This window comes from Pleurodeles waltl, chromosome 3_1, assembly GCF_031143425.1.
Source record: "Pleurodeles waltl isolate 20211129_DDA chromosome 3_1, aPleWal1.hap1.20221129, whole genome shotgun sequence".
NCBI classification, from domain to species: Eukaryota; Metazoa; Chordata; class Amphibia; order Caudata; family Salamandridae; genus Pleurodeles; species Pleurodeles waltl.
The window spans coordinates 532,695,592-533,250,945 of NC_090440.1; the positions used below are offsets into that span (position 1 = coordinate 532,695,592).

General features: G+C 45.4%; 1 protein-coding gene across 2 annotated transcripts; it reads right to left on the minus strand.

Moving 5' to 3' along the window:
- Positions 1 to 162,342: 162,342 nt before the first annotated feature.
- On the minus strand, positions 162,343 to 481,855 carry IGDCC3 (immunoglobulin superfamily DCC subclass member 3). 2 transcript variants are annotated; one of them, XM_069222838.1, is made up of 14 exons: positions 481,764 to 481,855; positions 406,713 to 407,018; positions 285,425 to 285,569; positions 281,997 to 282,127; positions 254,216 to 254,353; positions 249,789 to 249,947; positions 210,836 to 211,001; positions 192,699 to 192,946; positions 186,769 to 186,933; positions 170,757 to 170,945; positions 169,923 to 170,027; positions 169,282 to 169,420; positions 164,715 to 164,922; positions 162,343 to 162,846 (listed from the first exon to the last, which is right to left on the minus strand). In XM_069222838.1, exons 2-14 carry the CDS (start codon positions 406,855 to 406,857, stop codon positions 162,649 to 162,651), a joined length of 2,136 nt encoding a protein of 711 aa, XP_069078939.1. In that variant the 5' UTR covers positions 406,858 to 407,018; positions 481,764 to 481,855; the 3' UTR covers positions 162,343 to 162,648. The 2 variants fall into 2 exon arrangements, with proteins under 2 accessions (XP_069078939.1, XP_069078938.1); XM_069222837.1 differs by lacking the exon at positions 481,764 to 481,855 and adding an exon at positions 481,222 to 481,538 and having other exon boundaries at positions 162,498 to 162,846.
- Between the last annotated feature and the right edge of the window lie 73,499 nt (positions 481,856 to 555,354).

Here is a 555,354-nt window from a genome sequence, read left to right on the forward strand (position 1 = left end):
AGGAAATTTGTGGCTCCTCTCAGATTCCAGAACTTTCTGTCACCGAAATGTGAGGAAAACGTGTTATTTTAGCCACATTTTGAGGTTTGCAAAGGATTCTGGGTAACAGAACCTGGTCAGAGCCCCACAAGTCACCTCATCTTGGATTTCCCTGGGTATCTAGTTTTCAAAAATGTGCTGGTTTGCTAGGTTTCCCCAGGTGACGGCTGAGCTAGAGGCCAAAATCGACAGGTAGGCACTGTTTTCTATGAAAAAATTTGATGTGTCCACGTTGTGTTTTGGGGCATTTCCTGTCGCGGGCGCTAGGCCTACCCACACAAGTGAGGTATCATTTTTATCGGGAGACTTAGGGGAACTCTGGGTAGAAGGAAATTTGTGGCTCCTCTCAGATTCCAGAACTTTCTGTCACCATAATGTGAGGAAAACGTGTTTCTTTAGCCAAATTTTAAGGTTTGCAAAGGATTCTGGGTAACAGAACCTGGTCAGAGCCCCACAAGTCACCCCATCTTGGACTCCCCTAGGTCTATAGTTTTCAAAAATGCATGGGTTTGGTAGGTTTCCCTATGTGCCGGCTGAGCTAGAGGCCAAAACCTACAGGTAGGCACTTTGCAAAAAACAGCTCTGTATTCTGTCAAAAAATGTGATGTGTCCACGTTGTGTTTTGGGGCATTTCCTGTCGCGGGCGCTAGGCCTACCCACACAAGCGAGGTATCATTTTTATTGGGAGACTTGGAGGAACGCTGGGTGGAAGGAAATTTGTGGCTCCTCTCAGATTCCAGAACTTTCTGTCACCGAAATGTGAGGAAAACTTGTTTTTTTAGCCACTTTTTGAGGTTTGCAAAGGATTCTGGGTAACAGAACCTGGTCAGAGCCCCACAAGTCACCCCATCTTGGATTCCCCTAGGTCTCTAGTTCTCAAAAATGCACAGGTTTGGTAGGTTTCTCTATGTGCCGGCTGAGCTAGAGGCCAAAATCTACAGGTAGGCACTTTGCAAAACACAGCTCTGTATTCTGTCAAAAAATGTGATGTGTCCACGTTGTGTTTTGGGGCATTTCCTGTCGCGGGCGCTAGGCCTACCCACACAAGTGAGGTATCATTTTTATCAGGAGACTTGGGGGAACGCTTGGTGGAAGGAAATTTGTGGCTCCTCTCAGATTCCAGAACTTTCTGTCACTGAAATGTGAGGAAAACGTGTTTGTTTAGCCACTTTTTGAGGTTTGCAAAGGATTCTGGGTAACAGAACCTGGTCAGAGCCCCACAAGGCACCCCATCTTGGATTCCCCTAGGTCTCTAGTTTTAAAAAATGCACAGGTTTGGTAGGTTTCCCTATGTGCCGGCTGAGCTAGAGGCCAAAATCTACAGGTAGGCACTTTGGTAAAAACAGCTGTGTTTTCTGTCAAAAAATGGGATGTGTCCACGTTGTGTTTTGGGGCATTTCCTGTCGCGGGCACTAGGCCTACCCACACAAGTGAGGTATCATTTTTATCGGGAGACTTTCAGGGAACGCTGGGTGGAAGGAAATTTGTGGCTCCTCTCAGATTCCAGAACTTTCTGTCACCGAAATGTGAGGAAAACTTTTTTTTTAGCCACTTTTTGAGGTTTGCAAAGGATTCTGGGTAACAGAACCTGGTCAGAGCCCCACAAGTCACCCCATCTTGGATTCCCCTAGGTCTCTAGTTTTAAAAAATGCATAGGTTTGGTAGGTTTCCCTATGTGCCGGCTGAGCTAGAGGCCAAAATCTACAGGTAGCCACTTTGCAAAAAACAGCTCTGTATTCTGTCAAAAAATGTGATGTGTCCACGTTGTGTTTTGGGGCATTTCCTGTCTCGGGCGCTAGGCCTACCCACACAAGTGAGGTATCATTTTGATCGGGAGACTTGGGGGAATGCTATTTGAGAAATGCCCTGCAATTCACATGCTAGTATGGGCACCCCGGAATTCAGAGATGTGCAAATAACCACTGCTCCTCAAAACCTTATCTTGAGCCCATTTTGGAAATGCAAAGGTTTTCTTGATACCTATTTTTCACTCTTCATATTTCAGCAAATGAATTGCTGTATACCCAGTATAGAATGATGGTGCAGCTCATTTATTGGCTCTGGGTACTTAGGGTTCTTGATGAACCTACAAGCCCTTTATATCCCCGCAACCAGAAGAGTCCAGCAGACAAAACGGTATATTGCTTTTGGAAATCTGACATCGCAGGAAAAAGTTACAGAGTAAAACATAAAGAAAAATGGTTGTTGTTTTCAGCTCAATTTCAATATTTTTTTATTTCAGCTGTTATTTTCTGTAGGAAAACCTTGTAGGATCTACACAAATGACCCCTTGCTGAATTCAGAATTTTGTCTAGTTTTCAGAAATGTTTAGCATTCCGGGATCCAGCATTGGTTTCACACCCATTCCTGTCACTAACTGGAAGGAGGTGAAAGCACCAAAAATAGTAAAAATGGGGTATGTCCCAGTAAAATGCCAAATTTGTGTTGAAAAATGTGGTTTTCTGATTCAAGTCTGCCCGTTCCTGAAAGGTGGGAAGATAGTGATTTCAGCACCAGAAACCCTTTGTTGATGGCATTTTCAGGGAAAAAACCACAAGCCTTCTTCGGCAGCCCTTTTTCCCCATTTTTTTGGGAAAAAACGAAATTTTCACTGTATTTTGGCTATTTTCTTGGTCTCCTCCAGGGGAAACCACAAACTCTGGGTACCATTAGAATCCCTAGGATGTTGGGAAAAAAGGACACAAATTTGGCGTGGTTAGCTTATGTGGACAAAACGTTATGAAGGCCTAAGCGCGAACTACCCCAAATAGCCAAAAAAGGGCTCAGCACTGGGGGGGGAAAGGCCCAGCAGCTAAGGGGTTGAAAAACACCCCATGAAAAAGCTAAATTGTGTCTACTTGTTGAACAATTCTTAAAAGATAACGAGAATTCAGATAACAATGTAGGTGCATTATGGGGTGCAGATAAAGCTGTTATAACAGGTCTGATTATGGAGGATCATAAAAAACAGTTAAATAATGGCAGGCTAAATCATGAGAGAGAAGTCTCTATCCTTAATGATAATTATTCTAGAATGGAATCTCTGGAAACTTTGAGGAAACTACTTTCATTTGTATACATCACACACTGAAAAATATGTATTCCTTATTCATCAGCATCATTATGGAAGAGGGAAGAAGGCTGGGAACACTCTTAGTTTATCAGCTCCGCCAGCAGGAATCTTCCAGAGTAATCCCTGCTATTAAATATTCTAAAGGAGACCTATTAACTTATTCCTCAGAAATATTCTCGCAATTTCAAAATTATTATGAATCACTTTATACCTCTCTTAATTGTTCAGATAATAAAGAAGAAGATGCCTTTTTGCAAAACTCAATCTTCCTAAATTAACACAAGAACAAAGAGAAAATTTAGTGGGTGAAATTACAACGGAGGAAATATTTGAGGCTATTGATTGTTCTGCAACTGGTAAAGCCCCTGGTGGAGATGGCTTTCCTATTGAATTCTACAAAATTACTCAAATGAATACAGGTCTGTTTTTAAGGTAGCATTACACTTGGGAATTTACCTTCCACTTCTTACATGCTTGTATTACTGTAATTCCTAAACCTGGAAAGATCCATAAGAATGCTCCACTTATAGACCCATCTCATTATTAAACTCTGACTTTAAAACAATGGGAGAAATCTTAGCCACCCGACTCAATTTGGTTATTACTTCTCTCATCCACCCTTTGCAGGTTGGTTTTGTCCCAGGCCGTTCTTGCACTAATCATCTCAATACGATATCACGTTTACTATGGCAAATAATACAGAGGAGAAAATACTATGGGCCTGATTCCAACTTTGGAGGACGGTGTTAAACCGGCCCAAAAGTGGCGGATATACCACCTACCGTATTACGAGTCCATTATATCCTATGGAACTCGTAATACGGTAGGTGGTATATCCGTCACTTTTGGGACGGTTTAACACCGTCCTCCAAAGTTGGAATTAGGCCCTATTATCCTTAGATGCGGAAAAAGCCTTTAACAGGGTAGAATGGGGATATTTGTTTTGCATATGGAAAGAATGGGCTTTAGAAAAGATTTTATCACCCTAATGAAAGGCAAGAACTAGTCACCCACTGCTGCTAGTACATACACAGGTTTTACATCTCCATAATTTATCATAGCACAAAATAGGGATGCCCATTATCTCCCCTGTTTTTTTATCGCTTTTGAACCTTAGGCCATTGCTATCAGACAAATTCAAATATAAAGGGTATTGCATCTCCTGCTGGAGAAATTAAAGACTTTTCATATACAGATTATATTCTCTTTACTCTCTCTCATCCAGAATCTTCAGCCACCTCTTTGATTTCTCATCCCTTTCAGATGATATAACTAACTGGTCCAAATATGAAGCTTTACCAATGACTAGCACTACTACTATTTCTTCTATTGGTAAACGTAAACTTTCCTTAGAATGGAAATGCTCTAAATGTAAATATCTTGAAATATTCCTCAATCCTTGCCTAAAAAACATGTTGACAGATCATTTAAATCCTATTACTGATCAAGTTAAAAGAGATTTTCAACATTGGTTCCTCCTACATTCCTCACTTTGGGGCAGAATACAAATTATAAAAATGAACACAATCCCTAAATTTAATCACATATTTGGCATGATTTCACTACTTGCAACTATTAACTTTTTTGAGACAATGCCTTCTACGATATCTCATTTTGTTTGGGGTGATAGAAGACCTTGTTTGAGTGGCTCAAAGTTACATTCTTCCTCATTGAAAGTTACTTTACATCTCCCCCATATTGAATATTACTGGATAGCTCAACAATTGGCCCATTCCATCTATATGCTTTCAACATCTCAGAACACTCCACTTTGGATTAAACTTGAACAATCTCTACTTAGAACTATTACTCTATTACTCATCTTGCTATTTATTATACTAAAAGTCCTTGTTTTATGAAGTTCTCCAATCCCATTATATATACTTCTCAGAGAGCCTGGCAAAAAGCACACAAAATTACAATATCTCATGTACGATTACATTCCCAAGGTCCATTATGTAATAATGCAGATATTAAATGTATGGGTAAAGAACACAATTGGCATATTTGGATTAAACATAAAATAAGTAGAATTTCTAATATTTTTATGCAACAAAATTCTCTCAAATCCTTTGTAAATCTACAGGAGGAGTTTAATCTCCCAAATTCAGAGGTCAAAAATGATACCCAATTAGCATTTGCTCTTAATTCCATTTTGGCTGAATCTCAGAAAATGTTCTTTCATTCACCCATTGAACAATATATTCATACTTGGAAGAACTTTGACGGTACAGTTTCAGGCATATTTTCTATATTGATTGAACACTCCTTTTCTATTGAAACATCCAATAATTTGAGATCCTGGTGGTCTTTTCAACTGAATATGTCTTTTTCAAAAACGGAATGAGTCACAGTACTAGCAAATTACAATAAAGGTCTTATAGATTCACATATCAAATTCTTTTTTTTTTTAAATAGTGCATCAATCAATCAGGCATTGCTTATATAGCGCAGCTACTCACCCATAAGGGTCTCAGGGCGCTGGGGGAGGAGTCGGGGGTGGGGAGCTACCATCAGTGATGTGGTTCTCCAAAAAACCATGTCTTCAGCTCCTTTGTGAAGTTGAGGAGAGAGGTAGTTTGTCTGAGGTGAAGCGGGAGGGTGTTCCAGGCCGTGGCTGCAATGTGGGAGAAAGAGCTTCCACCTGTTCTTGATTTCCTGATGCAGAGTACTTTGGCGAGGGAGAGCGGGGCTGATCGGAGGGTCCTGTGGGGTACGTGGAAGTTTTGTCGGCTGTTCAGGTAGGCTCATGGAGGGCTTTGTGGGTGTGGATGAGGATCTTGAAGGTGATTCTTTTTTCTATTGGAAGCCAGTGAAGTGTGCACAGGTGCTGAGAGATGTGCAGTGTTTGGGCAGGTCGAACACCAGTCTGGTGGCGACATTCTGGATGTTCTGTAGTCTGCGGGTGAGCTTCCTGTTGATCCCGGCGTAGAGCACGTTGCCATAGTCCAGTCTGCTGGTGATAAAGGCGTGTGTGACGGGCTTTCTGTGTTCCGGGGGCATCATTGACATTAGTCTCCCACTAAACTCTACAGAGCTAAACTTAGTCCCAACTGTAAGTGCTGGCAATGTTTAGAGCAAGATTGTGACAGGTTCATATATTATGGGATTGTTAAAAAAATCACATCTTCTGGTCACATACTGGAAGATACTTAAAGAAATATTCACTGGTTCACTTTTCTCTTAGTCCTCGACTATCATTATTACATAACACAACAGGTCTGACATCCATTTCCACACATACTTTTAAATGGCTATCCACAGCTCTTAGTCTGGCCAAAATGAATATTTTACTTGTCTTGAAATCAGATAATGTACTGACACTTAACTCTAAGTTGAAGGACATGCTCGAAGTAGCACACTTTGAGAAAATGGTTTAGAAATTGAATGATAATCTACATCATTTTGATTACATATTAGACCTTTTTCTAGGAATGTAAATCATTTTTATGTTGCAAAGTATTACATTGTCAACATTGTAGTTCTTGAAAATCTTTAACTGAATCAACATTGAAAAGTTATTGCAATAATTTATTCTGTTCTTGAATTGGTTTAATATTATTTTTATGTGGAAACTACCTCTTAGCTAACTGGTATTTGTTCACTCTCTCTCTTTATATCCATTTATAATTACTACTATATATGTTTTGTACATTTTTAGTTCCTGTACTGTATATATATTGTTTTAATATTTATTGCTGTTATCCTTTTTGACACTTGAAAATTTAATAAAGAATTGAATATAAACAAATCTCTCTCTGGCTCACTATATTACTCTGAGTCCTGATGATGATGCCACCATTCACAATGGGATTGAAACGCTGTCTACCTTAAAAATATACAAACTCTATCATACTGTGTAATTTTGTGATGGGGTGCACTGTTCTTGTTCGGGGAATACATTTGTTGATCACTTTAGTCTACCTCTTTAGTTTATCCACTTCAAAAAGAGAACACCAAATGTATTTGGTTGTACCAATACTCACTGCACCATTATGTGTGTTTTTGCATTCCTTGTTCATTTTTCTTGACAAATTAAAAAGCCATGTTTTTGCATTGTAAATACTAATAATAGGGACCATTCTTTTCTTTGTTACTGGTTATTAACCAACGGTACAGGTTACTGGGAAACCAGAAGAAAATAGGGAAAGTAGTCAGGAGGAGAACATCAAATATAATATTAAACTTTAAAGGCAGCATAACAATGCTCAAAGGCTTTGCTAGGTAAAACAGCAAAGGAAAACTACACGGTGCAGGGCCTTCGGAAGAAACAGGATACAGTATACAAAAATGTCAAATGTGTGTTTTGGCTCCCTATTAACTGCACACCCTGCATGGCAGACGTTGTTGGGATGGGAATAGGAGTTAACAACTATTTTATAGCACAAACAGGAACACAGCAAACTATAAAGCATCTTTAACTTTGCAGATGTGCCAATGTTTTTACAACAAGCATTGGCAAAGCCAATAGGTCTCACCTAGACAAGAGCTATTGGATTTGCCAATATGTTTTAGCCATGTTGTTCACCAGCGTGGTTGCTGTTCAGTATGGCTAAATGTTAGTGGCATAGAGGAGAGTGGGTGGAGAATCATAGAGTGGAATGGTGAAGAGTGGAGTAGAGTGTTGTAGAGCGGAGTGTCAGAGAGTGTTGTGTATTGGAGTGGCATAGTGTGGAGTCACATAAAGTGGCATACACTGGTGTATCATAGAGTAGAGTGGACTGGTGTAGAGTGCATTGGCTTAGAGTGTTGCAGAGTATAGTGACATAGAGTGCAGTGGCATTGATGGCAGTGCTATTCAAATCAGCAGCGTACAATGCAACATTGGACAATGCAATGGTGTAGATTAGAGAGGGGATTTGTGCAGAGTGGAGTGGTGCAGAATTGAGTGGCACAAAGTAGAGTAAATTGGCGTAGAGTCTAGTGGCATAGAGTAGAGTGGCGTAGAGTGGTACTGAGTGGAGTGGCATAGAGTAGAGTTATACATAGGGCAGTGGCGCAGAGTAGAGTCAATTGGCATAGAGTATAGTGGCATAAGTGCAGAGTAGAGTATAGTGGCATAGAGTGTAGTGGTATAGGGTGGAGTATTGCAGAGTGGAGTGGCATAGAGTTTCATCATGGAGAGTGCAGTGTTGCAGAGTTGAGTGTCAGAGTGAACTGATGTAGAGTGGAGTAGAGTGGCGTAGAGAGCAGTGGTGTACAGTGCAGTGATGCAGAGTAGAGTGCAGTGGTGTAGAGTGCAGTGACATAGAGTGCAGTTGTGTAGAGTAGATTGATGTAGAGTGCAGTAGTTAAGAGTAGAGTGGCATAGAATGCAGTGGCATAGAGTGGAGTTGCGCAGAGTGGAGTAGAGTGGGGAGAGTGCAGTGGTGTACAGTAGATTGTTTCAGAATAGAGTGAAGTGGCGTAGAGTGGAATGGTGCAGGGTAAAGTGCAGTGGCATACAGTGACATAGAGTGTAATGGCATAGAGCAAAGTGCTGTAGAGTGCAGTGGCATGGAGTGCATTGGTGCACAGTAAATGGGAGTGGCGTACTGTGGATCTGCTTAGAGTGCAGCGGCATAGAGTTGAATGTTACAGAGTAAAGTGCATTGGTGTATAGGGCCTGATTACAACTTTGGAGGAGGTGTTAATCCGTCCCAAATGTGACGGATATACCACCAGCCGTATTACGAGTTTCATAGGATATAATGGACTCGTAATACGGCTGGTGGTATATCTGTCACATTTGGGACGGATTAACACCTTCCTCCAAAGTTGTAATCAGGCCCAGAGTGTATTGTGCTAGAGTTCAGTGGCATAGAGTGCAGTGTTGCACAGTGGCGTAGAGTACAATAGCATAGAGTAGAGTTGTGCAGAGTAGATTGGTGTGGCATAAACTGGAGTGGTGTAGAGTGCAGTGGCAAAGAGTGCAGTGGTGTAGAGTAGAATAGTGAAGAGTGCATTGGCATGGAGTAAAGTGGCACAGAGTAGAGTAGAGGTGCTGTAGCGTGAAGTGGCGTATAGAGCAGTGGCATAGAGTAGAGCGGTGCAGAGAGCAGTTGTGTGGACTGGTGTAAAGTGGAGTGGTGTAGAGCAGAGTGCATTAGTGTGGAGTGGTGCAGAGTAGAGTGGAATGGTGTACAGTAGAGTATTCATGGTGTGGTAGCATATTGCCATTACAGATAACACATTTTCAATGGAAATGACCAGTACATTTGCACAGACATACAGTTTTACTATTAAAACTATAGATTGCACAGAGGAAAATGTGTGGAATTTGCATCACCTAGTTTAATGATTTGTTTTGACCATATTAAGGTATTTGTTTCCAAAACAAATCAGAAATAACAAAAATGTGCTTTGTTTGTGTGTTCATAATTCTGATATATACTGAAATATTTACACAGTTGAGTTAAACGTTTTCATGTGGTTAAAAAAAACAACTCTTTCATACCCCCGCATCCAGCAAGATTGTCACATAAATCCTCTCACTTTGAAGTCAGAAAAAGGAAAGTAAACAGCACCCTTGGAACACAGGGCCTGACATTTTAGCTCAGTCTACAAATCCACATCAAATGTGACAAGATCAGAACAAGATCTGAAGGCATGCTAACAGAAAGCAAGTTTGTGGAAGGATACAGAAAACATGGTGAAGGTAACGGAATGGACAAAGTGAACATGGAGAGCCTGAAGCAAATGAAGCCAGCAAATGGAAAGCCAGAAAGTGTGAGTTACAAACCACAAGGCCAATGGTAATCAACACACAGAATACATCCCTATGTCAACTTTCCGCAAGATATTTTTAGCATCTGTCTGCGCTGCCTGGTAGGCTGCGACCTAAAAAGAAGTTGCACCTAGCTCATCTGACAACTCAGTGGGTTAATTTGCATGTCACAATTTAGAATATCAGAAAAGTCAAAAAGGCTGTTATCCATCTGAGTGTAATATATTATTTTAATGGAATTTGTTAACAAAAGCACTAACAGAAAATTTAGTTTGACTTGTGTGCCATAATTGTCTAGTTATTAACACCCTTATTGCATACATGCCAAAAGACCCGATTCAAGCGGGAGACCCATGATTTTTTAGGTCAATAATGGCATTACTTTGGTTGTCACCCACCTGAATGAAATCCCTCTGCTTTAAAAGAAGTCAATAAAAAAAATACATTCCCGATTTTTTTTTCAATCTCCCACTTTTTACTGTTCTAAAATGTTGGAATGTATTTTATTGCTTTTGAATCACTGTTGTTATCAAAAGTGTACAGCCTCTTGATCACTGATTTCATCCGGCAACTGCAGTTTGTCCATCCCTTGGTAACAGGACCACGTGAGCAGGGTCTGCGTCATCTGAGTGTGCAATGATGATGAGCAGAGACGGGTAGCTTATGGGCTGGGCATTCTCCTCGCTGAGTGCCGGTGATTCATATTCAACACTGAGAGGACATGACGGCGATAACCTTACTCAAAAGACCTTTTATTATTACCATCCATTTACACGACCGCCGCCAGCTCAATGACATTATAGCCTCACATCTGAAATCTCAATAAATTATTCTGCAGGGCACTCATCCTTGCTGCTGTGAAGTAGCCCATAAACAACAGCAGTTTCCTGAGTATTGGACATGGAGGGGTTGTGCTGAGAATGTGCCTTGCTATCCTGTGTTTTTTGCCGACAGCATACAGCATAGGGTTTATTTTCTGTTTAACAGCTGCGCCCACCACACAGCATTGCGATAACAAAAGTCTCATCACATGGTGGGATGTAAAACTCTTGCAGGGAAGTTTCAGGAAGACAGAGGGTGCATATGACGTTGGTGGCTGTGCGGGAGCCATGTCACCACATGCCTTGTGTTAGAGCAGAATTTCAGAATTAATCATTTTTAAGATTTCCCCTTACTACTGGACCTTTAGCAATAGATCTTGGAGGTGGGTTATGAGCAGGGAGAAGCTGCACATCAAAACATTAACAAATCTCAGTTTATCAATTACATTTTATAGGAGTCAATAATGAGAGCTGGAAGAAGGTTCAGTATTTTTATTAAATTTCTCAGTTTCATGTACTCCTGCACCTAGTCCTTTGTATCCCGGATCTGCTACTTCACGGTCTCCGGTCCAAAGCCTTTTCACCCCCTCACCCTAATTTTAGTCTATTAGTCCTCCTGGTACTGCTCTTTGGGTTTATCTATTCCCTTGTATTCCATGGTCCTAATCCTTCTGCTCCTAGTTCTACTGGTCCATGTCGTCCTGGTCTTAGTTGTGGTACTCCTTTGTCTGGTCCTAATCTATCAGGTCATCTGGAGCTGGTCCCACTGGCCTTGGTTTCCCTAGCTTACCCATTCACCCAGCCTTCCTGGCCCATCTTAGTCCTACTAGTTCTCCTAGTAGCAACCCAGGTCCTTGTAGATTAGGCCTCCCTATGCCTATTTTTTTGTTCTGGTCCTCATGGCTCTAGCCCTCCTAGCCCTCCTGGTGGTCCACCTTCTTGCTCTTATTCTCCTACATGTATTCATTCTGCTCCTTCCTTTCCCAGACCCCCTCCACAATGGCTTTAGTCGGGTACTGCCTCCAATCCTGTCACCCGGAGTTCTATTTTTTTGGCTTAAAGATTTCTTTTGCTGAGAAAGCACTGACAAGGACAGAATTGAAGACTCAGTAGAGACAGGTACTTGCCACTTAAAACACTGCTTAGCATGTTAAAAGTCAAAAGTACCATTCCCAAGAAACATTGTGCAAGTGACTAAACGTGTGGCTGAAGGGGTCAATCATGTCATGGCACCAGCAAGCATCTACGCCTGATACCCACTCTGCTGGGTGAATACTATGTAGAAGTATGTTTATTTACAGGCAGCAGAGTGAACTTGGTCCGAGTGAATGCCCTGCACGAAAAAAGTATTGCAACGTGTGTTCGTCACACATAAAATATTCAAATGTTTAGGCCACTGCTGCCTTCCTAAACGAGGAGAGGAGAGCTGCCAGTGACTCTCGTTCAACTTGAACCCAGCCTAGACCTGCCGGCTGCTACTGCCATTGCCTCCCTGTCCAGCCTGGTACAAGCTTCAGCCTCGAGACTTCTCGCCCTTGAAGAGAAACGAGGCGTGCAAAGTCTCCTGTAAAGCCCCTTTGGGTAGTGTCCGCACTATATCAATATGGATCAATAAATAGAATTAGGTAACATTACCCACCTGTCACTTCTCGGAGAGTCAGAGTGAAGTGCTTGATGGGCCTGGGACCCCCCTCCCAGGTACCTCAAGCTGTGATGGGTGCTCTTTCCCCTCAAGGTCGAGGAGCTTGTGCACAAGACAGGGGACCTTCTAATTTTCCACATGTATGGCATTAGGGCAAATAGACATGTTACATGCCCAAGAACACACTGTTTGTTCATGCGATCAAGGCTGCAGGATAGAACTTCAGGTTTCTCAGCCGACTTGTTCCATTTAGAGCATATATATACACATTCTCTTGAAAGTGAGCCTGCATTGTCAGTCTAAAATCAGGACAGTCTGCGATTTCAGGACAGAAGGCAAGAAGAATCTTAACCTTCCATCGCTTCGACAAACCCTATTCTTGTACTTGCTGGACATAAATTCCCTCGGCCCTAAAGTTGTTAAGTGTCTGATTCCAAGTGCTCCCAATTTCTTCATTAAGGGGCCTGGGAAAGAGCGAGTTAAAGTTGTGCATTTAATATCACACGGGGCAGTCAAGTGAGAATGCCAGGATTAGGAGTGGTATTCCTGTCCCGGCTCTGTTCTGCCCTGGCGCCTGCATTTTAGCGAAAACATAGGGGGTTATTCTAACTTTGGAGGAGGTGTTAATCCGTCCCAAAAGTGACGGAAAAGTGACGGATTTACCCCCAGCCGTATTACGAGTCCATTATATCCTATGGAACTCGTAATACGGCTGGTGGTATATCCGTCACTTTACCGTCACTTTTGGGACGGATTAACACTCCTCCAAAGTTAGAATAACCCCCATAGTGTTTTACTACTTATTGGAAGTTAGCCGATCTCAGATTTGGGCATAAGGCAAGGTTCCCACTCACCTAGCCATTTTCACCATGAAAGGCCGCATCCTGACCCTCACTCCGCCCACCTGGATGCTAGATTTAGACTTTGGCCGGAAAACCAGCCCCCACTCATCTCCGCAAGTAACCACCATATTGAGCAGGTACCAAGAAGGAGCAGATACCTCAGGCCGCGCCACCTCATCTGAAGAGAGAGCAGCTGCTCAGTAGCATGGCTTCAGACAGCATGTGCAGTAATAAAACAATTCATATTTGAGAAAACACAAATTCCTATTTCAAACAGGAGATATTTTAGATCCCCAAAAAAGGCTAGAGGTGACTTTGTTTCATGTGTACGCTATAGTTTGTTTCCAAAACATGACTTTTATGTAAAGTACTTGTCCTCCGTAATCAGCAAAGATAAAACGAGTGATCCCCTTCTGATCCCTACCTTCATGCCCACCCAGCTTGTTACCCAATGTCACTTTAGCCCTTGTGTGTCTCAGAGCTATGTCCCTGTATCTTTGCCCCCCCCAGCCATGCCACCTCTTCTTTCTCTGTCCCCGACATTCTGTTCTTCCCTGTGCTCCAGTAAAGTGTTTCTCAAAATGTCACACATAATGCAGTAAATGACACAGGTACGATGAAAACAGGAGAATGTCACACTTGGGCAAACTGAAAACTTGGCATCCATGCCTGTGACTTATCCAGATACACTACTTTCTTGTCTCCTACTTTCACTTCCCCATTCCACAGAAGCCTATTAGTCAATTTATCTCCTGAAAGTGTCCCAAAGCACAGCGCCTGCTGTACGTGTCCCTCCCTCCGGGGACCAGATACCACCTATCTGTCTGCGTTTCCTATTTGCTGCTGCTTGTCAACTACTGCTTTGTATTGGAGTGGCATAGTGTGGAGGCACGCAGAATCCCAATTAAAAAGAATCCTAAAGCTAGGACAAGGACTTCCATAAGAAGCCCAAAAAGAGTCAAGCCTTCAAAAACAAAACAAAAAGTAGGCCTGTTCAGAACTTGCAGAGTTTTGCTCTGTGGGATTCTGCGGAGTGCCAAAAAAACTCCACAAGATTCTGCAGAACTCCGTGAATGGGCAGAAGTGCTCATACACTCAGTCGTGCTGCTTTTTTTACATGTGAATAGCATAATCTGCGCTTCCATTGTCAAAAATCTGAGTGAACAGCACCACGCTGTCTGCATGGGTACAGCCATTTTGTTTTACTGGCTTTTCCTGTTCTGGTCATGGTGACAGGCCTATTTCTTTTTCTGTGTTTTTTTGTACTTTCGTTTGGTTTTCCTTTACCTCCTTAGTTCTTCCTTTCTTCTTTCCTTTTCCTATTTCTTTTTTTATTACAAGTTGGCACTTACTTAGGCTGATTAATTAAGAAGGCACGTAGACTCCTCTGTCCTTTCACTAAAATAGTGGTAGTAGTAAAGTGAGTTAGTATTGTTTGTTACTTTCTTTATGTAGGTTGTACAGTCCCTAGCAATCTCCCAGTTACATCATGTTTAGTATGCATCTATGCATTGAAAAAAAGGAAGTCTGAATTGGCCCATCCAAGGGGGTTGCGAATGAGATGAGAAGGAAGCAAAGATCGTTGAAATGCATTAATAGTTCTAAATGTAGTTTAGGTTTAGAAAATGTGGAAAAGGGCTTAGGTTTAGAACATTCAAAAAAGGGGAACTCGATACTAGTACTATAGGTTATCTAAATTAGAAAAGTACAATGTACTGAGTTTGCCTTTACCTGTCAAAATATTTTTGGGGAGATAAACTGTACCACTTATCTATTATTTTTATCTTCTTTATTTCTTACATCCACATCCAAGGGCAAGAAGACGTCTTCAGAGATGGGCCAGGGAGCCAGGGGTGCCACCACCAGTGCCGCAGCGGATGAAAGTTCCACCACCAGAGCAGCGGCTGACGGATCTGCTGGCCCCAGTAAGCCCTCCTGTTAATATTATTATTTCCCAACCTTAACTTTTACTTCTTCTTATTTAGAATAATATTTCCCTTTATTCCCAGTTCCTGTTTTCTTGTTTTTCCAATCCTCTTCCTTCTATCTAATATTTGTTTAATTCTCGTTATCCCTGCATTATCCTAGATTTTTTAATATTTCATGTTCTGAAGCTGACTTTCTCCTGTCTGTACTAGTCTGTAGCTTTCTTATGTTTTGTTAGTAAGCCATCCTTCTCACTTTATATATCTTGTCGACGTGTACTGTAAGACTAAGAACAGATTTTAGGACAGGTACTCTACTGTGAAGATTGCATGCCCAAGGAAGCTATCATTCTAAGCATGTTTGTTGAGAAGGCTTGCTTTTTCTTGCTCATGATCAAACAGTAAAACAAGAGAGTGCATATGATCATGGTGGACCCACCCAATGTTGTATGTATTATCATTATCATTCATTTAAGCAGTAGTATACCAGCAGTTTCGATGACAGTGAAACACGGCTGGAAAGTAGTATGAGGACAGTCTCTTTGCCTCTGCCAACGAAGACCAATATTCTTCATTATGCTTCAATGACTCAGAGTCATCATAGCTCTGCCCCTCCATTACGAAAAGTTTTTGGTTGGCTTAACTGCCTGGCTTTTCTAACATTGTCAACCAACAAAATGCCCAAAGTGATATTTTTGATAGAAGATACTGGTAACTGAACTGTAGTGATGTATTGCGGTTGTATTTTGTTCAGCCCCATTGGTGGCAGGGACGGTTGATAAGTCGCATTTCTTGCTTAAGCTTATTGACAAATTAAGTATACTCACTATGGCCCTCATATGAACCTTGGCGGTAAAAACCACGTACCGCCGTGGCGACTGCTGCCAAAAGACGGTGGCTGTGACTGCCAGTCATCTGCCAGATTGTGACCACAGCTGGATTTCCGCCAGAAGGATGGCGGAAATCCGGCTGTGGCCATGACAGCGGATGGCGGTAAGGTGGCGCTGCTGCCAGTAGCAGTGCCATGCCAGTAGACCGCCGCCAGCCATATTATGAGAAATAATGTGGCCTGGTGGTGTTCTGCTGGTGGATGCTGCTGCTAGCAGCAGCCCCCTGTCCCGTCCCCTGCCGGAGGACACCTGCACAGAAGTAAGTGAGTGCTCCCACAGGGGAGGGAGTGGGGGTGTTGTGTGTGTATTTGTATGTGCATGTATGGGGGGTGTTGCGTGTTGGATGCAAGTGTGTATGTATGAAGGTGTGAGTGCGCGTATGTTATGTTTTGTGAATCCGTGTGTGCGTGCATGTTTGAAAGTGTGTGCGGGTGTGTGTGAGTGGAAGTATGCATGCGTGGATGTTTGTGGGAATGTGTGTGTGAAGGGGGCATGAATGTAGGGTGGGAGGCATTGGAGAGGCAGGGGGGATTGGGGTGTAACTGGAGAGGGAGGGAGGGGGACCCCTATCAGTTACAGGGAAGGAATGCCCTGTCACTGATAGTGCCTACCGCCATGGTTTTCGTGGTGGTAAGGAAGCCACGAAAACCATGGCAGTAGGCTGGGTCATAACCCTGCGGGTGGAACAGTGCACGCCGCCGGCTGGAGATAGATATCTACAGCACGGTAGCTGCCACTGCCATGGCGGTCGGAGTGGTACATTGGCGGGTTGGCTCAGTCACCTCCTGAACTTTACTCCTTTATTCTCTTTCCTCAGTTCTGTCCCAGCCTAACCAAAAAATTGAAAAATTATTTCTTGTGATGTGCCAAATTTTTCTGGCCAAGTGATTGTATATCTATATATATATATATATATATATATATATATATATATATATATATATATGTATGTCATGGCTTCCATAAAGGATTTAAGCCTGTTAACATTTTTCCCTTTCGTCATTCGTCATCTACAGTGACTGACTAAGCCAAAGCTTAGCATGAGGATGATCAGTGAAAACCCTATATTCCTTTGCAAAACCTCTACCTACCCTCATTCTTCTAACTTACCCTGCAGTAGGATAAGTTTCCTTACTGCTAAGCAAAGGTATCTAAATACAAATAATTTGTGGTGGAGGGCAAGGCCTGGGAGTAAAGTGGAACTAAGTGCCTGATTTAGAGTTTGGCATTAAGGATACTCTGTGACAAACATGCCAAATAAAACCTACATTCCGTTCCTTTCCTTGTCCTGCAGTTCATTGTTTTTCCCACTGTCTACTTATTGCAGACAGGAGATCCACGTTTTAATACGCAAGCTTTGTGTGACGTAGTAATAATATTATTTGCCTGTCTGTTTGGTGTCAGTGTGTGAGCCATTTAAGGTGTAAATTAATTAAGTCACATCTCAATAAATCACTGTTAGAAATGGGGTCCTAGGTGGCAGTGGTTTGCACCCTGTCCAAGTAGGAACCCTCACTCTAGTCAGGGTGAGGGAGCCACACAGTAGAGAGAACCCTTGCTGACCCCCTTGGTAGCTTGGCATGAGCAGTCTGGCTTTTCTCAGAGGCAATGTGCAAAGTATTTGTATATACACACACACACACACACACAAACATACAGTAACATTATGAAAACACTACAAAAGCACTCCACACCAGTTTAGAAAAATAGCCAATATTTATCTGAGTAACACCAGACCAAAACAACAAAAATCCAACATACACAAGTAAAGGTATCACTTTTTAAAAGTTTAAATGAGTCTCGGTATATAGTAATCAATGGTTGTATATTTTTAGTACAAAGTACCTGGGATATGTCAAAAACAAGATAATTATGAGTCATGGGGGGGATGAGGCGCCAAGAAAGCAAATCAATGCGTTGTTTCCTTACTACACAGGGTAGATGGTGCACCGATTCTTTCCTCGCAGGTGAGGCAATGTATTGGTTCCTTACTGGCAGGGAAGATGATGCATCAATTCTTTCCTTGCAGGAAAGGCGATGTGTTGATTTCCAGACATGCATCCTCGGTTCCTTACTGCGGTGTATGGCCGATGAGACATTCAATCAATCAATCAATCAATAATTTGTTAAGCACGCTACTCACCCGGTAGGGTCTCAAGGCGCTAGGGTGGGGGGTGCGGGTGCTACTGCTCAAAGAGTCATGTTTTGAGATGCTTTCTGAAGGCTAGGAGGTCCTGGATCTTGCATAGGTTGATGGGGAGGGAGTTCCAGGTTTTGGCGGCGAGGTGGGAGAAGGATCTGCCGCCGGAGGTGGTGCGTTGGATGCGGGGGACTGTTGCGAGGGCAGTGGAGCGGAGCTGGCAGGTCGGGATGTGGAAGTTAAGTCGTTCGTTGAGGTAAGCCGGTCCGGTGTCGTGGAGGGCTTTGTTGGCGTGGATTAGGATTTTGTTTTGAAGACAATCCTTTTGTTGATGGGCAGCCAGTGTAGGGATCTGAGGTCGGCGGAGATGTGCTCGTGGCGAGGGAGGTTGGGAATGAGACGTACGGTGGCGTTCTGGATGCGCTGGAGTTTTCTCTGAAGCTTGGCTGTGGTCCCTCGGTAGAGGGCATTACCGTAGTCCAGTCTGCTGCTGACAAGGGCGTGGGTGACTGTTCTTCTGGTTTCTATCGGAATCCACTTGAAGGTCTTGCGTAGCATATGGAGGGTGTTGAAGCAAGAGGATGATATGGCGTTGACTTGCTGATTCATGGAAAGAGAAGAGTCTAGTATGAAGCCGAGATTGCATGCGTGGGTGGTGGGTGTCGGGGGTGGTCCTAGGGTGGCAGGCCACCATGAGTCATTCCATGCTGTCTTGTTGGGTCTGAAGATGATGATCTCGGTTTTTCCTGAGTTCAGTTTGAGGTGGCTTGCTGTCATCCAATTAGCGATGGCGAGGAGTCAAGTATGGAGGTTGTTCTTGGCGGTAGAGGGGTTCCTCGAGAGGGAGAGGATGAGCTGGGTGTCGTCGGCATAGGAAATGATGTCGAGGCCGTGGGGGCGGACGATGCTGGCGAGCGGAGCCATGTAGATATTGAAGAGGGTGGGGCTGAGTGAGGATCCTTGGGGGACTCCACATATCTTCTTGGTGGCTTTAGACCGGAAAGGAGGGAGGCAAACTCTTTGGGTTCTTTCGGAGAGGCAGGAGGTGAGCCAGTCCAGGGCTTTGTGGCGAATTCACGAGTCGAAGAGACGTGTGCGAAGGGTTTGTTGGCATACGGTGTCGAAGGCTGCGGAGAGGTCGAGAAGGATGAGGGCAACGGTTTCACCCTTGTCAAGTCTGGTCCTGATGTCGTCAGTGCAGGCGATGAGGACGGTCTCGGTGCTGTGGTTTTTGCGGAATCCAGACTGGGAGACATTGAGTATGTTGTTGTGCTCCAGGAAGCGGGCAGTTGTTTGTTGACTATCTTCTCTATGACCTTCGCGGGGAAGAGGAGTAGAGAGATAGGTCAGTAGTTTGTGAGGTCTTCGGGTCTGCTTTGGGTTTTTTGAGCAAGGCGTTGACTTCGGCGTGTTTCCCAATATCTGGGAAGATGGCGGTCTCAAAGGAGCTGTTGATGACGGACCGGAGCTGGGGAGCGATGATTTGGCTGGCCTTATTGAACACGTGGTGGGGGCAGGGGTCTGTTGGAGATCCTGAGTGGATGGAACTCATGGTTTTGCTGGTTTCTTCATCGTTGGCGGGGGTCAAGTTGCTCAGTACGTTGGTGCGGCATGGTGCAGTGAGGTTGGCTGCATCGGTGGTGGTGATGGTGGGTTGCTGCGTTATGAAGCTTTCGTGTATGTCTGCGATCTTGCGGTGGAAGTAGCTGGAGAGGGAGCTGCAGAGGTCTTGCGAGTGCGGAGGGTCAATGGCGCAGGATTTGGGTTTGGTGAGTTCTTTGATGATGGTAATAAGTTCCTTGCTGTTGTGTGCGTTGTTCTCTATGCGTTCTTTGTAGAAGGATCTTTTGGTGGTCCAGATGAGCTGGCTGTGTCGGCGCATGGCTGCTTTGAGGGTGGAGAAGTTGCTCACTGATAGTTCTAGGTGCCAGACTTTCTCAGTTTTCCTGCATTCTCGTTTGGAGGTCTGAAGTTCTGCGGTGAACCAGGGGGCTGTCTTGTTGATGCGGGTGTTGATGTTTTTTTTTCAGTGGAGTGAGTGAGTTTCCGCACTCGTCGAGCCATCGTTTGAGGTTGAGGGCAGCGGCGTTGGGGTCGTTGGTGATGGGTGGTGTAGGTCGGGCGAGGTTGGAGATCAGTTGTTCCTTGGAGTTCTTGTTCCACTTGCGGTGGGGGATAGGATGTTGTTGGTGGTGGGTGCTGGGCTTCAGGAAGGAGAAGTGAACACAGTGGTGGTCAGTCCAATGGAGTTCGGTGGTGTGAGTGAAGGTGATGTGGCTGCTGGAAGAGAATATGGCATCAAGCATGTGTCCGGCTGAGTAGGTAGGCGAGGTGACCAGTTGCTTGAGGCCGAGGTTTGCAAGGTTGTCCAGCAGGGCAATGGAGTTGCTGTCGCTGGCGCTCTCCAGGTGGAAATTTAGGTCGTCGAGGAGCAGGTAGTCCGTGGAGGCGAGGGAGCTGATAGCGTCGGCAATGGTGTCACAGAATTGAGGACGGGGCCTGGTGGTCTGTAGATGAGGGTTCCTCTCAAGGTGGTGTTGATGTGTATCTGAAAGTGTAGGTGCTCTGCGGCGTCCAGGGTGTCGTTGGTGTTGGTGGAAATCCTGGTGGAATTTCTGTGTATTATGGCAATTCCCCCTCCTGGTTTGTTGATACGGTCTCTTCGGGTGATTTTGTATCCCTCCGATATGGCTATGGCGATCTCGGGTTCCGATGAGGGGTTCATCCATGTTTCAGTGAGGAAGGCGATGTCAGGAGAGGCTGTCGTGAGTAGGTCCCAAAGCTCGACGGCGTGCTTGTGGACCGAGTGGGTGTTGAGAAGGATGCAGCTGAGGTGGTTGGGGTGTTTGGGGTTGTTGTGGTGTTTGTTGGCTTGAGTGCAGGAGAAGAGGCATGAGTGACATGCAAAAGGTCCGTGGGTGTGTCTGGGGTCGGCCTGAGGCCAAGGCGGTGTGCCGCCTGGGGTTGAGAGCGTGGAGCTCTGTGGTGAAGTAGGGGCCGTATGGAGATGTCGGAGGTGCGTGGACCAGGGGAACAGCCGCTGGTTCGTGGACCAGGGGGACGGGCGCTGGAATGCGAGGAAACGGGCAAAAATGCAAATTTCAAAATACAACGTACAGACGCTACACCTACCACTAAACACCAGGGTTGACGCCCTGGGACGATGTGTGGAAAATCCAGACGCGCTGTAATGATGGAGCCATGGTGAAACAGGTGCTGCGTTCATTCTGCAGCTGCGAGACAGGTGATGCGTCGATTCTCCAGCCATAGGACACTTGTGTTGATTTTTCAGCTGCGCTAAATCGGAGTGTGGATTTTCTCCTTCATTTCACACTTCCAAGGATTGTAATTGGCACCACTTGGCAAGTCCGGATTCTCAGCAGTAGAGTCGAGGCACTGGCAGACGAAGTCTTTGATGTTCCTGAGACTTCTTAACAGGAAGCAAGCTCAGTTCAAGCCCTTGAAGAACCTTGGAAAGAAGGATGTGGAGATCAAAATTCAGTCCTTTCACTCCCAGGAAAGAAGCAGCAAGCAGCAGGTCAGCACAACCAAGCAACAGACAGAGTGGCAGTCCCTCCTACAGCATCAATCAATCAATCAATCATAGCATTTGTAAAGCGCACTACTCACCTGTGAGGATCTCAAGGCATTGAGGGGAGGGTGCTGCTACTGCTCGAACAGCATCCAGCTCTTCTTCCAGCCAGAATGTTGTCAGTCCAGAAGTGTTCTAATTTCGTGGTGTCAGAGGTCCAGTACTCATTCCCATTTCTGTCTCTGAAGTAGGCAAACTTCAAAGAGAAGTCTCTGTAGTGCACAAGACATTGCTTTTCCCTGCCCTGGCCCCAGGCTCACTCCAGGGGGTTGGAGGCTGCTTTGTGTGAGGACAGACACAGTCCTATTCAGGTGTAAGTGTCATCTTCTCCCACCACGCTAGCTCAGGAAGACTCATCAACCTGGTGATGGATCATCAGGATATGTAGGGCACATCTCAGCTCCCTTTGTGTGATTATCTAGAGTAAATACACAAACAGCCAAAATGTAATTCTGACAAAAGACATGTATTCAGCAGACAGGCAGACACAAAGACCCCCATTATGACATTGGCGGTAAATGCCGCTTACCGCTATGCCAACTGCCGCCAACATAACGCCGCCGCTGCGGATAACCGGCAAGCATATTATGACACGCACATACCAATCCGTCACTATGCAGCTACACACACAAGTCCGCCAGCCCACAGGTCAGTGATAAACTGGTGGTAGCAGAACCTACACCGTTATGCCAACAGAACTACACCCACAGCATTATGACCCATGAATCACCGCAGTGGACATTCAATGGCGGTAAACCATTGGCGGTACATACTGCCACCCTCAAAATACACACACTCAAACAAAACTACACCACATTGGGCAATTCAAACTACACACACCTGATACCCATACACACACGACACACTCACACCACTATAAAACACAGACCCACATTACCCACAACCCTTTACCATTACAAACAATTGCCAACAGAGAGAGACTGCAAGACCACTCACACAACCAGAGCCACATACCACCATCACCTACACACCACACACGCACCTTACAGCATACACCCCAACACATCACCCTACACACCCACACCACTCGCACTACACCCATGACACCACAATTACACCCCAGATTCTCTGAGGAGGAGCTAAGGGTCATGATGGAGGAAATCATCCAGGTAGAGTCACAGCTATTTGGATCACAGGTGCAGCAGACATCCATTGCTAGGAAGATGGAGCTATGGAGGAGAATCGTGTATAGGGTCAATGTCGTGGGACAGCACCCAAGAACAAGGGATGACATCAGGAAGAGGTGGAATGACCTACGGGGAAGGTGCGTTCCACAGCAGGAAGACACCAACTAGCTGTACAGAGGACTGGCAGTTGACCCCCACCTCCTCTCCCACAACTAACAACATGGGAGGAGCAAGTCTTGGCAATCATGCATCCTGAGGGCCTGGCAGGAGTAGGACTGGACTCTGGTAAGTCAAATCTCTATTACTATCACCCCCCCTACCTGCATGCCATCACAAACTCCCACCCTCACTCCCATCACTTCACCACTTCCCACCTCCCACATACCCCACCATCACAACCCACTCATCCCAATACCAAGCCCAGCATGTAACACCAATGCATGCACACTGGACAGAATCACTTGGCCTACCAAATAACAACTCACACAAAGGCAAATCTGCCAGGGCAACAACAACCATAGAGGGCAACACACCCATGCACATGATGTCACACGCAGAAACAATAACACTGCATTTACATCCCCACAGCCAATGTCACCGGAGAAGAGGTGCCAGCAACATCCAGTCCCCCCCCAGAAGAGGCCCACAGTGATGACAGCAGCTCTGCTCGCCTGGATCTGGATGACCAACCTGGCCCATCAGGGATCTCTGGACAGTCGGTTACCCAAGCACACTCTCACACCACCACAAAGCCTCCCCCCTCAGGAAACACCACCACAGCACCCACCCAGCGGGCACATACATCTGTCCCCAGGACACGTCAATCAGCAGTGTGTCCATCACTACAGGGACCCCAGGGCACCCCACAAACACAGGATGATCAGGGACCTGGGGTCAGTGGCAGTGGGCACACGGTTCAGGGGCCAGAGGCACAGGACAACAGGGAAGCTGGGAGGACTGCTGTGCGTCAGGGGGAGGACAGGCCCAGGGAACCGACTTTCCAGGAGGCACTCACCATGCTCCTGGGAGCATACCAACATTCCCAGGATATGCTGGGCCAGATACTGGTCAAGTTGCAGGAGAACATGCGGCTGCAGGAGGGACAGTACCTGGGGATGAGGGAGGGCTTGAAGGACATCAACACCACCCTGGTCTACATTGCAGGGGTGCTGGCAGACATGGCCAACACTATGAGGGAGGGAGTGGCACCCCAACGGGCCTCTGCCACTAGCCAAACCGATGAACAGCCCTCCACCTCCGATGCCGCTAGTGGACAGGAGGCCCGCCACAGGACCAACAGGCTACCAGCACCCCTCCTCCTGCAGAGGGAGAACCACCCTGCAAACTTTCCCTGTGATCCAGGCAGAAGCCAGAGATTATTGCCAAGACCCCTGCAAGGAAATAAGACACTCCTGATTGTCACCCTTGTGTCCCACTCTGTCACCCTGTCCACCTTGAACTGCCATTGCTCTCCTTCCTATGCCCCCTTGGACAATGCACCTGTGAAACAAATAAACTGGACTCTACCCTGGACTTTCCTCCACCATCACCCCAGCCCATTGCACATCTCCCTCTACTTCTTAGCACTTAAATAAACACCCTTTGAAAAAATACAAGTATGGAGTATGTCAAATGATTTAAGTATGCATTAGTTTAACAAGGTTTAAACAGTGAAAATCAACTGTACAGGAAAGTATACATAGGAATGACCTGTAGTTGGCTGCAGTCAACACACCAGGAGCGATAGTGGGGCACAAATATCTGCAAATAGAGATGCCAAAGGGTACAGTGAGTGGCCATAGAAGTGGGAAACCAGCCTACCAGTGACAATGTCAAACAAAAAACTGTCAATTAAATGTGAGGTTACACTGTCTTACCTGTGTGTCATTGGAAGTATTGACGAATTATTGCACTTCGGTTGTCCTCATCCTCATCCTCTGCCTCCTCATCTTCACTGTCCATAGGGTCCACAGCTGCCACACGGGCATCTCCAGCCTCATCCTCTTGCAGAAAAGGCACCTGGCGACGTAAGGCAAGGTTGTACAACATACAGCATGCCACGATGATCTGGCAGACCTTTTTGGGTGAGTAGTACAGGGAACCAGCTGTTAGATGGAGGCAACAAAACCTGGCCTTCAGGAGGCTGAATTTCCTTTCTATTATTATTCTTGTTCGCCCATGTGCCTCACTGTAACGTTCCTCTGCCCTTGTCCTGGGATTCCTCACAGGGGTCAGTAGCCATGAGAGGTTGGGGTAACCAGAGTCACCTGCAAATATCGAGGGACAACTGTTAGACACAAACTAACCCCTTAGGTACAACCCCATACCCAGACACCTACTCATAGTGTGTGGGGACCTTGGGCTCACCTATTAGCCACACCCTGTGCCTCTGGAGCTGAGCCATCACATATGGGATGCTGCTATTCCTTAGGATAAAGGCATAATGCACAGATCCACGATATTTTGCATTGACGTGGGAGATGTACTGGGCCGCCAAACACACCATCTGCACATTCATGGAGTGAAAGCTCTTTCAATTTCTGAACACCTGTTCATTTCTACAGGGGGGGAACAAATGCAATATGTGTACCATCAATTGCCCCAATAATGTTGGGGATATGTCCCATTGCATAGAAATCAGCTTTCACTGTGGCCAAATCCTCCACCTGGGGGAAAATAATGTAGCTGCACAAGTGTTTAATTGGGGCAGACAACACTCTGGTCAGCACTATTAAGAACATTGGCTGAGACATTCCTGGTGCCAAGCCCACTGTCACTTGGAAGGAGCCAGTGGCCAGGAAATGGAGCACTGATAGCACTTACACAAGAGGGGGGATCCCGGTGTGGTGACGGATAGCAGAGATTAGGTCAGGCTCCAATTGGGCACACAGCTCTGTGACTGTGGCCCTGTCCGGTCTATAGGTGAGGATAATGTGCCTGTCCACCATTGTTGCCAAGTCCACCAGGGGTCTGTACACGGTGGTATGTCTCCATCTCCTATTCATCTGCAGCGGTTGCAATCTATGGGGCAGAATGGTAAGCAGCTGGTCAGTATCTCTTATTTCCAATGTTTACACTTCACTGCATGTTGTGATTGTAACAGTATTTTGTTGGAGACAGCCAAATGGTGCATATGTGTACTGTGACACAGTTAGGAGCAATGGTCTGCGCCCCCCCCCCCTTAAATGGTGTCCACCTGTCCTGTTTGGAGGGACAGGTGGAAATGAGGTGATTCCGCTGACGTTGTGCGCCGTTGCAGGAGGCAATCGAAAACTGCTGTGCAACTCTTCATTGGTTAACATTAGGCTCTATGGGGTACAGTGGCCAATGGTGATTTACGCTGGCGGTGACGGTATGCACCGCCATGGACGTCACTGCCCTTTCTATCTGTTCACTCACTTGCTACCTGACCTTCAACAGGAGAGAACCTACACTGCATGTGCTGCTGTGACCTGTGTCTGGAACTGACCATGGCTTGTGTCACTGGGGAAAGGGCCCCTGCCTTCACCTCGGTGGAGTTGGAGAGACTGGTGGATGGGGTCCTATCCCAGTATCGATTGCTATATGGGCCTCCAGACCAACAGGTGAGTACACCGTGAGTACGATGCATGGGGCGTGAATGCATGGAGTGCTGTGTGTGAAGGCCTCATGTAGGCGGTGTGTGGTGAATGGGCCCTGGCCAGCGTGCAGCATGTATGGTGGGCCATGTCTGTGCTAATGGGGATGGGAAGGGGCATGGTGGACCATGAATGTAACAGGCAGGACGGTCGGACTAATACCTTTCCCTGTGTCCATTCCCCTGCAGGTCAGCGCCCATCAGAAAAAGGGTATATGGTGTGCCATCGCCAAGGACGGACAGGCGGAGCACCCACTGTTGCAAACGGTGGGAGGACCTGAGATGCGGGGCACAGAAGACGGTGGAGGTCCAGATGGGGATGGCCTTCCAACGCGGAAGGGGTGCCCATTGAACCCTGACCTCCCCTGATGGCCTGCATACTGGTGGTGGCCTATCCGGAGCTGGATGGGTGCTTGGGGGCATCACAGCAGCCAGAAGGGGGTGAGTACAGTGCCCAAATATACAACTTGCGCCTGGTGTGGTGGTATGCGGGTGGGGGATGTGGGCCTGTGGGTGCCCCTGGGCCATGCCTGACATTGCAGATTAGGTCCCATGTTGGGCAGGGTTCTGATGTAACTTACCTCCAACCAAGCTAGTATGCATCCACTACTGAGCAGGGGCCTCTGGGTCTCAGGTATGCTGCAATGGGCATTAGGTGTCCCTAACCATGGCCTGGTGACTAACATTGTGACTGGTAGTGCATTGCATAGTGTGTAGGGCTGTTCCCTGTGTGTGTGTGTTGTGTAAGCCAATGGTGGTGTTGTTGACGCCATGGACCAAGTGTATCCTTTGTCTCTTCCCCCCCCCTTTTTGTTTTGTCACCCTGTCCTTATGTGCATTAGCATCATGTGGCGGAGGAGCAGAGGCACCGGCAATGGAGGGAGCTGCATCCCACAGGACGGACCCAATAGGCCGAATCCACCAACGGTGAGGGCACCAGTGGGACGGAGGGCAAGAGGAGCACCACGGCAGAGACAGAGGGGGACAGTTCAGACATGGATTCCTCCTCTGATGGAAGCTTCCTGGTGGTGGCGGACACCTCTGTGCCCACCCCAGCTACAGGTACAGCCGCCACCCCTGTACCAGCACCACCCTCCCAGCAGCCCCTCAGCGAGTTTCCCGTGCCCGCTCACCCAGGAAGGTGGGCATCTCCTTCGCCCCAGGCACCTCAGACCCTGCCCCAGTTAGCCCTGCTGCCCTGAGTGAGGAGGCTATTGACCTCCTGCGATCCATCTCTGTTGGGCAGTAACCATTGTGAATGCCATCCTGGGGCTAGCAGCTCAAAGGCAACAGACAAATGAATTCCTGGAGGGCATTCACACTGGCATGGCGGCCCAACATAGATTAATCCAGGTTCTGGCCTCCTCTCTGATGGCAACCATTGTCCCCCTCCAACTTCCTCTACCCAGTCCCATTCCCCTTAACCGCAACCTATCCCAAGCACACAGGCAGACAAGCATGCACCCAGGACAACACACAAGAGTGGACATGGCAGACACAAGCACCACACTTCATCCCACAGGCACTCACACGAACACCATCCAGATGCAGACATACCAACATCCACTGCCTCCACTGTGGCCCCCTCCTCCCCGTACTTCACCTCCCTCCCAGTTGCGTCTACACTTACAGCTGCATGCACTACATCCTCATCCACTATCCCCATCACCAGCACACCTAACAGCACACGCCCCTCACTAGCAGTCACCACCCCCACTTCCATGCACACGTCCCCTGTGTCCTCTCCCACTGTGTCTGTGCCCCCTCACCCCAAAGTACACAAACGCAAGCACTCAGACACCCAACAGCCATCCACCTCACTTAATGCTTGCTCTTAAAGTCTTCCAAGAGGTTTGTAGCTATATGGGATTTTTCCATGACAAACATGGCTACTGTTGTATGTAGATGGCTGTTGCCTAAACTCCTGCACAATTGATCCAGTGTGGAGTGATGCATATGTAATCAGTTGCTTGACAACTAGTCCACATGTCTGTTGTTGGGTGGATAGTGTGAACTGCACTCTGCTGCAAAGCTTGTCCAACCAATTGCAGCACATCATGGCGGTGCACTGGAACAGCAACTCTGGAAAAATACGTCCAACTGGGTACATAGCCGCCACAAATTCTAAAAATCCCACTTCTCCCAAAAAAAAGGAAAAGGGAAGAGGTCCAGCGCTAACATTTTAGCCATCTTCCCATTGTACAAATGTGCCGTTGTGTGGTTGCGTTCATAGGGCCTCTCCTGCCTAAACATGCTAATAATAGTAGCCTGGATTTTTTTCTTTTCTGGTGCCACGGATGCAGGTAACTTCTAAGAAGTGGGAGGTGATAGACTCACTGTGCGTCTTGGGGCAGCCACTGTATGCTGTGGTGTCTCCATCTGGCTCTTGTGCCATTTGAGATTGCAGAGGCAGGAGATATTGGTCCACTGCTGGGGACAGGGATGCTTTGCGTAAAGATGTCACCTTCTTCCTCACCATCACCTCCCACTGTGAACAAGCTGATTCCCCACTCTCCTAAACTTCACCACCTGCAGCAATTTTGTAAGGTGTTCCTCCCCCTGAATTGTGTGATTTTTTTTATATGTGTTGTTTGGCCTCCAGTACCATAGTGTGAATTAGTTTACCTCGACCAACACTTGTGTGGCAAATTAAGCATATTGCAATGTTATCTTCCTGCTTGCTAATCGTAAAGAAGGCCCAAACTGGGGAGGAAAAATGTCTTTGTGTGCCAGTGCCAATGCCTGAAGAAGAACTGGAGGTAGATGGGTGTGTCGACGATTGCCTTTCTGCAGTTCGTACTGAGGTAGGGGGGGATGCAGGTCTGCTGACCTGCATTCCAAATATAGGAGCTGGCGCTGGTAGTGGTGGTTGTACCTGTGCCACATCCCTCAGAGCATGTTGAATAGGAGAGGTAATGTCGAGCTCGTCTGGGCCAGCTTCCATGACAATGACTGGCTAGTCATCCTCCTCATCCCCTTTCATAATTCTAAGGCTTTCAGAAACTCTCCTTTTTCCCTGCCTCTCCTGGTGTATCTCGGATTTAGCCAGGATCCAATCTTTGTCCAGATCATCAGAAGGGGGGCTTGGAGAAGATGGTGGGAAACCCTTCCTTTTTCTTGCTGGAGAGCTGGAAACAAATGGATCTGAAAGAGTTGGTTCTTGCTCAGCAGGAAGCTCAACCTCCTGTTTTGCTTCTACTTCAGGAAGATCTACTACTGGTGGCTTCAGCTGTGGTTCACTATCTTTAGTTTCCTGCAATGACTGGGTACTACTTTGCAAAAGAGACAAATCCAATTCAACACCACTGCTCGTCAGACATGGGCTTAGGTTGGGGTGGTGCTGTTGGTGTGAGAGTGCTGCTACCAGTGTACTCCTCTGAGGCCACTGTGGCAGGCACAATCTTCCTGAAAAAGGTTTCGAACGGCACACCAGTGGTGGAAAGCTGCTTCTCCTCACTGGATACTTTCTTAACAGCACCTTTCTTTGGGCCCATCTTGAAAGTGTAAGTTGGCTATGGCACCTAGCTGCACAAGCGGAAGAGATTGGAGGACTCACATCACATGTTGTGTGGTCACATCACCTTGTACTGGCCTTCTGTCTGGAAGTAATATGTGTGATGTTTCTTGTGCACCTAAAAGGAAACAAGCAAGAAAAACATTTAGTGAAACGTGGCATTGTTGTAGTTTGACTTAGGAAAAACAACAAGTGATGGACGGAATGCTGAACATTGTCAAACATTCACCCCCAGTCAAAGATCTGGGTTTAATCCATCATTTTTTTGCTGCCCATGCCATTCCAGTTAGACCCAGCCATATGCAAATCAGTCTTGACCCTGTTCCCCACGGGAACAGTCCAGCCCGAACTGCTAGGCCAGGTCTTCCCTGGACTGGAAACAAGCATCCTGGGACCGGTTTCAGGGTTTCACCCCTCATCAGCCAGGCTAGCTTGAATCCAGTGGCATGGGGAAGCACGGGACCCACGTCTGGGCATACCCTTCCCACTTAGGGCGACAAATGCAAAAACAACAAGTGATGGACGGAATGCTGAACATTGTCAAACATTCACCCCAGTCACAGATCTGGGTTTAATCCATCGTTTTTTTGCTGCCCATGCCATTCCAGTTTAGACCCAGCCATATGCAAATCAGTCTTGACCCTGTTCCCCATGGGAACAGTCCAGCCCGAACTGCTAGGCCAGGTCTTCCCTGGACAGGAAACAAGCATCCTGGGACCGGTTTTGGGGTTTCACCCCTCATCAGCCAGGCTAGCTTGAATCCAGTGGCATGGGAAGCACAGGACCCACGTCTGGGCATACCCTTCCCACTTAGGGCGACAAATGCAAAAACAACAAGTGATGGACGGAATGCTGAACATTGTCAAACATTCACCCCCAGTCACAGATCTGGGTTTAATCCATCGTTTTTTTGCTGCCCACGGGACCCACGTCTGGGCATACCCTTCCCACTTAGGGCGACAAATGCAAAAACAACAAGTGATGGACGGAATGCTGAACATTGTCAAACATTCACCCCCAGCCACAGATCTGGGTTTAATCCATCATTTTTTTGCTGCCCATGCCATTCCAGTTTAGACCCAGCCATATGCAAATCAGTCTTGACCCTGTTCCCCATGGGAACAGTCCAGCCCGAACTGCTAGGCCAGGTCTTCCCTGGACTAGAAACAAGCATCCTGGGAACGGTTTCGGGGTTTCACCCCTCATCAGCCAGGCTAGCTTGAGTCCAGTGGCATGGGAAGCACGGGACCCACGTCTGGGCATACCCTTCCCACTTAGGGCGACAAATGCAAAAACAACAAGTGATGGACGGAATGCTGAACATTGTCAAACATTCACCCCCAGTCACAGATCTGGGTTTAATCCATCGTTTTTTTGCTGCCCATGCCATTCCAGTTTAGACCCAGACATATGCAAATCAGTCTTGATCCTGTTCCCCATGGGAACAGTCCAGCCTGAACTGCTAGGCCAGGTCTTCCCTGGACTGGAAACAAGCATCCTGGGACCGGTTTTGGAGTTTCACCCCATATCAGCCAGGCTAGCTTGAATCCAGTGGCATGGGAAGCACGGGACCCACGTCTGGGCATACCCTTCCCACTTAGGGCGACAAATGCAAAAACAACAAGTGATAGACGGAATGCTGAACATTGTCAAACATTCACCCCCAGTCACAGATCTGGGTTTAATCCATCGTTTTTTTGCTGCCCCTGCCATTCCAGTTTAGACCCAGCCATATGCAAATCAGTCTTGACCCTGTTCCCCATGGGAACAGTCCAGCCTGAACTGCTAGGCCAGGTCTTCCCTTGACTGGAAACAAGCATCCTGGGACCGGTTTCGGGGTTTCACCCCTCATCAGCCAGGCTAGCTTGAATCCAGTGGCACGGGAAGCACGGGACCCACGTCTGGGCATACCCTTCCCACTTAGGGCGACAAATGCAAAAACAACAAGTGATGGACGGAATGCTGAACATTGTCAAACATTCATCCCCAGTCACAGATCTGGGTTTAATCCATCGTTTTTTTGCTGCCCATGCCATTCCAGTTTAGACCCAGCCATATGCAAATCAGTCTTGACCCTGTTCCCCATGGGAACAGTCCAGCCCGAACTGCTAGGCCAGGTCTTCCCTGGACTGGAAACAAGCATCCTGGGACCGGTTTCAGGGTTTCGCCCCTCATCAGCCAGGCTAGCTTGAATCCAGTGGCATGGGAAGCACGGGACCCACGTCTGGGCATACCCTTCCTACTTAGGGCGACAAATGCAAAAACAACAAGTGATGGACGGAATGCTGAACATTGTCAAACATTCACCCCCAGTCATAGATCCAGGTTTAATCCATCGTTTTTTTGCTGCCCATGCCATTCCAGTTTAGACCCAGCCATATGCAAATCAGTCTTGACCCTGTTCCCCATGGGAACAGTCCAGCCCGAACTGCTAGGCCAGGTCTTCCCTGGACTGGAAACAAGCATCCTGGGACCGGTTTCGGGGTTTCACCCCTCATCAGCCAGGCTAGCTTGAATCCTAAAGTCAATATAATTTAGTATGGCATATTACTTAAGTTATTATCTTAAATAATTAACAACAATAGTGTATTAATTCCAAAGTCAAAACACACCACTTTAACATAATATTTAATTTCCAATCAGGATACAGATGTAACTGTTTGCTTTATGTGCATTGCATCTATTCTAAGGAATACACATGTGGCAGTCAGGGAGATGCATGGGAAAATTGAATAATCCTTAAAAAATGATTGTTTAGTACACCCAAGATATCGAGAGAGAAATGACTGACAGAATAGGTTCGTTACCACCTTTAGTACTAAAGCCTATGATATTAGAAGACTACTAAAAAATTACTGGAGTAAATTACAGGCCGATCCCATTAATAACAACACCATATATTCTAATCCTCAAGTCGCTTGATTTCCTACATATCAGCCAAATCAAACAAAGGTGTTTTGTCTCTCAATCATCATGAAAAAAGAAACATTAGGCTAGATGGAGGGGAGAAAAAAGTATGTCAAATGTGTAAAATGCAATGTTTGTAGACACAGCACAAACAAAAACATCTACACAACAATGTCTCAAAAACAAATAAAAAATATAAAACTACTCTACCAATATTTTGGATTTTCTTCTATACATCCTCAAATGCTTTTGCATGTAAACATATGTTGACAGTTCCATCTTCCCTCTAAATAAGAGAATTTTAAAACATCAATGTGCCATCAGAAATAAGGAAAGCTTCTACCCAGTAGCACAGTATTTTGAAAAATGTGATGAAAGCAACAAGCCTGATGCCCAGGACATATTGTTTGAGGTCAAGGACAACAAGACTCCATGTTTTCTTTGTCCTTGGGACAAGTAGGACCAACCCCCTGCAGCACAAACCTTTTGGCTGCCAGCTCACAATACCACATTAGGGAGCAGGGAAGAGAATTCTCTGCATTTGAGGTAATATTTTTGTCCATATATTAATGCTGTTCGCACTGGTATTTATGGTTCATTAATGCAAAGCCTTTATTATTAGTATGAGCACTATAAATGTTGTAAGCTCAGACTGCACTACTGACCGTGCTCCCAGAAAAAAAAGTGTACACAGGTTTGGAAAGTTCAACAATATAAGGCTATATATAATGCTCTCATAATGCTCCTTGTTGAAATGCAAATATGTGCAAAAGCTTAAATGTGAGATTGATGATTCTTTGTTTTCAAAATAAAGGGCCTCATCATGAACATGGATGTCCAGACTGCCATGCCGGCAGTGGCGGAAATTACCGCCACCGGCATGGCGGTCTGGACCGCCGTATAACAAACAAGGGAATACCACCACAGGCGGCCCTCCGCCACCTCCAGGCTTCCGCCGACAGGCAGCCTGACAATGGCGGATTTCTCTATCCGCCCTCCTGGATATGTCCAAACATGCAAGTTAGCAGGTTTGCACAGACTCCACAGGGCATTCCAACTTAGGAACTATTGCTTACCACTAGCTTAAGCCCCAGTATGTAGATCTGCTGAAAAGTGGCAAATGAGGAAATTGTTAGTATTAATGCCCTGCTATAGTATTAGCCCTGTCATCATCAGAGAGGCTTTTATCAAATCTCTTATATAATATGATTGCTGCCATGATTTGTTGCCGCACTACATGGCACCAAAGGGACAAGTAGATTGTTTTATAGGACAAGAAGATTTATGAAGCAACATGTCCCATGGACAAATACATATTAGATTAAATTCCACACCCCTGCACAGACTCTCAAACGTTAGACCAGCTGGTTATTTTAGCACTTGTCTATAAGAGCAACTAGGCAGAGCAATCTAGGGTTGACTCATGGAGGTATTGACAGTGAGCTGCTCAGAACACAAGAATGCAGAGCATTAGCCCTCAATATGTCAGTGCTTTTTCATGAAAAAGGGAATGTATTGTAATGCAAACCACAATTAAATACTATAATTAAAATTACAAATAATGATAATGTTATAGGTGGAATTACAAATTAGAACCCCCTCCTACAGAGGCTTTGCAGATTAACTAGGGTGCACATCTACATCCTAAATAAATATTACACGGGGCAGTTAACCCTGTAAATGTAGTCAACTTGTGTCAACTGTGAGGTACAATGTGACAATTTGCATACCAGCAGACTTTAGTTGTAAAAAACAGCAAAGTTCTTACGTTGGTCTATTAGAAAAACATGAGGCTTCTGACAATCAAAAAGATTATGAATACAGGTTTGTCATGTCATTGACTATGTAATATGAGAGGCCTACTGCCTTTATAGCCACCTTTAATAATCAATACAGACCACGTTAGCTTCTACTTGAACATACAAATGACCATGTTTTTTGCATACAAAAAAATCAAAAAATTTAGAAAGCCCAAAATTAAACACTGAAATCAACATTAACTCTCCAGCTGGAACCCCAATCATTTACTGCTGATGGTCCTAAAAAGGGATATATGTGCTAAACTAATCCTATTACAATTGTTAGAGAGTTGACAATATTAACCCCATTCCTACTGTATTTGTCAAATATTTCAAAATGTAAAGCCTCATCCTATGGTGTTTGTCATGGAGTTCACAATGTGAAACCTAGTCCTATTGCATATCTCACAAAGTTCAAAAAGTCTCTTTGTTATGTACAGCTCTAATAGACAGCCAGTATTCTTTACTTCACTTTTTGAATCTGATACCTCTACTGCTATAACAAAACTAGTTACCCACTGTTGTTATGTCATAAAGGCCTTCCAGGGCAGGCTGACAAGACTCTCTGATAGCCTGGTGGCGCAGCACTGCTTGTCTGCTGTGATTTAAAGCAGAAAGCACAGCTGCAGGAAGGGAAAGGAAGGCAGGGAAGGTGGTAGGAGTTGTTTGAGGCAGGTATGTAAGGTATTTTTCTAGATTTGAGTCAGGGAGGAGAGGCTATGTTAAATATGGCTCCCCTTTGCTCTCCTGCACCTGTACAACAGTTGAAACCAGGGGCTGGTAATTTTGGGGCCATACATAACATAACATTCTAAAGGACTTAAAAGTGAATTATGGGCATGTTTCTCACCTCTGGGTTCTAAGTGACATCATAGTAAACTCGAGCTTCGCTCTCATTGTTTATTTGATGTCACTCAGGACCCCACAGTGAAAAACATGGCCATTATTCACCTGCATCTGTCAGAATTCACAATGTAAAACGCCTTGCTATTGCATTTGTCAGGGAGGTAACAATGTAGAGCTTTTTCCTATTTGCGAAAATTATGGCCTACAGCCTTTGTCATCATGTTCCATAATAAACAGAGCAGACCTATGCCATCAGACATAACTTTTCCCACTGAACTAATCAGGCCTACAGTCTTGATCATTGTGTTGACCACATACCCAACTCAGGCCTAACATATTGAGCATAATCTATTTTTTATCTGAAGCACACAAGTCTGCCTAATTAAATCCAGCTGGTAGAAAGGTCAAGATATGTCTAAAGACAAAACCCCTATCTTAGTAGTACTTCCTAGCTCTTTTTGAACACGTGTCATGTTTTATTGCACGTTTAATGAGGTCCGTGCTGCAAAAATTACATTTAGTGATGAGCTTCATAATTGCTTGAAAGCCACTAACAAGTCTGTGATATGTTGCAAATGTACCTATGGAATTGTATTTGTGCCTTTTTCTCTTATGAAAAGGTGATGGTTATTTATAACCTTACAACATGTAAGTATTGCATCCTTTTTATTTTTATTTTACTGGTTTAGCTATACATCGAGATTCATTACTTTGGTTAATGCTCTATTTTTCTTCTGTTTTTCCAAAGGAGGGCTTGCTTCATTACTTTGCCTTTCAATTTTATTATGCCATTTTAATTAATTGCACAATAAACTATTTATCTACCTACACTAAAGATGATTTTATTACAAAACATTGAGGCGATGCAATAGCTCTTTAATCACTGTCCAAGCAACAGTAATGAGATGAGACATAATAAAGGCAAATTATGTCACTGGCAGTATAAAAGAGCTAATACAGGACCAATCACTGTCTCTTATTGCTACTCCTGGTAGCGGATAAGTGCTCACTACAGCTCTCTTCCTCGCAGCCGCTTCCTCTTTTATACTACCTTGTGTCATACTCTATCCTTCATCTTTCGTATGGCTAACTCAATCAATCAATCAACCACGATTCTTATAAGAGCGCAGCTAATCACCCGTGAGGGTCTCAAGGCTAATTAAACTTATTAATATCTATCTACTGCTTCTTTAATTATTTTGTTCTCCCTATGCTTATACTTATAATCTTTCTTCCCTTCTCCTTTTTACAAACTATTGCAAGCCCTTAAAGTTTTCATGACTGGCGTGAGTTTTTTTTTATTTCACTACTCTTCAGTACATATTGTACTCCAATCAGTCCTCGCGACTCCCACCTGCGCCACCGCAGGTGGGAGATGGAATTTGTACTTCACCAGTGCTTAGCTCTTATGTGTTGTGTATCAGCTACTTAGCAACCTCTAATAGCTATTACTTTACCAGCAGCATACCTCCACTATATCTGCATTCTCCCTTTTTTAGGAATGAGCAAGGTTATACCTAGCACTTCCTGGCCATGTACACCATAAAAAAACAGAAAAACCAAAATATATATCTATATGTGTATTTCCACACATATGTGTGTGTGTGTTTGTGCATCTATATATATATATATATATATATATATATATATATATGGACATAAATATGTGTATACATATACACATATATATATATTCACTGAAAAAAAAACAAAGGTTACAGGGACATTATGGTTAGGTCCTAAATTAATTAGTACAAAACCATAGAAATTTAGCAGTTAAAGTTATAGTTCTTTTAAGTAACTATGGGCCAGATGTATCAAGCTCCCTGTTTGCATTTGTAAAATAGCGAATTTTAAGAAATCACTATTTAAGAAATGCAAAATGGGATGTATGAAAATTGCGACTCAGTAATAGCGATTTCTTAAAATTTGCAATCGTTATTATCGAATCGCAATTAGGGAATGGGACTCCATGGGTGCGAATGGTTTTGCATTTCCAAATTTGCGAATTCCTGTTAGGCATTCGTAAATTAGGTAATTCAAACCCCAGGGTGCTGGGGACCTAAGGCCCCCTTTGATGCACCCCAACAAAAATATTTGTGGACACGTGAAGCGCACACATGCCCTAGGGGCATGTGTGCGCTACATGTCATTTTTAAAAATGCATTTTTTTAAATTGCACATGCTTACCACCACATTGGATTTGTGGTAACTGTGTTTCCTAAATGCCCAATTTGCATTTAGGAAATGCTTGATACATGTGCTTTGGAAGTCACATATAGGAATTCCCTATTTGAGATTTCCTATTTAGAGAATCGCAATTTGTGATTCCCTAAATTAAGTCGCAATTTCAGGGAATTGCTATTTTAGTGATTCCTTAAAATTGCACTGCAAATGCTTTTCATAAATTCTGAAAGGCATTTTTGCATTTGCAAATGGCCGACTCTTGCGATTCGCACCATTTGCGAATGCAAAAATGCTTAATACATCTGGCCCTATATCTCCTGCCCTAAGGTAACTATAACTTGCACCCTTGTAATGCACAGTTTTCTTATCAATAATTTTACTGCAAATGTTGCAGTGATAATATCAAAGATGTCATACAGAATCTTATCAATGATAGAATATGTGGTGTAATTAGCTGTGCATGGCGAAGGAGCAAGTTATAGTTACCTTATGGTGCGAGTTATAATTACTTAAAAGAGCTCTAACTATAACTGCTGAATTTCTATGATTTTGTACGAGTAAATTCAAAACCTAACTAGAACGTCCCTTTAACCTTTGCTTTTTTCAGTGAATTTCAATGTTTTTTTAACATAAATCAATTTGAATTACTATACATTATTCCAACGCCCACGGGCCTTGGCCGTGCGTGGTGGGGGTTGGTTGCAAGGCCTGGCCTTGCAGCCATGCCTTGCAGCTAAACCCTTATAACCACCCCACGCAAGTCCTTTGACTGTGGGCAGCGCAGGTTGGCCACAGGGCCTGTCTTGTCAGTGGATCAGTGAGCGGGTGCATGAGTGTTTGAGTGAGTCTGAAAGTGGGTGTGTGAGTCTGAGTGGGTGTGAGGGGGTGCATGAGTGTCTGAGTGGATGTGTGAGTGGGCGCATAAGTCTCTGAGTGCATGTATGAGTGAATGAATCAATGTATGAACGAGTCTGTGGTTTTTCTTTCAAAATTTTCCATATTTGTGAATAATTTGTGAAAATTTGCAAATTTTCAGGAATATCACACATGATGATGAAAAAGTATTTAAAACCCATAATTTGCACCTAAAACACACCTATATCACACCCCTGGGGAAATATTCGTGGCAAGAGATAAATAAATTTATTCGCCCTGTAATATCTCAAAAGCTACTGAACAGATTCACACCAAATAAGTGAAAGCATAATCTGCTTACCAAAAGCTAGCTTTCTGACAAATTTGGTGTAATTCCATCCAGTGGGTCATCCTGTAGTCATGTTTAAAGAATCCTATGGGAATTAACATGGGAAACGTTTTTGAGCCCCTTTTTCTAGGCCCCCACTTGACCGATCACACCAAAACTTACCATGCACAACAAGAATCACTGCAACACTTTTTATGGAAACTTTTGTTAAGGTTTGCCAAACGGTGCCAAAGATATAGGCAAGTCAAAAAATGCTTTTTCTATGGAAACATGATCCTAACTATAAGTACCTACTGGCGACCGCCACTAGGTAACATATGTATATATATATATATATATATATATATATATATATATATATATATATATATGTATATATATATATATATATATATATATATATATATATATATATATATATATATATATGTATATATATATATATATATATATATATATATATATAGTTAGGACCTAGTTTCCATCTAGTTTCCATGGAAAGAGTGTTTTTTGTTTTGCCAAAAACTGGCACTGTTTGACGAATCTTCACAAAATTTTCAAAACTTATACTTCAGTAGGTTCAGTTGCTGTCTTGAAAGTTTTATATATATATATACATATATATATATATATATATATATATATACATGTTTATATATATAGTAGATACACGCACACACACATAAACATATGAGGAAAGTCGTGTATTATAAGGTGTTGTTGTGTGACCACACCATTTAATACACTCACAATACTATCTTGGGTCCAGCCAGGCTCGTTTGGTAAACCTTAGCTCAACCCTGGAAAGCTGTGGCTTCGAGTAGTCAGGCTTAAACAAAGGAACAAGTGTAAAGCATTTATAAGTACCCAAACCAATGAAAGAAGATAGTCACACAACATGAACAAAATCTGACACTAATTTATAACAACAGATCTTTTTATGAATTTTTAGACACCAAAATGAACAAAATCGATTGAAGTGTTCTGGAGATACAGATTTTTAAGTAAAACGTAAATTGCCACTTTTCACTCAAAATTCCAACAAGCACTGGTAACTAACATAGCTAGCTGAAAATTTTGAAACTCTGTAAAACTTTTGAAGAGTTGCGTTTGGGTACTCTGGCCCACTATGATTGACCAACTTGGCAGGCAGCAGGACAAGGAGGGCAGTAAGGAACTTCAGGACAGTTACCTTATCACCGAAGCGGTCTCCAGTCCAGTTCCAGGCTCTATGAATGAACCAGCATAGATTTCCATGGAGTGGTCTTGATTCAAGAGATACAGGATGCTGAAGAGGCTGCAGGATGCTCAGGATGCTGTGCGGGCAACAAGGGGCTTCCTGGGGCTACTCCTTGGTCGAAAGTCTTCGTGTAGCAACTTTGGCTACCGGAGTTCATGTCCCTTGAAGTCCTGATGAGTCCAGCAAAAGTTCAATTGCCACTGGACTACTGTTCTCCAGTCACAACAAAACCAGTGGTTCCCTTTGGTGAAGACTAGTTTCCCTCTTGGGTGAACAAATAGCACTCTGATGACCCTTCTGGTTCCAGCAGACTCAGGTGCAACGTTTGGGCATCCTATGTGAATTTATAGAGTGGCTAGCTACCCAAAGGCTTGCCACCACTAAGTGAGTCCAAATGAGCATGTGAAATGCAGGGACAGTAAATAGCTTAGGTTAATGGGGGTATAAGCAAGTTTTTAGCATTTTTCTGGACCTTTTTCATGTTGATTCTCAACTCCTGGGGCATTGAATTCCACAGCTCTGGGGTCAGATGTGAGAAGGATCTGCCTCCCCATCTGACCCTTTGGATTTGCTGCACTTTTAGTAGTCTTGCCTTAGAAGATCTTAAGGTACTACTAAGGGTGTAAGGTACCAAGAGGTTTATAATCAATGGAGGGCCTTTATGGTCAATTCCCGTATGTGTTAGATAAAGTGCTTTAAACTTGATCCTTTCCTCCACAGGAAGCCAGAGCAAGGGTGGCAATGCATTTTTTAAAGGGAAGTGATTGTTTAGCTTGAAGATGATCCTTGCAGCCACGTTCTGGACAACCTGGAGTCTCTTAATAATATATTTAGGTGAGCCCAAATACAAGGAGTTGCCGTAGTCCAGGCAGAAAAGAATCAATGCCTAGACCACTGTCCTAGATTTTGTGGGTACAAAAGTCTCTCGGGATGCACATCAGCGGACCGTGGTGGTGAAGCATTTGTGGCTACTGACCTGCCAATAGGGGCTTTTTCAGCTTTTGTGGACATGGAGCTGCAAAAGGAAGTCAGCCATCTGACTCTTGGAGTTCACCTCATCTGTCTGGGGTTCAGATATGACTTTTCCTCAAGGCTGGCACCACAAGCATAGTCCTCTCCTTGTTAGCCCAAAGATCAGCAGGTGCAGTCCAACCTTTGACGCAGCCTCTCTTGCCAGATTCAGGGAACAGCAGGACAGTCCTTCTTCAGTCCTCTTACCGGTCCAGGCATGCTATATTCAGGCTCAATATGGGTACTTGGGGTGTGGCCGTTACCAGTCAATGGGACACTAGGTCTTCTCCCACCTGATGACAACTTCCTGCAATGTGTAGCATCTTGCTAGCCCAGAATTAAATATTCTGCCTACTCCCAAGATGGCAGAACCCCCGTCTCAGTATGTGGAGCTTGGTAGCCCACCAGAGAGGTTTGTCAACAGTTTACCCCGTCTGTCCCCATTCCTAATCTGTCTATCGAAACAAAAGAGCAGCCCCTCTTGTATGTGTCCATCATTTGCCCTACAAAGGTGGCCTCCCCTTTGAAGCTCACACCCTCTGTGGCTTCCTGCCAGGGAGAGGTAGCAACTCTTCCAATGACAGGCCTCTATTGTGACTTTTCCTGAGAGTCATTAACACCATACCCCAGGTGGGCAGAAGGCTGTCCTGTAGCCAGCATCTGCGAATAGCCACTGGAAATCTTTGGCGACAGAGTGGCAACTTTCTAAAAGTTGTTTCCCAAAAATAACATTAAATTTGACTTGGGCATTCATCTAATGTAATACAATGATTATTTTGATACTTTTAAGCACCAGCAATCATAGTCTGATTCAGTAGTTAGCACAGCTGAGTTGTCAGCTTCTAACCCTGCACATGTCAATGGGGCTATGAGTTTTTCCACAATAAAAACACTAATTTGGGGTTTTTAATTTTAGGACATATAAAAATCACATTGTAATGTACAGCACCCTGCCTTAGGACTCAATAGGCCTTGACCTATCTATAACTGGTGAATTTCAGTTATTTTGTACGTTTAAGATGTTACGTTGTCAGTGAAATTCCCACCTAACTATAATAATACTTTAAACTGTGTTTTTCAGTGCTAAGAGACATAGAAGTACTTGACGGCGAGGGTTCAGGCAGATCCCTGTCAAGGCTCGAATGAACATGGCAGCAACAGATCCTCAACTGGGGAACCTACCCCTCATGACAGGGCGATAAAAGACTCTACCCATGTTTGACACTTATTATATCCTTTTTGACAACTAATTGTTCTAACTCTCTGGGGGTTTTCTTGTGAGAGCATACTGATACGCAAACAGGGGTCTCGTGCATCTTTCACATTCAGGCAGTGCAAGTATTGTTCGTCTGGCTCCCTGTAATCATGCACACTAAGAGGTTTTTAAGTTGGGGAAGGGCGACAGATGCTTCAGTTTAGGAAGTGTAGTACTGTTACTAGTATAAATTGTTATTCAGATTTTGTTTTTTTCTTTAGTATGGCACTAGGCAACCAGTTTTTGCAGACTCACTACATGAGCATAACCTCATGGCGCCACAGGACAACACTTTCAGGCTCCTTTCTTGGAACGTAAGTGGTCTTAATGAGAAAATCAAAAGACGGGCTGTCTTTCAATACATTAAGTGACACTCATCATTAGTAGTACTTCTCCAAGTGACACACCTATTAGGCACCAGGTGCCCCATCCTGTCCCGCAATGGTTACACTCGGGTGTATCATTATGAAATTACACACCATTCCTGTGGCACTGCAATGGTTATTCATAAACAAGTCCCACTACATGTCACTACTACACACAACAAAGAAATGGGCATATACACTACACTCAAAGGAGCTCTGGGGGAAATGAGATGGGCATTTGTTTCTTTGTATTCACCGCCCACCTTGGCTGACAAATACACTGAAGGCACTTGCCATGCTGTTGCTACAATTTCCCTTGGGGAAAACAGTGATTGGGGAGATTTCAACTTAGTCATGGATCTCTGTGCTGACACAAAAGGTGCGACAACACCCCACAGATCAATGACTGGCTCCAATCGGACAGGGAAGATCCACGTGTTGTCTCCAAACTGGACTATCTTGTAAAATACAGTGTACTCTGGCTCCTGTAATTCACACTCCAACACCATGAGCTCCTCACCCCCTGCCACTATGAGTTTGTTGAGGTGTTGGCATCAAGCCCTCCACTGGATAAGATAGGAAGGTGTCCTGACTGCGGACACTACCCTGCGGGGTGGCAACTGACTAAAACATGCCATGAGATTAGAGGGCCTTCGTTCCCTGGACCACATAGGTATCTCTAGACGTGGCGACATTTGGGTTGGTGATCACATTCACCCATTTTCATATCTAGTAGAGGCTTATGACATGCATAAGTCAGTTTTTTCATATACCACCATCTATGACCAGCCCTGGAGGTACAAATGCAGGACGTAGCCACTCTTCCAGAACTTAGCCACTTACAGGGAAAGATTTCACTAGCAGCTCATCAGGAGAAGGGTGTTATCTAAGCTATAATCTACACTGGTGAACACCACTCCAGATCCTATGCTGATTTGTGGGACTGATGGGTTCAGGATATCGATCCATTAGACGATGCAGAGTGGGTGGAGGCAAAGATGACCCCTAAAGTTCTGGAGGTTTCCAGGAGACTGAAATACTTACACTTTGTATACTATAGTTCAATGAAGTTAAATAGAATGAGGAGAGGATTTGGCTCTCTTTGTTGTGATGTGGGGTCAAGCTGAGCATTTCCTACTTCATGATTTGGGAATGCATTATCATACATTCAACTTTGCCAAGAGCTGCTGGTAGACCCGTAGTGCCTGATCAGATAAAGCTCCTTTACTACCAGAATCAACCAGTGCTATGCACTGGTGTACCAAGGAAGAGGATTGTGCATTTAAATCTAGGGGTACCTGCAGAAACATAAAAAATGTGTGGAACAGTTGAATTACCTTCAAGACATAGACCTCAATTAACTCACCGGACCATGGGCCAGATGTATGAAACATTTTTGCACTCGCAAACGGTACGAATCACAAAAATCGTCCGTTTGCGAGTGCAAAAACGTGGTCTGCGATGCATGAAGGGCATTCGCAGACCAAAAATAAGAAATCACAATTTTTGCGATTTTTTTGCGTTGCAACCTGGTTTTGCGAGTCGCATTTTGCGATTTGGTATTTCCAGTAGGAAATTGCGAGGCGCAAATTGCGATTCGCAAAATCCAAGTCGCAAAGAGATGCATCAAAAAATCACAAATTGCAATTTTTCGCAGAATGGCATGAACTGAAACCAGGTGGTAACAAGGTGCAACCTATATAAAGAAGCCCAGAATGACTCAGACTCTTTTCCACAATGGCTGCACTCTACGTCATGGCGAGGAGGACAAGGATCTTGGCGGGTTTGAGGAGAGGGAGGAGGAGACAGGAGTGCATTTTCAGAGTGCGCATTACACTTTTTGACCTGACAGAGGAGGTATAGGTTGAGAGGTATAGGTTGAACTGAGCCATGATACTTGATCTGATAGCTGAGCTACAACCCATACTGCAGCGCAGAACACTAAGGATTCACAGCATACCCACCCATGTGCAGGTATTATGCTCCCTACACCTACTCGCCTCAGGGAGCTATCAAGGGGTCATAGCAGCAGCTGGAGGGGTCTCACAGAGTACCCTCTCCAGATTTTTTAATTCTTTCATCAACGCCATGCTGAGCAAACTACAACAGTACATCAGATTCCCCTACACCCCACAGGAAATACAGCAGACCAAAATATAGTTTTACCAGATAGCACAGTTCCCCCACGTCCTAGGTGCCATAGATGGCACACATGTGGCAATATTATCACCATCAGCCACAGAGTATGTGTACCGAAACCGTAAATACCAACATCCCATGAATATTCTGGTGATATGCAATGCCTCCTATATCATAACTGATCTCGTTGCCAGGTACACAGGGAGCACACATGATTCATACATCTTTCGCCACAGCGGCATTCACACAAGACTGCTAGCTGGGGAGTTTGGTGAAGGATATCTACTAGGTAATGTCACTGTACACTGGTGCATAGATGGCGAACCCATGTCAGATGGCTCAGTTACTCATCACACCCTCTGTCCCTTCCAGGAGACAGTGCGTACGCAGGGCCATATTTATACTCCGTTTGCGCCGAAATTGCGTTGTTTTTTTTGACGCAATTTCGACGCAAAACTAACGCCAACTAACGCCATATTTATACTATGGCGTTAGAGGCGAATAGTGCCAAAGTTCCCGGAATGTGCGTCATTTTTTAGCGTGAACCCCTTCCTTGCGTTAATGATATGCAAGGGAGGCGTTCCCGTCTAAAAAATGACTCCCAGGCCTTTACGTGGTATTTATACTCCCGGGCAAAAGAGACGCCCGGGAGTTGGCGTGGCTAAAAACGGCGCATTTGCGCCACTTTTTAACGCCTGCTCAGGGCAGGCGTTAAGGGGCCTGTGGGCTCAAAATGAGCCCACAGGTGCCCTCCCATGCCCCCAGGGACCCCCCCTGCCACCCTTGCCCACCCCAGGAGGACCCCCAAGGATGGAGGGACCCACCCCAGGGACATTCAGGTAAGTTCAGGTAAGTATAATTTTTTATTTTTTATATTTTTTTTTGGTGGCATAGGGGGGCCTTATTTGTGCCCCCCTACATGCCACTATGCCCAATGACCATGCCCAGGGGACAGAAGTCCCCTGGGCATGGCCATTGGGCAAGGGGGCATGACTCCTATCTTTACAATGATAGGAGTCATGTTGATGGGGGATGGGCGTCGTTAAAAAATGGCGCAAGTCGGGTTAAGACGATTTTTTCGACGTAACCTGACTTGCCCCATTTTAAGACGCCCATGCGCCATTTTCCCCCTACGCCGGCGCTGTCTGGTCTACGTGGTTTTTTCCCACGCAAACCAGGCAGCGCCGGTCTGATTGCGCCGTCTAACGCCATTCCATAAATACGGCGCCCGCTTGGCGCTTCAGAATGGCGTTAGACGGCGCAAAACTTTTTGACGCTAAACTGCGTTAGCGCAGTTTAGCGTCAAAAAGTATAAATATGGGCCGCAGTGCGCACCTACATGATGACGCCCTACCTCAATCCTACAACACCAGCTGAACGAAGATACAATGCAGCACACAGGGCAACCCGCAACGTGGTGGAGCGCACATTTGGACTGCTGAAGAGTCGCTTCCGGTGCCTCCACAAAAGTGGAGATGCACTACAGTACAGTCTAGAGACAACATGTAGAATAGTGGCTACTTGTGCAATCCTGCACAATATAGCTACAACCAGGGGCATACTTGTAGACATATGTGAATCTGAATCAGATGAGGATGACAATCCCATACCACCTCTATAACCAGCAGACAGGGCCAGTGCAGCAGAGGGAAGGCAAAGGCGTGCCGACATCAAACACAACCATTTCAGACATGAGTATAAATTACACAAATCCTCTGACATCTGTACCTGTAGTGAAAGAAATGTATTACCTTATGTCAGGTAATGTTCGAGTGAGTAATAAATGAAAGAGGTGATGTGACAAACGCAAATCAACAAATAACCAGAGTTATGCACTATTTCTTCATAGTGGCAACAGCAGTCTAATGGCAGCAAGAGTAATTTTTTTCTACCACGCACACCACTCGGGTGCCCAGTTACGTCACTGGCACCTCTATTGTCACCTTCAGTGGCAGTGCTGTGCCTGGCACTGCGCCGTCTGGTGTCTGCTGCTGGTACGGCAACACTGCTGAGGCTGGAACTGTCCTCAGTGTCCCCCAGTGCTAGCTCACTTGGAATGGCTGATCGTGGCCCCATGATGTGTTCGATCACATTTGTGATCTGAACAAGTCCATGGACAACGTCCCTGCTGCTATGCAGCCTCCACTTGCGCAGCCACTGCGCAACGGGCAATCAATGCAGTCGAATTTGCCATCCTGTTAGAGGACCGGCAGTAGCTGCCAAAACATTGTACGGAATCTGCGCTCCTGTCTGCGCTGGCTCACCCTCTCATGGCGCAGCTCCTGGCACAGATCACGGACAGCACTCGTAAGGTCCCTGATGTCCTGTGAAGCCTGCACCTGTCCCTCACGCAGCTGTACAATATTACTATTGAGTGAGTCAAGTTAGCGATGCAGGCCCATCATATTGCGGTTGTGTTTGTGCAGTTTTCGGTCTAATGCAAGGATCCGCTTGTTTTGCAGACGCTGCTGCGGCAACATAGCAGCTTCAAGACCCCCGATTAAGGAGGGACCCTCACCTGCCTCATGCTGCTGTGCCCAGGACTCTGTTGCAATCCTGTGTGGTGCTGTGGTTGGCTGACACCTGCCCTCTGAAATCTGGCTGCGCCTGTCTGGTGCTGATGGTGTGCTTGGCCCTTCCTGCTGCTCATCAGAGTCGTTGCTGAGCTCTGGGAGTGGCAGTGCCCTGGGCCTGCGTCGTCCAGGCGACATGTGGAGGGACCCACTGGTGTTGGAATCTGAGGGCAGATGGGTGTCTTTCTCTCCTACACATGCAGATGGTGTGGCTGCTGGGCCTGGCCCACCTGCAACAACAATATGCAGCATGTCAGTTCTGTATGTTACATTATCTGTAAGACAATGGCAATAAAGGTACAGGTACTGCTCTACACGGTGTTGTGTGTGTTGTGTTACTTTGGGTGTCACTATACTTAATTGCATTGTTGTGCTACTTTCAGTTCTAAGTTGTGGACTGCCACTCCCATAATGCATTGTAGTGCTGCTTCTAAGATGTGGACTGGACTACTTCACACACTGTTTCACATTACATGCTAATTCCTAAGGGGCTTTTGTGCCTATACATATACAATATTGCACCTACCTTGGCTGGTACTCAGTGTGCCGGAGGTGTCGATCTCTGTGACCTCAATCACAGCTTCAGGGAGGAGTGTAGACTCCACTAGGTCCTCCAATGGTGTTGATGGTGCCTCTGTTGGTGGACCGCCACCTGTACCCCGGGCCTCCGCAAGTCTCCTTGCCACCCTCTCCTTTGCACGGGACCGCAGGTCGTACCACCTTTTTTTATCTCTTCGATGGAGCGTTGTGCCACTCCATTGGCGCAGATTTTGGGCTGTATGTCCAGCCATAGTCTCCTCTTTTCACTCTCAGGCACCTGGAGTAAGCTTTTTCCAAACAGGTGGTCATGGCTCCTCACCACCTCCTCAGTTAATACCTCAAGCTCCTGTTCGCTGAATATCAGCTTGCGCTTCCTTTCAGCCTTCTCCTGTGCTTGGCCTGGGGTGTCCATCCTGGCTCAGGTGTTCTTGCTCCTTCTGAGTGCTGCTCTGTGTGGCTGGGCTGCTCTCTCTCAGGATGCTAGTTTGGGTGTGGCACCTGAAACTGCCTGGGATGACTCATTTCCTGCTGGTGATGTCATAAGGCTCCTCCAGGTGTGTATTCTCAAACTTTCTCGCAATTTGCGATTTTTTACTGAATTGCAAAAAAAATCGCAATTTGCGATAATGCAAATTGCGATTCAGTAGATGGGCCTTGCAAACCACAAATAGAGATTTTTAAAAAATCGCTAATTCCGAATCGCAATTTTGTTACATGGCCAATTGCGACTCGGAAATAGCTCAATTTTTCATATATATGGCCCCATGTCTGTTCCCAATAAATTCTAAGTATGTTTTTTAAGAAACAGGTGTTGCTTGCTATACACTGTTTCATACAATATATATGTAAATATCAATAAACTGTGTTTAAAAGTGTTAAAAAAACAAAATATTGGCACTATGCTTAAAAGGATTGATCTTCTATTGGTATGTCAGAATGCATGCCAATCCATTAAGGAGTAGAAGGCAGAATTATAATGTTGGTGCTGTCTGGTGAATCTCAATGAAATGTGCATATATTAATAACCAGTGCAAGTACTTTCGATTTCATGCAAATCCAGTGGGGTGTCAATGTTGGAGGGAACAAAACATTTTTTATTTACTAATAACTTTGGCACCATTTGATGGAGCTGCACGAAATTTGGCAGAAACGTAGCCTGTTTAGCTAACACTTAGGCCTATATTTATGAGAGCCTTGCGTCATGTTTGCACCACCCAAAGTGGTGCATGAGTGAGGCAAGGCTCTCAGTCAGGTTTATGAGGCCACGCAAAGCCACTTTGCGTGTCTTTGAGAGGCCTCATAATACTGGAGTAGAGCTACTAGTGCCAGTTGCTGCACTGCTCTACTCTGGGTGGGCATTCCATGGGTGTTGGGGGGTGTTCCTGTGCAATTCCCATGGAATTTGATGCATCCCCAGATTTACAAGACCTTGTAAAGCTGGGTACACGCCAAAAGCTTACGCCTTTTCAGGGGAGGTGGAACATGTAGAAATATCTTTCTTTCTCTTCGTTCTTTCCTCTTTCTATGTGTGCTGCAGAATGAAAATGCCTCAGGGGTTTCTTTTCATGCAGGATGTCATTTCCTCATAAAAACCATCCTGCCTGCAACACAGGTACCCTGTACCACGATGCAAGGGTGCCTGCATAGGCGGTAGACTGGCGAAATGGCTTCAGCCAGTGGGAAAGGACAGGAATGCGCTGTATGCCATAAATTCTGCACATTCCTGTCCTTTCCCTTTCACACAGGGCAGCGCAGCAAAGTGACTTGCTGTGCTACCCTGCGCCAAAAGCTCATAAATATGCCCCTCAGTTTTCTTAGTTTCTTGCAGATCCATCAAGGGGAGGCAGATTAAAAATGGGTCAAAGTACTGTTAATTTGCTTATATATTGTCTCTGTTTTATGTCGCCACACAAGCATGGAAATGCTTGATAGGTTTAACTTTCAGCTGGCTAAGTCAAGTTTTGAGCTAATTTCTTGTTGGGGAAAGATAAACGAGGGACAGTAACAGATTCATTCACTAATAACTTTAGCGTTTATTGAATCTTTATGAAATTTCAATCAATTAATAGATTTGTAGAGTGCTACCTGTCACCTGTGAGGGTATCCAAGTGCTGGCTGGGCCTATTTGATTAGCCGCATAGCCAGGTTTTAAGGGACCTTCGGAACTCTAGAAGAGATGGAGAGGTTCGTAGAAGAAAGGGTAGCTTGTTCCATGTCTTTGCTGCTAGGTAGGAGAAGGAGCAACCTCTGCATATGCTAAGTCAAATATGGGAAGTGAGGGTTACAGAAATGGATGCAGAGAGGGGGTGTCTGGTGGGCTGATGGAAGTTTAGTTGGTTGTTCAAGTAGGCTGGTCTGTAGTTGTGTATGGCGTTGTATGCATGGGCCCGGAGCTTGAACTGGCATCTTTTCTGTTTAGGGAGCCAGTGGAGTTCCCTGAGGTAGGGGGTGATCTGGGTTTATCTAGGGAGATCCAGAATGGGGTCTGGCTGCAGCGTTCTGTGTGGCCTGTCGTCATTGGAGGAGGTGAGCTGTGATCCTTGCATAGAGCGTTTCCTTAATATAGTCAGCTAAATATGAGGTCCTAGATGATGGTGCGTGTGGAGCTTTGGGGTAGCCATTTGAATATCTTACGAAGCATGCAGAGGATGAAGAAGCAGGAGGAGCAGACAGAGTTGATCTGAGTCATCATGGTTAGCTTGTTGTCCAGAATGATACCTAGGTTCCTAGCATGGTCAGTGGGGATAGGAGTAGGTCCAAGTTCTGGGGGCCACCAGAATGCATCCCATGGGGATCTTTTGTTTCTGAAAATCAATACCTCTGTCTTGTCTGTGTTTAGCTTCAGGCACTTGTCTTCATCCAGTTAGCGAGATCTGTCATGCAGCTGTGGAAGTTGGTCTTGGTATTGGTGGCGTCTTCGTAGAGGGAGAGGATGAGTTGTGTGTCACCTGCATAGGATATGATGTTGAGTCCATGGGTGTTGGTGATACCGGCCAGAGGTGTCATATAAGTATTGAAGAGGGTGGCGCTGAGCGAGGATCCTTCGAGTACTACACAGATGATTTCCATAAGTTCAGAAGTGAAGGAGGAAAGGAGGATGTTTTGGGTTCTTTTGGTGAGGAAAGAGGCAATTCATCTGAGGGCGACTCCTTGGATGCTTCTGTTGTGCATCCTTATGATGAGTGTGTGTCAGGAGACCATATAAAAGGCTGCTGAGGGGTCTAGAAGGATCAGAGCCACAGTCTCTCCTCAGTCGAGTAGGGCTCAGATGTCGTTGGTAACTATGATGTGGGCTGTCTTGGGCTGTGGTTACTGCAGAATCCAGTTCGGGAGGGGTCGAGTCAGAGGTTCCATCCCATATGTGAGGAGAGTTGTTGGCTGATGGCTCTTTCTAATACTTTGGCCGGGAGCAGATGAGGACTGCTGATAGTTTATTTAGTAGGGCGTTGACTTCTGGGTGTTTCCACCCCTCCTGGAAGGTGGCCATGGTAACTGAGGTGGTGGGTATGTGGCTGATTTTGGCTTTGCCCAGGGTGAAGATGAGGTGAGGGCATGGGTCAGTTGGGGGTCCTGAGTGACAAAGTTCATGATGGAGACAGAGTCTTGTGGGGCAAACTGGCTCCATTTGGTTAGTCGGATATCTGTGGTGGTAGTGGGGTCGTTGTGTTGCTTTATGAAGTCAGTGGCCTTGTGCTGGGGTATGAAGTTTCTGTAGATGTTGGCGATCTTGATGTTGGAAGACATCTGCAAGGTTTTATCTGAGGGGTTAGAGAATTCTTTGATGATGCTGAAGAGTTCTTTGCTGTTATTGGAGCTTGATTTGACATGTGAGGCTAAGGCCTTTTTCTTTGATTCTCTCAAACGTGTGTGAAGTTGAGGACTGTCTTGAAGGTAATTTTGGTGGGCATGTCCTTGTTGGTGCCAAATCTCCTTTCCAGTTGTTTTTAGTTTAGCAGTTCTGATGTTTTCAGTATACCAGCTAGCCTGCTTGATGGACCTTCTGTGGGTGTTGTTGCCGATAGGGGTGATACCGTCATAACAGTTGGTGATCCAATTGTTGAAGTTTCTCATGTTCTGGTCTAGGTTTTTGGAGGAGTTGGGGTGGGTGTGTTTAGGGCATTGATCCATGTATCTTTTGGGACTTTGCTCCAGCTGCGGTGGGGGCATTGGGCAGGTCTGGGCTGGTGATGTTGAAGTGGACGATGGACTGGTCAGTCCGGGGGAGTTCTGTGGTGTGGCTGTACCTGATGTAGTCACTGAAGGTGAAGATGGAGTCTAGCGTGTGTCCTGGAGTGTGCGTGGGGCCGTGGGCAAGCTGGGTGAGTCTGATTTTGTTTATGCTGTTAAGGAGATTGGTAGTGTTGATGTCAAAGTGGCAGTCAAGATGGAAGTTGAGGTTGTTGAGGAAAATGTAGTTGTTGAAGTCTATGGTGAGGGGGCAATGAAGTCTGCGATGAAGTTGCAGAAGGCTGGAAGTGATCCTGGAGGATGATAGCCAAGGGTGCCACTGATTGTGGTTTTGCTGTCTGGAGTCGGACGTTGAGGTGTTCAATGGCTGGTGTTATGTCGTCATTTGTGATGGTGCATTTGATGGATTCCATGTATGATGGTGATCCTCCACCAGGCATGGTAATATGGTCACGTAAGGTGATCTTGTATCCTTCGAGTATTGCAGTGGCGATGCCAGGCACAGAAGCAGGGTTGACCCAGGTCTCAGTATGGAAGAGGACATCGGTTGTGAGGGTAGTGATGAGGTCTCAAATCTCTCTGGTGTGTTTTCATAGTGAGCGTGTGCTGAGAAGGGTGCATGCAACTCAGTGCTTTTGTTCAGGTGGTGTCTGTGGTGTGTTTAGGATGGGGCTGGTCGGTAGGCTAGTTTTGTGCTGTGACAGGTGAATTGGCAGTGGGTGCAGGTGAAAGGTCCTACAGTGGAGCTTGGCTTAGTGACAGTCTTTGTTGCGCCATCTGGGGTCAAGGGTGTAGAGCTCGATGATGGGTATGTTTCGGGGCTGACGCGTCAGGCATTGTGGTACTGGGCGAGGACATGTGCAAATGGGCTTGCCTTTGGCACACCTTTAGCCCACCAGCGGCACGCTTGTTGCGTGCATGCACTGCACTATTGTGCTATGGCCCGCACTAAGAAGTTCCTGAGGTGGGCGAGGCTTCTGTTGGCAGGAAGAACGGTGAGCGGGAAAACCCGGGCAGCGGGGGTGTCACTTGATCAGGCTGGAACAAGCAGGAACTGAAGGCCACAGGCCAGTGGCAGGCTAGGAGACCAGTGCATGACCTGACCAACACTTACTGAGTTGAAAAGGGATTACCACAAGACCTAACAGAAGGCTGTGCGCATTGCAAACTGGCTACATGGCTAGTGAATGCTGTACATCATAAAAATAAACATGGAATTCATTGCATAATGCACACACCACTTAGTGGGTTGGTTGTAAAGAAAGAAAACTGCCTACAAAGAACAAAATATAGCTGGTGTGAGTTAAAGTACTCATTGTACACTGCATTCCGCAAAAAGCTTATTTAATGGATTTATTTTGGTTTTGTGCTCACGGAAACATTAACCCCTCGCAAACCAAGGACGTAATAGTTACGTCTTGTGGCACAGCATTTCTGTGCCACATTCGTAACCATTACATCGTGGCTGTAACCCGAGGGGGACTCCTAGTGCTCCCCCGAGGGCCACCAAACCACCCCCCCCCATGCAGGGATGGCAGTTGAAGTGCTTCCACTGCCACCCCTGACCGTACAGATAACATATGCACACTGACGTCTTCAGAGGTCGCCCCATCACCCTGGAAGCTATGCTTCTAGCGCTTCCTGAGGAGAAACAGATTAGTTTCTCCTCAGGAAGGGGGAAGGAGAAGTTCAGATATGCACCAAAGGAAAGGAGACTTTTCCTTTCTTTTCATGTCTCTCTGAGCATTCCTGCAGCACAATCGCATAGCGATAAAGCTGCAGGAATGCCCACTAGATACCAGGAAGTTTGTTTTTTTGCAATTTCACATAAGGGGAGCGGCCCCTTAGGCAAGAGTCGTTCCCTGGGGGAGTGATAGCGCGTCCAATCCTCATAAATTACTTATACTTGGACACGCTGGAGGTCGATGAACCTTTTAACCGAGTTGGGTTCTCCTCATCCACGAATAGTCGGATCACTCAAATTCAATAATCAATAACCATTATTATCAATACCCAATACTCAATTAATAGATCAAACAACAATCAAGAATCAATAGTAATCAGTATTTGACACACCATGGCCTTTCAGTCATGAATAACCACACCAGTTTATTAAAAGTTAATGAGTTTATTTTCCCTATATTAACAAAGCTAACACAATATAGGTAAGTCTTAAAATCAAATGGTATACATATACGAATATTACTAGTTGTCCATAGCGACGGAAGAAACGCAATCTACGCAATATCTGGATTATAATGCACTCGGTTATAGCAATACAAATCACTAATATAAGCAACTGAATTTGACTAATTACATACATCGGTCAGCATAACAAGATTTCAATTCAACATGGTGCATCAAGTGAATACCTCAACTAACCTCTAATTAGCATTGGCATGTGGGGCTTCATGCAAAATGAATTTAGTCAACACAAATTTAGAAAACTTCTACCTTGGGCTCTGTCAAAATAAGCAGTTGGTACCTAAGAAGGAAAACACAATGCATAATACAATTATTCTTTCATAATTACCAAATACAATCAGCATTCAAGATAAGTCTTCGTCCTTCAGGTACCAGTTCGATCAGCATGGGGCAGATTTCAAAGTGGCAAAGTTAAAGCAAGTTTCCTTGCGGCAGCAAGGGAAATGGGGCAAAAGTTACTGCATGGACAAGACGGGGCAAAATTAAAGTTAAAGTCTCTAGGGTGAGAATTCTTAAAGTCTCTTTCTCTGCGACAGAGAAAAGGCATCAAAGTGTCATTTAAAACGGCATCTTGAATCTGGCTTCAAAATGGCATCGAAGAAAATGGCTGACTTCTCTTTGTCCGGTGGATTTAAGTAAGAAACATTTGAAATTCTTCAGGGTCTTCCATTGGAGGGTTCATAGGGTGGCTTCCTTTTGACCAATGAAAAGTGTCTTTCTCTTAGTACTCATTTATGCATAAGGTGTCCTTGGAGCCTTGGAACACAAGTAGCAACAAAGTTTGCCAATTATTTCTATATCAGTGTCTTTATTGTCTGCACCTGCAGAAACTGACCGTGCTTCAAAGGGGATGAAACTAGCCTAGCACGAAACCTTGAGATAAGTGTATTAGTCATTTCTACTGGAAAAATACAACCTTAAAGTTAAAATACCTTTTTGTTAATACAAGTGAAAACCACACAGTTAAAATTTGAGACCAGGCAACTAGGCCAAAGCCTCTGCTAAATTTAAGCTAAGCATAAAACAGTTTCAACAAGAAAATCATAGAATACATTTGCAATTATGACGGATTACTACATTGTCGATTCTTCATGATTAATTAAGCTTGTTTATAATAATGGCGAACTACCTCGTGGGCACATTTTCCCACATACATTATGTTTCTTTGCTAAAATCACACTACCTTATACGATTTTGTTACATGATATAGGAATATTTGTTAGTCTTTCTTTTTCTGCTTCAGCAATCCCTCCTCTGATGACTAATTATGTCATCACATCAAATCTTCCACCACAAATTTTTATTTCATTAAAATTCTGTTTTAGTAATTTGGCACTTCAGTCAATTCCCTCTTCCTTTTTGTTCCCTTTGATTTTTCCCTGTATATTTCTACTATTTTATTTTGTTCTTTCTCTTCTCTTCTCCTTTTGCTTCTTGATTTCAATATTTTAATAGCTTTCCATATTCACCAGATACCTAATAAGCAAATTAATATTATTAATATTCCTTTTACTATTTTCAGTAATAGTCCATTCCACAGCTGCTTCGGGCGTCAAGATGGCGGTCGCACTCTGAGAGTGCTCTGGACCCCTCCGTCATCCGCCCGTAGTTAGAGTGGCCTGACCGAGCCGGAGACGTCGTTTTGACAGTCCTTGTGACCCCTGGGCCCCTGAGAGGCTCCGGCGAGGAACTCCTGGCGAAAGCAGCCCCCGTTGTCGAACCGCAACCGTCCCGTCCCCGAAAACAAAATGGCAGCCGGGACTGACTTCCGCGGCTGAGCTGGGGCCGGACCGGCGATCCCCCTGGACACGGCCGCGCTGGAACAGAGGTGCGACAGGGTAAGAGGGGGACCCTGAATAGGGTTGAGGCTACGACCCTAGCGCGGCTCCCGCGGTGTGTGGGGGCGGCGCCGCTGCGTCTGGAGGAAGAGAGCGCCGTGTGGATGAGGCTGCGGCCGTGCGCAAACTTGGGGACAGCGGCAGAGGGAGCTAAGCGGCTGCGCTGTGCCCGGGACCCCCGCTGGCCGGAGCTGGAGCGGAGGAAGGGCGGTTGCAGAGAGGGACTCCCTGGTGCCCTGAGTGACGGCGGAGGCATGCCGGGGGTCCACGGAGCGCGGCGGAGACATCGAGGCAGGATGAGGCTGTGCTAAAGTTACCGATACGGCCGAAAAATCAGCACCGCGATCCGAACTAACGGAAGGGCAATGGCCCTGAGTGACCTCATGGCGTCACTGGAGCAGCGTAATTAACACCGGGGCCGGTCGAGGCTTTACTGAAGGTACCGGCTCGAAGTGAAAACGGGGTGCGGGAGGGGAAAGGAGTCAGGGAAGAAAGACGCCCTACCCCCCCCCCCCCCCCCCCCCCTTAGCACTTAATACCTAATGGCAATTGGCAACTGGGCCAAGATGAAACTGGACTCATCAGATCTCAAAGGTGAAGAAGATCACAGCTTGGGCCTGAATGCCTCTCCCCACGCACTCATAATCGCAGTAACAGCAAACGTGCAAGAGATCTAGACTTGATTGGAAAACTACCCGACTCCTGTCTCCGATGCCGTGATGGGGAGAGACAAGGCGAACAAGCAACCTCCATCTTCCCAGCAAAAGATTGACCAGTTCACGACACCGGCTGGCCAGCGAGGAGAGGGAGACACAGCTAGCGGAGGCCCCGCACCGGACGGAGTGAGTGCCATCCTTCAAGCCATTCAAGCATCACAGTCTGCTGTGGAGACTAAGATTGGGGAAGTACGAGAAGACGTGGGTCTGGTTCGGCAAGACCTCAGAAACGCAGTGAGCCGGATCACCGAGGTTGAAACTAGAGTCTCCCAGACTGAAAACGACCTAGCTGACCTTAGAAGTAAAGTGGCCCAGCTGCAGACTCGAACTGGCGAGCTGCACCGTCGTGCGGAAGATGCAGAGAACCGATCAAGACGCAACAACCTGCGTTTCATCGGATTTCCGGAGGGCGTGGAGGATGGTGGGGCATCTGAGTTCCTAGAAAGGTGGATTAATGCATGTATGCCGGACCAGTCCCTTTCGCCCTGGTTTGTGATTGAAAGAGCCCACAGGGCATTGGCCCCGCGCCCCCCACCGGGCGGCCCAAAACGACCTATGATTGCGCGCTTCTTTAACTTTAAGGATAGAGACAATATCCTTAAAGAGGCTAGGAGGTCGGAAGATCTTCAATGGGAGAACCATAAAATCTTAATTTTCCCAGACTATACCCGTGAGGTCCAGATCCGCTGCCGGTCGTATGAACACGTTAAGCAGAAACTTAGAGCGATGCAACTTTCATACATGCTCCTCTTCCCCGCGCGGCTCAAGGTCCTCTTGGCCGGGCGAGCACATTTTTTTGAAACACCTGAAGAGGCTTGGGACTGGCTGACGGAGGAGGGCATCGGTGCCCGGAGGGGGCCCCTGGAGCACACGGAGGGGGCCCCTCGGGTCGGACCCCTCACCCCGGGAGGCCCCCGGAGGAGCCGGAGGCGCACCAGATCCCGGAGAGGGAGACCGAAAGACACAAACAATTTGGACAACAATGAGGAAATCCGAGATTCTGGCTCACAAACAGAGAAGAAACCCACGGACCCTTCTGGGCCTCAGATCCCAGGCCAAACGGCAGATGATAACGGCCTGAGTCAGTCCCCGGTCCTTGGTTAATATGACACACTTGACACCTGCTGATGGGAGTCCAAAATGACTTGAGAGGTCCGTTTCACCTATGCAGACCTTACAAGGGTCACCACAGAAGGCGTCATGCCTTTCTACTATAAGATACCTGAGACTTGGCAGGTCACCACTAATTGTAATTGATCCGACTATATGGAGGGGTCCACCACTCCACCCCAAGGACAGTCCTGCTGGCTGTCTGGTTTTGGTTGGGTATTTGGGCGACAGATGCTTCCGGGGTTGGAGTATGGGGAGGAGGGTGTTTGGGGGGAGGGGTTTTTGAAGTTAGCCTAGATAGGAAGAAGTTGCTTAGCTTCCTTATTATCTTACTGTTTTGTTTGAAATGGTCGTCCCTGGGTCCACAGCCTGACACTCAGCCCTATGCACCACCTATACAATTCACGCCTGGCACTCATTAACTCAGGTTCTTTCTTGGAACGTAAATGGTCTGTTGGATAAGATTAAGAGGTCAGCAGTATTTAACACTCTCCACAGATACTCCCCCTTAGTGGTCCTTCTGCAGGAAACCCACCTCCTTGGGACTAGGTGCCCCATGCTCATACGGGGAGGGTATGACAGAGTATACCACGCAGGCTTCTCCAGGGGCTCTAGAGGGGTAGCCATTTTACTTCACCGCTCTCTGCCTGTGGTGATCACAGCAACACAGGCCGACCCACAGGGCAGATTTGTAGTGGCTACGGGGACTCTTCATGGAACTCCGATAAATTTTATATCGGCGTATGCCCCCCGACGAGACTTGATGCCTTCTTGCACTCGCTTCGCCGAGTGGTTGTGGGATTGCCCCAGGGGACCACCCTGCTGGGGGGGGACTTCAACGCGGTTCTCGATCCGGATTTGGATGTATCCGGCGAGATTACGGCCAGTAGATTAGCCAGGGCTTCGGCTCTTACTGGTTGGACCGAGAGCCTTGGCCTCTGCGAGGTATGGAGAACTTGGCACCCTAGGGATCGCCGGTACACCCACACGTCGGCCGCCCACCGGACGCAATCCAGAATTGATCTGGTATTCATGTCTGCTCTGGACCTCTCGAGTGTCAAAGGGGCAGAGATACTCCCCCGGGGAGTCTCGGACCACGCACCAGTGCGGGTCCGACTGGGTGGAGCGGATCCCTCCAAACGCCCAGTATGGCGCCTAAACGCATGGTATTTACAAGACAAAGACTACACCCAAGAGATCAGAAATCAACTAACTCAATACTTCGATCTGAATCTGGGGTCGGTCCGCTCCCCAGGATCATTATGGGCCGCCTGTAAGGCTACCCTCAGAGGGCATGCCAAGTACCTTCTCCGTACCCGCGAGCGGGACAGGAACTCCCAGATCTCTGACCTGGAGGCCAGGGCTCTGAGACTGGAACGCCAACAAATGACTTCTTCGTCTGCCGCTGCCCTGAGACAGCTGACTATGGTTAGAGAAGAAATTAAACACATAATGCTAGATTCAGCCAGGTGCATTTGGAGAGCTTCGGTGGCCCGTATATATGGCTGGGGGGACAAAAATGGGAAGCTCCTACATTGGCTGGCCGCGCGTCCTCTGGCCAGCAGGGTTATACCTGAGATTTTGGAGCCCTCGGGCGCCCTCTCTAGGACACCAGCTGAAATCGCACAAAGTTTCGCGTCCTACTATGCCCACCTCTATGCAATGCACCCCCGCCCCGCTATTGAGAAAGAGACTCCCCTCCTGAATGAGATCACTCTCCCCAGGATCTCCCTGGAGGCAAGAGACAGGCTAGATGAAACTATTAGCCCTGCAGAGATCACCAGTGCAATCTCCAGCCTGGCATCGGGCAAGACCCCCGGCCCTGACGGATTCCCGGCAGAGCTATATAGCAAATGCAGTGATATACTGGGTCCCCACTAACTCAACATGTATGGGGAAGCCGAGAAACTAGGCCGATTTCCCACCGAGATTGACCAGGCGACAATAGCAGTGATTCCCAAAACTCAGCCCCCATCGAGACATTGTTCGGCATACCGACCCATCTCACTTCTAAACATTGAGATCAAAGTGCTTTCCTCGACCCTGGCCTCTAGACTGAAAGAGATAATGCCTACACTAGTGCACCCTGACCAGTGTGGCTTTATGCCCACTCGTAGCACCAGGCACTGCATTAGGCGGTTGCATCTGGCTCTGGCACATCGCAATACTCTGTCGCACGCACACTTGGCATTACTCTTGCTGGACTTTGAAAAAGCCTTTGACACAGTGGATTGGTCTTACCTTGAACTGGTCTTGCAGAAAAATGGACTCGGTCCCAGATTCCGAGGCCTGGTGAGACTCCTGTACTCCAAACCGACAGCTCGAGTCCGGGTGAATGGAGTGGTCTCTGACCCATTCCCTATTGGCCGCGGAACCCGGCAGGGTTGCCCGCTATCCCCGCTGCTCTTCGCATTAATGATAGAGCCTCTTGCGATACTGCTGCGAGGAGATCCCCTGATCGAGGGCTGGTCCTGGCCTGCCTGTGCAGAAGACCGTGTGGCGCTATACGCAGACGATGTCCTCCTATACCTATCCAACCCGGCTAAAAGTGGCCCCCGCGTGCTAGAGATCCTGGGCCTCTTCGCGGAAGCCTCGGGGCTGATCCTGAACCCCGCCAAGTCCCTACTGGTCCCCCTACACCGCTCCGGGGATTGTTTGGACTGGCAGCGAAACATTCCAGTGCGAAGAAATAGCTTCAAATATCTGGGAATGTATATTTCACTTCTCCCGGAGTTGACATGGGAACTTAACATTACACCGTTAAACAGAAAAACCAGAAGTGATCTCCTACACTGGAGGACACTCCCCCTTAACCTGCTCAGTAGAATCGCGCTCTATAAGATGATGATCCTTCCTAGGCTCCTCTACCTCCTGCAAAATTTTCCCCATCCCATCCCTAGGAAATGGTTTGGGGAAATGGACTCATTGGTGCGCCAATTTATATGGAGCGGAGCCCGCCCACGATTAGCGCTCAAAACCTGCCAGAGGGATGTATATGATGGAGGTTTGGGCATGTCCAATATCCACTCCTACCACCTTGCGACACAAGTACTTGTGATTAATGACTGGATGGGGGGTGGGTGGACAGACCCGGCGTACCGACTGGAGCTCCAAACGATGGGTTACCCACGGATTTTGGACACCCTCTATGGAGGTCCGATCTCTCGAGACGTCCCAGATGTGACCAGGGTGGTTCTACAGGGATGGCGGACGGCTCAAAAGTCGACGGGGTGGTGGGGACGACTTACCCAGCAGACCCCACTGTGGCATGGGAGGCAATTGATGGAGGTGGCGGGCTTGGAGGGGTTTCGGAACTGGGACAACATAGGCATCTCCACACTAGGCGATGTCTGGAACGGGTCACACATACGGTCCTTTGAAGATCTCCAGAAAAACTTTTCATTAAACAAGACACAGTTCCACATATACCTCCAGCTCTGACATGCCTTATCAGTACACATCTGAGAGGGGGAAAACATACCTGAATGCAGCCTCATGGAGGCCAAGGCATTGATGGGGAGCCTAGGTAGAGGAGGTGTTTCCCAGATATATCGCACCCTGGTCTCCGGCACCTCGGGCTCCCTGGGGGTACTTCGCCAGAGATGGGAGGGGTGGGTGGACCCCATGGAAGAGATGGAATGGGGTGAGGCGCTAATGGCCCCGCGGGCCCTGGCGATCGCCACCCGTTTCAGATTGATACAAACTTACTTTTTGCACACAGCATACCTCACACCCGACAAACTACACAGAGCGGGCCTCCGCCCCAACGCGGAGTGCCCTCGCTGCAGAAACCTTACAGCTGACGTCTTCCACATGGTGTGGACCTGCCCGGCCATGGTAGCCTATTGGGGAGCGGTCTTGGGGGAGATTTCTGAGGTGTTGCAGGAGAATATAGAGAGAGAGCCTCTACCCCTCCTCCTCGGGATCATGGGTGACATCGAGCTAAGGAGACCAGATCGAATTTTCCTTGGGGTGGCGTGCTTAGTGGCTAAGAGGGACATAGTGGCAAACTGGAAGGCCAAGAATGCCCCATCATTGGCTAAATGGAGACGGGGAGTGGATTGGTGTGCGCAGAGTGAAAAACTTGTATATGAGGCTAGAGGATGTCCGAATAAATATAATAGGATTTGGGGGAAATGGGAGGCCGCACTAGGCTCCTGAATACTATGTTATCTGTTATCTTTAATATTAGTGCTATCTGGGATCACAGGTTCGACCAATGTTGGATGCCCGTTGGCATCGTGTTATGATGTTTGTATCATGGTTATTTTTTCTTTTGCAAAAATCAATAAAAATTATTTATCAAAACAAAATAGTCCGTTCCAAATGTTGCTGAGCCAATTTCCCAAGGAAGCAAATCCTTTTCCAACCTTTTCCCATACTCCTGGTTCCTTCAATTCTTTCAAATCTGCACTCTCGTTAGTTACATTTGTAAGCATTTTCCTAATTTGCCCACTGTTGTCCGGAATATAAGAACAACAGTGACGTGCACTAAGCATCTTGAAAACGCCGCCATTCTTTGCTAAAAGAATGTCTAAAGCAAGCCGGTTTTGAAGAGTCATAGCTCTTTCTGCAGCAAGTTCAGCATCAATCAGGATCATGGCTCCTGAGAATTTTGTCAGCATGTTGTCCACAATAGTAGACAACTTTCGTATCTTAATTGAATTCAATATGACTCCTACATTGCTCCAAATATATCTCCTACCACACCAGAAGGTGTCTCCCTTTTCTAAATTCAATGTAATTAAGACAGCTTTGGAAATTTCTTTGAGTCATCCAGTTAATAAATCTTTGGAAATACTATTCCCAAATAACATATCCCATACCATCCTTTAGGAAGACGATAATAGGTGCTAAGTCCACAAATATAATATACCCCTGGAATAGCTGGGTCTTGTCCATTTAGCATGAACGTCCATTTACTCTGGAATAAAAACACGTGTTTAAATTCACTCGTTCCTACAAAGATATTGTCGTAATATGATTTAGGTCTATATACACAAAGTTTACCTATATGTAATGCATCTAAAGCTAGTTTCCCTTGTGTTTTTATTGCGGCAAAAGCATAGTTATCTACAGATGTCCTTTTGGGAAATTCTTTTTCTAATTTATCCTTTCCCATTTTCCTTCTATCTTCAGTGTGATCTAAAAAACTCTTTTCTACGGGTGAAAGTACGCATGTAAAGTTGTCTCTCTGAGCGTAGACTGTAACAAAAGGCAATATTGGTTCAAAGAAACCTCTAACTGATTTTATATAATAATCTCTTGTTGTTTTACTCAAATATTCAATTATGGGGACAAATGAAAATACGACGTCCTGATTAGAATAGAAGTATTGAATATACTCCTGGTTATAGAATCTGGTTAGTAACAAACTACATGAAATTCCATACGTAAGAGGCATGCTATGATATGTCACTCCTTCTATTACTGAGGTAGGTATTTGTGTGCACACATAACAATCTTTCGCATCCATTGTCTCAACATACTCATTCAGCAAGCGATAGAAGACGTTGGAAGAGAGTTCTTTCTTGTTGTGTAAATATTTCTCGTCTTATTCGAGTTTCTGCAAAGGAGTTAATTCAGTAGTAATTTTAGAAGTAGAAGCATTATTCGCGTCTCTTTCATTCTTTACATGCATTCCAAGACCTATTGCTATAATTATTAGTACACATGCAGTTATTAGACCTATACACATGTATTTACAACATTTCATTTTATGTCCCTTTGTAGTACTGCCTGGCATGATCTATATAGAATCAGAAAGTTGAAGACACTTTCTCAAATCAGATTTGCAGCTATATATATATATATATATATATATATATATATATATATATAAAGCTGAACGAGTTCAATGTTCACACGGTTTTCTTTAGCACCTTAGTCTCTTATCGGTTTAGCAGCTTTGTCTCAAAATCGTTTTCAAAGTCAATCAAGTTAGCAATGTCTTATCCAGTTCAAAAGTCAATCAGGTTGTCAATGTCTTATTCGGTAATGTTCATGAAATTTTCACTTTTCAAGTACCAAAGTGTCGTTCTGCTTCTTCTCTTTCAAGACTGAGAGATAGCAATTCATCTGACCAGTCGTTAGTGGCTGTGTATGCCCACTCTGGACCAGAATATCTTCTGCTCGGTATTCTTTTCCTTTTCAATTTTGCATCTCCTTTCGATTCTCTTTCGCTTATGTCTTGTTCTTTGGCTGTGCCTTTTTTTTTATTCGATGTTGTTATTGCGATAGACACTTCTTTTCTTTTCTCCTTCAATTTTGGCCCTTCATTTTCTTTTAATGTTTCTTTAGTCTTAGATTTCACTGGCGATATGCTTTGTCTCCGTTTCGCGCTGCTTTCACCTGATGGACCTGCAACCGGTTCTGGAAGATCTTGAACAATTTCACTCTGCTCTGTCTTGTCTTCTTCCACTAGGAGGTTAATCAAGTTTTCTCCTTCTTTTCCTGTATCGTCTGCTTCTGGGAAAGCCCTCCTCTTATTAGGCTCTCCTGCTTCTTCGCCTGTGACAGGATCTTTGTCTCCTCCAGGATCTTTGTCACTTCCTGAGGCTTCTTCTCTGTTGTCCTCAAAAGGATCAACTGCGTCTTCCTCAGAAAATATTTCTCCTGTCTCGATTTCTTCTTGTTCACTTTCAGGCTCTCTTTGTTCTGTCTCAGTGCCTGGTACTTTCCTGTCAGTTGCTGGTAATTTCAGCACTTCAATTTCCTCTTCGGTGGGACACGTCACCCTTTTCGTGTGACTGGCGTGAATCCAATTGGGAACTCCCGCACACTTCACAGCGGTGGTAGTTGTCAGAATCACTTGAAAAGGTCCTTTCCAACGGGGTTCCAGACACGACTTCCTCACGTGCTTCTTTATCACGACCCAGTCACCTGCTTTCAGGGCGTGTCCTGGACCTTGGATCGTGGCAAGGTGGTTGCCTCCACCTGGTGAGAAAAAGAGCGTACCACATCAGCCTGACCTTTGCAGTAGTCCAATACCATATCATCGGTAATATTTACAAGAGCATTTCCAGGAACTGCTGGAAGTCTCATGTCTCTGCCCATGAGGATTTCATGCGGTGATAGTCCAGTTTTTCTATCAGGTGTGTTTCTCATTGACATTAACACCAAGGGCAACGCGTCATGCCATTTCAAGTTTGTGGATGCGCATATTTTCGCCATCCTTGATTTCAATGTGCCATTAATTTGCTCCACTAGTCCTGATGCTTCAGGGCGGTAGCTACAATGCAATTTTTGTTCAATGTTTAGTGCTGCACACAATAATTTTATTACTTTGTTATTGAAGTGACTTCCCATATCTGATTCTAAAGAGATCGGGAATCCGAAACGTGGTATTAGTTCTCTCAAGAGTAGTTTTGCAACTGTAAGGCTGTCATTTCTGCGTGTAGGGTATGCTTCAATCCAGTGACTAAAAATACACACAATCACCAATACATATTTCAAGCCTCCATGCATAGGCATCTCAATGAAATCCATTTGCATCCTACTGAATGGCCCACCTGCTCTTCCAATGTGGCTCAAATTTACTACTGTTCCCTTCCCTGCATTCATTTGTTGGCAAATGACGCAACGATGGCAAACTGCTTCAGCAACTTGATGAAATTTGGCATTAAACCAATCAATTTTGAATAGTCTAATCATGGCATCCCTCCCAAGGTGGGCTTGTCCATGATACAAGCTGGCTAATTGCGTCAAAAGACTGTCTGGCAGAACCAATCTCCCTTCACTTGAAACCCACAAATCATCTGGTTTCTTTACGCATTGTAATTTTCTCCATGAGAGTCTCTCATCCTTACTAACATTATTTTGTAGGAATTTCAATTCTTCGATTGTATCTACAACCTTTAGAGCAAAGGCTTCACTTGGTTCAAGTTCTGGCTCATTTATTAAGTTCCATTCGTCTCTGAGCAATATACAGTTCAATGCGCAAAACCTTGCGACTTGATCTGCATATCCATTTCCCAAAGAAACAAAGGGGGTCATTCTGACCCTGGCGGCCGGTGACCGCCAGGGTCACCGACCACGGGAGCACCGTCAACAGGCTGGCGGTGCTCCCGAGGGCATTCTGACCGCGGCGGTTCAGCCGCGGCCAGAAAGGGTAAACCGGCGGTCTCCCGACGGTTTACCACTGCCCTTGTGAATTCTCCATGGCTGCGGAGCGCGCTCCGCAGCCATGGGGATTCTGACACCCCCTACCGCCATCCTGTTCCTGGCGGGTCTCCCGCCAGGAACAGGATGGCAGTAGGGGGTACCGCGGGGCCCCTGGGGGCCCCTGCAGTGCCCATGCCTATGGCATGGGCACTGCAGGGGCCCCCGTAAGAGGGCCCCGCAAAGTATTTCAGTGTCTGCTTTGCAGACACTGAAATACGCGACGGGTGCAACTGCACCCGTCGCACCCCTGCAACTACGCCGGCTCAATTCTGAGCCGGCGTCCTCGTTGCAGGGGCATTTCCTCTGGGCCGGCGGGCGCTCTTTTAGAGAGCGCCCGCCGGCCCAGAGGAAATGTCTGAATGGCCGCCGCGGTCTTTTGACCGCGGTGCGGTCATTCAGCGGCGGTACCTTGGCGGACGGCCTCCGCCGTCCGCCAAGGTCAAAATGACCCCCAAAGTCTTGTGATTTCGAGTGTGCACTGCATTTTACCACTGCTACTTCTCCTGGTAACTGGATGGCATGTAACAATTCTCTTATTCTTTCACCATTTTTCACTGGTGATCCTGAAGAGGTCATGAAGCCTCTTTGTGACCACAATTGTCCAAAGTCATGCACTATTCCAAATCCGTACTGACTGTCAGTGTAAATGGTGACTTTCATTAATGCGGAAAGTTGACAAGCTCTAGTAAGGGCTACTAGTTCCGCCACTTGTGCAGAGTAAACTCCCTGAAGCCAAGATGCTTCCAGAACACCTGTTATTGTACATACAGCATATCCTGCTTTCAATATTCCTAGTGCATCTCCTAAACATGAACCATCAACAAAAATTATTTGACCATTTTCTTCCAATCGGGTCTCTTTGATATCAGGTCTTCGTTCAGTACAAAATTCAGTCACCTGAAGACAGTCGTGCTCGATGTCTTCAGCGTTCTCAATTTCGACATTTTCACTGGGAAACAAGGTTGCTGGATTCAACGTAGTGCACCTTTTCAGCTGCACATTGGGTGATCCCAAAATTACTGTCTCGTACCTTGTAAGCCTAGCACCGGTCATGTGCTGTGTTCGGGAACGTGTCAAAAGTATTTCGACTGAGTGAGGGACAATAACTGTTAAAGGATGTCCCATCACTATTCCTTCACTCTGATTTAGGCTTATACCAACTGCTGCTACAGCGCACAAGCATCCTGGTAAGGCTGCTGCGACTGGATCCAAAGTAGCTGAAAAATGTGCTACTGGTCTGTTTATGCCACCATGGGCTTGGGTCAAGACAGACAAGGAACATGCATCACGTTCATGACAAAACAATGTGAACGGCTTTGTGTAATCAGGCATACCTAAAGGTGGAGCTCTCTGCACATGCATTCGTTTAATTCAATAAAAGCATCCATTTCATCTCTTTTCAACACTATTTCATCCAGCGCATCCTTCTGGGTCCGTTTCAGTAAAGGTTTGGCTAGAGTTGAGAAATTGGGAATCCATTGGCGACAGTAGCTCACCATTCCCAAAAACTTTCTCACCTCTTTTCTCGTCTTGGGTGGACTCATTTGAAGTACACTTGTTATTCTTTCTTTCATGATTCTCCTCGACCCTTTCTCTATTTGGTGACCCAAATATTTTACTTTCTTCTGGCAAAATTGTAATTTTGAAGGAGACACTTTGTGTCCATTCCTTCCCAAATGGTTCAATAAGGCAATAGTGTCAACCGTACAGTCATTTTCTGTCTTGGATGCGATCAGTAAATCGTCAATATACTGCACTAAGGTTGATTCAAAAGGTAATTCCAATGATTTCAAATCTTTCTTAAAAATCAGATTGAAAATTGATGGTGACTCCAAAAACCCTTGAGGAATTCGACACCAACTGTAGATTCTGTCCAAGAATTTGAAGCAAAAGAGAAATTGGCTGTCCTCATGAAGAGGCACAGAGAAGAATGCTTGTGACAAGTCGATGACTGAGAACCACTCGGCATCACAGGGAATTTGATACATTATCACAGCTGGATTTGGTACCACAGGACAACACTTGACTATTATGTCATTAATTTTTCTCAAATCTTGAACGATTCAGACCTTTCCACTTGGTTTTATTGGTCCCATGATTGGCGAATTACATGGACTACTTAGTACTTCTTTCAGTACTCCCTGTTTCACAAACTCGTCAATGAGGTGGGATACTTTCATGAGAGTGTCTTGCGACATATGGTATTGCGGAGTCTGAGGAAAATTTACATTAGGTTTTACAGTCACTTTCACTGGTTCTGCTCCTTTAACCAATCCTACTTCTTTCCCTGTCATATCCCACACTTCCTTTTCAACCGTTTCCTGTAACTCAGCAGGAATATCTGCTTCAGTGAACATTGGATAAAGAGTAATCAGGGGGTACTCTTCATCGACAGTTTCCACTTCGTCCCCTCCTAAACTGTCCTCTTCTTCCTCATCACTGTTTGTCTGAATTTTAATTACATCATTTGAGCACATAATCGAGCATCCCAATTTGCACAATAAATCTCTCCCTAATAGGGATATCGGACTCGAGTCACACACCACAAATTTATGTGACCCTTGAAAGTTACCAATTCTAACTTGCACTGGATCTGTAATTGGGTTTGTCAGATACCTATTTGCTACTCCCACTACTTGAACTGTTCTCCCTGAAAGTGGCAAATTTGGTACTTCGATGCTTCAAACTGTAGAGCGTGTAGCTCCTGTGTCAACCAGAAATGAAACGCTGTGACCCATAACTCTTCCTTCCACATACGGTCCCTTTTGATCAACTTCCAAAGATGCTGCAAGCATACAATTTCCCTCCTCATCTGAACTTTCGCTCTCCCATACATTGTTTATTCCATTCTCACTGTGTAATGGGAATTGGTGTACTGTGTCATTTTGATTCATTCCTTGACCCGTGACCTGTTGAGGAAGCATTACTTGTTGCTGATTCATTTGTGCTAAGGGTATTTGCATTTGCTAATTAGGTACCATAGGAAACTGCTGTTGCATTGGCTGCAACTGTGCCATTTGTACAAGGGACATTTGCACCTGCTGTTGTTGTATAGGTTGTAAACCCTGCATCTGATTTACATTATTTAGGAAATTTGGATTTGGACCTCTCAATTTCGGTCCTCTCATATTCTGAAATGTATTGGCATCATTGTTTTGCTGACCTACACCTTCCTGCACCAACATTGGGCACTCCCGTTTCCAATGCCCGACGATTCTGCACGTGTGACATGGCATCACCTTCTTCATTGCCTGTATACCATTTGGAATCACAACAGTATTTAAATCAGGACCATTATTCACAAAATCCCCTCAGCCTCTGCCTCTCATTTGTGGCTGAAACATAGCATTTCCCTGCTGTTGCAGCTGCGGCAACTGTTGTTGGAAACCTTGCAAACCTTGCAAACCTGTCTGAGCTGCTCTAATCTGTATCACCATCACTTTTTCTTTCAACCTTTTCTGATTTGTCTCAGTCTCATCACTGCAGTATTTTGCATAGTTCAACACCTCATCGATCGATTTTGACTGCCAACAAATCAAATGCATTTTAATCATCTGGCTGATTTCGGATCTCAATCCTTCCACAAATCTGAACACAAAATGGAGCATGTCCTTTGCCTCAATCGTTTCCGTGCCACTGTAATTTTTAAATGCTTTCAACAATCTCTCATAGTACGCATGTATCGACTCTTTAACTTCTTGTGCTGTTCTGTCAATTCTCTGCCAATCCACATTTTTTGACGCAAATTTTGTTTTTAAATGCTCAATCACCTTATGATATAAACTCATTACCGTAGTCGATGGTGCACCTGTGTCCCTATCTCTTTCTGGTTCACTTGTTGGCCAACCTACAGCCCTTTTACAATCTTCCCACAAATCTGCCGGAACTACAATTTTGAATAAAGTATTCAGGTCTTCCCAAAGACATTTTGCGAGTTTCACAAATCTATCTGTTTGTTGATACCATTCGATCGGTTTCTCTCTTAATTTAGGGAAGTCATCCGTAAAGGATTGAATATCACACCTGTGCCATGGTACATGGACAAGCTTTCCCCCTGCTGTTTCTCTCATTGGTAACATCGTTATAAGATCATCATTCTGTTGTGCTTTCTCATTCCGATCTGGGGTACTTTCTTTCTTCTTATCCTTTTTCTTAACCCACCTGCTCTCCCATTTGTCTAAACATCTCCAAACCTGCGCGCTTTGCAGTATCTCTTTAAGGTGTGTTTTCATTCTTGCAGACCTCATGTGTTCAAAATCTTTTGTCTCAAAGTCTAACCTGTAACTTTTGCTCAAGTGTTTGGTTTTACCTATGTCTACTTTGTATCTATCTGCAAGTTCTTGTAACCTCCTATGTATGCTGCTTACTTCTCTTGTAATTCTAGGGAAAATGTTCTCAGCTCTTCTTCTGTGTATGATTATAACCTGTTCAAACCCATCGTTCCCTCTACTAGTTCATCTGCTTCCATGCCCAATCTTATTTTATTCAAATATTCTTCTCCCTTCCCGCTGGGTGTACTCTGTGGGGAGTTCAGGCTGTTCAACCATTGTGTTAACTGTTGTGCATTCAGTCCCATTAATGTGGCACTTACGTCTACTGCTACTGATGGTTTCTGTAGCACTTCTGTTTTTGAAGTTAGCGGTACTATTAGTGGTGGTCCTGACCTTACCACAGTTGACGGGGCACAAGCTGGAATTGGACTAAATTCCAACAAAGACCCCGATCTATTTAGCAGCGTTCCTACCAGAGTTGTTTCTTGAGTATTTAATTTCCTGTCTCATTTTGTGTCACTATCCCTTGGTCGCATACATTCGGCTTTGCCTGTATATACAATGGTACTGGCGGACCTACAGTGATAGGCAGAGATATTGCGTCTGGATTCTGTCTGTTCCCCGAATTCTGTTGCATGTTAATTCCCACATTATGGTTCATCATTGCTGGCATGTCTAACTGGTTTTCTGCTATCTGAATGTATTTCGGCACTTCTTGCATCTGCTTTTGAGGCATCAAAATTTGTGTTGATTCAGCTTGTATCAATGTCGGTCTTTGGTAATTCTGTCCTCCCTGCACCATTAAATTTGAAGTCATTCCCAAATTATGCTCATCATAATAGCGCCTTTGAACCTGTGGCTGATAATCATTGACAGGTTTCAATTTAGGCACGTCAGGATATATTCTCTGAACTTGTGGTATTTCTGGTGTAAAAGGCATATCGGGACTACTTTGCCTCTGCAATATTCTCAAATTCGGTGTTACAGTACCCTGTATTGGTTCTGGAGGGGCAGTACTAGTGCTTGGGCCATTTTCGCTTTCCACATATGGTGGCGGGCGGTCGTTTAGCAATTGCAGAATGAACTCCTCATCGTCTGATTCGTCTGACCTTTTCAAATTTCTATTGTTTTCTCTATCTCCGGACTGACTCCTGTTTGTTTTATAGGTAGCTTTCCTTCCTTCCGTCTCTGGTTCGTCAGTAATTGCTGGAAACAATTTAATTCCTTGCAATATGTCTGATCTCCAAACCTTTTGAGTACTATCCCATCTAGCATCCGCTAGTGTCTTTTCTACTTTTCTCACTCTTGTTTCAAATTTCTTTTGTTGTTGCCTTCTAGCCATTTGCTCCCAAATTGCTAATGCTTCAAACTGTGCTGGTCTTGGAGGTACTTTCATGTTGTATAGCGCAAATCTTAGATTCTCCAAAACTCTTAGATTAAACGACCCGTGGATAGGGAACGCTACACTTCCATGCTTTTCTGTTAATTTACACCATTGCTTCAACCAAAGACATGGTGCAACACCCTTTTCTTCAATCACGATATAAGCTGGTGTACCCTCAGGTGGTGTTTCTTCTCCTACATTTGCTTTAATATATACATCTCCCCTCAAGGCACTCTTGAGTGCTTTGAAAAATTTAATCTTTCCGTCTTTTATTTTCTTTAAAAAATGTAATCAATAAGTGACTTTAATTCCCGGAATACTCTTCGCTTGCCTTTCCCCACCAATTGCGCTTCACGGACTGCGTCCAATCCGTGCGCGACCCTTCTCACCAACCAACCTATCCCAGTGCGGCTCCTAGTGACGTCACACCCACACACTGCGGTTGACAAAGTCTTGCGGCTTGTCCTCCTTCATTCAGCTTCACTCAGAACTAATTTCTGCAATATATCGCGAGCACTAACCAAAAAGAAGAAAACAAATCTGTCGGTTTACTACAGGAAGGGTAATACAATCGCTTCAGAAACCTTAGGGATTTTTCACTAGTCTCGGCAGTTATTCCATCTTTCTCGGTTTCCCACTTTCGCAAGCAAAATTTGACCCGCAAACTTTACTCTCAACTGATCAATGAACTATTCTAGCGCGCCTTAGAATTCGTCAAATCTCAAAGTCGAAAAGTTTCTTTCATTCCTCAATATTCAAACTGACTTGTTGACCACGCCCAATCAACCTACTAAACCGAATAGATTACAACATCAATCAAGTGTCTCATACACTTTTCAACATACTCCGGAGTCTCTTGACCTCGCAGGGCCCGTCTCAACATCAACAACCACGTGGACAATTTTTCCTGCACAAAGCGCTACACACATATGAAGTTTGACGACTTCCCTACTCTCACACTTTTGGAGTATCACTCCTCTAAAATTTTTGATTGGGGTTCGTAGCCCCCCTAAAATCCTCACAAACTTCACAATTCATCTGCAGCATAAGCTGTGCAAGCGTGAAACCCTAACTTCACTCATACTGTCACTAGAAACGCCAAAAACATTCTCACACCTCCATTTCCTCCATTCGTAAGCTCTGAGATTCCGGGAAAGTCATTGGGGATTTAGGGCATCATCATCTCTCCAACTTGTTTTATCAAAGAAAATTCTAACTTGGCTCCGTCTATTGTTCGGATGGGGTCCCAAAGGGCGAAACCATCAATCTCTGCTACCATCTACTGATAGCGCGTCCAATCCTCATAAATTACTTATACTTGGACATGCTGGAGGTCGATGAAACTTTTAACCGAGTTGGGTTCTCATCATCCAAGAATAGTCGGATCACTCAAATTCAATAATCAATAGCCATTATTATCAATACCCAATACTCAATTAATAGATCAAACAACAATCAAGAATCAATAGTAATCAGTATTTGATACACCATGACCTTTCAGTCATGAATAACCCCACCAGTTTATTAAAAGTTAATGAGTTTATTTTCCCTATATTAACAAAGCTAACACAATATAGGTAAGTCTTAAAATCAAATGGTATACATATACGAGCATTACTAGTTGTCCATAGCGACAGAAGAAATGCAATCTACGCAATATCTGGATTATAATGCACTCGGTTATAGCAATACAAATCACTAATATAAGCAACTGAATTTGACTAATTGCATACATCGTCAGCATAACAAGATTTAAATTCAACATGGTGCATCAAGTGAATACCTCAACTAACCTCTAATTAGCATTGGCATGTGGGGTTTCATGCAAAACGAATTTAGTCAACACAAATTTAGAAAACTTCTAGCTTGGGCTCTGTCAAAATAAGCAGTTGGTCCCTAAGAAGGAAAACACAATGCATAATACAATTCTCCTTTCATAATTACCAAATACAATCAGCATTCAAGATAAGTCTTCGTCCTTCAGGTACCGGTTTGATCAGCATGGGGCAGATTTCAAAGTGGCAAAATTAAAGCAAGTTTCCTTGCGGCAGCAAGGGAAATGGGGCAAAAGCTACTGCATGGACAAGACGGGGCAAAATTAAAGTTAAAGTCTCTAGGGTGAGAATTCTTAAAGTCTCTTTCTCTGCGACAGAGAAAAGGCATCAAAGTGTCATTTAAAATGGCCATACCCACACCCCGAATATATGGGCACAAATTTGTTCTGCAAACCGAGGGGCAGATGGGATTATTACCCCTGATCTGCCCCGGGGGAAAGGCAGGAAGCCCACTTGCTGCCAGGGAATTTAAAAAAATTAAGGGGGGGCTGACAACCACAATGGGAATAATAATGACCCCCACTCCAACTGAAGGGGGCAACAGTCTTTCAGTCCCCCCCTGCAAAATAAACCATCTCACCCCAATGGCAAGCATGAGGACATTTGACTCTTTTGGGTTTTGATTTTACATATGGGCCAAGAGAGCTTGGCTATCGTCCCACTTGGAATGCTGAGCTACTGCACTTTATGGACTTTGATACGCTGCCACCTAGAAAAACCTACCAGACCTAGACACATCTGAAAACTAAACATCTGGGTGAGTACAGGGTGGTGTGCTTCACATGCACCCCACACCATTGTCTTACCCACAATGCCCTGCAAACCTATAATTTTGCCTGAAAACACGCATTTTCCCTAAATTTTTGTGATGGAACCTTCTGGAATCTGCAGGAATCCACAAATTTCCTACCACCCAGCCTTATCACATTTATATCGATAACAATTCTGCCTCACTTGTCAGCCTAAAAACGACTAGAAAAAACTGCCCTTTTGGACCCACTTTGCTTTCCCCTCAATTTCTACATGTTTTGACCCTTCCCTATCACAGACACTTGGCCCACCTACACAAGTGAGGTACAATTTTTATCAGGAGACTGAGGGGAATACTGGGTGATAGGAAATTTGTGCTGGTGCGGTGATCCCTCACAGAAATGTGGGGAAAATGTGATTTTTTAGCTAAATTTGAGGTTTGCAGGGTGTTCTGGGTAAGAAAACACAGGGGATCCAAGCAAGTCACACCACCCTGGACTCCGTCCGGTGTCTAGTTTTCAGAAATGTCTGGGTTTGGTAGGTTTTCCTTAGATGGTTGCTGAGCCCAGGACTAAAAACGCAGCTGCCCCCCTTGCAAAAAAAGGTAGTTTTGTAATTGATAATTTTGATGTGTCCATGTTGTGTTTAGGGCATTTCCCTGTTGTAGGCACTAGGCCTACCCACAGATGCGAGGTACCATTTTTATCGGGGACTTGGGGAAATGCTGGGTGGAAAGAAGTTTGTGGCTCCCCTCCGATTCCAGAACTTTCCTCACCGAAATGTGAGGAAAAAGTGTTTTTAGCCAAATTTTCAGATTTGCAAAGGATTCTGGGTGACAGAATCTGGTGAGAGCCCTACAAGTCACCCCATTCTGGATTCCCCTAGGTGTCTAGGTTTAAAAAATGTGTGGGTTCGGTAGGTTTCCATAAGTGCCATCTGAGCTAGAGGCCAAAATCCACAGCTATGCACTTTGCAAAAAACGTGTCCATTTTCATTGCGAAAATGTGATGTGTTCACATTGAGTTTTGGGGCGTTTTCTTGCTTGGGCACTAGGCCTACCCACACAAGTGAGGGACATTCTTTATCGAGAGACTTAGGGGAATGCTAGGTGGAAAGACGTTTGTGGCTCCCTTCCGATTCTAGAACTTTCCATCACTGAGATGTGAGGAAAATGTGTTTTTAGCCACATTTTCAGATTTGCAAAGGATTCTGGGTGACAGAATCTGGTGAGAGCCCTAAAAGTCACTCCATTCTGGATTCCCTTAGGTGTCTGCTTTTGAAAAATGTGTGGGTTTAGTAGGTTTCCATAAGTGCCTGCTGAGCTAGAGGCCAAAATCCACAGCTAGGCACTTTGCAAAAAACTTCTCCATTTTCATTGAGAAAATGTGATGTGTTCAAATTGAGTTTTGGGGCGTTTTCTCGCTTGGGCACTATGCCTACCCACATAAGTGAGGTACATTTTGTTATCGAGAGACTTGGGGGAATGCTGGGTGGAAGGAAGTTTGTGGCTCCCCTCCGATTCTAGAACTTTCAATCACCAAAATGTGAGGAAAAAGTGTTTTTAGCCAATTTTTCAGATTTGCATAGGATTCTTGGTGACAGAATCTGGTGAGAGCCCTAAAAGTCACCCCATTCTGGATTCCCCTAGGTGTCTGGTTTTGAAAAATGTGTGGGTTTGGTAGGTTTCCGTAAGTGCCGGCTGAGCTAGAGGCCAAAATCCACAGCTAGGCACTTTGTAAAAAACAGGTCTGTTTTCATTAGAAATATGTGCTGTGTCCACGTTGTGTTTTGGGGCATTTCCTGTCGCAAGCACTATGCCTACCCACACAAGTAAGGTACAGTTGTTATTGGGAGGTTTGCAGGAATGCTGGGTGGAAGGAAATCTGTGGCTCCACTCAGATTCCTGAACTTTCTATCACCTAATTGTGAGGAAAAAGAGTTTTCTTGTCAAATTTTGGGGTTTACAAAGGATTCTGGGTAAGAGAACCTGGTGAGAGACACGCAAGTCACCCATCCTGGATTCCCCTAGGTGTCTAGTTTTAAAAAATGTACAGGTTTGGTAGGTTTCTGTTGTAATCAATGTTAGATGCTCGTAGGCTATAAAAGAATTAGCTTAGTTGTAGGTTACAGATAAACTGCCGCTCAGCCCTTCTCACTCCAACTGTCCACTCATCCAACCACAAACACTGTCAACATTCCAACCATACAATGACACCACTCACTAGCTAAGCAGCAGGGAACATTAAGGTAGTGGGGAGAAAGTATAAGATAGAAAGAGGCCACAACACATCTCCCCCCTTATGAAAACAATGAAATATTCAACAGAACGGAAAATGGCAAAACACCTCTATCAACCGTCCTCCAAAATGATGAGTACCACCCCATCGAAATAAACAGAACAGGTTAACAAACACTCTCTGCAATAAACAGAAAAGGTTAACAAACACTATCCCTGCATAACTTCAATACTCCAATGGGATGCAAGATGGTAAAACACAGTTAATCAATATGTTCCACAAATGTACAATTCAAGTGTACAAATAACTCAAAACTTCCTTTCTCACCCAACAGAGAACACTAACTACCTGTTCCCCTCCACATCATGCACACTATATCAGGATCAGCCTGTTGCCTTCCACAACTCAACAGGACTAGAGTTTCTTCCACCTCTACTGCATTGGGGTGTAACCATGTACTCCCATCACCATTCACTCAAACAGAACCAGGGTTTTACCCACCCTCTACTGCATTGGGGTGTAACCACGTACTCCCATCACCCTATACTTGAACAGAACCAGGTTTCACCTACCCTCTACTGCATTGGGACATAACTACTTACACCTTAACATCGGGCTTTATACACTGCCCCCACATCCTTAACCCCATAGGAAGGATTGGTGCATATCACAGGGGTGTACCCCCCTAACATTGGGCTTATCACACTGCCCCCACATCCTTAACCCCATAGGAAGGATTGACACCTCACTAGGGTGTACCTCCTTTAACACTGAGCTTAACATGCTGCCCCCACATCCTTAACCCCTCAGAAAGAATGGACAAAAACACAGTCCCAAATAGGGACCAACATACTAATATCACAACATTAAAATGTTACTCTGCACATGTGACTCTAGCATCCAACCTCAAATTGTGCTTCTCTAAAAACAAGCATAGCTTTGAATCTTCAGCCAAATATACACAGAAAAAATATGGTAAGCACCATTTCATGTTAAAATAACATTAGGGCGCAACTCCCATGCATGACATACTGGCCATAACTCAACAACTTTAAGACACGTCAGTAACGGCATAACATTTCTTAATTCAATACAGCATTAAAAATTAATTTCAGCAGCAGCAAGCATTGTCAGCATAAACATAACTCAATTCAACCAAAGCATCTTTAAAATCCAGTATAGCAGCATTGAAAAATACACTCAAGCAATGTATGATATTGAGTAAAATGCACATGACAATATACCTAAAGTTAAATTATTCCCTGGAAAATATTCAAATTGTCCACGCCAGTGCGTGACTTCTCACCCAAATACATTGCCACTGTACATTTTATTCCATTTAAATGCACGCACAGTTCTTTATCCTCGTCCAAAAAAGTGGCACATATGTTCTCCCATGCACAGGAGCTGTTCCCATGTGCCAGGTCGGCGCTCTAGTATTCCTCTCAGAAAGTTTTCTGGAAACAGATCAGGTACCCAATGACCTCTCTTGCAGAATATGGGGCGGGGAAACTCAGCAACCGAGTCAACAGGAAGACTGTAACTGTTGCTCACAATGTGTGCCCTTAAGCACAGCGCTTGAATTGGCTGCTGTGCAGGTTCACTGATCACTCTTCAGATAGTGTTTAAATGCTGACATCAGTTGTTCCTCCAACTGACTTTCCACTAGGCTGCCAAATGTTCAGTGCCGTACATCTTTAACTCTGTACACTTGCAGTTCAGGAGACCATTTCCTCAATATACGCAGTCCATACAAGCAGGTACAACAGGTCTGGCTCTGTGCACAACTGAGTAGACCACCTTCTTAATTTGTAGGCCACTGCACTTCCTGTTTCCTGCATACCTAGTAGATCAAACAGCTTGCCTTGAAGTTAAACAGGTCACACACCCTCTAACTTCTGTTGAGTTCAGGCTGTCTGGTAGAAAAGACACTAGTGGGGCTTCCAGGGCGTTCTTCACTTCAATCGTCAGTTTCTTTTGCTTCACATTTTTATCTTAGATTTTTAATCTCTCTTCTCTGAGTTGTCCTCTGTAATGTGGTTCCTCCTTAGATTTTCTGTAGGTTCAATTTCTTTCTTCGATCACGCACTGGTTCTTCCTTAAATCGTCATCAGTGTTGTAATCAATGTTGGATGCTCGTAGGTTATAAAAGAGGTAGGTTTATTAGCTTAGTTGTAGGTTACAGATGAAGCACCACCAGGAGCAGCATCCTGCCGCTCAGCCCTTCTCACTCCAATTTTCCACTCATCCAAGCACAAACACTGTCAACATTCCAACCATACAATGTCCTCACTCACTGGCTGAGCAGCAGGGAACATTATGGTAGTGGGGAGAATGCATAAAATAGAAAGAGGCCACAACAGTTTCCTAAGTGCCGGCTGAGGTACAGCCCAAAATCCACAGCTATGCACTTTGAAAAAACACGTCAGTTTTAAATGGAAAAATCTGATGTTCCCATGTTGCATTTTGGGGCTTTTCCTGTCACAGGCACTAGGCCTACCCACACAAATGAGGTACCATTTTTATCTGGAGACTTGGGGGAATACAGAATAGGAGAACAAGTGTTATTGCCAATTGTCTTGCTCTATAGTTTTTCCCTTCCATTTTGAGAAATGCCCCGCAATTCACTTGCTAGTATGGGGCCCCCGAATTCAGAGGTGTGCAAATAACCACTGCTTCTAAACTCCTTATCTTGTGCCCATTTTGGAAATATATAGGTTTCCTTGATACCTATTTTTCACTCTTTATATTTTACCAAATGAATTGCTGTATACCCGGTATACAATGAAAACCCATTGCAAGGTGCAGCTCATTTATTGGCTCTGGGTACCTTGGGTTCTTGATGAACCTACAAGCCCTATATATCGCCGAAACCAGAAGGGTCCAGCAGACGTAACAGCATATTACTTTCAAAAATCTGCCATTGCTGGAAAAAGTTACAGAAAGAGAACACAGACAGAAATGGCTGTTACTTCCTATAAAAAAAAACCTTGAAGGATCTACACAAATTACCCCCTCCTCAATTCAGACTTTTGTCTACTTTTCAGAAATGTTTTGCTGTTTGGGATTCTCCATTGGTTTCATACCCATTTCTGTCACTAACTGGAAGGAGGATGAAAGCACAAAATAATAGTATTAATCGGGTATGTCCCAGTAAAATGCCAAAACTGTGTTGAAAAATGTGGTTTTCTGATTCAAGTCTGCCTGTTCCTGAAAGCTTGGAAGATGGCAATTTAGCACCGCAAACCCTTTGTCGATGGTATTTGCAGGGAAAAAAACACATGCTTTCTTGTGCAGCACTTTTTTTCCCATTTTTCCACAAAAAACTAATTTTAGCTGTATTTTGGCTAATTTCTTGGTCTCCTCCTGAGGAACCCATAAACTATGGATACCGTTAGAATTTCCAGAATGTTGGAAAAAAGAGACACAAACTTGGCGTGGCTAGCTTATGTGGACAAAAAGTTATGAGGGCCTAAGCTTGAACTACCCCATGTAGCCAAAAAAAGGCTTGGCACGGGAGGGGGAAAAGGCCTGGCAGCGAAGGGGTTAATAACTTCTTGCTGTATATTTTTTCAGTGAATAAATACACTACAATGCTTTCTTTATTTAATGGACTATTAAAAGATCACCTAATTCCATTCCTACCCTTCACTTTGAGCCTTCACTGGAGTATATCACATCCCACGATGGTTGGGGCAGGACAGCTTAATTTTTGTCAGGTAAAACGATTTCATCCCATCTACACCTAAAGTTCTAATGCAATCTAGACCTAAGGTTTACATCCAGCACATATTCAGTATGTATATCTTATTTAGGCCCAAAAGTGTTATTGCATCCCATGCCTACCCAATGGTTCCTTCCTGTTTGTCGTCAGTGTGAACGGGCAGTTGCAGGTGGAGCCCACAGCACGCATTTTGGGGATCAGCACTTATGCTTCCTTCAATAAGTAGACTTTGGTCAAGAGCAACAGAAAGAAAAATATAATAAGTGGAAAGGAGGAGGAAGAGAAATAAGAAAAACAGTGACAAAGGGTGAAACTAGGGATGAAAAGGAATATGCATGGGGGAGATAAAGAGGCAAGGAATGTCTGGTGGTGGATTAAAGAGGCATGAAGAAGAATCAAGACTATGCAGCCTTGGTATTCAGAACTGTGAACTTAGCACAGACTATGGGTTTCTGAACAAAACTTTGGGGCCCAGCTCTTATTATTTTACAAATTAAGCTTGGTTTGTCATACCGAATGGTTTGTCCATTGCAGACCCAAAAGTCCTACACCTTTGGGCCCTAACAGCCCCATTCAAAGTGAGCTGTGTGAATTACTTCGATCCAGGGGCAACAGGTCCATAAGGACCCTATGACATCATTCTGTCTCTTGCACCAGTGTCTACATCCATCCTATTGTAATGGTTCAAGTTCTTCCTGGAAACAAAATTCAGTTTTGCCGAGGCTTGTCAGAAGTTAGCCAAGGGGCCAGAACCCTGTGTGGGTCCCTCTGAAAACTTCTTCCATTTTGGCCATGTTCAATAAGCAGCACGTTTCTAATTATTAAAAAGCTGACTTTAGGGAAACATAAAATGTGGTTTCTGGTGGCATCTCGTAGTCTGGCTCCTCAAGCTGCTCCATCTCTAAGGACGATCGAAGACTTGCTTGCAATTAAATATATATAAATAAATGTTGCTGGAGAAGAGTGGGTAACCTGAAAAGCCCCGGGCTTGAAGCATAATGCCCCCTCAATCACGTTCTTTAGATGGCCTGAGCTCATCATTGTCCATCAGTTTGATTTCATTTAGATCCAGGAGGTTTCTTTCATCAGTACTAACACTCCATTGCAGTCGGACTCTGCACTGTAGCCCATCTAGACCCAGCAATTCAATCCCGTGAAATGCAATAGTCCAACCCAGCTTGCCTGAGCTGGTTCGTACTGTTACCCCTAGAATCTTAGATCAGGCTGATGTAACAATACCAGTCCTACCTGAGTATAATTCAACAAGTTCATTCAAACAGGAATCAGTGTTTCAATCACAACGTGACCCAACATTTTCAACACACGGGCTCAGAATTTTTGTCACAGCTTGACCAAATGGTCCATTTCGTAGTCCAATGGTTGCACCCTGATAGTGTTCACCTGACTAAAGATCCAGTGAAAAGGTTTTTGTGAGGCTGACATGTGACTGACTCTTCCCCAGCCGCCCTGAAGAATTCTGGGGCATTTGCCTGTCCAGCTTCCCAGCAGACGAGCCAGTTGAACTTACTGAATTTTGAGATAGCAATTATTGATTACTTAAGAGATGCATATTGTGCCAGGTGGGAAGAGGGATGGCGGTGAGGACCAGGTGGCACCACACAGGACGGTAAAGTAGGTATAATAGCAGTTGTTCCGAGCAATCTGTCCGCTAGAGGACCCAAATTTAGCAGAGTTACTGTGAAGCTCAATAGGAATGTTTACCCAACTTAGGGTCGGACATACAATAGGCTTCACTGTGATAAGCTGTGTTTGCACAACCTTGTCCCAGAAAAGTGTATCGAATGGCTGCAAAAGCAGCCATAAATCTATGCATTCATTTTAAGTTACGGTTGGACAGCAGTGATAGATGTCTTGTCCTAATGTAGCATCTGTAAAAATAGACTGCACCATGCCTTCACCACAGGGGCATGGTTTTGATGTGAGCTACAGTTACAGCCCATAACTCGACCACGAGAGCAAGGCAGTGATGTCAGCTGGGGTTACAGATCATAACTTCATCATGGGAGCCAGGTACTGATGTCAGCTGGAGTTACAGGCCTTAACTTCATTATGGAAGGCAGTTACTTATGTGAGCTGGGTTACAGACCATAACTTCATCATGGGAGCCAGGTACTGATGTCAGCTGGAGTTACAGGCCTTAACTTCATTATGGAAGGCAGGTACTTATGTGAGCTGGGGTTACAGACCATAACTTCATCATGGGAGCCAAGCACTGATCTCAGCTGGGGTTATATCCAATCGTTTACTATCCACAGATGGGCCACCGTTGAAGACTTCACACATAGAATTCTTCTCTACACACACCTATAACACATACATGCTCTCTGAGTGCCCCTCCAGGTCGCTTAACAGGTTCTGGACATCGCATTGCAAGGACAAGTGTAAGTCCCTGCACACACTAAATCAGAGTGCCAGAAGGGCCAAACAAGAAGTCAAGATAGACACTCGGGCAAGGGTACAGGCCTGTTTACCATGCAGGGGACAGTCCCACCACAAAACCTAAGCACTCTGTATTTCCCTTTATTGTCAAAACTTCATCAGCACTTTGCCTTGAGATGCCTCACAAGTTCGCCAACAGGGTACTTAGCACAGATCATAGCACACACGCAACACAGCCCGGATATGTCTTACAGAAATAACTCTGTAAGAACAAACAGCACAGACATGATCTACAAGTGAAAATCAACATGTTCACAGTGGCACTGCCCAAGATATTCCACACATATGTAATTAACTGGCATTCAACACCATTTCCTACCATCAGCTATTACCAAAACATATACATGCAACAGGCAATGGGCACGTGCACCAACCAATCAAACATGTTAGGAATGTGGTACAGCCGCCCGGGTCTCACACAGTAAAAAACTCACAACTCACTAAAGTCTCTATCTCCACGGGCTGCTCACCTCCCGTATCCAAAAGTTTTGGGGAATCATCCTGTGGACTAGTGAAAGGCACTATGATGCCCACGAATAGCAGACCCTGCGCTATGCAAATGCTGTATACCAATAACAACAATAATAATAGCTATCTGTGCAGTCGGTGAAGAGCTATATGTGGAAGCCAGAGGCACTGTGCATATGTGTAGCTCAGATGCAGCAGGCACAGGTGTGCTCTATCTCGTTGGAAAGGTGCACAATTACTTTTTGCGCATTGAAAAGCTTGAAGTAGAGATGTATTTTTTGTGAATACAGCCATCTGTTAGCCCGCAGCCCTGGTATCAACCCCACTCCCTGGCACATCATTCAGAAATAGATATGCTCAGGACCAAACTAATTCAACAAAATATCAGGTCGAACAACCCAGTGCAGTAACCAGCTAAGTAGGCTACGATCATAAAAAATACCATAAGTTGCAAACGTAACCATAAACTGCAACTCTTTCATACAACTCTTCATCCACCAGACTGCTGATCCATGCCTCCCATAACACATAACCACAAATCAGTGGTCCTCAAGCACCACACGGAAACCACATAGGACAACAAAAAGCTGTCCGTGTAGAGAAGCATCTCAGTGCCCCACAGGGGCTACATAAATGCTGCAGTGCAATGCAATAATTTCCCTCTTTGGCACATGCCATGAGACCGACAGCAAATCGGCGTACATTTTCAAAACTACTCCTTGTAGCATATGTGCTCCCAAAGGCCTTGGCCCCGACTCCAACACCTTTGGCTGCCATAGCACCGTGACTCTCCGTGAATGAGCAGAGCGCTACGCAGTCACGACTAGAACGGAAAGACTTCCTTGCGCCAGAGCGGACTGACATCTCGGGAGACCACCTCACCCTCCAACTCTTTCTCGGCGCGTTTTCATTCCGTGCAAATGCGACGCTGCGGCATTTGACTATAGCGCATCCAGGAGAAGCGAGTCCCGGCAGGCTGTTCAGGAGGTGACAAGGGGGGCGGGGGGCACACGTGGCGTCCCAGTACAGGTGCGTCGCGCTCTCCATGGATTGGAAGGCCACTGTGCACAGCCCGACAAATGCCGGTACCGTGACACAATGTTCAGATGTATTATAAGGCTCGCTGCGGGCCAGTACTAGGCCTCAAACAGTTAAAAAAAAATAGAGCAGAGTCAGATTCATGCTCGCCCATCTTCCAATTGTTTTTTTTGTTCTTACTTCCATTGACAGCGCCACGTTTTATATGGCATTGCAAGCTGGGACTGAGCAGGCAAGTACACAAAGGACTAGACAAAACACACTTCCATCTTACTATGACTCAAACCTGATAAGCACCAAACTTGCTCTTTCACATCAACAACAAAAAAAAACTGTGCGGGTGGTGGGCACATAAGAGTAGAATAGGCTCAAAATAACTTCTAAAAAGCTAACCAACAAAGCAGGAGAGGCGCACTGTAATGTTGTTGGCTCTAGGCCCACATTCTGTGATAAAAAAGGGCACAAACACCAGGGTTTCTTAACTGGCAAGGAGCACGTGCACTCGGGTCCCTTTATTAGCAGGGTCACCTGACCGGTGACGCCTGTGTGGGGTGGGTGTGAAGTCCAGCCCTATAGGGGTGGCTGAGTAGCAAACACTAGAATGTGTCCTGGAGGACACTACATGCACTACGGATAAGATATAACATTTCCAATGGAATAAGCAACATCATGCAGCTCAGTTCGTTGTAGGATCGCATAATTCCACAGGACAGGATTTAATATGCCCACACAGCCAACCGGTAATAGCTTATCTTGAGCTTCAGCAAGATACAGTTTCCTTTCCTCTTATGACCGCTGTAATAATGGATTCTGTAGGTTGTATTCCTTACCAGACACGATGCACAGTGGATACTGTAGTGTTAGGCAGCAGCTTTAAGTGGGATGAAAAAAGTTGGGGAGGGTCTCTAAAAGGGGTGTCTCTTAAACAGGTGATCTAAATGTTTGTGATTCCCATAGTGTGCCACATGATCAGTATTTCGGTTCCTCTCTGTGCTTTCTATTATTGAATCCAGATATATTATACAACAGCTGCCATAAACCTAAAACGAGCTAGAACTATTGGTTTTGTCAATGGGTGTTAACTGTTTAGGATACATGAGTAACAACAATGATTTAGTTGTGCAGAGGTGATATTTCAAATGTTTCAATTCTGAAATTGTGAGAGTGTGAATTAAACATCACTAAGGCCTGTGGAGGGGGTTGTGGTCTTCATTGTGTCTCACACACTCCTGTTGTGTGCACTCTATGTTAGACATGTGCACCCTTCTCTTCACATCTCCTCCATCTGCATTTTATGACACTTTACTCCATTACAGTCTGCTCCACAACACTCAACTCCACTCTATGACACTTCATTCTACAACACTCCACTCTATGACACTCCAGTTAATGATACTCTACTCCATTCCACACTACTCCACTCAATGATACTGTACGCTACTCCATTCTATGATACTCTACTCCACTCTATGTCACTCCACTCCATGACACTCTACAGCACTCCACTCTATGACACTATACGCCACTTTACTTTAGGCCACTCTACCCCACTCTACCCCTTTCTAAGCCACTCCACTCTATGCCACTCCATGACACTCTACACCACTTCACTCTATAACACTCAATGTCACTCTACTCTACTACATTCCATGCTATTTTACTGCACTCTATGACACTCCACGCTATGCCACAAAACTTTATTGCACTTTACTCCACACTACACTACGCCACTCCACTCTGCTCTATTCCACGGCACTCTACTTTATACCACTCCACAACACTTTATTTGACTCTACAACACTTTACTCCACTTTATGCTATGCCACTCTACAACACTGCACTCTACAGCCCTCCACTCTCCATCACTCTACTCTATGACACTCTTCTGCACTCCACTCTATGGCACTCTACACCAGTCCACTCTATGCCACTGTACGCCACTTTACACCAATCTACTCCACTCTATGCTACTCCATGACACTCTACTCCACTCTACAGCACTCCACTCTGCTTTATGCCATTTCACTGTATGACATTCTACGCAGCTCCCTCTAGGCCTCTTCTCTTCACTTTACTCCACTCTACACCACTTCATTCTAATCCACTCTATGACACTCCATGACATTCTACTCCACTTTACAACACTCTACTCTGATCTAAACCCCTCCATCCCATGTCCCTCTATTCCTTGCCCCTGTAGTCTATGTCCCTTCACTCCATGCCCCTCCACTCTACACAACTCTGCTTCACTCTACTCCACTCTAGTATACTCCATGACACTCCACTCTACTCCAAGATATTCCACTTTACTCCACAACACTCTACTATATGACACTGCACTCTATGATACCCGACTCTATGACACTCCATAACACTTCACTCAGCGACACTCTATGACATTTTCCAACATTTTACTCTGTTCAGTGCAAATCCCTTCTGTGCCACTAACCTTTAGCCATGCTGAACAGCAGTCATGCTGGTGTACAACATGGCTAAAACACATTGGCAAAGTCAATAGCTCTTGCATAATGGCGAGACCTATTGGCTTTGCCAATGCTTGCTTGTTCTGTCTTTGCGACCCAGGTCTATGCAAAGTACGTTGTGCTATAGTGAGCACTTGAATATGTGCCAGGCCATCACGTGCCCCTGGGGCATAGGGAAAACAAGTTGTAGCAGGTCAGCATAGCAGTTGCTTGCCCTATCGAAGTTCAGAGATGTGTTTAGTCTGGTCCTCAGTCCCCAAGACAGTAGATAAGTCTATGCACCAAAGGTAATGAAGTCCCACGAGAAGATACTTTGTTACTATAGAAACCCAATAATGAGGAAACTACTACTTTGAGTGTGGTGTGAGCATTCTTGTTCTAAGTATGGAACACCATAAGTGTACCTAAAAGAGGCGTAATGTGAAAGAAGCGGACGAGCAGCATGTCATTATATTTTCCAGAACTGACTTGAAATCTCTGATTTAAGAAGCTGTTCAAGAAGCTTTAAATGAGCGAGCAACTAAAAACAATTATTGGAATGTTCTGATGGTGAAGAACAGTACTCTGGCCCTAAGGGAAAAATTGTCCAGGGAGCACTGCATCAGCTGATGGTGCATATAAGGGTAGTGCTAGGTTTTCGGTCTGGTTCAGGAGCTCCTGAAGAAGGATTTTGCACTATGCTGTTCAGGATTGAGACCATGTCCCTTTTCATGGTGTTTTAAAGAATATTGTTTTGAACGAATGGAAAGAAATTGATGTTTCGTTCTCCTTAATTTTTGACCAAAAGATACCTGAAGAGAACTTTGAAATTGAATTTCCATAGGTTCCTAAATGTAATTCACTCATGGCCGGTATGGTGTACTCCTCCTCTCTGGCCTTAGATGAATCCCTTAAATGAGCCTTGTGAGCACAATGAATCCCTTAACAAGTGGCTATTCTATAAATATAAAAGAACATCAGAGAGTCCATGTTTTCAGAAACACAGATTCCTATTGGTCCCCTGAAGAAAGAATATCTTCAGAAAGACAGTTGAAATATTCTTGCTTAAGGAAAAATAGTCAAAGTATCCTATCCACAGAGAAATCAAGGGGTCTATTCAATACTGTTCTTGGTCCTAAATTCAAAATGCGCCTTTCAACCAATTCTGGACTTAAAAAGCCTGATTCACAAAGGTAAACTTACCCTTTTGGGTAAGTTTACGATTTTTGCAAACCACAAAAGCATTTTACAAGTAGTACCTTTACAACTCCCTATCTTTTTATGTGAGGAGTCTCCGCAGTCATAAAGATACTACTTGTTAAATTCATTTATGAATTGCAAAAATTCGTAAACTTACACAAAAGTGTCTGTTTACCTTTGTGAATCAGGCCCCATGTGTCTGAACAAATTTGTCCAATACATTTCCTTCAGAATGGCAACTCTTCAAGAAGGGATCCCTATAATTATGAAAGAAGAATATTTGAAGACCATGCATCTCAAAGATGCATACTTTCATGTGCCTATCCATTGGAGGAGACAATCAATGTTGAGGTTTGCAGCGGGAGGACATCATTTCTAGACGAAAGCCCTTCCCTTCAGTCACTCAACATCTCCATTGGTTTTTGCAAAGAAACTAGGTACAATAGTGGCTTATTTACATTTGTAGGGTATACAAATAATGCCTTACCTGGATTATTGGCTAATTTCTAATCCTTCTTTTTCTAAGGTGCATGCCGACATGATAAGACAGTATCCCAGAGAACACTTTTTTTTATTGGAGCCCTCTTTCATACTCCAAAAGCCTGGGTATTATACTTTCTCGCCAGCAGGCCACTGCAAAGATTTTTTGAGAATGCAGGGATTGAAGGCAACAAATGCAGTAGGAGCTCAATGAACACGTCTCCATTCCAAATCTCTACTTCACCACATTCCAACCCATTGGTCTACAGAGTCCCAGAATTTTAAGGCTATAGTGCTGATGTCTCAGTCCTTAGTAAATGATCTCAGTTGGTGATTGAGCACAGAAAAGCTTCTAAAAGGGGTATCCCTACCTCCTCTGATTCTGATAAGTGGTAACATGCAACTCAAGTCAATGGGCAAGTCTCAAGGAGATGAAAAACAAAATTTGCGGGAATTGCAATGAAAGGGAAGGCCCTTCTCTTCTCTCCTCATACAAGGGAAGGCAGTGGTAATCAGAACAGGCAATCAGGTGTCCGAAAGCAACATGAACAGACTAATTGGAACCACAGTCAAATATCTAGCAGACTGAACACCATAAATATGCCGTTGGGCAGAGGTGCATCTTCTGTCTCTATCGGCAATGTACATTTAAGGTCATGACAATTATCAGGATGACAGACTAAGCAGAAATGTAGTTCAGTGAACTTTCATCTGTGGAACGAAGTGTTCCAGCAGGTGGTGAGAATATTCGGCATCCTGTGGCAGGATCTGCTTGCTTCCCACCAATTCTCTTCTCTGACATTTTTCCAAAGAGTCAGGAGAAAGTCAGGCTTGGGTCTACTATAGGCCTTTCTGCCCATTTCCTTTCTCCACAGGGTATTACCGTAGATTCGAGAAGCATGGGTGTCAGATGGCCCTACTCTGAACTAGGAAAACCTAGTTTCTGATGCTATTGCAGCTAGCGGACAGCAGTTTACTGATTTTCAAGTATCTCCAGTCAGGTGTCCCAGTTATCTCTCAAGGCACTTAATATATTAAGACCCAGATTTATGAAAAGTGGCCCTGCACCTAGTGCAGGGCTACTTTTCTTGCACCCCTTAGCTGCCCCCTAACACCACAATGTGTGCGCCATATTTAAAATACAGCGCACCATGGTGGTAGTCAGGGGGACTAGCGTCATCATTTTTTATGCTAGTCTGGTGCTTTGCAGAACTAGCGTCATAAATGTTAATGCTAATCCTTCAAGGCACCCAGAGACCCATTGAACACAATGGGAGCCTCTTTTTAACGCCTGCACTTAGCAGGCATTAAAAAATACTGATAAAAATGAAGCAAAGGAATCTCATAGATTCCTTTGCGCCATTTTTACGGCCCCCCTTAGCGCCGGAATGCACCCTTTGCATACATTATGCCTGGCACAGGCATAATGTGGCGCAAGAGGTTACACAGTGGCGCAATGCAAGCATTACGCCACTTTGTAAATATGGTGTGGCGTTTTTACCCTTCCAACGCCATATTAGCCTAAAGAAAATGACACTAATGTGGCGTTGGAATGGCGCTAGGCCACCAGAAATCTGGGCCTAAATCTATTGGACTGGAAGCTACGAGGAGGGGATTTCAAACCTTAGGTCGCTCTAAAGAAGTAGCTATTTCTATTCAGGAATACAAGAACCCTTCTATTTTATCAGCTTATTCGAAACATTAAAGTAATTTCGAAAAGTAGTATTCTTTGTAAAATCAAGTGGCTACTTATTAGGACCCTTTTAAGGTACTGGAATTGTTTGAAGATGGTTTTAGGAAGGGATTTATCTATTCTACTTTATTGACCCAGTGGGCATCCGTTTGGGGGGGAAGGGGTCCAGCGAGCCTTTGACTGATGTTCTGAAAGTGCCCCCCTCTGGTAAAGAGGTTGGTAAAGAGTTTTAGGCTTAGTAAATCTGAGCAGTCTTCGATAGCTTCTCCACCCTCTGGGATTTGCCCACAGTTCTAAAATGTTTACAAGAATGTCCCTTTGAATCTTTAGAATCCTCAAGCTTACAGTGGTTGACAAACAAGGTGATGTTCTTGGTAGCTATTACCTCAGCCAGGAGATTAGGGGCCCAGGGGCCCTGTTAACATCTTCCCATACAGTTTTGTTTTCTCGATAGGTCATTCTCCAACTAGGCCCCTGCTTTAAGGCTAAAGTTCAGTTTCAATTTCATTCAGAGCAAGGGTATGTACTGTCAGTCTATCAATCTGAAACAAGAACAGAGTTCTTTTCTAATTGAAAGTTAAGAAGATGCTCTTTATTTATTTGGAGAGAACACAAGATTTCGGAAAGTCAAATTCTCCTTTTGATTCTTTTGGTCCACCAATAAGGGTAAAAACCCATTCACAGCTTCTATTAGCAGATGGGGGTGGAGGGTTATTTTAAAACCTTATGCTTCCATGAAGCGTGAAGTTTTAGGTTGCATACATTAGAGATCTACTAAAGGGGTTGCTGCAATCCAGGTGGAAGCATATGGTCTCCCTTTGGTTGAACTTTGCAGATCTGCAACATAGTCCTCCTCAGAATCAACTTTTAAAATACTATATGTTGCAATTGAGGCACTCTGTTAATTGTGGTTCTTGACTACTAAAATGTATTATAGAGTAAATAACATTAGTAGTAAAAATATCATGCTGAACGTTTTTGTTTCTTCATCAGTTTTGTTTTTAGTGTCTGGATCTATCTATTGTAGAAATGCAGAAGGGAATCTTGTGTACTTGTGGTATTGACTGTGACAGGTAAGATGGGTTCAGGGGCTAATGAAAACATTTATTACCAGTGATGTTCATTACCCAGGACCTTAGTCATCCCCGTCATTCTTTCCCTATTTTGCCTTATTCCTCAGTATAGCTTTTAGATCAGGAGCCTCCAAAGACTAACTCATAAGCTACTGGTAGCTCTCCAACTACCTTCAAGTAGCTGTCCTATGTGCATCGCAGCCTACTAATTTGGAACCTTTTGATTGGTTGAATTATACATATATGCCAAAATTGTGTATTCAAGGTGAAAATGTGTATATCTTCTGAACTCCTTAGCTGATTTTGGAGAAAAGATGGTTGAATTTCAAAACTGTATTTACAGCTGATTTTTTAGACAAATATTAGTAGCTCAGGGTGATTTTAATTTAACAAAAGTATCTCTTATTACACAAAAGACTGGAGACTCCTGTTTTAGATTAAGCACCGAAGAGTAGATTTATCGGAGGGAGAGAAAGGGTGTACACCATGAGACGGGAAGAAATGCATTTTGGTTTAGTGTGGATCACATGCTGTCTCAGGGAAGCGGGTCGCTTCTGTGGTATTGGCTGTGACATGGAATACTAAGGTCCACGGTAATGGTCTATATGACCGTGGCTGGTGTTAAACATGATGGGTCTGAATGTCAAAAGACTTTGCACTGAAAAAATCAATGTAACCGACATTATAAATGCAAAGCCTGAAATTGAATTGCACAAAAGAGCTTTGTGGGTCGTCAACACAATTACAAATACAAAGCACATGCATTACAACCCTTGGAGGATTGTAAGGGAAAAGGTGAGGCTCCTTCTGTGCAATTTGCAAAGTATGCGCAAATGCTTTGTGACTGTTTTTGCAATCACAAAGCATGATATGGTTAGCATCTGCCTAGTGTGGATGCTAAGCATTTGCAAAGTGTATGCTGGCAACATTTCAAAGCTTGCACTCTTCTTGAAGCCTTCGGAAGGAGCAGACTTGCAGACTTGTTTCCATGGGTCACTGCATGCATTCCCTAATGTCAGAACAACAGAGTCCTGCTTGATGTGGAATTCTGAGTCCTGTCCACCTAGGAACAGAGCTCACAATGCCAGGACATTGCCATTTCGAATGATGGGATGGAGGTACGCTGTCCCATGCAGGGCTTAATCCCGGCATCTGCAAAAGGTTGTAAGTAGTATGGAGCCAAATCCCTTCCTATTAATTAATAAGATCAATAAAAATGCAGTTTGCAACTTTTTGCGCATCCCTTTATGGCACTTCGAGCATCTCTCACACCACAAAGTAAGAGACGGGTTGCAGCACAATACAAAAAGTATGCTGAAGCCTGCCCTTTTTTGAGACTCAGGCCCACAGTTTTTTTGTAGGCAGATCTAAAGTCACAATAATTGTGGGTAGGGCAGAAATCCTAGTGTAGTTGACGATTCATTTTGTGATGCACCAGGTCGGCTGCAGGTATTATCTCATGGTGCAAAAGAGGCACACATTAGGAAATACAAGGGCTACTATTTTTTACTGCTTATAAAAAGCCTTTGCAAGGCAATAGGTCTGACTTTCATGTGGTAAGCATTTGTGTTTAGCTGTGGTGGTGGTAAAGGTAGTGGTGAAAAGACAAAAGTTGTAATCCAGGTTGTAAAGGTGGTGGCACTGTTGATGGTAGTAAAGTAAGTGGTGGTAGCAGCTCGCCTTTGAGGTCTGTCGAAAACATAAAAAATGCCTGCTGCAAGAAAAAAAAATGTTTTCTGTATACAATTCATGTACGCAGTGCTTAATTTGTGCTTGTTGTTTCTGGTGCAGAGCACCGGCACTTATTTTTGAGGGCCGGCACTTATTTTACTGCCTCAAGCATTTACTGCGAGCAAAAGACACGTACGGGAAAGACGGAGGAAGAGAAAAACGAAAAAGCGTCACAATGGGAGACAGCAGAAAGCTGTAAGAGTGAGCTGAAGGGGCCGGGAGAGGCTGTAAATGGATGGAACAGGCCCGAGATGGTTTCAGGATCACGCATCCTCAGTACCCTGCGCTTGCACATTTAATTGCAGCAACCGCGTGTTTCTGAGGAGAGTTTTCGGCACCTGCACAATTTTATTTACAAATTAAGCACTGTATGTACGAGCCAAGGAATTGAATTTGTGATGACTGAGTATTTTTCAGTTGTACGATAGTCCTCCGTGCATTGCAGCATAAATACTCGTTAGAAGGTGTAAAGATAAATGAAGCAGCCAAAAGAATGTGATGAAAGGGTAATTTTTCTTCCTGTGAAGCCAGAGTTCATTCTGCGTTTTTTTTAGAGAATAGGTCAAAATAAGTATTGTAGACATTTGCACTGTCAAGCCAGAACCAAGCAAATAGGTTTTGATTCATGAAATCTGTGATGCTCCTCCACAGACGACAACAAAGTAAAGGCTAGCTGCATACACTGAGACTAAGTTGCCATCAACTGGGGATATCCTGCAGAACAGTATTAAACTTGATGACATGGATAGTGCGTAAATTTGTCTAAGACGACCTCGCACCCTGACCAAAAGAGCTACAGTCTTGAATATATTACTTACCGGAAATCTTCATTTTGCTTCCCTCGGGCCATGTACGTCATAAGGATTGGCAAAGCCTGTAGATTTGGCTTTAATGAGGCAATGCAAGTAAGCTCAGGGATTCTCAAATGCTGAGTGCACAAATGCTATTTGTCAAATAGACTGCCCTATTGACTATGCCAAGGCTGGATAGAGAATAGCTAAAATAAATTGCTTTCTTATAGCATTATATAGTTGTAATAAAGACTTGGATGTGACAAACAGTATGATGATTGAGTGCATCTTTCATTTGTAAAATAGTTCTTCATGCATTCCAATGGAAACACTCCCTTGAATTCCAAAGCAGCATTCCCTTACCTCTGATAGTCAATAGCATTAGGAGAGAGAATAATACCTCTCTAGGGGAAGCCAAAACCCATCCTTTGTATATTTTAAAGAATTGGTAACAGTAGGTCGTGCAGGCAACTGTGCTGGCAAGCCAGTCCTAAAAAGTTGTTCCTAGCAAGCCCTGATGGCCCATACATATTTCATGCCCCGGTGACAGGTATATTAATGGGAGTGATGCAGGCATGTTGGTCAGCACCGACCTTTGGAAAGCAGTGGTGCGCAGGGCACAGAGCCGCAGCGGAAAGGGTCCAACCTCACTCTGAGTTCTTTAATTAATGGGCGTCTGTCTCGACACTTGCCCACACATCATCAAGAAAAAGAGCTGTGATTGGGCTGGGGAATTTTCCTCTCGGAGATTCCTACAAGATTTATCTCTCTGAGGTCCTGCCTCGTGATTGGTGGATATGTTTTCTACCACGTACATAGCAGCACTACTGGCATGGGACGTCGGTGGAAGACGGCGATGCTTTGACAGAGCTGTAATGCACTAGAACCAGTGCTTTAAATGGAAAAATAGAAGTGCAGGTACTCTGTAATAGAGTACCTGCTTGTTTCTGAGAAGTGCCGGTACTCTCCAATTACAAGTATTACGTTTTTCCTGAGATATGCCGGTACTCTCCCCCTCAAAATAAAAAAGTGCCGGTACTCAGTACCGGAGAGTACCGGCCCATTTAAAGCACTGACTAGAACTAGACCAATAGGAAGTGAGAGTGGCTATTGGAACCTTCCTGCGCAAGAGGAAGGTCCCAGGCAACGCCGTACAGCTGTCAGACCCTGGCAAACATGCAGTGAAGGTCCAGGGTAGAGGTGAAGTAACCGTGCTGCTGGATTTAGCCAGGAATTATTCTTCTGTCTCCAAACCTCTTACCTAAGCCAGCTCAAAGTTCATAATACAGTACCAGATAACAGACACCGCTGCGTCGTGTCATACCGCCTGGTGAATCCGGGGAAGCTCTTCGCGCGGCCATTATTCGGCGGGAACGGATAGGGGCGATCCGGGGAGGTTAAGACCTGCAGCTTGCCGATATAAATTGGTTTACAAAAGCCCGCTGTAATCCACCGCGCTAGGGGATAATGACATTTCCTCCAATATGTCGAAAAGGCTGAAAAGCAGAACATTGCATCTCAAGCCCCAGAGATAAGGCTGGAGCCCCAGGGAAGGAGGCCCGTGAAATATTCATGCGATGGGAGATTGCATGTCAGAAATGTTCGTTCCCGGAGGCTGGCTATAGAAGGTAATACATTTAGCAACCCTTGCCGGCTATTTATCGAGCTATAAATGGAATGGCAGCTTTTGAGCGCCCAACACGCAACCTCGGCCCTTTCCTGGTGGTGCAGAGAAGTGCCTTCGGGCACTTGGAGTAGTGGAGGGAGGTGAACTGAGGCAGATGATGGGGTTTCTGAGGGCAATGGTCACAGAAGGGCTGCAGCACTCCCAGGGGTTCACTTGCACGTGACAGAACGTCTTCAGTCTGGAAAATAGAGATCCATCTACATATTTTAGTCGTTTATAAAACGAGCCAATTGTACTCTTAACTGGTATCTCCGAATGTATCCGTACGAGACCTACGCTTTGCTCACCTCATCCTAGGTACCAATATGGCTCTTGGGTGTGTCCAGGATCAGCCTCGGTTCTGTGTGTGTTGCTGTTCCCGCACCTGCGACCACATTATTCTGACTCTGCAAAACACGCCATGCTTATGCCCAGTAACATGCAATGAGCTGGGCTGCTTCTGTGTCGTCACACTACACGCTTCTCATCCATTCAACATGTCCGTTTATAGGCCAACCCACAAACCGTTCCAGCCAGGCACTCTGACAGGCACCCATGAAACTAACGCACACCGGAGCACTTGTAGGAAGCATTCTTTATATAATAATACTAGCCAGCAAGAGCTGTGGGCCTGACACGGAGCAGGAAAGCGCTATACAAGCACCGGCGCAACAATGTTGTTGAGTTATTCTCATTGCCCGGTGCCATTTTCAGAGTTTGTAGGATCTCCCAGCGCCTGTCTTCCTATGCAGTGATCTTGTGACGTTCCACTAAAATGTCCATGTCAGAATCTGAGGCATCTTGTTAGTGCTGCGTGTCCCAAAGATGGTTTGCTGCTTGGTTCGTTATCTGGGTGAGTCTAGCGTACTAGCCGTAAAGTCTCGCTCTTTCTGTCTCTGCGGGGCTGTTCTATGCTAGCCTAAAGTGCTAATGTTACAGTTTGACACGGCTGCTCCCCAGGATCACACAGAGCGTCGGTGGTGCACCCTAGCTTTCTTATACCTCAATTAGATTTCCATAACTAAACGCAGCATCCACTTGTGTCAGGTTGAGTGGTTCATGTGTGAGATCTGTCCACACATGAACGCTGGGAGCAATGTCGGGAACTCGTCTTTCATGTTGGACCTTTAATGCATGGTTTTCTCTCGTTTGATTTACTTTCTCAAAAATTAAGGTTAGAACTTATTTTGTGTTATTCCTCTTCGGATGCTGACCACTCACTGAGTGTGTGAGACGTCTCATAGCCAGCCTAGTTTACTGCGCCCCCCCGGCTGTTCCATATCCGGCCGGAGGTGCTGATCCTGGCCTGTTGTTTCCTGTGCGGCTGGTCATTGCAGTAGGTGATTTCCATTATGGATGCACTTAAACAAAACAGTTGTCAAAATGGAATCACGCCCGTGCCTGAATGAGCTGCTCATATCTGGCATGGGAGAAACTGTCATGGATTACTGGTACTGTTAGTGACATCCCAGCCCCACCTTCACTGACAGCGCCTCTCCCTCGCAATTACAAGGATTATCATATTTCTAGAGGCGGATGCCATCACTCTTCTTTTACCTCAGTTCAGGAAAACAATAATAGCGCCTTGACCCTTGACCTTGCCCCCGCGCACACTAGCGGTTTATTCGCCCCTTCACCAAAGGACATTTTTATTGCATTCTGCCGTCTGTCTCTCGTTAAACGGATGTGGCTCCTGCCGCACAAAGACTTCCAGCCACTGGATTAAAAAATACAATAGTTTCCCTCTCCGCAGGACCGGATGAAATCCAAGCAAATTGAGCCGGCGTTGAAAGAGCGTGGAAATGACCAACGAGGGGCACTTAAAAACCGAAGCTCCAGCTTCCTCCGCGCCTCTACTGTTCTGGACGACGCCTGTGCGCCTCGCTGGTATTTTTCCCAGATCCCTTTCTGTTATCTGAAAGTCTTTTTTTAAATTAAATTAAAGCACACCGGCAGCCCCACTGGTTCAGGAAGCAGGCTTCCGCATTTCTGTAGAAATACACCCCACAGATCAAACTTGTGGTCTGTGATAAAAAATAGATCTGAGTTCTCTAGTTTTTATCCTCTAATTATTATTCCGAAAACATCACAGATAATCAAATTACGTGCATCATAGGAAAGGAACGTGTGACTTCTACTGCGATGGCATAGTGAGAAATACGTACATCATGGCATAAGTTAAGTAACGGCAATGCTCGGACACCAGTGACATATCCAGCCAGGGCCGGCCTTTAGCACGGGCGAGTTCGGCCCAGGCCCATAATATTCTGAGGGGCGCATGGAGCTGTGTTCATCAAGGTCATGCCAAGGTTATGCCAACAGCAGCGCCCTACTCATCGTGCCCCAGTCCTTGTCCCTGCCGGTTTGTTTCTGTCCGATTTGTCGGTTTAAAGTGGTTTTAGTCCTGCATTATAATTAGTGCTTTAAATGGTCCGGTACTGTCCGGTACGGAGTACCGGCACTTTTTTTATTTTGCGAGGAAGAGTACCTGCATTTATCAAGAAAATGGTAATGCTTTTCATTCGGCACTTCTCAGAAACAAGCAGGTACTCTGATGCAGGGTACCTGCACTTCTATTTTTCAATTTGAAGCACTGATTATAATACTCCGAGCAATGTTTTTAACACCGCTATAGCCCCCTTCGTTGACCTCCCTTCACTGTTCACCCCTGCTGACATACATCAACAGAACCCCTGCGTAGGCAGCTAAGCAAGCTGGGGGAGGTCCAGTGATGTACGTGCTCAGGGGCCAGTTGCTGCTGCTAATCCAGGTAGTGAGCAGTGAACACAAGGGACCTCCTGTTGCCTCATTTCATTCACTACCATCAGCAAGAGCACCTAATTTCTCTCCGTCCATCCCCAGGGCACTGTTTTAGCAAAGGGCGGCTCCGGATACATCTCTTGACCAGCAAACACACTCCTGGAGTGAGTGCAGTGATGTCATTCAGTTACTATGGCAAAAGGCGTGAGGCATGCCTTTCGGGGCACTGCACAGATTTCAGAGACGTGTTGGTAATTGTTCTCCCACTCTGGGAGCTGGGATTCCACGAAGGCAGCAGGGTCACTTCAAGTAAGCTGAAGAGCAGAGTGCTGTTAAGAGATGGAACCCAGCTCCCTGAGAAGGACAATTATCAACAAGTGCCTAAAAGCCTTTTGGAGTTTGACATCCATGCCTCTGAGATTATTTTGGACCACACCGCTGTTGATGAAGAGATGTGTTACTGAGACTAAAAATGACCAGTGTGCATAAAAGTCATTCACCTATGACCTAACATTGATTCCTCTAGGTCAGAAGCCAAATGGCCCTTTTTAAAATCCGGATCCCATAGCAAGTGATGTAGTTTCCTATGTCCTATATACCGTATTTATCGGCGTATAACACGCACTTTTTCTCCCTGAAAATAGGGGGCAAATGATGTGTGCGTGTTATACGCCAATATAAATTTAAGGTTTTTTTTCCAGAAATTTCCTCTTAAAATGAGGTGCGTGTTATACGCCGGTGCGTGTTATACGCCGGTAAATACGGGTATTCCTAGGCGTTGGGCCCTCATAAGGGCAAAACTGTTCCTGGGTTGTTTGTGTATTGGTTCAGAGAGGACTTGGCCTGTAGTTTGGGCTGGATTGTTCCCACTGAAGCAAAGTCAAGAGTGATTTGCATATAGCTGGGTCCAAAGTGAGGTGGGATGGTGGGTGAAAAACAATGGATTCGGATGCGGCCCGAGTGATTGCCAGTAGCTGAGATTAATTTAATCAATCCATTCATCCTTTTGTTTTACATGCTCAGAGCAGGCATATTAAATGGAGGCACACCATTGTTTACAATGGGCCTCAATGGGCTTTGAGGGATTAGCGTCAAACATTTTAGCACTAATCCTGCAAAGCTTTGAACTAGCATACATTTTTTTAACGCTGGTTCCCTAACTACCTCCATGGTGCGTCGTGTCCTAGTTACTACGCATACAGGGTGGCATTATGGGGTGCTAATGGGCACAAAAAAAGTGGCACCTAGTCTTTGAGGGCACTTTAGCTGTACAATAAAATGACAAGGTATTATTTTCATTGTAGATGGTGTCCTACTAGAAAGAAAAGCTAGAGTACTTGCCTCCTCTGAATTTTGTAGTGTTATACAATAAATAGGACTGGGGTAGTTGCTTCCTGTGAGTTATTTAGATTTATTATATAAACCCAGCTGGGGTAGTTACCTCTTCTGTGTTTTGTAGGGTTCTACTATAAAAAGGGCAGTGGTGGTTGCCTCCTCTGAATTGTGTAGGATTATACTATAAACAGGGCTGGGCTGGTTGTGTTCTCCCAGTTATGAATAACAGGACTGGTGAGTTGCCGTCTCTGATTTGTGTAATGTTGCACTATAAACAGGGCTGGGGTGGTTGCCTTATCTGAGTTATGTAGGGTTATGCTATAAATAGGGCTGGGCTGGCTGCCTTCTCTGATTTGTGGAATGGTATACTATAAAGAGGGCTGGGGTGGTTGCCTTCTTTGAGTTACGTAGAGTTATGCTAAAAGCTTGGCTGGTTGCCTTCTGAGTTATGAAAGCTCATGCTATGAAAAGAGGGCTGGGGTAGTTGCCTTCTCTGATTTGTGTAATGTTGTACTATAAACAAAAAAACACTCTCTCCATTGCATCATTCTGTCTCACCCTGTACCTCTATCAATCTATCCTCTATCCCACTCTCTGACTCATCCCAAACCTTGTTCTACTACTGTGAACTCCAAAATACCCCTTCCTCCATCTACCCCTCACGGCTCACCCCAAACCTCAGTTAACTACTTTGATCTCCAATACAACCCTACTAAATTCCCTTCCATGTATCTACCCATTGCCTCATCCCAAACTTAATTTTACTACTATGATCTCCCTAATCCTTTTCTACAGACTCTTCCCTCCTCCATCTGTCCTTTACTCATCCGAAACATCATCTTACTACTATGATCTTCCAATTAACACTTCCAGATTCTTCCCTCTTCTCTCCCTCCATTATTCTAATCAATCCAATTAACAGACTCACATGTCCACCGCTCCTATAAACTCACATTTCTCTAAACTAATACTACACTCTTATTTCCCTTTACTAATCCACCACTAATCATTTTGGGTTCCGGAGTAGCGTGCTACTCGCCGAAAAGCACTTCGACGCCTTGTCAGGGGCATTAAGTGCTATATAGATGCAATTACATGCCCTGACTGCGATGAGTATGTCCCGACATGGGTCCCGGGCTCACTGTGCCACTGGAATCAAGCTGAGCTTGGTTGATGAGCTCTAATAAGGGCAAAACCAGTCCTAGGTTGCTTGCGGGCCAACTCAGGGAGGGCCTGGCCTGGCAGTTCAGGCTGGACTGTTTCCACTGGAGCATGGCCAATGCTGATATGCATATGGCTGAGTCCAAACTGAGGTGGCATGTGTTTGAGATTAATACAAGCATTTCATTCATCTTTTTGTTTTTTGGTGCTGTAACTTCATATGATGAAATCATCAGGCCAGCTGTTGTCCCAGCAAGTAATTTTCAGCAATATCGTCATTACGCTAATTATCGATTTGACATATACTTTGATTTCAGGGTCACTGGCAGGTGTGACAAAATGCCTGTATTGTTTTTTTTAAGGAATTTGGGCCCATATTTATACTTTTTTAGCGCCGTATTTGCGTCATGTTTTGACCCAAAAGCGGCATAAACTTGCAAAATACTATTTTATTTTATAAGTTTGCGCCGCTATTGCATCAAAAAGTGACGCAAATGCGGCACTAAAAACGTATAAATATGAGCCTTGGTTTCCTCTCCTTGTGTGCCATCTGCCAGACGTTTGAAGATAATAATTCCTTATCCTCTGTGGACCAGAAGGCTGTTGTCGCACTTGCATTCGTCACAGAGTAGTAAAAGCAGGTTTCAGAAAAACAGAATGTACATTTCTCCTAAAAACCACTGCTGTGTGGATTGAATATTTCACTTAGCATCAAGAACAGGAGATGCATTTTGACATTTCTGTGAAATCACTTTTACCCTGGTGGACAACCTGCACATAGTTTTTACTGTACCTTCTTGCAGGCGGATTGTGGTTTTGGGACCTCCGTTTAACGAGCAATGGATACAATTACAACTACATTTTAGAAATTGTACTTTTGTCTAAAGGGGTTTGTGGGTTTTAGTTCTTAAATGTACTCAGCGTGTAGGATTCCCATTGTTTTTGTCAGTGGCCAGTGAATCCTCACCCCCTTTAGCAGCAGGGCCCCCTGGGCTGGTCAACTCACTTCCTCTACAACATTAATTATTTATAGGACTCGTGTTTCTTCAGGCTTATAGACCAATGCTCATGAATAACACTCTTAAGGATTATTATGGGAGAGTATGTGTGGAATGATGGAAATAAAGAAATATAGAGAGGGAGGAAAATGAAGAGCGTGAGATTAAAAAAGAGATTAGAAGTAAGGATGAGGCTAAAAAAACTAGCAGATGCAAAGAGGAAATAAAGAAAGGGCGGCGGGAGCCAGGGTGAATGAAAAGAAGGAAACATGAAACGAAAGCCGGAAGAAAAGGTGAACGATAGGATAGAAGCATAGTGTGCAATAGTGAAAGGAAGAAAAGTAAATAAATGTAAGCCAAGGTGAAAAGATGGTCAGAATGCAGAAGTAAAAGGATAGATGGAAGAGTGAAACGAAGAATAAAGGAAAGGTGAACAGATGGAGTGAAATGTGAAGGGTTGATAAATAAACGTCTGAGTGGCAAAAATAATCTACAGATAGGAGAAAAGATGAAGGAAGGAAGACTGATGGGTGGGAAGATGGAGAGATAGATACTTGGCTATACTGGTAGGTGAAATAATCTATGTATATGTGAACCAGTGACAAAATGGATTGATTGAAGAAAGTATAGTTGGGTGGGTAACTGGAAGGAAAGATGAAGGGAAGAACGAATGGATGTAGATGGTAAAGTGAGTAGCTCGAAAAAGGATAAAGGTTTAAATGGGACGCTTCTCAGGAGTCTTGGACTCGCTGATGTAGCTGCTCAGTGTGACTAGAGGTATGGTTCAAGGTGGGGGTCATTTTAGTTTTCTGGCTACTCCCTTGTATGTAGTCCCGTGCTCAGTTCCATATACGACAACTCGATCTAGTGGAAATCCCTTGTAACTGAACAGATGGAAAGTTCCCTAGAGAAACGTCATCATATTCTGTTCCACATGCTACTCACGCCTGTCAGCTCTTTTAGGCTTCTTGGAGAATTAAAAAAGTGCTCTAAAGATCCTCCGCAGATGTCCTTGTGAAGTGCCATCAAGTGAAGTAGGAGCATAATGTATTAAGCGCTACAACTATCACATATAGGAAGTCCTTCCTCCCAAGACGGCAGCACCCGGGTACCTTCATTCTTGAATGTATAACAAAACCCACGATTTAAGGCAGGAATAGTCAGGCCCCTATTAAGATTTGTCCTCGAATGTTTGGCAGTGGGCCCGTGTCAGAGGTTGAAAGGTTTTTCGAGACAAAATGGATTGTTTATTTTCAAGATGGGTTCGTTTTAAGTCCTAAAATGCTCCACCTACCGCAAATTCAATTTGTAGATCATTTACACAACCAATGTAAAAGGCGTTAAAGTCCTATTCTGTTTTGTACAAAATTACAGACACAAATACATTTTAAATTGCACCACTTGCCATAAATATTCCCAGAAGCCCCCCCGCACCCGTGTAAGAACAACACAGTGTGTCATGAAAAGTGTTGAAATCACAATTTAAAAATGTGGGACACAATTCTTGTTTAATGCATATAGCCTATTTTTTGTCCCAGTCGGACCGCGTCTCTCCATATATACAAAAAAGTGTGAAGATACAAGCTCAAAGATGCAAAGATCTTTTGTTTAGAAAGCTGAAAGCATCACACAGCTGTTAAAGCCACATAGGTGCATTGGCAGTCTGATGTGAGACAGAAAAGCCACATACATCAATAAGGTAAAATGTCTTATGACATCACCCTAATGAAGCAGATGCAATTACACATGTAAGCCATTTCACAGATTAGATTATCTGTACCATTTTGACAGAGACAACTATGAATGAATGTATTATTTGAGTCTGTTTTAATTTGTAAAAACATTTTGCTTTTGGGTATTGATTTTTACTGACATGAATATTGTTAGGTTCTATGCATTGCATTTGGTGCAATTCTTTAAATGGGCAGGTACTCACAGGTCCTCAGTACCTGCACTTCTTTAAATTGAAAGGTAGAGTACCTGCACTTCTTAGAATGGGCGCCATACTTCACGGGAATCGTAGATATGATGTTTCAAAGTTTTAAGTAGAAATCGCTCCATTGGTGCATATACCAATAACAGTCTTTGGTCGCCATAGACCCAGTTACGAGCTGATCACAGTGGAGTGCAGGTCAGATACAGTAATGAGGTTCATCCTGGGCAAATATTTTATTTTCTGGCTTAGCCTTTTAAATCCACTTCCAAAGCCTCCCCAAAGGACCTCAGTGGAGGAACTTAGAGACTCACAGGGTGTCAGGCAGAGTCCAACAGCAGGGTCTAGTCCGGGTCCAGTTGCCATTGGTCAGCTGGGTACTTTCGGGAAAAGGCTTCTTGCAGCCTGTTGTCTCCCTGCAGCCACACAAAAGGACATCTGACCCATGGAGTCCACTTCTTTGTAGTGGGTGCAAGAGGGAGCAGGCCTGGACCTTCAGGGCTCCTCTCAGGTCGCAGACAGGAGGTCCAGCCCTCTTCTGAACTTCTGCAGACACAGAGGTGCTCTAAAGAAGGTGCCTGGGGGATGCCACATTTATGCCTGGCACCAGCTAGTAGGTGGGTTTAACTCCTCCCTAACCAATGAGTTAAAAATTTTCAGAGATAACGCTATCCACTGTTACAGCAGTTCCTGTTTGCCTTAGTGTAAACAGGCCATTTGTCAGGGCGTTTTCAACATAGTGGAAGTCTTCGGCCTAACTACATATGTGCTCTGAGATTTAGGGGTTCTGTGAGGAGTGTACTATGGGAACTCTCATGTCCTCCCACATCTAACACTAACATCCACTTTAGAGCAGTTACTGCAAACATAACAAACCCAGAGAAAGAAGACTGGCAGGACAAAAACAGGATCTTCAAGCAAGCATACAGATAACACACAAGAACTTCTTTGGTGTCTTGTTTTCACCTATTCAAGTGTGCCCAAAGTGTTATATGTGGCTCAGTAGAGCTGGCAAGGAGGGGTTGACAATCTGCCACAGGATGTCCACAACCCCCACTCTGAATGTTCTCTGGCATTCAGAAGAGCCATCTCTGTCCATTCAGGTTAGCCTATTGTTTTCTCCTGGGAGACATTTCACACTTCAGTTGTACCTATTTAAGGCTGAGCAAAAGCTGGGAGAAGCTGGAGAACTAATGTAAATTAGCCTCTCCAGGAACTTCAGCTGTTGAATAGGTAACTTTCTAAAAGTTTATTTTCCTTATTATTACATAAAAACCTGAATTCACCTTTGAGTTGGATGTTTAATGATTATTAATATTGGCTTAAATAATTTTCTAGCTGGTCCCTTTCTCGAGTTAGAAGTATTATTATTTTATTCTGGTCTCTGGTTTTCTACATAGGACAGTTAGACCTGCCACAGTGAAAATAGTTTTTTGGCCTTCTCACTGTAGTACTAGGCAATATCAATTTTCTGCCCCACGTTTACGTAAAATGCACTCTACCTCTTGGGCTGCAAAGCTCAAATAAGGGTGACTTACTAATATTTAAAAAGGAAGTTTTTGCCTATAAAAAAGGGTTATTTTAACAGGTTGCATGATAGGTTTTACACGGCAGAGTCAGGCTACACTGGGCAAAACTGAAGCCATGTTTCTACAGCCACTGTAGCGGATGGCATAATATGTGCTGCAGATCACAAGTGGCATTTAACCTCCAGCCCCTGGGTGCACTTTCTACACCATAAATGGGACATACAGGGAAGTTAAAGGTGCCAATTAGGAATAAGCCAACTCAATCATTTTTAAAGGGGGAATACAGGCACTCTACTCCTGGTTAGCAGGGTAAAGTGAACAGAGTATTAAAGCCACCAATGGAGATAGGACAACAATCTGGTGGAACCACACAGAAAAGGGGTATCCCACAGGGATTTACTGGAAACATCCTTCACTGATTATCTTCCTACCTATCCAACTGACATCAATTCATTTATTTGGGCACCTTCCATTCCCAGAAGATTCCAGATGCATGTGAGTTTCCGAAAGTTTCGTCTTGTCTCCCATCATCTTTAACCTCTACATAGAACTCCTTGGGGCTCTACTCACAGATGATGACATAACAAACTAATACATTAACAAAATACCATTATATATAAAAGTATTCTCTGCTCAAGCTAACCAATGCTTGAAACAGAGCCTGCATCTCATCCAGACCTAAAGGTTCAGCACCCTCCTAAAGCTTAAAACCACCATTAAAGAATTCCTGCTATTCATCAATAACAAGCAACAAGTAGTTCAAGTCTGGTTCAGTGAGCCTGATTACATTTAAACCCCCAGCTTTCACTCTAGACACAAAGCTTACCATCAATGAAGACTTCACTGACAAAACCAAGACAGCTTTGCACCACTGCTCTTTACTTAAGAAGTGAAACCATTCCTTCCTGAAAGTGACTTCAAAACTGCTGTTCAAGCCCTCATACCTATGCATCTGGGTGGTGGTGACAATGGTCCATCACTCCACTCCATGGTCTTTTAGACTCCACTCCAGGCCCCTTACAGGCATCCTGCATGCTTCAACATGCCCAATTAAGGGCCTTAAGAATTATGACCACATCATCACAACCATGATGAAATCCAATGCTTCTATTTGCCGGACTGTGCCTGCCTACTCAACTGACAAACTCACCATATTGAGTGGTTCTCTGCTCACCTGCAGCCAGGTCAACCTACTCACCTACAATTTGGAATTATATCAAGACAGCCCCAGCACTGCTACAATTTAGCAAAAAGCTGAAGACATTCATCTTTGAAGAACACTACATCTCAACAGTCCATCCTTCATTCCTAGAAACCAGCTACCCCTACAATCATATGATGGCTGTGTCTTTGCATTCAACCCTGTACAATGCTCCGCTGCCCTTTGGCTAGGTTTGCACCATAGAAAAAGACATACATTCATACATACATGCATTTAGACCTACCCAATGATAACACGGGATGAATCCCTTGTTACACATTTGATGGCAGCCAGTACTCAAAGGAACAGCCTGCCTGGGGCCACAGAGGGGAAAAAACAGATGGAGGATGGACCTTCCATGTTTATAAGAGGCATTTCAACAGCTGCAGCACAGGAAGCACACTTGTTAGTAGTCCCAGATGGAATTTTAATTCCACTTGCTGAATTGGCGGAATTTGGTATCTCTGCGTTACTTTTGTAATGCAAAATTCCTCTCAAATTTTGCCAATCGGCGTGTGGCAGAATTTTGTTCCCATCTGAGCAACGCAATGCCAAACAGAACAATGCTAGGCTTCGTGAAGCGAGCTCCCGAGTGCAAGCTAGATTTGGTAGCCCTTGGGGGGATTTCCTGTCACCAGGGAGCCTTTCAGCCCCATTTTGTTAATGCGAAAGGTCACAAGCGATCAGGCTGCTACTGAAGTAGGCTTCTACTCAAGAGGCAGTTAAATCAACTTTAAAATACCTTTTCAAGTGGATATTCTACCAGAACAGATGGTTCTGTAGTTTTTTTTAGCACAAACCCCATTTTATTAACAGGAAGGAAGTGCCACAGAGACTCCAACTTCCTTTTCCTGTCCAAAAGGCTCCTTCCAGTGCTTTGATCACTTTCTATTTGGATTTTGAAGTGAAAGGACCACTCTCTTTGTCTGAAATGCCTGCAGCATATATTCCATTATATTTTAAGGATTTTGTTTTTGTGACCTATCAATCATGTAAATTGAAAAACCTTTCGGATAAGGGTGGTGTTGTTTGATAGAAGGCATGCACCTGTATACATTTGTGCCTTATTTAGTTTTCATTCAGTTTTCAAATTTGATTGTGGGTGACCTGGAGCTGCACTAGCGGCCTCTTTTTTTGCATTCACTTTTTTAGTTTTTATAAGTGAAAAAGATTGCACAGTTGAGTACTTTTTCTCCATGTTTGTGAAATTTGCACATTTCATTTTACCCTGTGGCCTAGTCTGCCCACGGGCCTTCCATCCAGTATTAGGCACTGAGGCCCTCATCATGACATTGGCAGTAAATCCCTCTTACCGCTGCAGTGACAGGAGACAACATACCGCTGCAGTAGCAGATATCCATTCGCCATATTACGACACACACAGACCAATCCGACAGACTACTGCCACATACATGAATCCGCCAGCCCAAAGGTCAGTCTTAAAGTGTTGGTGCCAACACCCATACTGTTACTCCAACAATACAACGCCCACCCCATTATGACCCACGAACCACCACAGCAGGCACTTAATGGCGGTACACACCGGCGCGCTCAGAATGGAAACCCATATACAAAACAACACTACATTGGCCAAAACCGAAATCACACACCTGACACTGATACACACAACACACCCACCCACCCACAGCACTATAAAACGCACACCCACATTACCCACAACCCCTTACGAACACCAATTATTGCCACCAGACTGAAACCAAGACCACTGAGACAACTAGACACACACACTAAAAACACTCATACATCCGTCACGCACACCACATCCCACACCCCACCACATTACTCAGCACCCTCTCACCAACACACACCACACAACACCCATGTCCCCACTAAGGCACCCCCGTTTCACTGCTGAGGAGTTGGGGGTCATGGTGGAGAAAATAGTCAGGTAAGAGCCAGAGCTGTTTGGAGCACAGGTCCAGCAAATATCCATTGCCAGGAAGATGGAGCTATGGCGGAGGATCGTGGACAGGGTGAACGCCATGGGACAGCATCCAAGAACAAGAGATGACATCAGGAAGAGGTGGAACAACCTATGAGGGAAGGTATGGTCCGTGGCAGCAGGGCACCAGCTCGCTAGCCAGAGGACTGGCAGTGGACCCCCACCGCCTCCCCCACAGCTCACAGCATGGGAGGAGCAAGTCTTGGCAATACTGCATCCTGAGGGACTCACTGGAGTTTCCAGAGGATTGAACACTGGTGAGTCAATATCTACTACTTATCACCCCCATACCTGCATGCCATCACACCCCCTCACCCTCACTCCCATCACTCCACTCCATACCACACACTGCACCTACACATATGACTAACCCCAATGCCTAGCCCTACATGCTATACCATGGGCAGCCTTTCCAGCCCTGCATGTACACCCATCACAAAAGCATGCACAGCATGGAGAACTAACAAGCCCACAATACATTACCATACACAAACAAAGGTGGCAGGGCAACAGCAACAATAGGGGGAAGCTAGGGATTTACAATTTGTCACAGACATAGGCCATAATACATCACTTACATCCCCACAGGTGCCCCAGCCAATGTCAGCAGAGAAGAAGTGCCACGTCTAACCAGTTCCCCACAGAAGATGCCCCCAGTGATGACAGTAACTCTGGACTTCTGGATCTGGATGAATTACCCGGCCCATCAGGGACCATTGGTCAGTCGGCCACCCCAGCCCACTCACAGTCCATCACAGAACCTCCCCCATCAGTATCCAACACCACAGCACCCACCCAACGTCCCCACACCTCTGTCCCCAGGACACGTCAATCGGCAGTGTGCCCACCTGTACAGGGGCCCCAGTCCACACCTCACAACCAAGACAATCAGGGTCCTGGGGTCAGTGCCAGTGGGCACACCATTCAGGGGACACAGGCACAGGGGAACAGGGACACTGGGAGGACCTCTGTGCACCAGGGGGAGGACAGGCCCAGGGAACCGACTTTCCAGAAGGCACTTACCAATGTCCTGGGGGCTTACGAACAATCCCAGGACATGATGGGCCAGATCCGTACCAACATGCAGGAGAACAAGTGGCTGCCGGAGGAACACCATCAGGAGATCAGGGAGGATTTGCAGTCCCTCAACACCACCATGATCTCCATAGAAGGGGTGCTGGAAGGCATGGCCAACATCATGAGGGAATGGACAGCATACCAGCAGGCCCCTACCACTAGGCAGCCTACTGACCAGCCCTCCACTTCTGCTGCAGCTAGTAGGCAGAAGGCCCTGCCACAGAACCCACAGGCCAACAGCACCCCTCCCCCTGTAGAAGGTGAACCACCCTGCAAAAGTTCCCTGCGACCCAGACAGAAGCCAGGGACACTTGCTGAGACCAAGACCACCACCACCAGGGAATAAGACCATCCTGAATGTCCCCCTTGTGTCCCACCCTGTCACCTTGTCCACTTTGAACTGCCTTTGCTCCCGTTCCAATGGCCTCTTGGACACTGGACCTGTGCTACAATCAGAATGGAACAATACCCTGGACTTTCCTCTACCATCACCCCATTCCATTGCACTTTTCTGTCAATTATTTGCACCACAATAAACACCCTTGAACACAACTTGACTGATAGTGTTTTATGTGATGAAAATGTGCATTTATGGTAACAGTCACATCTTGTGCAAATGATCTAAAAACTGTGATAGCATACAATTAATTACCTGTAGCTGTCTGTAGTCATCACATCAGTACACTGTTGAAATAGCACCAACAACTGCAAAATGAGAAGACATAGGTGACAATAAGTTGAGATGCAAAGGAAGTGAATGCCATCCTGCTACAGCCAGACAGATAAAACAATAGTCAGAGGAATGGTTAGTTAAACTGTCTCATCTGTGTGTCATTGGAAGTATTGACGTATAACTGATGTTCTGTAGTCCACATCCTCATCCTCTGCCTCCTCATCCTCACTGTCCTCAGGGTCCACTGCTACCACAGGCACATTTCCAGTCTCCTCCTCCTGCAGATAAGGCGCATGTCATCTGAGGGCCAGGTTGTGCAACATGCAGCATGCCACTACTATCTGGCAGGCCTTCTTGGGTGAGTAGCACAGGGATCCATCTGTCAGATGCAGGCATCTGAACCTGGCCTTCAGGAGGCCGAAGGTCCTTTCGATCATTCTCCTGGTTTGCCCATGTGCATCATTGCAACGATTCTCACCCCCTGTCCTGGCATTCCTCACAGGGGTCAGGAGCCATGATAGGTTTGGGTAGCCTGGGTCACCTGCAAGTATTGAGGGACAAACATTAGCCTTACACAATGGTATGTTGTTAACACCAGAAGGCACAAACTGACATACATTGGGTGGGCAATCAGGCTCGCATTTTAGCCACACTCTGTGCCTCTGTAGTTGTGCCATCACATTTGGGATGCTGCTATTCCTTAGAACAAAGGCATCATGCACTGAGCCAGGATACTTGGCAGTGACATGGGAGATGTACTGGTCTGCCAGGCACACCATTTGCACATTGAGTGAGTGGAAACTCTTCCGATTCCTGACACCTGTTCATTCTGGCAGGGAGGGACAAACGCAATATGAGCTCTGTCAGTTGCCCCAATAATATTGGGAATATGTCCCATTTCATAGAATCCTGCCTTCACAGTGGCCAAATCATCCACCTGGGGTAAAGCATTGTAGCTGCACATGTGTTTCATCAAGGCAGACAGACCCCTTGCCAGCACAATAGAGAACATTGGCTGTGACATTTCTGTTTCCAAGCCCACTGTCACATGGAAAGAACCAGTTGCCAGGAAATGGAGAACTGATAGAACTTGCACAAGAGGGGGGTCCCAGTGGGATGACGGATAGCTGATATCAGATCAGGCTCCAACTGGGCACAGAGCTCTGTGATTGTGGCCCTGTTCAGTCTCTAGGTGAGTATTATGTGCCTGTCCTCCAGTGTAGCCAAGTCCACAAGGGGTCTGTACACGGGGGCTTGTCTCCTCCTATTCATCCACAGTGGTAAGTATCTTAGGGACATAAGAGTGAGTAGGCTGTCACAATTTGAACAATGGAACCACCACCTTAGTGTACATAGAGCATTAATGTGATGGGACAGTGGGAATGGCAATGTACATGCAATGTTCAGCAATGACTCAGTTATGGATTACCTGAATGTTACCCCCCCATCAAATGACGACTGCCTGTCCTGTATCTAGGGACAGTTGGAAGTGAGGTAACTCCGCTGATGTTGGGCATCATGGCAGAAGGCGGCCTTGCACCTCCGTGCAATTCCTCATTAGCTAATATGGGGCTCTATGGAATACAGTGGCCAATGGGGATCAGCGGCGGTGGTGACAGTGTACACCGCCACAGACGTGACTGCCATTTTCTATCTAGATCCTCACTTGATTCCTGACTTTCCACAGGACAATACCTACACTGCATGTGCTGCTGTGACCTGTGTCCGGAACTTACCATGACCCGTGTGACCGGGGGAAAGGGCCTCTGCCTTCACTTCTGAGGAGTTGGAGCGTTTGATGGAAGGTGTCCTACCCCAGTATGGGCTACTGTATGGGCCTCCAGACCAACTTTGGGCACGATGCATGTGGCAAGGTTACATGGAGATGTGCGTGCAAGCATCGTTTCATTTGGGGGGGATGGTATGTCTTTTGGTAGTGTACATGGTGGGCGCCGGGTGATGTGTGTGCCAATGGAGATGAAAATGGGATTTGTGGGCCATATGTGGGGCAGGCTCAATTGTATGTGTAATGGTGTCCTCCCATCTGTATTACCTCTGCAGGTAAGTGCCCATCAGAAGAAGGGAGTGTGGCGTGCCATCACCAAGGATGTGCGGACCCTGGGGTTCTACAGCAGGTGGAGCACCCACTGTAGGAAAAGGTGGGAGGACCTGAGACGTGGGCACGGAAGTCCGTGGAGGCCCAGCTGGGGATGGCCTCCCAGTGAGGAAGGGGTGCCCATCGGAACCTGAACCCCCTGATGGCCCACATACAGGCGGTGACCTACCCAGATCTGGATGGACACTTGAGGGCATCACAGCAGCCACAAGGGGGTGAGTTCAGTGGCCGTAACTACAATCATTGGTAGGTGGCATGGGATCTGGGTGGTGGGTGTGAGTCAGTGGGTGCCCCTTAATGCCAGGTCAGACATTGCAGCGTGACCCAGCTCAAAGGTAATGGGTGTATAGCAAATTCAGGTAACCTAGCTAGTTTGTATTCCATGTCAGACAGGACTTAGTGAGTCCCAGGAGGGCTGCAGTTGGCAGTGTTTGGCCCTCATCTTGCTGTGGCACCTACCCAATCAATTGCCAGTGTAGTGCATAGTGCTCAATCCTGAACCCTGTGTGTGATGGTAATGTGTATGCCAACTGTGGTGTTCTCTGCCTCTCTCTCCCCCCCCTTTTTTCTTCTGCCATCCTGTCCATGTGTGCATTAGCATCATCTGGCAGAGGAGCAGGGGCACAGGTGACAGAGGGAGCTGCATCCCACACGAAACTAGAGGCAGAGTCCACTGATGCCACAGGAACCAGTGGGAAGGAGGGTGAGGGGAGCACCACTGCAGAGACAGGAGGTGACAACACTGACTCTAATTCCTCCTCCGATGGGAGCTTCCTGGTGGTGGTGGACACCTCTGGGACCACTCCAGGTACAGCAGCCACTCCGTACCAGCACCGCCCTCCCAGTTGCCCCTCACTGAGTTGCCCGTGCCTGCTCACCTAGAGTGTGGGCATCTCCTTTGCCTCAGGGACCTAAGGCCCTGCCACAGTGAGCCCTGCTGCCCTGAGTGAGGAGGCTATTGACCTCATGAGAACCATCTCTGTAGGGCAGTCAACCACAGTGAACGCCATCCAGGAGCTGGCATCCCAGATGCAGCAATGCAATGCATTCCTGGAGGGCATCCACAGTGGACTGGCGGCCCAACAGAGATATTGCAGGCTCTGGCTGCCTCTCTGATGGCAGCCATTGTTCCTGTTCCTACTGTCCCCCCTCCAACTTCCACTTCCCAGTCCCAGTCTCCTCAACCCCAGCCCATCCCATGCACAAATACAGACAAGCATGCACACAAAACATCACACAAGAGTAGCACAGTCAAACAGAGGCAGCACACTTCAGGCAGCAAGCACTCACACAAACAACAGACAGTTGCACACACAACAACATCCACTGCCTCCACTGTCTCCCCCTCCTCATCCTCCCTCACTGTCACATTCACACTCACACCTGCATGCACTGCTTCAACAGCCAGCACCACCAGCACCACACCAAGCAGCACACACACCTCACTAGCAGACAACTCCACAACATCCATCCATGCGTCCCCTGTGTCCTCTCCCACGCTGTCTGTCGCCCCCTCCTAAGGGACACAAAAGCAGGCACTCAGACACCCAACAGCCATCCACCTCACATCATCACACTGCCCATGGACCTGCACCCAAGTCCAACAGATGTACTCCTCCAACAACCACTCCCTCAACCTCCACTCCCATCCCTCCTCCCTCATCCCGCCCAACCGTCCCTAAGAAGCTTTTCCTTCCTCTTCCCTCTCCCTCCACCCCCCCATCCTGCCAGTAAGATCAGGGTTCCAACGACCTGGCCCAGCACCTCAGCCAAACAGTCCAGGGGGACAGTGGAGGCACCTCCTAGTCGTGGTGGCAAGAAAGTGAAGTATCCCACTCCACCAGCCAGGAAAGTGAAGTATCCCACTCCACCAGCCAGGAAAGCGAAGGATCCCACTCCACCAGCCAGGAAAGTGAAGGAAAGTGAAGGATCCCACTCCACCAGCCAGGAAAGTGAAGGATCCCACTTCACCAGTTAGGAAAGGGAAGGATCCCACTCCACCAGCCAGGAAAGTGAAGGATCCCACTAAACCAGCCAGGAAAGGGAAGGATCTCACTCCACCAGCCAGGAAGGGAAAGGTTCCCACTCAACCACCAAAGACAGAAGCCCTTCCCACTCAACCACCAATGACAGGAGAGGTTCCCACTCAACCACCAAGTGGCTCCCACTTAACCACCAATGACAGGAGAGGTTCCCACTCAACCACCAATGAAAGACAAGAAGCCTTCACCTCCAGCTGAGACAATGCAGCCCTCACCTCCAGCAGAGGCTGCCCAGGGAACACCTCTCCTGGCAGAAACAATGCAGCCCTCACCTCCAGCAGTGGCTGCCCAGGAGACACCTCACTGAGAAGAGACAATGCAGCCCTCACCTCTAGCAGAGGCTGCCTAGGGGACACCTCCCCCAGCGGAGAAAATGCAGCCCTCACCTCCAGCAGAGGCTGCCCAGAGGACACCTCCCGCAGCAGAGACAATGCAGCCCTCACCTTCAGCAGGGGTTGCCTAGGGAACACCTCCCCCAGCAGAGACAATGCAGCCCTCACCTCCAGCAGAGGGCATGTAGGCATGTAGGCTACCCTCCAGCAACTGTTGTACAAGGATCCCCCCTCTAGAAGCAGTGGGTGAATTTCTCACCTCAGAGACTGTGACTTTGCACTCCCCAGCATTGGGAAATGGACATGGAGCCCCCTCCAGAACCAGTGGGAGAGTTCCCCACCCCAGAGACTGTGACCTTGCATTCCCTAGCATTGGGAAATGGGCATGGAGCCCCCTCCAGAAGCAGTGGGTGAGTTCCCCACCTCAGAGACTGTGACCTTGCACTCCCCAGCATTGGGAAATGGGCATAGCACGGCCACTCCACCAGCCAGGAAAGTGAAGGAAGGTGAAGGGTCCTACTCCACCAGCCAGGAAAGTGAAGAATCCCACTTCACCAGCTGGGGAAAGGGAATGATCCCATTCCACCAGCCAGGAAAGGGAAGTATCCCACTCCACCAGCCAGGAAAGTGAAGGATTGCACTCCACCAGCCAGAAAAGGGAAGGATTCCACTCCACCAGCCAGGAAGGCAAGGGTTCCCACTGAACCACCAATGACAGGATCCCTTCCCATTCAACCACCAATGACAGGAGAGGTTCCCACTCAACCACCAATGACAGGAGCGGCTCCCACTCAACCACCAATGACAGAAGAGGTTCCCACTCAACCACCAATGAAAGACAAGGATCCCTCACCTCCAGCTGAGACAATGCAGCCCTCACCTCCAGCAGAGGCTGCCCAGGGAACACCTCTCCCAGCAGAGACAACGCAGCCACCACCTCCAGCAGTGGCTGCCCAGGAGACACCTCCCCCGGCAGAGATAATGCAGTGCTCACTTCCAGCAGAGGCTGCCCAGGGGACACCTCCCCAGCAGATACAATGCAGCCCTCACCTCCAGCAGGGTTTGCCCAGGGAACACCTCCGCCAGCAGAGATAATGCGGCCCTCACCTCCAGCAGAGACTGCCCAGGGGACACCTCCCCCAGCAGAGACAATGCAGCCCTCACCTTCAGCAGGGGTTGCCCAGGGGACACCTCCCCCAGCAGAGACAATGCAGCCCTCACCTCCAGTAGAGGATATGTAGGCTACCCTCCAGCAACTGTTGTACAAGGATCCCACCTCCAGAAGCAGTGGGTGAGTTCCCCACCTCAGAGACTGTGACATTGCATTCCCCAGCATTGGGAAATGGGCATGGAGCCCCCTCCAGAAATAGTGGGCGAGTTCCCCACCTCAGAAACTGTGACCTTGCACGCCCAAGCATTGGGAAATGGGCATGGAGCCCCCTCCAGATTCAGTGGGCAAGCTCCCCACTTCAGCTGAGGTGCCCCGACTTCCCCTTCCCCTGAGGTGCCTGCCCACTTCCAACATGTTGACCCTGCACAGTTTGGTGCAGAGAATGTCAGGATCAAGTTGAGGCTTGGACGGTGCCCTGTGGCCATGTAGGCCTTTTGTACTTTTGACTGGGCATTGGCCCTTTCTGGACAATTGTCCATGTATATTTTTTGTCACTTCGGTACTTATGGTGGTTGTTAGCATGCAAATACATTTTCAATTCTGCCTTACTGTTGTTGTTGCATTATTATGAGGTGTGTCCTATTTCATTGTTTTTCATCTGCAGCTGGTTGTGTGTATGGTGTGTGTGAATGGTGTGTGTTGTGCATGTGTGTGTCAGTCTCCTTTTCCTCCCTCCCTCCCTTGTGTGCTAGGCGGCTGTACTCACCGTCGTTGTCTTCGTCGGCGTTGGTGTTCCAGGTGGAGCATGGCGTAGAAAAGCATCGGGAACACTTGCAGTTCCGGTTCCATGGCGGCATTGATCTTCTTTGCGTCTCTGATAGAGAGTCTTTGGTCTTCTGCGTTGTGTTTCCTCCAGGCTTTTGATGGCATTTGTACCACCCGGGAAATCGTGGCAGTTTGCTGTGTCATGATATGGTGGGCGGTACCTTGTCTTCCGTCTGGCTGTTGATGGCTACCGCCGTGGTGAGTGGTGTTACCGCCCTGGCGGTTGGTGTGGTACATTGGCTATCAATGGGAGTTATCACCGCCATGGTCTTAATTTGGCGGTAATTTCCTCCAGCCTCTTGCTGGTATTACCTCCACTTTAGCAGTCACCGCCAAAGTCATAATGACCACATGAGTGTATAAAACATCTATTTCTGTGGTATATGTTGTTTTAAAACATTTGTGATTTAGGGATGGCCTTGGATTAAATGAAAAATGCATCTTTTTAATTCACATTTTTCTGCAAAGTGTTATTATATTTGGGTTGGGTAACTTTTTTTGCTTTGGGAAGATGTGTGTTGTTGGGGAATTTAATAGCTGACAATTTTAGTTTTGGCATTGCTAAATTAGTGGTAGTTCTTTCTTCTTTATTTAGCATGCCTCCTTTGTTTGCTTTCCAGGTATACATTTTCTGTCTGATCAATGTGTGTGTGTTTGTATGTGCTTGCCATATGCCACCATTTTGTCTTTCTTCTCCATGCAATGTGGACGGTGGCCATTTTGTATAGTAGTCAGTGTGGTTTTTGCCATAGGCCTGCATGTGTTCTTTGTTGTCCATGCCTCCTTGCTTGTTGTTGTTTTAACAGATGTCCGGCGGCCTTTTTTTGTAGTAGTCAGTGTGCTTTTGCCATAGACCTGCATGTGTTCTTTCTTGTCCATGCCTTTTTGCTTGTTTGAACATGCAGCAGTGGCCATTTTGTGTAGTAGTCAGTGTGCTTTTTGCCATAGGCCTGCATCTGTTCTTTGATGTCCATGCCTCCTTCCTTGCTTGTTTTTTTGACAGGTGGTCCGCAGCCATTTTGTGTAGTAGTTGGTGTGCTTTTGCCATACACCTGCATATTTTCTTTATTGTTCCATGCCTTCTTGCTTGTTGTTTGAAGGTGTGGCGGTGGCCATTGTGTGTAGTAGTCAGTGTGTTTTTTGCCAAAGGCCAGCTTATGTTCTTTGCTGTACATGCCTCCTTGCTTGCTGTCTTTTACATGTGGCCGGCGGCCATTTTGTGTGGTAGTCAGTGTGCTTTTTCCATATGCTGAATGTATTCTTTGTTGTCCATGCCTCCTTGCTTGCTGTTAGTGACCAGTGGCAATTTTGTGCAGTAGTCAGTGTGCTTTGGCCATAGGCCTCCATATGTTCCTAGTTGTCCATGCAATCTTGTTTGTTGTTTGAGCATGTGGCTGGGGGCTATTTTGTAGTAGTCTGTGTGTTTTTGTCATGTGTTCTGTGTTGTCTGTGCCTTCTTGCTTGTTGTTGTTTGAACATGTGGCCGGAGGCCATTTTGTGTAGAAGTTGTAGCATCTTCCCCAGCCTGGTACACGCTGAATGACTAGGCCACACACCAAGCTATATGTCACATGCCTTTATTCCTCTGCATGTCTCTGTAAACTCGAACATTCTAGAGCAAGCTTTCATGCATTCTAATCTAGCGATTACTTCACACACTGATACGGAGACCTAGGGGAGCCATAAAGGTTACGTTATACATCATGCAAGACACTACATCTCCCCCTCTCTTAAATGAAAAATTGCACATTTTTAGAAAATCATTAGACAGACACAAATACCTATATGTACAGAAACATGTACAACTATATCTCTTCAAATAATCTTCTTAGCGCTTTGATCTGTCAACCTGAACTGGTGACTGGAAGCTGTAGACGGTCGTCTTCAATGTCGGAAATTGCCAATGATGGGAAGAAATCTGCAACAGTCATTGAGTTTTCACAACCAGTCTTTCTTACACCATCTTGAGTTGAAGACATATGAAACACAGGCCTGAAGTGCGCAGAGTATCTTGTAAGGGACGTCCCTGGTCAGAAGGCAGTCACCATATGTCCTTTGGTAGACACTAATTAAAAAAGTTCAGCATCGTAAGGAGCATCAGATTTTCTTTTCCGTAGATGTCGAGCGATCACCAAATCTCCTTTTCGGAATGAGAGGTCTTTCATGTTGCCTCTTGTCTGCATACATTTTCATTTTCTGTTTTTGAACCAAGTAAAAATATAGTTTCATTAATCTCTCTCTCTCTCTGGTCTATTGGAGAATATTGATTGCCATAGCTCTCTTGAGCCTCAAAATTGCAGGACTTTTACCTGTGGTTGAGTGGGGTGTCAAACGGTAATCTCGCAGAGTAGAGTTCAGCACTGTTTTTAAACTGAGATTCTCAAAAGTTGCATGCTGAAATGCTTTCTTTATGGTACCCATAAAATGCTTTGGCTTGTGACCACAAAGGTGCAACCTTTTGATGCTTTATGTTCAGATGCACCAGAAATTTCTTACATTCTTTGCTGTTAAGGGGTGGACCACTGTCAGACTTTATAATGGCTAGCAAAACCCATGTTGCAAGAATGCCAACAAGTTTTCGCTTTCTCGTACGTGTGTCATTAATGATTAATCTTCGGCCAACAGAAAACTTGAATATTCATCTATTATCACCAATTAAATGTCATTGGTGCATGTGCTACGGGACCAGTTGAAAAAGGTGTTGCAAAGGTTCACCGCTATGAACGAAGAAGCTTTTGAGTTGGTTCAGAGCTTAATCCTTCACTTGGCTGTTAGTACAAGGCTGCAGAGAGGGACTGTGTCCTCCATAGAGTACATCTGTGCCACAATACTTGATCCATGCTAGAAAAACATACTGGCCATTTTCATTAATTTTTCAGAAGGGGATGTTTTGCAGTACAAGACTTGGATTGTTGACCAAGCAAGACCCTTGAAGAAGAACGGTTGGAAGTTAGAGGCCCTGGCAGAAGTTCTGGTGTGCCTCCTTCACCCTTCAGAGAGGGCAGTACTGTTGTCTCACAGCCATCACTGTCATCACCAGTAACACAAGCAACAGATGAATCTGACCCAACCTCTGCAATGGCTTGGTTTCAAGTGCAGGGGTTAAATCAAGTGCAGAAGCGAAGGCAACAGAAGCAAAGCGGGTGGCAGCACCAATGACCATTCAGAGGATGGTCCATGAGTATTGTCAAAATTCACATTAGAAGTAGCAATATGGCGCCAAATGTCAGCTACCTCTCTTTGTCTAGTGGGAGAAAAAAGTATGTTTTCGCAGCATGTAACAATCTTAGAGACCAAAACAACATAAACTATTCCATCTCGCATCGCACAACAGTCTTCACTATTGAGGAGAATATAGCTGCAATTTGCAAGGACAGCTGTTTACAAACCATTGATTGGCTCACAGACGTCTTGCATTCACTACCGCTAAGAAAGACCTCTTTCATGCCACTGAGACATTTGTACGAGAAAGGCAGCTCCCTCACCTCATGGATGTAACTATCTCCTTGCCTTTTATATCTGCCTACCGGAACCTAAACAGGACACGAATTGAAGTGTTGAAATAGGCATATTAATGACCCTGTGTACTAACCATTCAGCAGATGGTATTTCCGCCACAGTAAAAGGCAACTTTTCTAACTTTTCGATGTTTAACATGACATAAGTTGCTTATTACGTAGCCATTAGTAGTTGTTGTAGCGTTAAATTAAATGTTGAAAATATGTCCCTTGCACTAACGTATTGCCAGGAAATGAGACCCCCTTCAATGTTTGAAGTGTCCAACCCAACTGCATAATGGACATTAGTTGACTCTGTCCATGGTGTAAAGAAGACATATCACTTTGTATTATGTCTATTGCAGAGGAAACAATGTTGTTTAATGTGTATATCTGGTCAGACAGGGTATTAATCCCATTATCTACAACAGCTAATGCCTTCTGTAAGTTTTCCTGGTCTATTTGCCTTAACCGGGCAGCAGCTTCTTGTTGAGAAAGCTTCCAAATTTAATTATATACTTCATATAAGAATTGCTTTCTGCATTGTTTTCTGGGTCCTGTAAGTCAGTGTTATTAGACTGGAGACTGAGGTGTTCTCTAACTGCATCTAGTGAGGAACTTTTCAACCATTGCTGTCATAGTTTCCCAACACTGTATGTTATTTCTATACCCGCATGTTCAGATGACAAATAGAGAGGGTCCAGCCTATTAGTTCTAAACCCCAGTGGAGTTTATAAAACGTTTATGACACCCATTGGTATCTATTGGCCACAATAACCACCCGCCAGGATGAAACAGTGAAGCATTAAACGTGCCATTCTGGACCCATTCATTGAGCTGATCTTCAGTTGCATTTATATATTTTCGTCATTTGTGAAGTTTTGCAGGGGCAGGAATACTGGGCCCATTCAATTTAATTTTTGCTAAGCCTAAACAACCTGTTTGTTGTACAGTTTCATTTAAAAATGTCATTTGAACAGGTATGAGGCATGCTCTAAATAAAGCTTCCTTCCCCCTTAATGGCCAATTTCGTGTTCCCCACACACTTTTTAAATCAATTGACTTCAGCCAATATTCATAGCCTTCTATAGCCAACCGGCAATAAAAGGAATCAGAATAAATACATTTCGTATCTGTCAATAATATGTGTACATTTTCCATCAATGGCTAGTTGTGTGAGGATTTCCCTGACGGGTGCTTTAGCATCATGTTTTATTGGATATTGGGGTTGTGGTTGGGGTTGATTTTTAATAGGAATTACATGGTAGGGGGAATCTTTATCCCACCCTACGTGGTTGAGATATAAAGCGGGTGCCTGCACCAATGCCCAATCAAATCAAATCAAATCCAAAACATTTATAAAGCGCGCTACTCACCCGTGAGGGTCTCAAGGCGCTAGGGGAAGGGGGGTTACTGCTGCTCGAAGAGCCAGGTTTTGAGCTGCCTCTGGAATGCAGGGTGGTCCTGGGTGGTCCTGAGGTTGGCGGGGAGGAAGTTCCAAGTCTTGGCCGCCAGGTAGGAGAAGGATTTCCCACCTGCCGCGGTGCAGCGGATGTGAGGGACGGTGGCGAGTGCGAGGTTGGCGGAGCGAAGTTGACGGGTGGGCGTGTGGAAACTGAGGCGACGGTTGAGGTATTCGGGTCCCTTGTTGTAGAGGGCTTTGTGTGCGTGGGTGAGGAGCCGGAAGGTGATCCTTTTGCTGACGGGAAGCCAGTGCAGGTGTCTCAGGTGGGCGGCGATGTGGCTGTTGCGGGGTATGTCGAGGACGAGGCGGGCGGAGGCGTTTTGTATTCGCTGCAGACGTTTCTGGAGTTTAGCGGTGGTTCCTGCGTATAGGGTGTTTCCGTAGTCCAGGCGGCTTGTGACGAGGGCGTGGGTCACAGTTTTTCTGGTGTCGGCAGGGATCCAGCGGAAGATCTTTCGGAGCATGCGGAGAGTGAGGAAGCAGGAAGATGATACGGCGTTGACTTGTTGGGTCATGGTGAGAAGCGGGTCCAGGATGAATCCGAGGTTGCGTGTGTCGTCTGAGGGGGTAGGTGCGGTGCCAAGGGCCGTGGGCCACCAAGAGTCGTCCCAGGTGGATGGGGTGTTTCCAAGGATGAGGACTTCAGTTTTTTTTTCTGAGTTCAGTTTCAGACGGCTGAGTTTCATCGATTCTGCGATGTCTTTCATTCCATCTTGCAGGTTGGTCTTGGCGCCAGTGGGGTCTATGGTGAGGGAGATTATCAGCTGAGTGTCGTCGGCGTAGGAGGTGGGAAAGAAGGTTTAATAACATCTTCCCCATATGGTCAAGTATAGACAAATTCAAGTGGCCAATCCTTTTCGGCCAGCAAAATATCATATATATTTACGACACGATCCCAAAAAGATTACGTCTATTGTGTGCTCAATTTCTCCTTCTAACTGTAACGTTACTTTGTACGCCCTATCAGGCGTGGAGACATGCACGTCCACAGTTTCTACTTGTAAGAAGTCATCAGTTGCTTCCACCTCCAGATGCTCTAGAAGAATCTGGTGAACTATTGTGACCTCTGCTGCGCTTTCTAATGGCGCTAGTGCCCACTTCTTGTTCTTCAAGAGAGCCTTCTTCTTGAGTGGCATGTCGAACTGCTGCCACCTTTTTCTTTGTTGAATTGTGTTTTTGTTGGGGAAGTTCCTCTTCTTTTTTAACAGAAACTTCTGTAGAGCGTTGTGATTCCTGTCTCGGTTTCATGTACTCAGTTCTTCGGTCTGACCGCCCACCTCTCTCACTGCGTTTTTCCAATGAGTGCTGAAAGGAACGAGATTGGCGTGTATCAGTATATTGATATCTATCAGGCGTTTTTTTATATTATCTCTATTTCTGAGATTATATCTATTCTGTGGGCTCTCCACTTTTGTTTTTGGGTGTTTGTTGTTTTTTATCTCAGCATTTCTTACTACCCTCAGGAGCTTGCTTGGTAGAGTCTTCATTAGATTTACCTTGAAATTGTGGTTTTGTTAGTCTGGCCCCCAGATTATTTCGACCAGTACTAGAGTAGGTCTCCGTGATAATCTTGGCAGCTCGTGTTCATGATCCTGTGGAGGAACGTCCCGGATACGCATGCACACCGCTAGAGTGACCGCTTCCCCTTAAAGGTTACTTTATATAACTGAGGATATCGTGGCAAAGTTGCCCATTAGTTGCATCCCCAAGTCCAGGGCCGGGGCAGCCCTGTATTCATCTTGAATTTGTTTCAACACTTCCGGTAAATTGGAAAGTGTCGGTGTACCATGTGCGGTAGTATACAGCGTGGCAAATACAGTGCCCCATGTATTGCAGTTTTCTACAATGGGAACCATCCCAAATGGCAGCACATAGTAAAGATTATGGGGGTTATTCTAACTTTGGAGGAGTGTTAATCTGTCCCAAAAGTGACGGTAAAGTGACGGATATACCACCAGCCGTATTACGAGTTCCATAGGATATAATGGACTCGTAATACGGCTGGTGGTAAATCCGTCACTTTTCCGTCACTTTTGGGACGGATTAACACCTCCTCCAAAGTTAGAATAACCCCCTATATGTTTATCCTGAGGTCCCGTATGGGGAAATACTGCTTCCAGTGCATTTACTTTTTGAGCTAACCAAAACGGAATTTCTTCTCGTTTGGTGGGTACTTTACCCATGATCGAATGTACAGTTGCAGGGTTAATACCTGGTGTTACTGCATGTGGTTGCGTTGGTGCAGTATGTGCTGGGTTTGTGTTCAATATTTGCATTACAAAGTGTACTAATCGTCTGTATATAACAATCAGGTCAGCATCTAAGTGACAGACTTCAGCTACCGTTAGGTTCGCTGCAGCAGGGAGAGGTGTATAAGTGGCCAATAAGGGCCAGGTAGGACCATCATTACTAAGGACCTAACCTAACATGTAAAATTGTGTGGGATAGGGTGCCATAAAGCCAATTATTATGTTCTTGATAAGATAGAGGTATTGCTAGATATGCATATGCTCTGTATTGTTCTGGTATGTTTGCAGGTGTGTAGTGATGAAATGTATTTGTGTTCCCATCAACTGCTGGAAATGTGACCCAGGAATAAAAAAAGTTCTGTTCTACAGGATGCATGTGCGTCAACAACAAATGTGACTGGACCCCCCTGGGCTGTTAGGCAATGTGCCAGTAAATGTGCAGTAAGGGGTCTCATGTTGACTGCAATTACTACCTGTTGTGGATTTGCCATAATGAATAGTAAATTTGTTAAGAGATAAGAACACCAAATGGGGGTTATCCTTTTAGAGTTCAATCTTGAACAACCTAGAGCTTTAGTTAGGTCTTTCCTATTTAGCTGAGGAGGAAATCCTCAATACCATGGACGTCTCCATATATAGTACTGAGGTGTCTTTGTATGTAGTGAGACAGAGATACTCAGGAGGACCAAAAAATTAGAGCCTGACCAAATGTTGGCGGCGCCATGTTCCATAAGCTCTCATTATTCTAATGACACTACTGGATGTGAGCGGCAGAATGGACTGCGGTGTGGGAGACTGAGTCTTAATTCACTACAGGTGACACCTGTCGCCCCAATCCAGGTTGTGCTCCGGCTAACTAGCAGTGCCTCATCTCTACCAAAGGGCAGGGATGATTGGGCAGCCGAGCGCATGAAACAATTATTGACTCCTCAGGGAAATCGTGGTCACTCAGATCTCATCCGTTTCTCTAAGTTACATTAGTCTCACGTATAGAAGGCCAAGCAGAGGCAGTATATGTTTCAATAAAGTTTTAATTAAGCAATTGCATCTTAGACAATAAAGCATGTACTGCAATAACCAGGAAAATAAAGCATTACAGGTTTTACATTGTGACAAGGAGAGTAAAGCATAGAAATAATGCTACCATATTGTCACTAGAGTCAATAGACTAATTCCTACCTAGGCTATATTAGAGCACAGTATGTTAAGCTCTAGTTCTGCCCTTCAGGTTCCCCTGGGAAGACATCATCCCCCATACCTGAGCGAAGGCCTGAAGTCTGCATAAGCAGCTATAGCAAAGTTTTCAACAATCAGCATACAGTCGTGGTCATCTGGCTGGAATCTCCCTCTAACGTGCATGGGACAGGAAAGTGTTTTTATAATAGAACAGCTGATGTTCTGAGAAAATGTCCCTACGTAAGGGTGTGTATGTTTCTATGAATACCAGAGACAAATCATTACCACGTTTTTCCAACAACCTACCTGACTGCAGCCTTAAAAGAAGTACATAGTACTTTTTTAAGAACACAATGCTAGCCTAAGCAAAGAAGGCCTATATAGAGAGAAATAAAACAAGACCGCAAATGTGGCCATTGTTAAAATAATAAACGAAGCTGAATAAAATATATCTAGGTTAAAGTGCACAGCGGCAGGCCTAGTGTGCTAAAATAATTTCTGGAGCTATAACTAAAATAGCTAGACAACATTACAATGTTTCTGATTCCGCAAAGGAGAAAAATGATGGTGATTGGTCAGGTTCAAGTGTATTAACTGATGCATTTTTGGGTGAACCCCGAGTTTGAGGGTGAATTCTATTTCCAGAACTGTCATATATTATTGTCGAACTGCTTTGCAAATAAAAAAGGGGGAATATTGAAGAACATTTATATATTTTGTGTCTGACGTATGCAGCCCCATCTATGCGCATTCACTTAAAGGACATGAAGACAATGTCTCCCATCCCTATTCTTCTTTTTTCATTCCCTAGCTGGGCTGCCTACAACCAGTAAAGATAATTAATAACACAAGAGTGCCACTGTTAGACTTGGCATCCTTGGCATGGTCTCCCCTAACTTTTTGCCTCTGTTTCTCAGATTGTTGATGTGTGCTGGGCTCTGTTTTTACTGTTTTTGGTACTCTGGGCACTTTACAACTGCTAACCAGTACTAAAGTGCAGGTGTTCCAGTGTAAAGTATATGTATAATTGGCTATCCATGATTGACATATTTGATTTACTAGTACGTCCCTAGTAAAGTGCACTAGAGGTGCCCAGGGCTGGCCTGTAAATTAAATGCTACTAGTCGACCTGTCAAACTGGTTGTGCCACCCAAATTAGTAGTCCTGTAAACATCTCTCAGGCCTGCCACTGCAGTGATTGTGTGTGCAGTTTTAAACTGCCAATTCGACTTGGCAAGTGTACCCACTTGCCAGGCCTAAACCTTCCTTTTATGTAAATGTATGGCACCCCTAAATTAGGCCCTAGGTAGCCCCATGGGCAGGGTGCAGGTTATATTAAAGGTGGGACATGTACTGATGTGTGATACATGTCCTAATTCTGCTAAATTCAGTCTTCACTGTTGCAAGTCCTATCTCTCTCATAGGTTAACATGGGGGCTGCCTTTTAATATTATTAAAGGGCAGATTCCCTTTGAGAGCAAATGGAAATGTGGAGTTTGGGGTCTCTGAACTCACAATTTAAAAATACATATTTTAGTAAAGATGTAGTCTTCAACCCTCCCACCCCAGTTTTAGTGAAATGCAGTCTACAACCCCCTGGTATGTGTTTGGGGCCTGGCCTGGGCAAGGCAGGATCTTGTGAAAAACATAGACTTTCCTTTAAGTATGCCTGCTTCAAAGGCAGAAAGGGGGGTATAAGTATTGGACCCAAAACCCCTAAAAATTAGATCACTTCCGGAACCAAGAGAACCCTCTGCCAAGGAAAAGAGCTGAGGAGAAGTGTTGCCCTGCCTGTGCTTTGTTGGGCTATCCTGCAGTTGCTGTTTCTGCCTGTGAAAGGTGACAAAGACTGGACTTTATGGTATATTCCTGCTTGTGAAGAATGTCCAAGGGCTTGAACTGAGCTTGCCTCCTGTTTTGAAGTCTGAAGGCCATCAAAGACTTCCTCTGCCAGCACCTGGACTCTCTGCTGAGACTCTTGCCCTGCCAAGAAGTGCCCTATCCAGTCCATGGGCCCTTGAAAGGTGAAGTTGGCAGACCAAGAGCTGAAAATCCACGCACAAAACTCATTGTTCGTACATTTTCGACGCACCATCTGCAACGTGGCTGATAAACGATGCGCCGCCGGCCTCGCGGCTAAAGTCAGTGCTCCACCTGTATCGCGGCTGGGAGATCAACACATGGCAGCTGAAGAAATGAAGCTCAACACCCGCTTGTGGCTGCTTATGTTGATGCAAACCCCATGCAGCGTGGTTTTCTAACACTGAGCAACCTGATTTTTCACGCATCTTCCCAGGGTGTGAAAGTCAACCCGACTCTCAGTGGATTCAATGTGCCCCATCTGGAAATTGACGCATCGCTCTCTTGCGAGGGAGAAAAAGAACGCATCACCAACCCGACCAGGGAAGAAACAACGCACAGCCTCCTTTGCGAGGAAGGAATTGACGCATTGCTGCCTTTTCCAATGCACGTTCTCCTGTGCTGCTTTATTTTTAATGCTAACCAGGTACTTTGTGCAAAATCAATATTGCCATTGTTTTCTATGGAGTAAGACTCTTATTATTCTTTTGAAAATTCATCTTTAAACTTGTGTAATTTGGATTTTTCTCGCTTTGCTCTTGTTTGAGCTAGATAAATATTACCCATTTTTATAAACTGGTGTGGTGTCCTTTTTGTAGAGTTTTCACTGAATTACTGTGTGTGTTGGTACAAATACTTTACACAATGCTTCTGAGATAAGCCTCACTGTTTGTGCCGAGCTACCAAGGGAGTAAGCAGGGGTTATCTAAGTGTGTTTCTCCAATGCCCTGACAAGAGTGAGGGTCCTTGTTTGGACAGGGGGTAACCTGATTGCCAACCAAACACCCCATTTCTAACATTGGTGATCAGCAGTGAGGACTGGACTTATATTTATACTTGACATGTACACTACTGTTGTCAGTGCGAACCATTACGTAACCACATACTTCTTGTTTTTGCTTTTGCTCTTTTTGGTGATATTTTTATTGATTCTTGAACTTCTCATTTAGAACTTTTTTTTCTGCCTTGGAACTTTGCACTTTTGATTTGCCATCATGTCTCAATCAAGAGATGCACCAGCTGGAGCTGTTTTTGAATTAGGGAAACTGGAAAGTTACACAGTTGCTCAATTGAAACAGTTCTGTAAGGATCTTGCCTGTCCCGTTAAGAGCTCCACCAGGAAAAAGGCGTTGCAAAAGGCACTGAGGGCTTGGGTGACAACCAAGGAGGCTGGGGGGCACACAGAGGAGGAGGATGAGGAGGTGCAGAGTATACACAGTGGTGTAGTGGGTGGACCTGTTATGCCTGTGGGGAGGGTCTCCAGGGCAGGTAGCAGTGTGTCATCCAAGGGTCTGACTCCTGGAGAGTTACAGGACAGAGAGGGCTCACCAGTTGGAATGAGAGACGTTTAGGTTGCAAAGGGAGATTGAAGAGAGGAGACTGGCCATTGAAGAGAAAAAGTTACTGCTGGCTCATGAGCTCAGCTTGAGGGAGCTGGATCAGAGGAGCCAGTCCAGTAGGGATGGTGGCAGCAGTACCTCAGTGCAGCCTGAGAGTAGGGTACACATTCCTAAAGACTTAGTTAAGGACTATAAAAGGGAGGATGTCATACACTTGTGGTTTAAGGGGTGTGAGTCTGCTCTCCATATGAATCTGGTCCCTGAGGCACATGGGGGGCATGGGGGTGTAAGCACTTTGAGATAAAGAGGAGGGACACTCTGACATCCTTAGGGGATCCTCAGGGACTCACCTACACCATAATGAAAGACACCCTACTCACAAGATATGGCCTGACCCCTGAGCAGTATAAGGACAAGTTTAGGTCCTACAAAAAGAAAGAGTTCCAAACTTGGTTGGAGTGTGTAGATTCCTTTTGCAGGTCACTGGATGGTTGGATGAAGGGAAATAAGGTAACAACATATGAGGGGCTTTACAGTTTAATTGCTTGGGGACACTTGAACAGTCATTGTTTTCCAGAGCTGCAGCAGCAGCACCTGATTGACAGCAAGCTGGCTGATCCCAGAAAGCTTGCACAGGAAGTGGACCGTTGGGAGAACACCAGGGTCCACAAGAGGTATGAGGGAGACAACACCAAGGGTGGGCATGGTCCCTCTCAGAAGAAAGGGGGGATAAGGGTAAAGAGGGGGAGTTCTCAAAAGGGCTCCAATGTAGTTCGCAGGGTAAGGATTCCCAGCCCCTCAGTGAGAAAAAGCCATGGTTCTCCAAAGGTAAACCTGCAGAGGGGGGTCCCTGCAAGTGTTATGCATGTGACCAGGTGGGTCATGTGAGAGGGGATCCCAAATGTCCCAAGTGGACACCAGCACCCACTGGTGCTCAGTCACAGGGTTTAGTCAGTGTAGCCCTTGAGGAGGAGTTGGTTCCAGGCGGGTGGGAGCCAGCTGAGCTGACCCTTGTCTCACTAGGCGACAGTGAGATGGCCCAGAGAACCCTAGTGCCTGAGAACACTAAAAAGTGCAGGCATTGGGTGACCATCAATTGTCAGAGGGTGGAGGCTCTAACAGACACAGGAGCCAGTGTGACTACAGTGAGGAGTCATCTGGTGTCTGAAGAGAATATAGATCCCCACGCACTTCACCAAGTAGTTGCAGTGGACAACTCAGAGCGCCTGTGCAGAGTGGCGCAGGTTCCCTTTAAATGGGTGGGGGGGTCTCAGGATCCTTGAAAGTAGCTGTGAGTCCAACCATGCCTGTGGATTGTTTGCTTGGCAATGGCCCTGAGGATCCCCATTGGAAGGAGGTGGAACACAGGTCACACTTGGAGATGTTGGGTCTGCCTGGGTGGATATGTGTATCTACCCGGTCAACGTCAGCCGCCACGGTGGTTAGAAGCTCCTGGAGCCTGAAACAGTGGCCTAGTGGTCCACCAGTAGGAAGAACGGCATGGGGTGCGGGAAACTGGCCCCAGAAGTTCCCGCTGTCTGGGAGGAGGCGGAACCTGAGGGTGACACCCTGGAGGGAACAGGTGGCTGAGCTGGGGGAGGTCCCTGAGCTGTCACAGTGACAGCAGGAAGGGGGGGGGCACCAGGGAGGCATTATGTGAGGCACAGAGAGTATGCCCTACTCTGGAGGGTTTGCACCAGTAGGCTGCAGACCAGGCGGCTTGTAAGGAGCCAGGATCTCACCTGATCTATTGGGAGGACAGCATCCTGTATAGTGAGCCTAAGGTTGCTGAGCCTGGGTCAGGCCTTGTGCTGGTGGTACCCCAGTGTTTCAGAGCCTTCCTACTGGGTCTGGCTCATGATGTGCCTTTAGCTGGACATTTAGGGCGGGACAAGACCTTTGACAGGCTTGTCACCCACTTCCATTGACCCCGGATGCACTCAGATACACATTGTAGGCCTTGCTAAACTTGTCAGGCAAGTGGCAAGAGTGGGGGGAAATGCAAGACTCTCCTCCAACCTTTTACAGTGGTTAGTACCCCCTTTGAAAGGGATGGTATTGACATTGTGGGGCCTCTGGATCCCAAGACAGCCATGAACAACAGGTTTTCCTGGTCTTGGTGGACCATGGCACCCGGTACCCAGAAGCCATTCCGCTGAGGTCAATCACCTCCCGTGATGGGACGTGCATTGATGGAGGGTTTTACCCACATGGGTTTCCTAAAGGAAGTGGTATCTGATAGGGGTACCAAATTCATATCTACTTATATGAAGTCTCTATGGCAGGAGTGTAGGGTAACGTATATGTTCACCGCTCCTTACCAGCCCCAAAGCAATGGTCTGGTTGAAAAGTTCAACCGCACCTTAAAATGGCATGATTGTGGACCTGTCAGAGCCCTTGAGGCGTAAGTGGGACTTACTCTTACTTAGTGGCGGCCCGTCCTTTAGGGCGGAGGGCCCACGCCCCCCCACCGCATGAAGAGTGTCTGTCAGGCTGAACAAAGGTCAGCCTGACAGACACTCTTCATGCTCATGTCAGGCAGCCAGGAGCAGACATGCATGATTTGCGCAGACTCCTGGCTGCCTGAGCTGAACTTTGCTGGGCTGAGGAGATCACAGCTCCTATGGGTGTGACCTCCTCGGCACAGCAAAGGTGCCTCAAGGCCCTCCCCTGGGTGACGAGGAAAGCGTCACCTATTGACACTCTCCCAGGGCGCTTCAGTTTAAGCCCATAAGTGCCCAGGGCGAGTGTCAATCAGTGACACTTCGTCACAGAGTGGGGTGGGGTCAGCAGTCTCACTGACCCCATCCCACTCTGTGACGAGGCTGGGACTGCTGCCTTCACTCATTGGCTGACCTCGGGTCAGCAAATGAGAGAAAGCAGCAGTCCCAACCCTCCTGGGACCTGGAGGCTAAAGGTAAGTGTGTGTGTGTGTGTGTATGTATGTGTGTTATGTTTTACATTGAATGTTTGGTGTGCGCGTGCATGTTTGAGTGTTATGAGTGTTGTTAATGGTTGTGCGTGCGTGCATGTGTGTGTGAAAGAATGAATGTGTGTGATCTTGTAAAATGAATGTTTGGTGCGTGCGTGCATGTTTGAATGGTATGAGTGTTGTTAATGGATGAGTGTGCGTGCGTGCGTGTCTGTGTGTGAAAGAATGAGTCTGTGTGTGTGTGTTTGTGTGTGTGTGTGCCCCGCCTGCCCCCCTCCTGAAGCTGCTGGCCGCCACTGCTCTTACCATGCCTTCTGTTCGCCTACAGGAAGGTGCCTCAAAAATGGCTTGATTTAGACCTTTTGAGTTACTGTATGGCCACCCTGTCAGGGGACCTTTGAGTCTGGTGAAGGAGGGCTTAGAGAAAGCCCCCATTAAACGCCCCACCAGGATGTATTCAATTATATTCTGGCTTTTAGAAATCAGACTGCCAGCTTCAGAGCTCTCGCACAAGAGAACCTAGAAGCAAGCCAGGGTGACATGAAACGGTGTTATGGACAGAATACCACTCTGGTTGAGTTTCAACCTGAACAGAAAGTGTGGGTGATGATGCCAGTGCAGTCTAGGGTGCTCTAGGACAAGTGGACTGGGCCATTTGTGGTGGTGAAGTACAAGAGAAAAGTCACCTACCTGGGGGACTTGCAGACTCCCAGGAACCCCTTGAGGGTCCTGAATGTGAACCGCCTCAAGCCACACTTTGATAGGACTGAATTGTCCATGCTCCTAGCAACAGATGACAGGGTGGAGGAAGAGAGTGAGCCTCTTCCTGACCTCCTGTCTGCTGGAGAGAAGGATTAGTCTGTGGAGGGAATGAACCTCTCCGCCTCCCTGACCTCAGAACAACAGAGGGACTGTTCACAGGTATTGGGTCAGTTTGCCTCCCGTTCTCCTTGATCTCAGGGGTCACACACTTGTGTACACATGATGTGGACACAGGGGACAGTCCACCTGTTAAACAGAAGGTTTACAGGGTGACTGATAAGGTCAGGGCTAGCATCAAAGTTGAAGTATCAAAGATGTTAAACCTAAGGGTAATTGAGTTTTCTAGTAGTCCTTGGGCCATCCTTGTTGTCTTGGTCACAAAGGCTGCTGCTCCTGGTGCCACACCAGAACTCCGGTTCTGTGTGGACTACTGGGGTCTCAATGCAATCACTAAGACTGACATGCACCCCATCCCCGAGCTGATGAACTCACCGACTGGTTGGGAGCTGCCAAATACCTTAGCACCTTTGACTTGGCGTCTGGGTATTGGCAGATTGCCTTAACTGAGGGGGCCAAGGAGAGGTCAGCATTTTCTACCCCAGATGGGCACTTCCAGTTTAAAGTGATGCCATTTGGGATGAAAAATGCCCCAGCCACCTTTCAGAGGTTGGTCAACTAGGTGTTGACTGGGCTGGATGATTTTAGTGCAGCCTACCTGGATGACAATGCAGTGTTCAGTTCCACTTGGGAGGAACACTTGCAGCACCCCTCAGAGTGTTGGAGGCTCTGCAAAAGGCAGGACTCACTATTAAGGCCAGTAAGTGCCAGATAGGGCATGGTTCAGTGGTGTATTTGGGACACCAGGTAGGGAGTGGCCAGGTGGCACCTCTGCAGCCAAAAAGTGACACCATTTGTCAAGGGGTATGGCACCATTGTTGCCCCCTTGAATGAGTTGACTTCCAAGAAGCAACGAAGGAAGGTGATCTGGACAGTCTTGCCAGACATTGTTTGATGCCCTGAAGGCAGCCATGTGCACAGCACCTGTGCTGAAGGCACCTCATTTCACAAAGGAGTTTGCTGTACAAACTGATGCTTCAGGCCATGGTATAGGAGCGGTGTCATCACAGCTAAATGAGGAGGGCCTAGATCGACCTGTAGCATTCATTAGCAAGGAACATAGGGGGAGTACAATTGAGCATGAAGCTTTTGCCTTGGTCTGGGCGCTGAAGCAGTTAATACCCTACTTGGTTGGGACTCACTTCTGGGTTCAAACAGACCACAGGCCACTCATACGCTTAATGCAGATGAGGGGGAGAATCCAAAATTGTTGAGGTGGTCCATTTCCCTAGAAATAGACTATGGATAAATAGGATACTCTTTACGGTGGAACACTGCCCTGGTACAGAACACGTCAATGCTGGTGGTCTGTTCAGATTCTTCTGCCTTAGTGACGAGAACTCCCATGAGGTTGGGTAGTTTCTCCCCACGTTCAGCTGGGGGGGACACGTGTTAGATGTGGCATCCTTGGCGTGGTCTCTCCTAACTTTTGGCTCTGTTTCCCAGGTTGTTGATGTGTGCTGGACTCTGTTTTTACTGTTTTTGGTATTCCGGGCACTGCTAACCAGTGCTAAAGTGCAGGTGCTCTTGTGTAAAATATATGTATAGTTGGCTATCCATCATTGACATATTTGATTTACTAGTAAGTCCCTAGTAAAGTGCACTAGAGGTGCCCAGGGCCTGTGAATCAAATGCTACTAGTGGGCCGGCAGCACTGATTATGCCCCCCACATTAGGAGCCCTGTAAACATGGCTCAGACCTGCCACTGCAGTGTCTGTGTGTGCAGTTTTAAACCGCCAATGCGACTTGGCAAGTGTACCCACTTGCCAGGCCTAAACCTTCCCTTGTTATACATGTAAGGCACCCCTAAGGTAGGCCCTAGGTAGCTCCATGGGCAGGGTATATTGTATATTAAAGGTGGGACATGTACTGATATGTGTTACGTGTCCTAACAGTGAAATACTGCTATTCAATCTTAGCTGTTGCAAGGCCTATCTCTCACATATGTTAACAAGGGGGATACTGTTTACTATTATTAATGGGTACATTCCCTTTGAGAGCAAATAGAAATATGGAGTTTGGGGGCTCTGAGCTCACAATTTGAAAATACATATTTTAGTGAAATTGTTTTTAGTCGGTTTTTAGATTGTTAGTTTAAAAATGCCACTTTTAGAAAGTAGGCATTTTTTTGCTTAAACAATTCTACCTGTCTGTTTGTGGATTGCCTGTCTGGTAGTTTGACAGTCAGGCTGTTTGTGAATCCCCTCTAGACAGTGAGACAAATGGAGCTGGGGTGTAGCCTGCATATCCTGATGAACAATCTGTGCTACAGTGGAGGGAGGAGTGGTCACTCACACCTGAATGGGCTCTGCCTGCCCTCTCACAATGCAGTCTCTGACCCCCTCGTGTGTCTGGGGCCTGGCCTGGGAAAGGCAGGATCTTGTGAACAACAGAGACTTTCCTTTGTAGTATGCCTATTTCAAAGGCAGAAAGGGGTATAAGTATTGGACCCAAAACCCCTGAAAATTAGATCACTTCTGGAACCAAGAGGAATCCCTGCCAAGGAGAAGAGCTGAAGAGTTGAGAAGAAGTACTGGCCCTGCCTGTGACTGTGCTTTGTTGCGCTATCCTGCAGTTGCTGCTTTTGCCTGTGAAAGGGGACAAAGACTGGACTTTGTGGTATATTCCTGCTTATGAAGAATGTCAAAGGGCTTGAACTGAGCTTGCCTCCTTTGAAGTCTCAGGGCTATCAAAGACTTCCTCTGCCAGCACCTGGACTCTCTGCTGAGACTCCTGCCCTGCCAAGTGGAGCCCTATCCAGTCCATGGGTCCTTGAAAGGTGAAGTTGGCAGACTAAGAGCTGAAAATCCATGCACAGAACAGTTTTCTAAAACTGTGCGACCAGATTTTCCACGCATCATCCCTGGGCACCAAAGTCCACCAGACTTGCACAGATTCAAGGTACTCCATCCAGAAATCGATGCATCGCTCTCTTACGAGGGAGAAAAACGATGCATCGTGGACCCGACCGGAAATGAAATTATGCCTGGCCTCCCTTGTGAGGAAGGAATCGGCGCATCACTGCCTTTTCCGACACATGCCCGTCCCTGCGGTTTTATTTTTCACGATAACCAGGTACTTTGTGCAAAATCAATGTTTCCATTGTTTTTTATGGAGTAAGACTCTTATTCTTTTGAAAATTTATATTTTAACTTATGAATGTTGGATATTTGTTGTTTTAGTCTTGTTTGATTTAGATAAATATTAGCTATTTTTCCAAACTGGTGTGGTGTGCATTTTGTAGTGCCGAGCTACCATGGGAGTAAGCAGGGGTTATCTAAGTGTGTTTCTCCAATGCCCTGACAAGGGTGAGGGTTCTTGCTTGGACAGGGGGCAACCTGACTGCCAACCAAAGACACCATTTCTAACTGCCACTCTTTGTCGCTTTCATGGGAAAAGAGAAGATATAGAGATAGACATATGATAAGGTACATAATAGACACATGTGCAGTGCACCACACTTGGAACAGGTAACTAACTATACACCAATGAGTGATATATTGAGTGAGTGACGATTCATTTGGCGGTTGAGAGGGTGTTGTTACTAATTTGTAAACTTGATTTGTAATGTTTGGGGTCTGATAGATTATTCTGTCTTAATGATTGTTTTGCTTTCACATTTCACCATAATTATTTACATGGTTCCCGCCAGTCCTTTCCTGTACTTTTGTTTCAAGTTCTTCAGAGCCGAGTCACTTTAGTTTACAAAACTACACAAAATACCCAAACTGCAGGTCTGTCTTGTTCAGGTTGGGAGGGGACCCGGAGTCAGGATGGCTACTGGACTACCCCAGGAGGAACAAGAAAGAAGTTATGAACAATGCCTGTGGGAAACAAGCAACATGACTTAAAGAAGCCTACTCCTGTGGATTGGAGAGAGGTACATTGATTTGGAAAATGCTGATTAGTGTACTGGTTCAAATGTCAGTCAAACTCTAATCAGGCAGTTATGTTCTGGGAGGACTGTTACTGGACACGTCACATGATGGAAGAACACAATTGACATTTGTGCGATTGATCAGAAGGGACATGCAGCTACTTGTCTGAGATTGGTGGTAAAAGATTGTTCTCACTTCTGAGTTAATCGCACATAACTGCTCCAGAGTGTACAGTGCCCATTTAAACCTAACCGACCTTAAAGCTTACCTTCTCCTTTGCTCTACAATATCGACAAGTAGTTTTTTGCATTTCACAGGTCTTCTCTTCTTCTGCACAAAAGCTGAATAACAATACTCCTGCTTACCGGACAGGCTCAGCTCTCCACCCAAGATGGACATTCTGAGAAGAAGAACGCAGATGCACCATCCATTTTGGCATTTATAATATATACAGTATAATTTTTCTTTTCTTAACAATAACATTTTGTGGAACTGTGTGGGTCCTCCCTATTTTGTATTTCTCAGCCTTAGGGAACTTAAGATAACTTTGGACTCTGGGGCAGAAGGACAGTGTGCAATGCATTTGATAACGGTACTGTGTCATTTCTTCCAAAACAGATATGAATGTTGTGTTTGTCCTTGTCTCACCTTTCCTAAGCTCTCCCTTCCCATCCATTTAATAAATCCCTAACCTTCTTCCCCCAGGATGTGTGATCTACAGTATTGAGGTGTGACTTGAAACTTTACACCATAAATGGATCACACACTTGGGGGTAGGGATGAGGATGTAATGAACGTGACACCAAATCAATGTTACAGGATCTTCTTAACAATAACCAATGTTAGCCTCACTACCCCAACCCAGCCATAAAAGGGACATCATAGTGCAGAGTCTTACTTAGAACAATGTCTATCCCTGGTAGTACTATTGTACATTATGGCCTGATTCATGAAGGTAAAGTAAAGTTACACTTTAGGTGTAAGTTTACTTTTGCATGTCACTGTACTACCAGCCAGTAACTTTGTGAGTAGCAACTAACTACTAGTAGTAACAGTTGCTCCTTACTACGATAGGAGTTACTTGCTACTCACAAAGTTACTACTCATAAAGTTAACTTACTGATGGAAAAGTTACTAGGCATAAACTTACACTGCATGAGTAAAGTAACCCCAAAAGTATAACTTACTTTACCTTTGTGAATCAAGCCTTGTTTTGCTTATAGAATCTATGCAAGATGCAGTAACCTTCTCCTGACTCCTGAGTCCTGCCTCAAGGTTTTTGTAAGTTTATTTTTATTTTTAAAATAAATGTAAAACTTACTAACTCCCCAGATTGCTTAGAACTACTACTGCTAATCGTTGTTTGTATAACATTTTTGTCATGGTGGTCTCTCAGTCTTGTATTACCCATTTGCTCTGTTTTACCTACTTACTCTGTGCTTCTTTCAGCCTATTTGTCAGTGATGGATAATCCTTCAATTGGAGTTTACCTCACAAGCATCAATTGGAATCAATAGGAGTGGGACCTCGCTTTGTGAATGTCCTCCCTGTTAGCATTAGCCCATTACTACGACCAGCATTAAGATGCCCCTTTGGGAAACCCTGCAGTACAGTTTAGGAAGATTGAGAGAGGTAGCAGCCATTGCTTACTCTATTCAGGTAAGAACTAAGAAGCAAACTAGTTAAGAACCTATTATTGAAGTTGTTCTCAGGAAGCCGAGACAGATAAGAAAGATAAACATTTTTGTGTATGTTGTTGGCATATCCCCTTAGTGGTCAGTACTTACAGATGCCAGGACAAGGGCATTAACTAACTAGTATACACTTTGATAGGTGGCGGGTGATGCAAAACCTCATCAAACAATAAGTCAAACAGAACTAGTATGTTCCCACTCTAGTAGTGAGGTATACTGGACTGCAGGAAGAAGTAAGTAAAGTAATTTACTAAAGAATAAATATATGGCAAGAAAGTTCAGGTGGGCAAAGTCTAGGGGGAAAGTCGATATACTGTATAATATGTGACAATTTCAGAGGACAGCATTTCATCAGTGAAAAAAACATAATGATATGCTAAATAGCAATCCAAAGATAAAAGACAGATAGTGAGTGATATGCATCGGAAAAAAAATATATATTTTATTTTCATAGGAAACCCAAGCTCTCCAATGCTGAACAGTTACTAATGAACAGAACATTGCAGTTGCAAAGCTTGCTTTTCAACTGCGGTGCTGCATCTGTTTCATGAGGAATCAAAGCTTGCACTGTTGCTGTTCAATGTGTACATATCTCAAGCAAACATTTCACCGTTGGAGCCCTGAAAATACCTGTTCTCAGAAAGGTGTACCTGTTCCACAGCTTTTGCCTTATTTTATGTGGGTTATATTTACATGACAAACCATATGAACAAAGTACTATATCACAATTTATGAGGTGAGATACAGATACCCATAGTTCTAGGGAAGGTGCATTACTCTGAACGAACAATACAAGAGTGCCAAAACATGTCAACAAAAAAGATAAGGCTGACACTCCTGGTTTTAATATTGTGACAGGGAGACACCAGTAAAAAAATAGCAGCTCCTGTTTTTAATATTGTGACAGGGAGACACCAGTAAAAAAATAGCAGCTCACCAACACACAATGTTAATCCAGTTTAACAAAGGGAGAATATAAATGTCTACACAAGGGGCATAACCTCACCTAAATTACGGCTGCTTTACCTTGGGGGGCCGTACAACCAGTGAACAGTAGTACTCTTTGATGCTTCTTAGTGTTACATGTGAAAATCGAGAAACATACCATGATGATTATCGTATGCAAGTACATAAATGGATGGTAATTCCATACGGGGTTTGGCTCTTTCTTTCAGGAACGGTGAACTTCTTGTATGTTTGTTTCGTTTTATTTACAGAGAATGTACAGCAGTTCTTGAACTACTCTCACAGGTGCTACCTGTGTTGTACCTGTTCTTTACCTGTGAGAGAATCATGTTATGTTCCTCCTGCTACTGCTACCTGTCCTCTACTTATTCTTTGTGTTGGAGAAGAAGGCTGTTCTGCTGCTGCCCCTGTTGTACTGTGCTGCTTCTTTAATCACAAGAGTAAACTATGTACAACATAATGATTGTCAAGAAAGTAACTCTGCGAAAATGCCTCGGAAATCACAATTCTTTGCTGCACAATTGCCATTTAAAGCCTCAACATTTCCTAATCCCTGCTGCAATATCCTGGCGGGCGGTCTAAATGCTTAATTGGTCCCGTTCCTAAAGAATACATTGAATGAAATGCAGAGCACCTAGAAATCAATATATTTTGACATTTTTGGCTAGTGCGGCTTGAACATCTCTGAGGAAGACTTCAACTTCTTCTTCTTGATTAGTGATTGGCGTTTTACCTCATCCAGGTGAGCCATAGTAGCCTCCACATATCACATCATGGTAGACAAACTGAATAGGGTGGGCATAATCCAGCAGGGAGTGAAGAATCTCTCTGAAGTAGGCACACAGTGGATGTCCAACACTAGCGTTATGAATTTTTTCCACCGTAAAAATTTCACGTGTTGGCCAATTGTTACCTGATGCTTAAAGATGAAGTCCCAATGAAAACACCCCAAGGTTAATAACCTCCGAAACTGAGGATGGATTAGGTTCAAGGGCATTGACCTAGTGAAAAAAGGCCACTGACCCTGAACCTCTGTGCTTACACTATTTAGGACAAGTTTATTTCACTTCCATACAGGTGTATAGTGCAGTCCACTCTCCCTGAGTAAGCAGTGCTTTTCTTAGCATCAACACAGAGGAAATCTATGGTTGTATCAAAGTCAGGGAGGCAATTATAATATGAAAAACCCTTTTCACTCTGACTCTCAACAATAATGAAGAAAAACAAAGAATGCTGACACACCCCAGCACGGTGGGATGTCATTATTATGCCTTCTTGTCTTACCATAAATTTAAGGTAATGTAACCTAGTGACCTCAACTAATACCTGTTTATTACAATTTAAATGGAGGCAATGATCCCCTGTGGCATCTCCAGGGTCTATACTGCTTCAGAAAATGAGTTAAGAAGACAGAACCACTGTTGTAATGAGCCAAGTGAGTGATGTATTGAGCTGTGAAATACATATGCTGTTTCACCAGGCACCATTTAAGGAATGTCCAAGCTACAGAGACATGGCAGTACTTCTGACTCTTACACACCACCTCCCAGCCACATGTTACATCCACTGGATCCTGCCAATCGAGACTTCAAGTAGGACTGTAAGAAACTCCTGTAATTGAGACTCGACAGGACCTTGACTTCAATAACGATAATACATTGCCATGGTGGAATGAATGGCAGAATCCTTTTAAAGGCATGAAGCTGGAATAAACAGAAAAGTCTCACTAGTTGAATTTCGAAATCCAATAAGAGGTTACAGTCAAACACAGAGCCTGTATCCCTGTTTGGCAGTTGTGGGTGCCCATTGTTTGTTACCTTCCAGTGCAATTGTTTAGTGATTATCAATGGCCTTGACTAATAATTATCGGTGTAGGTGGTTGGTGGTTGCTAATGGCAATTGTTTGCTGGTTACTGGTGCCTAAGGTATATAGAAAGTCAGTGCCATGTTTACCATTTAGTGGTTCTCATTGTACGGTGACTGCCAGTGACAAATATGTTGTGGCTATTGGAGTTCATAAGATGGTTGTTGCTGGTAAACAATGTTTGGTGACTGTCAGAGCCGATTATCTGGTGACTACCAGTGCCATTTAGTTTGTTACCGGTGGTGTTCATTGGTGATTGCTGCTGAAGGGTTGGTAGTGACAAACATACTTGTTTTGTTGATTGGTAGTTGCAAGTGTCTGCTTTGTGTTCTTCATCAGGCCCATATGAACAGTTAGTCCCCAGTCTCAACTGTTATTATGTTAATGCAGAGGCTCATTTTATGGCCCCTGCCTTTGCCATTGACTATTGATGCTGGTGCCCATTATTTGATGATTGGCAGTGCTCGTTTTTGGCGCTTGTCTGGCTTCATTAAATTACCAGTGCCTACATTGGTGTTTGTAGATTGCTGCTACCCATTGTTTGTTTATTGCAAGTTCTCATTGCTTGATGGTTAATGATCCCCTTTGGCAACTATCAGTGGCCGTTGTGTGGTGATTGCTGGTACTTCTTGTTAGGTGGCTGCCGATGACCACAGCAAAAAGTAATAAATGACTTCAAAATTAAATTGAAAATATTTTCTATATACTGAAATATATAGTGACTGCCAAAATCCCACATCCACAAATCCTCTTTTGGGAATTATGATGATGTAAGCTCTGTATGATACCTATGGTCCATGTGCAAAACAAAGTGAGTAGAGAAAGATCCTGAGGGAATAGTGTGACCTTTCTCCTATTTACATTCCGGGGTCAGTAGAGAAGCTCACAGGAGCATCTGTGCACAACGCACAAAATACATTAGCCTAAGTAGATAGTGAGACAGACAGGGCTTTCATTAAAAATTGGATTAAAAAATATAATTAACATTGATCCAGCATGGGTCAGACTCTATGGTAGCAAATAAGAAAAATGGATAATTGATTGCAAGGATTATTTTTTGCAGACAGCATATTTAGAGAGACTTTACTGGTTGAACGTTTGTGGTATCCTTTTGTTTACGAAGTGAGTAGAAAGGTTTCTGGAGAAGCAGTTCTATTTTAAAGATTTACCCTTGTCCATCCTCCTGCTCGCACTGATGGTCTGTACCCTCTTGAAGAGGAATGCATGATCTTTCCTTGACTAGGCTATCTTTTATCTCTATTTTATCATAACCCGTTACTTAAATATCCCACATCTCACAGGCTGCCCCATTCCTTAAGTGATAAAGACCTCGTCCAGCTGTACATCATCCTAATTTTTCCCTCTCCTACTAAGAGAATCTGGGTGTGACCCAACTCCAGGTAAACTGCTGTGACCTAGCTCCAGCTAAGTGTAATTGCTATTCTGTTTTGTTCACCACTGCACCGGGCATGAGTGTTGATTTAATAAAATGCCATGCGCAAATGCCCCCCCACCCCACCCCACCACAGCGCCATGAGACCCTTACGGGTGAGTAAGAAATCTGATTGATTGATTGTTTGGGTAGCAGAAGTGACATCACACACTCTTTGGCATTTACCCCATTCCAACATTTGGCCCTCAACAGCCTCGTACTTCTGCCAACAGTCTAAGGTAATAGAAAGTTGTAGAAATGACATAACGTAAAGACAGGACCTTTTTACTTTCTGTTTCTAACACGTTTTTCATGGACCCTATGATGATCTTGACTGGTGCAGTTGTACCAAAGGAACAATCTTGGGAGTGCAGCTGTTCCACTTGGCTACTCCAATGTACTTTTGTTTTCTCACAGGTGGACCAGGACTGGACATAGACCTCAATTCGCACTCATTTTAAGGTGTACCAGAAGTCACGCAATGCACTCTTTAGCCCAACCATGACATCACATGGTTCACTCCTTGTCCCACCAACTGATCCTCAACTGCCTTCTATTGCTGCCATTGTGCTAGGAGAATGTCAAGCAGTGCACATGACAGCGAGTAAAGAAGGGTCACAGAGAGCCTATAGTTGCTACCACTCTTTCCATGACACCCGAGTTGAGCCATAGCAAGTGCAGCAACAACGGTATGAAAGCAAAAGCTTTGAATATTAGATGTTACACTTAGCTACTTTATTGGACGTCTGTAGTCATCGTCTAGCCTGTGCTGAAAAATCCTAGCTGCAGAAATGCCATCATTGCCCTGTCTTCCTCCCTGTTACTTTGCAGAATCTTCCACATAGCTTCCCTGGTGCTTTGTGGGGTCCAGGGCCTCTGGCTAAGTTCTTAAGACTAAAGTTAGCTAGAATTGACCATGGCCCCCGAGCACTCAGCCCCCTCTTTATTTGATTGGGTAAATTTTGGGATGTGCTCAGTCTTCCTTTTCAGCATCTATTAAATGCATGGTTCACTTCTGTTTGTCATGGTGCCTTGGATGGTGAAATGAAATGGTCTAAGTAGGCGGTGAAACTGGCAGCCCCACCCACCTGTCTACCTCCCCTTTCCCTCCACCCTCACAAATGTGTACAGCATGTGGGAAACTACAGCTAGTGCTTTCCTTGTTCCATGTCTGCCATAGATTCACTGAAAAAATAGAAAGGTCAGAGTGAGCTTATATTTAGGTGACGAAATGAGATAAAAACTAACGTTACAAACACAAAAATCACTAAAACACAGCAGTTATAGTTTAGTTGGTTAGCTATAAGTTTTGCCCCTATCACCCACTGCTTAAGGCCAGGTGCAGTGGGTACTGGCCTCATGCAAGGTCTGGGAGCAGGGACAGGCCAAAGCCAGTTCCTGTGGCCAACCCCGCTGTGCACAGCCAAAGATAATGAGCAAGGGAGAGTTGGTGCTGGGCCTGGCCTTAACCTACATAAAAAAGCACAAACACTCACTGAAAAATACAAAGTTTAAAGTGATGTTACATTTAGGTGTTGGAATGGACATGAGCTAATGAAAAAAAAAAAAAAATCACCTAAATACACCAGTTATATTTTACTCAAAAAACTGTAACTTCTGCTCGTATCATGCACTGCTCATGATCTCACATATTACATCACTTATGACATGGTAAAATTGAAAGAAACAGATGAGAATGCAGGTTGGGTGTTTGCACAGGAATGGGGGCAGGGCCTGGCCGAAGGCCACTGAATGATGATATAGGAGTTTTAGGGTTTTTTGACTGAAGTGTATTTCAGTGCTTTGGGGGCTTTTAATGTTTGCTCAGGTCTCATTTTAACTTTGTGAATGTGGGTATCTTACCTGCTGGCTCCTCCGTGGCCTTCGTGGCTATTGTCACTGGTGGTCACTGCTTTTGGAGGTAGTGTCACTGCTAGTGTCTTCTATGGCAATCATGGCCACCTGTTTCATCCTAAAGCCATGCAACTTTGTGTTTTGCCTCCAACCCTTCTTTTCATCTTTATTATTTTCGTCGTTATGTCTCCTGTGCTACGTGTTTGTATACCACGGATGTCGTGGCTGATATGCTTACGGGATTCCATCATTTTATTGCATGCATTTCTTCTAGATATTTTTCTTTCTTATAGTTAACTTGGTTGAGTGATAATGTGTCTGTTGTTTGCACTAAACAGAATCGTGGTTTTAAATCGCCTGATGTTTGTGGGAAGTGAAACCCAGTTGGCATTATTTTCCGCAGCTTTTGGGCTTCTGCATATGTCGGCACGGTGGGGTAGGTTTCTGACTTTGGTAAGATTTCAGGTTCTGGTAGAGTGGCGGTACCAAAGGAGCATCATACCATTATTTTAATTTAATAATTTCCATGCATGCGTGTGTTATATTGTGTAAGTCAGAAGTAATTCAGAATGTCACTAGGTCATAAGAGTTTTAGAATGTTATCATTTGAACGTGGGGAGTTGTGAGAGTGGGAGCGATACGAGCAACAGCTGAGGAGTGCGTGCGGAGGCTGGGATGTTTCTTTGATGTTATCTTGTTTCACGGAGTACTAAATAAAAGAAGAGATCCTGTTTCATCTCCCACCAACTGCTGTGTGAATGCTACTTTGTAACAGCGTGTCTATTTTTTTTTTTTATTCCAGTTTGTACTTCCTTTCTTAATGCAGGTAGGCAGCCAGAGTAGAGACCAATATGTAGAGAAGATATTTATTTATGACGCTGCATGCCTACATCGTCATACGTTTGAAACACAAAATATCTGTAGATGACAGATGGCATACGGATTTAGCATGGAGGAGCAAAAAAGACACAGCTATCATTATACAAGAGGGAATTGATCAGGGTTCAAATTACAGATGTTTTTCACACTTAGAAATATAACAGGAAGTGGCAGCAAAGGTGCTTCTGAATAAACTGAGCTTAATAACAACATGAATCCATGCCATGAAATACTGTTTGGAGTAAAAGGAAACTTTGAAACCCTAAATATGTTTCCTGAGAAGGTGCGCTGACTGGAAAAACTCCTTATGTGTACTTTGATTGCTATAGCCCTTTCTTCTAACTGTCTCAATGTGTTGTCGGTATTTATGCTGGCACACAAGAGAGAAGGAAAATGTTACTTACCCAGTAGACATCTGTTCGTGGCATGAAGTTTTGTAGATTCACATGCTTTGCATAAGTCCGCCATCTAGGTGTTGGGCTCAGAGTGTTACAAGTTGTTTTTCTATGAAGAAGGTTTTCAAATCACAGGATGCAGTGCCCCTCCTCTCTGCAATACTGCGCATGGGCATCTAGTCCTTTGTTAGATTGTTTTCCCGCAGGACGATGAAGTAAAGAGTGTATAAATGTATATTTAGATATATATAAAAGTAAATGAGATGTTTATGCAATGTGTATACATATTTACAATATATTTTAGTACAGCTGCTACAGGCTCTCGGGGAGGAGGGATGGCGCATGTGAATCTACAGCACTACATGTCACGAACAGATGTCTACTGGTAAGTAATATTTTCCGTTCGATGGCATTTGTAGCTGTAGATACACATGCTTTGCATAGACTGTAAAGCAGTTCCCTCCCAAAATAAGCGGTGGTTAGCCTGTAGGAGTTGGAGTAGTTTGAAATAGTACTGCCTGTCCAACATTTGCTTGTGGGTGAGATAACACATCCACACAGTAATGTTTAGTAAATGTGTGTGGTGTAGACCATGTGGGAGCTTTATATATGTCTGCTATTGGTATAGTACCTAAGAATGCCATTGAAGCTCCCTTTTTCCTAGCGGAATGTACTTTAGGAGTTCCTAGTAATTGTCTTTTAGCTTTAAGATAGCAAGTTTGAATACATTTAACTATCCATCTGGCTAATCCATTTTTTTCAAATACGATTACCTTTGTGAGGTTCTGAAAATGCCAGAAAGAGTTATTTGGATTTTCTGAAATCTTTTGTTCTGTCTATATAGTACATGAGAGCTCTTTTAACATCAAGGGTGTGAAGAGCTCTTTCAGCAACTGAATCTGGCTGTGGAAAGAAGTCTGGCAATGCCACTGACTGATTGATATGAAAATGTGAAACCACCTTTGGTAGGAACTTTGGATTTGTTCTAATAACTACTTTGTTTTTATGAATTTGAAAGAAAGGTTCTTGTAAAGTAAATGCTTTAATTTGACTAACTCTTCTTAAAGAAGTGGTTGCTACTAAGAAAGCAACTTTCAATGATAGAAACTGTAGAGTACAAGAATGCATGGGTTCAAATGGTGGACCCATAAGTCTTGTGAGTACAGTATTAAGATTCCACACAGGGGCTGGAGGAGCTGTTGGAGTAATAACCCTTTTAAGACCTTCCATAAAGGTGTTTATAACAGGAATCCTGAGCAGGGAAATATGTTGTCTTTTTTTAAGGTAAGCTGCTATAGGTGCTAAATGAATCCTAATAGATTAAAATGCCAAGTTTGCTTTTTGTAAGTGTAGCAAATAGAAAATTATATCTTGTACTGAAGGTTTAAGTGGATCAATATTTTTGGGTTGACAATAGTAGACAAAACCTTTTCATTTAGCTGCATAACATTGTCTAGTTGTGGGTTTGTGTGCTTCTTTTAGAATAGCCATACATTCAGATGGAAGTTGTAAGTAGCCAAACTCTATAACTTCAGGAGCCAAATCGCCAGGTTGAGTGTGCTGTGATTTGGATGTCTGATTTGTCCTTTTTTTGAGTCAACAAATCTCGTCTGTCTGGCAGCTTGTGGTGTGGTACTACAGACAGGTTCTTAGCGTTGTGTACCAATGTTGACGTGCCCATGTGGGAGCTATGAGTATCATAGTGAGGGAGGTTTGTTTCATCTTTTTTATCTAAGATGGAATTAGTGGGAGAGGCGGAAAAGCGTAAGCAAATATCCCTGACCAGTTCATCCATAGAGCATTGCCCTTGGATTTAGGGTGTGGGTACCTGCATGCGAAGCATAGGCATTTTGTGTTTTCTTTTGTGGCGAAAAGATCAATGTCTGGGGTCCCCCACATTTGGAAGTATTGTTGAATCACTTGTGGGTGAATTTCCCAATCCGGGACTTGTTGCTGCATCCTGCTTAAGAGGTCCGCTAGCTGATTGTGTATCCCTGGAAGATACTCTGCCAGTAATTGAATGTGATTGTGAATGGCCCAGTTCCAAATTGTCTGTGCTAAAAGGGACAATTGAGATGAGTGTTCCCCCTCTGTTTTTTTGCAGATAATACATTGTGGTCATATTGTCTGTCCATATTAACACTACTTTGTGTGTGATTTCTGTCTGAAAAGCTTTGAGTTCTAGGAATGCTGCTAGTAATTCCAAGAAATTTATGTGATAAGTCTGTTGAATTGAGCCCCATTCCCCCTGTATAGTGAGGTTGTTGAGATGAGCTCCCGAACCTATCAGTGATGCATCTTTTGTGATTGTGGGCTGAGGGACGGGTCCTGAAAGGGCCTCCCTTTTGATAGGTTGGTGTAATTCCACCTTTGCAGAGAGCGTTGAGTCTGGCAGTCCAACAACACTAGATCCTGAATTTGACCCTATGCCTGAGACCATTGTTGAGAAAGACACTGCTGTAGTGGTCTCATGTGGAATCTTGCATTGGGGACAATGGCTATGCATGATGCCATCGTTCCCAATAGTTTAATTACTAGTTTTACTGTATAAGTGAGGTTGTAGTGTAGTTGAGATATGAGATTGTGAAATGCTTGGATCCTTACTGGGTTCGGATATGCTAATCCTGATTGAGTGGTCAGAATTGCTCCCAGATACAGTTGTATCTGTGATGGTTGCAGGTGAGATTTGTAATTGATTGTGAATCCTAGATTGTGTAGGATGTCTATGGTATATTGAGTATGTTGTTGACAAATTTGAATTGTACTGGCTTTTATAAGCCAGTCGTCTAGATATGAGAAGACATGTATGTGTTGTCTCCTGAGGAATGCTGCAACAACTGCTAAGCATTTTGTGAACACCCTTGGTGCTGTTGTTACCCCGAATGGTAGCAGTTTGAATTGGTAGTGCTCCTATGACAAATCCTAGATATTTTCGATGTGCTGAATATATTGGAATGTGAAAATAAGCATCCTTGAGGTCTAGTGCTGTCATGTAATCTTGTTTTTGTAATAGGGGAATGATGTCTTGTAGAATGGCCCTATGAAAGTGTTCTGAAAAGATGTATAGATTGAGGGGTCTTATATCTAAAACTAGTCCTAGAGTACCATCCTTCTTTGGTATGAGGAAATATAGTAAATATACTCTGGATCCCTGTTGGGATATAGGCACTATCTTGATGGCTTCCTGGAGTAGTAGTGATTGTACCTCCTGTTTTAATAAAGTGAGATGTTCCTGAGTAAGTCTGTGTGAATGAGAGGGAATGTTTGGTGGAATAGAGATGAGTTCTGGGCAATAGCCATGTTGGATAATTGATAGAACCCATTGATCTGTGGTGATATTGTACCATAGTGGGTAAATATTTGCCAATCTTCCTCCGACAGGAGATGTATGCTCTGTGGGGATTTGTAAGAAGTCACTGTTTTGTTGAGGTAGAGGAACCTCTGGGAGCAGCTGATTTACCTCTTCCTCCATAACTAGATCCTTTATAAGAGCCTCTCAATGAACCTATGTTATAGAAGTGTGGCCCTTGTTTTTGTTGTGAGGTGGATGGTTCTTTGGTTGATGGTTTGAAACCACCCCTAAATTGTGGCTTACGAAAAGTGCCTCTAGTAGGTGTGGTGAATAATACATCCATAGCTTTTTCTGTTTCTGAGTCTTTTTTAGGCTTGTCTATTGTGTTATCTACCTCTGGCCCAAATAAATGTTCTTTATCGAAGTGCATGTTTAATAAGGCTTGCTGTATTTCTGGCTTAAATCCTGAAGCTCATAGCCATGCATGTCTCCTAATGATTATGCTGGTGTCGACTCCCCTTACAGCTATATCAGCTTCATCAGTAGCGCATCTAATTGCATTATTAGAAATAGCCTGTCCTGCCACTATTTGTTGCCCCCTTTTTTCCATCTGGTATCAATGAGCCCCATCATACCTTGCTAGGAGTGCTTGTAAATTTGCAATCCTCCAGTGGTCGGAAGCTTGACTAGCAACTCTTTTACATGCTGCATCAAATTTTCGACTCTCTTTGTCTGGAGGAGGAGCATCTCCTGTAGAATGGCTATTAGCTTGTTTTCTGGCCGCACTTACCACTATAGAATCAGGTGGTAATTGTGTCCTAATAAAAACTGGATCGAAGGGTGCAGAGGTTTGTATTTTTTTTAATCAACACTGGGTGTAATGATTCTTGCTTTTACAGGCTCTTTAAAAATGTATTCAGCATATCTAAGCATGCCTAGGAGCATAGGAAGACATTGGTACTTCTTGTGAGTAGATGTTAAAGTATTAAACAAAAAATCATCCTCAATAGGATAGCCCTGGCTATAACTTGATTTTAAGCAGTGGTATATTCAGGGGGAGATGGCCTCGATGGGTATAAATCTGGGTCATTAGGGAGAATTGGATCTGTGTCTTATTTATCCCATGGGTCTACCTCTTCTTGAGGACCAGTTAAATCATCCCTATGTGGTGATGGAGATGAGGCCTGTGGAGAAAACTGTGTTGAATGCGTAGGTGAAGGTGGTGGTGGGGCAGAAGGAAGGGAAGGAGAATGTGGTGGTGAAGGCTGAGGTTGTTGCATCGCCTTTTGTTTCTCCTTCTGTTTAAGGACTTTGAAAGGTGGAGGCCCAGAGTCTAAAGTCTCTTGAAAAGTCAGTTTTCTTTTAATTGTTGGAGGAGGAAAGGTTATGATCCTTCCTGTTTCCTTGTGTATGTGAATATTTCGCTGTTTAGCGTCCATAATCTCTAAAGTAGGTGGTATCTCTGATGACTCCTCAGTAGCTAGAGAATGTTTACTACTGGCAGCTTTTGATTCCGAAGGTTTGGATTCAGAATGCTTGGGTCGACCGAAAATGTTGGCTCCGAAAGTGCTGTTAATTTTTTCAGCTCCGAAGTGGAAATGTCTGATTTTCAGCTCGGTACCGAAACAGATGTGGCAGTCTGTTTAGTATATGCCGAATGCACTTTGGTCTTTTGTTTCGGTGCCAAAACCGAGGGTTGGTCATCCGAAGTATTGGACCATGGCCCAAAGGCAGTGGAGGACCAAAGACTGATGTAGGAGTCTTTTTAATTGTCTTTGATTGGAGTGACGGGGCTGGTGTACTCACATACTGCGCCGGTGGGATGGATTAGCTATCAACATCTGAATCTCAATCCGAATCCAAATCTGCAATGGAAACAGCTACACACTGTCCAACTTCCTCTTGCGCGTGTTCATCTCCAAAGATATCGGATGTTTGTTCTGACGACTTGGACGCCATCTCCATTCAATGCGCTTTTCGGTCCCGAAGAGTCTTTTTGTGTCAAAACGATCTACACGCATCGCAGGTCTCTTCTCTGTGTTCCGGAGAAAGGCACAGATTGCACACCATATACTGATCGGTGTAGGGAAATTTTGCGTGACACTGTGAACAGAATCGAAATGGAGTGTGTTCCATCAGCCAAACATTGTTTGACTACAATGTGCCAAAGTAGGCCCAAAAAGGGCAAGGTCGCCACTAAGGGCGTGAAATCAACCCCGAAAATTACAATCGGATCAACTATAAAAGTGGAAAAACGCAATTTGTATAGCGCTCCATACTCCCTGCAAGGTCATCAAGTGCTCCGTTTTGCATTGGGTTCCTGGTTTAAAGGGTTTCTTTGTGGTTTGGCCTGGGATATGTTGATGAAGTGTGCGAGCTTCAATCACATGGTGGGTGCACAATGCGCTGTGCATAAGCATGGCTGGAGCAGAGAGTGAGAATAGACATAACTACACTTGCAGGAATGCATGTTGATTTAAGTGTGTAAGACTCGCATACACTGGTGCATGATGCATTGTAAAAACACGTAGTGTGAGCTTGGAAACAATGTTGTCAACTGTTGCTGTTTGGGACCTTCACGAGGACGCCTAGGACTACACATATTCCCAGATTCCAGTTACTTCCCTTTGGGACATAGTAGAGGTAAAGTACCACTATTTTAGTTCTGTGGGTGTGGCGGAGGAATGCAATTGTCATGCTCCAAGCTTTTACCTCAATTCTGTTTGTACTCCATTTTTTTTCCATGGAATATGGCTGTCCAAAATACGTTACCCACCTTGTTGACACACCAAAAAGAAAGGTGCTTCTTCCCTGCCGTTTGATCATGGTGTAGGGGTCGTTCATTGCTTCAGTTTTGACTTAGGTCTCTTTAAAAGTTATTTTCTAAACACAAACCAGAATTTATCTCATGGTATGTAAATGTATTTCCGTAACACACTCCCAATATTTGTTAGGTTTTGTAGGGCTTTAGGAATTTGAAAGCCCTTTGCAGTTCTAGGATGTTCACTGACTGGGTATTACATATTGATTTTGTTTCAAGTTTTTGAAGGTGGGTTATGTTTAGTAGTGAATGTTAGGGGTGCAGTGAATCTCAGATGAGTTCACTTGAATATTTAGACTCTGCATAAATAAATGCAGAACCAAGAGAACCGCTGAGGCAGTAACCACTCAACACATATCTTTATTTTCTTCATTGATTGTTTCGAGAAAGCATTTGCTAAAAGAAGGTGTCTTCTGTTGCATCCAGTACTTTGCTACATCAGACAATCACAGCAAACCCAATCCGATGAGAATAAAGAGGCCACATGGTTGGTAGAACTAGGATCTAGTTTATTACTCTAGTTTATTATGTACGAGTAGCAACAGGCTAAAGCCTAAACGGTACAAACTACAAAATACCCAAAGTGTTTCTGTGTATACAGGACAAACAATCATTGGCTCAGTGGGATTGTGAATATCACAAGAGGGAAAGCAAGAGAGGAAACAAAATAGGCATGAAAAGTGCTTTTCATTCTGCTCTTTAAACAGTGTTTTTTTCCTGAATTTGGTCATCCTATCCATTTTCATAGCTGGGACGTCAATCTAATGTTCTCACAACACATCAAAGAACCACATTTCAACAGAAGGCTTGCAAGTTTTGTTCACAGTGACCCCCTGTCAACAGTGTCCCATTCCAATCTGAATAATGTATCCACACTGTGGACGAGTCACTCGCGCCTTTGGTCAGGTACCCAGGTAGGCCACCTAAACGTTTAACTTATCAGGGAAATTTATTGACAGAACGGGACATTTTATTGTGTCCGGATAAACAACAAAAAACATATTTAGAGGTGAATACACAGTAAGGGCATTACTGGATGAACCTGAATGAAAGGTGACAGCTCCAAGACCATCACTGGGACTGGGTGAAACATTAAGCAAAAAGCTAGAGATAACTGGACACCTATAGGATAGAGGGCAATTTCTCACAATAACCTGGTAAGCCCACAGGTTTACAGCCTGCAAAAATATATTTTCTTGTTCCAGCCTTTTCATGACAATGAAGCAATAAACACGTACATGTTGTTTCACAAGTATCCCACTTCGCTGCTGTTTTATTCCAGACAAAAAACACACTGCAACATGACTGTACACAGACGACATCCACCCAACTGTTACGCACATTGCACCCTCCAGCTCTGAGTGGTGCCTATTAGTAAATGGTTCATTTTAACAACCTCCTTCGACTGACCTTTGGTCAGACTATTCGAGACACGCCTGTTGATTTTACAATGAGATGCCCACGCATAACACAGAAAATTGCTTTTATTCTTAGATTTGCTTACATTGGTATTTTAGAGGATCATGAAGATCCCTAGGATGTCTGCATACCTATCATCTGTGAACTTCTAGGTTTCTGCCTCGTGGTCAGTGTGTACATGTTGGCACATACATGCAAGTGAATTTCTGATAGTTCCTGAGCGGTAAAGTTTGAGCTTCAGGTCCTGTCTAGAACTGCCCCATCACTGCAAGGGAGTCCTGACCCCCACAATTTAAAAAGGTTCCTCCTACTGTGCTCCGCACGAAAGGCACCACTGGACGACTAGGTGGAGAAGCCACATACGAGTCTCAAGTGAGCATTCTCCAATCACCTGGTCATCTCTTATTGAAGGTAAATGTTTCAGGCACATTAAGAAGAGAGAGACTCCTCGCCTCCTCTTGCCCACCATCTTGGGCACTCCTACTGGAGAACCTGCGTAAGAAATTTTCAGCAGTCCTCTACTTTTCAATTTTTCCTAGCGTCCAAACACATTACCTTCCCAATATTTACTTCCTGGAACCTCAGCTATAACTCACTGGGTATGGCTTGATACTTTGGAAAGGAGCCATTGGGCATCTTGTACAATTAATTCATGGTCTTTATTCTTGTAAAATCTTCAAATTCTACAAATTAAGACATTGAACCTTTGAGATCACTGTAGGTCTACGTCGAAGTTCTGCAGCAATGGATTATGGGAACCGGAACTGGACTATTGACAAGAAGCCGGCTTTAAAATCCTACAGCAGAGGGGAATAGGAGTTTGTAAACTGGGAACAAATGACACACCCTCACTCCAGTGCGGGCAGGCTTGTTCTGGTTTTGTTGGTCATGCTTGGTCGTCCTGAGTCATACAGGGACAGCTCAGTCAGACCTGGTTTCTTTTGTCATTGTTCAATTCTTAATCCACATTACTTGCCCTCCAAATAAGGCCAACTGGTTTTAAAAGCCTATTGCCAGGAGCTTCTCGGGTATCGCAGCATGTCTTTTGTCATTAGCAGGTGGCAGGCTATGAAATTCTACAAGACACCAAGCTGGCGATGCATATCTTTGGGCAGTATTTGTTGCATGTCAGCCTGGCCAATAACTGACATGTGACTGAAGTGCCTGACATGCAAACAATTCTTCCTATCCTTACCACTTTTTCAGAGATATCGGCCTGTCTTTCAAAAATCAGGAGAGGACATTCCCGCTGCTGTGAAGGTGCCTAGACTGATAAGGAGCCACAAGCATAGCAGACTGGAGCATAGCAGCCCAACAACTATTACACATCAGAAAGGTGAGCAGCCTTCTGAGTCTAACCTCGCTCTTAACTCGCAGCAAGAAGCCATGGGTCTTCTTGCATGCCTGGTGGCTGGTAGCCTTAGATTGGCCACCACTGAGAGTATGGCTCTTGCTATGATCACAAACTGCAGAAAAGAGACCCAAATGCACCGTTTTTTATTGCAAAAACTTTGGATAACACCCATGTATATCCAAAGAAGTTCTGCAGCTAACATTATACAACATAACAGATGTATGTCTTTTCTATTTAGAAAACAGAGAGATTCTGCATTCATTTTTTGTGGTTGGGGGACGATTTGAATCTAAAGTTTTGGTGCAAGAAACAAATTCCGCAGTAGACACAGTGCCTGTATATGTTTGACTACCACCAGGGGCAGCAACAGAGTGAAAATCTAGTCTACATCTGAATATTACAAAAATATATATTTATATATATGTATTTTACAAATAACACACGTCCCCTAAGCCTGCCCCCCTTTCAAACGAACAGAATTACCAACACACACATATACCTATATATGTATGAAATATATATCTATACCGGCTTATTGATTGGTTTCACAGTAGAAGGTTCATGTCTATCGCTCATCGAGAAGCAATACTCAAGTGTGAGAATGCAAAGAGGCAAGCAAAAGCACCGTTGCACGGTGCAGTGTGCATCTAGCTGAAGGGCCATCTCTCTTCACTTCCAAGCTCAGAAAACAGCCCCTCTGTGCACACACTACACGCACCCTTAACTGAGAGGTTACACTGTCTGTGTAAAGCTGGAGTGATACTGGGCGTTTGTCCACGGCTGAAATGAATCACGGTAATTCGATGTATTGTTGGTTTTGTGACAAATGCTTTGTAATAAACCTGACCAAGCTCGAGTATTCATTCTAGGGACAATTAACTAGCGGGGAGCTTTAAGCGCACACTCATTGCCGTGGGGAAAGAGGTATTAGAGTCTTATGACTTCAGCTACGCTATCCACGCAAAGTTGTGAGGTTAAGTGTGTCAATGCTTTTCAGTACATCTATGATCAGTGTATTAAGAAATAAATACCTACATTAAGGGGAATGAAAATACCCCGCAAGAGTCACATCAGCCCCGTTCAAAATACCCGAGGAACATAATATCCATTTTTTGTGTGGCAGTCAAAGTTAGAACACTTGTGGTTATTGAGACTCTTGCACTAGTGCTCAAATGGGTGCAAACAGCATGTGCCCTTCCTTTTAGGAAAGGAGTCCAGAAACAATGAGCTACCTCCAATGTTAGCGCTGGTATCCAACACCAAGTCGGGACTGGTGGTAACTGCCTATGTTAAATGCTAAAAATGGAGCAACATAATCTGCAAAATGAGTGCAAACCCAATTTAAGCACAATTTTCCCCATTTTAAAACGCTGAAGTTGTAATCTGGCACACAAACATACCAGAGTACCAGCCCAAATGTTATGGGCACCAGGTTTCTTTGTGCCCACTAGGGTGTAATGAACTCCTGCATGCTGCCAGCTGTTTCATAAGATATATAAAACCCTACTAGCTCTCCTGCTGACTAGAAAACATGTTTTGGCAGGCTATCACTGAAGTTTGAGGGCTAAACCTCTGCAGGTATAGGTCACTGCCATGCAAGCGGGAAGTCTCCACTGGGAGGCAGGTGGGATGTGTGTAGCCAGACACATGCATTACTATCTTCTTGGGCGAGAAGGAGAGAAATGTGCCTTTCCTGCTTCAGTAGGTGTGATGGAGGGATGCTTCAAAGCAGGGATTGCAATAGACTTGTAACACGTACTCAGCCGTCTATCTTCAAGTTCACCAGACAATTTAAGTTAGCACAATATTTTCACTGGTCCGGTCATAGAACACACCAGACTCAACCAGGGATAGCCAAACACGGTCTGTGTATGGCTCTTGAATGCAAATTTTGTAGCAAAATCAAGAAGAGCATCTCTTGCTCCCAACCAGCATCCGAACCTGACAGAAGGAGGTCAGGATGAATGTACTCTGCTGGTATTTAAAACTCCAGGTAAGGGGTCTACTGACCTGAGCTTCATGATAAGAACACAATGCCGACAAATGAAACATGGTGGTCTCTACTAATAATGTTTTAACAACTTCTCCAGACAGAAAGTCCCATCTATCTTATCTTGAACTTGTTTGTATGCATTTTTCTTACTAAGACTGCCTTTCATTTTGTGAACTACCTTCACATTTGAAGCAGAAGTGGCACGAGACATGGATAGGAAGTGCAAATATTCAATCGAGTGCAACAGCACAGGTGCAGAGTAGAGGTCTGCTTTCACAAGAAGATGTTACTTTGGGCTGTGCTGTGCACACATGGTGAAGCAGTCGCTTTACTCACTGTCCTGCATCTTGTCTTTCTACGTCAATTCCAGTTTAGTGGCATGACAGTCTCAGTAAGAAACATGCTTACAAAAAGGTAAACATTTCTAATGCAACTTTAATTTATGAGGTACAGTTGGCTTTATTTTTATATTTTATCTTTGATTTGTATTGTGTTCTTTTATCTAAAATGGGCACGTTTGGAGATATAGTAAACATAAAAATAAAATAAAAATAAGATAGACGGAAAGAGTTTACGACTGGGAAAGTCAAAACAAGTTTAAAGAATAATACTATATGTTTGTAAAACAGTATGTGCTCTTTCAATGATACTGCATTTCCTAAAAAGAGCAAGTGGAATTGAGATCATGGAGCTCTGCTCTTCCCCCTTTCCTGGGCAGTCTCCACCAGACCGCACCCAACTTGGCACAACAAGAGCGTCTGCTCATGCCTGGTATAAGGAGAACATTTAAGTGAAATAAATATTATATAAAGGCATTGCTGACTGTAACAAAATGATGTGTTTCAAAGTGGGGGACATAACACCCTCTTTTATATTTTGTCTGGAGCTCTGTTACACAGTCAGGGGGATATTAATATATACACAACTTTGTAGCGGGGGCATTTGCACGGACTCGGGCAAGTCAAGAATTGTGTCAGGGAGCATCTAAGATATCCCTACATTTCTGAATGAAATTAAACTCCGAGATCACTTTTGTATCTGTTCATTAGGAGGCCATATATGGAATAATTAGAATTGTGGGTTACTTCCAGGCGACACACCTTGAGGAAGCCAGGTTAACCATCCGTGCATGGAAATAGAGCTCACCACCAGGCTAATACTTCACCAGGGTCCCCAGAGCCGAGGCCAGACTGGAATGGCGGTTCACATGTCTGAGGGAGGCTGAGTCCTGAGTACAGAGAGAGTTGGATTTCTGTAGCTAAGCTTTGTAAGATGGCTCACACATTTTCCCCACACATTTCCCCTGATGTTTTACGCAGAAAGTTGCACACCTCTATCATATCATAACAATCGCCCACCAAGATGGGGCATCTAGGAGGGCAGGAAAGACTTGAGAAAACAGATTCAGGAGTTATTTTTCTGTACAACAACCAAAAGTGCAGCCTTGCCTGGACTGCCATGGGTAGTTATGGCACCTCTAATGATTACCAGTCTATATCCTGGCACCTGCAACATGTCTACAAAACAGAACCATCAAGACATCTACAACCACTGAAAGAACTCCACGGCTACTGCTCACTGTTTTAAACACATTGGATATCTATAGAATATATTTATATATTTAAATATATATAAAAATTGCTGATTATTAACACCATGTAACCCAACTGCAGCTAGGCAAATTCTTCCCACAAATAAATGTATGAGAACACAGCCTCAGTCACTTGGCACAAACAATCCTGGTTTATGCTCCACATGGAGACATGCGTCACTTGACTACATCATTTGGTAAAACAATGTTATAGTTAAATTCACAGCCAGTCACCGGCCAACGGTATGGTCTGGCAAGGTTTGAAGCAGCTTCAGATAAAGAAGCTCAAACTAAGCTAAAGGCTTTTTTCTAGTTTGGGGACTAAAGCAAAGTGTATCTTTCCATGTCAGTGGAAACACTTATCTATTGAGTTTGTCTTTTGTAGAGAGGCGCTATTCAGTTTTTTTTTTCCGTAGCGAGGCGCTCCACTTGGGTTCACACAAATTCAACTCGTTTTCGCCCAATAACCCTAAAGGTATACACTAATCATAAGTCACCATTTAGATAACTGTGGGCCAGGAGGAAGGCACAGATCATCCCAGAATTACGTCACATGTAAGAAAGAACCTTTCTTAGAAAATGGAGAAATGTACAATGGGATGTTTGAAATGGATTTCCCCTCTACTGCACGATAAACAGTGAGGTATATGGGCTATAGGCAGAAAACAGCACATAGGTCTCATGGACCAGCGCACCCATTTTTACCCCAATACCTCTACTTTTGCTATAGTTTTCTGCACAGTGCATAATGTTGTGTTAGCACTGATGCCTGGCTATAATATTAACTTGTCTATCTTTCAATAGTATAACATTACAGGTATCCTGTTGAGCTAGTTCAAGTCTCCTCCCACGTTTAGGTAATTCCCAGACTTATTTCCTGTACTGCCATCAGTAAAGAAATGTGCAGGTAAGATTAAAGACTTGCTTGACCTCTTACCAAGTTTAGTGAAGCGCTACTTTAACGTATAATATAGACCCATGTCTACGTTGTCCCATAGTAAACGATTGGAAGTCTACTGATTACTGCCAGAGGAAGACTGGAATACTGAGACATTGAAGCATTTATTTCACTTGCTTGCCACAGGAAAGTGCCACAGCTAAGCACTAGTCTTTTGGTGAGGTACAGGAAAGGAGTCAACTTCTTTACAGAACGAGTAATGGAAAATGGCCATGTCCACTTAAAGTTTAGAGCATTTGACCTGTACAGGTATAGCAAATGACCTCTGACGGGTTTATTTAAGAAATTATGTTGTGTGCTGGTTTAGTTGAGGATGCTTCTTCTCGACAGGTTAACTTTAGAACTCCTTCTGCTTACAAGTACAGTTAAAGAATTTCTGCAGACCCTAAAACGTTTAAGATATGAGGAAAGCCTTTAGTGTGGCATTAGCTTTACAAAAGTAAACATATTTGTGACAGTTGAATTTTGTTTTACTCATACCTGGACTGCCATTGCCAGCTGCCCTTTCATAGTACTAAATGACTTTGTGTGTGTACTCGAATCTCTTCTGAAGCTCGGCTGCTTCTGATTCTGATGCTAAGATGGCCAGTGTTGGCTGTGTCATTTGGCTCCCCCAAAAGATGACAAATCTTAGATGCCTTGGATTGGGTTTGTTAAAAGTGTTGCTGTGGCCTTGCATATCCACATCCAGTGTTCTCGCCATCCTCTGTGAGCAATGGAATGCCCTGGAGTTAACTTGAATGGGAGATATTTATTAAATCCCACTTGATGCACACTGGGCTATGCACGGTGCTTCTCAACATGACTTATCAAAGGAGCCCAGTGTAATCACTATAGTTACAGACCTTCTGAGCTATGTTCACGCCAAGATACCTGATCTCTTTCCAAGCAAGGTGCCTAGAGCCAAGGGGGAAGGGAGATAACAACACTGCTGGCAGCATCATGATGGGTGTCTCAGACGGAAGTCCGCTATTGTCCATTACTCACAGTTCTTGGGTACAGGCCATACAAAGTACAGTCTTCACAGTGCACCAGTGCTTCAAAAAATAATGGACCTGGAAGCCAATTAGACGTCGGAGTAAGGGGAATGACCTGTGAGAAAGACAGTTTACTCAAACACATCTCTTTGAAAGAAAAGAAGCTTATATTGTCATAAGAGAGCAATGTCGGGAGGTTCAGGCCATGCAGGCCTGTTCCCATCACACACATGGTTTGATAATCTCGGGGGAGGTTAAACACTCCTTGACAGAAGGATTTATTGCTTTACCACAGCCTGGTCTAGATGCTGCACTGTTCCACGTTACTGAGCAGGGTGCCTGACCCCTAGTGGAAGGACACAGCCACGTGCACACCGACCATGTGCACATTGGATGGAAGAGGCTGGAATCACAAATAGGATTACTTGGCCGATCTCCTCCACATCTACTTCGATCACCTGCAACTCATTTAGCAGATTTAGGCCATACAAGAGGCGCATCTGCTATTACTTGGCATTGCAGCATACACAAGTTATCATTAATGTACTATGCAAGTGAGTATCATATATGCCTTATTTACATGCCACCGCCTTCCTATTAAAGACAAGTGAGCTAAGAGATGAACAATGATAACATTACTGCACAGTTTACAGGTCATCACACAACAACAAGGATTACGTCTGTCATTCGAAGGCTTTTGTAAAAAACTGATCGGAGGTTGAACTCAGGATGAGGGATTGGGGGAAGGAGGACAAAAGATGGGACCTGAGACTAGCCAGAAAAGCACCGCAGTCATCAATGAGTGAATTAGGGAGATTCTATTTAACGTTAGAGTGACAGAGAACATTTTTGTGAAATATGCAGAGTAAATTATCAGATCTCTATACAACAAAGCATGTAAAAAGTAAATTCTCATTTCATGACTGTGAAGCACCCATTCCATGGAGTTGTGCTCACGCGATCATGAAAGGACCAAGAAGACTTTTGACCGCCTTGTTGCATAAACGTGGACAGGGACATGTTTATCTGTAGAAATAATAATGGAAGTATACCCCATGAAAAAAACACCTCACAACTTTTGAAGCCACAAGGTAAATGGGACTCAAAATGCACATGGCTGAAAATGAGATCTCTCAGCAGAGGAAGCCTAGAGGTGGATGGCTTCCCTGTCATTAGGATATTACATCTCTAGAACATTTTTTAAAAATTTACGCAGGTCTACGTTGTCCCGTAATAGACGAGTGGAAGTCTACTGATTACTGCCGGAGGAAGACTAGAATACTGAGACACTGAAGGATTTATTTTACTGGCTTGACCCGCTGAAGAGCAATGTTGCAGCATGCCAGTTCTCCTCCGACTCTTAAGGTGAATGGACCTCTGTGCAGTTATGAAGAAAATCCATCCGTGGAAAATCGTCACAGGATTTAAGTTTTCCTAGCAAAACGCAGTATGTAGCAGTTGATCAGTAAATGCATGGAAGTACCAATTTCTCTGATCGACAGCTTACAGAGAATTATAATGGGAAATCTCCAAACAGCAGTATTATCGGGTCCATTCTGCTATGAAACTGTACAGCTTCCTCCTTCCTAGCTTACACAGCAACACAGGAAATGTCTAAGATGTCTTTACGGGCATTACTGGAAGTCATTATATCTCAGACAGTCCTAAAGGTAAAATATAAAATATAACTCATATGACATTTAAGACAGAACGAAAATACTTACCAAAAATCATACATATACCTGGTTAAAAAGCTCTAAAGCTAAGTAAAACACAAGGATAATATTCTCTATACTTGTTTGAAACATCATCTTTCAATTGTGGGTGGGAAACTTGTGAACTTTTTGCTTTTTCTTATCTTTAGATAAACCGGTTATATGAAACTGGGGTAGGGGTAAAAGACACCTATACAGTCCAGTAGGCATCTGCTTAGGGATTCCGGTGATAGGGTAAAAAAAAAAGAGGCAGAGGCAACATTCGAAAACGAAAATGTCAGAAGGATCCATTAAAAACTTGAGGTAGAAATTGTTTTTTCTTTCAAAGTTTTGGAAGTGCTTTACAGTTGGAGCAACAAAAACATAACATAAAAGTGAATCGACGTTGAAAAAAAAAGAATTGTCAAACAAAATCCTGGAGAAATACCCAGGTCGGCTAGATGTGCGTAGCATGTGTTTTCCTTTTCTGAGGTAGTACCAAGTGTGTGTACTGACCGAGTGTATTTGCAGAGTTTATGCAACTACTTGTTGAGTAATGCAGGACACGCCATTGGCTGCGGCGACATTCAATCAGGTTGAGGTAGATTACTTATATTGACTAGAACAGTCTTTCCTTGTCTTTCGCAGTTGGCTCAGTGAGGAATTATGTCCGACAAGCTTTTCATCCAGTCCTCCTTCTGTGTGTATGTTTGTTTTTTTGTTTTCTTGTTGTCAACAGCCAAGCAACAAGAAAACAGGTCTCCTGAGAAAGGGTGTATAATCCAGAAACCACAGAAAGTTGCAGGCATCCGTCAAAGGTTGGCCATTTGGATTTTGTTCTCATTTGCCTCCTCCTACTGTCGAGTTGACCATTACTTGGACTAGGAAAAGATATAGTTTTGTGAAAACAAAAGGAAAAAACGTTAACAAAACTGACATTAAGAATACTGGCGAGTGGCAGTGTGGAGAGTCCTTCAGCTGCCAATAGGATAAGAGACAAGAGGACAGGTGAGACACAGGTGTGTAAGAAGGGAAGGGGTTTTGTTTAACTCGGTCCCTCTCAAGAGGCTCATCCCAAAATAATGTTTCTGATAGTTTTTTTTTTTTTTTAGCAGCCAGTGGTAACATAAGAGAAAACGAAATCAGGATCCAGTCCTGATGAGGTCACAATAAAAAAATGATTGGAGGCCTGAGATTGAGAGAAAAACGTTGCAGGAGGGAGCAATTGCCTCTCCCCTCCTCCAATATATAGAAAATAAAACATTTAAAAGACCACCCCGTACAAAAAAATAAAGAAATTGCAGAAATCTTCAATTTGACCTGAGATTGAAAACTTGCTGTTAAAGCCAGCTGTGGCAGTTCCTTTGCCGAGTCCTGGAGAATGCTCTGAGCCTTGGAGGGAGAGCAGCAATGGTTTCACCCTTCACTAGTAGGGCTGTGGTTCGAGGCTCCTCTTTCCAGTGGAGAGCTGACATGGGATCCGGACTGATGGCCCCCCAGTGATAGCCTCGACAGGGGACTGATAGGCTGCTCTTCTGTGACGCTGTACTCATCCATGGGGAGCACTGAGATCTGGGTCTCATCCAGTGAGGTAGGCATTTTGGGCACATGCTCCTAGAAATTGAGTGGAGACAAGAGAAACCAATAAGGTATTCATTATGAAAATACTCAAATCATTTTCTACAAATACCATAAAATGAATAGTCTTCATATTTTTCATATGGTACAGCAAAACCTGGCCAGACGCGTCACATTTGGTATTTCTTAAGCGTCCAGTGTTGTGAAATTGGAAGTCAGGTCCTCATGAACATAGTCCAGAAATAATGTCACATACCTGCAATATGAGTTTTTACATTTGTATCTATGCCAGATTCATATTCACTCATATAATCACATAATGTAAAGACTGAGCTCACAATATGTACTAGCTATATCGCACAATGTAAAGACGGTGCTTACAATATGTACTAGCTATTCTCAAAAGTAAAAAAATTACCGACAACAGGTATATTACGAGTGACTCACGGTACACAGAAACACCAAACCCTGCCTCCTGGTACAAGAAGTCCTAGCTCCTCAACCAACAACAGGCCCTCCAGCCTTAAACGCGAAGATCTGCTTTCTGAAACAGAAACTCAAAATGCCTCATCCTGCAACCGAGAATCCCAGCCCCGTGAAAAAGTAAGTCCCACAAACTGAAGCTGGGAATAGTGTCTCCTGAAACCGGAGGTTCCACCTCCTAAAACAGGAACTCCTGCTCCCTACTTCAAGTCCAGTCTCCTCCTGCGGTGGGCAAGCATACAGTATATTTAGGGACTGTGCAGTTGTCACGTGCTGTGTCCCGCAGTCATGGTCTGCCGTATAATTAAACGTACCTGTTTAAGAAATAACTTGTAAAGACGTAAGTGGTACAACTATGGAGGCAAAAGATAGCTATACTGACACATTGTCGACTGCCACTAATAGCCGTCTCACACACGCTTGCCAGAGCATTATAATGCAAAGAAATTATCTCTTAAAAGAAGCTACACTCACACAACAAGGTTAAGAGTAAAACAGCTATTATTTTTACATTAAAATGTCCAACAAAGTTTAACCCCCACTATGACAACCTTCCAGACTTGATTGCCCATTTTAGGACTAGATGGTCTATGTTCTAACATTTTTTGCACATTTCCTTGTGCGATCGTGTTAAAGACCATAGTGGAGGAGCTGCCCCTGAAAGCAAGGCCTAGAATTTGGAAGATATCCTGCTTTTTTACCCTGCCTTGGAAGAACAGGAAGCTGCAGTGCCCATTGCAAGTAGAGGAGCGGAGTCCTGAAGAGAAGGACATCCTATAGGCTGAAGAGCTGCCAAGCTGGGTTGATGTCTTGGCTACAGAATAACATTATCAATAAGCCCTGTGTTATATGGCTTTGCGGCTCCCAGCACTTAAATAGTGCTATTTCTGTTCCTGTGTCTATCTTAATGCTAACTGCATTCTTTGACCAACGTGTAAAGAAAGACCATTTCCCATTGGGAGTGAAAAAGTAGATATGACCCAGAAGCACCAGTAGTAAATGACAACAGCCACCCTGGAAACTGTGCAGTAATCGCTTTTTGCCTCAGAACCTAAATATCAAGCCCTACAGTGGAAAAGTGTAGCTGCACTGACTAATGTGGTTGCATGTAGGAGCTTAATTGCTTAGGCATCTGTTACAACGTGGGCAAGGTGCAGCTAAGTGGTCAAGTTAGACATAACAACCAGTAAAGCCATTCCTACTTATGAGGCCAATAAAGTGAGTGTGATTTAATTGGGTAATAGTAACACCTGTTAGTTACAGTGCTTAGAACCTGCAAATCTATTGAATTGTTCATGTTATAACAAACAAACAAAAAATCAAAAACAAGAACAGATTTGTGTATGGGAGTGGAACATATGGAAGTTGCATGGACGTGTCCATCAGCACAGATGTCACTAAGCATTAAAGATTTCACCTACCACGGTTCCCTTATTCTGAGAAGCTTGAGGATGGAAATCAGGGAACAACATCTCCATTTCATTAATTTCTGGCTGTTTCCCTCTGTCACGCAGTTCCTCCACTTCCCGGTGGGCTAAGCCATTTAGAACCACACCCCCAGGACTGCGCTGGCTTCGTGGCACTTGCGGGGTGGACAGGTGATCAGACCCCTTTCTACAAATAAGTAACCTGGGAGAAAAAGAAAAGACAACCAATATGGAGTTAGTGGAACAACCTGTTAAAACAGCGCCTTTATGCAGCATCTGTGGTATGGATTCACTTGAAATCAACATTGAAAAGCTTTAAATAGCTGGATTATAATTACTTATGAAGACTATAACTATATAATTTCATACTATTTTGCTCCATTATCTTCAAGATTGTTTTGACAAACTGGATTCATGAAGTGAATCTTCAAATACTTTTCATAATACAGAGACTGGTTGTTTTCCACCAAGGTGTTCCAAATAACTCCACTGACAACAGTGAACACCACATTTTGTGTGTTGTTGTTACCTGTTAGTATATGGTTAATGCTTGAGGCCGTTCTAATTTTATACGGGTCCAGTCTACTTTCACATCGAGTGGTTGGTTTTGGAAAAACATCTGAATATACACTAGATAATCTCAAGCTGCAAATCTGTTGTTACAAGTAAGCGATGTTTTACTTTTGCAGCATGACACCATTCTAGTTCCACATGTCATGCATTAGTTACGTTGACTTGCAGTGTAAGTAGATGCAAAGAAATGCTCTAAAACTGCCTAACCATTCTTGCTTTGTGGCAGTCTGAATATCCGTACAGTAAGACTTAGTAAAAGTCGTTTCAGCTTTAGATACGTCACCAAATGAAATCTCCCACATGAAATATATTGAAGCTGTTTTTCTATATATAACTCTTTTTTACATAAATTCTTTTATCAATTTTTCAAGTTAATGAGCATTAAAATATGCATATAAAAGTTGTCAATGGGCGTACTTTTTGTCTAACTTGTTTCGAGCTAACAGTAACAAAACGTAACTGTTTAGACTATCCATCTAGTAAGTATTCATTTTTGTTACTCGTTTTCCCAGACACTGAGGAACATACACCACAAACAATTGCTGTGTTTGATCTACAGGTTTTTGTTACCCATGCAATACCTTATTGTCCTCCCGACATCCAAAGTATTTAACATTATGTGGTTGCAGATGTTGGGTTTTGAAGAAACATGTTAATTGAATATTTGTTTTTGTATGAAAATTGAAATAACAGCTGGTCATACATCTTGAAGGGGTGAGTAATATTACTTTACTATGAAGTTCTTGCAAATAGGGCTGTTTTACAGTCAGACCCCTGTTTTTCACTTGACCTGTGAAGGTAGGTCATTGACACTAAAAATGCTACTTTGCTAATTAAACACTTCAAATATACCATATTGATTAGTTCAAAACGACATAATATTAAGCTACTTAATACAATGTTGAACTCAATGTTGAAGTACGCCTATTTTGGGGGATGCCTTCCCGGCACACATTCTAGAAAAGCATGAATGCAAAGATTGCTGAATAGCGAGAATTGCTGTGAACTCTTCATATATACAGTCAGAGCAGATCCATACTCTAATGGGCATGCGGCCCAATGATTATTGGGCATGTGCAGCAAATACTGCAGTAATACTTGTGTGAACAGGGAGTGACCTATGTTATGAACACTTTAATAAACTGACGGACCACAATACCTGACAAGAAGATTGCTCAAGTGTGCCCCATGCCTGTGTGACTCACATCTGATGTAACTCTCTCAGTTGGAACTGGTTATGAGCTTGCCCACCACAAAGTTCAGTCTAAGATGCAAGAACCACATTGTGCCAGTCCCAAGGACTCCGACCACTGATTTGAGAAATAATTTTGTATTTGTCTCATGCTGATCTGCATATAGGATTGGATGTATACAAAAATGCCATCATTTTGGATGGTCTCATCACAGTTTTCACTCAGAGGTTGAGACGTCTGGTACAATACAAGTTATGAACCCTGGGTTGCCATACTTCTGGTAAATACATAATCTTCCTGCAGATTGCTTACCTTAAGAATATCTACCCCAAAGATTTTATGAACACTCTTGATGAGGACCTTATTCTATAAGGTAAACAATCAACTGATGTTAGCTTCATACCCCAGGATGTGAAAATACCCATCTTTGAGGTCAACTGTTGTCAAGTAAACACCCAGCCCCAGCAGCAGGATGATATTTTTGCAAGGTGGTCATTTTGAATTTGTTTTTATGCATCTTATGTGTGGGCCCCCGTGAATGGAAAGTCTGGATCCATGCACCTCTACTCACCTCGTGCTAATACATGGCTCAGTGTGTGCACAGTGACAGAGACTGGGCTATGAAGGACAGGACGTCAGTACTGACTTTCCAGCAGCCCCAGAAAAGGGACAAATAGGTTTCAAAATGCTGCCAACTCCAAAATTGCCATCCCGACCCAGGTGATATTTTCAGAGCTTTCCACTCCATCCCGTCAGTGAGTCGGTCAAGTGTAAATCGAGGTAAGAAGAAAATATACAATAAAAAAAAATGGAAAGAAAACAGAAATGTTACCGCATGTATTCCCCACCTCCCACTCTATAAAAATGCTTTTTTGGATAGAGTTAAATGCCTGTTCTCCACTGGTGCAGACATGGTTTAAATAAAAGCAAAATGTGCAAGCCGGAATGCACTTTTTCCTCATACTTTCTGTTTTCTCCTCTCTTCAGCAGAGTACAAATGAGGGTATGAATATTCACCTTGACCTTCTTGTAAAATAATGTACTTATGGCCACCTTTCGGTGAAGCAATTGCACTTATTTCCAGTAGTACGGGAAGGTGAACTTGCTTTATTCTTGTTGTTTTTGGTTTGCAATTTTGTGTTTTCTTGAAAAAATATATAAAAAGCATTTTTAGGTCGAGCATAGCAGCGCACAAGCGCTGCTTTTCCGACGTGTTGGTATGTATCTGGGCTTTTAACAAAGCCCACCTTACACCCATCACTACCACTCGTTCGTGTTCGTGGGCTTGCACTTCAAAAATCCTTTGATGACATTGGTAAGTGGTTTACGTTTGTCCCTCCTTGGGGAGGTTTGCTAGCGCATTGGCCATCGCCCCTGTTACATGGGTAATTACACTTTTGCTGATAAGGTTGCCTGCGAGCGAACTTCTTTTTCCTTTTGTGTATCTCTTCATGCTAATGCTCATGGTGTCCATGGCGCTGTGAATCAGCTCGCTTATGTGAAACTGTTTTACTTTGAATTTTCAATTTATGTGGCAAGAAAAGTCCGATTAGGAGTTTACAACCCTAATCGCTCTAACTCGAGCAAATGCGAGACCCATTGCATTGCAAATGCTTGTTTTAATTATTTGTAGCACCCATTTGCCTGAGGCAATTTTGTTTTTCATTGGTGTGACTAAAACTTCAGACAGCCCTTGATCGAGGTGGTATGATCAGGGTTGGGGACTGATGTACTAACACCAGTACGGATGAGCCTCTGCGGCACTGAGCTTACTCCTCCCTCATTCCTGAAGGACCTTCATTGACCGATGTTTATTGACATGGTGTACCTAGCGGCTTTCTTTATTGTGATATGGCTGTTGGTAGCCTTGGGAAAGAAACTGCTGCCTGCTTCCTCTTTGCTATAATGTACCCATTTGAAGTTTGACAATTTGTTGTGTTTGATATCTGTACCTTTCCTTTTGCCTTGCTTGCTCAGTATGGAATGTCCAGACTCTTGAGCTCGGGATTCTCAAGCAGGGGAGCGCAAGGAAGCAGAGCGGAGAGTGGATGGTTGATTGTTACCCTCCTCTTTCTTTGACACCTGTCACTGTGCTGTACTCACTGCGAAATAAGAAGCCAGTGTGTGACTTACCTGTTTCTGGACAAGGTTGCCGAACTGATAATACGGATGCAGTGCATCAACCAAACTTGTGATTCCCCCTCCCCATTTTTAGGTGGGTGAACTGTAGGATTTCCATCACAGGCTCCTTAATTGGCTCCAGTATCAGAAACCCTTTCCTCATTCGCCAAAGGACTGTAAGTCATGGTGACGGTCACTCAAACCACTTCAGGTTCGGGCAGGAAAATCAATTAATGACCCCCACAGAGAGGGCTAAAAGTCTGCATGGGAGGGCAAATAATAATTTATTGAATGCTAAAAAAGCTTTGGGAGTTTATATTAGACAAGCAGAACAAGGCCTAGAAGGCATGGCACCCTCTCCGCATTTCAAATGCACAAGAGCTCTAAACAAACTCCACCTTGAGTTCTTCAGCCACAATCAGTCCAAAGAGGCGATGTCCATCAAATCGCACCTTAGATTAATCTAGGGAGCTGGTCTGAATGCTGAAATTCAAAGTCAAGGATGCTCGTGCTGAACTGTTTAAAGGATGCTTCTACATTGACTAATGAAGACTTTAAACAAGTGTCAGATATTAGTTAGCCTTAAAAAAAAAGTAATGAAAAATAAGAATAAACAGAGAATTCAGACAGAGAAATACAAAGAGGTCAGTGAAATTATGTTTCGGAAACCTTACCGTCCCCGGTAGCCGAACATGAGAAAGAGCACGCAGAAGATGATGCAGGTGACTCCAATGTGTATGCCGATGATGATGCCAGTGGTGGAAGTCTTATTGCTCTGGTCATCTTTGACGCAGTCACAGTGTGGGTTCAGTGCTGTTCAGGGAAGTGAAAGAGAAGAAAGGATTTATAAATATCTCTTAAGAGTAAAGAAAGTACCATGCTAGAGGCAGAATGAACTAAGAATGGGCCATTTTGTTTACTGGGCCCAAGCCCAAGGATATCAAAAGACAGATTAACGGTGTAGTGCTCTCGTCTGGCCAGGCCTTTTCTTTAGAGCTGCCCAGGCCCCAGTTGGACACTACAGTTCCGTAGGAGGAGACGGGATGCTCAGAGTATTGTGACAAAAATCTTCATGGGCCTGAATAGGATCAAACCACGTTTTGTATACAACTGTAATTTATAGTAGTGCATTTCAGTTCTTCTACACACAGACGACTGTAGTGCCCGCCTAAAGAAAAGTAATGCAGTGATTGTTATTCAGTATCATGATAATCACCTACAGATTGACTGGAGTTGCCATTAGGTAATGTGGGAAACAGCCTACAGGAGGAAACTTCAATGATTGCCATTAAGGAAGAAAGGGCTGAATCCATACCTGTTCGCTCCGCAGTTTCCTTCAGGGACACAAAGCGCACAGTTGCATTTCCATCCCCATGCTGGTTATAGGCCAGGAGTTTAACTTCATACACAACTGATGAATCTGAGGCAGAAAATGTAAAAAAAATATATGCATTTTAGTCTTTGTAACTCACCTGCTCCACTCGTGCCTTTAATGTCTCATTACAAACACATCGGAGACAAAAAATCTTCAATACAGAGGTGACACTACAGATAGTTAACACCCTGGTTAATAGGTGAGAGTTTAAATGGTTTGTTTCCCTTAGACCATGACAAATTTAAACTTCATTTTTGCTGTTATAGATCACTGATATGGATCAATGTGAAAAAGAAAACTGGGGATGAAAAAGTAAAGTTATATTAAAACAGTTGACTTTGGTATTATATAGCTATGTCTCCACCCACTCCAGTGAGAGGGTGGAGCCTCCTACGAACATATTTACAACCGTAAAATTACTAGTTGTAGCTTTACAACTGTAGTTTATGTTGAAACTAGTCTTTCCTCAAATTGTAAATGGTACAGATTGTTACTTAACCATTCTCAGAGGGGAGCTTCTACAGCAAATTGTACGATTATCTCCTGGATTGCAAATGCCTAGCATACTGCTTTGCACTGCTTTTGCTAAGGTGAGTAATGTTGCAGCATACTTCAGCGCTCTTATCTAGGTGAGTAAAACTGAAGGATCCTGTAACAGTGTTTTCCAGGCAAACAATGTTGTTACAGAGGGGTGCCCTATATGAATAATGTTACATGTTACTGCAGCACTCTTACCGAGGCCAGCAATATTACAGGACAGTGCAGTGTTCTTACCAAGGTGAGTAATGTTGAACAAGGTCACATTGCTAGGCAGGATCTTCGGTCCGGTGTAGTGGGGTGTATGCACCTTGCGGTAGTAAAGCTTAAATCCGTCATGCAGCCCCAGCTTGGCAGACGGCTCCCACTGAGCTTGCATGGCTGTAGCGTTCAAGACCTTTATGTAAAGCGAAGGCATTGCTGGGACTGAAAAGAGACAAGGTAGAGAAGTGTAAGTGCTTAGAGTAACAACAAGCTGGCCCCATAATCTACAACTAATCTCATACACAGCACCTATAAGACACATGTGGTGTCCGTAACCTAAGCATCTCATGTGGCCATACACATCTTAACAATTGGCTTACAAATTTACATTGTTTCAGCGTGTGGCGCAGTGTTGCTGTAAATGTGGCTTTGCAGTTACCAGTGCTGTGTACTGTTAAACATTATGAAGTATTGTGACACCACAAGGGCAGTAGGCAGCTCTCTTGTACCGCACTTGCTAACCCACATTGGAAACACTACGTAGCATTGTCAAATCTTTCTGACTCACCATCTACTCATTAGCCATTGAAGGCCTTTTTTTTTTAGATAGTTCAAGTCACTGAGAGCTGACTAATTTCCTTGCTGCACCCTTCGACTCCGGGACTTTAGCTGCAGCTTCCGCTGGAGCCATCCTGTCACTTCTCGGTTTCACCACCCTTACACTCAGCACTGGCCTTAGCATCACCATCAAGGCCAAAGCCAATGTGAGAATGCTGAGTGCTGATGGAAGAACTGGACAGTCTATATCACCTCTGCTAAAAAACCAATTCCCTGGTTAGCTTGCTTGCTTTGCATAATATTGCTAACACTCACTACCTTGCTCCTGCCGTTATCTAAGTTGAGGCCAGAGTTGAAGTCACATGTTTCATTTGTCCAGATCAGCTGCCACAGCGATGGAAGAATTGAGATATTGTGGTTATTCCTCATGGGATCTCCATAAAAATGAAGTGTGTGCCAAGCTCTGGCATACAGCAGGGATCTGCATAATTTCCAACCCAGTGAATTCAACACTTCCCATCACACCAGAAGTGTTTAGGAAGCATGTCGTCTGCAATTCAAACCGCATCTTTGGTGCTACCACTCTGCTATTGTGAGAGTCATCTGTCACGCAGCACAAGGTTTGTATACAGCAGTTTTGCTTCAGTTATTGGTGGCAACGCAGGTTAGGCTATCATTGGCCTCATTAGTTTATGTATCAATCAATCAGTCAAACAGCATTTGTAAGGCGCAGCACTGTCACCTCTAGGGGTATCTGGGCGTTGAGGGTCCGGAACAGCCAGGTCTTGAGTTTCTTTCTGAAGTCTGCCAGGGAGGGTGCTGTTTGGAGGTGCGGGCAGGTTGTTCCAGGTCTTGGTGGTGATGTAGGAGAAGGAACGACCCCTGCTGTGACAAATGCGGGGGGTGCGCAAGGGGAACAGAGGAGGAGCACAGGGGTCTTGAGGGTAGATGGAAGTTCAGTCAATGGTTGATGTAGAATGGTCCTTGATCATGTAAAGCTTTGTAAGCATGAGTGAGGATCTTGAACTGGCATCTTTTATGGATGGGAAGCCAGGGGAGGCTGAGGTGGGGGGTGTTGTGGGTCCATTTGGGGAGGCCCAGGAGTTTTTTGAGGAGATGCCAGCGTAGAGTGTGTTGCCATAGTTGAGGCGGCTGATGACGAGGGCCTGGGTGATGGTTTTTCTGGTGTTGACTGGGATCCATCTGAAGATTTTGGGGACCATGCAAAGGGTGTTGAAGCAGGAGGAGGCGACTGCATTGACCTGTCGTTTCATGGTCAGTTTGTTGTCGAGGGTGATGCCTAGGTTGCGTGCATGGTCTCTGGTTGTGGTTGGTCTGGGTTCTTCTGGCCACCAGCTGTGGTCCCAAGCGGAGGTGCTCTTCCCGAAGATTAGTACTTCTGTCTGGTCAGAGTTGAGTTTGAGGCAGTTGTCTCTCATTCAGTTGGCTACTTTGGTCATGGCGTCACAGAGGCTGGTTTTGGAACTAGAGGGGTCCTCAGTGAGCGATGGGATTATTTGAGTGCCATCAGATTAGGAGAATATGTTGAGTCCATGAGATCTGATGATGTCTGTTGGGGGGGGGACATGTAGGTGTTGAACAGGGTGCGGCTGAGGGAAGATCCTTGGGGTACACTGCATATGATTTCCTTGGGTTCGGAGGTGAAGGGATGCAGATGGATGCTCTGTGTGCGACCTATAAGAAAAGAGGTGGTCCCATAGAGGGCGTTTTGCTGTATGCCGATGTTGAAAAGTGGATGTATGATGGAACAACGCATGTCTATATCACACATGCCTCTACAACGCAGTCTCTACAATGACCGCGTCTTTACCACACATGCCTTTACAACGAATTTCATTGTAAAAGCATGATTGGTAAAGAAAGATGCTAAGTAAATTCTCCCCCACCCACAGTACCTGACACCATACTCCACCCACCCAAGCCCTTAAAACTGCCCCTTCTGCCACTGTCCTGAGTCCTAACCCCTGCCCTACCCTGCCCTAAAACCCACATTGCCAAGTTCTGAAAACTAACCCAACCCTTAGCCTGCCCTAAACCCTAAAACCTACTCTGCTCTAAAAACTACCCCCACCCTGTATTAAAAACAACTACCCAGACACCCTGCCCTACAACGAAAAATCTACACTGTCCTAAGGCCTACCCCACACTGTTCTAAAAACGACCCTGCCCCCACCCACACCCTACCCTGCCCTGTCCTAAAAACTACCACTCCCCTGCCCTAAACCCTAAAAGTTACCCTGCCTTTTCCTAAAACCTACCCGCCCTGTCCTAAAAACTACCCTAACTCTAAACCCTAAAACTTAGCCTGTCCTAAAAACTAACCCACCTTGTCCTAAAAACTACCCCTAAATCCCAAAACCTACCCGCCCTGTCCTAAAAACTACCCTGATCCCCCTCCTACACCCTAAACCCTAAAAGCTACCCCGCCTTGACCTAAAAACTACCCTGCCCCAAACCCTAAAACCTACCCTGTCCTAAAACGTACCCCACCCTGTCCTAAAAACTACCCTGACCTCCCACCCCGACCCTGAACCCTAAACCCACCCCACCCTTTTTTTAAAACTACCCTGACTCCCCACCTTCACCCTAAATCCTAAAAGCTACCCTGCCCTGTCCTAAAACCTACCCACCCTGTCCACAAAACTACCCCGACCCCCCACTCAAAACCCTAAAATCTACCCGGTCCTCACCTAAATACTACCCCAACCCCCCCACCCAACCATAAAAGCTACCCGGCCCTAAAACCTACCACATCCTGTCCTAAAAACTCCCCTCAGCCTAAACCCTAAAATCTACCCTGTACTAAAAACTACCCCATCCTGTTTAAAAACTAAACCCCCACTCCTGCCCCACCCTGAATCCTAAAAACGATCCTGACCCCCTGCCATGCACTAAACCCTAAAACCTACCCTGTCCTAAAACCTACCCTGCCTTGTCCTAAAAACTACCCCAACCCCGCCCTAAACCCTAAAAGCTACCCTTCCCTGTCCTAAAAACAACCCCACCCTAAACCCTAAAAGCTTCCCAGCCCTGTTATAAAACCTACCCTGCCCTGTCCTAAAAACTACCACGAGCCCCCACCTCGCCCTAAACCTTAAAACCTACCCTGTCCTAAAAACTACCCCAACCCCCCCAAAACTCAACCCCACTTACCTCTCTCTCCTCTGATCGCTGCTCGTTCCTGTTCCGCCCGGACTGCTCTCTCTGCAGTTACCACGAGTATGCACGGTGAAGGCATGCATGCTAAACACAAATGTGTGGTAATGGCAGCGTGGTCAATGCATAGCGCTGCATCAACTGTGTTGTTAGTGATGTTCCCTTGTAAAATATGTTAACGAGGGCGTGGTGGAAGACGGTGTCAAATGCAGTACAGAGGTCGAGGATGATCAGGGCCACAGTTTCTCCGCAGTCAAAGAGAAATCTGATGTCATCTTTGGCAGCAATCAGCGCGGTCTCAGTGCTGTTGTTGGCATGGAGACCTGATTGGGAGGCGTCAGGTAGATGATTTTGTTCCGTGTGTTCAGTGAGTTGTTGGTTGATGGCTTTCTCGAGTACTTCAGCTGGGTGTAGGAGCAGGGAAATTAGTCGCTAATTTTTTAGATCACTGGAGTCAGCAGAGGGTTTCTTTAGGAGGGGGGTCAGGCCTCTGTGTGTTTCCATATGATGCTGGTGAGTTTGGTGCTGATTACGATGGTTCTGAGGTTGAAGAGTCGGTGGGGAAAGGAGTCAGTGGGCACACCAGAGTTGATGGAAGACATAATGGCCATGGTGGTCTGAGTGGTGAGCAGGGATTAGATTGTGATGGTTCGGCTGCTGTTCGTTGGTTGGTTGAGGTAGCTGAAGTTGAGAGACAATGGTTAGGGGTTGAAACTGTTGTAGATGTAGTGATCTTGGTGTGAAAGTATTTTGAGAGAGAGATGCTGAGTTCTTGGGAGGGGTGGATAGTGTTTTCTGTGACTGTCGGTTTGGAGAATTCCTTGGTATTTTGAAGCGTAGTTGGCTGCTATTTCGATGCAGGTTATGATGGCTGTTTTCTTGGCTTCCTTGATGCGTAGATGGTAGTTTCTGATGGCTGCTTTATGAGCGGCTCTGTCAGAGGGGTTCCTTGTGGTCCACCATCATTTTACAAGTCAATAGCAGTTGTGCTTGATGGTTCTGAGTGCTGGGTCGTACCAGCTGGCATGCTTTGAGGGTTTGCTGGCTTTTGCTACTTTCAACGGGGCAACTCTGTAGGTGCAATTTATGATCCATGCGGGAAAGTTCTCGGCAGCTTGGTCATGGTCTGAGGAGCTGTGATGCAGGTAGATGGCACACTAAGCGCTGGAGATCGTGAAGTAGATGATGGTGTGCTTGGTTCAGGTGAGTTCTGTGACGTGGCTGAATTTGATTCTGTCGCTGGCGGTGATGATGGAGTCAAGTGTGTGACTGGCTTTGTGTGTGGGTTCGGTGACCAGTTTCAGTGATGCCAATGTTGTTTAGGTTCTTGCGGAGGCAGGTGGAGTTGCTGTCGTTGGGGTCATCAATGTGGAAATTGAGGTTGTTGAGTAGGACCTAGTGGTAAGAGTTGATGGCTAGAGGTGCAATGAGGTTAGAGATGGTGTCACAGAAATCTGGTCAGGGTCCTGGGGGTCTGTATACGAGGTTGCCTCCTCATGGTCTTGGCATCGGTCTGTAGTTGGAAGTTGAAGTGTTCCATGAGAGGCGTGAGGTCGATGTCGGTGACGGTGCATCGGATGGTTTCTTTGAAGATGATGCTGATGCCCCCGCCGAGTCTGTTGGGGTGGTCTCAGTGTATCATCTTGTAGTCGTTATGAGCTGCAGTGGTGATCTCGGGGTTCGAGGAGGAGTTGAGTCACGTTTTGGTGATGAAGGCCACATCAGGGTAGAGGCTGATGATGGTGTCTCAAATTTCCCTGGGGTGCTTGCAGAGGGATCAGACATTGAGCAGGATGCACTGGAGTGGTTACAGATTGCTAGTAGTCTTATGAATGGAAGTGGCACGGGATCCCGTTCTGGTTGGCAGACCTGTGTTGCATAAGAAGTGGCAGTGGCAGCAGATGAAGGGTCCTTTTGTTGATTGCAAGGAGGACGTGTGGCAGCAGTTGTTCTGTTGATTTGGGTCAAGTGCCAAGAGCTCCTTGACAGTGTAATGTGAAAGTGGATATCCTTCTGGGTCAGCTGGAGCCTTACACTGAGGTTGTCAAAATTAATGATGGGGCAGGGTCTTCCACCCCTCCTATTATGTAAGTTTGTGATGGATTTGCCTTTTCGCTTGGATGCCAGGAACAAAAATTACAGATCAAGTGAATGTTCTTTTGTGAGGTCTGAGTAACCGCAAGTCCAAACTTCGCCACACATTTGAAAAAAAAATGGTGTCTGAGGCCATGCATGAGGGAAGAAGATTAGTTTGGGAAACGCCGAAGTGAAACATGCAGTTGTAGGGGGAGACAACCCTCCTTACTTTATTCGCATGGGATATCACTTTAGAGACTTTCAGACAAATCACGTACTTTAAAGAGTGGTACATTTCTGACCTTTCTAATCTGAGTCTAACCATCAATAAAATAACCTTTTATTTTGTCAGAGTTGTGAAGTTCTTATGAGTGCTTATTTGTAATCATAAACAGAACATCATATTGGTAGTAACAATAGTCCCTGCAGCCCCTGAAGTGAGTGGGGGGAAGAGGGGTGCTCCAGGGGAGGCCCCTCTGGCACTCTGCATGGGCAGTGGGACTCTGGCCTGAGATCTCTTAACTGGATCTGAAGCGTGGGGGGCCACCTCCATCTATTTTGCAGGGGGGAGCCCTCATGTTTTGATACACCAATGACAGTAATCTCCAGCGCCCAGATACCCCCAGGGATGACAGTGCTGCGCTCTACAAATGCTGATTGAGTGATTGACGGGCCTGATTCTAAAAATCAAAAATCTGCTACTGTAAGATTACTGTTACACAGAAGATTGCAAACTTTTATGACATTCACAAAGAATCCCTCAGAGTACTGGAACCAGGTCTCTGTTATAGATTCCCAGAATAAACAGAGTGTTTATGGACACTGAATTTTCCAATTGATGGATAATTAAATGATATGTAATGGGCCACACATTTGCATCTGCAGACGTAACTAATTTCTCCACAGAGCAAACATTTTTCTTCAGGGGGAAAAACCTTTCCTCCCTGGCAATGCTCCCTTCATTTTCCTAACAAGGAAAGGGACTGAATTGTGTCTTTCACACGGGCAAATTTGTGTGTAGTTTCAGGGTGGGACACTACCGGCGGAGGTGTGAATGCTAACAACTATACAAGTTTATGGGTGTTTGCTTACCTTTAAAGGGTGGACCAACCAGAAATGACCGCCAACTCACCCTAACATAAAACATGCTTTTTATACATTAATTTTAATTTAGGCGCAGACAATCAGGCCCTTAATAACAGAACTGTCAATATGTTCTTTTGAAATGCTCAATGGGTTCCCCGCCTACAAGTAACAAAAATCTGTGTGCATCATTTCCTGGGTCAGTCCTTCATCCTTCCTAATAAGTACTGCTGAGCTAGGAAATAATAACATGTTGTTTAGTTTAATTTGTGAACTATAGTAATGGTGATTGTTATTATGAAGAATATTATTTAAGGTATGCTCTAAGATCTCATGTTCCACAACACGGGCCGTATTACACAGGTGTCCTGGTGGCGCAACGGGTGTTTGCACCCGCTTTGTGCACCCTCAGGGCACTTTGGTATTACAGAAGGGGCTGCAAATGCCTGTGTGGCCACTTCTGTAAAACAAATAGTGCTGGCGCACATATAGCAACAGCGCTATCATTAGAGGGTGTTCCCTCATTTGCATGGGGGGAGGCCCCATGCAAATGAGGTAATCTATTTGCCTGTGCACTCACACAGTATTACCGATGTGGGCCCAAGGGCAAACATACCTTCAAAAGGTGCACTGAAAGTGCGCTACCCTTTGTGCAATGAAAGTACGCCACCAAAGGGCAGCGCACTTTCAGTGCGCCTTCTAAAGGCAGCCCTCTAAAAAGGGGTCCTGTGGACCCCTCCAGACATCCCCTTCCAGGTGGGTGCAGTGGCTCCCTGCACCCGCCTGCAAGGAAATCCCTAATCCCTCTGAAAAGTGCAGGCGGGTTGCCCCCTGCACAGAGAAACATGGAGCAGCTTTTGACAGCTGACCCGTATTTCTCTTGACTTGCATTCTGACTACTAAAGCGCGCTTTACATGTTTTCAGCCAGCGCACCTGCTTTAAGTAGGGCTGTGGCGCAAACATGGAAAGTGCGACCCATCCCTAATAAAGGCGCAGGTGTTACAAATACCGGTCCCAGGCATCCCCACAACTCATGAAACACCATAAGCAGTTTCTGGGCTGTTGAGACAGCTGACAGGTCCTAGCCTTCCTTTCCATTCTCTTTGACGAAGAATACCTGGTCATTTTCTGCATACAATGTCCTGCCTGTGATGTCATAATCCACAAGTGATGTCACAACCAGGCATTGGTATTAAAGTTCATTCTTTTTTTAAAGCAAAGCAATGCTAGGAATAGTTAACTTGGCAAAGTAGAAGCTGACACACTACATACATTCTAGGGTAAAAGTGCCTAGAAATAAATGATTCACGCCAGATTGTTTGGAAACCTCTACATAATAGTTTCTATTTAGAGCCACTGAATATACATTTATCATGACAGGATATCCTCACCCTCCAGCAATGGTCCGGCCCTGCTGGTCAAGGAGTGAACCCCCTACTCTAGAATAGTATACCATGTGTGTAGGTATGCTTATGTCACATTGTATGTCCATTCTCTGAAATGTTCTCTGTCGTATGAACCTTGACTAAATGTAAGCCACACATCGCCAATAATTGCTTAATCAAGAGAAGAATCTATATGAGAAACGTGCAACTTGTGCGGTCCGCAATGGAAATATCTACTGTATAAAGATCAAAAGGAAAACCAGGTTCCCACCGAAGGCCTTAAATGCTGCTCCCTGCGGTCCCTTTTATGAGTCACTTGAAGAGGTGGCACTCTTCACACAGTTTTGTATAATTAAGAATAGTATTCTGGATGTAGAACAAGGGGAAGCTTTTCCCTCATGGCAGCTGTTCAATCGCAAATGCCCTTTCTGCTTCCATTGGGGACGTAATTCCGAGAAAGACGAACATGCCCCACTTTGTGAATTGTTGCTGTTGCAGCTCAGTAAGAATGTCACCGCCTCGAGATGCCTACCTAATACATCACAATAAAAAAAGCCAATAAGATCTAGACAGCATTAATTGAACTGGAGTCAGTGCTCATTCTTACACGAGGCTGAAGCAGCATAAAACAGTGAAAAAGGACACCCGCATTGTGAAGGAATTTGTTGCCGCTTCCCACTAAGCCCACTCCTGAAATATCACAGCACAAGTTTATTCCTTGCAGTACTAAAGTGCCACTACGGAAAACGGATAACTATTGGTCATAATGTTTACAAGTTGAGAATGCACATCAAACAAAGCTACAGTATAACTCCCCCTTGAAGCAATTTGCATAAGCCCCTTTTGATGGGCATGCATTAGGCCCTCAGCATAATAACTCTATAGCCAGACCTAATTAGCATCCATCGCTCAACATCTGCGTCTTCCTGAGACAGATTGATAGACTGCCCTATGGGTCCTGATGTGGAGCTGCAAAATGCGACAAACGATAAACATTTTGGCTTTGTACTGCTATAGGTGCATGGTGGGGTGAGGCGATGAAAAGCAGCTCACAAGGCAGACTGCTAAATAACATCGCATCATGAACCGAGAAGTGCCAACCTTTTGAGTTTATTTTAAATCTAGTTATGTTTGTCAGTCATTTGTCTGCTGAGTGTATAGGTCTCGAGAAGAAATGCACTGCACATTGTTTCTCAAGGTAAGTGTTGTGGACAGAATTGTAACATTAAGCTTCAAATTTATAAAAAAAAGGTCCTTCCATTTAGCAGCCACCAGTGCAGGAAACTTCCAGACCCCAAACCAGTCTTACACCAACATCTTGCCCTCTGGTGTTTGAAAACACATTAATCTGGAACGCCGGTATAGGAATGCAATAGCGCTTATTCTGTTATCGCTCCATGTTGAATGAAGCAGAAAGACCTCACTAGTCTTAACAAGCATTGCCAAAGTCAAGAGGCCTTCCCTATACAAGAGCTATTGGCTTTGATAAGATTTTTTAGCATGTTGTATATCAGTGTCGAAGTCTGGTTTTCTTGAAGTAGAAGGTCAAAGAGTGGAGTAGAGTGTCATAGAGGGGTGTAGGGTTCAGTGGTACAGAATGTTGCAGAGTGGACTGTCACAGAGTGGACTGTCATAGAGTGGAGTGCCATAGAATGGAGTGGCATAGAGTGGGGTGGAATAGGGTGGAGTGGATTGAGGTAGTGGGAGGACTGGATTGGGGTAGAGTGGGTTGGACTGAATGGAGTGGGATGGATTGGAGTGGATGGACTAGAGGGGTTGGATTGGATTGGAGTGGGGTGAATTAGATTGGAGTGGGGTGGATTAGATTAGTTTGTGGTGGGTAGATTGAAGTGATAGGACTGGGGTGGGGTGGATTGGATAAGATGGGGTGAATTGTATTAGAGTAGGGTGGTTTGCAATGGGGTGGATTTGACTGTACTGAGGGGTGTATTTGACTCGACTGTAGGGGGCCGATTGGAGTGGGGTGGATTTGACTGGAGTGGATTGGAATGGGGTGGATTGGAGTTTGTGGACTGAATGTGGTGTATTACATTGTAGTGGAGTAGACTGAAATGCGGTGGATTGGATGGGGGGTAGATTGGAGTGGGGTGGATTGGATTGGGTTGGGGTGGGTTTGATTGGACTGGAGTGGAGTACACTGCACTGAGGTAGGGTGGATTGGAGTGGGGTGAAAGGGATCAAGTAGGGTGGACTGGAGTGGGGTGGATGGAGTGAGGAGGAGTGGGGTAAAATGGAGTAGAGTGCATTGGACTGGGGTGTGGTGGATTGGAGTAGAGTAGATTGGACTGCAGTGGGGTGTATTGGATTGAAGTGAGGTGGACTTCAGTGGGGTGGGTTGGGGTGTACTGAATTGGGGTGGAGTGCGGTGGACTGGGGTGGAGTGGAATGGAGTCGACTGGAGTGAGGTGGAAGGGGGTGGGGTGGAATTGAATGGGGTGGAATGGAGTGGGGCGAATTATAGTGGGGTGGATTGGCGTGGGGTGAAGTGGATTAGAGTGAAGTGGAGTAGATTGGATTGCAGTGGGACGGACTGGAGTGCAGTGGATTGGACTGAGTGAGGTGCACCGACTGAGTGTGGTGGATTGGATTGGATTGGATTGGGATGGGTCGGACTGGATCTGGGTGGGGTTAACTGGACGGGGGGGATTGGACTGCAGTGGACTGGATTGGGGTGAGGTGCATTGGAGTGGGGTGGGGTAGATTAGATTTGGCGGGATTGAGGTGGATTGGATTAGTGTGGGGTGTATTGGATTGGAGTGAGATGGATTGTGGTGGATTAGAATAGGGTGAATTGGGACAGAGCGAGTGGATTGGGGTGAGTTGGACTGGATTGGAGTGGGGCAGATTGGAGTGGGGCGGATTGGAGTGGAGCAGATTGTTTTGGATTGGAGTTCGACAGATTGGAGTGGGGCAGACTGTTTTGAATTGGAGGGAGATGGATTGGAGTGGGGATTATTGCTATGACTTGGAGTGGGGCAGATTGCAGTGGGGTGGATTAGTGTGGGGCAGATTGTTTTGGAGTGGAGTGAGGAAGATTGGGGTGGGGCAGACTGTTTTGGATTGGAGTGGGCCAGACTGGACTAGGCTGGATTGGAGTGGGCAGAGTGGGGTGGATTAGATTGGGACAGATTTGAGTAAGGGCTGATTGATTTTGACTGGAGTGGGGCGACTGATTTGGATTGGAGTGGGGCAGACTGTTTTTGACTTGAGTGGGGCAGAGTGATTTGGATTGGACTGGGGCAGAGTGGAGTGGAGCAGATAGTTTTGGATTGGGGCAGATTGGAGTGGGGCAGATTTTCCCAGATTGGAATGGGGCAGATTGGAGTGGGACATAGTGTTGTGGTTTGGAGTCGGCGGACTGTTTCAGATTGGAGTGGGGCAGATTGTTTTAGATGGGGGTAAGGCAGATTGGAGTCGGGTGGATTGGAGTGGGGCAGACTGGTGTGGAGCAGATTGGAGTGCAGCAGATTGGAGTGGGGCAGATTGGAGTGGGGCAGATTGTTTTCGATTGGCGTGGGGAAGATTGCTTTTGATGGGAGTGGGGCAGATTGTTTTGGATTGGGGTATGGCAGATTAGAGTGGGCAGATTTTTTAGTATTAAATGGAGGCAATTGTTTTGGATTGGAGAGGAGTAGATTGTTCTGGATTGGAGTGTGGCAGATTGTTTTGCATTGCAGTGGGGCAGATTATTTTGCATGCAGCGTGGCAGATTCGAGTAGGGCAGATTGGTTTGCATTGAGTGGGCCAGACAGTTTTGGATTGGAGTGGGCAAGACAGTTTTGGATTGGAGTGGGCCAGATTGGTCTGGGCCAGAGTGTTTTGGATTGAAATGGAGCAGATTGGAGAGGGGCATATTGTTCTGGATTGGAGTGGGGCAGGCTGTTTTAGACTGGGGTGGGACAGATTGGAGTGAGGGATACTGGAGTGCAACAGATTGTTTTGGAAGGGGGTGTGGTAGATTGGAGGGGGCAGGTTGGATTGGGGCAGATTGGAGTGGAGCAGCTTAGAGTGGGGCAGATTGCTTTGGACTGGAGTGGGGCAGATTGTTTTGGATTGGAGTGGGGCAGATTAGAGAGGGACAGATTATTTTGGACTGAGTGGAGGCAATTGTTTTCGATTGGAGTGGAACACACTGTTTTGAATTGTGGATTGGACTGGGCCAGACTGGAGTGAGGCAGTGTGTTTTGGATTGGAGTAGGGCAGATTGGAGTGGGGAAGATTTTTTGGGGATTGGAGTGGGGCAGAATGGAGTGGGGCAGCTTTTTCAGATTGGAATGGGGCAGGTTTGAGTGGGGCATATTGTTCTGGAATGAAGTGGGGCAGACAGTTTTGGATTGGTTGGGGCACATTAGAATCAAGAAGATTGTTTTAGATTGCAGTAGGGCAGATTGTTTTGGATTGGAGTGGGCAGATTGTTTTGGATTGGTTAGGGCAGGTTGGAATGAAGAAGATTGTTTTGGATTGGAGAGGGACATATTGTTTTGGACTGGAGTTGGGCAGATTGGAGTGGGGCAGATGTTTTTGGATTGGAGTGGGGCAGATTATAGTGGGGCAGATTGTTCTGGATTGGAGTCAGGCAGATTGTTTTGGACTGTAGTGGGGCAGATTGTTTTAGATTGGAGTGGGCAGGAGTGTTTTGGATTGAAGTGGGGCAGACTGGAGTGGGGCAGATTGTTTTGGATTGAGGTGGGGCAGCCTGGAGTGGGACTGCTTGTTTTGGAATGTAGTGGGACATATTGGAGTGCAGCATATGTTTTTGGATTGGAATGGGGCAGATTGGAGAGGGAAAGATTATTTTGGATTGGAGTGAGGCAGATTGTTTTGGATTGGAGTGGGCAGATTAGAATGGGGCAGATTGTTTTGGAGAGGGGCAGATTGTTTTGGATTGGAGTGGGGCAGACTGTTTTGGACTGGAGTAAGGCAGATTGTTTTGGGGTGTGGTAAAGTGTTTTGAACTGAGTGGGGCAGATTGGAGTTGGTTGGGTTGGAAGGACTGGAGTATGATTGATTGCAGTGGACTGGTTTGGGGTGAGTGGTTTGGATTGCAATGTGGTGGACTGGATTGGTCTAGGATGGAATGGATTTGTCTGGGGTGGATTGGATTGAGTGGGATAGATTGGTGTGGGGTAGATTTGCATGGACTGGAGTGGGGCGTATTGGATTGGGGTCGATTGGAGTAGGGCAAATTGTTTTGGATTGGAGTGGGGCAGATTGGCAGATTTTTGGGGATTGGGATGGGGCAGATTGGAGATGGGGCAGATTGTTTTGTATTGAGGGGGCAATTGTTTTGGATTGGTGTGGGGCAGACTGTTTTGGATTGCAGTGTGGCAGATTGTTTCGGATTGGAGTGGGGCAGATTGTTTCGGATTGGAGTGGGGCAGATTGGAATGGGCAGACTGTTTTGAAGTGGGGTAGATTGTTTTGGATTTGAGTGGGGCAGATTGTTTTAGACTGGTGAGGGGGCAGAGTGGAGTGTTATGAATTAGAGTGGGGCAGATTTTATTGGATTGGAGTGGGGCAGATTGTTTTGGATTAGAATGGGACAAACTGGAGTGGGACAGATTGGGAGGACTGGAGTGTGGTGGATTGGCGTGGATTTGTTTGGGATGAGTGGTTTGGATTGGAATTGTTGCTTTGGTGGACTGGATTAGTCCGGGTTGGACTGGATTGAGTAGGGTGGATTGGTGTGGGGTGTTGTGGGGTTGATTGGCATGGAATGGAGGGGGGCGGATTCAAGTGGGCTGGATTGGGGTGTACTGTGTGAGTATGTGTTAAAACATAATTTCAGGAATTACACATAAGAAAGAAAGAAACAATGTTGCTTTGCAATATTTAGAACAATATAGGGGATCATTATGAACATGTTGGCAGTCTAAACACAGACCGCCAGAGCGTAGAAGACCCCGCCGGCCCTTTAATATACATTCCACTGGGCAGGCGGGCGGAAACAGTGTTTCCGCCAGCTGGCCCAACGGAATCCTGGGCCAGGACATTGCCGACCCACATGGAGCCGTCATCAATGTTGCAGTGCAGGGGGTTCAGCAGCATCCTTCGCGCATATCACTGCCCGTAACTCGGCAGTGACCTGTGCAACGGGGCTGTGCATGGGGGCCCCTGTGCTGCCCATGCCAAGTGCATGGGCAGTGCAGGGGCCCCAGGGGGGCCCCGGTCACCCCTTCCGCCAGTCTTTCCCTCGCGGGGGAAACCGCCAAGGAAAGGCTGGACGAACAAGGGTTCTTTATGCTGCCCTGTCGTATAGAGAAATCTGCCATCGTCAGGCTGCCTGTTGGCGGTAGCCTGGCGGTGGCGGAGGGCCGCCTGTGGCGGTCTTCCTTTGTTTATAATATGGCGGTCCAGACCACCTTGCCGCCACCGCCGGCATGACGGTCTGGACCGCCGTGTTCATAATGAGCCCCATAATCCTCATATTTTGAGAACAGCGCCCACAAGTAAATTCAAAAGAAAACACGAGTGAGAAAAAAAAGACTTGTCAAAATAAAAGAAAGTTAACTATAAAAAACAAATCTTTGCAATTTTGTTTTGTCCTGCTGGGCAGATTTTTGCCAGTCACACACCTTCTGTTTGCATGGCACTAAAAGTTAATAAGAACAAAAGAGCACCTCAATCACACAGGGAATTGCGGACGGGCACTGATTAAGTTGAATCAATCAGTGCATGGTCCTTGCTGCACAGAGAGGAACAGAAATGATGCTAAGCCTGCGGTGATGAATTACGAGGCCATGAAGAAGAGAGACAGGCAAGCCAACAAATGATAAACAACAGGTAGGCTCCTCGCCCTTATTGTCAACAACAGTGTCTCGCAAGTGAGATGCATGTGCTAGTGCATGCTCTCACAGGCTCAATCCTAAAAAGGGACAAAACATGCTGAATGACATTCAATAAGGCTTTAACAGACACGGAGTGCAGGTGTAGTTGCTACAAGCAGATAGTGACAGAAGGAACTGTGTCTTCTGGGATGCTGAGAGGGTAGAGGTCCTTCTGGCAATGCTGCCGAAGAAGAGGAATGCATACAGCTGTGCTATACTTTTACATGTGTCTCAGTAGGTCTTCACGTGTTATGAGATAACATCAGAGAGCAAAGACACAATTTATGAATGCTAGTTGTTTTGGTAAACTACGTAAAATACAACTAAGCAGACATTACAGTTTGTGTTGTTTTGCACCCACTTTGTTCAGAAGTCCCAGTTGAGTCTACAATGAGGACATACAACGATGTTGCTAATTTGCTGTCTGTGGATGACATGATAAGATCAGCAAGGGAATTTAGTACTACTACAGTGGGATGGTTTACACCTTCCTTTTGTATTATGTGTGCTGCTTAAAACAATGTAATGAAGATAAAGTAAAAAAGAGCACTTTGGTAGATAAAGTATTTAAAAGCAATGGCACAAGAATTGAAATGTCAACCCTTTTATAATGTGAAACAGTGCACATGTGACACATCTTAATGTAAGAGTCCCAAGTGTCTCTTGGTGCAGAGGCATTTTAATAAATATGAGCCTCACTTTCCAGCTATTCTTTCCGCCTCCAGGAGCCCTCTCCCAACCCTCTGACCTTTAAAGAAGCAACCTGAAGGCAGCTACTTCTCTGGAGCTTTTCCTTTTATCTTTCACACATGGTTGCCACATTCCACCCCCTGGTGGACAGCAAAGAGTTTCATAAGACGTCTTGCTGGTGCCATGTAAATTCCACCTTTTATTTTATCAATTATACAAGTGCTTACCTTCACCGAGGGTTTGACCCACAGCAACGTCCGAGGGTTTGCTGGCTCCTCGCGAGGTGTAGGCCTTGACGTAGAAGCTGTAGCTGGTAGAGGGCTCAAGATCGGTCACAAGCTGCTGGAAGGTGCTTTTGCTGACTGCCTCCTGATACTCCATCTCCATTGGGTCTGTGGAAGACAAGGCATAATTAGCAGAATGATTCCTTAATGTTTGGTGGGACATCAAGTGGACATGGCGGATGTGAAACATGAACAATAAGGACTTTCAGAAAGTGGCAGGAGGTTAGGTCATAACAAGACAGTTTAGTTTGGGTTAAGCGCACTACAGATACTCAACTCATTAATTCATTCAAAAGATTGCTGTGGGTGGCAACAGGTTACCTTGTTATGGCTCACATTATACAAGGAATATCTTTTCAGTACTGTAGAGCTACAAATGCCTGTTGGCAATTATAAAGTGCAAGGAGACCCATACATGCAGTGTGACATTAAATCATGAAACGTTCTAAATGTAAAGGGAAGGGGACGGAAGGATATTACATATACTTCAACATCGAACAATCACATACTTTAACTGTGCATAGAAGGGACAGAAAGACAGCAAACATCCTATGGCATCAAACAATCAAATATTTTAACAGCTCGGGGACAGGAGGACACCAAACACATGAAGGCCAAACAATTGAACACTATCTGCAGAAGGCAGGGAGCAACAAGGCAATTATGCTATGCCACAAAACAAAAACGTTTTGTGGCAAAGTGAAATGTTTGGTCTCTTGCTCCTTTGCATGAAATGGTATGATTGCAGATATGTACGGTAAATGTGGAACCTATAATGGGAAATTAAACACAACAATATAAAGCCAGTAATCTATTGCTAAAACAATATAAGTCATTTAAGACAAATCAATTTTTAAAACGGTTGTAGTTACATGTGGTAACATGGGGAAGTATCCCTGATTTCATATCAGGAACTAGGGCTTTGCAAAAATTGCACACGCTATAAGAGAACACAGCGGAATCTCCTTTTCTCATTTCCTGTAACATACTGTTGTCCGAAGTTATTACAGTTATAGACCCGTGGTCATCTTCAAAGTACATGGACCACTACAATGCTAGGTTATATACGCAGAAAAATAAGACATTGGTTCCCAAGGGTTCAGCTGAATAACGTGGTATTTTTATTAAAAGAATAGGGGCCAGATGTAGAAAGATTCCAAATTGCGAGTTGCAATTTGCGAGTCCCTGCGACTCGCAAATTGCAAGTCGCAATTTGGAATGCAGAAAGGTGTCTCAGACACCTTCTGCAACTCGCTATGGGGTCGCAAAGACCCACCTCATAAATATTTATGAGGTGGGTCGCAGTTTGCGACCCCATAGCGAGTCTAGGCACTCACGGGGATGGTGGCCTGCTGGAGTCAGCAGACCACCATCTCCGTGACTGCTTTTAAATAAAGCAGTTTTTTTTTTTCTCTTTGCAGCCCGTTTTCCTTAAAGGAAAACGAGCTGCAAATAGAAAAAAATACCGAAACCTTTTGTTTCGGTTTTTTTCAGAGCAGGCAGTGGTCCATAGGACCACTGCCTGCTCTGAAAAAATAATTTTGTGAGCATTCACAAAGGGGAAGGGGTCCCGTGGGGACCCCTTCCCCTTTGCGAATGAGTTACCATCCACTTCAAGTGGATGGTAACTGCGAGTTGATTTGCGACCGCTTTCGCGGTCACAAATCAACTTAAATCGCGGTGCGAGTCGCAAATAGGAAGGGAACACCCCTTCCTATTTGCGAGTCGGAAACACATTTTGTGAGTCGGTTCCGACTCGCAAAATGTGTTTCTGCATCGCTTGAGGGCTTTTGCACCTCGCAAACGGCGTTTTTCGCCGTTTGCGAGGTGCAAAAGCCTACCTACATCTGGCCCTAGGCCTTTTATATGTACCTCGCAAACTTTATGTCTGAAAACTAATAGTTCAGTTGTCCCAATGTGTAAACAGTACATACATCAGATTAGCATATCAAATCCAAACACAAAATGGTTCATTGTTATTGAAATGTAAATGTGAATGCATAAAACAATGTGCTCAGGAATGTTTGTGCGGTGCACTCCACTGCGGCGCCAGGTGACGGAGAAGACCAATCTCGTAAAGATAGTAAAACAAAGAATTTCACCGCACTCCATGGAATCCAAATTTAACGTGTATGCGGACAGCACAGTGCACGGAGAAACACTGTCTTATATTTATGCTATGTTCTCCGGTTCCTGTTGGAATGTTAGATACTCAGAAAAAAAATCCTTTTTCAATGTAATTGTATACCTTCATGGTCTTATAATCACCATAAGACAACTGAAGCTTCCAAATGAAAAGTGAATGAGACATAATAACCCACATGCTCTATGAAATGAAACAGTACAATATTTCAATTGTGAAGGGGATAGAGAAGCAACAAATGAATTATGATGTCACACAATCGGACAGTCAAACTACAAATGGGCTGCAAATAGTAATTACACGTTTATTATTAGATCACACAGATGAAAACTCTGATTGCATAGGGTATGGTATTAGAAAAGTATTGTGCATTATGACGAGGGATGTCTGAAATTTCGGGAAAATTATGAACAATTATGCATAATTATGCAAAATGCAAATCTGTCATTTAGCAGTTTATTTTAGCCAGTGCTTAGTTTGTAAATAAAAAGGTGACGGTGCTCAAAGCTCTCCTCTTAAACACGCAGCTGCTGCAATTAAAAGTGCCAGCACATAATACTGAGGCAGCATAATCCTGAAGCCACCTCGGTCCTCCAGTCCATTTATAGCCACTATCTGCCCCTTCAGCTCACTCTGTCAGCTTCCTGCTTTTCCCCTTTCTGACGCTTTTTCGTTTTTCTCTTTCTCCGTCTTTCCCACCTGTCTTTTGCTTGCAGCAAATGCTTGAGACAGAAAACTAAGCGCCGGCCCTCAGAAATAAGTGCCGGTGCTCCGCACCGGAAACAACAAGCACAAATTAAGCATTGATTTTAGCACGAAATACGTCCTTGTGCCAATTGTTTATGCGAGGATGTATTTCATACGAAACAATAGTGCAAACAAAACAATTGCAGTGAACAACAGCCTCTCGCTTTATCGTTGTTCGTTTTGTTCTTGTGCTCCAGTGTTATATTTTTACTGCCAACAGCGTCATATTGACGTGACTTTGGTAATGGTGCAATTTTGGGAATTTCTCATATCAAGCTCAATACAAAGTTCCTAAAATTACACAAATTATGCCGGTGTACTAAAAATTCCATCCATTATGACATCACACACTCATTTACAAAACCACACCAACCTCGCTTTTAGAACACCCTCCAATGACAAACGAGTGTGGCTTCTTACTCAGGTGACATAGGAAACAAGGCCGTATTGTGATAAAGTAAGCAAGAGAAGTATCTGCAAACACGACTGGCTGCCACATCTCTTTGATTCAACCACGCTTAAGCACAGCCACAAGTTCACTGCAACATGGTTTCAGCACAACTTCGAACCTCACACACAGCAACAAAATGCTTCTCATATATCACAAAGGCATCACAGAAACAACCAACAAACCTCATGGAGAAAGCGCGCACAGCTGCACATTCACTATACCTTCACACGCGGTGCTTGATCTGTAAAAGAACGAGTGCAGGTGCCCAGCACTGCTCCCTGGCAGAGCTATTAAAAATTGGCGCGCCTCCGAATACCAGGGCAGCCTAGTGTTGAATTCATCTCTGTCCTCTTTACTTCACTACCAGATACTGTTGCCCCTTAGCTCCCTCTTGCCACTCCCTGCTTTTGCTGTTTGTGCTGTTTTTCTCTCTTTCTCTTCCTCCGTCTTTCCCTTGTGTGTATTTTCCTTTCTCTTGCTTGCGGTCAAGAAAAATAAGTGTTGGGCCCCAAAAATGAGTGGCGGTGGCCCCCAGAGGCAACTACCGGGCTCAGACTAAGTAAGCGCTGGTCACACAATTGAATATTCCTTATGCAGCAGACAGGACAGCATATCGGCTGTGGCAGCACACAATGAACTCTCCAACTCCAAAAGGATGTATTCATTGAATATTCGAACTGCACAGGGAAAGGGACAGAGGAGCAGGACCTGCATTATGAACTGCATTAGAATGTAATGTTCTAAGTGCAGATGTAGAGCAGAGGAGCTTTAGGTGATCTGTGAATGTCATACCACACAATCAACATTCTGACCTAATGAGGAGACGGACAGTGCCACATAAGCACTATGACAATAGACCATGGAACATTCAACTTACATGGAGAGAGAAGCAGTGCATATACCATGAAATCCTGGAATCAGCTCCCTTTAAACCTCCAGCTCCTTCCTTCAGAGGAAGTTTTCCGTAGGAAGCTGAAAACTTGGCTCTTCTCCTCCATAAATGAGGGAACTCTCTGTCCTTGTTCGGTGTTGATTTATTCCGCTAGACCTAGCACCAGGACACTCATTGACTAGCCGTGCGCTTTATAAAACCCTTATTCATTAATTTGTTCATCCATTACACTGAAAAACTAACTTCACATGGAAGGGGGAGCAGAGGAACCATAGGTGCACTATGATGATATCACTCAACATGACAGTACCATATGAGCACTATAACATACCATAGAACGTTTCAATTACATGCTGAAAGAGACAGAGTAGAAGTACATACACTCAAGAATCTAAGTTCATATGGAAGGAGGGAGACCGATGAACTGTAGGTGCACTATGAATGTGGTGCCACACAAGCAACCCTTCTAACTCCACAAGGATAGGGAAAATACCACACAAGCGCAACAGCACTATTCACTGAATATTCAAACTGCACAGGGAAAGGAACAAAGGAGTAGCTCATGTGTTATGACTTAATACAGGGAAAGTGTCTAAGTGCACATAGAGGACAGAGGAATTGTAGGTGGGCTGTGAGTGCCCTACCACACAATCACACTTTCTAACTTCAGGAGAAAGGGGGCAGTACCACATAAGCACTGTGACATTGGACCATGGAACATTCAAAGGGACGGAGGAGCAGTGTATGCATTATGAAATCATACACTCAATAATGTACCTTCATATGGAAGGAGGGAGACAGCTGAACTACAAGGGGGGGCAATTAATCTATCTGCTGCCTTCCATATGAAGCGAGATTTTTGAGTGTATGATTTCATAATGCATGCAATCACACACACTATGATGTCACACAACTGCACGTTCTAAGTGCACAGGCAGCTGACAGAACTGCACATGGATCATGGGATCGAACGTTTGAATTCAGCTGCACATGGACTAGGACATCACACAATGAAATGTTTAAAGGGCACAGGGAGAGGAAGTACTGCACATACACTATGACTTAACACAACAGAACATTCTAAGCACATTGACAGGTGACAGGATTGCACATGGATAGGTGACAGAACTGCACATGGACTAAGACATTACATAATCAAATATCTGAACTGCACAGGGAGAGCATGTATTGTACAAACACTATATCACACAACTGAGCATTCAAAGTGCAGCGAGAAAAGCGAAGGGTAGTAGCATGCATTATGGCATCACACAATCGAGGATTCTGCCAGAGGGGTAGCAGGTAGACTGTAATTATGGTACCACACAGGTAAATATTCTAACTCTGCAGGAAAATGGACTTTGAAGTAGCACATGCATCATGACATCATCCAAAGGAGCATCTCAGCTCTGCATGGACGGGGAAAAATTGGTTTGACATGTACTTTGACATCCCACAATTTGAGATTCTGAGATGCATGCACTTGATAGGAGATTTACCAATTTGGACACACTAGCTGGCTTTAAACTATTAAGACCTCTCCCAGTTGCCCTATCTTCCCGCGCCCCCCCTTTCAGGATGTAGTATGTTTCAGAGACAATATCATTTCAGTGACTGATTCCTTCACACCCAGCACATACCTGCCGTCTTCCGAATGTGGACAACATAGCCGATGATCTCCCTGGTGTTCCGTAAAGCCTCACTCCAAGATACCTGGATAGACGTGGCAGAAGTAGTGACTGCTGTTACATTCTGAGGGGGTCCAGGTAAGCCTTCTGCCCACAGGACCGTCAGCCGGGCGCTGGCCTGGGTTGAGCCGGCGCTGTTCTCGGCGACACACTGGTAGATGGCCTCATCGTCCTGACTGATTCCATATATGGTGAGGGTGCTGGAAGCAGAAATCACAAAGTACCGTGGTTAGTCCACAAAGGTGCACTATGTTTAGTGCACCATTGGGTCATTATTGCTTCATGGCCTGCTGGAAAATGGTACAAGCGGAAGTAGTTCCATAGAAATGTGCAGATTATCAAGTGTGTCTAGTTTCTGCGCAGATATTTTGAGGTTATTGCATAGATTTATCAAATTAAATGCAAGCTTAGCCACAGTTGTTCCAAAGAAGCAAGGTAAGTATTAGTCCCGCCCCCGAAGTATCGAAAGACAGCAACAAGATGGGGCCACATTGTAATATTTAGTTGTGCTTCTAAAATTGTACTTAGGTTGGTTGCTTCCCAGAGGGTGGGTGTCCCTGAAGGGATGATGATCCTCTGCCATACTGAGTCAGGAAGAACTTATATTATGCCTCTGCATCAAACAAATATCATAATTAGGACATTTGCTTGCCAACCCTAAGTACAGTGGCGTAACTAAGGCCCCTGCAGCCCCTGTGGTGCGGGGGCCCGAGGTCTAAGGGCCCCCCCCCCAGCATAGTACCCTAGCCTGAGAGCTCCTGTGTGAGTCTGGAAGGGGGGACCTCTCCATGTACTTTGTGGGGGGGGACTCAAGTTTCGTTACGCCACTGCCTCAGTAATAGCGAACCTAATGTAGCACACGCCAGTGTCCCTGCTCTCTAGGAAGTCATCCACTTAGATGCTAGAACAACCCCAGATGATGGCTTGTTTCACAGCCTTATCACTGGCTCTGTAAAAATATCCTTTCCTATGGATATGCTTTGAATGCTTTCCTTTGAGGCTCAATTCTTCACAGCTCATTTTCTCTATTCCATTGGGGTTGAAGTGGGTCTCTTCTACCTCAAATTCAAATATTTTCAGCCTGATTCGAAGACCATGTTTTTTGAGACCTTAAACTTTATGCCTGTCAGTGAAAGTTTGACCATACCCACACTTTACAGTGACTAGCCAATGCAGGAGTACTTATCTTTTTAGAAGGCTCACCATGGAATCTCAAACAAACAATTTAGGAAGATAGCCTTATGGGCTGAGTGCCAGCTGCAGAGACCTGTTTTCCATACATGTTAGAGTTTTGAATCCCAGCAGAGAGAAGGTGAACCTCTCATTCTTGAGCAGTACACCAACTCTTACCATTGACCATGGATATATCAGCCCCTAGTATGTATGTACAAAGACACAATTAGGTTTATAGGGTGAAATGTAAAAATCACTAATATCACATAACAGCATAGCTGCAGACGGAAGGATAGGGTTGAGCACATTTTATAGCGGACGCAATGCCCAGCGGTCACTTCATTAAAAATGAACCGTTTTCTGTGTTCATGCTGTGGAATTCTGGGTATTAAATGATTACCTCTGCTGCGTTAGGATAGAAACGCACTTGTCAGTAAAGTTTATGTTCTTTTAGGTTAGTCTCACCCTTTTCATGTGAAATGTGGCGTATGTTAGTTAACCTGAAGTATATAATTCTCAGTCAGACATAAATAATTATGAATTGTTTCGTCCTTATTAAAATGCCATGATAAATTGCTTAATATGCAAAACACTTGTTGACCATTGCTTGATGACGTAGCATCCAGTGGATCAGAAGGACGGGAAAAAAACAAGTGTTTTTGACACTTTTTGAGCCGATCACCGCAGCAGTTAACCAATACCGACTTCAATCATTTAACAATAAAATAAACACAATAAAACAAATAAAGACATTCCAGAAGTATAGAAAAATGTCCTCGGCCTCTCCCATTGTTCTAAAGCTTTCCTGCAGCCGCAGTTTTGCAGCTTGACAGCGCATGCACAGGCAGGAAAGTAATCAATATATAAGTAATCAATATATTGTAATGCTGACAAGATCTCTGTTTTGGCCAACGCAATCATATTTATTACTAGCTGACTAACTTTGGTGCGCCAAACCCGAGTACGTGACCAGCGCGTACACGGGTGCGCACGCACATCCCAATAGCTTTTTATGAGTATTGATACCGGAGCCCTGCTGCCAGAGACGCCGAGAATTCGTTCATGCGTGACAGTCCGTGCCACTGATAGGAACGCCAGTGAAGCCTCCCCTTGGGTAGGCGCTTCAGAGAGCCCGCTATTTCTTCTGATAAAGGATTGCTTTGACCGGCTTTGGGCAAAGCCTTAAATTCTTCTCTCTACAGAGCTTAAAAGATGTTTCTTAATTAGAGCAGATTAGACAATTAACTGGAGCAGGGTAGCTGCCAAGATTACAGCACTGCAGCTGTAGGTAATCAACTCACGTGGCTAAGGTTGCAGCACTAGAGCCGTCTCCGCTATAGCGCTCCAGAGTTGCAGGTAATCACCAGGAAATCCTAGAGCTGTAGGTAATCACCTGAGAAGACCGCAGGTAAAGCACTACAGCTTTAAGAAGTCAGATGATGAGACCTTGTTTACTGCTTTAGAGGGCGGCCAATCAGCTGACAAGGTCATTATTTCTTAGCTCTCCATGTAGGTAATCACCTGACCAGACCATGGTTACTGTGTTCGAGCTCGAGGTAACCACCCAGCGAGGTCATAGTCACACCCCTAGCCCTGTAGTTGGTCACTTGTCCAAGCTATGGTTTCTGCATTAGATTTGTAGATAATCACCTGACGACAGGGCTTCACCACCACAACTGTAGGTGAACATATGTCCGTGTTGTGGTTACATAACCAGGGCTACAAGTGTCTGAAGGCTTTATTTTTGTATTTGGAAAAAGCTTAAGATCAGGTGCTAGAGCTAAATGCTACTCAGGCTCAAACCGAAATTCAAATATCCATACGTGGGAAATAGGGAGACAGTGGTCTCTCAGACAGCACCAAGCCATCACGGACAGGCACTGAGCTCTCCATAATTAAACATGTTAGGAGAGAACAGATCAGTGGTCTGCTGTACAATCAACTGGGGAGTTAGAGAAAACATGATAGCCATTCACAAACACCAGCAAATATGTCAAGTACTGTTACATGATCTGATGCAGTTTTAGAAACATAAAACCATGCTCATGTTTTGTCCAAAGACACATATAGTCCGCCCTGTCCTCAGCTGTGAGCCTCCTCTTGTCAAATGATACCTTACAGGGGCGCCCAGTGCCAATCATTTTTGCCCCCCCATGACCTCCTCATTTATTCCTTCACTCCCACCATGCAAAGGTGCCCCTCATATCGCCACAGCCCTTCTCTCACATTTCATTTGTTTTAAAGCGCTGGTAAAGGTTGACTTACCAATAAGAACGTATAGCTATGCAAACTAGCCCTTTTTTAGCAGCATTACCAGCATATAATGAAAGACTGGGGGAAAACATAATGTGCTAACATACTTTATGCAGTTTCCATGCAGCTCTTTGATGACAGTTCGTGCTTGTCACTGTTCTACATTAGAGTTGTATCTTATGAACTGCTATAACAAAAGGATCTCTGTGACCAAAGCTGCAATCCACTCAGCTATCCACATAAAATATAGATCTGTGAACTGCACAGTACGTGTTCGTTGCACCAGGCATATTAACCCTCTGCACCACTTTAAAGTGAGTCAAAAGTGCCACTAGACAAAACTCTGATCTCTCTCTAGCAGGAACATTAATCACAAGAGTTATCTTGACATTTTTATTGCAGCCTGAAAGCTGGAAGAACAAATAACTCTGCAGCAGGTGTTTCTAAATCAAAAGTTATGACCAAACACAGCACCGCTCTCCCGTCCCCACCCTCCAGGCCCACACCCCCTCCCCAGGTTAGCGCCCAGTGGGACCGCACCGCCTTAAAGCTGGCCCTGATACTTTATCAAATTTGAGATGAGGACCAAGTGCAGGTGATGTGTGCATACTCGTACATGTGTGTGTAATTATTTGCACAGGTATGTGTGTATGTTTAAGTAAATTAATATATGGCTATATGTGTGAATGTTCTTTTGTGTAAAGCTAGTATAAGGCACACCAGCTATCAACAGTTGTCAATGTTAGTGTATGCAACTAAAGTTACTGGCACTTATGTTGTTGCTCTGTTCTATCCATGCCGTCTTTAGCTCGGAATTACAAGTTGTGTGATAATTATCACACCCTCGCCATTTTCCTCTGATAACTTCCAGCAGGCCAAACCTGCTAAAAATGTATCATGGGAAAAGGCCCAGAAAAAAGCAAAACATGCAATATTCAGTGTGTTAAAAATCCACTTTGCTTCTTATGCTGCATTTTCGCCTTAATAAAAACTTAAAGACAGTCAGCTTCCTGCAAATCCATGAGGATAAACAGCCACTAGTGCCAATAGGCCCTGGAGACACCACAGAGAGTACTCGACTCCTGTGATGTCAGAAGGGTCAAACATCAACAGGAAGCACAGCTATCAACTGGAAATCTCTCCATGCGCAAACAATGGGCTGGCCAGTGAAGGGCCCAGATCAGTGGGTTTATCAATCCAGGAACCTGGGTCATGGAAGGCACCCAGAACTAATGCCAGGCCTCTTCGGCATATCTAGAGCTGCAGAGGGGCGCTATAATGTACAGAACAACCTCTGAATCCCATCAACTATTATGAGGCAGAGGAGGTATGAAGGCCTGGGTTAACACCCAGCATAATGGCCAGCCAGGATCCCAGCACCACTGAGGACATGCTCTCCTGCGACATGCATCTTGAAATGCCCAGAACGTGCCCTAGTGCTGCTCTGGCCACCATCCAAGAATATAGGACTCAATCACTCATTGGAATAACTTCCCCTCTCTGGGTAGAACCTCTAAACTTCTACCCAACTCCCTGATCTCTGGAACGCCAAGATCCAGGGCAGGTCTCAGAGGAAATTGTTGACATGGAAATGAGACAAGGAAACTGGCTGAGTTGGCATAAGGTGATCCCCTAACTTCACTAGAATTCTCCATAACAGATAGAGTGAGATCCCAGGGATATTACTAAATTGAACATCCTACGTTCCCAGGGGCATTGATTTCACCATATGCAGTTGTGCTGGTGAGCAGAAAGCATGTAATTTGTTCTCTCTTTGCACACTTCTGTGGATCAGTCTGGAAGGGAAGGTTGCATTCTACACTGCAGGTCTGGAGATATAACTCATGCCACCAGTTAAGAAGTCAAAGGCCTTCACTACTAGTTTGTCGGAATAGGGTGGGGTATTTACTACATGCAGGAGATATCATAACCCCAGGGTGAGGTACTAACCAAGTGTGGTAAATAACTCCTATTTCAAGTTTTTATTAAGGCGAAAATGCAGCATAAGAAGCAAAGTGGATTTTTAACACACTGAATATTGCATGTTTTGCTTTTTTTCTGGGCCTTTTCCCATGATACATTTTTAGCAGGTTTGGCCTGCTGGAAGTTATCAGAGGAAAATGGCGAGGGTGTGATAATTATCACACAACTTGTAATTCCGAGCTAAAGACTGCATGGATAGAACAGAGCAACAACATAAGTGCCAGTAACTTTAGTTGCATACACTAACATTGACAACTGTTGTTAGCTGGTGTGCCTTATACTAGCTGTTTTTCCCTGTTCAAAGACCTTTATTTTTTGTTACACAAAGAGCTATATTGGATTTTTGCGTTTTGATGTTCCTTCTTAAGTGGGATAACATATTGCCTTTCAGATGTGCATCAACAGACCTGTCTGAGGTGGAATCTCTGGTTTGTATGCTGAATGGTTTCAGACCTCGATCCAACATGCTACCTTTCTAGTAAGGTGTCTTCTCCTGCTCCCACGTTTAAAGGCTTAGGAAAGGTGTCAATACTGCTATTTTTGGCACAACATTTTTCTGGTTCTTTTCAACAACATTATTTGGGTATATCGTTCTTTCCAAAGGCAGTATCTATATTTTGTTGGGATCAGCCTAGCTTCTTCTGTTTTATTTCCTTGAACAGTGGGAATGAAAGACATCGAATGAGTAAATACAAAATGAGTTGCTAACCAGAATCCTAATCTTCTTTGTGACAATCCCTAAAGTTTCATGTCCACCCACCCTATGCTTGTTTCACTCAACTGTATGCTTCACGTGCGTATTACACAACATGATTAGTGGGCAAGGATTAGAACTTCATAAACCTAGGGGTTGGAGGAGTTGACATGGATCCTTCAAAAATGCTTAGAGAGCCACCATCGTTGATTGTCTGGAAAGGGCGAATAACCCTCATTACAAGGCCTCTGGCAAGGATGAGCTTCATGAAGAAGCTTTTAAATATACTGGCACTACCCGGGCCTCTAAAAAAAAAGATTTAGAACCTGATTTAGTGTTTGGCAGAGTGGTTACTCCATCACAAAAGACAGATATCCCATCCGCTTTATTGCAAGTGGCATATGATATAATGCACTTGCCATAAGGTGAACCGGATATCCATCATGTTTGTGACAGTAACCCACCCGCCAAACTCTAAATCAGGCCCTTAGTATCATAACTATAACACTTTCTGAATGGGGACAGAGCATGGCTCTTGAGGGTTTCTTGTTAACTTCTGCTCTATGGCTTTCTGGAACATGAAGTCCTACTGCCTGAGAGCAGGTTTGTCAATAAACACTTCCCTCAATTGGTGTTTGTGGAGTTATAGATCTCTGTGCCGAAAAGGGTAGGAAGGAGGAGTGCAGTAACTCATTGTTATCAATATCAAATGGAAATCAATCAATGTGTACGTTTTGGTGACAAATGGCTCTCATTGACTCCAATTATCTTCGCCACAACATCCCAACCCAGCAGTAATGTTTCTCCGTAGCAGGAAGAGGTAGGATTCAGAGGAAGCCGACTCTCTGCTTTCAATCAGAAAAACAGCTCTAAGTCCCAGGGATGAAATTATACCAATTAATGAAAGTACAGAATTAATGGAAATTGAATTAATGTTTATTGCCATCCATTAGAAAGCGCAAAGCAGCTGGGGTCTGTTTTGCTGGTGTACACAACTCTCCTGTCCCCTTCCACATGACAGGACCATATGTTAATTCGAGGATGCTCATTGCACTGATACATCCACTAGCTGCACCGTGGGAAAGCAGGGCGCTAGGGAATACATAGACAGTAAACACTGTGCACATGGTTCATAATTTTCAACAGTCTACAAAGAATAATTGCCTAGACCTTACCTGACTTCTTATGGATTTGAGCTTGTGAGTCAGCACGTTTCTATGTGTTAATATCTCTGTGCATGTCTGTTTTTTAAGTATAGATTTTTATAGGCATTTTTCCATCATCAAGACAATATGATAACACAGATCAGCATGATAAACATCAATATGCATGATATATACATCCAGCAACAAGTGTGAACCCACCCCTCCCCGCTCCCCTACATCTTACATCCTGACGCTCCCTCAACACCATGAGGGGTTAATCATGTTGAATTACCTGTGCCACCCCTTCCAGTACAACCTACCCAGCTCTTCGAGGTGTCGATACCCCCACCCCACCCCTCTTGAGGGCTCTCCCATCTCTGTGGATGTCTGTTTCATAGTTTGTGTGTAATTCAGTACGGGCATCGGCGCGCTTATGTGCAAGCCTCCGTAACTATCTAAGACTGTATGTGTGAATACAAGTACCTTTTGTGTGTGTGTGGTGTGTGTGTATCTGAGCTTTGTGTGTTGTGCATTTGTGTCTATGCTTACATATCTATGTCTAGATGAGAGGTCTTCAAATGTTTTTGCTCAAAGGCTCCTTAGGCAAAACGTTTTGAAGCCAGGCCTCCCTCCAAAACTTTATGGTAAGGACTGAAGAAGTTGGAAGGGCCGGGCTGAGCACCCTGGGTACACTGTACTATTCCAGCCATGGCATGGGCAGGGCTCATGAAATCATGTCACGGGTACTTTTTCTGTACCTCATAATCTACACTAAATGCAAGACTTGTAACAGAGCAAATTCATAAATATAAAAAGAAACTAACCAGAACGTACCCTCACACTCCTGGACCCCTATGCAACAGCAACTACTGCACTAATGATAGCTGTAGCACTGACCTGCAGGCTGCCTTCTCTGCCTTTTGCACTCCTTCCATACCATGACTGATTATCACTCAAATCTTAAACTCAAATCTCTCTTCCAGAGAAAATTACCTCACATGTGTTGCCCCCTCTTTGCAACATAGGTGCCCTCAGTCTTAATGCACGGAAAATGGGATCTCATGCTTCTTTTGAAAAGTAAGGCAGTGATAATTGTGATACAGTGGGCCCTCTTACCCTTGGGCCCCAAAGCCACTGCACCTGCACCTGCTTCACTTAAGATCATTATTGTCTTGCAAAGTGAGCTATCTCCTCTGCCCTTTATTGTCCCCATCTTGCCCCATTACTCCCCCTTTTACTGCCATCTCTCTGAGACCCAAAGTAGGTCTCCTCTGCTTACATTTTCCACTTCCATAAGCACTGCTTCGAGGTCCAAAGCAACACTATCACAGAAAGAGTGCACTGGGTCCTAGTGAAAGATTGGAGGATAGTAAAACAGCCTTTGCTGTTATTTACTTGGCCTCTCACATGGCCTCTAAAATAATGCCTCACAACCCTGGGCCCCAGTGTCACTGCGCCTTCAGCACCAATAATATCTATAGTCCTGTGAGGTAGATGGTCTCCTCTGCTCATTACACTGGGTATTACTCCTGGGCCTGAGGGCCAAACTAGGTTGTCTACCAGTGGTGGCTGCCAATGAATGGGGCTGGCGGTGCAGGATGGGGTGCGACAAGACAGGGGTGGAGGGGAGGTTACAAAAATAAAAAAAATAAAAAATAAACACTTACCTTCGAGGGGAGACACATTTGTCTCCCCTCTGTCCTCGTCCTCTACCCAGGTGCACACAGGCTCCCAGCCATTCACAACTCTCCTGTCACCAGCATGATATCAGCGTCATGATTGGTCTGAGCCGCCTGCTTCACCGCTCAGTCTGGGAGTGGGAGCCTGTGATGTTCCCCACTCGAATGTGCAATACAGCCGGGTAGAGCACATGCAAAGTGCGAATGTCTGTTTGGCCAGCCCAACACGGCTGGCCAAGCAGACATGTGCACTTATTGTGGCGCATAGCTCTCCTCCAACCCCCTCTCTACAGCCCAGCTCTGCCCCTTCTCCCAGAAAAAATAAAATGATAATTACGTAGCATATGTGTTTATCATTTTATTTTTACTTTTTAAAAAATCCAGCGGGTTGACGCTCCTCTGCCGTAGCGGAGAAGCCGCCCCGGCTGCCTACCCTGTTGTGTACAAAAAATACTAAATTTCTCTCCCCTGTTGCTTGGGGACTGCAAACAATTCCCCTTTTTACACATAATTGCAATAGCCGTCACACCTCTGGCCTTAGTCCTACTGAACCTGCTGACTAATAGTAGTGCTGATTCAGAAAAAAAGTGAACTCCTGTACCCTACCCATTCCCAGGAAGCTATCTCTGTCCATTTATAAACAAAAAACCTATATAGCGCTCCTTTGGGCCATCTCTGTGTCGCTATCTATGGATGTTGCTCCCTTCCTATTTCTCCTGGGCCATCTCTCAAAGGCCCAGCAGTCCAGACAATCAATGGTCTGCATTTGAATGCAATCCTGCTGGCCTCTTCCCTGCCATCTATAGTGCATTCTTTTAATGAACACTTCTAACAATGTCTGCATTAGGTACTGTATTACTAAAGGAAAATGTTACTTACCCAGTAAGCATCTTTTTGTGGCATGTAGTGCTGTGCATACTTCCGCCATCTAGTGTTGGTTCCAGAACATTACAGGTTGTTTTTGTTCGGAAAAGTCCTTCAAGTCACAAGGGGTAGTGACACCTCCTCTTGCTGGTATTGCGCATGGTCCTGGACTCCATCTTCAGATTGTTTTCCCGCAGGCGGTTGTTAATGGAGTGTACTGTAAATATGTGCAATTTATACTGACAATGCGTGTAAGACTAAGATTACAGCAACAACCACAGGTGTCCGGGGAGGCGGTTGGGCATGCGAACCAACATCATTACATGCCACAAACAGATGCTTACTGGGTATGTAACATGTTCCATTTGAAGGCATGAGTGGCTGTAGATACACATGCTTTGCATGGATTATAAAACAGTGCCTACCCATAAGCAGTGGCTAACGTGTAGGTTTTGCGGTGTTTTGAAAAAGAGTACGTAGCACTGCCTGACCTACATTAGCTTGTTAGCATGCGAAAACATTCACGCAGTAGTGTTTGGTGAAGGTGTGAGGTGTTGAGCATGTAGCGGCTTTGTAGATGTCAGCTATGGGTAAGTTACCTAGAAAAGCCATGGATGCACCTTTTTTACATGTTGAGTGTGCTCTAGGGGCAATAGATAGTGGTCTCTTAGCTTTTGCATAACAACTTTGTATACATCCTACAATTAATCTTGTAAATACTTGATTTAGTAATAGGTGGAGAAAAAGAACTGAATAGTTATTTTGTCTTTCAAAATGTTTTAGTTCTATCAGTATAGAACATAAGTGCTCTCTTCACGTCTAACGTGTGAAGGGCTCTTTAAGCAACAGATTCAGGTTGTGAGAAGAAAACTGGCAATTCAAAGTCTGACTGAGATGAAATTGAGATATTACTTTTGGTATAAATTTTGGATTGGTACGAAAAACCAATTTGTCTTTATGTATTTGGACAAATGGTTCTTGTAATGTTAATGCCTGGAACTCAATAACACATCTTGACGAAGTGATCACAACTAGAAAAGCCACCTTCCATGAAAGAAAATGTAATGGACATAAATACAATGGTTCAAAAGGCGGACCCACAAGCCTAGTGAGTACAACGTTAATATTCCAGGAAGCCACTGAAGGTGATCTTGGTGGTATCAACCCTTTTAAGCCCTCCCATAAAAACTTTTATGACAGGGATTCTGAAAAGAGAAGATCTTTGTCTGTTCTGGAGATACACAGCAATCCCTGCTAGATGCAACCTTATAGAAGTATATGCCAAGTCTGCTGTTTGCAAGTGTAGAAGATACAAACTAATATTTTGTACAGACACCTGCAAGAGGTACCACTTTTTAGAAATACAAAAGTGAACAAAGCGTTTCCATTTTGCCGCATAGCATGCCCTTGTTGTTGGTCTGTGTGCTTCTTTAAGGATGTCCATACATTCTTGAGGTAGATTCAGATATCCAAAGTCTATGACTTCAGGAAGTAAATTGCAAGATTCAACTCCTGGGGGTTTGGGTGCCTGACTTGTCCCTTATTCTGAGTGAGAAGGTCCAGGCTGAGGGGAAGTTTTCCGTGAGGTACTACTGATAGATACAGTAGAGTGGTGAACCATGGTTGTCTTGCCAATGTGGGTGTCACTAGAATCAGTGTGAGTGAAGTTTGTTTGAGTTTCCAAACCACATACGGAAGGAGAGGGAGAGGTGGAAAAGCGTAGGCGAATATTCTTGACCAGTTCATCCATAGAACGTTGCCCAGAGAATGAGTGTGTGGGTACCTAGAGGCGCAGTTTGTGAATTTTGCATTTTCCTGGGTTGCGAATAAGTGTACATCTGGAAACCCCCATCTTTGAAAGTAAGGATTCAGGACTCTGGGGTGGAGTTCCCACTCAAGGACTGACTTGTTGCACCATCCTGCTGAGGAAGTCAGCAAAGTTGTTGTGTGAACCCGGAAGGTGTTCCTCTAGCAGGCAGATCTTGTGCTGAAAAGCCCAAACCCAAATTGTCTGTGCAAGGCGAGACTGCTGCAACAAGTGCACCACCCCCCGTTTTTGTAGGTAGAACATGGTTGTCAAGTTTTCCGTACAAATAGGAACTATTTTGTTGACCAAATGTATCACAAAAACTTTGAGTGCTAGATGGACAGCTATTAATTCTAGATAGTTGATATGCATCATTTTGTGTGTCTGATTCCAAAGACCCTGTGTTGTAAGGTTTCGGAAATGAGCACCACATCCCGTTTGGGAAGCATCCATTGTGAGAATGGCTGGTGGAACAGGGTCCAGGAAAGGCCACTCTTTCAAAAGGTTGGTTTTGTTCACCATTGCAGGGATGGAAAGGTGCAGTTGTCTACCAACACTGGATCCCCCAATTGACCCTGTGCATGAAACCATTCGCGTGATAGATGTTCCTGCAATGGGTGCATATGAAGACGTGCTTGTGGCACTATTGCAATGCAAGAGACTATCATTCCCAGAAGTTTCATTATTAGCTTCACTGGAACCCATATATTTGTGCTGAAGTGAAGACTTGGTACTTGAAAATTCTGAATTCTATGTGGATTTGGATAAGCTATGCCAAGCTGTGTACTGATTACTGCCCCAAGGTAGGGCTGTATCCCAAATGGGGTGAGATGCGATTTCTGAAAACTGATTGTGAACCCTAACCAGTGAAGTAATTCTATTGTGGTTTAATATGAGTGAGACACCGATCGTGAGAGCCGGCTTTGAAAAGCCAGTGGTCTAGGTAAGGATAGACATGAATCTTCTGTCTGCGAAGGTGGGCTGCAACCACCGCAAGACACTTTGTGAACACTCTTGGTGCTGTGGTGACCCCGAATGGCATCACTTTGAATTGATGGTGCTGGCCTTGTAAGGCAAATCTGAGAAACTTGTGATAAGATGGGTGGATAGGGATATGGAAGTAGGCATCTTTTAGATCCAGTGCTGATAGGACATCTTGTTTCTGAAGCAGGGTAATACATCTTGAAGAGTGACCATGTGAAAATGTTCTGATATTATGTAATGATTTAAGGGCCTGAGATGCAGAATGGATATGAAAATAAAGGGAATACACTCATGTTCCTTGATGCTGAATAGGAACTGGCTCTATTGTTCTTTTTGCAAGCAGTGATTGAACCTCCTATTTGAGGAGGGTGATGGGATCTTGTGAGAGATTGTAAGAGTGAGGTGGAATATTTGGAGGTGAAGAACTGAGCTCCAGACAATAACCATGTAGGATAATATCCAACACCCATTGATCTCTTGTGATGTACTGGCAGTTTTGATAGAAGAACTGAAGGCACCCTCCTACAGGTGTTTGGAGGGGAGCTGAAGAAAGTCACTGCTTGGTGGCAGTGGCAGATGCTCGAGGGAAAGTTGTTTTGTCTCTACCTCTAGCATTGCTTCCTTTATAGGAGCCTCTAAAGAAACTTCTACGTGAGGATGTATGTGTCTGACCTCTATTGTAAGTGGATGATGACTTGGCTGAGGAAGATTTAGAAGCCGTTCTGTGCTGCGACCTGCAAACTCTCCCCTGTGAACTGGGAAGTTGGAGTGCACCCATAGATTTTCCCGCCTCATTATCCTTTTTCATTTTCTCCAGGGCCTGGGTCCCAAAGAGGTGTTGTTTGTCGCAAGGGACAGTTAAATTTTTTTGCTGCACTTCTGGTTTAAAACCAGAGATAAGTAGAAAATGCATGTTGGGATAGTAAGACACTAGTGTTGATACCTCTGGCTGCATTGTCAGCTGAATCTAATGCACAGCATATGGAGCTATTCAACATGAGCTGCCCCTCATTAACAATTTTTTGCCCCTCTTTCTATGTTCCTCTGGGAGGTATTGGAGCAATTGATCCATTTCATCTCAGTGGGCCCTATTGTTCCTTGCTAGGAGTCCCTGTGTATTACTGATTCTCCAGTGGTTTGCTGCTTGAGCAGCTACACCTTTGCCTGATGCATCAGTGAGGTTAGACTCCTTGTCACGAGGATGTACATCTTGTGCGGCTTGGGAGTTGACTATTTTCCTAGCATTAGTTAAGGCTATAGAGTCTGCTGGGATGTGACTCTTAATACACAGGGTATAAGGGAGAGACCTTATATTTATTTTCCACCCTCGGAGTAATAACTCAAGCCCTAGCTGGATCTTGGAACATGTCTTCTGCATTTCTAAACATTCCCTTAAGCATTTGGAGATACTGGGCATTTTCTATGAGATGATGTAAGTGTCTCAAAATGGAAATCTTCCTCTATAGGGTCATTATGCAGGGGTACCTGATGGTAAGCTGCAGCCCTTCCCACTAATTCATGGAAAGAAGTAGTGTCATCAGGTGGTGAAGGGCTAGCAGAGCATACCTCATCATCTATATCTGTGTATGTATCAACATCATATTGACACCCGAGATCTGTGTCTGTGTGTAACTGATCTAACTCATCTCCAGCATCCTGTGTAATGTGTGGAGAATGAGGTGACCCTTGTGATGAAAACTCCAAGGGATCACCATGCAATTGCTGCAGAGATGGAGAACATGGTGGAAGCGTGGTGGTTGGTGGAGGAGATGAAGAGGGCTGGAGAGCTTATTGTATGTCCTTATCAGCCCTCCTTTGCTTGACTGGAGGTGCAGAATGGTCCATAGCTTCCTCAAATGAAAGCTGTCTTTTAGAAGGACTGGAGATAGCAGTTTTAACCAACACCCTTCCTGTTTTAGGCTGGAAAGGCAGCCGAGATTGCTTGCCTTGGAGCTGGTGCTTCATTTTATGGAGGATGGGCTCCGGTAGCGATTTTGGTTCCAAACTTTTTTTGGACTCAAGTTTTTGCGGTTTCGAAGCAGATAGATTCGGTGCCAAAGTCGTCGGAGCTGAGGCAAGAGGTCTTTTCGGTGCAGAAAGAGCTGAATGGGAGGTGGAAGGTTTCTGTGCCAAGATGGATGGTGTTCGTCTCAGAGTGGAGGCAACCGTGTTTGGTTTAGGTTTCAGCGCTGAGCAAAAAGGCGGGGCATCCAAAAGGTTTTCTGATACCTGCCATGGCTGAAATGCAGTGGTGGCTCAAGAGTTTTAGCTTCCAAGGTGGTATGTTTTTTGGTTGGAGCAGGGGTGATTTACTCACAGTTTGTTGACCCGGGGGAACTTCCTTCATCTCCAGTGTGACTTTGGTTTCGGAGTCCGATTGTTGTATGGAGAATGCCTCCTACTTTGCAGCTGAGGCCTCCTGGATCTCCTGCTCTATGTCCGACATGTTGTCCTCAATACTGGCAATGTCTGGTGTCTGATCTCTTTGCCAAGCTCTTCTATCGCGTAGAGGCTTTTTTGGGCTAAGGATTGACAGGCCTCACAATCCTCCTCTCGATGCTCTGGCGACAAGCAGAGGTTACAGAACTGATGTTGGTCGGGCCATGGAAATTTGGAATGGCACTTCGGATAGAAACAGAAGGCCTCGCGTTCATTCCATCAGACTTTCGTTCTCCAAAGATGTAGAGTGAAGAAAATGGCTGCCCGAAGGGCACGGCCTCAAGGGCCTGAATCATAAATTTGAATTCTTTGAAGATTTCTTCAGTCCCAGATCAAAATAGATAAACAATACTGCGATCTGAAACACTACCAACAGGTTTGGAGGGGGTTTCTGGAATGGAAGAGGCTTATTACGATCTTGAACTGGAGCTTTGAAGAAATATGACCGGACCCGACAGGAGAAGAAAATAATCTGAAGATGGACTATGCGCATTACCAGCAAGAAGAGGAGTCACTACACCTCGTGACTCAAAATACTTTTTCAAACAAAAACAACTTTTAACCATCCGGACCCAACACTAGATGGAGGAAGTATGTAGAGCATGTGTATCTACACCACACGTGCCATCAAACATGTATTTTGAGAACACTTGTTTTATACTAAACACTAAATCATTTTGCGGTAAACCTTTCTTATACATGTGTAATACAATTTTAAAATGACTTACATACAGTGCTTTGTTTCACAGGCTTAGACCTCATAGCACTATAATTTCACAGGTCACCATTACTCATTGTGCCTATCAATTTAGTTTCTCTGTGGTCATACACGAAGACAACTGCAGTAATCGTAATAAGCGCTTGGGATTTCATAACGTAAAAGAGTGCATTCCCCACCAATTAGCTTACTTGTATTTATTTTTAAATTAAAGTGAGTGCATTATATTATATGCTGTTACATAAAAGCAAGAAAACAGCATAATAGATACAGAATATTTTACTCTATTGAGCCACATCTTTTACCCCACACTCATGGACCCTGCCACCATGCACACTTAGGATCACAGCTCTCATGCCTTTTCTATGCACTTCAACTGCAGTATGTAAATGAAGACAGCATGGAAACGCTCCTAATAAACAACGTCATGCTTCCAGGCCATCTTGATTTACAAGTACTTACAAAGGCATATTTGCCTCCCACCGTATAGAGCCATGGACCCTCAGAGGGCAAGCCACACAAGTTGTAGACCTTTGCTCTAGATGTATCGACGTGTATGAGTGTCTATGCGTCTGCACACGTCTGTATCAACTGCTTTGTGTTTATAGATGTGTCTGTATGTTCTCTAGGACTGTTTGTTTGTAGTGTGCTCAGGGCCAGTTTTGTACATTGACCACCCAGGCCTTTTGTGTAAACAACTGCTTGCTGGGCAGGTGTGGTACTCAAATATCGTTGTCAGAATATCATCTGTCATAAATATCATCTTCTAATTATCGTTTACAAAAGTATTGTTCCATTGGACTTAATAAAACAGATTCTGCACTCTGGGGGCTGATATTTTTTGTAAACAATATGTACATTCTGCACAATGCTTATGTCAGGCAACATTTCTGACAATTATATTCTAGCACAGCTGCTGAGGCGACGTGGCAACCCCCACTTGACCCTGGAGTGTTTTGCAGGTCTGGGGCAGCATGTACCTAAAGAAGGGGGAGTAGTGGGTGTCTGAAATGTATTAATGTTATGGCACCAAAATACACTGAGACATCCCTGCATGTGTTTAAGGCTATTGTAAGTGTTGAAATTTGGCTTGAATTTCTCTCTGCGTGTATTCGCTGGATTTGTTCATTTATATGTGTGCCTTTAAGACTGTTTATTATTAGGTATGTAACTCTGCGTGTTCCCTGCTGTCCATGTTTTTTTAGGTGTGTTTCTGAATGGATTTGTATGTGTTTGTGTGGTCATGCTATGTGTGTCTGTGGATCTTGGTTTGTGTGGAGGCCACTGAGATATTCCTTGTGACTCCTGTTCTTACTCTAAAATAAATTTCACTCCGGCCCTAAGGCATCACACTGCCTTCCTAATAGTAGAGCCCCCATGTTTGTCCACGCCCTCTATTGCTGCTCTCCAGTGGACCCAGGATTCCAGTATTGGCCTGATGACCTTGATGCATCCCCCACCCTCAATGCAGATGAGACAGACAGAGGTCCAACAGGGAGGATGTTCACATTGTGTTGCGTGTATGAACTAATAATCATAATCTTCTCAATGGTGGCAAGGAAGGGATACTTACTAATTAATATCTTCCCTCCCGACCGACTCAATAACTGCTGACGCCAGCCCTCAGGCTTCATTTGAGATCCACATTTCAAATCTTACCTCAATAGTGATCAATCTGATTCTGACAAAGCAGATCATTATTGATTAGCTTCTATGTGATTACAATAGTTCGAGGCATTTCTGGAGTAGAACCAAGCAGAACCAATGTAATCCAATCATTTGTGGCAGCTGTCTGTACTTCAGGTCTACACCAGCCCTACTCCTTTCATGCCACAACCCAAACCATTACAATGCCACGCTGCCACACCCCTCTGACAATGTATCAGAACCCTGATCTCTGCATCAGCATCAAAAACACTTCGAATCACAGAACTGCTCTCCAAGCCAATCCTTACTTCGACCAGAAAAAACCCTGGCTCTAAAGTCCTTATATACCCTGCCGATGGGCCTCAATCCTGAACCGTGCTGGTAGCGCCCCTGCTATAACAGCACTGGTCACCACCAATATCTTGATGCTTGCTGCTTGAGTCTTAATGGGAGTACCCCTAGCTGGCTTCCATACGTGGATTCCCACATAGCACTGCCTGTGCAGCTGCATGTTAGCCTGCATTGCCTTGTAATATGCAAATGCCACCCACATCCCGATAGATGACATTCAACACTGGTTGATGTTCCATGCTGGGCTAAGCGACAGCTGGCTCGCTTCACAATGGTCCTTCATTGCAATGGAGTCTCGGCCACTTCTGGTACAGAACCAGAACCCACTCCTCTACCAAATTTGACTTCCCACCTGTTATTGTTCTTCAGCTTGATGTGCTCGGTGGGCTCTAGCGTCTGACCATTCTTCAACCACACAATCTGAGGCGGCGGCTCCCCCTGGGCCAGGCAGGTGAAGATGGCGGTGGTCCCCACAGGCCGGGATATGGACTGAGGGTGTTGCACAAACTCCGCAGGGGCTGCAAAGAAAACAAAAACAATCTGGGATTACATATAGCATAAGCACCAGTAGCTTTCAATTTTGCTCTTTGGTCATTGCCTTAATTGACTTTGTTATCATATTCTTATAAGGATATGTGCTTATATTTAAAATGGGCCCTGGTGCAGTTAGAAGTTACAGGGTACTGTTGTTTACCATTGGTGCTCCAGGGTCACAATGCAGTTGCACGTCAATCTTATAATCAAGTTACTCCATTAGGCACTTGATTCTTCAGTCTCAAAATATCCAGTTCATAAATGGGTATTTAACAAATTGAAAAGTACGAAGATTGTGATTGCTGACAGAAGAGGGGAGCCATATATAAATATGATTCAGGCACCTTTGCATCAAGGTCCTTCCCTCACTCAGCCCCCAAAACTGCCTTGTAGGTCATTGAAGTTTGCAAGACTCACACTTCCCAAATCTGGATTTGTGCCTCCCCCCCCCCCCACATCACATTCTTTGTTGATAGAAAGCACTGTGAGTTATTTGAACTTCAAGTTGCACGCTATATTAATAGCTGAAAGGGAAACTACAGCATACAGCGTGCAAGGTTCCGGCGAAAACGGAGAGGTTTGTAACCCAATGTGTTTAACACAGTAGTACGTCTGTAGGCTCCAGAGCCCTGGGTTCCGAAGTGAGAAAGGTATGGGTCTCTGGCACTTAAGAGCCTGAGGTGACTTGAAGCAGTAGGGTTTGGCAACCTACGAGGCCAGGTGAGGAGGGGTTCAAATCTCTTGAGTCCACGGGTCTGAGACAGGAAAGGTGCACAGCTCTGGGACCCAGGCGGCTGAGTCAGAGAAAGGCATTAAGACTCCTGGAATGGGGAGGGGAATGGGCAGGGGTGGCTCCTTCGCTATGGCGAAGGAGCGTCACCCCAGTGGCTGTGCCAGAAGCAGAAAAATAAAACAATAGTTTTCTATTGTTTTAATTTTCTGCTTCTGGCACAGCAGTGCAGGGAGGGGTGGGGCTGGGCCACAGGAGTTGGACGTGGGGAGGAGGAGAGAGTGCACATGTGTGTTTTGCCGGCCGTCTCAGGCCGGCCAAACACACATGCGCACTTAGATTTTTCCAGAGCCGGGCTGGAGAAACAGCACTGACCCCAGGCTTGTGTTTGTGTGGCACTCACACCAATCCTGACGCTGCTCACATGCTATGTTTAGCATGTAAGCAGCGCCAGGATTGCTGGGGAGCCTGTGCTAGTGTCAAACGATGCTGCAGCATCCATGAAGGTAAGTTTAATTTATTTTATTTTATTTTTTTCTCCCTTCATTTCTGCCCCTCCTTTCCCTTCCCTTGTTATTTGCGGCAGCGGCCGCTGGGGATGGGATTGGGTTTAAACGCCACAGCCCTGAGACTTGGCATCTGGGAGAATAGAATTAGGGAGGTGTCTGGCACGCTATATCCCAGTGGCCTGGAGTTTGAAGAGGCAAGTGGCTCTGGCATCCAGATGGTTGAGATGAAGTAGACCCTTTACCTCAGGCGCACAGGGGGATAAGGTCGGGAGGGACATGGAAGTCTGGTGAGGATTGGTCTGCTCTCTAAAAAACAAGCATCCATGGTCTTAAAATGGGGCGTACACATAACTCAAGCAGATCCATTGATAAATATAAAAACTTACAAATATAGACTATGAAAATCAAATCTCAAAAATGTACATTGCAAAATAAAATCCATACAAAAATATCTATCTGCGAAAAAACTTGCCCCAGAGAAACACACTTCATATTTATTACAGGACTAGGTCAAATTGATATTCTCAATCCAGACCTAGCATACTTGAGGTAACTGTTTAATGACAGGATTGAGTGCAAGTTACATTTGTTAGGTAAATATTTTTGTATGGTTTGTATTTTTGTGACACCTATTTTCATTTGTATTTTTATACGCTATATTTTCGCATGCTTCTTTTCAGGTGCTATCCAGTCATGGTGGTTAAGGACATGGAAAGGTGTATGTTAATCTGTCACCCAAGGTACCGAGGTCCTGCGTTTCAAGTGTAAAGCAGGCCTTGGCTGGAATAGTACAGGGTACCCAGGGTGCCAGGATGGGTCGGGTGCATATAGGGTTCTGATGCCAACGGTCGAGGTGGAGGGAGATGCTCAGAGGTACACTTGCTTCTGACACACAGAGACGCCCTAGCCATAGAGGAAAGGGAGAAGGTACCCCAACTCCTAGGGGCATAATGTGGGGAGAAAAGTGAGGCTCCAGTGACTACGGGCAAGGTTGGTAGAATGGTGCTGTAGTGCTCAAGGGGCCAAGATAAGTAAGCCACAGAACCCAAAAAGCTGAAGTGAGGAGGGTCACAGGGATGGAGCAATCAGTTGCCTTGGGTTGTGCCTCCCAAGGGGGGGAACTGGATTCAGCTGCCTGTTGCTATGAGGACATAAGACTCTTGTGCAAAGATTGGTTTGCTGAAGGGAAAATGGATATAGGGCTCCTGCACCCAAGGTGCAAGGGTGTGGAAGGCTATGGTAACAGTCAGGGCCAGAAAAAACCCTGATGTGCTAAGGCTTGTTTCAGGGACCTTCACTCCTGCGGCGAGGGAGGTGTTTGTGGAGCTTACCCTTGTGTAAAGGGTGGCATCGAGGTCACTCACTCCAATATTGATGATGATTTTTCCTTTGTTGAAGGCCACAGATACGTGTATGTCACGAGGGGTCTGATGTAGGGACTGGCAGAAGTGCACTCTATCACAAAGGTGACAGATATCCCTTCCGCCTTATTACAAGTGCATTATATCCTAATGCACTTGTAACAAGGCCGACAGGATATCGTACTCATCGGTCAAACTCTAAATGAGGTCACAGATCCATCTATTTAAATAATAATAATCCACTTCTAGTTGCCAGTTTGTTGGATTCATCGCACAAAGAAAAAATGTGCTATGGCCACCCATCTCAGCACTACTACTGACCTTGGAAAACCATCATGTGATTCACAACTGTGACTTTCGTTGTTGCTTACAGGTTCACAGCGAGTAGCCTACTAACCTAGCTCACTGATGGATAGCAGGAGGCAGAAGAAACGATGGGCTTTTTCATTTCCTCTGACATGGCTGTGTGCAGACAGTTGCCAGGTTCCAGTGCTTCTGGTCCTTGGCCTTTCAAGCAGCCTTGTCACAGGGAGAAAAATTACTTTCGTGCTTGAGCAACTAAGCTCCTGCCTGCAATCCACAAGCGTGCAGTAAATCTGCTAAGGACCCAAGGCAGCCCTCGATGGAGTGCTTCGCCCTCTCCAGCACAGCCGTCCAGGGGAGTATCCTAGTCAATGCTGTTAGTGTGGTTGTGAATCTGAAATTCCCTAACGAGCAACGTGGTGAAGCCAACAAAGGACAGGAGACATAGTGGGATGGTTATGAAAGAGGTTAATGGCATTATTTTACAGTTATTGGGAAAATATCTATATATAGCCATCACCACAGTACTTTGTAAGAGTGGTATATAATGGCATAATGGCACCAGGAGTTATTATTGGTACGGGACAATGGTCCCCATTACGACTTGGGCGGTCTTACTAGACGACCGCCAAAGCCGCGGGCGCCACTATACCGCCGGTGCTGGCAGTATATGTGGCTCACTATTATGACTTTTCCGCTGGGCCAGCAGGCGGTAACAGTGTTTCCGTCTGCTGGCCCAGCGGAAAAGTCACATCAACATTGTAGCCGGCTCATAATAGAGCCGGCGGCAATGTTGATGTACAGCAGGTGCAGCAGCACCCGTCGCGCATTTCGCTGCCCGAAATGCACGATGGGGCTGTGCCTGGGGGCCCCTGTACTGCCCATGCCAAACGCATGGGCAGTGCAGTGCAGGAGCCCCCAGTGGCACCCCGAGTCCCCCTTACCGCCAGCCTTTCCATGGCGTTGTTTACCACCATGGAAAGGCTGGCAGTTGGGGATTATGACCGCCAGGCGGAAGCCTGGAGGTATGTTGGAGGTGCCGGCGGTATGGCCGTGGCTAATGTGCCACAGTCATAATACGCTGGCGGAATACCACCAGCCTGTTGGCGGTGTTACCGCCAGCTTACCGCTGGCGGCCAGGGTCGTAATGAGGCCCAATGTGTCAGTATAGCTTGATCTTAGTGTGCCGGTGAGTTAGTAATGACCAATCAGCTAGGTGGATTAAAGTCTTTTTCTATGAATGAGGGTGCCAGGAGTGGGCTGTAAAGTGTACTGTTTCTGCAGGTGTTCTGCTGCAGGATGTTTGGTTATCCTGTGGTAGTGAGGGATAAGGAGAGGCATACAATATGTGTAGTCGTAAATGCGTAGATCACACATAAGTCTCGTGAGCCATCAGGCTCAATTGCACTTCACGCCTCTCATCTCTGAAGTGGTGCTGGTAAGCTTCCAGGAAGGTTGAGAGGTATGAAAAGTTGCTCATACAGTGTGCAGAAACGGGGTTAATAGGCCCTTGCACAAGTTTTGTGAGTGTGTTGCCTGCATGGGAGAACTAATTGGTCAATCTCTCTCCTGATAACACCCACCCAACCCAGTATGATCCCTGGAGCTCACCATCATACACTAGAACACCAATACCCACTCTCAACAAACACTGAGTATCAAGTTCACCAGCAGAGGCAAAATATATAATAGCATCAAGCAACTTTCTCTTTTGGAGACAATCGACTGTTTTGGGAACAGGGGGTGATCACCCGCACACCGGAGAAAGCAGAGGATTTACAAACATCCTCCTGTAAACCACTACTACTTTTAAGTGAATGCATCCCTTGCCAACTATGATGTGGTTTGAGACCCGCACCCTTGCCCACACTTCAACAGCATAATATATCCCATAGGAAAAGGACGATCGACCCCCTCTCCCCCTCCCCCCCGCAGTGCTCCGACACGTAGGCAAGGACTGGCTACACTGGCGGCAGGCTTGCAGCTCATGCCATGGCAGAGCAACCAGGTGCTTTTCTGCCTCCATATGAAAGACAGAAGCAGGTCAGGCAAATAACCTGACGTGTTGTTACAAGAAACACGTTTTGTGTTATTTTACTAGACACCTCTTATATGGCACAAAACAAAACGTTTTGATACTTCTTGGAGTGTTTACTACCTCCCAACTATACCAAAGTTTTAAATCTCAGAAACATGAAACATTGGCAAAAACATTCAAGGATCCAGTTTATGCTCTGGCTGTTACATGCAGCGGTTTGCAGTGGATGCAAAACTCAGGAATTTTACCCAGACTTTAATTTATGACCCACAGATTACACAGGGATCTCTGCAACAAAAACATTTACGCACGGAGCTATCCTATTTGGCATGCATCTTTTTGAAATTACATTACAAGCATTATTTGTGAGCAGGCAAATTCAATCTCCAAGTTTTTTTGGATGAATCAAATCTTTGACTAGAAATTACAGAGAACTCTGCCTCCAGCAAGTGTGTTACCCACCAGAGTTATCGCGCAACAAGAGCCCGCTTATTTTACAGCATGAAGTAATCCTTCAAAAACCAATGATTCATATAGCGGCCTCTGAATAAAGATGTACCAGTCCGAAGGTGAGATCAGGCTCACCAATGTAGCATTGGGATTATACATCTAGCCAGCATTGCCATCCAGACCCCATCGCCTTTACAAGAACATTTGCAGATGGATGACACCTGAGGTAAACCATGCAGACTACTGTTTTGTTACATACAGGTAATCTTCATTACCCCGATTAAGGTCCTCCTCGTCCCAGTCATTACATCATTGAGGCGATCCCGCATCCTGAAATGCATCTAGCATGCTAGTCCCTTTTTTAATGTTATTATAAAAGTCCCTTCCACCCTCTGCCATGCCTGCTAGTAACAAGACCAGGCACACCAACAGCAGAAGGGAGGGAGGGGACATAAATGGGATGAGGAGGACCTTAATCAGGGTAATGAAAATTACCGGTAAGTAAGAAAACATTACCCCCTCATTGGACCTCCTCGTCCCAGTCATTACATCAGTGAGTATGTCACAAGCCAAAATATAAGAAAAAAGCATGATACCAAAGATTTGTGCCCAACCCAAAGTTTAATGAAAACAACTCAAAACGAAGCTGATTTCATAATCCCAACAAAAAAATTGTCCATGGAAGCATCCAACATTTCAAGACACTAAAGCTTGATAAAAGTATGATAAGACTCCCAGGTAGAAGTCCTTCCAGGATAGAAACGTCTGTTACCTCAGCTCAGGAAGTGGACACAGATCGAGTAGAGTGACTCTGATCCTGAGTCAGAGGAGCCATTCCCAGAGACTTACATGACTGGCACACTGCCAACCGCACACACCGACTGCTAGTGGAAGTAGACACCTTCTTCCCCTTGGCCACACACCAACTAGAGAAACATAGAGCCAGGGAAAGATTAAAGCATTGGATCTGCTGCAAATAAACATGAAGATCCCTCCGAACATCCAGAACAAAAGGAACCATGCGACCCTCGTCACCTAGGAAATCAGGAAGAACAACTTCCTGTTGCAAATTAAACTTAAAGGAAACTTTAGGGAGAAATGCTGGATCCAGCCTGAGTACCACCCTGCCCAGCAGAAATTGCAATCAGAGAAAAGAGATGAGCAGAGCACCCAATTCACCCAACCACCGAGCTGAGGCCAACAGAAAGGCCAGCTTGGCAGACAACCACAAAGAATCTCCTCCCAGCAAGGGCTCAAAAGGGGACAAGTAAAGGCCCTTAAGGACAGTCAGCAAATCCCAGGAAAGAACAATTACTGGAGACACTGGTCGATGAAGTCTAAAACTATGTAACAACTGAACCACCAGAGGGGGCACACCAACTAGAGAATCCCCCGAACCTCTACAGGCAAAAATAGCATCCCACTGAGTTGTACAAAGTAGAGGGAGAAAGGTTCTTCAAAAAACATCCCTGAGAAACTCAAGAATCTTTACTGGATCCCCAGTAACAGGATCCACCCCCTGGGAGGCATACCATTTGACCCCAGTGCTTATTATACGATTTAAGAGTTGAATATCGTGCCACCAAGGAAGAACAACCCAAAGATTCCTAAGTCAAACATTCAATGGCCAAACCGTCAGTTTCAGTTGACGGAGACAGGGCAAGGACAGGTGCGGGAACTGAAACGGGGACAGAATCACGGGGAGCCAGAGAAACCTGGTCTTGGACTATCTCAGCAACTGGGTAGGGTGACCAGATGTCCCGGATTTCCCAGGACAGTCCCGGTTTTCAGTGGACTGTCTCATTGTCCGGACACTTTTGTTTATTTTAAATATATGTCCCAGTTTTTGGGAGAAAGGTAGGGTCATCCTGCAAAGAAGAAATTCAAGGTAAGCTTCCCTTTGCACAAGTGTCTGTTTCTGCTACACAGCACAGGAGGAGCCTTTTCCCAGCAGAGAGACAAACTGGGGAGGAGTGGGCAGGGGGACGCAGGGGAAAGTCCTGCCATTGCTAAAACGTATTCTTCTAAATGTGTGTGTATGTGTATATATGCACTTGTAAATGTGTGTGTGTGTATATATATATAAATATATGTGTATAGATTCATGCACACATTTACAAGATTTACAACAGTAGCGCACATATATATAAACAAACACACACATACATTTACAAGGCTACGCAAACAAGCATTTGCAATACAATAGGTCTCGCATATGATTGAGTTAGAGCTATTGGTGTTGTATATGCATAACTGGACTGTTCTTGCCACATATTTTGGTCAACCCTGCCACTTCATTTCAGTGGCCATGCATATAACTAAAGCACTTCCATTTAACTTCTTCCTCCATCTGCAGAAAAAATGAAAATATTGCTATTATTTGTTATATTTATTTATATTATAATTTGAGGTCTCCCCCAAACCTAGTGTGGGGAACTAGAGATGGCCTAGGCAGAAAGAGTACGTCATGCTGACCGTTTTGATGGAGGTTCCATTGTCCTAGGATACCCATATGGTTAGTTCTGGCCAAAAATGTTTTGTAAAAGAAATGCCCAGCAAAGCATTATGGGGTGAGTTTCCAAGTGCAGTGAATATTGTAGTATCTTGACTGTAATGCGCAGTACAGCCTCTACAGGGCACCAGAATAAAAATAGCATTTGTAAGAAACATGGTCATGTCACCATATAGTTAGCCCCTAGAGAGCATACCGACATGAAAACAGAATGGCAGAATTTAATGCAGTGTACCATATATTTAGCCCCTAGAGGGCATAGTGCCTTACACGTTTCCAGGCCTAGTAGGCCTACTGCAAAAATATTACAAACAATTCCCTTAAAAACACAAAGTACTCCCAGCCGTAAAACAAAAGTTCCAGCCATGAGAACTTAAAAAGACACTGAATGGTGGGAGAGGTTACTATTTTGGGGTCCCCCCAACTTAGTGTGGGGACCCAGAGATGACCTAGACAGAAAAACTGCATCGTGTTAAATTGTTTGATGGTGGTCCCATTGTCCTAAGACCACAACAGGCTGAGTTATGGGCCAAAATGTTTTGTAAAATAAATTCTCCGAATGATGGGGTGACTTTCCCGAGGGCAGTGAATATTGTAGGATCTGCTCTCCTGCTGTGCCAGGAGGGCCAGCTTGAGGATTTCTGTGCTTTTTCTGTTTAAAATGTGCCAGTTTATATATTTTTCAACTGCTAAACTTGTACATAAGTGGTACTCATGTAAAGCACTCCTCCGATCGAGTTTGCACTATGTGAAACTTCACGTACTTAAGTGGTACTCATGTAAAGCGTTACTCCGATCGCTATAAAAAACTCCCCCCCCAAAAAAAAGACCATACAGGCATGGAGCATGAAGCAGAGAGGCAAACGAAAAAAGAAAAAAGTAGTGCACCACACTAAGATATATGGCAAATCGTGCGATAATCCATGTAACAGGGTCAGTTCTCCAAGGCAGTAACAAAGCAGCCTCAAGGTGGGACAAATGTGAAGCATTTACCTACAAAATCAAGAGAATTTTGAAGGGCAGGCTAAGGAATGAATGAAAGTGATGGGCGTGAGATGGGCATAGTGAAAGCCCACAGAAGTAGATTACAACATGTTGAAGACAGCACATGCGCGCCGCCTAGGCTCGACCTAAAAACGGGACAGGCTAGATACAGAAGTAAGCCTAGAGTCTTAAGTCCTACTTTTATGTCTGACCTGACCCGGTTTTTGCTTCTGAAAATCTGGTTATCCTACAACAGGGGAAACCAAAGGCGGCAATAAGGAGAACAGACACCCTCTCCACCCGTATCTTCTGCGCACCCTCAGGAGGAGGCGAATCGAAGGGAAGACATACAGAAAACCCGAGGGCCAGGGGATCAACAGGGCATCCACCGCCCATGCCCGAGGACATACCACCTTGGAACAGAACAGAGGAAGGAGGGTATTGTGGGGAGAGGCAAAGAGGTCTAGACAAGGCTCCCTAAACTAAACACAAATGTCCCTGAACAGGGGTACTGACGGATGGTACAGAACAGACGTAAGCAGATGGCGACTCAGGCTATCTACATGAAAATTCAGATGACCCTGAATGTAGACAGCCCTTAAGGTGCTGAGGTGTTACTCAGCCCAGGAACAAATCAAGGAAGCCAGATGATACAGGGAGGCGCACTGCATTTCCCCCCAATGATACAAGCAACAGCGAGCAACCTGGTTGGCGGTGCGAACCAACAGGCTCGCCGTCTGTAGCTGAACCTGAAAGGATTGCACAGCCTGCCGAATGGCCACCAACTCCTGCCAATTCGAGGAGCAAGCACTGCCCTCCCAAGACCACAGGCCCTTTGCCTCCAATGACCCCAAAGTGGCGCCCCATAAACTGCCATTGGTTGTTAGCAACAGAGGGGCGGTAGCTGAAAACTGATCCCCTTCTCTAAGTTCAGAGTGTGGAGCCACCAACCCAAGTCCTGGATCAAAACAGGAGTAAGAGACAGCAGACTCCTGAAATCCACAAGTGAGGGATCCCAGTGGGAGGACAGATGGTTCATTAGAGATCTGAGATGCAGGCAAGCCCAGGGAACCACCGCCAAAGTAGCAGCCATCAACCCCTGGACCCTCAACCAAGTCAGAGCCGGGGCTAACTGTTGAGGCAAGCGGAGCAACAGGAAGTGTTGTAATGTCTCTCGGCCAGGCTGAGGGAGAAAAACTGCCTCCCTCTGAGTGTCGAAGAAGCCTCTGATAAACTGCAGCCGCTGGACAGGGACCAGATGAGACTTTGCAGTTTCAGTTTGAAGCCCTAATGCCGGAAAAAGGTCATGGTTGTTGCCACTGTCTGTAGAGCCTTAGGCAGTGAGGAAGCAGAAATCAAACAATCATCAATATAGGGAAACACTGAGAAACCCTGAAGCTGTAAAAAACCCACAGCCAGAGCCAATACCTTGACAAAAGTCTGCGGAGCACTGGAGAGGCCGAAGGGCGACACCTGGAACTGGAAATAAAAATAGGCATCTTCCACATCCAAGAGTAGACAAAAAATCACCTTGCTGGATGAGAGGAGTGATGGAGTGCAAGGTGGTCATCCGGAAAGGCTCCAGTTTCACTGTCCTGCTCAGAGCCTTTAAATCCAGAATTTGGATGGAAAGAACCATCAGGTTTGGGGACCAAGGAAAAGATTGAGTAGAAACCCAGACTCTTCTCCAGCTCTGGTACTCTGATGATAGCACCATTTGCAAGAAATTTCTCCACCCTTAACGGCGTGGCAGTACGCTTCAGAGCATTTCTTAACAATGGGGTATCCCAAAATTGACCTTGAGGATGAAGGCCCAGGAATGGAATCCGATACCCATGACTGATTACTGACAGAACCCACTGGTCAGAAATCAAACTGGACCACTGATCCAGGAACAGACGTAGCTGGCCCCCCACACAGGCATAGTCACTTCTGACCTGAGCCCTGAGACTGATGAGTTTGGGTAGGGATTTATTCAAGAATGCAGCCCCCTGACCCCAGGCCCATCCACCAAAGGGTTGAGAAGAGGATAGCATCCACTGGAAATGTTGTTTGTGGAAAAAAGACTTCTCTTTTGCACCGACTGCAACATAGCGTTCAACTTGTCCCCAAACAGCTTGGGACCCTTGAAAGGCAGTTTATGAACCAAAGCCTTCTGTACCGCATCCAGGCACTATGGCTTAGTCCAGAGAGACCTCCGACCAGCCACTGATGCCCCCACCAAGGAGGAAAAACCCCACAAGGTTTCAAAAGTGACATCAGGCAAAAACTGGGCCAGGAATTCCATCTGTGCCAAGATAGAAGTAGGATACCCCTGATCCTGAAGACAAACAGTTTTTCAAAATCCTTAATCAGAACCTGGGAGGCATTAGCAGAATAAGTATTGGCCCTGATTCCAACAATAGAATAAGTGTATACATGCTTAACGGCAGCCTCCATCTTCTTTTTGACTGGATGCAAAAGGGAAGCCTCCTCAGAAGACAAAGAGGAGGAAGAAGCCATAGAGGATAAAACTGAATTAACCTTTGGGACCTGCGGAAAATGTTCATCAAAATGCGCCAGAAAGCACAGAATCCCTTGTTTGTCAACATCCTTCCACTCCTTTGCCAGGATATACCTGGTGATATAATGCAAGGGCAAATCTTCCACCACAGAGGCACTGTACTGTGCATATAAGGCATCATCCATCAAAGACTTAGGCTCAAAACCGAGCATGTCTCGCATATGGGCCAGCATGTCTGAAAAAAACCTTGCCCTGGACATATTTGCCTTTATGGGATTTGTCAAAGTCCTCATAATTGATCCCATTTCTTTTTTTTGCCAACGCAGCCTGAACCGCAGAATTAATCAAATCCTGCAAATCAGTCCAGGAAATATGTAAAAGATCGTCCTCCTCCAACTATTGAACATGTTTCCTCTTGGAAACAGACTTGCCAGGCACAGGTACAGACTCCTCATCACCCATATCGAGACCTGAGTCAAGCAGGAAATGTACAACTTCTACTTCCTATTTATACTGTCCACTCAGCAACCAAGTCTCAATTCCCATGAGATCTTGAAGGCATAAAAGACAGCCCTATCACTTCCCCCGCAGCTACACACAAACAAGATACAGCCACAGAGGACAAGTGCTGCTGGAAACACCCAGCACCTGAACGGCCCTGCTCACAACCACACAGAACGCTCCTCACTCCAGCCAAGCACATGCGCAGGGAGTGTAGAACGAGAGGAGCAGGAATTGAAAACCGCGACCACAGCCTGACATTGCATGCGGTATGGGTAGTGGAGAAAAACAAATGCGAGCACAAGACACAGTAATACACAAATGGCACAAAGTAAAAAACACTCCTGTGAGCTCCGTATGGGAGCACAATTAACACGGAACCTCACAGCAGGTTCATGCGCCTGCCACTAGACAGGAAAACAAGAAGGCATGGCAGAGGGTGGGAGGGGCTTTTATAAGAACATTAAAAAAGGGACTAGCGTTCTAGATGCCTGTCAGGGGGAGGGATCGCCTCACTGATGTAATGACTGGGACATGGCCAGTGCTTAATTTGTAAATAAAAATGTGCCAGTGCCCAAAGCCCTCCTCTTCAACACGCAGCTGCCGCATTTAAATGTGCGAGCACGGAATTCTGAGGCAGCATAATCCTGAAGCCACCTCGGGCCCCTTTAATTCATTTAAAGCCACTCCCTGCCCCTTCAGCTCACTCTTGCAGCTTTCTACTTTCTCTCGTTGTGAAACTTTTTCGTTTTTCTCTTCCTCTGTCTTTCCCATATGTGTCTTTTGCTCGCCGTACATGCTTAAGACAGAACAACCACCAGCCCTGAAAAAATAAGTGCTGGTGCTCGGCACCGGAAACAACAAGCACAAATTAAGAACTGGACATGGTGGTCCTATGAGGGGATAATGATTCGGGGACTGACCTGATTAAAACCTGTTGACAACTTGTTTTGTCAGGTTATGATACCAAATGTACTCCTATGTAGGTTCTTGTGAGACAATGCCACATAAAACAGCCTGTACAAATGAAGGCTCTGGAAGGTTCCAGAAGAAACAGCAGTACAAACAGGCATTTGCAATGCAATGGGTCTCGCATTTGCTCGAATTAGAGTTATTAGCGTTGTAAACTCCTAACCGGACTTTTCTTGCCACATAAATTTAAAATTAAAAGTAAAACAGATTCACATAAGCAAACCGATTCAAAGCCCCATGGCCGCCATGAGCATCAGCGTGAAAAGACACATAAAAGGAAAAAGAAGTTCGCTTGCAGTCAAACTTATGGCAAAAGTGCAATTAGCCATGTAACAGGGGAGATGGCCAAGGCGGTAACAAAATGTCCCCAGGGAGGGACAAACGTAAACCATTTACCAATGTCATCAACGGATTTTTGAAGGGCAAGCCCATGAACAAGTGGTAGTGATGGGCGTGAGGTGGGCGTATTTAAAAGCCCAGATACATAGAACAAGTCGGAAAAGCGGCGCTTTGCCTATGATTTGGCACTGCAGGAAATGCCCCTCTCATGGATAATACCCTGCATCCCCCAGTGCACCATAACGAGCTGAATTATGTTTTGTATCCTCTACGGTGCCCCTTAAAAACAGCTGAGACACGGCCCTATTTCACCTCCAAAAATGTAATTACCGGTTAAGCAGGGGGGTAAAATTCTATTTTAAGCGATGTGCAAAAAAAGCCATTTCATATGCGCTGAAAAGCCATAACGCTAAGTAACGACCGCGCACTATTAATGCTCTTCCTTTTTAAATGCATTAATAGGTTTTGCTGTGATCACAGGGGAGTTATGGAACGGCAGCCCGTGCCTCCCGGAGGGAATTCATAATCCGAGCCACACTGCTGGCACCGCAGATTAACGCTGTACAAGGGGCTGGGCCAGTAATTTTCATTTCTATGAACTGTCAGGAGGCGCTAAACTCCCTTTCTTCTTGCTACCCACTCTTTGCCCCTACTCCACAGCCAACAGGCTGAATGGAATTGTTTAGAGGCTTCATGAAAATCATAATTACAGTTAACTTGGTAGTGTTTACAGCGCTTCGACGCTGCTTTTAGCAAGAAGTACTAAAAAGGTGGGGAAAACGACTGCTGCTACCACTACTATCGTTAACACCCCTACTCTTACGGCCTATTTAGGATCTTATCAGGGCTGGCTTTAGCACTGGTGCAACAGTCTTTTTTGGCCACCCACCCCATGACCACCTCCTTGGAGTCCCTCACTACTACACGGCAAATGTGCCTCTCATTTTTCCATAGCCCTTCTCTCACATACATTCATTTGTTTTAAAGTGCCTGTAAAGGCTGGCTTTACTAATCCACTCAGCTAGCCACATAAAATATAGTTCTGTTCTTTGCAGCAGGCACTTTAACACTCTGTGCTACTTTATGGCAAGCCAAAGCTGCTGCTAGACAGATCTTTGTTCTTGCAGGAACATTACCCAAAAGAGGTATCTTGACATTTTAATTGCTTCCTGAAGGCTGGACGCACAAGGAACTTTTCAGCAGGTGCTTTTAAATCGCATGTTTCCTAAGTTATTGCTAAACACAGCGCCCCCCTGAGGTCTGCCCCCCCAATCAAGGTCAGCACCCGCTGCGTCCGCAATGCTCTCACCGCCCTAAAGCGAGCCCTGGATCATATCATATTGTTCTTTCAAACACTACAAGGGCTGTATGGCAAAGCTAAACCCGCATCTCTCCCTTTCTCTCCTTTTTGCAGCTCTTGCATCTCTCTCTCCATTTATTTCTCTCGGTATACTTCTCTATCTCCATCTCTTTATCATCATTCTCTTTCTCTGTCTCTGCTTTTTCTCTCTCTCCATCTTTTTCTCTCACCTCATCTCTCTCTTCCTATATTCACATATATACATTCTCTATGTCTGCTTCCCTCTCTATCTCCTCCTCTATGTCTACCTTCCCTTTATCTATCTTCTGTACACTATCTCTCTCTCAGTCCTCTCTCTCTCTTGCCCTCTTGATTCCTCTTTGCATCTTTCTCTTTTCACATCACTAGGCTTCCAGAAAATGTGAGGACTTCAAACATCCTGGACAAGCCATGGGACAGTTGATCCTTTCGTCACCCGTAGAACCCACATATTGCTGCCCCATGTAGCAGGGTTTCAGGGCGTACATTAATCTGGAGGTACCCCATGTGTTCAACGCGCTCTACTGCTGACACTGGGCTGTGTACCATCTCAGCCTCCCTCAGACACTAAGGAGATGGTTGCGTGCAGATTAAGGGGGTCATTCCGACCCCGGCGGGCGGCGGGCACCGCCAGCCGGGCAGAAACCGCCCAAACACCGCCCCGCGGTCAAATGACCGCGGGGAGCATTTTGACTTTCCCGCTGGGCCGGCGGGTGATCTTCAAAAGATCGCCCGCCGGCCCAGCGGGAAAGCCCCAGCAAAGATGAAGCCGGCTCCGAATGGAGCCGGCGGATTTGCTGGGGTGCGACGGGTGCAGTTGCACCCGTCGCGATTTTCAGTGTCTGCTATGCAGACACTGAAAATCTTGTTGGGGCCCTGTTAGGGGGCCCCACAACACCCGTTCCCGCCAGCCTGGTTCTGGCGGTGAAAACCGGCAGAACCAGGCTGGCGGGAAGGGGGTCGGAATCCCCATGGCGGCGCTGCCTGCAGCATGGAGGATTCCCTGGGGCAGGGGAAAACCGGCGGGAAACCGCCGGTTCCCCTTTTCTGACCGCGGCTTTACCGCCGCGGTCAGAATGCCCCGGAAGCACCGCCAGCCTGTTGGCGGTCCTTCCTCTGCCCTCTGCCCTGGCGGTGAGACACCGCCAGGGTCAGAATGAGGGCCTAAGTGTTGAACTGGGCAGTTATTTTTCGCAGTGATGCCCAAAATAAAATTGATGAATTAATTGATTATTGGTGTAGAGGCTTAAGCTGGGTGCGAGGTGCGCTGCAGAACAGCTCTAGATAGTTAGACGTATAGTGGGAACCAGACAAAGGTGTCCGTTGCATACATGCCAAGGATTGGAAACATTAAAGAGAGAGACTTTGAAAAAAATGGAGGAATTTATTTTCCTAATTGATTTTAATTGAAGTGGAGGCAATTTTAGGTGGAAACAAAATAAAAAGCTATTTTTCCTTTAAAAATTGGAAGCCTTCCATCTGTGTAGTTGGTATCATGCCAATGTCAACCCTCTTGTTACCCCTGAGAGAACGAGTCTCTGGATCAATGAAACACACAACTTTATATCTACAAGGGGTTCTGCATGAGTACTTGGAGTGGTCGTGTGCTAGACAAGATTTCCTGGGCGCCAGGGGACTCCGGGGTTACTACACTCCAATCACATCAACTGGAGTGCTCCCCACTGGTGTCCTGAGGCCTCAGTACTAGTGGACCCAAAACTAGATAACCAATTACTCCTCTCCAGCACCTGACTCTCTCGGGGTAGCGAGACAGAGCAGTTCAAGGCTTAGTCAATGAGGTGAGGGGGGTTTAAACATTCAGAGTACAGTGCACATCGTACTACTAGATAATAAGATCAATGTCCAGACAGCGCTTTACTTTGTAAAAGGAAAAGTGCTTTATTACACATAAGAGAAATATACTACATATAAAACTAGGATAAACAGTGAAAACCAGTCATCTCTACAACCCTCTAGGCCAGAGTTCTGACCCCAAACAGTGTTATAGCTCCTAGACGCTAAGCACTATAAAAGAATAGTTAGCATGTAGACACACAATTAGCATTTGCTAGAGCCATGTTACCAATCCTTGTATTGCAATGGTGTAGTTTCAGCATAGGATGTGAAGTCAAATGTTCCAGATCACCACAGAACCAACCACCCAGAGAACAGAAGTGCCCTCCTGTCCTTAGTGAGGACACAGCTGTAGCCGCATCAGGGATCTGATCACAGGTGCGTGATGTCTAGGCAAGGTTTACTGGAGTCCCACTAGTCAAGTAGCCGCTGGCTAGCTGTCAGTGGGTAACGGTTGGCAAGAGTGCCAGTACACCCTGGTACCTCCAGGAGTCAAAAATAGGAAGGTAGGGCGCCTGTACCACAGGACACTTCCCCAGCTACAGATGTGCAGTTGTTTCCACTTACAACAGTGATATCAATGAAAGTGGAGCTGACTGGGGACCAGAATCTGAGGCACATATTTTAGAGATTAAGGCCCTCATTATGACTTTGGTGGTCTTGCACAAAGACTGCCGAAGCAGCTACACTCAACAGACTGCCAGTGCTGGCAGTCTGCTGACCGCCATATTAGGAGTTGTGCTAGGACTTCCGCCCATAAATGGGCGGAAGTCCGACTCATGCCGACGGAGTTGAAGAGGCGGTTGCATTGCCAGCACCATCACGCCAGAAAGACTCCACCCCCATATTACAAGCTGTAATACAGCTTGACGGAGTCTTGCTGGCGGGGTGATGCTGGCTGTGCAAAACCAACAGGACCATTCTCCTCCTGGACGACCAGCTCACCGGAAAAGGTAAGGTGATCGTCCGAAAGGGGGGAGTCAGTGTTGGGTGCATGTGTGTGGTGTGTGCATGTATGTGTGCGGATGGGGGTGTCTGAATGCGTGTATGTGTGCGAATGAGGGTTTCTGAGTGCGTGTTTGTGAGCGAGTGGGGGTGTCTGTGTGGAAGTCTGCAAATGCGTGGGGGTGCATGTGTGCAAGTCTGCGAGTGAGTGGAGGTGGCTGTGTGCAAGTCTGCGAGTGTGTGGAGTACGTGTGCAAGTCTGCAAGTAAGTGAGGTTGTCTGTGTGCAAGTGTGCAGATGAGGGGGGTGTGCAAGTGTGCGGATGGGATTGCATATGTGTGAGTGTAAATTGTGGTGTGTGAATGGATGTGTACGGCTGGGGGGTGTTTGTGGGAGTATGTGTGCGGGTGTGAGCGATTGCATGCTTGAGTGCGAATGAGCGGATGGAAGGGGTGAGTGAGTGTGTGCGATGCAGGGGAGTGGGGAGTGAATGTATGTATGTGGTGCAGGGGGAGGGGAAGTGAATGTTTGCAGAGGTGGGTATGTATGTGTGAGTGGGGGGTTGTGTATGTCAGTGTGAGAGCGGTTGGGGGTGTTTGAATGGATGTGTACGGTTGGGGGTTGTTTGTAAGTGTGTGGACAGTTGGGGGGGTGTCTCCATGTGTGTGGACGTGTGGGGATGTGAGTGTCGGTGACAGGAATGGGGATTCCTGTTGCGTTACCGCCAGGGGTTTCGTGGCAGGGTGACTGCCACGGAAAGCCTGGCGGTCTGTAGCCTTGTAATCCGGCCGGTAGGCAGAGGCCTGCCGCCGGGCTGGAGGAGCTCATCTCCAGCCGCATCGGTGCAATCGCACTGGCGGGCCAGGCGGTGTTGTGGAGGTTCAGCAGCACTGAAAACAACTTGCAATTTGGCGGTCTTTACCGCCAGGTCCACGGCGGTAAGACCGCCACAGTGAGGTTGGCGTTCTGATGACCGCCAGCCTCGTAATGAGGGCCTCAATGTATAACTCTTGAGACAGTTACCTATAAAGTCAGACCTTATACATGCAAGCTTAAGGAATCTTTTAAATGTAAATGAAAAATGTTCCTGACATTACAATTCTAAGTTTTACATAAAGTTTTTGTTAAAGTTAGTTTACATTTTGTATTATTCTATTGTCCTGGGATTCTGCATAGGGAGTTCTGTTTGCTAGCTGAAGTTCCCCGAATAAAGTGCAATATTGTACCTTGATGCCTTAGATGACGGTTCCTCACTGCTGGTCTATTTCATGTGCATTTGGAATGTTCCATAACTGAATCGTTCAGGTTTCTAGTTGTTCCCACCATTAATTAACTTAAAGCAATGAACATTGAAACTGAGCCATTGTAATCATTATTAAGTGGTGCTACTAAAAAGAATGAGTGGGGGGCTCATGGGGCGTTCATAGCAAGGTGCTTCTTGATGCCAGGCGCTAAGAGAACTCAGAGAAATACTTAATATAGTACAATGAAGATGTGGGAATTTATAGCAACGTGGCTCTCCCGCTGGGTGCCCTGGGATAACTGGAAAGCATTGGCGGCCAGCACCTTTAGGAGGGAGGGGTGGGCGGGAAGAACACCCACACACACTCATTCTTTCACACACGCAGGCACATCCATTACAAACACTCATAATATTCAAGCATGCATGCACGCACCAAGCATTCATTTTAAGATCACACACACACATTCTTTCACACATGCACGCACATCCATTACAAACACTCATAATATTCAAGCATTCATGCACACACCAAACATTCATGTTAAAAGATCACACACACTCATTCTTTCACACACACGCAAGCACATCCATTAACAACACTCATAACATTCAAACATGCACGCAGGCACCAAACATTCATTTTAAAACATCACACACACACACACACACACACACACACACACACACTCACCTTCAGCCTCGGAGGTCCCAGGAGGGTTGGGACTGCTGCCTTCCCTCATTGCCTGCCCTTAGGTCAGCCAATGAGGGAAGGCAGCAGTCCCAGCCTCGTCACAGAGTGGGATGGGGTCAGTGAGACTGCTGACCCCACCCCACTCTGTGACGAAGTGTCACTGATTGACACTCGCCCTGGGCGCTCCAGGGCTTAAACCGGAAGCGCCCAGATCGAAGTCAATGGGTGACTCTTTCCTCGTCACCCAGGGGAGGGCCTCGAGGCACCTTTGCTGAGCAGAGGAGGTCACACCCATAGGAGCTGTGACCTCCTCAGCCCAGCAAAGTTCATCTCAGGCAGCCAAGAGTCTGCGCAAATTGTCCATGTCTATTCCTGGCTGCCTGACCTGAACATTAAGAGTGTCTGTCAGGCTGACCTTTGTTCATGAGGGGCAAAAGGTGGGGGGGGGGGCGTGGCCCCTCCACCCTAAAGGACGGGCCGCGCCTGCTGGGAAGTCTGAGACTTTGTGGGGCAGGGGGACCTGTAAAGGCTCTGGGGGTTATTCTAACTTTGGAGGAGTGTTAATCCGTCCCAAAAGTGACGGTAAAGTGACGGATATACCACCAGCCGTATTACGAGTTCCATAGGATATAATGGACTCGTAATACGGCTGGTGGTAAATCCGTCACTTTTCCGTCACTTTTGGGACGGATTAACACCTCCTCCAAAGTTAGAATAACCCCCTCTGTTTGCCAACACTGACAGGATCATGAGTTCACCTAGTAGAGAGTAGGTGAAAAAATATAAATCTTTTAAAAAACACTGATCACATTTTTTTGACTGAATGGTTGAAACTATGAGGTCCTACCTAATGTGCATTTTAGTTGAAAGAAAACTGTCCGAAAACATAATTAGTCCAAGAATAAGAGATAACAGGAGGATTACGAAACCACTCTGATTCTTTAACATGCCTTTCTGCGTTACATCCACCAGTCTTTAAGAGCCTTCTTATCCAAACAAATAGTAAAAGCAGCACTCCACCGGCCATCACATGGTTTCCCGATGAATCGTAAAACTCTTTACATGGCAGAGAGACATCCCCAAGGCACTAGAAAGTGCCTAGATGCAAATATTCTGCTTTATAGACTCTATAAGATGCTCTTATTTGCCCGAATGTTGTATTTCTGCCACTATTGCAATGCCTCACTTCCCCTTTACCTCTATAATATATATTTTAAACGGAGCTCACTAAAAAAAGGGCGCATTACTGTTTTATAAGTCAGTGGCAATTCTTGTGTTTTTTCATTTGCTAAATTTAGGAACAGATTTTCCCCACCTTAACTTTTAGTGTCTCTTGGTTTAACTGTGAGACCTGGCTAACTTGCTCCTCGGCTCCTATACTGTCACATGGAGGGCTAGTGCTGGTCTGTGTAATGACAAGTCAGGGGATGCCATGTGAAAGTTAAGGTAGTCAGAGTAATGTATTGGGTTTAAATAGTGGTTATGCGGTGGGTGATGAGAGAAGACGATATACCGTATAAAGGTTCTCATGCTATATTGGAGGCAAGAAATTCCGTGACCGTTCACTCCACCTGTACCAACTGTCTCTGACTTCATCGGTTCGAAGCATGGAACCCGATGAAGTCACACTACACACAGGAGGACATGAGCTGGGTATGAGCGGAGCACAATGCACCTCTTAAAGTAACACACATTATAAAACATCCCCCTTTCACAGATAATAAACATGAACACGTAAAACATACCCATTAACCACATCAAGAACACTTAACAAAGGACATACCCCCCAAGCAACAGATACAAGAGCCAAAATAAACCACAACTACCTCACATAAAACACGAACTGAAACATCCCTACAAAACAATTCAAGAAAAAGAAAACTGGTTGTTTATATCAATGTTCCCTGTAAGGCGAGCGCGCGCGCACCTTTCCTTCCCCCATCGCGCAGGCCCCTTCGGCAAGCGCGCACGTTAATAAATAAGCCTTTTAGAGCGATATACGTGCTCCCCTAAGGCAGATAATGCTCATATTTGAATCTGGATTGAAGTGAATGAAAACAGCGTTTAAATGCCGCAGGGAGTGTTTTAAACATCATTTGGCGTACTTTAGCATACAAGTGAGCAAGTGATATTTATGTTGAAAATGAATGGTTAATGAGCTAGGAAATGCTTCAGAACAGTAGGAAATGTGCTGTTATCAACTTTTCCATCATTGTCATACTTCATATTTGTTTATATGCATTATCACTTTCTCAGATCAAATAAGCCTTTTAGAGCGATAGTCGTGCTCTCCCCTTTTGCAGAAAATGCTCACATTTGAATCTGGATTGAAGTCAATGAAAACAGCGTTTAAAGGCCGCGGGCAATGTTCCTCTGTTTTCTCTAACTGGGGTGTAGGTGGCACTTAACAGGTAATGTCCTTGGAGTGTGCAACCAGGACACAAAACTGCCTTGATGCCCTATTGCATGGAGCAATGATATCCCTTTTTTGCTTTAGTGGTATGGAGAGGCTAATGCCAAAGATCTTGGCTAGTTATGCGCTGCGCGCGTGTGAATGGTCAATTTCTTGGCGCACGTATCCTTGGCTGCAGCGCTCAGAGACCGCACACTGCCGCACACAGTGGAAAAAAATTAGAGGGAACATTGTAAACAACTATCCCACCACAAAATCACTTAACCATCTTGGTGGAGCGTGGGGCAATGGTATCCGTTCTCTGGAGTGGCAAACCAACAAGCAAGCGTCTCGCTAGAATCACCGTTGTCATGCAATCCCTTTCTTCCTAAAAATTGTCATTGTCCATCAACAGTCATCCTGAACACAACTTTCCTCCTTCTTCCGGTTGCCCAACATATTCTCCACCATGCTCAAATAAAGCAACCCTTCTTAAATTCCAAGCTTGCCCATTTTCCAATCTCACCCAATTGTCTCCAACTGTCTTACTCGGTGTGGACCCCAAAACTAGGATAGACCTCGACTAATTGCACTGGGGTTAACTTTGACCCAATCACCTACATTGATCAAGCACCTACTTTGAGCATCCTATACTCTACTTTCCAAAAATCATGATCTGAGTTCTAGTATCCATGAAGGAACCAACTTGGGGCCAGATGTACGAAAAAAGCAATTTGCGACTTGCAAATTGCGAGTCCCTGCGACTCGCAATTTGCAACTCGCAAATTGCTATGCAGTACGGTGTCTCAGACACCGACTGCAACTCGCAATGGGGTCGCAATGACCCACCTCATGAATATTCATGAGGTGGGTCGCAAATTGCGGCCCCATTGCGAGTATAGGCACTCGCTAACATGGAGGCCTGCTGACGTCAGCAGGCCTCCATGTTAGCGACCTGCTTGTCAATAAAGCAGGTTTTTTTTTTTAAAAGTGTAGCCCGTTTTCCCTAAGGGAAAACGAGCTGCACTTTAAAAAAATCCGAAACCTTTCGTTTCGGTTTTTCAGGGCAGGGAGTGGTCCCTTGGACCACTCCCTGCCCTGAAAAATTAATATCTGGTCCAGTCACAAAGGGGAAGGGGTCCCATGGGGACCCCTTCCCGTTTGCGACTGGGTTACCATCCACTTCAAGTGGATGGTAACTGCGAGTCCATTTGCGGCCGCTTTCGCGGCCGCAAATGGAATTGCATACCAGTGCGAGTCGCTAATAGGAAGGGAACACCCCTTCCTATTAGCAAGTCTGACTCGCAAATGCATTTCTGCATAGCAAACCCACGTTTGCGAGTCGCAAACGGCGATTTTCGCCGTTTGCGACTCGCAAACGGGTTGCTACATCTGGCCCTTAGTCCCTGACTGACATCCCTTCATCACACTGAATGGTGTTTTACCTGTATTAGTCTTAGTTGTGATGCCCACAACATGCCCTTCACAGCTCTCTGAACCCCCATACCTGCACTATTGGTTATTTCCATGGTCCCTTTGATTAAGCCGTTGATCCTCTAGACCTTCCCATTGCAATGTGGGTTGTATAGGAAAGTACAACTTTGCTTAGAAACTCCTTCATCTCATTCGAAGTGAGTTGTGTCCTATAATCAGTTATTAACACCCAGGGAATGCCTTCTCTTCTGAAAATTTCCTCCAACTTCCTGAAGATGATCTTTGTACTCACACAGTTCATAAATGCCACCTATATTTGGCATCCACTAAAATGACTGCACATCCCTCATGTTCAGGCAATGAAACAAACAGTCCTATAAAATCGAAAGACACTTTTTATTTTTTTTATTTTTGCACTCCTTAAAGTCCTCCATCCACCTTTTCACTTGATTATCCATCATGGGCCACCAAAATCTTTCTTCGAGTCTCTTTAACGTCTATGTCTGATGTAAATGCCCTTATGTACCAAACCCATAAGTTTGTTTCTCACAGCACTAGGTGGCCTAAACATCTCCCCTCATGATGAGCACATCCCCAAGCAAAGACTATTCCTTGCGCACCTTAAAAACTGGTTTCATTGCCTCTGGAAATGTACTCTCCCTTCTAGCCTAACCTTTGATCATCTCCCCCACTGCTTTCCGAACAACATCCTCCTTCATAGCACACTCCCAGTCCTCCTTGCCCGCACACCCTTGCAAACTTTCCATGGCATCTTCCATGCCAACCACCACATCCTCTGTATCTAATTCACAATCATCTGCTGCCATGTCTGGCAATCTAGACATGCAATCTGCTACTTTATTTCTCCAGCCAGGTACATATTCAGTACAGCAATCACAATTCTATAACTTAACAGCCAGTCTAGCCAAGCACCCCACGAAGTTTTTTGTGCCATTCGGCCCTACAACTCTCAATAAAGGCTTGTGGTCAGTTCTTAAAGTTACACTGATACCCCCAATGAAAGTGCAGAAGTAATTTGTTGCCCACTTAGCAGCCAATGCTTCCCACTCGAGGACAGAATAGTTTTCTCTGCGCTGGTCAATAAACTGGAAGCAAATGCTATTGTTTTTTTCACTTTCACATGGACTTGTGCAAGTACCGCAACAATACAGACGGCACTAGCATCAAAAGTGAGAGTCGTCTTTAAGTCAAATTGGAAAGGAACCAAAATCTCAGCACTAGCAATATTGTTCTTACATCGCTGAAAAGCCATTTGCTGAACCCCACTTCCCCATGCAAAACACTTACCCTTCCTCAGTAGTTCTCTCAAGTGTTCAGTTTTACATGCAAAGTCCCTCACAAACTGCATAGTATTTCACCAAATCCATGAAAGAACACAGTTTGTCCTTATTATTAGCTCCATCCACATTAGTCATGGCACTAAGTCCAATTTTGGTTTTACTCCGTCTCCTGTGATGAGATAGCCAAGATATTCAACCTCTTTTCCTAAAAATGTACACTTTTCCTTTCATAAAGTCAAACTAGCCTCTGAAATACATTCTAACACCTCCCATAATCTATCATTGTGACTAGCAATATCTTTTCCATGGATTAAAATATAATCCTCAAAGAACAGCACATTTTTAATTCCAGACAATGTGTTTGTTATAAGCCATTGAGAAACACTTGCCACTTATGATAGCCCAAACGGCAATCTACTGAACTGATATACGCCCTCACTGTCAGGAATCCCCAAGGTGTCTCCTGTGTTATCTGTCAGCATCCCCAGGGATTAGGGTTAAATCATATCTCCGTTCTTGATTAAACCTTCATGCTTCTAAGTAAACATAATGTGCTGTGTTACACAATTGGTTTTATCAATGCTTGCTTTTACCAATGCTTGTTTGCTAATGTGAGCAGGTGTAGACATGTGCTTCTAATTGGGTGTGATGACTCATCCACATGTGGAAACTCAACTGCTTTCCTGATTCGCTATAAATAGCAGAGTGAAGCATGCCTCCCTGCTTGACTTTGTTTTGCTTCCTGATCTCAGCACCTGACTTGGAAGTCCAACCCCCAATGTCATCTTCGTATTCAGGACTTTTGAGGTAATTATTTTCTTCGTTCCTGTACCAGCTAACACCAGGCATTCCTCCAGCACTCCAGAAAATACTGCAGCTAAGTGACTAGTATGCTCCAGGGAGTTTGTTCTTTGAGCGCAACGCTTTCCTAGAACAGCTGGTGTATTTCAGACCTCGTATTTTGGCAGAGTGCTTATCTTAAAGAGACAAATGCATTTCCGAACATTCTACATTATCATTGTAGTTACTTGCCTAAATGTGCTTCAGGAAATCTGCTTGAGCTCAAGTACTACAAAAAGTGACAGTGCAATTTTAAAAGAGCATTTACATGACTTTTCTTTCTCTAATAGCATAAGTCTTGGATTTAAATTGTGTCATTCATGCCTGTGTTTCAGGTTTGAGAAATTTGCTTTTTGAAGGGTTTTTCACACACAGGGTGAAACCAAACCAAACCGTGCCACCCTAACTGTTTGAACCCAGAGTAAACATTTGTATATCTTGGATTGTTTTTGTTCCTTTTAGTTTAACCCTATGCATGCAGGGAAGTTATATGTGATATAATTAATGCCCTTGTTTGTCTTTCTTGTGCATGATAAGTGCAACCACAGTTCTAATTGTAGTGTGCATCAGTGAATCTCTGTGAAGCCAGTCCTAGTGTCGCAGTACTTATTGTTATGGTACTCAGTTTGGGTTTTTTGGTAATGCAGTGCAATTGTGCCAACAGTTATTATTGTCCAAGAAAAGTGCTGGAGCATCCCGGTGTTCTTCTACCGCTCCCGTGCCCATATCAGAAGGAGAGATTCAGTTTCAAGGAAGTTGAGTGCACTAACTCTACTATCACTCTGTCAACAACGACCTGCCCCCCCGAAGATACAGGGTGCCTGGCTGGACCGGCAAGACGTGGCAGTGTTTTGTCTCTTTATCTTCCACTCCCCCTTTCCTTTTGGGACACCTGCCGGGGTTTCTGTGTCCGGTGTTCCAGGAGGTCGGGGCATACCATCGCCCCTGCAGACATCCTGCTTTTCAGGTGAGTGGACCCGCCTCAACACTCACTAGTTATGAAAGCCGTCAAGGGCTTGGATTCTGGATGTAGTTTCACCTGATGGTATGCACTTTTAAGATCAAGTTTGGACAAGTACTTTCCTTCGTGTAACAACAAGATCAATTCTTTAATGTTCAGCAAGGGAAAGAAGTCCACAGCTCTATTTTAGTTAAGACTTCATAACTCAACACAAAATCTCAATGACCCACCAGGTTTTTTGGTGGCGCTGCGGTGAATGGAACCAGTACTGTTCTGATGATGAGATAATATTGACTCCAGGTGTCTGTCTGTAAGGTGCGCTGTCTTGGTGCCTGGGAGAAACATATCGGTGAGGCTCAGGAGGGAGGTATGCAGCAGCAAACGGATGTACTCAAAATGTGCACTGAGATGGTGAGTAAACTTCAACCATTCAGTCACGCAGGGAAAGCATGGGGGCTGGTACAATCTAGGTTGGCTTGCTCTGCTAGACTTCCTTATGAGGTCAGACAAGGCCCAGTTACTGAAGGGGAGTCTGAAACAGGGTGAGCAACAAGCAGGTAGCACTCTGGGCACAGCAGAGCAAACTACAAATGCGACAACGCAGGTAGAGGCCCAGGCCAAGCATGCCACGCTGTGGTCCTACCATAATGTGGGCTCGGCAGCACAGTCGTCACGGTTTCATGCTACAGGTGATGAGAGCCTGGACAATACTTTCACTAAAATATGTTGTGAGTGATGCGAGAAGAAATCTTCTGACAGTTCTCTCTGCCAGACCCCAACGGTCTCCTCCAACTTCATCGATTCAAAGCACCGTACCCGATGAAGTCACACTACACACAGAAGGGCAAGAGCTGGGTATGAACTGAGCACAATGCACCTATTAAAGCAACGCACATTATAAGAGGTACACAACATTTAAATAGTAACTTTATATAACAGTATATTTGTGTTTAGTTTTAATTTTAAAAAATAACATCAACTAGAAATTAATTTCCAAATAAATTTTCATATTTTCTAATAACAGAGTATTTGAAACATTTCTTATGCCAAAAGGCATAAGGATGTTTCTTTTTAAGTAAGCCTATAATACTTGGGCTAACCCAAACTGTGCATGGTTCATTTTATGTTATGTAATGTATTCTATTTGAGTTGGCAAAGAGGTAACTGTAAATAAGATTTTACTGTTTTGGTGGGAAGAAATGAAAACTTTTTGAAAAATGAGTAGATTGACAGACAGTGCCAGTGGACATAAGTGTTGTTTGGGCCACTTAGCAAACAGGGCCATTGACCCAACCCCATTTTAAGCTCAAAGGAATTGCTGTTTTCTATGAGTTTCTTAAAAGGTTCTATGAACTCGGTTGAATATTACATTCATAACATTCTCCACATCACTCAAACGGCACATACTACAAAATATATGCAAAACCCTTGTTGACACTGTGGTAAATAAATGTGCCAAAGAAAACAGTAATTTTGTATGGTGAATTTTATAGAATGACTTAGCCATACAGTACAATGTCCCATGATGAATACCCCATTCCATTTATTAATTCTCAGAGGGTACATTCTACATAGAGTACATAACAGAGAAATAGAATTCTCATCAAAGAAGATGTATTTTATAAGGGAAATTATCAAGTCAGCACGGTAATCTTAAATTGTGAATCTTCTATGGAGTAAGTTATCCCAAGGTAAATTCTCAATAAAGTGCAGTAATTTTGGAAGGTGCATTATACAGATAAAGCAGAATACAGTAGATCATTTAAACACATTTTCAAACCATAATTTCATGCACTGAGTACTACAGAAAAGACCATTGCTCTCAATAAAGCAGATTAATCCTGTATGATGCATACTATACAGCGTACAGTAATTTCACATTGTGAATTCTGTACAAAGTTCAGTAAGACATGTTGGTAAATTCTGTACAGGGAGATGATCACAAATGAACTGCAGCATTTAAGTATCTTCCATGTATGAAATATATTCATAAATGTAAAACCATGCAAATTGAGCTTTGCCATGTATGTAAATGTATTACAAACTGGTTGTCTGCGTTTCTTAAAAAACTAAGCCTATGCTCTATTTTGGGTTGCAGCATAGATACTACATAGAATATTTCACATTGCAAGAGAAAACCTTAACATAGTTTGGGTCGGTGAGACAGCGAAAGGCAAGTGGGAAGACAGGGAATCCAGATGGAAGGCTCTTTAGTGGGTGTAAGATATTGATGGATGAGAGGTGACAGGTGAGTCAACTGAAATCAATCCTCAAGGGTTTCGTCAAAGAGGAAAAGGGAGGCAAAGTGGAAGATGGGGAAAGGGGGAGGGGTGAGAGATGATGATGGTTCGAGGGGGAGGAAGACGGAAAGGAGACAATGTGACAGATTGACCAGAGAGGAGGGGAGGAACGAAATGATTGCTGGAGGGGGAGCCGCAGATAAAGAGATAGTTGGAGGGAGGCATTCAAGATATATAGAAGAAGGGGGAAATAATGATAGTTAGAGGCCAGGGGCGTCCAAGATTTATTTGTAGAGGAGGAGGAAGGCTCAGCACTAGTTGGACGGGGTGCTAGTTGCAGGCACTAGGGCGTCTGGGTGACAGTTGGTGGGGGAGCGAGACAGAGATAGTCAGAGCACGAGGAGCATAGGCTGATAGCATGAGAAGAGGGTGAAAGGCTGATAGGGTTGGAGGGAGTGACTCAAGTTGATAGAGAGACATTTAGACCTAGACTTATAAAGTGGAAAGCAATGTTCCATAATGCAAATTCTTGTTGGCTGAAAAGGCAGGATTGGCTGAAAGCATTACAGGTTACATAAGGACAACTGACAGCACGGCTCCTTTGCTGATAATTAAATGCCGCTTTCCAACTTTTAGCCTGTCACGTTTGTATATGCACATTTTGTACTTACTTGCATTAATTGAGCTTCATAAGACTATTTGAAAATTAGCATTGGCAAACCCCAATAGGTTGCGCTTACATGAGGTATTGGCTATGTCAATGTTTTTAGCTATGTTAGCCGCATCGTAGCACTTTTTTAGGTCGAAGCCTACAAACAGTGCAACTATCTAGTTTGCTAAAGACATCTTAGGGACATTCAGAAAGCTGACGTAGGAATGCATTCCGCCCATTGTTTACCATTTGCTATGTAACTCAAATTTTCTGGCAATTTGCGGGCTTAATTGGTTTAGGCTGTCCAGCTTGAGTTCATCCCTCCCGTTGCCCAAACTTTGTTTACTGTATTCTTTCACAAACTCACTTTCCATAAACAGGCTTTCAAGTCTTGTTCTTATCTTGTCACATTTGCTGTGCATTCAAAGACAGAGGTCAAATGTTAGGCTCTCTCTTCCAGGACGCTAGGTGTTTATTTTTCTTTCTCTGACTTCAAAGTGGGAGAACTTATGTGACAATTCTGATGAGTATCCATATAAGAGGAGAGGATGTAGGATGTTTTTTCTAGAACACAACACACTGTGCTGATGTTTCAGAATATATCAGAATAAGTACAAATGTAGCACTTTTTTGTAGTTCTGAAGTGTGGTGAAAACAAATATTTGAATATGATCAAAATACATCAATACACTAGGTGATGACATCTGTACGTATTTGTGTGCAGTAAAACAATATTTCGGTGCTAATGTAATGGTCATTTCAACTGAAAATGTGTTTTTCTGTAATGGGAGTGCGCTACCACACCATTCATACTCCACACTACGCCACTCTATGCTATGTCACTCCATTCTATGACACTCCACTCTACGACATGCCACTCCACTCTATGCCCCTTCACTCTAGGACACTGTGACAAGCAACGGCATTCCAATCTACACCGCTCACTTCACCAGACAACACTTCACTTGACGCCACTCCACTCCTCATCTCTTACCAACTCCAATCTGCCCCACTACACTCCAGTCTATCCCACTCACTCCAATGTACCCGAATATGCCCCACCCAACTTTGCTACAATCTACCCCAATCTACTCCACTCCAGTCTACCCCAACTCAATGTACCCACCCGACTCCCCCACCCCATTCTAACCCACGCCACTCCAATCTACCCCACTCTAACTCAATCTACCACAATATTCTCCAATCTACCCCAATCCACTTAACTATGCTCCAATCTACCCCACTTCACTACAATCTCCACCACTACACTCTACTCAACTTCATTCCAATCTACTCCACTACCCTCAATCTAACCCAATCAAGCCCACCCCACTCCAGTCTATCCCACTCCACCCCAAGCTACTGCACTCCACTCAAATATACCCCAGTCTGCCCTAACCTACTCCACTCTACTTCAATGCACTCCAATCCACCCCAATCTAATGCACCCCAGTCCAACCCACTCCACTCCAATGTACCCCACTCCACTCTACTCCACTCCACTATACCCCAGTCTAATGTGCCCTACCCATTCCAATTTACCACACTTCACTCTAAGCTCCAATGCAATCTATCCACCTCCTCTCCACTCTAATCTACCCCACTCCAATCTACCACAATCTACCCTATCCACATTAATCTACCATTCTCTAATCCACCCAATATACCCCACTCCACTCGAATTTACCCTACTCCACTCTCCAACACTTCAGTCCACTCTACCCAAATCTACCCTACTCCGTTTCACTTCAATCTACCACACTCCACTCAAATCTACCCTCGGCAACTCCTATCTAACTCACTACACCCCACTCCAATCTACCCAACCCTGCTTTACCCAATCTACTCTACTCCAATCTATCCCTCCCCAATCTACCCCATTCTAATCTACCCCATCCAAATCTACCACACCCCAGTCAACCCCACTCCAATCTACCCCACTCCAAACTACCCCACTCCAACCATCCCTCTTCAGTCTACCCTTCTTCCATCCAAACTACCCTACTCTAATCTACCCCATCCAATCTTCCTCGCTCCTATCTACCCCATTCCCTTTTACCCCACTCTAACCTAATCTACCCCACTCCAATCTACCGTCTCCAATCCAACCTACTCCATTCCAATCTACCTTACTCCACTCAAATCAATCCCACTCCGATCTACGCACTCCAATACAACCTACTCCACTCCAATCTACCCCACTCCAAACTACTCCAATCCTATCTCACTCCAAACTACCCCACTTCACTCCAATGTACCCAACCATAATCCACCCAATCTATCCAACTCCAATCTACCCATCTCCACTCTACCTCACTACAATCTCCCCCACCCCAATCTACTCCAATATATCTCACTCCAATCTACCCCACTAAACTTCAATCTACCTCACTCCATTTCAATCTACCCCACTCCTCCACTCCAATCTCCCACTCCCATCTATCCCATCCCAATCTACTCCACTCCAATATACTCCACTCTAACCCAATATATCCCACTCTGCCCCAATCTACCCCACTCCAATCTCCCCCACTCTATTCCAATCTACCTCGCTCCAAACTACCCCAATGTACCACATTCATTCCATTCTACCCTACTATAATTGATTCAATCTACCCCATTCCAATCTTACTGACTCCACTCCAGTCTATCTTGCTCCACTCTAATCTACCCCAATCCACCCAACTCCACTACTCCATAATTAATCCCTCTCCATTCTAAATTACCCCAATATATCCCACTCCACTCTACTCCAATCTAACCTGATCTTCCCTACTCTTATCTACCCCCCTCCACCCCCATCTATCCCATTCCACTGCACTCAAATCCACTCCTGTTCATCCCATTCCATTCTACCCCACTCTACACCCACCCCACTACAAGCTACTAACCATTAACCATGCCAAACAGCAGCCACACTGGTGTACAACATAGCTAAAACACATTGCAAAAGTCTATAGCACTTTCATAGGCAAGACCTATAGGCTTTGCCAATGCTTCAGTTTTATTGTTGGCAAGATTAGACAACTTGAATTGGAGGCGTCAGGCGGCCAAAAGGATAACAGGGGCTGTGTGAAAGAAGGCACCATAATATAGCTATCACTGGCCACACCACAGCAATTTGTTTTTTTTGTGTTGGCAGGCTTGGGGGGACAACACAGACAATGGACAGAGGCCGACCGCAGAAGCAACACAGACAATGGAGGGAAGGTGAGTGACCATGGCAATACTGACAATGGAGGAAGGCTAGCAGGGAAAACATGGACAACGAAGGGATGCTGATGGGGGGCAACACAAAAGATAGCGAATGGGCGGCGGTAGGAAGAACATGAAGGGGGGAGAAGTACACTAGCGAGACAGCTGAAAAATAGAGTGCTTTAACATAAAGAAAAAAGTAGCGCCTAGAAATGAGCAGTAAAATTATACAAGCAATTGTCCATGCTTCAAGGGAGAGACAAACACCTGAAGAGGAAGGAAGGCTACAGCAGTTGACCAATAAGAAGCAACAAGCAAGCAAATAAGAGAAACAATGAACCTACCAATGATAAGCAATAAGAACACTGTTAGAAATCAATGTCTTGCAAGACACAGAGCATTTGATGTCTGAGGCAAGACTTAAAAATAATAGTGAAAGTTTTAGTTGCCTTTGATTGCTCTGTGCAAGTTCCGTCGAGGTCTGCAATCCAGCTCACAACAACTAAAACAAGGTAGACCCAGCGATTTGAAGAGAACATTAAAAGTAACATCTTACAAAAACCCACCTAGGTTTTTAAACTTGGTAGGTTCTGTGACAGCCCGGTAGGAAGGCACCTCTGTCCCAACCATAAAGACAGCGCGCCCAGTTCTTTGACTGCTAAGTTCAACTTAGCTTGATTTGGGAGTACAAGGTATTCATAAAAGCTAAACTTGCACTTATGAATCCATTTACTCATACACAATATTGTCTTGTGTTGGAGTAACACTGTACATGAACAAATTCTACTCTGGTAGCAAGGAGAGGACATTACAGGGAGGGTATGCCTAGGAAAGTTTGGGAACAACGACAAAATTGATAGTTTGTGAGCTTTTTGGCAGAATGCTATACTTACTCCTGTCAATGGCCGAAGTAAATCCCTTTCCAGGGTGGATGAAAAATGAATAGCCTTAAGTTGGTATCGATGTAGGGGCATAGGTCGCTTGAAGGGGAAAATATTTTCCCTGTCCAGAATAAAAATAGAAAAATGTGGTACAGCACACATTGAAAGGCATCTCCAGATCCATAGCTGTACAATAACTACAATTTCGAATTTAGAAATACCTCCACGTCACCATAACTCAGCATTCACAAAGAATTCCTAAAATATTCAATAAGATTTTCAGGTTTAAGAGCTTCCCTGGGGTTCTCTTGGAACCATTTGTGATTTCCAACAATCTGCAAATCCGCACATATCCAAAGTAGTAACACTGCTAGGGCAGACCACTATTTTTTGTGACATCGGCCTATTTGTTTTTAAAATTGTATGTTAAAGTGAACAGTGGTTTCCCAGTTGGGGTTTCTGCCTCATTTAATGTTGTCAGAACGCCATCTTTTCAGTCTTAAAGTTTGCTTTTAAAGATCTATGCCATGAGGTGCGTTATTTCACGTGGTTCATTGTCATCCAACTAAGAAGACAACTCCCAGGATACATTAGGGTATCAGAGGATCACCCAGGACAGATAAAGCAGTGTCCTGATAGTATGGGATGAGGAAAAATCCTTACTTGACACCTGCTTTGTATGATTTTGGACAATGCTTAGAAACAAACTCTACGGCTACAGTTACTTTAATAATCATAAAATAATTTTGATGCTGTTACTGGGACAAATTGGGTCAAGACACAGATATTTTTAAAAAATGACTGATGTGGCGCACTGTGCAGCAGGTACACTTGCGCCATGCCCAGGAGAGGAGGAGAGATGGGTCAGTATGCTAATGTGAAGCTTGTTTTTCGGTGTCACAGAGCTCTATGGGAGAGCCGAATTCAGAGTTAACAAGGCGTACGTATGTCAAGTGGTCCATGTCATGCGCAACACTTTCAGCCAGGCCTGACTGTTTTTGCCAAGAGTACGTTGTTTCTTTTGTATTAACTCTGTTCAAATCCCAGCATGAAAAGGAGCGTTGATTAAACCCCAGAAACGGTCGATGGTGCACCTTCAAGCTTCCCTGGCTTTCTAACCAACATCACTTGGCATAATATAGCTTTTGTCTTCCTTGCTTTATTCTAATTCTAGGTTTAAAAGTCTCAAAACAGGAACAAACGTTAGCAAAACAAAAAAAGGCAAAGTTTGATGAAGGGATGACGTATTGCATGGGCTGGATTGCAATTGTGCAAATCGAGGGTTTGTTTCATGTGGACTCAATCTGCTTCTGTCACTATATATCTCTCCTGTGCCACGTGCCCTCGAAGTCAAGTGCTTCGAAACCGGGGAAACGTAGAAAAAAATAGAGCGAGTGGAACTGCAGAGGAATTTAGGAGGGCCTTAATCTAGTTTGAATAATTGGGACTCTGGGAGAGGGCTCCTCCTCAGTTCCCACGCCCCCTCCCTGATCTTCACTGCTTGCCCGGGCCCAAGGGATATATATATATATATATATATATATATATATATACCTCGAGCGAAACAGGTGTTTAAGTATCATTTATTCATGAGCACATCTGTGTTTCTCACAGTCTCTTCCTCGCGCCTCCTCAGGCCGGATCCATCTCCAGGCCTGACAGGTGATCTCCTTGTTTGCCAGCGAGAACACGCGATGCCACTCCTGCGGACTCTTTAATGAGAAAAAACCCTTTTGCATGAAAAGTTAGTATGGACCATCCCGGCGCGTGAGGGGAGCTTCAGCCAGCACAGGTATGGGCCACAGTCAATCAACCGATTTAGTCAAATTTGATATTGACCCCCGACTTGAGGTTTATAGATTTTTCTTTTCAGTGTACAAAACCATAATCCGGTTGTGTAATATAAAATGTAAACAAAAATAACGCATATATTCCGGTAGTTAAACATTGTGTAATAGTCAGCTGCAATGAGAGATGCCAGTTTCAACACTGAAGTTTCTTTCACAGATTTAACACCGCTGATCCTGAATCGGTGCTGGACAGACAACCAGTAAGCGCTGGAGATCAAGTACTCCAAGATAATATAAGTCACAAATAGCCACAGGATCTTCTACCTTGCCAGGAGTTTAGGGTACACTGCCAGCAGCTCTGCCATGTTAGCCGCGCTCTCCATGACATCTGTGCATCCACTAATCACAAGATTCTTACCTCCCGTAAAAGCATATCAACTAAGCGGGGAGCATCTTATATGACACTGTCAGTCCTGGCCTCACAGCCTGAGCCACCATAGAATGGCACAAGAAAAACTACAAATCCCTGAATGCATCTCCCCAGAATTCAATGTCACTGAATGCATCCCACCAGAATGCAGTGTTGCTGAATGTATTTCCCATACATTGCAGTGTCACCGAATGCATCCCCCAGAAAGCAGTGTCACTGAATGCATCCATCCCCCAGAATGCAGTTTCACTAAATACATACCCCCAGAATACAGTGTTACGGAATGTATTTCCCCCCAGATTGCAGTGTCACTGAATACTTTCCACAGAATAAAGCGTTACTGGATGTATTTCCCCAGAATGCAGTGTACTGGATGGATTCCTGCAGAATGCCATGTTACTGACTGCATCCCCCCAGAATACAGTGTTACTGAATGCATTCCCTTCACGATGCAGTGTCACTGAATGCATCCCACGGAATTCAGTATTATTGAATGCACCCCCCAGAATTGAGTGCCACTGAATGCTCCCCCCAAGTGGTACTGAATGGATTCCCTCCAGAATACAAATTTACTGAATGTATCAGCACAGAATGCAGTGTTGCTGAATGTAATGCCACAGAATGCGGTGTTACTGAATGCATCCTCCAGAATGAAGTGTTACTGAATGTATTCCCCCACAATGCAGTGTTAATGAAAGCGTCCCCCAGAATGCAGAGTTACTGGTTGTAATCTTTCAGAATGTAGTGTTTCTGAATGCATCCACGCAGAATGCCGTTTTTGACTGTAATCCTCCAGAACGCAGTGCTACTGAATGCACCCCGCAGAATGCAGTGTTACTGAATGTATTCCTCCAGAATGCAGTGTTACTGAATGCATCCCCCAGAATTCAGTGTTACTGAATGTAATCCCCCAAAACGCAGTGTTACTGAATACACCCCCCAGAATGCAGTGCTGCTGAATGTAATTCCCCAGCATGCAGTGTTACTCAATGCTTCCCCCCAGAAAGCAGTGTTATTGAATGTAATCCCCCAGGATGCAGTGTTAACAGTGCATTACCCCACTCTCCTTTTTATTTCACACTTTACAAGATTAAATTCGTGTGTCCTGATCATCTATTGAAGACCTGACATTGCCTTGGCAGCTCAATTATGAGCCACACAAACTGAAAATATTTACAACACTCTCGTCCTAGCCCTGGATGCAATTAGCTTATTCTGATAAGCTCTTTTATGTAAAGTTATGTTAGGGGGATAAAAGTCAAAGAACAGGGGACATAGGGGGTCATTCTGACCCCGGCGGGTCGGCGGGAGCACCGCCGACAGGCCGGCGGTGCCCCGCAGGGCATTTTGACTGCGGCGGTTCGGCCGCGGTCAGATGCGGAAAACCGGCGGTCTCCCGCCAGTTTTCCGCTGCCCTTGTGAATCCTCCATTGCGGCGGAGCGCGCTCCGCCGCCATGGGGATTCTGACACCCCCTACCGCCATCCTGTTCCTGGCGGGTCTCCCGCCAGGAACAGGATGGCGGTAGGGGGTGCCGCGGGGCCCCTGGGGGCCCCTGCAGTGCCCATGCCAATGGCATGGGCACTGCAGGGGCCCCCATAAGAGGGCCCCTCTTTGTATTTCAGTGTCTGCTATGCAGACACTGAAATACGCGACGGGTGCCACTGCACCCGTCGCACCTTCCGACTCCGCCGGCTCAATTCTGAGCCGGCGTCCTAGTGGGAAGGCCGTTTTGCACTGGGCTGGCGGGCGGCCTTTTGGCGGTCGCCCGGCAGCCCAGTGCAAAACCCAAAATACCCTCAGCGGTCTTGCGACCGCCGAGCGGTATTTTGGAGGGGGGAACTCTGGCGGGCGGCCTCCGCCGCCCGCCAGGGTGAGAATCACCCCCATATAGTGTTTTCTACTTTAAGTTCAACAGGAATGTTACATGAATCAAAAAAAAAAATTGAGCTATTAGTGGTATAGATGTGCCAGCTGGGCTTTTAGGGATTAATTTTACATTTTTCTGGATAGTAACTAATTCGACTGCCAAAAGCAGTTGTTCTTCCCATCACTTTTTGCGGTTCTCGAACACTCAAGACCATTTTGTGAATTGTTGCCAACTTACTCTGTCACACTTGAAAATGTTGTTCTCGGTGCCATGAGATAATGGGTGTCATTTTAAAATGCACGCCATAGAGAAAAATTCAAGGAGAATAAGCGGGGCCACACCTTAAACTCAGGGGGGTTCAGGGTCGATACCGTGAGGGTGGAAATTCGACTTGTTTCAAGAAAAATATATAAATCATCATGTTAAATTCGACAGCCCTAAACCAGTTGTTGAAAGTACTCGAGAACCACAAAAAAATGGGTTAGGCCTACAAAAAAACAAAGATGACAGAATTCAGGAGGCCAGTGGATGATGTTTGTGTCCAAAGTCTGTTGCAGGCTTTGAGGCCAAGGGGACTGTGCACAGGTCCTTGCTGCAAGCCACGTCCATCAACCACAGCCTGCTGCCAATGGCCAAAGGGTGAATTCAGAGTTAACACTGCGTATATATGTCAATTGTTCCATGCCATGCGTGTCACTTCAGCCATGTATGGCCAACTGGGAACAGGAGGTGGTCAAATGCCATTGGGTGTGCCACGGCGTATGCCCAACACTGATGACGGCAACCACACCTGCAGGGTCTGTAGCCAAGAGTTGTGGGTGCAAAGTGTAGTCAGAGGCCACAGCCTGCGTCCAGGCCACTGTTCATAACTGAAGCTTATTTGGAATGGGCTCTGCAGCCTAAGGGAGTGGGCTCTCAGGTGCATGTTCTGCGTACTGGTTATGCCCGAAAGCTAGAGCCTGCATCAAAAATCATCGCATAAGATCAAAAGTATTGAAAAAAGGGCACTGTGGCACAGGGCACGTCTGCAGGATGTGCTCTGAAACAAAAGGTTAATGTGGGTGGTTGAAGGCCGTGCGCAGTTGGCTCTATTGATGAGAGAAATGACAGCTGTAAAGCTTGTAAAATAGGATTAACAAATGCTCAGTGCTAAAAAGAATCTGCCCTGTGCGGACTGATGTTGGAAATGTGGGTGCATTCAGTACCTTTAGAAAAAGCAGCCTTTCTGAAATATAAACTTCTTTGTTGTTGCAGATTTTGATGAGTTTTTAACCTTTGTATAGTAACCATAAGGACCATTCAATTAAGGCTTGTTAGACAACTATATAACGCTCACATGCAAAAACATACAAGAGGGCACAAAGGCGTAATAAAAGGACGTAGCCCCGAATAGTTGATTACACTGCCCATTGCCGTAGTTTGCTGCCGACACCTCGCCACCTGTGGCGTGCACTGGCCTCCGAGGGTAGCCAGGGCACTGGGGCACGCGCGGTGTTACGCTGCACGACTCACCTTGGACCACCAGCCTGCCCTGGGCCGTCCTGCGCACCCTCGTTCCGGGTTTGTTGGCAGCGCATACGTAGATCCCGGAATGCTGCACGGTGAGGTCAGAGATCATGAGGTTGCCCGTTCCAAGCACCTGGATGCCCTCGACGCCGATGGGACGACCATCTGAGGAGGAAAGAGGAATGCAGAGAAATTGGTCATAAACGTGTAAAAACGGTTAATACTGTCCCGAGACAATGGACGGGCGAGGAGGCCTAGGTGCATCACTCCCTGCTAAGCGATGCTCCTTTTATACCAGGTGGGGGGCGGGGCGATGAGGGGCCTGGGTAGTGGGTACAGCACTTCTAAGTCTAACTCTTGTGATGCCAACTGTCCCGAGTAGTGTAGCCAGTGCGTCACGGGCCTATAATCAGCCGTAAGAATGGCCCACACACTCTCCTGACAGGTCAGCCCACCTGGCACTGCCAGACTGCCCAATAAGAATTTTTTTGTCCGGAAACCTATAAACTGGGGATCAGGCTGTGGCAGCGGAAATGGGGTGGAGCCACGAGGGTCAGCACCACGAAAAGCAGTCTGTCAATGTATACATCTATTTTTAACTCTGCAGTCTATTGTGGCTTATTTAAATGGTCACAGAGAGGCCGTATTTTATAATAAAAGGCACCGGCTGCAGAGAACTTTGAGTGCGCAGCAATTAGTGTAGAGAATAAAATGACACTCCTCCCCCGCTGCTGTTTGAAATATAAAAAACAGCATTAACTAGGGTCAGTGGCTTCCTTCGGCCTCTGAACCCCAGTGCCACTTCACCTGCTGCACCAATTGAAGCTACTTCCCTGGGAGGGATGTATGGACAGTTCAACCTCGCTGAAACTCTGCCTTAATTACCGTACTAAACTGGATTCTCTTTGGAGTGCGCTGGAGCTGAAACCTGCGTATAGGGTCGACGGGAGAACCCCCTGAAAGCCCTCCATACAAACTGAACAAGCAACAGTTACAGCGCCCCTCATTACTTCTCGCAACAAGATGTAGCGACTTGCAATGGCAGCTAATGTGGGCCCCGTGCGGACAAAGGCCGCGCCTCAGGCGGGCCTCCAGGGCCGCTTCCAGAAGGCCGGAGCAGGGCTCGCGTGGGCACCAGGGAGCCCCCAATTACCATACCCGCTCTCGTACGGCAACACTTGCCCATTGAGGGGTGAAGTGGTGAAATTCACTCCATTATTCTCGAAGACCTTAGAGAAAGGGGTCCCTGTCGAGGTACGAGAGGGGGGCTCCCCCCGCCACTGGCTTCTGTCTCCAATAAGTTGCCCATTAATTGCCCGCTGCAATTGTGGCACAGTTTATCGCCTGAATAGCCGGATCTCTACCAATTCCCTTCCTGCTGGGTGACCCCTGACAACTTCTGTAGAACAGCATCAGATAATCGCAGGACCTGCTCCACTTTTGTGCCAGTGTACACTCTCACCACAAGGCCTTACATTCGCACCCCCACTCTACCACTGAATAAGTAGCGTAATTCTCGTTCAGCGGCCCAGGAAGAAGGCGGTAAGGAATATATTCTTTATTATTGTAGGAGTTCAGAGTCTGAGTGGCCTATAGGGCAATCAGGCAGTGCGGGAAGGGCTGGTCTGACAGGTTGGTGTGTAGACTAGTTATTTTGGCTGTTTGTGGGCCCGTTTTTACGTTGATTTCCCTGATATTAAAACAAACATTGCCTGCAGCAAAATCAAATCTGTATTATCTTTAATACCATGCCAAACACCTATAGAGCTTGTCTTTAGAAGTTCGAAACTCACCAATTTGCACGTGGACCACTTTTTTAGCTTTCAAATTCTCTAATGGGGTTCAATTTTGCTTTGGTGCCCAGGCCCATTTTCTGTCCCAGGCTGACCTTGTAAGAGTTTTGTTTAATATTAACATCACCCCGTGGAACATTCACCTGCGACAACAGTAGCTTTTGCTTCATGCCAAATTTAGGGAACGCCAGAGAAAGGAGAAAAAATGAGTTTTAAGGAATTGCAGAGGATCATTAAATTTAACACAGGGAAGCCAGGATTGTAACTCTCAGAGCTTCACCTTGAACTAATTCAACCCTTACACTCAGTGCAGCAGTGCTGTAATTGGAATAAATTATCTGGGAACCCATTTATTGGATGTCCAGGGGTGGTAATGGAAAGGGGATAATCGCAGAGTAATGAAAAGTAGAGAAGGACAGTCAACTTATGCATTTATGTTTTTAAAAACTTTGCTGCAAAGAAATTGGCAACAAGGACACAAGTGACAGTAAATCTGTTCTAGCTTAATTGGTCATAAAGGATACATTTTTAAATATCTTATGGGGTTAAAGCACTTGCTGCAGAGATCTTTGTGTGCCCAACTAATCTCAGAGGATAATAATCATGATACGAGGACTCCGGTGGCTAAAGCATTTGCTGGACAGCGCTGTATTTGACTGGTAATTTTTTTGTCTCAAAGTAGCATGAAGAGTTAGTTTGTCTCCTACAAAGCACATTCTGTAACATGAAGAACAAACATTTTTATTCTATTTAGATGGGTAAGTGGGTCGCTGCTTTTGACACAGAGACTCTTTTGCTACGGCAGACAAAAATCACTGCATTATATTTTAAATCCCGACTCCCAGCCATGCACGCTTAACATATAACACATACCAGTATGGAAGATATGTGACTCTTATTGGAAGATATGCAACCTTGTAACCCTCACTGTCTTATGCAACACATCTTCTACAATGATTTTCTCACATTTGATTCACTGTCAATGAATAATGTGTGCTTGTGATGTATAGTGCACTGACCCCCTATCCTGGGATGATTGGCGGTATTAAAGTACATACAAAATGACCTAGTAACCGCTATTTAAATCCTTATATGTGTAATTACTCACACAGAGTGATACATCTGACATTCTAATAGTGCATGAACATCTCACATATAGAGGAATTCAACAAAGTGAAAAAACAGCCTCCAGTGCTTCTCTTATGTACTTGTGAAGTGAAAACAAGCTGTGTGGCTTTGTATTCCTCCTTTGTTTCCCTCCATTGCATTGGTAGCTAGGTAATAGACTCCAGCTAGCCCCCAGCCAGGATGATACTCAAACAAAAGGTGGGCTGATGCCCTTTAAATTCCGCTTTGCTTTGGGTCCAGCTAGAACTGAAAATAAGGAAGCCCCCTCGCTGCCTGCATGTTTCTGCTCGGAAGGGAAATCAGACAACATGCATGTGCTGCTGAATATGTTCCGGTATAGTCAAATTACACTGTGACAAATTCAGCATATTTCACTGGGTCCAGCCTGCATCCCAGTTGCAGCTCAATAATAGCTTTCAGATCCAGAATCCAGCTGGATCCCCCTCATTTCCTACACTGAACAATTGTCTGAACACAAACGCAGAGACCTCAAGTTGTTTCATGTAAGCCTGAGGTAGTTCCCCCATTATTTTTTATCTTCGCATCTAACACTTGTGGTTTTGGTTTCCGGGCACCATGATAATAATTAGTTCTTATTTAGGGCTTAATATCATTTTGGGCGTCTTTTAAGCATTATGTACGTCCACAGCACTTAATACTTTTGATATGCTGTTTCCAAGCACCGTGAAAGCAGTTGTTCTTATTACCTAATTTAATAGCAGCCCATTTCTTGACCTCAAAAGGATGACAGGTGCTGTTGGAATTTGAATTCATGGTTTCTATGTCACTCATATGTGAGCAGCAATGCTTTTTGTGGATTATTAATCAAAATTACAATTGCCAGAGTGTAAAGCTAAAACCAGGATTAACTGAGCAGGTCAGACTTGATGGGAACAACTAGAGCTCTCTACAAACTCTTCTATTCACCCTTTAGTGCAGTGGAAAATTGGCAGTGTTCAAGGACGAATGCTCACAGAGGTTAGGGAAGCCCTCTCCTGCCACGAAGAAAGAAAGCCTGCATCAGAGAAGGCATCTGCAGCATCCAGGAACGGTCAATGGCAGCAACCACAGAAGATGAACAGTATCAAAGCAGGACAGCCACCTGTTGCCACCAGAAAAGACCAAAGCAGCAGATAGGAAGGACAGCCTGCTGCAACTAACTATGGCCATCACTAGCAGTTGAGGAAGCACTCCTGCAGCAGCCAATCAAGGCCACCTGCAGCACCAAGGAGAATCTTCTGCAGTCACCAGGAAAGGCCAGCTGCAGCAGCTTCGGGAGGTAGTAGCCACAGAAGACCAGAAGCTTTAAAGAATAAAATACATCTGTAGCCCCTAGGAAAGCCAGTGAAGAAGGCAGAGAAGCTAGCCTTCAGCCCTCCAGCAATTGCCAGAAAACACAAATGCAGCAGGGAAGGTGGCCCATTTTCAGCAAATGGAAATTCCCAAAATAGAGACTAAGGAAACCAAATTGGGGCAGAAAATGCAAAACGAGAGACGGCCTTATCAACTCACCAAGTCGGCTCCAAGAAACAATGGGCCTTGGATTGCCAGTTGCCATGCACTCCAGGATGGCGGTCTGGTGCACAGTCCGTGTTAGGTTCTCAGGTCCTACCAGGATCATTGGGTCCTTAAAGCCCGTGGAATGAGAGCCTGTGAAAACAAACAAAAGTGTTAGATGAATGCCAGGACACTAATGTGGTATCCATTCCTATTCATCAATGTGCTTTCTCCATTTTTCAATTGATTTAATGATATTATGATGAGTTGAGTGAGAATGCAAACTACTCTCTCTGATTAGTCTTTGCAGCAACTGTTGGTAATGGCAGTGCCTTTATTGTCCAGAGGCAAAGGTCTGTAGTGTGAACCAGTACTTTGGGTCAGAAACCTACCTGTGGTCTCCCTAGTAAAGTTTCATTCAGACCCCAGAAATGGTAAAGGGGAGGTCCCTTGCCTTCATCATGTCTAGGACATGCAAAAAAGATGTATGCTGTGCTTATGTAGGATGTGTAGTTCACAAGTGGACTAGTAAAGGAAGGAGTCTATCTCGACTCTGTGGTTATATGTGTGTTGGACAAAAAGGTTGTCTTCTATGTGCCTGAGCTGGTTATATACATCTCACACATCCATGTACACTCTGTCTGTGTGCCTTCCTAAAGCCTACGTTTCCTGGACAGTCAGGTGGGGTTCCCATCTGAACATTTAGTTGCAAAAATACCCCACCATTTACCAATCTATCCAGGCACTACAGTTCCCACACAGAGACTTTAATGCATGTCCCAGACATGATTATGAACCGGGATCCCAGTTACAGGGGGCGGATGGGTCGTTTACTGTGGCGATCCACTAGGCAGATTCCCTTAACTTTGTCAGTGGCCTATAATTTTACTATGACTTTTGCTCGTCACCTCTTATAGGGGCAGAGTGGGTGATGGTACTGAATCTCGCTCAAAAAATGATGCACTTGTCGCTGTCCTCTAAATCAGCTCTGCAGTCCACTAACCAAAAAACATGACAGAGGGTACCTCTGTTGGCTATGCATAAATGTCAGACTTACTGGAGTTCAAAAACAGAACCGTCCAGAAAATGTGCAGGGCAGTGCTTTATTAGTAAATTAATAAGTGCCAGTACCCAAAGCGCTTCCCAGACACCCGCGACTGGTGCTATAAAATGTCCACGTGACTAGCAAGGGTGTGCAAGCCTGAATCAACCTCATGCCTCGTTAATTCACTACCAGGCACCCCCTGCCCCATTATGTCCCTCTTACAGGTTTGTGCTTTCTCCCTTGGTGACGGATTTTCTGTGTTACTCTTCCTTTGTCTTTTAATTTTGTTTGTTTTTGCCTCTGTTGGTCTCGGGAAATGTCTGATGTGGAGAATTAAGTGCTGAGCCCCAAAAATAAGTGTCGGTGCCCACCACCGGCAATCACTGGGTCAAATTAAGCACTGGTACAGGAGCAGTATAGCACATCTTCACAAAGAAGTACGGACAACTTTCGTCCTAGTATTTGGGAATAGTGGTCGAACAGCATGGCCAGCCTTCACAGGATGTAGCTTGCTGTGGTGAGATACAGCATATCACAGCTACTCGACAGTCATTTACTCAGAGATGGTGAGTCAGGGGATTTATTTGAATGTTCTTAATATATGGCCCAAGTATTCTGTAGCCTGATAAAGAAAATTGAGAGGATAGGACACTATGATGAGCAATGCAATGCTATGCTGTAAAAAAAGGTCAAATTGGGTTCTTTTAAGAACTAGGGGTTAGATGTATCAAAGCTTTTTGCATTTGCAAACGGTGCGAATCGCAAAATTTGACAGTTTGCGAATGCAAAAATGCCTTCCAAGATTTATGAAAGGCATTCGCAGTGCAATTTCAAGGAATCGCTAAAATAGCTAATCTCTGAAATTGCGACTCATTTAGGGAATCGCAAATTGTGATTCTCTCAATAGGAAATCGTAAATAGGGAATTCCTATTTGCGATTTCCAAAGCACATGTATCATGCATTTCCTAAATGCAAATTGGGCATTTAGAAAATGCAATTACCACCAAATCCAATTTGGTGGTAGCCATGTGCAATTTTAAAAATGCATTAAAAATTAATTTTTAAAAATGACATGTAGCGCACACATGCCCCTATGGCATGTGTGTGCTTCACATGTCCACTGATATTTGTTTGGGGTGCATTAAAGGGGGCCTAAGGCCCCCAGCACACTGGGATTTTGCATTACTTAAGTTGTGAATTCCTAACAGGAGTTCCCAAATTCAGAAATGCAAAACCATTCACACCTATGGGCCTACAGGCCAATAGGGATGAATGGAGCCCCATTCCCTAATTGCGATTCAGTAACAGCGATTGTGACTTTTAAGAAATCGCTAATACCGAATCGAGATTTTCATACATCCCATTTTGCATTTCTTAAATAGCGATTTCTTAAAAATGATACATCTAGCCCTCAAACTTTATGGATCACATCTGAATGCCGTAGTAAGGTGTTTTGTGGGGTTCCTACTGTCCTGGGAAATGAAATATTTCAAGCACAAGGTAGATTTTGAGGTAGATTGGACAGGAATTGTGGCCGTGACCAGACCAGCATCTAAAAGCCATGCTCACGCCCGTCTCTCATTTCATTAGGCTTAGTACTTTTGCAGTTAACTAAGTACAATACATCGATAGGCAGAGAGTGAAAGGCTGGCAGGATGCCCCCCACAAGAAAGGATGATGGGCCTGTCTTTAGCATCATGTGTAACTACCAGCCTTGACCCAAAAGGTCACTGCTCATAGCACTACAACTCTCAATAACCTGTCCCTAGCACTGGCAGGCTGCTTCACATCCCTATTCATTCAGGGGAACATGCACATCACAGGCCAAAATGATTTATTCTGGCAGAGACATAAGTCAGGGGTTTGCAGAGGAGTTTCTTGGAGTTAATGGTTAGAGGGCAAGGGTCACAGAGTGTCATTGAATCCTGTGTAGCATTCATCATAATTCCTCATTTTTGATGTGAAGAGAGTCGTATGTCTAGCAACAACAAAGGCTAGCTTGGCGTGTCTGGCTAATCTGATGTTCCTAAAAGATTTCTTTTGTCTCTGTCCTCAGAGGTTCTCCCTTTGATCTTTACTTCATTCCGAAGAGTCCAGTTCTTCCCTTACACGACTCCTCCTCTACCCTTATGCCACTTTGCAATAATTTCTTGTTTCTGTCATTCGTATTTCCTCCTTCTCTCCCACACCTCTCTCTCTCCTTTGCCCTCACACGTGTTCTGTTCCCACTTAGTGTTTTCAAGCAACCTGCGGGACCAGACAGAAAAGCTTTCTCACCACAGAAATGAAATTAAATAAACCTTTTATTCTAATATGTTTTTTAATATACAGTATATATAAGTTAAAAGTCATTGTAACGCATAATTCCTAGATGAAGGACCGCTTAGGCAGCTTAAAACACGCCGGGGAATTAAATACTTAGTGATGAATTGCTGGCCCCTAACAAACACAGGCAATTTCAAAGAATGTTCAATGCAAATTTTTGGAAAATGACAATTTAAATTTTTTTGAACCGTTTCCTTAGGTTTTATATGTGCAGCTGTGGAAGGTTTGTAATCAAGAATTGACTCCAGTTTGGGAGAAGTTTATGACTGTGTGGCCTCAAGTCCCCACTCGCTTCCACCACTACTGTGGTACAACTTGCATAACAACATCACAAAATAGGCAGCCCTGAGGACTAGGATTCTGTGGTACAGCCTTCCGGTGGTGCAAAATAAGCATTGGCCAAGCCACTGGATCTCACCTATGCAAGAGTTATTGGCTTTGCCAATGTTTTTTGCCATGTTGTACACAAGCATGGTTAAGGAGAGTGATGTGGAGTCTCGTAGAGTGGAACAGCAAAGAGTGGAGTGGCATAGACGTGTACTGGAGTGGCATAGAGTGGAGCCATGCAATGGCGCACAGTGGAGTGGCATAGAGTAGAGTGGACTGGTGTAGAGTGCATTGACAGTGTTGCTGAGAGTAGTGGCATAGAGTGCAGTGGGTTAGTGTGAAGTGGCATAGAGCGCAGTAGCATGGAATTCAGTGGCGTATGATGCACAGGTATAGATTAGAGTATTGCATAGTAGAGTACAGTGGCACATAGTGGAGCAGTGCAGAGGGGAGTGGTGCAGAGCGCAGTGGCATGCAGTGTAGTGGCATACATTACAGTGTTACAAAGCAGGGTGGCATAGAGCGTAGTGGCACAGAATTGTGCAGAGTAGAGTGCTAAAGAGTACAGTGGCTTAGAGTGGTGCGGAGTAGAGTGGAGTAGAATGGTGCAAAGTAGAGTAAAGTGCCATAGAGTGCAGTGGCATAGAGTGGAGTGCTGAAGAGTGCAGTGACAGAGTGAAGTGATGCAGAGTACAGTGGAGAAGAGGGCATTGGCATACAATGCAGTAGTGCAGTTCAGAGTGGAACAGAGTTCAGTTGCATAAAGTGCAGTGCTGTAGAGTGTCAGAGTGCAGGGGTGTAGAGTGCACTGGCAATCTTGTACAGTAGTGTATAGTAGAGTGGCGTAGAGTAGAGAGGTGCAGAGTAGAGTGCAGTGGTGCAGAGTAGAGTGCAATGGAGTTGTGTAGAGTAGAGTGGACTGGTGTACAGTGCAATGGTGTAGAGTGTTGCAGAGTATAGTGGTGTAGAGTGCAGTGGCATAGAATACAGTGGCATAGAAATCAGTGACACACTATGCAGCGTCATAGAATGCAGTGTCGTAGAATATAGTGGTGCAGAGTAGAGTGGCATTTAGTGCAGTTCTGTAGAATACAGTGGCATAGAGTGCAGTGGTTCAGAGCAGAGTGATGTAGAAAGGCATAGAGTGCAGTGATGTAGAGTGGTGCAGAATAGAGTGGAGTAGTGAAGAGGTCAGTGGCATATTACAGACACCACATTTTCAATCAACATGACCATTACATTTGCAAAGACATACAGTTTTACTAACAAAACTATGCCTCGCAGAAACGATAGTGAGTGGCGATGGCATCACCTAGTGAATTGATTTGTTTTGGTCATATTAAAGTATTTGTTTCCAAAATGAACGAAAATGTGCTTCATTTGTGCATTACTGATTCCGATATATTCTGAAGTATTTGCACAGTTCATTTAAATGTTGCTGTGTCTAGAAAAAAAAAAATTCTCTACTCTCAAACTTGTCAAAACCTGCTCACTTTGAGATTGGAGAAAGAAAAGTAAACAACAAGCTAACCTTGGGAACACAGAGCCTGACATTTGACCTCAGTCTTTGAATGCATAGCAAATGTGACAAAATAAGAACATGATTTACAGGCTTGTTTACAGAAAGGATCACTCGTTGAAGAATACAAGAAGAGGTAGTGTGAAAAGGCTTTACTCCTTCGAGGGGACAAATTGAACCTGGATAGCCTAAAACAAATAAAGCCAGCAAACAGAAAGCCAGAAAATGTGAGTTACAAACCACAAAGCAATGGTAAGCAACATGCAGAATCCATTGCTAGGGAAGCTTTCTGAATGTCCTCAAGATGTTTTCAGCAAACCACCTCAAAAGCACTGCTAAATCCAATATGCTTACCTATCTGTAATAAAAAAAAATGCGGTACTAGCTAGCAATGGGCTAGTTTGGGCCAACTGACACTACATCCAGCACAAATGTCCTTGAGGACATTTGCTGTCAACCCGTAAAACCTTTCACTTGAGAGTTCAGGGGTGGATAGAGGTAAAGGGAGGTGAGGGTGACGAGTGTATATGGATGGGATGGGTAATGTCCAAAGGTCAAGAGTATGCCCTGACATGGCACTGTGCCACTGGAACCAAGTTACACCTGACTGAAGAGCCCCAATCAGGGCAAAGCCAGTCTTAGGTTGCTTGTGTTTTCCGGTTGAGGGAGAACCTGGCCTGGTGTTTTGGGCTGAAGTGTTCCTATCTGAGCAGGGACAAGACTGATTAGCATATGTCTGGGTACAAACTGAGGTGACACGGTGGGAAAAAGAACAATGGGCTGGAATACTACCCCGAGCAATTGCCAGTGGTTAAACTTATTGCAAGCATCCTCCCATCAGCTTTTGTGTGTTTTACCTACTTCAATGGGCATATTTCTCCTCAAGCCGAAAAGATTCAGTGGACTAGCACATCCAACACAGGAACCTGTGTTTGATTTCATAGTCATAAATCTGAATCCCAGCAGGTGCCCACAGCCTTTTATCCTTACAGGGTTGATGCAATGAGTTAGATAATAAGCACATTATTCATTTCCAAGATAGCCCTCTTGATGAATACATTCAAATAATATGTATCATGGGTCAGAGAGTAAAATGCTTGCCTCTGACAAGATGTGATCAAGAGACTACACTTTTAAATCCCAGGAAGGCCAACTTAGCCTTCTATCCTTCCAAAGTTAGTAAACTGATAACTCTTAAAATGTGTAATAACACCACCCGCCATTTAGAACACTGGGACAGAACCCTCCCCTCATCCCCCCCCCACCCCCACATGTCCAATTTTTAAGCAGCCATTTATCCTGATTCTGAGATAAACATAAGTTTGGCTCCGAACCGTTATTTACTTGGCAGGTAATGAGGGCTGTAGAAGTTGCAGAAGTGAAAGATAAGGCACTACAAGAAAAGCAAGTCACCCTCACATGTTGAGTTGACAAGCTACAGTGGGCGCTTTTCTCTTTCTGTGCCCTTCATGAAGGATCACAACATAGTTCTCCTGCGAAGCGCGTAAACAAAGACTGAAGTTGCCACCCTGAAAGATCTTCTTGTTTGTTAGAGTTGGAGTATATTTCTCATCTTGCTGGCACTGCGAATCCTATTGCTATCAGACAATTATCTGTTGTGTTGGTTCCTTGACATATATACAGGTCCCAATCTGTGGGGTACGATAAAAATCATGTCTCTAGACCTAACCTTCACTTGTTCCAATGAAAGGGTGAGATAATAATTTATGCTGTATCCTTGGTAAGGTATGGGTTGCCTCTGTAGATGGTCATTAGTATATTCTGTTCCATTCTGCTGGTTTGGGGCAGGATTTGGCAAGCATAGGCCTTCAGATTCAATGCATCCTCATCTTGATCCAGTTTCTCTATAACAAATTTTTCCATTGCTTTTGTCTAAGCGGTTGAGCTTCACTGGTCTGTAGTCCATTCCATTCGTACTACCCAGGTACTGACTTCCTTTTGACGGGCTCAAATAATCAGTTCCTGTCAACCTTGGCAGAGACAAAGGATTCTCCCGCCAGCCCATATTTCATTCAAGATAGCCAGGATGGATGAGTACCGTGGGCAGGATTGTATCTGTGGTTTATTAATGGCACTTTTGGCGATAGCATCCATGACAACCTATTTACTGCATACATGAGTCATAAGAAGATGCAAAGCAGCGTCAAGATGATATACATAAGGATACAAGTAAAATTAACAGGAAGGAGGCCACCCACCAACACACACAGGGAGCATTAAGACACAAGGGACATCCTCACACAGGTTTGGTGGACGGTCGCGTCACTTGATAACCTACACGACCACCCTGAACTGGGATAACCGACAATCAGCCTTGCACCCAGAAACACACGAAAGCATAAGGGCAGTGGAAATGGGAGCACAGGGTGTAAAGAAAGGGCATAACCAAACATCCTACATACACAGGGCATATAAAATATGTCATTGTTGTAAAGAAATCTCCTGTATTCATAGATTCTTAAACAGAGAAATATTAACATACAAAAGTCAATGGTCTAGGAGAAATAAAGAAGAAAAAATACAAGGGAAATTCAAAATTAGGATCAACTCGTGTCAAAATAGAAAACAAAACGTGGCCATTCTCTATGACATCACCCTCTATGGCATCTTTTCTGAAGACAAATGAAAGCTCTGGGTGACCAGAAAGGCTCTGCAGGGTCCCTGGACCTGACAGCAGACATGGCGTCGAATGGAACAACTGGATTAGTACCCTAGTGGGACGATGCTTGGATATCCCGCCATGTTCATCGACTGAGGTTAACTTCCTGCCCGAATACCCCTGTGAAAGGGCAGCTAAAGCTTGGTGTATTTGTTTAAGGGCTGTTGGCGCCTACGGCTATCAGGCTTCTCAACCTGCTGAGCGAGTAGCGAAAACAAAGCTTTACTTGCCCAGAACAGGAGCCTGGTCTTCCAGGAATCCTGGATTCTTCTTCCGGAAGACTGATCAGAGCTTCCGGGAATCTGCAAATTACTGCTCGGATCTGCGGTTTTCTAAAGCGAGGAATGGGGACAAGATGCTTGCATAAATCCTTGGGTTATGGGGGCCAGTGGCCTGCTGGGTTCCCTCTGGCAAGAAAGGGCACGCCATGAATTGCCTTCAATTTCTGTGAAAACGCTTTAAAATGTGTGCAGTGGCAGGAGGGGTGTGGGCCACGCACTGAAATGGGGGAGCCGGGTCCTCCACAGCCAGAAGAAAGGCCACAGCGCGCGAACCAGATAATTATTCCGGCCGGTGTAATAATCAAGAGGTTTGGTAGCAAAGCCCAGCTGTGATAAGCCTTGTCCCCTGGAATGGGCAATGGATCCGAATGAGGAAGAATAATTTTTTAAAAAGCAGCAGATGGGCAGACCCATCCTAAACAGGCCACAGGGGTGCACTTTTGTCCTCGGTAAGGCACAAATATGCCTCCTCGCACTATCCCCGCATTTGTTCTTTTAATATGCTTTGACCCCGGTGAGAGCTTCTGCCATGCATGCCTCCCACGTCTCACGCTGGCTCTGCCACGAGGCGCTACACATCACAGGTGCCCTTAGGTCTGTAGTTGTAGCATCTACGTCTTCTAATTGTGATGCAGGATTCCAAACATGCCTGGGAGCCTGGGCCTTTATCTGTAACTGGGCTGGCTGACTTGTACTGCCCTTCCCTTACTGCAGGAAATAGGGTCAACAGCGCCTAGACGCAGGTGTGTAGAATGCATCCTACATATGTAATCGTCACCATCATTCATGCTTATTTATTGGTGATTTATTTAGTGCAAAACTCGCATCACAGGCGGCTTCGGGGTACGAGGGCTTGAAGCGGACAGAGCCTAGGGAGAGGTAACTCGGACTGAAAAAGTTGGCGAGTAGCCGGGCCCTTGAACCTTCACTTAAGGGACCTGCTGCCTCTGGGGCATACAAAGGCTTTTGGCCAAATGGATGCCTCATTAGGCGCTGAACCCCTGCACCACAGCGGCATCTGGGGGCTATTTTTCACCCCTCGTTGGAGGGGACCTCAGAAGTACAGAAAAAAACGCAAAGTTTAGCACATAACTGTGTCCAATTTATCACTTTGATTTATTGGTGTGACACAAGCGACCACCCACAAGTTTAAAGGTCACCGAGCTGACCTGACAGCTTAAAGCAGTTTATACTGCCAGTAGAAAAAGCATACTCTCTTGTTTTGGAATTATCTGAAGAATTTGGAAAGAAGGGCCTCAAAAGAAACAACTGACTGTGCTGTACTCATCAGCCACTCGCTTTTATTAGTGTCAAAGATGAACCCGTGGTAATTTTGGATATCTGAAGATCAGGGCATCAGTGTCTTCAAAGTACACTCAAGATTATTTATTTGAAGGACCCCCACGGTCCCCAGAGAACCTCATTCACGGTAAGGTCGCCAGATGTAATGTGATCAACCTGAAAAAGAGGTTTGAAGAGTACCACAAGGAGAGGCTTTGGCTCCGCCCACAGGTTGGTAGCCAGGAGTACATATTTTGACAGAACAGAAGTTGTTTGTGTGCTTCCACGGAAAAAAGTGTTTTCCCTCCATACTGTTGTGATTCTTATGTTTATGTATCCAGCTGCCTGAGCCAGCAGCGGTATGGCTGCCTAAGCTTTCTTTAAGTTTCAGGAGCACACACATGACACTGTAATGCTGTTAAGGTGTCTTTGATCATTTATGTTGTTTTTCTCTGGCAACAGGACAGATGGAAGATGCCAGTCATGAGGAATGTATTGCAGGCCCAACAACCTGTCCTTTCATCATTAACTGTAGACATGGATTTTTAGGTCTGGCTTGACAGTAATACTACTGCCTGACCTTACCTAAGCAACAATAAGAGCTTTCAAAGTACTACTGAGAGAGGTTACCCTATGAGACAAAGTGGATATAAAACATTTGCTCAGTGACAATCCTTGCTAGGCTCTTTTAGGAGAGTTAGTATTTTACTTAGCCAACTGTAATTATTAATTGTAAAGAACATTTGTTGAAGTCAGTAAGATTGTAATTATCACACTGTGTTTACGCCACAGACAGGTATTTTGTTACATGTAATCTCATAGATTACCATAGTAGGCAAAGGTTTTTGGCATTGCCTACCAACTTTGACAAATCCTGGGGGGGTTTCACCGTGATCATTGTTGTTAGGTGCTGTTGAGAGTGCTTGTATGTTTTGCAAGCTGTATTTTTCTACATATTTGTAATGTTATCAATGTGTGAATGGTGGCTGTCATTTTAAATACACTTGAATAGGCCGGTGTTAGTAAAATGTAAATTCAAGGGTAAATGCTTCATCGTTTCATTGGGAAAAGGCAAGCCACATTTCATAGATTTGATCTGTTTATTATGAAATGTTATAACGAAGCCAGTATGCTTGACCTACTTATTGAGAAAAACATATGTTAACGACAATAAGCTTTTGAGGATGGATTGTTATTGCACTGTGCTAAAGGCTGTAGACAGGTATATTGCTGCAAGGAATTTGAGATTCCTGTAGTTGGCAAGGGTTTTGGTGGTGTGATCTACCTGAACAAACCACTGGGACAGACGATTTGCACTATGGAAATCCTTATTAGGCTCTATTAGTAGAGATTTTATACTGCTTTGACAAGTGCATTTTGTACATATTTGTAATTTTATTATTTATACCTGATGACCAACACAGTAGCTATGAGTTGGGTATGGTGAAAGTCATTGATTAGTGGCTCGACTGTTTATAATGGAATGATAAATGCAGTAAGAATGACATATTGACTGAAAATATATATTAAAGTCATTAGGTATTTAATGATAGATTGTTACTCTGTATTAAAGCCTACAGATGTGTATTTTGTTACATTGAATCATGCAGATTACCATAGTTGGCAAGGGTTTCGGTGCTGGTCACCCCCTTTGACAAACCATGGCTATAGAACATTTGCAGTGTCAGAATCCTTGTTAGGAGCAATGCTATTTTGCTTTATCAACTGTAATTTTGTATACTATGTAATTTTATGACTGTATGCCTGATTGTTGCCTTCTGGAAAAGTTACAGCTCAGTAGAGTTGGTTATGGGGACAAGCCAGTAACAATAGCTAGAGGCCTGACTGGCTCACTAGGAAAACATATTTCTGTTGCCATAGGTCTGATCACCTTATTATGAAAAAGTAATGATAAATGCAATAGACTTGACATATTGATTGTGAAAAGACATATATTAAAGTGAAAAGGCATTTGAAGGTGGATTGTTATTTGTTTGATTTAAAGCCTACCCATCAGGATTTTGTTCCCTGCAATGTCACAGATTAACTTTGTAGAAAGGGAATTTGGTGTTGGTTACTGAATCTCACAAACCCTAGGCGGAGAATATGTGCACTGTAATGATTCTTGCTAGAATCTCTCATTAATTGTCTGCTAGCCTCTTGTAATTAAAATAAAATCAGTTAATAATATATAAATCCATATATATTTATATTCCTATAGATACATAGAGGACCTTTGGGTTAGCCCTCTTCTGTCACTGGTCTTCCAGAGTGTCATACACTCTCTGTTTATATCCATGACAATGTACTGCTGGGGCAGTGGCCCTGTCCACATCAGTCACTGGCTATCTTATCCACAAAAAAATAGCATTGTCTGATCACATGTGTACATACAAATGAATGAGCATCAGCATCACAGCTGGTTGGCCAATACCTATGTTTTAAATTTTCTCCTTTTATTGTTCCCCTTTAATTTCTTTGCTTCTCCTCGTTTTATTTTAAAGTTTCTAAAGTAGATACTACTGCTCTTCAGGCAGTGCTCTAACAAGTCACTTGTTTGACACTCATTTCATCTGCAGTCCAGCTCAATCCACATGGCCGCTTTCTCTAAACCAAGAGACCATTATAAAATGCTCTTGTCCATAGTGTATAATTATTTACCTTTTCAACAAGGCCAATACATTGCTTCTAAATGTGGTGGTCATGCTGGAACTTTAAAACTGTGATAAATTATTTAAAATAACTCTGCAAGACAGGCAACTGCTGCTATGTGTAGTTCCTTTATTGCAATCATATGCCTCCATGTTTAGAAAGCAGCATGTTTTATTTTTTCTATTGCATCTTTATCAAATGTATCTTCATTTATGCTGTTGAGTTTGTGTGTGTGTGTTTTATTGCGTTTGTGCCAAAGGATGAATGCAAAAATGAGTCACTGAATTGATGAATGGATGCTGAGTGCAAGGATGAGTGAAATAGTGCGTAGATGAAGGCTTACTGAGTGACTAAACCCATCAGTGACATAAAAGCCACTTTCATTCATTAGCTGGATCTATGGCATTGCCAATGCTTGTCTTCAATCATGGTAGTACAACAAAAGAATGAGCATTACATTTAATAGCAATTTTTTTTCATTCATGTCGCTCTATGTTTTCCTTCCTGTGATGCCACTTTGAAATCAATGGCTCAAGGTCCTGGGGCCCTGCTGACACTTTTAGTAAAGAGAAGCATGGGGCTGGTCTAAAAATAATGCTAAGAGATGTGCAGGAGATGGATAAGTGTAGGGTATTGATCAAGTGTTGCATAAAGCAGATGGACTTCTGCTGTGTCTGCTGTGCTTGGCCTCTAGCCAGACAGAGGAAATGGGTGGTCAGCTATGCCATAAATCTTGCTGTGGTAGGGGAAATTGCATTTTTATTCCTTTGAATCCCTTTTTTGCTTGAACAGTATGCATTTTACCACCTGATCCGGATTCCCCGTTTGTAGTTAATGGCTATTACATTTTTGACATATTTACTTTGTTTTAGTGGGATCCCTACCCTCAGGTTGGAGGATGCTGTTAAGTCGTTCAGACTTTGTTCCATTTTAATTCTTAATGTGAAGAGCTGTAGAATTAAAAAATGTGGTAATGGCCAAATATGACCCTGAGGAATGGTGGGGTGAGTATGGAGGAACAAGTATTACTCCTTTGAGGATGACAGAGGAAACGTTAATTCACAAGTACAATTTAAGCATGAACCTAATGAGTTTACCTGATTTTGGGGCAAAGAGAAGCCAGAAGTTTAAACTGTAGGCCCCAGTGAATATTCAGGATTGATGTATAGGCTGAATAGACCGACAACTATGCCATAACCTGTCTCCAGAACACTAATACCACAGGCAGAGTGTGGGGCGATGGCAAGGAGAGGGGAGCAACAACACTGTCATAGAGCCTTGGAATCTCACTACTTACTTCCAGGGATCTGTTCAGAGGAGGATCTCAGGACATCTCTGAGTCTAAGGTGGGACAACAGCACTGCACCACCTGCAGCAAGGAGCCCTGGCGCCTGACAGTTTACCCTTTCCATGCCCATGAGTAAAGAAAATCATTTTACTTCGGATGCCCATGTGGCTCTTGTTCTTTGTATCTGAGGGAAGCTTGCACCACCCCTGCTTGTGCTCCACTGGTTGCGTGAGCATGTGGGGGGCTTTTAGTGGTGGCCTGTGTAGTTTACTGTGTACTTCACTATTCTGAGTGTAAAGAAGCGGGCACCGTTGCTGCCAGTGCAACGCTCGGTCCGTGGCAGGAAATATTTCACTGATATCTATGGTGGCCCCTGCTCTGTGTATGAAGAAAGTTGTCTTTCTTGTCGTCTGATTAAAAGAAGCTTACACTGCTGCCCCGGCTGTCACTGAAATGTGTGCTTTTATCTGTGATTCTGTGTGTTAGTCTGAGTAATGAGAGTATACACTACTGATTCTTGTGCTACACCTGCTGCAACTTACCAATGAGACCTGTGCACATCTTGTTTGGTTCCCACACTGAAGTGACGTGGCCTACTTTTCGGCTGAACCGCTCCTTTGGGGTGGATTTATGTTTGACATCATCCCATCGTTGGTGACACAGTTTATGATTAAGAAGCCCTGTTTCAGGCATTTCCATATCTTTCTGCTGTCGCTCTGTCTCACTCTGGTTGAGCTCTGTTAATTTATATTAAGTTTGTATCACATAACATTCAGCTATTGTCTATTATGTCAATAATCTCAATCACACAGTGAATGCACCAGCACTGAGTATATTTGGGTTAGCAGTCACCTATTAAGTCCACTGGACTTCAGTGTTCAAGGTGGAGATGAATTGGGCCTACAATCCTGTGTCTCTGGTAAAGAGGGATACAGTAGCATCACTAACCCTAGCCTGCAGAGATAGCCTTTGGACATGGGTCATACTAACCCACCATCCTTTCATTTTGGAAAGTCAACAGAATATTTTCATCATTAAATAATCCACCCTTTATTTCAATGTAAACTTTGTACAACTGCACATTCTCACCTATTGTGAGCTCCCACAGTACTATTGTTGTGTAGCCATTTTAGCTATTGTTTTATACATGTTATTTTAGCAAACTAGACCTGCCGCTTTGCACTTTAACCTAGATATATTTTTATTTAGCTTTGTTATGTTATTTTAACATTAGCAACATTTGCGGTCTTGTTTTATTTTCTCTATCTAGCTGTTCTTCGCCTAGGTCAGCACTGTGTTCTTAAACAAGACATTTCTTTCAGTCTGTGCTTCTCACAAGGCTGCAGTAACATAGGTAGCCGGCAAATGTGGTACGCTTTGTCTCCAATGTTCACAGAAACATACATACTCTTACCTGCTCTTGGGTGGAGATGAGGCACTGCTAGTTAGCTGGAACAAACATGGACTAGGTCGACAGGTGTCACATGGTGGGGGGTCAGTCTCAGTCCCCCGCAGTACAGGTGATTCTGACACCAGAATCCAGTAGTCTCATTAGGATATGGCGCTGCCAATGTTTGGTCAGGCACTCATTTTCGGGACCTCCTGAGTATCTCTGTCTCACTACATGCAAGTACCTACTTAACTGAGGAGGAAAAAATCCTCAATAACACAGACGTCTCCGTATATAGTATTCCGTATTTAGTACTGAGGTGTCTTTGCATGTTGTGAGACAGAGATACTCAGGAGGTCCTGAAAATTAACGCTGTAGGTTGTTCAAGCTTGAACCCTAAAAGGATAATCCCCATTTGGTGTGCTTATCTCTGAACAAAATTTACGATTTACCATGGCAAACCCGCAGTGGGTAGCAATTGCAGTCAATATGCGATCGCCCCTTATTTCACATTTATTGGCACATGGCTTAACGGCACAGGGGGGTCCAGTTCCATTTGTTGTTGAAGCTCATGCAGCATACAGAATATACATTTTCTATTCTTGGGTCACATTTCCAGCAGTTGATGGGAACACAAATACATTTCACCACTATACACCTGCAAACATGCCTGCACAATATAGAGCTTATGCATATTTAGAGATGCCTCTATCTTATCAAGACCATAATAATTGGCTTGATGGCACCCTACCACATACAATCCTACATGTTAGGTTAGGTCCTCTTAGTAATGATGGTCCTACCTGGCCTTTATTGGCCACATATACCTTGGCGTTAGCTGAGGTTCGCAGCTTATATACTGAGCTTACGGTAATATACATACTATTAGTACAGTTTGTAATGCAAACATTAAATACAAACCCAGCACGTGCTGCCCCGGTGCAACCACATGCAGCAACACCAGGCATTAATGCTGCGACTGTACATTAGATCATGGGTAAGGTACCCACCAAACAGGAAGAGATTCCGTTTTGGTTAGCTAAAAAAATAAATGCATTGGAAGCAGTATTTTCCCATACAGGACCTCAGGATAAGCATAGAATATTAATTATGTGCTTGCCATTTGGGATGGTTACCACAGTAGATAACTGCGATACTTGGGGCACGATATTTGCCATGCTCTATACTACAGCACACGGTACACTGACACTTGCCAATCTTCCGGAAGTGTTAAAACAAATTCAGGATGAATACGGGCTGCCCCGACCCTGGACTTGGGGATGCAACGTATGGGCAATTTTGCCACTGTATCTTCCATTATACTAAGTAACCTTAAAGGGGAAGCAGTTGCACTAGCAGTATGTATGCGGCTTCGGGACGTTCCTGCACATGATCAAGAACGTGAGCTGCCGAAGATTATCGCAGAGATCTATTCTAGTATTGGTCAAGATAGTCTGCGGGCCAGACCCATAAAACCACAGTTTCAGGGTAAATCTAATAAAGATTCTACCAAGCAAGCACCTGAGGGTTCTAAAAAACACTGGGATAAAAAACAACAAACACCTAAAAAAGAAAGGGGAGAATCTCCGTATTTGGAGACCCCTCAGAATAGATGAAATCTCAGAAATAGAGATAATATAAAAACGCCTAACAGATTTCAATATACTGATACACGCCAATCTTGTTGCTTTCAGAACTCACCGGAAAAAAGCAGTGAGAGAGGTGGGCGGACAGAGCAGAGAACTGAGTACGTGAAACTGAGACAGGAATCACAACGCACTACAGAAGTTTCAGTTAAAAAGAAGAGAAACTTCCCCAACAAAAACCCCAATTTAAAAAGAAAAAGGTGGCAGCAGTTGCGATTCGTCATGCCACTCAGGAAGAGGGCTCTATTGAAGAACAAGACTTTGGCACCAGCTCTGCTAGACAGCGCAGCAGAGTTCACAATAGTTCACCGGAATCATCAAGAGCATCTGGAGGTGAAAGCAACTGATGACTTCTTACAAGTTGAAACTGCGCACATGCATGTCTCCACGCCTGAAAAGGTATACAAAGTAACAATACAGTCAGAAGAAGACATTGAAAGCACAACTGACGCAATCCTTTGGGACCACGTCGTTAACATTTATGATATTTTACTGGCCGAAAAGGATTTCCCACCTGAAGTTGTCTGTAATTTCCCATATTGGGAAGAGGTTATCAAACCTTCTTTCTCACCTCTTGTTCCCGATGAGCTCATAGAATACTATGCCATTGATTGGGCACTGGCGCAGGCAACCGCGTTATAGCGCAACTACATAGGGTGGGATAAAGATTCCCCCTATATTGCAATTCCAATTAAGAATCAACCCCAACCTGAATGCCCAATAAAATATGATGCTAAAGCACCTGTGAGGGAAATCCTCACACAACTAGAGTACCAGGGCGTGATCGAACCCTGTGTCTCACCAATGAATAATCCTTTATTCCCTGTAGCTAAACCAGACCATTCATACAGCATAGTCTTAGACTACAGACACTTAAATAGTCATAAACGCACATGTGCTATACAGAATTCTCGTAGCACAGTACTTATGAACAATATAGTGTGCAAAAAATACAAAACAACATTGGGTATTTCCAATGGCTTCTTCTGCCAAAATATAGCTCCTGAGAGTAGAGACCTAACAGGTTTCAGTGCACTAGGCTCCCAGAAAAATTATGTTGTTTACCACAGGGGTACAAGAACAGTCCAGGACTGTTTGCGGCTTGTGTAACTTCAATATTGAACAACACTGACCCTGAAGCAATGTCCTATGTAGATAATATCTACCTTACGGACGATGAATTAGTGCAACCTCTAAGACGGGTAGCCCGCATTGTTGTAGCATTTGCCGAATTCAGCTATAAATTAAACTTCAAAAAAACAAAAATAGCCTTCCTTAGTGTCCTGTTTCTGGGACATGAATTATCAAGTGAAGGAAAGAGCCTAGCGCCACAACTGTTAGAAAAATGCACACAGTTACAACCGCCAAATACCATTAAAAAACTCCAATCACTATTGGGTTTTCTAAATTTTGGAAGAACATACACTTCAGATTATGCATAACACATCAAACCGTTATATGACTTGATACGTCCTGACTTTTCCAGTAAATTCTGGACAGTCAAGCACACATGCATTCTCAGAACATTGCAATAAGACATGCTTACAGCGCAGCACCTACACACAAGGGACAATAAAAAACATCTGGTCATCGGAGTAATTGCCGGTGCCATTGGTTTCACCTATGTAACATTCAATGAGGGTGAGACAGTCCCGACTGCGTACAAATCACATTTGTATTCAACAACAAAACAACGTTTTGCTCCCACTGAGAAAATTCTCACTGCTGTTCAGATGGCTGTCATTAAAGAAAGACCACTAGCCCATGGGAAACACATTATTGTCATATCTCCAATCCCAGCCCTTGAGGCGGTTACTAAAGCCAGCATTCCAAATGCTGAAGCATTACATCCACGTTGGATCCAATGGGCAATGTCTCTGACAGCCACTGATGATGACTATATTTTTGACCCGAAGTTACAAACTCAAGAATTTTTGCAATATGAACTAGAATACCCAGTTCCAGCAAATACATTACCTATTGATCAATATCAAAGAGTCATGTACACCAATGGCTCAGCACAACCTGCTATAGGCACAAAGCATCAATACTCCACTGCTTGCGCAGTCATAAGCGGCTATATGGAGGGTAGTAAATTCTATCCACAACATATCTTTACACAAACCCTAGGGGATTGCACTGTACAACAAGCAGAGCTAAAGCCTCTGGTGATGGCACTGGAACATACAGATCCTGACCAGCTAACACTGATTGTCTGTGATTCATACTATTGTGTCCAGTCCTTCAAATAATATCTGCATTGCTGGCCCCAGAACGGGTTCAGAGATTCCAAAGGTAACACCATCAAACACATAATTCTGTGGGGTAAAGTAGCGGGTCTGTAGGAAACGCTACCAAATGTCCATGTTGTACATACACTTGGACACCAGCAGTGTTGGAATACACGTTGCTGGGAATACACTGGCTGGTGAAGCAGCCAAATCAGCAGTAGCTATGGCTTCTATTGCTGCAGTAACTCATTTTAGGACTAAACCGGACAATGAAATACTGGCTGCTGTGAAAGCCTCAGCTGACGGCACACCTTTACCTAAGGGATATACCACTAAATATTCCTACCAGATGGGATGGATGGGAGGCATGCGTTACGCAGAAGTAAAAATACCAGGCGTGGGAGTTTGAGTGATTCCCAATAAAGACCTCAGACCAGAGTTGATCAAAGCAGTGCATGAGAGAGTTGCTTCTTCCCATGCAGGTGTTGCGGATACAATATCATTGTTGCAGGTTCATTATTGGTGGCCAGGTCTATACAAACAGACCAAGTAGTATGTCCTTTGTTGTGATATCTGCCAACAAATTAAGGGGTCCACCGTTAAATGCCCACCGCAGACACCCCTCCTAATTTCTAACAAACCATTACAATGTGTGTACCTGGACCATTGCGGTCCTTTGACACCTGACAGTGCATATAAATAGATCTTAGTCGCTGTTGATTCCTGCTCCAGATTTCTATGGGTTTGTTATTAAAGATTTGCAAGTCTGCTGTTGCGACTTTCCATTCGGACCAGGGCCCTGCTTTCGCCTCAAGGGCATTCAGGGACTCCATGGCTGCGTTAGGAGTCCAACTCCATTACTCGTCTCCATTTCATACCAAGGGAAATAGTGTTGTGGAGCGACGAAACCGAGATTTAAAGCAATCCTTAACAGCCAGAGTACTAGGTATGGGTCGTAGTTGGCCTAATCACCTGTATGCAGTCTGGAGAGCACTTAATAATCTGCCTAGAAGGTCCCTGGGTGGGTCGTACTTCATATGAGTGCCTGTTTGGAACTCAAATGTAAGTTCCAGATCTTGATGGTCCTGGCTTGGAGGCGGCAGAAACACCCTTTGACATAAATGAACGTGTCACTGTATTGCAGGAATTACAACAGTTCCGTGATGACAACACTTCTGCCAGTGCTGCCTCCTTAGGAATAAATGATGTACCAAGAACATCAGCCTGCTGGATTCCAAGGGATCTGCTTGGAATCCTGGATCTGCTGGATCTGTTGGATTACGTGAAAAAGTTGCTGTGAAAAAAGAGTTCAGTCCTTCTTATCGTGCACCGGTTCTAGTCCTGGGGATACACGTTAACAGAACTGTTATTCTACCACCTCTGCCTGGTTCTAAAGAAGACCACTTTGTCTCCATCAACAATGTCAAGTTACACCATGTGGATGATCCTTCACAGCAGGCCCAGAGGACCAACCAGTAGTACCCGAATCCCTCTCACTACCGGTCAAGATGTCCCTCTACAAGTTTTAAATAGCAACGCCGACACCTCTCCGAGCTTGGGAGGGTGGAAAGTGATCTTTCATTAGTTCCACTAGCATCCTTTAAAACAAGCAACACAGAAAATGTTGATCGATCATTCTCAAATTCTACACAAACGGATGCTATTGTCTATTACGAACCACCGCTGGAGACCACTGTTAGTTCTCCTCTTCAAAATACGGCTCCAGTTTTTGCACAAACTGCTTCTGGATACTTTGTCGACATCACTGACACTTTCTCAGACTCATCGGCCTCTTCTGCATCTGAACTGTCAAAAACATGTAAGCGGATAATTTGGCTCAAAACAAATTACTTTATTTTCCCATGGAACTATCTGTCTCTTTCCTTGACTGTATTAGTTTTCCTCCTTTTGATTGGCTTTGTTATTGCATTCTTTCTACTAATACATGGTCATTACCTTCCTGAACGATCAACAGTTGAACTGGTGGATGAGGTCCTGAAACCACATTTCTCTTCTCACAAGGTCCACAGAGACCTGTCTTACGTGAACATTTCCGCTATACCAATTCCTGATGAGATTGTTTGGGGTAAAGACACATTTGATATATACAGACCCACGGAGTTCATTCAAATACCATATGTGTTTAAACTTTCTATGAATGATGTAATAATACCCAGAGTTGTTTCTGATGACTGGGATGTGAAAACAGTTTATTCTATAGTGACTGAGTTACAGTATTTCACTGTATTTGAAAGTGAGGATGTTTATCAATCCAAAGAGAATTATGGAGACATGTTCTGTTATAATTATTATTGACACCATTTCATTCACAGAGCAAGTAACCCGAAGACTATTTTTAATTACTCAGAATGGGAATATTATCCAGCTCCTCCACAATGAAGTTCTAAAACATATTCTGAAAAATGCACATATTTTTCTGGGCACAATGTTAAAAATGCTGAGTCATATTATTTCAAATTGCCATTTATGGAAAAGGCACATATATTATTGACAGATACAATATTCATTTATTCAGATTCCTTTGTTTCCGGTTGGCTATAGGAGGCTATGAATATTGGTTGACGTCGATTGACTTAAAAAGTGTGTGGGGAACAAGAAATTGTCAAATAAGGGCAAAGGAAGCTTTATTTAGAGCACGCCTGATACCTGTTCAAATGATATTTTTAAATGAAACTGTACAACAGACAAGTTACTTAGCAAAAATTAAGGATTTGAAAGCGCCCAGTATTCCTGCCCCTGCAAAATTTTTACAAATGGCAAAAATGTATCAATGCAACAGAAGATCAGCTCGATGAATGGGTCCGAAATGGTAAATTTAATGCTTCACTTTCACGTCCTGGTGTGTGGTTATTGTGGCCAATAGATGCCAATGGGTGTCATAAACGTTTTGTAAACTCCACGGGGGAGGGGTGAAAACAAGTAGGCCTGACCCTCGCTATGTGTCATCTGAACACGTGGGTATAGTGGCGACATACATTGTAAGGAAACTATGCCAGCAATGATTGAAGAGTTCCTCACTAGATGCTGTTAAAGATCACCTCAGTCTCCTGTCTAATAATACTGATTTACAGGATTTCCTGTTAGGCCCCAGAAAACAACTCAGAATGAGCTTCTTATATGCAGTCTATCATGAAATTTGGAAGCTTTTTTAACAAGAAGCTGCTGCCTGGTTAAGGCAAATAGATCAGGAAAATTTACAGAAGGAATTAGCTGTTGTAGATAATGAGATTAATACCCTGTCCAACTGAATATACACTTTAAAGAACATTGTTTCCTCTGCAATAGACATAGTAGAGAGCAACATCTCCTCTTTACACCATGGACAGAGTCAACTAAGGTCCATTATGCAGTTAGGGTGGACACTATAAACACTGAAAGCAGGTCACGTTCCCTGGCAACACGTTAGCACGAGGAACATATTTTCTACATTTAATTTAACGTGACAAGAACAACTAATGGCTAAGAAGGAAGCAACTTATGTCATGTTAAATATTGAAAAATTAGAAAAGTTGCCTTTCACTGTGGCTGAAATACCATCTGCTGAGTGGTTAATACACGTGGTCATCAATCTGCCTATTTCAACACTTCAATTCACATCCTGCTTAAAAAGCATTCCAGTGGGCAGATATGAAAGGCTAAGAGATAGTTACATACACGAGGTGTGGGAGATGCCCTTCTTGTACAAATGTCTCAGTGGCATGAAAGAGGTCTATGCTTCAAAAACATGTGTCACTTACATCTGCACACAAGACCTATGCGATTCAGGTTGCAAGGTCATCCGCAGAGATACAGTCCCTTTTAAGTACTAACTTTCCGAGACACTTTGGTGAACTCGTGGGTCGGATATTTAACTCGTACAGTGCTACTGGAATCACACATTTCTTTAAGGGCTGTTGGCTCTGGTTTCGTTCACACCTTTTCCTCTATATTTGGCTTAATACCTTCAGCCATTCACTCAATATTTTCCAGTATTTTCGGGGAATTTTCAAAAAACTTTGGATATAATTTTGCTATTGCTACTTTTTCTGCGCAATGGCTGTCCCTTTACAGCAAGGAGGACTGAAAGCGTTACCACCAGTGCAGTTGTGTCGTGAATGCACGATGCAGTACTTTTGGATCACCACTCCTGGAGTGATTGGAGTGTGACTGGTCTCGGTCATTCAGACCGGTTTTGCATTGTGTGAAGCACCTTTTTCGGTGCCTTTGGTGCCATTTTGAATGTGCACTGAAAGTTTGTCTTTCTACGCAGCGATTGCTTTCATTGGACGCTGATCTGTTGATGTTCTCGCTGAGGGCTGATTACCAGACATGCGCGTTGAGGGTGCGTTTGCTAAGGGAAGCTGTTTATGAGTTGCCCTTTATGGATCAAGCAGCTCTAAACTCACTGTTGGGCACGCCATGGAATGCTGCTGCCTCGGTTTGAGGTCTGGCTTTGGAACACAAATGCTCCTTGGTACTCCTCGGCGAGGAACGTCCTGCTTTACCGCCTGCCAAAGTGGAAGATTTCTTATCTTCAATTATCCCAGATTCAATTGGCGACTTTAAAACTTACTCTGACTTATGAAATTCGGCTTCTCGACGCAACAGTTAATATTTTAAATTGTCCTTTTCATATATGCTTAAGTGTCTTTTAACCTGTCATCATTGACATTCCCATATATATATGCTTTAAAATGAATTTTAGTAGCTTTTATTTATTAAATTAGGCTTTGAACCAGCAAGGGGAGGGTGTTGTGCAGCCATTTTAGCTATCATTTTATACACGTTATTTAAGCAAACTAGACCTGCCGCTGTGCACTTTAACCTTGATATATTTTATTTAGCTTTGATATGTTATTTTAACATTAGTCACATTAGCAGTCTTGTTTTATTTTCTCTATCTAGCTGTTCTTCGCTTAGGTCAGCACTGCGTTCTTAAACAAGACATTTCTTTCACTCTGTGCTTTTCTCCAGGCTGCTATAGGATAGGTTGCCGGCAAAAATGGTACACTTTGTCTCCAATGTTCACAGAAACATACATACTCTTATGTGGGGATCCTTTCTTGGACCATCGGATGTTTTATTATAAAAACACTACTTTGACCCATGTACGTTAGAGGGAGATTCCAGCCAGATGGCCGTGACTGTATGCTGATTGCTGATCGCTTTGCTACAGCTGCTTATGTAGACTACAGGCCTCTTGCTCAGGTGTGAGGGATGATGTCTTCCCAGGGGAAACCTGAAAGGCAGAATTAGAGCTTAACATGCTGTGCTCTAATATAGCTTAGGTAGGAACTATCCCTGCAAACCTTAGTGACAGTATGGTAGCATTATTCTTGTATTTTACTCTCCTTGTCACAATTTTAATCTTATTGTACTTCATCCTCCTAGTTATTGCAATACATGCTTTATTATCTAAGATGCAGTTACTCCAATAAAACCTTGTTGAACTTTATTCTGCCTCTGATTGCCATTGCATATGTGAAACTAATGTACCTGAGAGAAACGGATGAGATCTGAGTGACCATGATTCCCCGAGGAATCATGTATGTCATGCGCCCAGCTGCCCCAATCATCCCTGCTCTTGGGTGAAGATGAGACACTGCTAGTTAGCCGGAACAATCCCGGACTACGCCGACAGATGTCACATGGTGCGGGATCAGACTCAGTCCCCCACAGTACAGGTGATTCTGCCACCCAAATCCAGTAGTCTCATTAGACCTACGCAACACTATTACAAAACTGTTACAAACCCCGACTAATGGCCTGCTGTGGAGTTTGGCATAAAGTTACTCCATCACAAACGTTAGAAATTTCCCCTCTCCCTTATTACAAGTGTATTAGATCCTACGGCACTCGCAATAAGGGGGGGTGGGATATTTGTCATGTCTGTGAAAGCGCAACCCATCGACCAGACTCTCAATGAAGACTTAAGTCAATTTTGTGCGTGTACACTACTCACAATGGACTTTAAAGGAATCTGTATCCACTTCAGACTGCTTTAAGATATATATGTTATTTAATGAAGGTTTGATCTAATTCTGAAATGTACATTCATTTTGCACATTTTTAGAGCTATTACGGATGTCTCTTCTCATAATGCTGTTACTAATGATCAAAGGCCGTGTGATGACACTTCCTGCAATGGTATTTAGTAGTATTATTACAGCGACATGCACTTCAACCCCTCACCAGAACTCTACAAACTCAGTGCCAAGCCCTGGGAAGGGAGGAAGGCTGGTGGGTGACTTTTGGACTCAAGTTGCAGCTTGAGTCCAAAAGACACTTATCAGGGCAAACACTTCTGTAGATGCAGCCTAAGTTGCAGTACAGCCATCATTCCTAAAGACAGTGTACTCTGTTAAAGATGCTATTTAAAAAAGGTCCTATTCATTAACTTTATTCACTCATTCGGCACAGCAGGGAAAACACACTGTACAGTGCATCAGTGCGTATTGAGGGTGTAAAGATGTGTTTTGGGACTAAAAGTGCTGCATCAAATGTACTAAACGTACAATGATGCCACTGAAGACCAGACTATGCATTGTCCTACGTGGTTAGTAAAGCAAACATTAGGTGTGGTTTTATTGTTTTTGTGCTTAGTTAGTGCACACATGCCACATTATGAATGCTTCAAAGGTCTTTTCAAAGAGCCAAACCCAAATGACAGCCAGAGAGCCTAAGTGAGCAAAGGTATCATCGTGCATCAAGAGTTATGCACAGGGAGGTGACGCTTTCTTCCTCGTGGCCTCGGGTGATCCCCAACACGCCACAAATGTGGCTTTACAAGAAGACTAGGTACACATTGGGAGGAGGGTAAGATGTAGTCAGAGGGTCCCGGAGGGAATAACTTAACCAGAAGCCTGGTCAGTGCACAAGTGCAGCAACCACACTTTAGGGATGGATGTGGCCAGTGGTGGGGAATCGGTTCATGTAGGTGGCAGCTGGGCTGTGCTGGAGTTCTTTGTATAGGTTACTCTCTTCGCACTCTGCTGTGCTGCAGTTGGCATCTCCTGTTATGAGGGAGTAAGTCTGGACCCTGAAGTGTGCAGATGATATATCATCTTATTGAGAAACCTGGTCTTCGCATTGGTATCTGATAAGGGATCTGGGCCTGTTGGATACAGGTAGTGGGGTGTCTGGCATGAACAAGTGCCTTGTCTCCGTGTATGTCTTGAGGATGCATACTTCGAATTGAGGACAAATAATGGCCTTTTGCTATGAACAGGTATGACTTTCTCGTGTAGTACTCAGGGCTTACTCCTGAGTTCCAGGAGTAAGCGAGAGGTACTCTCTGGCTTGATCATGGCTTAGTCCTGGAATTAAGTAATAAAGCCGGAAAACTACAAGAGTAAGTCAAAGCAAAATCTTTTGGAACCCACTCACTATGTTTTTTTATATTGCTTGTCATTTCAATGGTCTATATTTCCGTGATCTAAATGCAGGAATTTACATCCCTGAAATCCTGACACAGCCACACAGCATTTCCCGATTCTTAGTCTGAGGTCATTGTTTTGCTGCTTGCATTAGTGGGGATATCGCAGCTACACACATGAAAATCACTCTTAACAGCCAACACTTCCTTCTTTCACCATCTATCAGTAATCTAACTCCTTCAGATGTCCATGTGGTTATCTGACATCAGTGACAAATAGTGTTGTGGATGTCCTGTTACAGAGTTGCTCACTGCCTCTCTTCAGTAAAAACAGCACAGTGGCCAGTTCATAGGCCCCCTGACATCGGTTCAGCCCCCACCCCCAGACAATGGGGGCCCTGCATTAATTCCAATGCCCTGCTTTGATTTCAATTTGTCACCAAATGAGGACAATCTCCAGATGTACTCCCTTGTTGCTTTGAACATGGTAACCTCATTTAGGATGAGTTGCTTGCTAGAATGTCCTATATAGCTCTAACGTGCCTCCTTGAGGCCATGTCAGAGAGGTCTGTGATAAGTGCAAAGTGTAGAGTGTTGGTCTCAGAGTGCCACACCCATGCTAAACTTTAAGAATAACCAATGACAATAAATAATTCCAATTTCCATTAGTTCTATACTAATGTATTGTATGTTACTAACTTGAAATCTGGCACGGCCCCATGTTTCCTTGACTTACATTGCCCACAGCTATTGTAAGCATACATCAATACAAAAACAAAGCAGTATCCAGCCAGCCACAGAAAGCCGGTAAGCATCATGCATCAAAGAGTATGCACTGGAAGGTGATGCTTTCCTCCTACTGGTAGCTGAACCCCTCCAGGTGACCTTCACACAGCTCAGACAGGCAGCTTCTATACACAGGTGAACTGCACAGGAAGACAGACGCAGATGTGGGGGTGCTCCGTTCTGAGGGTCCTTCAAGTGCAAACGACCTAACACAGGGTCTGGCCAGTTCACAAGTGGCGAACTGTGGGGAATGGGATCATCTCAGAATAGAGTTGGGTCCTTGTGGGAGTTATTTCACAACTACCCATTTCCCCTTCCACCCCTGGGCTGAAGAGTGGCCTTCTGTTACATTGAACTCTACCATGGGCAGGTGATACACCAACTAACTGAGAAGTCTATTCTTTACACAGCTCATGGTGTTCTGAAGGGGTCTTGGGCTGAATACACAAGTCAGTGAGCGTTTGAGAGATGAAGTGCTTTGATGAGTCTGAGGATTAAACATCTTGACCCTCGTGCCCTCTAGGGTTGCTTTACAAGCAACATATCTCTCTTCAGGTAAAGTTCATTGTAAACTAATTTGAAGTTATTGAGAATTGTAAGCACACTAACAAGGGTGCTTTACTGTTTTTCCTTAATGCCATTTGAAAATTACTGGTGTTATATAAAGTGTGGCTTTTTGGAAGGAACCCCGATTTCTTTCAGTCTTTAAAGAGTTACATTATATAAGCCTCATTCTGATAGGCTCAATGCCATTGTTCTTAAGTGTTTAACAAAGTCCTATTAAAGTTAAATACCTTGAGCCAATCCAGGTTAAAAGGGAAATACAAAACTCATTGTGAAGCACCTCGATGCCACTGAGGGTTCAAAAACGAATATAACATGTGGCGTATTGTAAAGTATCCAGTAAGAACTATTAAACACAGGTAATATTTATAGGTGACAGCAGCAGTGACTCTCCTGGTGCCTGACCTGAGACCACGAGCCGTGCCTCGGGGCTGTACTTGACGTTGGCGATGTTGGTGGCCACACACCGGAACATGCCACTGTCCTGTGCTCTCAAGCTGGTGATTTGCAGCACTCCAGTTGGCAGCAGGGTGTACCTGGAAGAAGGAGAGAAAACCGAGCAATGACTACAGAAGGCCGCACTTGCTGGCAGGAGCCTTCCACAAGCTGAAAGGACACTCCCACGGCTGGGACAGAAACATGCACGGTGCACTCATAATACCCAAAGTGCAATGCACACAGGCAATAATAACGTAGCCCAAACACAGTAATGCAATTGTTTGATTGCAAATCCCTAACATACAATTCTGTAATGCATACAAAAATAAAATAAAGTTGAATGAACCAACGCCAAGCCTAAACCTACCACTGACAGTAAACTCTGAGCTTGGTACTAACCCCTACGTGTAACCCTAGCACTGACTCTAAACCAATGGCCTTCACATTTCTTAATGTTGCCCATTTTTTCACAGTTATTACATGTAATTGGCAGGTCTAAACATAGTTAATAATCAACAATTCGAACACTGCAGTGATGTTCGGTTGCCCCTTTTAAAATATAAATACATGCCTGCTAACATCTATGGGCAGACTGGTCTTCGGAACTGTCAAGGTGTCCAAAGTATGATTTTTTTATCAGCAATAGGGGAGAGGGTCTTTGAAGGCTATTTGCACCCCTGCCCAACCCCGATTGATGGCTCTTCCCAGCCAGGACATCAGTGACAAGTGGTGTACGGATGTTCTGTTACAGAGTGGCTCACTGCCTCTCGTCACTAAAAACATCACTGTTTTCAGTGTGATGCTCCTCTTGGCCAGTGCCTGGTGCCCCCTTGAGATCAGTTCAGCTCCCAACCCCCCACCAATGGGGGCCGCTCTCCAGTTTGAAGGCCTCTGCTCTAAGCCAAGTGAAAACCTTAATACTATTCTTGATCCCAAGGAAACAGCAGCCCTTGATTTAAGTGCTGCCTGCTAACCTTTGTTTTATATTTTGACACATTCAACCCCCATTCACCAAAAAACATCTTACTGTGTGTGCAGGAGAGGCAGATGTATAGGAGACAAGAGGAAGTGCAGATTATCATGATAGTGTGTCCTGAGTAAATCACAACTAAAGAAACACTTAACACCCTCTCATTCTAGGGTTACATAGCTCACCAACCCAGCAGCTTACCACCAGAATCAACTGAAACACACAGCAAAGAAGCAGACACACACATCCACACACAAGCACTCCGCTAGCACGCAGCAATGTAAAACCATATCCCATACAACATGAGGTCTACTAAGACCACCAGCGGGCAAACTGACACAGGTGATGTGGGTTACGAGGAAGGTCAAATGGTCCACACTTCAGTGCCATGTTCCATGAAGATACAACCATAGAGATGCCTCGCACAAGATAGGCTGCAGGTCACAATGACCAACCATTACTTTGGAACGTAACCATAGGGAAAATCCAACATCCAGCACACCATCACTTTCACTATATTGTGCATGGTTGGTCCATGAGCACTCCCATGAGTGGTCCTCCATGAGCAAACCCACAACCACATACAACTTAGACATGGCAGGGAAAAACACTCCTGGGTCACATAAAAAGTTAGACATGCATGTGATAAAAACATGTAACAAACATAACACAAAATAATATAAAATACTATATTCAACTTTACATTTTCAATATTTGTGCTCTAGCTATTTTAAACATAACTGTTGAGAATAACAATAAGCACACCACTGGCAAACTTATTCTGAGCTGTTTACTCATATGGTCATGAGGTCCCTTGCATACGCCCGTGATCGCATATGCATGCAGGTCAACGGCTTTGTCCTTGATATAGGTCCATGCCCACCATTTAACATTTTGAGCATATTCACTTAATTTATTTATTTTATTATGTTCCACTCGGTACTAATGCCAAATAGGGGTGTCAAGAAGATAAACTCTTAACATACTGTGAATGTATCCTCCTCTGGTCGCTTGTCCTTTGGTTCCCATGAAAAGTGACAGATTGGGAGTTTTAATTCAGTGCAAGTACTTCACGTAGTCTGTCAAGTGGCCTATGTCCCTGGTACTGTCTATGTGCCCAGATTTCCTCAAGCTGACTATTCTCTTGCTTCAAGCTGTGCAAGCTATATGCCACTGCCTATCAAGCAACCCAAATTCATAATTCTGTCTGCCCATGTACCCTAATCCCTCACATGTCTGTTCAAGTGCCCCAAACTGCATTCACTGTCTGAAAATGAGCCCCATGTTTTCAGTGTTTTTTCACGTCCCTGAATTAAGGAACCTGTCTATCAGCGTGTACCAGATTCCTAACACTGTATGCCACGTACCTTAAACTATGTTATGCTGTTGGTCTCTATGCCAGAAGCCTGTTTACATGGTTGGCGACCCACCTCTAGCTATTCGCACATTCTGTCCAGCCTTGGGAGGAGCTTCTATAATGGGACTCTATCAAAGGAGCATCATTAACAAACACCCTACTGAGCACCTACAGCAGAAGACAGTAGAGTGTCTGTATTTTCCTTCACAAATAAAAGGATCACTTTTTCCATATCTCCACTTTTTTTTCATCTTTCTGCACACTGATGCAGCTTACCAATAGTATGTGACACCTAGAACATTCCCAATAAATAATAGTGGCTCATAAAACCATCTCATCATTCCTTGACTAAGTCTGTTTGCGAAACATATCCTACCTTTCCTGCAACCAATGTACCAGAAATTAGCATTCAGAGCCCTCCCACCTTACCCATTGAAGTTAGGTTTGGAAGGAAAACTCTGTTCTCCACCCTCCTACTCTAACCATCCAAGGACTGGACACTGGAAATCGTCCTTCTCTACCTGACCCAAGAATGTGCATTGGAATCCCACTTACTCTCACCAACCTACTCCCTCACCATCCAAGGACTGATTGTTGAAAGGAAAAATACACTCACCATCCAAGACTGAGTATTGAAAGTAAACCTACCCTCACCATCCAAAGACTGAGCATTGAAAGCAAAGCTACTCTCACCATCCAAGGACTGAGCATCGAAAGCAAACATACTCTCACCATCCAAGGACTGAGTAGTAAAAGCAAACCTACCCACACCATCCAAGAACTGAGCATTGAAAGTAAACATACTCTCTCCATCCAAGGACTGAGGATTGAAAGCAAACATACTGTCACCAACCATGGGCTGAATATTGAAAGCCATCCTACTCTTTCTGTCCTAGGTAACACTGGAAGCCAGAAACTCTCACAATCCAAGCCCTGAGTATTAGAAGTCAACATATCTCCACCAGCCATAAACGGAGCATCTGAAGCCATCTTATACTGCCCACACAAGGACAGAGCATTGAAATAATCTGTGCACACAGACATGTATCATATTTCATATTTATTCACCTTGCATTGTCAGTATCTATGGGTACTCGATTCCTCTCCCACGTAATGACAGGTTCCGGTAAGCCGTGGATCTGGCACTGGAAGCGTGCAACTCCACCTTCCTCCACCACAGCATTCTGGGGTAGGACATGGAAGTCCAACATGGCTGCGGAGGGAGAAACAAAACAGTGCGTTCAGAGAGTGGCTGTTCACCTCACCAAAGCACAGTTTATCATTGACACCCAAATAGTATATACATATATTCACTAACAGGTACAAATCCGTATGAAAATAAGTAATTTTTCATGTTTGTATTAGAAAATATGCTCTTGTATTTCGTGGAAGCAATGACAGTTCCTTCATGATATATTAAGGCATAATTACTGCCTAACAACCATTCTGTGTGTCTTATTAGAAAATATATTTTTGTATTTCATTGATGCAGTGACAGTTTGTTCATGATATCTTAAAGCATAATTATTACCTAACAAGAATCTTTAGTGAAGAAATTAATGTCATTTTTCTGAAAAAGACGTGACACGATACATAACTAGGCGGTGTGTATTGGAGGGCAGCAATCTTTTTATTGCGCTTTGCTGCACGTTTTTTAAGGGCTATATTACACGGTTGTTACTGAATAGTTACATATTATTACACTCTTATTACATGGTACATTTTTTATTGTGTCATCATTAACGTGTCAGAGAAGAGCGGTGAAAGTTTGAAGCCTGAGAGGGAAGACACATTGATATGGCCCACAAGCATCATGATGCTGGTGTACGCTTTGTGAGGTATAGACAGAGAAATGACATTTTGCGCCTGTAAACCAATGCACAACCAACCAACCATCCAGAAAAATGTGTCCTACACACCGTCCCATAAACAAAAGACACTACAAGGGTTTCCCAAGATTGAACGTACTAGAAATGTATACTAATCTACACGAAGCACTTCGAAACTAAATGCTGAACATAGTAATGTCACAAACCTCCAACAAACATTGGACACAATTAATTGACGACCTGTCTGATCAAAAGGCCCCCGTGATCGAGAATGTGCTATAATGTCGCAGAACTGGTGGTTTACTCTATACAACTACGAACGTGTATCATGAAGAAGTACGCGAACGGTCACATCAGGATATGGACGAGGGTTCAGGAGCGTTTTTCAACTTGTACCTCCACTAGTTGAGATGCCCGCATAGTGGGAATGCTCATACATCTTCAGCATATACCCGCACCCTGAGGTTTAAAAGTGCCTGTGTGCTACATTTACTATTCATTAATACTGCTGGCCGAAGGAGCTGCGAAACGTGAAGCCTGAGACACACTGCTCACCCGAAGGCAAGTGCTGTTTTTGAAGAGTGGGACGCTACAAGTGCACAAATATCATTTTTATATTCTACTACTATTACTCCCTACAGCATATAGTTATCCCCTTTTATGTGCTTTTAGTAGAGACATCTGGTGAAGTAATATTTTCCATTCTTTTTTTATCTGTGTCCTGTTGATGGCTTTTGATGAAAAATCCCAATGGCAAAAAGTTAGCCTTACATACTCAATGTTGTGGCAACGGACAGGGAAGAACATTGAAGGTGCTGAGTGTGATGAGTGTGAGATATTCCAATCAGAGCTTAGAATCCAAAGTAAATTAATTGATCCCATCCAACCCAGGGCACAGAATGTCTGGTGAACACCAGGTCTCTGCATCAGAAGTCACCACACAGCCTCTAAGTCCTTCCATCAGAAGTCACCACACAGCCTCTAAGTCCTTCCATCAGAAGTCACCACACAGCCTCTAAGTCCTTCAGACAAGAGGGGTTGTGGCACAGTTTGTAAACGATTGTAGAATTCTGGTAAGGAGCACACCATTCCTTGTTTTCATTAAAAAGTCCACTAATACTATTCATGGTCTTTCTTGGCTGCAAATTAGCAACAGATCAGTGCACTATGAGCAGAACAGAGAAGCGGCAGCCATCAGACATGGTCTAACTGTTTTATTTATGATTTATAAAGCGCTGCTCTTTTTGCAGCATCATGAGTGACGTGCACAAACCAAACATGCTGGCAATGCAGGCTGCACCGCTTGCAAGAGCACCAATGCTTACTTGGAGCTGAGGCTACCACAGACTGCCAAAGACCAGGGTATTGTCAGCGCAACATTATCATGGATGTCCATAAGAGTTATACTGGAGTAGGAGCTGCTACCCCTTGTGTTCGCTGCGGTATTCCTGGCACTGCAATTGCTGCAGTTTCACTTCTTGACCTCCCCCTATCCACTTCGTAGGATACAAGAGTCTAGGCAGGGCCGATGGGACAAGAGAGGACAACACTGTGATGATATCAACAAAAGGTGTGTGAGGTCACTTTCACTTCTACTCATTTTTGGTAAATTGACACCATGATGGCTGGGATGTAAGTGGGACAGGTCCTCTCAGATTCCAGGTTGAAAAACGTCTTTGAAATTAGGCTAAATGGGGAGCTATTTTCATATCCTTAACGTTTATGAAAAACTGATTGATTTCTCAACAATGACTGTAAAACACAGAAGAGATGCAATACCTGATTGCATTTCACTTTAGTATTTAACTTTGCTTTCTCTACGAGTATTTGCTTGTTCAACATGCTGTGTGCACTTGGTTTATTTCATGCAGAACCTTGCTCTTGTATAGACCACCTTTTGAACTGAGTCGCCTCCAGGTGCCGGGGTAAGTTCAGGTGGCAAGTGGGCACACATGACGAAGCACGAATGAGATTGCTGCGACTGAGGGCACAGCTAGTTTCCCACTGTGCCTAGTAGCGGTTATTAAAGGTGTGGACACTACATGCGCATCCAGTCGTTGACTCCTCTGCGGAGAGCAAAGTGCGATGGCTGCATGTGTAGTAATTGTGTGACTGAGGTACACCGCTACTGAAATATGGACAGCGAAGAAGGAAAGAAAATGCAGTTCATACAGGTGAGTGGGCGAGCTGTATGCAGGGATGAATACTAAAGCCCAGGAAAGAAGTATAAGCATTGGCACGTCCAGTAGGTCTGACCTGTTTTAGGTATATGTGTAGGTTGGTGTGTGGCAGTGGCGTAATGATACTGGAGCCCCTCCTGCCCCCCGCAAAGACATGGAGGTGGGGCCCCCTCCAGACTCACTCAGGCCAGGTGATGTGCTGAGGGGTCCCATGGGGCCCCCCGTACCATGGAGGCTGCGGGCGGGGCTTTTTAACGCAACTGGTGTTTGGCACGTCTGGACGCAACAACAGAAAACTCACAGCGAGGCACCCAAATACTCATCATTTTGCAGCCATGTGAAGTACATAGTTTTAGTCTACAGGTTTTAAGCCACTCTCTCAATTACACAGGCTACGCCTCTTGGAAAGGATTTATAGTTATGCTTCTTCAGACACAACCCTTTTAGAGACCACCTACCCTGCCTTTTTCATCCCAACGAAAGGACTGCAAGCTTGTGAATTCCTCCAACAACTCCGATTTGCCCAGAGGCACACGGAGGAAGCAAGAAGACCTGTAACTCCTACAAAGGGAGCAAGCAACAGAGGCTCGGGCTGCACAGAACATACATAGAACCTCACAAGGACTGACTCATGATGACATCGGGAAATGGCCCCTGCCTTTAAGAACAGGTCAGTAACGCAACACGGCCCTCTGCGCTGCTGTGAACATTGCCCACCTGATGGCCTTCGCAGTATTAGACCTGCATCTGTGGAATCCGCGGAAAATGATAAAACTCAAGTCTGTAAGCCGAGAGAATGCTCTGGTGTTAAAAGATGGAGCTTTTGCATAAAATCAGGCGTAGTGCTGTGTCAAGGTACCACACATTGAGATCAGTGTGTTAGGTGGGGTGGTGGTGCTCTCCATGGCTTGTAACACATGAAATCAGGGTGGTCTGGGAGGTGTCTCTGGTGTAAAAGGCTTACGGCATAAAATAAAGCCATCTCTGCTGCCAAGCACCCCAAGACCGTGTGAACCATGTAAACTGAGGCACAGCCTGGTTCTCTAAACCCACCCAATTGAAGCAACTAGGTTGACAGCGCTGTTGTCAGAAAGCCTGAATTTTATGCGAAGTCTGTAAACTCCTGGGTATCATTGGAGGTTAATTCTGGAAACCATGACATGTTGTCAGCTTTCAGATAGGAGTATTTGAGGAATGTATCTGCTGTTTACACCAATCCGTTCATTATAAGGACTGGGTCTGTGTTTGAGGGTTTGGGGACATATAATAAGTGGAACTTAGGCAAAACGTTGAGTGTTTGCCGGAGGACCAGAAGCCTGGAGATTACTACCTCATTTGCATAATTGATTCATCCCAGAATGCACCTGTGCTGCCTTTCCCCTCCTGCATTATTTTATGTCCCCTGACAATAATCCGACCTCTCGCCTAATGAAGGACACGTACATATATAATGGGCATAAGGCTATTAGGGGCCAGAGAAGCATCTGGACACAGGCAGGGAGCTGGGAGAGAGCCTCGATCGAGGTAATTAGGCCAGAATGAGGTAATTAGACCAATCTTTGTGCATCCTCCGACAGCAGAACAGTTCCCCGGGAGACGAGGACGAGTGTGTGCCCGGCCGCAGCGGTCTAGCTCGTGCACTTGCTATTATCTTCGAGCGCTGCACCTTGTTAAAGCTGAGGCGGGAAAGTGCTGGGCGCATGCTGAGCCGGGAGAGAGGACGCTGCGGTGTCCACGGGAGAGCACGGAGCGTGGATTTATAGAGCAGCGAACAATGAGCGCGCAGAAGGCCTATCTGTCACGGAGGCACTGGGGTGAATGGGCGGGAGCCAGGGGCTTGGCAGTCCACGCCTCCATTGTCACGAGGCCTGACAGGGCCACGTCTCTTTCCAGGAGCGGCAGCCCTGCCATCTGGCACCCAGGGCCACGGGCCCCCATGGGGGCAGGGCACCGCCTTCTCATCCCCCTATCACCGCCTCACAATCCAACTGACGGGCCCTCAGGGAAAATGAAAATGTCATTTTGACGTCGTGGTAGTAGCGCAGAGACGGAAAGCCTGGTCCTCCGCCTCCCAAGAATTTGCCGCCCTCTGTGGACACAAGGGATGGGGATCCAGAAGGTCAGTGCTAATGTCCCTCGTGTATACAAATGCCCATCCCACGACGAAACCACTTCCTCCCTTTCTGCTTCCATTACTGCCCAGAGAAGACACTATGCAACATGCTGGCCAAGGGTGAAACTTGAACCTGCAACTCATTGTGTAGAAAAGCGTGTGACTTCAATGACAGGCATGTGCTCTGTGCTGCCTTTGCTCCAAATTGGAGTCCAGTATGCTCTATGAAGTGGAGTGGTGTATGCTGGGATATTTCAACATGTGGAGGACTGCAGGTACAGTCGCAGCTGGGATTTGAGGTGACGTAAAAGATGGTTAAAGCAGGTGATGAAAGGGGCTGCACCAGTCTCTGCCCTGGCTAGGATCTCCAATGTCTACTGGGTGTTAATATATAGTATAATCCTCAGTGGCGGCCGGCAGCTTTAGGAGGGAGGGGGGCGGCCGGGGCACACACACTCTCATTCTTTCACACACAGACACGCACGCACGCACATCCATTAACAACACTCATACCATTCAAACATGCACGCAAGCACCAAACATTCATTTTAAAACATCACACACACTCATTGTTTCACACACGCACGCACGCACATCCATTAACAACATTCATACCATTCAAACATGCACGCACGCACCAAACATTCAATTTGAAACATCACACACATACACACACACACACTTACCTTCGGCCTCCAGGTCCCAGGAGGGTTGGGACTGCTGCCTTCCGAGGTCAGCCAATGAGGGAAGGCAGCAGTCCCAGCCTCGTCACAGAGTGGGATGCGGTCAGTGAGACTGCTGACCCCACTCCACTCTGTGACGAAGTGTCACTGATTGACACTCGCCCTGGGCACTTCAGGGCTTCAACTGAAGCGCACAGGGAGAGTTGTCAATTGGTGACGCTTTCCTCATCACCCAGGGGAGGGCCTCGAGGCACCTTTGCTGGGCCGAGGAGGTCACGCCCATAGGAGCTGTGATCTCCTCAGCCCAGCAAAGTTCAGCTCAGGCAGCCAGGAGTCTGAGCAAATCGCGCATGTCTGCTCCTGGCTGCCTGAACATGAAGAGTGTCTGAAAGGCTGACCTTTGTTCAGCCTGACAGACACTCTTCATGGGGGGCAAAAGGGGGGGGGGTGGCCCCTCCGCCCTAAAGGACGGGCCGCCACTGAAAATCCTAAATCAGTGGGTGCTGTTTGAGAAGGCTGGGTTGAAGGTTAGGATGGAATAGGACAATTCAGAGAGTTTACAAAAGCCTGGAAGTAGAGCCACCATAAACTTCAATTAAGCTTAGTTAGGGCTAGCAGCTGCTACTACTGTCTTCGCCTTTGGTACCCCAGGCCTATCCTTGATACTCCTGGTTTCAGTAGCCATGAAGGCCTGTGCCAGGAACAGAAAGTAAACGGTTTTAAGAGATGAGACTGCACCCGGTAGGTGCTCCTTGCTATTCTCCTACCCCCTCATCACCCAATTTAAGGCTGCAGAGGGGTACATGGGATCAACCCTCTGATGCCTGAAGTCAAAGGGCAAGTGATGTCATTATTGTTATTACCACTGGCCTTTTGATGAATCAACTTCCATGGGAGATTCTGGGATCGCAGAAGGTTACTCTAGTGTCTATGAACTTGAAAGCATGTTATTTGGGGTTAAGAAGGAAAAACACCTTCAAAGGTGGGATTTACTTCCTTTCTAAGTGACTCGATGAGTAGAGAGTCCAATATGAGTGGGATGTTATTGCATGGCCCCAAACTGTATTGAGTCTGGCAGTATTCACAGATGTCCAGTTTCTCCACAGGGAACACTGCAAAGCTAGAAGGTTTTCAAAACTGGATCGCACTGCAGTTGTCCCTTGGTGAAGTGAGTGTACGAAGTCCTTCAAGGTTGATGCCAGGGATGTCAGCGAAGAGGATGTTACCACTGACACCCTTCTCCTGTGTATAGGACAGAATGTTAGGGTGTTCAGAAGTTAAACACCTGTGGAATCCCAAGATCTAGAGTTGACAAGTAATTTATGAAAGAGCGTGAACCAGTGGTTGCGTCTGGAACACAGTAATAGAAGAGACCTTCTAAACTTCTCTGTGTAGTTAGAGGTTCGACTAAGTCTATGCTAACCAGTCCAACCTCACCACAGTGAAGGTCTAGCTACGATGGCACATGCACTGTGAATGGGTGAGCACCCCCTACTAGTGGGTCATGTTAAGCCTGCTAAAAAAGGTATAGCTTCAGTCACAAAGGCCCGGGGTTGCAGGTTTCAGTCATTGGGCACATTATTTAACAGACTGGCCAGCTTACTCTCTTGGCCTCAGGATGCACTGATTTGCTTAACAATGGTCCCACTTTCAAAAGAAAGGTGAACAAAGAAATGATTGCACTGCTTACCTAATTTATTGTCAATGCATTTCAGATACATAACTTGCAGGGGCGTAACTTGGTCAGTAAGATTGGGGGGGTATGATTCAGATTTTCTAACAATCACACTGCCATATAAGGTTCAAATACACTATATGACAAGCATAGCGCATGAGAGCGGCTTAGGGGGCAATGTAAACCGAGAAGAATGCAAGTTAGTTGGGGTACTATGTGAAAGAAAACACAATAATTTGTAAAAATAAAAAAAAACATTTTTGAAGAGGGACAGAGTGTGTGTTTTCGTCTGTGTATATGTAAATACCTGACAGCCGCATCACCATACCCCACTGAAATCATCTGTACCCAAGTATTTACCAGAAAATGTATTTTTAGGGAGGTGTAACACCCCAAACACCCCCTGAAGCTAATCCCCTAATAACTTCTTCTCTACTGTTGGCCCTTTTCTATTATTCCTTGTGCTTAGATCATTGAAAATGTGGTCACTAGAGATCAGGGTCTCCTGTCCCCAAGCCCGCTGAAATGGTTAGTTGATTTTAAAGTGGATTATGTGAGATCCTGGATCAAGAATGGGCAGCCTCTTTGATCATATTGGAAATACCCCTGCTATCCCCACCCTGGCAGAAGTGATTGGGATGTCGATAGATGTCAAGAGGTGAGTCTGTCAGGCATAATGATTCGTGTTACCCTAGATGGGATTACCTCAGACTGAATCCCTATAACTTGCGGTGTTCTTCATGGCTCATGCTGGTTGCCAGATTTATTTAAGACGTTTATGCAGCCAATTTATGAGCTACATAAGAAGAGTAGTGTACATTTTCACACCTATATCAGGGATAAACTGTTGATTATGATTCTCACTTGATATACTCTGAAGGATGTGGCTGGTTTCAGGTCAGCTGCAGTGACTTTTGGTCCTGGGTGAGATACAACTGTCCCATTATAAACAACATTAAGAATCCCTTGGGATATCCCCTTCAGTCATGCCCTGGCTTGTCCTGCTGTTCTCAGTTCATCCTCTTACTACCTTTTTATCTGAAGACCAGCTGGCTTACTATCACTGAGGCCAAGTGAGACTTTTTCAACATTTTACATGCCAGTCAAATCCTGTGACTTGTGCACAACCTTCAGATGTTGCAGAATCCTGCAACTTTTGTAGCTATGGGCATCACTAAAACAAATTATAGAAGTCTGGTACTCCATTGTTGTCACTGGATGCTGGTTAAGACTTAGATTACATTTTATGTTTTCACTATTGCCCATAGCGCACTGTAAAGTGAAGCCTTACAATATTTGAAGAATACATTTTTGTTTTTCTGTTAGCGATAACCTTCTGCTGTCAAGAAAACATGCCCGATGAAAATGCATAAATTCAAATGTGTTAGATCAAGTGGAAACAATGTTTTTTCAAGGTTATTCAAGCCTGGGAAGATGTCAGGAAACTCAATGACTTCTTCACTGTTAGAAAACAAATGAAGACATCTGTCCTAAGCTTCCACTCTGATTCCGCGGAGTCTGCACTGCTGTACAAAAATCAATTGCAATAGCATGGATTGGTGATTAAGAACCACTGGCTCAAACATTCCCATCATGTTTTATCAATCCCAATAAAAAATAATTGGTTCCTTGAAAGCATTCAGTTAAATATGCAGTTTTCAAAGGTTTGACAACCACTAAATAATGTAATCATACTAGGCCCAAACTTCCGCCTTCGTGTTAGCTGCTATCTGCATGTTCAATAAATTCTCTTCACTGGCCTAACAAAACTTGAGGCACCCCCCACAAAATACATGAAGGGGGCCCCCATGCTCCAGATCCTGTCAGGAGCTCTCACTCAGAGTCCTGCCCCCCGTGCACAATGCTGGAGGGGGCCCCCCCTGCACCGCAGGGGCTGCAAGGCTATTGTCATGCCACTGATTCTCTTTCAAAGCATTCAGGCTGGACAGGGCACTCTGGTGGAGACACGGAAAAGACACTACCAACTGCCAAGTTGAAACGTGGTAAAGCCCTCGGGTCCTGTTCTATCAGACATCAAGATTATACTCTCACAAGCCAACCAACATCACACAGTCACTTCACTGTAGAAGAGTACGGAGGTGATCACCATACTGCTAGATGAACAAGTCTCTGGTCTGCAATGGAATCATCAGAAAAAAAGTTTGGAATGCACACAAACCACTGATAGCACTCTAGTCTCACTCCATTGCCACGCAGACCCTATTTCTAGTCCTAGGTCCTCTGGTGACAATCTTAAACATGCTGGGTGATACAGTCTTGGTGTGTTTCCATCAATCTCAGACTAAAACACCTGACACCAATGATTTGTAGGTGAAAAGACCAGAGCTGGCTGACACTCAAGATAGCACTTCAAGACTGTGGTGTAATGTAAAATGACAGGCCCCTCCTACAGGATGTGATAAGGGGCCCCTGAGTTTCCTATAGACAGTCATCGGTCTTGGGCTCCACGGGTGTTCCTGAAGTGATGGGGCCCCTGCACTGCCCTGTTTGAATACCATACAATGACAGAATGTGTGCTATGCAAATGCCTAACACAGCACATCAAGCATTGAAACAACCAATGGGCATAAAACCCACAAGACTAAAACTGATCTTTTAAGAGGCTATTCTCGTTATTATATCATCAAAATGCCTTGGGTAGGATAGATTTAATTGTGCAGCAAGTGTCTGGGTTGTCCTACCGGCAGTGCTATGGCTTGTATATATGTTTGTGTACCTGCTGGAATGGAGTGAAGAGGAGGGATTCCAAAGTGGGAGCTAGCAGAACTCCTTTCTGAAGATGGCGGCTAGCAGATAAGCGGGAATAAACCACGGCAGGAAGTAATTATAGCCAGCGAGAGACATAAATCAAGCAGGGTTCAGTGCGGGGAGCAAGGAGGGTGCAGGCCCCGGGAGTAGAACTGGGGAACAGGCTTCTTTCCAGCAGACTTTCCAGGAAGCCTTGAGGGAGACCCTCGCCCCCTCGCTCTCGGGAGGCTTTTGATGTCAGACATGGTTTTAATTAGTGTTCACTTTGAGCTGCTGTGTGGAACCTGCATTTTGGGAAACACGTAAAACGGTGTAGCAGGAAAATGTGTGGGAGGCGAGGGGAGGTTTACCAGAGGACACCGGGATACGCGGCAGCGAGGAGCTCACGGACGGGGTCACAGGGAAGGACAAGCGCGGGAGCCGAGAGAGAATGCACAATCAGAGAGCTGAGGGCGGGGCGCACGCCTGTCAGTCGGTAAAGCTACCAGAGGATCCAAGGCTCACGTGAAAGGCGCTGGCATCTGTTTAATGCGCCAAGAACGCATCGTCCATCGAGATACCACGAGGCCTTGCGATGAGGTTTAGTGTCGAGCTATTTATAGAATTCTGAAATACAGCGGCCTCTAAGAAAGCGGAAGTATGAGGGAGCGGGTGGCAGGGGATATGCCCCAGAAACCCACGGGGGGGGGGGGGGGAGGGGTGTTGGGGAAACAACAGTAACATAATAATGCTTTGCCGTGATTAGACCCTATTGTAGCGTCCTGGTAGGGCCACATGCTTATCAATGAGTGACAAAGACACCAGGAATAAGATTGTATGACTGGGCCAGGGCACATGCAGCCATTCCTTTTATTAGTAGTGTCACCTGACTGGTTAAGCCTGTGTTGGATGGGTGAGGGATGGGTGTTAGCACGGCCCCAAGGGAGGGGCTGCATCACTATCAGAGACAGCTCCTTGGCAATGGCGAAGGGACGTCGCCCCCCTGGCTAAGCCAGGAGCATGTGCGAGGAGGGTGCAGGGCTACGGGAGAAGGGAGGGGAAGTGGAGCCTGTGCACTTCTGAGTGCACATGTGTGTCTGGCCAGCCGTCTCAGGGAAGCCAAACACACATGCACACTTAGGTTTCTCCAACCTGGCAGTGCTACACAGCCGGGTAGGAGAAACTGCACGGGCTCCCGTCTGAGCGGCAGAACACACCACTCAGCCCAATCCTGGTACTGCTCTCATGCTAGATTTAGCATTAGAGCAGCACCAGGATTACTGGAGAGCCTGTGCTGGTGTCCCACTGAATGCTGGGACACCAGAAGAAGAGCAGAGGAGGGAGGCAGCAGGAGGCAACAGGAACAGGTAAGTAAAAAAAAAATATATATTTTTTATTCCCCCTGTCCCTGTCCATCCCCCCGCCCAACCCTCCACTTGAGATTTGCGGCAGCCGCAGATCATTATATGTCCAGCAGGACACTACATCCCTCTCAAAATCCAAACGAAAACACAACAGGTCCAGAATGTTGAAAAAAACAAACTAGACACCACTAAGTCTCTCAGTCTGTACAGGCAATCAGCAGGACAGCAATGGAAAAGTGGACTGGTCCGGCTTGCGGCATTCGGACATCAGTGCTCGTATCCATAATTTAACCAGATGATTCTGGGCACCAACACAGGTGTAGATCGAGTCTTGACTCTTTGACAGCATAGCATGTTGGTTGCATTGAAGTCCAGCCATACAATGTTGGCCGATCCTGCCTGCTCTTGCGGTGATCGGGTTGGTGTTAACAATTCAAACTGAGGTGCATCAGGAGCATTGGTGGAGCTCACTGCAGAGATTTCTCTTGGATTGTCTTGATTCCGTGAAGGACAACCTTGTAAGGAATGGAACAGCATCAATGATGTTTGGACATCTTCTGAGGCTCTGATGCCTCCCGGTACCTGTCAGTGGAACAGCTTCAGGTCCATCTCTCATGCATGGATTCCCTTGAGACCCTCTCCGATAGGTTGCCATGGGACCACATGGACTGTTCAGGGCTGTGTTTGGGCCATGCCAGGCCGCTGTAGGACTGCCAACACAGCCAACACAGCCAAGACTGTGTTGCTTATGCAGCCCCAGGGGAAGATGACTCATGGTTGAGTGTGCTCGACAAAAGGACCCAGATGCGGATGGGGCTAGCAGATAGTCTCTGGATGATTGGTCCCTCACGATGCCAGGGGTGCCTCCTTGGTCTCCTGGTGGTTTAAGGGTGTAAGGCTCCACTCTGGTGGTGAGACTCTCCTTCTGTAGTTCCGTTGATGCCCGTGGCATGATTGTGTTGTTACCATTAGATAACTTGTACAACAGGTGGGAAAGACTAGAAGGGAGTTAGGGTGACTAGAGGGTCTTCCCAGCCCCGTAGTTCGGTATGTTGTTGGTGCTGTTCTTCTCCTACGGCATGTGCGGTTTTTAGCAGGGATGCCATCATTCTTCAAGAAACCGGTCACCCTGTATTACCATCCATTCTCATAATGGGCAATGGCCATCACCTGGCTTTATAAAGCCATCCGTGAGCTGACAATGGCTTCCTTAGACATGCTCCGACACAAGTGGGAAGACAAGTTTGGATGAGTATTGCATGACAAAGTATGGACAATGGCCTTAGAGTTCCCTAAGCAGGTATCCCAAAACTCCAGCTTTAAGAACTTACACCTTTTCATACTACACAGAACACATCTCACCCCAGCCCAAATAAACCGTTACTTCCCTCAGATGTGTGCGCGTTGTCCGTACTGCCAGGCCCTGGATGCAGACCTAGCAAACATGCCATGGTCCTGTCCTGCCCGTCATCACTTCTGGGAAGAGGTACATGATATCCTGTGGAAGGCTCACTTGGCGCAAACAACTTAAAGTGTGCACTCTTCCTTACCAATCGCACAGTTACCCTCCACTGGTGCTCCTCAACAACCCCACCGCTAGCTGCTTGTAAGGGGCAGTACGTAAGTGGGGCAAAGACGACGCCCTCCAACACGAGGAAGTGCGCGATTTGCACAATTTGCACAAATGTCCCATTTACTCACACTGGGCTATCCTCCTTTTGCAGTTTCTGCAACATATCAGAAACTAAGATCTTCCCCCATAACTGGCCCACGGCAACCCCCGGTATCTGATGCTGCTTTGACAACAAATCTCCCTCTCAATATGCTCTCAACATATCCCACCTTTTTACCTCCGCCAACAGACCCCGGTCACACAGCCCATGCCCACGTGTCTTGACCTTTTAAGCAGTGGCGGATGGTGATATTAAAAAACTGTGGGGCGCTACATACATTTAAACAAATATACATTACAAAATTACACCAAAACATACATTCAAATAAACAATTAAAAAAGAGAAAAATAAAGTTTTACTTATCTTATCCTGCAACAAATCCTCAATGCTCTCCAGTCCTGGGCTCCAGACTCCGAGCGCGAGGTGCTGTCACACAGCCAACTATCTTATACAATCCAGACTCTGCTCTCATGCTATTAAGCAGCATGAGTGAAACGTCTGGCTGGAGCAGGCTGCCTCAGGCCTGTGTCTGCTCTCCAACCCAGCTGTTTATGACATCTGGGTTGGAGTAGTTTGAATTGTGCATGTTGGGCTGGCCATAGTAAGATAGCCGGCCAAACCTACATGCGCACTTCAAACTGAAGTGGCCACTCCTCACTGCTGCCAATAAGCAGCAATGATGCAATGGCCCCACCCCCACACTCCGTTCAGCAGAGAGTACAACATAAAATGGTAATAAAATCATGTTATTACCTTTTATTTTTTATTCTTTCTGCAGAACTGTGGTGGGTTGACGCTCCTCTGCTCCTATGAAGGAACTGCCACTGTTTTTAAGGCCATAGCCTGCTGCTCCCCCTCTCTCCTGCTTATCCTATCCTTTTATACCCCAGTTCATGAACCAGACATCAATTTCCATTGCTATGGTAGTATACTCATAACTTTCTAACACATACACTGACCACATCCATGTCTGCAACATATTTCCCCAGCAGGCATACCTGCTGTCTTCTTACTTGTGTTCAATGTCTCAAAACGTGTATGAATATGTATGTTTAAACAGCCAAATATTGCAGACTGCATCTACTGATATTTTCACAAAACCCTAGTAAAAATAATTTTTTAAAAAATCAAGCAACTGGTGACTGTGGCTGGACAGTCGCACTGGAAGGGTGGGGCAGATACATGATTCACGCATCTGTGCGGTTTACTTTCAGTTCTCCTGCTAGGTTGTCGCCAGTAACGTTGCTCCACATTGGTGGCTTGCTTGTGCCAGAAGGTGCACACAAGTAGCAGCACAAGTACTGGGTCTTGTCACCCTTGATCATTTCTCCTGCTTACTGTGGTTGTCAGGTTCTTCGTAGTGACAGGTCCAATCACGCACCCTTATTTCCTCTCTTTTTCCTTGTTCTTCATTGTGATGTGGCGTCCAACCGCACGTTGCCTGTGCTCTCCTCTTCTGATGCCAGGTGGCATCAGGCCATATGTCACCAGTTGTCTTCTCATGGGGCTCTGGCCGGTCCTGTTCATAGGACTGTGCGTTTTCTCCCATCCTGAATCTCTTGCAGGTCTTGTCCTTTCTGTAGGACTGTACCTTTTCTCTTCATGGATCTTTCGCTGGTCCTGTCATGTAAGTAGGACTGTGAGTCTTCTCTTCAGGTCAATGTGGCATCCTCCCACACTTCACATGTCCCCTTTTCAGGGATCTTCTTGGGGCTCCGTTCCATGGATGGGGGTAACCTTTCTTCCACCTCCCCTTTACTTGAATGCACACTCTCACCAACATCAGTCATGGTAAGTATGGGCACTGTGTACCTTGAGGGTGCAGGACAGTGGGGCTCTGGTGTCTGGCCTAAGGTACCTCGGATGCAATGTGTTTTTGTCTTGCCTTTTCTTAATGGCACAGTGCCTGCGCCTCGAGGTCGCGTTTTCGCTGCACTTGGTCATGCCTAGGGTTGTGTGCGCCTGGCCAAGTGTGGTCGGTGTGACGTTCTCATGGGCGGGCCAGTGGTGGCCATTTGTGCTGGGGTGGATGGCTGGTACAGTCTCTTTCATGCAGCCATACAGTGTCGCTGTGCACTCCGGCAGTAGTGCGACGAAGGGCTTCCCCTGCTGGGCTGTCATGCTTGTAGCTACCTGATTGCTCTCTTGGCAGTGGGGCCCAAGTTGACTAGGGCAGTTCTTGTCATTCTGCTGGCTTATTAGAAGGGCTTCTCTGTGCTTTAAGGCCACTTACAGGAACATTGTGGCTCTGCCGCCCTCTGGGGAGCAGCAACTGAGGTCGCACTGCTGTGTTCCAACTGCCGGGACCATTTCTCCATCTGTGGCAGGGATTGCAGTGCCGTCTCTTTTTCACATGAGCACGGTGGGCGCAAGCAATGTCTGGAAGGTATGGCAGGCACAGGCTCTGGACCAGTCAATGTGGCCTAGTGCTTCATGTCCTGTGTGCGCTTTGCAGTGGCCCCACACCCTCTGCCTGTGAGCGTACAGACCTGGGCAGTTCTGCCAGTCCTTGCCCTCACTGGACAGCATCTTATTTGGTGTGAGTGCGCTTTTCTCCAACTGCGGAGCTCTCCTTTTTGTTTGGCTCGTGCTGTTGGGTTTCCTGGGGAGTCAGCTCCCTTTCCCCTGGGCGATGTCAGGAGGCAGCCACCAGAGGGTGCAGACTGTTCTTTGCCCCCGTATAAGGATTGTTGCTTGAGCCCTAGTGACCACAAGAGAGGCAACAACGGGGTCTGCCCATGCCGGGTCTCCTACCCCCTTAGGTCTTCCTCCACTACGGGCTTCTGTCTTTGCTAATAGGCTCACGCAAGAGCCTCTGTGATCACTGCAATCTTGTTTGTTCTGGGCCATAGTAGTGCCTGTAGCAGGTAATCTACTCTGGGCACTTACATCCTCTGTATCCTGGACTCTGCTATGGTGTTGCTGCCCTTCCGCGTGAACTTCATGGGGATTGTGGCGGTGCTGCTGGACAGACCCCATGAGTGTATTTTCTTCACTACTGTGATGCAGATTGTAGGAAGTTGGCTCTGTATGTGCTATTTCAAAGTAAGGAATAGCATGCACAGAGTCCAAGGGTTCCCCTTAGAGGTAAAATAGTGGTAAAAAGAGATAATACTAATGCTCTATTTTGTGGTAGTGTGGTCGAGCAGTAGGCTTATCCAAGGAGTAGTGTTAAGCACTTGTTGTACATACACATAGACAATAAATGAGGTACACACACTCAGAGACAAATCCAGCCAATAGGTTTTTGTATAGAAAAATATATTTTCTTAGTTTATTTTAAGAACCACAGGTTCAAATTCTACATGTAATATCTCATTCGAAAGGTATTGCAGGTAAGTACTTTAGGAACTTCCAATCATCAAAATTGCATGTATACTTTTCAAGTTATTCACAAATAGCTGTTTTGAAAGTGGACACTTAGTGCAATTTTCACAGTTCCTAGGGGAGGTAAGTATTTGTTAGGTTAACCAGGTAAGTAAGACACTTACAGGGCTTAGTTCTTGGTCCAAGGTAGCCCACCGTTGGGGGTTCAGAGCAACCCCAAAGTCACCACACCAGCAGCTCAGGGCCGGTCAGGTGCAGAGTTCAAAGTGGTGCCCAAAACACATAGGCTAGAATGGAGAGAAGGGGGTGCCCCGGTTCCGGTCTGCTTGCAGGTAGGTACCCGCGTCTTCGGAGGGCAGACCAGGGGGGTTTTGTAGGGCACCGGGGGGGACACAAGTCCACACAGAAATTTCACCCTCAGCAGCGCGGGGGCGGCCGGGTGCAGTGTAGGAACAGGCGTCGGGTTCGCAATGTTAGTCTATGAGAGATCTCGGGATCTCTTCAGCGCTGCAGGCAGGCAAGGGGGGGATTCCTCGGGGAAACCTCCACTTGGGTAAGGGAGAGGGACTCCTGGGGGCCACTTCTCCAGTGAAAGTCCGGTCCTTCAGGTCCTGGGGGCTGCGGGTGCAGGGTCTCTCCCAGGCGTCGGGACTTTAGGTTCAAAGAGTCGCGGTCAGGGGAAGCCTCGGGATTCCCTCTGCAGGCGGCGCTGTGGGGGCTCAGGGGGGACAGGTTTTGGTACTCACAGTATCAGAGTAGTCCTGGGGTCCCTCCTGAGGTGTTGGATCGCCACCAGCCGAGTCGGGGTCGCCGGGTGCAGTGTTGCAAGTCTCACGCTTCTTGCGGGGAGCTTGCAGGGTTCTTTAAAGCTGCTGGAAACAAAGTTGCAGCTTTTCTTGGAGCAGGTCCGCTGTCCTCGGGAGTTTCTTGTCTTTTCGAAGCAGGGGCAGTCCTCAGAGGATGTCGAGGTCGCTGGTCCCTTTGGAAGGCGTCGCTGGAGCAGGATCTTTGGAAGGCAGGAGACAGGCCGGTGAGTTTCTGGAGCCAAGGCAGTTGTCGTCTTCTGGTCTTCCTCTGCAGGGGTTTTTCAGCTAGGCAGTCCTTCTTCTTGTAGTTTCAGGAATCTGATTTTCTAGGGTTCAGGGTAGCCCTTAAATACTAAATTTAAGGGCGTGTTTAGGTCTGGGGGGTTAGTAGCCAATGGCTACTAGCCCTGAGGGTGGGTACACCCTCTTTGTGCCTCCTCCCAAGGGGAGGGGGTCACAATCCTAACCCTATTGGGGGAATCCTCCATCTGCAAGATGGAGGATTTCTAAAAGTCAGAGTCACCTCAGCTCAGGACACCTTAGGGGCTGTCCTGACTGGCCAGTGACTCCTCCTTGTTGCTTTCTTTGTTCCCTCCAGCCTTGCCGCCAAAAGTGGGGGCCGTGGCCGGAGGGGGCGGGCAACTCCACTAAGCTGGAGTGCCCTGCTGGGCTGTGACAAAGGGGTGAGCCTTTGAGGCTCACCGCCAGGTGTCACAGCTCCTGCCTGGGGGAGGTGTTAGCATCTCCACCCAGTGCAGGCTTTGTTACTGGCCTCAGAGTGACAAAGGCACTCTCCCCATGGGGCCAGCAACATGTCTCTGGTGTGGCAGGCTGCTGGAACTAGTCAGCCTACACAGACAGTCGGTTAAGTTTCAGGGGGCACCTCTAAGGTGCCCTCTGTGGTGTATTTTACAATAAAATGTATACTGGCATCAGTGTGCATTTATTGTGCTGAGAAGTTTGATACCAAACTTCCCAGTTTTCAGTGTAGCCATTATGGTGCTGTGGAGTTCGTGTTTGACAAACTCCCAGACCATATACTCTTATGGCTACCCTGCACTTACAATGTCTAAGGTTTTGTTTAGACACTGTAGGGGTACCATGCTCATGCACTGGTACCCTCACCTATGGTATAGTGCACCCTGCCTTAGGGCTGTAAGGCCTGCTAGAGGGGTGTCTTACCTATACTGCATAGGCAGTGAGAGGCTGGCATGGCACCCTGAGGGGAGTGCCATGTCGACTTACTCGTTTTGTCCTCACTAGCACACACAAGCTGGCAAGCAGTGTGTCTGTGCTGAGTGAGAGGTCTCCAGGGTGGCATAAGACATGCTGCAGCCCTTAGAGACCTTCCTTGGCATCAGGGCCCTTGGTACTAGAAGTACCAGTTACAAGGGACTTATCTGAATGCCAGGGTGTGCCAATTGTGGATACAATGGTACATTTTAGGTGAAGGAACAATGGTGCTGGGGCCTGGTTAGCAGGGTCCCAGCACACTTCTCAGTCAAGTCAGCATCAGTATCAGGCAAAAAGTGGGGGGTAACTGCAACAGGGAGCCATTTCTTTACACAAGCCCCCCCCAGCCCACAGGCCAGGAGACTCAGCCAACGCTGGAAGAGTCTTCCTAGTCTGTCAGGCGAGGAAGAGTAGAGGAAATGGCTGGTTTGTTGCAGGGCCTACTCTGCCTTACATCCTCCTGTTCAGGTCATTCCCTCTGGGGAACTGACCCACTTCCACAGTGATAGGACCTAGTCTGAACTGCCTCTTGTCTGTGCTTTTTATGTCTTTACCCATTCTCTCTATTTTGAGGTCAGAGGTATCCACCTCTGCTAATCTTATCTTAGCCAGGGTCACCCCTAGCTTACCCAAAGAGGTTACCCAGAGCTGGAGTAACCCCACCATGACCAACAGGGTCAGGGGGCCTAACTTGTTATTTGGCATGGGGTCAGACCACCATGCCAAGCATAGTGCAGCCATAAAGGCTAACACCCAGCAGAGGCCACTGACAGCTGTCAGTGCCCAGAACCACACCTTTAGCTCTTCACCTACAAGGGAAGGGGCTAAGTTACAGGCTTCTTTGGGTTCAGGGTGCCTGTCTGCTGTATTAGAGTGGGGGGTTACCACATCTTGTAGTAAACACCCTTCTTCCACTCTTTCTTCTGTTAGCTGAGGAGCCACCCACTCAGGTTTAACAGTTGCCTGACTAGCCAGGACTTCTTGTGGGTCAGGTTGGACTTTATCCGGGCCATTTTTGGAGTTCTCCCCTACTGGAGCAGAATCTCCTTGGCTTGCTGTAACCTTGGCTAAAGGTTGTCCACCCTTCCTACTCTGTTTTCTTTTCTTCTTCTTCTGTGGCCTGCTTGCATTTACTGCAGAGGCAGGACTTCCAGAATCCTTGGGAGAGGACTGGCACTGGACCAGTTCCTCTCTTGAGCTCTGACTAATCTCTGGGTAGTCATTTCCAAGGAGACAATCAAGGGGGAGGTCTGTACTGACTACTACCCTTCTCCAGCTAAGAGTGCCACCCACTTCTATGGGCACTAAAGCCACAGGCCTCTTAGTGACCCTGTCTAGGCTAACTCTTACCCTGGCAGTCTCACCTGGGATGTACTGGTTTGAGAGCACCAGCCTGTCATGCACAATAGTGTGACTGGCACAAGTGTCTCTCAGGGCAGTGGTTGGGATTCCATTCACCAGTAGGTGGTGGAAGTGTCTACTTCCCTCTGGAATCTCCAACTCACCTGTTGGGCCCTGTTTCCAGTTGAAGGCTAGGAAGACCTCCTCATCTGAGGAGTCATCTCCCATGGCTACACTGGTTACCCCTGGAATTTTGTTCTGGGGTTTGTTTTTGGGACAAGAAGTGTCCTTGGTGTGGTGCCCAGACTGTTTACAGTTGTGGCACCATGCCTTAGTGGCATCCCAGTTCTTACCCTGGTACCCACCTTTGTTTTGGGTTGTGTCTTGGGGCCCACCCACCTGTTCTGGTTTTTGGGGGCCTACAGAGGACTCTTTTTCTTTGTTTCTAGTGTCACCCACTTTCTCCTGGGGAGTTTTTGTAACCCCTTTCTTTTGGTCACCCCCAGCGGAAGTTTTGGTTACCCTAGTCTTGACCCAGTGGTCTGCCTTCTTTCCCAATTCTTGGGGAGAAATTGGACCTAGGTCTACCAGATACTGATGCAACTTTTCATTGAAGCAGTTACTAAAAATGTGTTCTTTCATAAACAAATTATAAAGCCCAACATAGTCACACACTTCATTTCCAGTTAACCAACCATCTAGTGTTTTTACTGAGTAGTCTACAAAATCAACCCAGGTCTGGCTCGAGGATTTTTGAGCCCCCCTGAACCTAATTCTATACTCCTCAGTGGAGAATCCAAAGCCCTCAATCAGGGTACCCTTCATGAGGTCATAAGATTCTGCATCTTTTCCAGAGAGTGTGAGGAGTCTATCCCTACACTTTCCAGTGAACATTTCCCAAAGGAGAGCACCCCAGTGAGATCTGTTCACTTTTCTGGTTACACAAGCCCTCTCAAAAGCTGTGAACCATTTGGTGATGTCATCACAATCTTCATATTTTGTTACAATCCCTTTGGGGATTTTTAGGATGTCAGGAGAATCTCTGACCCTATTTAAGTTGCTGCCACCATTGATGGGACCTAGGCCCATCTCTTTTCTTTCCCTCTCTATGGCTAGGATCTGTCTTTCCAAAGCCAATCTTTTGGCCATCCTGGCTAACTGGATGTCCTCTTCACTGGGGCTATCCTCAGTGATTTCAGAGGTGTTGGTCTCTCCTGTGAGGGAACCAGCATCTCTGACTATTATTTTAGGAGTCAGGGTTTGAGGGACCCTGTTCTCCCTAGATAGGACTGGTAGGGGGGAATTTTCCTCCAAGTCACTATCCTCTTCCTCTGAGTTGCCACACTCAGAGGGGTTGGCCTTTTCAAACTCTGCCAAAAGCTCCTGGAGCTGTATTTTGGTAGGTTTGGGGCCCATTGTTATTTTCTTTATTTTACAGAGTGACCTTAGCTCCCTCATCTTAAGATGGAGGTAAGGTGTGGTGTCGAGTTCCACCACAGTCACATCTGTGCTAGACATTTTGCTTCTAAAAGTTGGAATACTTTTTAAGAATCTACAACTGGTTCTAGAATCTAATTCAAACTTTTACAAACTTTTAAACTCTAAAAGACAATGCTAAACAGGGACTTAACACACAAGGCCCTAGCAGGACTTTTAAGAATTTAGAAAAATTTCAAATTGCAAAAATGAATTTCTAATGACAATTTTGGAATTTGTCGTGTGATCAGGTATTGGCTGAGTAGTCCAGCAAATGCAAAGTCTTGTACCCCACCGCTGATCCACCAATGTAGGAAGTTGGCTCTGTATGTGCTATTTCAAAGTAAGGAATAGCATGCACAGAGTCCAAGGGTTCCCCTTAGAGGTAAAATAGTGGTAAAAAGAGATAATACTAATGCTCTATTTTGTGGTAGTGTGGTCGAGCAGTAGGCTTATCCAAGGAGTAGTGTTAAGCACTTGTTGTACATACACATAGACAATAAATGAGGTACACACACTCAGAGACAAATCCAGCCAATAGGTTTTTGTATAGAAAAATATCTTTTCTTAGTTTATTTTAAGAACCACAGGTTCAAATTCTACATGTAATATCTCATTCGAAAGGTATTGCAGGTAAGTACTTTAGGAACTTCCAATCATCAAAATTGCATGTATACTTTTCAAGTTATTCACAAATAGCTGTTTTGAAAGTGGACACTTAGTGCAATTTTCACAGTTCCTAGGGGAGGTAAGTATTTGTTAGGTTAACCAGGTAAGTAAGACACTTACAGGGCTTAGTTCTTGGTCCAAGGTAGCCCACCGTTGGGGGTTCAGAGCAACCCCAAAGTCACCACACCAGCAGCTCAGGGCCGGTCAGGTGCAGAGTTCAAAGTGGTGCCCAAAACACATAGGCTAGAATGGAGAGAAGGGGGTGCCCCGGTTCCGGTCTGCTTGCAGGTAGGTACCCGCGTCTTCGGAGGGCAGACCAGGGGGGTTTTGTAGGGCACCGGGGGGGACACAAGTCCACACAGAAATTTCACCCTCAGCAGCGCGGGGGCGGCCGGGTGCAGTGTAGGAACAGGCGTCGGGTTCGCAATGTTAGTCTATGAGAGATCTCGGGATCTCTTCAGCGCTGCAGGCAGGCAAGGGGGGGATTCCTCGGGGAAACCTCCACTTGGGTAAGGGAGAGGGACTCCTGGGGGCCACTTCTCCAGTGAAAGTCCGGTCCTTCAGGTCCTGGGGGCTGCGGGTGCAGGGTCTCTCCCAGGCATCGGGACTTTAGGTTCAAAGAGTCGCGGTCAGGGGAAGCCTCGGGATTCCCTCTGCAGGCGGCGCTGTGGGGGCTCAGGGGGGACAGGTTTTGGTACTCACAGTATCAGAGTAGTCCTGGGGTCCCTCCTGAGGTGTTGGATCGCCACCAGCCGAGTCGGGGTCGCCGGGTGCAGTGTTGCAAGTCTCACGCTTCTTGCGGGGAGCTTGCAGGGTTCTTTAAAGCTGCTGGAAACAAAGTTGCAGCTTTTCTTGGAGCAGGTCCGCTGTCCTCGGGAGTTTCTTGTCTTTTCGAAGCAGGGGCAGTCCTCAGAGGATGTCGAGGTCGCTGGTCCCTTTGGAAGGCGTCGCTGGAGCAGGATCTTTGGAAGGCAGGAGACAGGCCGGTGAGTTTCTGGAGCCAAGGCAGTTGTCGTCTTCTGGTCTTCCTCTGCAGGGGTTTTTCAGCTAGGCAGTCCTTCTTCTTGTAGTTTCAGGAATCTGATTTTCTAGGGTTCAGGGTAGCCCTTAAATACTAAATTTAAGGGCGTGTTTAGGTCTGGGGGGTTAGTAGCCAATGGCTACTAGCCCTGAGGGTGGGTACACCCTCTTTGTGCCTCCTCCCAAGGGGAGGGGGTCACAATCCTAACCCTATTGGGGGAATCCTCCATCTGCAAGATGGAGGATTTCTAAAAGTCAGAGTCACCTCAGCTCAGGACACCTTAGGGGCTGTCCTGACTGGCCAGTGACTCCTCCTTGTTGCTTTCTTTGTTCCCTCCAGCCTTGCCGCCAAAAGTGGGGGCCGTGGCCGGAGGGGGCGGGCAACTCCACTAAGCTGGAGTGCCCTGCTGGGCTGTGACAAAGGGGTGAGCCTTTGAGGCTCACCGCCAGGTGTCACAGCTCCTGCCTGGGGGAGGTGTTAGCATCTCCACCCAGTGCAGGCTTTGTTACTGGCCTCAGAGTGACAAAGGCACTCTCCCCATGGGGCCAGCAACATGTCTCTGGTGTGGCAGGCTGCTGGAACTAGTCAGCCTACACAGACAGTCGGTTAAGTTTCAGGGGGCACCTCTAAGGTGCCCTCTGTGGTGTATTTTACAATAAAATGTATACTGGCATCAGTGTGCATTTATTGTGCTGAGAAGTTTGATACCAAACTTCCCAGTTTTCAGTGTAGCCATTATGGTGCTGTGGAGTTCGTGTTTGACAAACTCCCAGACCATATACTCTTATGGCTACCCTGCACTTACAATGTCTAAGGTTTTGTTTAGACACTGTAGGGGTACCATGCTCATGCACTGGTACCCTCACCTATGGTATAGTGCACCCTGCCTTAGGGCTGTAAGGCCTGCTAGAGGGGTGTCTTACCTATACTGCATAGGCAGTGAGAGGCTGGCATGGCACCCTGAGGGGAGTGCCATGTCGACTTACTCGTTTTGTCCTCACTAGCACACACAAGCTGGCAAGCAGTGTGTCTGTGCTGAGTGAGAGGTCTCCAGGGTGGCATAAGACATGCTGCAGCCCTTAGAGACCTTCCTTGGCATCAGGGCCCTTGGTACTAGAAGTACCAGTTACAAGGGACTTATCTGAATGCCAGGGTGTGCCAATTGTGGATACAATGGTACATTTTAGGTGAAGGAACAATGGTGCTGGGGCCTGGTTAGCAGGGTCCCAGCACACTTCTCAGTCAAGTCAGCATCAGTATCAGGCAAAAAGTGGGGGGTAACTGCAACAGGGAGCCATTTCTTTACACAGATGCCCTGCCCACTGTTCCCCGTTGAGTGAATTTTCAAAGAGTCTCTTATTCAGTGGGCCTCTACGTAAGTGGGTCATTGGTGCAGCAGGCCTACTGCAGGATAGGAACAATGGCTCCTTCTCTTTTGCCAGTGACTCCAGGAGGCCAGCAAAGGCTGCTGGGTTTTTCATTCCTGTCACTTCAGTTCACCGGTGTGATGCTCTTCCCTTCTTGTGCTGGGGCTGTGAGGGGGGTTACTTATTTGCTGCAAGAGGCAAGAAGGGTCTTCTCTCCGCCAGCAGTAGTGACAGCCTGCCACTAGGGGGCGTACCCTGTTCACCACACCTGCCTAGGTTTCTCCTACACTGCTTCAGTCCCTGTTTCAATGAATAAGGGCTGTTCCTCTATCTGGACACAGGTGAGTGGTTTGGGGGTGCAGATGCAGGCATGCTAGTTTGTTTGCTTGGTACCTTTGAGACGACTTTGCGTCCGAGACTGCCCCCTCTGGCTGGCGGGCTTTGCCAGGGGGTGTTATGGCAGGGACTTCCCCTCTGTGGTGACCTTGATTTGGTTTTACTTGCAGGCAGACTTAGGGGCTGCAGGCGGCCACCAGGAGTGTGCTGTGTCCACCGCCTACCACTGCAGCCTTGTATTCACCAACAGCACTTGTTCTTGACAGGCACTGTCTCCGACCGGGTCTAGCATTCTTTGCAGACCGCTTCCCTTTGTGGGCCTCTGTACATTGGGCACAGTGAGAGCCCCTTTGCAATGTGTGGGATGATACAGGACTAGAGGCATAGCGGATTGTGTGGACTCCTTCAGGACAGGTCTCCACATGCTGTAGATCTTCATTCACTAATATAGGGAAGAGCCTTGTCTGCCTCTGTGCGAGGTGTAATGCACTGCAGTTCAGGCCACAATTTGGCCCGGCATTGGGTGGCTGATGGGGTCAAACCACCTTGTCACCATTATAGCGTCATGGGCCATAGCCCCACATGCTAAGCAGTGAGTTGCAGGTACTAGGGATATGGTTGTATAACTGGCCCACGGCATGTGCGCTCAGCCCATTTTATTAGCAGGGTCACCTGACTGGTGATGCCTGTGTTGGATGGGTGTTAGCACAGCCCCTAGGGTGGGGCTTCATCATTACTTGTCCAGCAGGACACTTCGGCTCTCTGCCACAAGGCACCACATTATATGTGATGCCTTCAGTTAGTCTTGGCTTTTTCTAAAACAGAACTTAGCATACTGGGACCTGTAGTCCCATACTTTTTGGCTGAAACCTAAACTATACTTTCATGTACAAAACAGAAGCCCTAGCACTTCAAACACTTCAAAAATACAATGCTGTTAGAAGACTAGGAGGGATGGCGCTACCTCTTCTCTCTTCTTATCTAGCCACCTCCTGTCACCTTGTCCTATTCTCTGTGCTCAGGAAATGGACTTGAGTTCAGGTCCAGACAGAATTAGGAGATTGAAGATGAATAATAGTAGAATCTGCAATGAGCAACTCAAACTTATTAAGCCATGGTCCTTCATGTCCAACAGTGGGGGTGATGTCCAAGCAAGAAGTTAGGAGGCATATACCAGGTGGCCAATTTTCACACTACATTTTAACTTACTCATACATTTTATTCAGGAATAAAGTGTATTATAAAAAACTTGGAAATTTGTTGGAAAAAAAACAGTTAAAAGCAGAGCTATGGTTATAGCTCAAATATCAAAATCCAACTAAATTTGGCAGTTATGGTATGGAAGGCACACCATAACGAGTCTTCCCCGCCATTTTCAACTCTTGCTTTATTAAACTTTTCAAGTGCCATTTGCAAATGGGTGTTTTGGGCATGTCAGTCAACACAAAGTATGGCATTCATTGTGTGTGTTACATACAATATCTGGCAAATGTAAAGGTTTTTGAATGTCCGAATCAGAACAAGAACATTGATTTTTCTGTGGGCTTTTTAATAATACACTTTAATGTCAACCTCAGTTGCGCAGCCAGGTTTGGTCACAGAGCCTACGGCCCAGCCCTGCACCCAACCTCTGGAAAATCCCAGCTGCACATGGCCTTTGGCTCTGTCAGTTTTGTCTGCTTTTCTCTTTTGCACTGCCTCATTTCTTTCTGCATCTCTCTTTCTTTAAACCTCTCTGCCGCACACACTTCCTCTGTCCTTCTCACTGCTTTTTGTCCATTTGAGAAATAGGCAAATCTTTTTTCTATGTCTGTTACCTGAGATTTCCACACATCAGGGCCCTCCACGGCACTCCCACCGGGACAGGTACCTCCCATGGGGCCCGAAATTGCTATAGAAAACTTTGTTCCATAGCACCAAAGCTGGTGTAATAATGCCAATCAGATTTGTCAAAAACATTTAAATGTGACTGACAACAATAGCATATCACTGGCACTGTCAACTTTACACAGCAGAGAAACACACACCTATTATCCCTGTCAAGCTCAAACAAGCCCTTTCAAGTTGTTTAAACTACTGCACAAATGGACATCAAACTAACAAAAGAACACCTTCTAGCTAAATTCTACTTTCAATCCAAGTTAGGTGTAAATCTGTTCAGCGGTTTTTGCTGTAGGCGCAAGCAAACTTCCTGTAGGAGGTAACATGGAAAAACAGTTTTGCACCCCCCTTAACTTTTTTTTCCTCACACAGAAGTGTACGAAATTTTTCCTTTCTGGACTTCAGCTGACTATGGTCACAAACATATGTTTGCAAAATTTAATGCATGCCCATCCATGGGGTCAGAAATTAAAGGCAGATAAAAAATACCTTTTCACCAACCTTAATTATACAATTAAACAATGGGGCAGAACACAGAAGAAATAACATAAACTGAGCGTGATAACTTGAGTAGAGTAAGTATTAGGAGATTTGTGAAGGATACGAGACAAAGGAGATAAATGATGTAAAATAGCGGGTTACAGACCCTGAGAGCAAAGCAGAAGTCCTGACTGAAAGTTTTGGTCTTTATTGCAAGTGGTTTTGAGAGGATTGTCTCCCAATAGAACACACACCCCTTGCAATGAATTTTTTATGAAAGTAAATTGTTGGGTACATAATGAGAGCCTTTCATGAAGACACTTTTGAAGGTGCCTTTAGTTCTGACGTTGGAGCCAGTGAAGGAGATGGGGAGGTGAAGTGGCTAGGGGCCTGATTTAGATTTCGGCAGACAGGTTACTCCATCACAACGGGGACGGATATCCCATCCGCCAAAATATTACCCCACAGGAAATAATGTCAGACGAAATCTAAAGTATTGAACCACAACTGAACGCTTCTTTAACAGAGACAGAGTGGATTTGAGAATTTCGACAGGGAGGCCATACCTGCCAGTCACCTGAGATCTAACCAGAACTTTCTTTTTTGCCTGGAAATCTTCAGCTGTATATCAATGGAAATGTATTATGAAGAAGAGGTTGTTTATAAATGGTCCATTTCAACTGATTAGCTATGTGGAATTAGAAAGTAAGATGGAAGGTGTGTGAAACCCAGGAAAGGTAGAAGGGACCAAGGTTAGAAATATGCCTTGGGGGCTGAGTTTAAATATCCTTATCTGACCTTGTAAAGGACAGTAACTTGAGTAGATCAGCATAAATTAAGTCTGCCATCTGTTCAGTTTCAATCAAAATGTTGCCATCCATTTATGGCTCCCAAAGAAATTGGTATTGTTGATGAGACATATTCTTTTATAAGTCTGACTGGGTTGTTGTTAGCTTGGTTGGTGTTACCCATATAAGAAGTGCTTTTGATAGGAGAGTCGGCAGAGTTTTAGGATATCAATTTATTTGAATGTTGATCCAGAGTTATTTGTTGCACAGATGGAATGTGGCTGTGTAGTTTGCTAGTTTTTGGAGAGGACATTATTTTTCATCTTTCTACATCTTCCAAAAATTTGGCTTTTCAAGACAATTTCAATAGAGGTGATATGTTTGTTATTAGATGGGTTTATGCAGTGAATGAGAACAGCAAAGGTAAGGAAGGCTGATTTCATATCATCTGAATTTGTTTGATTTCATACTTTGCGGATATGCTTTGACTCAACATTTTGAGTGGGGGTCTTCCTTTTACACTTCAAGCTCAGAATAGAAGCAGGTGTATGTCATCACTATTTATTGTCCAGGTTTTTGTTACTGACTTACTTGAGTATAGTTCCTTAGAGTGCCAATAAGTGTGTGATTTGTTTTTATAGTGGATTTTAATGTTATAGTCTTGAGAGCGTGGCCTTTTTTTTTTACAGATCAGTAACTTAACTGACATAATATACTTGTTAGGTTGTAGAGGAGGTACGACCCGAATAGGCGAAGCAGGGTCCAGAGAATGCTGGAGGATCTTGGCTGTTTCTTGTCATCAAGTAGTAGGGTTTACGTGTGATGGCAGAAGAAAGCAAGGAAAAGGGAATAATTTTATTCAGAATGGTATCATGATCCAACTAATTAAGTGGGAATGGTTTACCAATTGTAATATATTCATGTGCCAGGATAAGGTTCAGTGTGTTACTTTTATTGTGAGTAGGAAGACTCCAGTTCAGTGTGTGTCAAACAAATTTTATGTGTTTATCGAAGGGAACTTCATTGCTTTTAAAAAAAAGGCTTCCATTGGATGTGGAAGTTGAGAGGGTATCTATTGTCAACATAGCTCAGTGAGATGATTGCCACAAGACAGTGAAAGAGGGTACATGGCTATGGCCAAGTCGCGACCTCAATCGCTCTATCCAAGTGAATCCAGGAGCACCTACCATGTCGGTTGCTGGAGTTCTCCACATCCCAGCAGGGACAATGGCAAGAACTTTAAAGCGTGGCTTTTTTGATGATTCTCCCTGGGCAGTCATAAAAGGCCGTGGGATGATTCCAGGATGGTTATTCATTAGCCATCCTGTGCTATTAGTGGGCTTCTGTTCTCAGACTAGCTCACTTGAAATGCCAGCAGGTCCAAGCACAAAGCCTCTGAGTGATTTTCTTTAAGCTTGGACCCAGACTTAGGGATATATACAACTTACATTTTCAGAGTGTAGGAATACAGTGTACTGGTGTACATATGCCTTTGTTTGAGGCAGGAAAACTTGAAAGCACTTGCTCACAAGGGTCACCGGCCACTGTATATTCAGTTTGGGGGAGAGCTGGACAAGGTTCCAGCTAGCTCCAATCAGCAACAGAACAATTTTTATTCAAAGTGTGGGCACTCAGCAAACTAGAGTCAGGCAACGTTGCCAACTTTCTCCTGACCTTCAACATCTGGCTTAGAATGGAGCAGGATGTGGATTACAGTTCCAAGCATACATTATCAAAATGACTCCTTATAAAGGGTTCCTTCTCAAAGATTGTCTAGCATGATCCCACACTTTTGGCAACAGAAAAAATGGGCGGAAAGTCTGACCCATGTCAGACATGGTAGGAAGATATGGAACCAAGTTATATTATATTGGCGATTTGTAGGCTTTTATGCAACCTTACTGTTGTCTGAAACTGCTGAGTGGGGTAGGAGGGATAGAAAAGGTGAGTCAGGAGAGAGGGCCAAGGCCAGAAGATGGAAGGAATTAGAAATAGTCTTGTTTATAATGAACACTGGTATCTCATTGGCTAAAGAAAAAAAAACAGTCCAAGCGTGGCAGCTCTTAAATGTCAGGAAGGACTGGGAAGTAGAGAAGGGGCTGAAGAGATAATGGGGCAAGGGTAGAAGGAAGTTTAGAGGAGACAGTGAATGTAGTCAGAACACTACGGAGTTGGAAATCATGGTACAATGTAACTGTTTGAGAGCTACTAGTGCAAGATAATCTCTGAAATTAAATACCCCCATTCACCTCTACCTAAGAGATACTTTTGGCTATGTGCCCGTTCCTGAATGGCCTTTTATTGTGTCAGGCATTTCCACAATGGGCTGAAGCCATTGGAGGCCAATTTCAAAAGCCCAGGACTGCTGCGAATAGACAAAAAAGAGAGATAAACTGTGGAGAAGAAGGCAGCAGGGCTGGTTTGAGAATTTTTGCCAGGGCTGGTTTCGTTCCTGAGTCCAAACCTGTGTGTGCCCAAAGCTGAGGAGGGAGGTTGGGGGAGGGAAAGCTAGGGAAATACTCGTTTCCCCAGACACTCAGACTTCTGGAAAGACTGTTGTGTCAGGGAGAAGAGGAGGAGTTCTACCGATGGTGCATAAAGGCTTGGCCGTAGCCCTCACTTGGCTTAAAATGAGAACTGTGCTATCTGTTCTCAATATATAACCTAGATTGCCTACCTCGCTGCTCTCTTGAGGCTCCTGTGCATCTGACCTGGGGTGGATTCCAATGTGGGTTTAAGCTTACAATTAAAGCCATGCTTGTGACAGTTGAAGGGTCAGAGCAAAGACTGTCCATTTAGCTTCAGGATTTCCAGTGCAATGGCAAGAAGACAGGCTTGCATCACCTGAAACACCTCCTGGCAGCTGCTGCAGGAAAGATGGTAGATGGTCACACGAGGAGAGATGGCCAACTCATGCCACATTTAAACTTATATGCACAGAGCCCTTACAAAATTGTATATTTATTAGGATGACTGATTTCTACTTCACACTCAAGGTTATGGGAGAAGGTCCATGTTATTGTGGCTGCAAGAATTTCACGTGAGGGGTATCAGACGTCATCACTGGTGTGCAGCAAAAAAGTGCTATATCCTCTCACATATGTATCAATCTCACGCCAGTTAGCAGCCATGCCATAACGGGCGTCAGTGGAAGGTATTCTCATTGACAATGGTAGAATATACACTTTTTACATACCCTAGAGCTGTGCTTGCAGAAACTGTGAGTGGACTCAAGAAAAAGCTGAAAAGCAAAGAAACTTCTGTGAAAATAAATACATTCTGTCATTCTACAGGTTGAAATGAATGTGATTTTAAAGCCTTGAGAAGATGAGAGAGCTCAGCATCCAAAAGAAGGAGAAGCTAAATGAAATTGTTTAAATTATCCCCTCTGTGTGATGTTAATAGCTTTGATTTCACAGGCCAACAAAATGCTAGAGAAAACCACTGCACCTACATTCTAACTAAGAGAGCAATGGGTCGAGAGAGGCAGAGGAATTTCTCTTTTTTCTGGTTTGCCCCACTAAAGCAAATGTAGTGGATGTTAAATTGACTGAGTGAGCCCAGGACCTCAGATAATTTATTCTCATAAAATGCACTATTTTTATAGCACTTACATAATTTATAGGTTCGAGAACTGTTCCACATCAAAAGATAAAGAGGGCCATGCAATTCACCCCAATAAGCAATCCAGTTCAGCACCTTGTTCTATTAGTTCACCAAAGTGACATGACTGTGAAAAGTTTTTTTTTTTTTAATTTAAGAACTAGAGGGGTCCGAGTCATTAGTACAAGGAGCAGTTAAATATACACCTTGACGCAAGAAGGGGGGCATCCAGCTAGTAAACCTAAACAAGGGAGTCTGTATTTTATAATCCAGGAAAAGTAAATAATCCATTCGGTGAATTCCTAGGGAATAGTCACAGTTTGTATGTCTGCTGTGTATAGCATGTGTTAGCTTTTTCAATCACATTAGTTTGCTTCATGTTTATTCTTTCTTTTAAGGCATTCCCCCTACACAACTGCTCCTTGTCCCATGTTGTATCCCAATATTTAGCTTAGTAGTTACAGGTGTCAGTGATGTCCCTCCTTCTGAGGGTTTGTCTTCTTTTCCCTCACACCTGCTCTATCCTGGCAGGGTCACCTCCCAACTAGAGGCAGCAAAGGACCAGCAGGACCTAGTTTTTAGATTTGTAATAATGTTAAAATATTCAGATTCCAAGCAAGGAAAACCCACCTGTTCACCATTCTAAAGTTAATAATGTAAGTACCACTGAGATGGGTAGCAATAGCACCTACATGTAAGCTCAGATGGGTTATCTTGTTTGTCACACACCTAACACTGTCAGTATTTGTAATCTGAATGACAAACGTTGTCAATTGCCATTTATTGTCGAGAACTGAATATTCATGTTCCCATTTCACCCATATCTTCCATGATCCAGAATAGCTTAGTAGCTTTTTTTTTCATTTCGTTTCTTTCTCCCCATCAGCAACCATCTCTCCTCTCCCTCCTGATCTCACTCCCCTCTTGTGCGCCCCTGCCGCTCCCCCATTAAATCCCAAGCTCACTTGAAACCAGGGATGGCTGACCTCCATTAGCCATAAAACAATTAACTTCCTAATTAGTCAACAAATGCGTGTTGCGCCCAAGTAGCTATGAAGCCATTAAGCAAACTGTTAGTATTTCCAGAGTAATTTCATGCTCGGCTGATGATGAGGAAATCCGGCCTGAATGAGGCCATTTCGCAGGCAGGATGTGCCTTCTGTTCGTTGGAATGTCGGCGGCATCGGGGGAATGGAAGAGAAAGGAATGCCCTGTTCGGCGCCGTCCACGGCCCCTGGGTGCTCTAGCCTGGACATGACGTTCTCTTGCGACAGCGCTATCCTGTCTCGGCTCATATCGTGATACAACATGAAGACTTTATTGTTTCATATTGTTATCTGTCTTGATTTATCTTCCTTTCTTCAACCAGATACTCACTAAACATTGACACTGCTTCAGAAGGATGCAATTTCCATCTTTCTATCTACTCCTTTCTTAAGATCATAAATAAATGCATAAATTGCCTCTATCCTAATCACCCGCACGTGGGTGCACCCCTAGTCACTACACGTTGTTAAAGGGACCCAGGAGCCAAAACATATGTAGGAGATAGGGACAGTTGGATGGAGGATGAAGAGCTGACCAGACCGACCTACTGTTGCTGTAACTTAAGGGCCTAACATTGAAATAATGAACTCACCTTCTACCTGAGTGGCTTCTGACTCTTTTATAAAGACCCTGCCCTTCAACAACAACTCACTCGTAAAGGGAGCTTCTGCAGCACAACATCACTTAGAATGGCTTACTTCATCATCATAAAACTTTATTTCGGCCACAAGGAGCGACCAGAAAAGTACACACAATAAAAACAGCACACAATATATAAAAATTACCAATACAAATAAATAAATACGATAGAGGAAACAAACATGCATAGATAAAAACACCCACTCTGGGTCATAAAAAAATCCATCGGCAATAAAAATGCCCCGATCAAAACAGTAAAGATTTTCTCCTGGTTTACTTAACTCGTGGTCTTTTGCTCTGGTACTGGGGCAAACTCTACCCTAATTTCAGAGGCCCACAAGTGTCTCCCACATTCCTTTGGGAAAAGGAACCTTTGGGATAGCAAACAATAAGTAGTGAATGAAAATGGAGGTGTGTGCCGGTTTGAGGGTACTACTAAGCTCCCTAAAGGCTAGTTACAGTGAGGTGTGTCTCAATTTCCATCCTAGGAAACATGTGGCCTGTAACTTAACAAAGGGGCAAATCTCGCACAGGGCCCAAATGCTGGTTAACAGAGCATGGTCCCAGAAGGGGCCCTATTCCCCCATGCAGGGTTAGTGGTCCTATCAAACGGTGACCAGCAGTGTGTCTGCACACTTACTGCTGCTAGACATCATCATGTCTGGGCACATTCCAACTCTTCTTTGTCTACTGTATCTCAGTGCCTAGTGGAGATGGCACCCCCAACCAGAAATTCCCCTTGTGCTAGGCCTTCATAGGGCATGTGTCCTTGAGGTTCTTGTCCATCCTCCAGGAGACACTCCTCCGTGTTTAGGGGCTTCTAAGGAGATCTTTCCTCCTCTAGCTCCCACTATCAGAAAGCAGCAGGACAGGAGCCTTTCTGGCCGACCTGTTGGCACTGAGCCTGCTGATTCTTTCTCCAAGCAGGAGGCTTACTAACCCGTTGGAACTTTTCAGTACTCACATCTCATACTCTCTCAGACTGGCATCTATCCTCCCGCATCAAAGTAAGGCTGAGGCATAACTCGTGACTTCATCTGTCCTCCTCAAATACAAGAGACTGTGTACTTTGCACCTTCCTGGTCACACTAACTGTGGTAGCCCTGTAAAGAACTAGCAGGTGCACTACACTCCTTATGCAAATGCACCATAAATGAGTCCCCGTCTCCTTGCACACTCAATGCTCCCTATGTTTTATATCACAGGGGACAGATCCCTACACTACACAGGTACAACAACACTGCACATTGAAAAGACATTGATTGTAGTACTGCAGAAATAGAAAGTACTGGCAACTCAAAACTTTCACTCCAGAGAAAAAAGTGCACTGTGTCCATATACGCTAACATGTTGTCTTGCAGGAAAGTACTGCTAGTGTCCCTCTTAGAGGCCATGTAGTTTTCCAGAATAATGTGCAACTGTCCATTTCAGTATAACAAAGATGCGCTAGTCTATAACAGCAAACGTGTTAAAAATGCTTCAATCAGTCTTAACCACTGGTCACTAGTGCTCCAGTATCCCTTCCATTGTTCTTTTGCGCATCTGTGCCATTAAAAATAGAGACCAACCAAGGCTCAACAAGGGTGAAATTTGGGTCTGATTCCTGTGTTCCATTTGCAAAGAGGTCACCTGGCTGTTCGTCTAGGTGGCTTCCTTTGGTGGAAGGGGGAGTTAGGGGACTGGGCCTCCGAGGCCCAATGCTTTCCTTACGCACCGGAGGTGCACAGGGCTGGCCGGGGCTTCCACCCCCACGCCTTGCGAGGTGTGGGGGTGGAAGTACTATTAGGGGTGAACGTTGCGGCTAAGTGGGCTGCCAGCCGGATCTGTCTACCGCAAACCGGTGGGGGGCTATTTAAGAGCCCCCCAAGAAGGCTCGTCTTCTTTTCCGTTTGCGGCGGCCGGGTTCGTGCAGAGCCCGTAATTGTCCCACCCACCCTCTCCTTAGTTACGTTGGGAGATTAGGTCTTTTAGCGGAAATTGAGATATAAAAGTGACTAGAAATAACAGGGGGGTCCCCATGGTTGAGGCCCCGGGAGGACACCAGGGATAGGATCCTGAAGTTCTGAGCCAACCTGCGGACGTACACACCAGATCAAGAGGTAAGGGAGTTCAGATCGCTTGGGGGGCTATGGGGCGCCCAGCTCTTGGCCGCCCCGGTACACCCCGAGTATGATTGGTGTTTGGAGGAGGGGGGGCGGAACCCTGGGCGTGAGGACAAGGAACGGTGTAGTCAGGGTAACCGCCCCTCCTAGGGATACAGGTGAGATATGGGTCACCTGTGTGGTCCAATGGTGGTTCAGGACAGGAAAGGATCCTGTCAGAAAAAGATTTATGGTCACTAATTAACAGGACTTGTAGTAATTGTAAATATTTGTGCAATGTTCTTTATGCTTGACTTATGACTATGTTTGCTATAAAGAAAATAATTGGTGTTTAATAAAAACCACTTCCAACAAATTAAGCTTGTCGGTCTGTGTATAGCTGGTGGGGGGAGTGTGGGCTACCTGGAGGCCTCCGTATCCTAATGAACCCCGGACCTTGCTATAACACTTTGTGTGCATGTTGAGTGTACTAATGTGTAATGTGTCTGAGTTAGTAGAATTCTGAGTGCGGTGAGAGTCTCAGAACTAGGGTCACCGGTGAATGGTAGGACTACAGATTCTACTGTTGAAGCCAAGATATTTTCTAGGCAGGACCTGCCATTTTGGCCTGTCCTTGATTACAGCTTCAGGAAGGCTGATAACAGACAAGTGCAGAGAACTCACACTCCAGTTTGCCCTGTTATGGATACTCCTGGTTGGAGTCAGCAAAATTGCTGAATGCTGTAAAAGCCATCACCTCGCACAAATGATGTGTCTGAGGAACAGCCAGAAAATTACATTTGAAAAAGAACCAACTCAAACTGGTTCTGAAAATATTAGACAGGGACACCACATCCCCTGTCTGGAAAATCAGTATAACAGTGAGATTCAAACCATTTGCTTTGTTCCAGTTCCAACTTCTTCTTCACCAAGGAAGAGAGTGCTCAGCAGAATACTTGGAGATATGTTGTGTGACCACGGCTGGTGTCTGCGTTGCAGCCTGTCTCCCAGAGGTGAGGGGACACATCTTAAGTCTGCAACTTGCTGGAGAAGCTATGAGTGTGCCAAAGGCACTCAGAAGCCTGTGCCTGGTCAGAGCAGGAAGAAGAGTGTCTGGCCCTACAGTAGCAAAGACTGTCCAAGATGGGATGTCCAGCATAATCCCCGAGGGGTGAAAGACCCAGAAGTATCTGATGTAGGTAAGGGAGTGAAACTGGTTGTGACTCAAACTGTAAGGACCCGACCCCACTCACCCACCCCCCAACAGCTCCTGGAGCAGTTTCTGCCATGAACTGCATAAAAGGCTATGCATCGATGTGTCATCATGCTGCTGGCATTCCGCAGGCACCCTGGAGGTAGCAACTGTAAGATACAACGGCTCCCCTGCACTCGCCTGGAAAAAAAACAAGTGTCTGTCGGCATCAGTGCTCATAGGCTGCATTTGCTGAAGATGAATGCCCACTGGCAACAGCCCAGAGACAACCAACTACTAACAAGCCAGGGAGTGTGGTGTTCCGGGAAGGTGCGCGGCCCCCTTGCATGGTTCCCCCATCACCAACACTGGAACTTGGGGTTGCAAAGTAATTGATGGCACATGCTCATGACCCTGAGTCACTATGCCATTTATGCAGGTGAGTCAGGGCTGTAAACTTAGAGACTATGCCTAATACACAAAAAGAAAGTTTGCAGTTGGAATACTAATCTTTGCCAATACTTTCTTGTTCTGCATAAAAGATTTTTGAACTGACATATGATCTAACATTTTAGGGTACTAATGGAAATCTGCACCAGGGCCTAGTCTACGCCATACCTGTACCTTTACTCAGGGTTTCTGTAGATGTAGGGGAACTTCCAGTAATTCAATTAACCTTGTAGGGAGATTTTGAGCCTATTCCCTAACCACCTCTGAAGTGTGTAGTATTTTGTTTTGCTGTAAGATTAAAGTACTTACTTTTAACAAAAATGTACTCTTAAAAACAGATAAGCCCTGGGTTGGACAATTAATTATTGTGAGCTCATGCCACCCACACTAACTCTGTGAAAAGCCTTTGAATACTCTCCTTTGCTACCATGAAAGTCAGGTGTGGAAAAGGTGCACTTGGTCCAGTTTGCAGAGCCATAGTAAGACAGACCCCAAGAAACCAGTGGTAAACAACCTCAATCCCCATGTTTGTCACCTACTAGCCCCTGAGTGCCCTTTGGTCCCCTAAACAGGTTCTAGCTGTGCAAGATTCATCTGCAGAGGGCTACATCGGCACACACCAGATAAGAATCAATGAAATAGAAGGTTGGCCAGAGGAATTCCCACAAGTTTAGACCGATTTATTAACTTCCAGCCATTATGTTTTTCCTAAGTGAGTCTCCCTATGTGTTTGTCCAGACCCTGAGCTCACATTGCCAGAGCAACTAAAGCTGAACCTCACACGAGACCCAACAAGGTTAACATGCTTGTGCTTCCAATTCGGAATGGATGGGGCTAGTAGGTTGGCTGGATTGCCCTATTTCGAGTGTGGTCAAAGCTGGTTAGAATGTGGTCGCTCTCCTTCTGTAATAGCAAATATAAGCTGAAAAAAAGATTGTATGGATCTTTACAGAGGAATGCCTAGATGAATGCAACCATTTCATCTATCACATTTTGATGAGTAAAGCACTGTGCTCTTAAAGGTACAGTTAGTTCTGTCATTTTGTAGCAAGCATTGATAATCGCTCTGTAAGCGTAGACATAACTAGGATAAACGTTATTGCTGGGAGTGACTAGATCAGTTAAGGTGACTAACATGAATTTGGCTTCTGTGACCGGCGAGGCAAGTTTGCACAGTGCTCCATACCTTGGTATGTGAATTGCTGTGAGAAAGGTGCCTCACCTCTCTGTTTGGAGGGACAGAGTGGATAAGCACAACATGCACAATACATGCAAGCAGGGTGAAAGAGCCACAGTTTGGCCCTTAGAATACACCCATAACATAGGCAGTACTCAGTTGTAACAAACAATATAGCACTGGAAAAAACACAACTATAGAACACAGGCGTGTTACATGTAACTGAAACAAATATGTCAAGTAGCACACACCTCCTTAGAGTCCCAGAGCAGACCACAAGCATAGCCTCCCTTGAACACTGGAAATCTGGGTTTGCACTGTACCCTCAAAATCTGGGCCAAGTGGTTGGCAAAGATAGTGCACATACACATTGCTACATTGTCCTACGAGCTCCTTGAGGGCAAAACGAGGTGTTGTGAAAGTCTAGGAGCATAGCTTCCAAGTTTCCCAGGTCCATGCCTAATGAGTCAATCCAGCCTTGTTTTCCATTAAAGTCTGGGACTTGGACCCTGGTTTTATAATGGTATTTAAAAAAACACACAAGTTCCAGATTTCATAGAAAAACCTAGACAGAAGCAGCTCATCACACATGATCCTGAGAAACTTGGTAGAGGTTGCCAAAGTCTCCTTTGTCCAACTGTGGGCTCTGTGTCAATGATGTCGCCTTAACAGGGTTTCAACCTCATCAGGTCTTAGGATGAGACTGCTTGCAAGGTTTACTGGTCGTAGTTGGGAAGCGGAGCAAATAGGACACAAGTAAACACAGTAGCTGGCATGCTGGGGTATCGTACCTCATCAATGTTCACAAGAAACAGGTTAGCAAAGCCTCAAGAATCGGAGGCCATTAATCACTCGCTGGTCAACCTGCTATGAGTAGGGCAGAGTCTGCCTGAGAGTTGATGACCTGTCCTCATCTTGTTGGATATCGATTTCCTTATGGACTTGGTCTTTTTCCTCAGCCCTCTGGGTAGATCTTTCAGTGTTATTTGATGGACCTGCAAATCACCCACTTGGCTATTTTTCAATTTTTTCGGAATTGTGTATGCATTTTGCTTAATATTCAGTGGATCTGAAAGAGTGGCTTTTACCATGTCCCATCCCAGCACAAAGGACATGTGGTACTGCAGAAAAGTAGCATTACCTCCCTTGTACAAGTTCACAAAATGACCCTCTCTTTAAGAACTGTCAAATACATTTCATTGCTAGCACTGCTACCACTCCACGGCTTGCGGGATGAAAGGTTTGTCCTTGGTGCTTTCAAATTCACCTATTGCGAATACATGACTAGGCCACACAAATCTGGGAGAGCCAAATGGGCTACAGTTTTCTTCCTGTCTCTGTTCTAATCCTTGTTCACTGGTCTAGTTCCTGTCCAATTTTGATTTCTTGCCACAAGTCAATCCACTTTTAGGTGATCAAGTGTGTGCATTTTCAACCTTTAGCCGCACCCCGGGGATGCCATTCATCAGTTGTGACCTTTAAAAGCCTGATTCTTTCTCTCTGGACCGACTCTTCCCAGTTTGCCTGCTAAACACTGCTGTCCTTCAAAATCTAGAACTCTTGTTATCTACTCCGATAACCATCCTTCATGCTAGGTATGTGCCAGGTCATGCTTATCAGCAAATGCAGCACTGACTTAAAAAGTCAAATAACCTTCACACCACCATATTCTACTTTTAGAAGAACAATAACCAGGGCCACTGGAATTGTGCGATTCTGAAGACACACTATTGCTGCAAAAATGTACCACAATCACACATGAGCAAAGCAAACAACGGAATGCGAGTAGCTGTTGTTTGTAGTGCTTTTGTTTCTTTGCAGTTTTTTTTTGCATCCTTGCACCCAAAACCGACACGAGGACTCATTTCTCACTAAAACACTGTGCAAAATGCCAGCTTTTTGCATAATTACGTGTAATTTTCCAGACTATTTACGCATCTGTGGTACGTTTTTCCACCGGATGATGCTTAATTCCGCAAATTAAATCGAAGTAATTTAAATTTCACACTGCACTAACGGACTATATATTACCCCTTAGAAGGCCAAAAGTGACTGTAACTGCATCTCGGCGGTCCTCACGTACGACGTTAAAACACTTCCCACATAGGACCAAAACAAAGACAACACACTTCCAACCTACACGTACATACATGTAGGAAACTGCTTCAGTGCCCCACATAGGACAGTAAGTGCTATATAAATGTTGCAATACAACACAATAGATATCCATTTTAATGGCAGAAGATGCGCAGTACAAACATTATTAATATAATATAATGCATTAGTAAGAGATATGCAGCTGTTCCATGGTCTGTGCTGTTTAACTTTGGAACTTTAACTAAATGAAATAAACTATTCGAAACCCTATTTTGCTTCAGCCAGATCATAACTAAAAGTTTTGGTATCAAGACAAATAACATAATATGTTATGTGTTACAGCTTTGCAGTAGGGTGATTGTTTTCTGTCAGAAGTGGATTTGCTCCACAACAGAGCATTTCTGTACATGGAAACACGGCCAGGACTAATGGTTTTGTCAGTGCTTGCTTCACATGCAGTGGCGAGTCTCTTGATTGAAATCACGCGTTTTGTGACTTATGTATTCCACTCTGATTGACTGTCATCTCTCCCGTGCGGACGAATTACCTGATCATCTTTGTAAAATGACTGACATCATTAGGTGAGCAGTGCAAAGAGTCGTTTCAGGGTTCCCAAAGCAGCCGTGCATAGGTGTGAGGTGACCTCTTGTGTCCAAATATTAAAATATATCTTCAAAGGCTGCCCAGGTATATTTACTAACATTGACCCTTTATACAGCCCATATCAGAAACTGAACTATCTCCCAGCTTCTTCATGTTATGTACTATTATTACCTAAGTCATGGGTACTCCTTTTATCGGCCTTGTGTTTTGAAGAAATTTTATTTGATGGGTGTGCACTACAAATAAAACAATAAACATGTATTTAAAGGTTGAGTCGGTCTTACCATGGATGGCACCTGTGACATGAAGGTGACTAGCATCTCAGCAGGAGGAACTCGGGCCACTGAGCTATCTCACCTTCCTTCAGCGAGGGCGGTGGCCCCAGCGGAAGTACTGGGTGGGCAGTGGGTGCAGTGCCAGAGAAATTGTAGATAGGAGTTGCTCGTGATTACTGGATCACCGCTGGGAAGGAAGGTAGACTAATATTTAACGAGCTTAAAGTGTGGCTAACCGCCCCCACAGCATTCCCTCCCGATTTAAACAGAATGATGAAATCCGGCGTCTGTTTACAACATTATTGCTTTCTGTTATGAGGGCGATGCTGTAGTCTCGGGATAAGCCTGGTACAGCTCTGCCAGCTGCGGCCTCGGGGACAGCACCGCTGCCAGGCACAGTAGGATGTAGGGGCTTGGGCTGGGACCCCAGGGACAGCACTACTCCCAGGCGCAGCGCGTGGTGTAGGGGCTCAGGCTGTGACCTCGAGGACCAGGGGCTGGAGTTAGGACCCCAGAGCTTAGGCTGTGGCCCTTGACATTAGGCTGTAGGCTCGATCGCACCTTGGAATATGCGACCTCAGGCTTTAGCTCTGGGTCTGTTAGGCCCAGTGCTGAAATCCCGGCCTCCGGGCTCTTCTCACAGGCATACCTAGCTCTCAGGCTGTAAGCTGTGGCGGTGGTCCTCACAGGCACAGTCCGGGAAACCCTAGCACCTACTTTCTCAGGCTAAACCCTGTGACATTCCTACCACCAGATTACAACCTCGGGATAGGCAGCAGTCAGGCAGTTCCTGCCATCAGAGGTCTCAGGGCTCAGGCTGTAATCTCAGAGGTTGGGTCCATCAGAAATAGTCGTGATATACAGACCTCACGGTGTTAGCTCAGGTTAGGTACACTGAACTGCACAGCCCTGCATCCTGTGGCCCCGGGCCTCGGTTCTCAGATTAGAACCGTGGGGTGTGCGTGTCAGGAAGACCCTGGCAGGGTTCAGGCTGCGACCACAGAGGCTGGGTCTGTCAGGTTCAGTTCGGCCCTCTACGGTGTCAGAGTCTGGTCTTAGTGCTCAGGTTGTAACCTTGCGGGATACATTGCTCCACCAGAGTGCCGTCTTTGGCCTCAGTGTCCACCCTGCAACCTCTGGAGTTTTTTTCACCAGGCACAGTCCTGACAAAGCAGATCTGAGGTTGTTCTCTCAGTGTTAGTTCTGCTGAACTGCCTCCTATGCCCTAAGGGATCAAGGTTGTAACCGAAGAGGGTAGGTCAGCCAGGCACACTCTTGGCAACTTTGATCTTAGGATACTGCCTATGAGAGCTCTACTGTCAGATGTGACTGCCTCCTATGGCCTTAGGATGTGGCTTCAGGTCTCAGATAGTAACCTCAGGGATAGCGCTGTCAGACAGTCCAGCAATATCTGCCCTCTGCCTGTAATGTCAAGACACAGGCTGTGACCTCAGGCATTGTAGTCTGGAGTCTGCGATAGCTCTGAGGTAAGGCTCAGACACTGACTCTACCCCAGCTCCATCAGCTGGGGTAGAGTCAACGACCCTACCACCCCCCCCTCCCCCCCCCCCCCCCGGAGGGACAGGCCTGTCATGAAATCCCCCAGTTTCTTTATAGATTTTTCCATTTTTGCGCTCCTGCAAAAAAGTCGCTCAGCCACGTGTGTTGTGTTTCTAGGGTATGCTGTAGGCCACGGAGAACCCAACAAGGACCAGGGGCCATGGCAGAGTTCTTAGTTGCGTAATTTTACATGTTCACTCCTCATAATTTTTCAGAAAATAAACTTTGAACGCGTGGAGAGAAGGAATGTTAAACAAAATCCCCTCTCTCTATTGGCCGCCTGTGAGCTGCTTCCCGAGATCATTTCCAACGCTTGAAGCAGTCGGCCATTTTACGACGCTTTCAAATTAGCCGGTTACATTTTTTAAAAGCGTATAAAAGTTCCGCTTTATTAGCCCCAGCAGGGAAACTGGCTGTGTGCTTTAAATCTCCCGAGCTCCATAAGCCTCGGTTACAAGGGCGTGCTTTGCGTGTGCTTGTGTATGGTATGAACACAGGGGCATAAGGGGGTGTGTTGCCGGCAAGAAGATGTGCTCTCGGAAGTGCAGTCAGTACAGGGCCCCAAGCAGGCATGTTCACCTCTCTGCAGTCAGCCAGGTGTTCTATGGGAGTGCACCCTGTAGTGCACTCAGAGCAGGGGTATAGGAACACGTTTTCCCCAAAGGTAAAGCAAGGACAGAGCACGTGTTATGTTATGTATATCTGTATAGCACGCAACTCATCCGGTAGAGTATCCTGGCACTGAAGCAGGAGCTGTGTGGGCCAAGCCATTGGGGCTAGGTGAAAGGCTGTGTGGAGGTGTCTGCTAGGTTTGCAGAAGTTTATGCGGTTATTGAGGTACGTGGGGCCACAGTTGTGTAAAGCTCTCCACAGCGCAGTCAATGCAGGGGCCCAAGCGGAAAACCTATCTCCCATTTAGGCACCATTATGTTGCATGGGATGTGTGGTCTGCATCGCATGCAAGGGAATGTGTACACCGAAGTGCAGGCAATACAAGAGTGCATAAGTGAGCACTCACCTCAGTGCAGACTTGAAATGGGTTTAAAGGGGGTTGTGTTTCCTGTAGTGCAGCCAGCATATCGGTTCAAGAGACAGTGGTGTAATGAAATTTGAGGGACCCCCTGTAAAGTGCATCAAGGGGACTCCCCTCACGACTTTGTGACCCAGTCTGGACCTCTTAAGCCAGAGGCTGCCACTCCTGTACAGTGCTGGCCAGTGCGCAGTGCGTGACTGCCTGCTGCTGAGGAGCCCGCCTGGAGCTCAGGCCACCCACGCATCTCAGGGGTTTTGGTGGCTGCTGTTACCCCAATACAGCAGGCAGCTAAGGTGTGCAAGGTTATGTGTATCCTATAATGGCAGATACATGAGAGGAGAGAAGGAAAGGGTCAATCTGGGTGGCTCTTTTTTTTATTTGAGCTGGAGCTACAGTTTGAACAGGTCTTTTTTTGCACAAATTCAACTACCAATCAACCAGTAAGCCAAACCCCTCCACCTCCCAATCTGCCCAAAGCCCCCAATTTATTCCAAAACCCCTCCTGGTTAGAGGTGGAAAAACCAACAGATTAACCGGGAGGGCCAAGCCAGAGCCAACCAAGGGTGGGCTCTGGCTGTAAGAGCCCATGCAGCATGTAAATCGTGCAACAAACGTCTAGTTATTGTATGATACATATCTTCAAAATTCAAGAAGTGTATTTCTTTAACACGCTAAGTGTTTCACCTTAGTACATCAGATTATTTGTGAAATGTTTATTAAAACTGAGAGTTCTTAAACATGAATTGAGAAACATTCTTGCCCCTGCCTTGATGACAATAGTTATACTGAACTAAGAGGCAAGCCAGGGGCCATATCCACCCTGTGTGGCCTAGATTCCTATTATAGATGGAGCAACATTATAAGCTTTAAAATGAAACACAAGCCAGGGTTTTTTTGTACAGCGCACATCCTGACCTCATGCATTTGAAAGGGCTATCATATGTGATAAAGAGCAAAAGGAAGGTGGGGTGAAATGAACTATTTGCCTAGTATCACACAATTTGGTCAAGTAATGAAGCCGGGATTGATCCCACATTTTGCAACTTCACTTTGTGTAATTCAGCCACTATATGGGTATCTTTCTCTCACATCAAAGGTTAAGGTTTTGCCCTTGATTCTTGGAGGTTGAGAATACATGGGGATAACAGCCCAAGGTCAACAGAGTATTTCTGTTTCACCACTGATAAAGACTACATTGCACTTTTTTGTTTTCTGCACAAGTGCATTTGTTGGGCCGAGGCTGGGATTTGACCCAGAGACGTTTTAAGGCATGGGCAAAGTGGGCTCTGGCCCAGGGCCCCAGCCTTTCAGGAGGCCCCTGATAGAGCCTGCTCAGTTATGCAGTCTCCTGCCCTGCTGATCTTAAATAATTCTTAAATAGCTTTCCTTTAATTTATTTTTATTGTAGGTGAGAAACTATCACAGACAATTTGCAAAACAATTTGTTTCATGCAACATCCATAAAAAACGTTTCTTTTAGATCAAAACAGAACCTCACATGTAAGAAAAGGGAGGGTGTCATAGTGATTATTTGCAGTAATATTCGTAAACTGCTGTTACAATATTGAAAACTCTCATCACTATCCATGGATATTGGATTTGGAATTTGGAAAAGCGTGCATGTGCACTGACGACAGAGAGCATGATAGAGCTGTAACTGGATAACAAATTCAAAGCTGTTCTGAAATGGGGCCCCCAAGATATGTTTGGCCCAGGGCCCCCAAAATCCTTAAGATGTCCCTGAGTCGCACCCCTTTCCCCATGGTACATGGTCGCCATTTGTAGCCACTAGGGTACATCGTCTCCTGTAAAAAATGGGCTCGTTTTGGGCTCGAGGTTGCAAGAGGACCTGGAGCTGGCCCATGGCCAGCCATCGGCTTGATCATGGCCCAAGCTTCAAGTGGCTCGGCTCGCCCACCTCTACTCCTGGCCAGTTTCTTTCCTTTCTAAACCCTGCCTTTTCCATGGAACAGTAGCAGGTTTCATTTCACTCCCCCTTCCAGCTCTTCGGCCCATGTGCTCTGCGCAGTGCATTACGCAGACTGAAGGCCCCCGTGTTCACGAATACCATAAAACATGTAACCAGTTAGACCTGCCCCAGAAGCTCGAGACAGGCAATTTAAACCTCCTCGTTGAACCCGAAGGTGTAGCTACGTCACCTCAGGTTAACCCCACGTCGTCATACTTCACCTCTGGCTAACCCCATACCGTCACATCTGCCGTGGGCCACGCTCGCCTGCGTTTATGCCACGGTGTCCTCGCGAGTCTCACCAGTTTGGGTTTTATGTTGCAGAACTAATCCCGAGCCGCACAGCCATTAGCTAGCTAATGTCTCCGCTCTCATACAAACTGCCGCTAATTTATCAAGAAAAGGCTTTTGCGCGCCCTGCGCATGCGCGCAGTGTTGTCGCCTAGGGCCCTCATCACAACGATTTTTTACGAGTTTTTTTTGCCGCATCGAGGCGGTAAGCTTCTGAATAAGTATGTCGAGAAAAATCTGTGCCCCATACATACGGGCATGGGGGTCCTGTGTGGCTTTGGAGGGACAGGGCGCTCAGACTATTCTCTCACTTGCACGTCTCAGTTGAAGACGGGTCCATACAGCGCGCTGCAAGGACTCCGACTGGCTCCGAGACTGTGAGAGCAGAGAGTGTGCTGCAAGAATGAATGGTGATTGTTTTCCTAATCAGTGCATATAAAGTTTTCGGTCTTTAACGTCTCCACTCCTTTCGATCCCATCTCTCCAGCAAAATATTCATGCTGAGGGAGCTTCTGAACCCGATTCCATCCAAATCTGAAATAATAATTTACGGTCAATAGAAGACCTATTTGTCCACAGCCATCTGGCCCCCAAGAGCTCGACGAAAATCAGCAACACTTACAGGAAAACTGGTGGAGTATTCACGGACTTCTCATCTTCCGAGTAAATCATGTGACAATCACTTTCAACATTCTATAGACTCTTTGATACGTTTTCCTACATCTTAATTTCCAACAGAACCCATAGCGCACCATCATCCTCGTCCTGAGTCCTCTACGCTAACAAACTCTACTTATGTGTCCCTCTCTACCTACACCGAAGACTTAAAAAAATAAAAAATGCAGGCACAAACAACACCTACACCTATGTGCCCAGATCACATCAGCCCTACACGCATTTCATTGGCTACCCCTGGTCAAAAGGATCGCCTGCAAGCAACTCTGCATTTCCCACCGGACAAATTATTTAATAGGCCCATCCTTAACATAATAACTTCAAAGAACCGCACAGAAAAATATCCTTCAAAATAAAGTTGTACGTACCACTGCTCAAGGTCTAATCCTACAATTATTAGTGAAACTGCCTTCTCGGCACAGGTGGTAAAAAATATGGGCTTCCATTCTGGCAAAGGCAGGAAACATCCAACACTACCTTTGCAACCAACACCCTACCAGACAGACAAAATAACTTATGTATATATGGCGTTAAATGCCTGCCACCTACACTGCTTTGAAGCCCTAAAAATAATATAGGTTACTATTACTCAGTTGGTGCTACCCACTGTACCCACTTCAGAAGACAACAAGGCTGAGTCAGCTCTGCTAAGATTTGCGCTCATAATCATTGTTACCGAGGAGTTTCTTTTTAACAATGCAGCTCACAAATCCTTCTGACTTCTAATATATGAAACTAACCAGTAAATGTAATTTTCTTTTTTGTCAAAGTTCTGCCTTAACCAAGAAAGTGGGCATATGACAAATCTTATGCCCAATGCACCGAGCACAGCACCGTGGTAAAATATTAGAAAACGCCGGAACAGGTTACTATCAGTTGAGGTCAGTGTGTGAGTGGAGAATCAAGACATAAACTTAGCACAGTTCAAATGCTTTTCTTCTAAGGCGTGGCATAACCAATCAATTACATTTAATTAAAATTAAGGGAATTGAATTAAAACTTCTGGCGATTAACAATCTGTGCAATTTCCGTGAAGCTGCAGAGTTGGGCCACCAAGGTCCTTTCATCCAGGATCACTGAAAAAAGATTGGACTTGTATTTGGCTTCTGGGAGCCTCACTCCCTTTGTGATGGCTTGGGGTTTAGCCCAAAGATGCGTGGTCTGACCTCTATAAATTTCATGAGAGATGTAAGTCAAATAATTCTTGTCAACATGATGCTTACAGGCTCTGATGCTGAAGTCACCTCTGTGGAACATCTTGCATTGCTCAGTACTGAGTGTTCACCGAGATCAAACTGAAAGTGACTTTTTCATCAAGATATACTGCCATGCAATCATCCAGCTCACCCCATGTTTACCAGCAACTGAAAGGTTTTCTGTATACAAATACTCTCAAACTGCATCACGGTACACTAATAATGTCCCTCTCGAGTTCAGCTAACAGAAGTCACCTTTCATCCCTTAATGAAACTAGAGTTCTCACTTTGGTGGTAAAAGCATGCTTAAAAACACACAGCACCAAGCTTTTAAATTAGATCGTCAGCTCTAGATTTGGAACGGACATCAGTTTCAGTGACAATTATTGTATCTGGTCATCCATGTAGAATATGCATTAATACTATGGGCATGGTTATGATCTTGGCGGATAGAATACTCCGTCACAAAAGAGACAGATATTCCGTCCACCCTATTACGATCTCCTTGGATATAATGGGATCATAATACGGCGGATGGGATATCCGTTACGTTTGTGACGGAGTAAACCCGTCGGCCAAAATCATAATCAGGCTGTATATGTCTTGGGTGTAGTACCTTTTTAGGGCTATGGAACAGATGGCTGAAATAGCCCTGAGGAAATACTACCCCTAGAATTTCGATCTTCTTTAGGCACAGAGGTGATCGGCTTAGTGTTAGAAAACTGAAAAGTATATGTGTATCATCTGGAAGTCAGGTGATTAATTGCAGCGGTAGAGGACAGCATATCTAATTTCCCGGAACCACTGATCTCACTTCCACTGAGAAAGATGTGCACAGGCTAACGTTCATCCCGTATCCCTTCAAAAGGGAGGAGGAGCCACACTACTTTGCTCCTGTAAGAATTCCAGTCAGTTCAGAATGACTGAATGTTTATGAAGAACATACTATGCATAATATGTTAATTACTTTAACAAATTTAAATTCATTTTAACACTGGAGTGTGCAGCATGCCGAATTCAAGATAGTAGAGCATCAGGATACGAACGCATTAAAATCATTAACGTAGTACAGTCATTTAATTTAAAACATAAAAGACTTTAACGTCACATACAAAACGTGAATTATGAACATTTTGCTGGGTCTTTTGATCCAGAGTGAATACATTTACTATTCCAGCAGTCGCTTTTTCAGTCATACGGTTCCATAAATTCATGAAAACTGGTTGGATTTATTGAATGTCGCACTTTTTGTATATTAGGTGCTCATGAGGTGGCATTTGCAACATTTCAGCAATCCATGGGTTCATTTTCAGTGTGGAAGATTTTCAGTTTTAGAGAGTGAATCTTGTCACTACCCTGGTGATCTTCCTTTCTGAAATTTGTTACATGAGGACCACACTATTTGCTGTTAAAAGAATTACTGTTTCCGTCAATGAAGATTGTTAGGAGAATTGAAGGCAAAAATGTTTATACCCGCAGCTGTGATTGATAAAAAAAATATATGCAAGGTGATCCGGGCAACCAAAGTCTGATTTGGAAAAAGGAATATTCAATGTATCTAATCTTGTTGGGATTTTCTTTTAAGGGCTTAAGCAAAAGGGGTCATTTAGGGTGTAGGGACTGTGGGAGTTCTACCACAAACTGCCAAACGCACAGCTCATCCACCCCATTTGGAGGTGGGGAACTGCCCAGTTTCTGATGGCAGGGCCTCAGCTGGCTCCATGATTGGTTTCCTTCAGGTCTACCATGTCACAAGGCATGCTACGCAGATTTTTAACTGCCCAGGATCGCCATGCAAAGCATGATGATCCTGGGCAGGAATACATAGGAATATTCCTAACTCGAAGGAGAAAACTCCCTCCACACTGTAAAATTGTTTTTCTTTTTTCAGAAACAAACTTCAGCTTCAAAGGTATGTTTCTGAAAAAGAAAAAAACAATGTTGAGAGGGATGCAAGAACTTGGAAGCACACTCAGGATTAAGGTTTGACAAAAATGCACCCGTCACACCAAGGGCTGCACATTTGGCAAAGAGAATCCCATGAGGCAGACCGGCATCTTTAAATGAGGGGGGCTGTCTTCTGACTGAGGGATAGAAGTGAGGGCCTTTGTCAACCTAACAGGCTGATGGATGCCCACAAGGTTCCAAATGAGCCCACAATTCTTTTATTAAATTTTCTATATGTGCATGTGTCTGATTTTAATGAGCAAAACTCACATTCTGAAAGACGGATAATAGTTTAGGCAGAACATTGACCTTTAGCAGTGGCGGAGGGTAATTTTAGGAGGGAGGGGCGCAGGCGGCAAGCACACTCATTCATTCACACACGCACATCCATTCACAGCACTCATCAAATATTCAAACATACTTGCACGCACCAAACATTCAATTAAAAAACACACACACAAACACACACACTTAGCTTCAGCTCGGAGGTCCCAAGAGGGTTAGGACTGCTGCCTTTCCTCATTGGCTGACCTTAGGTCAGCCAATGAGGAAAGGCAGCAGTCCCAACTTCCTCACAGAGTGGGATGGGGTCAGTGAGACTGCTGACCCCTCCCCACTCTAAGAGAGGTGTCACTGATTGACACTCGCCCTGGGCACTTCAGGGCTAAAACCCGAAGCACCCAGGTCAAAGACAATCGGTGACACTTCCCCTTGTCACCGAGGGGAAGGGCCTTTAGGCACCTTTGTTGATCCGAGGAGGTCACATCCATAGGAGCTGTGACCTCTTCAGCCCAGCAAAGTTCAGGTCAGGCAGCCAGGAGTCTGTGCAAATTGCGCATGTCTCGCTCCTTGCTGCCTGATCTGAACATGAAGAGTGTCTGTCAGACTGACCTTTGCTCAGCCTGACAGGCGCTCTTCATGAGGGGCAAAATGTGGGAAGTGGGCCTGGCACCTCTGCCCTAAAGGACGGGCTGAGGCTGATTTTTAGTGTGCTTAATCTATCCATTCACACACTCAGATACAAGCAGTGCTGTAAATAGGTCAGTTTTGTCAGGTCTCGGGTACCTGCACTCAGTGCTTTATTTGTAAAAGAATAAGTGCCACTGCCCAAAGCTTTGCTCAGAAGCCTGTGTGCTGGCAATGAAATGTCACCATGCTGGATACCAAGCTTGTGTAGTTATACATTCACCTCATGACTCTTTTATCCACTGCCAGCTACTCCCTGCCCCTTTATCACACTCTTGATGGACCCTCATCTGTCCCTTTGTGACAATTTTCCCATACTTCTCTTCCTCTGTCTTTTCGTTGTGTGCGTTTTCCCTTTCTTGCTCTTGGTAAATGTCTAACACAAGAAAAATAAGTGACAGACCCCAAACATGAGTGCCAGTGACGCCCAATGGCAACCACCAGCTCAAATGAAAAACTGCCTGCACTTCTTTATTTTGAGAAGGAAAGTATGTTCTTTTCTCAGGAGAGGTGCAATACTTTTAACTGGAGAGTACCAGCACTTCTCAGAAGCAAGTAAGTACTCTGGTATATGGTACCTGAACTTCCATTTTTTATTTCAAACATGGGATACCACCCTGACCAAAGTTTAATGCTGTGCTTTAGAGCTTGATAGCAGTTTTCCAATCCAGGGCAATCTGCTGGGTTTTTGTTTGGTCCCCCTGTGCACTTTGCTGCTGTACATAGATTACACAACCATCCAAGCATAGCCACATCACACAAACGCACACACAAGCACACATGCAAAGGCAAACACACAGAGGTGCAGACACGAACACAAAATAAGTGTGACCCACCACACAGAAAAAATCCCCTACACGCCTGATGATTACATTCGCAAGACTCATCTTTCCCTTCTGGCACACCTCCATCAAAATACACCCACACTTTCCAAGACACCCACCTGCACTATCCATGGTCGGAGTATGGATCCAGTAGTAGCCCGGCCCCACTGGAAGAACAATAGCTGCAGACTGGTCTATAGAAAGCACCAAAGGACCATGTAATTGACGAATGCTGTACTATACACCGTCAAATAACTTAACAGTCACACATCTGGACACATACATAATCACACCTACAAACAAAAGGCAAACACTTAAAGGCACCTATACATACGGGATAGAGACAAGCACAAAAGCACGGTTACACACTAAATCACAACCACGCACGCAGAAACATACAAACCTCTGACATAAACATAAAAAGATACAAAGTAGCACATTGTCACAGTGAGGCACGCAGGCCGGATTTTTTCATTTAAGAAACGTAATGTTGAAAATGTCCAGGAGAGCCAGGAGCATCTAATTTGCCTTGTTTACATCTGAGAAGGCAAGCGCACGTCGCCAAAAGCTTAAGTATCAAACCATATGCTTTTGTCAGTAACATCAAAGGCATCTCTGCCTAACAGGTAGAGGCGCTTCTTTCCAAAGCTAGGGTGGACAGACTGCTCATAAATGTGTACGCTTTAGGGGATAGTTTCTCCGGCCCCAGGAAGGGATAATAATTCTTAGCGTTAAAAGGCAGATCACAACCCACTCACTAAAGTGCCTGCCAGCAATTAAAGTGAAGGTCATGGCCCCCGCCGGCCCCTCCCCCATCCCCAGGCATGCGAGAACACAAAAGGGTTTTTTCATGGCCTCCCCTCCACACACACACACATATATAAACTATGGAGACCAAGTGCAAACACGTAGCAGAGGGGCCTTTCTGCCCCAGAGCCTATTTAGGGGTCACAGCTTTCAGTCATACCCTCTGTGACCACTGACCTTGGAGATTGAAAGGGAATAAAAAGCAACCCGAGCCTGTGATGAAAGGGGGGCCCTGATGCAGGCTGACAACTGGTCAAAGCTTCCTGCAAATTAAAGTCAGCTCCACTCTCCCAGCAGAGCAGGCTCCCCTGCTCCTGGGGCCTAGCCCAGGGAGGATACGGAAGCCTGCATTATAAGGCGTGTGTGCATGTGTTTAGTTAGCTGTTGTGCTCTCAAATCCAAAGAACAGTCCGTGTACTGTTTGTAGTGGTCCAGAATCTTCAGAAGTGGCCTCACCAGGTTTAGTCTTGGGGTGCTCTGTTCTCAGAGCTGTAAAACCCTGATCCACTGGTCTTCCAAGTGTGGACTGCCTTCACCTCCTGCCTCTCCATCTAGGCCTCTGTACTCTTTCTCACTTTTGAGTAGTACTCTCAGAAACCAGAGCTTTTAGGGTTCCTTATGTGACCACCCCTCCTGGCTTTTTTAACACCATTGGTAACTCCGAATGCAGTCAATGGGCATCTGGTGACTCAGTATGAACCTCTTCAGGGCACTTCCCCACCCCATTCCAGAGATACCAAAGCCATATGGCAGACAAAGTACTGCCCAAGTGCCTGACTCACCCTTCACACCTGTCCTGGCAGGTACTAATATAGAGAAACCAGCCTTTCCACCACAGTGGTCTGGGTGGCACCACTATTTCTCAGAGCAATGACAATTATCCCATTGACTGTGATGGGAGTGGTAACTCCCACCCTTAGGGATCACAAGCCTACGCTCTGAGCCGACCTCTCAATTAAGGGATATCCTACTCTCTTGTTCAGGGACTACTTACCCCTAAGACCACATTGACAACCCCTCTAGGGTTTCCACCAGTGGGTGGTTTCTTAGGACTGATAGAGTGCCCCTGCTTGTGTCCTAACTGAGAACAATCAAAGCACCAGGGCTGGCAATGGGGCACCCTGGCCGCCGGGTACCAGAACCTCCCCCCTGTTTCTAAGGAGGGGCTTGGGAACACTTCCCCCCCACCTAATTCTCTGGGACCTGTCTTTGTCACCTTGGACATTCTCCTCTCTCTTATGTTCAACTCAGTAACATGCATTTTATAGTTGTTACACTCTGCACATCTCACACCCAGAGATGTGGTGAAGGGTTGTTTTACAACAACACAGCCATGTTGTTATTACGGTGATCCAACAGACCACTGTTTAATCTGGACATTGGTTCAATCTGGACACTGACACGGTTTGCCACCTTTCCAAAAGAAATAAAATAGCCATTTGTTTATGTTCAAAAATGATTACAGAGGCCTGGACATTATACTTAAACAGAACTTCATACAAAATCACCTGTATTTATTTGTAACATGACTTTCTGATTTTGTTTCTATTATCTGTCATTAAGGCGGTTCTAGAGCACATTGTAAAGTACTTCCTTATATTTGCTGCTTGAAGTATGTAGTAATGAGGGAAAAATATACCTGCTTTAGGTGATTTTCCTACTTTTTCTACCAGTTACCAGTCGGTCCATTAAAATAAAAGCCATGCCAGTAGAAAAATGGCCAGATGGCAACCCTAACTGACACACCTTAAGGTCTGTTATTTGCCAGCCTTCTAAATGTGCTTGTGTCGTTTGTTAAACCTTCATCCTCGCACAAATTTTTGGCCAAAAGCATATTTTATTACAAGACCCAAACATCCGCTTTATCACAGTAAAAATATGGCCCTGAAATTCTTTACATGCAAAATATTGATAGTTACAAAGCCAGGACTGGTGAAAGCATTGAAAAAACCCTCTCTAGTCCTGGTGTGGTAGTAAAACTGGGGAGGAATTGAACCCTCATGCCCCAGGTTCTCTGTTGTACTAATGATAGCTGCTCCCTTGGGCTAAAAGTGTCACAGATGGAATAGAACCACTGGTCTCCAATGGATTTCAACTCCTGGTTTAATTTTTGCACCTTAAATTATCTTAATAATCTTAAAGACAGAAAAACATCTTCTGATAGTCTGACCAGATCAGCTCCAGTACAAAGCTCTTAATATTTCAAGCAGAAAAGTCAGTTCTGATGATTATCTACTCACCCACTCTTACTATATGATCCATGTTAAGGAGACACCATCTCTTCTACCAAATGCCATTTAACAACACAATGCTCACTGGGAGCTGCAGTCTTGTTACCTTCCCTGAACAACTTTTACTTACATTGCAGATTGCACTGCTTTGTAAAATAGAAGCCTACGATTGGAAGACCATGTCCCCAATAATTAGGCGCCCTTCGCGTGCACTGTTGCAATTGGTTAGCTGTTAATTTCAACTGGGGTTTTAATGACTTAAAATAAATCTTCAGATACTATTATATTGTAAGAGATTTTTTTTTCTTTAAAACGTTTTCAACCAAAAAAAGAACGGCAGCTTCCTGAAGGATGTCCAACCATCACTGAAGTGACTCACAAAGTCTGGTCATTATGAGACACTCCTTATGCTTTCACTGACATGAGCAAAAAAGTTAGTTTACATCAAACATGTTCAGTTATATAGCAGGTTATTCCTACTCCATTCCTACAATAATCCCAACCGTGGAGCTGCCTCAGTATGCCATAATTCCACCCATGACTGGATGGGAAAGGGGAGGGAGAACTCTCCCAGTCCACTGAAAGCCCTGTGTAGCCTCCAATAAACCCTGGGTCCTTCAAATACCCCATCCCAGCTGCAGCAGTTCATCACAGACACACAAAAGCCCATCAAACCGAGCAGGATCCAACCTCTACTCTTGAGGCACCCACCCAGCCCTGCAAAAGCCCACCTCTATCCTCAAGACTTCCAGCCATGAAAAAGCCCATCCCAGAGTCATACAGAAGCCCACCTCTATCCACAAGACCCCAGCCCTTCAAAAGCTATCTCCAGCCCAATAGAAGCCCACCTCTTTCCGCAACACCCCAGCCCTTAAAGAGCCATCTCCAGCCCTACAGAAGCCCACCTCTACCCTCAAAAATCCCAACCTTCAGTGTTTCACCTAAACCCTACAGCAGCCTATTCCAATCCTCAGAGAAATCAACCGAACTGGGGTTTACCATAGGTTAACAGAGACTTGCCTCAGCCCAACTGTGTCTTGTCTCAGGCCGACAAGGACTTGTCAGCCCATCAGGAGCTTGCCTCAGTCCATCAGTACTCATCTTAAGCTAACAGGGCCTCAACTCAGGCCAATCATGGATCACCTTAGCTGAACAGGGGCTCACCTCAGCCCAACAGGTGCTCTCTTATGCCAATAGGGGCTCGCCTCAGCCCAACATGGGGTGTCTCACCCCAAAAAGATCGCACCTCAGACCAACAGGGGTAATTCGAAGGCAACAAGGGCTTGCAGTTGCTTTAGACAAGCTCACTGGAGCCCAAAAGGGGCTTGCCTCGGCTCAACACCAACTCACCCCAGCTCAACAGGAACTCACCTCAGCTGTACAGAGGCTCAACTCAGCCCAGAAGAAGCACGTTTTAGCCCAAAAGGAGTTCACCTCAGAGTAAAAGACGCTCACCTTAGGCCAACAGGGGCTAGTTTCAGGTCAACAGGAGCTCATCAAACCCCAAAAGGTGTAAACTTCAGCCCAAAAGGACTCTCCTCTGCTAACCAGCAGCTCGTCTTGACCAAACAGAGGTTTGCCTCAGGCCAACAGAGGCTTACCTTAGCCCTGCATGAGCTAGATTTGGCTCAACAGGAGCGTGCCTCTGCCTACCATTTGCCCAGTCCATCATATGAGCTTCATGTGGCTGGGACAGGTTCAGTCAAACTGAGCAGCATCCATTCTACTTCAGATAATAATACAAGAAGTCCAAGTCTTGGAGAATTCTGGTGCTAAATAAATTCTGGTCTCGATGATTTCAAAAAGGCGATTGACTTCCGCAAGCTAAAGAAGATAAGGGAGGGAAAAACATCCAATTTTCTATTGTTGAAGATCTATTATGGACAGTATCAATACAAACAGCGGGTTTTGAACCAGCCCACTGCTTACCGTTGGTTGGCTTTCTTGTCAGTCTGATTTGCTAACTTCTTATTCAATGGCTTTACATCTTCTTCTTGTGTTTATCCCTCCGGTGGACCTTGGCTAGCTTCTTTACCATTTTGTTTTATTGAATGACTAATGTGCTTTCACTGTTCCCAAGCAAAGAACTAATTTATTTCTCCTTCAGCAGGGAGTTTGTGTTTTCTTGCTCTCTCCCTCATGTGTTGTCCCCCCTGAAATAACTGCCTCCTGCATTTTCCATGTTGCCCCGCCCCCCATCTCATTCGTTGCTTCCCTAACCCCTCCCTGCTAGGCTTATTTCCTGCTTCTTTTTAATCCCCACACCTCAATCTCCTCCATGATCCCCCACCTCCACTCCCTGTTGTTCCCTCTGCATTGAAGTCCTTCTGCCTGTTCCTCTGTTGCTCCCTCGCTCCTCCTGTTGCAATATTTACAAAAAATGTGCTTTCACGCCAGTTTAAATTATATTTTTAGTGCTCTAATGTTGCGGTTCACAGTCTTCTAACGGTAAATAAAAAATAAATGAAATGCCGGCAGTACATGCACCTGCATGCATTGTTACACCCGTGCACACATCATGCTCTTCCGCCACAGAGTCATGGCGTGTATGCGCTTGTGGGTAATGGTGTATGCACGCATGTAACTCTTTTTAGGTTTTGCCTGCAGAGCGCTTGCAAAGTCTTATGTATTTAAAATAAATCTTAAAAGGTGCTTAGAGCCCGTCCATTACTTACCTGTACTTACCATTGGCAGGCTCCCACGTCGCTCAAGGTTCCTGTCTTCTTATTGGTCAGCAGGTCCACCTGGGTTCTGGCTTCCTCCTAGGCTCGGAGTTGAGTCTTCGTCCATGGAGTTTGGACCAAGTACTTCTTCTGGTGGCCAGTGCCTCACACAGGCCACAGGCTCCTCCAGGTATCTCCTTTTTTAAAGAGTGCATTTGCCATTTTCAAGAAAATGTGAGGAAAAATGCGCCAGTTGTGAAATGCCCTAACGCAGCTAAAAGCTCATACAGCCCCCGTGTGTGTCCACTATATGTTATCAGAAGCCCTTACAAGTAGCTCCATGGGAACTGAAACATTGTAGCTCACTTACAGTGTGAGTTAAATCAGCGATGGTGGCAAAGTGGTAAACTGGAATCAGCTTTTAGGGGCATTTCCCCTTCCTACACAAACATTACCAACTTTACAGGGTATCGACGCTAACCATGTACCGGCCAGTCACACACAAAGAATTTCAATGTAAATAATGAGCATTTTTGTCAGTTAGCTCCTCAAACTGAGGTATGATCAATGAATGACCCTAGCTGTAGCTTCTGTAGACTGGGTGTTGAGGACTGGACTGCTCAAATCACATTTGGGTCAAACGCGCCTCCCTTCCTTCATGATACAGACACACACAGATGCACACCACTCCCTCAGGTCTAAAATCCGAAGCTCTGTGAAGCTACTGGCATGACGAGTTCCCTGGGCTCTGTCCTCATGTACAGCCGATTGCCGCTCCCCCTGCTAATGATGCCCGGATGCAACCCCCCTCTCCCTGGAATCACAGTGCACGACACACCCTGGCTGGGGACACACGGGAGAGCGGCCATAGGATCTAACGTGCCAATATGGCACCACCCACCCACTTCTCCGTCTTCCTTGCACAGAGCCTCCTTCTTGAATAAAGAAGAGATTCACGCCAAGATATAGAGGGTGGTATAGGTGTGCACAGAGACCTTTGGGTGGAATAACAGGATGGAACCTCTCCTGCATATGGAGAGTCGGTAGAGCTGCGTTTGACTTTGTGTCCCAAGCAGAGGTGGCACCCTCCCGAGTGGGTGGCACATCTGCGTTCAGAGGGTTATGAGTAGAGCTGCAGGGCAAGCTCCAGAGGAGGACTCTTACCTCTGGATGCGAGATTCGTGGAGGTGAGGAAGGGGCTAAGGGCGCCATTTAACTCTTTGCAAAGCATGGGTTAGGACTGTGTGGCAGCACCCGTCTGCCCAGGGTGCAGTCAACCCGCGTTATCAGAGCAGCTAAACCTGGAGAGTGAGCCTGAGTGAGTAGAACTTTCATCTCTGGGACCGAGGTTCGAGGGGGGCCCCACCCCGATCCCTTAGCCCACAGCCCTTGCACTATAGCTCCTATCCTCGCTGGCCTCCGCCGCTTTGCTCGACCTCTCCCTGTCCGTCCCCACTTCATCCTTCTCTTTTAGCAGCTCTCCATGTCTGTCTTTTATCTCTCGTTTTCTGTTTCTGTCCCGTCTGTCTCAAGTTACCCATCTCCTCTCCTCTTCAATCTCTTCTTCTCGATTCCATTCCATTCCCTTCCCTCCTACCACCAAACCCACTCTTTCCAAACAGTTCTCTACCTTATCCCCAAACTCCAGGCCCTGGCCTCTTCTCTCTTCCCGGTCTCGCTCCTCTCATTTGTGCCCCCACCTTCCTATATGCCTCTCCTTCCACTCGGACCCTCGCGTTCTAGTTCTCATTGCCAGCCCCCAATCCTCTTCTCATCCCCGCCCAGCTTCCTCCATCTCTGCCTAAGCCCACCGCTTGTAGGCCTCCCTTTTCGCCCTCTCGGTTACTACTCGTGCCCCGCCCTGTCCTGTACAGCTGCTTCTATCACTCTCCCTTCTCTGCCCTCTTTTTGTCTCCATATTTCACTCTACCCTTCCTTTCACTGCTACCCATAAACTACTCTACCCCTAAATCCTTCTGACCCTTACCTCTCTCTCCCATTCCAGTCAGCTCCCATCCCTCCTTTCTGTTGCTTTACCACTCGTGACCTGCATTTTCTGCCATTTGTCAGCAGCGCGTGCTTAACTCCCCGAGGGAGGAGGCCCCTCTTCTCTGAGAGTTGCCGGGTTCAGACTGTGCATAGTGAAAATAATAATAATAATGACATTCACTTTTGATCCCAGTGTAATATGAAAAACTCCTCCCTCACTGTGCATTTATTGTTCACCAGCTGAGCTGGTTGATAGAGGGCATTATTTGTACAGTGGGGGATGTTGCAAGGATTAAACCCCCAACTCCTCCCTGCTATGCTCTCGTGTCCTTGTGACCTCAAACAAGCTCTGCTTCGGTGCCAAAGGACAGAATGACACTTTTAGTAATCTCACCGACAGCTTTCACTTTCGTTATCTAATCGTATTAGATGAGTCAGACTCATGAGTCACTGCTCTTTAATCGACATATGCCCCGCAGTGGCACAACAACAAACCGTAAGAGAGGCCCCCTGCAAAGTACCTGGAGGGGGGGGCGGTCTCCCTCTTGGACCCAGTTAGGGCCCTGTCACCTGTGTGTACTGTGCTGAGCGGGCCCCCTGGAGCTCGGGGGCCCCTTCAGCACCACAGGCTTTGCGGGGGCCTTTGTGACTCCACTGATGCCCTTCCATAAACTGAAAGCATGCAAACTGCCATAACAAATATTAGAGTATGAATTGCAAAACTGACGGACAATGTAGGGTGACCAGAAACTTACAGCCAAAAACCGGAACATTTCACAAAAATAGAGGAAGGACTACATGTTTACTTCAGCTGAGCGCACAGAATAGCAGCGCACATCAGCACAGAATTATAGAAGGGGCACTAAGAATATGAATAAACAGCGATTTTTGAAGCCAGTGTAATGCCCGTTAATTAAATTGCTTTCTGATATCACTTGCTAACCATCTCTGCTCTGGAAAACCAAAAAAATCACCTCCCACCATTTTCAGTCGACCACCTCTAAAAACCGGGACATGAGCTAAATTTCCTGAAATTTGCCAGGACAGCTGGTGAAAAACCGGGACTGTCCTGGAAAATCCGGGACGGCTGGTCACCCTAGGACAATGGGTCTCGCCAATGAGAACTACTGGCTTTGGCTAAGTTTTGTAGTAATTCTGCAAAACAGTGTGAATGCTCTGCAGTGTGGCTAAAACTAATTTAAACAAGCATTTGCACTGCAATGGGTCTCGCATTTGCTCGAATTAGAGCTATTAGCATTGTAAATTACTAATTGGAATTTTCTTAATGCATAAATTGAAAATTAAAAGTAAAATAGTTGACATAAGCAAGCCGATTCAAAGTGCCACGGCCCCCATGAGCATGAGCGCAAAGGAGGAACACAAAAGGAAAAAAAGGTTTGCTTGCAGTCAAACCTATCTGAACACGTGCAGTTATCCATGTAACGGTTGATGGCCAAGGCGGTAACAAAACTGCTCCAAGGAGGTACACATGCAAAGCATTTACCAATGATAACAAAGGATTTTTTAAAGGTACGCCCATGATTGAACGATAGTGATGGGTGTGCAGTGGGCGTGGTTAAAAGCCCACAGATAGATTACAACAGGCCAGAGCGCTTGCGCGCTCCACCTAAAAAGTGCTATTATGCATGCAGGGCTAATGGACTTTTTTGGGGGGGCATTACTGCTAGAATCATAATAGTCCTATTCTTATTTTTAGCTGGGCTGCAGCGCAGCCACAATGCTATGTAGCACAGCTACAAATTATTGCCAAAGTTATCAATGTCTATGCTGTACAGGACAAAAAGAAGGCAACGGCAGAGCCAACAGGCGAAACCTATTGGCTTTGCCAATACTTGTTTCTTTTTGCCAATGCCCACATGCATCAGCAAAAAGCATAGGCAAAGCCAGTAGGTTTACAAAGGTAGAGCCATGTTGGCTTTGCCAACGCTTGCTATTAAATGCTCAAGTTCTTCTTTGTTGTTGTGGACATAGCCCACTCCTCACCAGTACGAGACTATCATTGGTTTCACTCACCCTCCTTGCAGATGAGGGTGATGGGAGCTTAGAAGGTCTGTCCACTACCATGTGATGTACTCCCTTGCCCTCTTCCATTGTGACTCGCGGTAGTGGTTCCAAGGGCAAAAGGTCACAGTTTGAGGCCATCAGAGGCCACGGGAGTCCATGAAACATGTGCAGGGACTTATTAATGAGTCTGCTGTGACCTCTGATGACCCAGAGAGTTTTGAGCGCTGCCCTGTTCTGAAATGGCAGCTTCGAGGAGGGGCTAATTGAATACATATTGGCGCTCATGGAGTCTCATTAACTAACATCATATGCTGCCATATATCAATGCTCGCCTTCATCCGGAACTAAAAGGATTCTGTCAAAACAACATCCCCACCTGCCTGCTGGCATACGCACATCAAATGGCTTTTCCACCTCAGAAAAAATTGTCAACCTTTTTCCAATTACTTTTTAAGTGGTTGCCTTCTCTCCCCCACCGCCTCCTTCCTCCCCTTCTCACTCCACTTCTCTTTGTGGCATGTAACCCCCAATCACCCAGAAGTTCCAATAACAGAATAGCCTCTCTTTTTCGGCAGAGTGGCTGTATTTTCTCCAGGTGCTAAAAAAGCACAATGGTTTAATATCATGAACTTTACAAAGTTTCAGTAGTAAATGGGTTTAAAAAATGCTGAGTGAACACCAAGTGTGCATGGAAATGCTCAGAATTCGTCCAGAAATATTTCCAGTTCTCTTTGTAAGATTACATACCTGTGAACAGAATCTCAGACATTCACCTACCATGGTGCAGGTAGGTGAAGAGGTCTGCACAGCAAAACGTTAATGCTGGCTGTTGGCACACAAAAACGATGCTAGGGTGCAGTCGACCACTAATCAAATGATCAGCTTGGATCAGATGCCTGGGGTTAGGCGGCGGGATGGTCACTAACGAACAGTGCAGTCAGGTGATGGGGTGAGGAACAAACAAGAAACAAGATGCAACAGGATAAAATGAGCTGTAGGGGTGGTTTTAAAACAGCTCCTGATGCCAGGATAGACCCCAACTCTGCTACATTTCACAAGAACCTCAAATACCTGCTGGTAAGTATGTTGGGCAGGTAATTACTCACCTGTACAGTGCATGAAGTCAAGTGGTGAGTGAAGAACTCCATGGTTGCTTATGAAATAGTGACATATCCTTGACGACCACAGAGTAACTCAGCAAGTGTTCATTCACAAAAGTACAGGGCAAGCTACAAAGGTTAAGCATGCAGATTCCAGACCTGAGCCGAGGGTAACGGAGTGAACCGATGCAAAGACTCAGCAGATTTCCAGAAGGAGTTTTTTGATTTTTTAAGCTAAGTGGATTTATCTGTTGATACTAAGCTTTATCAACATGTTAAAGCCATCATTTTTGGGATGGGACTCTCCGTACCCCCTCTCGTGGGTTCAGAAATCTTGGTACTGATGTCTGTAAGAGATCATGAGCCTGCGATTGATGGACAGTGTGATTGGTTTGTTGACCATCATGTGAAAGTTGGACGGTTTGGTTTGAGGAAGCGTTCCCACAGCATACAGAAAATTGCTGTTTATTTGACAGGAGCTGAATAGTAGGACACAACCTTTTCCACTCAGGATGTGATGGGACTAGCTGAGGTTGGTGCTACATGGGGGGGCCATGTTTGCTCTGCTACCCACATCCATCAGAGGTGAATCAGGAGAGAGGCATAAGGACCTGTGAAGACTGGAGAGTCAGACACAGGACTCTTATGGCATAGAGGGAATTGCACTCATGCAGGGCCAGCAAAGGTGTGGGGGAAGACAAATACTTCATTTGGTCAAGTGGGGAAGCTGGGATTCAACACTACGCCCTCATTACGAGGCTGGCGGTCAACAGACTGCCAGCCTTGCCGTGACGGTCTTACAGCCGCTGACCCGGCGGTAAAGACCGCCACATCACAAGTTGTGGGGTTTGCTAAAAGCCAAACCTACACAACGCTGCCTGGCCCACCGGTGCAGTCGCACCGACGTGGCCGGCGGTGAGCACCTCCAGCCCGGGGGGCAGGCCGCAGCCTGCTGGATGGATTACAAGACTGCAGACAGCCAAGCTTTCCATGACAATCACCCTGCCATGAAAACCCTGGTGGTAACCCACCCGGCAATAGGAATCCCCATCCCTATCACCGGCACACAAATGCACACATGTCCCCACACCTCCATGCACCCCCGCCCACCCGTTTGCCCACTTACAAACTCCCCACCCCTCCACGCACTCCTAAACACCCCCCAAACCATACACATCCATCCAAACACCACAGTGACATACACACCCCCACTCACAATACATACTCTCCTCCGCAAACATTCACACTACCCTCCCCCTGCACTGCGTTTATACACTCACCCACTCTCCCCGTTCACTCACACAAACACATGCACATACAGACACGCACCCACAAACTTCCCCATCCACAATCATTCACACACCCACTCCCTTCACGCACTCATACATTCACACACTCCACCCTCTGCATATGCACACTTGAACACATGCACCCCACTCACTCGCAGACTTGCACACATGCACCCACATTTGCACACATACACGCACACACCACACACATGCACCAAACACTCCGCCCCCCCCTTTTTGGATGATCTCTTACCTTCTTTGTGGAGGAGGTCGTCTGGGAGGGGATGGGTCCTGGCGTTTTGCAACGCCAGCAAGACTCTGCCAAGCTGTATTACGGCTCATAATGTGGCGGGCGGAGTCTTGCTGCCATGACAGTTCTGGTGATGCAACCGCCTCATTGGAGTTGGACTTCTGCCCATAAATGGCACTGGCGGTCAATTGGCTGCAGCGGCTTCCGCTGTCTCACAAGAAGTCCGCCGAAGCCGTAATGAGGGCCTAGGTCATTTCAAAGAGGTAGCTACTAAACCACATCTCATGAGCGAGTATGGTGACTCACCTACATTGGCAGGTCCTACTTATTATGCATGCTTATCGAACAACGAGAATTTTAGGAGCTACCCTGAACAGGCTAAGGCTGGTCATAGCAGTAAATCAAGCCCCACAGGTCTGCTGCTTTACTTGCTATCAAAAATCTCAACAGATTAACTTTTCATTTAGACTCCTCACCTACTAAATGAATCCCTTCATCCCACTTCAAAAGGCTCATTTGTTTTTTAGAGTTTGACAATTTCAGGTAGTTTTAGTATATAGTTTTATCAATACTGATGGCAGATATAGCCAATTTGGCACTTCTAGAGCATCACTCACAACAGCTCCGCCTACAGACAGCCATTCTGACCATAGCCCTTCCATGTCATTCATGTGCCCCAATATGACTATTCCTTCGCAGTTTTGAGTGGCTTTACCGTCAGCTATTTTTGGCGAGGCACTTAAACAAATATGAAGACATGCAACAATCCTAGGAATCATAAAGCTCATTCAATTATATTAAAATGTGCCTTTCTGATTCCCTAAAATTTTAAGAAGGCTCTATGGGCCAGATATATGACATTTAGTTTTGCGACTCGCAATTTGCGATCCGATTGCGAGTCGCAAACCAAAATGTACAACAGTGTAAAGCTCACTGTTTGCAATTCCCAATTGGGTCGCAGAGACTTAGCTCATCAATATTCATGAGGTAGGTCTAAATGGCCACACTCACAAGGATGGTGGCCTTCTGGGGACAGCAGACCACCATGTCTGTGTCTGCTTTTTCAATTGAGCAGTTTTTTTGTTTCTTTAATGCAGCCCGTTTCCCTTAAAGGAAAACGAGATGCATTACCAAAAAAATAAAATGTTTCCTTTTCATTTTCTCAGAGTAGGCAGTGGTCCCACTTTGAAAAAAGTTCTGCACCCCCGTTCATGAAGAGAAAGGGGTCTCGTGGGGACCCCTTACCGTTTGTGAATGGTTACCACCAATTTGCAGTTGGTGGTAACTGCAAATGTTTTGCGACCGCATTCACAGTTGCAAAAAATGCATACATACCAGTCCTTTTCAGTTTTAGGAAGAGATCTCCTAAACATGCCCCTTCCTAATACCGAATCGCAAAAGCAAAATGTGATTCGGTAACAAGTTACCTAATTGAATTTTGCCTTTTGTACATGGCAAAATGCATTTTACCAGTCGTAAATTACCCGATGGGCCGTTTGTGACCAGTAAAATGGTTCGCACATTTGGCCTTAGGTGCTGTCTAGATTAATATACCTGGCTTCTGCAACTTCCTAGCGTAGGCTGTGGCTGGAAGTTTATTTCTTTGAGTCCTGAGGTAGTCAGTAGTTACCGGACTCTGGAGAATAATCTGATATGAAGAATCTTTACTCACAAAGACAATGGGCACTTCCAGGCTTTCGTGCTTTAAGAGGAGCATTACTATGTGTGGCTTAAAGGGAACACACACTGTTTCTTCACCATTAGGTGCATGTAAAGATCGATGAAATGTATTGACTATAGACGTAGAAGTTGTGTGTTGTTGTACAGTCCCGTGATGTGTCTAAAGTTTCAGGACTGATTATCTCCAGAAGCAAAAAAACAATTGAGTGTAAGATCAATTATTTTCATTTTAGGGGTATTTCCTCACTAATAAGTTAATCAGATACAAACGACATGGAGGATGGTTTTTAATGTGGAACATAATGACCACCTGGCATAACAATTGAACAAAGAAAGTTGTATATGCATATTATAATTGATAATGGTTTATATTGCTATTAAGAGTATGACTATAGGGAAGCAACTACTCCCCATCAGGCCCCATCAGCCCTCCTAGCCGATGGGGCCTGCTTAAAAAACAAAATTAGGTAAGCCAGTTTCAAATCCACACACACATATGAAACCATATATTACAGTGGCACATGAGGTTTCTATGCTGCTTTATATATGAGTAGTGAGTGGCCCTCTGGGCATGTAGTGGATTATTACTAGGGAATGAGATCACACGTACACTTATAGTGAGTGCATGCCTTGCTAAAGACACAATGAATGGGTGAGTCATCTTCACCTCAGGTTTTCCTTAGTTGATTGAGTATGCTCAAGCAAAGCTGATGCCTTTATTAAGTAATCAGTACCTATCTCTTTTTTGGTATCCTACAAGTTTCGTGAAAATCCACAGGTAGGACAGCCTTATGCCTCGTTATGTTCACTGTTATCTTAGAAAAACCTAAGAGTAGGCAGTCTAGGTTCGCTAAAGAAGGACGAGTACCCGGTCAGGCATTTTAGAATTGGCTGAAACATGTTGGCATGATAAAGATGCTGACCTCATTAGTCTTCCACTACGGCATCTATGGCAAAGGCTTTTAATCATGGTATGGGTTTCCACTGAATAAAGATGTTTAAGATCTACCCATAACCATTTTCATACTTGACTAGACCCCCGGAAATGTTCAGAAATTTGAATATGTAAGAGCTCCCTGACTAGGTTGAGCCCATTCGGGTGGCATTGTCCTGCCTGAGTGAGAGAAAACACCAATGATGAAGCATGCCAGCACTTGGTGGGTGAGGTATTTTATTTTATTATTATTAATATTCCTTTGGGATTCGATATAAAAGGTAGTTAGCAATTAATTCCTGGGTTCCGCATTTTGTGGTGTACAGCCTACATGGCTATGCACATGCTGTCCCTTTTCTGTGAAATGGGATACTTGTACTGCTGTTTCGTGTGCTGTGTCTCCTGGGCTGTGAGGGAGGTATATGTACCACCGCTGTTGTTCATGCCGTACCTGTTGAATTACAAGGAAGGTCTGCAGATATGGTATTTGTTCTGTTCCGAGGCAGATGGACCCCAGACCTGCTGGTGCTATGTTGTGGCAGTTTTGTGTTAACTGCAGATGCAGTGCTCATACTATCCTGGAGATAGGAACGTTCGCATCACTGATGCAACCGTGTACCTGCTCTGAGAGGGATAAAAGGGCTCTGCAGGTGATCCTCTGTAAAAACAGAGATTGCACCGATAGTGGCCGTGCTGCAACTGTTCTGTGTGCAAGAAAGCTTGCACTGCCATGTAGCACCTTTCCTCCGAGGAAGGTAAGCTTGCGCTTCTGGTGCTGGTTTGGTATCCATCTGTGTGTGCGGGAAGCTTGCACTGCCATGTAGCACCTTTCCTCCGAGGAAGGTAAGCTTGCGCTTCTGGTGCTGGTTTGGTATCCATCTGTGTGTGTGGGAAGCTTGCACTGCCATGTAGCACCTTTTCTCCGAGGAAGGTAAGCTTGCGCTTCTGGTGCTGGTTTGGTAGCCATCTGTGTGTGTGGGAAGCTTGCACTACCATGTAGCACCTTTTCTCCGAGGAAGGTAAGCTTGCGCTTCTGGTGCTGGTATGGTATCCATCTGTGTGTGCAGGAAGCTTGCACTGCAGATGCTCATGTGGTACCGGTTCTCTGTGTCTTATTGAGGCTTGAGAAAATACTTCTGCTATACAAAAGTCAAAATGAATGACACTGCCAAACGATGTACTGTCTTCATGCAAGAAACCACTCAAGTGGCTGAAGAGAAGAGAGATTTGTGCTGTGCAAAGCAACATCCATGACATAAAGGTCCCCCCTGCAATGCATTAAAAAGACAATGCAAGTCACTGAGGAGTTCCTTGACCATACAGAGGAGCGAGGCAAAAGGCCAGTTCATTTACAAGCTCATGGAATACTGTAGTATATTGCAATATCCTTTTAATGTAACTAGAAGGTATTGTATTTCATTTAATACATTATTACATCATCACCCTTCCCACGACACCCACATCCCTGGTGTCTTGATCTTTCAAGTGAAAGTTGTGGTATCTCTGCGGACACCAACAAAAGCAGAACCGGTAATGCACAATTAAACACAACAAAAAGCATTTGAAACGTGCTGCCATAAGAGATGTCAGAATCAGTTCATTGTAAATCAGATGGGAAATGCTATAGCTCGGAATGCATAGAAACACGCAGAGTGTTTTTATCATTCCTGTAACGATTTATGGCATAGAAAAATAAATATGTTGCCATAAATATGCCGAACACTCTTCACTGGAGGAGGAAAAGCCTGTTCGGCTCACCCAGAGATGATGCTCGGTGACGGCCTTTCACGTTGCCTGGGCGCTCAGGCACGGGCATTGTGAGGTCACAGGATAAAGCATTACAATTGAACCGCTACTCATTTCTCACCAACTTCCATGTACCACAAACATCACTACACGAACACATCCTTACCAATCAATTCTAACAAATATTGTTATTAAACACATACGAGGGAAAGGGAATTTTTTTTTAGGAAAACCGCCATCATTTCACAAAACGTGCATTTAATGAGCTGTATAAGAAAACGTAGCTCTAACTTGGGCTAGGGCAGCAACTTGGTTAAAGAGTCCGTTCTGCCTAAGATCGATTACCACGTAGTAAAAAAAATGCATGCGTATTTCGCAGCTAATAGTGGGGAATACACGGCTGAAATACCGTATTCTAAGCGCAGGCTCTGTGGCCGCAGAAGATTTTCCAATGGATGACGGGAGCGAGCAGAGCATTGGGTAGGGCTGGGGCAGTCAGTCACATCACACATCAGAACTGTCGCTCTCGGCCCTGCCTGCTTTCAGAAGCGCGCAGGGGTCTTACTAAACCTGACGAGCCCCCTGCAGAGTGTGGTGAGGGGCCCGCAGACTCCCGTATCTCACAGACACCCGTAGCCTTAGGTTGAAATGGGCGTGAAGGATGCCCCCATGCCGCAGGGACCGCTAACGCCCCCGGAGCAGGCCTTCCTATTTCCATGAATTAAGCGTCCGGACTGATTTCCTGGCATTATAAATGAGGTTCCCGGTTTTATTGTATTTATTTTTTAAGATTGAATCTCTATTTATCCGTATTTATTTTCTGGCTATTATATTTGTATTTATGCATATTTATTTTGTAAATAAATTGAGCCATAAAATGGTGTATTTCCACATTTATTTATTGATAAACATGGACTCATACTTTGCTGCCTGTCGCGTTTTAAAAAATTAGCAGCCAACTGTAAAAAACACTACACCCACAGGTAAATATTCGTATAATGTACAAATATATGTTAACATGAATCTGTATTGGAAAAAAAAAAAATATCATCGTGTTTTTTAACTACCCTTGGTATCTATCTGCTCAGCCACTGCCCTGGAATTCATGAAGAGCCACTCACAAGAAGCACAATTATCTACATTTTTCTGCTTTTAAAAATGAATACAGAGAGGAAATGCTTTGTTTTCTGTCAACAGCTATCTGTAAACATCAGTAAAAACGGAAAACTTGGAGCCTTAATGATAATGGAGTTTTCTGAGCAAATTGATTCCAATGTAAATAATATTTTTGATCAAACGTATGCTACACGTCACCAAGTGAACCAAATCAAAGCGTAGGCAATATATGGTAGTACTACGCTAGACTTATCAATTTGACGATATATATGAGCTATAAATAGTACTAATTAAATTTACAAAGTATTTGGCACTCGAAGGAAAGAGGACACAGTTAGCATTGCACGGCCTGCCTCGTGCCCCACATAACGTGTAAATACCGTCTTTCCGTCCAGAGCATACACGAAGACCCTTCTGCAGCCCATCTGGTGTGTTGGAGCCCAACCCCTCATTTGGTGCCTGCTCTGTCCAAGGCGTCTGTAGCTCTGTAAGGCGGTCGGGCTAAATTACATTTTAGAGACCCCCCACAAACACTACAAGAGGGCACTAGCACTTTGTGTTGCACCCTGAGCCAGCCCTGGCTGTGTAGCCAACACCAGTTGAGACGTACACATCCCAGCAGGCAAAGGGCGGCGGGGTAAAGCCGGGACAGCAGAGGTGTCGCACATGGTATTGAAGCCTCGAAGGAGTCTAACTTGTGACCTACCGTCCCTGGTCTTCGGAGCACGCGCCTCACTCCAGATCCTTAAAGCAGTCCTGAAAAAGCGCACCCTGCCGTCATCACCGACAACAAATTGTTCCTTCACTGATTGTAAACATGTAATATTGCCGCCTGTGTATCATGGTAGATTTGAGTATGGCTGTTCATTGTGTTCCCGCGCTTTCTACTTAGAAGCTGCTCCGCCTGTAATCCTCTTGGTAATGGTTTATGCCATCGTGTGCATTTGTTATTTTCTCTGCCAGTGTTCTTATGTTCGACAGTTCTGATCCAATTAAAAAAAAGTCACATATCTGCAGCATTAGTTCGACCCACTGAGCTGTCTTACATAAATAGGAATATTATAAATATTTTTCTGCTGCCCTGGAAAGATGCGCTGAACGTTATTTTGCAGCATAACAGAATAGTTGGCTGCATGTTTTCATGAAGAAAGACTGTTAAATCAATGAAGCATCTTTCGCGGAGAAATGCAAAATATTTTGACGTGCCTGGTACAGCAGGATCAAAGCCCTAATTGACATAGTATCTCCCCGTGTGTTTTGGTGCTACTGAGAAAGAGGAAACAGGATGGGAGAAATTAAATGTGGGGGGGAGGGGTGGGGTCTTCACTACACTTCTGGCCACGTCCTTCACAATCTGATATGGGAAACTATGGCCCCTTCTCCCTTCCTCTTGGGAACCTCTGTTAATGATGAAAGCCTTTCATGTCATTTCCCTGTCATTCCCAATTCTCATCAAATTTCCAGTGGCGCATGAATATTAGGGCGAGGAGGAAGTGTCGAAGCTGCACAGTGTAGGGAGAGACCTTGGTGTCCACCAGGCAGGTCTCACAGGGTTGGCTCAAATCTCCCCAGTTGTGCACCATGAAATGAAGGGTCCTGAAGCACCAAAACCTATCTCATTGTCCCGCTCTCCTGAATCACAATGCCTCATTCTGCGTAACCTCACCTTGCTATCTCAGAATATGTAACCTCTTTTACCCTATTTCCTTACCCCTCTTTCTCCACTTATGTTAAATCTCACTAATAATTACACCTAACTTCTATTAACTTAGTACAGCGCCATTTTAAAATGGAGGAGATTCTTCAGTTTCCTCAGAGTACAAGACTAACCCAATAACCAACAAATCTCCAACAATTAATACCCACTGAATTAACCACTAACTTTGGGCTACAGACTACCTGCCATAAAGCACTTCAACAACTCATCCGAGGTAGCAAGCGCTATATAAATGCAATTACAATACAAAACAATGGAAAGTAAAGGTTCACTATGTATGCAGAAAGGTCAGGTAGGCGCCCATTTTGGATCCTGCCGTCCTGCCAATCCAGAATCAAAGGAAGAAAAGGCCTGAGTTAAATAACCATTGCCCTACAACGATGCCGGCCTGCCTGTGACGTGTCAACTCTCTGCCTGACTCCCTCCTCCACAGGCTCTTCTCGCCAGCCAACCTGCCCACCGGTGCCTAGTCAGCCCTTGCCTGAGCGGGACCCTCCGTGCACCTGCCTCTGGCCACAGAGTGGGGGAGGGTAGGAATCCATGGGTGCCTGCGGCCTAACACTGCCGCACACTCCTAAATAGGGTATGCTTACTCAAAGTGAAGGCAAATCAGGGGTGTCAGCTCACTATAAACTGCTTAGATTTCTTTTGCTATTTGGGGAAAAGCCAGGTCTTCAGATCTTTCCTACATCTGTAATCAAGCAACAGACAAGTAGGCATGTCCACCTTTAATATTTTGTGAATACATTTGTATCACACTCTTATCTGCGGCCTCCTAAAATCAGTCCATTTGCAAAACCATATCTTCTTGAACAGGGTCTTCACGCAATAACATGGAGTCATTATTGGGCACTTGCTGCAAAATAGTACAGCACACACAGAGGGGAGGGATCCTAGGACATCAGTTTATTATGTTTCCTATTTTATTTAATTATCTTTTTTGTTGAGTGCCTGGGCGTATTGATGCAATAGGAAACCCCAAATCCTGGCTAAGGGCACTAGTCTGGGCGACCATTGCCGCCTTTGCTCTGCAGATTCCAGGGTACAAAGTTATCGTCCTCACTGGTGCTGATGAATAAAATGAAAGAGCAGGGAGCCCCTGGTGTAGCACAGGCAAGCTCTGCATTGATAACATCACAGCAGTGACTAGTCTCTGAACACAAACATGTCTGCACCTCTTTCAACTCACCTGAATCACTCACAGCTGAGGTCTGGCACACTGGTATCTTTGTTGGGGGTGGTGTTGGCGTGTGGGGGAAGCGGGTGGGACAGTAGGAAGGACATGGAATAGAGTTGATGGGATAATAAAAAAGAAGCACCCGCACCACACCAACAAGTGACTAAAACCACTTAATTGAATAATTGGAGCAGACGGACGTTTTCCTTTGCATGATTTTAATGCGGACAGCTCTCTGCGCCTCTGTGAAACCCTGGGCTGGGCCCAGCTCGCACATGGCAAAAGCCAGCCCTGGGCTTGGAGCAGCAGCCGCCCCTTCAAAGATGGCCGCCAAGGTGTCAGCTTCGCAGACTTGCTGGTTTGAAATGTGTTGGCTTCCCATTACCACCTGCTAGGATTACTGAGCATTGCTGGAGGCAGACACGTTCTTACACATCAATAACCTCATGGGATGCCATATTTGGTTTAGTGCCAAACCTAACCAAACATTCTGGCGTGTTTGCTTCATCCACAGATTCAAGACAGAGCGGCCTTCTTTGAAGCGGTTGTGGTCAGGGTGAACCTAGGAGGCGCAGCACAGAGACACTTATTATCCTCGAGTACTAAACAGCACTTACTCCAACACCCACAACCCCCTGAATCCACCAGCACTTCCCACAAAATCCCACAATGCCAATCTGTCCTTTATCCTTCTGCAAATTAACATTGTGAGCGGCAAAAGCGGGGAGAACAGGAAAGGAAAAAATAATGAGGTGATTTTGTGGAAAGGCAAGCCAGTGGAGGGCAGGAACCACTTCAAGCTACACAATACGCTTTACTTGCAGACCCAAGGCCTTCAGCCCTGTCATTAATCGTGCCCCCCTATTAACGCCCTTTATCAAAGACAACAGTTGGCACAAATTAGACCAAAATGAATGTGTTTACGTTGACAGTAAGTACCTGGAGTCAAGCTGTCAAACTGTCAGCTCTGTCACTCATTTGGTCTTGTCCCCACCTTCCTCACCCGTCCTTCGCGCACACTTCACCCTTCTATGGTCCCTACTGGTATGGGAGAATGAAGCCCAAAAAGCCCAGACTGGCCTACAATGGTGCCACTGTGGAAAGGCAGTAGGCCTCTGTTGATCCGCACACCGCACAGCCATTATGTGCCATTGGCCGCTAGCCAAGCTCGGTTCCACCCCACTTTCAGCAGGACACAAAAAGTCAATTTCTGCCATTGAACAGTCCCCCACCCCCAGGTCCCAAGGCCCGGGCCTTTTCTCTGGGTCCTTCGAAAAGCCAAACCTAAGCCATATGGAGAAAAGGAGGGTGCCGGGGTTCTCGTTTGGAGCATGAATCAGTCCTAATTAACTGGAGGAAAAGAGGAAAAAATGACAGTTTGCAGGGGTGGCATTCACTTCTTAGAATAACACATTATTGGACATGAACAATCAAGGATTGTATGGGGCTGTTTGTAGACGTAGCTTCCTCTCGCCCCAGGCACTCACATGCAATAACGGCGTGAAAGGACGCGTGAAGTGGTTTCTCTCTGTGGGGTGTGTCTTTTCTGTGGCCTGGCTGTTCATATAACCCTCCGCGGGCGGCCTCGGTGTCCACTAGCAGCAGGATAGTACCTCACACACAGTGGTTGCTCTATGGTCGCATACTTGCCCAATCTGTTTAAATTAGCGTTCAGCGACAGTTGTAACATTACAAACTGGCTTTGGCAAAATTATGTTTGGCATTGGCTGCAAAAATCGCAGTTTTGTAAAACGTTATTGTTTTGGGATCTGGCAGACCATCACCAGTACATAAAAAAAAAACAAGGGCTAAAAGCAACAAGCATTTGCAATGCAACGGGGCTCGCATTTCTCTGAGTTAGAGCTATTAGCAGTTGTAAACTCCCACCCGGACTTTTCATGCCTCATTAAGTGGAAAAAAAAATGAGCACGATCGCGCTGCTAAACAAGCGAGGTCGCGCTGTGAAAAAAGAGAAAAAGTAGTCCACAAACCGGACAGAAAACAGCAAGCCACATATGTTTTCAGTACTTGGTCGCTGCGCTCGAGGAGGGCTATCCACCGGAAAAGGCATGACGTATGCATGCCTTCCACTAATGAAAGCAAGCAGATTTTAAAAGGGAAGCCCACTAACCAATGGAAGCCACTGACGTGGCATGGGGGGGCTCTGACCCTAAAAATAGTGTAATCAAAAAAGCATTTGAACAGAAGAGAACTACTTTCTTTGCGGTTCTGCTTATGTGAAAGAACAGAATGCTGTCACTCAGGGTGAAGTTTAGCCAATGTTTGTAGTGGGCTCGCCCGTTGCTATATGCTGCAGTGGTTGAAAGAAACATGTGAATGACACAACAATACCAATGGATGAAGAGGGCTAGCCGAAAGCTCCTATAAGTAGGTGTATGCATAGGGGCATGTCCAAGTGCTGGATGGGATGCTTGCCTAATTGCGAGCTATGACCTGCCAACACATTTATCCGGCTTCTTCCCCTCGCACGCAGGGGATATGAAGTGCAGGGAGCTATGCTTCGAGCGCAAGGGACAAGTGTGCTCACCCTGGCCTCCCGTCAAAATTGCTGGCCAGAGTGCCACAGCCTACACCGCATGCTAGGCCACGGTGTGTCAGACCCCCTCTGTGCACCAATGACCTGTGAACGGCCTGACCAGCCCCACCAAGGGTCCAGACCCTGACAGCCTGACTGAAAAGAGGATCGCTGGTGTGCCGGATCTTTGGTGCGCCAGTAGAGCACCAGAAGCATTTTGAGCCCCACTTTAAATGATGTGTTAGGCGTACGTCCCATAGGACTGATGGGAGCCTGGAGCTGCTAAGGAAGCATGCAAGATGCAAGGTACTGTCCAGAGTCTCTGGGACAAATGCACCTGGCTGACCCGAGAGCGCAGCGACCGTCCTGAAGCACCGCAGAGTGTGCGGAGGGGAAAAGTGACATCCCTGCTGATGAGTGGTGCAACTAGGCTGCTGTGGCCGTGCTGCTCAAGAGGAGCTGAATCCTGTAGCAAGCTAGGCACAGGTTGGGCCCCCACTGTGGGGATGGGTGTTGGCTCCTTCTGGTGAGGCATTGTCATGCCTGGGTGCCAGCTGATCACCCACCTGGCTTGTAGTGCGCCCCTTCCACCCACCAGAACAATCCCTAGCTACTCGGAGGCAGGGACGTGGGTGAGGCTACCCCAGATGTCCAAGGAGGCCCTCCTGAAGCCCCAGTGACACAGTGGCAATCAGGGTGTGGACCAGGACTCACAGACTGTGCTGCACTGGGAGGAGCGGAGCCCTCCAACTTATATTTTCCAGTGCTTATTGAGGGGGCTTACAGCTTGCAGGGGCATTGTTGGGCCTTTCGGTAGGTGATGGTGTTCTGCAGATGAGTGTAGCTCTTTACAGCACAGTGTCCTGGGCAGGCGCAAAAGATCTGGGTCGGCACCCGCCTATGGGCGATATCGCCTCTGAGCACTTACCGGACAGAGCCCTCTCGCTGATTACGCAATACGTTTCCCTTCTCTTCAACGAAGACAGATTGTGCACTCTCAGTCCAATATGGCCGAGGTGAAGACAGGCAAGGGCGGGTAGGGTCCCCACATGGCAGTGCATGCTGCAACTGAACCTTGGCATATGACACACCAGACTGCAGCGGAGCTCCTCTTGCAGGACCACACAGAGAAATTCTCTGAACTCTTAACAGCTGTTAGTAGCCTCAAGTCCTCCCTGGAACCCAGGCTGGACTCTGATGTGGGGTTTGTTCGGGAGGACCAGAAAAAGCTGAACGGTAGTGTGCATGAGACGGAACTAGCAACGGTGCCCTCCTCTGTGACGAAGCACCAACAGCAGATCGAAATGCTCCGGAAAGAAGTGGCGCTGCTGCAGACCAGGAGGGACGACGCAGAAGGACGCTTCAGAAGATTAGGGTGGTGGGTCTCCCTGAAGGCACAGAAATCCAGAGTGTGGACTTATTTCTAGAGATGTGGCGGACTAAACAGGTGCTGGGGGGAAGATATCTAAGTTCTTTTCAGTGGAGAGTGCACAGGGTGCCTGGCTGTTCCTCTGCACCAGGAGCCCCACCATGGCCAGTGGTAGCAAGACTTTTTAACTTCAGAGATAGGGACAATATCCTGCAGATTGCTAGAACTAAGGGCCCCTGGTCTATAGACATCATTACTGTCACAATCTTACCAGATTATACAGTGAATGTAGGTAAACTGCAAGACTCGTTTCAAGAGGTGAAACAGCGTCTTCGCACTATGGGTATCAAGTACGCTTTGTTATTTCCAGTGAAACTGAGGGTCATCTCAAGCTGCAAGGCACTGTTCTTTTTAAGTTTAATTCTGTTTTATTGATTTTAACCAAAATGCAATACAATATCCTCCCACCTACATCCACTGCCTGGTGGGGAACGAAAGGTAAACAACAACACTGGATAACATAGTGAGGGAAGTGGAAGCAAAGGGGAGGCAGTCAAGGAGGGAAGGAGTAGTGGCTCGACAAGCCCAAAAGAAACATGGTAAAGCTTTAAAAACTCGCACAGGGGTAACCAATTAAAGTAGACCTTTCGGGGATCAGTTACTAGGAGTAGCCGGTCTTGTTAGCAGAAGTATGCGAAGATAGATGGGGCATGTTAATTCCTTAAACCCACCAGATAAGAACTGTATGCAAGGGGCCCAAGTTTTGTCCAAGTGTGCAAAGTGTGGTCGGCTACTGCCATTAGTTTCTCCACTCCCAGAAGTTTCCATAATTTGTGTAGCCAGTCTAAGTGCGTCAATACAGCATTAGTGCCCTAGCGGGATAGCAGTACCTGGTTGGCTGCATCTAAAGGTAGAGTAATAGCCTGCCCTCATGCAGATTTCAGGGGTAGATCAGTGCATTTGATAGGCCTAGCTGAACATAGCTAGGGAACAGTTCAGTGTCATGTTTTTTATCAATGTCTGCTAAGACGTCCGTCCAAAACCTTTGAATCTTGGGACAGTGTGTTTAGGTACCAGCTTGGCCACACTGCCGCCAGCAGTTAGCGTCCACACACTTGGCCACCACAGAAGTGTGTTGTACCAACAGTGCACTATTTTAAGGAACACTTCTTTGCCTGATGTGCTGCAGGCTGAGGCACGCACTTGATGCACAATGTTGTGCCATTCCCGGGAGGTGAATTCCCATTTGCTTTCTGTTCCCATCTCCGCTGTGCTGGAGTTTTGTCGGGGTTGATAGGCATGAGGAGGAATGTGTAAATGTCCGAAAAAATCCGTTTGTCGGATTGACGTTTGAGGAGCCATTTTTCGAATGGTGTAAGAGGCTGGTGTGAGGTTGAATATGGGGTTGCATTGCCAATATGCCGATGAAGGAAGGCCATAATCAGTCTGGAGTTGAGGGAAGTCCATGATCTCCTCTAAATCGAAGAGGTCTCTCACCCTGTTACAACTGGCTTCCTGCCAGCGTAGGAATGCGGATCTCCAGGATGCTGGAGGAAAATCCATGTTACCAGTAGCAGGGTTAAAGTCAGGGGCAGCTCCTCCATTAGGGCGGAGGAGCATCGCCTCCTCCTGCCAGCACCAGCAGCTGCAAAACCTTTAAAAGGAAACGATAATAAACTTTGTTTATTATCGTTTCCTTTTAAAGGGGCGGGGCCACAGGCGTGACGAGCAGTGAGGGGGAGTGCTGAGAGCGCATGCAATACATGCACAGTAGGCTCTCTCCAGCCCACCAACACAGTTGCCGGGCTGGAGAGAGCCCTGCACAGGCTCCCAGTCTGCCTGGGAGCTCCCTGGCTGGGCGCTCCCAGTCAATCCTAACGCTGCTCTGACGGAGGAGCGGAGGAGCGGAGGAGCGGAGCAGCGCGCGGGGTTAAGGTAAGTGTTTTTTTTTAAAAGTATTTAAAATCTTGTTTTAATTCCCCAAAACCCACCCCTCCCCCACGCGTCATCCCGTACCTTCTTCTTGTCCCGAGCCACTCCTGGTTAAAGGGGAAACACAAGAGGAGAGATGGTGTAATTCCAGCACTTTATCCCACCTATTGTCACTTGAATCACCGGGGAGACATACACCCCTGGTGGGCGATATAATTTAGGGAGCCATGGGATGTTCTAGATGTGTATCCTGGTGAGAGCCTGATCTATGAAGAATCAGTGCTTTTCAGTGCTTGCTCTGGCCCAATCCACCAGGCACTGAAGCTGAGCAGCCTGAAAGTATCGCATCAGGTGAGGTACACACAGACCCCTCTCTGCCTGATGCAAATATGCCTGTTTCGTTGCCATTCTTGCCCTCTTCCCCACCCAGATGAAATCATCTAGGTAGTTTGTCTGTTATGTGTGTGGGCTGTTGTAGGGGTAGTGTCAGCAATGATGTGTAGGACCCTGAGAAGTAAGGTCATCTTCACTACATCTAACCATGGCGTATTTCTTCCAGAAGGACAGGTCCGATCTAGTATTAGAGAGAGGCATGGCATAGTTTTCATGAGCAGTGCACCCTGGGGTAGAGTAGATTCATAGACGCAGGTCCCCAACCCCCTGTGTGGTTTAGTCAAAAGAGAAGGGTATCTTTTGTGCTGCCTGATCTGCTTTGGGGATTGTAAGACTGAAGGCCTGTGCTTTCTGAAAACTAATTTTGAAACAGGACGCCCGGCCAAAGTCTTCCATCTCACCCATGAGGTGGGGTAGGGAGGCGACTGGTCGCGTCACCATGATCATTTTGTTGTCATCATACAAGGCCAACTTGTCCCTCCCCCCCCCCCATTGATGCACCCGTTATGTGTGGGTGCTGCCTCACTCTTTCAGCAAATGGTTCCATATATAGACGAAATAAAAGCGGGACAGCGGGCATCCCTAGCGGGTGCCACAGGCTATCTCAAAGGGACAGGACAGCAGCCCATTGACTCTGACCTTCCCCTGAGGATAGGCATAGCTACATTCAACCAAGCGTCTAAATCGAGTCTTGAGCCGAATTTGATGAGTACTTGATGTAGGTATGGCCAGTGGATGGGGCTGAAGCCCTTTTTGGCATCGACAGACAAAAGCAGTATGGGGAAGCGTGCACATTGTGCTTTATCTAAGAGATGGAAGAGGGGTTTAGTGTGATCACTGCAACCCCTCTCAGGTATAAACCCGGACTGGTTAGGATCAATGGGGCCAGGCGAAACGCCAGGATGCTAGTGAAAATGTTTGTGTCCACATTTCATAGGGATATAGGCCGAGACGATGCACAGTGCACTGGGGCCTTGCCAGGCTTAGGAAGGACTGTTATGATGGCCTGGTTCATGATGTCGGTAAGGGTACCAGTATCGCTAAAAGAGATGTAGAGATGAGCCAGGAGGGAGGCGAGTATGGTTGCAAAGGTTTTACAGAAATCTGATGTAAACCCATCTTGTTCGGGTGCTTAACCTGGCAGCAGACATTGTATAGCTGCGAGTACCTTAGCCGGTTGTATATCTTATCCAGCCTGCAAGATTCACCTTTGGGGGGCTGGGTAACAACACTATTCTTTTTGATGCCAAAAGAGGTGTGGTCTAGGCTTGAAAGACAGGGAGACTCTCAGTGCTCGTCCTCACCTGACCAGGGCGGGAAACGGAAGACACAGCGGAACAGGCGACGATCCACTAGGAGCATTTGTGGCAAACCATCGAAGGCGCAGACAACGCTGGGCAGAGCTGAGGTATTAGTTGCCATGGAGCATCATCCTTGACCGTTCCTGAAGGTCAAGAACCTGACAAAAATACCAGGGCAATGCAGAATGCTACACAGGTGATGAAGCTGCCAGAGTATCTGCGGGGTGGCCTTGGGTCACTCCAGTGACCGCTGGCTTGTTACAGAGTGCCTGACCAACACAAGTATCTCCTTTTGTTTATTGATATTTTGCATGTGTGGCCGAAGGGCAAGACGGAGAGGGGAACATAGGGTTGACACCTGTTTTATAGTGTGGGGTAGGGGGGTCCGGGGGGGTGCGGTGAATTCGCTCCCATACTATCGGCAGCGATCTGGACTATGGCATTCAGAGATGGATAACTTGGGCCACTCCCCTCATCAAGTAGACTTTGTACTGGTTGCTGTAATCATTGATGGCATTGCTTGGCTGGGACGGATTGAGGGTGCGGCCTAGGTTCTAGGTTTGTTGGGGATTGTTCATGATGTTTTATTGGTTAGTTATATGGTATATGTAAAATAAATAAAAATACTTAAAAAGTAGGTGTATACACAAAATTTTAGTAAAATGAAATGGTCTTGGCCAACTGCCGCTCCTTTACCCAAGGAAATGTGTACAGCCAGAACTGAATTGGCATATGAGAAAAGGACAAGATTTCAGAATGGGTTGGTTAAAAGGTTAATGGGCCAAGCACAGTTTATCACACGTCTAACTATACTAATATGACTGAAATGGACCACGAATTATCACTGAAAATTGTTGCTGGTATTCTGTAACAATATCAAGAAACCTAATGCAAGTTAGGAACAATTACTTACTGACTCCCTGAATAGATAGTAAAAGGCACCCATAACTGGGATGCCGTGGAACCCTCACATCCATGGGCCCAGGTGCCACTGCTCCTGATGTACCACTGATAGCTATGCACCAGTGCACGGTCCAACGCCAGTGGTTGTTCCTACTACATGCTCGTGTTTCTCAGCATAGAGCTGCAGTCTCTCTCACATGCCACAGTGACCAATTAAAGTAGGACAGGCCCACGCTCACTGAAGACCGTGCAGTGTTCACCAGTTTCCACCCCTGTTTGGCAGGACACACTATGCTAGTGCAAAGCCTCCTACTTTGTCCAGGGCTACCTTTTCATGAGCCCAAAAGTCTTAATTCAGCAGCGCTGTTTCAAAGGACCATGCAACTTATGTTGTGCTGAGAAAGCCAGGGGAAGTAAGGACGTGTCAAATAAATTGCTAGAGGCGTAGCATTCTTCGGTGCAGCAGATGCAGTGCACTAAAGTCTGGTGCCCCAGGAGCCAACAGATCCCAGTTATTGCTGTATCTTATAATTCAGATAGCAGCCATGGGGTCCATTCCTTCCTCGCAGTAGGACCCATGACACACTGGCTAGGATACTGTAAATGACAATCAAGGAGTTTGGCAATTGGGCTGATTTGGGAGGAAAATGCTTTTGGTAGAAGAGATTCTGACTTTGTCTCCAGGGGCTTATCGTGCTGGAGGCCAAGACTTCTGGTCGAAAGAGGGCCTGGCTTCTTTTGGGACAAAAAAGTGCATATCTTTCGAATTCGATTGACCTCTTCACATGCAATTTCACATGAACTGGTAATGACCGAGGGGTTCTCAGCAGGCCAACGAGACTTGGGCTTTGAGGATTAATCTGTGCTGAGAAGGTATTGAGTGTGGGTTAGGGATTTGCAGTGCAACCAGCATATACTAGATTGGGTGCTGAGAATGGGTCCTAAGTATTATGTGAATACTGAAAGGGAGTCTGTGGACTAGACCTTAACGTTTCCAAAGGCCTCCATGAGAACCCTAAGTTTGGCTCAGGAAATTGCTCTAGATAAGACACGCGGAAATGAGTTATAAAAATGCAGTCCATCAGCCGAGATCATGTGGTAGCTGGTGTTTCCAAGTGACTCGACGCAGGTCCTCGCACCCATAAAGCTGCCTGTAGACTGCATCCTGTTCTTTACCTTCTGATCAAGAACATGGTTGAATCTGTGGAGACCACTGGCTCAATCCACTCTAGGTTCTCTAAAGCGCCCCCCTTCATACTAAAGGGGCAGAGCAGTGTTTAATTTGTGAGCAAACAAGTGGCAGGGTCCAAGCTTTTGCTCAGGAAACCACTACAGGTTGAGCTACAGATTAAAACTGCCACATGTCAGTATACATGCTCCTTGCCTAGCATCATATTGCTGTAAACGTTACAATTTGGACAACTCCATGTCACCCAAAGCAGTAAAGAATGTCCTGAGCACTTTGGAATTATTCTTTAAATGTACACTTCATTGTTAAATTGGTGTGCATCATAAAGAGATAGACAGATAGCGCCACCATTTGGTGGACTGTCATAAGTAAGTGCAGATGTTAATAATTAAGTGTCAGTGCAGAGCACCAGAAAACGCTGGCACAAATTGATCACTGGGGCAGAGTGTCATGAGACAGGACCGATATGGGAACTAGGGCACTGAACTGATTGAAAGGAGCCACACAGAGGGCACCATCCATGGGCCAGGAGCCAGCTGGGTTAGTTATGTGGAATATGACAGATCAGTGAGCACTGGTTGAACAGTATATATTCTGGAAGTGAGGCAGGGCACATAACCTATATTACATCACTTATTGGCACGTTTATACTTTCTGATTTTGTTTGGGTGCACGGGTCTGACTCCTACTGATCAGAGTTTGCTACTTAACTACCATTTTGCAACAGTGCATGGTACCAAAATGCATTAAAATATTCTTCTTAAACTCGGTCATAGGAAACTGACAGGCAACCAGGTGAAGCACTGACAGAGAGAGGAGCAATGCCAGGTAGCATGGTAATATGGCAGACCAACAGGAGGGAGTGAAGAGTAGCAGGACAAAAGGTATTGAAAGGGAAGAATAATTAGTTGCTTTCTTGGGAAGAATTGCTTTCCTGTAATCGGACATGATGGTGTCAAACCCACTGCTCTGAAACTACTTGGAACACTCACAGAAAGCAAAGTTGCTATTTGTTGGGTGTGCCTTACACCCCAAGGCACTCTCTCTCACAGGGTTTGGGTCTTGCACGTGGAGCATAGGCATTATATCCACTTTAATGCATTCTCATACCTGATATAGTCACTCTTCTATTAAAACATTAATTGTTGGTCCAGAACCCTCAATAACGTATGTCCTGTGGACCTACTGATGTTCTCTGCACAGAGGGCAAGTACTCACTAAAAATGGAGTGTAAACTCACTATCCTCACTTGCATGTGAGAAGTGAGGTGGGGGATGAAACTGCCACTGGTGGACTGGAGGATAAAAAGAAAATCTTATAATAGTGAAATGGAAATTTGTGATTTTTGCAGGTATACCCCATATGTTTTGCCTTTCTTGTGATCCCAGTTTTTGCGGGTTGTCGAACTATGTGCACTTTACCCCTGTTGACCAACAGTAAAGTGTCTATGCTTCCATTTTAAACATGATGAAATTGGTATAATGCCAATTTTCATATTTAGTCCCTAGTGTATGGCACAAAGTATACCAAGGGCATGTAAGCTAAATGTCACTTGCGTACTACAGCACATATTGTGCCACCCACTCTAGCCCTTACAATGACAATGCAAACATTACTGTAGGTGTACCATGGGTAACCTAGTTGTTGCAGTTTTAAAACTACAGATTCAACCTATCAAAATAAGATCATTTGACAGTTCAAAACCTTCCTTTTAAATATTTATAACCCCGAAGTAGGCCTTATTGCCCATAAGGCAGCGTGCCTAGTATTTAAACATAGGACATGTAGAAATTTAACGTTAAACATGTCCTTACAGTGAAAAAAGCCCCAATAAGGCTATTTTCACTGTAGCAAGGCTGGCTGTTCCATAGGAGGTGTGCTGCTCTGATGCCAGAATGGTCCAGTGGACTGGGCCCATAAATTTCGTTCATTTCAAAGACACCTACCCTGTCACAGGCAGACGTAGCTAACCTCTAGGCCTGCCCTCTTTCTTTGTCTCCCCAGTTAAGCAGGCTTCCATCAGAGAGGGCCTATTTTTGACATAAGTGTCAAATTCGGCTGTGGTGTCATATCCTGCTTGAAAGGTATGCTAGGGTTTTACACATAACATGTAAGGCACATTTCAAAGGGTGAGGATAGGATGTCAAAACAAACCTTGTGTATCTAGTGCCTGGGTGCTGAAAAACTCAGCTTTGTTCTAACAGACTTCTGTCTCTTAATTTCTTGGGAGTACTGGATTTTGGTGTTAGAAGTGGGAGGAAAATAGGATTACCATAGTACACTTCCACAGACCCTCCCTTCCCCTCTGATCCCAAGTATAGTGTGGCTGAAGACTTCTGCCATCTTCAAAATGTCAAAAGTAGATAGGGCTACTCCAGGAATCTTTACCCCATTGGCCAGGGCTTTCCCAGGGATCATTCCCACCCACTCGCATGTGCGAGGCATAAATGTGGCATTTTCAGACACCCATTTTAGAACACTTCTGGAACTGAGGAAGACTAGAATAGGACTGAACCTCCTGTCTACAACCTGAGAAGAGTCCTGCAGGGCTGGACCTGCTCTCTCTTGTACCCAGGCCAAAGAAGTGGACTCCAGTGGTCATAAGGCTGATCTCCAGTTCAAGCTACAGGGATAGAACAAGCTACAAGAGGCTTTTCCTGCAACTGCTGAGTTGATCAGTGGCAATTGGACCTGGAGTGGACTGATATCCTATGAGTCTCTACGTGCATCCCCTGAGATCCTACGGGACGTTAGAAGTGTACTCCTGTGGTGAATTGAGTCTTAAAGATGAACAAACCTGGTTAGTTTATCCAACCCATACTTCTTCGTTGTCCTCGTCAAATTATGCCTTGGTCCATTTCTACCATGACCAATGACTATGATTTGTACTTTGTGCTTCATGGTGCTATTTTTCTTTAAAACTTTAAAAATTCATATCTCCAGTTCCCTTTATTAAATTTTTGTCATTTGTTGTCATTTTTTATTAACGTTTACTCCGTTTTTCTAATTGTGTTTGGGTTTTTTATTGTTTTGTATTTCACCTTTATTACTATTTTGATGCTGCATAAATACTTTACACATTGCCTCTAAGTTAAGCCGGTCTGCTCCATGCCATAGCTACCAGGGTGTTGAGTTTAGGATTATTTAGTGACTTTAGTGGTTCACCTCGACAAGGACTGTGATTAATACATAACTTACTACAAAACATAAAACATTGTTATGAGAATTAACTTGTGTACATTCTCTCACTTTATAGCCAGAGACACTGGAAAGATGAGATTCTGGAGCTGCTTCGAGGGCTACATAATATGTATTTGCCTGACCCGCCCTTGGAAGCATACTTTGCAGATGCTGACAGAAATAGAAATTAATTTGTAACTTAAGTGGATCAAAATCATCAAAATGTTCCACATGTGGCACTTCGTTTTTACTACAGTTAACTGCGACTGCTGATGACTTTACTTTATTTAGCACTACAAGCAATAAGAACAACACAAGAGCATAATGGCTGTTGGAACTCCTTGTTCGTACATTTCCAAACTAACCAAAACGCATTTCCTTAAAAATAAATGAATATTGAACAAAACAAACAAACAAGGAAGGCCATTTATTAACAGTCTGTTAAACAGTTTCACTTAATTTTTTCTGGATTTTGCAGAAGATTGTATTAAGCATGTATTTTTATACCATTTCCATAACCACTGACTACAACTCCTGCCTGTAGGATTAGGCTAACCTGTTCTCACCAATGTAAGCATTTACGTATCCATTCATGCATGTAACCATTCATTCATGCATTTATTACTCATTTGTCTATTACTCATCCATCTATTGCCGTAATCACTTATTCAAGCATCCATCCAAGCACTAACCTATTCATTTATCATTCCATGCTCTAACCCACCAATTATTAGAGGTGGGTGTGCCAACAATCTAAGAGGGAGAGCCTAGCCGAGTGTCGGGCTTGGCTCTAAGAGCCCATGAACAAGCCGAACCATGAACATGTTTATCATGTAAATCGAACTACAATTATCATATCATCATATAAAAATAGGATAAAGTCTATTCAAAATTCAAAAAGCATATTTCCTTAACACTCTGAAGCACTTAACCTTAGTAAGTCAGATTATGTCTTTTATTAATTTTATACATGAATTTGAAAACATTAGTGCTTCCACCTGCCCTGATGACAATGCCATTACTGAACTAAGACACGTCAGTTCTCATGTGTACCCTTTACAGGGGCCTAATTTTTTGCTATACATGGAGCAATGCTATATTTTGTTAAACATGAGAGAGGTTTCTGTACAGTGCACATCCGTAACTCACATATTTCAAGGTGCACTCAGATGCAATAATCAAGAAAAAAGGAGGCATGGTGTAATAAAGTATTGTTTTAGGATCACAGTTTCATCAAGTAGGGAAGCTGGAACTGATCACAGGTTTTCTTGTTTCACATTGTGCAATTGAGACACTAGATGGGTATCTCACTTTCCTGTTTACATCTAAGGTTAATGCTTTGTCTTTATACACAGCACTCTAATTCTGTCATTCCTGCTCTGCGGTGTACACTGGTAATTACAGCAAATGGCTGACCCCATCATAGAGACTGGTAAAAAAAACAAGTCTTTAACAGAACACACCAATAACACAAGGAAATTCCATACGAGGCATTTCATCCTACAACTCTGTTTTTTCCTGCATGAAAAAGTATGCCAAGAAAGGTGCTAAAGTGCCATTTAAACAAACCAGCCCTATTAAAAAAGGGCTTATTTTGAAAGAGAAAAAGTATAAACTTCCCCCAAGCTATTTAGGATTGAACCTGCGAGAGCATGGCTAGAGCATGTGTTTTGCTTGAAAGACTCTGTTGTGTACAGTAAAAGGCTTGGAGCCCGCCTGTCGCTTACCATTTGTTGGCTTGCATGACACTCTGCTTTACAGCCTCGTAATTTGTCACTGCAGGCCTGGCATTATTAATGTACCTCTGTGTGGAGCAGGGCCCAAGCACTGACTGATTCAACTTAATCAGTGCCCATCTGATGCTCCTGACATGAATGAGGAACTATTTTCTTTTTTTTTTTTTTAAGTCTAGTGCCCTGCGAACAGGCGTGTGACTGTCACAAACGTGCCCAGCAGGACAAACAAAATTGCAAAGTTTTATTTTTTACAGCTAACTTTCTTTTATTTTGCCAACTCGTCTTTTTCCACTTTGCACCCATGTTTTCTTTTGTTTTTGCTTGTGGGGGTTTTCAAAAGATGACAAATATGTTGTTCTAACTAGTGCAAAGAGACAATGTTTCTTTATGTGTAATTTCTGAAATGATGCTTTAACACATCATCATGCAATACACCCCAAACCACATAGCTCCCAAGTTTTCTAGGTCCATGCATGATGTGCTGCTCCACTCCAGGTTTTTTCTTAGTAATCTGGGAGTGGTAATCTTGCTTTATGATGAAAAAAAAAAGACTAAAAGTCCCAGAACTAAAAGACAAAAACCTTGAATGGAGCAGCACATCACTCATAGACCGGAGGGCAATCCACCCCACTACATCCCAATCTACCCCTCTCCACTTATAGACCTAGGAAACTTGTCAGGGCTGAATCCACCCCAACCAATCCACCCCAACCCACCCCAATCTACTCCAACGCACTGCACTCCAAACCTCCCAACCCACTCCAATCTAATCTGCCCCACTCAACTTTGCCCCACTCCAATCCAAAGCAATCTACACCACTCCAAAACAATCTGCCCCACTCCTATCCAAAACAATCTGCCCCACTCCAATCCGAAACAATATGCCCAAATCTAATGCAAAACAATATGCACTACTCCCAACTACCACACTCCAATCTGCCCCACTCCATTCCAAAACATTCTGTCCCACACCAGTCTGCCCCACTCCATTCCAAAACATTCGGCCCCCACTCCAATTTGCCTAATTCAAAACAATCTGCCCCCTGCAATCTTCTCTACTCCAACCTGCTTCATTCCAATATGCCCCACTCTACTTTAAAGCAATATGCCCTATTCCAATCCGCTTCACTCCAATCTGCCCCACTCCAATCCAAAGCACTACACCCCTCTCCAGACCAAAACAATCTGTCCCACTCGAATCCACCCCATTCCAATACAAAACAATCTGCCCCACTCCAGTCTGTCCCACTCCAATCCAAAACAATCTGTCCGACTGCAATTTGCCCTACTCCAATCCAAAACAATACGCCCCACTCCAATCAATCCACCTCACCCCAATGCAAGCCACTCCTATCCAATCCACCACACACCTACTCAGTCCAAGCCATCCCACTCCAATCCAATCCATCCCACTCCTATCCACCCTAATGCAATCTGCCACACTCTAGTCTGCTCCACCTCACTCCATCCCGATTTACCCCAGTCTAATCCACCCCACTCTCATCCAGTCCAAACCAATCCTATCCAATCCACCGCACACCAACTCAGTCCAATCCACCCCTCTCCAATTCAATCCATCCCACGCCTATCCACGCTAATACAATCTGCCACACTCAATCTGCCCCACTCCAATCCATTTCAATGTGCCCCACTCCAACCAGCCCCACTAACCTGCCCCACTCCAATCTCAAACAACAAACTCCAATCCAAAACAATCTGTCCCACTCCAATCTCAAACAACACACTCCAATCCAAAACAATCTGTCCCACTCCAATCCGCCCCACACCAATCCAGACCCCTTCCTCTCCAATGCAATCCAACCCACTCATCCCAATCCTCCCTGCTAAAATCCAGTCCACCCCACACCAATGCACTCCACACCAATTCAATCCAGCCTAGTCCAATCTACCCCACTTCAATCCAATACACCTCACCTCTATCCAATCCACTCTCCCCAATCCACTCCACTCCAGTCCACCCCGCTCCAGTCAGATCCAACCCACTTCAATCCAACCTACTCCAATCCATCTCACCCCACTCCAATCCATCTCGCTCAACTTCAATTCAACCCACACTACTCCAATACAACTCACACCACTCCAATCCAACCACTCAAATCCACCACATTCCAATTAAGTCCACTGCTTCTCAATCCACCTCACTCCAATCCAATCCACCCACACCACCCCAATCCATCCCTCTCCAATACAATCCACTTTAATCCACTCCAGTTCACATGAATCCACCCTACTCCAGTCCAATCCACCCCACTCCATACCACCTTAATCTACCCCCACTCCTATTCAGTCTGCCTCTCTCCAATCCAATCCACCCCACACCAATCCAATCCAACCCACTCCAATCCACTGCAGTCGAATCAGCCCCAATCCCCTCTACTTCAACTCAACTCCAATCCACCCCGTTTCAATCCACCCCACTCCACTCTACCCTACTCCACTCGAAAACACCCAGCCTACTCCAATCCACCCCACGCCACCCTACTGCACTCCAATTCACCCACCACACTCCAATCCACCCCATCCAACTCCAACCTATTCCACCCCACTCCATTCTATGACACTCTGCCACTGAACCACTGAACTCTCCTCTCCTCCGCAACACTCTACGCTCTAACATTAAGCCATTTTTGACCGCAGCCACACTGCGTACACCATTGTACTGTGCAAAACTCATTGCCAGAGCCAATAGCTCTAGTATATTGCCAATGCTTGTTACATTATGCTACGCAGGAACCCACCCAAGTGCAGCAGGAGCTGTAGAGCCCCTCCCGGACATTGATGAAAGCTAAACACAGCATGATCTGCTGTCAATAAATACCACCCTAGCCCCGGAGCGACACTGGCAGGGCAGAGCGTACGGGAGATCAGAGAGGCACGCAGGATGCCCACCACCGTTGCCACCTACATTCCTAATCCGCTCCGTTGCAGAGGGGTAATGAGGTTCGAGGGACTCCGTGATGGTCAGCAACTTACCTGGCCAGCCTTTTACCAAGACAAAGGGGGCATGTGACATGTTTTTAACTCGCTGCCATTTGGAGATTGGCTCTCAGGGCACAGACATAGGGAAGCCTCAAAAGAGAGGCACGTGGTTTAAATCGAGCCCTGTTAGGTGTAGAAATTCTGCTCTCTTTTTCCCTATGCTTTGACCCTGTGCAGAAGGCACAATCCTAGCGAGGCAATGTATCAGTACACGTAGGAGTCACTGGCAGGTGATACCAGTGGTGTAGAGGGCAGTAAAAGGTGCGGAAGCCCACGTACAATGTGTGGCGTGTTAGAGAATCTAGGTGGGCTCAGTAGTCTCAAGGTAAGTGGACTCGGCACAAGGGAATTGTGGTCTTTTTCTGATGCCACATGTCTGATGCTTTCCTATATGATGCCAGTCATTAAATTCAAAGCATGCGCCTTGCAGTTCTCAACGGGATCCCGTGTATTCGCAGTAAATAACGCTACATGAGTGTTCAATTTATTAAGTATTGTATCCCGAGAGCTTCTTGTACATGAACGCTGCCATTCATTCTAAAAGGAACATTTGGTTATCTCTGCGCGAGCTTTAGATTATATAACAGAACATATGTTTAGACTTCATTCTCCTTGAACGAGTCTATCCTTCAAGTAAAATTGCTTTGGCTGTAAGACAATTTGTCTTCCTAAACACATTTCAAGGACCCGCAGCGCTACATTCTTTCTCTAGATGCGATTACCGCTTCTCTCACCCAAACAGACATTTTATTTGGGTCTTGGGGATAACACATTTCACATTGTTACCAGCTCTACTAAATGCAACAATATTGACAATTGGTATTTGCTTATTTTTTACACACTGCGTGAAGCGGCGCTACAATCTAAACGCACCTTTTGTTTTCTTTCTTCTGTTCCGAATGTTTTTTCTCGGTGCCTAGGGGAGAGGTGGAATTCAAAGCGCCTGGAAGACATTCACTACAATGTACTTTTCTTTTCAAATGGGAAATTCAAGCTTCACTTTGCTTCCCTGGCTTTGATAGTTCGGTTACTTGCGTCTCCTGATCAATCAAGCACGCGGGAGTGCCAATTCATCTGCGCTTCACATAATTCAGGAACCCTGCATCTAGTGCTTAATTTGTGCTTGTTGTTTCCGGTGCTGAGCACCGGCACTTATTTTTGAGGACCGGGGCTTACTCTTCTGCCTCAAGCATTTGCTGCGAGCAAAAGACACGTATGGGGAAGACGGAGGACGGGAAAAACGAAAAAGCGTCACAAGGGAAGAAAGTAGAAAGCTGTAAGAGTGAGCTGAAGGGGCAGGGAGTGGCTTTATATCGATTGAAGAGACCCGAGATGGCTTCAGGATTAAGGCGCCTCAGTACTCCGTGTTCACACGTTTAATTGCAGCAGCCGCGTGTTTAAGAGGACGACTTTGGGCACCGGCACCTCATTCTTTACAAATTAAGCACTGTCTGCATCCATGGTATGGTGCCTGGAGCTGCCATAGTCAGTATCCAAGATTTGTAATTAAAAAAAGGTAAACCCTTGAGTATCAAGGGACCAGGGGTATGGCTATTTCTGAAGGAACAAAGGTCATTTGGGTGAGAAAAATGAAGAATGATCAGATCACGTGGGCCCTTCCTTTCCGTCTGCAGTCTGGTGAGCCACCCCCGCTATTTCTGTGCGTCGGCCTTCACTGGGTATTCTCGGGAGCTGTAGATAGTAATTTCCCGCATATTTATTTACTTGCAGACCGGACTCTCCCCATTGTGGCCAAGGCTTCCTGTCGTTCCGGTTGTTTCAATAATTATCGATACAGATTGAATGAATGGGACTTCCAGGTTTGTGGTATCTTCTCTCGCTCCCCTCTTGATTGTCCTACTTGGGACCCGTCCACACCCCACCCACCTTCTGATTTTTCAGTAATGTTTATACGGAGCCCGCCTTGATGTATTTTACTTTTTGCGCCTCACTCAGCTATCGGCGCTGCACATGACGTGTTGGACTACAATTGGCCCTCTTGGTTAGCCCTCATTCAATTATCACAATTGACGTAGACACAATTTCCCCATTTTTGTGGACTTTCCTGGCGGGTATTACATGATGGCTATCCTGTATTTTCATGAATCCCTGACGCGGCGATTGAATTCATAAATTCTTTTCACAACATCCAATTCACAGAGTTTTGTGTGATTTCTTCACTTTTTTCTCACCAAGTGCTTTTCCACGCGCTGTTTATACACACGGAATACTTGTGTCGTTATACTTCTACCATATCTACAGAGTGGATTTATATGCATGGATTCACTTATGCATTCATGGTGTGTGCACTGATTTTACATCTCTTGGTTTATTATATATTATTGAATGCAGCTTTCTCGATTTCTAAAGAGTGGATTCACGTACATGGATATATTTATGCACCTCTTGCATGGTGTTCCATTATAACTTTCATGGTTCAGTAAATATCTTTTAATACAGTTTTTCCTTTTCTCCCCACCTTTCTTTTTTTTTTTTCTCCTTTCACTCTTCAACAGGCCTTTGGCTGTACATATATAGTAACCTTTCAGTGTATCTCATGCATAACTTCTTATGACATGATGATCCCGATACTTTGTTAAGAGATCGAAACGTTGTCGACAAAAGTACCTTGACTTAATTTGCCATATTTATTTCTATGTAGGCATGAGCATAGGTACTTTGAGTCAGGGACAGCACCATTGGGTCATTCAAGTCACTTGTGAAACGCCTGAGTATGGAAGTCTTTCATGGTCGTCCTTGTGGTTGTTTCTCCACTGCAATGTTTTTTTTAAATATATTTTGACCTAATAAATGTATAAAGTTGTCCATTTGGATAACTTTCATAGGCTTCATGGTATCTCTGCTCCTTACGAAATAGTCAGTATCCAAAGCAATGGATGCTGATTGGTGAAAAAAGTGGAAAAGTCACATACCTCTTAGGGCCTTATTACCCCATAATCCTGAGAGGTAGAAATCGTTCCCTCCGTAAATACAATTATCTTGGGGTACGGTATTTACCAGGTGTGCATTTACTGGACAACTATGAGATTTGTATCTTGGCACGGAGTGTACCATTCTAAAATCGAATGTTTTTATAATTGCAAGGTGTGCAAATGCAAAATGTGTGCAGTTTGCCTGCACAATTTGACCAGGAGGTACCTAGTGAAAATTGAGTGGTTAAACACCCGAAGGGTGTGCAATTACTTTACCAATAAGAATCCCAAATTGGCACAAATGGGAGTTTTCACACGAGTTTTCACACGAATCAGGTTTTGAGGGGCAACAAGAACGAGGCCTTAGTCCCCATTACCAGACAGCGTACATCAGCTTTTATGATAATTCCTTGCATTGTTCTTCCTATCAAGATGGCAGTTGCATGGCATTATAGCAAGTAAGGCGTGGGCAATGTGGGCTTTGCCCCAGGGCCCAGCCTTGCAGGGGGGCCCTGATACAGCCAGCTCTGTTCTGCAGAGAGTCTTGCCCTGATGACCTTGAGTAATTCTTAAAACATATTGTTTTGAATATTGTTCCTAATTGTTCCTTTAATTTATTTTTAATGTGGGTGATGTGTGAGAGTCTGTTACATTTTGCACAGAAATGGTGTGTTTATGTTTCATGCAGCATTCATAAAAACAAAGTTTCCTTTAGCTCAAAACAGGACCTCACGTACGAGAAATGGGAGGGGGGGGTCACAGAGATTATTTGAAGAAATATTGGTTTCCTTATCCCTGAATATTAGATGTAATGACATTTAGAATTTGGGCAAGTGCGCCTGTGTGCTGTCAGACGACATGAAAGAGATGAAATTGGATCATGAATTCAAAGCTGCTCTGAACAAGGGCCCCAATGTATGTTGGCCCTGGACCCCTAAAATCCTTAAAACGTCCCTGGAAGCCGGTCTTCATGTGTAGGGCAGAGTCCTAATGGGATCATATTATATCAAGTCTAGTTGTAACTCCAGATAAGGGGTGCTTGGCACGTTCCACCGGCAATGGGCTGGAATGTTTAAAAAATGGAGCAGTCCCCTGGAATGTTAGCTCTGTAAGGATTGAAGGAAGACGGTCAAGAACAGTGTCATGTGTCTCACTGTGAATGTACCTCCTCACAAAACTTAGAACCTACATTTCAACCATTGTACCAGCATTCGATTTTTAGGGCACCATTCCACACTCAAAGCCAACACTCCATGTTCAGAACCCTCATTTAAACCATAAATCCATTTTTAGAATTTACATTTGACACCAGTTCACTATATAACATCATCCCTCAGCAGAACCAACACTCTAAGTGTGTAATACTTATTCCAAACTCAATACACACATTACTAATCAATTATTCTTCTGACTTACGGCGAGGACTACGTGAGATGTAGCTGTATCATATTAACTGTTTGGGGTTCAGTATGGAGATTTCAGGATGAGAAGGTTCTTCACGGCCCAAAGGAAAGCCCACAAGAAGAGAGGTTATTGAAGAAACATGCCATTGGCTGCTGAGCCATAAGGAAATAGTTCATCAATAGGGTAGCAGCAAAGTTTTCTGAGGTACAACAGACTGTTTCTGTAAGCCAAGCCCAACGCTATGTGCTGGGTGCCTTCCATGGTCCCAATGGCACACAGAAGTTATACAAAGTCAATAGCTATGAGAGCTCAATTTCACCAGTAAGGAGAGCAGTCCTCATCAAGTGAAGGACGGACAAAGGAGTTCTAGGGGGACATGATGGAATCAGGAAGAAAATATCAACTGGGACCCAGTACTAGCCCTGGAAACAGAGAAGTATTGTTTAGACTGAAAAAGAAAGTGGAAGAGTCAAATAAAGAAAGAAGAGTCAAACTTATAGTAAGGTTAGAGTAATGATTAAATAAAAGTTGTCATTGGTGCAGCCATAAAGGCGCACTAATACTTGGCCATTTCCACAGTGGTCCATCGTCTCACTCATGTGGTTACTAGCCCCTCCACAAGCCAGGCAGATTCAAGGTTGAGTTCAGATTCTTGGTTTCTCTTTTGTGGGAGCAGCATACCACAGTACACAGGACTGTAGCTGTTACATGGGCATACAGGTGGGGTGTCTGAAATCTATACAGACTATATAAGGATTCTGCGGTCTGGCCCCTGCTCCTGTCGAAATTTTGAGGATACCAACCATTGTTCCCTCTAATATTTTTCTTCTGTGTGTGGCAATAAAAGGTCTGTATGCACTGCACTGTGTGCGTAGAAGGAATGTAAAAACTCACTAATCAAGCGCTCGCAGTGCATGAGCTACCAAAGTCAGAAGGTTCTGCCACTTTAAATTAGATGTAAAAGGTACATTTAAGCTCACTATTAGTTGCATCTAATAACCACATTGTAGTCAGACATTCTAATGTATTTTTATGGCACACTAAAATGGTTATTTCAGCGCCCTATGACCTTTACTCTAATAGTACCTACACTCAACAGGTACAGAAATGACAACCCAAATGTTTATTCAATTAAATAAATTTACTTTGAGTTGTGTGGGTGATCACTGAACAGAACTCTTGAGTATTCCCATGGGGGGCATGAGTAGCGGATCCAGTCATGCTTGATTCGTACCATGACGTAACTTGCAGTTTGTCCACCACAAAATAAAAACAGGACGACAAGTGTTAGAATGTAAAGTGAAATAAATTGAGCTAGCCATGCATGATAATGGACAACAGGAGGTTAGGTTGCCATGCCTGACCTTGAACAACAAGAGATTTGCTCACCCTGCCTGACATAGGACAGTTGGAGGTGAACTCGCCATGGTAGACATTGGACAGCAGGAGGTGAGCAGGCCAATGATGAAGCAAAACACCCAGGGTGGTGTGTGAGGCCTCACATTTCAGTTTAGTATTACAGCCTCGTCCTGTTCTGTAGTGAGACATATAGGACACCAGCGTTCCCAATATTGGGAACATTTCTTTATGTGAGTATCCTAGTCCATTCCGGGTAGAATTGTCTTATTTGCCTTTTGATACTTTAGAATGTGGTCTTGGAGGACCCAAACAACAACAGCCCAACTCTTCTTCTCGTTCGCTGTATCCCCCAGGTATGGGGGGGGGGGGGTTCGATGGTTTACAGGATGATCTAGCCATGCCTAACAGTGGACAGCAGCAGATAAGGTAGGCCATGCCTGACACCGGACAGCACAAGATGAGGTATCCATGCCTGACACTAGACCAAAGGAGATGAGGTAGTTTGTCCAATGTGAGGGAGAGCTGGTTTATCTCCAGCTGTACCATGTCAGGCAAGGAGGACATGGCTAGCCATTTCTGGCACTTAAGAACAAGAGACTTATAAACACCACAACACTGACTTGGGAACTGGCATTAGATTTTGTTACTATTTTTTTATATAACTATTTCCTTGTGTAATAATTGCCGCACTAGACCTTACTAACATCCTTAAATGACACTAAACGTGCTGCACTGCCCAGTTTAGCCAGCTTCTTAGTTTTCCACACTGATTTTCTTTAGTTGCAGATACTACTTTATAACGAATTCAAAAGGTAAATTGACAAATGATCTATGGATACTTTTGGTGTATTCAATGTGCACCAGTTAAGGTAACGCAGTGTACAGAGCAGCCCACAGACAAAATAAACAAGTACACATTAGAAACCACTCATTTGACAGGGACAGCAACGTTATGGTAATGTCAGTTTAAGGCACCCTGCAACCAGTGGAGACTTTCCCAGCACCAAATCGGTACTGTCTGTGCTTTCCAAAGTATGAGGACTCCGTGAAGTAGCGAGGCTGCAAGTGGCCATATGGAAGCAGGGGGAATGGGCTTCTCTCTGCACAGAGTTTAGGAGCTAAAAAAGCATTAATTGGGGCGCAGTGGACCCTTTGCACTCTACATCCGGAGGAGGAGTGGATGTGTGGACCCACCAGGATTCAAACTTTTGACAATAACATCAAACACAGATCCTTGTAGTAGCCACATTAGGCCACTGAGCTACCATACCCATCAACCCAGCACGGTTCTTGGGGCTCTTTTCATAGCAAAGCTATTTGGGATGTGTTGTTAAATATGAACAGCTTTGAGTGCAGTTTGGGTGGTGTAGACCTGTCCTCAAATAACACACATCTGATAAATGGACAGAGGGGAATGTTTTTTTCCTCCTGTAGTCCCTCTGCTGAAATTATGTTCATGCTTTTAACTTTAAAAAAACATAGCTTAGCAACCTCACAGAGACTAAAATGTAAATGTCAGGAAAACAGAAATACTGTTTTTCAACTTTGAGGAACACAACCTCCGACTGGGCACTTCCCTGCTAAAACATAAGGCACACATTCAGATGACGATTTCTGCTTGGTACAGGAGGTGGGAAGAGTGGAAAGGATCCTGTGTCCAGTGAGTTGAGCGCTGCTACGAACATGACATGTCAGACTCAGGAGTTGAACTAATTGAAGCCTGAATGAAATAGTGCTCAATACTGCATTTTGCCACTTCTAAGCGCCTTCAGTAACTGTGTATGGAACCACTCACTGAGCTACAACTCCTCTGTCTAAACCACACTGTCTTTATAACGAAGTGTCTGTCAAGGTGCAGCAGAGGGAATTTTCACAATGTACAGCACAACTTTTAAAGTACCGCACCACTCTCCCAAATGAACTGAATAAAAATAATATGCTATTCAAAGCATTTAACTCCTTACCGCAGTTTGCCATTGGATATAAACACGCACAGTATATCAGGGTGTAAAATGAATTAAAGCTCTGTAATCAACCATTTCTACATAGAGGAGTAATTATGCAAACGAAGCACATTGGGAATTCACACGCCAAAAACGGAATAATTCTAGAGTAAGGGATACATTCACAACTGAATCACACACAAGCCTTTACACCTCGAGAAAAAACGTGTGAAATGCCACTCTTGGTTTGTTTAAACATTCGGCAATATATTTGGAATTTCAGGCAATTGTTCACCCTCGAGCCCCAGCGCCACTGCACCTGCCTGGATACTGATAGCCGTGCCACACTGGGCACTATAAAGCACTCACAAAAGCCACTCCTTGGTAACTCACAAAAGGCCATTTCTTGCAAATCGAGCCAAAGGAATGTATTTACAATTTGTCTACTGCAATATCCATCAGGGATGGAACCGTCATTGTTTCTCATTTGCATTTTCTCAAGAGCTTCAAAGCAAAAACCTAAAGAGAGACGTTCACGCCTAGACCCTAAATTAAAAGAAGTATGGGATGGGAGCGCAGTGCTTGTTTCAGTCCTGGGGACGCGGCATTGTTAGGCCGCTCTTGTCTGCAGCAGAGCAGCTTCTAGGCTCTGTGGTTGGTGTCAGCTCCTTATTTATTTACAAAAACCCCAGCAGCTCTCCCGCAGAGACAAATTAAGGAGCAGGCGGTGTGTGCAAAATATGCCTGCTTCTGCCCTGAAATGCGTGCTCCCAGGCTTCTGAGATCCTTCACGGAGGTGCTGTGCGCACCAAGGGCCAGATGTACCAACGGATTTCACCCATTCTGTGTCTATGGGAAAAAGCTTTCGTACATATGGCCCCAAGAGAAACTTTCATTGCGCAGACTTCTGGACAATCAGGCCGGCGCGTAATGTTTGAATACATCGTAGGACAAGCAGGGTGCATGGAAGGGGCCTACGGGGCAGTGGAAAGTGAGAGGAATGTGGATTGGTAGGGGTGCTAAGTGAGGGAAAACATTATTTTGTAAGTTTTGAGGACTAACAACTGAGGGAGAAAGTGTGTGTGTGTGCGTGTGCGTGTGTGTGTGTGTGTGTGTGTGTGTGTGTTTGTGTGCGTTTTTGCCCGATTGCATGAAAAGATTCCTGGTAAAACCCAGCAGACACCTCACCATACCCGACTGAAAGCATCTGTACCCAACTATTTATCAGAGAATTCATTTATTGGGAGGGGTGTAGCACCCCCACATCCACACTCCCCGAAGCTACACCCTTGCCTGGGCACTTTTAAAAAGAACGGTGCATGTGTGCACACCGTATAGGGAGCATAGGTATCAACTGACAAAAGTCTTTTATAGTAATTACTTCCTTCCTCTGTAACTAGTGTAAAGATTTCTTCACAAGTAATGCGTGCTGGTGTCCATTCGAAGTATGTTGTCGCTCTAGGAAACAAGCATTGGCAAAGCCAATGGGTCTGGCATTGGCAGCTTCCCTTTTGGCTGTGTCAATGATTGTTTTGTTTTGTCCTGGTTTTAATAAACTTTATTTTAGGGAAAGCTGCCGGGCTCTCATAAATCTGAAAGGTATGAAATTAGCTGAGAGCAAAATTAGTTGTTTTTATCACAGCCCACACCATAGTAGTCCCTGCAACTGAAAGGAACTAATTTGTGAGTGAGTGTGTCCCTGGCGAAATATCCAATGCCATAACTAATAGTGAAATTACCCAGTGGCTGTAGTGGGCTGACCCACTGTCCTGTCCCATGCTTACACCATGAGCGGACTGAAAATTAAAATGGCACAACAGCAGACCAATTGATGAAAACAACTGGCTGAAACCCCCTACAAGTGTACTAAACATCGATTTTTTAGTAAAATCAAATGACCTAAGCTAACGCCACACCTGAAAATCGAAAACTAAAAAAAGCTAATAGTAAACCGGATGCCCAGCTGTGACGTTTACCTGCCATCAGACATGTTGCGGTACTTAAAAGCGAAAAGTGACGCCCTTCACCTCCCCGGCCTCCAGGAGAGCTCGCTCGGTCAGGCAGATATAGGTTCTGCCAGTGCGCCCGCCTCTTAATTAGAGCGCTCGGTGGCAGCCATGTTGTGGTGCCTCCTTGCATTCATTGTCCCGCTCCCCTGACCTGTGAACATCAGGCACTGAGCTCGGTGACAGTGCAGAGCGCAGGCCCAACATCAAAGCCACAGACCGGGGGGCTGCCCAGGGGGACAAAGGCGCGGTATTAATCAGAGAATGCACCAGAAATGCCGCCCCATTCAGGCCCGGGAGACACTGCTATTCTTCGCACACACAAGAAAAGGGGCCTCGGGCTCCCCTATTCAAAGAGGACTACAGTGGCATGCTGGGAAAAACTGTCCCGCCCCAGGGAAAAGAGTTTACAGAAATTCCCCAGCACCGACACCCGGGGGTTGCTCTCTGATCTGTACCATGTCAACATGACTCTGTACCCTTGATGCTAGAGCGCCACTGGTACCGAGACTGCTGAAGTTTAACCCTTTGGGTGCAAGTCGCACACCTTGAAGCGCAGTCTCACTCACTGGGTGCGAGGTCATAGCTCATTCTTCCTGCGGGAGTCTCACACCTCAGTTATCTCTCAAACAACTCATTTTTAACTCACTGAGCGTGAATCTTATCTTTCCACCAACCCACTTTAACATCTTAGGTCTTTCTCCAGGAGAGCATTTATATAGCGCTTACTACCCCTGACAAGGCATTGAAGCGCTTTTTGGCGAGTAGCACGCTAGTGCAGAACCCAACAGAAATTAGTGGTGGATTAGTAAAGGGAAATCTGAGTACGGTATTAGTATTAATAGGAGTTAATTTGAGCAGAGAATATGTGAGTTTGTTAGTTGGATTGACTAGAATAATGGTGGGATACAAGAATTACACAATTTATTTAAATTTTATATAGGTATTTTTCAAGTACAAACCTAGTGCTGGGGAACAATGCAGTAATAGTGGAGCAGTGCAAACCTACAATATGCCTGGAGAAGAAGGAATGATGAAGGCTGTTCACATGAAAAGTGTTTTAGGTGGACCTTAATGCCACATTAGGAATGTAAAAGCAGAGTCTTGCACAAGGCACAGGGTAATTACAGTCTTGTTTTTTGCAGTTTTGCAGGGTGGCCATAGTTGTGATGTCAGTGGTGCAGTTTGATTGGCAGCACCTTGAACTCCTCGTCGAATTGAAGTGCAGGCTGGAGCTGCCCCTTGCTTAGGGTATGGACTGAGAACATAGACCTCAAAGACTTTGCATACGCACACATGTGCAGTTATAGTGTTGTAAAGGATGGTTCTAACCCTGTAGTGTTGGCCGGAAATGAAAAGCCCTCTGTCAAGAAGGCTGCTGAGTTTGCCATAACAGTTTTTTCAGTGGTTCAGTGGGTCTTAGAGATGGTGGTGCCTGCAGTGGAAGCCAGCACAATCTAAGCAGGGTTGAGTTATGGGACCCTTCTGATGGCACCTCAACAACACCAAATGAGACCATGGTATGCAATGGAAGAAGCAATGGAAGAAGCATGTGTTAACCTTCACTACCAAAAGGCTCTTCTTTGCTGAACTATTGCCAGGCTATACACCACACAATAACAGCAACAAGCAACCCTTTGATGAGTACTCCTGTATTATGTGGGGCAGAATTTAATGGGTCTGAGATGTGCTAAGGTCAAGACAGGTGTTTGGAGGTAAGCTTGTGTAAAAGGGGTGTAAAAGGGGAAGCTGAATGTGGCTTTCTTTTCATAATGAGTGTTTTAAAGCTAGCTGTAGAAGCAGGGTGTTTGGGGCCTAAATTCAAGAAGGGAGGATGTGGTCCTCAAATGCTTCTGCTTTCAGTGACTTGAGGATGTTGGTGTGGTCTGTGAGTGTAGGTGGGTGGATGGTGGTCGCCTTGGATATGTATCATGGTGGAATGAGAGCTACATCGGTGGTTATGTTGTAGGACTCAATAAGGCATCGAATTTGGTGAGTCTCCCATTTTACAACTGTATGCCTCATATAAATCTCTTGCCCTGGAACACAGAAAGGAATGGCGCTGGGTGCAGCAAAAGAAGAGGTAATGTGTAGTTGGCCAGTTAGGCCTTGAGAAGAAAATATTGGTATGTGTACGAATTGAAGCGGTACAGAGAGTCTGAGGAGTAGCATCTCAAAAAGGAAAGGTTGTATGTATAGTGTAGTGTACTGTACTGTGAAAGTAGCATAGGGAGGAAAGAGGTATGGCTGAAATCAATATTCATCATTTGCAACCACCCCGCCCTCTCCACCACCTTGGACCATTTTCATTAACCTTAGGGCAGGGAAGTTTTGGCCTGACGGGATCATGCATCAAGCAGAGTGTACATTTTACATTGATGGAGGATGGCCATTAGCTGCTGGGTCAATGGCTATTGATTTCTCTTCTGCAAAATGGCCCCAGAAAGTCGATTGCACCTGCACCCTCCCCATTATTAACGTTCCACAAACAAAATCATCACACACAGTTAGCAAGGGAGCCTCACTTGTACCCCAACAGCCTTAGGCATTTTCCACCAGTATCAGCCCTGCTTGCAGTCTACCGTGCAACATAGTCCCCGTGACTGCCTTGATAATGGCTTTTTGTTTGACTCCAGTCCAAAGTGGAGTTGTTGGATGTAAAAAATTCTAATCAGAATTCCTTTTTTGTTACAGTGTATTCAGAACAAATTATTTGGTTAGAGCCATGACACGAACCACCATGGCTTACACAAACAACAAGCATTTGCAATGCAACGGGTCTCGCATTACGTCGAGTTAGAGCTATTAAGATTGTAATCTCCTAACCAGACTTTTCTTGCCACACTAAATGAAAAAATAAAATAATAATAAATGAGTGCAATCGCGCTGTCGAAATAAAGAGAAAAAGTAGTCCAGAAACCATACGGAAAACATGGAGCCTCGTATGTTTCCAGTAGTTTACCGGTGCTCTCAAGGAGGGCTAAACACTGGAAAAGGCATGACGTATGCATGCCTTTCACGAATGAAAACAAGCAGATTTTAAAAGGCAAGCCCACCAACCAATTAAAGTGACTGATGTAGCATGGGTGTGGTTAAAATCCCCATAAAAAGAGATTATAAGAGGAACAGAGCACTTTGCGCTCCCCCCTAAAAATCAAGTTAATATGTTTTTTGGGCTGTAGCGCCTCAGGAGCTCTTTTAATCAAGAGCAGTAGTTACGACATGGAAGGGGGCATCATGCATGTGGGCACACTGGCCCCTCTGGCTGGGAAGATCTGGTTAAGATCTGGATAGTTAAGAACGTATCTATGGCCTGAGATATGATTTTATTTCTGTCTTGAAGCAGTGGATTGTAGATTATAAGCAGATACCACAGGTTGGCTGTTTAATCCCCATGACTGTGACACATTAACCATCTCCACACTCACAGAGGGTCCCCTCCCACTCATACTGTTTCTGAGGCCTGGAAAATGACCCAAGTCATCCTCTTTGTAGACTCTGATAATAATATTTACTCCACTTTTTTGTTAACATAAGAAACGTGTTATTATTACTAACATCCTCACGGTTGATTTTATCATCATTAACAATGTTCTCATAATTCCGGTATTCATTACAATCATTATTACCAATGTAATACCCATCAGCATTACCTCCTTTGGCACACATGTTATCTTTAATATGATCGTCATTCAGATACATAACACTATTTCTAGTATAATTGAGATCTTTCATGCCATTATCATACTTATCATTCCTATTACTAGCATTTTTGTTCAACTAAAAACAGGACACCAAGAATATTCAGAAATCATTGCTGTCCTAATGATCACTGTGGTGTCATCATGGTGACTATTGTCAATGCTATTATCATTGTTACTATGATAATTTTAATGTGAACATTGTCCTTATTCTTGCAGTTCTTCAAATATGCAGATGAATATTATAAATATGTAATTGTCACTAAACCTGATTCTCATCATAGATTGTCACAACACAGGTACCAAGGTAAATAACCAAGATGCTAATACAGTTCCAGGGTCATCAATCCGGATAATTTCCAAAGCTTAAAGTCTGCACACTTTGCCTTCTCGCAGGCCTAGGTTATGATGAAGCAGACAAGTTTTAAGGCGTGGGCAAAGCGGCCAATCACCCAAGACTCCCACTTTCCAAGGGCCCCCTGGGAAAGTTACAGTTCTCTATATTTTACTACTATCTATACAATTTCTCTATTTAAATCTCTCTGCACCTCTGCCTACGTCTTCCTTTGTCTCTCTACCCAGTGTCATCGTAAGGATATTTGGGGTCCCGGGCAAGACATATTTCAATTGTTTTTGTGATCCGGGCAAAGTTCATTTAGTATCACTTGGCATCATGCAGGCTTGATTTAGCAGGAAATGGAGAATAGAATTGAAATTTGTTCCATACAGGGGCCCCAAACTAACTCTTGCCCAAAGGCCCCAAAATCCTTAGACTGACACTGATTTAGTTCACAATGTGTGCTACACAAGAAAACACACACTACCGCTCAACACTTCCAGTTCTGATGTGGCATATTTTTTCCTCTCTTTTCTTCAGCCCATCAAATCATCAGTTTTTATAAGGGAAGACTTGGCCACCAAAGACTCCTGGGTGTTGGATAAAGAAATACTCTCATTCTTTGCTTGCAGTAATCTCGAAGTTAACAGTAATGATCTTATGAGAGTCTTGCAATTTTCTTTTGTCGCTACCTTCTGGATTCACCGGCCCCTGGCAAAGTTCCACATCCTAAAAACCTCTTTTTAATACAAGGAGTTATACTGTTTAATAGAATCTCTTTAAAACAGTGAGGCCTTTTACTAAGAGACAACATCATGGTAGTACAGAGATCTGCAGTGCTCTTCTAGACTGGTCTTTAATGCTGGGGGGGGGGGTGCTTCTTTAGCCTGCTTTTGTGGCCAATGTATTCGTTAGTCTGCTAATGCCACCCACGCTTGCCTACCTCTCCCAACAAACCTGTAATCTTCCCAATGCATGCCTCTCACATGTACAAGAGTTCTTCCTCTCACACCCTACCTGACAGCTGTTTCCCCCAAAATGAAACATTTCTTTACAAAGAATCCTACTACAGTCTAACTCAATTTCAACCACCCCACCTTCCCCTAACTCCTTTTAAAACCACTCTCTGCACCTCTGCCACCATGACAATGAGTGTTTCTGGTCTTACCATTTTAGAGATGGTAGTAGAAGGCACGGCCATGGAAGGCAGACCCAAGGCAAGGCCTGGCTACTATGGATGCAAGGGCACCAAGTGAGGCGTGCTCCAAGTACTGTATTGTATTATTTAGCAGCATTTCATAAATGTGAAAGAAAAGGGGCCAGATCTCTAGCCCTACAGCCTCTTGAGTGCATATGTGTTTAGGGTGGGGTTCTAAAAGCATTAATTTTACTTAGACAGAGATGCCTACAGTGTTATCTGTCTGTTAGAATGAGACTGCTCACTCCTCTAGTTCATGGTTATGTGCAAGGACACCGATTCTGGGGTCCTGAGACATTTCAAGTCCTTTTCAATTTAAGCCCATCACATTGTAGATTATTGGGGAAGCTGGGCAACAAAGATGTTTCAGAGAAGCACATGGATAATCTATTGAAGCCGGAGCAACAAGGGCCATCCTTGGAAAATGAGGCCATGCTACTATGGACTTAACCATATAACCTGGAGCACTGAAGTAATTCCTTTAATTTGAGGCAATGGGGTCCTCCTTTTTACCTGGGTAATTAAGTTATCGTTTAATATGTAGATATGGGGTGACATGTTTATTTTGAAGCCATGGGTTACCACTTTTACCAGGACCCACAGAGCTATCCTTTTTTGGACACAGGTGAATCTTTGAACTTGTTTGTCTCTGTAATCTGGAGTCACATGTTCATCTTTGTAAACTATCAACAGGGAGTAACCCTGGAGCCATGAGATCATCCCTTTCACTTGGAGCCCAGGAACCTGAATACATGGATCATCCAATACCTGGATCAGACGGATCCAACTTTGTACTTGGAGTCCGGAAGACCCATCCCGCAGGTCCAGAGCTGCCTTGGCATCCATTTTACTTGAAGCTCAAAGGACCACCATTAAACCTGAACCATTATTTGTTACTCTCTATACCCTGGTGCCATGGGGGATCAGACTATTATATGTCACTGGAATCATTAAGCTTACACTGGAGTCCAGACCATGAGAGCTTCCAATATACGATGTCTTCCCAAGGGTATTCGTTCCACCAAGAAGCATACCTCTTCAAATCTGGGGTTGTTACATAAATGGTCTTTATTCCAAGATCAATCAGGTTTTCTGTTTAGACTGGAGCAATCCAGTCCCCTATGCAATTGCTCAATCATTCAATTTATGTTCTTTACAAAGACCAAACATCGGTCAAATTCCTTCGTTCTACAACCAGGTTTACATGATGAATGCCCCTCTCAATCTACCATCCTTTACCCTACACTGCTGGATTTCACATGGACTGTGTTCCATCACTACAGGACCCAGTTAGTCTGCACATCCCATTTTTTATTTTTCTAAGTGTACAAGTGGAATCATTCATGTTTGTATACCCTGCACAGCACCCCTGTTTCGGTTATGACTACCTACAAGAGAGAATCAGATGTCACCAGGCATTATTGTTCTAAGGCACATTCCCAGTCTGTTGTTGTACTTCAGAACACAGTTTTTTCTTCATCTGTAGGTTACTGAAAAGAACTTTGAATTTTTGTAGTTCTGCAAATCTAAAAGATATGGTCAATACCACCCTCCCTCACACACACACACAACACACACACACACTTATCAAACCGCTCCCTTTTAGTTGAATGTCATGATATTAAAGTCACATCGACTTGCACATATATAGGCACCAAAATGTCAACTATCAAAATATTGTCAAGGTGTAGATGTACTATTCTTAATTACACCTCTACTTACTTTGACAATATGTTGGATTAGATGTAAACCAGGTTGTTATTAAAATACAGTGGTAAAACACCGTGCCCATTCAACTTCTGATCAGCTAAATAACTTTAATTAGTTAAGTGCTTCTGTCACCCTCCTTCGTATACCTTCCCATTTTAGGGTGCGGACTGCAGCAGGGGAAGTGGAGGTGGGACACTCTGCCATAGAGGTTTGTCTACCACCAAGAAATGAAGATAAATTGACTTCGGAGCTTATCTCTATGGCGTTGTCTGTCTCCATGGTGTTTTCTGTCTACTTTCACCTGCCGGAGTTATGCATTTTTTCCTTTTTGGTGTCTTTTGGTTCTCTACTCCCATTTATTTATTTGAAAATTGTCACTGCAGTATAATGCACAGTATATTTATTAAAGTTGCCCCACACACCTCAGCTTCTTCTATCACACATTTACCACTTGCTTATTTGAACATTCCCTTTTGCACACCCCAACCACAGTGGCATGACGCTGTCATGAGCATGGTAGCAAAGGTTAGTAGCAGCAAAAGTGGTGGCAAGTATATGCTGGTGAACTATACACTTCACAATGCATATTATATGTAGCGCTACCCTCACCACAGTCCTAAAATGTCATCGATTTGTTGGTCTCAGAAGGATGAAACAGATTTATCCCTGCCAGAATTCACACCTTCACCTTTGAAACCCACTCTACTTTTCTTATATAATATGCCAAACTATTTGAAGAAGGCATCAACACAAGCCACTAGGTTTGAACAAAACTGCCATTGACCTCAGAGATCACAATAATGTAATCCCCAGTCTACAAAAGGACAATCCATGGTTTAGAAGTTGATTACTCCGCCGTTCTGTTGAAGGTGTTATATTACTCAGAGGGACAACACACTAGAGACCTAGACTAGTCATAACAGGAAGCAGCAACCAGCCCAGCCGATTCTCTCAAGTGTGTGTGTGTGGGGGGGTAATCATCTGCAGAAGGTTAGAAGAGACAGTTGCATCTATCTCCTACAAATACAGCCTCACAGACTTAAGATGGGTAATTATGTAGGACATCACCCACAACAGTCACATCGCTAGCCCTTTTATGAAAGACTAGCTAACGGGATCTTTGCTTCACCCAACAGCGGTGGCTGATACATCGCCTGGATGGGCCACCCAATCCAACCCTTTGCCTCTTAGTTGCTGCTGTCCTCTTCTCCTACTGGCAATGCCCGCTTGCATCACTGGCACTGCCCACTGCCTGAGCAATTTTTCAGCAAGCAAGAGAAACAGTATCCCACAGGGGGGAGTGGTTCAGTGGAAGATTCTCCCAAACCTTGATTTTTTTCCCCCAAGTCTCTTTCCATAGTTTAAAAGCTGTGTAATTCCTTCACACACTTTCCCATGGAATCTTAATTACAGTTGGTGCACATGTGACAGCCCCAGCACTTAGATGCAACTCAGGACGCAGTACATGCAATACAAGACTCACGCTACATGAAAACCGAACTGCAGACACAAAACATCTGGGAGAAGAAAACAATCTTAGGAAACAGCGACACATATGCCATTCAATCCAAAATAAAATGTGTGAAATGTAACAATAAATACATTACCCGAGGGGTTCTTGCATATATTGTTAAGAAATCATTGTGATTACATGTAAAGTAAAGGACTAAAAAGTCAGGGTCAAATAAGGGCCCGTTTCAACGACTTTTTTAATACTCCTGATGCTGAACACCTACTACGCACCTAGCTCTGACTGATAGTCAATGAAGTTTGCATATGATCTCTCTCTCTAAATATACACATATGGACTCCCGCCCAAACTCACACACTCTGTCTCTCTTTCTCTATGTCCCTGGCTTCAATTACAGACAGCCCATGAGTATTGTGTAAGCAGGGCAGCATATAAATGCATATCTTTTCCTTTATTTCCGTGGCTGCTATTACAGACAGCTCATGAGCATTATTTAAACAGGGCAGCACCCGTGCCACGCTGTGGGACACTATGTGGTGTTATTGCTTGCAATGAAAATTGGATTTTTAAAAAAAATTAGCCAGTGCATAGATAGTACAGGTTCCTCCTAGCTAGCAGATGAACTTGGTCAGGTACAGAAACCTTTATTTTTAATGCGCATTACACGAAAATATGACTGTTCTCGGAACAAAGCGAATGTGCTATTAACTTTGAATTATTATAACATGAAGGCATAGATTAAAAACACAATGGTGGGTAAAAAAAAAAAAAAAGGATCAAGAATGGAAAGAAAAGCTTTGACAAAATAAGGTGTTGTCCCACTAACTCTGAAGTGCAGTACTTTTTAAGTGGATGTGCACAGGTGATTAGGAAATTAATGCGATCACTCACTGTGCAAGAGATACAGTGGCCGAAGTGGATGACACTGTGCCCTAAGAAATATGTTGTGGTGGGTCAAAGCAAACTATGAATGACAGTTAAATAGACAATTGAATGAAGAAGTCTGACCAACAGCCCCTCTTCTGGTAGCAGAAACAGGCTTGATCAATTCAGAGTTGATAATCTTTAAGCATATTTACATTTCTTTCACTAGATCAGTCAGTTATTTTTTCCAGAAGAAATAAGAATAAGGGTATTGGGCTTCTGGGTTTGCAGGACAGATCGAGCACATTACAGTTTTGGGTGGATCTGGCTAGCTTAGTCCACAATGTATAGGACAATACATTTTAACACACTTTGGTGGGGTGCAGGGTGCGTGGTTGCATGCAACCACAGAGATAGGGTCTGGCTTTAGTTCTATATGAAATCATTTGTCCCAAACCATTTTGCACACAACTGGGCCTTGGGCCCGTTCCAATTTGGCCATCAAATTGCCTTGGAACAAATTGAATTCTACTACGGAGAAATATAACAATATTAATTATAATAATAATTTGCTTATATAGCTCTCCATAACACACTTTCCTGATTTGCAAAAGCTTTAGAATGAAGCTGTTGCTATACCTAATTTAACGGTATATTTACCGACCTCACAAGGTGGAAGGTAGAGTCAAAAAAGGCAATTTAAAGTTGCACATCACAGCATAAACTCACTGTATAATTCTGCCAGCTATGGAAAACTCAAGGGTTTGGTTCCATTAGACTGACATGTTTTGTTCCTTTTGGACATTCGGTGAGACGTCTGGCTGCAGTTGGAGGGCAAGTGTACTACAGAAAAAAAGTTTGAAGGCTTTCTGGGCAGCAGTAAAAAAAACTCCCATGGCCTAGAAGGTTTTAGGGGAACTCCTGAAGGCAACATGGAGAGAAAAGAACCCCAGCAACGAGCTTGGTGACTACAGAGTAAACCCCCGGGCTCACTGGGATCCTCAAAGAAAATATGTATGCATGTGGTGTTTCTATAGCGCAAACCTAGCCGACAATGCTGTGGAGCGCAGTACTGGCACATTATACAATTAATGAGTAGCAGGTTACAAGTTAGTCACTGGATTGTGGTGGAGTTTCATTTAAAGAGGTATGTTTTCAAATCTTTTCTAATTTGGAGCATGATTGGGTTGGTCCATATGGATACATGAATGTTGTTCCAGAACCTGTTTTGTTACTGTTTTTTAACACATCTTAGCCCCCAGTTTGAGGGTGTCCTGGCAGCGGGGTTGCTGAGGGTGTCGTGATGACTTAATAAAGATGCAGCTGGTTTGGAAGATGGTGCGGGCTGGCAAAGGGAGCCAATGGATTTCAAAGCATGAGGTAACAGCAGCGCTGTCCATGAAACAGTCATTGAAGTTGTGGCGTAAACTCTACAAGAAATAAGGGTTCTGCAACTGGTACAATGGCTGGATACTGGGGTTTAACACTTGATGCGTAGTCAGCATAACTGAACTCAGGCCTTACCACGTATTTCCTCTATAGTTCTGTAAATGTAAGCAAAGCTATACTTTATAGGTACATTTATGTAGAACCTCATAGCCATAACGAGTGTCAAAATACTTTCTGTGGATGGATAGCACTCTACCCCATAGGCTATGGCTTCTGTGGGAAGAGTCTTGGTGTCCTACCCTTGTGTAACGTACTTGCAACAAAAATATACCAAAGTGGATGCTGATTACAGAATATTTTTTAGCAATGGTATTTCATATTGACAAGACCAAGCAGAATGATGGAAGCTTAACTGAGTGACATAAGCCCACATGGGGTATCATTATATGCAGCCATCTTTGGAGGAGCAAGGTGAAGGTCAATTCTGTTTACTAGTTTTCTCTTATACTGCTGTGCACTAAAATGTGGCACTTTACGTGAACCTGGCATTCCAAGCACCATTTTTATAATGAGGGGCACAAATTGTGTAAAAACACTGTGCAGGGCTAATCCGAGACGATCCAAGAGTATGCCATCCTGTGGTAATTACAAGTCTTTGTGCGGGTGGCCTAATTCCCAGTATGGTGACCCATAAAATAATCAGCTCGCTTTGTCTCTCCCTAATCCTTTTAGGCTCCCTTCTTGCCTCGCCGGCTCGATAAATGCTGCCTTTATTTGGTCCCCACGGTTCTTACACAGAGCCCTCCACTCTGAGGCCCTGCCAGGTTAAATACACTGAATGTACCCTCGCCAAGGGCATTGAAAAGATGCTGTGGACGGAAGCCATAGTGTCCATTCACTTCCTCCTGTGTTGCCTCCCCTGCAGACGAGTCCTGGAAAGCAAAGAGGAAACTGGAAGCAAGCTCGTTTTTTTCTGTGAAGGGCGCTGTCAGGCTCTTCTGGAAACTGCACCCCACGATCTGTAGATCTTTGAATGATGCGAATGGCTCCAAGAACTTCACTGTGCAGTCTGCTTGCCAGCCAATAGTATATGGAGGCCTGCAGTAAGGACTGAAGTCCGGAGCTGTAGCTACCATTTGCCTCACCAGGCATTTTTTGGCATCTATTCTAATTCCGGAGACCACCAGGATGGCAGCTCTTGCATTCCCCATCAGAACCATTAAAGGCCTTTGACCCACGGGGTACCAAAACTTCCCCATCCTTTGTCTTTGAGAGTGAATTCTCAACTAGAAGATGTAGAGATTGCTGAATTGATGGCAGCCTATCAGAATTTGCAGAGCATAATCTTATTGTAAAGCAGGGTTCAGACCTACTGGCTGCCCTGTGAATAGTTAATCCTTTCGCACTAAAACCTGTTTCTGCAAGCATTTACAACTTTAAAAAGTTCAACCCCCTTGCACTCCCAAAGGACCTTCGCTCCTGCAGGCCCTGAACTTACCAGATAGGCCTTACAAGTACTAGGAACTCATACACAGAAGAACATTTCAAATTAAAGAACCAAACCAGCTTAATGTCTACTCAAAGCCTCTGTTCCTAAAATAAAACTATCTTTGGATAGGAGAACTTCTAGGGAACCCAAGCATCTCTGCCAGAAGTGAACGAAAATGAGCTACAAGTTGGTTTTGATTTTGGGGGTTTCAAATCCTACCCAAGAGGACCACAACTCTTCGGGTGACCCAGGGCACAGGTATACATTGACTTCCAGAAGCCAAGAGATAAGACCATTTCCACTCACCATGATCCCTACCCATCAAGGCAAGGTTCACAACTCCACAGAAAATTCTGTTTTTAAATATTCAGTGACATACATACAGGGCTACTGTGCTCCAAAATAACAGCTAACTGTAAGTTTGCCAGAAAAATATGACAACAAATAAAGGAAATTAAGTTAATGTTAAAAACAACAAATTCCTATAGGCTTTTTGTGCGAGGCACATGGTTTCAGCATCAAGCAAACCTGAGAATGAAAAGTGACTCATAAGCAAGCAGGTAGCAGAAAAATTGAATTACACCCTGTGGCAGCTACTTCTTAACAGGCGTGGCGGGGGAGTATAAGAAAAGTAAAATAACATTTTTAAAAATCCACTTACCTTTTATGTTGGGAGAGACGGCTTTGCCCCTCTTTCGTCATCTTCTCTTTCCTGATTCCTGGAAGCACACAGGCTCCCAGACTCCCGCCATTCACGATGCTGCTGTCACCAATATGACTGCAGTGTTGTGATTGTTCTGAGTGGTCTGGTTCGGCGCTAAGGCCCTCATTGCAAGTCTGGCGGTCCTAGAACTTCCAGAATCACGGTGGAGGTCAGACCGCCGCCAAAGTCCAACTGCCGGCACCACCAGGTTGCTGCCAGTTGACAGCCTGGTGGTGCAGGCTGTCTTAATCCACCAGGGCAGTGCTGCGAGCAGCGCTGCCCTGGGAATTACGAATCCCCTCCACCAGCTTTTGCATGGCAGTCCCACCACTGTCCATGCACTTGGCATAAGCAGTGCAGGGGTCCCCATGGACAGCCCCATCGCGCTTTTCACTGCCTGAATTCTGGGCAGTGAAAAGTGTGACAGGTGCTCCTGCACCCGACGCTCCACAACATTGCCGCAGGCTCGATTAGGAGCCGGCATCAATGTTGTGGTGAGTATTTTGCTGGGCCAGCGGGTGCTGGCCCAGCGGAAAACTCATAATTAGGTCAGTGGGCAGAAAACCAGAGTGGCGGTTTTCTGTCCGAAAGAGTTTGGTGGGCAGCCTCCATCGCCTGCCAGTCTCAAAATGAGGCCCTAAGACAGGGAGTGGGACCCTGTGCACTTTCTCTTCCAGGCTGTTCAATACAGCCAGGTGGAGAAATGCTAAGTGCGCATGACTGTTTGGCCGGCCCAACACGGCCGGCCAAACGGTCATCTGCACTTATGGTGCACTCACCACTCCTCCACCAGCCCAGCCCAGCCCTAACCTGGCTCCTGAGGAAAAATAAAATGATAATAACGTTGCGTTATTATAATTTTACTTTCCCTTTTTCTTTACTTCACAAAGCAGTGGGGCAACACTCCTCCGCCTTAGCAGAGGATCCCCCGCTGATTACCCCCCTTGAACCATATTTCTAACAGGCAAATCCAAACATACCTGGAAGTGCTCACTGGCAGGAGGATGTCCTAACCCCAAGAAATTGGGCGAAATGGTCCATTCCACACAAAATGTATAAAGTAATTTGGACAAAAAGTTAAGTCTTCCAGGCCGAACTCAGGGGGCAGTCATGAAATAATGCACAAGTTACAGCACACATTTTCAAATGAAATGGCTACATGTTATGGTCTTTACAACCAGTACTTAAGAGGACAAGTATTCCAACATTCTGATAGTGTGCCAGATAAACATGACTTCACTAGGGCAGTAGTGTGTCGGAGAGTTGTGTTATTGTCCCAGAGAAAACGTACTATAAATCGTGGCAATATGGAGTATTTTTAATTTTACTTCCAAACAAATATGGTTGAGAAGACATAGGTTTTACAAGCAGTTAGAGGTTCTGAATATGCAATTTCACATGGCCTTCTATCTTTATATTTCTAGACGTGCACATCATCTTTCTTTCTTTATGCCTTCTACCTGCTTTCATTTTCCCGTCCTGCTCTTCCCGAGTAGGCCTTCAGTGGCATATTATGAAGTCAGACAGGCCTCATAGACTGAGGCACTACAGCTACCGTTCAGGCGACAGAGACCCTTGAGATTCAGACAGTAAAAAAAATACATAATGCTGCACTGATCTTATATGCTATGGTCTCGAACAAAAGAACTTATAAAAATATTGTAAAATTGTGTATCACCCTATATGATGAAATACCTACCCACTAATCATGTAACAACAGGCGCAGCAACAAGTGCCCTCTGGTACTACAAAAATAGCATCAGTAGTGCATATCCACCACTCAGCCTTAATGATCATTCAAATCGCAGCCTTAAATGTATGATCGAAAGACAATATTTTTTCCTTAAACATCACCCTGGCTTTTTCTGAAAAAAGAACTTTGTTCTCACATGGCAGTTTCTTTTATTTGGGGTAGATAAACACAATTCCTCCGAACAAAGGTTTGCACTTGAAAAAAAAAAATATCAACCTATCACCAGCTGCTCATATGCAGTAAATCCATGGGGTTGGTTTCCAAATATCAGCTTATCATTTACATCCCTCAGGTGTCATGCTGCCCTACATTTACATAATGTGCCTAATTAAACATATGGTTTTACTAACAAACAAATTCAGGGATGCTCACTGTGTGCCAAAATGCCAATCAGAAGCCAAGGGCTGCCACAACATAGGGAAGATAGCCACCACTGTGTCTTACGTGTCCATCATAATACTAAGGATGCTGAAAATATTCCAAGGGAGGCCATCTTAAGTCATGGCCTCCAAACATCATGGACGCTTGGTGGGTAGGGAAGCTTATGAAAACGCTCGGTGTTCCCTACAAATAACATGAGCTGGACAAAAAGGATGATGCTGATAACTGCACACTGTAGTGTAGGGAACAACCAAGAGTGCAGGTGGGCGTGAAACCTGCACTCTGAAAGCTGTGGTCCATACCAGAATAATTAAGCCTGGAGACAATACTCCTCAGTCTGGGCCCAGGAAATTCATTCAAATTGAAGATCTCAGTGGTTTTGTCAGCAGTCTGAAGCGCTACATAGATCCTACAGTGCAAGGCAAAGTGGAAAAACTGAGCACACACCTGTGTATGATGGCAGTGCTTCCTTACCAGCTAATGATTTAAGTGAGCAAGAGATGGCTTTTCAAACTTTAAACATCTCTGTAAAGACCAAAAAAACAGAAGTAGTATCAAGAAGACGGGTCAAAAACTAACATTATTGTCCCAACGATAACATAAATCTTGAGAATGTAAGGCACAGACAAAACCGATCACTAACACAATGGCATACTTTAGGACAATAGTGCCAATGTGCAACACGTTTCATTACTTGCTACCCTTCCACTGACCCTGCCCCAGCCCCTCCAATCCGCCTGCCATAAAAGCATTATTAGGCAGCCTCACAAAAGAGGCTGTTGAAGTAATGCGCCTCCCCGAGTCGTGCACAAGCCACACGGCGCGCACACTCACATCTTACACAATCGCAAGGAAGCGGTGACATCTCCCTGGCTGGATATTGTCTTCAGAAGATGTTGTGTTATTCGTGGATCTGACAAGGACCTTCTCTGAAGGGGGCTTGCTGCCTTTGCTGCTTGTGGTTTAATTAAGATTGCACACATAAAAAACAACATTAAACGCGGCGGAATACATCAAATATTTATTGATTGGCAAGCCAGCTAATCCTGGATATTGACGGCCTGTTCTCCCCTGGGACAGACTTTCTTCCTCATATATCAAGCTTTTCCAGGCCGAGCGAGCTCATAATCGTGCCTGCCACACGGATGACACAGTGTAGTGGAAAAATAAACGTTCCCACCATTTCTGCTTTTTTTATGAAATGCTGATGTTTGTGTGTTATTTGTATTACTTTAATACATTTTTACTGAAAAATAAATCTTCCTTTGCATGTCTGCAGGGGAAACTTTAGCTAACCTTCTATTAGCCTACTTACATTTTTTGTCTCTGACTTTTGAATTTTTTTTAGCATTCCAGGGTGTAGATAACACCTAACAGGTTTGCCAGATCACTCCATGTCACCAAGGCACTATGGCCCTCATTCGGACCTTGGCGGGCGGCGGAGGCCGCCCGCCAAAGTCCCGCCGTCAAAATACCGTACCGCGGTCGCAAGACCGCGGCGGGTATTTTGACTTTTCCCCTGGGCTGACGGGCGGCCGCCGAAAGGCCGCCCGCCAGCCCAGGGGAAAACGACCTTCCCACCATGAAGCCGGCTCGTAATCGAGCCGGCGGAGTGGGAAGGTGCGACGGGTGCTACTGCACCCGTCGCGTATTTCACTGTCTGCTATGCAGACAGTGAAATACTAGCGGGGCCCTCTTACGGGGGCCCCTGCAGTGCCCATGCCATTGGCATGGGCACTGCAGGGGCCCCCAGGGGCCCCGTGACACCCCCTACCGCCATCCTGTTCCTGGCGGGCGAACCGCCAGGAACAGGATGGCGGTAGGGGGTGTCAGAATCCCCCATGGCGGCGCAGCGAGCTGCGCCGCCATGGGGGATTCAAATGGGCAACGGAAAACCGGCGGGAGACCGCCGGTTTTCCATTTCTGACCGCGGCCAAAGCGCCGCGGTCAGAATGCCCAAGGGAGCACCGCCGGCCTGTCGGCGGTGCTCCCGCCCCCGTTGGCCCTGGCGGTGCAACACCGCCAGGGTCATAATGAGGGCCTATGTTTCCAGCAAGGGGTTTCCATTTGCAAATCAATATTACCAGGTAGAATGGCCTAGAGTGAACTTGCATAAAGTACAGCAGTGCACAGTAGATTGGCGTAGAGTGCAGTGACGTACAGTGCAATGGTTTTGAGTAAAGTAAGTAGAGTGCATTGGCAGAGTGCAGTGACAGAGTGGAGTACAGTGCAATGGTGCAGAGTAGAGTGGTGTACAGTGGAGTGGCATAGAGTAGAGTGGTGTTGAGTGCAGTAGTGCAGACTAAATTAGAGTGGCATAGAGTGGACTGGCGTAGGGTCGACTGGTACAGAATAGAGTGCATTAGCATAGAGTGCAGTGTTGAAAAGTAGAGTGGCATAGAGTAGAGTGGCGCAGAGTGGAGTAATGTAGAGTGCAGTGGTGAACAGTGCAGTGGTGTATACGTAGATTAGTGTGGGGGTAGAGACATTGGTGTAGAGTGGCAAGGAGTGGTGTAGAGTGCAGTGATGCAGTGTGGAGTGGCTTAGGGCAGAGTGGTGTCATGTGCAGTGATACAGAGTAGAGTGGTGTAGAATGGATTATACATGGTGTGGTTGCACATCGCCTTTATAGACAACACATCTTCAATTGAAATGATCAATACATTTGCAGAAACATACAGCTTTACTGATAAAAATATACAGTGCACAGATAATAATGTGTGGAAACGGCATCATCTAGTATATTGATTTATTTTGCTAGCATGAAAATATATGTTCCACCACACTTCCGAATTACCCCAAAAAGTGCTTCATTTGTGCATTTGTAATGTTGATATATTCTGAAAAATTGGCATAGTTCATTTACAGACATATGCTTTTTGTTGTGTGGTAGAAAAAATGACATTGTACAGCCTTCCCCAAGCACTCTCCCAGTAACCAGCATGCTTGTCACATAGATCGTCTCCCTTTGAAGTCAGAGAAATATAAGTAAACACCAAGTTCCCTGGAAGACAGAGCCTGACATTTGTCTTTGAATGCACAGCAAATGTGACAACATAAGAAAAAGATTTAAAGGCCTGTTTACAGAAACTGGGCACTGACAGAAGAATAAAGTAAATAGGGTTTGGGCAATGGAAGGGATGAACACAAGCTGGGTAGTCTGAAATAAATAGATCCAGCAAATAGAAAGCAAGCAAATGTGAGTTACAAACTGCAAAGCCAATGGTAAGCAATGGGCAGAATTCATTCTCAGGGAAACTTTCTGAATGTTCCCAAGATTTTGTTAACCAATAAAGCATTGGGCATCAATCAATAAAGCAGTTTGATTCTGATCTCAGAAGTCCTTGAGCATAAGAACCTCCTCTCTGACAGTTAATTGGTGAAATATTCATCAGACATGATACAATCCTGCTATGATAAGTCAGGATTTTCTCAAGTGCAACAAATACCACCCAAGTACGCGTTTTTTTCATAATGGTGGATAACATAGAGATGTTGGTGCTTACTGCACTAATACTGGAATTTACCAAGCATTTTCCAGATATTCCTATAAATATCTGCAAATATGAAGTGCTGAAATTTATCCTAGGGAAGCAGTTTTCATTTAAAAACTCGTAATTCGGATATGTGTGGTAAAGAGAGCTTGTCTTTTCTATCAAGCATACTTGTTACTGCTATGCCGATGATCCCCAGATTCATGCAAAATTGGAAAACTATTCACTCCGGCATTGTCTCCAGATGGCATAGCCTGGTGGCATGACACAGCCCTCAGGTCCTGGGTGGACTGGGTTGTGTATTGCTCCCCTGGAGGTGTTTATGGTGCTACCTCCGAGTTAGGAGTTTGTTTATTACTAGGCAGACTATAAAGTACCACTGCTCATTGTTTATTACTAAACAAACTCCATAAAGTATACACCCTGGGGACACACTGATGACCATCAGTTGTGGTTTCTATGCATGACACAGCCCACCCTGAAGATGCTAAGTACGTGCGTGCATGACAGCATTGATTCTCACACTCTCTGCCCCGCCCCACTCTTATGCACAGCGATGTTTTGAGGCACCATGTTTATGTCACACCTTCCAGTCTCATGCACTTCACCAACCAGTTCCCACATGTATCAAGCTTCTAAAACGCCCTTTTCAACCGAGCACTCGAAGGGTGCACAGGAACCCGATGCAATTAAGAGTGCCCTCATCAGGGGTATTAAGTCTTGTATGGATGATTCAAGCCAAGCAGCTACTTACTCATCAACCTTTAAAGCCCTTTGGAATTCACAGGTATCAGGGAAGTGCCACAGATATACCAATATAGTGCAATGCAGAATGATGTGACAGTTCTTATGGGACTAAATGACGTTCTCCGCAGTTTACGTCATTAGTTCTAAAGCCTGTCTCCTCACTTGGAGAGCTGTTAGTATCTAAAGGAAGCCATATGCTCGCTTCACCGCCCATGTTATCACACGTGGGGCCTTACGGCCAGGAATTCAAACCTAGAGCGGAGGTTAGTCACCTTCCTTTCACCTCATTTATTAACCATCTGTTTTCTTCCATTTTCCTGCTTTTTTCTGCCCCGCTGGTTTACGTTTCATCAAAACACAGCAGCTCACGAGTCGCGCCTTCAGCTAATTTAACCAAGTTTACACCTCTGCTTGCACAACAACACATGCAGTGAAGGCCTGTTGAGCACTTATCCAAAGATTTGGCCTCTCAGGTCACGTGCACTTATCCACTTATCCTCTGGGTCGATATCTGGGGTCATAGGCACTTATCTACTGGATCAATAGTTGAGTTGCAGGGATCAGGTGTCATCTGTGTGATTTAGCTGATGTTGACTTTAAGTGATTTTATCATGACAGCATCAGTTGCCTTAGATCCGCCCTTAAGCATCTTGTACTTTGATAGGTTGGAGGAGAGGTGGATCAACTTTATCGAAAGGTGGTGTGGTGTTCTAACACCAGGGCCAAAAAATTATTTCATATCAGAAAAGGTCCTTTTCACAGAAGACACAGTGAAAATCCACAGCCAGTTGTGACCATCAGACAGCCCCATGAACTCCTTAAATTTGATCATGTCTTCCTAAATGGTGAAGCATTGATTTAATTGATTTGATCTGCTCCGGTCCGCTTTATGATAAACAGACAAAGTGAAGAGCCTGAGATGTCCTCTTCAGAGGGAGGGGAGGATGTACCCTTCTACAGAATGTGGTGGAAGACAAGGACTTCCCCCACAGGGAGGTAAGAAACAGCCTCTCAGGAAGGTAGGAGATCGCAAATTGCTTCCAGTGAGAGTTGTAGGATATGACACACCCCTCCTGTGACAAATGTGAGATAAGATGCACCCGCTCCCCCACCCCTACGGTGATAGGAGAATGGAATTCTTCAGAATCCTACTCCCCCCCCCACGTAAGGAGAATGGGGGCCACAAACTTTCCCAGAGAAAAATGGAAGATGTGATTTGCCCACTTGGCAGTAAGATAAGAACATCTTGTGAGGTAAATGGACGATGAGAACTCCCACAGAGAGAGACAGCAAATGAGACCTCAGTAAAGTAAGCATAAATTGTGCCCTTGCCATGCACTGCTAGTTACCTCCCATAGTACTTCACCCATGACATGTTCATCACTGATTCCATCACTGCAACATCTGAAATTACATAACTGATGCCAACACTGTGCATAGCGGAGGTACGAGTTACAATCACTTTACTGCACAAGTTATAGTTACTTGAGCTAACTATAACAGGTGAATTTCATTGTTTTTTTGATTAAAACAGTAAATTTTAACTGACATTTTCACTTAACAATAACGTCCCTTTAACCTTTGTTTTTTGTCAGTGAATATATATATATATATATATATATGTGTGTGTGTGTGTGTTTGTGTGTACATTTATTACATACAATTATTACAAAAATGGTAGGGCATAGCAAATCTGTTCAATGAAAGCAAAGATAAACACAACTAAAACAGATATAATAGGTATTAGGACAGAAAACAAAACTAAAAAACAGCGAGTGAAATGTCAGTCACAGTGGAGGGACTTAAATTACAGCTAGTACTTGGACCAAAATCAGTTTTATAAGTAAATGGTGAACAGCATAGTTAGGGTGAAGGATCTGAACCGAAAACTCTTTGAAAGTTTAAGCACCTAATAACCACACAAAGTTACTGAACTGTAATCGAGGCCACTTACTGTGATATATACACACTGCGATTATTAACCAATTCAAGATGGAAACTCATTCATGTGATAAGAAAAGGTTACTGTCAGTGGACACCAAACCCATCAAAAATTGGCGAGGGGCTTCCACAAAGGGAAAGGCAGAGATGCAGAAAACATAGACTATGACTGACAGCGGGACAGAGCCATCTAACGTTCAGTTCAAGGATGCAAATACAATCGTACTTCAATCAAACGTAAGGATGGCTCCCGCCAACCTTCCAGTGAGGTGGGCACCCATCAGCAGTCAAAATAGACTGCTGCTTGCCCTGAAAATGAAAAAAAGATTAGAGCATTGAAGAACATACCCAGTTATTCACTGCATTATTTCTAATGATCGATGTATTATTAATGTAGGGGTTACATCCAGCACACATTGCAAAACAACCCACTTCGAGGTACTTCACCCTTACACATGGAGTCCTCACTAAGATCTAAAAGAAAGTATTCTTCCCAGCGTGCGTAGGCGTACTGACCTAGTGTACAGGAATACGAACAGAATGAGCACAAACACTGCGAACTACTGTTAGGAACTCACTGCTCTTTCACACATTAATCGGTGGATCTATTCACTTTTTAGCACAATTTTGAAAAATGAGGCCATATTATACTCACTTGCTGCTTGGACCTTGGCCCGGCGGCTCACCACAGATCCAAAGCGGTTCTGGGCCAGACAGTCATATTCACCTTCATCCGAGGAGCCATCATCCAGCATCTTCTGGAAGCGGTCCAACTGCAGCGATCCATTGGCCAGCATCATAGTGTGCTCACCATCCACCAGCAGCACCCCATTCCTCCGCCACGAGATTGCAATAGGCGGGGTGCCCTCCACAAGGCAATGCAAGAGCAGAGGCTGTTCCTGGACGGCCACATCATCGCTGGGCTCGATGGCAAACGCCAGCTCTGCAGAACAGCTCCGGTCTATGGGAGAAGGACAAAGCACCGTAAGAAAACCCTCTGGTCTCAACAAAAACCCAGCAGCTTCATGTCAAGAGTCATGAACACAATCCCAGCATTCAACAAAACACCCTATGTTTTGATTAGAGGGAAGAGGTGAAAGGCAAGTAAGCCCACAAATTGGACAATATGCACCATGCCCTTACCAAGATGTCTGCTTCTGACGAATCTGGCTCGTAAGGAAGGGCCAATTAGTGACGTTGAGAGTTAAACACTTCAAGAATACTTTGACGGCAGGAAGTAAATGGCTTCCATAGATTGCTTTTGTGTTTAAAATATCACTTCTAGTTATGACGTCTGGGAAATGTTCCTAAACTGTTTGATGGACAGCTCACTAAACACTCACGCCCATTCGCTTTGTGTAGATTTTCGGCTGTAGTTCCTCCTACTGTGATTGGCTACTCTGCCTTTCGTGTTTTTTCTCCGACTAACACAAGCATCAGCAGAGCCAGTAGGTCTCGCTTTGGAAAGCTGGTGCAACGATTACATTTTTAATTGCCAACATATGACAAAACATAAGAAGTAATAAATACGGCTGCCATATTCTTGCAACAAAAATATTACGTTTAAGAACATTCACTGATGTGGCCTTTTTACCAGTGATATTTTTTTAAAATACCAAAACTTTCAGTTGTGCCATGTATTTCATTATTATTTGCGAAGCAGACAAAAAGAACCACCTAGGCAGCTACAGTGTTGCCTCAACACTTTCTTGCAGCAACAATGTTCCTTAACACTTTATTTCAACAACTTTACATGTAAAGAAAATATATCATAATTGAACTGAACACTCGAAGTGCTGGCAAAGTAAATAGCTGGTATTAAAGTTAATATTAAAAAATAAAAATATATATTGAATCAGCTTTGTCTCTGATGAGAAATTAACTATTTTGCATCCTTCAAATATTAAAAAATCGGAATCTGTTCATTTGTCAATAGTGCCGCGTTTTATGTCAGCAGAAAGGACTAGCAAATCAGACAACTTATGTTTTAGATATAGTTGTGTATATAGAGCTTGCTGCCAAAGACTTGTGGCTTTATGGCAATATAAACAAACATTGGCAAAGTCAGTAGATCTGACACTGGCTCGCAGTCTTTTGACTGTGTCAATGCTACTTTTGTCATGGTTTTCAGAAAATGTTACTTTTGAGGCACTCAGGCCCTCACCAATATTTATAAAAAATGGCTAAAAGCAAAATATTTCTGGCCTCACAAACCACACTTTGTACATAGCCTTATACAGACTTGCAGCTTAGTGGCAATCTAAACAAGCATTAGCTAAGCCAGTAGGATTGGCATTCACTTCCTACCTGTTGGCTTTGACAATGCTTGTTTTGTCCAGGTTTTTGTAAAACTTTATTTCTGAGGAACTGCCAGATACTTGCCAATAGGGCCCCTTCAATTGAGGAGGCTCTTAGGGACAGGCAGAAGGTGTTGGAGGTTGCTGTAACACTGAACAGTGGAAGGACGGGCCTGAACTCTTATGATACGGTGGATACGAACTCGAGGTCGGACTCCGAACTGAGTACTGATGTTCCTGCGGACTACGCCGTCCTGATGCCAATAGCCAACGCCCAACACAACTGATGAACAGATCTGAAGTGGGCATTGAGATGTATGATATACGAGGAAGAACTTGGCAAGAACTTGGCACGTTGAACTTTGCACAAGACCAGGGAACAATGACTGCATGATGAAAAACAGTGCTCCTTAGGCCTCTACTGCTAATGGCACTGTTGAAAACGTGCATGTTGCTCGGTTTTGGGGTCCGGGTGGGGTTCCAGACAGACTTACCTCCCTAATTATTTGTTGTTGGTTTACACGGGCACTCCTGTGCACACAGGAGTTTACAGAGGAAGCTTGGATGGGGGGATTTTGCCTACTTGCCATAGGGTGTGGGAGTTGGGAAGTTTTGTGTTTATTTTTGGGGATGTATTTTAACTGTGGTGCCAAGCTTGTGTCTCTTCCATTGAAACATTATTATGTCATGCTTGAAGGGGGAAAGTGGGGAAATAAACTGGAGAAGGAGAGGGCACAGCAATGATAGAAATGACAATATCTAATATGTATAGACTTTTATCCTGGAACATACAGGGTACACACGCCATGATGAAGAGATATAAGGTCTTCTTGTATCTCAACAAGAGGGGAATTCATATAGCGTTTCTCCAAGAAACTCATTTGATGATACAAGAGGGGGCTGCTCTACAGAGGAGATGGTGAGGTCAGGCATACTATACTACATACTCAGCATTCGCCCGAGCCACACTTATCTGGGTAAAACCCTGAATTCCTTTTCAGTATAAGGTTGGCCAGAATGGGATGCTTCAATGTGCGAGACATCACACTGATTAATATATATGCACCTAATGCAGACCAGAGGGCATTCTTCACTGACTTATTCTGTATTTTGGTCCCCTACCTGGTTTGGACGGTGATAATTGGAGGGGATTTCAATTGCGTTGCTAACATTGACTTAGACTGCTCCCACCCTCATTGCACGACTCCCCATTAATGAGAGAAGCCTGCATATTTACAAAATGAAGGTTAGAGTGGCACCTAGTAGTCTCTTGGCGGACATTACATCCAGAGGGTACGGATTATTCTTTCTTTTCTTCACTCCATGCCCTACACATGTGCTTGGATACATTTGTTTACCCCCCTACGGTGCATAGTGCTCTCTAGAATATAGAGTCTCACATCAGACTCCTGTTTTATTATCAATAGAATGGGTCAGATATAGACCATGTGTTCCGACTTAGACACTTAAGCCAGAATCCCTAGAAGACACTGCTTTCTGAGGGGTCATAGGGACAGCCATATGCCAATACATTATATATAAAGAGGGGACTGCCTCCTCTGGGACTGCCTCCTCTCCCCAGGTCGAATGGGATGCCTTAAAGATTGTGATCAGGAGCAGTTGCCTATCAGAATTGGTGGAGGTGAGGCCTACATTTCTAGCGGAGGTCTCAGAAGGTGAAGGAGCATTACACAAATGTGAATTACAGAGACCGAGCCACCCTGGGAAATAGGTGGAGCCTCTGAAAGCTAAACAGACAGTGGCAGAGCAGAATGAGTGTCTTCGGTGTTTTGATTATAGAAATTATGTGATTAAGGCACACGCAGTAAAAGACCGCACAGGCACGCTGTTGTCGTGGCTAGCAAATCCAGTGAAAAGAGGATCAATGATGCTTGAAATTGAGAGTGATGGGGGCAACAAACTATACTAACAAAAACAAATTAACAGGGAGTTTCAGGAATAATACTCCACGCTGTATGCTAGTGCACTTACTTGCTGGACATAACTGAGTTGTTAGTGCCTTTGGAGTTCCCAACACTGACACCAGATGAGGTGGAGGGACTGGAGGGAGATATCACATTGCCAGAGGTTAGGGCTGCAATAAAGGGGATGATCAGGGGTAAAACACCAGGAATTGATGACCTTCCGGTCGAATTTTATCCCACTTATGCAGAAGACCTGGCCCTGAAACTAGTGGAGCTTTATAATGCAGCGAAACACACTGGCATGTTACGGACATCCTCTCTGGAGGCTCTGGTGATGCCTCTGCTGAAACCAGGGAAGCCGGCCCATGACAAGAGGTCCAAGTGACCTTTATCATTGTTGAATAATGACTATAAGTTGCTGAGTAGGATACTGGCCACCAGACTTCTTTCCCACATGACCAGACTTATTCAGACAGATCAAGCTGGAATTCATTCCTAGTGGCAATACAGCTCTTAACATATGGATACTACTCACTATACTGGTGGCAGACTCAAATGACAATGCGGAAACAGTAACCTTTAGCTTAGATATTGAAAAGGAATTTGATAGGCTTGAAATGTCCTTTCTATATTTGGTGATGAGTCCATTTCAGCTGGAAGCGGATTTCATGCCTGGACTAGCCTATTATATACAAACCCCAAAGCCAGGTTACGTATGGGGGGGGGGGGGGGGCTGTATACATACCCAGTGAGCAGGGGGCCCAAGAAGTGCTTCCCTCTGTCCCTGTTACTGTTTGCACTGGCGGTGGATCCCTTGGCAGCTCATGCCAGAACTGGGACAGTATATAGGGGACTTGAATATGGAGAACACACTCATCAAATCGCTCTCTATGCTGACAAGCTCCTGATGTTTCTTAGTCTAGTCTCAAGGATTTATACAGCGCATGGCTACCTAACAAGCTTTCCAGTGCTAGCACATCAGGTCACCTGCATTACTAAGTATCATTACTCGAAAAGAAATGTTGTTAGCATTTTTCTAAAATGAAGTTGTGACATGGCCTTCCTGATTAGAAGTGGAAGGGCATTCCAGAGCTTAGAAACAGTGTAGCAATATGGGCGACCGCCCGCTATGGCGGTCACGATCTTTGGCACTGTCAGAAGGTGCAGACCTGGTGAACACAGCAGTGTTGTCGAATGCTGAGGTGTCACAAGCAGTGGCAGCTCCTACGTTTAGGTGGAGGAGCGTCACCCCCTCCCAATCCCCAGTCCCGCCAGCAGCGGCAGCTGCAAAACTTTTACCAGAAAATTATCATAAACTTTGTTTATAGTTGTTTTCTGGAAAAGGCGGCAGGGCCACGGGGGTGAAGAGCAGTGAGGGGGAGTGCTCAGCACTCCTCCTCACTGCACATGTATGTTTGGCAGCTGTCTCTGGCCGGCCAAACACACATGCACAGTAGGCTCTCTCAAGCTCGGCAACATAGTTGCCGGGCTTGAGAGAGCCTGCACCGGCTCCCAGTCTGGCTGAGAGCGCCCTGGCTGGGCACTCCCAGACAATCCTGACACTGCCCTGTTGTGTCTGCAGCATCCGGAGATGGAGAGGGGCAGCGCGGCGGCGAGGAAAGGTGTTTTATTTATTTTTTCATTAAATAAAATAAATGTTTATTACCTCCCTCCCAATCCGCTCCACCCGTGGGCGCCGCTCACACCTTCAGCGCCCCTCGAGCCAGTACTGGTCACAAGCCTCTCAATAAGTTTAGACCCTTTGTTATAGACAGCTCTATGCACCAGACAAAGTGCATTGAATTGGATCCTTTTTTCCAGGAAGCCAATTGTAGGAGGCTGGCCTGGCTCGTAGTGGGTACCAAGGGGTACTTACACTCTGTACCAGGTCCAGTTATCCCTTATTAGTGCCTATCAGAAGGAGTCTCTGACGTCCCCTGCTGGCCCTGGCCACTCAGAGCAGTCCACTGTGCCAGCACACCTCTGAATCCAAGATGGCAGAGGTCTGGGGCACGCTGGGAGGTGCAGAGGTCTGGGGCACGCTGGGAGGTGCAGGTCAGGGGAGTGGTCACTCCCCTTTCCTTTGTCCAGTTTCGCGCCAGAGCAGGGCTGGGGGATCCCTGAACCGGTGTAGACTGGCTTATGCAGAGATCGGCACCATCTGTGCCCATCAAAGCATTTCCAGAGGCTGGGGGAGGCTACTCCTCCCCAGCCCTGACACCTTTTTCCAAAGGGAGAGGGTGTAACACCCTTTCTCTGAGGAAGTCCTTTGTTCTGCCTTCCTTGGCCAGGCCTGGCTGGACCCCAGGAGGGCAGAAACCTGTCTGAGGGGTTGGCAGCAGCTGCAGTGAAACCCCGGGAAAGGTAGTTTGGCAGTACCCGGGTCTGTGCTAGAGTCTCGGGGGATCATGGAATTGTCTCCCCAATGCCAGAATGGCATTGGGGTGACAATTCCATGATCTTAGACATGCTACATGGCCATGTTCGGAGTTACCATTGTGACGCTATACATAGGTAGTGACCTATGTATGATGCACGCGTGAAATGGTGTCCCCGCACTCACAAAGTCCGGGGAATTTGCCCCGAACGATGTGGGGGAACCTTGGCTAGTGCCAGGGTGCCCACACACTAAGTAACTTAGCACGCAACCTTCACCAGGTGAAGGTTAGACATATAGGTGACTTATAAGTTACTTAAGGGCAGTGGTAAATGGCTGTGAAATATCGTGGACGTTATTTCACTCAGGCTGCAGTGGCAGGCCTGTGTAAGAATTGTCAGAGCTCCCTATGGGTGGCAAAAGAAATGCTGCAGCCCATAGGGATCTCCTGGAACCCCAATACCCTGTGTACCTCAGTACCATATACTAGGGAATTATAAGGGTGTTCCAGTGTGCCAATGTGAATTGGTGAAATTGGTCACTAGCCTGTTAGTGACAATTTATAAAGCAGAGAGAGCATAACCACTGAGGTTCTGGTTAGCAGAGCCTCAGTGAGACAGTTAGGCATCACACAGGGAACATATACATATAGGCCCAAACTTATGAGCACTGGGGTCCTGGCTAGCAGGGTCCAGTGACACATAACAAACATACTGAAAACATAGGGTTTTCACTATGAGCACTGGGCCCTGGCTAGCAGGATCCCAGTGAGACAGTGAAAACACCCTGACATATACTCACAAACAGGCCAAAAGTGGGGGTAACAAGAAAGAGGCTACTTTCTCACACCAATGCAAGGATGTCTGGGCAGGCGTTACTAATTGAGATTTGGGAATTTTCAACACTGCTTGAACAGCCGCATTTTGTATAACCTGCAGTCTGTTTATGACTGCCTTAGGTCTTCCAAAATATAAAGAATTCCAATAATCTAATCAGGAGATAATTAGGCCATGTACCACCACTCTCCGTGATGAGCCTGTCAGCCATCTCAGTAGTCTTCTTAACATCCTGAGAAGGCCAAAGAAAGTGGCTGCCAATTTCTTATCTTGCATTCATATGGTAAGTGTACTGTCTAACCAGATTTAAAGACTTTTTACCTCCTTCTTTGAAGTGCGCTGGCGGCCAATGCATGTAGGCCAGTTAAGTTCTAGCCACATAGAGGGGCTGCTTCCTACTACCAGCAGTTGAGTTTTGTCTGCATTTAATTTGAGACTGCTTGAAGGAGCTCAGGAACTACTAGAACAATTCGGGTGACATTCAGGCCTGAGAGTAAACTGGCAAAAGTCACAAGTGTTCCCTGCCCTCCCGGGCTGTCCTCACCAGCCTAACATTCTGGGATTACTATGGGAACCTGACTGTTTCTAGTACCTAAGGGTAATCGTATATCATGACAATGCTGATTTATTGGAAGGGAACATAAGGAGAGCGACTAGGGACCTAAGGTGGAGTGCAGAGTTCTGGAGCACACGGCCTTTGTCAGTGGCGGGCAGGGTCACACTGCTTAAGATGGTAGCTCTCCCGCAGTTGCTTTACTAATGTTGAGTGCTCCTGGTGTGGATCCCCCAAACTGTATTCAGGGAATTGTACTCCCTTATGATACCATTTCTCTGGGGTGCAGGGCATAGATGAGTGGTTTTGACAGCCCTAAAACGACCAAGCAACGTCAGGGGGTTGGCAGTGCCAGACTTTGAGATGTCCTATTTAGCAGCACAACTGGAATGGTTGGCAGTGTGTTGAGAGTAGAATGACCCCAGGGCGTGAGCTGGGAGTGGATTTCCCATACACTAATCGGAGTGCTGCAGTGACTGGCATGCTGGGGAGAGCAGGGCTTGGCAGAGTTTCAGGTCTTGCAGTGCTGCTGGGCATGATGCCTGCAGAAAACACGTACAATTGTTCCATACTCACCAGATATCCCAATGCAATCTCTCATAGCACTACCGCATGGGGGAGACTGGAGAGGACTAGACGCATGGGTGCAAGCAGTAGAGATGAAGCGGGGGGATTTAAACAGAGACATTGTCCTTCTCCCATTTGAGGATTTTAGGTCTGATTATGCCCTTCCAGGTGGACACTTTTTGCTTCACAGAGCATTGGTATCTACGGTGAGAAGAAACTGGTGGAAGGGGCTCGTTGAGCCGCAACTGCACAAAACTTGTCAGTATGTTGTCACTTCCTCTGGGAAGTTTAAAGCAGTTACATATTATATAGATAATCTATGCATTTGAATAATCTGCGCTTCAAGTAGAAGACAGATTTAGGGACCCCTGTACCTGGTAAGGACTAGGAGGCAATACTGGAGAGGGCATCCAAGGCTTCAAGAAATGCCCGCTTTAGATCAATACACTTATGTGATTCACAAGGCGTGTTTCACGCCAGGTAAACTCAATCAAAACTTCCACCTAATTAGCGCTGAATGCCCTAGATGCAGAGAGGTGATGGAAGAACTACTGCATTTGATATGGGAGTGCCCGCAGCTTACATCATATTGGGAGTATGTTACAGACACTCTTGCTGATATTATCGAAAGAAAGGTCCCTAGCACACCACAACTCTGCCTACTACACTGGTTCCCTCACACTGCAAAAAATAGAGCCTTCTTGGTTGCGAAATGGGCTATAACTCACAATTGGAAGGCCCCGACAGACCCTAGGATACAAGGATGGAGGAGGGGACTTGTATGTTGGGCAGGCTATAAGGGAGAGATATTGCTACGAGAAGCCCAGGGGGGTCTACAGACATGGCCAGGGCACTGAATAACTCATTAGATAGTTCAACACAACTGGAGCCCTCCCCCCGGGGCACACCGCAGTGAATCCCCAGGAGGAGTTCGTTTTTCATCTGAAGAGAATTGCTTTTTAAGGCACTGTGTACGGCTTGAATTTTATAAGCTGTCATACCCTACAAGAGTGAGAGGCCAATGTTGACTTACCTTAGCACTATAGAACCATCTACCCACTTCATGATCTGATTATCAGGACACCAAACTGATGTACTGCACAACGGGTAGTGGGAAAATGGGTTGAGGGGGCAGTTTTTGTGTTAGCAGAGAACGTACTGTAATAGATGGAACGTTGCCTCGAATTTCTGTAGAGGACACCTGCCTGTTTGTTACTTGTAAAATACCAGTGACATTTGGTTAAAAAAAAAGTGCACTAGGCACTGAAAGGGACTACTTTATGTTGGATGTGCTCATTGTTGAAGAGCGGTATGCCATCACTCAGGAAAGTTAGCCACTGGCTAAAAGGGGCTGATGCACTGCCTCGCAGTGTATGCTCTAGTAGGCAGAACCAGTGGCGTATCGTGGGTTGTCAGCACCCGGGGCAAGGCAAGTAATTTGCGCCCCCTAACCCGGGGCAAGGCAAGTAATTTGCGCCCCCTAACCCGTAGATTTTAGCACTCGAGTCTCTTCCAAGATGTTGCGCCCGGTGCGGCCGGCCCCCCTGCACCTCCCACGCTACGCCACTGGGCAGAACAGAAAAGTGATGGACATAACAATGCACCTTTGGATGAGGAAGGGTGGCTGAAAGCCTCTTCAAGCATATTTTACATACTAATTTTAGTAGAAATGGACACCAGACCTAAAAACGTACCTGACGCCCTACCTAAAAACGCAGTGGTGCTTCTGATATCGACCACTTGAAGGATGAAAGGCAACTGCTGCTGTTTCTACTCGAGCCCCGCACGTTGCATGCAGACTTCAGCAGCAGAGTGATTTGTTTGTGGTGTTATCTTACTTTCAATTCAATTTGCAAAGTTAGTATAACACATTGTCATTGGCATGACTTAACCCCAACTGCAGCATCTGCACATCAGAGCAATCTTGCTTACTGACAATATCCTGTGACCCTCGCTGGATTGCGGCTCTCTCTTCAGCCGCACAGGTTTCAATTTACACTTATAACATGGATGGTATTTATTATATGGCAAATTTTCAAAACCCGTCCACATAAAAATTGACTAATAAATTAATTTCAATGTTAGAACTGGCATTTCACTAAACAGTGCCAAGGATCTGTACACCGGATAAATCACCTAGTGCCACTGTAGAGAAATAAAATAATTGTGCTTGCGCTCTTACAATGAGTAAAGCACCTACTTGGCAAACGCAGAGCCCTAGATGCGATCTCTCAGGCTCCCCACTTCCCTTGTCCCATGGACCCAAGGCCACAAAAAGAATCAACCTGGCCAACACCTAGCAAAAACTATTTACGCTATTAATCTTCAATAACCACAAACTGAAACACTCAAGCCAAAACGAGCTGTTAATATGCTACCTAAACTAAAATTCCACCCCTCAAACAACCAAAGGGGGGTTAATAGCACTGTGTTCTTTCATAAAATATAAGCATGCCAAACCACTTGCAAAAACTCGGTGCTCTGTCCTCCAGAAGCATAAGCAGAGATCAAACAGAAGTCTGAACAAGCACTGGCAAAATCAGTAGATCTGGGTGTATTAACGCATGCAGCATTAGCACATTAGTGTAAGACACGGGAGGGAGCCCGTAGGAGAGGGCTATAGTTGCAGAGTGGTGTCTCATGCAGTTCAGTACAATCAATCACTTGGCGGCATCAGGATACATCCAAACAGCCAACTGAACATAACTGAGAAGTTAATATTCCTCGGGGAAGAGGCACGGTGTGAAAGACAAAGTCTCAAGCCAATGGCTCAAAGAGGAGGGTCGAAAGAGGAGGGTCGAAAAAAGCAGCAAAGGGGTGAAAAGGAGGGCTGAATGCCCACTCTATGTATATTGTATGCAAATGCTCTGTTTGACTCCTGGGAAGTCAAACCTCCAAATTAAAAACTCAGAAAGACAAGTCACTCAAACAGACCTTCTCTGAAGCAGCACAGAAACACTGGAACATTAGATTCTTTGGAACATTAGGAAAGCACCGTCTCTCCACACATTCGAATATGAACTCAAAACAGGAAGTAGACCCACATATTAGGCTCAGCCAGAGTCACACTGACTTGTGTTGTATGTAAGGAATGTCTCGTCTCATCTCTGATGGATTGATTGGTGGCTTGTTTTTTTTTTCTTGCATATGTATGCACAATTCGCTTAGCTCATGCGCACGACCAACATATGTGCTGCTATTATGCACTTAAACTGTTCCGTGTTTACTAGTCCGTGCCTTCACAGAGAATTTGAATTCTTTGGTTTTCTTATATGTTCTGATAATGCAAGTTGACCCTCTTTGTACACCACTACGTTGCCCTTGAGGCCTGGGCAGTACTACAGAAAACCATACATATAAACACCTCACCAACTAATAAAAACAAACATTGACAACGCCAATTGGTTCAGTGCCTCACCGAGTATAGAACTCACTCCCATCACTAAGACTGCTGTCTTTCCAATTACCACTACTGAAACTCTGAAACTTACTCCCACTCGCAAGACTGTGGCGCTCATTTAGTCAGAAACAGCATGGATCTCACTCCCACTAATACCAAGACTGCAGACCCATCTCACCAGCTATACTATGTAACGCAATGCCACTAACTGGGGCAGGGAACTCGCCACCCCCACCTATATGTTGGCACAAACTCCGATCACTCATAGCACTGAGCTTCTTCCCATCACCCAGAGTGTAGTAATTCACTAGCATCCAAACTGAGCAACTTCTTCCCACCACCCAGACAGCAGAACTCACTCCCATGACCAAGATTGCACAACTCACTGCCATCTCCTGGCATCCACCTATCAGAGTGGAAACCCCTCCTAAAACCCTTCTGATCAGTGTCCATGCGGGTATGGGGTTCTGATAGAGCGCTGTTCAGGAGGGGTCATTGATGCTTTGTAGACTATGGTCAGCAAGAAAGACTTGTTCGCTTGAAGGAGCAGGCTGTTGGTGTATCCATAGAACTGATGCACATAGTGTGAACCTAGCTACAAAGCAAGAGAAAAGATAAAGCACTGAGTGTGACAGAGGAGGGGTAGCATGGGAAGGAGGCTGGGGAGTAGTGCGAGGGTGTGGCTAGAACTTAAAAGAAAGAGAGGGAAGTCGTGAGCGCTGTCTGGATGGGGATGATGGGAATACAGGCGGTGGAGGGGAATGCAGCTGTGGCTCCAACGTAGGGAAAGTGGGTGGGGAGTGTAACTAGGATGAGGAGGGCAGGTGAAGCCGGCCTTTGCTAAAATAGCACCCTGGGCATGGGCAGAAAGAAATTTGGTGCCCTTGCCTATGGTAGTGAATTAAATGAGGCAGCAAGGGGGTCCCTTTTGGGTTCATCCGTCAGTACCTGGATAAGCAGCAGCTGGCCCCTGAACACAAATATCACCCGGCCTCCCCCAGCTCACCTTAGCTGCCTCACGCAGATGATGGTTTTGTTGATGTGTTCATAGGGTTCAGAGGGTGAAGGGAGGACAAGGAAGGGGGCTAAAGAGGTGCTAAAAACATCACCTGTGGTATGATAATGGAGGACTAAAATCCCTTTAAACTAGCAAATCAGACAGAAACGAGCAAACAAGGCTGGAGCAAGAAGAGGAGGGTGCTGCTGTTGGCATAAATGGCATAAATCCTGCACCCAGCTCCATGCGCCCCGGGCCCGCTCGCCCACACTAAAGGCCGGCCCTGAGGGCGGGGATGCATGGATGAGGGGACTGAATAAGAGATTACAACATCCGCACGGGATCTCACTTACGTTACTTGGAGGCGGCTTGGAGAGATGCTGTGATGAGAAGTAGAGGGTGACGATGAAGGTGTGGATGAAAGAAGAGCAGCTGGGGAAGCTGCTGGTAGTTTCCTCTACCCGGTCGTTACCCTGTCCTTCTGGGGCTTCAAAGGACAAGCAGCGAAGTGGTGATTTTGTACAGAGATTGAGTCTGAAAGAAAGAAGAGGGAAGGAGGGATTGGACTGAGGGTCCTTGTCCCATTCTAAGGGGCTGCTTTGAACCCTAATACAAAACAGACACGAGTTGGAAATGTCTGGGATATGCAAATAAGAATAAAGTGTAACTGGTAGAGAACTAACCTGTGAAAATATGTGTGATGAAGCTGGCTCTGCGCGCCGCTCATGATGCTCTGTCTACATCTACGGTGTGCATCAAACCGGGCGACGCCATGTTAAGCGCCTCGGGAAAAGGGAAAATGCGTGGAAATCTATTTCCTCAAATCAGAACGTGTTACATTTCTTTCCTGTTAGAATGCAAAGTCTTCCTGAGGGGAGAAAGGCAGCTTACACAGCGTTACTGCAAAGACAAATTAATTGCCTGTTGTTCGGGCAATTAAACAATCTTCCATTTCCACAGCAGCTGGCTGTTGTGTGGTGCGACCAGTGAGACATAATAACTTGTTTTTAGGAAAAAGCATGCTACCACAGCTTTGCAGCTGCACATCCCTGTGGGTCATCTGTTTACTATTAACCCGCTCAGAGGTACTCATTGTAATTTCTTTGGAGGGTGAAATACTAAGTCAAAAGTCAATTTGTTAGGAATGCTCAAGCCTCGTCACCAAAATGTGGATATAGTCGAATCAACAGTTTTTTTAAATCTCAGCTACAGACAACTTAAGCAGTGTGGAGGCAGACCTAATGTTTCCAATACATAACATAGAGTGGGCTTTGAGTCCACCTGATGTTCATGATGGACGGCTTTGTTGTCCATCTCACTTGACTGCTGTTGATTCAATGGTTTTCTTCCCTATTCAGGTGTTTTTCCCATCTGGGAGCTTTTAGGTCTCACCGTCTTCTGACTGAATGAGCTGTGTGCTTCCACTGCATACTTTGTGAAACTTGCTCTCCCCACCCACTTTTTTCTCTCCCTTTTTCCACGTGCTCTCTTTTCACTCCTCTATACTCCATGCCCTGCTCCCCCATCAATCTCCCTGTCTTATGGTTTTATATGAGGACCAGGCAACTGCATCGTTTTTCTGGGCTACTCGCTTTCATATTTTGCGCTCTGTGCACTTATTAATTTAAAAAAAAAATCTTAAATAACTGTTCTAACATGGCCACCCAACATGTTCAAACTATAAATTAAAAATTGCTCCCATGTATCGTGACTCATGGGCAGAAATGTATCACAACTTACTTGTGCACATGCATCACAACACATGCATGCCCTTAAAGCACTATCTTTCAATAGGTTTTCTTTACATAAAAAACAATTGTAAGACTGTCCGTCATGGATGCAGATGTGTCTTGGTGCATGCGTTTACATGCGGATAGCAGAAAGTGTTAGCTCTAAAAGGCTGAGCTTTTGCTTTTGCCAAGACCTACTGTTTTTACCGAGCATGTTGTTAGTTTTCTAATAGAGCAAAGTTTAAAATAAAAAAAATTACTCTATGGAAAGACTAAAAAGGAGGGGCAATCCTGTGACAGCAAAAAAATGTCCAGCCTGTCCGCAAATTATTCACCAAGAACAAAAAATGTTTAGGGATGTTCAGGCTTGCCATGGGTATTCTGAACAACACCACAGTAGCCAGTCAGAATAGCCTAATCACAGAGGTGCATTCTTGTTGGGTATGGGCAGCCAATCAGATCTGCTGAACCAACAAAATCTGAGGAAGCAAATCCTAGAAAAGGCAGATTTGCCTGTCGACTAGCTTCTACTTACCACAGTTAGAAAACAACATTCCTGATACAGCCAAGCTAAGAATGGAGTTCTGAGCTTCCTGGAGGCCTTTTTGTGGGCCTAAGAAGAAGGAGCGTTGTTTGCATTGTAAGGTGGCATGTTCTGAGATGCTTAGCTCAGCACATAGCGGAGCTCCTGCACTGCCTTGTACAAAGGATGCTGTCAGGTAAAGTTAGCAGGTTTTGCAAGCCAGGATGTTTCTCAGCCAATGAAAATAAATGTAGTCAGTTATACATGTTGTCTGTAGTAAATGTGCATTCAATCATTTATTCCTACAGTGCTACGGATAAATATTATATCACTGCAGTATTAGAGGGCTTGGATCACCCTTTTGATCCTCATTGTCTACACCGTAGACATATGCAATGAAATTGCACTCTAGTTCTACTTAAGTACCTGTTTTTTTTAATAACAAATATACTTCAAGAAAATGCAACTAACCATGTATACAAATGTGCAGAAAGTAATATGCTTTTCATTGCCAGTGTTGAAAGAGGGGAGATGCAGGATAGTTATGCCAAGTCAATGAAAATAAATGGCGGCCAAATAAAACGTGATGTGGAACAAGCAAACCAATTTCACTCATTTATCACTACGATGCAAAGCTCAAATTCCTTAGTAATACCTTATTACAGGGTCATTTACTTGAGAAAAATGCTTATTGTTTCACGGATCCCTTTCTAGAGCCATTCGCCAAAAGAAATGGAAAAATAAACACAATGTTCAGTTATTGTGATCCAACATCAGTGCACAGATTTCAACCCTTGTGCTCTGCATATGATTTACCTTTGTGTATAACTGATGCCTATGAACAAAACATAATGCAATACATTAAACCTGCACATGACCAGATCGTAATGTGCTATAGCCTACCAATGATAAGGGAGGAGAAGGGCATCTTGACTCACTCTAGGCCGCGCCTCTCAACAGACGGTCGTAGCCCCCCGCACATTCAGAAATGTTACTGAGAGAGCCGTGAGATATGGAAAATATGTTTTAGTTCCCAGTGAAATGTGGCTTTCATAAGCTTCAAGCCAGCCCGCTGACCACTCTGCAGAGCTTTACATTGTGAGAGCTACTAGGATTATGCACCTGGAAGACCAAATTATGCAGCAAGGTTATCTAAATTATTCCACAAAGACCATTTATGTGGCACATCCTCTAGCACCATTATTTTCATCGATTTGAGGGAGAGATTGCATTTTTTATGAAATCGGCAAATTATGAGGCAAATGAGGTACATCCATAATTATGTTGTAAATGTGGAAACCACCGTGTCTTATAAAGCCATTGGCCCTAACCATTGTCCATTGGCTCATCAAAAATGTATTCTTGAAATGTAAACAAAATCTAAACATTCCAAATCCATTCAGTGCCAACTGTGAGGTGCACATTGAAGAAAACATGTTACATTAAAAATACATAATAATAATATGCTTTTATATTGCCAGTTCAAGGTTCTGGCAGCATTTACAAACCTAATGTTTATGACGTCACCAAAACACATTTATGGCAACATTGGAACATAATACAGAGGTTAGCAAGGCATAAAGGAAAATTCAATGCCTGACTCCACCATCGGTGGTACAGAGGTTGTGTGATTTAAAGGCTTCGGGAATGTACCAAGAAGACATTATAGGGGTCAACCGACCCTGCCGGTCATGGACCGCCAGGGCCGGGGACGGAGGAAGCACTGCCAACAGGCTGGCGGTGCTTCCGGGGCAATTCTGACTGCGGCGGTAAAGCCGCGGTCAGAAAAGGGAAACCAGCGGTTTCCCGACGGTTTTCCCCTGCCCCAGGGAATCCTCCATGGCGGCGCTGCTTGCAGCGCCGCCATGGGGATTCCGACCCCTTTACCGCCATCCTGTTCCTGGCGGTTTTCACCGCCAGGAACAGGATGGCGGTAACGGGTGTCGTGGGGCCCCCTAACAGGGCCCCATAAAGATTTTCAGTGTCTGCTTTGCAGACACTGAAAATCGCGACGGGTGCCACTGCACCCGTCACACCCCTTCGACTCCGCCGGCTCCATTCGGAGCCGGCATCCTCGTGGAAGGGGGTTTCCCGCAGGGCGGGCGGGCGGCCTTCTGGCGGTCGCCCGCCGGCCCAGCGGGAAACTCAGAATTACCGCAGCGGTCTTTTGACCGCGCTGCGGTATTCTGTCGGGGGAACTTTGGCGGGCGGCCTCCGCCGCCCGCCGAAGTCAGAATGACCCCCTTTATCCTATAATATAATGTAAGGTGGAATTATAGAGCACTGCTTGTCACCCATGATGGCATTTAGGTTCTGAATAAAAGAAAATTCCCAGAACCCCCTTGACTATGTGCACAAATGTTTAAGGGTAACGTCCTATGGCACAAACTTGGCCTTCAGTAAAAATTATGTGGCAGTGAAGGTCACAGAGCACTTCACACTGTGATATCAGAGCTCCTGGTAGCTACTTGTATAATTACTATTGGTTTTGATGAGCTTGAAAATACAGAAATGGAGCAATGGAATACAAGACATACTCTTTCCCCTCCATCCAGACACCCTTACCTTAAACACTTATAGTGCCTAGCTATATTTTACATTAAAGTCCTGAAATTATTCATCCGCTTTTATTTTCCATGCTTTCCTAGAATTTGCCGCTCCCTCGCCTGTTTTCCCGCCGCTTCGGCCCCACCCCCCTCCTGCCCCCAGCTCCTCCTCCCACTCTTAATGCAGGTCGCTGCGCTTCGAGGGTGCGTTCTCTGACCTTGTTGTCAGGACAGGACGCTCCCCCCGCCGCGCAGCGCACCCTGCAGGTGCTCTGCTCCCTGACTGCTGCTGCTGCCCGTGTTCGAGGCCCTCCTCCACCCGCAGGCCCCCGCCTGCGCCTCATCCCTGGTGGCCCAGTGGTGGGCAGCAAGGTTTGCTTCTGTCGTGTTTTGTATTCACTTCGTTTGTCTCTTCGTTTCTGTCTCTGTTGTGTTGTTGTTGTTGTTGTCCCTGTTGTGCCCACTGTATTCACTAGTATCTGTATTCTGTATCTGTATCTGTATTGCCTAGTAGTAACTATATTGTTTTTTCTGTGCGCTTGATCTCGCTCTCTCCCCTTGCGCGTCTCCCTCCTCCTCTGACCCCCCCACCCCCAATCCATCGCCATCCGCCCGCTTTCCTTGACTTTTTCCCCTACTCTACACCCGTTGCCCTCCCACCTCCCCCTCCCCTCTAGCTACCTAGCGTTATTTCCAACCCCCCCCCCCACTCGCCACCCCCTCTTAATGCAGGTCGCTGCGCGGGCGCGCCAGAGGCAAGCCCGTCTGCACCCGTCCGCGCCCGGACCGCGCCCAGCGCCAGAACCCCTGAACCTCGTCCTCCGCTCCGCACTCCGCCCAGGCTCAGCTACAACGCCGCCTCCCTCCACGCACTCAACAACGGCCGAAACCAAAACCAACACTGCTACCAAGCCGCACCGAAGCACACCCACGGACCTTTCGCCTGCCGCATCTGCCACTTCTCCTGCGACCGAACCTCCAAACCAACGACCACCAGACCGAACCACCTAAACTGCATACTCCTCAACACCCGCTCCGCACGCAAACACGCCGCAGAACTCTGGGACCTGCTCGACAGCACCGCCCCGGACGTAGCCTTCCTGACCGAGACATGGTGGAACGACTCATCCGCGCCAGACATCACCATCGCCATCCCAGACGGATACAAGATCTCCCGCAGGGACCGCACCAACGCCTACGGAGGAGGACTCGCCATCGTCCACAAATCCTCCCTCAAGATCACCACCCACACCGACGAGCACTTCAACACCGCAGAGCTTCTACACTTCCGGATCCACACCGACCCCAACACCACCCTCAGAGGTACGCTCGTCTACAGACCCCCCGGACCACGGGCCCAGTTCTGCAACACCATCGCCGACCTCGCAAGCACCCACGCACTCGCCTCCACGGACTACATCCTCCTCGGGGACCTCAATTTTCACCTCGAGAACGACAACGACCGCAACTCCGCCTCGCTGATCAGCAACCTCAAGAACCTCGGACTCAGACAACTCGTCACGTCGCCAACCCACAACGCCGGACACACACTGGACGCCATCTTCTCCACCAGCGACCACGTTACCTTCAAAGACACCACCGAACCCTACTGGACCGACCACCACTGCATCCACTTCACCTACAACAAAAACACCGCACACCACCACAGCCGCCAACTCCCCCCGCCGCAACTGGGGCAAAGTCACAGAAGAACAACTTCTCAGCACCCTCTCCCAGAACCCACCGGACGAGCCCACCGACCCAGACACCGCGGCCCGCAACTTCAGACAATGGATCAACAACTGCGCCAACATCCTCGCCCCACTGAAGAAACCCCCCAGCAATCTCGCCAGCAAGAAAGCCTCCTGGTTCACCGACGAACTCCTGGCCTCCAAACGCGCCTGCAGGAAACTGGAGAAGAAATGGCTCCAAGAACGCACACCGGACAACCACGTTACCCTCAAAGACGCCACCTGCCGACACCACCACCTCATCAGGACCACCAAGAGGTCCTCCTTCAAAGACCGCCTAGACAACAACGCACACGACAGCAAAGAGCTCTTCCGCATCGTAAAGGAACTGTCCACCCCCAGCGCCAACGTCAACGACATCCCGCTCTCTCAGGAACTCTGCGACTCCCTCGCTGCTTTTTTCCACAGCAAGATCACCGACATCCACAGCAGCTTCAACACCCCAACGTCGACGACGACGCAACACGCAAAATCATGAACTCCATCCACTCCGGATCACCGACTGACCCCTGTCCCCACCACATCTTCAACAAAGCCGACTTTATCATCGCGCCCCAACTCCGCAAGATCATCAACGCCTCCTTCGAAACAGGCACCTTCCCGGAAAGCTGGAAGCACGCAGACATCAACGCCCTCCTCAAGAAACCCATAGCCGACCCCAAGGACCTCAAGAACTTCCGCCCCATCTCCCTCCTCCCCTACCCAGCAAAAGTCTCAGAAAAGATCGCCAACCTTCAACAGACACGCCACATCGAAGACAACAACGTCCTCGACCCCTCACAAACCGGATTTAGACGCAACCACAGCACCGAGACCACCCTCATCGCCGCCACAGATGACATCAGATGCCAGCTCGACCACGGCGAGACCTCCGCCCTCATCCTCCTAGACCTCTCAGCGGCCTTCGACACGGTCTGCCACTGCACCCTACTATCACGCCTCCAAGAAGCCGGCATCCAGGAAAAAGCCCTAGCCTGGACCTCATCCTTCCTCTCCGGCAGAACACAGACCGTCCCACCCTTCCGCTCAGAAGCCAACAACATCATCTGCGGCACCCCCCAGGGCTCCTCCCTGAGCCCAACGCTGTTCAACATCTACATGGCCCCCCTCGCACAAGTGGCCCGCCGTCACGACCTCAACATCATCACCTACGCCGACGACACCCAGCTCATCCTCTCCCTCACCAACGACCCTGCCACCGCCAAAGCCAACCTCCACGAAGGAATGAAAGCAGTCGCCGACTGGATGAGAAATAGCCGCCTGAAACTCAACACCTACGAGACAGAAATCCTCGGGACATCCCCCTCCGCCTGGGACGACTCGTGGTGGCCCACCACCCTTGGAACGGCTCCGACGCCCAACGACCACGCCCGCAACTTGTGATTCATCCTCGACTCCGCACTCTCCATGGACAGACAAGTCAGCGCCGTCACCTCCTCCTGCTACAACACCCTCCGCACCCTCCGCAGGATCTACAAGTGGATCCCGACTGACACCAGGAAGACGGTGACCCACGCCCTCGTCAGCAGCAGATTGGACTACGGCAACACACTCTATGCAGGAATCCCAGCAAAACACCTCCAACGGCTCCAACGCATCCGAAACGCCTCAGCCCGACTCATCACCAACGCACCCCGCCACAGCCACACCACCCCTCACCTCAAAGAGCTCCACTGGCTTCCCGTCGACAAAAGGGTCACCTTCAAGCTCCTCACCCACGCACACAAAGCACTCCACAACGCCGGCCCCACCTACCTCAACGAGAGACTCAATTTCTACACACCGACCCGCCAACTGCGATCCGCGAGCCTCGCCCTCGCCACCGTCCCCCGCATCCAACGAACCACCTCCGGCGGCAGAGCCTTCTCCTACCTCGCCGCCAAGACCTGGAACACGCTCCCTACCTACCTCTGACAGACTCAAGACCTACTCGCCTTCAGAAGACTCCTCAAGACCTGGCTCTTCGAGCAGTAGCAGTCTCCACCCCCACCCCGCCCCCCTTCTCAGCGCCTTGGAACCCTAACGGGTAAGTAGCGCGCTCTATAAATGTCTGTGATTGATTGATTGATTGATTGACCAACAATACAATAAAATAGTCCTTGCACGTTTAAACATTAAAATGCCTAGGCATATGTGTACAAAGTCAATCAATCAATCAATCATTAAATTTATAAAGCACGCTATGTACCCGTTAGGGTTTCGAGGTGCTTGTGGGGGTAGGGGGGGTGGGTTGCTGCTATTGTTCGAAGAGCCAGGTCTTGAGGAGTCTCCTGAAGGTGAGGAGGTCCTCGGTCTGGCGTAGTGAGGTCGGGAGTGAGTTCCAGGTCTTGGCGGCAAGGTGGGAGAAGGATCTGCCGCCAGAGGTCTTTCGCTGGAATCGGGGGACGATGGCGAGGGCAAGGTTGGCAGAGCGTAGTTGGCGTGAGGGAACGTAGAAGTTGAGTCTGGTGTTCAGGTAGGTGGGTCCGGTGTCGTGTAGTGCCTTGTGTGCGTGGGTGAGGAGTTTAAAGGTGATCCTTTTGTCCACGGGGAGCCAGTGGAGGTCCTTCAGGTGGTGGGAGATGTGACATCGGCGGGGTATGTCGAGGATCAGGCGGGCGGATGCGTTCTGGATGCGTTGGAGTCGTTTGATGTCTTTTGTTGGGATGCCTGTGTAGAGTGCGTTGCCGTAGTCGAGTCTGCTACTGACGAGGGCTTGGGTCACCATCTTTCTGGTTCCTGTTGGAATCCACTTGAAGATCCTGCGGAGCATGCGGAGGGTGTTAAAACAGGAAGAGGGGACAGCGTTGACCTGTTTGGACATGGTGAGAGCAGAGTCGAGGATGAAGCCGAGGTTTCGTGCGTGGCTGGCTGGGGTGGGTGGAGGGCCGAGGGGGTGCGACCAAGGATGAGGACTTCCGTCTTGTCGGAGTTAAGTTTCAGGCGGCTGTTGCTCATCCATTCGGCGATGGATTTCAGTCCCTCGTGGAGGTTGGCTTTGGCGGTGAGAGGATCTTTGGTCAGGGAGAGGATGAGCTGGGTGTCGTCGGCGTAGGAGAGGATGCTGAGGTTGTGCTGGTGGGCCAGTTGTGCGAGGGGGGCCATGTAGACGTTGACCAGCGTTGGGCTTAGTGAGGAGCCTTGGGGGACGCTGCAGATGAGGTTGGTGGCTTCGGAGCGGAAGGGTGAGAGTCGGACTCTCTGGGTTCTGCCGGAGAGAAAAGAGGAGATCCAGTTGAGGGCTTTGTCTTGGATACCGGCTTCGTGGAGGCGATTTAGTAGGGTGCGGTAGCAGACCGTGTCGAAGGAAGCGGAGAGGTCTAGGAGGATGAGGGCTGAGGTTTCGCCGTTGTCCATTTGTTGTCTGATGTCATCTGTGGCGGCGAGGAGTGCAGTCTCTGTGCTGTGGTTGCGTCTGAAACCGGATTGGGAAGGGTCTAGGATGGAGTTGTCTTCGAGGTAGTGGGAGAGCTGTGCGTTGACGATCTTCTCGATGACTTTCGCTGGGAAAGGGAGGAGGGAGATCGGTCGGACGTTTTTGAGGTCGTTGAGGTCAGCCTTAGGTTTCTTGAGGAGGGGTTGGATTTCTGCGTGCTTCCAGCTGTCCGGGAAGGTAGTGGTGTTGAAGGAAAGGTTGATGATCTTGCGGAGTTTGGGGGCGATGGTGACGTCGGCTTTGTTGAAAACGTGATGTGGGCAGGGGTCAGAGGGAGATCCTGAGTGGATGGAGTTCATGGTCTTTAGGGTTTCGGCGTCGTCTACTTGGGTCCAGGTGGTGATGCGGTCGGCGTGGGAGGAGTTGTTGGGGGTGGGGTCTGGCGGAGGTGTGGTGTTGAAGCTGTCGTGGATGGCTGCGATTTTCTAGTAGAAGAAGGTGGAGAGGTCGTCGCAGAGTTTCTGGGATGGAGGGACGTCGTTGACATTGGCGTTGGGGTTGGAGAGTTCCTTCACGATGCAGAAGAGTTCCTTGCAGTCGTGAGCGTTGTTGTTAAGGCGTTCTGTGAAGTGGGAGCGTTTGGCGAGTCGGATCAGTTGGTGGTGTTCGCGGTTGGCTTCCTTGAGGGTAGCAAGGTTGTCGGGTGTGCGCTCGAGGATCCATTTCTTCTTGAGTTTCTGGCAAGTGCGTTTGGAGGTGGTCAGTTCATCTGTGAACCAGGCTGGTTTTTCCTTTTCTTGGTTGACGGTGGGTCTCTTGAGTGGTGCTAGGATGTTGGCGCAGTTGAGGATCCATTGTTGGAGGTTGATAGCGGCGGAGTCCGGGTCGGTGGGGTCTGGTGGTGGGTTTTTGGCGAGGGTGCTGGCTAGTTGATCTTCAGTGACTTTTCCCCAGCGGCGGTGAGGCGGTAGAGGGGTGCGGTGGTGTTCGGTGTTTTTCTTGAACGTGAAGTGGACGCAGTGGTGGTCGGTCCAGTGGAGTTCGGAGGTGTGGCTGAATGAGATGTAGTTGCTTGCAGTGAAGAGTGGGTCAAGGGTGTGGCCGGCGATGTGGGTGGGTGTGTTGACCAGTTGACGGAGTCCGAGGTTGGAGAGGTTGGTGGTCAGTGATGCGGTGTTGGCATCATTGTTGTTCTCCAGGTGGAAGTTAAGGTCTCCCAGGAGGATGTAGTCTGAAGAGGCGAGGGCGTGGGTGCTTGCGAGGTCGGAGATGGTGTCGCTGAAGGGGGCTCTTGGTCCTGGAGGACGGTATATGAGGGTTCCTATGAGGGTAGTGTTGGGGTCCGTGTGAATCTGGAAGTGGAGATGTTCGGCTGACTTGAGGGTGTCGTCCGTGTGGGTGTGGATCTTGAGGGTAGATTTGTGGGCGATGGCTATTCCTCCGCCGATTCCGTTGGTGCGATCTCTTCTGGTGATCTTGTAGCCGTCAGGGATGGTGATGGCGATGTCTGGGGCCGAGGAGTCGTTCCACCAGGTTTCGGTTAGGAAGGCTACGTCTGGGGCGGCGGTGTCGAGCAGGTCCCAGAGCTCAATGGCGTGCTTTCGTGCGGAGGGTGTGTTGAGGAGGATGCAGTGCAGGTGGTTTGTGTTGATTGTTGCTGGCTTCGTTGTTCTGTTGCAGGTGAAGTTGCAGGTGCGGCAGGAAAAAGGTCCTTTGGTGTGCTTCGGGGTGGCCTGGAAGCATTCTGTGGAGGAGCCAGGGTTGAGGGCGAGGAGTTCGCTGGCCGAGTAGCGAAGGCTGGTGGAGCGGGGGGCGTGCGGACCAGGGGGGGTGGCGCTGGGCGCGGTCCAGGCGCGGACGGGCGCAGACGGGCTTGCCTCTGGAGCGCCTCCGGCGCGCCAGCGGTGCGGACGCGCAGCGCCAGCCTTTAAGAAGGGAGGGGAGAGGGAGGAGCAGCTGGGAGGCGGGAGGCGGGAGGGAGCGGCGAATGGGGGCGCGAGGGGGGCGGGGCCGCAGGGAGGCAGCGGCAAGGGGAGATCGGCAAGGGGGAGCACCCAAGGGGCGAAAACCAGGGAAAAAAGCAAGGCACAAAACAGTGAAAACAGGCACAAAATACAATTATGGCACAAGGTACAATCGGGGTACAGCAATCAGAGGGGCACAACGGGGGCAGAAGCGCAAGGAGGCAAGGCGCCTGAAAAAAATAGAAATGCACTTACAGGACGGCGAAAAGCGGCACAATCAGAAGGGGCACAACGGGGGCAGAAGCGCAAGGAGGCAAGGCGCTGAAAATTTGAAAAACACTTACAGGACGGCGAAAAGCGGCACACGGGTCAAGTGAAGCTTACTAGAGCCCACTAGACACCAGGGATGAGGCGCAGGAGGATGCCTGCGGGTGGAGGAGGGCCTCGAACACGCTAGCAGCAGTGTGGGCGGGGGTCAGGGGCAGGAGACAGCAGGTTGGTGCTGCGGACGTGGGGGGCGAGCTCTAGACCTAAGTCAGGTCAGAGGTCGCTCACTCGCGACGCGCAGCGCCAGCCATTAAGAAGGGAGGGGGGAGGGAGGAGCAGCTGGGAGGCGGGAGGGAGCGGCGAATGGGGGCACGAGGGGGGCGGGGCCGCAGGGAGGCAGCGGCAAGGGGAGATCGGCAAGGGGGAGCGCCCAAGGGGCGAAAACCAGGGAAAAAAGCAAGGCACAAAACAGTGAAAACAGGCACAAAATACAATTATGGCACAAGTTACAATCGGGGTACAGTAATCAGAGGGGCACAACGTAGGCAGAAGCGCAAGGAGGCAAGGCGCTTGAAAAAAATAGAAATGCACTTACAGGACGGCGAAAAGCGGCACAATCAGAAGGGGCACAACGGGGGCAGAAGCGCAAGGAGGCAAGGCGCTGAAAATTTGAAAAACACTTACAGGACGGCGAAAAGCGACACACGGGTCAAGTGAAGCTTACTAGAGCCCACTAGACACCAGGGATGAGGCGCAGGAGGATGCCTGCGGGTGGAGGAGGGCCTCGAACACGCTAGCAGCAGCGTGGGCGGGGGTAAGGGGCAGGAGACAGCAGGTTGGTGCTGCGGACGTGGGGGGCGAGCTCTAGACCTAAGGCAGGTCAGAGGTCGCTCACTCGCGACGCGCAGTGCCAGCCATTAAGAAGGGAGGGGGAGGGAGGAGCAGCTGGGAGGCGGGAGGTGGAAGGGAGCGGCGAATGGGGGCGCGAGGGGGGGGTGGGGCCGCAGGGAGGCAGCGGCAAGGGGAGATCGGCAAGGGGGAGCGCCCAAGGGGCGAAAACCAGGGAAAAAAGCAAGGCACAAAACAGTGAAAACAGGCACAAAATACAATTATGGCACAAGTTACAATCGGGGTACAGCAATCAGAGGGGCACAACGGGGGCAGAAGCGCAAGGAGGCAAGGCGCTTGAAAAAAATAGAAATGCACTTACAGGACGGCGAAAAGCGGCACAATCAGAAGGGGCACAACGGGGGCAGAAGCGCAAGGAGGCAAGGCGCTGAAAATTTGAAAAACACTTACAGGACAGAGAAAAGCGGCACACGGGTCAAGTGAAGCTTACTAGAGCCCACTAGATACCAGGGATGAGGCGCAGGAGGATGCCTGCGGGTGGAGGAGGGCCTCGAACACGCTAGCAGCAGCGTGGGCGGGGGTCAGGGGCAGGAGACAGCAGGTTGGTGCTGCGGACGTGGGGGGCGAGCTCTAGACCTAAGGCAGGTCAGAGGTCGTTCCTCTCCTTTGTCACATGTAGACATTTGATTGCCAAAATATCTCTCATCGACAAGCGGTATATGTATACAAATTAGTTGATGTAAACATTTGGTCACTACTATATCACTTTGATATGTGAGTATTCATGTGCAAAGGTTGTCACATTTGGTTACTTAGGAATAGTTGATCGGTAACCCTTTTTCACCACAGACTTTCAGTTGTACAGGACAACTTGTACATATAGTAGATCTATATGTAAAAACCATGCAGGAACCGAATCAAGAGAAATTCCGGTGTACAAGTATATTTGGTTAAACTGTTGAAAAGGTCACCTCTGCATTCACACTTTGGTAATTTTAGGCCTTTGAGAGATGTTAGAACCTGGGTCTCTAGTTGGCAGTGGTATGCACCCAGTCCAAGTAGGGACCCTCACTATAGTCAGGATAAGGAGCCACACAGCTAAGATAACTCCTGCTCACCCCCTTGGTAGTTTGGCACAAGCAGTAAGGCTGATCACAGAGGCAATATGTGAATTATTTGTACACACATGCACACACACAGTAACACAGTGAAAACACCACAAAAATACTGCACACCAGTTTAGAAAAATATACAATATTTATCTGAGTAAAACAAGACCAAAACGACAAAAATCCGACATACACAACTAAAGATACAAATTTTCAAAGACTAACTGTAGCATAGTGCTTAGAAACACAATGAGGCTATTAAGGCTTCTTGATGGACTGGTTCCCAACAGTCCGATGCCACTCACGGGGGAGTGGGGGCTGGTCATGCAGTCACACGGACCCCAGGTAGAGTACCTTGGAAAACGAGGGAACAAAGACACTCCACAAAGTCAGAGAGGTGAAGCATCCTTGCAACCGGTGCAATGTGGTTCCTTACTGCTACCGGGGAGGTGAGGCATGGGTTCCTTACTGCGAGGCAGGGGATGTGAGGCGTTGGTGCCTTATGGTTGCAGGGGAGGTGATGCGGCGTTGGTTGCGAAATGTGGGTTCCTTACGACAAAGCGGGGTTGATGAATCCAGCAGGTCAAGATGCGAGACGTCGACTTTGCGGCATCGCGATTACACCTCATGGGCCACAGGTGCTGTGCTGGAGTCAGAGTCGGTGTGATGAATGTCAGTGACACGGCACTCAGGACTCACGCTGTGCCAGGATTTCAGAGGTGCACTGTGGCAGGTCATGGTCGTTGCACTCAGTGGGGACCACGGCTTTGGTGGAGGCAGCGGCATGAAGTCAGACAGCAGCGCCAGTTCCAATGTCGCTCTAGAGTCGATGTGCTTGGTTTCTTCTTAGTTGCACAAGAACTAACTTCTAAGGGCCCATGGACTGGATTTGGCAGCACTCTGCAAGTCATGACTCTCAGCAGGAGAGCCCAGGCAGTGGCAGGTGAAGTCTTTGATGGCCCTGAGACTTTTTAACAGGAAACACGCTCAGTTCAAGCCCTTGGAGAAACTTGGAAAGCAGGATTTAGAAAGCAAAGTCCAGTCCTTTCACTCCCAGGACCGAAGCAGCAAGCAGCAGGCCTGCACAACAAAGCAACAGGCAGAGTGGCCGTTCCTCTTACAGCATCCAGCTCTTCTTCCGGGCAGAATGACCTCAGTCCAAAAGTGTTGTAACTATGTGGTGCCAGACACACTCCAGGGTGTTGGAGACACTGCCTTGTGTGAAGACAGGCACAGCCTTCTTCAGGTGCAGGTGTCAGCTCCTCCCACCACTCTAGCTAGGAAGACCTATCAGCCTGGTGATGGGCCATCATGATATGCAGGGTAGCAGGGTACTCCTCAGCTCCCTTTGTGTGACTGTCTAGAGTAAATGCACAAACTGCTCAACTGTCATCCTGACCCAGATGCGTATTCAGCAGACAGGCAGAGGCACAGAATGATTAAGTAAGAAAATGCCCACTTTCTAAAAGTGGCATTTTCAAACTCACAGTTCAAAAACCAACTTCCCCAAAAGATGTACTCTTAAATTATGAGTTCAAAGACCCCCAAACCCCATACCTTTATCTGCTCCCAATGGGAAATTACCCTTAAAAGACATTTCAAGACAATCCCCATGTTACTTTATGAAAGCGATAGTCCCTGCAATAATGAAAAGCAAATTTAGCAGTATTTTACTATCAGGACATGTAAAACACATCACTGCATGTCCTACCTTTTAAATACACTGCACCTTGCCCCTGGGGCTGCCTTTGGCCTACTTTAGGGGTGACTTAAAGGTAATGAAAGGGAAGGTTTGGGCCTGGCAAGAGGGTGCACTTGCCAAGTCGACATGGCAGTTTAAAACTGAACACACAGATGCTGCAATAGCAGGCCTGAGACATGTTTGCAGGACTACTCATGTGGATGGCACAATCACTGCTGCAGGCCCACTAGTAGCACATACCTTGGCACTGTACTAGGGACTTACTAGTAAATCACATTTGCCAATCATGGAGAAACCAATCACCAATACATTTTAGACAGAGAGCATATCCACTTTAGTACTGGTTATCAGTGGTAAAGTGCCCAGAGTCCTAAAGCCAACAGAAACAGCTCAGAGAAAGTAGGGAGAAAAAGGCAAAAAAGTTTGGCGATAAACCTACAAAGAGGGACAGGTTCAGCAAGGGATGGCAGCTATCCTGTGCAAATGGTCAATGCGCTGAGCTATCAAAGATTGCAAAGTTATAGTATTGCAAAGAGTCTAAGTATTGACTCATGGTTATTCCACAGGGCTCTTTAGGTTCAGAGATGTATGTGAAAATTCTCAACGGCTGGGCATATCATTACATCAGATATAATCACTGTGGGCGGATGCGCTCAAACACTGGACTATAGAATGTTAGTAGCAGGTCCTCTTTGAGTCTCAGACCCTGCTTGTGGCCTCTGCATCTGGTGCAACACAATGATGAGGCCCATCTTAGAACAAGCATTGGCAAAGCCAATAGGTCTCACCTATACAAGAGCTATTGGCTTTGGCAATGTGTTTTGTCATGTTGTACACCAGTGTGGCTGCTGTTCAGCATAGCTAAAAGTTAGAGGCTTGCAGTGTCAGAAAGGAGTGGGGAGTAGAGTGGAGTATGGGGGTTAGCTTGTCATAAGGTTGAGTAAAGGGGAGTAGAGTTCAGTATTTCAGTGGTAGAGAGTCTCGTGGAAAGGAGTGAGGTGGAATAGGGTGAAGTGGATTGGAGTGGAGTAGTGGACTGGAGTGGGGGATTGGCTCTGGAGCAGGGTGGACTGGGAAGGAGTAGCGTGGGGTGGATTGAGTGGTGTGGATTGGATTGGAGTGGGATGGACTGAAATGGGTTGAGGTGGATTGGGGTAGATTTAAGTGGGTTGATTAAACTGGATTGGAGTGCTAGAGATGGGGTGTGGTGGAGTGGAGTGGATTGGGGTGGAGTGTGGTGGATTAGATTGGAGTGGGGTGGCCTGGATTGGAGTGGGGTGGATTAGATTTGTGTGGGGTGGAATGCATTAGTGTGGTGTGGATTCATTGGAGATGGGTGGATTAGACTGGATTGGGGTGGGTGGACTGAAGTGGGGTTGGTGGTGTGTATTGGAATTATAGGAATGTGGTGGATTGGGGTGGGTGAGGTGAAGAGGACTTGAGTGGATCGTGGTGGACTGGACTGAAGCGGGTGGATTGGAGCGGGTTGGATTGGAGTGGGGTGGGTTGGATGGGATTGGTGTTAGGTGGATTGTTTGGAGAGGGGTGGATGGGAGTGGAGTAGATAAAGATGGGTTTGAGTAGGGTGGATTGGACTGGGGTATGGGGGATTAATGTGGGCTGGATTGGACTGGAGTAGGGTGGTTTAAAGTGGATTGTATTGGAGTGGGATAATTTGGGTGGTGTGGGTAGATTGGAATGGAGTGAGGGGGATTGGGTAGCAGTTGACTAGATTAGAATGGGGTGGATTGGAATGGAGTGAGGGGGATTGGGTAGCAGTTGACTAGATTAGAATGGGGTGGATTGGAATGGAGGGGTTGGGTCAGGATGGACTAGAGTGGGCTTGAGTGGGGTGGGCTGGATTGGAGTGGGGTGGGTTAGATTGCAGCGGGTGGATCAGACTGGAGTGGGGTGGATTGGACTGGAGTGGATTGGATTGGGGTGAGGTGAGGTGTATTGGATTGGAATGGGGTAGAGTGGACTAGACTGGATTGGGGTAGATTGGATTGGTGTGGGGTGGATTGGATTGGTGTGCGGTGGACTGGATTGTAGAGAGGTGGATTGTGGTGCATTGGTGTGGGGTGCATTGGGAAGGTGTGGGCGGATTGGATCACGGTGAGGTGGATTTGGATTGGGTCAAATTACAGTGGGGCAGATTGTTTTGGATTGGAGTGGATTGTTTGGGATTGGAGTGGGGCAGGGTGGAGTGGGCAGGTTGGAGTAGGGAAGGTTGGGTTGGGGCAGATTGTTTTAGATTAAAGTGCAGCAGACTGAAATTGATTGGAGTGGGGCAGATTGTTTTGGACTGGAGTGGGGCATATTGTTTTGGATTGAAGAGAGGCAGATTGAAGTGGGGCAGATGGTTTTTGATTAAAGTGGGGCATATTGGAGTAAGGCAGACTTGAGTGGGGCAGATTGTTTTGGACTGGAGTGCAGCAGATTGGTGTGGGGTGTGGATTGCATTAGTGTGGGGTGGATTCATTGGAGATGGGTGGATTAGACTGGATTGGGGTGGGTGGACTGAAGTGGGGTTGGTGGTGTGTATTGGAATTATAGGAATGTGGTGGACTGGGTTGGGTGAGGTGAAGAGGACTGGAGTGCATCGTGGTGGACTGGACTGAAGCGGGTGGATTGGAGCGGGTTGGATTGGAGTGGGGTGGGTTGGATGGGATTGGTGTTAGGTGGATTATTTGGAGAGGGGTGGATTGGAGTGGAGTAGATAAAGATGGGTTTGAGTAGGGTGGATTGGACTGGGGTAGGGTGGATTAATGTGGGCTGGATTGGACTGGAGTGGGGTGGTTTAAAGTGGATTGTACTGGAGTGGGATAATTTGGGTGGTGTGAGTAGATTGGAATGGAGTGAGGGGGATTGGGTAGCAGTTGACTAGATTAGAATGGGGTGGATTGGAATGGAGTGAGGGGGATTGGGTAGCAGTTGACTAGATTAGAATGGGGTGGATTGGAATGGAGGGGTTGGGTCGGGATGGACTAGAGTGGGCTTGAGTGGGGCGGGCTGGATTGGAGTGGGGTGGGTTAGATTGCAGCGGGGTGGATCAGATTGGAGTGGGGTGGATTGGACTGGAGTGGATTGGATTGGGGTGAGGTGAGGTGTATTGGATTGGAATGGGGTAGAGTGGACTAGACTGGATTGGGGTAGATTGGATTGGTGTGGGGTGGATTGGATTGGTGTGCGGTGGACTGGATTGTAGTGAGGTGGATTGTGGTGCATTGGTGTGGGGTGCTTTGGGAAGGTGTGGGCGGATTGATCGGGGTGAGGTGGATTTGGATTGGGTCAAATTAGAGTGGGGCAGATTGTTTTGGATTGTTTGGGATTGGAGTGGGGCAGGGTGGAGTGGGCAGGTTGGAGTAGGGAAGGTTGGGTTGGGGGAGATTGTTTTAGATTAAAGTGCAGCAGACTGAAATTGATTGGAGTGGGGCAGATTGTTTTGGACTGGAGTGGGGCATATTGTTTTGGATTGGAGAAAGGCAGATTGAAGTGGGGCAGATTGTTTTTGATTAAAGTGGGGCATATTGGAGTAAGGCAGACTTGAGTGGGGCGGATTGTTTTGGACTGGAGTGCAGCAGATTGCATTGAGGCAGATTGTTTTGGACTGAGGCACATTTTAGTGGGGCAGATTATTTTGGATAGGAGTGGAGCAGATTGTAGTGATGGGAGTGGGGAAGATTGTTTTGAACTAGCGTGGGGCATATTGTTTTGGATGGGAGTGGGGCACATTGTTTTGGATTGGAGTGGGTTGAAAGGGAGTGGTGCAGATTAGTTTGGGGTGGGTTGGGGGAGTGGGGTGGGTTGGAGGGCATTGTATTGGGGTGGGTGGTTTGAATTGGAGTTGGGTGAATTGGTGCGGGCTGCAGTGAGGTGGGGTGGATTGTAGTGGGTGCATTGGAGTGGAGTGGATTGGCATGTGCAAGTGTTAAAGCATTATTTCAGAAATTGCACATAATAAAGAAGCAATGTTGCTTTGCAATATTTAGAACAATATAATCCTTATCTTTTGAGAAAAGCACCCACGGGCAAAAACAAAAGAAAATATGAGTGCAAAGTGAGAAAAGACGATTTAGTAAAATAAAAGAAAGCTAGCTATAAAAAAATAAAACTTTGCAATTTTGTTTGTCGTGCTTGGCATGTTTATTTGCAAGCCTTCTGTTTGTAGGACACTAGAAGTTATAAAAAAAAATTTAAAAAAATAGTACCTCAATCACGTCGGGAGCAGTGGACAGGCACCGATGAAGATGACTCAATGAGTGCTTGGTCCTGCAGTGACGAATTACGAGGCTGTAAAGAAGAGTGCCACTCAAGCCAACAAATGGTAAGCGACAGGCGGGCTCCATGCCCTTTACTGTACACAACGGACTCTCGCAAGCGAGACACATGTGCAAGCGCATGCACTTGCAAACTCGACCCTAAAAAATGGAGAAGAGGTCCTAAAAATTAATTACACCAACTGTCATACGGATGTACAAAGGCTGAGTGCTAGGATGCAGACCCGGTCCGCTGTCAAGTTCTACCTTGCATCTCTGGCCCCTTCCCAAAAACTGGGACACGCATGTGTGCGTGAGTTGCATCCCTCCTATGTATCATGTGTGACACCTGTTGCACTGAAAATACCTATGCGATCTGAGTCGTTCAGGAGGCTGTCTTTTCCTAAAAAGGCTGTCTTTCTACTGTTGATATTCAAGGTCAAAACACTTCTCCACAAGGATGGTTAGATTAGCAGGCAACCCACAAGTTCTTCTGACCTGCATTAATTTATCCTCATTTGCTGTGCTGTGCATGTCCAACAAATAGAGGAACGAGAAATTCTAATTTTCTCTGGTGAAAAAAGATTTGCTTAATGGAACCCGAATAAATAAGCAGAGAGGAGACACGGATAGAAATAGGCCCTCAACTCAGCTTTCACCCCCACCCACTTTTTCATTTGGATAATCAGATTTCTCCATCTGCTCGATTTAAATTAGCATTGTTGGCCTCCTGCAAAGGCCAAGCGAAATGAGCACCTGCTGGGCTTCCCCATGCGCAAGCCGAGGCTTATCGCGCCCCGCACCTTCCAAGCACCGTCGGGTCTCCCCGTATTGCTGCTCCGTTATTGGGGTATTTCATTTCACAGACCAATTTATTAAAGTAATAGAAAGACAAGGCAGCAATCTGAAGGTGCGCTTCTGAGCCCGAGCGGAGGCGAGGGAGCCAATGTATAAAGAAGACATGGCGGGATTCACGCAATGTCTTCCCCAGTCCATCACTCCACGGCTTCCTGAAAATTAATCAGCCTGAAAATTGCAATCAATCATGTCCTGAGGGCAGCCAGCTTCACAGCTGGAACTCTGCAGCAATCAAAACGGCCTGCATCCAGCCTGCAGCTGGTCAATATCAGGCCTCCAGCAGGTCAATATCACAATCGTAGCACGTCAATATCATGCCTCCGGTGAGTCAATATCAAGTTTACAGTGAGTCGGAATGCGACTTTTCTAATTTAATGCGAGCTTGCCCCCCAAAACAGCCTGACCAAAACATTGTCAATAACAAGGAGGCAAAAGGTCTTTGTAACATCCACAGATGTTTAGCCTGGAGCAGCTCATACAGATGGCAGGCAGCAGTAGAGGCATGCATGCATCAGGTTAATACCAGTTTGCCACAAGACAACATCAGGTCTGCAGTACCTACTCAAGGACTACTCAAGTCAAGGACTGTAGCAAGTCAACGTCAAGTCAACAAGTTAGCATCAGGTCTGCATTGGATTAATATCATTTGGGCAGTAGTTCACTGTCCACCCTAAATCAGGCCTCCTGCAGGTCAATAACAGATTTGCAGAAAGTTGAGCAACGCATCATGAGTAAAGAAGCAGCGAGCCAACATCAGGCCTGAATAAGGTGACGGCCTCGAGGCTGCAGGAGGTCGTTATCAGGCTGCTGCTTTAGAACTGGCTGTCAATAGCAGCCACAATGTGTAGGAAGCCCAGGCATATCAGGGGTTAAGGTTATGATGCAGAACCAACCTTTAAAACATTCAGATTTGGCACACAGATGGGTGTGAGCTGAAGAAGTCGTTCAGAAGTGGTGGTGTAAGTGTAACAGATATAAATGAGTTAATTATCACCACTAAGTAGCCAGCCTAATGCAATGTATCTAACAAAGCAAGCAAACACCACACGGTAAATGGCACTATGAATACTCATCTGACACCAAACCAATGGATAAAAAGATGAGTCAACCCTCCTGGGAGTCCAACATGCAGGTCTCTCAAAAGACATTCAATCCACTGAACTACTCTGCCAGACATCTACAGGACACTATAAATGTACATCTTAAATAACATTATGAAAGCATTACTGAAAATTACTAAATGTACTGAACAGGAAATAGCCACAAGTTGATCATTTTCTGATGTCCTTGGAGGAAATAGAGCTAACATCAGATACACTGACCCCGAGTTCCGGTGATTATTCCTGGCCCTGAGACTTATTACAACTTATTGGCCACATTGGAGTGATATTGGAAGGATCTAGAGCTGCCAAACTATATACTATATATTGTGCTGTACCACTCGCAAATTTTATAAATGTTCTAATCTGTTTTCTATTTCCACTGATAAGGAAGGATGGATGGGGATTGTAGGCCGGGGGCTAAGAAAAGGACCAAAGAGAGGGGGAATGTAGAAGATGGTAAAAAAGGAAGATCATGAAGCTGGAGGAGAGCAAGTTACAATAATGCTAAGTTCATTTGGTTCCAAGACGTGCAAGCCAATATGAAATATGCAAGATGGACAAGGATGTGATGACAGCTCTCCAGAAAATTCCTCAAGATACCAGAAAAGACAAGAAGTTTGACAGAAATTAAATTACAAGTGGAAACTAATCCTATCACTGGATAGGGATGTACAAACTGAAACTCTAGCACCTGAGATGGTGGTGAACAGGAAGAAGACTGCTCAAACAATTTAAGATACTGAATGGATGAAGGCTTGTACACCTGTTTAAGAGGTCTCACATAAAGTGAGGTTATCATACGTCACTAATCTTATTCCACCCCAGTGACCATTAGCAAATATTGCCCAAGACACCAACAAATAATGTAATATGTGAAGTACAGGGATCTGCCCTTATTAACATGAGCTAGTCATGCCAGGTAGAAGGGGAATTCTGCAATGAGATAGTGAGCAGGATAAAGGTGGCTATAGAATGAGTGGTGACCTACAGTATGTTTATTAATTACCAAAGACGAGCAAGATAAAACTCAAAATAGCATCTCTAGGTTTTCCGATAGCCAAGGGAGGGATAGCTATACACTGAGTACAGCTTACATTCCCTAACAACAGACAATTTGTTTGAAGGCCTCCTGGACTGATTGCTCACCAAAGAGGCCCAAGTGCTACCCCAGCCACCAGTCCACTCCGAACTCTTCTAGTAGGTATTATACATTGAACACATCCTCAAAGGTCACATGACCCGCACAGTAGACATCTGGCAGATTTCCTTCCCCTGTTAAATTTCGGATATACTACCCAGCGGCAGCGGGTAGTTATAGTTAGGATCCTGTTTCCATAGGATATTTTTATTTTTTTTGCCCACACCGCAGAACGGATTTACACCAAATTTGGCCGAAAGCTAGATCGTGTTCCGGAAAGAGTGCTTTTGTGATCTGGTGTAAATCTGTGTAGCAGTGTTTCAGCAATTTGTGCTCAAAAACTTTGTATATCTAGGGACACAGAGCCTCCACAAATCTGACAGATAGCCTACTGAGATCTGATTGGCTCCCATCACATCTACCAGGAAGTGGTGGCAGCCGTCTTAGGACTCAGGACTCAGTTCTGAGTCCTAAAAAATGCAAAAAAAGACATAGGTGCAGGGTAGGGATACCCTGACATCTTAGGCCAGCTGGTGGTGTCCCAGAGGTAGTTGTGGGCAAAAATGTTTTCATTTTTATTTTGCTGAAAATTTGCAATGGATCTGCAAATCTCCAGCAAAATGAAAAAAAGTGCAGGATCCTGCGCCTTTCCAAAGAAATAACCCCATTGGTGGGCCAGGAGGGAGAGGGGTGGCAGCACAGATAGTACTTCAGGGGAGGGGGGGGGCAGAACGTATGGCTCCCATCCCACAGGGCGCCATTTTTAATAAAAAGAAGGGGCATGTGCCATCCCCGAGCCTAAAAAGGTCCCAGGGACCCCATCCCCTGGGGCCAAATAATTAATGAAGGGAAGGGGGCACACAACCACATCCTGAGCCTAATTGGTCACAGGGTGCCACATTTCCCTGCAGCCGAAATGTAAATAAGGGGGGGCTGCATGGCCCCTCTCCCTGAGCCTTAAAAAGGCACTCGGGACTGTACCCCAGGGTCCGTCACACTTTTAAAAAGGGAGGAGGCCAGGCGGCTCTCTCACTGAGCCTGTTAATGCCCCAGGGTCCCCAGTAGTTTCCCTGCCAGCACTACCACAGACAGGAAAACATATGTTTGCTCTCATCTGGCAGGAGCATCTCCCTCCAAATGGGAGCAAACATACAAGTCTGCTCCCAGCCAGCGGGAGCTCTGAACATGCTCCTACTGCCTGGGAGCAACCAAAACACATTGCTTCCATCTGGAGAGAACATGCAAAAAACAGCTGCTCCCTCTGGGCAAGAACAATGCCAGCTCCTGCACCATGCAGGAAGTCAACTGGAGCTGCCAGGGCCATGGGGCTCCCTCTGTAACCTCCAACATGTTGTTTGGTGGGTGCTCTGGGTCACCCACCTATAATTGAGGCAGGCCCCAGGAGATAGGGTCCGTATGGCCAAAATAAGCTTGGTGAGGGGGCTGCGAGGTCCTCCTCCCCTTTTAATTAAGGTACAGCTCGGGGATGGGGGCCTATGTAGGCTCGGGGAGGGAGTCTTTACAGCCACCTCCCATTTTTTATTCTATTTGGCCCAGGGGATGCAGTACCTAGGGCCTATTAAGTCTCGGTCCCCAGGGCCCCAAGAATCTCAGAAAACCACACGCTTCCCGCCTCTGTTGAACTGTATTTAGCCCTGGGGGTGAGGTCCCTGGGGCCTAATAAGGATCTCTCTCTTTTTTATTGGCTTTATCCTGGGGGATAGGATCCTAGCTGCCTGGTAAGGCTTAGAGAGGGGGGGGACCACACCCACTTCCCCTTAGAATTCCACCCAGGTGAAGGGGTCCTCAGGGCCTATCAAGACTCTGGAGTGGGGCCGCCTGAACCCCCCTTCCCTTTTCGGTTGAATTTAGCCCTGGGTTATGGGGTCCTCGGGGCCTATTGGAAGTCAGGAGGAGGGATTGCATGCCCCCCCAATAATATATATGTTTTGGCCCTGAGAGATGGGGTCCCCGGAACTCGAAGGCCAACCCCTCGCCGTGTCACCAAAGGCGGTACGTGGCATCGGGTTGACAACCTGCAGGGGGGTTGGCAGCATTTTTGTGGGTTGGCCACAGGGTCTGGCTGTAGCCACCCTCTCGCCACTCAAGACCAAAGGTCGTGCGACAACTCTCCATTGCGCAGAGCCGAAGACTATGCACAGCATGAGGTTGGCTGCCTGCGGTGGGGGGAAGGATTTAAAAGAAGTGCTTGGCCATTCGGCTTTATGTATGTTAATGAAATATTACTTTACTTTAAAAAAAAAAAATCTAGAAATTCACTGAAAAAAACAAAGGTTAAAGTAGCGTTATATTTAGGGATATGTTCAGTAACAAAGTAACATTTAAAAATAAAAAAAACAAGGAAAATCACCTGTTGTAATCATCTCAAGTAACTATTACGTGTACCCTATGGCAACTATAACTCATGCCTTCACCATTCACTGCTATTTACCCCACATACTTCATCAATCATGAGATCTTCTATCACATCATTGATAATATCACTGCAACATTTGCACTGAAATTATTGATGATAAAACTGTGCCTGACAGGGGTGCGAATTATAGTTACCTTAGGGTGTGAGTTTTAGTTACTTGAGATAACTATAACTGGTGAACGTCTCTGTTTTTTTAAAATTTAAAACATTATGTTGTTACTGAACATATCAGCTAACTATAAAGTTAATATAACCTTTTTTCAGTAAATATTGTTTAAATTAAGACACACATATATATATATATATATAGATATATAATGCAATTGTGTTGTTGAATTACAACGATAGATAGATAGATAGATAGATAGATAGATAGATAGATAGATAGATAGATAGATAGATAGATAGATAGATAGATAGATAGATAGATAGATTGATTTTAATCGTATGGACCAGACCCAGATGTACAAGGTTATTGCAGCCGATGTTAATATGCACCAAATGTGGCTGAATTCAGCGTAACAGATATTTCTTCGCACCAGTTTTTCGTCCAGGTAGCATACATCTCGCGACAGGGGCAGCGATGCATCTGAGGAACAGCAGGGCAATGTTAGAGTGAGCGAGAGCCGTGAAAGCTGCGCCTTGTCACTGCCTGACGTACACATAATGGTCCCGCGGGAGGGAAGTGCAAGGGGCACATCAGCCTTTCTGCCAACAGCTCCCTGAGCGCTTGTGGGCGTGCGGGGCGCTTTCAAGGCGAGGCGGCAGCGGTGGGTGACATATCACAGACCAGCGACCGTCCTCGGGGACAGCTAAGTTACTGTGGCTGCCGACACTTCCAACTCACTTGAAGTAAGTAGCCTGCTCAGGGAAGCCACCCCCGCACCAAACCGCCAGTCAGAATGTTTTAATTATTAATCCAGTGATATAAGACTCACGTGCTAACATTCTCTGCGCTGCCCTCCTTCAGTCTTCCGCCACAATCTACATGATCGGGGCCAGAATGTTCATTCGCTCAGTCAATTTCTTTCAACTTTGCCTAAAATGGTCCCGTCTTCCCCAAATCGTGTATGTTGTGTGTGATGTGACAAATTATGTAATAATGATGTCATTTAAGGAAAGACTAAGGCTGAGTTAGTCCTTTCATGCTGAATTTCACACATCTTATATTTTGGAGCTCTCACCTACCTTTCCACCTAGGCTCGTCTCTAAAAACTTAATTTCCTTCGGTATGCTTATCTCCCAAAGGGACCACTACAACTCCCCTTACCCACTCCCATCCCCGGCCGAGTTTGGGCCCTCTACACCCATTCATGGACAGGGTGATGGCCCACGGGTACACCAGCCCCTCTGTTTCCACTCTTGGTTCCACAGCCCTTTCCAAAAATACAGGAATCTCTACACAACTGATGACCTGATTTAGAACTCGGCGGGCAGGTTACTCCATCACAATAGTGCCAGATGTCCCGTCTGCCGAAATCTAAATCCCATTATATGCTATGGGATTTAGATTTTGGCAAACGGGAAATGCATCATCGTGACGAGTAACCCGTCTGCTAAGTCCTAAATCAGGCTCAAAGTCTTGGCATTTCTGGGAAGGGACAGGATCAGTTCTTGGGTTTAATACCCTTTCTCTGGTTCTGGGGTTCCGTAGCAGAGATTAAGGGTGCAAAAGCCATCTCCCCACTCTCAGGGCCACTGGTTGTATCGTCCACCTGCCTCTGTCCCTGCCTTTCTGCCAGGGTCAATTCTGGCCCCTGTACCCCCACTCCATAGAAGTGTCCACTTCAGATTATGAGGAATTGTGTCCATCACTTGTTGGTCCTGACACCTTGAACTTGGATCTACTATTGTAGTCATTGGAGGGGTTGTCTGTATTGTGTTGACCATTGGCCTGTGGTCTCCTCTGCGTGATTTTGCGATACTTGATATGGCGGGACTGAAAGCACTCAGCAATCTGTAGCCCATTGAATGGAGGACCGCTGTCATTGCAGAGTTCCCAGATGAGGTCTTGTGTCCCCATAATCTTTTTCAGCGTTGGGTTTACCTCAGCAGCTGCTGTGAACAACATCACTTCCACTTTTGGATATTTAAAGTAGTCATAAATGACGACTATCATGTACCACCTATCTGGCAAACTCCCATAATCCACAGTAGATCAATACAAAGGAATCTGCAAGATTCTTCACTCACTATCAGCACTGGCGGCTTAGGGCTTCCAGGCTCTTGACACATCTTGCACCTCTAGACAGCCTGTTCAACAAGTTCATTGAGAAACAGGAATCAGACCTTGCTCCTAATTTTGTTCTTGGTTTTGACCATTCCTTGATGCGACCTATGAGACAGGTGGACTGCTTGTCGGGCCAAACTCTGGGAAATTACTAACCTTGAGCCCCCTAAGAGGCATCTTCATATCATACAGCCAGCTCATGTCTCACATGGTGGACTGATGTTAGCACTTGCTTGGCCTCAACAGTCCAATGGGATATTTTGTTTTGGAGGGTTTTCCAGTCCGCTGACCGGACTGTTTCCACGGCCAGCTGCAAGCAGTCATCAGCATGTGTATCTTAAACTACCTCTTCAAGGGATGTAGGCAGAGGTCTGGAGCACTCTACCGCTAATTGGACATATTCCTCGATTTCCAGGGAGATCTCCTCCTGGTTGCCGGTGGCAGGCAAGTCATGTTGGGAGAGACAGTCTAAAGGGTTGTTTGTTCCTGGCTTATACTTGACAGTTAGCTGATACTCTTGAAGTAGGAAAATCCAATTCTCTATTTCGGGCTGTGGTTTGAAGGTGGATCCTTGGAACAGTGGGATGATCACTTATGGTCCATGTGTAGACTGTAAAAGAGGAAGTGCCAGCTCCTCCAGTGGATAGCTATCACTTTCTTGTCAATGTTGGAGTAGCGTTGTTCCATAGGGGTGAGAGCATGCCTGGTGTGGGCCACTGGGGCCCATTTACTACGTCTGTTTCTGTCACAGGGTTGGTTCCAGTCCTGTGTGTCTATCGTCAACTGCCACTTCCGAGTCTTTATGAGGACCAAATTATACCGCGTTTGCGGAGAAAGCCTACTTAGTACTCTGGAAGGCTTGTTCCTAATCTGTTCATCATACTCACAATAAAGGTGGGGTCTTTGAGAGTTCATGGAGCAAAGCCATTAGGGTGGTCAAGTTCAGTATAAAGCATCCGCAGTAATTGACCATTCCCATGAGACTCTACATTTTAGTCTCAGAGGTCAGGCTGTGGCAGATTGTGTGTCTTGTATCTTGGTTGATTCAGACACTACACCTGCTGCTGAGAACCAGAGAAGAAACAGATCTCATTCTTGAGGAATTCACATTTTTCCCTGTCGAGCCTGAGACCACTATCTTGGAGTCTGTGGAACACTTCCCTCAAATGCCGTAAGCACTCTTCGAGGTTTGGGGCATGCACATAGATGTCATCTCCGCTGGAATTAAAGAGTCTGAGGATCCCAATCAGCAACCTTTGTATAGTGTCTTGTAACACTTTGGCTGCACCAGATATGCCATTGATAAGGCCCTTGTCATGCCGGAGGCCCAGGTGAGTTGGAAATGTAGTTATATACAGCAACTCAGGTGCCTGCAGGATTTGGTGGTACCCCGAGCTGAGATCCAGCTTCAAAAACCAACAGGACCCCGCGACTTCACTCATTATGTTGACGAATGTTGAATTCCTCTGTTGTTGATGGATCGGAAGGCGCATACCCACACATATTTGTACTGCGCCACTTGTTTTGGTTTTCAAGTAGCCGCAATTAGGGATCCCAGTGGGGTGAGGCCTTTCACCATCTGGATGACATCTGCTGCCTCTAGGTTCTTCAACTTCTCCTCCACTTTTTGCTGGCCGGATCGATTAATATGGAGTCACACCATTTCCCTTTCAAGTATCTAATTTCTTGGAATAACAGTTTGGATTTTTCCATCAATGAGTCTAGGCCTGATGCGTGCATGCTAGTGTGAACCCTATCAATTGGATCCTCTCCACCTTCTGACAGCTAAACAGCATGCCTTTGCCTTTTCGAGAAATGTACACCCTGGCGGAGGTCGATTGTCCATTGCTGCCAATGGCAGGCATGGACACTCCTGCCAGTGGACGATACTAGTTGCTGCCAAAAGTATACACATTGACTTGGGTTGCTCGAAGGTTGGACTTTTTAGAGTCTCAAAAAGTTCTAGAGCCATTATGTTTTTGGATGCCCCAGTGTTGATGACAGCGGTTTTCCTTCTAACTGCACCCAGCACTTCAGGGTAGCTTTGGTCTGGATATGTTATGGCTCCACCACTTTGACAACATGTATGGTACACTTCACCTCATTGTCATACTCTGGAGTGTATGGTTCGACATTCTTCAAGGCCTTCTTCATATTGTTGCAGGGTACTTGGGTCGAACAACATACTCTGGCACAGGGATTCATTTTTCCACATGCTGAATATTTCTTGCCCATTGCAGGGCATTCTCCTATGTGTGAAAAGGGACCACCATACCATCTGCAGGATCTGCATAATGGCTGCACCTTGGTTCCGTCTCATTTCAATTGGGGTGGCCCTCAGGGTGGTTGCCTGGTTCGACTTTTGTCAGTTTATACAGGGCAGCTTCCATGTGGAACGTTTGGGCTTTTGAGAGTTCTTTGGAGCGTCCCAGTGCGAGTATGGCTTGCATGGCTTTCCTAAGTCTGGGAGAATTAGTTCCCATTGCTTGGCTGAGAGACATCCTTGTATAAACTGGGCCCTGGTTTTGTCCGTTTCATCTGGGGGGGTGTATGTGCTGGCCAGGTTTCTGAGCCTCTTGTACAAAACCATCCATTGACTCCTGCGGCCTTTGTCTGGCTTGTTGCATAATCAGGGTTGACCATCTGTATGAAGTAGTTGTCCAGGGCTCCCTTTAACATGGCATATGTAAACGACTGTCTGGCTTTCGAATATTCCTTGAAATTTTGTAAATCTCTTTGCCTGCTAGATGAAGTAACATGCGCCTTTTACGGTCATTGCCATGGCTGCAAAGTACACTTTCAACCGCTCAACCCACAGCTTCTATCATCAGGCTTGTTCGGACAGGGATTAGGTTATAATGAACGTCTCCCACTGCTGGGACGGATGCCATTGTGATGGTGAGTGAGTTTAGTCTGTCCCTGTGAGTTTAGCGTATGCGGGCCAGCCTTTTTTCAGCTAACCTTTCTCTCCCTTTTTTTGGTGAAGCGGTCCCCTTCCTAGAGGCAGGCATAGTGATGGTGGCTAAATCGGGGTAAAGGGCAGCTTAATGTGTCTCTTTTGTGAACTTAGCTGCATCTAGATGCCACTGTAGTGACAAATGGCAGTGTTGGCTATGCACACAAGCTGACAAGAGGCATTGGTGGGAAGAGCTAGGCGTCATGTGGCTTGTGTCGACTAGATGGCCTTTGGGACCCGTCTGCCACGCTGTGAATAATGCTGACTTTCCTGAAAGAAAAGTGCTAGGTTGTTTCACAGACAGTCCCCTTTTACAGCCCCTAATCTTGCTGCTCGCGGGTCAGCTGCCTTATTCACTGGGCTCGATCACCTTTGGTGCCCTTGTTGCTTGCTGTGCACCGTGGGACAGTATTGGTCGTGGTGGATGGGCCCAAACGCCTTCTGCACTAGCGGTGCTCATTAGTCTGGGGCACAAAAAAAACGGTGGGGTAGGTTGGGTGTGCATAAGAGTGCCCTCCTTGTCACCATTCTGTAATGTTGGGGCCTAGGGCAGCTCCAACAAGGACAGACACACAACATGTACTGGTTAACTGGGAATCGCCCACATGGGCCAAGCAACCCCTTTTATTTGTTAGATGATGTCAACAAGGAGGGAATGAGCACTTTACACTTCGTGGGTGTGTCCAAAGAAACCATCCACACCTTTTCTGGGTACTCGTGTTGGGTATGCCCAATACCAAAACAGCCATGGACAAGATGACCATGGCACAACCAAGGCCACCTCCCATCAATCCTTGCCTCAACCGAAAAGGGCTGAGATGTACCGCCTGGCTTAGTCAGCACTTTTATCATACGTGAATCTTACGTTTCTTACCCTGACAGATTGCTAGATGATCTGAAAAGCTGTAAGACTTAGTTTCTCTGTTTACGGCCACCTTATCTATTTACAGTTGTGTAACTCGCAGGTGCTTTGTGTGCAGCTTCCTTATACAGTCCAGTTAACTTACAGAGAGAGGATTTACACCTTGGAAACAGTAAGAGGGAGGAAACCCTTACACAGAAACCTTAGCCTGCTCAAGTACACTGCATCCCCTACTGCAGGCAAACAACTGAGTCTCTTGGCAACACCAGTAGAACATTGTGAAAAATGTCCACATTAAATTGTATTTGTGCAGAAATACCTTTCATCCTATACATTGAATTCATACGTGGAATGATGTAGAGCTACGCAATTGAAACAGCATTATTATGAAGTGTTAGGCGTGTGTCTTTCTGGCCTAGGCCAACTATGCCTTACTCAGGCCTCATCTCCAAGTTTGGTAAAAGGGTTGCCAAATCATGACGTTCATTTTGTGTCTATATTTTGTAGATTGATATCACATGCAGCAAGATGTGCACTGTTTATTTTGTACGACATATTATGCTCGAAGAACTCAGTGGAGGAAGCCTCTAGTTAAATTCAAGGCTTTTCCTGTTTGCACTGTATTGCATTCATTCACAATTGCTTTCTGTTGTTTGTGTAACCAGTTTATTCTAACAGATCCGATTGCATTAGGTCAGAAGAAACAAATAAATATGTATGTAGTGAGTTAGTGCTATGGTCGTAGGGTTATGTGATGTTTTTAAAATATGAATTGTGATTAGTTTTAATAATGCCCACACCATGCTGACAGTGCGGTCTATATGATTTCCAATGCTGAAAATGGTTTTAGGGATGCTGCCTGATTTTCTATTGATTTGCTGCACATTTGAGATATCGCCCCTCATCACCACTTTGGTGGCCTTTGCCAAATACTGCTGAAGTCGCCAGCACCTAAATACCACCTGTGCTGGCGGTCTTAAGACTGCCCTAATGCGACTGATTTCTGACTTCCGCCCAAAATCGGGCGGAATTCCGGGACCAGCCGTGCTGGCGGTGCAGAAGCGGTACCGCCACACCAAAAGAGATCGCACACCGTATTACAAACCGTAATACGGTGTGGCGGTGTCCAGGTGCGAGGTGCTGCCAGCCGTGGCAATGCCAGGACCCATCCCCTCCTGGACGACCTCTTCGACGGACGAGGTAAGTGGATCGTCTGACAGGGGAGGGTGTGTGTGTGTGTGCGCGTGTGTGAATGTCGTTAATGCAGGGGGAGGGTGTGTTTGTGGGTGCGTGTCTGCGTGTGAGTGATTGTGGATGGGGTGAGGTTGAGTGAGTGTTTGTGGAACGGAGGGGGTGAGTGCATGTGTGTGGGTGTGAGTGATTGAGTGCGTGAATGTGACTGAGTGGATAGAAAGGGTGAGTGCGTGTATGCATGTGCATGTGTATGTAAGTGGACAGGAAGGGGGTGAGTGTGTGAGTGGACGGGGAGGGTGGTGTGTGTTTGTGTGAGTGAACAGGGAGAGCGGGTGAGTGTGTGCAAGCGGTGCAGGTGGGGTGAATGTATGTTTGTGCTGGGGGGTGAATGCGTGCGTTAGTGCGGTGTTTGTGTATGTATGTGTGAATGAGGGTGTATGACGCGAGTGTGTGGGTGAGTGGGGGGTGTTTGTGTGTGGGAGTATGTGAATGCATGTGTGCAGGTACGTGAACATGTGTGCGAGTGTATCCTGGTGACACGAATGCTCATTCCTGTCGCCAGGGTGCAGGACTGCCAGCTTTTTCTGGCAGTGTGACCAGCAGAAAAATGCTGGCGGTCTCCCGCCTCGTGATACCACTAGCGGTATCACGCCAACCGCCGTGCTGGAGGTGCTGACCTCCAGCCCGGTGGAACGCGGTAATGTGGTGGGAAAGGTGGAGGCTCAGCAGTTTTGCTTTGGACAAACCGCCAAACTCCTAATTTGGCGGTATTCACCGCCGACCCGTTGGCGGTGACACCGCCACAACCGCCAGGCTCTTGATGAGGGCCATTGTCTGTTTTTCCTGATTTTTGCTTATAATTGCATTACTTTGTATTTTGAGAATATTCATGACAAATGACTTCTATGCATTTTAATGAGATTGCTGCATTTGCATTTTCCTACTTTCACTATTGTACTTTTGGATTTCTAAGAAACCTACATGGTGTTCTCTAAATATCAGTTCTGGAACTCGTTTTTTGAGTATGTCCATTCTTATTGACTGTATTTTTTAAATACTGTTTGAATCATACCTCTGGGGCACATTACCTCAAAACGTTAAGATGAACACATCCCTGACCCCGCAACATGGGCGTGCTACTACAATGCAGATTATCTAGGAGCTAGCACGTCCCTTACATAGATACTGGAAAACACTAGAAGCAGGGACCTGAGGCCAGACAGAACACTGACTAGAGGACTTAAGATTCCATACCCAACCCAGACACCATCACTCACTTTCATACTTTCTGCACTGGGGCAAGCAACAATGTAAAAAATCCCTCAATGTCATCGGGGTAAAAGAAATGATGAACCCCTCCTGAAAAATGTGAAGAGGGACCTCTTGTTCTCTCACATCTCACAGCTATTCTTTGGTCTCAGGATAAACAGGGATCCCTAAAGGGTTGATGGACTCCTGAAGAGTTCTCCATACCCGGATTGCAAGGGGTGAAGAGGCCTGCATTACGCCCCTGCTAGACGTATGTTCACCCAGCAAGCACAAACAGGTGGCACTACTCACTGTGTGCAGTATGAGGGCCAAAAAGGCAACAAATTGCGGACTACACCCCAAATCAAACTTGGACTTGTAGATAAACATTAACACACAACACAATGCATATCTTTTTTAATGCCCCAGGATGCAAACTGCTGTAAGCTAAAGAGTGAAAACTGGCTGAAACTTCCACATGTCATGGGGTCACTTGGAAGCCGTCTGGCCCATGTACTCAAGATGTCACAACCCATCTCTGACTTCTCTTACAGTCCAATCAGTTAAGCAGAAGAAGCAAATCGACAGGGCAAATATGCGAAGGTGTGTGAACAGTGCAGCTGGGATTCAAAGACTGAGTAAAACATGTTAACTCAAAGTACATAGAAGTTTCCACAATATCTTTTGATAACATTATTTCACTCTGTTACAGAAAGTCATAACTATGTTATCCTTATGGGGGTGTATGTATGTATATATGGGAGGTGTGCAGGGACTTCAGTTCTTGTAAATACTGTGTTACTACTGCTTCACTTGGAAGCAGCTCAGATACCTGATCACTATGAAAGGTGATCTTTCTGTACCTGGACAGCAGTATCACTTCATGGGTGGGGAGGCGGGGGATGGAGCGGGCAAGGGAGTAGCCATGGGATCAGGCTCACTCTGAAGGAGATACAGTACAGAGTTTGCAAATTGTCCCCTCTAGAGCATCGATTCAGACCTGACATTTCATTCTAAGTGGCAGTGCTAAAACAGACTTATAAAACAGAAAAAGAAAAAAAACAAGCACTTATAAATGAATATTATGAGATGTTTTAGCGTCATGTGTACCAAATGCTGAATTGAGTCACATAGCAAATATCACACTCTTTTTTTCAGCGGCAGATATGGGATTTTGCGTGGGTATTTCTAATTATTGGTTGGGAGACCAAACTTTAGGGCGGTTCTAGCTACCAACAAACAAAAAAAATGAATGTATGAAATATAGGAAACTAAATTACAGGCCCAGGTTTTTCACATAACTATCCCAGATGCTAGACAGTCCAAGAGGATCTAGCTACAGGCACCATAGCAATCCGTCAGAGAACAGAAGGAGAGGCTCAGAGCACACCCAGGAAAGCAGATCTTAGAGACATCATCTGTCGAACATAAAAGGTATATCTCAGGTTTCACAAACCTTACAGGCTCAGGCTTTACACGACAGAATTATCCTGGACGCGGCAGGAAATGCACGTGCTTTGGTTTTAAGCATCAAAGCCAAATCCAAATATGATAGATCGTACAGATGCTAGCTGCGAAAGCAGCTTTCCTTCTAGTGATACATAAGTTAAAAGCTTTGGAAGAATAGATGAGGCATCTATAGTGCTATAGAGGACTCACAGGTTTGGGCCCCTGGAAAGCTGTCCCTCACGTGAGTCATAACTGAGACGCTCGGGCGTTAGAAAGCAAAGCTATCTCACATGTTCAAGCTTCAAGCAGCGGAGGGTGGGTTACAAAGGCATGGCCCTTTAAAACAGTGGTTCCCAACATTTTGACTTCTGTGGACCCTTACTTTATCATAGCTGGATTCTGGGGACCCCCACTGAGTCATTAGTGGAAGCCAGGGATCCCAGCCTAAATAATGTTGATGATCTGAATCGCAAAACAAGACACACAAAAATACAGAAATAAGCATTCCATCAAAAACATACACAAATGATAACGCATTTTATTTAATTTGCAAACAAATATAAATAATAAAAATAACAATTTTAACAGGCAGGTCGGAGCTTTTCTAAATTCAATTGAAGCCACACATCATCCATACTATATTCTCTTTGGTACACCTGCACTTCTCCCACGAATCAATTTCAGTATACTAATTTAATTTTTTACCCAATTTAAAATTAATTGACATTTACATTACATTTAAACATTTTCCATTGTACATTTATCCACTTTATTTATATACACTTTATTAATCTGTTAGCATTATTTAATTTTCTAAGCAGTTATGGACCCCCTTAGGAGGCTTCAGGAACCACAGGTTGGGAACCACTGCTCTAAAACCTTCACCAACAGAGCTATCCCAAGGTGACACAGACCAACAGGAGCTGGCTATTGAAGGTCGAGTTGTCGGACAGAACCTTCTGGCTGAGGAATCACAGAGTAAAGAGATCACTCAGAAGATTGGGGACCTACAGACATGGGCCTCACACAACAAAAAACTCCAGAGGTGCTTACAGACAGGGCAGTACTCCGTAGGTGCTGCTTAGAGGCAGGCAATACACCAGAGGTGCTGCTTATAGGCAAGGCAATCCTTCATAGGTGCTACTTGCAAACAGGACAACCCTCCATAGGTACTGCTTACAGTCAAGGCAACCCCCCATAGGTGCTGCTTGCAGGCAGGAAAATCCTCCATAGGTGCTGCTTACAGGAAGGACAATCCTCCATAGATGATTCTTAGAGGCAGGCCAATACTCCGTAGGTGCTGCTTACCGGCTGTACAATCCTCCACAGGCACTGCTTACAAGAAGGCAATACTCCATATGGGCTGCTTACAGGCAGAACAATCCTCCATAGGTACTGCTTACAGGCAAGGCAACCCCCAGAGGTGTTGCTTACAAGTGTTTTTGTTGACATGCTCAACATGTGCGATTAAGGCCAAATGGGACTTGATGATGCTTCTGACTTAGTGACGACAGAGCTGAGAGAGCTATGGCCCATTCACGATGAGTCTGATGGTTCGACCTCAGACTTTGCATTCCTGAGGGCCAGGCGGTTGTGGTTAACCCAGGACTGACTGCACACGCGACAAACAGATAATCGGAATGAGCCACTGTCAACACTTCTTAGTCTGAGGTCGAGGTGTATATAATCCATGCACATGTGACACAGAATATTGGAAAACCAAATTATTTCGGCAGTTGGGAAATATGTATCTTTGAAAAGAGTAGAGACAGCAGTGATCCTTGAGGGACACTGCTTAAGGTTCTAGATGTTGAGGATTCGCTTAAGCATCCTGCATCCCATCTGGAGGTAAGGAATTTACAAAAGCTGGGGCCGAGATGCAGACATCTTGAAAGTGACTTACTTCAATGTATTCCGTGACTGCAAAACAAATGCTTATGAGACGGGGAAAGACTGTCATAAGTCAGCAGGTGAACACTTTTTGACCTAAAAGGATGATTATGAGTCCTGTGGGAATTCATGTCAATTTGACCTGAAAGATTACATGACTGGTACCCACAAGACTGTCGTGTGAGCAGATACTGCAGCAAAGGAGAGCTGGCTTCAAATGGATCTTCAGACCTGATTAGTCTGTGCCTCTGAATTACTGGTATAGCAAGAAACATTGTGGGTGTTTCGAGAAAACCTAGTTTCAGGATCTAATCTCTTGCATGACAGACTGAGTGGAAATCGTTATGAAAGAATGTCTTAGTGGCACAAGTGCCCAGTATCCCCGTAAGAGTATCAATGCATCACTAGTTAAAATTACATAATATCTTATACGTGCATTCCGAGAAAGGAATAGTAAACGTGGTTCTTCATGTTCAAAGAATTAGTAGCATTGTGTAAATCGAGGTTGCCCATCAGAAGACAGTTTGCACTATAATAGCCTCATTGTTGTTGATTCTCCATCTGAACTTTAATGATTTATGGGGGGGTCGCTGCAGCACCCCTCCTTCCAGTGCCACTGATCCGTAGCACTTGTATACCTGCTGCTCCAGGCGGCTGCTCCAAGGAAGGAATGCGCCATAAAATGAATGCATAGCTACTTGTCAAGCGAAATAAATGAACGGAAAGGGAGGCTGTCAGTCAAAGGAGGATATTGACTAGAGCTGCCCTGGGGGGTAGATTCTTCTGAGAAGAGGGGTCCCCTTTAAGTGATACAGCAAAGGGAGTCCCACGGCGAAGACATGGTGTGTCACATGTTACAGGTTGTCTCCAAGCCTAGAGAATTAACTTCAGAAAATCAATTTAATAGATGCGCGCACCCAGGAATATATTTTTCAAAAGGTTCTGGATCAAAGACATCACAGATCATCGAAATACCTTAATTACAGTTTTGGTGCATTAATTCATATAACAAAGATCAACTTTGTATCGTTGACTGAGGTGGGAATGTGTCATCTATACAAATAAAGGAAAATGTCCGACAGCTAATTAAGTACCGAGGACGAATACAAGACGTCAAAACATTAATTTCTCATCCAAAAGATATATATATCATGTCAGTGAAAATAGGTGTGACAAATAATTCATGGTATTTGGAACAATTATGCTAATAAACACACGAACGCACATTTACTACAACACTGAAAAAGGTCACATTTTACTTTTACTACCATGTTATAGCCTCAGTAATTTAAGACCTCACTGCTTGCATCTCACAAATTCCAAGCAACAGTCATTTCAACTGTGCGTGTTATTCCAGGGCCGCTGAAGGATACTGCATGGCTGAAAGTATTTAGCGTCCTGTTCGCAGGTTGTGGTTAAGTTACTGGTTATATCTTCTACACTTGAAAAAACTGCATGCACCGTCCGAATTGGCATCTTCAGGGATCAGTGGCAAAAGTAAGGAAGGGGAGGGGCATTATGACCCACTGGACCCCCCTCTCCCCCCCGGAAACATAACCCCTCCATGCACAATGGGAATAAATGGTATTCACTGGAGGCATATGTGTAGGTATATAGGTAAGTATATATATATATATATATATATATACACATGCACACACACACAAACATGCATACCCACTTCCCCTATACCTATAAGACCAGTAGGAGCGATTTCTAACATTCCCTTCCCAAAACTGATGATAACTAACCACAGAGCTTGTAAGAAAATCTTGACCGACTTCACTGACTGGAGATAGAAGCTGCTGTTGGTTTCGTCAGTGCTGTCAGCAGCAATGGAATTAATGCATTACCAGTCCCTCTCCCACCAATTATTGCAGAATTGTGGGGCATATTGCACCCCAGGAGTCAAGTTTCTTTCCTTGCAGACCTTTTCAACCTGGGCCAGTGAAAGGGTACAGCATATTGGCTATCTTTGCCCAACACACATTAAAATTCTGTGCGAGGCCTCGTTGTTGGAGAAGCCTACTCACAAAAATTGACAAAGTTCTTAATTTATGGCTGCAGTAAACAACTGCTACACTCTTTCCTTGAGGGATCACCTGCTCATCCTCCTCAAACTATACAATAAAGTGCAGAACTTCCCTATGAACCTTGGCCGCTGTCCTTTGTGATTCAGGATTCTCATGCTGAGATTTTCTTGCATGTCATGATACCAACACATTTTCAGACAAAAGCTGACCAACAGACATCCCTTCCCAAGTAATGGGGCTAGAAAGGAAAGGAGAAAGTAACCTCACTAAAACCGTGTAAATCTAAGCCCATTCCAAACCACAGGCCATTACGTGTTCACTGATCAATCCCAGGCACTGACAAGACATGGAGGAGCTTTGGGAAGGTACTGGAAAAGGCATCTTCCAGCTGGCAGAACGCCACGCCTCACACAAAACTCTGGCTACCCAGGGTCATAAACATTTCACTCAATCACATATCAGCAGCATGAAAATTAATTGACGCAATTGTCTGGCTCAGGAGATAGTCAAAATTCCAAAGTTATCATGCCCAACGCAAGTGTGTGGAAGGGTCATCAGCTTGGTCTGAAGTTCCTTTGGACTCTCGACATTAAAATGATAACCACATCTCTCCTAAAAATGTGTCCCCCCCAAAAGTTGAAACATGCCATCATCTCATGGCCTGATATACTAGCAAGCTCAAGGCCAATCTGAGGCCTGCCCCGCCCAGCTGAAGCCCTGGAAATTGTATTGACTGCTTAATTCTCTACATACTTAAAATCAAACAATCTCCTGAGTGACTACTACGTCCCGCAGCACCACATTTCCTCCTTCAGCTATCAGCTGCCTTCAGAGCTATCGGCCATGGTGTTCCTCTCCAGTACCATGGAGAGGAGATGCGTATCCTGGGCACAGCACTGAAGTGCTTCTCACACATTATGACTTTCAGTACCCACCAAATAAAACTGTGTACTCAGAACAGCTAAAGGTACATGTGTGGTATCTCACAGGGAACAACCTCCTCTCCAATCTTGTACAATGCTTGCTACCCCAGTATCAAATTAATAAAAATAAAAAATAAGTGCTGGAGCCCAAAGATTTTTTGAGGAGCCAACTACCAGTGCTGGATGATGCTGGGATTGCAGAATACAAAGGCTCTCTGGGCTTCTTGCCACCTGTGCCTCGATCTTCCACTACTCTACACTTCCTGCCTCTTAAATGTGTCTCTTGCAGGTTTCTCCCTTTGTCACTGTTTTCCTCTGGTTATCTTCCTCTACCACCTTCTTTTTCTCTTGGATACTTTCCTCTTACTTTTGCTCTCAAAGTCAGGTGATGAATATTAAGTCCTGTTCCTCAAAAATGAGTGCTAGTGTCCTCCACCTGTACACATTAATTGCTGTACATTCCTCTTCCAAAGAAAGAAGTAACTTGTCCGTGTTAGGCACTGTTGGGGCCCCGAAACGTAGCCTGCTTGGGAACTGCAGCGCAGACAAAACACATGAATCAGACCACACTTTACTTTGTGGTTTCTGCCATGATGTGCAGGGCTCCGGACCATTTATTATCTTCCTCCGTTAGGACATGGCCATTACCATCATGGCCCTTCGTAATGGGGTTGCTTCCTAGAAACCCTCTCTCTTGGGAGGCATACCTAGTACAATCTAACCCAGAAAAATAACATTCCTCCTTAACCCAAATAACAAAACAAAAACAAAACAAAAAAATATGATCTTAACACAGGAGATCATACTCAGCAGCCAATTCAAACATTTGTAAGAGCCAAGACCAGCGCATGGCTCCACCAAGCTCAGTTAGCATCATATGAAGAAATGTGGCACACAACTACATAGCCACACAAACAGGGCAAAAACATGCTCTCAACTCAGAATAAAATCCTTCAACTTTGTAGAAATGGTGGGGCGAGGTCTCAGATTATATCTTGCCATGCCTTGCCAACAAGGACCAGGATCTGCCTCTCCAGGCACGTCTAGATGTACAGGAGAACCCACCATGAGACCATCCTCTACCTCAGTTCTCCGGACAGTCTCTTGAACTTTCACTGGCTCAATAGATTGTTGATGACCATCAGCTTCCATGGGCGGGGCTATCGATGGTGCAGAGCCATCACTTTGCGAACATCTCTTATGCTCATCTCTCAGGTCAGCCACCGGAGGTACACAGCAAGTGTTATTTGATCCAGAGTTCGTCTGTTGGTACAGCTTGAAAAACAGTATGTTCCTTGTGATGGCCTCATGAACCTTCCGGGCCGTGATCATTGTTTCCCTCACTCTCCATGGGTCCACCTCGAAAGGCAGCAGAAACCTGCTCCTACTACATTGGTTCTTGACATGTACCCAGTCACCGATCCAAAGATGCCTTGACTTGGCTCATCTCTTTCTGGACATATTGTCATTTTGTACTTGTTGCTGTTGTAAAGCATCAGCATCTTGATACCTGAGCATGGAGGGTTCACCAACATGAGAAATAGTGTTGGCGACATCTCTGTTCATGCATAGGGCACTGGGAGACACCTTGGTTGAGGAATGCGGAGTGAGACGATATTTTCATAGAGCACACTTCATGTTCTGTCCATTGGCCAGTGCAATTCTCAGTACTTTGTTGAGGGTTTGCATGAAGCGTTCTGCTCCTCCATTTGCTTGTGGCCAATTGGGAGTGAACTTCCGATGACGAACCCCTCTGGAGGTAATGTAGTCAACAAACTCCTGACTGGAAAAAGGAGGGCCATTGTCAGTTCTTAATTCATTCAACAACCGATGAATAGCCATGACTTTCTGCACACGAGGGATAGTCTGGCTTGCTGTCACAGACTCCAGAATTTCCATCTCCAGGTACTTTGAGAAATCACCTATGATCACCAACATGTCTCGAGCATCAGATAGGCTTCCACAGTCCACACTAGCTCTGTGTGAGGGGAACAGGGGAAGTGAGCTAGGTGTTAAGAGTAGCAGGTGGTTCTGCCTGACCAGAAGCTTGGCACAACGAACATTGCTTTATAGTGCGCTCCATCTGCTCATCTAAACCAGGGAACTATACCTTGCACCTGAGTCTTGACTTTGTTTTGACTACCCCTTGAGGGTCAGTGTGAATGAGTTCCACCACTTGTTGTTGCAGTGTTCCTAGAACAACTAGGAGGGGGCCTCTCAGTAAAAACTCTTCCAGACATATAGCCAGTTCATGTTGCACATTAAACAGGGACACCAGAGTTGTACATGTCTCCCCTGTACGATAGAAAGCATTCTGAGTAAGGGTGTGCCAGTTCCCTGTTGTCACTGCAGAGATCACCAGCTGTAGACATTCATCAGAATGAGTAGCCATGACAATCTCTTCCACGGAGATCTGCAGAGGCTTCAAGGGCTTAACCACCAGCCTCATGTACTCCTCTACTTCCTCAGCGTTTGATGTCTTACTGGCCGTGGCTGACCTCACATGTCTGGAAAGATAGTCTGCAGGGTTTTGGGAACGTGGTCGGTACACCATAGAGAACTAGTATTCCTGTATTTGGAGGATGCACTTCTCGATCCTGAGTGGTGGTTTGGATGAGGAGCCAGTGAACAGCGGTATCAATGGTTTGTGGTCAGTGTGAACCACAAATGGCTGCCCATAGAGATATATGTGAAAGTGGCAACATCCCTACTGAACAGCAATGGCCTCCTTCTCGATATGAGAGTAACACTGCTCTGTCAGAGTCTGACTGGCCCACGCCACAGGAGCCCGTCTGCCATCATCCTGCTTTTGGAACAAGATGGCTTCCAGGCCGGTGGGGCTAGCATCAACTGACAACATTGAATCGCAGCGAGAATCAAAATACGCCAAAGTGGTGTGTACATACAAAGCTTCTTTGGTTGCAGCACATACTTCTCCTTGGGCAAGCCCCCATCCCCAAACTGTACTGGCTTCAGTTAGTTCTCAAAGGCCATCCCCAAGAAACTGCGAACACCTATGACGGTGTTAGGGGCCGGGGCTGACTGAATGTCCAAGACCTTTGCAGGAGAGGGCATGACCCCGTGTTCCAAGAAACAGTACCCAAAGAATGCCACTCCTGTCTGGAGGAATGCAAACTCCTCATGGTGGAGGGTTAGTCTACTGTCCTACAACCGTCAAAACGTTGCCCTCAACCTGTCAAGATGTTCTTCAATGGAGAGGGCAGTCACCAGAATGTCAGCGCTGACGTTACTGACCCCTTCCAGACCAGCCAACACCTCTCTGATTGTGTCATGAAAAACCTCTGCAGTGCTGCATATGCCGAAACTGAGGCGTCTGTATCTCCTCAGATCCACATGGGTGAAGAAGGTGTTGATGGCTCGTGACTCCACAGCCAGAATTAACTGTTGGTAACCTGCCCGAAGGTCCAGCTTGTCAAACCACTGCAAGCCACTGACTTCTGCCACAATGTCATCAACAGTGGGTGTCAGGTGGCATTCCCTACGGATGGCCACATTGTGTAAGCGCATGTCAATGTAGATTCTGACTTCACCAGGTTGTTGAGGTTTGTGAGCCACCACAATCGGTGACACTCAATAATGTCCGCAAGCTCCAATTTTCTGAATTCATCTACCACCTTCTGGTGCAGATGGAATGCTACCCTGCGATGTCTCAGCGCAACAGGCTAGATAGATTCATCAATGTGGAGGTGTATGAGACGGTCCTTGAGACACCCAGTGCCAACAAACAGCTGTGAGAACTCAGCTACCAAATCATCCACGCTCCCTAGATGTATACTGAAAGCGAAGGAGACTAGCTGGAAATGTTCGGCTGTATGGCAGCCCAGCAGCATTCCAAAGCCATTTTAGTGACATACACTTTGGCCCTTGTGGAGTGGGACTCATGAGATTTATCTTTTGTGAAACCTCCTGCAAGTGGGAGTGGCATTGTAGACCCGTAAGTGAATACTTGAGTGGTGGTGGGGTGCAGAACTGGCCGCAGCGGGAAAGTTTGCAACACAGATTATGTAAGAATGCTAATTGAGGCTCCTGTGTTGATCAAAGCCGGGACTGATTAGCCCGAGAGGAGGATGGTCCACTTCAGAATGCACCATTGGAGGTTACCATCCTGGCTGCATGGAATGGATGACAGACACAGCTCCTTCCACATCATCATCACTCAGGGTTCCTGGTGTGTGCACGACATTCACTGACTTAGGTTTCTGTCCCTTGGAAGCAGCAGAGAACCAGCATACTTTGGAAAAATTATTCATTTTGTTGCAAGCCGAAAATCTCTTTCCATGAGCAGGGCAGGACCCTTGATGAGGATAGGTTTCTTTGCATGTGTAGGATATCTCGGGAGCTATAGCGAGCTTGGGACGGACCTTCTTCTTTCCCGTCCCTGTTGTTACTGCCATATTGATTGGCTCCCTCTTCACTTGACATTGTAGAGCCACTTCCATATGTGCAGTGTGCACCTTAGAGGGTTCTTTCAAGCGCCTCATCATGAGGATGTCAGCCATGGACATCCCCGGGACCTGCAGAATTTTCTCCCTCAGCTTGACAGAGGCGAAACCCTGTATGGATTGGGCCCGAATCCCATCATCAGCGTCCAGCAGCGTGCATGTGCTGGCAAGGTCTTTTAATCGAGCATAAAACGTGTCCACTGATTCTTCAGATAACTCCCTGGCTTGGCGTAGCAGGAACTGCTCATAGTCAGGATTGGTGAGCCGCTCGACATGCTCAATAAGGACTTACTCAGGGTGGCATACGTGAAGGGCAGGCCATCTTCCACCACAGATTAACCCAGCTTGTGAATAGTGACACCCCTCAGATGCAGCAGCAGGGGGCATCGCCTTTCATGTTCTAATGCCACCACAGTGAAGTAAGTCTTCAGCCCCTCCACCCAGTCTTTCCATTGTACCGCCTGTACCGACGGAGGACCATCAATCACAAAGGGCTTGAGGGCAGGCACCGAAGCCAGGACAGACACAGCAGGGGCAACCAATAGCACAGGAGACCCAGCAGAATGGTACAGGGAACACAAAAAGGCAGCAACCCGGAGGGTAGGATCAGAGGTAGAATGATGCAGGACTTACCAACAGGCAGCAATCAGGAGTGCAGGATAATAGGCAGAATGGTGCAGGGCTCACCAGCAGGGTAAATAGGTATGATGGCAGCAGGAAAACTCAGCCGGATCAGGAAGAGGAAGATGAAGTGGGTGCCTCAGCATGCCCATCAAGCGCCTTCTGGAGGGTGAGCGCCCCTCCTCCCGGGCAGACACGTATTTGGTACAGCAGTTAGTGTGTTAGGCCAGATGCGCCTCCAAACACATGACCAGGAAAAGCTGATGCTCGCACAGCAGGCGGGACCACCAGATCAAAGCACCCAGAAACACCTGCGGGAGCAGCGCATCCACCACTAAGCAGCCCGCCGAAATGGCGCGAGCAGCTGCACATCCGAAGCGTCAGGGGAAAGAGCCGGGAACACCAGGAGCCGCTCCCGGGCAAACAAGCAGGTAGTGGTGCCGCAGGAAGCACCGGCAGGCTCTGGTAGTCAGGACATGGGAAAGCGAGGCAGACTGGGAAGGTGCACGGGCAGGAAAGCCCTCGTCGCCAATTATTGGGGGCCCCCGAACGTGGCCAGCATGGGAACTGCAGCGCAGAGATACCACATGAATCAGACTACACGTTACTGGGTTGTTTCTGCCACGAGGGGCAGGGCACCGGGCCATTTACTATCTCACCCCTGTTACAAAATGGCCATTACCATCAGGGTCCTACGTACCGGGGTTGCTTCCTAGAAACCCATACGTGGTACAATCCAACCCGGAAACATAACAGGCACCAGCATCAGACAGCCAGCGTGACTCTTTCACAATTTCATGTTATTGGAATGCACAAAGCAGTTACATGTAAGGGGAAAAGTTGAATGACAGCCGAGTGTAAGTGTGAAATACATTTCCAGTGAACATCTAGATGTATCACCGTGATTTATGCAGAAATGTGTGACTCGAGCAGAATTAAAACTGCAGTTTTTGCCCTGTGATACCCATAAAAATATATAAACATGATCTCAGGACACGAATTGAGCGTGCCCCAGGTCTATGAGATGAGCGTGAAGTTCAGCAACTATCTGTGGCATGTAGTCAGGCAGCAGCACTGGAAAGTCACGTTTCAACCACCTGTGCCTTCTCCAGGTCATCCTACCTATGCCTCTCCCACCAGGGAATGGCCATGGCCCTGGCAGTACGAACGCCACATCTAAATAATGGAGGTGTGTATACCTGGTCTCCATGGCAGGGCACTTGTGAAACTACAAAGAGCTCAGAGGCGGCAGCTTGAACCATCTCCAAGATCACTGCTCTGACCACTGAGCTCTCCACAAGCTGCACTTGAAAAACACTCCGCTTCAGAGCTCTCGGCTCAGCACACAACGCGGCACAGAAGATCTCAGGGCCAGGTCTGCTCCAGGGGATTTAAGACCTAGCCTATGCCTCCTTTCACGCCTTTGAGGAATCTCTCCATACACCTGATACCTGCACTGCAGCAAAAGTGGGGGATATAAAGGGGTGCAAAAGGGCAAGCCCCTCCCCCCCACCGTGTTTGGTATCTCAGCGGTTTCCCGGTGGGCCTCTGGATTCTAGGGTGGTGCACAGCTGAGAACTTAAACAGAGTGAAATAGTATGCATTTCAGTCTCATGAACTACAATCCATTCTGTTTGTATTCTGTCCTCACCTCACGCAGGGCCTGGGCTCGGTCAACGAGAAGGCTTGAGTGCAGCAGGTGCAGTGTCTCTGGGGGCTCAGGTTGCTTCTCGAAGGGAAAAGAGACTCTCAGTTTAAGTGTCAGATGTATACAGTGCTTCATTTTTAAGAAAATTAGTTCTGGTGCCCAAAGCTCTGCTCCGATGCCAGTGGCTGGTGCTATTGGCGCGCCCAATACCAAGGATGCATACTCTTGAAACTACCCCAGGCCTCTCTAATCCACTGCCAGGCACTGCCTGTCCACTTATCTAACTCTTGTGGGCTCCTACTTTCACACTTTGAGACGGTTTGTCCGCCTTCCCATTGTGCATTTTTCCCAGTTGAGATACAGTTCCCAAAAATGACTGCCAGTGGCCCCCACCGACAACCACATTTCAACTCAATCAATAGATGTACATGCTTAAATCCACGGTATCACGTGCACAGAGCAGTTTCTGGGAAGCGGGGGGGAGTGGGGGGGGGGCAGAAAGGGCTGTGACTAAAGACCACCTGAGATTTCAGGTCTTTGGAGGTAAGAGAAGCTAAAGGGGTGCATAACTGGGTGTAGTTGAAAGACGGGCATGCACGGTGGTGGTCTGATGGATAGTGATGGGTGAGGCAATGGGATGGGGACAGGTGGGACAGGCAATCAGTCACTAAGGTGCGGTCTGGTGTGAGGGGTAGGAGGAGGAGTGAGTAAGTTATGGTGGAAGTATGGAGTCAACAGGAGCATTTGTAGTGTTCACAGGGGTAGCTGCCAGGCAGGTATTGCAGAGTGGGATTGGGGCAGAGACGTTTTAAGGCACGAGCAAAGTGGGCAATTACCCAGGGCCCCACCTTCCAAGGGGCCCCTGTGAAAGTGAACTTTTTCTCTATCTTACTTCTGTTTATTTCTGTATCACAAACGTTAACAAATAAGGCAACATTGTCTAGTTTTAAGGGACCTGAGTTAGTAGAAAATGGTAAAAAAAAATACTACGTTATTCAATTGGGGGGCCCTGAAATATGGATTGCCCTGGACCCCCTAAAATCATAAAATTACACTGAATGGGGGTGTGTATGGGAAAGGGCTAATGACAGAGGTGGGGGCAGATGAGCAGGGATTGAGGTGAGGGCAGGTACTGTGGTGAAGGTGGGGGCACGGGCATAGGGGCTGGGCCAGTGATGAATGAGGAAGGGGCAGAAGGAAGGTCAGTGTATAGTGACTGAGATATGAGCAGTTGTGTGGGGGTAGGTGATTAGTGATAAGTTGGGGGAGCGATGTGGGGCGGACATCTAGCTATAGGCGAGGCGCTATTTGGCGTTGGTGGAGGATCTGTGTCTCTGCACCAGCAGTCTCTCTCTGTCTCGCTCTCTCCCCCCAGAGAGAGAACTCCGGTTGTTCATTTTCAGACATGTCGTGCAGGAATCCGGTGTGGGGCCAGGGCCTGCTGGCATAATTAGCCCTCCCAATAACTGTGATTTTGCTGATCCCTATAACTCTGAACTCCTGTCACAATCACATCCCTGGCAGCATTCAAATCCCTACCATAACCCTTATCACGGTCTGAATCCCTGCCATAATCCCCCATCCCTGTCACCTGCTCCGGTGATGCGCCCAATCTCTGTCACACTTCCAATAGCTCCCTCCCTCCCATTCATTGCCACATTTTCAGTCCATATCATATGCTTGCTTAATGTGCTGTGCACAATTCCAACCATCCAATTACATTTCACCAGTATCAGTCTTTTCCAGCCACCAATGTTCACTGCTGCCCTTAATATCACCTCTGTGTATAACTTCGAACATCCATTACTGTCTATAATGTGTCCCCCTGAAGGAGCATCACCCCCACTCCACCCCGACACCCTGTGTCTGCAGCAGAGTACATTTCCACATCCAAATTTCAAAGTTAATGAACTCTTTATCTCAAACCCTACATTCAAAACAAAACTTGCAAACTTTGAGAAGGGTTCATGAAGTCAAGCTTATTTCAAAGAGAAAATAATAAAACAAAGCCGTCACTATCCTACAAAGATCTTTAACACTCTTTCGGGACAAAGGTTAATTTTGTTAAGATGGCAGTTCTGTTGAAATCACAAAAAAATGAGTGACACCGAAAACAGTAACATCGATGACCTCACTGTTCACAAGTCATGCCAAACGACTGAGTGCCTAATGTGTATTCCAAAACACCTAAGGTTTCTATCCTGTGCCACCCCAAGCCGCTGCTGCAAGAAGGTTACAGAAATTGAATGGTTCAACGCCCTCCAACTAAACTACCCAGACCCTACCAACGACCCTTATCAGTGACACAAACAACTTAAACAAATGTATCAATATCTGTGCCAATACCTGGCACCCCTGAAAAACACGAAACCCCAAAAGATGCAACACACAAGCCCAATGGTACACTGCTGACCTCAAAGGGTTTGCAAACAACTCGAAAGGAAATGGAGAACCATCCAAGGAATCACCGCAAAAAACATCTACAAGGCCACACTTAGACAAGTAAAAGAGACCAAGAAAAAAGCCCTGACCCTGAGAATCGAATCTAGCTTCAACAACTGCAAGAAACTTTTCACCTTTGTCAAGGAATTCACCAACCCAACAGCTGTAACCCTATCACCCATACACAAAAACTCTGCAACAACCTCTCCAACTTCTTATATCAAAAAATCACCAAAAACTCCACCTTCAAACCCCAGCCTCTCCTTTTTGACCTTCCCAGCCCGTTAACCTCATCAACCAAAGACTACCTACTGACAGCATGGAACTCTCTATCCATCAAGGACACAGAAGCAATAATGATGACAGTCCATAAAGGGGTTCCCACAGACCCTGCCCACACCATATCTACAACCTGGGAAGAGCCACAATGAGTGCTGCACTCACATCTAACATCAAAACCCTCCTCAAGACATCCATATTCACAGACTGCTGGAAACATGCTTAAGTCACTGCCCTTCTCAAAAAATCCTGCGACTACCCCAAAGTACTCAGCAACCACTGACCCATCTCACAGCTCTCCTTCCCAGCCAGAGTCATTGAGAAGACCATCAACAGACAATTCTGACCACTTAGAATGCCTTAAATACCTGGACAACTTGCAATCAGGATTCTAAAACAACCACAGCATCGAAACAGCCCTCATTCTGCAAAAACTACATACACACCATCCTCAGCAGTGGACAGACTGCCATCCTCATCCTCCTCCACCTCTCTGCCGCTTTTGACACAGTCTCCCAATCACACACTCTTCTCTGGACTAAACACAGTAGGAATAGAAGGACCAGTACTCAAATGAATAGCTTCATTCATCTCCAGAAGAACACGAGTCAGGCTCTTGTCGGTCACTTCAGAACCTAAGAACCTCATCTTCGTAGTCCCACAGGGATCATCACTCAGCCCTACTCTCTTCAACATGTACATCACTCCTCTGGCAAACATCATCAGATCCCATGGAATCAACATCATCTCCTACGCTGACAACACCCAGTTCATTTTTTCCTTCTCAGACGACACCATCACCACTAAGGCATACCTCAAACAATGCATGACCAGTGTGGCAAAAGGGATGAAAGAAAACTGCCTCAAGCTGAACACCGACAAAACTGAAGTGCTGATCTTCAGGAATAACAGCTCATTTTGGGACTACACTGGTGGACAGTGCTTGATTTGTAAATCATTGAGTGCCAGGGACCTCATCAGGAGATCACTGCAGCTTGTACCACCCATTGATCCTGCCAGCGCTGCTAATGACAACCACTAACCATCACACTTTTACAAGTGTAAACATTCAGACCATTCCAGGCCCCCAAAGATATAAAATGGCTATGGTGGCAAGTATGTCATTTTAATGTATGTAGCATTAACAAACAACTCTTGTTCTGTTCATCGCAAAAGTAGACAGGCAGCGCTTCCATGTGGCATACTCCCATGTGCCAAACACCTGAAACCACCGGCTCAAATTATGCACTACTAGTGGCCTAATGATCTTGGACCCACGCCCACTCCAACCACCCACATTAGGAACCTAGGCCTCAACCTGAACACTAACCTCACCTTGAAGTCCCAGGTCAACGCTGTCACCTCCTCATGTTTCCACTTCCTCCACATGTCAACACAAAATCTTTAAGTGGTTCTCTATGGGCATCAGATGTACCATCATGCAGGCCCTAATCACAAGCAGACTAGACTTTGGCAATGCAGTCTATGCGTCCCAGACTTAAAATCATCCAAAACGCTGCCACCAGTTTCATCCTCAACCTCCCAAGATGAACCCACACCACTCCTCAGAGAGCTCCAAGGGCTCCCCACCCAGAAGCGCTGCCAGTTCAAGATGCTCACACATGCATTTAAGTCACTACACAACATGGGACACGCATACTTCAATCACAGGCTTCACTTCCACCAGACAACTTCTCACAGCATCACCCTCACTTGCATACACATCCCCCATCCACAGAAGCAGAATGGGAGGTCAAGCATTCTCCTACCGAGCCACCAAATACTGGAATGAACTCCCCCAACACATCAGGGCTGCCTCCTCACTTGAATTCTAGAAGAAGCTGAAAACCTGGCTATTCAATTAATCTTTTTGAGGGACTATTGAGACTGGCTTTATTCAGGTCCAGCCTAACCACATACCTACACACACCTACTAAGTGCCTGGATGCCCTCACGGGTGACAAGCAGCACTCTAAAAATCCACCTTACATTACTTCATCCATTACAGTGCAGGGTGACATCGTGCCTGGTCTGAGTGCTAGCACCTTGGCTCATAGAAGCATCAGGGTCCTCAGAAAGTCTGTATTGTTGAGTCAGTCAGCCTTCCTCTGTGTATTGCCTGTACCTCACCCAACACTTCAATCACCTATATGACTCGTAGATCTTTATAAACACAGTGTATTTGCTATCATCTCTCTGGTGAAAGCCAAGTGAGTAATGCAAGCCGCTGCAGTGTAGAGATGCCCCCATCCCTTCCGAGGCCCCTCAGAGGCTGAGGGTGGCCCCCATTCAGCCCAATGCCCATGAATAGCTAGGAGATATGAGAGACTCGGGCCCCTCTACGAATTCTGCAAGGTGGGGGCATTTTTTTTGTTACGCCACTAGTGAGAGCTAACACTGCCTTGGTTGAAGTGCTTTGTTGAGTAAGAACAGTGAGCGGAGTAATGTCAGAAAGAAAACTTATACAGACCGGCATGTGCGGCGTCTCTAAAGGACAGGGTCGCCTAATGTTAATTAAGGCCATGGCTTTGCCGGTCTTTCAGAGTCACCGAACTGTCAAAAATAATCTCAATTCCCCCTACAGGGTATTCATTCTCGCACGAAGGGAGAGGCCAATGTGGATTCCACAAACATGTTTCCTTTCCTGATTTAGGAAGGAAACTGCCCTGGCAACAAAGTATGTTATTTAAACTTTCTCCCACTTAGAATTACGACCATCCAAATGCAAGTCAATGGGAAATTACGGACCGACGATTTTTTTTCTCTGAACATCCACCTTGGTTTTTCCATATGTTAGAACGTATGCCAAAACAAATTTAGTTTTACCCCATCGGATTCGTTTTGGTGTAGCTGCACAGGTCCACTAACAAACAGAATGTTTTTTCGACTGACACCGAGGAAGCTCTTTGTGTTGCATTTACAGTGCAGGCGACTGACTGAGTAGGGAACCTCTTTGTTGTTGTAGTTCCGCACTAGACCAGCACGCGCGCTGGCGCTGTTCGCTAGGCGCGTGTGGGCCCGCTGCCAATAGTAAATGGATGCAATCAAGCACATCTCCCCCTCTCTCTTATAACCGCTCTGTTTACTAGAGCTCGGGCCTTCCCACTTAAAACTACACAAAAAAAATATATGCGTTGCGGTTTCGCGATTAGCAATTATAAACCTCAAAAAACACCAGCAGGTTGCAACCGCTGAAGATGGGGTAGAGTGGGGAGGGGCTCGAAGAGCTGGAACTGCACTTACGATCGCGCTGCGTTGCCGGGCTTAATTGGCCTAGCAGGCACGAATATGCATATTTACACTGCTCATCTCGCATGCAGGCCGCGAGGCCGACTCTTGACGCAATATCGGGCTGATTTTGGAGTCAGTGAGCCGGGGGTGAGGGGGTGTTGAAGAGTGGGCCGGGGGCCAGAGGAGTGCAGGGTAAGGCGCAAGGCTACGCATACTGCAGTTGTAATAATCTCAAGGTTTTATAGAAAAATATTTCGTTTACTTTATTTCGTCAGTGTTTACTATGATTGTCAGCAAGACAAATTCAGATACGAGAGACATCTGCATATCGTGGGATTATGGCGCACACAAACAATTACGGTTGTAAAGGGGTAACCCAGTCTCCCATAATTAAATAGTCCTTGTTCACATGAGTAAATCAAGCAACTGTCATCAGACATTTAGCGATTCTGCACCTCTGCATCTTTATTAACGCACGTGAAACGAGACAATATTGTGTATTACGGCGCTACTAGACAGACTGGTTTGGTTGATACAAGCTAAAAGTGGAAGATTTTTTACTCTATGAGCGGATTCATTGGGCATCAGATCCCCAGGGACAATTAAGACACTGCCTAATTGTTATTTCTTAACACAGATTCCAGCCGGTCCCGTTTGGAAAGCGAGTTCCAGAGAGCCCCCAGCAGGAAGAGTTATCTAGCAAAGCCTTGAATTACCGGACCTTCTCCCTCCGTAGCACCTAATGGTGACGTCATTCCCTTTGGGTTCTCCTACCATCACAATACAAGGCGATACTCAGATATTATTTTGCATATGCTTCCTTTCACACGTCTTCTCCAAGCCACAACATCAAACTGCCTCACTGACACTTAACAGTGGGAAGCTTTCTGTGACCTCATGGTCGCTATTCAGCTCCACAAAAACTGAGATAGTTTGCATTTCTCTTTCACTCCACCAGCTTCTTGGCGTTTGGCCTGACTGCGCAGAAGAAGACTCCCTCTCGGCTAGGAACCTCTTCCTACAACTCTAGCACTTGAGTGTTCATCAGGGTCGCTGCTGCTGTCGCTGCCACGTCCCAGCTCCTCAATATGTCCTCTCTCCTCTCTTTTCTGTCAACCAAAGCCCTGATCACCAAGGGTTACAAGTATGTTTGAGTACTGAATCATGAGTATGCTTGAGTACTGTATTAGCTGACTCACTGTGCGCCTGCACAACTCCTTTAACACTGATCAACACTTTTGTCAAGAGGCAGCTTTAGTACTAAACCAGCATTCTCACTATGCACCCGCACTTCTTCTAAAACTTTGACCAGCGCTCTTGTCGAGTGTTTGCTCGAGTACTCACCCAGCTTAATCACTGTTGCTGCATTACTCCTAAAACTTCTTGTTGATAGTTAGCTTGAGTACTGACCCAGCTTACTCACTGTGCTCTTATGCTGCTACTAAAACTTTGACCACCACTCTTGTCAAGAGTAAATGTGAGTACTCATCCAGCTTACTTTGCTCCTACATTACTCTGAAAAGCTTGACCAACACTTTTATTCAAGAGTAAGCTTGAGCACTGAACCACTTTATTCACTATGCTCCTGGAGTACTCTTAAGATCTTAACCAATCCCCTGGTTGAGCGTAACCTTGCGCACTCAACCAGATTTCTTACGTGCTACCACGGTATCTCTTATTCTCCATTGAAAAGGCTCTCCTTTATGCCCTCCAAAATACATTAAGTTCATTGCCATGTCACTCCTCAACCATCCAAGGCTCTTGCCACCTCCACCTATAGACACCAAGCATGCCACCTCTCAGCAAAATGTTTTGCCAAATACATACTACTCACACTGGTACATAAATCAGTCCATGCACATCACTACCACCTCCAACGACTCGTCCACACCATGTCCGTATTCAATGTTCGACCAACCACAATCTCCTAATATCCCTAAATCACCCTGCACTGGGACCAGATTTTGATCTCTTTAACTAACTGGATCCTTTCTTCAGAATTGCTATGAAAGTCAACTGCATGCAATCTGTGAACTCCCTGAGTTCAAGCTGAACCTGAAGTACCATCTGGTCAAATAAAAAAACACAGAAGTTGTGCCTCCTGGATACAAAAACAACACCACCTTGAGCCCTCTCACTGCTTGCCCGGTGCTTCCCACATTCCCTCCACCCTACTCAGATATAAATATTCATGTAGTGTCCCTATCGCTACATAAATCTGTGCTGTTTCAGACGTAACGACTCACTAACCATGTATCACATACCAAAGCCCAGATGTGAACACATTTACAGCTGCCCTCGTACCACACAAGCCACTGTATCACTAACATTCTTCCCACATGTTACATAATTCAAGCAGGTTTTTGGACAGTGATTTAATTCCCAGGTGACAACAGAGTGGTGGGTTTGTTAGTCATGGGGAACATTGTAGCGGGCTCTCTTGGGACCAGAGGAGATTGTACTGTCTTCTCCGTGTGCTGAAGGACAGGTGATGTGCCTGTGCATACAACAGCAATTACAAGGAGAATACTCGACAATAATTAATGTTCCCTGTTTTCATTTTTTTGCTGATTGCTATAGATAAATAGTTAGAAAACAATGTTTTTCTTGTTTGTAGGTATGTATTTAAGAAAAAAACAAGAAAAATACAAAAAATGTGTTTTTTTTGCCATGACACACCAAGCTGTTATTCAAGTCGTCCTGTGCAGACAGCATGAAGAGTAATGAAATATTCTTAACATTCTTTATACGTGCAGATGTTTGCACTACAATACTGATATTTTCATTTGAATGTCCTATTTGGCTACTTAGTGCTAGGCTAGAAACTCAACAGGCATCAAAGTACAAGTACACATTTATCGGTTAAGCATGTGTGGTAATGTACTAGCTACAACTTCTTATGCCATCCATAACGAGAACAAATAATAATGGATAAATGCAGACATAAAAGTTCGAAAACAAAAACCATAAAATATGGAACCTTATTAATACATGTATTGCATATACCAGTTACCACGGAAGTTGTTGGTTTTAAACACTGTGGATAACAAGAATTTCTATTACCCACTTCTATGGCACACTCTCTATCGTCCTCAGATAGTTGGATGTGACCAAGTTACATCAGACGGCACTGGCAAGGGTTTAACTCGATAAGACACTCGCGCCCCGACCAGACTACATTGGTCCAATCCGATCTGTCCATATCGTGCCTGCTCAGTCTCAGCGTGGGCTCTGGCTTTAACCCTCCGTGCCCTGGTCCCATGTTACGCTTTCTTGCTCAGCTTTCCAGGGGCTGCTTTTGGCTGCGTCAGGTCTGACATTCCAATAATGTTCAGCTACCCGTGACAAATACCCCACGCCTCTGAAGGCAGATCTAAAAGTGCATGCAGATGTGGCACTGGGCTGCTGCTTCTGCCTGTGACGGCCAAGGGCGGCTCAGACCACCAGGCACACTGGGTAGACTTGGCCGAGGGCCTGCGATGTGGAGCCCACTATAGCGAGAACAAAGCGGAAGGTCGGCTCCAAGTCATAAAAGCTAGCACTTCCCAGGCTGGCGGGGTTATACAGCACACCCGACTGCTGTGAAAGGATGGACCTCCAGGTAGGGAAGAAGGGTAACTTCCCTGGACGCGTCTGCGCCCGAGGCCAAAACCTGTAACTGGAAGTATTCCCACTGAAGTGTAGACAGCACGTGTCTACTCTCAACCTACGCAATGTGGACATACTGCTGCAAGGCTTTTCTGTGGAAGTTTTCGATTTTCTCCAAGAAACAAGCATTGACAAAGCCAGTAGGTCTGGTGTTAGCAGGCAGTCCTTTAGCTTTGGCAGTGCTTGATATGATTCGTAAATTGCTTTAGTGAAACTTTATTGTTCGGGGAGCTGCCAGCCCTTGCTAAAATAGAAAAAAGTGCCTAAAAATAACATTTTGTTCTGAAAAGACATACATTGCATTTAGCTATTAGCATGAAGGGGGTACTTTGTATGTGGTTGTGATCTTGTGAAAGGGCAGAATTCTGTCATTCCCAGCGAAGTAAGCCAATGGCTAAAGTGTTCTGACCCAATACCCCATGTTGGATGTTGTGGGCAGAAGAAAGATGTGAATGAACAACAGACTAATGGAATAGGAGGGTTGGCTCCTATACGTATATAATTTGAAGAAAATCAAACGGTCTTGGGAAACGTGATACTCAAAAAGGTGATTACACGGTTTGAGGATACTTCAGCCTCAGCATATAGCGCCACGAGTTGAGATAGTGAAGCTGAGTTGCTTTGTTGAAATAGCTAGCTGATGAAGCACCCTTCGAACAGTGTTGTACGCATATTGCAAGTCACTAAGCAGGTACATTCATACGTCATGAACTAGGAAGTCACTTGCAAGATTCTTCTCACGTTCTGCTGTCTCAGGGGGCATCTGCTTTGTATAATACATGGTCACAACATCACCTTCCACCAAACCCCTTTTAAAACCACAACCGCATGCCCCTTATTTACTAAAGGCACCTGACTGCAGTTAAGTAGACCAAAAATGGAATACGTACTGTGACAACAGACCAACAATATGCAATTTGAATTTTGCCATAAACATATTATGAGTAATGAAACATGCCAGTTCAACACCCAGATATAGTTAAAATAACATGCAGCTGTATCCCAATTTTCCTGCAAGAAACCTCAGAAGTGCAGTAAATGGACACACTACCATACATGTATTTCCAGGGATAGCCAATGTGGTAAAAAGAATGCTAAAAGCCAGTTTTCCCTTCAATTGTTTGATAAGCTTTTAATGTCCTTCAACATATGTGCTTTTCACACTCTATGTTGGCACTGGCATGGACACTGACGTCAAAATCCAAGTGTAATACACATTAACGGTGAGTAGTAATACCATGTTTTCATTAAAGGGGAGTAGTGATGTCACAACTAGATTGTCATAATATAGCATCATACTACAGTAGTGATATCATGCTCTAATAATAGGTGCGTAGTGACACAATCAAGCTGTAACAAACGGTCGCACTACAGTAGGAATCGTGTTCTAATAATGGGAGTAACAGTGCCACAACTAGAGCGTAATAAACCATTACATTAGAGTAGATGTTCTAGTAACAGGGACGTAGTGATGTCGGAACTAGACTGTAAAAAACACTCGCGTGTTCTAATACAAGGTGACTAGTGATCATGTTTCTATTATCAGAGAGCAGTGAGGTCACAACTAGACTGATACACATAAGAGTAGTGTAATCATGATCTGATATCAGGTGAAGTGGTGGTTTTAACTATCAGCTAATAAATAATCACAGTAGGGCAGTGGTGTCGTGTTGTAATAACCTGTGAGTAGTGATGCCACAACCAGCTTGTATTATGGTGTACGATGTTATTGAACACTTCCACGTGGTCGGATCTCTGGAAGACGTCCTGCGTGTATGCATGGAGCACCCCGATTTTACTGAAAGGCATGGTATGGCAGCGTGCGCTTTGGATGCTAGGCCTGTTGGCAGGCCGCACTGGCAGAACCAGAGAGACGCCGACTGGAGCAGTCTGGGCCCCGAGCGGCTCCAATCCCGCAGCAGACTCGATAGCTCTGGCACCCATCCCAGTCTGCGAGATTTGTTTACAAGGTGCATGTGCTTCCAGCACCACTCACAACATGTGCGAATCCGAAACATATCATCCTCCCTCAAGAAGACATCTACGGCTCTTACTCTCCTCCCCTAGGGATACCGGGGTACTGGTACCCTGCCTTCAGGATATAGAGGTTCTGCAACCCGCTTCTGAGGATACAAAGGTGCTGGTACGCTCTCTTGAGGATGTCGAGGTGCTGTACTCTCTTCTGAGGATGCTGTGGTGCAGGTATGCTCAATGGAGGATACCAAGATTCTGGTACTCTCTCGGGCGTATACTTAGGTGCTAGTACTCTCTCCGGGGGATACTGAAGTGCTGGTACTCTCTCTGAAGGATACCGAGGTGCTGGTTCTCTGGAGGATACCAAGGTGCTGGTACTCTTCCTTCAAGATAAAGAGGTTCTGGAACCCTTTTCTGAGGATACCAAGGTCTTGGTGGTTTCTCCTGAGAATACCCAGGTGTTGGTACTCTCTTCTGAGGATGCCGAAGTGTTGGTACTCTCTCCTGAGGCAGGTGAGGTGCTTTTATGCTCATTGGATGATACCGAGGTGCTGGTACTCTTTCTGGAGCATACTGAGGTGCTGGTAGTCTCTCCGGAGGATACAGAGGTGCTACTACTCTCTCCTGAGGATACCTATGTGCTGATACCCTCTCCCCAGGATGCAGAGGTGCTGGTACTCTCCCTGGAGGATACCAAGGAGCTGGTACTCTCTCTGGAGAATACCAAGGTGTTGAGGATACCGAGGTGCTGCTACTCAGCCTTCAGGATAAAGAGATTCTGGAACCCGTTTCTGGGGATACCAAGGTGCTGGTACTCTCGCTTGAGGATGTCGAGTTGCTGGTACTCTCTCCTGAGGATGCTGTGGTGCTGGTATGCTCACTGGAGGATACCAAGATGCTGGTACTCTCTCTGAAGGATACTAAGGTGCTGGTACTCTCTTCGGTGGATACTGCTGGTACTCTCTCTGAAGGATACCAAGGTTCTGGTACTCTGCCTTCAGGATAAAGAGGTTCTGGAACCCTTTTCTTAGGATATCAAGGTCTTGGCACACTCTCCTGAGGATGCTGAAGTGCGGGTACTCTCTCCCAAGCTGCTAAAGTGCTTATATGCTCATTTTGAGGGTACCGAGGAGCAGGTCCTCTCTCTGGAGTATAGTTAGGTGCTCGTACTCTCTACGGAGGATACAGAGGTGCTAGTACTCTCTCCTGAGTATACCTATGTGCTTGTTCTCTCTCCTGAGGATGCAGAGGTGCTGGTGCTCTCCCTGGAGGATACCAAGGTGCTAGTACTCTCTCTGGAGAATACCAAGGTGTTGGCACACTCTCCTGAGAATACTGAGGTGCTGGTACTCTCTCCTGAGCATACGGAGGTGCTTGTATCTCTCCTGAGGATACGAAAGTGCTGGTACTCTCTTTGGAGGATAACAAGGTGCAGGTACTCCCTCCTGAGGCTACTGAGGTGCTGGTACTTTCTCCAGAGGATGCCAAGGTGCTGGTACTCTTTCTTCAGGATACCAACACGCTGGTACTCTCTCCTGGGGATACCAAGGTGCCTGGTACTCTCTCCTGAGGATACCAAGGTGCCTGGTAATCTCTCTTGACGATCCAAGGTGCTGTAACTCTTTCCAGAGAATACAGAGATGCTGGTACTCTCTCCTGGGGCTACCAAGGTGCTGGCACTCTCTCCTGAGGATACCGAGGTGCTGGTATTCTCTTTGGAGGATACCGAGATGGTGGTACTCTCTCCAGAGGATACCGAGATGGCGGTACTCTTTCCTGAGGATATTGGGGTGCTGTTCTCGATTCCCGAGAATACTGAGGTGTTGGCACTCTCTCTGGAGGATACTATGGTGTTGGTACTCTCTCCTGAGAATACAGAGGTGATGTTACTTTTCCTTGAGAATACAAAGGTGCTTTCATTTAAGGATACAGGTGTGCCTGTACTCTGGCTTCAGGACCCAAAGATGCTGATACTCGCTCCTGAGGATGCAGATGAGCTGGCACACGCACTTAAGGCTACAGATGTGCTAATATTCTGCCTTCAGGAAACAAAGATGTTCGTATTCTATCCTGAAGATGCAGAGTATACAGAATCACCAGTACTCCTCCTTGAGAGTACACATATGATGGTTCTCTTTTCTGATGTTACAGTGGTGCTGGCACTTTTTCCCTGAGTATACAGAAGTGAGGCGCGGGTATTCTAATTTAAGGATACAGAGGTAATGGTACCCTCCTGGGGATACAGTAGTGCTGGCACTATCTCCGACGAATATAATTGTGCCCAAATCCCCGACTGAGGATGCAGGTCACAGGGTGTTGCCTCTCTTCATGGAGAACGTAGAGATGCTGCCCATACTCTGCTCTGAAGATACAAAGATGCTGGCGCTTTGCTTTTCAGAAGTAGAGCCCGTACCTCCTCTTGAATAGGAAGTCCTTCACGTATTCTCATCTCTTGAATATATGAAACGTCTACTACTGTCCCTTGAGGGTAAATATGAGCCTGCCTTTCCTCGGTATTAAAACGTACTGGCACCCTTAGCCACTCAAGTATTAAGAAGTAATGGTACTCTGCTCCAGTATTAACAAGTTCTGGACCTCTTATCTACTTCAAACTTAAGAAGTACTGGTGCTATCCTTTCATTGAGCATACAAACTGCCTTGCCCCCGCCCCTTTAGAATAAAAAGGGTGATGGTACCCCCTCTTTTGAATCAGTAATTGCGTGTACTCTTCTCTTGAAAACAAGGACATGTTAGTACTCTCGGCTGTAGAATAAACAGGTACTGCCATCCTCTCTTTTGGAATAATGAAGTACTGGTACGCTCCCCCTGAGAGTAAACAGAGAATAAAGACGTGCGCGTACTCCGTACTTCACACTAGTACCCTCACTTTTAGAATAAATACGAGCCGGTACTCTCGCCATGCGAGTCAAGATGGACGTGTACTACCTTCCGGGGGGAAAAAGTGCCGGTACCCTCCCCACTAAAATAAAACGGTGCAGAACACCCCCCCCCCCCACACACACACACACACAATGTGAGTATGAAGAAGTGCTCACACTCTCTCCCTAGGGCGTGCGCTCCTCCTCTTGAAAAGAAACAGGTACCGGTACTCGTGTATAAACAAGTGCCCGTACTCTGTTCGCACTGTCAAGTGCTGGTACTCTCGCCATTAGAATAACCTCTCCATCCCCCGTACGTGTAACGAAGTGCTCACGCTCTCTCTGAGCAGTGCGCTCCTCCAGTCTTGAGAAGAACACGGTTCTCTTGTTTAAACAATGTCCGTACTCGGTTCCCCGCTAGAAGTGCTGGCCTGAGAGTACCGAGATGAATGATCATTCGTGTAAACACCACAAGTGCAGTTAGAGCCACTAGGTGGTACGCGCGAGGGCGTCATTGGTACGAAGCGAGGCAATGGGCAGAGACAATTCAGGGGTACTCCCCATCCCCTACCACCTGTCCCACTCCCCGTTATAAACCGCTCTCTCGCCTCACAAACACACGCGATGACGCACATAAATAAACCTACTCACCCACAGCCCAGCCAAGGAGCAGGAACAGGAGCCCGGGGGCGGGGAGCCCGCAGCCTCCCCCAGCAGCCATCAGTGCGACCGTGTTCTTATTTAATGCCAAATCCAAAAAAAGAGAGTGGGGGTAGAATCCGCTCCTCGATATTAAAGACACAATGTCAGTAAGTGTGTGGTGTGAGCCGCGGGCGCCTCGTGCCGCTGCCCTAGCTCGGCCGCTGCATGCCGCCTGCTTGCGCCATCTTACAGACCAGCAATCCGCTAGCATCCCCGGCCCCGGCTCTGCTGCCGGAGAGGGCGACGAGGAATCGCCCTCCCCCACCTTTCCCCTCACTCATTCACTCCACCTCCCTCCCTCCCTCGCGCCATTCACCCCTCCCCCTCTCCTTCGCTATTCTCCCACACTCACCCCCCCCCCCACCACCCTTCCCGATACCTCACCCCCTCCTTTTACCGCTTTTCACCCTATCCGTGGCTCTGTCCTCCCTTCACCCCGTCCTCCCTTCACCCTTCCGCCATCTCTCTTCTGTATTCCTCGATTCATGTACCGATTTCCCACCGCTCTCTCGCTTAACCTCCGTCTCCACGTTTTCTCCTTTCCTCGCCCTCTCTTCTTTCCCACCCTCCTCTTGCCTTTCACTTTACCCTCTGCTCTCTCTACTTCCTTCCACCTCTCCCTGTCTGCCCTCCACCTCCCTCCCTCTCTCTCTCCAGTCCTCCGGAGGCCCTTTCGGGGAAACAAAAGAGCAGCTCTTTATATAACTGGACATTTGGAGCAAGGCATGAGATGCCCCCTTCACTTTGAACTGGAGGATGGGGGTGTCCATTTCAAGGGGATTTAATGCCAGCCTTTGAGTCCCACCCACCTCTCCCTCCCAAGGGAGAAACGCGGCGCTGTCTCAGCTCCGTGCCATGACTTTTAGCCTCCAATAAAACACCAAAAGAATCGGCAATAGTCCAGAAATATAGCAGTTTATAGGGTGACAATGTTGTGTACCCCACCCACCAGTTCTTACAGATGACAGACTGCGATGGGAGTGAGGAGTGCTCATGGCATTTTCGGATTTGTCCCTATCTCCCCCCTCCCCAGGCTGCTCTACGTTTCAGCACAAAAATGCCAGTTTTCCAAGACTTGTTAAATTGGCATATGGAACACAAAAGCCAGACCTGAGCATATTGTTGAGATCCTTCTATTGTTGTAAAGAAGACAGTCCACAGATAGTGCCACAAACTGCCTTATGTATTTAGTGGGCGCTGTATGCAATGTTTACGTCATCGCTGACATTTTCCAGGGATGATGAGTTGGGCTTCTAAACTACTACACTCTTACTTTCTCACGTTGCTATGGATAGAACCAGTGTCTGCGATTTTTGGGGAGAGTGTTTTTTTAAAGGGTATTTGTTGATTTCGAGGTGCTTCTAGAGGCGCAGGTGCGGCTGGCATGAAAAAAACAGTTACCGAGAACACGCCAGACGCACAACGCTTTATTGAAGCGTGTTTATATTGTAGAAAGGACATCACAACAAGAAATGCAAACTGAAAGGAGGCAGCGCCTGAGAATTAATGCGGAGTGTGTTTAACATAATCCGTGGGTGGGGGCACTGCAGGAAGGCCGTGCACTGGAATATCTCTCAACTATGCACGCCCCAGTGCTGAAATCGGGGTTTTTAACGAGCAGATTTTGAATTCATTTTGAAGCTCCTCTTCCTTAATGTTTTTGGTACTATCAGGGGTAGTACGCGCTATATAAATACAATACAGTACAATTAATATAGTCAATCAATTAACTTGACCTGTAAAACACACACAGCCATAAAACAAATTCAGTGATCTCGAGTTTAAAGGGTTTGTAGGAGGAAGAGAAAAAAACAAACACCCGGACAAAATCACACATTATGGGGGCTAATGACCGGGGCGTAGGAGACAATACATTTCTAGGAGGGGGGGGGGGGGGCGGGGAGGGGAAGGGACAACCTTGGGGACTTCTCAATTGACCCTACACAAATCGCCTGTTGTTTGCGAAAGCAGGCTCTGATAAATGTACACAATCATATAGTTTGGATGTGACATAGGGAGAAAAGAAGGCGTGTTGTTAGTTGGAAAGTATGTTTTTTTGTTATTTACATTCACAGAGTATTTAGACCAAATGTGAAAAAAACATGTTGATTAACCTTGCATCTACATGCACCAAGCAAATAAAGGTAGGAGGGAGAAAAGGAAGAACATATCTTTTGTGCCCCACACCCATCATGCCTCTCACCTCATACAAACTGAACCCGCACTACAGATATCAAAAGCAATCAGGTACAATAATTGTAAACTGTGCTCTGAAACTGTAGTTCTAATAACACTTCTGCTCCTCTGTGCAATCTTGGGCAGGTCAGCTCCACATCAGTCAAAATTGGGAGTATTCACACTGAAGAAGCTCTTGGTGTTACAGAGTATTTAATACATGGGATTCTGTGATCCCTGTATAAACAGCAGTTATTAATTTCTATATGATCGGCTACTTCTGATGCATCAAGTCACTGATTATAAAGAAAAGTTATCCCCACGAAAGAGATGGTTGCCAAAGCTATCACATCAAATATTTCTGCTTTCCTTTAGCACTTAAGGGAAAGATGTGAGCTCTAATCCAAGTCTATACGTTAACTATTTTTATTGCAACCCCCTTGTCTAAAGGTCAACGCGTTTCGGCCCTTTTACATATGGGCCTCTTCAGGACTCATGGAGAGATAAAGACCTATAAACAGTATATAGAGATAACTTCAACTTCTTTAAAAATATTTAAAGATTGTCTCAGCAATTATAATACCATTTCTAACAGTGAGTTGCTAATGGCATGAATGGCTAGCAAACATTTGTTTCATATATCTTGGTGTTTCCTAAGTCTACTCAATCACATTAGTCATGGTGATCCTAGATGGTACTAATAAATTGAATACATGTTTAATAAGAAACTGTTAACATCACACTGGTGTGACACAGTAGGTAGTATTCAGCACGTTGAAGGGTCTATTTTCACAATCTTTAAATAGTTTTTAAAGAAGTTTAATTTATCTCTTCTCTTCTTTTCTGTAAATAATTGTGATGTAAGTCTATTTGGGTAGTACGCATATGATGTTTTGTTTGTTGCTTGGGTTTTATGTCCAAAAAACGAAGATAATTACTTTGTTGTAATTAAAATACATTGCCAATGATCAATTTAGAAGTTCTTTGTGAGTAACTCAATATTTGGATCTTTCCCTACTATTGTACCACTTTTGTCTTTTGAGTATGGAACATAATTAAAGCAGCTGTTTAAAGCAACAAATGGGACGTTGCTTTTCTTTCTTCTGCTCTATTTTAATAGCTTAAAATTCCAGAAGCTACACACTGAGGCAGTGATTCACAGCTTTTTGACTCCTGAGGACCTCCACTGAATCACTACTGGAAGCCGGGGACTCCCAAGCAATTTGAATAATTTAAATTTCAAACATTAAAACAGTAATTCGCAAAAAATTCACAAGCAAGTTCACACCAAACAAATACTCCAATTACTAAAGATCTAATTATTTTATATTGAAAAAATATCCATGAATCAAAACATTTTAATGGGAAGGTTGGCGCTGCATCTCAGGTGAGTAACTTTTCCATGTTTGGTCTTATTTAGGAAAGCTGAATCCTCAGGTCAGATTCTACATTTCCCAAGCGATTTCTGTTTTTATTTTCTAGGTACGTAAGATCTGAAAAGGATTTTGCACATAAATATGTGGTGGGGAAAGGAAGTAAACCATAAGGGCCTCGCAACTCTCCATAGCATCTGTGTCAAGTATAATTAATTTGTTTAATAGCGCCTCTCATACCAGTGTAAGGTGTTGAAGCACATAAAATACTGTTCTTTGCATGATACACATTCTGTGCAGCAGTCATATTAACCATCTGCACTACCTTAGATGTGTTGAAACTGCCACTAGAAAAAAACCCTACCTTTCTCCCACAGGTACATTATTCACCAGAGTTATCTTGATGCTTTTATTTTTGCCCGAAAGCCTCTGGTGACTGTAAAGAAACGGGGGTGGAGAGGCAGGGGGATGAAAAATAAAAAAATAACACAATCTGTGTATGGCTGCCGTCTCTCCTCCATCCTCTTCTCTTCCTCAATCCCGGCAGCACATAAGCACACAGACTGCCAGACTCCCCTAAGCCAATCAAAATGCTGCTGTCACCAGCATCACAGCAGCGTCGTGATTGATCTGAGCAGCCTGGTTCAGCACTCAGATTGGGAGTGGGAGCCTGTTCATGTTCTCCACCTGGCTGTGCAATACAGCTGGGTGGGGAAATACTAAGTGTGCATGTCTGTTTGGCCAGCCCAGGCGGCCGGCTAAACCGCCATGCGCACTTATGGTGCACATTCCACTCCCCCTGCATGTGACACAGCCTAGCCTACCCCGCCCTAACTTGGCTCTGCATTGAAAAATAAAATGATAATAACATTGTGTTATTATCATTTTATTTTTCCTTTTATGCACTGCTCAGAGCAGTAGGGGAATGCTCCTCCCCCTTAGCGGAGGAGCCGCTGCTGCTGGATGTACAAGGAACTTTGAGGTGCTTTTAAAACTGTTGCACAAAGGAAGTAATAAATATAAAAACACATGTGTTTCTAGATGCCCCAGCTGGAGAAGTGCCTGTCTGCTGGCCCAGGTCTGCAGATTCCCTGGGAATGTGTCACGGACCCTTGGGGGGCCTCAGACCACAGTTCGGGAACTGCTGCACTAACGTTTTAAGTGGCTTGTGGGTAAGTTGATGATGTGGTATTATATGGGCTATTGTACCCCTCGGCGTAGATGATAAGGATACTGCAAGTCATCTTGGAGTTCCATACTTTATAAACAAGCATTGGCAAAGCCAATAGGTCTCACCTATGCAGGACTATTGGCTTTGCTAGCATGTTTTAGCCATGTTGTAAACTAGCATGGCTGCTGTTCAGCGTGGCTATAAGTTAATGGCACAAAGAAGAATGACATGTCATAAAGTGTTGTCGATTGGTGTGGCATAGAATGTCGAGGAGTGAGTAGAGTGTCGTAGAGTGGAGTAGTGTCAGAGTGGAGTAGAGTGGAGAGGAGTAAAGAAGAGTGTAGTGCATAGAGTGGAGTAAAGTAATGTGGAAAACCATAGAGATAGTTGAATAGGGTGTCGTTGAGCATAGTACATTGTGGTATAGTGTAGTGGCATGGAGTGCCATAGAGTGGAGTGGAGTAGAGTATCATAGATTGAAGTGGAATAAAATGTCATGGAGTGTCAGAGTGAAGTAGTAGGTCATAGAATAGAGTGGAGTAAAGTGGCATGGAGTGGTGTAGAGGCAATTGTGTATAGAGTCACATCGTGGAGTAAAGTGTTGTACAGTGGCACAGAGTGGAGTAAAGTGTAATGGAGTAAAGTGTCGGAACGGAGTATTATGGAGTGTAATGTCATAAGAGTGAAGTGTCGTAGAGTGATCTAGAGTGAAGTGGTGCAGAGTAGATTGGCATAGAGTGCATTGGTTTTTAGTAAAGTGATGTAGAGTGCATTGGTTTTTAGTAAAGTGATGTAGAGTGCATTGGTGTAGAGTGCACTGGTTTAGAGTAGAGTGCACTACTCTAGTGGTGAAGAGTACAGCAGAAGAGTGGAGTGGTACAGCATAGATTACAGTGGAACAGAGTGAAGTGGTGCAGAGTGCTGTGTCGTAGGGTGATGTGATGCACAGTAGAGTGGAGTGCTGCAAGATAGAGTGGCGTAGAGTGCAGTGATGAAATATAGAGGGGTGTAGAGTGTAGTGGCATAGAGTGCCTTGGTGAAGAGTGCAGTAGAGTGGCACAGAGTTGAGCGGTGGTGAGTAGAGTGCAGTGGTGCAGAGTACAGTGGTGTAGAGTTCAGTGGCAAAGTGTGCACTGTTGCAGAGTAGAGTGTCATACAAGTCAGTGGTTTAGAGTAGCATAGAGTGCATTGGCGCAGGGTGCAGTCGCACAGAGTGGCATAGACTACAGTGGTGCAGAGTGATGTAGAAAGCAGTGGTGTTGAGTGCAGTGGTGCATAGTGGAATAGAGTGGCGTAGAGTAGAGTGTTGCAGTAAAGTACAGTGGTGTATAATAGAGTGGTGTAGAGTGCATTGACATAGTCTACAGTGGCGTAGAGTGTAGTGGCCTAGACTAGAGTGGGGTAGAGTGCATTGGCATAGAGTAGATTGATGCAGAGTACAGTAGAGAGGTTCAGAAATGAGTGGTGCAGAGTAGATTGCAGTGGCATGGAGTGATCCAGAGTAGAGTGGAGTCACACAAAGTGGAGTATGCTTAATGTGGTAGCACACTGCATTACAGGCAACACATCTTCAACTGAAATTACCATTACATTTGCAAAGACATACAGTTTTACTGATAAAAACAAACAGCACACAAATGTTAATGTGTGGAAATGTCATTACCTAATGTATCGATTTGTTTCGATCATCTTAAAATATTTGTTTCCACTACACTTATATTCTTAAGTATCTGCAAATTTCATTCACAAACATTTGACGTTTTTTGTGTGGTAGATAAAAATAGCATCCTAAAGCCTTCCTCCACCACATCCCCAGTAGCTAGCATGACTGTCATATAAGTTCTCTCACTATTAAGTCAGAGAAAGAAAGATAAACGCCAGGCTCCATGGAAGACAGAGACTGTAATTTGATCATGTTCTTTGAAAGCACAGCAAGTGAGACAAAATAAGAACAATATTTAAAGGCCTGTTTACAGACATCGAACACTGGTGAAGAATACAGTATACAAGAGATGCTCTACTGTAGGGACAAACTCAAGCGGACAGCCTAAATCAAATACAGCTAACAAATAGAAACCAAGCAAATGTAAGTTACAAAGCCAAAGGTAAGCAATGGGTGGAATACTTTTCCAGTGAAGCTTTCCAAATGTCCTCTAAATGACTTTAGCAAACCAGACAGCTTCGATCTAATGAACTCAGCCTTCAGCCTAGTTCCTATATATTTTTATGGAACTCCTCTGTGACTGCGACAGTCAAACTGTATCTTGCTATTTAGGGCCTTTTACACACACTCTTATGGGCCAGGACTGATGTATTGTCCTGCAACATTATGAAATGTGTGCAGATTTATGCAAATGCATTGATACGAACACTGTATTTCTGATGCCTGGGTTGGCTATCACCAGGGCCACTAGAATTATGAGACTGTGCGCTGCAGTGTTTTTTCTCAGTTATGGATTTGCTGCATTTGCCACAAAATGTAACATCTGCTGCATAATCTGCCGATTTAAACAAAAACAGTTCAAAAGTTACTAAAAGCACAGCAACACGTGTTGGTGCACAGTGCAGGGCCCCTTTGAAAATGTTGCCTGCTAACCTTTCTTTTGCTTGTTGCTATATTTAGGTGTTAAGCTGGTACTAATGAGGTACAACCTAAGCCCAGAGTGTGTTAACAAGTGTAATAATGACAAAATAATGAAATACTATCACGAAATGTGTCATATTATGTTGCATAATTTGCCTCTTCTGCCTGCATAAGTTAGTCAACCCTGCCGCATAATTTGGCCCTCCCTTGCTGCATAATTCTGGAGGCCCTATCACCAATGGATCCTCATGTAACTGTGAATCTTTATTTGCCATTTTTTCTGTCTCTACTCAAAAAAATGAAAATGAATGAAAAAAAATTATAATACAAGTCAACCGAGAATGTTAAATACAGAAAAGATAATATACTTCAATATGCTTAAGTATGTGACAATAACAACAACATAACTAATAACGCTAGGCAAACTGCCTAAAATGAAAAGTGGCTTCTCCCTGCTAGCCACGCTGTAATCTGTAGTGTGGGTCTTTGCTGGCCAGTAACAACACACACACATGCTATAGTTGCTGGCTCAAGGAGAACTGCGTCAGCGCAGCCCCGTCTTTATTTAGAACATCCATCCGCGCTCCGCCCGGATGCACGGGACACGATACAAAGTATAGGAGAGTCCGGAAGGCTCTCCGGCTGGCTCTCTACATCCCTCCCATGTTTTACTCCACACAGAAGAGACGTGTTTACATAGATAACATAATCGAAATCAAATGACGGACCCCAAGGGTGGAGTGTGAAAAAGAAGATAAAGAAAAGAGAAAAAACGAAAGATAATCCAGCAGAACAAACTAAGAATACAACCAGAATAGTACACAAATACCAAATTGGCACCGACCAAACCGTCCGCCCAGAGACATCTTAGTTCTCCAGATCTCAGGAAATGTCCTCCTATCGCCAACACCCGACACCACCAGGGTTCAGTCTATGGACCGTGATACTGGACTACAGTTCATGACTGATCTGCTTTACAGACAAAATCTTTCAGCTGACTGTTGGGTGCTGGGTTGGGACGTAAATGATACATTGCAGTTCGGGCGAGCAAACCCCCATGTCCAGGATCACCACACGGCAGGTCTCGCGCAGTAGGCGCCGCCACAGGGGCACTCGCAGTTTCTTCATTTCTGCTCGGCGAGGTGCCCGTCGCTTCCTCCATCTCTCCTTCTTCTTCCGAGGGGACCAGGACTCCTGCTTTCCGAAAGTGTGACACGTTCCTCGTAATCCTCTGTCTACCTCGGGCAGCCGTTATCATTGCCCCTCGAATGCCAATAATTTCCCAGACTTCAGGTTCGAACAGTGTTCAGAACTTTCCTCCTGCCCGCCAATTTTTCACTACTACCCGATCACCTTCCTGAAACTCTCGATACCTTGTTTGCCGTTTTTCACTGGCTTTCTGATTAGTAATTTCTCGGCTCCTCTGGGTGGCTTTCACATCCAATGCAGGTGGCTTCCAGTGCAGACCAGCTAGGATACAGTCACGTGGAAAGACTTTGAACATCAAAGCTGCTGGGGAACATCCAGTGGTACTATGGGGTGTCTGGCGATAGGCGCTCAAGAACTGCTGTAGGCATTGCTCCCCCTCTTCTCTTTGTTCCACACCTATCCTGAGGGCTCTATTTAGAGTTCGCATAAATCTTTCAACATCGCCGTTCGCCTAAGGTCAATACGGCATGATCTTGCGATGACGAATGGCCAAGCCATCCAGGTAAGAGAAATTCTTCTCCCTGAAACGGGGGCCCATTGTCTGTCCTGACCTCGTCAGGGAGTCCAAATAACGCAAATGTCTTTTGGAGTACTCGCCGCACATTTTCAAACGCCGAAGAGGATATGACCCCAACCACGGGAAGTCTATCAGGACGACCGTCAGCCGCCCATCCGGGAAACTCCCAAAGTCCATGCTCACTTTCGCCCACGGTTTCAGACTGGCAGGTTCGGTGACGATCGGACAACTGGGCGGTTCTGCAGATGTGATGATGCAGGATTGACACTTCCCCACCATTTCGTCAACTTGACTATCCATGCTAGGGAACCACACTTAGCCATGCAATCGAGCCTTTGTTTTTGCAGCACCTTGATGCCCAAGGTGTGCTAACGCTATCGCTTGAGTCCACAAGCACTGAGGAAGTACGAACCTCCTTCCCCTCAGGACCAGTCCTTCGCTATCAGTGGATAGCTCATCACGCACCCTCCACATTCCTTGCATAGCCGCTTTGCTTTCTGGGCTAGATACCTTCGTCTTTTCTAGGAAGTGCTTCCATTTCCTGTGGTCTAACGCCTCCTTAACTTGGTTCAGTACCGCATCACCCTTGGTGGCATTCACAATGTCTGCTATGAGAAGAACATTGGGACATGCGGACTGTACGACCATACTGACAAAGACTTCTGTGCTCTCTTCATCTTGTTCTTGGTAGGCATCAAATGTTTTCGGGGACGGGGGACGAGGTAAATAATCCGCCGGGTTATTCACCCCTGGTCGATAAACGACCGTGAACCGGTAAGGTTGAAGAAGGACAGTCCACCGTTCAATTCGAGGAGGTGCCAAACGTGGGCTTCCCGCAAACAGTGAAACTAAGGGCTTATGCTCAGTCATCACTTGGAATTCGTGCCATAGAGATATAAGTGAAAGTGCTTGCATGCCCATCGAATTGCTAAGGCTTCCCGCTCGATCTGAGCGTACCGTTTCTCAACTGCAGACAGCGCCCTCCTGGCATACGCAACCGGAATCCACTCCTGATGTCTTTGTTCCTGAAGAAGAACGACCCCAAGCCCCACAGGGCTCGAGTGCACCACCAATTCCGTCGGTTTGAGAGGGTTAAAGTAAGCCATGTTTGATTTATCCAGCAGCGCTGCTTTGATGGCCGTAAACGCCTTGTCCGCGGCCGGGCTCCACTCCCAGCGGTGTTGTCCTTTGGTGAGCTGTCGAAGAGGCTCTGCCATTTTGGCAAGCTGCGGTATAAACCTTCCGCAATATGTTGCCATTCCCAAGAAACTTCGTACTTCCGTGGGACTTTGGGGAATTGGGGCTTGACGAATGGCCTCAGCCTTGCGCGGATCCACTTTAAGACCATCTTTTGAAAAGATGTAGCCAAAGAATTCCACAGACGTTTGATAAAACCCACATTTCTTCTTGTGAAGCGTCAGCCCCGCTTCCGCTAGTCTTTGCAACATAGCCCTTAGATAGCGATGGTGTTCATCTCTTGTCCAGGAGTGTATTAAGATGTCATCACTTAAATTGATCACCCCCGGCAACCTGATGGCATTCTGGAACACTTCGGCTGCCAAGGATACCCCGAAGCTCAGTCTCCTGTAGCGCCGGAGTCCCACATATGTTGAGAAAGTGGTGATGTTTCTGCTATCAGGGTCCAGCTCCAGCTGGTGATAGCCAGCGTTGAGATCCAGTTTTGAGAACCACTGCGCCCCGTTCAGATCTACTATGATGTCGTCCATTGTGGGCGTTATGTCTCTCCCCCTCCGGATGGCTTTATTGGGTATGCGCATGTCAACGCAGAGGCGAATGGCTCCGGGCTGCTTGGGTTTTGGCGCTATCACCAAAGGCGAAACCCATGGTGTTGGCCCCTCTACCTTTTCTGTGACTCCTTGGTCCTCCAGCAGTTGTAGCTCCTTTTCCACTGCTGGTCGCAGATGGAACGGCACACGGTGAGGTCTAAGAGCGACCGGAGCGACACTCGGGCCTATGTGGAGTTTGATGCGTTTCCCTTTTAGCCATCCCAAGCCCTCAAAGAGCTGCAGAAACTCACTGATGAGGCATTCCACCTGAGAGTCATATACTTGGCAGGCCAAGAACACCAACTCCAAATCCTCCGCGGTGTGACATCCCAACAGGGTGCCTCGATCTCCTGTTACCACATAAAACTTTGCTTGTGTCGAACGTTCTCCACTGGTTACTGACACCTCCACCGTGCCTTTCAGAGGAAGGGGCTCCCGTCCTCCATAGTTGTATATCTTGGTGGTAGTTGGGGTGAGAGACGGTGTGGGAGTTAACTGTTGGAACAGGGTCTCATCCATTACATTGACTGACGCCCCCGTGTCGATGAGTACTGATGTTAGCGTGCCATTGACTTGTACATTACTCATGGGAGGCGGTCGCTTCTTTTGTTGCCTCCCGCCAGTGAATGAAATCACAAAAATGTCCTCCTCCTCATCTTCCGCAAAGACGGGTGCTCAAGAGGCTGTACTTTCTCTCACCTCTTCAGTCTCTTTGGTTACACTCCGGACCTTGGCGTCCTTTCCTCTTTGGTCTCCTTGCTTGTTCCTTCCGGACCTACACACCTTTGCAAAATGATTACCTTTGCCACAGCAATTTTCTTTTTGCCGGGCATCCCATTGTTGACTTGTGTTCGTACCCGCTGCTCCCACAGGCACGTTCACCGGGTCTAAAGAGGTTTGGTCTGCATGCTGGTGTTTTGCGTGCCTGAATGGCATCTACTTGCTCTTCTTTCACCTGGATTGGACGTGTAGACGAAGCCGCTGCCAACGACTTACCTTGCACCGCCGCCATGGCGTCTGCCCGGACCGCTGATAGTTTGTGAGAGCGTGCAAGGATTCGAATTTCGTCGAGGGAGATACATTGCTGGAGTAGAATTAGCTTTCTTAGAGCGTTGGACCGGCACCCCTGGATAATCTGGGCTCTGATCTCTTCTTGCTGGTTCAACCCTACACACGAACTTGCTAGCTTTCTCAGTCTTGCGTAGAACATGTCCATTGACTCAACCTCAGTTTGTTGGGCCTGTCGAAGTTTGAAGCACTCATTGTCTGAGTTTAATTGGGAGTCAAAGTGTTTGTTTAGAGCTACTACCGCTGCATCAAAGTCAGATTTGTCCCCGGTGTCTGGGAGTGAATCGAACTCTTGCAATTCATCTCCGCCCATCAGCAACATGAGTGACCTGCGCACTGCTCCATCCGTTTCCCTTGTGGCACAGAAATAGTTGTCTAGGCGATTTAACCATAGATGCGATCTTAGCGACGCTGTGGCCGGATCAATCAGTTGGCTGAATGAGGGTAACGCTGTGACTGAGGAATGAACACTGTTGTTTAGTTGTGCGGGGAGCTGGGGATTTTCTTGTGGTGGCGCACTCATGTTGTTACTCTATGTGTACACTGTCTGGTTGGCTGCAGCTCTTGTGTGGAGCTTTTTTTTCCAGTGTTTGCTTGCTTTTTTTTTTTTCTCTTTCTCTTTGTGTTTTTTTTTATAACACCCTTGGGTTGTTTTTTTTTTCAGTTCAACTTTCATTTTATCTTATTCATCACCCTTTTCAATGTCCATCTCAATCTCTTGGTTTTCACTTTCCCTTTATACTGTCTTGTCTGTAATATTTCCTTTTCCTGTTTTTTTTTCTTTTGTTTTTCTGTACTTTGATAGGTTTTTTTAAAATTCTTTTCCTTCTCTTTTGTTTGTGGAAGGTCACACCCCTCTGCTACCGTCCACCGCTCTCTCTGGGCCTCTTACTTCCGGGAACGCGATCGGCGTTCACTGTTGCCGTTGCTCAGCAACAGACGCCTCGCGTCTCCAAACGCTCCCCTCCTGCCTCGTGGTGTTCCCCCCTGGCGCGCGCAGGGTCGGGCTCACCTTCCGGACTGGGAATCCTCCTTCCTGGCCTCCGCGCGCAGGACAGGGCTTGTTCCAGGAGGCCGGGAGTCTTCGCGGCCCTCGTTGTTGCAAAAGGGCAGCGTCGCACAGACCACCGCTGCGCGTCCCAGTCACAGCCGAACGAAGGCCACAGCCGAACGAAGGCCGCAGCCGCGCACTCACCACAGGACGCCGCGCGACCCTTCCGGCCAAGGTGAGATGGTGGCAATACTGTCGGCGGCGGTACCGACACTCGTACCTCTGCTTGCCGATGACAGTGGGTGTGGGAGGGGGCACCTTTCTCACTGCTTTGGTCGGCGGCGGCGGGGTGTGCGACGTCTTGCACTTCTCCCCTTTTATTATTTTTTTTTTCTTCACACTGCCGCGTGTTTCGCGACCCGCTGCTGGGCCGTGCGGGTAACCGTGATCCTGCTCGTCACCAATGTAGTGTGGGTCTTTGCTGGCCAGTAACGACACACACACATGCTATAGTTGCTGGCTCAAGGGGAACTGCGTCAGCGTAGCCCCGTCTTTATTTATAACATCCGTCCGCGCTCAGCCTGGACGCACGGGACACAATACAAAGTATAGGAGAATCCAGATGGCTCTCCGGCTGGCTCTCTACATAATCCAACCCTTTATTACTTAGATAAAAAAACATTTGGCCTGATTCACAAAGGTAAAATTAGACATTTGGTCTAATTTTACGATTTTTGGGAATTCACAAAGGGCATTTACAAGTATTATCTTTACGTCTGCACTTGGTGTGGATCTCCGTTACGTGTAAATGTTAGAAAGAGATACCCTTCTAGTAGCTAAATTCTATAGTGTGAAAAGATAAAATCTCGCCTTCCCTGTTTCAGTAAATGGTGTGATCCTAGGCAACTACAAATACTCAGGACACAAGTTCTGAAAAAAAGAAGTGGGGGGGACTGACCAAGTTAGGCAGTATGCAAGTGACATCACAACACATGACATCATGGTGTGTGACACTGCACTTGGCATCACAACCCATGGCCTCAAAGAAAGTGGCAGCAGATCTTAACACCTCAAAACATACGTTTAGCAGGTCTATCATGAGTATATGTGAGCGCTTTACTATATTTAACAAATAAGCTTTTGCTTTAGGGTTGTGCCAAAAAAAGTTAGGCAACCTTGACACAAAATCTGGGCCTCAATTGATACAGTTATTTTTTAGAGGCTCTGCCACCAAGAAAGTGGCAGAAGGGAGAAATGTGACAGTAAATCAGTTCTGCTTAATTGGTGCAAGGTCTGTATTTTAAAATACCTTGTGGGGGTTAATGGATCTGCTGAAGAGTTCTTTGTGTGCCCAGTATATCTCAGGGAATAATTATAATGTGTATGATGTAAAGCACTTGGACACCCTGTATTGGATTAAGTAGCACTATAAAAGAAACACAACAAAATAGTGGTACTTAAATTGTTATTTGTGTAAATACTGGAGCAGACCAACACATCTGACATTCTTACAGTGCATATCTATCTCTTATATGCAGGGATTGAACAAAGTGAAAACCATGTCTCTCATAGATACCTGTGAAGTAATAGCAAGCTGTGTGCTTTTGTTCCCTAAACAGCAGCTAGGTGTGAGGCTCCAAATAACTTCCAGCTACAATAATCAAACAAAAGGAGGCCTGATGGCCCCTTAATTTCAACCTTTGTCCTGGGCCAGCAGAAATTTACAATCAGAAGCCATCTTTCATGCTGCCCAGAAGGAATGAAAGCGCTTTTGAGTGTGTGCAGGCACTTCTGAAAATGTCAAAATACATCGGGACGAAATGGCCCTGCAAGATAGAAGTGAGAGGGGAAATTCTTTTGCCCCCTTATCCCCCCCACCCTCGTCCCCGTGTCCCCCACACTCCAAAATCTAGGGGGGTAACATCCCCCACACTTCCTTCTCCCATGGCTAAAGACTTAAACTGGTAAGCTATTTATGGATTTTTGAGTTGTGAAACTGAGATGGGGGAGTAGGTATTTATCGTTATGAACTATTAGTGTAGGCATCCAGCAGAGGTGGTTGGAAAAGTGGTACCAGAAAATTAAAGAATCGGAGGTACATTCTTATTCCAGAAAATATAGTACCCGATTATTCCACAAATTATGCAAAATTGGGCATCATATGGAAACAGACCATTGAGCATCTGGTGTCCCAAGAATATACCAAGGCATGTCGTACTAGAATATACCAGAATCATCCATCACTTCTAGGGTCTAAATATTATGGTACATGTAATACGAACAAGTTACTTACCTTCAGTAATGTTTTTCTGGAGAATGCTCTATCTAACTGCAGATTCCCGACCTTTTGAATTTCCCATAGGCCCAAAGAGGATCCAGAAACTCAAAAGAAGTGCTTCTGTGTACCAGTAGATGGTATCATGCAACTCTGCATAAATGCCATAATGTTCCGAAAGTGATGAACAAAGCCGCATATAAGCATCACACATGCGCGCTGTCAGATTCTGTCAGGAAATTTTCCATGCTCTCAGATGTGGAGCTCACTGGCTAATTGAACAGGCCAGCATGCAGATTCCTAGGAGTGTTTTTTTTTTTGGGATGGAAGAGACCCTATCACAGAACGGAGAGGTGAGAGAGCGGTTAGTCACTATCTACCAAAAAGAAAGTTGCCAGTGGAAAGCAACTTATTCTTCTCTCTGCAAATTCGTCACCTTATGAATAGATGCTAAAGAAGTACCTCCCAAGGAGGTGGGTCTGTGGAATGGCTCAAACTAAAAAATCCTGCATGACCATGCATGCAAAATGCCCATCTTGACAGACCTGGCTGTCGAGGCAGTACTGTTTCATTAATGTGTACACTGATGCCCATGCAAGTGTCTGACAAATATCCAGGACAGGCAGTCCACATGCCAGCACAGTAGTAGTAGCCTTGGCCATGGTGCAGTCAGCCCGTAGGAATTCTGGAGGCTGCTTCTTAGCCAGTTCATAGTTGATCTTAATGCTTAGGACCACCCACTGAGAGAGAGTCAGATTGTAGCCCCAGAGAATTCCACAAAAAGCTGATCAGCCACCTGGAACGAAAAGTGCCCTGCTGGGGTCCATTCAATGGACTCTCTCTGTCTTCCTCTTTCGAGGAATGAAGCGAAGCAAAGAAGGTTGGAAGCTTGTCCAACATGAAAAGGCATCACCATCTTTGTTAGGAACACAGCTCAAGTGATTAGCACCAGTTTGTCCAGAAAAAAGGTTGTACAGAATGGGCCTGCAGCTCACTCACCTGCCATGCAGATGTTATCACAACCAGGAACACTGTATTAAGGGCGAGTGGACACAATGGACAACTGTATACTGGTTCAGTAGGGCTACACTTTCGAAAAGTGAAAAACAGGTTTATGACTCACTCTGGCATTACAAATATCTTAAGTCAAAACATGTTTTAAACCTTTTCGAAAAAGCAGCACAACTAGTGATTTATATAAGGACGGTTGGTTCAGCAAACATAAAATGGGCAAAGGGGTTGACCTGTAACGGTGCAAAGAGCAAGTACTTGCCAGGCTAAAAGAATCAAAACAACACATCCAACAGTTTTGCATGCAAAAAATGCAACTGACAGGCACTACACCAAGCCACAAACATGCCCCAATGTCCAGCATATACAAACTTCATTGAAGGATACCTGACTGTCAAGATGACATCAACTACCTCAGGAGGAAGGTCAAAGGGGGTTCAACTGCTGCCACTTAATCACCACATATGGAAGTGCTGGTTATGCAGGCTCAGGTGCAGGACCCTACCTTACTGTTGTGACAAGAGATCTTCCCAAATTGGCAGCCCCTTCAAAGGGCAGCTGCTCATGCTTCGGGTACCCAATCTACAGCCACTAGAATGACTTAGGCCCAGTCGTTCCTGATCTTCTTAAGACCCTCGGGCAGCGACAAGAATGGGTGGGAGGTGGCCTTTCATGCCAAAAGACTCACCCAAAAACTCCAGCAAAATAATGTGGAGGCTTGTCTCTGCCAGAAACCAGAGTTGTTTGAACTCCAGCTGTACCAGATGACCTCCACAACCTAATAGCAATGCATTTGTCACCACTGTCAACTTTGGGTGGGGCAGGAAAAGGGTTCTGCCACTGGGCCAGTTGCAGTTGAGCCGCCACCTCTGTAGTGCAAGACTTTTGCAGTCTCCTCCGACATCTGGATGGAATCTGACTGGTTCCCTTGGTGCTGGGCCCACTGAGACTTCAGGTCCTAGTGCAAAGCACATAAGTGCCACCTGCCATGGTCGGCGAGCAGGATGCAATCGATTGGTATGCCCGGCTGTCTCAGGGCCAACGTCACAGAGACCCAGACGAGAGGCTGAAATATCAGGATCACTGCCTGAATTTACAGGACTAGTTGGTCTGGAGGAAAGGCTCAAAGGCGCACCATATCAAGCACTGGCTCCAATGAAGGGGAGGCTGTGTGAAGGTGTGAGATGACACTTTGACAGGTTGATTGAGAATCCCGAAGATATAAGGAGGTTCGGCATTGTCTGGAGTGATCTGCGACCAACTGCAACAAGCCTGCCCTCAATAGCCAGTTGTCAAAGTAGGGGTAGACTGGTACCCCAGACCTCTGGAGATGGAGAGTGTCTACCGCGATCACTTTTGCTCACCTGAGCAGCGAGGCCAAAAGTTAGAACAATAAAATAAAAGTGCTTGTTGCCCATTTTGAACCCCAGGTAGTACCTGTGGGCCTGCAGGATGGGGACGTGAAAATAGGCATTCTGCAGGTCCAACAGCAACATCCAGTCTCCAGGGTCCAGGGCAGAGAGAAACTAGCTACAGGGAGCATTTTGAATGTGTTCTTGTGAAGAAAGGCATTGAGAGCATAAAAATCTAGGATAAGATGGAGGCCTCCATCCTCCTTCGGCTCTAGGAAGTAGCAGGAATAACAGTCAGTCACTTCTTAGGCCAGTACCCTCTTTATGGCTCCTCTGACATATAGAGCTTGCATTTCCTGGCATATAACGGTCATCTAGTCCTCCAAAACGTGGTCTCAAGTAGGTAGCTGGTGCTGTGTGTCAAAAAGAAATGGCAGGACATGTTGAACAATCTGCAGGACCAATTTGTTATATACTATTTGTTGCCTTCCATGCAGGAAGTGACTGATCCTACCTCCTACTGGGTGGCTGTATGCTGGTAGGAATGCCCTAAAGGGGCTTGGAGGCTGCGACCAGAGGGGCAGAAGATTGGGATGAATGCTGCTCCTTGTGGCCAAGTCGTTGTCTGTAGGGCTCACATCCTTGACCTCGAAAGGGCCGCGAAGCCTCTCAAGTGACTGGAGGATGCGGATGTTTCCGATACACTAAGCCCCGGGCATATTTCCAAAAAGGACAAAATTGTTGGGAGTATTTTCTGACTAGAGTTGAAAGGCCTAAGGAACGTGCTGTGGTTGGCTCACCCTAAAAAGTTCTAAAGCCAAATCCACCTTCTTACAAAACAGGCGGGAACCATTGAAAGGCATGTCCATTAATGATGTCTGAACATGACTTCTCACGAGAAGTCAGTGAACCTCATCAAGTGTCGCGTTGAAGCACTATGCTGGTCCTCATAGCCCTACCTAGACAGTCCATGGTGTCCAGGCCCAAGTAGATGACAAACATGACTGCATCCTGAATAGTCTAGGCTGGAGGAACCCATCAGTCTTTGGAGATTGCGGGCAAGATCTCACCCACCATGACCCCTGGTGCATGAGTGTAGTGGCCTAATAAACAGCTCGAGTTGACCAACCTCAAGGCAAGGCTGGCTGAGGAGAATATAGCTTTCCGAATGTGTCCACTGATTTTGTTTGTCGGGGCGTGGCAGGAAATGCATTAGGGTTGACTCTACTGCTTGACCCATGGACCACCCCACTTTTAGGTGTTGGGTGCTGTGTGAGGAAATCCGGGTCTCCTGGAGCAGGTCTATGGCGGCGGGTGACATCAATTGACTGGGGCCAGAGCACGGTTTAGTCTATGTGTCCAGCAATGTGTTAGTGAGGGTTTTATTGAAAGGCAACAGGGGTTCAATAAGTGCCTGTCCAGGCTGAAGGATCTTTGAAACACATTTTTACCTCCCTAGTGGGAATGTGAAGGTCAAGGACCACAGCAACCCTCCTAATTACCGTTGCAAATGAAGTGCTTTTGTCAGTTGGTTGCCCGGAGGGGAGAACCAGCCCATTATCTGGTGAGCTGTTCAGCAGCCAACTGGCATCCTGTAGCTCCGTTGCCAGTTGTCATCATCATGATCATAGGATGAGGCAAACTTTTCCCCATCTCTACCACTGTTGTCTCCATAATGCTGGCACTGATCAGATTCCAAGTGAAAAAGCTGGTGTAATGTCTGTGAGCGACTGCGTGGCAGGGGAGTTATGTCTGAGTCAGATGGGTTCAGCAGCGGCTGAGGCACATCAAGATCTGGATGTGGCTGAGACACTGCTGGCTGAGTCAGATGCCACAATGGGTTGCAGGCCTTCCTCTGGCACTGGTGGTATAGGTGCCAGCTGCAACTCCAGAGGAGCCAGCACCAATTTCCAGGCCGGTCCCAGCGCTTGCACAGAATCCATAACAGGCTCAAGGGGCCCAGACAGCACAGAGGGCAAAAAGGCCATTGGTAACCTGAGTGAGCATCCAGCCGATCCTTGGGGACGAAAGGTGCATGAAAGAAAGTAGAAAGTGTGCCAAAGATACAAGCATTGCTCAGTAAAATGCCATTACCTGCTGTAACTTTGCTGATGGACTCCGGACCTCAGGGTGCACCAGGACCAGAGAAGAACTGGCTCCTCAGTGGAACAGAGCAAGAGTCACAGTGACGCCATTGTGCCTTTTCTGGAGATCAAGGGTGGTGGGTAGGGGCAGAGTCCTTCTTGGAATTCTTGTGTTTCCTTTTCGAGTTACCTGAGGACTGCAACTGCAAGGAAGGTTTGCCTTGGGAAATACTTTGCGGGCGAAAGGGGAAGCAGTTCCTCACCTTTGACTTTGACCTGGAGCAGGACCGGTTGAATGCCTTTCTAAGTTTTGCCATGTAAAGCTTTGAGTTCTAGAGAGGGGCCTTGCGAACATTCTGGGGAAACACGGAGGCAAGTGGTGCATTTTACAGCACACCTTTTAGCACACATTTTGCACATGACTTAAATTTGCTAAAAAGTCACATCACCAGAGACACTAATTAAATATTTGAAGACTTTCCTATACCTGCAAAGCCTTAAGCTTCCTAAAAGTAATCTAGGTTCATCCTACTCAAGAAAACATTGAGAAAATTGAAGCAAACTGTGTGCTTACAGTAAAAAGTCACTAGAAAGTGACTATAGGTATTACAGGCAGTTCAAAACATGTGGGTGCACAATTTTACATCACTTATATTGTTTTAAAATATATATTGCAACCTTTTTCACATCTACATTCATCACCTGTCCATTTCAAGTAGTTTCTCAGGCATAGCTTTATGACTGAGAATTTACTGGAATTGGCAGTAATGAAAAAAATTCACAGCCACATGTACAGAAGAGATAGACACACCTTACATGCTGGTATAGCCGTGCTACTGCTCAGTTCACAGAGACCCTACAGAGAATCAGAAAAAACATTAAATTACACTAATCTTACATGTTCGTGCCTCAGACAGCAGAAGCAGTGCAATAAAAAGATGATAAAATACCAATACATAAGACACAATATATCAACGATGGCCATCACTAGGCCAGGGTCCCTATTATCCCAAGAGCTGCCAAAATATGTGGTGTCAAGGGTGCAGCTCTATGCTAATTCTGAGTTTGTGGTTAGGAGGACTCACTAACCAATGTGGCTACTATTCCCGCAGGTCATCCCCTACTCACATTTGCATCTTTTCCTGGGTGGCTGGCAATAAACAATCCCACAGTGCATATCTCTCCCAAATCCAAGATGTCAGGACTCTACTTTTCTGGGACAAAGCCATGGTGGGCACACTACTGAGGTGTGTCCAGTAACATTAGTCACCCCTCCTGAAAAACTGGTTCTGCAATTTGTTTTCCCCTCTTGGTCACACCTCTGCTCACCAACAGGCCTTTTGTTTCCTGTTCCGGATAGCACTTCATACCTCTTGGCATGAGGTGAGCAGTGTTTCTCAAGTGACAACTGCTGTAGTTAATCCGAAATGGCTACTGGAACTTTCAGGCAAGAAAGTGGAGACTTCCTGAAGTCACCTTTGCATTAAAAATTACTTTAAATCTTACTTCAGCAATAGGTAAATGTTACACATGAAGTTGGGAGTCCTTGCTTAAGATGTACCATAAATTAAGTTTATTTCTAAATAAGAGCAGACATGTACAATATAATCTTCTCCCCTCTCCGTCCTCTCCAATTGCTCCACTCTGACTACATTCTATTCCCCCCCTGACATCAGAACATTCTACTCAATGTGCATTCTGTTACATCACATCTAATACACTCTATTACATTACATATAATATATTCAATATATATATATATATATATATATATATATATATATATATATATATATAACAGTGAGGTTTAATGTAACAATGAATTTGATACATTGAAGTACTATATGTTGTGGTCCCAAATGGAAGTTAGTACTAAGCATGTGGGGTAGTAAAACCTCATGCCTGAGGTGTGTCGAGAGAAATGAGGAAATTATTTCCCCTGAAAAAAGCAATTCTGGGACAGGGTTTTCCCACCACTGCTATTGGTGCCACTCTGGCTATTTAGAGAATTGCAGGTCTAACTTAGGTGTGAGTTATATCTGCCTGTGACAGGGGCTGCTCTTTGAAGCTTGCACAATTGGTGGTCACATTTCACCAGGCCATTCTGAGAGGAGGAGTATACATCTCCTCATAGACAAGGTCCCTTTGTTACCTTACCTGAGAGCAATTCACACCACCCAGCAAGCTGCCAGGTGATGCCAAAGTTTCATCTCAGAAGGAGCTACTATAGGCTCTAGGTAGAAAATGCCATGCTTCGAAAAGAGGCATTTTCAAAATAGTAATTTGAAATGTTACCATCAGTTTGGATTTTAAAATACTATTAATTTGAGTGGTTGAACCATGGTTTTAGCTATTCCATAACTGAATCTATACATTATAAAGTATTATAATGTAACCCAGTGCTTTGCTACAGGACAGCCAGCTTTGCCACAGTGAAAGATTTAGAGATTTTTCACTGTCAGAACATGTAAAACTTAAATAATCATGTCCTACTTTTCAAATACCATGCAACCAATCCTATGGGAAGTTAGGGCCTACTTTAGGGGTGAGTTATAAGTATTAAAAAACAGGTATAGGCCTAGCAAAAGGTATATTTCGCCAGGTAGAATTTGCAGTTTCAAACTGCACACTCAGGCCTTAGGGGCAGGTCTAAAGACATGCTTTTACTTTGTCACCTTAGTGGTGGCACAATGGGTGCTACAGCCCTCTAGTCATGTTGAATTTATATGCCCTGGGTACCCTGTATTAGGGACTAAAAGGTAAGTGAAATATGCCAGTCTGACAGCCAATTCTACATGCTTTCAGGGGTCATATGCACATACAGTGGGCACTAGACATCAGCGCTCCACTGTTCAGAGTCATTAAACCGACACTATATTTAGCAAAGAGTAGCGCCAAAGAGTGGGGGTGATTCTGCAAAAAGAGCCTTACCTCACAGTCAAATATATCCCTAGAACAGAATAAATATGTCGATAAAGGGCACAATTAAGCCACAGATTTTGTTACCCAAGGAGCAGAATCAGAATACATGCAGTATTCACAAAATATGTCAAGGAAAGTGCCATTACGCCAAAGCCAAGATTAGGACTTGAAAATGCACACTTATGCCCAGAATAACACAAAATGTCAAGGATGGCCAACATTATGCAAGGCATAGCACAAATATGTTAAGGGTGCCCACAATATGGCACCATTATACCTGGGGTGCTATTAAAAGTCGAATTAGGAGGCGGAATGTATGCCAGGACTACTGTTATGCCACAGAATATTCCCCTTTCACTAGAAAGAGCATTATTAAAGGTAAGAGGCATATTTTTATGCTTGATACGTCTTCTTAAAAAGATTCCTTACTCTTGAAAAGAGTCCCAAAGCAGGAACCAACAGGAGGCAGGACTGTGTAGTGACGATAAAACAAGGAAGTCACGCAGCACAGCTCTAGTGAAATAACCATCATATCTCATCTGATCAGACTAGTGGCCATGGCTCGAGTTTATGGGCCTGAAAGCCTGCAGGCAAGTGTTTCTTTGCCAAAGTGTAGCAGGAATTGATCCAAACAGTAGCATAACAATAAATCATATATTTAGTCACTGCTTTACCATTGTTCACCCCAGTAAAAAGCTGGACATCAACCTGATCAGATCTCATTCGATCAATGTAGTATGAAAAAGCCTTCTGATGATCCAGTGTGTGTACCTGCTCCTTCTCCTGAAAGCGAGATGAGGAGGGAAAAAAATATGAAAGAGTAACAGACTGGCCCTTGTGGAAAGCGGACACCACCTTAGGCAATAAGGAGGGGTAAGTATGCAGAGCAAATTTGCTTGGGTAAAACACAGTAAATCGTGACCAGAACCACCACACCTTTCACTCCCTGACACTGCAGAATGAAGTAGTTGCCATTAGAAATGCCAGTCGTCCGAGTGAAAAGGCGTATGGGATAGCTGTGTACTATAAGAAAAGTCAGAATTAAGGTCTGGGAGTTCTGATAAAGCCCAGAACATGTAACACGTGAACCTCAAAAGGGCCCTAGCCCTCTCCCCAGCAACAAGAAACACCATTGCCCCTGCATCTAGCATATATACATTTGGTCGCTGTTTTTCTGGCAGCTAGAATAACATCTGCTGTTGCTGAAGGAAGTGTTGAAAACCTTTAATTGGCACCACTCACTTGTCCTACATACAGTGGCAAGATCCAGAGACTGGGGAGGGGGACTCAACTATCCTAATGTGAATGCAGATCTGCCCTATCGAGAAGAGCAAACGCAGGCCAGTGTCATGGAATGGCATGCACTAACCTGTACAGTGCCATCAATGGAGTGACACTGATACACCGCTCCTGTACTTAACTGCAACTACTGCCTCACAGTATCACAGGGCAAGCAGCATACAGTTAGAGGGGAGGTGAATGGGAAAGACAGAGAGGGACCAAGCCACTTGTGCTGCTTGGGTCACATCCATTGTGTTGCTATCCATCCACAATGTGACCACGTCCTGTGTGCGGGGTGTCATTTACTGTGAAAAAGCACTAGAGCAGGAAAAAAACAGAATATACAACAATCATTACTTCACTAAAAACCAGTCTCCATCTACACAATCGATCTTGACATTTCATTTCCTATCTGGTTATATACTTGCTAAAAAACCTTGCCCTCTCAATTAACTTAGTGCACTGCACTAGTTACCTACAGATCTTGGATTGTGCTGTTAATGTAATACAAGCAAGGTTAACACAGGTGTGTTAAAGGTACCACTAGAATATTACTAGCAAAATGATATGTGGAAACATTCGCCCATACTGGTACACCTTCGTGGTGGAAGGCTCTGGGATTCCCATTGTTGCCTTTATGAATTACAGCATGCTTTGAGGCGAAAGCTGAACGCGCTGAAGTGCTACTGGCTGCAAACTCTCACCGCTGACCACTAACTTCCAACACATTGGCGTACCAGATTCCCCTCGCCCTGTATGATGCAATCAGAATGAGTTGAATGCCATCCTTGTACACCTGATGCATCACCCCTGAAATTAGTGTAATCATATGGCATTCATAAAACAGACCACCAGAGAGCCGTGTGAAAGGCGTCCTTCACAGAGCAATGTGATGGACAGTGTGGGGCACATAACAGAGAAATCTTTCCATGTTATTGTCCTAAACAGAAAGCTAACTCAAGTAATCCACTGTATGTGCAGTTCACCTGCCAGGCGTGTTGCAACCAGAACAACTCACTGCTTCGGGGGCCACTGCTACAAACCATTAGCCATCAAGCAGAGGGTCCTGGACCGCACTCCCTTTTGCCTGTCAAGGTAGTGGCAATACTGTCTCAAATGACTTAAACAACTCAGCACTATATGGAGGGGGGAAGCATGCTGATGTGCATTCATTGGCCTGCTGGGGACCAAATACCATGTACCATCATCGCCCCAGGGTAATCGCTCCAACCCAAAGACGAGGTATTTGTCACCACCATAACCTGTGAAAGCAGTAGAAAGTAGGGCAAAATGGACTGTGCGTTTGCATGGACGTAAGGACTAGCTGAGGTCCAGAAGGAAGCAAGGATCTACACTCACTTGGAGATTACTCTGACGCTAGAACCATTAGCATCCGAGGCATCAATGGAGAGGCCATGTCCTCATCATTACGCCCAAAAAGCACTAGCCATGAACATACTATCCAAGGAGGGATGTGGCATCAGTGGTGAGGATGGGCAGCAGTTAAGACGCTTGATTCAGTTCGCCAATGATGCCTGAACCACAAGACTTTTCCAGAACAATATTTGGATCTCATGATGTGGCCTGCTGGACATGAAAAGAGATTCTCCCACGCATCAAGCACTGGCGTGATCAAGGCCTCATTGAAGGACAGAAATGGCTCAGGAGCTGTAGAATTTCTGTAAGGGTTTTGGGCTTTGATCCAGCTGTTGGAAAAAGACAATTCAAGTGTATCTGCAGTTAAATTAACAAAGACTGTGTACGAACACACTTCCTTTGAGGGAAGGCCCAAAGGTTAAAAAACATCCCAGTCCAGAGACTTATCAAAGTCGCTGCCATTTTGATGATCCAGATGAAGTATGATATCGTGATGGAGATTATAAGCCTGTAAATTGTCCTCTTCAGTGCACGAGAACTCCAAGTTCAGTATATTCAGATCATCTGATTACAAGCCAAAGAGTTCTAGACTCTGGGTATAGGGTCCACAACAGTTTGTCCTCAAAGAATGCTTTAACCTTCTCTGTAGTGACTTAGAATTTCAACTGTTTTTAAGGGCTGAGAAGGCACCAAAAAGCGGCTCCAAAAATGATGCAACAATGGCAAGCAACCTTGTATACTGGACGGTACATGAAGCTTTCTGGGAAGTGGTCCTGAGGACGGGGCCAGTAGTTTCAATGAGGTGGATTGCGTCAGGACCAGGACTGCTGGATTAGGTGGTCTGCCCCTGGGAGCTGGAGGGAACCCCAAAGGAGGATAGGAAGCCCTGAAGAGATCCAGCATAGGCTGCCAAAAACATCCACCAGAGAAGGGTCAACTCAAGGAGTCAGAAAATCTTGGTGAAGCTTCTTTCAACAAGCTTCAATACTAAAACGAGCCCCTAGGAAGGTAATGCGGAGGTAAGTATTGGACAACGACGTTGATAGCAAGACTTCTACAAAAAAGAAAGTACTAGTCTCTACTCCTATGTTTCTTGTGATTTTTATAACAAGACCATTTGGTGGGTCGCTGCCTATCTGGGCAGGTGACGGAGAGGAGGGGGACCATTTTGGGGTCTCCTTGTGTGCATGAGCTAGGAAGAGCTTGGCCTTTCACTCCCTGGTGGCCGTACATGGACGTAAAAAGATGGCGATATTTATCTGGCCGCAGGCACCACATGCAGGTGGCTTGGGGATCGAACTGGGATATTTATTTATGGCATCATTGACAGGGTTTAAACCCCGACACCCTAAGAAGTGATATTTGACCTAGTCAGCTAAAAAATGTTGAATACGTTCAAAAACAATAAAAACCAAAGATGAGCCCTGTATTTCATCAGTGCACTGCTGAAAAAACTGGACCGGACATCAGTATGATAGTTGGCACCTAATATATGAGGGTGTCATCATTTTTAGGGCAGATGGTGCACGGTGTTACTGGAGAGCTACTGCTAGGAGAAAGATTTTCCAGTCCCAGTCTGGCACCTGGTAGCATTCATAAGGCAAGCAATTGGCAGGAAGAGGTAACTGTCCTAAATGGTGTGACGCACAGCGATAAGCATGTTGTGTTGTAGATCGTGTGAGCGTAGCCACAGCCAAGCACATCTTCTTTCCAATTTGTTTAGTCAGTACTCTGCAGTTTATGGTTATAATGACGGTCATAGTCATGTTTTAGTGCTTTCCGGAATTGCAGGCGATTGTTTACACTCCTAATTCTAACAGGCATTACAGCCAAAGTTTGATTTACTGAATGGATAACTCTGTGTGATGGATATTTTGAACATGTGCTACCAACATTTTTCTAATCATGTGCTACCAGGATTTTACATAGCACGTGGTACCAGAATATCTTTCTGTATGATATCTAAACGTCATTCAACATTTGGTACGACAATATTCTAAACCTATGGCACTGAAATATTGTGTGACAAAGTGCCCGAATATTTCTAAACATTGCTGCAACCAAGGGTTACGATTCCTACTATTCAACAAATTCTGGGCCTAGTCCCCCAGAACATTCCGGTAATTGGAGTAGAGGACTATCCTAAAATGTGGTATCTTGAGCATGTGGTACAGCACTATTTAAAGTACCTGAAAATTCTGAAATATATTGTATCTGAATATTCTTGGACATGCGATGTGCGTAGAATCCAATTTTTTTTCAAAACATGCTTATAAACTATTCTGGGCCTAGGCTACCACGGCCTTGTGGTGTATGGGGCACACATATACCCTGGAATATACGGCAAATGATCATGCTGCAAGAGATGGCACTAGAATATTCTTGGAACATTCCAAGGGACGTCATGCTAGAATGTTTTGGAACACGGGAAGCGAAGGGTGGTTTTGATTATAGAGTGAATAATAGCACTAATAAATCCGTCCTCTTCCCCAGGAAATGCTTGGTAGGAGGGCGGGTTGGATGGGGGGCCTGGAACGCCTCAGTCTGTTTGGAAAGGGATTATTCCTAGCAGAAGGAGTGCAACCGGTTGATCCCTGCTGCAAGAAAAGGGTCCCCGTGGGAGAATGCCCATTTCGGGATTCGGAGACCTGCTCGCGCACAAGGGGGGAAGGGGTCAAACGGGGATAAAGCCGGGCACTGTTGAAGTGTTTGCTGAGGGGGAGGGGCTTCTGAGTGCACCTCCAGCCGCTATGAGAGCAGGTCGCCGAGATTTGTTTTTAAGGACTGGATTAGGGTCGTTAATATATTCATATAAACAGGGAATGACTTGCCCGCCAATGTCGCTTCACAATGGGGTCTGGCTGTGTCACTTCACGCTGGTTACAAACACACTCCGGGGTTTCAGAAGCTAAAACTATAGTTGTCCCCCCACCGAGACTTGTGATGTTACTCTTGGTGTTTTTAGCTCTATGGGCCTCACATCCGGATGTCTTATGTTGTGAGTATGTATATAGGGCCTTCTCTCATTAGTATGGTTACCTCTCAAAATGGAAAATATTCTTCTCGGACACCCACGGGGAGGGAGGTTGACGGGGGTTCCGAAAGGGGCTGGAGTTAAGAGAGGCAGAGCCATGTAGAACAGCGACAATGACACTAAGCCTAGGGTCCCCCTATCAATCTTGAATACATATGTATTATTTTACAAAGACACTGACAACAAAGGAAATTATGATTGTCAAACTGCTGTGACTTACTTTACTGGGTTCAACCAGGCTCCAGTTTAAGCCAGTTTAGGTGATTGCAGTACTTGCTGTAGACATCTGTGCATAGCCTGCACGTCTCAGGATATAATACTGGTGAAGAACCTCAGGTGCTCTACGCTCTTGCTGCATAGCTCGGTGTGTACTCCCTGGCACAGGTTCGACTCATGCATGTGCCTTCTGTATGGCTTTGCGCCTAACCTCCAGTTGTTAGGTCTGGGACACATGTAAGATACCTCAGTAGGTTCATGTGCTTGTTAAAGAGAATCTTGTATTTTATACTGGGCACAATTTTCTGCTCTGCTGGTAGAATTGCTCACGTGGTAATGTAATAGCTGAAAATAGTATGTGTCCTGCAAGGTAGAACTTTTAAACACTGCAAGTATTAACTCAATCCTTTTTTCTTTAAAGGTTAATAATATGTGTGTCTTTGAACTTGGGGGGGGGGGGGCAGTAGTAATAAACATTTATTTCCCCCCCACCCCCCAAAAAAATATACTTGCACTGTCTGCTATATAAATAATACCTGAACAGCACACATAGGTCTACATACATAATATGAAAACAGTCCTGAGAAAATAAACCACTCTCCCGGGTTATGTTTTGCCGACTTTTGCAATGCAAAAGTTATACCTTTAGTATTCTCATGATCTATGATCGGTAGTTTGTGTGTCTAGCAGGGGCTAAGAACTGGCCTTCAGTTTTGAGCTCTGTTCTTATGAAGTCTTCCACATCAGATCTTAATACATCTCACTTATGCATTTTTTTGTACTTGGATATCAAACACAGGAGATTCTCTACTAACTAAAATTAGCAAGGTTACACTCATCCACCCAATAATTGCTTTTGCGAAAACTAAAGTGATACGAGCCGAATGCTTAAAAAGCTACTCTTAAGATCCTGAGGATAAGCTTCAGTATAAGGATAATTTACTTATACTTAATGCTGTGTGTGGAATTCAGCACCACTTCTTCTGCTCTACAAAAATTCTCTAGGAGGATAAAACTCAAAAAGCCATCTTTCAGACAATATCAGAGTTGCTTGACAGCCCCATACCTTGATCCATATATTAAGCCTTCTCCAAGCACATGTGACTCTCCTTTAGGAGAAGATAATGCCTATTTAAAATTATATCAGCACTGCTGTCAGTTTGTCTAAAAAACATCTCAGATTTTGCTAGAATCATGTGGTCACAGGGTTTCGAAAGACTGCATTAATTTTGCTTTCTACTCTGAATCCCTAACCTGCATTGGCTTTGAAAGAGATCAAATCAGCTGTTGTGTCCGCACAGGTCAATCTGAAGGCCGTCATTTATACCTGGTCCAGATCAAATCACGTTAGCTAGGCACTTGCCAATCTCGAAAAAACCTGATGTAGATCCCTTCCAGTTGCCCAGTTTTTGACAAATATCTTTATTACCTGAATTGGCAGACCCAAAGGCAGTGACTCTAGCCACTTAAACAAACATCTTCCTTGATGTAAACTGTATTTTTGATTCCACCAAGCAAGAATTAAGTTGGTTCATGATATTAAGTTACTCAGGATATCAACACTTGCTGCTAGATGGAATTAGATAAAGCCCTTGTACTATTAGCCTTATCAGCCTCATAAAATGCTGCCAACCACTTCATTCTTTAGGCGTGTCTAAAAGATATTGGTACACTTCTTACTGTCCAATTGGATTAAATTACTCAACCTTGCTTCGGATTCTTCTAGTCCTCACCTCATCCACTGTTGTGCTTGGCAATGCTCAGCTATTTCCTCTTTTTGTATTCAATATCTGTGCAGAGTTTCTGGCTAGACATTTGCTCACTTGGCTGTATCCTCAATATGTACAGCGACAATACCCCATTGACGGTCTAAATAGATTTCTCCCGAGTTGTCCAGGCAGTTCTTAAAGCACTGTTGAGGCAGGTCAGTGTGTGAATGGATGCTGGTTTATGCCCTGTCGACCACTCTCACCTACCATGCGCTATGTTGATTTGTATTAAGCTCCCTCATTAGCAAGTTGTGAATATGGGCTATTAAGTTTGACTCTCCCTACTTCCAAGAAACTAAATTGGTGCATGAGCACTTTATAAAAGATTGGTAATGTGTCATAACATGTTGTTCAGGGGCAGCAGGCAGACAGGGGCTACTGGGGCCCAATTTGCCACCGGAGCTCTGGTGCCCTACTTTGGCCAAATGCAACTCTCTCTGGACTTGACTTTCAGGGTAGAAAAGGTGAGCAGACACAGGCTTCTCAGTGAGGGAATGTGAGCATGCACAAGCTCAGAACCCAACAATCAACCACGCAGGTCTTTACAACGACTTGTTTTATGGAATGCGTTGTTGGACTGGTATTGCATTTTAAGTCCAACACCTTCCCTACTGTAGCGCAGACTGGAGTTAGAATAGTAAATCATACTATTCCAAAGTCCACGCCCCCTAAAGCAAGTCGCTGTAAAGATCTGCATGGTTCAGGAATGCGTGGTAAAGACGCAATCGTTGTTTAAACTGCGTCGTAGAAGCCTGCGTGGTTCCATCATACAACCACAAATAGACACAATAACTTAATTGTCTAGCCCAGTGCTTGTCTTTTTAACAAAAGTAAATACTTATCTCACATCAGAACTACATGGGAGATAACTCAATCCAGTACACAATGCAGTGATTCTGTTACGATTCTCCACTGTGGCACTACATCTGCTGACTTCCCTTGTGCTAATCTCACCATGGTTACCCTTTGATAGCTTGTTCCCATAGCAGTTAGGGCAGTAGCACGAATCAGGCTCAGGTGCAGTGTCAATTAAGCCACAAGTGAAATGCACACTCAGTTATTGTTTCTAATGGTTCTTAATCCTGGTTTTGGTAGTGAATGCACTCAGTCTTTCACACTCCACTTGAGTGGATCTGGCGGTTTCACCATCCTGCAGAAGGAAAAGGGCTGCACTGATTAAGGCAGTCGCAGGGGTCACCATGGAGGCCAGGCCAGTCTCTGTTCAGGCATGAGCAGTGATCCTGGCCCTTATGTACATATGCAGGCCTGGCTGCAGTGGCCACACTAGAAAGAAATTGCTTTGAAAAAAACCTTTCAAACATACATTACATGATAGGTTGAACAGGCCCAATCAAGGGAATCAATAGAAATCGAAAAAAAACAACATTATAGGAAATATTAAGCAGTAAGAGGCGTGCTCAATGTTGAGAAACTAAAATAAACATTTTTATATATCAATGTAAGTGTACTGTCTTTGAAAGCCAATAACCTATCAGTAAAAATCACTAGCAATTTTTTCAAGGATATTGTTATCAATAGAAAAATCACAAATCTTATCAAACAGTTGAATGCAAATTCTTTGTAGGGTCACACAGACATCTGTTACAGAACAAGATCGTAAAGTATTTTCATGGCTATTTCTAAGAATAGATTTTACATTACTGAGAACAACCACTCTACCAAATCAGAAAATACTCTATGCTCAGAGTATATGTGGTATTTGTATCTAAATTGTACAGGATGATGTTGGGGAGAAGGCTGGCCTTTCGATCTGCTAGTGGAGAAGCAAAAGTTTCATGGGCGTAAATTGTGGGTGCAGATTAAAAAATATTTTTAGATGGACATGATATGGCTCTAAATCAAATGGAAAGGCCAGAGGCACTTTTCTTAAATATTGAAATAACAGGCGTATCAAATCACCATGGTGATAGTAGCTGAACAATCTGATAACAGCAATACATAAACACACAGTACCCCATGCAATCAATTATCAACACATTCTGCACTTCAAAGGCAGACACATGGGTGATCAATATGTTTGTCTAGAGCAACACATGGCTCTGCACACTATTCCTTTCATATAGTCACTTCTACAACACTCTCCATTCAGGTAAACTCTTATTTAGCCCCACTGAAATGTGATAAACTGCATCACATCCCAATTAAACCGTGGTAATTCCATCAACCCTCTTTTTAACATTGTAAGTGGCTTAGTGGTGTCTTCTGATGGGATCCAGCATTGCTACTCCCAGGTCCACCAATGTGAGGGATAATTTAATTCCTTTGCTTAAGGAATTAAATTCATCCCTACTGCGTCACCTTTGCACAGCACCATCGGCTCAGTCAGAGTGCATTTTGATTTTAATTACTTTTCTTTGTTGGATGCTCTGTTGGAAGTCATGCCAAACAACAAATCATTTGCCTCATTCCTCTTTCCATTCAGTCGTTCAGTCTCTAAACAGTCTCTATCTCTGGAGGTTAAATTACTCCCGGCACTCACCCGAGACTTTGATATCTTAGGGTCTGACTCACCATTGTTCCAGATCATGAAGAAAGGCGCACACCTCTGGCCAGCGTTAACCCACAGAATTAACCCCAGCACAACTCTATAATGTTACATCTGGTCTTTGGAAACCATTGCTAATTTGTAGGGTCAAGCGCAAAGCGCTGTGTCCCTGGTGTAATCTCTTTATGGGCTTTTAAGCACCCCCATCAGTTTGGTTGGTTCATGGGCTTGCCTTTTAAAATTTGCTTCATTTCAATAGTGAAAGGCATGTATACGTTATGCCTTTTCCGGTATTTAGCCTTCCTCGAGCGCACCGGCCAACTACTGAAAACGTACGACGCTCCATGTTTTCCGTATGGTTTCTGGACTACTTGTTCTCTTTATTTTGCAGGCAGCGCGATCTCGCTGGGCAGTAGTCAACCGCTCTGCATGACATCGACCATGTTACATGGCTAATTGCACTTTTGCCGGTTACATGGCTAATTGCACTTTTGCCGGTTACATGGATAATTTTATTTTTCCCGATATGTTTCACTGCAAGCTAACTTCGGTTTCCTTTTGTGTGTCTTCATCACACTAAATGGTGGCCGTGGGCTCGCATATGTGAAACTGTTTTACTTTTCAGTTTATGTGGCAAGAAAAGTACGGTTTGGAGTTTAAAACGCAAAAAGCTCTAATTTGAGCAAGCGCAAGACCGTTGCACTGCAAATGCTTGTTATCCATAGGTGCTTAAAGCACTAAGCTCCACACTTCTAACTCTCACTCTCACTCACTCTCTAACTTCAATTTACAATCTATCAAATCACTGCTACAGTGACAAATCAGTGCGCTCGTACCTCATCCAACACACACAGTCTCTCTGTGTGAAACCTCCTTTAGCAGTACTTGGAGTACACACGTGCCAGGCATTACACAAAGTGAATTAAATGTGCTAAGAATGTACTCTGCTAAGACAGTTGTGGAGTTCAAGGGTCCAACTATCGAAAGTTTGTGGTCCACAACATACAAACATCTTTCTAACAGTCCCTCGTAATTAGCTGTGCAGGAAGTAATACTAATTTATTCTAATCGCCAGTCCTATACTGGTCCGTTCATCTTTCTGGTGGACAACTCAAGCATTACAATGACATTGAAAAACATAAGTATTTGACACCTTTTGGGCCTAAATAAGTAGGCGAATGGGCATAAGCTTGAGCTCACACCCATGACGCTGTACCACTTGCAATGTTTAATTAAGGATATTAAACCTAAACCATCTTCAAAGATTGGGTACATTTTAGCAGTTCTAAACACACATATAAACACACAACTCTGAGAACCACGGCTGATCTAACAAGGGTCCGAGAGTCGCCCAATCTGAGCAATGATGTTGTCATCTAAACTGCTGGATTTACCACTGCCATCAAATGCAGATGTAAATCTATAGCTGTTCTATGCTGGATCCCTGCCAAGCAGGTTCCTTCAATGACTTCCAGAGGCAGAACTGGATGACGGCGAGAACAATGATGAACAAAGACTTAAGGACAAATTTAGAGTTTGTTTTTGGTGGCTGAAAGTTTTTCAGATCACTACAGGAAACTTTAAATTAGTAGGAGAATCCACCAGCATAATTTCCTCAACCACATCATTCCAATGATGTAGGACAATTATTCAGATTCTCCCCCATACTTAGAGCCTCCTCCAGACATTGGAGGAATTTCAGACAATAAACTCTAAATCAGGCCCAGGCTTCAGATTTTCTATAGAGACTGCATCATCTAGAATTCTGAGACATGTCCTACGCATGAAAATAATCTTTATGTCATTGCAAACACAAAGTGCAATCCCCCCTTTACATGAATTCACAAGACGAAAACGTGCAAGGTACCCGCTTCAGTTTTCACACGGACTTGATACCATAAGTTATGCTGATCAGAGCATTTGAGTTTTTCTTATACAGTTATACAGATGCTACATACCTCATCCTACAGACCAACGTACAGCTAAGGTAAATTGACACAGGTTAGCTAACTATTGACAAACGGATTGACCACTGCAGGCTCGAGTTAAACCTTGCAAAAGGTGTCTAGTGATGGAACTTGCGTTGACTTAAATATATCAGTCTTTCCGGCCAGAACGTCCGCCCAGGTCCAGCCTATACAAGATATTAGACTCTACACCGATTTGGAATAATAAATGATTTCCATTGTTGCAGACACATGAGGGCCGGTGTATGTGGTCATATGAAGAAACTTACTCAACTGTGTTTTTCCACATAAAAATAATGAGCCAGGCAAATCAAATGTTTTGATTCCTAACCTTCCAATCTACTCTTCCTCTTTTTATTACAAAACAAACAAAGCAGTGTGTCACAAACATAGTTCAAAGCTCAGCCAAGGCCACCCTCCTCAGAGTTCCAGCCTTCATCAGGGACCGGGAAGGATCTTCTCAGAGAAAGTATCAAACCTATTAAATACTCTCTAACTGGAACACTTGGGGGTGTGCGTTTGACTCCGTAAAGCAGTAAAACCGGGCTAATTACCTAGTAGCAACTGTACCTATACAATTCGCATAGAATTAAAAGGCAATACATGTAGCAATTAATACTTATAAAAACACAAAGAACATAAAAATTGCAAGCATCATCAGCGTTTGGTTAAAAGAAGTGTTAGTTACGACAAGGGTATGAAAGAAATGTTTGTACAAAGATCACATGAGCCTTAAACAAATGACGAAACATGTTGGCACAGTTGGTATTTGCTTTGTGTCATATCACTTTACTGTGTAAAGAGCAACTTGCTTTAAAAAAAAATACATATACTACTGAGTAGTACAAGAGTGCAGCTGATTTATAGGCATACAATAAAGTGTACCATTGACAGACAACCGTATCTTAAATATACTTAATTGCGGGCATTGTACAGGAACTGGAAGGAAAGTATAGTTTATATATTAAAGAAAATTTGCTATCAAGGTAATAGTAAGAGTTGTATTGGAGACCAAGATCAGCCAGGGCAACAATGTTCAAACTAGATCCACAGTGCTGGAGGCTGCAACTAGAACAGCACCCTGGTAAGTCATGGCAGCCCATCCTGCTTGGAATGCAGCCTAAGAGGAAAATGCTACAATGAGAGTCTGGGTGAGATGGCCTTGCCACGTGTGGAGTTGGAGATACATCTGACTGAGGCAACTACACAAGGTTGTGGAGAGTTAGCAACAAATAATCAACTAAACATATTAAGAAGGTAAGGTTCTGGGGTTGAGACCACTCTAACAGGAAGGAGTAAGATGTGATTAGAGACTATTATACAATGGAGGCATCTTAGATCTATTCTATGCAGTGTTCAGTGTGACGAGGCAGTGCACAATCCAGGGAAAGCCAGAGTGTGCCAAGACAGATCTTCATAGCAGAAAACAGAATTTGTGCAAAATTTATGTAAATCACTGTTGAGTTGTCACCTAATTTATTCAGTTCTGCAGTCAAGTCTTAATAGGACTTGAATCTTTCAACAGTAGAGGAGAAAGACATGCTCCAGCCGATGTGATTCTAAAAAAAACAAAAAACAAAGGGGGTGGGGGGTAAAAGGCTACAACATGCTTAGTTAAGACTCTCAGAAGTAACATGGAAATTGGTAATCATAAATGTCTGGTAAATGTGTTAAACACCATTGAAGAATAACATCATTGATGAATGCACGGACAGACAGAAGACTGATAATACACAGTGGAAGAGCAAAGATACCGTTGGAAAATTAAGAAAAAGTTACTTACCTTTGAGAATGCTATTTCTGGTGGGTAATCTACTTAATCACAGATTTCACACTATTAGTCTGGTATCCCAACATCCCAGACTCTGGAAAAATCTTCCAACAACTCTCCTGCGTGCTGGTAGGTGATGCCATATGGCTCCGGAAGTGACAGAGCAAAGTTTCATATAAGCACCATCATTGTCCACAGACATCAGTTTGTGGTATCTTTCTATTTCCACACTCTCAGAAGACAAGCATAGAACAATCATTTGAGACAGTGTACCAAATCTCTAACTAGTAAGATTTTTAGGCTGCACAGATTGAAGAGATGGAGGTGCAGTGACAATTCTGTGATTAGAGTATCTACCAGAAAGAGTGGTACAAAATGTAAGTAACTCTGCAGATTCCTTGCCTTTCGAAAAGATACCATACCAGTAACCCCATAGGTGGAAGGTCTGGGGAGTGGTTTCAGAGCAAAAGGTCTTGCATAATGTAAGTGGTTGAAGTTACTGCCCCACTGGAATGGACTGTCAGTTCCAACATTTGCACCAATGGCCACGTCGCAGTCTGGCAGATGCTTAGACCCAACTCCCTTCATCCAAGAGCCATTGTAGTGGTCTTGACCCGAGAGGACTAAGCCTACTGGTCTTCATGGGGCTGTTTCTTTGCCAGTGTATAGCAGATTTTAATGCAGAGGACTAGTCACCTTGAAAGGGTCCTGTTTTACACTGTCCTTTCCTTCTTTGTGCCAGAAAACACCACAAAACGTTGATCATCCATGCAATGGCCCTTTATCCAGTTGATGTAAGAACTTGATACCCTCATAGTATGTAGGTGATAGAGTCGAGCTCCTAAGAGGTGAGGCAAAAAATGCTGGAAGAGTGCCAGACTAACCAATCTAAAAAGTAGTCACAACTTTAAGTAAGAAGACCACCTGGGTCGTCGGTACCAGTTTGTCTCAAAAATGCCCACAGGTGACTCATGCGGCAAGCTGAGGTGATGGCAATGACGAAGACAGTTGTAAGACCCAAAAGCCACAAGGGTAAATAAAACGTAGGTCCCAGTGTGGCATAACAAACAGTTTTGGCTGAAACAAGTGAGTCAAACCATTCATAAATGATCACAACTGATCACCTAAGCAAACATGTTTGGTCAGGTAAAAATAAAAACCTCAAAAGGACTGTCAAAAAGTATTTTACCGTGTGTCCCAGCGCCCAGCATAGACGGACTTTATGGGAGGGCATTTGGCCAAAACGGTGACAACAACCATCTTGGTTGACAAGTCAAATGGACTCAGCTGTCGCTCCTCAGGCGCCACAGATAGGGATGTAAGCTGTGGAGACTTAGATTCAGAATCTGCCCTGTTGCTGCGACAGGATAAAAGTAGAAGCCTGATCAGAGGGCAAATGCAGAAGTTCAGAAGTATCGAGTACCACACACTCTCCTCACCCAGCCCGGGATGATGAGAATGACTTGGGCCTAGTCTGCCTTGATGTTCCTCAAAAGCAGAAGTGATAGCAGTGTAAATGCGTATAATATTCAGTCCTTCCATTTCAGGCAAATTGCATCACCTAACCAGACCTAGGGACAAAACTATAATGCACAGAAGTGTTGACACTGCATGTTTATTTGTTTTTTTTGTACAGTGCAGTCTTCACTTCATACAGCGTCTGGTGGTGTTTATTAGCTTTTAAAATTGTAGCAAATAGATCTAGCCAAGTAGATCTAGCCAGAGTGCACCCCTGTGGTATTAGGAGATTTGGAATCAAGTAATTTAAGTATAGAATCTTTCTTATGTTCATACTTTGTTGCGGAATGCTATGCTTTGAATGTGTGAAGGTTCCTGGGGTGAAGGAGAATGGGGTGTGCACCACTGTCTGCAATAAAAAAACGTTTCATTCAAGTGTTGTTAGATTTTACAATATTTATCAGCGAGCTGGCAGCCCTGGGTAATGAATCCATAAAAACAAAAGGCATTTGGAATTACAAAGCTCAACTGGTGATAGTACTATGGAAATTACTAAGGACAGTACCATCTGTGGGGCTGCTGAAAGACCAAACCAAGTAATTATGTCTCAATTCCATATCAGGTCCAGTTAAGTTTCTTTAACTCAAACCATAGCTTAGTCCTGGGTAGTTGTGGCACAGAGCAGTGAGGCTTAACTCAAAGGAAAACAAACACAAACCATTTATCTGTACCGAAACAGTGACCAAGAACCACAACACAAGAGAAATCAGACTCCAAATAAAAAAAAAGTATATATCTTCATCTTTAAATAGACATTAACACAATAAAAATATGATGCAATCACTGCAATTCACTCAAAAAGTTTTGTAGATCACTGCTATTTTCTTGTCAAGGTTGTCTAAGAGCCTCGAACGTGACAGTCCGGGGGCCAAAGTTAAACTTTCAGACTGACCATGATGGAGTGTGGGTCAAATGTAGGGCTGGATCGGTCCTTGTCAAACTTATACTTTTCCTCCTACATACTTTTCTGATTCTGATTCTGATTCATTTTCTCATTGGTGGGCCCACTGTAGCTTGAGTCCGGTGCTGGGTACAATGTCATTGGACAGGCAAATTCAGCAATGCAGTGGTAGCCTTGGTTCTCAATGGAGTTTGAAGCTAGCTACGACCCAGCAAGTAGAGGTAGTGTATAAGCTTGAGTCTGTGCCAAAAAATGTTAACTTTCTGCTTTAGGCTCACAAGCTGTAGTTCTGTGGGGAGAAAGAGTACATATTAGCATCATCCAGATGCTTAAGAGGAAATTTGCCAACTAGCTCCTAGAGTCCACTCCCTGGTCCTTGCCACAAGTGGGAGCAGGTCAAGCCCTTGTGTGTTTCTCTCTCTCCACCAAGCCAACAGCATGAGCAGCCCTTCTTTTTCTACAACCTGTCTTGGTTCAGCAGGTGCAGTCTTTCTTGGTACAGCCTTTCTTTCTGAGGTCCACAGGTTTAGTAGGTGCAGTCCTTCTCTGCTTTCTCATTCCAGTAGTGTTCTGAGGCTGGTAGCTAGTGTTGTCACTTTTATGCCAATTTATAGTGTGTGGGTAGGGAGCACTCCCTAATTCCCACTGGCAAACCTACCCATTTTCCATCACTTCCTCTGATCTAGATTGCTGAGCTAGACTCCATTTTTGAATACACTTAGGGCCTCATTATGAACATGGCGGTCAAGACCGCCATGCTGGCGGCAGTGGAAATTACTGCTACCGGCATAGTGGTCTTGACCGCCACATAATGAACATATGGGGGCCTGCCACAGGTGGCCCTCCACCACCACCAGGCCTCCACCAAATGGTAGCCTGACGATGGCGGAATACTTTATCTGACAGGGCAGCGCTGCCCTCCGGATAAAGAACCCATTTCCACCAGCCATTCCCTGGTGGTTTCACCCTTGGCATGGGCAGTGCAGGGGCCCCCGTGGACAACCCTGCTGCTGCACCTGCCGCACAGCGGCATTGACTATGGCTCCATGTGGAGCCGTCGGCAATGTCCCGGCCCAGCGGAATGTTAATTATACGGCCGGCGGAGTCTTAAGGGGGCTGGCAGTCTGTGATAAGACCGCTAACACGAACACGGCGGTGATTCCCACTGTGTTCATAATGACCCCCTTAGTGTTAGCTTGACTGAGTATTTTTCCATTGTCAGCTTTAAACAAGCTGTCTACACATTTAACGACACAAAGACATATTCAGAACATCTTCTTGTTGATTATAAGGTGGATTAGAGACACAAGCCTGGCCAGGATGCCCTGAATATCTGCTTCTTAGGGTCGCCTGGTACATACACCAAGAGATATAGATAGTATGTACACAAAATGTGATGCAGGTTATAAACACAGGTTTCGTCTGGATTTTTCCACTGCGTTTCTACCTTACTTTTAACTCACAATCAGCTAGATTATGCAGTGGTCAGTTTGTTATACAGTATAAACACTGAGATTTGATCACTCAGGTAAGGGAGACCTTCAAACCTGAGATGTTCAGAAAGAAGTCAGATTCCAGACTACTGTTTCTGTCCCTTTTTGACCAAGGTTGGACACATGGAGCCAAAACCGAGTTGCTGAGCTCCACTGACAGAGAGCTCCTTCTTCCTGCTAATCCATCTGAGAGTCTGATAACACAGAGGTTTGCTGTGTTCAGGTATGAAGTGTGACAAATGCAACATTATCCCGCTTAGGCACAGTTAGTTTACTTTATGCTCTTGAAGAAGTGCTAAAAATAGGGTGTAGGAGTTTTGATTACCAGAAAGCACCTCTCACCCGTGAAACGAGGCAAAGTGCAGGACTGCAGTAAACTAGATTTGCTTGCCTCATAAATAGTACATTAACCTAAGTTGTCGTGTTATAGGGCTAGAGAACCTAAACCTGTATACTCCTAAGATACATAACAAGGCACTTCAAAATGGACTTGGGATTTTTTGCCCCCCCGATTCTTCTTGAATGCTCACACTCCAGGGAGCCATCATTCCAAGCACACACAGACGTTTGCTGCAGTCATGGTTAAGCCCTCCTTCAAATAAATTAGAGAACTTCTGTTACTTATGTAGGTTAGTCAAACTTGACTCTTAAAAGGGGCATACATCCCATCTATGGTGTTCCAGTTTTTGGAACTTATTGATTAAATCTTTTCTCTTACCTTAGTGGCTCCTGCTGCATTTGCGATGCAGATAATTACAGAGAGGCAGTTAGTTACACAGTACCTCCAGAAAAATGGAATTCCCAATGTGGGAGGGGCAGTTAACTTTCTAAAAGCCCCACGTGCAGCAGACTGGGGCTTCTGAGTAATGAAGGGACTACCTTGCAAGTCTTTGCAGGATACATAGCATATTAAAAACAAGGGACACTAACTTTAGTACAAGTAGTGATAATATTGAATAATGTAGTTGGGATGTATAGATGTCTTTTACAATATGTATTGAGGACTTTAACCCTCAGGGTGCCTGGGGTGAGCTGGTCTCATCCTGGCACACGGTTCCAGTGTGCCCGGGACAAGACCAGCTCGTCTTGCACCCGGCCCACGGGGAGCGCTAGCCTCCTTCCCACACCCCCCAGTCGGGGATGGACTCGGGATTGGACTCCCTCCCACCCACCCCCGTGATGTCTGAGGACATCAGCATGCAAATTTGTCCCGGTGCGGTGATCCCACACACAAATGTGGGAAAATGTGATTGTTTAACTAAATTTGAGGTTTGCTGAGGATTCTGGGTAAGAAAACATTGGGGGATCCACGCAAGCCACACCTCCCTGGACTCCCTCAGGTGTCTAGTTTTCAGAAATGTCTGAGTTTGGTATGTTTTCCTAGATGGCTGCTGAGCCCAGGACCAAAAATGGAGCTTCTCCCCCAACAAAAACAGGTAGTTTTGTATTTGATAATTTTGATGTGTCCAGATAGTGTTTTGGGGCATTTCCTGTTGCGAGCAATAGGCCTACCCACCCAAGTGAGGTACCATTTTACTGGGAGACTTGGGAGAACACTGGGTGGAAGGAAATTTGTGGCTCCTCTCAGATTCCAGAACTTTCTGTCACCGAAATGTGAGTAAAAAGTGTGTTTGTGGCCAAATTTTGAGGTTTGCAAAGGATTCTGGGTAACAGAACCTGGTGAGAGCCCCACAAGTCACCCCATCTTGGATTCCCTTGGTGTCTAGTTTTAAAAAATGCGCAGGTTTGTTAGGTTTCCCTAGGTGACGGCTGAGTTAGAGGCCAAAATCTACAGCTAGGAACTTTGCAAAAATACTTCAGATTTCAATGTAAAAATATGAGTATATAGTATTTATCAGGGAAGCACCTTGGGGAGGGAAGGTAATAAGAGTACCCTTTGCCCCACAGTACCTGACGAAATCAGGGAAATATATGCCTCAGAGTTGGCTGTAAAACATGCTCCAGCCCTATTTAAAAACCAAGCATGGTGGGGTAAAAATACAAATCCTCATGTAGGTCCTTTATGGAAAGGTCCATGCTCAATATCCAATAAAACCAGGAGCTAAGTGTGACAGAAAAGTAATTGTAATACAATTACAATAGCAAGGCATAATATCACCTTGCAATTCACCCATGAACATCCCCTTTTTCTCGTCTTCAAACCAGACAGAACATATAGAATAGTTTTGGAATACAGGAATGTAAATTCTCACATGCGTACATATGATGTGCAAAATGCACATAGTAAGGGTCTCATGACAAATCTGGTGTGTAAAAATATAAAACAACCTTAGATATCGCTAATAGGTTTTTCAGTTAAAAAAATAGCACCTAAATGTGGGTATCTAACAGTCTTTACAAGCTTTGGGGTTCAAATGTTTTTGTGGAGACTCCCAATGTGGTATAGGAATAGTTCAGGTCTAAAATTCTCAGCCCATATTATAGAGATCTTGCAACCAAATCTGACTCTCTATCTTACATTGAAGAGATTTACATCACAGATGATGATTTAAACACCCTCTTAACTTGAGAAGAAGATATAGTGATCATATTGGCCTACAAAATAAACTTAAAAAAATCTGAAAATGCTTACCTGAATTTATTCGTCCTAGGCTATGAGCTGTCAAGCTAGGGAAAAGGACTAGCAACAGATTTCCTTCAGAAATGTGCAACCTTGTAACCCTCAAATATGCTCAGAAAAATACAAGCCCTGCTGGATTTCCTTAACTTTGGACAAGCTTACTTGCCACATTAGGCTGAGCAACTTAAGCCATTATACAACCTAATGAAAGTTACTTACCTTCTGTAACAAATTATCTGGTAGAGACATTCTAGTTGCAGATTCCTCAACTTAAAATTTCCCCCCAGGAATCAGACTAGATCCGGAGATTTTAATCAGGTGGCGATGGACGACTTTGCTTCCATCATTGGCATTGTGGTCGCCGTGATGACATTGTGGTCGTATATAGGCCCCAACCCAGTGCGCTGACGTCAGTTTCTTTTCACGACTTTCCACGTCAGATGCGCGTAGCCATGAAGAACACAGACTGGTGCACCAGAACTAGGGCCCTGAAAGGGAAGTCCCTGTCCCTCGAAATCAGTTTGCAGAGCAGGGAGGGCGGGTTGGTTAGTAAGGAATCTGCAACTAGAATATGTCTTTACCAGATAATTCGTTACCGAAGGTAAGTAACTTGTTCATCTGATAGAGACTTCTAGTTGTAGATTCCTTACCTTAGAATAGATACTCAAGGAATACCGTCTCCGGAGGTGGATCTGCAAACCAAGATCATAATAAAAAGTCCTGTAGGACTAAATGGCCAAAGAAACCGGCCCTGTGGACCTGAGTATCCAGGCAGTAGTGTTTTGTGATCCCACATCCTGGTCCACACAGATGCGGGGCAGCATGCAAGGCATGGTGGCTGGAGGGAAATGGAAGAGGTTGGACGCCCTTTCCGTAGCCACAAAAGGTGGGTGGGGGGTGGTGGGGCAGAAACCTCTAGACACCAGGGATCATTTTTTTTATTTTTTATTGTTTAGATGTGGGGAGCAATCCCTTAGGCAAGGTTCGCTCCCTTGAGGGGCAAATTTATTTTAGGCCATTTCTGCCTCCCTTGGGGGCAGATCAGCCTAATTCTATTAGGCCGAGCTGCCCCCAGGGGGTGTAGAAATCACTTAGGCACCAGGGAGTGTGTGTGTTTTGTTTGGGGGGGGGCAGCCCCTTGGGCAAACGTCGCTCCCCATTGGGGCACTTTACTGATGGCCATTTCTGCCCCCTTTGGGGGCAAATCTGCCTATGTTTGTAAGGCCCATCTGCAGGGCAATTACCTCCGATCCACTCCCCCGGGGGGGGGTGGGGAGGGGGATGACAGAAAGCATACTAGATGCCAGGGAATTAAAAAAAAGAAATAGTGGGCTCGTTGCTACCAAGCAGTATGGGCATGGTTATGCCCCCACCCCAACTAAAGGGGGGTAACAGTCTTTCAGCTCTCACCCGCACACTAAAAGATCTTACCCCAACGGCAAGCAAGAGGGCATTTGAATATTTTGAGTTTTGGTTTTACATTTGGGCCATGAGAGCTTGTCTAACTCTCAAAATTGCCCCACTTAGAATATTGAGGGCTGCACTTTTTGGACTTTGGGACGCTGCCATGTAGAAAAATCTATGAGACGTAGACACATCTGAAAACTAAACATCTGGATGAGTCCAGGGTGGTGTGCTTCAAATGCACCCTGCATCATTTTCTTGCCCACAATGCTCTGCAAACCTTCAACTTTGCTTGAAATCACACATTTTTGTGATGGACCATTCCAGAATCTGCAGGAATCCACAAAATTACCACCACCAGCATTGTTGCATCTATACTGATAATTATTCTGCCCCACTTGTCAGCCGAAAAATGTTTTTTTTTCAAACTGCCCTTTTGGACCATTTTGGTTCCCCCTCATTTTTTACATGTTTTAGGCTCTTCCCTGTCACAGGCACTTGGCTCACCTATGAGGTATAATTTTTATCGGGAGACTGAGGGGAACATTGGGTGGTAGGAAATTTGTGCCGGTGCAGTAATCCCATACAGAAATGTGGGAACAATGCGATTTTTAGCTAAAATTTAGGTTTTCTGACGATTCTTGGTAAGAAAACACTGGAGGATCCATGCAAGTCACACCTCCCTGGACTCCTTCAGGTGTCTACTTTTCTGAAATTTCTGGCTTTGGTAGGTTTCCCTAGATGGCTGCTTAGCCCAAGACCAAAAACGCAGGCCCCCCGCAAAACAGGTAGTTTTGTATTTGATCATTTTGATGTGTCCAAATAGTGTTTTGGGGCATTTCCTGTTGCGGGCACTGGGCCTACCCACACAAGTGAGGTACCATTTTTATCGGGAGACCTGGGGAAACGCTGGCTAGAAGGAAGGTTGTGGCACTCCTCAGATTCCAGAACTTTGCAGCACTAAAATGTGAGGAAAAAGTGTTTTTTTGCCAGATTTTGAGGTGTAACAGAACCTGGTGAGAGTGCAACAAGTTACCCCATCCTTGGTTCCCCTGTGTGTCAAGTTTTCCGAAATGTCCAGGTTTGTTAGGTTTTCCTAGGTGCCGGATGAGCTAGAGGCCAAAATCCACAGCTAGGCACTTTGCAAAAAACAGGTCACTTTTCTCTGGGAAAATGTGATGTGTCCATGTTGTGTTTTGGGGCATTTCCTGTCGTTGGCACTAGGCCTACCCACACAAGGGAAGTACCATTTCTATCAGGAGACTTGGGGGACTGCTGGGTGGAAGGAAATCTGTGGCTCCTCTTAGATTCCAGAATTTTCTATCACCGAAATGTGAGGAAAAAGTGTTTTTTTTGGCCAAATGTTGAGGTTTGTAAAGGATTCTGGGTAACACAACCTGGTGAGAGCCCCACAAGTCACCCCATCCTGGATTCCCCTAGGTGTCTAGTTTTGAAAAAATGCACAGGTGTGTTAGGTTTCCCTAGGTGTCGGCTGAGCTAGAGGACAAAATCCACAGCCAGGCACTTTCTAAAAAAAACATCAGATTTCAATGTGAAAATCTGATGTGTCCATGCTGCGTTTCCTGTCGCAGGCATTAGGCCTACCAACACAAGTGAGGTACCATTTTTATCGGAAGACTTGGGGGTACACAGAATAGAAGAACAAGTGTTATTGCCCCTTGCCTTTCTCTACATTCTTCCTTCCAAAAGTAAGACAGTGTGTAAAAAAGACATAAATTTGAGAAATGCCCTGTAATTCACATGCTAGTATGGGGACACCGGTATTCAGAAATGTGCAAATAACAACTGCTTCTAAAAAACATATCTTGTGCCCATTTTGGAAATACAAAGGTTTCCTTGATACCTATTTTTCACTCTTTATATTTCACCGAATGAATTGCTGTATGCCCCGTACACAATGAAAATCCATTGCAAAGTGCAGCTACATTTTTGGCTCTGGGTACCTAGGGTTCTTGATGAATCTACGAGCCCTATATATATATCCCCACAACTAGAAGAGTCCAGGGGACGTAACGGTATATTGCTTTCAAAAATTTGCCATAGCTGGGAAAAGTTATAGAAGAGAATGTGGACAGAAATGGCTTTTTTCACCTCAATTACAATTTTTTATATTTTCCAGCTGTTACTTTCTGTAGGAAAACCTTGAAGGATCTACACAAATGACCATTTGCTGAATTCAGAATTTTGTCTACTTTTCAGAAATGTTTAGCTGTCTAGGATCAAACATTGATATTACACCCATTTCTGTCACTAACTGGAAGGAGGCTGAAAGCACAAAAAATAGTAAAAATGGGGTATATGTCCCAGTAAAATGCCTAAATTGTGTTGAAAAATAGGGTTTTCTGATTAAAGTCTGCCTGTTCCTGAAAGCTGGGAAGATGATGATTTCAGCACCGCAAACCATTTGGCGATGCCATTTTCAGGCAAAAACCACAAACTTTCTTCTGCAGTCCCTTTTTCCCATTTAAAAAATAAAAACAAAATAAATAAACTTTTTGCTGTATTTTGGCAAATTTCTTGGTTTCCTCCAGGGGAACCCACAAACTCTGGGTACCTCTAGAATTCCAAGGATGTTGGTAAAAAAGCCCGCAAATTTGGTGGGAGTAGCTTATGTTGACAAAACGTTATGAGGGCCTAAGAAGGAACTGCCTCAAATAGCCAAAAAAGGCTCGGCACAGGAGGCGAAAAGGCCTGGCAGCAAAGGGATTAACAATTTTAAGGTCTGTGTGCTAAGTGTAAGTGTAAATCAGCAACAGGAGTTGTGCTGTTAACAAATGTTTGCACAATAAGCCAGTGTAATAGTTACGGGCGTTGAGATGCTGGCAGTGCCAGATTGAGTTCCCCCCTACACAATAGGAAATAGAAATGTTCGGGAAGAGAAATTTTCCTTAGTCTAGAGTCATGAGTTAATACCGTCTCATATAAACCCAGAGAGTTTCAAAATGGAGTCCAAAATGGAGCCCAAAATGGGTAGAGGAGTGTCTTCTTCGAATTTAAGAACTGGAAGACGATGTGGAAATTATACATAGCTGAAGAACGTATGGTGGATTGACTAATGAGCACTGAATATCATACTCAATCCAATTAGCCCGGGGTAGGTATTAGTCGTGGGGAAGAGAGGGGTTTGAGGCATTTTCGAGCAATTCTTTCCAGAAGACTTGTACCTCAAAGGGTTTCTCTCAGAAAATAATCTTGAAAAAGGGAAAAAATACATACAAAATATACACAGAAGGTACACAAGATGATCAATGTACCCGTGAAGGTGAGAGAAGATGATGAACAAGAGATTGAGAAACTTTTGAAGGCTGCTATTTTAGAATCTACTGAGGACATAGAGTAGATTGCAACTTTAGTCACGGCCAGATGAGCTAATGGGGACATTTGTTTATGCATTGTTCCAAGAGATCTAAATAGCAATATCAATTTTGAGAAGTCTCTTCTAACTAAGATAAACAATATGCTGGTCATGACTGGAGGGATGCATTTTTTTCTCAATTAATCTCCCCCTCTGCATAATGTCAAGTAAAAATGCATGCAGAGTAACACTTTAACTACCATGGGTTCTGTCCATATGCAATTTCTGTTAGTGTCTGCTGCTGCTTTCTTCAAAAGACTAATGCACTGGATGTTGAAAGACTCCAAGCGGACAATGTTTTCATGGATGCATTTTGACATTTTGGTAATAAAATAAAGCAAATAGCAGCATGATGTGCTGTTGAGAAAAACGTTAGGCATTGTGGGGGGCAGGGTGCATGGTTTGGCTGCAGAATTCGAAAAGTGTAAGTTTGCAGTAGAGAAATTGAACTATCTTAATCATGAGGCCAGTGAAGACTATATTAAACCAAGAGAGGAATTATTAAAAGCTATCAAACAGGGACCTGGCGCATCAAATGATTGGTTTAAGAGCTCTTTTAGGTCTAGGGGAATTTTATGTAAGGTTTGTATAAAGCCTTTCTCAGAAAACACATTTTTATGAGAAAATTGCTAATGTATAGAAAGAAATTTGAATGATCAGAGAGCTGGCTAGAAGAATTCTTCAAAGTTAAAATAGATATTTTCACAGTGAATGTTTTACAAGGTCCTGTTCCAATGGGGAAATGCATACTTAGAAAATATGCAAGTTGCAAGGGAATTCGTGCAGTTCTGATACAATAAAGTCAAGAAGAAAATGAAATAACAGTGGATTTTGCTTCAAGAGCCCTGACTCCGACAGAACAATGTTATTTTGTGATCAAAAAGAAGACCATGACCATGGTATGCGGTTTTCAACATTGTGGACAATATGTTGGGGGTCCAAAGTTCTGTTGAGGCGTGGTCACAAACCACTCACCAAGCTTTTGATTGTGGAAGGATTGCTTTTTGCCGCCCCCAGGATAGCAAGATTCTCCATGAGACTTATGGATTTTAATTACAAAACTGAAAATGCCCCTGGCTTTAAGAAAATGGCAACAGACTGTTTAAGCAGATTACCACTTCCTTTGGAAGAATTTCCCAGACATGACTAGGAGGATTACAGTATGTCTTGGTTGCGTGGGGATGTGAGGCAATTTTGAAAGAAAAGAGTAGATTGATGCCCACAAAAATGATGAACAGGATGCAAGAGAGTATGTGACGTCATGTTGGTCACATAAAAACAGACCTGTGTGAGAATATGTGTGCAATTCCAGATAAGTCCGCCATTAACTGTCTGTGGAAGATGACAGATTGATGAGAAGAGCCAAAATTGGTTCCGGCTTCATTAAGAGAAACGATGATAGGTTTACCCTATGAGTGGCACGGTGGGATAATTACAGGGAAGAAAAGAGTGATAGAATCTTATTGGTGGCCAGGAGTGGATTGTGACATGAAGTGTCATGTATGGAATTGTGTAATCGTGAGAATCTGTGAGAATCGTTGTGGTTCAAGTATATGTATACCCTTGACTTCCAAAGATAAACAGCGACCACCACCATCACTTTTGTGAACACCCAAGGCAAAGGGAAGTCAGAAGGGGAGCATATTAAATTGGAAGTGTTATTGAGCCAATTCGAACTGCAAGTAACACCTCTGGGTCTGTAGGACGGGTATATACAAATATGCGTCCTGCAATTCTAAGGATACCATCCAGTCTCGTGGGTCCAGAGCTGACAGGATCGGAGTAAGAATGAGCACAGTGAACCTGCTATTCCACAGAGAGGTATTTAGGGAGCAAAGATCCAGGACAGGCTTCAGGCCTCCTCCCCACTTCAGAACGAGGAAGTATGATGAAGTAATGTGAGTAGCATCTCTGCCCTTCTCCAAACCCGGTGCCCATTCAGTGGCATCCTGTGGCAACTGATGTCACAACCATGACGTCTGAGGGTATCTACCCAGTTGTATCTACGCAGTTTCAACTTGGCGGCAATCACCGTCGTGCTGACGGTGAACAAAAGACCGCCATTGGCGGTGAACAAAAGACCGCCGTACAATTATGCCAAAAAGACAAACCTCAAAAAATATTGCAACCTCCACCCACCGCCAGGGCCAACGATGGTGGAAATGCAGTACACCTCACCCTGCCACCGCCATGCAGACTAATCCCCCACCCACCAAATAATGATGCACAAATCAGCTCGATGGACAGTGAATGTCGAACGACCATTGGCGGTACGGACCGCCACGGCCAGCAATGGGACCTGCCAACAACAAATGCACACATTGGCAAGTTTGAAAAGCACACACCTGACACACATCCACAACACTTTAAAACACACACATACACACCCCACAATCATTTGCAACACCAATAGCACGACAGATATTGACACTACAATACGCATACACTGAACTAACCATCACACAAATCACACACACAAAAACACCACCAAAACTCATACATTGCACACCCACCATTACAAGTCACCCACCCAACCAAACAATAGCACCCTCAACAACACACCTACAACACACCACCCACAACACACACCATGGCACCCCCTAGCACCCACGCTTCACCGACAGGGAGTTGAGGACCTTGGTGGACGAAATACTCAGGGTTGAGCCACACCTATTCGGAGCACAGGTGCAGCAAACACCCTTGGCCAGGAACATAGAGCTATGGCAGAGGATAGTCAACAAGGTCAATGCCGTGGGAAACCATCCATGCACAAGGGATGACATCAGGAAGAGATGGAACGACCTGCGAGGGAGGATGCGTTCCATGGCATCCATGCACAACATCTCTGAACAGAAGACTGGTGATTGTCCCCCGCCTCCTCCCCTCGAATACACCGAATGGGAGGAGAAGGTCCTGGCTATGCTGCACCCGGATGGCCTCACTGGACTCACTGGAGGACTGGACTCGGTTAAGTCAACAATACTTTAACAGTCACCACGCCTGTAATGCATGTATCATCCTATCCCTCTCACTACCAACATACCCCCATCCCCTACACAGCCCACAACACCCACACACTCATATCCATGTCACCTGCATGCCCACAATCCATCATACAAATCACTATCCAGTCCCCTCTGCACAGTCACCAACCCATGCATGTAATCTCAGGAGCATAACACCCACAATGCACCACCACCCCCCTCAATAAATGCATCAAAATGAACACGAAGGGACCCTGCATGCCACTACATGGGAATTCAACCACCAATTAATGCTGACCAGTGCTGCAATTGACAAGAATGTGCAGGACACCCACATCTCTATTCTCTCACACACAGGAACCACCACCCATGCCACCTGGACGGAGACGTCAAGGAGTGCTAGTCCTCCACCTGAAGATGAAGGCCCCACTCAGGAGAGGGCAGAGGGATGTCTGGACACAGAGGAAATCCCTGGTCCAACCCACACCCCTGGACTGTAACCCTCCAGAAGACCCACCCAGGACACCACTGACTCCCATACCGCTCAGCCACCACCATCAGCTCTGGCCCAGCGACCCCACACCAGTGTCTCCAGGCCACGGACTGGCTGCCCACATGTACAGAGGCCTGAGTCTCCACCCACCACCAGGCGGGATGATGAATGGACCAGTGCAAGTGGGACTGCCAGACCTGTGCAGGGGACACAGGAACAGGAGGCTAGGGCCAGTGGGAGGGTATCAGTGGCCCAGATGGGCGGGCCAAGGAGGGATGCTGCTGCCCAGGAGGTCATTACTGAGCTCCTGGGAGCATACCACCATTCCCAGGACAGGATGGGCCAGATCCTGGCCACGCTGGAGCGGAATCAGAGGCTGCAGGTAGCACACCACTAGGAGACCATGGAGCAATGGAAACAGCTCAATGCTACCATGGCCTCCATTGCATGGGTGCTGCAGCACTATACAAACATCCAGCCTGAGTCCTCCACCCACCTGCAGGCCCCTTACACTAGCCAGGACACTGCCCTGCCATCTACATCTGCAGCAGCTACTGGACTGGTGGCACTGCCGGCGGACTCACAGGACACCAGCAGCCCTAACCCTGCAGCCCAGCTTCACCCATGCAAATGTGCCCTCAGACCCAGACATCCCACTGAAACACCAGCCATGACCAAGCCTGCCTCCAGGAAGTGACTCTGCCCTGAACTGTCTCCCTTGTGTGCCACTGAGCTACCTTGTTGACATGCCACTGCCATCTCACCATCTTACAATGGCCCCATGGACTATACCCCTGTGCTACCATTAGCTGAGCAAATGTACCTGAGTTTGTTGTTCACCATGGGCCCACTCCCATCCACTGTACCATCACTCAAGGATGTTTTGACATTTTGATACACGTGTGCACTAAAAATATCTGTCCTTAATCAATATGAGCAATTAATTGTGAATGCATTAGCCAGTTACCATCATAATGCCGCTTTTATTGCAGGAGGGGATCTAACAGACTGTAGTGTCTGAAGTATGTCACACTGTACATTCCATAGCGTTAACTCACATCTGCCACTTCAGTAATGATTTTGCTATATCACTGGTAAAGGACACCATAGCACTTACTACATGAGCCACCCTGAAACAATGCAGTGAAGCCATCAGCATCATAGGAAATGTGTACCTGAGAGTCACTGGAAGTATAGCCGGATTAGCTGGGTCCTTGGGTTGATGTCTTCCCCCTCTTCTTCACCATCACTCTAATCCCTCCTCTGAGGGGGCATGGCTGGTTGGACAGCATCCTCCTCTTCCAGAAGTGGGATAGCTTTCCTCACAGCCAAGGTGTGCAGCATGCAGAAGGCCACCACTATCTTACACATCTTGTCAGAGACATAGCACAGGGATCCTCCAGAGAGATGGAGGCAATGAAATCTTGCCCTCAGGAGTCCTATGGTCCACTCAATCACCCTCCTAGTTCGACCATGTGCCTTATTATGATGCCTTTCTGCATCTGTCCTGGTATTCCTCACAGGTGTCAGGAGCCATTGCATGCTGGGGTAGCCAAAAAAAACAGCATAAGTGGGTGAAAGAGGGTTGAACACACACAATCTAGTTGCATACAGCCTTCCTGTCAGCTATGTAACTGATCCAGTGTCATACACACTCACCTATGAACCAATCTCTGTCCCCCTGTAGTTGTCCCATCATGTGTGGCACACTGCTGTTTCTCAGGACAAATGAATCATGGACTGATCCTTGGAACCTTGCATTGACATGTGAAATGTAGTGATAGTTTTTACGATTCTGAAACACCTGTTCATTTACTCTTGGGGATATGAGGGCTATGTGGGTACCATCAATGGCACCTATCACATGGGGGATATTTGCAAAGGCATAGAATCCTGATTTGATGGCCGTGAGATCAGCCCTTTGGGGAAACTGGATATATAACTTTGCAGGTGTTAAACAAATGCATTCAGGAAATTGGAAAGGATGTGGCTGAATATTGGCTGAGATACCCCTGCAGCCATGCCCACTGTCACTTGGAATGAGCCTGTGGCCAAAAAATGGAGCACAGATAGTACCTGCACAGTTGTAGGTATGGCATGGTGATTCCTATCAGAGTTCAAGGATTGTAGCTCGATTCAGGCGGTAAGTTAAGATAATGTGACATTCCTCCATGGTGGCCAGATCTACCAGGGGTCTGTAAACAGATGCGGCTCTTCCTCTCCACATGGGTCTGTACCTATAGGGGAGGAACGAAGACACATTTGAGTTGGGACATACACTTGCATCACATGGAGACAGAATTAATGTTTTACATGCAACACAAATGGATCGCAAACAGACTCAAAGAAGGAGGTAATCCTGTCAGGCTAATGTGTGGTGAGTTGGCTCAGTCATAATGGCATCACAGTGTAGACACACTTCGCACCATGATTACATGTGGGGGACCAGTACTCATGTCAGTACTCGATGAAGGGAGAGGCAATGGTGCCATGGATGAGGCCTCCGCCCAGGCTATGGAGGCGTGGTGGATGCAAAATGGCAGCCCCCTGCCATACAGGTAGTGTAGTGTTGAATTGACTTCATTCCGCTGAAGTAACTCGTCATGGCGGTAGGCGTTGTTCACCGCCGTGCACCTGATCATTGGTAAACATGGTTTTCAATAGGGAAGCTGAGCCAATCATGATCCCCGCCGGCGGTGATGGTGCACACCGCCGCGGTATCTACTACCATTTTGACAGGCCCTTGACACTTGACTCCTGCACTACGAGAAGGGAAGAACTCCACTGCGTGTGCTGCTGTGTCCTGACTCTGGTCCCTGAGATGGCACTTGTCACAGGGGAACGGGCCCTGGCCTTCACCGCAGAGAAGCTGGTGGACAGGTTCCTACCCCTGTATTGAAAGCTGTATGGGCGACCAGAGGAGCAGGTGAGTTGCTATTTGTCCTCCTTAGATGTGTGTGAATGTGGCTGATGCCTGTATGCGTTTTTTGTTCGCTGTGTGAATGCTCACCCGTAGTGTGTCTGGCAGCTTTTGGCTTGGAAATTGTCCATATGTATGTCTCCCTGGGCCATGTCAGTTTGAACAGGCATGGCGTTTGTGTATGGGGCACCCACACTGACGTCTGTTCCTTTATTCTGTGTGGCCCATGCAGGTCAGCACAGAAGAAGGGACTGTGGCAAGCCAAGGAAGTGTGGACCCTGGGGGTCTACAAATGGCGGAGCACCCACTGCAGGAAGTGGTGGGAGGACCTGAGGCGCTGGGCAAGGAAGACCGGAGAGGCCCAGCTAGGGAAGGCTTCCCAACAATGGAGGGGTGCCTGTCGGACCCTGACCCCCCTAATGGCCTGAATTCTGGCGGTGGCCTATCCAGATTTGGATGGGCACTTGAAGGCAGCACAGCAGTCACAAGGGGGTGAGTACCAACACTGTTGTGATGCCACTATGATGAGTGTAGTTAGATGCTAAGTGGTGCATGCATAGTAGTGCCAGGCACATAGAGAAGTGTGTCCCAGCAGTCCTGCCCCCCCCCTCCATGTCCGTTGGATAGTGTCCTAGGTAGTTTTGGCTGGGTCTGTAGGCCTGTAAGGGGTCCCCTGTTTAGGCCATTGAATTCAATGTAGCCTCATGGACTTGCAGATGTGTTGGCTTGGCATCGTCTCTCACTGGTTCACTTTGCAAAGTCTATCAGAGTAGTGGGGCAGGATGGGAATGTTGTGTACTGTGGGGTCATGCCTACCAGTCAGGGGCACATTCGTAACATGTGTTGTGCCTGCTGAGGGTTAGTGCCTGAGCTAGGTGGGAGTGTATGCGTCCAAACATGTACATATTTCCTGGAATTGACATACTTCTTTCTTGTTTTGTTTCCCCCGCCGTACTCGTGTCCTGTGTACATTAGCATCATCTGGTGAGGGAGCTGAGGCACTAGCGAGTGGGGATGCTGCAGCCCATGGTACCCAGGAGGCAGAGTCCACTGACACCAAGGGAACCAGTGGGTTGGAAAGCGAGGGGAGTACCACGGGGAGACAACTACCACTGGAGGTAGTGACTCAGATACCTCCTCCGATGGCAGCTCCCTCGAGGTGGTGGACCCTACAGGGCCCACCCATTCTTTGTCATCTTCCCACACCACTGAAACCATCACCGCCCTCCCAATAGCTCCTCACCGAGTTGCCCATGCCCACTCACCCAGGAGGGTGGGCGTCTCCTTCGCCACAGGCACCTCATCCCCTGTCCCAGTCAGCCCTGCTGCCCTCACAGAGGAGGCTATTGACCTCCTGAGAACCATCTCTGTAGGGCAGACAACCATTGTGAATGCCATCCAGGGGCTAGCATCCCAGATGCAGCAACGCAATGCATACCTGGAAGGCATTCATGGTGCCATGTCTGACCTACAGAGATATTTTTAGGCTCTTGTCTCCTCTTTGACGGCAGCCAGTGTCCCTGGTCTTTCCGTCACCCCTCCCACCACCTCTACCCCTTCCAGCACCCCACTCACTTCACCCATCCCGAGCACACATACAGACAGCCATGCACACAGATCAACACACAAGAGAAACACAAGCACCACACTTCCTACCACAGGCAGGCACACACCCAACATACCAAAGCACACACAACATCCACCGCCCCCACTGTGTCAACCTCCCCCGCCTCCGTGTCTGTCACCTCGCCATGCACACCCACATGCACTGCACCCTCAGTCACTGCTGCTGCCCCCATTCTTGCAGTCACCACAACAGCTAACATCCAGTCATGTCCCCCAGACACTACACCTGCACTCACCACGACTTCATTCACAGACACACGCAGCGCACTCACCAGACCTGCTGACACCCACACAAAATCCATATACACTGGCAGCATGTCTTCTTCCACTGTGTACAACCCCCTTCTCCAAAAACACTCAAACGCTCACACCCATCCACTCCACACACATCCACCATACATAAGCATACTAAACAGGCACCTACATCCACATCCAACACACCTAAACCTTGTACCACCACTCCCTTAACCTCCACTCCCAGACCTAGCTCCAAATCCCTTCCAACTGCACCTAAGAAGTTTTTCCTCTCCCGTGTTGACCTGTTTGAACCCACTGGCCCACCCCGTCTTGTCCCTCAACGTTTCCATGTCCTAGCCCAGTCCACTTCTTCTTCTTCAAAGTCCTCAACAGTCCACACTTCCCATTCCTGTGCCCCTTCCTCAGGGAGGAAGAAGCCCCGTGTTACCCTAGGTCCCTCTGCCACCCCCCCCGGTCCAGGTCCACGCCCCCTCCTTCCAAGGGCAAGCCCAAACCCTCTCCACCTCCTAAACCTAAGCCCAAGATCCCCCCCCTTCAAAAACCTGACTCACCACCACGCCATCCCTCTGCCCCTGATCCCTGAGGTGCCTGGCTGCCCCATTGATGCCCCTTCTCAGTGGAGTTTCCTTTGCCATCGTAGGAGTCAAGTGTAGCCTATATTTGCCCTTCTGGGACTTGTTCATATGGACTGGCCTATGGCCTTCTTTGTACATTTGTTTTTAATCAAGTTGTAGTAAATTTCAGTGCCCAGCAGTCCTGTTGGCACAATATTGAGCCGCTGTGAAGCATTTCACTGTGGGGGTGTGGTGTGCACAGGTGTGTGCACTGGTGCAGGTATTTGTTGTCTTGTGTCTGGTAAGTACATCTTGCTATGGTATGTATGTCTTGGGATGGTGGGAGGGTTTGGGTGTGCCTCGCGGTATGGGTGGGGTGGGTAGGTGTGTAACTGTGCCCTTTCCTCCCATGTGTACTAGGCTGCGGTACTTAGCGTCGTCGTCTTCGACGGTCACGGTCCTGGAGAAATATGGCAAGGAGAAGCACTGGGATTATTTCCAACTCTCGCTCCAGGTCTGCGTTGGCGTCTTCTGTGTGCCTCCGGTGAGTGTTTCCCTTTATATGGTCGTTTCCGCCATGCTTTGTGTGGCGGTGGTTCCCGCCCCGGAACTGATGGCGGTGTGGTGTTTCATTATTTGGTGGGGGGGTAGGGCCTTTCTGCCGAGCTGAAGGTGGCCGCCCTCGTCATCGGCGAGACTACCAAAATGGCAGTGGGTGGATGGCCCGCTGCCTGTTTCTCATATGCTTCATTATTTGGCGGTCAAGACCACCAGCCTGTTGGCGGTAGTTACTGCCACTGCCATGTTCATAATGACCACCTTAGTCTGCCAGAGGTATGGTCAGTCTCTTCCAGTTGCCATGTTGCCGCTGACAGTAGAAAACGCGCCAAGCAGGAAAGTGTCCACCAGAAGGAGCCCCAAAGAGGAAAAAACCTAAAGCAAAATACTTTCAAAACGGTAGTGAGGCTCCAAGGATATGATCTCTAGGTTCCAGGAGCCGGTTGGGGACTGGTAAGGCGGAGACACCACAGGACTAGGCATAGAAACAGAAGACAATGAGAAAACTGGAGAAGCAATGGAGAAACTGCTACAGGCTAGCAAAGACCAGGAAAAAGGAAAAAACAAAAAAGAATGAACACTCCAAGCACTGAGATGTGATGAGCGTTTGAAAATTCCTCCCTTAAATTGGCCTGCGAGAGTAAGAGAAAATAGAATCAGGGAATTCCTTCATCATAGATTGGGAAAAGACTCAGGGCCTGATTTAGAACTCCGTGGACGGGTTACTCCGTCACAATGATGATGGATATCCTGTCCACCGAAATCGAAATCCCATTATATTCTATGGGATTTAGATTTCGGCAGACTGGATATGCCGTCCGCTGAGTTCTACATCAGGCCTTCAGTGACCAAAATAGCATTGGCCCTTTTGAATTGGGAATCTATAGTTCCTTCCCAGAATCCTCACAGAGGAACTCTGGGAAGTAGAAGAGCAAACAACATGGCCCGACCAAAAACACCACAATGGAGACTTATACCTGCAGTCCAGCCGGAAGAAGGTAAATACACAGCAAGAAAGCGCAGGTGCACCAGCGCTGCCAAGAAGCTCCTGCTGTTTGCTCTGAAAAGAAGACAATGCATCCCACTAACCTGATACCAACGGGTGGGACAGGACCAGTGAAAGAGTAAGCCTACCTCCCTCCCCCGAAAGCTCTGGCCTTGTCTGGAAACAAGCGAAAAAACAGTGAACCAGAACTAGGGCATGAAGAGAATCTGCATCCTCCCAAGATCTTTCACTAGGAGAATAACCCTTCCAATGAATCAAATCTTACAACTTCTTTCTGAAAAAGCTGGAGTAAAGGCTTTCCTGAAACTCAAATTCAGGAACATGTTTCGACCAATACAGGTGGGGGCAGAGAAAAAAAGACGTCAGAAAGGATTACCATATAGGGCTTCAACTGAGAGGAATGAAAAACAGGTTGAATCTTCCAAGGCAAAAGCAATTGGAGCTTAAAGGCCACAAGATTGATAACATGAACAATCTTGAAAGGACCATAATACCAGGGTTTGAATTTCCTGTGAGAAAGACAGAGGGCAAAAACTTAGAGGACAGCCAACCCTTGTCCCTAATGTTAAAAGGAAGAGAGGGATTGCGACTGAAGTTAGATCAAAGTGTCATTCTCATTTTGGAATCCTAGAAGTTAGAAATGTTTTGTGTCCAACCGTGTGCAATTGTTGGACAAATCTAGCTGTAGTAGGCACTGAACAAGAAGTGTGAAGAGCAGAAGGAAAGACTCTTGGAAGAAAATCTTGAAGAGAGAAAAATAATTAAGTGTGCGTGGCACTATGGATAGTATTGTTATAGGAAACCAATCACTTTGGGTGGAATTACAAACACATCAAAGATATTGTTTAAGACCTTGACTAAGTCCTTCAGCTTGGCCATTTGTCTGAGAGTCGAAACCAAAAGCCAGAGCTGTCTCAATTTGGAGGCGCCTAACAAAAGCTTTCCAAAAGTGAGAAATCTATTGAAGCCCACAATCCCAAATGTTAATATGTGGCAGGCCATATAAGTGGAATGTTTCACAAAAAAGATTTCCCTTAGGAGCTTGGCAGAGATTAGTGACTTTAAAGCTGTAAAATAAGGCATTTTGGATAAAGAGTTACCAGTCACCATCATGACCTTGTTACCCTCGGAGGGAGCTACAATTAAATCTGTAGAGAGAGTGTGCTAAGGTTCAGGAGGAATAGGCAAAGGCTGAAGTAAACTGAATGGCCGAGTCTGGGATGTCTTGTTATGAGCACAAACAGGGCAATAGTTTACATAAAGTTCAGTATCTTGATGAAAGGAGGGCCACCAGAAGGAATGGGCACTTAATTCCAAACTAGATTTGAAGCCTCTATGTCCGGCCACAAGAGAGTCATGACACATTCTAAGCAAATTCATTCTCAATTCCTGAGAAGGAATAAATAAGATTTTTAAGAACTAGATTCCCTTGTTTGCAAAGAGTGCTTTGTAACTTCTTCTATTCTTCTTTAGAAGCCTTGGAGTATCGAATGCGCATCTTTTCCAAAAAGGACTGAGCTACTCCAGTGATCCTTTGGGGAGAAAGAACTGAATATAAGTTGGTGAATATTCTGGGTGTCTACGTGACAGACCATCAGCAAGGACATTCTGTGAACCTGGAATGCAAGTCATAAAGAAGTCAAATTGATTGAAGAAGTATGCCCTCTGGGCCTTCTGACTGTTCTTACACTGCATGTCCCTAGGATACTGAGGTTCCTAAGATACTGTGGGTTCCTAGGGTGGGTTTGGATCTCAATTGGTTCTTGGGCCCCCATCAGAAAATGTCTCCATTCTGAACAGGCTAATTTCATAGCTAAAGGGTCCCTCTCAAAAACAGAGGTAGTTCTGCTATGATTCTGACAAGATGTTGGACAGCTAGAAGATTTGATGTTGTAACCCAACATCCTGTTGAAGCTGCAGTCCACTCGCTCGTAACCGGAGCCCAAAGCACCACACACACACCTCATGCAGTCCCATGACCGACATCTGCTTTCTGCAGTCTTGGCTAGGTTTGAATCCTGTAGTCTTTGGTGGGGACATTGTTCCCTAGCACACTGCAAATTTAAAGCTGTCAGAAAACGAAGTTGAGAACAGAACTCAGAATTCGCCTCCAAGGGCGTTGAATGGAAGGCACTGTGGTCAGTGAGCAGGGGTGGTCCTATACGTGGCTCTGCTCCGTCACTTTCAGGACAATTTGGCGTCACCTCAGAGCCATACAGTGTCAATCACCAGTGCGTGTGAGCATTGTGGGAAGAATTATCTGGATCCAGTCAGGCATATACTATAAAGGCAAGGTATCTGGAGTTACAAACAACCATTGGAAAGCTGCATGGTGATACAGTATATCAGCATATGTACAGACTGTTGTACCTGGCATTCCTTATTCATCTTTGGTATCCACATAAAACGGTGTGATCCACTGTGTTATTGAGTTTCTCTGTGAAACAACAGTACAAACGATCAACTTCCTTTGGACACTTTTGAATAAACAATGCAGTCAGCAACTAAAGAAAGATTGATTAAAGAAGAATTGCTGTCAATTACTGTGACTACGGTCCCCTGTTTTTTTTTTTAGCTGGGTATTATCGATGAACCTCAATTCACCAAAATGCCAGGGGTGGCGGAAGTAACATCACATGCCCTTTGACCTTCAGTTTCACTCACACACACGCTTACACAAACACAGATTCACACATACACACTCTTTCTCTCTCATGTAAACACACACTCACACCGACGCAAGCACACAACAGATATTTAAAACAATTTTTTTGCATACCTTTCCTGCCAGGGAAGGCTATAGCCCAGCTAATTGTACACCATTTTTAACTACAGTAATAGTAAACAATTAAACATTATTCACTATTAGTGTAATAAAAAATGGACGTCGATTAGGGCTGCAATTCTTGTTTTCTCTCAAGTTTTTAAATTCACTAATAGTGAATAATGTTTCATTATTCAGTAATAGTGTAGTGAAGAATTGAGGCTTAACCAAGGGATGAGCTGCCATTGTGTTCATGGCACTGATTTTGCCACCTCTGAGGCCATGGGTTGCAAAGACAGTGTCAGGCGTCGGAAGGGGCAAGCCGGGGGTCGCAGCAGTGACCCCGAAATGACATCCATGCTATTAACATATCAACAAAAGAGAAATGTTGCTGGTGGTCAACACTTTAGTTATGTTAATAATGAAACATTTCAGGCAGGCATCATAATCAGGCTCCCTGGATTCCGTGTTAAGCTGGGCCCTTTAGTAATAAAATAACGCTGCTAGTCATCTGAACCACAAAGCCATCAGTAAAAAGCAAGAACTACATAGCGAATAGAAGAAGCGCTACTTGCCAGCTTTGAGTAAAGAAACATACACTGACCATCTTACCCAAGTTAGAAACCTGGACAGTGGCCACATAAACACCAGGGAATGAAGGTAGCACAAGCAGACAGTGCATATTAAAATTATCTATCTATCTATCTATCTATCTATCTATCTATCTATCTATCTATCTAATAAATAGCATTGCATTCAGTAGTCTTATTGAAGAAACACTGTTACTGCCATCTAAGCCCATGCTCCTTAGTACTTTGGTAAAAGTACACCCCAGGGAGCCATCTTAATCAATCTGTCAGTGCTGAAGCATTAATGGTGGTTTTCGAACACAATGCTCTTCTGTTAGTATATAATGTTGCAGCCATGTGCCAAGCATTTTAGGAAACAAAGCATAATTCTTGCTTTAACTGTGTACTAGTTAGCATGAGCAGACTTCAGTTAACATCACTAAGCCACAGTCAGAACGCACTGACTTTCATTCCACAGTGACAGAAAGAAATGTGCTTTGAAAATTACATGAATGAGCCTGTCTACTGATTTATACATAGGTGTTCTTGCTTTTCAAACCGAGCAGACTACGTGTTGGCCTAAGACTATTTGAACACATTTCCATGATACTCCTCTTGCTAATCAATACTTTAGTTCTGGCTATTTGCTTGCATTGGAGGAGGATACCTCATTCTGATTCCTCTCGCAATTTGCATGATTTGATGCATTTTTGATGCTGATTTGTATTTGACTAATTAATTAATTTTTGCCTTCTCTAATGGTTCTTATATTTGAATAAACCTTTATAGTTTTTGACCCTGAGTTTTGTTCTATGAGGGTTTTATTTGAACAAGACTGTTGTCTTTTGAGACTCACACGGCCCAGGTCCTGCATCTCAACCCTTTTAGTTTATTAAGTAAAAGCACTGACAGAAGTTTGGTGAAGAATTCAAGGGGTTGTTTTAATTAATTTGCATGTACTGGTGTACCTGTAGGTGGTGTGTGGAGTTGAATTGCTTGAGTATTAATAGACCTTTGAGTGATGAATTGTCTTGCACATTCCCAGCAGGACAGGAGTGTGACTGCATTTGCATTGCATTGTGCTGAGTGAATCGCTAAAGCCTTTTAAAATGTGTTTTGATGAATAAATATTATGATTTTATTTGCAAAAGTAATTAATGTATAAGGGTTACAGATTAATAGAAATCTATGATCTTGTGATAATATAAGGTTGTCTGCTGAATATAGGTGTGTGGCATCATACCAGGTTAAGGTCCAATGAAACACTTAATAATCTCTAGCTGTGTATTTGAGAATTAGGCCCTCATTACGAGGCTGGAGGTCATAAGACCGCTAGCCTCACTCTGGCAGTCTTACCGCTGCGGACCCCGCAGTAAATACCGCCACATCACAAGTTGTGGGGTTTGGCATGAGCCAAACCTCCACAATGCCACCTGGCCCACTGCCCGCTGGTGCGGTAGCACCGATGCGGCCGGCGGTGAGCACCTCCAATCCTGCGGCAGGCCTCAGCCTGCCGGCCGGATTACGAACCTGCAGACCACCAGGCTTTACGTGGCGGTCACCCCGCCACGAAAACCCTAGCAGAAACACACCCAGTGACAAGAATCCCCATTCCTGCCACCAACACATGCTCTTACAAACATGCACCCCACTCACTCGGAGACCAACACTCAAACATGCACACTGAAACACGCATTTACGCACTGACATGCACTCTGGCACACCCATGCAAATGTGCACACAAACACCCCCATTCATACGCACACACACATTCAATTGCATACATGCACAACCCCCTCTGCATACTCGCACTCATACAGCTCCCTCCCCAGCGCATACTTGCACCAATACTACACCCCCCACGAATACTCGCACTCACGTGCAGACCCGCACACACAGAGACACCCCCGCACCGCATACACACACCCACAAACACCCCCTAACCGTACATATCCATTTGCACACCCGCACTCACACAAGCACCTCCCTCATCCACACAAAGGCACCCCCACTCACTCGCTCACATACACGCATTCATACACCCCCATTCGCACACATACACGAAGACACACACCCTTTCAGACAATCGCCTTACATTTTCTGGTGAGCTGTCCATCCTAGAGGCGATGGGTCCTGGCGGTTTTGCACAGCCAGCAAGACTCTGCCAAGCTGTATTACGGCTCGTAGTACAGCGGGTGGAGTCTTGCTGCTGTGGCGGTGCTGGTGATGCAGCCACCTCTTCAGAGTCGGACTTCCGCCCATAAATGGGTGGAAATCGTCCAATGACTCCAAATATGGCGGTCAGCAGACCGCCAGCACTGGCGGTCTGCTGGCTGCAGCGGCTTCAGCGGTCTTTACAAAAGACCGCCAAAGTCATAAGGGCTTGAATCCTGAATAGTGCTGTTATTCTGTGCACAAGGTTTGACACAATGATTTTAATGGTAGGTTGCCGCTGATTTACAGCCTATTTTGGTGTGATTGGAAGCACCATAGTGCCATACCCTTTCTGTGGTGAGTTCGATTTTCCGTCCTTTATCCCGGTACGCAGAAAAAGGAATTCGTATTGTTATTTGCTAAATTAGTAGTATGTGTATTGCCAAGCTAGGTGGAGATTACTTTGAGTGCACTTTGGATAAGTCTGCGATTCCTACCCATGGGGTAGAGGCTCCACACTCCCGGCTGGTAACCCAGCCCATGAGATTATACTTAAGTATGCAGATATGCCTGTGGCTTAAATAATGTAATTTGATTACTGCTGATGATTTAAAAAATATATAATTTCTTGTGAATGGTATGTTTGAAGTGAAAAAAATTGAGAGTTTGAGGCATGTCATGTCTGAGATGAAGCAGCAATGTGGACCTCCTCAGCTTGAAGCCCTGAATGAATGGGACTATGTGCCTAATTAGAACATTTCGCTAGAACAAATTGGTAAAGCTGTCAACAATTGATTTGATAAGAGATTGCATTTATGGAAAAAGGATTGGCAAGAGAAAATGCTAAAAAGTGTGAGTGCTTTCCCTGCAATTGCTAACAAAACAGATAAAAAGCTAACAAAAGATGACAAAAATGAAAACAAAAAACAAAAGAACGAGACGGAAAAGAATGAGAATGACAGAGAGAGGATGAGTTTATGGACAAATTGTTGATTGAAGCAAGACCACCAACAGAGACAAAATTACAACATACAATAAATGTGAATAGGCATTTTTGAGTGCAGAAAAAGGAAAACATGCACAAAACGCATTTGAGAAGCTTGAGAAATTGGGTAAAGAATTAAATGTGGATTTAAACAAAAGAAGAATTTGTGAAATATGTAAAATAAAATTGAAAAAGTGACTTACAAAAACAAGATCTTGAAACCCTGCAAAAAAATCTTCGAAAACTACTGGAAAAGATGAAAGAATGGGACGATAAGACAAAGTATAGAGAAGAATGGGAGGAAGCACTTGATAAGCCGGAAGCATAAAAAAAGAGTAAAACAAAGAAAAACATGAGTGATGCTGAATGTGAAGTTGTTGTTGAAAAGGGTTAGAGAAATGCAGAGTGGAGCATACGTACAAGTACCCTGGACAAGAAGTGATCTTTACACATTTACAAAGAATTTCCTGAAGAGCAGAAAGAAGCCTGAGCAGTGGTATAGAGAGGTGGAAAGAACTGTGACTATTTCAAAGTTACCCAGGACTGACTTCGATGCATTTCTTTAAATTGTTGTGCCTCAAGATTTGTGAGCAGAGTGTAAATCTATAGAACAGTGGCCAAGAACCACAGACAAGCTCCTCTTAATAAGCCTTACCTATCTGGAGAAATGTGATTGGGTTATTGAGTAATTAAAAACAAAGATACCCCAGAAACACGTTGATTGGTCAAAAATTAGAGTGATGCAAACTCCAGATGAGTCAGTACATGCATACTATGACTTAGTGATGCAGCTTTACAGATAGTATAGTGGAGATGATGATCCTGCAAAAGAGGGTGTTTTGGGATTTGTCTCTACATTTGTATTGGGATTGCGTTCAGAGGTTAGTGCTTGTACTCAGTAAATTGTGATGTGTTGGCAAGTAAAATCGTTAGACAAAATCCTTGTGAAATATTGTAGTGACTTTTGTGATGCTAAAATGAAAATGACAAAGGAGAAGTCAATGGTGGCTCAAACAAAGGTCTTTCAGGTGTAAATGTTGCTATTCAACGTTTTAATGCAGAACTCAATGGTGTGCAATTTGTGCAAGGTGGAAATGGTGGTCCTCGTGGTCGATGTAAAGGATTTAATAACAATTCTAATGAAAGCAATGGTATTGGCAGGGCCACCGAAATAATGCAATTGTGCAGTTACTGCGAATATAGAATTGATGCATTTGCCACATAATCCGTCAGATGCTGCATAATCTGCAGATTTTAACGGAAAATTTTAGTTTCTAGCTCAAATAGGTCAAAAAGTGCAGCAGCATGTGCTGCCGTGCAGTGGAAGGTCCTTTGCAAAGCTTTACTGGTCAGCTTTCTGTTGCCTGGTGCTATAGCTGGGTGTTAAATGGGTACTATTGAAGTACAACCAATTCCCAGACAGTGTTAACAAGCACAAACATGACAAAATAATGAACACTATCAAAAAATGTGCTACAAAGTGCCACATAGGTTGCCTTTTCTTGCTGGATAATTTACCCAAACCAGCCACATAATTTGGACCTCCCCTGCTGCATAATTCCAGTGGCCCTGGTTTAAAGTAATGCACAGATAACAAGTAGTCTGTGTCACATCTCAGAGAAAAATCGGCACTGAAAAAGGAAACGTAGGTTTAATCCAAATAGATTTCAAAATGTGTTGCACATAGTTTTCCAAATGCAGCACAATATGAATCAAATTGCACAGACTGAGATGACACAATCAATGGACCCAGCCCTACCGACCTCTGTGCAGAAAACTCAGAATCTAAGGAAAATCAATGGGAATATTCCTTCCACCCCAGTTCGGCAACACCTCATGTAAAATAACATGCCGGGAATTCAGCCAAATTTTAGATTTCAGCAAAAATATTCAGTAGTTAATGACATTTTTCCACAATTTGCAGCTGGACTATACATTACTACAGGATTAAGTCAGGCACAACAACGGCCCCTGTGATTAGAGGAAGATTGCACGCTTGGTGCAGTCCTAGAGGGAGATAGGATGGCCCTGTTGTGGAGGGAGAGGTGGATTGCCATCAGTATCTCAGTGCTACCCATGCCACAGTTTGACCGATGGAGGTTCCAAACCTACTCCTCTTAGGGAAAGAAATCGAAATTGTAGGCGTTTGAAAAAACAGGTGACAAAGAAGTTGACAGTTAATTTCTATTGAAAACTAGTTCAACTATAAGTAGTCATGAATTTATAGTCAGTGAGAAATGTCCAGTTAATTTGCTGGGTCATAATCTCTTGTATAAATTAAACTGTGTGATTTACTGCACACTGGATTACGTCAGCATTCAAACACAAGATGAGAACTTAGATTTCAAATTAAAATTACACAAGACAAAGGCTAAAATGTTTCCTGTGTTCACTTCAGAAGCCATACCTCTAAATTTGAGACATCCTGTGATTAAGGAGGTTTGGCGTTTTACAGGAAAATAAACTGAGTTGATTGAAAGTGCTGAGCTAGTGCAGATCACTGAAAAATGAAATGCGGCGTGTCCCTGTTCTCCTCAATACAGGATTACTTGTGAAGTAAAGGAGGGGATTTCACCTGGCTAAAATGATATAAAAGAGGCAATAAGGAGCTCATGTAACTCTCAGGTCCTTGGAATAAAGAAATCGAAACCAGAATGGCCCACAGTATAGGACCTGAGCAATAATTATGATATAATAATCCTATGTTGTTTTGTGGTACCAGATCATACAGTAATTTTATTTCAGATACCTCCAGAAGCTGAGTGTCTCACAACCATAGACTTGTGTCAATAATTTTTCTTGATTCCTCTTCATGAGGATTGTCAGTATCATTTTGCATTCTGATTCCAAAACAGAGTCATTGTTTGGTGTAGGATCCCACAGGGGTATACATAGAGTCTTTCAATCTTTTTCCCACATTGTTCCCAAATCCTTAAGAATAATTTGGAAACTTTAAAGTTACCATGTGATGCAGGGCTGGTACAATATATTGATAACCTGATGACAGCAGCCAGAAGGAGTGAAGGCTGCAGACTTTATACAAATGCTTGATTAAATCATTGGGCTGAAAATGGGCATAAAGTATCCCCAGCCAATTTGCAACACTGTCAAAAAGAAGTAATTTATTTGGGACACTAAACTGAAAAGAGAGTGAGAAAGGTGTCCGAAGACCAAATTTCCACCATTTTGAAAATGTTTAGTTACACAGACAGAAGTGAGGATGTTTTTGAGAATGGTTGGCTACTATCGTCAGTGGATTTCAAACTTTACCTTGACTGCAAAACCTCTACAGAGGTTGACTCACAATGATGTGAGGGACCCAGTGCCCTGGGATGATGAACGCATGCAAGCCTTCCTAGCGCTCAGACAAAGCTTATGTAGAGTGCCTGCCCTAGGAACACCCAATTATTCGATTTTTTAAAAATGTATTCTGTTGTGAAAACAAAGGGTGCACCCTTTTCTGTTTTGATTCAGCAACATAGCATAGTCTGTTTCATATTTTTCTGCACCCCTTGATCCATTAGCCACCATTCTATTTGCATGAAAAATATATTTGTACAGAGTGAATCAACTGTGATGGGGGTATAAACTTATTTTGTTTGTTCCACATTCAGTAGAGACATTGCTAACTTGCACTCAGCGTCTCACAAATAGTAATTTGACCAAGTATGAACAGATCACTTTGGTGGCAAAGAACATTTCAATTAGACTTTGTAATACCCTGGATCCTGCCACACTCTTGCCTTTTGATAAAGGGACATAGGGGGAGTTGAAACAGATGATAATGATCACTATTGTATAGATGTGAGAGTTGTCCACCAAACTGAGAACAGGCACTCAAGATGTGCCACTCGAGTTTGCTGGTTTGATTTTATTCAAGTACGTTCTTGTTGGATACTCTTTGAACAGCATATGCAGTCTGCACAGTTGCATATTTATGGAGGCATCATACTTGTCTAATGTAACTTCAGCACAAGTAGTAGAAATGACTGCAATTACAAGAGCTTACTGCGTGGCCAGCAAATTCAGTCTTACAATATACATGGATAGCCAATATGGTTTTCGAGTGGTCCACAACTTTGGGCATTTGGGGTCACATAGGGGTTTTATGACATCACCTGGAACTCCCATTAAAAATAAACTGCAAATTCTGTTTTTTCTTGATGCTCTGTTGTAAAAAGTGCCAGAAAAGTGGAGATGACATTATCTCCTTAGGCAATAACTTTACAGATGAAATTGCTAAGTGTTGTGCTATTTCATCTGATGCGTGAGAGCTAAATTAAAATTCTGAAACAGAAGAAAGGTTTGTAAAGAGTTAAGAGATGAAAGAAAGAGTTAGGAGAACAGCAGGATGTTATCACAATGAAGATAATTTGTGATGGGAGGGTAGTGTTGCTAGATTCAGTGCTATTGCAGATGGCAAGATACATGCACTGGCCTACACATAGTGGATGTCATGGCATGACTATGATTATTATTCATTCAATCCTCATTTTAGGATAATTACTGAGAATCCCTTTCAGAGGTGTGTAGTCCGCCAGCAGGTAAATCTTGGCAAAAAAACAAGAGTAGCCATGAATCATGTGAGAAAATCATAAGGTTCTGTCACAAGATTACAAGTATATTTTGGAGAGATCCCACTGTGTAACGGTTTGTCATATTTTGGCAGTTATCAGTTTATTTGGCAAGTGGATTGAGGTGTTTCTTTGAAGTATGCCTACTTCAAAGGCAGAAAGGGGTTTAAGTAGTGGAAGCAAAACCCCAGACTTTTAGAATCTTTCTGGATCAAGAGGATTTTCTGCCAAGGAGAAGAGCTGAAGAGCTGGAGGAGGAGTACTGCCCCTTTGCTGTACTGCTTTGCTGGGTTGGCCTGCAGTTGCTGCTTCTGCCTGAAAAGAGAGCAAAGGGTGAACTTTGCTGTGTATCCTGTTTTAGAAAGTTCTCCAAGGGCTTGGAGTAGAGCTTACCTTCTGCTGGAAGTCTCAGGGACACCAAAGACTTCAGTTTCATCTGCCTACAGCGCTGGGAACTGTGCGTTTTGTGCTGTTCAAGAAGAAAATACACTGCACTGCCGCCAACGACGCCACTGGCGTGCACCGTGATCTGCCGAGGCCGCACGGAGCCGCACTGCCCCGCTTTGCACCACAACCCTGGCCTCACCGACACTGCCATCTGACGCCGCCACCGAGCCACTGCTTGCACCATGACCTGTGGACCCCCACTTCGGCATCGACTTGCTCACACCACAGCCTGGGCATCCCCGACGACGCCACCCCTGCTGACACCGGCACAGCTACCTGCACAATGGCCTGTGGACACTGCTCGTGAGGTACACAAAGCACTGCCCTGACATGCACCGCAGCCCCAATTCACCAACGCCAGCACCATCGACTCCAACGATGACGACGCTGCCTGCACTGTAACCTGGTGACACCGCACGTCACACCACCCGCTTCACAGGCAGCCCTGGTTTCACCGACGCTGGTGGACACCGTCACCGAGCCGCTGCCTGCACCCTGACCTGTGGGCACTGCATGTCGCACCGTTCCGCTTTGCACCGCAGCCCCAACGCCATCCACACCATTGCTCCTGACTTCATCAGCCCAGAGTTCAATCAGTAGCGCACGTGACTTCAAGGGCCCATTGACCCTTGCACCGACCTCAGGAACTGACACAGCGACGCAGCTCTCTGGATCTCATCACGAGGATCAGGAAGCCCTGCAATTCCAAAGGAACTGTTTGCGGATTGCCCGACACTGTAGCTGTCCCACGATGCCCCAGCCGGTCTGAACTGTTGGTTTTGTTGATTACAAAGCTGTGATAGCCCCAGATGGAGCTTTCGATTTCAAGGAACTGTATGTTTAAGTAATTCTTGCAAAATTCATATCTTTATTACTGTATGTTGGATTTTTCTCATTTTGGTCTTGGTTTACATAGATAAATATTGGTTATTTTTCTAAAACTGGTGTGGTGTCCTTTTGTAGTGTTTTCACTGTGTTACTGTGTGTTATGTGCAAAAGCTTTACACATTGTTTCTGAGATAAGCCTTACTGCTCGTGCCAAGCTACCAATGGGGGACGGGGAGAGCAGGGGTTAGCTGAGCAGGTATCTCCCTTATACTGACTAGATTAAGGGTCCCTACTACTTGGACAGCGTGCAAACTGACCGCCAACTAGAGACCCCATTTCTAACAGCACCCCAGGCATTTAACAACCTTCCTCAACACATCAGAGTTTCCTCTTCACTTCTTGAGTTGTACAGGAAGCTGAAGACCTGGATATTTATAAAAGCACCTTGGGCCCATGCACCTACACACCTGTGCAAGTACTTGGATACCCTCTCGGGTGATTAGTGCGCTATACATATCAACATAACATTACATAATGAACACTGCTGTAAAGTGTGGAGATTTGGCGCACTGGATCAAAGCCTCTCACACAAAGAGAGTGAAGAATATAGATGTAGTAGTGATGACACAAATCACTAATTCACAGGGTCAAACTGAAAATAGCTTTATGGATCCAAAGGGGGACAACAAAAAGTTCAAGAAAAAGAAATACAGAGAGAACAGAGAGTTCAAGGAGAGAAGAACAACAAAATTAAAACTCAAAAATCAAACTCAAAGACCTGAACTCTGAAAACCCCAAAAGCAACTCTATATGTTCCATTTGCAAGTTATTCAAATCAAGAAACAAGTGAAGATGAAAGTGAGGCAAGTGGAACAGATGTGAGTGAAGATGAAAACTTAATACAAGCTAATTGGTCTTAAGGAGTGAAAGAAAGAAGAGCATTACACCGACTTAGCAGTCTAAAGGGAATTGGAGCAAAATCAGCCTAAGCAGTAACAGATCAGAATGAAAAATACCTATCTTGAAAAGCCTGAAGTCAGAAGATCAACAAGAGTGTCAAACTAGAAATATGCAGTTCCTGAATGGGAATATCTGACAAAGATTGAGCCAGAAGAAAGAGAGATTGATCTGAAGAGACTATTGATTTCGGTTTGAAGAACCTTCATAAACCGAGATCAGAGGTGATCAACACTGACTAATTTCCAGATGAAGTGATGGAACTGAATTGTTGAGTTTTTAAGAAGAAAATCTTTTGTTTATTTTAATGGTTTACGTTTTTCATTGTTATACCCCTAATTTAAAGATCAGCCTATAACTAAATGCCTGCATCTGAAGAAGAATTATTTTGTACTTAATTAGGTATCCAGTTGAAAACAGGTTTGTGCCTGCATAATCTGTAAGAACATTCAAATTGAACGTAGTGCTATCTGAATTTCAACTTAATAACTGGACTGTTGAAGACTATTTTTGTCCATGTTATTTTTGGTTTTGCAGCTTATAGTAAAATTTCTGAAGGAGTGGTTTACTAGATGCTCATAGAAAGAAGATGGCTACTTGTAAAGAAATATTTTGCTTGGCTTAAAAAATATTTGTTTATGATTTTTGTTTTTATTAAAATGATTGGTGTTTTAGTAAGTATGTACTACCTTGTTGGAGATGCACTGATTCATAAAAATGTTGTGCCACACAATAATAGTTAGAAGCGTTCTAATGGACATTTTGTAGAGAATACTTATGCAACCTGTTAAATTAATATAATCGAAATATGAACATATCCAATGTTTATGTTTGTATTTACTTTCCCACTTCTGTTTCAGAAGGTATGACATAATACATTTCCACATTCCTATGGATTATCTTACAGTGCCTATTTGTCCATTTTGTTAGGACATTATTTCTTCAAGGAGTTTGGAGTACATTATAATCTTATCATAAAGTGTCTTAAATTGGAAACATTGATGTTACTAGTAAACAAAACAGACACATCATCTTCCACAATTCCAAAACTAAAAGTAGTGATGAGAGGAATGTGTGTAAACTAACTGATCTAGAGTGTGATTTTATTAGAGAATAGAATGAGTGGGAATTGGTATGAATGCTGCTGATTCAATAAAGATACAGTTAAAAGAAGAAGCTAAATCAAATTTTAATAATTCACAGGTGCATAACTAGCCTTAGGATTTCACAAGAGAAAACAGTGTGTATGTAGATATGCATATGATGCTAATGACACATAACAGAGGCATATGCTTCGGTTCTGATTAAAATGAGTGAGTGCAACACATTATTATAAATATAGTTGATGAAGATTTCATGTTGGGTAATGTTTTCATGTTTAGAGATATTTCTCACATCTATGGTACAAGGTCTTATGTTGGTATTCCAAGTAACTGGATAGATTCTTCTTATCTAGCATTCGTATTTCCCAAAAGATGATATCCTAATGAGGTAAGGGTAATGAGTGAAATTAGCTTTAAGAGAGTGAAACATGGACTTGGTCAAGTGCTTACAGTGTGTTAATTCCTCCTTTGGGCGTTGCTTTGAAGGATGTTAATGTTAGAAAATTGTCCACTTTGGTAGATCACAACATTCATGTTTCTTTTCTGTGTCTTTCCATTTCAGAAACTAAGTGAAATAGAATTTCTTTCACTGTGATGCTTACTTGCCAGTTGAAAAGTAGCAATTTGTGTTCCTGAAGAACAAAGCCATATGCAGAATGTTACTGTATTTGCACCAAATTGAAGGATTTTTGCCCGGGACTGCTCTACGCTGTTGTATTGTATATTGCTTTGATTTACTGCACAGGAGTCATGTTATTTCTTTCATTCCCTATGTACGTCTTACTATAATTATGCATCAGAGTAAGTGTTCCTACATTTTTCATATTTGATTTTTCATAGTTCCTTATTTTACTACTGGTTTATGGGAATGAAACATTACTTGTAAAGCCCAATGATGGAAGATCTTGCCATGTTGACGGCATAGGTTTCACTGTCTGAAGCCTGTAAAATCTGCCCTTTTGGGGATTTGTGGCAGACTTTTCTCACCTTTCGGACTGTGCACTCATCTGCTTACTGATTTATACTTTTCTTGCTTTTCGATCTAAGCTGATTCCACATTGGTCTGTCTGTTAATTTATAGTTAGACTACTTGAGCAGATTTCCACGTTATTCGTCTTGAAGAATGATACTGGTTCTGGCTATTTACTTGCTTTTAGTGTAGACCTTATGTTGATTGCTCTCTCCATTTGCATTATTTGAAGCATTACTGATTCTGATTTGCATCTGACCAACTATTTGTTTTGTGTAACGATTCTTATATTTGGAATAAACCTTCATGGTGTTTGTTTTGAATTCTATCTTGTGAAGGTTTTCTTTATTTGCACAAGGGTTGCTGTCTTTTGAAACTCACATGGAACCGGTTCTCAGTCTCAACCATCTTCATGTATTAATCAGAAGCGTTGACTCATCAGTCAGGGCTCTGGGAGACATAAGGATACAGGTGGCTACTTTAAAGAAAAGGTTTTAATGAGATAGTCACCTCATCCAGAGCTCTTCATATGAACTACTTGCAGCTATCCTCTCTAAAGCTCACAAGAAAGATTCGTTGTTTTCAGCCACCTTACATCAAGGACTTGAGTCATGAAATA

Coding starts and splice junctions, on each gene's coding strand:
- IGDCC3 (XM_069222837.1), bottom strand. CDS start 481,483: ATGCTAGCGGATTGCTGGTCTGTAAGATGGCGCAAGCAGGCGGCATGC. Junction 170,946..186,768: donor GGGTCAAACCCTCGGTGAAG/GTAAGCACTTGT, acceptor GTCTCTTTTCAG/TCCCAGCAATGCCTTCGCTT. Junction 164,923..169,281: donor ATGTTCGGCTACCGGGGACG/GTAAGGTTTCCG, acceptor TTTTTCTCCCAG/GTTACTTATTTGTAGAAAGG.